General features: G+C 49.4%; 8 protein-coding genes, 1 long non-coding RNA gene and 1 pseudogene across 23 annotated transcripts; 4 read left to right on the forward strand and 6 right to left on the reverse strand.

The window, feature by feature from the left end:
• Nucleotides 1–35,071: 35,071 nt before the first annotated feature.
• On the reverse strand, nucleotides 35,072–98,460 carry LOC143393531 (sugar phosphate exchanger 3-like; annotated as a pseudogene).
• A 5,053-nt stretch (nucleotides 98,461–103,513) lies between these two features.
• Begain (brain enriched guanylate kinase associated) lies at nucleotides 103,514–135,308 on the forward strand. Its single transcript, XM_076847902.2, has 10 exons — nucleotides 103,514–104,155; nucleotides 108,838–108,893; nucleotides 110,137–110,345; nucleotides 111,315–111,343; nucleotides 123,865–123,998; nucleotides 127,279–127,440; nucleotides 128,570–128,636; nucleotides 129,586–129,693; nucleotides 132,831–132,914; nucleotides 133,965–135,308. The coding sequence occupies exons 1-10, from the start codon at nucleotides 103,514–103,516 to the stop codon at nucleotides 135,306–135,308; spliced, it is 2,835 nt and encodes a 944-aa protein (XP_076704017.2).
• A 6,306-nt stretch (nucleotides 135,309–141,614) lies between these two features.
• Wdr25 (WD repeat domain 25) lies at nucleotides 141,615–275,374 on the reverse strand. 4 transcript variants are annotated; one of them, XM_077109112.1, is made up of 8 exons: nucleotides 273,494–275,164; nucleotides 272,090–272,109; nucleotides 269,404–270,241; nucleotides 256,182–256,336; nucleotides 193,501–193,648; nucleotides 145,313–145,483; nucleotides 142,532–142,672; nucleotides 141,615–142,065 (listed from the first exon to the last, which is right to left on the reverse strand). In XM_077109112.1, the coding sequence occupies exons 3-8, from the start codon at nucleotides 270,202–270,204 to the stop codon at nucleotides 141,844–141,846; spliced, it is 1,638 nt and encodes a 545-aa protein (XP_076965227.1). In that variant the 5' UTR covers nucleotides 270,205–270,241; nucleotides 272,090–272,109; nucleotides 273,494–275,164; the 3' UTR covers nucleotides 141,615–141,843. The 4 variants fall into 4 exon arrangements, with proteins under 4 accessions (XP_076965227.1, XP_076965226.1, XP_076705764.1 ...); XM_077109111.1 differs by lacking the exons at nucleotides 272,090–272,109; nucleotides 273,494–275,164 and adding an exon at nucleotides 275,181–275,374; XM_076849649.2 differs by lacking the exons at nucleotides 256,182–256,336; nucleotides 272,090–272,109 and adding an exon at nucleotides 182,433–182,563.
• Nucleotides 275,344–304,378, forward strand: Wars1 (tryptophanyl-tRNA synthetase 1). Of its 5 annotated transcripts, none has more exons than XM_076849653.1 (12): nucleotides 275,344–275,417; nucleotides 276,245–276,312; nucleotides 280,114–280,288; nucleotides 283,418–283,631; nucleotides 285,199–285,307; nucleotides 292,323–292,442; nucleotides 292,909–293,091; nucleotides 297,125–297,225; nucleotides 298,424–298,536; nucleotides 298,694–298,867; nucleotides 302,320–302,460; nucleotides 303,177–304,378. In XM_076849653.1, exons 3-12 carry the CDS (start codon nucleotides 280,178–280,180, stop codon nucleotides 303,336–303,338), a joined length of 1,428 nt encoding a protein of 475 aa, XP_076705768.1. In that variant the 5' UTR covers nucleotides 275,344–275,417; nucleotides 276,245–276,312; nucleotides 280,114–280,177; the 3' UTR covers nucleotides 303,339–304,378. The 5 variants fall into 5 exon arrangements, with proteins under 5 accessions (XP_076705768.1, XP_076705769.1, XP_076965228.1 ...); XM_076849654.1 differs by having other exon boundaries at nucleotides 275,346–275,417; nucleotides 276,242–276,312; XM_077109113.1 differs by lacking the exon at nucleotides 275,344–275,417 and adding an exon at nucleotides 275,472–275,490.
• A 4,161-nt stretch (nucleotides 304,379–308,539) lies between these two features.
• Nucleotides 308,540–312,947, reverse strand: Slc25a47 (solute carrier family 25 member 47). Its single transcript, XM_076847960.2, has 6 exons — nucleotides 312,920–312,947; nucleotides 310,787–310,830; nucleotides 310,480–310,551; nucleotides 309,651–309,833; nucleotides 309,139–309,451; nucleotides 308,540–308,820 (listed from the first exon to the last, which is right to left on the reverse strand). The coding sequence occupies exons 1-6, from the start codon at nucleotides 312,945–312,947 to the stop codon at nucleotides 308,540–308,542; spliced, it is 921 nt and encodes a 306-aa protein (XP_076704075.1).
• A 7,402-nt stretch (nucleotides 312,948–320,349) lies between these two features.
• On the reverse strand, nucleotides 320,350–322,944 carry LOC143395004 (uncharacterized). Its single transcript, XR_013090727.2, has 3 exons — nucleotides 322,500–322,944; nucleotides 321,823–321,962; nucleotides 320,350–321,073 (listed from the first exon to the last, which is right to left on the reverse strand). It is a non-coding gene; the product is annotated as an uncharacterized LOC143395004 (long non-coding RNA).
• A 170-nt stretch (nucleotides 322,945–323,114) lies between these two features.
• Nucleotides 323,115–338,055, forward strand: Slc25a29 (solute carrier family 25 member 29). Of its 3 annotated transcripts, XM_077109114.1 has the most exons (5): nucleotides 323,391–323,430; nucleotides 330,410–330,453; nucleotides 333,410–333,539; nucleotides 335,338–335,421; nucleotides 336,037–338,055. In XM_077109114.1, exon 5 carries the CDS (start codon nucleotides 336,073–336,075, stop codon nucleotides 336,784–336,786), a length of 714 nt encoding a protein of 237 aa, XP_076965229.1. In that variant the 5' UTR covers nucleotides 323,391–323,430; nucleotides 330,410–330,453; nucleotides 333,410–333,539; nucleotides 335,338–335,421; nucleotides 336,037–336,072; the 3' UTR covers nucleotides 336,787–338,055. The 3 variants fall into 3 exon arrangements, with proteins under 3 accessions (XP_076705774.1, XP_076965229.1, XP_076705776.1); XM_076849659.2 differs by lacking the exon at nucleotides 333,410–333,539 and having other exon boundaries at nucleotides 323,115–323,430; XM_076849661.2 differs by lacking the exons at nucleotides 323,391–323,430; nucleotides 330,410–330,453; nucleotides 333,410–333,539 and adding an exon at nucleotides 333,655–334,107.
• Nucleotides 338,056–342,936: 4,881 nt separating this feature from the next.
• Nucleotides 342,937–377,432, reverse strand: Yy1 (YY1 transcription factor). Of its 2 annotated transcripts, XM_076849657.2 has the most exons (5): nucleotides 376,345–377,425; nucleotides 358,799–358,961; nucleotides 350,196–350,256; nucleotides 348,371–348,529; nucleotides 342,937–347,609 (listed from the first exon to the last, which is right to left on the reverse strand). In XM_076849657.2, exons 1-5 carry the CDS (start codon nucleotides 377,015–377,017, stop codon nucleotides 347,427–347,429), a joined length of 1,239 nt encoding a protein of 412 aa, XP_076705772.1. In that variant the 5' UTR covers nucleotides 377,018–377,425; the 3' UTR covers nucleotides 342,937–347,426. The 2 variants fall into 2 exon arrangements, with proteins under 2 accessions (XP_076705772.1, XP_076705773.1); XM_076849658.1 differs by lacking the exons at nucleotides 342,937–347,609; nucleotides 348,371–348,529 and adding an exon at nucleotides 348,989–349,278 and having other exon boundaries at nucleotides 376,345–377,432.
• A 58,884-nt stretch (nucleotides 377,433–436,316) lies between these two features.
• Degs2 (delta 4-desaturase, sphingolipid 2) lies at nucleotides 436,317–468,577 on the forward strand. 3 transcript variants are annotated; one of them, XM_076847966.2, is made up of 3 exons: nucleotides 436,317–436,429; nucleotides 448,687–449,429; nucleotides 468,498–468,577. In XM_076847966.2, the coding sequence occupies exons 1-3, from the start codon at nucleotides 436,348–436,350 to the stop codon at nucleotides 468,537–468,539; spliced, it is 867 nt and encodes a 288-aa protein (XP_076704081.1). In that variant the 5' UTR covers nucleotides 436,317–436,347; the 3' UTR covers nucleotides 468,540–468,577. The 3 variants fall into 3 exon arrangements, with proteins under 3 accessions (XP_076704081.1, XP_076704080.1, XP_076704082.1); XM_076847965.2 differs by lacking the exon at nucleotides 468,498–468,577 and adding an exon at nucleotides 450,549–451,006; XM_076847967.2 differs by lacking the exons at nucleotides 436,317–436,429; nucleotides 468,498–468,577 and adding exons at nucleotides 438,427–438,514; nucleotides 450,549–451,006.
• Evl (Enah/Vasp-like) lies at nucleotides 453,046–554,600 on the reverse strand. Of its 3 annotated transcripts, none has more exons than XM_076847961.2 (14): nucleotides 554,522–554,600; nucleotides 499,023–499,191; nucleotides 491,073–491,250; nucleotides 468,247–468,310; nucleotides 465,881–465,942; nucleotides 464,197–464,426; nucleotides 463,979–464,100; nucleotides 463,377–463,437; nucleotides 459,439–459,502; nucleotides 457,715–457,781; nucleotides 457,559–457,621; nucleotides 455,188–455,254; nucleotides 454,805–454,862; nucleotides 453,046–453,452 (listed from the first exon to the last, which is right to left on the reverse strand). In XM_076847961.2, exons 1-14 carry the CDS (start codon nucleotides 554,542–554,544, stop codon nucleotides 453,415–453,417), a joined length of 1,266 nt encoding a protein of 421 aa, XP_076704076.1. In that variant the 5' UTR covers nucleotides 554,545–554,600; the 3' UTR covers nucleotides 453,046–453,414. The 3 variants fall into 3 exon arrangements, with proteins under 3 accessions (XP_076704076.1, XP_076704077.1, XP_076704078.1); XM_076847962.2 differs by lacking the exon at nucleotides 554,522–554,600 and adding an exon at nucleotides 514,674–514,755; XM_076847963.2 differs by lacking the exon at nucleotides 457,559–457,621.
• Between the last annotated feature and the right edge of the window lie 17,078 nt (nucleotides 554,601–571,678).

Raw genomic sequence — 571,678 nt, forward strand, 5'->3', positions numbered from 1 at the left:
TTGTTGTTTGTATTTTTAATAGCTGCCATTCTGACTGGAGTGAGATGAAATCTTAGAGTAGTTTTGATTTGCATTCCTAGTGATGATGAACACTTTTTCATGTATTTGTTGATTGATTGTACATTATCTTCTGAGAAGTGTCTCTTCAAATCTTTGGCCCATTTATTGATTGGGTTATTTGGGGGGGTTTTTCTGTTTGTTTGTTTGTTTGTTTGTTTATATGTTTGTTTTTTGTTTTTATTTTGGTGTTTAACTTTTTTTTAAAGAAGAGAGAGAGAGAGAGAGAATTTTTCAATATTTATTTTTTAGTTCTCGGTGGACACAACATCTTTGTTTGTATGTGGTGCTGAGTATTGAACCCGGGCCGCACGCATGCCAGGTGAGCACGCTACTGCTTGAGCCACATCCCCAGTCCCTGGTGTTTAGCTTTTTTGAGTTCTTTATATACCCTAGTGATTAGTGCTCTATCTGATGTGTAGGGATAAAGATTTTCTCCCAAGATGTGGCTCTCTATTCACCTCAAAGATTCTTTCTTTTGCTTAGAGGAAGCTTTTTAGTTTGAGTTCATCCCATTTATTGATTCTTGGTTTTAATTCTTGTGCTATAGGGGTCTTATTAAAGAAGTTGGGGCCTAATACCACATGATAAAGATTAGGGCCTACTTTTTCTTCTATTAGATACAGAGTCTCTGGTTTAATTTCTAAGTCCTTGATCCACTTTGAGTTGAGTTTTGTGCATGGTGAGAGATAAGGGTTTAATTTAATTTTGTTGCATATGGATTTCCAGTTTTCCCAGCACCTCTGTTGAAGAGGTTATCATTTCTCTAATGCATGTTTTTGGCACCTTTGTCTAATATAAGATAATTGTAATTTTATGGTTAGTCTCTGTGTCCTCAATTCTGTACCATTGGTCTACCAGTATGTTTTAATGCCAATCCTATGCTGTTTTTGTTACTATTTCTCTGTAGTATAGTTTAAGGTCTGGTATAGTGATGCCACCTGCTTCACTCTTCCTGCTAAGGATTGCTTTGGATATTCTGGATTATTTTTCCAGATGAATTTCATGGTTGCTTTTGCTATTTCTATGAGGAAGGTCATTGGAATTTTGATCAGAATTGCATTAAATCTGTATAGTGCTTTTGGAAATATGGTAATTTTGACAATATTAATTCTGCATGTCCAAGATCAGGTAGATATTTCCATCTTCTAAGGTCTTCTTTGATTTCTTTCTTTAGAGTTCTGCAATTTTTATTATATAGATCTTTCACCTCTTTTGTTGATTCCCAAGTTTTTTGTTTTTTGTTTTGCTTGTTTGTTGTTTGTTTTTTGGTATTTTTAGGCTATTGAGAATGGGGTAGTTTCCTCATTTCCCTCTCAGAGGATTTGTCACTGATATACAGAAATGCCTTTGATTTATGACTGTTGATTTTATATCCTACTCCTTTGCTGAATTCATTTACTAGTACTAGGAGTTTTCTGGTGGAACTTTTAGGGTTTTCCAGGTATAAAATCATATAATCAGCAAATAATGCCAATTTGAGTTCTTCTTTTCCTATATATGTTCCTTTTGTTTCTTTCATCTAATTGCTCTGATTAGTGTTTCAAGAACTGTGTTAAATAGAAGTGGTGAAAGAGTGTATCCCTGTTTTGTCCCAGTTTTTAGAGGGAATGCCTTCAGTTTTTATCCATTTAGAATGATATTGGCCTGGAACTTAGCATAGATGGCCTTTATGATGTTGAGATATGTTCCTATTATCCCAAGTTTTTCTAGTGTTTTAAACATAAAGGGATGCTGTATTTTGTCAAATGCTTTTTTGTGTCTATTTAGATAATCATATGACTCTTATATTTAAGTGTATTGATGTGATGAATTACATTTATTGATTTCCATATGTTTAATCAAACTTGCATCCCTGGGATGAATCCAAATTGATCATGGTGCACAATCTTTTTGAAATGTTTTTGTATTCAATTTGCCAGAATTTTATTGAGAATTTTTGCATCTATGTTCATTCGAGATATTGGTCTGAAGTTTTCTTTCTTTGATGTGTCTTTGCCTGGTTTTAGAATCAGAGTGATATTGGCCTCATAGAATGAGTTTGGAAGTGTTGCCTCTTTTTCTATTTCCTGAAATAAATTGGAAAGTATTGGTATTAGTTCTTCTTTAAAGGTCTTGTAGAACTCAGCTGCGTTTCCATCCAGTTCTGGGCTTTTCTTGGCTTTTGATGGCATCTGCTATTTCGTCATTTGAAATGGATTTGTTTAAACTGTGTGTATCATCCTGATTCAATTTGGGCAAATTATATGACTCTAGAAATTTGTAGATGCCTTTGATATTTTCTATTTTATTGGAGTACAGGATTTCAAAATAATTTGTAATTATCTTCTGTATTTCTGTAGTGTCTGTTGTGATATTTCCTTTTTCATCACGTATGTTCGTGATTTGAGTTTTCTCTCTCCTTATCTTCATTAGCATAGCTAAGGGTCTGTCAATTTTATTTATTTTTTTAAAGAACCAAATTTTTGTTCTGTCAATTTTTTCAATTGTTTCTTTTGTTTCTGTTTCATTGCTTTCAGCTCTGATATTAATTATTTCCTGACTTCTGCTGCTTTTGGTGTTGATTTATTTTTTTTCTAGGGCTTTGAGATGTAGTATTAAGTCATTTATTTTTTTAAAGAGAGAGAGAGGGAGAGAGAGAGGGGGGTGGAATTTTTTAATATTTATTTTTCAGTTCTCGGCGGACACAACATCTTTGTTTGTATGTGTTGCTGAGGATCGAACCCGGACCGCACGCATGCCAGGCGAGCGCGCTACCACTTGAGCCATATCCCCAGCCCAGTCATTTATTTTTTTACTTTTTCTTCTTTTAAGGAATCAACTCCATGCAATGAACTTTCCTCTTAGAACTGCTTTCATAATGTCCCAGAGATTCCAATATGTTGTATCTGTATTCTTGTTCACCTCTAAAAACTTTTTAATCTCCTCCTTGATATCTTCTGTAATCCATTGTTCATTCATTAGCATATTAGTTTCCAGGTGTTGGAGTGTATTTATTTCTTATTTTATCATTGATTTATAATTTTATTCCATTATGATCTGATAGAATGCAGGATAATATCTCTACTTTTTTATATTTGCTAAGAGTTGCTTTGTTGCACAGTATATAGTCCTTTCTAGAGAAAAATCCATGTGCTGCTGAGAAGAAAGTATATTCTCTCATTGGAGGTTGGAATATTCTATATATGTCAGTTAAATGTAAGTTATTAATTGTATTATTGAGTTGTGTAATTTCTTTGTTCAGCTTTTGTTTGGAAGTTCTATCTAGTGATGAAAGAGGTGTGTTAAAGTCACCCAAAATTATTGTGTTGTGGTTTATTTGACTCTTGAACTTTAGAAGAGTTTGTTTGATGAACAAAGCTGCTCCATTGTTTGGGGCATATATATTTATATTTGTTAAGTCTTAATGGCATATGGTTCCCTTGAGCAGTATATAGTGTCCTTCTTTATCATTTTTGATTGACTTTAGTTTGAAGTCTACTTCATGTGATATGAGGATAGAAACCTCTTCTTGCTTCAACAGTCCATGTGAGTGGTATGATTTTTCCCAACCCTTCACCTTCAGTCTGTGAATGTCTTTTTCTATGAGATGTGTTTCTTGGAAGCAGCATATTTTGGGGTATCTTTTTATCTAATCTGCTAGTCTATGTCTTTTGATGGGTGAGTTTAGGCCATTAACATTTAGGATTATTATTGAGACATGATTTGCACTCCCAGCCATTTTTGTTTATTTTTGGTACTTAACATGACTTGGTTTCTCCTCTGATTAAATTTTTCTTTAGTGTATTTCATCCATCTACTGATTTTCACCATTGTTTTTCAGTTCCTCTTCTTGGAATATTTTACTGAGGATGTTCTGAAGTGCAGGCTTTCTAGTTGTAAATTCTTTTAACTTTTGTTTATTATAGAAAGTTTATATTTCATCATCAAATCTAAAGCTTAGTTTTGCTGGATATAAGATTCTTGGTTGCCATCCATTTTCTTTCAGAGCTTGGTATATGTTGTTCCACAATCTCCTGGCTTTGAGGGTCTGGGTTGAAAAATCTGCTGAGATATGAATTGGTCTCCCCTATATGTGATTTGATTCCTCTCTCTTGTGGCTTTTAAGATTCTATTCTTATTCTGTATGCTAGGTATTTTCATTATAATGTGCCTTGGTGTAGATCTGTTGTAAATTTGTACATTTGGTGTCCTGTAAACCTCTTGTATTTGGTTTTTCAATTTGCTCCTTATGTTTGGGAAATTTTCTGATATTATCTCAGTGAAGAGATTGTGCATTCCTTTGATTGAAACTCTGTGCCTTCTTCTATCCCAATAACTCTTAGATTTGATCTTTTGATGCTGTCCCAGAATTCTTGAATATTCTGTTCATGGTTTCTAACTTTCTTCACTGTGTGACCAACTTTATTTTCCAGATTATATACTTTGTCTTTATTATCTGACATTCTTTCTTCCAAGTGATCTAGTCTGTTGGTTATGCTTTCTATTAAGTTTTTTATTTGATTTATTGTATCCTTCATTTCAAGGATTTCTGACTGATTTTTTTCAGGGTCTCTATCTCTCTCTTGAAGTAATCTTTTGCTACCTGTATTTGCTCTCTTGTCTCATTGTTGGAGTGATCAATTTTTGCTTGTATTTGCTCATTTATATAATTCTTTAATTCACAGATCATTTTAATTATAAACCTTCTGAACTTCTTCCCTGACATTCCATCAACTTTTCTGTCCATAGTTTCTATTATTAGAGTGTACTGGTTTGTTTGGGGCACTTTCCGTCCTTTTTTTCATGTTGTTTTTGTGGAAGACACCAACAAATTTCTAGAGACATATTATCTACCCAAACCAAATCTGGAAGACATACATAATTTAAACAGATCAATCTCAAACAATGAAATAGAAGATGCCATCAAAAGCCTATCAACGAAATAAAGTCCAGAACCAGCTGGATTCAAAGCTGAGTTCTCCAAGACTTTCAAAAAAGAATTAACATCAATATTCCTCAAATTATTTCATAAAATATAAAAGGAAGAAACCCTTCCAAATTCATTCTGTGAGGCTAATATCATCCTGATAGCAAAACCAGACAAAGACACATTAGAGAAAGAAAACTTCAGACCAATAGCTCTAATGAATGTATATGCAAAAATTGTCAATAAAAATCCTGGCAAATTGCATACAAAAACATATTAAAAGGTAGTGCACCAAGATCAAGCATGGTTCATCCCATGAATGCAAGGTTGTTTCAATATACAAAATTCAATAAATATAACACATCACATCAATAGACTTAAAGACAAAAATTATGCGATAATCTCAACAGATGCAGAAAAAGCATTTGACAAAAATGCAGCACCCTTCATGTTCAAAACACCAGAAAAACTTGGGATAGTAAGAACATACCTCAACAATATAAAAGCTATATATGCTAAACACAAGGCAAATATCATTTTAAATGGAGAAAAATTGAAAGCATGGCCTCTAAGAACTGAAACAAGACAAGGATGCCCTCTTTCACCACTTCTATCCAATGTTGTCCTTGAAACTCTATCCGGAGCAATTAGATAGGAAAAAGTAATTTAAGGGAAATGAATAAGAAAAGAAGACCTCCAACTATCACTATTTGTTATTAACATAAATCTATATTTAGAAGATCAAAAAAAATCCACACAAAACTTCTAGAACTAATGAATGAATTCAGCAAAGTTGCAGGATATAAAATCAACACCCATAAATCAAGTGCATTCTTATACATCTATGATGAATTTATCAAAAGAGAAATTAGGAAAAATAACTCATTCAGAATAGCCTCAAAAAATAAAATACTTGGGAATTAATCTTAAAAAAGAAGTGAAAGTTTTCTATAATGAAAAATATAGAACACTAAAGAAAGAAATTGAATAGGACCTTAGAAGATGGAAAGTACTCCCATGCTCCTGCACAGACAGAATTAATATTGTCAAAATGGTCAACTAAAGCATTATACAGATTTAATGCAATCACTATAAAAATCCAAATGACATTCTTCACAGAATTAGAAAAAGCAATCATGAAATTCATTTGGAAAAATAAGAGACTCAGAATAGCCAAATCAATACTTAGCAGGAAGTATGGAGCAGGAGGCATCACAATACCAGACCTTAAATTATACTACAGAGCTATAGTAAGAAAAACAGCGTGGTATTGGAGCCCAAGCAGACATGTAGAAAAATGGTACAGAATAGAAGGCAGAGAGACAAACCCACATAAATACAGTTATCTCATACTAGACAAAGGCACCATAAACACAGATAGCCTCTTCAATAAATGGTGCTGGGGAAACTGAAATTTTATACGCAGATTCTTCAACATCTCTAGCAATTAGAGAAATGCAGATCAAAGTTACACTGATTCCATCTCACTCCAGTCAGAATGGAAATTGTCAAGAACACAAGTAACTGTAAATGTTATCTGCCCACCATTGAATGCTAAGGAAAAGTTGTCTGCTACAGAACTAGATTCACACTCAATACCTCTTTTTTGGTTTTTTGTTTATTTGTTCACTTTTTTTGGTACTCATGGATGGGGATGCAGATAAATTAGGATCCACCTGCCAACTCTCAACCATAGAGACTGTGAATTGATCTGGACTCTTCATCACAAGTTCTGAGCTTCAATCATTAACTTTGGGGTATGGAATCCTCCAAATTCCTCTGAGCATGGCAGAAGTGCCTGAGTCCACAGAATCTGGGCTTGGATGGGGAGATACTGTGCCACACTTTCTTCCAGTTCCTTCTTGGAGTTATCAGATGCAGCCTTCTCTCCAATCCACACATGGCTGGTCTCCCTCCCTGTGAAAGATCTCAAACCACCAGTTTTATTTTTTTACATTTTAAATTTTATTTTTTTTTTATAATTAGGCATATATGACAGCTGAATGCATTTTGATTCATTGTACACAGTTGCAGCACAACTTTTTATTTCTCTGGTTGTATATGATGTAGCATTGCACCATATGTGCAGACATACCTCACATCCTACCAGCCAGGGTTCTCTGAGATACATGTTACAGTCACTCTTCTGTGTCCAGACTGACTCTCATGGTGAGAAAATTGTCCACTCGATCTTTGAGATAAAAAGGAGTTTCTGATCTTCTATGCTGCAAGTCTGGACAATGGAGGCCATCTGTATACCTAGGGTAATGATGTCCATCTCACTCCACCATCATTCCTGTCCTCATATCCCCTCCAATCATCACCCTCCCCTTGCCCAATCACAGTTCCTCCATTTTTCCCATGCCCCCTCCCATTATGGGTCAGCATCCATTTATCAGAGAGAATATTTGGCCTTTGTTTTTTTGGAATTGGCTGAATTTGCTTAGCATGATATTCTCCAGCTCCATCCATTTATTTGCAGATGCTATAATCTTATTCTTTTAATGCTGAGTAATATTCCATTGTGTATATATACCAGTTTCTTTTTTAAGAGAGAGGTGAGAGAGAGACAGAAAGAGAGAGAGAGAGAGAAATTTTTTAATATTTATTTTTTAGTTTTTGGCAGACATACATCTTTTGTTTGTATGTAGTGCTGAGGATCAAACCTGGGCGTCATGCATGCCAGGTGAGCACACTACCGCTTGAGCCACATCCCCAGCCCCTACCACGGTTTCTTTATCCATTCATCTATTGAAGGGCATATATGTTGCTTTCACAGTTTGGCTGCATTAGTATAGTATGCTGATTTTAAGTCCTTTGGGTATAGACTGAGGAGAGGGATAGCTAAGTCAAATGGTGGTTCCATTCCAAGTTTTCTAAGAAATCTCCATACTGCTTTCCAGAGTGGTGCACCAATTTGCAGTCCCACCAACAATGTTTGAGTGTGTCTTTTCCCCCATATCCTTGTCAACACGTATTATTATTTGTATTCTTGATAACTGCCATTCTGACTGGTGTGAGATGAAACCTTAGAGTAGTTTTGATTTGCATTTCTCTAATTACTAAAGATGTTGAACATTTGTTTATATATTTTTGATTGATTGTATATCTTCTTCTGAGAAGTATCTGTTCAGCTCCTTGGCCCATTTATTGATTGGGTTGTTTGTGGTTTTTTGGTGTTAAGTTTTTTGAGTTCTTTATATATCCTGAAGGTTGTGCTCTGTCTGATGTGCATGTTCAAAGACCAATTTTAAATGGAAGCATCCTCCACTTCCTTTTGCTCAGCAGCACTACAGACTGACATAACTCATATCCTACCAGCCAGAGTTATCTGCAGATACATGTCACAGTCACTCTTCTGTGTCCAGACTGACTCTCAGGGTAAGAAAATTGTCCACTGGGTCGTTGAGATAAAAAGGGGTTTCTGATCTTCTATGCTGTAAGTCTAGACATTGAAGGCCTTTTTAAAATGATTCTGTTACAGCATTATCTTAATCCACAGGGAACTGCTGGGAACTTCTTCTCTTGAGTCAGTTCACTATGCAGAACTCAGATCTAATTTCTTCTCAAACTGTATATTTGCTCAATAGGGGAGTCTGCATTCCTTAAGATCACTGGGATTATCTTTTTCACAGAGGGAAAATTCTCCTCTCCAACTGAGATATTTGCCCAATACTGGTGCAGTCTATTTCTTCTATTATTTCTCTTATTATTACAAAAACAATATTTTAAGTTCTATCTTATCTCTGACTTTCTCAAGATGCACACCTGTGCCTTCCCATAGCCCCCCACCTCATTATGCAGCTCCATACCTATTACTTTAATTTTGGAGAGGAGTCAGTAAGAATTGAATGCTTCTATTTCATCATTTTAACTTTACAAATTTGTTCTTTTTCCTTAGAATTTCTTTGATCATCCAGGGTCTTCCAGTGTTCAAAAAAATATTAATAAAAATATTATTATCATTTTGGTGGAAAATGTCTTTGTTATTTCAACAACAATAGCAATCCTTCTAATCCATGTACATGGGCTGTGTTTCCATATTTTTATACATTCTTCGATTGCTTTCATGAGTGTTTTATAATTTTCATAATAGAAACTTTAGCCACTTTCTTGGCTAAATTGATTCCTTGAGTTTTGTTTGTTAGTTGGGGTTTTTTATAGCCATCACAAAAAAAATGTTTTCTTAGCAATTTTGTTAGTGTTTTTTTTTTTTTTTTTTTTTTTGTATTGACTTTTTTTGTCCTGCAACCTTCTTGAACTTTTTTTACAACCTCTACAGTTTTTTGGTAGAGATTTTAGGTTTTTCTCTTTATAAAATCATGTTGTGTGCAAACAGAAATAATTTGAGTTTTCCCTCCCTATTTAAATGTCTTTTGTTTTTTTCTCCTTTTTAAAAAAAATAATGGTATAATACAAGAAAATTGGGGTTTTTTAAATAATATATATTTGACATATAGAATTTATAACTTAATAGTTTACATATTTGCTTCAAATTTTTTCCCACATTTTTTATTACTGCATACATGCTGATGGAACTTGTTATTATATACACATATATGCACACAATACATAATAATTTGGCCAATATCACTCCCCAGCACTCCACCCACCACACCTTTCACCACTTGGTCCTTTTTCTCTACTGATCTCCCCTTGTTTTTCATGAGAACTACCCCCACCTTACTTTTCCTTTTTTCTCTCTAGCTTTCACAAATGAGAGAGAACATTTAATTCTTAACCTTCTGATTTTGACTTACTTATTTCTCTCCAGTTTCCTGCAAATGACAAAATTTTATCTTTCTCTATGACTGAATATAACTTTCTTTAGCCATTAATCTGTTGATGGACACTTAGAGGGCTGGATCCATAGTTAGACTATTTTGAATTGTGCTGCTATAAACATGGAAATGCATGTATCACTGTAGTATGATGACTATAATTCTTAAGGATAAATATCAAATAGTGGTATATCTGGGTACATGGTGGTTCCATAACTTGTCTTTTGAGGAACCTCCATACCAAAGTGTGGCATAGCTGGGTCATATGGTGGTTCCATGCCTTGTCTTTTGAGAAACCTCTATACTGATTTCTGTAATGATTGAACTAATTTGCAATCCCACCAATAGTGCGAAATTGTTTCTTTTTTTCTCCACATCCTCTCGGCATTTATTATTGTTTGTATGCTTCCTGACTGCCAATGACCCTTCATTTTCTTCTAGAAGTTGCATGGTTTCTGGTCTAATTCTGAAGTCTTTTATCCCCATTTGATTTTTGTGCAGGATGAGAGATAAGGGTCTAGTTTTATTCTTCTATGGAGAACAAGTTGTCCCAGCACCATTTGTTTAAAAGGCTATATTTTCTCCAATGTATTTTTTGACACATTTGTCAAGGATCAGATGAATGTATATGTGTGGATTTTTTCTCTATCTCTTCTATTCTGTACCATTGGTCTATGTGTCTGTTTTTATGCCAGCACCATACAGTTTTTGTTACTATATTTGAAGATAGGTTTTGTGATGCCTTCACCACTGCTTTTTTGGCTTAAAATTGCTTTGACTATTTTGGGTCTTCATTTTCCAAATTGTTTTAGTTAGATTTTTCACAGCTGTCACTAAAAGATCTGATCAGAACAATTGTAGAAGAGGCAGAGTTTATTGAGGGGCTCACAGTTTCAGAGGTCTCAGTTCACATACAGCCAGATTCCATTGCTCAGGTCTTGAGGTAAGGCAGAACATCATGGTGGAAGAGTGTGGCTGAAGGAAGCAGCTCACATGCAGATCAGGAAGCACGAAAAGACTCTACTTGGGGCTTGGACTGGGGCTCAGCAGTAACACATTTTCCTGGGTTCAATTCTCAGCACCATGTATAAATAAAATAAATATCTATCAACAACTAAAAAAATTTTTAAAAAGACTCTACTCACCAGATACCAAATATAGGCCCCAATATTATACCTCTGGGGATACACCTCCTCCAACCACACCCTACCCTCTTTTAATTACCATTCAATTAATTCCATAAGGGGATTAATTCATTGATTAGGTTCACCCAATCACAGATTAACCCAATCATAACCCAATCATTTCTATTCTAAACCTTCTTGCATTGTCTCACACATTAGCTTTTGTAGGGAAACTCCCATCCAACCATGACACAAATGAATTTTATGTTTCTAGATCTTCAAAGAATGTTATTTGTAGTTTGATGGAAATTGCCCTGAATCCGTATATTGCCTTTTGTAGTGTGGCCATTTTAATATAAATTCTGCCTATCCATGTACATGGGAGGTATCTCTATCTTCTGAGGTCTTCTTTAATTTCTTTTTTCAATGCCCTTTTTTTGGGGGGGGGGGGTGTACTGAGGATCAAACCCAGGGACTAATGCATGCAAAGAAGGCACTCTACCACTGAGCTATATCCCCAGCCCTCTTTTTTCAACATTTTATATTTTCATTGTAGTAGTCTTTCACTTCCTTGGTTACATTTATTTTATGAATTTTTTTAGAATGTTGGGAAAGAAATTTTTTTCTGTTTTCTTTTTCAGACTTGTTGTTAGTATGCAGGAAAGCTATTGATTTTTATAGGTTGATTTTGTAACTTGCTACTTTGGTAAATTTGTTTATTAGCTCTAGCATTCTTTTTCTGAAGTTTTGGGATCGTCTAGACATAGGATCATATAATATGCAAACAGATAATTTATTTCTTTCCAATTTTTATCCATTTTAATTTCTCCTCTTGCCTGATTGCTCTGGCTAGAATTTCTAGCACTACATTAAATAGACATTCTTGTCACAGATTTTAAAAGAAATGCTTTTAGTTTTTTCCCCATTTACTATGAAATTGGCTTTGGGTTTTTTATATATAGCCTTTACAATGTTTTATATGTAGCCTTCTATCCCTAGTTTCTTTAGTGTCATTATCAGTGTTATCATGAATGAGTGCTGAATTGAAGTCAAAGGACTTCTCTGCATCTTTAAAGATGACTAAGTGATTTTTGTACCTAATTATATTTATGTGATGAATTATATTAATTTATTCATGTATATTAAACCATCCTTGAATCAATGGAATAAAACCAACCTGATTGTGGAATACAATCTTCTTAGTATGATATGAACATTATTTGCTAATATTTAGTAAGATTTTTGCATCTAAGTTCATCAGAGATATTGGTCTATGTTTATTTTTCCCCCGTGATGTGTCATTATCTGATTTTGTAGTAACTTTTATAATGGCTTCATAAAATGAATTGGCAAGTGTTCTTCCTATTTCTGGAATAATTTGAGGAGTATTGGCATTATTTCTTTTTTATAGTTTTGATTGAATTCAGCTGAGAATCAATTTGGTATTGGGCTTTTCTTTATTGGGTGGCTTTTTATCACTGCTTTTATCTTATTGATAATCATTGATCTATATAGGTTTTCATTCATTCATTCTTTCTTTCTTTTTAGCACCTCTACCCAATTTCTTGTTGTTCTAAATAGTTATACATGACAGTAGAATGCATTTTAACACATCATACATAAGTGAAGTACAACTTCTCATGCTTCTGGTTGTACAGGATGTAAAATCACACCAGTTGTGCAGGATAATAATGTCTGATTCATTCCACTATCCTTTCCACCCCATTACCTCTCCCTTCACTTCCCTAGCCCACAACCCTTTTTGTGAAATAGCATCTGCATATCAAAGAAAATATTTGGTCTTTGGTTTGGGGTATTGGCTTATTTTGCTTAACATTATATTCTCCAGTTCCAAACATTTACTGACAAATGCCATGATTTCATTCTTCTTTAAGGTTGAGTAATATTCCATTGTGTATACATACCACATTTTCTTTATCCATTCATCTGTTGAAAGACACCTAGGTTGGTTCCAGAGTTTAGCTATTGTGAGTTGAGCTACTGTTAACACTGATGTGTCTATGTCACTGTACTATGCTGATTTTAAGTCCTTGGGTATAAACTGAGAAGTGAGATAGCTGGGTCAAATGGTGGTTCCTTTCCAAATTTTCTGAGGTATCTCCATACCATTTTCCATAATAGCTGCACCAATTTTCAGTCCCATCAGCAAAGCATGAGTGTATGTTTCTCCCCACATCCTTGCCAACATTTATCATTGCTTGTATTCTTCATTATTGCCATTCTGACTGGAATGAGATGGAATTTCAGTGTAGTTTTGATTTGCATTTCTATAATAGCTAAAATGCTAAATATTTTTTCATGTTTGTTGATCAATTGTATTTCTTCTTCTACAAAGAAGTTCAGTTCCTTTTCCATTTATTGATTGGATTCTTTGGGTTTTTTGGTCTGAAGTTTTTTTAGTTCTTTATATATCCTGGAGATTAATGCCTTATCTGAGGGTATGTGGTAAAGAGTATCTCCCATTCTATAGGATCTCTCTTTACATTATTGATTATCTCCTTTGCTATAAAGAAGCTTTATAGTTTGAATCCATCCAATTTATTGATTCTTGATTTTACTACTTGTGATCTAGGGGTCTTGTTAAGGAAGACAGATCCTAAGCCAACATAGTGAAGATTTGGGCCTACTTTTTCTTCTGTTAGGCTCAGGGTCTCTGTTCTTGTGTATATGTCCTTGATACACTTTGAGTTTAGTTTTAAGCATGGTGAGAGATAGGGATTTAATTTCATTTTATTATAAATTTCCAGTTTTGCGAGCACCATTTGTTGAAGAGGCTATCTTTCCTCCAATTATGTTTTTGGTGCCTTTATCTAGTATAAAATAACTGTATTTATATGGGTTTGTCTCTGTGTCTTCTATTCTGTACTATTTTTTTTACATGGCTGTTTAGGTGCCAATACCATGCTGTTTTTGTTACTATAGTTCTGTAGTAAAGTTTAAGGTCTGATGCCTCCTGCTTCACTCTTCTTGTAAGAATTGATTTGGCTATTCTAAGTCTCTTATTTTTCCAAATAAATTTCATGATGGCTTTTTCTAATTCTTTGAAGAATGTCATTGGGATTTTTTATAGGAGTTGCATTAAATGTGTATAATGCTTTTGGTAATTGGCTATTTTGATAATATTAATTCTGCCTATCAAGAGCATGGGAAGGAGGTCTTTCCAACTTCTAAGGTCTTCTTCAATTTCTTTCTTTAGTGTTCTGTAGTTTTCATTGAGATTTATTACAACTCTTTTGTTTAGGTTGACTCCCAAGTATTTTATTTTTTTGAGATTATTGTGAATGTGGTAGTTTTTCTAATTTCTCTTTCAATGAATTCATCACTGATGTATAAGAATGAATTTGATTTATGGGTGTTGATTTTATATCCTGATACTTTGCTGAATTCATTTATTTGTTCTAAAAGTTTTATGGTGGAATTTTTTGGATCTTCTAAATATAGATTCATGTCGTTGACAAGTAGTTGGAGGTCTTCTTTTTTTTCATTCCCCTTTAGTTTCTTCTTCTGTCTAATTGCTCTGGCTAGATTTTCAAGGATGAAGTTGGATAGATGTAATGAAAAATGGCATCCTTGTCTCTTTTCGGGTTTTAGAGAGAATGCTTTCAATTTTTCTCCATTTAGAATGATGTTCACCTTGGGTTTAGCCTATACAGCTTTTATACTGTTGAGGTATGTCCTACAATCCTTAGTTTTTCCAGTGTTTTTAGTATGAAGAGATGTGTATTTTGTCAAATGTTTTCTCTGCATCTTTTAAGATGATCATAATTCTTGTCTTTTCTCTGCATCTTTTAAGATGATCATAATTCTTGTCTATTGATGTGATGAATTACATTTATTAATTTTTGTATGCTGAACCAACCTGGCATTCCTGGAGTTAACCCCACTTGATAGTGCTGCATTATCTTTTTAATATGTTTTTGTATGCAATTTGCTATGATTTTATTGAGAATTTTTGCATATATGTTCATCATGAATATGGTCTGAAGTTTTCTTTCCTTGACGTTTCTTTGTCTGGTTTTGATATCAGGGTGATACTACCCTCATAGAATGGGTTTGAAAGAATTCTCTCCTTTTTATTTCATGAAGCAATTTTGAAGAGATTGGTGTTAATTTTTCTTTGAAAGTCTTGTGGAACTTGACTGAGAATTCCTCTAGTCCTGGGCTTTTCTTGATTGGTAGGTTTTTGATAGTGTTTTCTATTTCATTACTTGAAATTGATCTGTTTAAACCATGTATGTCCCTCTGATTCAGTTTAGGTAGGTCATATGTCTCTAGAAGTTTGTTGATACCTATGAGATTTTCTATAGCATAATTTTTAAAAATATTTTCTGATTTTTTTAAAAATATTTTCTGATTATCTTCTGTATGTCAGTTTTGTCCATTGTGATATTTACTTTTTCATCACATATTTTAGTAATTTGAGTTTTGTTGGAGGCCGCGATCAAGTCAAGATGACACCTGGCAGTTTTCCAGGAGGAGTGGTTTGTGAGGCAATGCCACCGAGCCATCAAGATGGTGGGGACCCCTTATTGGCTGATTGCTGTATCTGTAGGAGAGCAATGCTATGATTGGATGATGATATTGAGTCAAGCTGTATGTAATCAGTTAGATATATATACCTCTGCTGTTCCTCAATAAAGCAGTTCCCGCTTCAACCTTCAAGTTGCTTGTCACCTCTCAGTTATTTTGCCCAGCTCGACTGCGGCAAGTGGTGGCCCATACAGGGAACTCCGGGACACTCAGGGGTAAGTGACAAGGTAAGCTGCCTGTCCCTAGAAATAGATAGGATGGGAGGAAAGCTGCTCGCCCCTGAGGAACAGATAGGGTGAGAGGACAGATGGAAATTTCAAGAAAATAGAAAATTGATGCAATGTGTTTTTGTTTCATTTTGTTTCATTTTTGTTTTGTGTTATCTTAGTGTGTTGTGTTGTCTTTGTTACAGAAATATGGGATCAGCAGTTAGTAAAAATCAAACCAAAAGGGTATTAAGTAAATTGCTAAAGGAAGGAGGCACCCCAGTAAAACCAAGAACAGTTAGGGCATATGTTGATACGATACAAAAATGTAGCCCACGGTTCTTAAATATACCACAATGGGACCATAATGGTGAAAATTTTAAAAAGATACAAAAGAAAAGCCCAGGAACTCTGCCAGTTGGCACATTACCATTATGGACATTGATACGATCTTGTTTGCTTAGTCCAAAGCCTTCAGTTCAGACTATGGTAGAGGAAGGAGAAGATATCTTAGATCAAGTAAAAGAGGAAGTCTCTAGAGCTGGTCAGAAAGGGGAAGAAAGTTTAGAGGAGGAAGGGCTATCAGGGGAGGAGTTACAACAGGAGGCTGCTACTAACCCCTTTCTATCACCAAAGGGCATAAGTATTCAACCAACAGCTCCACCTATGTATATGGGGACAACATATGCTGGGTGGCCCCCACCCCCCATAGTTGATAGATGGGATCCTGAGACAGGACCTCGAAGATTAGCATGCCCTGTACTTAAGGATGTGGGAGGGCAGCGATATCACCAGGCTTTGGGTTTTAAAACTGTAAAGCAATTAAAAGAAGCTGTAGCAGCCTATGGTCCTCAAGCCCCTTTTACCATAAGCATGGTTGAATCTATTGCAAGTTTAAACTTGACACCAGCAGATTGGGCTAGCATGTGCAAAGAAGTGCTAAATGGAGGACAATATCTGTTATGGAAAGTTACTAATCAGGAATTGTGTGTGGAGACTGCCAAGCAAAATGCAGCAGCCAGGTATCCACAGAGAAATCTAGATATGTTGCTAGGAGAGGGACCTTATGAGGGTCAGCAGCAACAAGCTGGATATGATCCTGCCATATACTTACAAATCACTTCAGCTGCAGTTAAGGCATGGAAGACTTTATTTACAAGGACATGGAGATTTACAAGGTCAATTATCTAAGGTAATACAAGGAGCTAATGAACCTTACGCTGAGTTTGTTAATAGGTTTATGCAAACAGCAAGCAGAGTCTTTGGGGATGTAGAAAAACAAGTGATGCCATTAATAAAACAACTAGCTTATGAACAAGCCAATAAATGGTGTAGGGAGGCTATTCAACCTTGGAAATATAAAGACTTAAATGTATACATTAAATTGTGTCGAGATATTAATGAACCAGTGGTACATGGACAAGTCTTGGCAGCTGCAGTAACCCAAAGAGTACAACAGGATTTAGGTGCCAGGCCAAAAACATGTTATAATTGTGGTCAAGCAGGACATTTTAAAAGGAGTTGCCCCATAGGAGGAGGGTTTAAAACAAGTAACAAAACTGGGGGTGATCAAAAAAGAAAAATACCAGGTGTTTGCCCATGATGTCATAGAGGAAAACATTGGGCTAGTAAATGCCTTTCTCAGACTACTGTAGAGGGTACTCCGTTGCCAAAAATGGACATGGGGGCCCACAACTACAAATGTACAGGGCATTGAAGGAACCCAGCAACACCATCAGGGTAGCGCCCAGGACACATTATCTGTTAACTCCCTTATCAGACAAACCAGAGGGAGCGCAGGATTGGACATCTTCACCTCCACTGGAGCAGTACTAACTCCAGAGATGGGAGTTCAAAGCATTCCCACAGGGGTAAAAGGACCTCTTCCCCAAGGAACAGTAGGCTTATTATTAGGACACAGTTCTTCTACTCTAAAAGGACTTATGATAAGTCCTGGGGTAATTGATCCCAATAATGAAGGTGAGATAAAAATTATAGCCAGTTCTACAAGGGGTATCTCAGTAATTTCACCAGGAGATAGGATTGCACAGTTATTAATACTACCCAGTTTACATGACAAATTTTCTAGTCATACTGTAGAAAGAGGTTCCAAAGGATTTGGCTCCACAGGTATAGACTGGGCTATGCTTTCTTTAAATTTAGATTCTCGCCCTATGTTAAAGTTAACCATTCAAGGACATGATTTCAATGGACAGCTAGACACAGGAGCAGATCTTAGCATCATCTCTCATCAAGAATGGCCAAAAGGGGCTGAGGATGTGGCTCAAGTGGTAGCACGCTCGCCTGGCATGCGTGCGGCCCAGGTTCGATCCTCAGCACCACATACAAAACAAAGATGTTGTGTCTGCCGAAAAATAAAAAATAAATATTAAAAAAATAAAAAAATAAATTAAAAAAAAAAGAATGGCCAAAAGATTGGCCTTTACAACAAACCACTCAAATGCTTTGAGGCTTAGGAGTGGTGACTAATCCCTATAGAAGTGTGATGGTATTAAAATGGAAGGATCCTGAAGGATGTGAAGGAACTATATAGCCATATGTATTGGATCATCTCCCAATAAATTTATGGGGACGAGATGTTCTAGGTCAATTGGGATTAACATTAACAAATAACATTCCACGCATCAATCCAAATGCACCCACTGTTATGGCTGGACAAAGTTTTAGGAAAGGAAACGGATTCGGAGAACAAGGACAAGGTATAGCGGCACCAATACAAATAGATCAAAAAACAGATAGACATGGATTGGGTTTTCAGGAGGGGTCACTGAGACAATAAAAATTACTTGGAAATCAGAAAGGTCAGTATGGGTTCCTCAGTGGCCCCTGACTAAAGAAAAGATACAAGCAGCTAATGACCTGGTCAACCAACAATTAGTGGAGGGACTTATACAACCTTCTGTATCTCCCCATAATATTCCCATTTTGTTATTAAAAAGAAATCTGGCAAATGGAGACTATTACAAGATTTAAGAGTTATTAATAATGAAATGGTTATCATTGGTCCTGCTCAATTGGGGATTCCTCAATTGTCTGCTTTACCAAAAACCTGGTATGTTTTAGCTATAGATATTTTTTTTAATTAATTAATTTATTTATTTATTTATTTATTTTAGAGAGAATTTTTTTTAATATTTATTTTTTAGTTATCGACGGATACAACATCTTTGTATGTGGTGCTGAGGATCGAACCCGGGCCGCACGCATGCCAGGCGAGCGTGCTACCACTTGAGCCACATTCCCCAGCCCCATTAGCTATAGATATTAAAGACAGTTTTTTCTCCATTCCAATTCATCCTGAGAATAGTCCATGTTTTGCATTTACTGACCCTGAGCTGAATCATGAAGGTTCTGATCAGAGATATGAATGGAAAGTACTTCCTCAAGGGATGGCTAATAGTCCTATTATGTGTCAAGTTTATGTTGACAAAGCAATCCAGCCACTTAGAAATCAAAATCCTGATCTACAAGTATTTCATTATATGGAGGATGTATTATTAGCACACAAAGATAAAAATATATTGCTAGAATACTATGCTACACTTACAAACTTATTAAAAAACTATAATCTAGAGATAACAATAGATAAAGTAAAATTAAATTTTCCAATTAATTATTTAGGAGTTCTATTATTAGGAGTTCTATTATCCTCAACCATGGTCTACCCACCAAAAATTCAAATACTAGTGGATCAACTTAAAACACTTAATGACTTTAAAAAACTGTTACGAGACATAAATTGGATAAGGCCTTATCTAGGCATACCAACAGGAGAGTTGGGACCTTTATTTGATATCTTAAAAGGTCCATCAGATCCAAATTTACCCCACATGTTAACGCCTGAAGTGAGAAAAATATTAAAACTCATTGAAACATATATGGAAAATGTGCATCTGGATAGAATTGATATAAGTTTGCCTTTATTATTTATTGTATTACCAACAAAAAATATTCCTACAGGAGTATTTTGGAAAGAAGGTCCATTATTATGGATACATTTATCTTATTCTCCTAACACTATTCCTATATCCTGAGGCTGTAGGACAATTCATACTCAAAGGAATAAAAGCAGCAAAGGGAGTGTTTGGAATTTCTCCCAATAAAATTATTATTCCATATACTATGGATCAAATTGATGAGTTAGCTAATGAGTTAAATACTTGGGCAATAATCATGTGCAAATCTATTTGTTCATTTGATAACCACTTATCATCTAATCCTTTGTTGTCTTTTTGGTCCTCGCATCCTGTAGTTTTTCCAAAAATGACAAGAAAAACACCTATCATGAATGCTCCAATAATATTTACTGATGGGTCAAATAATGGTATACCAGCAGTAGTTATCCCTGCTCAAGCTTTTACATTTTTAGTACCCAAACAATCAGCTCAAACGGTAGAGCTTAATGCAGTATTACAAGCTTTTGTGATGTTTAAAGATTCTGTATTTAATTTATTTTCTGACAATCAATATATAGTTAATGCTATAATATCCCTTGAAGATGATGGTAGGATTTCCCCTTCCTCTTCAGTTTTCTCTTTGTTTTCCACTATACAAAGTCTAATTTGGGACAGAAAAGATCCATTTTTCATAGGACATATCAGGGCACATACAGGATTGCCTGGAGCCCTTAGTTCAGGCAATGATCTAGCAGATAAAACTACACATGACATACATGTTTTTTCAATACTACAAGAAGCTACAAATTTTCACAAAGCCTTCCATGTCAATGCTAAACTTTACAAAATCATTTTAAAATAACTAAGGAACAAGCTAGACATATAGTAAAACAATGTCAAAATTGTGTGACATTTTTACCACAAGTTAATCTTGGAATCAATCCTAGAGGACAGATACCTAATCATATATGGCAAATGGATGTCACACATTTGCAAGAATTTGGAAAATTAAAATATTTGCATGTTACAGTTGATACTTCTTCCAGATATTTGATGGGCTCCCTTCATGCCGGAGAAAAAACTAAAGATATTATATCTCATTATTTACAAAACTTTGCCACTGTGGGCATTCCAAAACAGTTAAAAACAGATAATGGCCCTGGCTATACTTCTACTTCTTTTAAGCAATTTGCTCATCCTTTGGCATTACTCATATAACAGGAATTCCGTATAATCCACAGGGACAAGGTATAGTTGAAAGAGCTCATCAAACTATTCAAATGTACTTACTAAAACAAAAAGGGGGAACTGGGAAGGGGTATATATCCCCCAAAGATAAACTTAACATAACCCTTTTTACTTTAAATTTTTTAAATTTGGATTTATCAGGGCTCAGTGCTGCGGAAAGGCACATGTGTCCAAACCATGTACATAAGCCCAAGGTACTTTGGAAGGACATTCTGACTGGACAATGGAAAGGTCCTGACCCAGTGATTGTCTGGACCCGGGTGTCTGTTTGTGTGTTTCCACAGGGAGAACAGCAGCCGATTTGGATTCCAGAGAGACTAACTAAAGCAATTTCTACAGACCAAAAAGAACAGCTGATATCCAGAACTCCAGTTTAGCTATCCTTACATCTGTGACAATGGTTCTCCCACACCTGGAGGCTAATGAATAATGAGCACCAGGGAGGCTATTTCAAATGTAAAAAACCTTGAGGCTTACTTGTGGGAATACCTTCAAACCTATATGAAAGTTACAGGAAGAAGGATGGGATATCAAAAGAAGAGTCAAACCCAGGTGGTAGCCAGGATGCTTTTTTCAATATCTATTTTATTATGCCCTCTCCCACGTCATAGAGTTCTTTTTTTTTTTTTTTGACCCTTACCCTGGTTTTTTTTTTAATTTATTTTTTAGCTTTCGGTGGACACAACATCTTTGTATGTGATGCTGCTGAGGATTGAACCCGGGCCGCACACATGCCAGGTGAGCTCATAAAAAATAAATATTTTTTTAAAAAAAAGAAATGGAATTCTGATGCTCAACCAAAGAGTCAATTTACTTCAAGAAGAAATAGACATATTAATGGATTCCTCTGCTTTAAGCTGCTAACACAACTTACCTGGACTGTGTATCACTTCTATGCATTATGATAATATTTCACAAGCAGCAGATCTTTCCAGACAACTAGGAGCCGTGCTTAATGGCACATGGAATGTAAAGTTTCAAAATTTAACTAATCTATTGAGACAACAAATTGTAACTCTTAATAGTACCAGGGTCTCTTTGCCAATGGTGTCATCAGTGGTACAATTTTTCCAATGGTTTCTCACTTGGAGCCATCAATGACTTGAAATTGTGGCATTTTGTACTCTCCTCCTTCTGCTTGTGGCAGGTTGTTTATGGTGCTTGTGTAGATTACACAGATCCACAAATATGGCTAAATATATTGGGCCAGTAGTCAAAGACGGGTAAGATCCAATTACAATGGTACCAGCCTAAGCCAGGAGGCTGACAATTTGAGGTCAGACCATCCAGTGACGGGTAAGGACCATATGTAGAATTAAACTACCTAAGACAGGCACGGTCCCTAAACCACATACTTGTTGTTTAATAAAACAAAAAGGGGGAGATGTTGGAGGCCTCGATCAAGTCAAGATGATGCCTGGCAGTTTTCCAGGAGGAGTGGTTTGTGAGGCAATGCCACCGAGCCATCAAGATGGTGGGGACTCCTTATTGGCTGATTGCTGTATCTGTAGGAGAGCAATGCTATGATTGGATGATGATGATTGAGTAAAGCTGTATGTAATCAGTTAGATATATATACCTCTGCTGTTCCGCAATAAAGCAGTTCCCACTTCAACCTTCAAGTTGCTTGTCACCTCTCGGTTATTTTGCCCAGCTGGACTGCGGCAGAGTTTTCTCCCTTTTTCTCTTCAATAACATGACTTGGGGCTTATCAATTTATTTTTTCAATGAACCAACTTTTTGCTTTTTCATTTTTTTGAATTGTTACTTTTGTATTGATTTCAGCTCTGATTTTAATTATTTCCTATCTTCTACAGCTTTTAGTGTTGAATTCTCTTTCTTAGAAATTTGAGATGTAAAATTATGTCATTTATTCATTGATTTTTTATTATTTTAATGAATGGTCTCAATGCATTGAACTTTACTGTTAGTACTGTCTTCATAGGGTCCTAGAGATTTTGTTATATTGTATCACTAATCTCATTTGTCTCTAAGTATTTTTATTTCATCCTTGATTTCTTCTGCTATCTATTCATCATTCAATAGAGTATTATTTTTCCCCATGTGTTAGAATACTTATATTTTTTTCATTGATTTTTAATTCCATTCCATTATGATCTGATCGAATGCAGGGTATTATCTAATTTTTTTTGTATTTGCAAAGAGTTGCTTTGTGGAATAAGATATTTTAGATATTTAGAAATGAATCTGTGCTTCATTGATGGGTGAAATAATCTATATATGTCAGTTAATTATTTAGTTCTAGAGCTTCTTTATTTAGTTTTTGTTTGGATGATCTGTTCATCAGGAGAGAGGTGTTGACATCACCCATTATTATTGTGTTGTGGCCTGTTTGATTCTTGGAATTGAGAAGGATTTGTTTGATGTATGTGGATGCTCCATTGTTTGGGGCATATATATTTACAATTGTTATGTTTTGTTGTTGCATAATTCCCTTAAGCAGTATGAAATGTCTTTCTTTGTTGCTTCTGATTAACTTTGGCTTGAAGTCCCTTTTGTCTGATATGATAATTTAAACCCCTACTTTTTCATGCAATTCATGTGAATGATGTTTTTCCCATCATCTTATTTTCAGTCTGTGGATGTCTGCCTATGAGGTGATTTTCTTGGAGACAGCATATTGTTGGTTCTTGTTCTTTAATTTCATCTGACAGTCTATGTCTTTTGATTGATGAATCCAGGCCATTAATATTCAAGGTTATTATTGAGATATGATTTATATTTCCAGTCATCTTTGTTTATTTCTGGTTTTTAATTTGAATTACTTTGTCCTTGCTGGTTTTCATTGTTTTTTTAAATTTCATCCTCATGAAATATTTTGTTGAGAATGTTCTATAGTATAGGCTTCTAGTTAAGAATTTTTTTAACTTTGTTTATCATGGAATATTTATATTTCATCATCAAATCTGAAGCTTAATTTTTCTTGGTATAATATTCTTTGTTGGCATCCATTTTTTTCAGAGCTTGAAAGTTATTATTCCAGGACCTCCTAGCTTTGAGAGTCTAGGTTGTATAATCAGGTGATATCTGTATTGGTTGCCCCTATATGTAATTCGATATTTTTCTCTTGCAGCCTTTAAGATTCTATCCTTATTCAGTATGTTAGTCATTCTCATTATAATGTGCCTTGGCGTGGGTCGCTGTAATTTTGTACATTTCATGTTCTGTAAGCCTCTTGTAGTTGATTTTCCATTTCCTTCTTTGCTTTTGAGAAATTTTCTGATATTATGTCACTGAAAATATTGTGTTTTCCTTCAGTTTGTATCTGCTCCTTCACCTATCCCAATAACTCTGAAATTGATCTTCCCATATTATCCCATAATTCTTGGAAATTTTGTTCATGGTTTATTACCATCTTCTCTGCGTGGTTAACTTTATTTTCAAGATTATATATATTTGTCTTCATTGCCTAGGTTCTGTCTTTAAGTGGTCTAGACTGTTGGCAATGCTTTCCATTGTATTTTTAACTTTGACTATTGATTCCTTCATTTTGAGAATTTCTGCTTGGTTTTTTTCAGAATATCTGCCTCTTTATTGATGTGATCTTTCACTTTTTGTATTTTCTCTGTCATTTCACTCCTTATACCATCCTTTACTCTGCAGATCAGTTTAACTATGTACATTCTAGCCTCCTTTTCTGACATTTCATCTACTGTTTGGTCAATTGATTCTATTATTGGAGGATCTTGATTTGTTTGGGGCACTTTGTTCCCTAGTTTTTTTATGTTGTTTGTATGTTTTTCCATCTAGCAGTATGGATCTGAGGCATTAACATTTCTACCCTGTTGTCTTATGGTGTCCCTGAAGGTTTCTAGTTCCTCAACTTTAAGGAGAGACCAATATTAACAGCACCCAATATAAACAATATACAGTCTTAAGCCTAATAACTCTTATTAAGATGCCTACAGTTTTGTTGCAATAAACTAAATGATGTGTTCAACTATTGACTACAATATAAACAGTAAGTTTACTAAAAGGGTTTACAATTTCGAATGGTAGATAAAGAGAGAACAAAAGCGGTGTAGGGTGTGATGTTTATGAAGGAAGAGGAGAGAAGATAGAAGTAAAAATGTATAGAAAGATTGAAATAGGAATTGATAGAAGTTGGCTGTTATTATGATCTGATAAGATGCAAGGAATTGTATCTTTCTTTTTTTTCCAAGGATTGCATTCTAACCTAAAATATGGCCTATTTTGGATTCTCCAAAATAGGTTCCATGAGTCACTGAGAAGAAATTGTATTCAGCTCTTGTTGGTTGAAATAGTGAAATAGACTTTATATGTCCATTAAATCCATTTGATTAATGATAATCAGGGAAACATATGAGAGGAAAAATATATACATAGTATAAAACATTAAAAAGAAAAAGTAAACGTATAAGAATACACAACAAAACTGTCAAATTTTATTCATATATCCCAGTCCTCAATAAACTGCTGCATGACTGTTTCAAATATGGTAGAGATGTGAGAGGGGGAAAAAATCTTGAAGGAATATTGAACAATTGTTTCCCTTGGCATTCAAAAGTTTCTCAGGTTTCTTTCTCTGCTGATAGGTGGAGTTGTCTGGAGTTTGATGGTAGTTCTACTCTGGTGGGTGCTGGACTGGTTGGCTGGTCAGACTGATAGCAATATGCCCTCACACCCACTTCCAACCTTCTAACATGGTGTAGCCAGCCCTGTCCATCCCCTCATACTTCAGGACTGGTTGAGCTCAGAAAAGCCTGACTTTTTCCTGTCTCTCCAACCTGTGCTCACCCCAGGGAAATTGCCCCCAGTCTCCAACTTTCACCGGCTCATACATACAGTCACTATCTGATGGATCTCGGCTTCAGACACCCTATGCTCACCCATGTTTCAGTCCCAAGATCCCAACTTGCTGAGACCACTAAGGATGTACTTACACTAAGAAGCTACTCTACAAAGATGCTTCAGGATGGTGGTCACTAGTACTCCCAGCAGGAAGACCTCAGGTGTAGTCAAACCTTCAGGCAGCCTGACACTGAACCTCCAGGCCCTGACCAGTATTCCCAGATGGAGGTGGCCATGTGCAACCAAACCTGCAGGCACTGTGGCAATAGACCTCCAGGTGGTAGTGATGGCAGCAGCAATCTGAGACTGAGCCTCCAGCTGCAGTTGAGACAGAGGCTCTGTACTCAATTTCTGTGTTCTTTCCTGTTCTAATGAAAGAAATTACCCTGTTCTTCAAAATATTTCTATTCCTCATGCTTCCATTGTCTCTCCTCTTCTAGAAAGTGTTTTCTACTTAGGTTTTCTATATCCTCTTTATTGATTTGTCTAGACATGTATTTATTTCTTCAAGGTTTTCCAACTTATTGGATAAAATTTTCAAAATAGTACCCAATGATCTGCTGTATTTCTGTGATGTCTGTGGTGATTTCTCCTTTTATCATCTCTAATTGTATTTATCTTGGTTTTCTCTCTTTTTTGTTTGTTTAGTTTGGCTAAGGGCTTATCAATATTTTTTATTATTTCAAATAACAACTCTTGGTTTCATTGATCCTTTGTACAGTTTCTTGTTATTCTCAATTTCATTGACTTTTGCTCTGATATTAATTATTTCCTTTCTTCTACCAGTTTTTGAATTGATTTGTTTTTCTTTTTCAAGGATCTTGAGTTACAGCATTAGATTGTATATTTGGGATTTTTCTAGTTTTCTTATGCAGCACTCAAAATTATAAACTTGCTCTTAGAACTGCCTTCATAGTGTCTCAGAGGTTCTGTTATGTTGTGTCATCATTCTCATTTTCTTTCTTTTTTTTTTTTGGCGGGGGGGGGGGTACCAGGGATTGAACTCAGGGCACTTAGCCACTGAATCATATCCCCAGTCCTATATTGTAATTTATTTAAAGACAGGGTCTCACTGAGTTGCTTAGCACCTTGCTTTGGCTGAGATTGGATTTAAACTTGTGATCCTCCTGCCTCAGCATTCCAAGACACTGGCCTCTCATTTGAGTCCAAGAATTCTTTTAATTTGTTTCATGATTTCTTCTATCACCCATTCATTTTTCAAAAATGCATTTTTTTATTTCTATGTGTTTATGCAGTTTCTGTGGGGATTTTTTATGCTGATTTCTAATTTCATTTTATTATGATCAGATAAGATGCAAGGAATTGTATCTTTCTTTTTTTTCCAAGGATTGCATTCTGACCTAAAACATGGCCTATTTTGGATTCTCCAAAATAGGTTCCATAAGCCACTGAGAAGAAATTGTATTCAGCTCTTGTTGGTTTAAATAGTGAAATAGTCTTTAGATGTCTATTAAATTCATTTGATTAATGATATCTTTCAGGTGCAATATATCTTTTCTGAGTTTGTCTGGATGACCTATCTAATGGTGAGCAATGGTGAAATCACCCAGTATTATTATCCCAGGACCTGTCAGAGACTTCAATTTGAATTTATATATAGTTGCACCCACATTTGGAGCATAAGTATTTATTGATGTTCTATTTTCTTATTGGATTATTCCAGTATGAAGTGGCTTTCTTTGTCTCTTCTGATTAGTTTTAAGTTGAAATCTGCTTTTTCAGATACGAGATTGGCTCTTCTTATTTGTTTTAAGGTTCCATAAACATTGTATATAAATTCCAATACTTTCACTTTCAGCCTGTACCTGTCATTGCCTACAAGGTGCATCTCACAAAAAAACATATAGTTGGGTCTTGTCTAATCCATTCTGCCAAGCCTATATTTTTAAATTTGAGAGTCAAGACCATTTACTTTCGGTGTTATTACAGAGAGATGTTTATTAATTACTGCCATTTTGGTTATTTATAATGTTTAATTTGGTCCTACTTTTCATTTGCTTAGCTACTTTTCAAATGATATTTGTTCATTTTGAGTGCAGGGGTTTTTTTTCTTCTGTTTATTAAGTAAGTTCTATAGTGACAGTTTAGTTGCCATAAATTCTTTTAGTTTCTGCTTATCTTGGAAGGTTTTAATTTCCTGTTCAGTTTTGAAGAATAGCTTTATTGGTTATAGTAATCTTTGTTCACAGTTATTTTCTTTCAAGATTTGGAACACATCACCCCAAGTCCTTCTGGCTTTTAGAGTTTGTGCTAAGAAATCAGAAGTGATTCTGATTGGCTTGTCTCTAATGTGACCTGAAGTTTTTTTCATGAGGCTTTTAAAATTCTATTCTTATTCTGTATGTTAAATATTTTAATTATAATGTGCCATGGAGAGGGTTTTTTTTTTTTGTCTAATCAATGCTCTGAATGCATCCTGCATCTGAATTTCCTTCTAATTCTCCATGTTTGGGGATTTCTCTATTATTATTTTCCTGAAGAGGTTATCAATTCACTTATTCTGTAACTCATAGCCCTCCACAATTCCAATGATTCTTAAATTTGTTCTCTTAATGTTGTCCCAGAATTTGTGTATATTGTGTTTATGGTTATGTATTTTATTTTCTTTAATGCTGTTTGAAATTTTAAGGCTGGCCACTTTGTTTTCCTATTTTGAGATTCTGAGTTCAGTATCATCTATAAATTGACTTTCAACTGAATATTTATTTGAATTATTGTGTTTCATTTCCAAGGCCTCTGTTTTGTTCCTTTTCAACATTTCTATCTCCTTATTGAATTTCTTATTCATATTCTGTACTGACTTCCTTAATTCATTAAGTTTTTTTCTGTGTTCTCTAGAAACTCATTAATCATTTTTATAATCATTCTTTTGAATTCTTTACCTGATATTTCATCTACCTCAATATCTTTGGAGTCAGTTTCTGGTGAATTATGATCTTTGGGAGAAGTTGTGTTACTTTATTTTTTATATTTCTTGTATTTCTGTGTTGTGTTTTATGCATCTGTTTTTTAAAATATTTATTTTTAGTTATAGGTGGACACAATATCTTTATTTTATTTGTATATGGTGCTGGGGATCAAATCCAGTGCCTCATGCATAGTAGGCTAGCACTCTACCTCTGAGCCACAGCACCAACCCCTTATGCATCTGTTGATAGGTATTTCTCTTTTGCACTTCCAAGGGCCTTATTAGGGCACATTCTTCAATAGCCAATGTGTCCTAGAATAATCTAGATTGAGATCCCCCTTGTAAATGTGCTATCCATAGCCTTTGTGTTAATTCTCTGTTTTGTTTTGTTTTGTTTGCTGTAATTATGTTCATTGGTGGGATGTGGAGGACTTCCCCTATTCATTTCTACTTGTGGTCTAGTTTTTAGTTTAGATTTTTGTCTCTTCTATTCTTTGTATTAAAGTATAGCTGATGACTTAGTGTTATTAACTTGTGTGTGGAGCAAGGTGCACTCTTTTGGTTAAGGTTAGTTCAATAGAAGAATCTCTACTTTGTAAACTTGTAGTGCTCCTTAGGTTCCCAGCACTTCACACAGTAGGTCAAAACAAACAACAGCAACAAACACTACAAACAATAGATCGCATTAAAATAAATACCCAGTTCCTACTATGACATCTAAAACATTAATTACCATGCACACACTCACACACACACACAAAAAAATAATGTTGGGGTCAGCAATTGTCAACAGTAAAAATAAAAGAAAAAAAACATGAACTAGATTTGTCTTTAATGCAAACAGCAGGTGTCAAATATGTCATCCACTAATAATCGCATCAGTATTTATGGTAGTGGCCATAGTTATATAATCCAATTTGTTCTAAAAGATGATAAAAATACAGTTAATTAAGAGAAAAAGAAAAATGTGTTAGGAAGATGGAAAATAGTTTACAATTTCAAAAAATGAACAGAGAATGCAGAAAAGATATAAGGTGTGATGGCTACAGGAAAAAGAAGAAAATATATAAGAAATAAAATAATGAGAAGAAAGAAGAGAGAATAATAGAATTTGGCTGTTAGTAGAAAAATAAAAACCAGAAAGACAAACAATTGAAACAATACAAAAAAAACACAAAGTCTATAAACCAAAAACCCTAACCCTCAAAAGACAAGGCAAGGAAAAATAACTGCATTGAAAATGTTTAAAATGAGAAAAAGAAACAAATATGTATATAAGAAATCTCTCTCTTTCTCTCTCTCTCTCTCTCTCTCTCTCTCTCTCTCTCTCTCTCACACACACACACACACACACACACACACACACCACATGCACATATACACACACAAAGAATTAGAAAAAGAGAAAAGAACAGATTCTTAATAAAATGATAGAATTGTCTCCCCTGAGATAAGTCAAAATCAACAACAATAGATGGTCACTGTCTATGCCCAACTGACTTATTTTCTTCTTGAGCTATACAATGAGAAAAAAGAAAGAGCTGGGGGTTTTCAACCCCTTCCTCTTTTTGTGTTGCTCGCTAAGCTACCGGTTGGAGTACCCTAAGACTCAGCTTCCTTTATCACTAGCATGAGGTAGATTAGAGTGGGAAGTGCTGTCAGTTGGAGTTCTGTCCACACAGACCAGATTGGTGCACTTCCAGAATAGGGCAACTGCAGAGTTCTATGGGGAAAAAATCCTGGCTGGGGCTTAGGGTTAATCAGGCATTAGGAGCTTTTCTGATGTCTGCTCTGGAGAGATTAATCAACACATCCCTTGGGCCTGGAAGTTGCCAATATATGTTGGAGTTATGAATATCAGGAGTATCCCCAAAATTCTACTCATGGGGCAGGGTAGCCAATCCTCCACACACCCTTTCCAGGCTTTGCCCCTGAGAGTGTTAATACCTGCCTGTTCAGTTCCCACCGCACTTCAGCTGGTCATGTGAACCACCATCCTTAAAGGAGAAGTGAGTTGGATTCCCCTTCACTTTTCCAAACTGAATCCCCCTGAGCACAGTCTTCTTTGTACCAGTTTCTCTCATGTTCTTCTAGGTGCACCCTAGGCCACGTGGAAAGTGCTTGCCAGGACAGTGCAAAAGTGTTTGCTGTGGCTTTCTAGCTCCACAGCAGCTGAGCATAGCTGCCTCAAGATGGCTCTACCTCAGCCTTCCCTGACCAGTTGGGCAATACAGAGCACTTTTCAAGTACCAGTTCAGAGTGCAGCCTCTAGATCAACTAAGTTCAGGTCTCTTTTCTGATCTTTTTTCATACCAAATCTGTGGGTTTTTTTCTTTTTTTAATTTGTTCTAATTAGTTATACATGACAGCAGAATGCATTTTGACTAATTATACACAAATAGAGCACAATTTTTCATTTCTGTGGTTGTACACAACATAGAGTCACACCATTTGTGCAATAATACCCATATATAAGGTTATAATGTCCATCTTATTCCACCATCTTTCCCACCCTTACACCCCCTCCCCTCCCATCCAAATCTAATTCCCATCTCCAATCCAAAGTTTTTCCATTCTTCCCTTGCTCTCCCCCACTCCCATCATGAATCAGCATCCACTTATCAGAGAAAACACCAAATCAGTGTTTCTATCTGGGTTCTCCTTCCTCTGTGGTGAACCATCACCACTACCACTGCCACTGTTACAACTGGCTGATCTCCAATGTACTCTTTCTTCTTTGTTAAACATACCCAAATTTCTAAGTCTCTAAGACAATCTGACTGCCCAACATTGAATTTAATGAAATTCCTCTTTCACCCACCTGTCTGATAAGCAGTAGTTTTGCTGTTTGAATCCTGAGCCATGGAGCAATTAGGAATGCAACCTTCCTCTACTCTGCCATCTTGAATCTCTACTTTTTATTCCCTTGCTCACTGCTCTGGCTAATACTTCCAATAATATACTGAATAAGTGCTGGGAGCCATCAGCCAAGTAGGTATGACAAATTCCTTGCCAGCTTACTCCCATGCTGTCTAGTGGAAGGACTTCTGAAAGGTGACCTTGCTCAAGGAATAGGGCGGTTTAGCATAATAGGAGATTAGGGTGTTCCCCCTTTAGAATAGGGCGTATCCTGCTGCTGAGTTCCTCTTGAGTTCTTAGGGTCAGACAGTATATTTTGGGAGACAGAAGCCCATGCGGAGTGAATTTGGGCAGAGAACGTGGATTCCCCCAGAGCGTGTTTGTAGACGGCCGGTGTGAGTTCGGGAATAAAGAATTGCTGTTTGAATCTACAAGCTGTGTGGAGACTCGTGATTTGTGCCCAGCCAGAGACTGCAGCAAATAAGTATGGTTAATGTAGACACCCTTGTCTGCTCCCAATCTTAGAAAACAATTTATTCTCTTCTTCATTCAATATGATGTAGGCAATGGGTTTGCATATGTAGCCTTTATTGTGTTTAGACATATTCTTTAGATACCTATTTTTTTAAAGTTTTTTAATAATGAAACAATATTTTATTTCACTGAATGTTTTTCTGCATCTATTGAGATGATTATATGGTTTTATCCATCATTCTAATGATGTGATGTATTGTGTTTATTTATTTGCATATTTTCATCATTCTTGTATCCATGGGATAATTTATACTTGATTGTAGTGTGTAATTTTTTCTGTGTGCTGTTGAATTCAATTAGATGTTTTGGTTTGGTTTGATTTTTGAGAATTTTTGCATTATGTTCATCAGGATTTTGTGGGTGGAGGGGTGTCCTTGTTTGGTTTTGATGCAAGGTGTTAATTCTTCTTTAAAGGTCTGATCAATTTCAAGCCAGGCAAGATGACACACACCTGCAACCCCAGCAGCTCTGGAGGCTGAGGCAGGAGAATCATGAGTTCAAAGCCAGCCTCAGCAATGGTGAGGCGCTAAGCAACTCAGTGAGACCCTGTCTCTAAATAAAATACAAAATAGGGCTGGGGATGTGGCTCAGTGGTCAAGTGCCCCTGAGTCGTATTCTGGTACCCCCCAAAAAAGTCTGGTAAACTTCAGCACGGAAGCCATCTGATCCTGAGTTTTTCTTTGTTGAGAGACTTAATTATTGACTCAACCTCATTACATTATTGGTCTGCTTAGGTTTTCTATGTATCATGGTTAGATTTTTATATATTGCATGTGCCTAGAGATATATTTATTTCACCTGGAATATTCAATTTGATAACATAACAGTTGTTCATAATGGATTTGCTGATCCTTTCTAATTCTTTGGCATTGGTTGTAATCTCTTTTTCACTTCTGATTTTGTTTGAATATTACCTCTTTTTCTCTTGTCTAGCTAGTTTGCTAATTTTGTTTTTTCAAAAAGCCAACTCTTCATTTTATAAATCTCTTGTTTCTTGTTTTGTTTCTTTTTCATTATTTGTTTTTAGTTTCTATTTTGTTTATTTCTCAGATCTTTGTAATTTCTTTCCTTCTACTAATTTGAGGTTTGGTTTGTTCTTGCTTTTCTAGTTGCTTGAGTTGCATTGTTATGTAATTTATTTGAAATTGTACATTTTTTAATGTAGCTGTTATTGCTACAAATTTTTTCTTAGTATTGTTTTTGCTGTATCCCCTAGATTTTGGTATGTTGTGTTTTTATTGTTGTTTGTTTTAAGAAACTTTTTAATTTCTCAATTGTCTTATTGGTCATTCAAGGAAAAATTGTTTAATTTCCATGTATTTGTGCAATTTCCAAACTTCTTGTTGTTTTCTAGTTTTATTTCATTGTGGTCCAAGAAAATACATGCTAGGATTTCAGTTTTCTCAACTTGTCAAAACTTGTATTGCAGGCTGGGGTTGTGGCTCAGAGACAGAGCACTTGCCTAGCATGTGTGAGGCACTGGGTTCGATTCTCAGCACCACATACAAGTAAATGAATAAAATAAAAGTCCATCAATAACTAAAAAAATTTTTTTAAAAACTTGTTTTGTTACTTAACATGATTATCCTGGACAATGTTGCATGTGCTGATGAGAAGAATGTGAGTTCTGTAGCAGCTTTATGAAATGTTCTGTAAATGTCTGTTAATTCACGTGGTCTATACCATAATTAACTCTATTTTTTTCCTACATGATGTGTCCATGATGAAAGTTCTAAACTATTATTTGTACCAGGACCTATCTCTCCTTTTAGGTACATATGTTTCTATGCATATGTACATATACATATGAATATAGATAGATATTTGTAATTGTTATTTCCTCTTATTTAATTGATCTTTTTGTCATTATATAGTTACCTTCTTTTTTTTACTACAAAAGTTGGTTTATTTCTCCTTCCTGTATTTTGTATTTTCCTTTTAAGTCCGTAAACAAGCAATAAAGTGATCAAAAATCCCCGTGATTAAATATCATTAACAAGTTCATCACCCACATTTTGAAGTATAAGCAAGAAATTGAAAAATATTTGCTAATCCAAGGCAAATTAGGTATCCCTCAAAATTGCATATTTTCCTCCTAGTTTGTTTACATAATTTAAAATATATATAGTGACCTTAAAATACCGATTAATATAGAATTCACAGCCTTGAATATATACACTACCTTCTTCTAAAGACAACACCCCTCAGACCTAGAAGCCCATCAACGTGAGTCAACATCACGCTCTTCACACTTCTGGAACACTTCCAGGATTTCCCCTAATTCTGTCTTCTGCTGAGGGAACTCCAGGAACCTGGTAGTGACAGAGATCAATCCTCCAAAACGAGGGCTGAGCAGATTCGCTTCCCAGAGGACCCTGAAGTTCCCAGCAGCAAATCTGGGGTTGAGAGCTACACAATGGAATGTTCAAGATAACTAATGTGTCTGATAGTCCTCAAAAATCACAAAAGGCCTCCAGTTGTCAAAGCTGATTGTGAGTGAAGAGGCAGAACAAGTTGACAACAATTAGAAGATAGTCTGCTTCTTTAGCAAACGACTCTGAGACAGTGCCGGAGCCAACAAGCAGGTGGTGCCGTCTTTCCCAGCTCAGCTGGTAGAGGTGTTCTTAGTCCACCATGGGTTTGCAGCTCAACCCTGCAGGAGCTCTTTTTTCAAACTTTGACGCTTCAGAGGTGAGCCACTCTCTGCAAACTCCTTACCAAAGCAAAATGCAATGATCCTTTTTATTCACTATCCATGCAAACCATGCGCAGCTCTCTCCTGTTCATCAGTTCTTGAGGCTGCAGTACAAGGGTCCAAGGCCAATATGATACCAGGGTTAAAGGCATAAACCTCAAAGGGCCAACAGGGATGCAGGTAGGTTCATCCGCCATCCAGTACATTCATGAAACAACAATAAAAATCATCAGTAATAATTCCTATAGTGTAGAAAAATAATGCAGTCTTCACTCCTGGCCAGTCCAGGGTGGCTGGCAGTGTTGAAAGAGGTCTGGTAAGCTGAGGTTATGCTGGCGCTCTTAGACAACCCCAAATGTAGTGAATTAAAAGATCTTATAGTCTCATGTGTCTCCCAGTGTTCTTTTTTTCCTGTGGGTACCATTCACTCAATATGTGACTTGTCTCCTTTGCACAAGAGAGATTATTTCCCTCACTGTTAATGGTGAGACAAAAAGAATTGTACAACTAGTCTGTGAAGAGAAGAAAGTATTAAATATGCAGTGACAACTTACTTCAATTAGACCATCATGTTTTGGACATAAACAATGGGTTTGGAAAATTACATTCATTTTGACTATTTAGAAAGATAATTTTAATCTTCAGTGAATTAGAAAATGACTTTTGAAAATTACAGTTAATATCACAACATACTTAATGAAATATTAGCTGTCAAAAAAGAAATGTGAAGGATTTCCATTAGGTAGAGCAAAACACCCTTGCTGCAGCCCCAGCAAAAAGCAGGGTTTCATAGATGGAAATGGTTTTTCTACAACAGCATGACCACACCAGCAGGTTCTCCAGAAGCTACTTCCCTTTACTTAGCAGGGAGGCCAAGGATGGAACCAGTCATATGGCACCGTCTCCAGAAGCCAGGAGGCAATTAAAAGAGAGCTCCGGAGGCTTCCTGGGGTTGCTGATCCCGGGTCCCAGGGTGGCTAAGGATGCCTCCAATCAGGATGGCCCAGATCTAAGGACAGGACATTACATGCATCCTTGGAGGACAAGGCCACCACCAGACTCTCAAATAGACCTGTCTTGTCAACTGTTCCACCAATAGTGTGGCAGAGTGTGTAACACGCCTATGCATCACTCTGAAAGCACAAGGCCTTATTTCATATTGGCTATTTCCCAGAGAGTACAAAATCCCCGCCAAGAGTGTCTAAGGTGTAACTATTTCCTCCAGAGATATTTATCATTCAGAACCTGCACACAGGACAGTGTTAATCAGATCAATGCTTCTTTTTTAACTCTATGTTGCTTGGCACACACTGTAATTTCCTTCAGAAATCTCAAATTATATTTTAGCAGATACAGAGCAACCCAGAAGAGTACACTGATGAATGGTTGGCAGATCTTAAGTAACTCCCTTGTTGTTCTGGAATTATAAATGTCAACACTCATTAGACTCAGATCAAGGATAAACTGAGGACCCTTTTCCTCCTTGAGAAAAGAATGTGTATTTTTTACTAATAAAACATTGCTTTTCACAAAAGCGTCTTTAAAAGCAATCAGCAATTTTACTGCTTTTCAAAAAGTGACTTAAATAAATACTCTAAACAAAATCACTAAGAAAAATGACAAGTTTATGAAAAAAAAAGGCATACACTTACCTTAAGAATGAAAAAGTAGAAAACCCACATCCATCCTAAGTTGTCCTGGATCCAAGATACCAAATACTGGCCCACCCAATGCTCCCAGTTCCATCAACAATTCCTGTGACCGTTGCCAAAGCCTCACTGCTCTCTTGGATCAGCTCTTGGAGACCCAGGTCCGCTGAAATAGCTGAGCTAATCATATTAGAAGGTCCACCAATAAAAAACCCTGTAACTGTCATCAGAAGCGCATTGGTGGACTTATTATTTGGAGAACGACTGTACCCAACAAGGGAGCCAACTGCAGGATCAGGCTAAGGGCCAACACTGGTGCTCTCTTCTGCAGGATGTCAGAGATGACGCCTTGCAAAGTTCCACCTGTGATTCCTCCAGCATCCTACAGATGGACAACTGGTCAGCTTCAGCCTTCTTCCATCCGAAGGTAAAAGGGCCACCAGAAGAAGGAGGAGTAATTCGGCAGTTTCAGGCAGGCGCAGGCCAGTGAATACCGTATGACACCAGGAAGAGAGCAAGCCTGGTGGAAGCTTATTGCCTTCCCTTGGGCAACAGTTCTGGACTCTTGGATAGAGTAACTAGGCTCATATTCATCTTCGTTTCAGTACCATTAATTAACGGTCTGTGGGAATCTTCTTCAAAGTTTTCTTCTGCTTCAATACCTGGGAGACCAATTTCTTCTGGTGACACCAGGAGTCCAAAGAAGATGACGATCCCACCAGCAAACTGCACAGACGCTGTCACCAGAAAGGCACTCTCATAACCCTACTGCAGAACAGATGAAGCTAGACATGCTCCCAAAATGTTGCCCACAGAAGCACAGGCGCTCCAGAGACCAAAGGCAACTCCTCGCCACAGCGGAGGAGAACAGAAAAATAGTAGCCACGTTCCAGGGGAGAGAGCAGCCTCCTGTGTACTGGGGAACACATGGTGCTGCTCCAGGTCTCCACAGGCAGCTCAGCTGTTGTGTTAAAAGCATTTGGGGTCCACTGCTTGCAGATACTAACTTTGACATTGCTAAATGTTTTTCTGGAAGCACGGAGCCAAGAGTAACTGAAGAAGGTGAGCAGGAATACAATCACGGGTGAGGGCTGAACCGCGAGAGCACAGTCTCTCTTGGCCACGGTGCTCCGGGTGCCTGCTCATCTCTGACCTGAAGTTGCTGGTGAAGTGACTGACATCATTGCTCTTCTCGAGACCCGCAGGATTCCCCCAGTGTGGCCGGCCGCTCTGTGTGCTGGCTCCGCAGGGCTCTGCTGCCCGCCGTCCCCACCGCCACCTCACCTCCTATAGTCTTCTTCTTTGTCTCATTTTATGACTTCAAATTTAAAATCTATTTTATCTGATAGCTACTGCTGATCATTTTTTTTTCTATTTTCATGATCTGTCTTTTTCATCTCTTCACGCTCATTCTGTATGTGTAAGAGGTGAAACAAGTTTTTCATAAACAGCAGATTGTTGAGTCCAGTTTTTTTTATACTGTTCGTTCAGTCAATATCTTTTAAATAAGAGGATTTAGTCCACTTACATTTTAGCTTTTTATTGGTAAATAGACATACTCTTGTCATTCTGTTAATTTCTTTCTGGTTGTTGAATATCTATGTTTCTTTCTTCCTTATTGTTCATCTTTGAGGTTTGGTACATAGACAAGTTCATTTCTCTTTTCTTTCTGCTTTACTGAGAGTTTTATACTTTCATGCCTTTTTATCACAGTGGAGATTATCCTTACGCTTCTAGGGTAAACTCCCTTAAACATTTCTTGCAGTCAGGTGGTGACAAATTCTCTTAGGTTTTGCTAGTTTGGAGAAGTCTTTATTTCACCATAATCTCTGAAAGATAGCTTTTCTGGTATAGTATACTCATTTTGCAAGGGTTTTTTTTTCTTTCATAGCATTGAATATATCCCATTATTCTAACAGCCTATAAGGTTTTTACAGAAAAATCTGCTGTTAGTGTAATATAAATTGTCTTCTGTGTATGTGCTAGTCAGTTTTTGTCACTATGACCAAAATAGCCAATAGAACAACTTAGAGAAGGAAAAGCTAATTTGGGGGTCACAATTTCAGAGGTTCAGTGCATGTTGGGGTAAGTCCATTACTTTGAGCCTGAGGTGAGGCAGACAACGATGGCAGAAAGGTGTGGTGGAGAAAAGCTTCTCTGCTCACGGCAGCCAGGAGGCAGAAAGAGTAGAAAAATCAGGGACAAGATATAGTGCCCAAAGGCATTCTCCCAGTGACCTATTTCCTTTAGCCACTCTCACCTGCCTACAGTTACCACCCAGTAGTGCATTTAAATTATTAATCCATCAAATGATTAATCCACTGATGAGGTTATGGCTCTCATAATCCAGTCATTTTACCTCTGAAAATTGCTATATTGTAAACTTTGGTGCATACTTAGAGCCAAAACACAACAATGTGACTTGATCCTTTTTCCATTTTTAGAATTATCTCTTTGTTTTGTACTTTTGACAGTTAAACTATAATATGCCTCAGAGATGGCATTTCTGGGGGTGTTTGTTTGTTTTTATTTCTTGAGCCTCACCTGAGTTTCCATATATTTTCAACTTTGGAAACTTTTTATGAATTTATCATTAAGTAGCTTTTATATGCCCTTTCCCTTTTCCTTCTGGAATATCCTGAGAATATTTGCTCACTTAATGATGTCACATCATTTTAAAAGGCTTCATTCATTTTTTTCATATTTTAATTGTTACATTATAATTATCCAAATGGTGTTACATATGTGCACACAATATAACAATATAAGTAGACAGTATCTTTTCCCAGCATTTTCCCCTCCTTCTTGTCTTCACTCCCCCTTGTCCCTGCTTCAGTCAGCTTGGCATCACTGTGACCAAAATACCTGACAAGAAAAACTTAGATGAGGGACAGTTTATATGGGGCTCAGCCCACAGGCCTCCACCTCCACTGATCTGGCTCCAAGTTAAGCAGCACATCATGGGGAAAGAGCCAGAACAGGAAATCTGCTCATCTCATGACAGGGTCAGGAAATGGGGCTCATAAGGAAGATGTACCCTCCAGGACATGGTGCCAGTGGCCCACCTCCTCCAGTCATGCCCCACCTGCCTGTAATCACCCAGTCCATTCTCAGTGGTGAGGCGATTAAGTCGTAGTTCTCACAATTTAATCATTTACCTCTGAATATTCCTGCAGAAACACAGAAGTTATTTGGTGTGTGGGGGGGTATGCTTAGATATGAGGTGCCCCCAAAAGCAGCTCCTATATGAGAAAATGCAGGAATTCTCAGGGATAAAATGGCTGGATTGTGAGAATTGCAATCTAATCAGTGGATTAATCCACTGATATGGATTAACTGGTTGGTAATTGGGTCGGTTGGGTGTGGCTGGAAGAGGTTCATCACTGGGAGCATGACCTTGGGGTTTACATTTTGTCTCTGGTGAGTGGGGGATATCTCTCTCTCTCTCTCTCTCTCTCTCTCTCTCTCTCTCTCTCTCTCTCTCCTGTCATGTTCTGAGCTTCTTTCCTTCTCAATACCCTTCTGCCAAGATGGTCTGCTTTATGTTGGGTCAGAGCTATGGAGTCAGTTGACTGTGGATTAAACCTCTGAAACCATGAGCCAAAATCAACTTTTCCTGTACATTTTTCTTCTCAGATCTTTTGGTCACAGAGGTGGAAAAGCTAACTAAATGAAAAAATGGTACCTAGAAGTGGGGTTGTTGCTATGACTCACCTGACCATGTGGTTCATAAGCCTTTGGAGCTGGTTTGTTGGGGGAAGAATTTTGAAAAGTTTAGAGATGCAAGCTGGAAAAGCCTTAGAATGTTGTAAACAGAGCTTAAAATTGGCAATTCTAGTGGAAGGTCAAAATAACAAAATGATGATAGGGTTTTGGGAAGTAAAGATGGGGCTCATGAGGTTTCAGAGGAGAAATGGGACTCTATTGGAAATTGGAGTTCAGGCCATTCATTTCATATTCTGGAAAACAAGTTGTCTGTGTCCTGAGACATTTTGCCCATGCTCTAAGACTTTCTATGAGGCTAAATTTAAAGGTAATGTACTAATTTATATGGCAGGAGAAATTTACAAGGCAACATAGCATTCAGGTGGTGGCATGAATATTGCTGTAAATTTTATCTAAGTTTACTGTGATAATTAGGAACAGAAAGCAGAGCATAAAGATTTGAAAATCTTGCTATTTGACCAGATATGTAAATAAAACTGGGGCTAAAGAAGATGTGGCTGTAAAAGACAATTATAGCCACTGAAGAAATGCTAAATACAATAGGAAACAATAGAAAAGATGGGTTGAGGGTATCTCAGAAATTGGCATGATCACACCTATGTCAGACTAAAGAGTGTAAAAGTAAATTTTCCTTTAAGAAGAGACTAAGGAGCACCTGCTTCACAGTGGGGGGTAGCACGAAGTTGTTTCACTGTTCTTAGTCACCGAGACACAAACCTACTGCTGCAGACACTGTGGTCACAGGAAGCTAGGTTGCAGCTCAAGGTGGTTGCAGACCTTGGAGTAAACTATGTGGTGCTGTTCTTCAGGATTGCAAGATGTTGAAGTTAAGGGGTCATGGAGACTTCCACTGATATTTCAAAGGAATGCCTTGGAGGCCAGAGAAAGTGCAGCAGATTCTGAGTTCCTTTGGGCTGCCCCTAAGAGGTGATGCATGAAGATGTAAGAAGGAAAATAAAGCTGCAGCAGAGACCCTCAAGATTAAGAGATGTCAGTTCTGTGGGACATCTGTCAAGAAAAGATGTGTAAGAATGGAGCAAAAACAAGCCAAGACAGTGGCCATGTGGGATGGGGTCTTTTGGTCAGTTTTTTCACTGCTATTACTAAAAGATTTGACCAGAACAATTTTAGGGGAGGAAATGTTTATTTGAGGACTCATGGTTTCAGAGGTCTCTGTCCATGGAAATCCAGCACCATTCCTTGGGGCTTGAGGTGAGGCTGAACATCCCAGGGGAAGTGGCTCACCTGATGATCAGAAAGCAGAGAGAGACATCTCCACTCACCAGGTACAAAACACGTCCCCCAAAGCCATGCCCCCAGTGCCCCACCTCCTCCAGCCATACCCCACCTGCCTTCAGTTACCACTCAATTAATCCCAGAAGGGAATTAATTCACTGAGTGGGTTAAGGCTCTCATAACCCAATCATTTCTTCCCTGAACCTTCTTGCATTGTCTTACATGTGAGCTTTTGGGGGACACCTCACATTCAAACCATAACAGGCTTCAAGGTCATAGGGGCAGAGCTACACAAGCCCCTTGTAGAGAACATCACACTGTAATGTGCCTCAGATGCTGAATGTAGAGCTACAGGACTCTACTCCCAGGTGGACTTCAGTCTTGCTTTGGTCCCATCCCTGTCTTCTATGCCCCTATTTCTCCTTTTTTTGTGAATGGAAATGTTTACTCTCAGCCACTGTATATTGGGTATATGTAACTTGCTTTTGATTTTTACAGGTGTTCATGCTGAGAGTTTGCCTTGAATCTCAGGAGAGACTGGACGCTGACTTCTGGGCAATTAGTACTGTGGGGACTCTTGGAAATGGACTAAATATATTGTGCATGGTGATATGGGTATGAAATTTTAGGGACCAGGGTTGGGGTATTATGTCTCAGATATAATGTGTCCCCCAAAACTCAAGTGAGAGAGAATTCAGGAATGCTCAGGGTTGAAATGGTGGGAATGTAAGAGTTGTAACCTAAGTTGTAACCTCTCATGGATTAATTGGTGGTAACTGATGGGGTGGGAGGGGGTGGGTCACTAAGGGCATGACTTTGGAGTTTTCATTCTCTCTCTCTCTCTCTCTCTCTCTCTCTCTCTCTCTCTCTCTCTCTCTCTCTCTCTCCTTCTTGGTTCTGAGTTGCTTTCCTCCCCACACATCCTTCTGTCATGATGTTCTGCCTCACTTTGACCCAGAGCTGTGGAGTTAGTCAACTGTAAACTGAAACTCTGAAAGTCTGAGCCAAAATAAGCTTTTCCTCTACATTATTCTTGTCAGATCTTTTGGTCACAGGAATGAAAAAGCTAACTAAAAGAGAGGAAGCCTCATAACATTCTGCCCTTGACCCAAAAAAACTCAAGTGCTGTTCACAATGCAAAATACATTTAGTTGATTTTCAATATTCCCATAGTCTTAACAGTTCCTGCATTGTTAAGTCTAGTCCAAGTCTAGTCCAAGTCCAAAGTCTCTTCTGAGACTCAGAGCAAACTCTTGGTTGTGAGTCCCTATAAAGATTGAAAGCAAGTCACATATACCAAATATACAGTGGCACAGAGTAAGTATTCCTATCCCCCCCTACAAAAAAAAAAAAGGGAGAGAGAGAAATGGAGCATAGGAAGGAGGGATGGGGCAAAAGCAAGATCAAAGCCCAGGCAAACCAACAGGTCCTGTAAGTCCACATACAGCATCAAGGACACATGCCCTGTGATGGGCTCTCCAAAGGCCTTGAGCAGACCTGCCCTGGGCCTTGCCAGCTGTAGTACACGTGGGCTCTCTTTAGCCTGCTTCTCTCCATAGCCTTCCTCTTTTCTTGGCAGACAGTCCAAGTACTGGGATTTCTTCATTCCTGGGTCTTCATTCCAGCTTCAGCTTCACCTTTACATCTTCATCACTGCATCCTTGGGGGACGTTCTCAGGGACACCAACCCTGCTATGTACTTTTCCTGGCCTCCCAAGATCCCCGTGGAAGTACTAGGGTTTGACTCAGTAGTAGAGCTCTTGCCTAGCACATGTGAGGCACTGGGTTTGATACTCAGCACCACATAAAAATAAATAAAAGTATTGTGTCTGTTTACAACCAAAAAAAATCTCAGTGGAAGCCTCCATGACCATTTATCCCAAGCATCCTGCATTCCTAAAGAATCAGCACACAGGGATGACACCAGTTCTGCTGCCAGTGTGTGCAATACCTGGGCCTTGGGATCATGGCTGCAGTGGTCTCTGAGTGCCTGCCCAGCTCAGCATGGTGAATCAACTTCCTGGAGCCTGCAGACAAGCAGGGTGCCCCCATGATCTCTTCTCAAAGGAAATTTTCTTTTCTATGTCATTGTAGAGCCCATAATGGGAGTGGTTTTGCATAATCCTGAGATCCCCTCAAGGCATCTTTCCTATTGTCTTTATGCAAAGTACTTAGCATCTTTTTAGGGACTGTAATCCCTTCAACAAGTCTTCCTTGGCCCAAAATTTACATGCACTTTCCTAGCCAAACTGAAAGTTTTTAAAATCCTTTAACTCTGCTTTATGCTACAAATTCTTACAGTAAACCTGGCTAAAATGTGCCAGCAATATCCATGCCACTCACTGACTGTTGTGCTTCCCTGAAATTTTCTCCACTAGTTCAGTCTTATGGTAAATCTCATGACCTAGGGGAAAGGCAGCTAAGTTCTTTAGCAACATATAACATGAGTGGCCTCTAGTCCAATTCCAAAAAGAGTCCTCATTTTCCTCTGCAAACTTGTGAGCATGGTTCATATTCCTATTGGCATTTTGATCTACTGAGCTTCCATTAGAACTGCCTATTAAGCTCTGCTCTCAACATTCTAATGCTTTTCAAGTCTGCATCTATAAATCTTCAAAATTTCTCCTGCAAACAATCTCCAAAGGCTACTGAACCACAAGCATGCTTCTTGACACCAATTTCTGTTTTAGTCAGCTTTGCATCACTGTGACTAAAACGCCTGACAAGAACAACTTAGAGAAGGGAAACTTTATTTGGGGCTCATGGTTTCAGAGGTCCCAGTCCATAAATGGCCCACACCATTGCTCTGGGCTCAGAGCCAAGCAAGGGAAAGCTTCTCACTCATGGTAGGGTCAGAAAGCAGAGGTAGGTAGCCAGAGGGAAGATTCACCCTTCCAGGAAATGCCCCAGTGACCCACATTCTCCAGCCACACCCCACCTGACTAGTTACCTCTCAGTCTATTCAAACTAAGATGGACTTATTAGGTTACAGTTCTCACAATACAATCATTTCACCTCTGAATATTCCTGCAGAAATACTGTAGTTTTGAGGGGACCCTTCATTTAAAAAAAAGAACTCCCTTTCCTCTGTTCTACTGAACTACTAATCTCCCTTTGATTTTCATGAGAACCCCCACACTTTACTTTTCCTTTTTCCTCTCTAGTGTCCACATGATAGAAAATCTGACCCTTGATTTTCTAAAATTGGCAATAAACCAATAATAGCTTAACATAATTTTTTGAGTTCCATCCATTTCCTGAAAATAATATCATTTATTATTCTTTACCAATGAATAAAATTTCATTGTGTATATATGCCACATTTTCTTTATCCATTCATCCATTGATGGACACCTAGATTGGTTGATTAATTTGGCTATTGTAAATTGTGCTGCTATAAACATAGATATGCATGTATCCTTATAATATGTTGGCTTTAATTTTTCAGGATAAATACCAACAAATGGAATAACTGGGTCATATGTGGACCTATTCATTGTCTTTTGAGGAATCTCCATGTCAATTTCTAGAGTTGTTTTACTAATTTACAATCCTACTAATAATGTAAAAGAATTCTTTTTTGTCCACATCATTTCAAGCATTTATTATTGTTTGAATTCTTGGTGGTGTCATTCTAATTTAAATGAGATGAAATCTCATGTAGTTTTTGTTTGCATTTCCCTAATTGCTAACCATGTTAAACTTTTTATTTTGGTACAGTTATTGAACCCAGGGGCACTTAGCCACTGAGCCACAACCCCAGCTCTATTTATTTATTTATTTATTTGTTATTTTGAGACAGGGTCTCAATCAGTCACTTAAGGCCTCACTAAGTTTCTAAGGCTGGCTTGAACTTGTGATTACCTGCCTCAGGGCATTCACCACTGTGCCTTGCTTTATCTGAGTCATTAAGTTGTATACTGCCTGTTTTATGTATTGAGGTGCACCAATATTTGAGGTATAAATATTTACTATAATTATATCTTCTTGGATTGTTCCTTTTACTGATCTGAAGGAACCTTCTTTGTCTCTTCTGATTTGGCTTAAAGTTTGCTTTGTTGGATATGGGTGTAGCTACTCCTGTTTGACTTGGAGCTGCCTTTGAGTCCTATATCAATTTCTATTCTTTCACTTTTAGCCTATAGCTATCTTTTCCTGTAAGTCAGGTCTCTTGAAAACCACATATAATTGGTTCTAGTTTATTAATTTTTAAAAAATAATCCATCCTGAGTCTGTTTTTTTTTAAAGAGAGAGTGAGAGAGAGAATTTTTAATATTTTATTATTTTTTTTTTAATTATCGGCGGACACACCATCTTTGTTTGTATGTGGTGCTGAGGATCGAACCCGGGCTGCACGCATGCCAGGCAAGCGCGCTACCGCTTGAGCCACATCCCCAGCCCTGGTTCTAGTTTAAAATCCATTCTTTTAATTGGAGAGTTTAGAGTATTTATATTCAATGTTATTATGGAGATGTTGTTATAGTTTAGACATTAGGTATCCCCCAAAAGCTCACGTGTGAGATAATCCAAAAAGTTTAGAGGTAAAATGAATTGGTTATGCGAGTTTTAACTTCATCAGTGTATTAATCCCCTAGTAGGGATTAACCAGGTGGTAATCATAGACAGGTTGTGGCTTGTGCAGGTGGATCATTGGGGGGAGTGCCTGGGGGTGTATATTTTGTTCTTGTTGAGTGGAACTATTTCTCTGCTTTCTAGTGCCATGTTATCAGCTGCTTTTCTCCACACTTCGGCCCTGATGTTCTGCCTCACCTCAGGCCCAAAGAAATGGAGTTGGCCATACATAGACTGAGATCTCTAAAACCATGAACCCCAAATAAACTTTTCCTCCACTAATTGTTCTTGTCAGGCATTTTGGTCACAATGATTTTTTTTAAATGACTAGAATAGATGTTTATTAATTTGTGCCATTCTGATTTATTTCTAATGTTTAATTTTGTTCTGAGACTTATCTATTTGTGATATCTGGATTTTGTTTTTGTTTTCTTCTATGGGTATTATTTCTTTAAGTATTTTCTGTAGAGCCAGCTAAATAGTCATGAATTCTTTTAGTTTCATTATTTTGGAAGGTTTTTTTCTTCTTCTTCTTCAAATTTAAAGGATAGATTTGCTGGATATAGCAATCTTGGATGAAAGTTATTTTCTTTCGTGGATTGAAACACACCACTGTAAACCCTCTTGGAGTTTAGAGTTCATGCTGAGGAATCAGAAGTAATTCTGATTGGCTTGCCTCTAAATGTGACCTAATGGTTTCTCTTGAGGCTTTTAAAATTCTATCCTTGTTCTGTATGGTAAGGCATTGTACTTATGATCAGTAATGGAGATGTTCTTTTTTAATCTTGTCTGTTTGGGGTCCTCAATGCTTCCTGTATCTGCATGTCTATTTCATTCTCAAGGTTTGGAAACTTCTCTGTTATTACTTCCCTGAAGAGGTCATTCATGTCATTAGCCTGCATCTTGCAACACTTTTTGATTCCAGTGATTCTTAAATTTGGTCCCTTAATGCTTTCCCAGAATTCTTGAAAATTGTGGCCATCGTTGCTTATTTTATTTTCTTTAATGTTGCCTGAAAGTTCAAAGCTGGCCACTTTGTCTTCCAGCTCTGAGATTCTGTGTTCAGTAAGGGCTACCCTATTAAAGAGACTTTCAACTGAATTTTTATTTTATTTATTGTATCTTTCATTTCCAAGATTTCTGTTTGGTTGGCTTTTAATATCTTATCTTCTTATTTCATTTCTCATTCATATTGCTTTCCTTAATCCATACAGTTGTTCTGCTGTGTTGACTTTAAATTCATTGATTATTTTATAGTCATCCTTTTGAATTTGTTATCTGGCACTTCATTCACTTTAACGTCTTTGGAGTCAGTTGCTGATGTATTATACACTTTAGTAGGTGTCACATTACCTTATTTTTTAATATTACTCATGTTCTTACGTTGGATTCTACACACCTATTGGAATGGATTTCTATTCCACTCTTATGTACGGGTATATTGAGGGCACAGACTTCGCATTCCAAAGTATTCTGGGTTATCAGGTTGGTGTGAATTTTTCAGTATTATTTCCAAATGGGTTTTGTCATAGTTTTTCTGCTAGTTCTTTGGTGATGATTAGTGTATTCTGATACATTATTATAGTTTATTTTTGTCAGAGTTTGAGAATCTTACTTTCCCTGTAGGTCTCAAAGAGTGGGGTCCCTCTGTGGATCTGGCAATTGGGTCATAGAGAGAAGGTTATTTGGGGTGCATCCTCTGTGATGTTCTTTTTCACTTAATTCTAGAGGAGTGCAGACAAAAGTGAGCTACATAGATCACAGATGTGTTCTTCACAGACTTTGTGTTGATTCTGTTTTTGCTGTGGAAATGGATGTCCATGAGTGGGACCTGAGAGCCCCCTAGCTAGTCTGGTCATTTGTGTGGGGATTTTTGTCTCCTTTGTATCAATGAGTTTGAGCATGGTTAGCGTTTGAAGTAAGGTGCGCTGTTCTCTTTAGTTGGCTAGTTAGTTTTAGATAGACATAATACTTTATTTATTTATTTTTATGTGGTGCTGAGGATTAAACCCAGTGCCTCACACATGCTAGGCAAGTGCTCTACCACTGAGCCACAAAGCCAGCCCCTGCACTGTTTTCTTGACTGGTTTTTGGTGTAGTTCAGCAGCAAAGTCTGAATCTGAGAACTTCTAATGTCCCAGTAGATTACTAGCATCTCACAGAAAAGGAGGGCATAGACATAGCAACAACTGAAGCAAACAATATACACCAGTAAAACAAACATCCAGTGCCTACTGTGACATCTACACCAATAATTACCACAAAAACGTAGTGGGATCAGCAATTGCCAAGAGTAAACACAATAAATAGCCATGAACTAGATCTACATTAAATAAATAACTGTGCTGGGGATGTGGCTCAAGCAGTAGCACGCACACCTGGCATGCCTGGGGCACTGGGTTTGATCCTCAATACCACATAAAAATAAAATAAACATATTAAAAAAATAAATAAACAACTGATGTCAACAAGGACATCCACAGTACTAATAACTGCAATGACATGAATTGTGAGAGCAGAAGTTACATAAATCAAAGAGCTCTAAAAGTTGGTAAAAAAAAAAAAAATACAATTTATTAAGAGCAAAGAAAGTATAACAGGAAAATAAAAGAGAATTTAGAATATTCAAAATGTGGACAGGGACCCATCTCAAAGCCCAAGTCCAGGCCTAGGACCATCCCTGCCAACCCATGCAGGAGCCTAGGCCCAGGTTAGGTCCAGGACCACCCCTGCCCCTGCCAACCTGCTGACCCACACCAGAGCCCAAGCCCAGGGCAAGGACTGCTCCCAACAACCCACTGGGAGCCCAGGCCTAGCCCACCTCATCTTGAAAGATTGCAGCCATCACCATAACCTCCCCATGCAGTAGCCTCCACCTTGGAACAACAGACAGGGCCTAGAAAGAAAGCTGCATCTCTGAACAGGCATCCAAAGCCATTGTAAAGGCCACCCTTCCAACCCCACCCTTTCTGAAAGTGGTTGCATCCATCTTGGGACACCCCCACTGCTATCTTGAGTTACCTCTGTTATTGCTGCCACCACCATTAGTTGCAGTAGCATCCATCGAGGGACACCAGCTGGAGACAGGAAGCCCAACACCAAGGTGAGGTATAGGTAATCTATAGGGACACTACTAGCTTATAGGGTAGAAACTGTAATACCTCAGATCTGCACTGCTAGAAAGGAAGACACACAGACAACATGAGGGGAAAAAAAAACAAAGGAAGAAAGTTCCCCAAACAAACCATGATACTACAATAATAGAATCCATGGACAGCACAGTTGATGAAATGTCAGAGAAGGAGTTCAGAATGTTCATAATTAAAATATTCTGTGAATTAAAGAATTACATAAGTGAGGAAGTGCAGGCAAAAATTGATCAACCCAACAAAGATATAAGAGAGCAAACACAGGCAACCATTGATCACACTACAAAGAAATAAGGGAGCAAATACAGGTAGCAAAAGATTAATTCAAAAAGAGCTGAAGGGGCTAGGGCTGTAGCTCAGTGGTAGAGCACACACCTCACATGTTTGAGGCACTGGCTTTGATCCTAAGCATCACATAAATATAAATAAAGGGGGCTGGGGATGTGGCTCAAGCGGTAACGCGCTCACCTGGCATGGCGCTGGATTTGATCCTCAGCACCACATAAAAATAAAATAAAGATGTTGTGTCCACCAAAAACTAAAAAATAAATATTAAAACACATTCTGTCTCTCTCTCTCTCTCTCTCTCTCAAATAAATAAATAAAGATACTGTGTCAAACTACAGCTAAAAAATATTTTTAAAACAATAAAGAAAAAAGGGATGGAGATTCCTAAAAAAGAAAAAAAAAGAAATCCTCGAAATGAAGGAAAAAATAAACCAAATTTAAAACGCAATAGAAAGTATCATCAACAGACTAGATAACTTGGAATACAGAACATCAGATAATGAGGACAAAATACATAATCTTGAAAATAAAGTCAACCACATAGTGAAGATGGTAAGAAACCGTGAACAGAACATCCAAGAATTATAGGATAGCATCAAAAGACCAAATCTAAGAGTTATTGAGATAGAGGAAGGCACAGAGATTCAAACCAAAGCAATGCACAATCTCTTCAATGAGATAATATTAGAAAATTTCCCAAACATAAAGAATGAATTGGAAAATCAAATACAAGAGGCTTACAGGACACCAAGTGTACAAAAATACAACAGATCTACACCAAGGCACATTATAATGAAAATGCCCAGTATACAGAATAAGGATAGAATCTTAAAGGCTGCAAGAGAGAGGAATCAGATAACATATAGGGAGAGACCAATTTGGATCTCAGCAGATTTTTCAATCCAGATCCTCAAAGCTGGAGATCCTGGAACAATAAATACCAAGCGCTGAAAGAAAATGGATGCCAACTAAGAATCTTATATCCAGCAAAATTAAGCTTCAGATTTGATGATGAAATAAAAACCTTTCATGATAAAAGTTAAAAGAATTTACAGTGAGAAAGCCTGCACTACAGAGTATTCTTAGCACAATATTCCATGAGGAGGAAATGAAAATCAGCAAAGAGAGGAACTACACGAAAGGAAAGTCCAATCAAAGGAGAAAACAAGTCAAGTAAAGAACCAAAAGTAAATGAAAATGTCTGGGAATACAAATCATATTTCAATAATAACCCTGAATGTGAATGGCCTAAACTCATCAATTAAAAGACAGAGACTGACACATTGGATTTTTAAAAAGGACCCAAAATATGCTGCCTTCAAGAGATTTATCTCACAGGAAAAGACATCCACAGACTGAAGGTGAAAGCGTAGGAAAAAAACATACCACTCGCATGGACCATGTAAACAAGCAGGGGTTTCCATCTTCATATCAGACAAAGCGGACTTCAAACCAAAGTTAGTCATAAGGGATAAAGAAGGACATTTAATATTGCTTAAGGGATTCATACATCAACAACACATAACAATCATAAATATCAATGCCACAAACCATGAGGTGTTTATGTATATCAAACAAATCCCTCTCAACTACAAGAATGAAATAGATCACAACACAGTAATACTGAGTGACTTTAATATACCTCTCCAACCACCAGATAGATCTTTCAAACAAAAACTAAACAAAGAAACTATAGAACTCAATAATACAGTAATAATTTAGACTTAACAGACAAATAAAGAATATTCCTGGGGCTGGGGATGTGGCTCAAGCGGTAGTGCGCTCACCTGGCATGCGTGCGGCGCGGGTTCGATCCTCAGCACCACATACAAACAAAGATGTTGTGTCCACCAAAAACTAAAAAATAAGTATTTAAATTCTCTCTATATATATCTTTAAAAAATATATAGAATATTCCATCCATCAACAAGTGAATATACTTTCTTCTCAGCAGTACATGGATCCTCTCCAAAATAGACCATATGTTATGCCACAAATCAAGTCTTAGCAAATACAAAAAAAAAAATAGAGACATTACCCTGCATTCTATCTGACCATAATGGAATGTAACTAGAAATCAATGATTAAATAAAAAATAGAAGCACCTGGAGACAAAAATATGCTATTGAATGATGCATAAATAACAGAAGACATCAGAGAGGGGATAAAAAATTTGTTATAGGTAAATGAGAACTCTGATACAACTTATCAAAATCTATGGGACACTATGAAGGTAGTGCTAAAAGGAGAATTTATGCATTGAGCTCATTCATTAAAAGAAGAAAAAGTCAATAAATAAATGACCTCACATTACATCTCAAAGCCCTAGAGAAAAAAACAAACAAAGACAGGAAACAGGGCATAAATCAATGAGATTGAAACAAAAGAAACAATTCAAAAAATCAACAAAACAAAAAACTGGTTCTTTTAAAAAATAAAATAAAATTGACAAACCCTTAGCCACCCTAATGAAAAGAAGGAGAGAGAACTCAAATTACTAAAATTCATGATGAAAAAGGAAATAACGTGACAGACACTACTGGAATACAGAAGACAATTAGAAACTATTTTGGAAATTTATGCTCCAGTAAAATAGAACACCTTGAAGATGCTAACAAATTTCTAGAGGTATATGATATATCCAAACTGAGTCATAAGGACATATACAATTTAAACATATCAATTTCAAGCAAGGAAATAGAAGACACCATCAAAAGCCTACCAACCAAAAAAAGCCTGGGACCAGATGAACTCACAGCTGAGTTCTATAAGACCTTCAAAGAAGAATTAATATCAATACTCCTCAAATTTATTCCATGAAATAGAGAAGGAGGGAACCCTTCCAACTCATTCTATGAAACACATCAAGAAAAGAAAATTTAGACCAATATCCATTATGAACATTCATGCAAAAAATTCTCAATAAATTCTGTAAAATCGCAAACAAAAACATAATTAAGAGATAGTTCACCATGATCAAGTGGGGTTCATTTCATGGATGTAAGTTTGGTTCAACATACAGAAATCAATAAATGTAATTCATCACAACAATACACTTAAAGATAAGAATCATATGATTATATCAATTGATGCAGAGAAAGCATTTGACCAAACACAGCACCCATTCATGCTAAAACACTAGAAAAACTAGGGATAGTAGAAACATGCCTTCACATTATAAAAGCTATCTATGCTAAACCCAAGGCCAACATCATTCTAAATGGAGAAGAATTTGAAGCAGGCTCTCTAAAAACTAGAACAAGACAGGGATGCCCTCTTTCACCACTTCTATTCAACATACGCCTTGAAATTCTAGCCAGAGCAATCAGACCATCAAAAGAAATTAAAGGGATATGAACAGGAAAAGAAGAACTCAAACTATCACTATTTGTAGGTTACATGATTCTATATTTAGAAGATCCAAAAAAATTCCACCAGAAAACTTTGAGAACTAATAAGTGAATTCAGCAAAGTAGCAGGTATAAAGTTAATGACTATATATCAAATGCATTTCTATACATTAGTGATGAATCCTCTGAAAGAGAAATTAAGAAAACTACCTCATTTATAATAGCCTCAAAATAATAAAATACTTAGGAATCAACAAGAGAAGTGAAAGACCTCTACAATAAAAACTACAGAACACTTAAGAAAGAAATTGAAGAAGACATTAGAAGATGGAAAGATCACTCATACTCTTGGATAGACAAAATTAATATTGTCAAAATGGCCATACTACCTGAAGCACTATACAGATTCAATGTGATTCCAATTAAAATCACAACATCATTCCTCATAGAAATAGAAAAAGCAATAATGAAATTCATTTGGAAAAAGAAGAGTGAATCAGGAGGCAATATAATACCAAACCTTAAACTACACTACAAAGCTATAGTTAAGAAATGGCATTGTATTGGCACCAAAATAGACTTGTTAACCAATGGTACAGAATAGAAGAAAGAGACAAACCCACATAAATACAGTTATCTCAAACTATACAAAGGCATCAAAAACATACATAGTAAAAACAATAGCTTCTTCAACAAATGGTGCTGAGAGAACTGGAAATCCATATGCAGCAAAATGAAACTAAACCCTTATATCTCACCATGCACAAAACTCAAAATGGATCAAGGACTTAGGAATTAGACCAGAAACCCTGTGCCTAACAGAGGAGAAAGTAGTCCCAAATCTTCATCACATTGGATTAGGCCCAACTTCCTTAACAAGACTCCTGAAGCACAAGAAACAAAATCAAGAATTAATAAATGGGATGGGTTCAAACTAAAAAGGTTCTTCTCATCAAAAGAAACAATCAATGAGGTGAAGAGAGAGCCAAAATTTGGGGAGCAAATTTTTGACACATGCACATCAGACAAAGCACTAATATCTAGAACATAAAGAAGTCAAAAAACTTAACACCAAAAAACAAACAACCCAATCAATAAATGGGCTAAAGAGCTAAACAGACACTTCACAGAAGAAGATATACATTAACAAATATATAAAAAAATGTTCAACATCTCTAGTAATTAGAGATATGCACATCAAAACTACTCTAATATTTCATCTCATGCCATTCAGAAAGGCAGTTATACAGAAAACAATAAATGTTGGTGAGGACGTGGGGAGAAAGGCACATTCTTACACTGCTGGTGAGATTGCAAATTGGTGCAACCTATCTGGAAAGCAGTATGGAGATTCTTTAGAAAATTTAGAATGGAACCACCATTTGACCCAGCTATCCCACTCCTCAGTCTATACCCAAAGGACCTAAAATCAGCATACTACAGGGACACAGCCACATGTTTATAGCAGCTCAATTCACAATAAACTGAAAACTAAACTGTGGAAGCAACCTAGATACCTTCAATAATGAATGGATAAAGAAAATATGGTACAGATACTCAATGGAATGTTACTCAGCTTTAAAGAAGAGTGAAATTATGGCATTTGCCAGTAAATGGTGGGAGTTGGAGAATATCATGCTAAGCGAAATAAGCCAATCCCAAAAACCAAAGGCCAAATGTTTTCTCTAATATGCATATTAATTTCACATATTAGATAAAACCTTCACAATAAGGCGGGGAGCACTAAGGAAGAATAGTGTTACCTTAGATTAGGTAGAGGGAAGTGATGGGCGGGGCGAGCAGGAAATGTGGGGATAGAAAGATAGTAGAATGAAACAGACATTATTACTGTATGTATATATGTGACTGCATGACCAATGTGATTCTGCTACATGTGCACTCAGAGAAATTATATTCCATCTATGTATGATATATCAAAGTGCATAAATGCATTCTACTGTCATATATAACTCATTAAAACAAATAAAAGATTAAAAAGAATAAGATTATGGCATTTGTAGGTAAATGGATTGAGTTGAAGAATGTCATGCTAAGCAAAGTAAGCCAATCCCCAAAAATCTAAAAGCTGAATGTTCTCTCTGATAAGTGGATGCTGACCCATAATGGGGGGTGGGGGCATGGGAAAAATGGAGAAACTGTGGGGCTGGGGATGTGGCTCAAGCGGTAACACACTCGCCTGGCATGGGCGGGGTGCTGGGTTCGATCCTCAGCACCACATAAAAATAAAATGAAGATGTTGTGTACACCGAAAACTGAAAAATAAATATTAAAAAAAATTCTCTCTCTCTCGATCTCTCTCTCTCTCTCTCTCTCTCTCTCTCAAAAAATGGAGAAACTGTGATTGGGAAAAAGGAAGGGGGGAGGGGAGGGGGCAGCGGGCAGGAAAGATGGTGGAATGAGATGGACATCATTACCCTAGGTACATGTATGACTGCACATATGGAGTGACACTATATCATGTACAACCAGAGAAAAGTTGTGCTGCAATTGTGTACAATGACTCAAAATGCATTCTGCTGTCATGTATACCTAATTAGAATAAATTTATTAGTTAAAAATGTGAACAGAATACAAAAGAGATGTAACTTTTGGCTATATAGAAGGAGAAAAATAAATAAATAAATAAAATAAGAAAATAAATAAGAAACTAAGTGGAAAGAAAAAGGGAACAAGACACTTTAGATATTAGCGAACGAAGAAAGAAAAGCAAGAGAAATAAACTAACAAAAACAAAACAATGCTGGGTATCGTGGCACATGCCTGTAATTCCAGCAGCTCAGGAGTCTAAGGCAGGAGGATCACAAGTTCAAAGCCAGCCTTGGCAACTTACCAAGACTCTAAGCAACTTAGTGAGACCCTGTCTCAAAGCAACATATAAAAAGGGTTGGAGATGTGAGGAGTGGTTAAGCTAGATTCAATCCCTGGTATCAAAACAAAACAAACAAAAAACCCTAGCCCTCAAGAGGCAAGACAAAGACAAATACCAATTTTTAAATGAGAAAAATGAAACAAAAATGTACATATATCCATGAAACAATGAGCACAAGAAGTGAGCTAGAGAACGAGGAAAAAACATCTTAATGAAAATAGAAAGAACTCTCTCCAGTGAGGGGTCAAAATTGTCAATGGATTATCACTTCCTAGGCTCAAGTGTCCTCCTTTGTGTTTACTCTTGGGGTATGTACCCCTTAGAGAGAGCAAGAACTGGAGGTTGTTATACTCTCCCTCATTTTCTGTTGCCCACTCGCCTACCGGCTGGAGTGGCCTAAACTGAAGCTGTTTGGAATAACACTCTACTTCCCTTCTCGCCAATGTCAGGTGGGATGGAATGGGAAGCAGTCAACTGGAGTGTCGCCCAGACAGATCAGACTGACACACTCCCAGGATGGGACTACGGCACAGTTCTAAGTGGGGAGTTCTGGTGAGTGGGGCTTAGTTCTGATCAGGCCTTTAGAATGTTCTTGGATGGTACCTGCTCTGGAGAAATTAGATGAACACACCCCTAAGGTTGGGTAGATGCCAATCTCTGGGAGTCTGAATGTCAGGAGTCTCCTGAGAGACCCTCCATAGGTCTCTCACACTCTGCCACCTATAAATACAGCATTCCCAGGTTCAGTTCCTGAGTGTAATCACGTTCCCCCTGCTCAGTTTCCTGACCCTCTTTAGCTGGTCACTTGAGCTGTCAGATTAAGGGAAAGCAAGTTGCACTCTCCTCCATATCGCTGACTTGAATCCTCCCAGGTACGATCCTCTCTGGGCCTGTTTCACTCACATTCTGCTCCACACACCCGAGGCCACGTGGTAAGTGGTTGCCAGGACAGTACAGCAATGTCTGCTATGACATACCAGGCTCTCTCAGCAGCACGCTGCAGCCTGGCTTCCTCAAGATGACTCCCCACCTCAGTTCTCCACTTGCCAGTTTAGAAGCACAGAGCACTTAGGAAACAACAGTTCCCGGTCAACCTCTGGATCAGCTAAGACTGCTTTTCTGTGCCTCGGGCTTTTCCATGCCAAAGCTGTGTTTGCGTCATTCCTGCTCCTCTGCAGTGAACCAGCACCTCTACCACTGCTACCACCAGCCTTACTCCAATTTACTCTTTCTGCTTTCTTGCTCAATGCACCCAAGTTTCTTAATCCCTAAGAGATTCTGACTGCCTGATATTACACTTCAGTGAATTCCTTCTTTCACCCACATTTTGGAGAGGCAGTACTGCCACTGCTTCAATCCCAAGCCACAGAGCAACTCAAAACAAAGCCTTTCTCTAATCTACCATCTTGAAAGTCCTCATTTCATTCATCTTTTTTTTAAATATTTTTAAAATCTGACTGTTATTTCTTTTGGGGGGAGTTATTTGTTCTGATTAGTTATATATGACAGTAGAATGTGTTTTGATACATTGCACACAAATGGAACACAACTTCTCATTGCTCTGGCTGATCATGGTACAGAGTCACACCAGTAGTGTAATCATACATGTACATAGGGTAATAATGTCTATCTCATTCTACCATCCTTTCCATCCCCACAGCCCCACCCCTCCCTGCCCTCTCCTCTGCACAATACAAAGTTCCTTCATTCTTTCCTACTTCTCCCACTATGGATCAGTATCCACTGATCAGAGCAAACATTCAGCCTTTGGTTTGGGGGGATTAGCTTATTTCACTCAGCATGATATTCTCTAATTCAATTCATTTACTGGCAAATGCCATAATTTCATTCTTCTTTAAGGCTGAGTAATATTCCACTGTGTATATGTAACACATTTTTATTATCCATTCATCTGTTGAAGGGCATCTAGGTTGATTCTATAGTTTAGCTATTATGAATGGAGCTGCTATAAACATTGAAGTGTCTACATCAGTGTACTATGCTGATTTTAAGTTCTTTGGGTATAAATTGAGGAGTGGGACAGCTGAGTCAAATGGTGGTTCCATTCCAAGTTTTATGAGGAATCTCCATACTACTTTCCAGAATGGTTACATTTTGCAGTCCCACAGCAATGTATATATAAGTGTACCATTTTCCCCACACCCTCACCAACAGTTATTGTTGCCTGTGTTCTTGTTGACTGCCATTCTGACTGGATGAGATGAAATCTTAGAGTAGTTTTGATTTGCATTTCTCTAATTGCTAGAGAAGATGAACATTTTCTTCTGTGAACTGTCTGTTCAGTTCCTTAGCACATTCATTGATTGGGTTATTTGTTTTTTTCTGGTATTAAGTTTTTCAGTTCTTTATATATCCTGAACATTAATGCTCTGAGGTGCATGTGGTAAAGATTTCTTCCCATTCTGAAGGCTCTCTCTTGTTTCCTTTGCTAAAAAGAAGCGTTTTAGTTTGATTTCATTCCATTTATTATTTCTTCATTTTAGTTCTTGCACATTAGGAGCCTTGTTAAGGAAGTCAGGTCCTAAGCTAACATGATGAAGATTTGGGCCTGCTTTTTCTTCAATTAGGTGCAGGGTCTCTGTTCTAGTACCTAAGTCTTTGATCCACTTTGAGTTGATTTTTGTGCAGGGTGAGAGTTAGGGGTTTAATTTCATTTTGCTACATATGGATTTCCAGTTTTCTCAGCACCATTTGTCGAAGACGCTATCTTCTCTAATGAATGTCTTTGGTGCCTTTGCCTAGTATAAGATAACTGTATTTATGAGTGTTTGTCTCTGTGTCTTCTATTCTGTACCATTTGTCTACATGTCTATTTTAGTGCCCATACCATGTCATTTTTGCTACTATTACTCTGTAGTATAGTTTAAGATCTGGGATTTGATGCCTCCTGCTTCACTCTTCTTGCTAAGCATTGCTTTGGCTATTCTGGGTACCTTTCTTTTTCCAAATGAATTTTATTATTACTTTTTTCTAGTTCTGTGAAGAATGTCATTGGGATTTTAATAGGAATTGCATTAAATCTGTATGGAACTTTTGGTAGTATGACCATTTTGACAATTTTAATTCTGCCAACCCAAGAGCATGGGAGATCTTCTAAGGTCTAAGATCATCTTCTAAGGTCTTCTTCAATTTCTTTAGTATTCTGTAGTTTTCATTATAGAGGTCTTTCACCTCTTTGGTTAGATTGATTTCCAAGTATTTTTTAGGCTTATTGTAAATGGGGTAGTTTTCCTTTTCTCTTGAAATAGCTTCATCACTTACGTATAGAAATATGTTTGATTTATGGGTATTTATTTTATATCCCACTACTTTGCTAAATTCATTTATTAGTTCTCAAAGTTTTCTAGTGGAATTTTTTGAATCTTCTCTATATAGAATCCTGTCATCAGCAAATAGTGATAGTTTAAGTTCTTCTTTTCCTATTCATAACCCTTTAATTTCTTTCATATGTCTGATTGCTCTGGCTAAAGTTTCAAGAACAATGTTGAATAGAAGTGGTGAAAGTGGCAATTTTTAGAGGGAATGCTTTCAATTTTTCTCCATTTAGAATTATATTGGCCCTAAGCTTAGCTTATATAGCTTTTACAATGTTAAGGTATGTTTCTACTACCCCTAGTTTTTCTAGTTTTTTGAACATGAAGAGGTGCTGTATTTTATCAATTCTGCATCAACTGAGAACATGGTATGATTCTTGTCTTTATATCTATTGATATGATGTATTACATTTATTGATTTCCATGTGTTGAACTAAACTGTATGCCTGGGATAAACTCCACTTGATCATGGTGCACTATCTTTTTAATATGTTTTAGTAAGCAATTTTCCAGGATTATACTGAGAATCTCTGCATCTGTGTTCCTCAGGGATATTTGTCTAATGTTTTCTCTCCTTGATGTGTCTTTCTCTGGTTTTGGTATCAGGGTGATACTAGCTTCATTGAATGAGTTTGGAAGTGTTCCCTCCTTTTCTATTTCATGGAACAATTTGAGGAGTAGTGGCACTAATTCTTCTTTGAAGGTCTTTTAGAAATCAGCTGAGACTCCAACTGGTCCTGGGCTTTTCTTTGTTGGTAGGTTTTTGATGTCATCTTCTATTTCACTGCTTGAGATTGATCTGTTTAAATTGTGTATGACCTCCAGAGTCAGTTTGGGTAGATCATATGTCTTTAGAAATTTGTCATTGTCTTTTGAGATTTTCTATCTTATTAGAGTACAAATTTTCAAAATAATTTCTAATTATCTTCTGTTTTTCAGTAGTGTCAATTGTGATATTTCCTTTTTCATCATGAATTTTAGTAATTTGAGTTTTCTATCTCTTTATTAGTATAGCTAAGGGCTTATCAATTTTATTCATTTTTCAAAGAATCAACTTTTTATTCTGTCAGTTTTTTGAATTGTTTCATTTGTTTCAATTTCATTGACTTCAATTATTTTCTGTCTTCTACTGCTTTGAGTGTTGATTTAATATTTTTCCCCAAGAGCTTTGAGATGTAATGTTAGGTCATTTATTTGTGGACTTTTTGCTTTTTAATTTATGATCTAAATGCAAAGAAATTTCCTCTTAGCATTGCCTTCAGAGTTTGCCAGAGATTTTGATATATTGTATTGGTGCTCTCACTCACCTCTAAGTATTTTTTTTATTTCCTCCCTGATTTCTTCTGCTATCCATTCATCATTCAATAGCATGCTATTTAGTCTTCAGATTTGGGAATAGCTTCTATTTTTTATTTTATTGTTGATTTCTAGTTTCATTCCATTTTGATCTGATATAATTCAGGGTAGTATTTCTATTTTTTTTGTATTTGTTGAGAGTTTTTTGTGGCATAACATATGGTCTATTTTAGAGAAGGATCAATGTCTTGCTGAGAAGATGGTATATTCACTCAATGATGGATGAAATGCTCTATATATGTCCGTTAAGTCTAAATCATTGATTGTATTATTGAGTTCTATACTTTCTTTGTTTAATTTTTATTTGGATGATCTATCCAGTAGTGAGAGAGGCTTGTTAAAGTCACCCAGTATTGTTGTGTTGTGGTCTATTTGATTCTTGAAATTGAGAAGGGTTTGTTTGATGTACATAGATGCTTCATTGTTTAAGGCATATATATTTATGATTGTTGTGTCTTGTTGATTCCCTTAAGCAGTATGAAATGTCCTTCTTTATCCCTTCTGACTCGCTGGTTTGAAGTCCAATTTGTCTGATATGAGAATGGAAACCCTTGCTCATATATGCAGTCCTTATGAGTGGTGTTTTTTTCCCAACCTTTCACCTTCAGTCTGTGAATGTCTTTTCCTAGGAGGTGAGTCTCTTGAAGACAGCATATTTTCTTTGGTCTTTATTTTTTAATCAAATCTGCCAGTCTATGTCTTTTGATTGATGAGTTTATGCCAATAACATTCAGGGTTATTATTGAGATATGATTTTGTATTCTCAGACACTTTAGTCTATTTTTGATTTTTAACTTGACTTAGTTTCTCCTTTGATTGACCTTTCTTTCAATGTTGTTCCTCCCTTTGTTGGTTTTCATTGTTTTGTTTTGTTTTGATTTTCTCCTCATGGAATATTTTGTTTAGAATGTTCTGTAGTGCAAATTTCTATTTGTGAATTCTTTTAATTTTTTGTTTATCATGGAAGGTTTGTATTTCATCTTTGAACCTGAAGCTTAATTTTATTAGATATAAAATTCTCAGTTGGCATCCATTTTCTTTTACAGCTTGATATATTTTTCCCAGGACCTCCTAGCATTGAGAGTCTGGGTTGAAAAATCATCTGAGACCAAATGGTTTCCCTTTATATATAATTTGATTTTTTCCTCTTGCAGCCTTTAAAATTCTATCTTTATTCTGTATATTAGTCATTCTCATTATATTGTGCTTTAGTGTAGGTCTCCTGTAATTTTATAATTTGGGGTCCTATAAACCTCTTGTAGTTAATTTTCCAATTTATTCTTTATATTGGGAAATTTTCTGATGTTATATTATTGAAAAAAATTGTGCATTTCTTTGGTTTGTATCTCTATGACTTTGCCTGTTCTTTTTTTTTTTTTAATTTAATGCCACTTTCTTTTTTTGTATGTGGTGCTGAGGATTGAACCAGGGCCTTGCATATGCAAGAACTCTACCACTGAGCCACAATTCCAGCCCTGACTTCATCTATTCTGGTAAATCTAAAATTTAGTCTTTTCATGTTATCTCACATTTCTTGGAAGTTCTGTTCATGGTTTCTTATTATTTTCTCTGTGTAGTTAACTTTATTTTCAAGAGTATATATTTTTCTTCCTTGTCTGAGGTTCTGACTTCTAAGTGGTCTAGTCTGCTGATGATACTTTCCAATGTATTGTTAATTTGGTTTATTGTTTCTTTCATATTGAGAATTTCTGCTTGATTCCTTTTTATAATCTCTCTTTATTGAAGTGATCTTTCACTTCCTATGTTTTCTCTCCAATACCATCCTCTATTTCAAAAATCAGCCTAAGTATGTACCTTCTAAACTCCTACTCTGACATTTCTTCTACTGTGTTGTCTATGGATTCTATTGTTCAAACATCTTGGTTTGTTTGAGGTGCTTTGGCCCTTCTTTTTTCATGTTGTCTGTCTGTCTTCTCATCTAGCTGTATAAATCTGAGGCAGTACAGTTTCTACCCTGTAGTCTTATAGTGTCCCTGAAGGCTTCCAGTATCTCATCTTTAAGGAGGAAACCACTATTAACAGGACCCAATGCAAACAATGTACATCTTTAAACCAAATAGCTCCCATTAAGAAATCTATAGTATTGTTTTAATAAACAGAAAGATGTGTTCGATTATTGTCGACAATATAAATAGTAAGTTTGCTACAAGGGTTTACCATTCCTGATGATGGACAATGAGGGAACAGAAGAAACTTAAGATGTGATTTTATGAGGGAGAAGAAGAGAAGATAGAAGTAAAAATTTATAGTAAGAGTTAAGTAGAAATTAATAGAGGTTGGCTATTAGTATGAGAGAAGTGAGAAAGAGAATCCAATGAGGCAGATAGGTGAGAGAAAAAATATACAGAGATTTTTATAAGAAAAGGCGAAAATATAAGAATATACAACAAAACTTAATATAATATTCAGACATCCCAGTCCTCAATAAATTGAAGAATAAAAAATATTTGAATTTGAAGATGGTAGAGATGCGGGGAGCGGGGGAATAAAGACACTCTCAATGGAAATTGAACAAGTGCTTCCATTGGCTTCCAAAATTTTATCAGCTTCCCTTCTCCACCTGTGTGGGGTGGTCTGAGTTTGATGTTAGTTCCAGTACCCACCCCTTGTAGCCAGCCCCTTCCATCCCCATGCACTTCAGGACTCACTGAGCTGCAGAGAACCTGATTTTCTCCAGTTTATCCAACAGGTGCCCCCACCCCACCCCCAGAACTGCCCCTAGTCTCTGGATTTCCACAGCTTGCCAGACCCAGACTAGCCTTGCAGACCCAGCTAAATCTGAGGGATCTGGTCTTCAGCTTCCCCAGGCTCTGCCCTGCTACAGTCCCAAGATCTCAATGCCCTTTCAACTTGCAGAGAGACCACCAGGGATGCTTCACACAAAGGAGTGACCCTGCAAAGAGGCAACCAGATGGCAGCTACTCGCACACCCAGCAGAAATACCTCGGGTGCAATCAGACCTGTAGGTACCCCAGCAATATATCTCTAGGCTCTGGCCAATGTCCCTCGTTGGTAGTGGCATGTAACCAAATGTGCAGGTACTGTGACAATGGACTTCTAGGCAGCAGCAGGCAGCAGGTGATCCCCTGGCAGTCTTTGGGCAATCTGAGGCTAAGGGCAGGCAATCAGAGGTGGACATTTGGGCTGTGGGCGATAGGTAGGTGAAACGTAGGCAATGGGCAGGCAAGAGGCAGGCAAATGGGCAAATGGTGGGCAACAGGTGGCGGTCAGATGGTCAGCCATCTGTGCTCAAAAGGTGGGCAATATGCTGGCAGAGGGCAGGTGATCCCAACAGACAAACTGGAGGGTAAAGAGCAGGGGACGGGTGCACAGCAATGGCTGCCTCACAGAGAAACGGTATTTCTCTGCTTGAATCATGAGTCCTGGAGTGACAGGGAAGCACTCCCTCTAGTTCACTGTTGTGGATCGGTCTGACTGTGTTATTTCAAAAGTTCTGCCTTCAAAATGAGAAATTTGTTTGCTTGACCTATTCTGTTGTGTAAGAATCTCAACTGTATTTCTTATTTTATTTATTGAGTTCTTTAGCTTCAGTATTTCTGATTTGTTTTTTTTAGTATATTTGTCTCTTTCCTGAATGGATATTTATTATTCATACTCTGAATTGTCTTCCTTATTTCATTGTCTGTATTTTCTTGTATCTCATTAAATGTCCATAAAATTATTACTCTTATTTTTTTTGTCGGGTGATTCATGGATTCCTTTTTCTTTGGGGTATATTATTAGAGAATTAGTATTTTCCTTTGGAAACATGGAAACATCACATCGTCTTGTTTGGTCATGCTTCTTGTGACCCTCTGTTGATACCTGTACATCTGGTAGGCCAGTTGCCCCTATCAATTTTATATAATGGCTTTCATAGTAACATTTTCTGCTTGCAGTGTGCCCTGGGGTATTGCTGGATAGGGTGTGTTGGTTTTAGTTCCAGTTGAGTGCCCTAGTGTTTGTGTGGCTTCTTTAGCTGGAACCACGGCCGGCAATGTCTGTGGTGGTCTCTGTAGACCACACCACATAGGCTGCCGTGGTTGTGGGACTGCACACCAGCCGTGATGCAGCTCCATTAGGCAGGGTGATTCTGTGCCATGCATCCAGCTCTGGGTGCAAGGTACCACACAGGGAACAGGCCACACCAGGGGTCTAGATAGGCACAGTTTGGTGTATAAATGACGCACAGGTGATGTCACAGTGCCCCTGAGGACCTACCTGCTCAGGGAGGCCTACTCAGTAGCTTCCCGGAGAAAAGGGTTTGTTGTCAGGGCTGATATTTGCTTCTCAAGACTTGAGTTGCCTGAGACTCTGAAAATAGAATATTCAACTCATTTTAGTGCCACAGGATAGTGGGGAAAGCACTCAGTTGTTTTCTAGGTGCCTCAGCAGGCCAAGTCAGGAAAGGCTAGTCAGCTGCTTCCAGGGTTCCGGATGGGTAGACAGCTGGTCAGGTTCCCGGGGGCTCTGGAGCCACTCAGGGATGGGTGCCTGGCTACATTCCAGCTTGAGGGTGGGTTGGTGGGGCCACCTGGCTTCTTCCTGGGGCAGTGGGGAGAATGAACCAGGCCACTTGACTGCTTCTTGGGAGATCTGTCTGGCCAAACCAATCATGGATGCTTGCCCAGATGGTTCCTATGGCTACTGAGGGGAGGCAGGGCCTCCCGGGTGACTCAGACCTAGGTCATCCAGCAACTTGACAGAGCTTCCTGGCTACTCCACAGACCCTCAGCAGGCAGGTTCTCAAAATGGTACCCTGTAGAAAGAACCTGGTTGAGAGGAAACACAGGGTGTGCTAGGCCCTTTCTCCAGGGCAACATAGTGATACGGTGTCCCAGCAGTTCCCCAAATTGAGATCAGGGCTTTGAGGACTGCAGGGTGCTCCAGCAGTCAAGCATCTTGTGTCTGCGGCATGAGTGCAAACTTCTGGGTTGCCTCCTGCACTCCGTCAAGCCAAGTCCCTGGGTCAATCTCAATAGAAAGAACTGCTGATACTAGGTACTTAGAAGATCTGAGAAGAGACTGGCCTTCTTTATAAGGCCATGGTGGGTCTCTGTGCCCTGCATTGTCTCTGTCACATCCCCACTGCATTTCAGCACTCTGCCTCAGACCCTCCAGGGGATCAGCTGTGGTCATTTTCTTGTTTTGGTCCTTTACTGTGGAGAGAGGCAGGCCGGGCACTTCTATCAACCACCCTGCTCCGCCATCTTGCTCTGCCTTCTGTTTCCCAACTTCTTAATTTCTATTCTTAGCATCACTTTCCTTTGGCTTATGTTTTTTCTGTGTCTCTTCTATCTCTTTTGTATGAAGCTCATTTGTTTCCTTTATGTCCACTCACAGTGAAGATCCTTGGTGGTGTGAATTTGCCAGCAATTTTGCTGCTTTGTCTGTACCTATACATAGTGTTCTCAAGATCATGGTTTTTTTAAGCATTATGCAATTGAAGTACTCTTCTTTGATTCAAGATGTATTTAATGGAGGATTGGATTATTTTCCTTTGTCTTTGGTTTTGTCATGTCTGTTTTTGCTACATTGCAAGGAGAATGTGGCTTTTGTGATGATGTCTGCATGCTGGTATTTACTGAGATCCACTCTGACTTCAGACATGTACCCCTCATCCAGCTTCCTCCCTGCCCTCCTTCCACTCCCCACCAGTCTCTTCTCAGATCCTCACCCATGAGTTCACTGCTCTGAGTCCCCTTCGGAATTTGTTCTGATATATAATCAGACATAACATTCCAGACGGAGACCCACAGAGGAAGCCTTCACCAGCAGTCAATAATGATGACCACAGAGTTATAAAAAATTCTGCTGTGAATGGATAATTATGAATGTAATGCATTCCACTATTATCATGTATGTAAGAAATTTTTTTAAAGAATTAAAAAAAGGAAAAGGAAGGATGAGAGAGAAGGAATGTTACAAAATAAGACATGATTCACTTGGACTAAAGTGAGAAGACTAATAAAATAAGGAACATCATTTTTTACTGGGAAATTTCTAATAAAGTTGAAAAAAAACAAAATAAAATAAATGACTATAACCACTGGAGGAGCCCAGAATGTAGTAAAGGGGCCAGACAAGCGTGAAACCAAGGACTTGGGCCTCTGAGGACTGGATTTCAAACTTCAGGTCAGTGGGGCCTTCACACATGGTCAATGGGGCCAATGAGAATGGGGCCAATGAGAATGGGGCAGTAGGCAGCAACCAGGGACTTTTCCTGGATTATAGGGAGCGTGCAAGGCCAGGCCCCTTCTGGCTGACTGTAACAAGATTCCCTGTTTCATGATAACTTTTACCTTCCTCTTCTCCAGGAAGGGAGTAGGCGCTTTCCATCCTGACCTTAATACAGCCTCAATTCTGAGGGATTTATGGAAAATGTTAGGACATCTTCTGTGGTCAATGGAGACTGACAGGTAACCAAGCCACCTCTTCTCTATGACTCTTGTCCCAACAGGAGTGCGATGAGCAGGCCACAGTGGGGAACTCTAACTGCATCCTAGGAGACAAGAGACAGCAGGCCTTGGACTTCATGTCTTGTCTCGCTGTCCACCCACTGTGTGATGGAGCAAGTGGCCAAGACTCTGAGCTCGGCTCCTCACCCGTGCAATGAAGTGCAATACTTACTGCGCTTTCATTCTTAACTCACCACGTCCTTCATAGGGAAGACCCAGAGTCCAATCCAAACCAAAGTTCAAAGGGCACAGCATTAGCTGTATGGATACTGTGTAGGAATGTTTATCTCCTTCCCACCCAAGTCCAGATACTGAAGTCTGTCATGGTTTGGAGCTAGAATGTGTCCAGAAGCCTATGAGTTGAGTACATGGCTCCAAACGCAGCAATGTCCAGAGGCAGGGAGGCTTTGGGAAAGGAACTGGATCATGAGGACTCTGAGCTCATCAGTGGATTAATCCATTTGATCAGTGATAGCTGAAAGGATTACTGGGAGGTGAGTTCTAGTTAGACAAAGTAAGTCACTAGAGGCATGTGCCCTGGAGGGGTTTATCTGGTCCCTGGCCTGGCTCCTTCTGTGTCCTCTCCTCACCCCAGCTGCCATGAACTGTGATGGTTTCCTCAGCCACACCCTCTGCCGTGATGTTCTGTCTTGCAGCCAGCTGATCATAAACTGAGTCATCTGAAATCAAGAACCAAATTAAACCTTTACTCCTCTATGTTGTCCTGGTCAGGAAGTCTGGTCACAGGGATGAAAAGCTGACTAGCACAAAGCCCTAATCCTTCACACGATGATATTTGGAAGCCAGCTCCTTGGGAAGTAATCAGATTCAGATGAAGTCATGAAGGAGCGGGAGAGAATTAATGCTACCGTCCTCTTCTTCTCCCCACCCTCTCCCTCTCTCCCCTACCCTCTCTCCCCTACCCTCCCTCTCTCCCTCCCACCCTCCCTCTTCACTCCCTCCCACCCTCCCTCCTCACTCCCTCTCTTTTGTCCCTCTCTCCCTCCTTCCCTCTCTCTCCCCTTTGCAAAAATCCAGGAAAAAAAAAAAAAAAAAAAGATCTACACAAGAAGCCTTACCAGCAGGAACCAGCTCAGCTTTACCTTGATCTTGACTTCTCAGCCTCCAAAACTGTGAGAAACACATTTCTGTGATTTAAGCCACCCAGTCTGTGATATTTTGTTATAACAGCTTAAGCTAAAAAAGAAATTGATACTAAGCAGTGGGATGCTACTGTAACAGATACCTAAAAATATGGAAGTGATTTTGGGTCCACACTAGAAAAAGCTGGTATTTCCATGAAAGGATGGTTAGTGGTGATTTTAGTGAAGGCTGAAAAAGAAATGAGACAGTTGGTCATGGTGCCAACAGGTCCATAATCTCAGCTACTCAGGAGGCTGAGGCTGAAGGATAACAAGTTGGAGGCCAGCCTGGGCAACTTAGTGATTCTCAATAAAAATAATATAGAAAGTGCTCAGATGCAGCTCAGTGGTAGAGGGTCTGCCTAGCATGTGTGAGGCTCTGGGTCTGTTCCCCCGTACTACAAAAAAAAAAAAAAAAAAATGCCAAGAAGGAATGATGAGGAGATATATTGGGAAACTTGCATCTTAGAACAAACACACATAGATAATCACGTACAGAATGTTTGTAGAAATATGGGTGTCAAGGGAGATTGTGCTGATAGACAGAAATGAGAAATAGTTTAGTGGATGGGATAATCCTTGTTTTAAAATGGCAAATAATTTGTCTGACTGAGTTCATGTTCTAAGGTTTTGTGGAAGGTAGGATCTGTGGGTGATGGAATCCCTATGAGCCGTGAACTGGATATTTCCTACAACAAGTGTGGAAGGAGGGGCTTGGTTCCTCCTGACTGCCTACAGCAAAATGTAAGAAGAGAAAAATGAATTGAAGAGGGAATTGAGAAGCCAAAATAATCAGAGCTTAAATAATTGGAAAATCCTCAGCCTATCGATACTGAAAAAGTTTTTGAGAAAGCGTATTTGTAAGAGATTATCAAGGGGGGGCCAACCCGCAGTTGGATAAGGGATCAGCAGGTGTGTCCACAGACCCCACCAGAAACACTGCCAGCTCTAACTCAGAGACAGAGGCTAGACGGAGGAAGGCAGGCTCCAGGCTCCTTGGCTCTCACCAGCATGGGATGACAACTCTACCTGGCTGCAAACTGGTGCTATTCTTCAAGAAAAGGGAAGCCATGAAGGTGGCTTAGAGATCACCAAGACCAGCACCCCCTTCAACAAGCCATATGTCCAAAGCCAGCTGTGCACGTGACTCCAGGAGCTGTGGAGGTGACCCAGCCAACCCAGGGAACCCAAAGGGCAGAACATCCGACCAAAGCCTCAAAGTCTAATGGCCTTCGTCATGCTAGGCCTTGTATCTACAGTGTCCCCGCTTATCTTAGGGGATATATATCATCCAAGACCTGCCTCACAGATCCACAAACCATGGAGAATACTGAATCCCATGTTGTTTTTTTTTCAATATATACACAATCCCATGTTAAAGTTTAATTCATAAATTGGGCACAGCCAGACACTAACAACAATAATTGATAATAAAACATAGAATAATATGCTAGAATAATATGCAATATTAGAATAATATGCTATAATAGACATTATTTAAAACTTCTCCATTCTGTTTCTAAAATTTTCCATTTAATATTTTCAGACTGCAGGTACGTGAAGCTGTGGAAAGTAGGATTGTGAAGAAGGAGGAGGTGGGGCCCATTACCCGTTCCTGCCTCTTGGAATGGGACTGTCTCCCTGGGGCTGGAACCACCGTTTTGTTCAAAGCCAGATGACGCGTCTCATTTCGCAGTCACAGCTGGAAAGGAATCTGGCCTCAGGATAGATTGTACCTGGAGTCTCATCCGTGTCTGATTTAGGCGATATTTATAGGAGACTCTGGACCATAGACTTTAGACCTGATGCTGGAATGAATTAAGACTTTGAGGCTGTTGGGATGGAAGGAATGTATTTGTATGCGAGGAGGACATGAACTGGGGGGCCAGGGGTGGAATGCTGTGGACTGAATGTATCGCCCCAGAACTCACATCCAATGAGATGGAACCGGAAGGCAGGGCCTGTCTTAGTTCATGCCTCCTGCTGAGACTGGGCAATTGAATAAAGACCCTAAACTTATCTTTTCATGGTTCTCAAGACTGGTCATCCAAAATTAAGGTTCCAGCAGGCCTTGTGTCTGATGAGGGCTCTGCTTCCTCGGTGGCCCGTGGCTGCTGCACCTCCAGAGAGAAGGGTCCCTGTGTCCTCCTCTCATGTGGTGGAAGGGACAGAGGGCCAGTGGGAGTTTGCTTCAACCTCAAGCATTCATGGGGCAAAGCCTCCCATGGGCCACATGTCATCATACTGGGGAAGTTCCAGCTTGAATCTGGAGGGAACATCACCATTAAAACCATGGTGGGCACTCCGGGAGGTAATCAGGTAGTCAGGGGGGAGCCCTCGGGGGTGGGGTCAGGCCCTCCTAGGAACAGTCAGGACAGAGATGATTTTCCTCTCAGCAACGAGAAGATGGCTGTCAGAACAGCCCCGACCAAGTTGGAGGTAATTAGGCCTAGATGTCACGAGGGTGGGACTGGTACCCTTACAAGAGACCAGAGAGACTCCTATTGGTTCGTTCTCTCTCTCTTTTCTGTGAGAGGACAGGTGCAAGAAGGTAGCCATCATTTGCAAGACAGCCTGTGTTTTAATCAGCTTTTTTTGCTGCTGTGACCAAAAGACCTGACAAGAACAATTACAAGAGAAAAGATTATGTGGGGACTCACGACTTCAGAGGTCTCCATTCTTTGAGAGGAGAGGCAGAACACACGGTGGAGGAAAGTGGCTCAGGACATCGCACCAGGACGCAGAGGGAGAAAGTTCCACCCAACAGGGACAAAGGACACACCCCAGACCCACCTCCTTCAGCCACATCCTACTTGCCAACAGTTACCACTCAGCTAATCCCTATTAGGGGATTAATGCACGGATTAGGTTAAAACTCTGGTAACTCAATCAGTTCACCTCTAACCTCTCTTGCATTGTCTCCCACAGAGGCTTGGGAGGATGCCTCACATCTAAACCTCAGCAGAGCCCTTACCATGAACCAAATCAGCAGGGGCTTGATCTCAGACTTCCAGCTTCCAGAGGGTGGGGAAACTAACGTCTGTTGTTTAAGTCCGCAGTCGGCCAGAGCAGGCCAGGCAGGTGAGACAGGCCAACCACCTAGGGCTTACCAAGGAGGAATTCAAGCTCAAGCACACGATGTCAAAAGTGTGGGTGCAAAATTCAGTCCTCCTGGGCCTGAACTGCTTCTTCATCATCCTCTTACTGCTGTGTGATGGTGGGCCAGGTATCAAGCCCCTCTGTATCTCAGTCACCTGATTAGAGAGACAGACACCCTGTGATAGCATGTCCCTGGGCCACATGTCAGCGCCTGGCACTCAGCAACACTCACAAGTGGCCATCAACCTGCTCATCACCACGCCTTCCCAGACGTGGAGCTTCTATGCTTTATCCTGATGATGTCATTGGAGTCCTAGGCATGAACTCAGGGGTGGCCACAAGCACTGTGCTCTGGGATCTCAGAGAAGAAGTTAACATTCAACAAGAGGCAAAGCTAAGAGCTTCAGCTGGCCAAGAACAAAGAGCTCTTTCTTGGATTCAGACAAACGGGGGGTGTCTCCCACACCAGGGTGAAGCCCTCAGGCCAGGAGGCTGAGGCTGCTGGGCAGCAACACAACATCTGAGGGCCCCATCTCATTTCTAGGACCAAAAAACGAATAAGAACAGTGTAAGGAGGAAAAGTTTATTTTGGTTCATGGTTTCAGAGGTTCAGACCATGGTTGGCCAACTAAATGGCTCTGGGCCTGAGTGAAGCAGAACACCATGTTGGAAGGGCATGGCCGAGAAAAGCAACTCGGGACATGGCAGCCAGGAAGCAGAGAGCGCTCTGCTCACCAGGGACAAAATATAAACCCCAAAGGCACACCCCAGTGACTTACTTCCTCCAGTCACACCTATCTGCCTACAGTTACCCAGTTATCCATCAGTGGATTAAACCACTGATCAGGTTAAAGCTCTCATAATCTAAACGTTCGCCTCTGAAAATTCTTGCATTGCCTCACACATGAGCTTTTGGGGGACACCTCATATCTAACCCCTCACAGGCTCCATTCCTGTTGATGCCACAGTAAAACAAACATGAGGAGCATCTGCTCTGCACACTCATTATGCCGCCCCTAAAACACTGAGCGCCTTCCCCTCCCTGAGCCGCTTCCCTGCGCGATGGGCTCTGCATTCCCAGGAAGGCCTCTGGTCAAAAGCAATACACCAGCCCACGATCGAATGTTCCCCCACGTGGGCTCGCATCGTGGCATCGCAGCCTCTGCCCCAGGCTACCCCAGCTAACCCACCGTCAATAAGCACAGCCCAGCACCGCACAGGACCCCAGGCAGCAGATAATCAATCTCCCACCCTTCTCATCAGCTCTGGAAAGCAGGCGATCATTTATTCAGTTGCCCAAACATTAACCTACCTTGTTTGATTTTTCTGGGTCAGTTTGAAGGCAGAATTTTAAGTCTAGGTGGATCCTCTGAACAAAAACCTACGCCACTTAGAGGTGGGCACGAGGTCAGCAGGGGAAAAGCATTCAGTTAGAGCTGGGTTCCGCTGCCCCTGACCAGTCCAGAGAGAGAGGTCACCGGGGAGGGGAAGGTGTGGCTGTCTCCCACACCCGGGTGAGGCCCGCAGGCCAGGAGGCCGAGGCTGCTGGGCAGTAGCATAACATCCCAGGGCCCCAGGGCCAGAAGGCCTAGCTCTCACCTCCTCCTTCCAGCAGGAGGAGGCCCCCACCCCCCCCCCCCACCCCCCACCCCCCACCCTCCCCCCCCCCCCCCCCCCCCCCCCCCCCCCCCCCCCCCCCCACCCCCCCCCCCCCTCCACAAAGGACAAGGAGGGAGCAGGTGGCCGGCCCACCCTCCTCTCCTCCCTCCCTTCTTGGGGTTCTGGCTTCAGCTTCATGCCACATCGACTTCCAGGACCCCACCATGCTCCCTCCCTGCGTCTCACTGCCCCAGGCCCGAGAGAAGGAATCTGATTGGTCCATTCGGTTTTGCACACCTCGTCCTGATGCGTGGATTGGCTGCCCTCCAGGAGAGAGTGCACCCTGGGCCAATCAGCAGGGGCGGTGGGAGGGCGGGGCCACGCCGTATTCCCCGGATGGCCCTTAGTGGAGGCTGGGGGCGTGGCCGCTGAACCTGGTGCGACTCAACTCCGGATTGAGTGAATGGGTTGAGGTGCTGCGTACGCAGCGTGAGCGTCCTGCTGCCAAGTGGCACAAAAATGGGCAAATGACGACCTTTCTGCGCCTCCGTTTTCTGCTCTGGGCACTGGGGCAATACTTTTGAGGTCCTATAAAGCTAAAGTCAAGACTGAAGGAGAAAGTTCGTGTCCCGTGCCTGAGCGCAGTAAACTCGGGAACAGCTAGCTTGTTTTTGTTATTAACACTAATATCACTGTCACTGGAAAGATCGGCCCGACGTCTGTCCCCTCTTCACTGGTCTCCCAGGACCCTCTGGGTCTTTGGGCCCTGAGCCATTCTGCAGTCCCTTCAGGACTGTGTGGAAGAAGGGACTTGGGGGACGAAGCTGGGGTCTTGGTGGGGGAGGACGGTGGAAAGCTGTGATGGATGCTCTCCCTGCGCTCGCTTGCGCGCACCCAGCCCACCTGGCAATTGCCCACGGTGAGTGGCAAGGGGCGGAGGCACAGCAGTGGGGAGAGGCAGATCCTTCCCTGTGACAGAGGGTATTTTGGGGAGATGGCTGGGTCCATCTTTTATTTGGCCAAACCCTTCTGATTCTCAAACTTTTAGAATGAAGATCAACTGCCCCAGAAGGCTTCTGAGGCCCTGCCCAGGCTGCCCCTTGCCACATCAACACGCACTCCTGTGTTCTCCAGCCGGCTGGCTTTCAGCCAAGCTCTGTGCTAGCTCAGGGAGTTTGCAAGGACTGTTTGCTGCTGTGCCTTCTGCCCCTTGCCTGGAAACTAATCTTACTTCAATTCTGCTTGAACGTCTTTACCTGAGTCATGTTGAATAAGCCTTCACCCCTGTCTAATGATGTCCTCAACGTGGCATTTCCTACTGCACTGCCCAGGATCCTTTGATGCCTGCTTTGAGGTCCCCAAATCCCCCATTAGGTCCACACTCAGGGTAGCTGCAGTCTGGTGATTGGCTTTGGAAGCCCTCAATTCTCTCAGGGAGCTGGGCATGATCTGGAGGGTCAGAGTGGGCGGGACCTGCCACCACCGGTCCTTTCCAACATCTACGCTCCACAGCTCTGATTTCTAGCTGCCAAGCTCGCGCCAGCCATAGGGCAAAGTTTTACTAACGAGAGTCCTTTTATGCAGTCAAGCTGGAGCTCATGTCTGAGCTAATTAATTTCTAGGTTCCACATGAATGCAGAACTGAGAATTAGCACTTTCAGAAGCCAGTCCCAGCCATTCCTCTACATTGCAGGGGGGCCTGGAAGCCCAGCTGACAGCTCCTGGCTCTCTACTCCCCCAGGCTAACTTCCTTTGGGGCTTGGGGCAGCAGGAGGGACAGGCGGCATGAGGCCACTGGCACCCTGGCATCCAGTGCAGGTTCCATAGGCCCACAGACCCTCCATATGTCCTTGGAGATGTGCTGTCTTCAATGTGTCTGCCCTCTGCCTGCTATAGTTCTTCCTCTGAACTAGACTTGCTCCTTGGGGACAGGGATAGGTCAGTCCTATTTCTGATCCCCAGTGGCATTGGAAATAGTCTTGTTTATTGAGTCTCTCCTGTATCCTGAGATGTAGTGGAGATGACTATGAACCTTGGACAAAATGGGAGGCCCCACTTCCCCTCCCAGCTGGGCCACCTGTGAGTGTTACCACTGAGGTCCTGGGTATTACTGTAAAACAGGGATGGCATTACCCACCCCCAGGCCTTGTGGCTACGACTGGTGACAGTGTTCACTTGTTCATTGTTGGTGGTCTTGAATTAATTGAATGCAACTCTGGGAAATCTGAAAGGTACACGGTTCTACAGAGAGCTGCAGAAAACCTGTGCTTTAAGCAAATTGAGCATGGACATTAGAACTGGACCAGAATCTGCATGGGACCCTTGCAAAGTACCCCGTTTTTGGTTTCATGAAGCTGACAGAAAACCCCAACTCCCTTTTCTGCTCCCATGCTTCAGGTGTCCTCTCTGTAAAATAAAGTGAATGTAGTCCCAAACCCCAGGTGTCTTTTAGAATTTCCAAACATTTCACTTTCCCAGGGTCATGTGGCATGCACCACAGTTACATAACACCCAGCAGGGCTGGGGTAGCACTCCACATAAGCCGTCGATAACCCGCTCGGGTGCACTTCCACTGCCCGGAATCGATACAAACCACAAATAGCCCGAGTGGAGTCACCCGGCTGTGCTGTCTGCTTAGGAAAACGTTCCCATTCTCAGAGCCTAGTGGGGTTGGAGGTGGAATTGGGGCCACTCTGGGGCTTCCAGGCAATGACAAGCCAAGCCACGGGCCTGGCTGCCAGGGGCCACGTCTATCTTGCAGCTCATTTTCTGGGTGTCTTATCGGACAAGGTAGCATTTAGGGGAAGCATTAGCTACGGTCACCTTCCCCAGGGTGGGGTGGGAGGACGTAACTGGCAGAGTCTTGGAGGCTTTATTTCTACCCAGAGTCTGGCCCTCTGGGAAGTGCGATGCGGTTCCTTCCATTGTGGACTCAGAGCTCCATCTGGAAAGGCTAGAGGAGACCAGACTTCCCCATTCTTCTCTCCAACCCCAGGGCAGAAAATTCTCCATCCGAGCCACAGCTTAGAGCCTCGGATGGCGGGTCAGCCTGTGTTCCGGAGGGCAGAGATGCCGACTGAAAACCTGAGCGCGCAGTCTACTCCCGCGCGTCATGAGCAGGGTGCGCACAACTATCTGTGCCCCATTCGTGGTCCCAGAGTCTGTTTCTGCACCTGCACACCCTTCAGAGCAGCAAGGGGGGCGGCCCCTGCTTCTGAATGAGGCCCCATTCATGCCACCCCAGCCGGGAACCCTTGGGAGATTGGCCCCCGATCCCACGCACGTGCCGAGCTGGCAGGGCACAAGCAGGCACATGTATTAAAACTCCTCTCAGTTTGCACAACAGAGCTCTTGTCTTGCTTTCCAACAAACAGTGTTATTTTAGGAAGGCGCCCAAACAAATGAGCCTCCCTAAAAGCCCGCCCTGGGTGGGGGGGGCTCTTTGTTTTTAGATCAAACTCTGCTAATTCTGGACCAAAGTCTTCAGGGCTTCCTCTTACTAATAAAAGGGATATGTTGGTACACTGGGTGCTCACTGAGGAAGCTGAACAGCCTGAGGGGACCCACCTGCCTCCAGCAGCAGCAGGACCTGCCCACCCAGCTGCTCCTCCCAGGCTCCCAGGGGAATCAGCACCTTACTCCAGGCTTCCCAGGAGTTAGGAACCTTCGCAGCCACTCCACAACGGTGGGAGGCAGGACCCTGAGGATAGCTTCTCCCTCCACTACCCAGACACCGGCTCCACACGCTGCTTTCAGCAACTGCTCTGAAGACCTCCCAGGAGACAGCCACGGCTGTGCTTTCTCCCAGACCCCGTGGGGGCACCTGGCACTGCCCCTGCCCTCACTGTGGCTTGTGGGGATGGCATCCCGACACAGGTTCCTGGGAGAGCTGTCAGGTCTGTTCTCTAGAGGTCCTGGGCTGTGACAGGAAGCGTCTCAGTGCTCCTCAATAGACAGGAGAGCTAGGCAGGTCAATGGTAGGCAGGTAGATGTGCAGGTAGACAACAGGTAGATAGTACATAGATAGGTGGATAGGTAGATATAGATGGGCAAGTAGGTAGATGATAGATGGACAATACATCTGTAGATGGAAGGATAGACAGATGATAGATGATGGACATGTATATAGACAGATATGTAGGTAGATATAGGTCAATAGCTACAATGATAGACCGTAGGTAGATGATTAATAGATATGTAGGTAGATATAAATAGATAGATATAGATGATAGATATGCTCCCCCCTCTCTATATATATACATACACAAATATATATATCAAATATATGTATAAATATATAGATAGATATACATACCTACACACATATGTAAATATACATAGTTTTGGGGGGTGGGAGGTACCAGGATTGAATCCAGGAGTGCTTAAACACTTAACCACATCTCCAGCCCCTTTTATTTATTTATTTATTTATTAAATTTTGAGACAGGGTCTTAAATGTTGCTTAGCACCTTGCTAGGTTGCTGAGGCTGGCTTCGAATTTGCAATCCTCCTGCCTTAGTCTCTCAAGCTGCTCAGATTACAGGTGTGCACCACGGTGCCCTATATATACATGTTTATATCTGTTCTGTGACCCCTTTCTCTGTGTCCCTGTAACCACATAAGGAAAGCTTTAAGAGGAGGTAAACGCACCATTAATTGCTCCTTATCAAAATCCTGCCACAGAGTGAAATCCGACCTACGCAGCACCCTGTTCTGCACAGGCACCTGCCAAGCAGGAAGGCCAATGTGATATGAGGGACAGACTGCGGGGCCACCCTCACCTCCCCCACCAACTGCAAGCTTGGAAGTGCCCAGCCACCACAGGACCTTCATTTCTAAAGGACTGGCGGAGCTTAGTTAGGGTTTATCCCAGGACAGGGCAGGAGAAGAAACCCAGCCAGGGAAGAAGCACAGGGGGCTGAGTCCAGGAAGGTCCAGGTGTCCTCTCCCATGGGTGAGTTCAAGGTCACTTTCCTGGCAGCAAATCGAGGTGCCGAGTACTGTCTACTGAGGAAGCTCACACCCGAGCCTGGCATCTGGTTCTGGGTCTCTGCTGGGGGCCTCTGTGGACATCCAGCTGATACTGTGTGACTCCGAGCCTCCGCTCTGAATGCTGGCGTGGCCAAAGCCCCCAGGTAAACAAAGTCACCCTTCCTGGCAGACATCCACCGGCCTCGAGATCACCTCCTGGGAGCTAAGGACCAGGCCAGAACTCCTTTGGAGTGAGGATAAATTCTCTCCTATGCTCCTTCAATCAGACCAATGTCACAGGCATGCAGTGCGTGCCAGCCTGTGGGCCTGCAGAAGCTTCTAGAGGTTATCAGGAACAGCAGCCACACTCAGGGTACTGTGCCAGTGCCCCCTCCCCGTATGGTCAGCCCCATCTTTCTTCTGCAGTCCAGTCTATGGGGTCTTGGATTCAATCCTGCTGTGTCCACCAGGCCTGGCCCAGCCTCCCGGCAGCCACAGAGTCAGCGGGGTGACTGAACCAGACCAGCTGGCCAAACCATGGGGGATTTCTTGAGATGTGGTGCCCATCTTTCTGCAGCAGACAGGCAGTATCCCGGGCCAATCTTGACTCAGAGAGAAGCTTTCACATAAATCTTAGACAAAAATATTACTATTTATAGCCCCCGTGGAGCACTGCCAACTCCAGGAAAGCTATCACAGTGGTCTGCTGCTCAGGCAAAGCTGAGTTTGCCGCCCTCTGCCACAGGCCCTTTGCCCGCCCTGATACGGGCAACTCAGGAACTGATAGGTACGGGGTTTGGGGGTCTGGGCTTGACCAATCTAAAACAGGCCTTTCGATATGGAGATTGGCATGTTTTTGGTTTTTTTGTCTTGTTTTATTTTCCCTCTGATTTTTTTTAAATCATCATTTTAAAAGCGCATAACATAAGGTATACTTTTTATCCACTCCTAAGCGTCGGGTCAGTGGAACGAAGTCCACTTGACATGTGCACCCATCACCTCACCCATCTCCAGAGCTTTTTCACTTTCTCAAACTGAAACTCTGTCCCCATTCAAGAGCCCCTCTCCTCGCTCCCGGGCCGTGTGTCTGTGAACCTCTCTTTTCAGGACTTCCCATGACAGGGGGTGCACAGCCTTCATCTCTCCTGACGGGCTTCTCTCCCTCGGTGTCACTTCCTCAGGGCCCTTCCCTGTGGCAGCAGGTGTTGGGACGTCCTCCTTTTCCGGTTGAATTACATTCCACTGCATGGGTGACCACGTCTTGCTTATCCATCCACCCTCAGGGACATCTGGGAGGTGTCCTCTGTTGGTTTTGGGGTGTACAGACATCTCTTTGACACTCTGCTTCCAGTTCTTTGATGTGAATGCCTACAACTGGGATCGCTGAACCAAACAGTGATTCCATGTTAAATCTGGGGGGACCTTGGCAAAGGTTTGGGGATGATAGCTTGGTTGGGTGGACACAGCAAGGGAAGGGTCCTGGGGTGCGTCTCCCTGAATCAACAGTTGGTTGGTGGAAAGCAGCTGTCCTTTGGGAGACCCACTGGCCCTAGAGCTGGTCCCCTGAGCTCCTGCTGTCCCGTGAAGGGGGTGGCTTGAGCAGCCTGCTGCCTGGACAACTTGAATTCCACACGTCACCGATGGCAGGCAGGGTCTAAGATCCCACCTCCTGGTGTCCGTGCCCCCCTCTGTGGGGTGACTTCTCCCAGCACATAAAGGACACACTCCCGTGTCAGGGGTGTCTGGCACACACAGGAAGGGGCCTCTGCTCTGCAGTCCTGCCTCGGGGCCGGGATGCACCAGAACAAGCAGCCGCACCGTGTTGCGACCGTGGCTTCCGTTCCTAGTGAGTTCTGCCTCCCTCCTTCCAAGCCCAGCTGCTGAGGATCCCTCCTTGCCCGAGTCCTGTCCTGTCCACTGCTTCTATGGGCCAAGGAAGCCTCCTGCCACCTCGGCATTCCTCTGCACACCCGCACCTTGTGCCCGGAAGCCCTCTCCACCTCCACCCTGCGAGCTGCCCGGTCCTGCTCACATCACCTTCCTCCCTCCTGGCCCCCAGCGTCAGCACTGCAGGGTGGCTTTGCCCCAGCCCCAGGGCTCAGCCTCCAGGGCAGGGGCTAGCGGTGAGTAGCTGCTCAATAAATATTAAATGAAGGAATGAATGAACGAGGCCCTCTTGCAAAGCTAGCAGTGCACTGCCCTCCTGGCATGACCCACTTTCTCCGCCGTCACCAGCTGCTCGGGAGAAGCAGCCCTGATTCCTCCGACCTGCAGAGCCTCTGATGGTGCTGCTCTGGGTGCTCAGGGGCCGCCCGGCAGGACTGGCTGGCTCAGACCACTGGGCTCTGGAGGACAAGGGAGAGGGTGGACCTGCCTTTCAGAGGGCCCAAGGGCCAGGCCGAGGGAGGTTCCAGGGCTTCAGGGTCACTCTGCCCACCCTGGATGCCAAGCCCCTCACACCTGAATCTGTTGAGCCTCAGCTTCCTTACCTGTAGGGGGGTCCCATTGCTGGAGAGGGTGAGCTAGCGTGGGGAACACGCTTGTGCTACAAAAGGCCACACCGTCTCTGACACAGTCAACTCTGCCACCGAGGGGCCAATGCACCATGGGGGAGGCACCAATGAGTGGGTGTGTGCCCACCGACAGTGTGGACGCTGCCTCAGGGTTTCACACGATTTCTCATTTCATGAGATATTATTCATATCTTCACTGTTTGAGAACATGAAAACCATTCCTAGTTTACAGGATTGACAGAACACGGGGTGGGCGCAGTTTGCACCCCTGGGACAGACTGTAGAAGACTCCCCCAAAGTGAGACTGTGCTCACGGCCTTGGCCAAGGAGCTAATCATTTCCAGCAGGCAGGCCGGCTGCTGGTGTGTTAGTGAGCTCCCCAACACCAGAGCGTGCAAACACGAGCAGAGTTCAGTGAGGACGCAGGAAGGATGCAGGGTCTAGGCACCAGGTAGGGCATGGAAGAAGGGGTCCCCTGAGCGCCAGCTTGGGGGCTGGTGCAGGCCCGTGGCCTCCCGTGGACCTGGGACTGGTTCCTTCTTCCCTCTCCCCAGTCCAACCTCCATCTCAAACTGATGGGACACTCGCCCGGAGGGTAAATAAGAAGTCGGTGCTGGGTGTTCCTGGCTCCACGTGGGCAGGGACTCGGATGGCCAGGTTGTGGCTGTCTTAGGTTGGGTCCCAAAAGCCACCTGAGACTGGGAGCTGGGCGTTTGATTTGGGAGGTCATCCCAAGCATGAAGGCCCGTGAGGTGACACACAGTGGTGCTGAGAGCCATAGCCAAGTAGGAATGACGCATGGCATTTTGGGTTTTTTGCTCAGGGATTAGGGTGGCTCCGGATTTAGGGTGGATCCTGCTGGGAATAGGGCGGCTCCAGGATTAGGACGGATCCTGCTGGGTTTAGGGAGTATCCTGTTGCCTCAGGCGCCCGCTCCTTTGGAGTTCGTTGAGTTCTCGCGGGGGTTCTGGGAGAATTGGTATGCAGAGCCCGGTAGAGGGAGTGTATTCCCAGGGAGTGTGTGTAGAGTGTCGGTGAGAGTTCGGGAATAAAGAGTTGCTGTTTGAATCTACAAGGCTTTGTGGCGGCTCAGTTATTTTGTGCCCAGCCAGACTGTGGCACGGTGGGAGGCAAGTTTGTAAAGGCCGAGTTAGTGATCAGGTCACTCCTGGGGCCACGCAGGGCTCAAGATTGTCCCAGGCAGGGACTCACCACTCCTGCTGCCTCTCGTGGGCTGTTGGTTTGCCATTGCCTGCCACTGCCCCCTGCCACCAGCTAAAGCACATGCCTGTGGCCACAGAACCCCTCAGCAGAGCCCCGCGGGTACCAGAGGTAGAAAGGGCTGAATGCAGCCCAAACAGACGCACATGCCGGAACCAGCAAGGGCACACCAGGGAAATGTGGAGGGTCCAGCAGGTGCCAGACTCCCACAGTCTCCGCCGCAAGGGAACCAGGCACTGGCCGCAGCCAAGTCCTCTGCCTTAGGTGTGGCAGGGGCTGCATCACTCAGCCAGCCTAAGCTGTGGTTTCCTCACTGGTCGGAGGACTGTGACAGTCTCTGGAGGCTGGAGCTCAGGGGTGATGAGGGGTCACCATGCTCCCTGGGTTGCCTGGCCCAGAAAACTTAGGCGGATGTTCATGGGTCACAGCCCCTTTCTCGGGTCAGCTGAGAGTCCACTCCATAATTGACCCCAACTCCAGTCCAAGAATGACCCTGATTGACTATGCCAATATGTGCGCCCCACCCTCTGCACTGTGATTGGTCAGAGGTGAGCATGTGACAGCTCTGGTCAATACAAAGCAAGTTTGTGATCTGTTCAGTGTTATTGACGTGGGAAGAGCTAAGAGCATGAGTTTGCAGTCGGGTTAGACTTCCAAGAGGGAAGCTGCTGGGGGCAACCTCTGGAGCTTTGGATTGATCGTCTTTTGAGCTACTGGATCAAGTCTTACCTGAAGCTTCTAAATGTTTTAGTTACATGAGACAATGAATTTCCTTTATGTTGAAGACACAGGGGTTGTGGTTTTGCTGCTGTTGTTGTTTGGGTTTTCATTTGTTTGTTTTGCTTTGTGTTTGTCCTTTGCCATCTATTAAACTCTAACAAATAGAGCATCTTTCCAGGTTACTGAGGCCCAAGGGCAGAGCCATAAAATAGAGGATTCACCAAGTCGGCACAAAAAGCAAGGCCTTCCCAGGCTGGACCAACAGGCTGGGGAAGAGAAAGCCAAGACGCTCAGGGCTGGCTTCCTGGTCATCGCTATGGCAAGATCACTCAGCTCGGCTACTGGGAAGCCTTGAGGACATCGAAGAGGCCCTGGTCACAGGCAGGTCCCCAGGGGTGGGTGAACGTAGCAGGGGGGGTGCCGCCTACAGCCGTAGACCTGCCTGGCTGTCAGGCCCCTGGGCAAACAACCCACAAGGCGCCCACGAGGCCGTTTCCCTCCTCTGGGTGACTGAAGGCATGGAGAAAGCCCCTGGGGACACAGTCCAGGAAGATCACCGCTCAAAGCCCCCGACTTTGCTCAACTGGGTTCACCCCTTTGTGCCTCCAGATGTGTCAGCAAGGAGCACGGGCGTGAGGACTCTGGGCTTTTCCTTTTTGTGACTATAGCCACAAACAGTGTCACTCAGCCAGCATTTAACCACACAGCAGCCGGGACAGGCAGTCCAGGAGGAGGTCGGTGCACCCGGGGGACAAGGTCAGCCTGGCGGCCTCCGCTGCTCCGCAGGTAGCTGCTGAGGGGCCACAAGGCAAGATGGCACCCGGGTGACACAGCCACCTACGGAGGAAGTCTAGGGCAGGAGCCAGACGAGAAAGTGGGAAAGTCCATTTCACTTCTTTAAAAAAATGACTCCTACGTTGTCTGAGGCCAGGAGGCCAGTGGCTTGTCCAGCTCACTCTGAGTCCCCAGAGGGACCAGGCCAGCTCCACGCTTCTCCCTCCTATATTCACTCGACCTCCTCAGACCTCCACCCTCCCTGAAGCCCCAGCCCTGCACCCTCACCTGCCAACCCCCCAGCTCCTCCTTCTTGACCTAAGTCATCCTCTACTGAGTCCCAACTTGGACCCCGCCCCCAGGAGGGAGGGGTACTGCAGGGGGCACAATGGCAGAGACACTCAGGACTAATGCCAGGAAAAGCCACTGGACAGAGGGACACCCAGGCTTCCTGACACCATGCGGGTGTCGTTCTGAGGGCGGCCCCTTGAGGCCCTGCTGGGGTCACCTTTGAAGCCCAGCAGCAGGGCAGTCCTGGTTTCCCTGGGCTTCAGTCGTGCCCTCTGTCCCCGCCACACACAGAGCTGTGGCCTGCAGAGCCGTTCACAGGAGAGACCCAGCAAACCCCTGCCCTTCGCTGCCGCCAGGGCCCGGAGCTCCCAGCTCTCGCCGAGCCTTCCTCAGCCCGCCTGGGCACGGCACGGCAGTGGGAAGTGCTGGAGCGCGGCTGGGCGCCCACAGGGCCACCATCTGCTCCTCTGCTGGAGCCTGGTAGCCGCCGGGAGGAGCAGGAGCTGGCAGAGGCACAAGGACGAGGACAGCAGGGTTGCTGAGCGGCAGTGTCCCCACCCTGGGCAGCCCAGGGACACGCACTGAAGCCAGAGCAGGGGACACTCTGCTCCACCAGTGGGCCTGGAGGGAGGGCAGCTCCGGGTCCGTTTCATCCCATTTCAGAAAAATGCGAGAACAAAGAGCGCAGCTGTGCGCCCGCCACGCAGAAAGGACAATCACTAGCATTTCGTCCCAATTGTTTCAACTCTTTCCCTTTTTTAATGCAAAATATAGAAACATTACAAATAATATTGAAGTCCTCTGTGTGCCCTGGGGAGGGGTGGGCACTGTCCAGCATGCACATGCTTCTTGCTGTTGCCACCCACTTCAAGGGAGGACAGAAAAGCCTCTGGGGCTCACGGCACCGCCAGAGGCTCCTTGCCACCACCCTGTGATGCTGCCCTCCTGACGGCACAGACAGGTGGTGACTCCTGTGGCTGCCTCACAGCCAGGGACGCTGACCTGCTGCCGCAGAGGGCACAGCGACCCTAGCCACGAGGAAGCGTGTTGTCTAAGGAAGGGACGTGGAGTGGGAGGGGACGTCTCTCAGCAACGCGGCTCCACCAAGGACTCAGGTCCCTCCAGCGTCTGCTTTCCCAGCTCGGGCAGCTCAGCACATATGAGCGAGTCTTTGGGGAGAAGAGACTGTCCCGTGAGCCCCAGAGTCTGGTCTTCTGACCACCTGGCACCTGACACAGCCTTCTGACGCTGCGGTGGGCACCTGATACTGCAGGGTTTGCCTGGTGGTCACATTGCCAAGTAGAGGAAGCCAGGCGGCCGGAGCAGCCAGGGAACTTTCAATGAGAGGGAGGGTGAGCAAAGGGGCGCCAGGAGGGTGGAAGGTGGGCAAACCTGACGCTGTTGGCCATCCGTGAAGTGGGGCCAAAGTCAGGGCATCCATGGGAAGTCGCACCCTGCACACCCCACCCCACCCCCTGCACTGCACACACATGCCACCAAAGTGCCAGCCCAGGCAGCACCCCACACCACCCCACACCACACCACCACTGTGCCTTGTAAAGTCGGTGGGCACAATGGTGCTGGCCCAAGGCTGGGAGTGGCATCTGAGGAGCAGACAGGCCACCCCTAGCCAGCATCAAGGAGTGAGGCAGAGCCAGGACAAATTCAGTCAAGTACAGGATACAAAACCAACACCCATAGATCAATTATGTTCCTATACACCAATGATGAATCAGCTGAAAGAGAAATTAGGAAAACTATCACATTCACAGTAGCCTCAAAAAAAATATTTGGAAATCAATCTAATAAAAGCAGTGAAAGATCTCTACAATGAAAACTACAGAACACTAAAGAAAAAAATTGAAGAAGACCTTAGAAATTAAAAAGACCTCCCATGTTCCTGTATAGGCAGAATTAATATTGTCAAAGTGGTCATACAACCAAAAGCAATAAACAGATTGAATGCATTTCCTATTAAAATTCCAGTGATGTTCTTCATAGAAATAGAAAAGGCAATCAGGAAATTAATTCAGAAAAATAAAAGGCCCAGAATACCCAAAGCAATTCTCAGCGAGAAAAATGAAGCAGAGGGCATCTGAATATCAGACCTTAAATTATACCACAGAGCTACAGAAACAAAAACAGCCTGGTATTGGCACCAAAACAGACATGGAGCCCAAATGGAACAGAATTGAAGACACAGAGACAAATCCACATAAATACAGTTATCTCATACCAGACAAAGGCACCACAACCATACATTGGAGAAAAGATAGCCTCTTCAACAAATGGTGCTGAGAAACTGGAAATCCATATGTAGCGAAATGAAACTAAACCCCATCTCTCACCATTCAAAAGACTCAACTCAGTGGATCAAGGATCTTAGGCATTAGACCAGAGACCCTTCGCCTACTAGAAAAAAAATGTAGGAAGTAGGCTCAACACTATACCACAACCCTTTGGGAACCAACTTCTGGTTTGCTCTTGACACCAAGATCTGCTCTTAAAAGTTGGGTTCCTCTGTGCTGGCTGGCAAAAGATGGTAAAGTGCTCCCTACTACCACCCCAGGAAAGTCAGGTGTAGGTCAAGTTCAATTGCACAGGCAAAGGGATTGTGGGAAAGCCGGGGGCTGGAGTCAGTCCCTCCAGAGCCTGGTCACTGGTAGAGACTCTTGGAAAGCCGCTTCTGTTAGGAGGGAAACCTTGGTGGGAGGATCAGGCCCCTCCCTGCTGTTTCATACACAAGTGAAACCCTGGTTTTCAGACACTGGCCAAAAGGCACCGAGAGAATGAAGTATGCAAGCCAGGCAGCCCTGGCCCTGCACAGAGTTTCCAGGCCTTCTTCCAAGACGGGAAACCCAAGCTGAGCCCTGCAGGTGAGTGGTGTGCAGAGTTGGCAGCTCAGAGGGAGAGGCCACCTGTGATCCAAGTGTGGGTCAAACAGGAGAGAGAGTAGCCAGCGACAAAGGGCTGCAGAGGTCTCCGGAGGGTTCTGCTGCCGTCTCCAGCTAAGTACTGATTGGTGAACATGTATGAAGAATTGGCCAAGGCCATGAGAGAGCAATCAGAGGGGAGAGTTCAGAGGGGATTGAAAATAGTTCATCGCCCACTAGCCACACAGGATGGTGTAGAGTCAGAGGGCCATCACCTCTATGTGGGTCAAATTAGCCCAGGCTGACCAGCTGACCTGGACCACCCTCCACACTTGGAAGTCAGCCTTGAAAGGATCAGTTTGTCTGCAAATAACTTAAATGCACCACAGAACAAAGCCAACAAGAGATTTTTTAAAGGAATAGGAAAGATTCCCACACCTAGTGAAATAAATTACAATGCCTGGCTTCCGATCAACAGGAATGCAAAAAAAAAAAAAAAGGCAAAATAAGAAAAAAACAAATCAATAGAAACAGATCCAGAAATAACCAGGTAATAGAATGAGTTAAATGGATGGTAAAATAAGTGCCTGGGTCTAAGAAGATAAAGGAAGTCATGACTGTGAAGAAGAAACAAATAGAATATATCTTCAACAATTCAGATTGAACTTCTAGAGTTAAAAAATAGAATGTGTGAGGTGGGAAATATACTAGATGAAAACAATAGCAAATTAAACATTGCAAAATGAAAGAAAAAAATTAGTGAACATGATGGTATGGGAGTCGCCACTATTCAAAAATGAAATGCAAAGAGGAAAATTGCCACATGAAAACAGAATGGTTGCTTTGTGAGACAACAGCAAGTGGTTTAATCCATGTATAATGGACTCTCTGGGGTGGGGGAAGGAAGGAGGCTAACAGAAAAAAACAATTGAAGGAATAATGACCAAAATTTCCCCACATTTGATGAAAGTTATAAATCTACAGATCCAAGGATCTTAATAAAACCTAAACAGAAAAAGAAAGAAAGAAAGAAAACGAGAAGGAACCCGCACCAAATTACATCATAGTCACATTGCTGAAAACCCATAAAAGCAGAGTATAGAGATACATTGTACAGAGAGAAACAAAGAATGTCAGCTTTTGACTGAAACTGAGTTGGTTTGGATTTGGTGTCCTCCAAGGCTCCATGGATTGGAATTTAATCCTCACTGTGAGGTGTTCAGAAGGTGGGAAGCCCATCCAGTTAGGGTGTTTAGAGGCAGAGCCTTTGGGAGGTGGCCAGGATCACAGTCTGCAGGGTAGAGATGCCCACAATTAAACCCTGGTGGCTCTGTAAGAAGAGGGAGAGAGACCAGGAGGGACAGGAGCCTGCTCCATCTCTGGCCATGTGCTGCCCTGCGCCACCTCCAGACTCCATCTGCAGCAAGGCCACCTCCAGGTGTAGCCTCCAGACCTTGCCCCTCCAGAACTACGAGCCAAAATCAACCTCTTTCCTTCATAACTCACCTAGCCTGGGGCACTGTGTTATTAGCAACAGAAAACAGACCAAGAAACAGTCTACGCCAAAAGTAAAGGGAGAAACATCTTCATTGAGAGGAAGAAGAACATCCTGCCCACACCCAACACCCAGGGGAACACCTTTTGCACATGGAGATAAACCTCTTCAGATTTCAGAATCCGAGGCATTTGTCAGAAGCAGAGCAGTTTAAAACGTTGAAGGGAGGTCTTTAAGCAGATGGAAAATGAAAGCAGAAGGAACCCGGATGCACACTCAGGAATGAAGAGCGCGGGGGAAGGGCGGCCATGTGGGTAAACAGAAGAGGCCTTTTGCCCCTTGCTTTAAAAACTCTCTTTGTAACAGTGTGAACTCTTGAAGGCCAAAATAACAATGTATCATCCACTTACAACATACATAGAAAGAAAATTTTTACTGGAGTCCAGGAGGGGGGAAATGGAAGTATGTTGTGGTGAGGTTCTATGTCATTTATGAAGCAATATGTATTATCTGAAGGTAATTTATCTGTGATAAAGGTCTATACTGTAAGCCCTAAAAGCAGCCACTAAACAACAGTAAAAGTGAAGACACAAGTGTGTGTGTGTGTGTGTGTGTGTGTACACAAACGCAGACGCACAAAGTCCAGCTGATGAGCCAAATGGAACCATAAATATTACTCAATTAAATTTGAAAAATAAGGAAGGAAAAGAAAACTAAAACCCAATGGGCCAAATAGATAATAAGCATTAAGATAATAACTTCAAACCCAATCATATTCATAATTGTCATAAACATAAATTGTCAAACCTTCCTAGTTATGGGACACAGAGGAACAGAACAGATTAAAAGGAAGGACCTGGGGCGGGGCTGGGGCTCAGTGGTAGAGCACTCGTCTCACAAGTAAAGGCCCTGGTTTCGATCCTCAGCACCACATAAAATAAATAAATAAAGTAAAGGTATTAAAAAAAAAAGGCAGGAACTAATTATCTAGTACACACCAGAATCCCACTTTATATTCATAAAGTCCACTGTAAGTGTAAAGCACAGATGGGTGATCAGTAAAGAATGTGAGAAAAAATGTATTGCATAACACCAACCATGAGAAATCTGGAACCATGAGAAATCTGGAGTGACTGTACTAATGACAGACAGGGCAGATTTAAGAGAAACAACTAGCTGGGTGCAGTGGTGCACACCTGCAATCCCAGCAGCTCAGGAGGCGGAGGCAGGAGGATCATGAGTTCAAAGCCAGCCTCAGCAATGGAGAGATGCTAAGCAACTCAGTGAGACCCTGTCTCTAAATAAAATACAAAATAGGGCTGGGGATGTGGCTCAGTGGTTGACAGCTCCTGAGTTCAATCCCTGATAACCACCTCCCCAGAAAAAAAAGAAAGCAGAGAGAGAGAAAAAAAAAGAATATTACCAGTAAGAAAGAGAAGGGTTTGTAATGATAAAGAATCAATTCTTCAAGACTTGACAAGTCTTGAATGTTAATACACCTAATAACAGAATTTCAAAATACATGACTCCAAACCCAGTAGAATAGCAGAGAAGTGAACAAATCTGCCATTTTAGTTGGAAATTTCAACTCTACCATCTCAATAAGTGATAAAAGCACACTGGAAATCAGTAAGACATAGAAGAGCGAAATGTTGTCAATGTGTTTGACATTTATACAACACTACACCCAATAACAGAAGAATTCACTTTCATCTTAAGTGAAACACAAAACACTTACCAAGATAAAATATGCCTGGGTAATCAACAAGTCTCAACAAATTTAAATAATTAAAATCCCACAAAATTTGTTCTCTGATATCAATAGAATTAAATTAGAAATCAATGAACAAAGATGCCTAGAAAAGTCACAAAATTCTGGACACTAAACAACACACCCCTAAATAATCCACAGGTTCAAGAATAAATCACAATGGAAATTAGAATGAGTTTTCTTTGAAGACAGTGAAAGTATAGCATATAAAAATTCAACCAAAGCAATGATTTGAGAAAAAGTCATAGCACTAAAAATGTTTTTATTATAAAGAAGAGAGTCTAAAATAACCCTACCACAAATCTAGGGGGAAAAAAAAACCAAAATAAGCAGAAAAGTGGGTAAATAATCAATGAAATGGACAACTTCAACCAATAGAAAAATCAGTGAACCCAAAATGTGATTCTGTAAGAAGTCAATGAAATTGATCAACTTCTAGCCATGCTAGTCAAAAGAAAAGGAGAGAAAATGCATATTACCAATATCGGAGAGGACAGGTGGTACAGCATGGGTCCTACAGATATTTAAAGAGTAACAAGTGAGTATTTTGAACAACTTTATGCCAACAAATTTTAGTGAATTTGGGGGAAAAAAATGTATGAAGGATATAAACCACTGGAGTTCTCTCAGGAATAAATAAATCTCCAAATGGCCAACTCAGACACATTTAAAAAATTATATTCGTAGTTTTGAAACAAAGAAAATTCCAGACCCAGATAACATTTTTGGTGAATTCAATCAAAAACTTCATGAAAAAAAAAAATAGAAACCATTCTATAGACACTCTTCCAAAAAATAAAAGAAAAAACAGTTTGCAACTCAAGACTTTAAGACCAAAAGCAGACATCGGCATTTCAGGAGAAGGCCACTCTTTCTCATGAGCACAATCACACAAAAAAAACTTAATGAAATATGTCTGTGTTAAGTCCAACAGAACAAGGAATGATATCACGTCAAAGTGGGGCCTATCCCAGCCAGCCTGGCTTCACGCTTGGGCATTCATCTGTGTGGTGCAACACGTTTACAGACAGAAGAAACAGGGAGGTGATCTTCTTCATACGTGGAAGCAATTTTTTTGTCACACTTCAATTTCCATTCCCCATAAAGACCCTATAACATGGGAAGGCAAAGGAATTTTCCGTTGTGGTTGTGTTGGAAGTGAGTCCTTTAAGAGGTGATTGTCTTAATGCCTTTCCTCAGGGTCTGGGTTAACTCGCAGGAGAGAGGTGAGCCTCGCTCTTGCAAGATTCGGGTGGTCACTGGAAGAACAGCTTCTTGTGAAGGAAGCCCGCTCTCAAATTTTGTCTGTCCCAACTGCACCTGCTCACCTTGCCATTTATGCCCTGAGGTGAAGCTGCACAGGGCCCTCACCAGCCTGCAGGCTCTTGAACACCCTTGCCTCCAGAACCATGAGCCAAAATAAACTTCTTTCCATACAAATTACCCAGACTCCAGTATTTTCTTATAGCAACAGAAAACAGTCTAAGACATCATCTATGGAAGCATTTCTGAGAAATTGATTTTTTTAAAAAAATTTTGTTGTCAATGGACCTTTATTTTATTTATTTATATGAGGTGCTGAGAATCGAACCCAGTGCCTCACACATGCTAGGCAAGTGCTGTACCACTGAGCTACAACCTCAGCCCTAAATCCACTAGAACTGATAGTGAGAAGAGCAATATTGTAAGATACAAAGTGAAATGATTTCTGTACTAGCAACAAACAACTGGTTAAGAAAGATGTAGGGAAGATGTCTTAGCACAAAGAACAAAAACTGTAAGAGGAAAATTGATAAAATGGACTTTATCAAAATAAAACCTTTTCCCCTTGAAAGACACTTCTAACAAAACTAAAAAACAAAAGATTGGGAGAGAATATTTGTAAAATATACATCTGATAAAGAATTTGTTTCCAGAATATATAAAGAGCATTACAACTGAATAACAGTAATGCAAAGAATCCAATTTAAAATTGGCCAAAAGATTCAAACAGAAACTTCACTAAAGTAGATTCTTCCCATCATTGGTCATTAGGAAAATGAGAATTAAAACCACACAGCTAGGGGATGGGGCTGGGGCTGGGGCTCAGTGGTAGAACGCTCGCCTAGCATGTGTGAAGCACTAGGCTCCATCCTCAGCACCACATAAAAATAAATAAATAAAATCAGGTATTGTGCCCATCTACAACTAAAAAAAAAACCCCACAATTTAAAAAGAAACAAATATACGGTTAAAGTCACAAAGACTAACTATGACAAGTGCTGATGAGCATGTGGAGCACCTGGATCCCCCAGACAATTCGGGTGGCTCGGGCACTTTAAAAACAGTCTGGCTGCCTCATAAAATCTTCCATATGATCTACTCATTCCACTTGGAGGAATTTTCCCAAGAGAAATTAAGGAAATGTGTGTGCATGCAAAGTCTTGTATGCAATGTTATACAATAGCTCTTTTTATAATAGCTGGAAACTGGGGAAATCCAACAGTCATTTGGTAGGTGAACGGACAATTGATAGTAGTGGAATATTACTCAACAATGAAAATGACAAGCTAATGATACAAACAACATGGATGAATCTCAAAATCACCATGCCCAGTAGAAGAAGCCAGAGCTTTCCCCCAAAAGAGCATGCATGGTATGATCTCACCTGTATAAAACTCTAGAACATGCAAATCAATCTACAACGGTGGAAGCAGATTTGTGATTGCCTCTAGAGGCGGGTGGAGGGGGGCGCGTTTACAAGAGCATCAGGAATCGTCTGCCCTGGAAGGAAACATTCGTTATCTTGATTGTGATGATGGCTTCACAGTGAATACATATGTCAAAACCTATCAAGTGATGCATCATAAATATGAGTGGTTTACTGTAGATCAATCACGCCTCAATAAAGCTGTAAAAAAACACACCCGGTAAAAAGGCTGCTTCTTAACGGCCTCTGCCCGGCAATTCCCCAGGACTCAGTCACCTGGCCACACCTGACTGCAGGCACCACGGGAAACATCGCCTGTCCCTGGCTGGCATGGGACCTCTGCCCAGAGAACACAGGTTCCCTTAGCGAGGACAAGTCAGCATGGATGGGAGACACCGAACTCAGGCCGCACGGGCAGCCTCAGGACAAACTCTCCCTGGGTGCTGAGCTCCCAGGACACAGGGAGCCGACCAGTCTGCAGAGCACCTGTCCAGCCTCTGCCCTCCCACTTAGGGAAGGGAATTCAGACGTTCCCAATGTGTCTCCCAGCTCCCTGCTCCCCACGGAGCCGACATCCCGGCCTCACAGCCTCCCGGGACGCCAGGGCAGGCGGGCCATCTTCACGAGAGCTTGTTGTGCTGCTCTCTACGAAAATAACAATCAGAGACATTCCCAGCAGAGACCTCAGTGGGACCCTGGGTGCCACCGTAAGCCCTGGGTGCATGGAGCCCAGGGGAAGCTCTCAGAGGCAGAAAGAGGAGGATGGGGCCTGGCGGGCCAGCCTGAGGCTGAGCAGGCAGCTGAGGGCAGACTGCTGACACAAGCTCCGTGTGACGCTGTGGTGCCTCGGCGTGTGGCTCCAGCCTGTCTTGTGAAGGAACCTCTCCTTCATAAGCTCCAGCTTTCTTGATGACCCCATTTGGATTCTGACGACTCTTACAACGCCATCTCACGGACGAGAAAACCCAGGCTGTGCACCATGGTCCCTCCCAGGGAAGGATGTGGCCAGCTGGGCTCAGATAAAGACCTGGTAAAGACCCGCGGCCTCCAGAGCTGGGCACTCTCTGCCTCCCAGGGCACCTGCTTGGTCACAGAGAGGCAGGACAAAGGGCCAAGGTGGGCCAGGTGTCCAGATGGTCCTGAAGCTCTCCCCAGACGGAGTTCTGAGATGGAGCAGAATCCAGGACCGGGGACCCGGAAAGGCAGCCCCACTCCAATAGAGCCAGCCAGCCCTTTGGGAATGTCCTTGGGTCCCGGCAGAACCTTGTGACAGGCCATCTTCGGAAACTCCATCCCGACCTCCCTCCCAGCTGCAGGGCCAAACCCTGACCCCGCTCGGCTTCGGCTGGTGCTGGTACCTTCCTACCTCCAGCTGAACCTTTGGCCGTGAACCTCCCATAGTCCATCTCTATTCTGATCCCAAGGTGACCAGCTCATCCTGGTTTGCCCAGGACTCTCCCATTTTAAAACAGAAAGTCCCATGTCCAGGAACCTGGGCAAACTGGGGAAGTGGTCACCTGGCCTGAGTCCCTGCCTGCCCAGATCTTTACCCCATGGGCCCTGGGGCAGCTGGGCTCCCGGGACTCAGGTTCCTATACTCCCTGGTATCCTACAGGGGGGTATCTGGTTTGTCCCCCGAAGACTGCCTCATGTGGAGGTCAACACACCCTAGTCCCTTCCACAGGGACCCCCTCCACTACTGCACCCCCAGACCCTCCCATGCTAGTCCTGCTTGTGCACCCAGGAAGCCACTGGTGCTGGAGAAAGAGCTCAGACATGTGGCAGATGGATCTTGGCTCCCACCTGAGCCTCTTTATTCCTGAGAGCCCACCTGGGGCTGGCGGGGCTGGCGGGGCTGGCGGGGCTGCTGTAAGGCACACAGGAGAATGGCGGCATCTTCTGGGCCCCTGCTTTTGATGCGTGAAGCCCAGAGTGCCTCTGTCACCCTGGTTTGAGGGTCACTAATGCAGAGCCCACAGAAAGATGGGTAGGGGCTGGAACCCCCACCCCCACAGCAGGCTCCAGAGAACCTGGCTGGGGAGCACTGGTCAGCCACCCCGGGCAGGACGTCCTGCCTCTTGCCCTCCCACCCCCCTGGAACAGGACGTCCCTACCCCCGATGACTTTGAAGCTGGCTGCGGCCACTGTTCCGTAAGCTGACCAGCTAGATTTCTTTCAGGCACATGAACTAGCTGGAACATAGAGGAATCGGTAGAAATAATTTTCCTGCCCAGTGGAGTGAGGAAAACTGGTGGCCGCCTCTGCGCCCTGTTTTCAACAAGGGCAGGCTGCTCGTGTCTGGGCAGCCACAGCCCTGCACCACCTTGCACCCCAACCCTATGAGGAGCTCTGTCCCTGGCACAGAGGGGTCCCAGCATGGGGGGTCTCCCAGCTATTTGACCCCACACCCAAGACGGCCACCTCTTCCTGTTCACGGCCCCATCCCCCCTTGCAGAGACTATTTCCTGAATGTGCAAGAAGGCGCACAGGGCAGGGGCTCCTGTGCCACAGAGCTGAACAAGGACAGTGTCTTGCATGGGGCCACTGTGGGCAGACAGGACCATGCTGAAATCTCCTGGGACCCAGGTCAGAGGCTGGGCAGTGGCCACATAGACACCTGAGGGGCTTCAGGTCAGCCATGCCTGGGTGAGAACTAGAAGGGAGACATAGGACACCCACAAGGGGCCATCTGCCGGGAGAGGAGCACTTAGGGACACTAGAAAATGGAATGGCGAAATCAGGTGTCTCCGTAGGGCCAGGACACTGGGGAGCAGACAGTGAGGCCATTCAGGTCTTGCCCCTGACCCACGCCCACCGCTCCCGGGTCCCCGAACCTCGAGCCTCTTTTTCTCAGGAGAGACACAGGATGACAATGGGACGCGAGGAAGGTTTCAGGTAGGGCCAGTCAGGAGCCTTAGGGTCCCTGGAGATGGGAAATGTAGGGGGGCCACCCAGCTCGCAGTACCTCCCTTCCACTCTTTGGGCCCAGCGCGTACTCAGTGTGGCCTCCATCATCAACCCTGACCTCTCAGGGCAGCGCAGGGGGCACTGACACTTGGCCTCCAGGCAGCCCAGCTGTGGCCACCCCCGAGCCCAGGGACTGCTGCTTGCTGCACTCACAGAAGCTGGACCTCGGAGAGGACGGGGCTCCACCTCCTGCCCCAGGGCTCAGGCCCCTGCAGGTTCCCGTCCACAGCCAGCCTGGCAAGGCTTCCCGGGCCTGGAGTCGTGCCCAGAGGTGCTGACTGCGCTGCTGCTGTCTGGGTGCCGAGCACACCTGTGTGCGTGCATGGGGCGGGAGGTGGCAGAGCAGGTGGGAGAAGAAGCAGAGTGCACCACGTCAGCCCCAGAGGATTGGGCTGTGCTCCAGGTGCACTGGCTGCAGAGCCTTCCAGGACCTGCCCACCTTGCAAGGCTCTTCAGGTGGCACTCAGAGCCTTTTCTACTTGGGGTGGGGGACATTCTGTGGGAGGCAAAACCAGGACGGGGTGCCCACTCAACCAGATTGACCAGGATGTCCAAATCTGGGCTGTCCGCTTCTTGCTAAGTGAATTTTGGAAGGGACTTTGTCACTCTGAGCCTCATCTTCACCATCTACAAAAGGCAGCCAGTGCCCCCTCCCCCACAGGCTCTTACAGGAAATAAGAGACCTGCTGCCAGGCCCCCCTGTTCCCCTCCTTCCCATCATCAGTGGGATGGGGGAGCAGGCTTGGCAGAAGGCTTTAAGGGTGGGGAAGGGAGGCAGGCCAACATGAGGGGAAGGCTCCTCGGACCTTCCTGGCAGGCCCCTGCTCAAGTCTGCAAGCTGCCTGAGCAGAGGCAGGAGCTGCCCCCACCACCAGCCCCTCCCCCGCCTCCCCAGCCATCTGCAGAGTTGGCAGTGAGGAGCCAGGGCGGGCTCAGAACACTCAGCACCATCTGAGCAGGACCAGCTTCTGAGAAGGGCTACAGCCCAGGAGGAGGAAATGTGGGCAGAGCCCCTCCCCTATGGACACTGCCCCATCTCCCTCATCCATGTTTGTCCCTTGAGGACATTGGAGCCGGCAGGGAGGGCCCCTACTACTGTCTCCGGTGGGCTGCCTCCACCTCTGCACATAACCTGCCTGGTAACAGGAGTTGAGAGGTCAGGGTGGTGACCATGGAGCCTGCTCCCGTTCATGGTGAGAAACTAAGCTTCCCAGAGCAAAGAAACCAGTCCACGGTGTGTCAGGGACTGGGTCTGGACAAAGCAAAGCTTTGCATCCCAGGAAGTAGTGGGAGAGCTCCACCCTAGCCACCACATCCTGGTGGTCAGTGGACCCACACAGCTGGAAGCAGAAGGGCACCCTGGGCTGCTCACCTTGCCCCTGGAACGTGAAAACCTCCCTTCTGCATCTGTACCAATAACATCCCTGGGATCTACAGGGGACAGGAGAGGAGACTGACACTAAGGGGCTCCAGTTGGCTGGGGTTCTCTTCTCTCTTCCTTGCGCTCAGCGCCTCTTCTCGGCACTGCCACTCTGCCTGAACACGCAGCCTACTCTCTAATTAACTGAGAGAGTAGAGGCTGCAAAGTACACAACATACAAAGTAGGAGATGGGTGACAGTGATGGTCACACAGCAGCACAAATGTACTCAAAGCCACCCCACTGTGCACTTCAAAATGGTAAAATGGTAAATATTACGTACGTTATGCATATTTTACCACAATAAAAAAAATTTAAAGGTAAATTTATTGAAAAAACCTTCTAATCTGTCACGTGCTTAGAAAGGACACAAACGTGTACCTATGACCCCATGGGTCCAGAGAGGGAGGACGTCAATAAAGAGCATTTGCTTGGTGACCTCTCTTTCTACTAACCAGGACCCTTTCTGGCTCCCCTGTGCTTTGACCTGGGTTCATCTTCTGGCCACTGCTGGAATGGCCAGAACGGAAGACTTGTCCAGCTGCCCCCAGGGGACTTCCATGCCCCCAGGACTCACACTGGTCCCTAGGAAGGATCCAGTCTGGCTTGGGCCATCAGAATTTCCTGGCCCCAGTGCTTTCGGGAGGAAAGGGCTTGGCTCATGCACCTTCCCCAGGGCCACGCCTGAGCTCCTCTTGTGTGGTGCTGGGGGCAGGCAGGGGTACTCCAGCTGCTCATGGTGGCAGCAGTGATCCCCCTGAGGTCACCTTCCCTTTTTGGGGTGCTCCCTGAGAATAGGAAAGCCCCTCCCCCATTCACTTGGCTCCCCTGGCTCAGGCTGGGCAGGAGGGTAGGGCAGGTGCCCACAGTGATGGAGAGAGGGAAACTGCGGGCAGGGGGGACTTCAACTTAGTGCAAATGACAGATGCCCAGAGAGGAACAGCTGGGCAGCGACACCCTAGGAGCTCAGTTTTCTCTGTGAACTGTGCGCTGCCTGAGGGCAGGACTTGGTTGTTCCCGGAGCGCTGCTGGCTGGCACATAGTAGGTGTCGGATAAACGTCGAGGAACTGGAGAGATGGGTGGGGGCGGTCAGTACTGAGGTTCCCAGCCTGAGGGGCCACTGGGTCTTGGCTCGCGCTCCCGCGTGCATTCCTCCTCCTGCGCGCCGCACTCCTTCATTCACGCCCTGCCATTCATGCAGGGGGTTCATTCATTCCCTGCCGGCCGCCATTCCTGCCCCCGCTCCAGCGCCGCGCGGCTCCGCGCTGCCCCGTCCGCCCCGCGCCCACCACGTGCGCCCGGCCGGTCGCCGCGCGGGGAACCGCCGAAGCAGCCGCGGCTGCGCGGGGCCGGGGCTGGCGGGGAGCCGGGCCGGGGGCGGGGGGCGGGCGCTCCCTGCGGGAAGCCGGGCGGGGTGGGGAGCCCCGGCCGCGCCGCTCCCGGCGCTCGGCCTCCGAGGGGAGGGGGCGGCGGCGGCACCGGGCGCGGCGGCGGCGGCGGCGAGCAGCGCGGCTGCCCCGAGGCCATGTGGACCGGCAGCCGCCGGCCGGGCCGGCTGCGCCGGGCGGTGAGTACCAGCGAGCGGGAGGGCAGCGCGCGGAGGCGGGGCGGGCGCACCCACGCCCCGGGCGGTCCCCGCGCCGCGCCCGCTGCCCTCGGCCGGCCGCTCGGGCCAGGGCGCCTCCCCTCCCCCTCCCGCGGCGCCGCGCGCGGGGGCTGCTCCCGGGTCCGAGAGCCGCCACTCTCCGCGGGGCAGGGTCGCTCGGCCCCCGCGCGCCGCCCTGCCCCCCGCGCGGCCGGCAGGAGCGCCTGGGTCCCGGGCGCGCTCCTCGGCCCGGCGCGCGCGTCCCTGCGGCGGGAGGAAGGGTGGGACGGAACCGGGCGAGGCCTGAGGGCGTGGGAGCCGCGGCTGCCCGGGGCAGGTGGCGAGGGCGCGGGCAGGCCTCCCCCGGCCCTGAGTCAGGGGGCAGAGCCAGACCCTGCTGGGGAGGCGGCCGGAGAAAGGCCGAGGAGCGGAAGGAGGCTGGACCGGGCAGGCTCCGCGAGCGTTTGCAGTGCGTGGGCACGCACAGCTCCCGCACCCTCCATCGCCCTCGGCGCCTGCAGGCCGGTGCTCTCGGTCTGCCCATTTACAGGCGGGGAGACTGAGGCTGAGGAGGCGAGGGCTTGCCCGGGGCCTCTCCCCTGTGCTGTCAGGCTCCGGGAGCCCCAGCACGTTGGCTGGGAATTTCTGCCCCAGCATTTCCGCTTCCTGCCCGATTTAGAGGTGTTTCCTTCCTTGTCTGTGCCCCACCCCATACCCAGTGAGGTTCCTTGGGGGCAGGAGCCGCGTGGGCGACACCCCAGAATCTCCTGAGCATCAGGATGGGAGCAGCAGGCACCAGCAGCAGGGGCCTGGCTGGACAGGAGTGTTGCCGGTGGGCAGCCGAGGTTGGCCCACCGGTCGGACCACGGGCATGTGTCTCCATGGGACTGGCTCCTCTTGAGCCCCCAACGCCCTGGACCTCTGGAGACCATGGGAAAGTCCCTTCCCTTCTCCTTTGGGGGCCAGTTCCTCCATCCACCCAGGCAGCACAGGCCCCTGCCTCTCCCAGGGCCAGGCTCCAAGGAGGACTGTGGGAGAGAGCTTCTTTATACACTGGTGTGAAGGCCAGGGCCGGCAGGGGCAAGTGGCCGTTGGGGGCGGCTCCGCTTGGCATCTGTGATGCTCGGGGCGGGAGGTAGCAGCGAGGGCCCTGGCAGCCTCCCGCAAACCCTCAATTTTCCCAGTTCTCACTATAATCAGGGCGTCACTGAGAAGCAAGCACAGTGGCAGATGCGGCATGCGGGCGCCGGGCGAGGGGCGGCTGCGCTGTCGCCGAGGACCCTCCCAGGTTATTGTTTCATATTTATAGATTCCTGTGGCCCTGGTTCCGCTCAGGCGTCAAAACCTGGAGCTGTTGGCACCTGGGTAGAGGAGTGTGAGGCGGGGCTACCTGGAGCCTCCGTGTGTGGAAGTATCTTTCCGTGCTCTGGCACTGGACTGGGACACTTTCCAGACCCAGAAGGGGAAGCCAGTGTGAGACAGTTGGGATGATGAGCGTCTATTTAATAAAGACCTTTGGAGGCAGGGTCTGGCCCATGGTGGCTGCCATTAATTGAACACCTACTACGTGCCGGGCAACATTTTGAAGCAGTGTCCCTGTCCCTGTAGGCAGCTAATCACTTTGCAGAATGAATGGATTGATGAATGATTTACATGAATGAAAGACAGGCATCCATGGCTTCCCCCAGATCCCAAAGAGGTGAGACTCATGGGCTAAGTAGGAGCTGAGCAGGGGGCTGGCATAGAGGTGAGAAGGTGTGGATCTGAGGACCAGCAGAGGCTCAGTCTTTTGGAGTGCGCAAGTTCAGGGCATGGCCATGGGGGTAGGGAGAGGTAGCTCCACCCTTCCAAGGAGGGAAGGAGTTCTGGGACAAATCCTAGGTGACCCCAAGTCCCCCTGTGCTCTCAGAGCTAGTCCTGACCCCGGTGGAGACCTCAGCTGGAGGTCTGGGGTCCTGGGTACCAATTCCTCCTCTGCTGCTGATTTGCAGGGCGACCTTGGGCAAGGCCCAGTATTGGAGTCTTAGCACCTTTTGCTTTCAGGAGAGTGACACCCAGGTCCCCGAGGTCAGCTGGAAGAGAGAGAACTGGCCGGAGGAGTCCCTGTTGTATCAACCCTTGTAGGAATGAGGGAGGGAGGGAGGGAGAACAGGTGGAGGGATTCTGTGTGCACCCCACACATCCTCCCTGGGCGCCCGCTGTGTCGCTCACTGGGTCACTTAGGTAGATCTGCCATAGACCCACCTTTAAGAGCTCATAGTCTGAGGGAGACATGGACTCTGACGAGTGTGGCAGGAGTTAAGAAAGGGCTTGTCTGCCCCCTGATCAGTAAAGGGACTCCAGTGGCCTGGCCCCGGCAGGCCTCAGTTAAGTGGCCTCTGGGGGCTTCCCATCCGACCTGACTGCCTGGGGAAGACCTATTTAAACGCCCAGCCATGGCCCTGTGGTGCTGCTGGGATCTCAGGTGGAGAAGAGTGCAAGGCACATGGAAGGGCCTGGGCGGTGTGTGTGCGAGGAGTGGGCGGGAGGCACGTTGCAGGACAGACCAGCCGTGGGATAGAAAGCTGGAGAGGTGGGCGTGGGGGGAGGAGAGCTTGGTGGACCAAAGTGGTGAGACGGGTGGCTGGGTGGGTAGAGGTGATATGGCTGCAGGACGGGACGTGTGGAAGGCAGTAGCAGTGGAGGCACAGGAGTGGGAAGGGGATGGGTTCTTGAGCCGGCCGGATGGAGGGTGAGTGGATGGAAGGATTGAGAATGGGTAGATGGCCGCACAGAGTCAGTGGATGGATGGATGGATGAGGGATGGGTGCAGGAGTGTAGGCATGGGAAACGAGGGGATGACCAATGGGTGCAGTCAATGAACATGCTCGGGTAGGTGGATGGATCCTTGATATAGGTCCATAAAATCATAGCAGTAGGGATGGACAGAGGGCAGATGGACACAGGAAGAGGGCTGGGTAGGTGAGCGAGTGTACAGGGATAAGTCAGTGCAGGCATGGACTGGCCAGTGCTCCAATGGACACGCTGGACGGGTGTGCAAAGGAAGGGGCAGCTAGCTGGAGGCAGGTGGGTGGATGAACGAGAGCATGTGAGCAGGTGGCAGGTGCAGATGTGGAGGGACACGGGGACAAGTGACATAGGTGAATGGGTACAGGAGTGAATGGGCGGAGCTTTGGCCTGCCCCTCCATTTCCCAGACACCAGTGTCTTCTCAGTACCTGAGCCTTCTGGTTCTGAGAGACTGCTAGGGAGGCTGCAGGGCTTGCGGGGGAGGGGGCTTGGACACTAGGTGAGAGGAGAACCACCGCAAACCAAGGGTCGTTAGGCCTCCAGCCATGTGTCAGTGTCAAGGGGTGACTGTCAGGGCAGTGCAGATGGTGGAGGACACTATGGCCTTCCCAAGAGCCTGAGATCCCTCCCCATGTCCTCACCCTGTGTCCAGTCTAGAGTAAACACACACCAGGCCCAGGATGTTTGTGAACTGATGGCCTGAACCTGTTTGGCAATCATTCCATCCAGGCATCCATCCACTCAAGAAATGTTTATTGAGCACCTACTGCACCCCAGGCTCTGTGCAGAGAGCTGGCATACAGAGGAGATTGCATTCTGGTGGGGACAGGAAGCTTAACAAATGACCAGCAGTTGGCCATGGCGTGAGATAAGGAGGGGTTATAAGGCCTGTTGCAGAGCTGTCTGACTAATCTGGGACACACAGGAGCAGGCTGTTGGACTGGGGTCCTGCAGGTCAGCTGGGAGCTAGATGAGGAGGGGGAGGGGAAGAACGAGAGTGCTGCTGGTAGAGGGACAGCGGGAATGGAGGTCCCGAGGCCATCTGAGCTCGTGCATTCAGCAGCTGGACGGGAGTTCCTTTGGGGGTAGCAGGGGCACAGGGTGGCAGAGAAGTCGTGGGGGTCTTGCCAGGCGTGTGACCGTGAGCCATTGTCGTGCTGCCATTGTGGGGGAGGGCTGACTGGATGGGAGGTCAGGAACTCTGGTCTGGTGATCACAGGGTCCAGGTGAAACGTGGTGGCATCTGGGACCAGCAAGGTGACATGGGCAGGATGTTCAGGTCTAAGAACAGCTGAAGCACCAGGGTTTGGTGTCAAGGTGGGGGCAGGAAGAGCAGGGAAAGGTCTGGGCAGCTCTTGTTCCTGTCTGGCCAGGTGAGCCTGTGGTGCTGCTGCCTGGAGGGCGCTGTGGTGTCCAGCTGAGCCAGCGAGCAGGGTCTCCAGGCACTGGACCTGGGCCAGGAGGGGAGGGCTACAGGTGCACCGCCAGGAACAAACATGCTCCAAGTGACACAGGGGCCAGTGCCAGGGACGGCGGTGGCAGCTGCCAGCTGGCCAGGGCTCTGGTTACCGCCCCCTAGCAAAACTTCCTAGGACTTTAGTGTCCATGGAGCTGCCTCTGGGAAGGGGCTCTCCTGGCCTCGGCCTCCTGTGGGATGCAAAGGCAGACACAGCCTCCTTCATGCAAAAGGCCCTTCTCCCCGCCCCGCGACCCTCAGTAGCCCTGTGCCAAAGGCTCTCGCCTCATAGGCAGCAGCAGCTGCTCATCACCTCCCCCATGTATCACTGAGGAATCGCTCAGAGCTGCTACCAACAGTCACCAACTGTGGCTAAGCAGGTGGGCTCCGTTCCCTCTCCAGTTCAGGACCTACACAGGCAGGTGGCACAGCGCTAATGGGATGATTCAGTGACCATCAGGGATCCAGTCTCCCTTGGTCTTTCTGCTCCTTGGCCTTTCATATATAGCTCTTGCTACAAGGTCCAATATGGCTGCCACAGCTCCAGCCACACTTCCATGTTCCAGAAAAGAAATAAGAGGATGGCAAGTGGAGGCAGAAAGAGCACAGGTTTTTGATTGTCCAGTACTAGGGCTTGTTCACACTAGGCAAGTGCTCTACATCAAGCCATACCCAGAGTCCTTTTTCTTTTGAGACAGGCTCTCACTAGATTGCCCGGGCTGGCCTCAAATTTGTGATCCTCCTCCTCAGCCCCCTGAGTATCTGGGATTACAGTCATGTGCACTATGCCTAGCTTATCTAATCCCTTTCTCAGAGCTCCCTGACTTCACACACCCAACAACTTCTGTTTCTATCTCATGGACGGCTCCCCAGCTGCAGAGGAGCCTGGGAAATGTAGTTTGTTGAGCATCTTACCTCTCAGACCAAAATGAGGATTCTTTGATGAGGAACCTGGGAGAACAGTATCTGCCAGAGGTCTCCACCGCCCTCCCCTTGGACCAGGGGCCTGCAGCCCTTGTCCGCCCTCCTGTGCCCTGTGCCACGCTGGAGTGGGCCTGTTACGGAATCTGTGTGCTGCCTTCTCCTCTGGGCCCCAGGCCTGCTCTGTGGCTGGCAGAGGAGGCAGTGGAGAGAGGTGGGCAGGGTGCAGCAGCCTTGGCCCTCCCGGGCAGAGCCCAGGACGTGACCTTCTCCCACGATAGCACTAAGCCCTGAGGCTCAGCCGCCCCCCCCCCCCCCCCCCCCCCCCCCCCCCCCCCCCCCGCCATTCAGTGAGAATCGATTGGGGGGCGGGAGGCCTCTAGGGCCTGCCACATGCTCTCTGAATCGATGGGCAGGCGGGCACTTGGCTGGTCATCCTGGCCAGTGAGGGACAGGGGGCCTGACCCCTGGAAGGGCATAGGGATCCCAGACCCATGGAGGGAGAGGAGTGGGGGTCGGCACGACCTTGGACTGACTGAGGAGGATGCTCTCAGGGCCAGGCTCCCTGGCACGGGGCCCCCATCCCACCAGCCCCAGGCAAGATGGCCATGGCTCCCCTGGGGGGCCCCGGGCAGAAGCCCCCATCAAGGAAGCACACGGAGAGGCCCTCGGAAGCCTGCAACAGAGCCCCACCCCAGGACATAGTCCAGAGAGCGCGGCGTCCCACCCTGGCTGCCCCGCGCAGCCCAGCCAGCAGAAGGCACGGGGGTCGCCTGGCCCGCTGCCCACCCCCAAGACCCAGAGCACAGGCAGCGGGGTGGCCGCAGGCCCCCTTGCTCGCTTGGGTCGCCGGCGGGAGGCCAGATTGCCCTTCTCCAGGTTCCTGGACGAGGTCGCCGTGCGGGTGCTGGATCCCGGGACCTTGGAAGCTCTCAGGGGACCCAGAGGCCGTGAGGCAGCACCCTCTCCAGAGGCACAAGGCTCAGGCCTGGCCCAGGAGCCTCTGGCTGGAACTGCAGCCCCAGAGGAGGAGGAGGCAGCTCCGAGTCCCCAGCTGTCCTCAGAGGCCGCAGCTGGGGCTGTGAGAGGAGTGGGGCCAGGCCAGGCCGAGGAGACCAGAGGGCCCTGTGTGGGCATCGACGAGCATGGAGGTCCATCTGCCTCCCCATGGCGGCCTCCTGGCCCGGTGAGTGCCCCCACTGCCACCCAGTGCCTCGGTAGGCAGCCGACAGAGGTCTGCTGAGGCCTGCCCTCCCCCTGAGTCCTGGCTGCCCCTTCTCAGTCCCTCGTCACCTCCTTCCATAATACCTTGTAGCAGAAAAAGACCTTAAATACCAAAAGAATGACTCTCTGCGGTGGAGTTGGTGGCTCTGGGCAGGTGGACTGTTCTGGACTGAGGGCCTGCCATGGGCTCTTGTGTGATTAGCCCTTTAAATGTCTGAGCCTCACCTGCTTTAGGCATGGTAGAATGTCACGTGGTCCCATCAGGAGGCAGGTGGACCAGCGTCCCTCACAGCTGTCCCAGTTAATGGAGTAGGGAAGCTGAGGTTCCGAGGGGCTGCTCCCCCACCCCAGGAGGAGCTGGAGGCACAGAGAAGGCTGGAAGGGGGCTGGGATTGGACCCCGGCAATCTCTGCCTCCACCTGGGCACTTGCTGCCCTGTCACTCTCCCTCCCATGACCTGTCCTGCCCCTGCCTGCAGGGACAGCAGCAGGTGGTGTTGTTGAGCTCTGCCCTGAGTCTTCCGTGGGGGGCCAGCCTGGGATGTCTGGGGAGAGCCTCAGCTCAAGGCCCTGCTGCCCACTGTGTGGCTCTGGACGAGTCCCCTGCCTCTCTGGCCCTCCGTTTTCCTTCCATCTGCTCAGGCCAAATGCTTGGTGCCCCCCTCCGGGGTTCTGTTTCCTAGCAGTGACCACGCAGGATCGCTTCCCCAGGCTCCTCCACGAGGGCTCGCAGTCTGGGGTCCCCACCAGCCCTGGCAGTTCGCGCACCAGGCAGCCTTCCCTCTGGGGACCGGGGACCATCAGGCCCCAGGGGAGTCCAGTGCAGTCAGGGCCCCTGGAGGATTCTACCCCAAGGCTCTTCACACTTGCCTCTAGGGACTGCCGAGCAGCACAGGCCCTTGGGGACTTGTCAGGGCCACCAGTGAGTATCGGGTGGGGGCAGCTTCCAGGACCAGGCCATCAGTGTCCCAGGGGAGGAGCTGGCATTTGCTCCTTGAAGCGGGCAGTGGGCATCGGCCACGGCAGACAGGGCTGGGTCTTGCCTGTTCCTGGAGGCGCCTGGCCTGGCTCCCTCGGCACCCAGCCCTGCCCCACCCCCAGTCCCACTCACAGTGGGCTCCAGCTCAGCCCCACCCTCGGATCAGAGGCAGCAGACCAAGAGCAAGGTAGGGGCCCACTTTATGGAGATGGAGCTGAGGCTCAGAAGCCCTTTCTGAGACAGTGCCTGGCGTGCCATCATTAGCCAGGAGGAAGCCACTGACCAGTGGAGGGCCCTGGCTTTCAGTCTGGGCGAGTGGCCAGGGGAAGTTCCTTTCATTGTCCAGCAAGCAAGAAGTCACTGTCCAAGGTCTCTGGGAGCCCACGGTCTCGGACTTGGGACTGAGGCTCAGGAATGACTTATTCCAGCCTCCCCTGAGAACAACAGGGTCAAGGAGAGAACAGGAGGCCTAGGTCCAGGGTCATGGCCAGGGTGGGGCTGTGACAGGCTGCCTGGGGTCCTGTCCTAGAGGTCCTGCTGAGTGACCTTGAACAGGTCACTGCACCCTCCTGGCCTTGATCTTCCAATAAAGAGGGCAGGCTTAGGCCTGGGTGGACCCCTCCTGGACAGGGGGCCCCGGGTGCCTCTGGAAGGGGCAGCGCTTCCCAGCTCCCCTGTCTGTTGCCATGTGGGAATGTGGGATGGAGTTGCCAGATCTTCCAAATTTTTCAGTAGAAGCCAAAAATATGGATTTTAAAAATGTAAACTCTCCCAATTTTTAAAGTTGGCTCAAATGTTTAAAAAAAAAAGAAAAAAGAGGAAAGAAAGAAAGAAACCTTGCGCAGGCCAGATACAACATGCTGGTGGGACAGATTTAGCTCAGGGAGGTCAGTTTGCAGCCGCTGGCCCCGTCCGTCCATCCATCTGTCCGTCTGTGGGGAGCACAGCTGGGAAGGGGGGGGCCCTGTCAAAAGTCCCACAGGAGCTGCCTCTGCAGCCAGGTCCCCTGGAATCCCCAGGAGAACACTGTTGGCTCCTTCTGAGAGAAAGGAGCGAGGCCAGGGCCTGAATTTAGGTCCCCAGCTTGCTAGGTGACCTTGACCGGTGTTCACCCCTCCCCCATGGGTCACTTTAGGATCCCAGGCTATGCCCGCCCCAGTTGGGATTCCCTGGAGCCTATCCCTCTGCCTTCCTGGAAACACCCCCCATACACTGCCCCCTACCTCCCCCTGCTCCCCCAAGGCTACTTGGCTGGCTTCACCCCCCTCTCCCTGCACCCTGCTGTGGCAGAGCCCAGGACCCTCCAGGACCTTCCCTCTCCCCTCCAGCCAACTCTGCTGTGGCTTTTTTGGCTGTAACTCCCGCTGGTCTGACCACTCCAGACCCTCTCCACACCACATACCCATCCTCTGACAGATGTCTCCCCCTGGACACCCCAGACCTGAATCCCACTTTCTGTCCTACCCTCCTTTCACCTGCTCAAGCCAAAAGCCTCCGGGGTTCTGTTTCTGCATCACCTCTAAGCAGTGGGGACCCCAGTGCCTCCCCCACCACTACCCACCCTGCCCTGGGGCTGCCCTGCCCAGGCTCACTGGCCTTTCACTCTGGTCTCCTTGTTGTAATTGTGACCTGGCCACCCCATCACCCATCTTTCTCATGAGACTTTCCCCATGGGACACAAGGGTGGGGAGCAGTTTGCAGACTTCCTGGGTGGAGTTTGGGTCCCTGCATTAGAACTTCAGCCTGGTGAAGACAGGAGATTTCATGGAGTCTTTTCACTGTCTCTGACAGCAAGGCTCAGCACACAGCATTGTTAGTTGAATGAATGCAAGAAAGCAGGAAGTAGAGAAGAGCACCTTAGAAAGGAGTCCTCTCTGAATGAGGACCTCCTCAAGGCCGCCGCCTTCCCTGGCCCATCCTGAGCACAGCCCCATGCACACAGTCACCTGTTGTTCACAGCATCCCTTGAGTCTCTGCCATCCTTCCTTCCTTCCTAGATGAAGGATTGCGGTTCACAGAGGCTGAGAGCCTGGCCTGAGGTCCTCAGCTGCATAAGATGCCTGTGTTGCAGTCAGTGAGAAGCAGGGTCCCCAGCCCCAGGCTCATCTCCGTCCTCCACTGAAGGTGGCTTCAGAGAGCAGAGGGAGTGGAGCCGGTGTGGGTGTAAGGAGGTTCGAGGGGCTAAGCACTGGGGTGAGGGTCTGAGAGTCCAGGCCCTGAGGGGGGATGAGGACTGGCCCAGGTCACACAGCAGGTGGGAGGCAAAGCCCCTCCCAGACGTGGACTTGAGCTCCTTTGCTCCATAGTTACAGGCGCAGGCAGGACGGGCAGCGGTGCTGTGGGCCAGTTGGTCCAGTAGAGGATCTGTGTGTGTGCTGGCGGGCATGGGACTGACCCGCATTCGCAGTTGCCCAGATGCTGCGCTGGGCACCCAGGGTCTTGGGCCCTCTGGCACCAGGTGGGGCTTGACAAGAGTCTTGAGAGCAGGCTGGGATCAGAAGTGTCTCTGTTCATTCCGGCTGCCTGACCTGCACCCCAGAGACCCTTGGAGCCAACCCTGGCCCATGGAGATTCAGGCCACGACAGGGGCCCTGCTGTCAGTGTGTGGTCAGAGAAGGAAGCCACCAGCCTAGCAAAGCTGGCTGAGCATTCCAGAAGGAAGGAAGAAGTGCAGAGCCCTGAGGCCGGGAGGAGCTGGGTTACCCGGCAACAGCGAGGTAGCCAGGGTGGCTGCTGAGTGCTGAGGGAGGGGCCGGTGGTGGGGGCTGGCGTCGTGTAAAGAAGGACAGGACAGTGTTCACAGCCCCCCTGGGGACTGGCTGCAGGCGTGGAGGCTCCTCCTCTGTCACCTAGTGTGTGCAATCCCCGGGCCCAGGGAGGGTGGTGGCCGTGGGAAGCTGACGAGAGCCCTGGCCCCAGATCTCTGTGCTCCTGCAGATCAGCTGTCAGCGTCACCTCTCGAGCCTCTGTGTTTGCATCTGTAAAATGGGGGATAAGGAGAGAGGAGAGGGAGCAGGAGGCAGGGGTGGGGCCAAGGTCATAGGAGCCTGAGAAAGGGGCATGGGACTCAGTCTGGTTTGGCCAACAAGGTGGGCTTATGTGAAATAAAGGTGGCTGCTGGCCTGGCCCACCCAGAGGGGATGAGGGAAGTCTAGGGTGGACAGACAAGGAAGAGGCGGGGCATGTGCAGTGGGCTGGCGTGACAGTGCCCAGAGGCAGGGCTGACAGAGCCTGAGAGCACCCAGGGTGCCCACCTGTGTCAGGAGGACATGCCAGTCACCTGCCCCGAAGGGAGTCCCATGCCATCATTTCACCATGTGAACCCTGGAAGTCCCCGGGCACTGGATCTCACAGTCCCACCCACCTCACCCTCCTGCGTAGGGAGTACCCAGTTTCCCTGCACAGGAAATCGGGCAGGTCTCAGCCAACTTGGGTGCCGCTGGGCAGGCTACTGCACAGTTTGCTCATGCAGCCAAAAGGCATCATGGGAACACTGCAGAGTCCTGTGCCTAGTGAAGCTGAGGGCCCAAGACCTCCCGGCAGGGCCAGTCTTGCTGCTTTCTTCCCCCCACTCAGTGTGAGGCTGGTCCCAGACAGAGCAGGAAAGATGAAGGCCCTGTCCCACCTGGTGTGGGGCTTTACTAATCACTGGGTCCCCCCCCCCAGGGCTGCACGGAGCAGGTGGCCTTCAAGAGCAAGGGCCCTCAACGGCCAGCCCTGAGGTGGGAGAATTTGAGAAGTCAGTGGAGGATCAAAGTCGGAGTCTGTGATAGAGTGAAAGGCAAGGTCCCCTGCCCTGCCCAGCCTGCACCTCTGCCACCAGGGACGTCCGCAGCCTCCCCTTGCCTCTTCCCCAGTTCAATCGAATTTCTTTGTGGTGGGGAGGGGGAGGGGGTTTCCCCTTCTAGAAGTACGGAAATATTTGATGTCAATAATTAATGCTGGATTTTTAAAAATTAAATTTTAATACATTCGCATTAATTTTAGACAAGCTCCCTGGCAGGTCGCTGGCGGTGAGTGACTGAGGCATCCCAGACATCCAGGGATGTCCCAGCCTTTGGGAGGAAACCTCTTCCAGGAATGGGGCCAGGCCCAGTAGGGCCCCTTCAGCCGCGGGGCCTCCCGCGGCTCCCTTTGCCTCTGAGCTTCGCTTTCCTTATCTGTGAAACTGGGAAGGCCGCTTCTGCGTGCAGTTGCTGAGGAGGGGTCAGCGGAGGTGCTAGGGCCCTGTGGTGTTACCGCTGCGGTTCTCTGAGGGTGGACTCCCAGAACTGAGAGTGGGGGTGCACCTCCGCCATTAGCCCTGGAGAGTCGGGCTCACCTCATTTGCTGTCTCCTCCCTGGTGGGAGACCTTAGCCGGAGCTGCTGAACCAGCGGCCAGCTGTTGGTTGGTGGACGCATGAACACTTGGACTTGGGGGTTTGGTTGATCCTGATTCAGGTCTGACCCTCCGAAGGGACGGCTCCTCCCACCCTGCGCTGGCGGAGGCCAAGCCTGCCGGGTGCCGGAGTGTCCTGGTGAGAGCGCGGGGCTCCTGCCCAGGAACTCACAGCCAGCAAAGGGGAAAGACTGGAGAAGGCACGGCTTCTATACTGTAGGACCCAGGCATGCACTGTCCGTGTTTATTGAGCGCCTGCTGTATGCTGGGACCCACTGCGATGATGGCTGTGATGGGGACCAGGAAAGGTGGGCCTGGGGAAGAGGGGCGTGGGGGCGTATTGGCCGTTGGCAAACTCTTCCTGGAGAACTCTTCGTTCTTGGAGGAGGAGGGTTTGTAGAAGGGGTCCGGCTCGTGGTCTTGGACAACTTTTAGAGTGTCCAGGGAGGGAAGCCTGCATCCCGGCGCCTTGGGGACCCTTTCCCCTGAAATTCCCTCCCCCACCCCAGCCCCTCCGCAGCCCGCCTGTGCTGAAGGGCAGCAGAGCGCCTCTGGTCCGGCTTCCTCCCGCCTCCCCTCCCCCCAGCTTTCAGGTGAGGAAACTGAGGCCGGGGGAGGCCTGCTTGAGCGTCCGGGAAGTTGGTGGCCGAGGCCCCGGGGCCGGGCTGCGCCCTCGCCCGGCGGGGCCGTGGGGGAGGCGGCGTGGGGCCCGGACCGAGCGGAGCGCGCTCCCGGCGGACGCGGCGGCGGCGCCCGGCGCGAGGGGCCGGGATGGGCAGTCATCAGTCTTCCCAGGTCTGTGGCGTGGTCCCTGGGCTCAGATCCCGGTCCCCCACTGCGCGGAAAGACAGGGAAAGCCCCCGGGAGAGGCCGCTCCCGGGCGGGGGAGAGCCCGCCCCGCGCCCCCAGCTCCGCGCAGGAAGTGCGATCCCGCCCGGGCCGCTTGCGGTCCCCGTCGCTTGCCGGAGCCCAGAGGGTTAACGGCGGCGGGTGGGTCTCCCCGCCCGGTGTGCGGAGGGGCTGCCCGGCTGCACGGGGCCGGGCGAGGAGGGTCTCCAAGCCGCGCGCGGGCGGGTCTGCGCAAGCCCGGCAGGGAGCCCCACCGGCGAGCGGGGCGCGCAAGGGTTAATCCCTCGGGCCCGGGAGGGGCGAGCCAGGCCCGGAACCCCAGAATCTGAGGGCACTGGGGTCCCTGACAGAGAAGTCCAGGGCTCCGCTTGCCATCACCCTCGGACCGAGTGAGTGTCGGGCGCTGCAATCCCGTGCGGCCCCAATTCCCCGATTCAAACATTCTGGGACTCAGATTCTGCGACGCCGGGCTCGGCTTTCTCGGGAGGGAGCGCGGGGCTGGAAGGGTTAACGGGCGGGACGGGGGAGCGGAGGGGCCCGCAGCCGCCCGGAGTTAGCGCGGACCGGCCGGGTCCCCTCCTCCGGGCGAGGCCGGGAGCGCCCGAGGCCGTAGCATCCCGCGTCCCCAGGCCGGTCCCCTCCTCGCCCCGGGGGGCGTAACTCGGTGCCGGGGAGCGCGGCGGCCCGGGCGGGCTCACCTGTTACTCGGCCGCGGCCCCGAGCGCCCACTGAGTCACGGGGCCAGAGTCCGAGGGTGCGGGCCGGGAGTGCGCGCGGCCGGGCTTCCCACGGACCGAGCCACGCGGGGGTGCCCCGCCGCCGCGCCCCGCTGAGCCCGCTGTGCCCGGCTCCGCCCGGCGCGGCCGCGGAGCGCACGCCTCCTGCCTGCTGACCCTCTCGTTTGGTTTCTCACAGGCCTCTGCCGCAGACATGGAGAAACTCAGGTGAGTGGAGCGGCTTCCGCGCCGCGGCTCGCGGGGCCCGGGCCGGGTGGGGAGCGGGCGGGGGAGGGGCTCCCAGCGCAGCCGCGGGCCCGGGTCGGTGGGGCGGCCGGCCGGTGTGCGTGTGTGGGTGCGTGTGTGCGCGGAGAGACAATGGGGAGCCCCGCGCGGGGCTGCTCGGCCGGGTCGGCCGCTGCGGCCGGGGTGGGGTGCGCCACTGAGCGCCGGCCGCCCCCAGCCCGGCCGCGCCGGCCTCCGGGGCCCAAGCGCCCCGCCCGGGACTCTCGCCCGTCCCCCCGGGACCCCTGGGTTTCTGTTCCCGCTGTTACGCACGGTCCCTCGCCCCCCAGCTGACAGTTGCCTGGTTCTGAGCTTTTAAGTTTCCGCCTCGTGGGGGCGGGGTGGGGGGATGGAGTCCTCGCGGCTGGCCAGGCAGTCGCGTCTTGGAGCCATTTTGGGGGAATCCCGCGACAGCGTCTGGGGAGCGCCCCTCGAGTCCTGCTGCCTGGTGCTAAACTTTGAGCCCCGGTGGACTCCACCGGCTCCTTTTCGCAGCAGTCCAGGGATCAGCCTATTTGAATATTCGCGTCTAACACTGCGACTTCCCCTGGCCACCCTGACCCCTACTTTGGGAACACTCCTCCTGCGATTTCCTTCCGGAGCCCGGCCGAGACCGTGTGTGGGCGGCAGGCCTGGCTCTGAGTGCTGAGTTTCAGCACCTTCTCCCCTGGCCGCGAGGGTCTCTTAGCCTCCCTCAGCCGCTCCCGAGACCAGAATGAGCATCCATTGGGAGGACTGTAGCCAGCAGGTGCATCCAGTCCCTAAGGGGCAGGGTTCCAGCAGAGCCCAGGCTTGGCCCCCTGGGTCTAGGGGACAGGGCTGGGGCCCTCCCTAATGACCTTCAGTGCTATGGATGAGTGGCTTGAAAATACCCAGGTGGGAGCTGGGAGACAGGTGGGCTCACAGAGGCCCCAGGTTGGTCATCTCTTGGGCCATTGAGCTGGAGGGCCATAGGACCAGGATCAGCATGTCCTCAGCTGGGAGGAGGGGCAGCCTCTTAGGTGATAGTACCTCAGACCCAAAACCTGATGTCAGTCAGCCAAGCCCACCTATCTTGTCATAGCCAAGGTCCAGTGGGGGCAATGAAGCCCTGGCTGTGGTCTCATGGATGACCTTAGGTCTGAACCCTGACTCCACATTACCTGTCATTCACCAGTACCCCCACCTGAGTAGGGCTTTGGGGGGGGGGGCTACTCAGCCAGCACTTGAAGGAAGACACAGCGTTCATGAGCACCCTGAAGCCAGCCTAGGGAGCCCCCTATGGTTTTCTTTCTCCTTCTCTCCTTCCCCATATTCAGCCAGGACTCTTGGGCACCTGCCTCTTTGTGCCAGGCACTAGGGACAGGGATCTGACTGGGCCTGGTTGGCGACACACCTGGGCAGGTGAGCCAGGGGTCAGATCCCCTGCCTGAGCTGTCAAGGGCTCCCCTGGGCTGAGCTGGTGGCCAGGACCTGGGACCTTGGGCTGCATTGGGCCACATGACCTTCTGGAGCTAGCAGGGGTCTTGGGGCCAGGACTCACATAGCCTCCCAAAATTGGGAAGGGGTCCTGCCCTCCTCTTGCTCTTACCTGAGTCATCCCCAAGTAACCTGGAGGTCTCCCAGACTGTCCCCTCCTGGCCAGCTAGGTTGCTCTAATGAGTTTCTGTCCTATTCTGAGGTCCAGGAGTACAAGACCAGAAGGCCTGGAGGGCTTAAGGGAAGTTGGCTACAAGTCTCCCACAGATTTGGGGTCCCACTGCCCAGCCCCTCTCTGATAAAGTCCTGATCCTTTCTGGGTCTCAGTTTCTTCAGCTGTGAACTGGGGATCCCCCTTGGCCCCAGGGTGCATGGATGCTGGGAGATGACATGAATGTGCTTCATCCAGGCAGGGGTCCTGGTGGAGCATCCTTGGGGGCCACTAGACTGCTGGTGTCCCAAGCAAGAGAAGAGGGATTTGCAATCCAGGTGAAGGGTCTGCAGTAGCCAGTGGGATGACCCAGCACCAGTCCTTCCTCCGGCCTGCAAGTGCCCATCACAGGCTGGGTCTTGGACTAGAATCATGCTCTGAGAGGACAGGCCCTTGGCCCCATCCGCTCCTTGACCCCCTGGAGCTGGAGCCGGGCCTGGCTCACTTGAGGATCTAGTAAATATTTGTTGAATGAGCATAAGGACTCTGCCACCTGGTGGTGTCATGGACCTCACTGGCTGCCTTGTGAGCACGTATACACCTAGATCCCCTGGCCTGGCCCTTCTTCTTGACTCCCACATGTGACAATCCCACTGCAGAGCTTCTCTGCCTTTGCCATGGTGTCCCCTCTCCCTGGGACACCCTTCCTCAGAGATCTTTTTGTCCATGTGACAAACAGAGGCTTTTGTGATTCGCTTGCCCCTCCCCCCAGTGAACTGGCCTGGACAGCTGGCTTCAGGTTGGGCATCCAGACCCAGGCCAGCCTACTTCCATGAGCAGGGGACACAGGCCCGTGACAGAGCCTCCCAGGGGAGATTGGCCTGGGGTGTTGGGGAAGATTCCCAGAAGCCGAGACACCTGAGCCAAGGCTCAGGATGGATGGGGTTTTCGAGGAGGACAGATGGGGCACCTCCTGAGACGTACAAGGGCCTGGGGTCTTGAGGAAGCAGGGTGTGTTCAGGGAGACGGATGGGTGGGGAGTGGAGATCCTGGGGCTCTCTGTGCCACCTGGGGGTCCTCCATCCTCCCCATCGCCCACAAGGACACCTCTGAGTGCAGAGCCTGGATCAGACCCCTCAACTTCTGCTGGGCACAGGCTGATACACACACAGGGGGACTACCCAGCCTCATGTGATGCATGGCAGGTGCACAGCCACCTCACTGATGGCCTGGCCACCTTGGCTCTGGCCTGACCCCCGCTCATCTCTGCTGGCTATCCTCCTCCACCAAGTGAGCATTGGGCTGTCCCCTGCTCCTGCAGGCATGCCTCTCAGTAATCCCTGGGATTAAGCCCCTTCTGCCTGGACTCCTGCTGGCACCTTGGGACAGCCCCTCAGCTCTGAGCTTCAGTTCCACCTCTGCCCTGTGGAGAAGCGGGTCAGTCACCTCTGACAGGTGGCCAGGTATACAGAAGGTGCTCAGGAGGCCCAGGGATGTCCCCGACGGGCTCTATAGCTCCCCTCACAGTAGAACTTCTCCAAGTTCTGAACACGACAGACTTCAGAGAAATTAGTATGGCTACAGTTTAGCAATAGACTACGGTGACCACCTGGTGACCACCACCCAGGTCAAGAAGTCCAGCACTGCCAGCTCCCTGGGGTTCCTCCCAGGACCCCTCCCCAAATCAAAAGCCCCTGCTCCCAGAGAGCACCAGGACCCCCACCTGGTGATGGTTCATTCCTTGATGGATTTGTCACCTGAGAAGACACCCAAACTGAATTTTTTTGCCGGTCCTCATGCCTCCTCTGCGTGGGACCACTCAGCCTGCACCTCTGGGGTAGGCTGACCCGTTTATTCCTCGGTGCAAGGCTAGAGATTCCCAGCGTAGACCAGTGTGAGCAAAGCTGACATGTCCATTCTCTCACAAGTGTTTTTGGGGTGTGTGCTGCATTCCTGAGGTGCACCCAGAGTGGAACTGCTGAGGCACATGGCACATATGTTACCAGCTTTGGAAGATGAGCCAAGGGTTCCACATCCACATTTCTTCTGCCTGGCTGTGTCCCACCAGATCTACACATGCACTGTCACCGTCAGCAGGGGCACTCCGGAGCACTGATTCCACGCTCCAGGTCCTGCTGTTTGGTGCCTGTTCGGGTTTCTTCCCCGGTGGCTGGGGTGTGGCTCAGTCGTGGAGCGCTTGGTTGGCACGGGCCAGGCCCTGAGCTGCATCCCAACTCCCCAGGGGGAAAAAAGCAGAGGTTTCTTCCTCGGTGGCAGCTGCAGGCACTTGCCAACCAGAGTGCTGGCTGTTCCTGGCGGGTTTGCGGGAGCTCTCTGCTTGGCTGGACAGGAGGCCAGTACCTCCCGCAGCTGCTGGGTTTTGTTGCTTCCAGCTCGGCCAGGCCCCGGGGCGAACAGAAGTTCCTGACTGTACTCTTGTTGAAGATCTCAGGCTTTTGCTTTTTGGCTAAAGCTTTCTGCGTGTTGTTTAAAGAATTCCCCCGCGATCATGAGGCCGCTGGCCATAGCCCACTGGACCTCAGGTGTGGAGTGTGGTTTGAGGTGGGGCCCTTGGGTTTCACTTGTTGGCCCATGACTGCTCTTGTCCCCATCCCGCCCTGTACTGCTCTCTATGCTGGGGTGTTGGGAGCGCCAGCCTGGCTCTGGAGACAGGCACGTGATTATCAGGTAGCCTCACAGATGTCCCAGCAGGACCTTCCTCAGGGCCATGCTTGTGTCCTTCCTGAAGCCCAGCGCTGAGGATGCACCTCCAAACCCCCCTGCCCCTCTGTGCCCAGAGCCCCTTGTGCAGAAGTCAAGGCACCCAGGCCCCGCACCTCCTGCCCCACCTCCGCACACCTGCCCCTGCGGGATCCTTCTCCCCAGAGTCTCGGCTTCACGTAGTTCACATGTTTACTAAGTGCCACCATTTACCTGAAGGTAGTGCTGGTGCACGTGCAGCAGTAACCAGAAGGAGTGAGCCTTCTGCCCAGAGCACACAGGAACTTTTTAAAACAAATAAATACCCAGGTGACATATGCTATGGAGACAAAAACTGAGAGCAGTGAGCCTGTGTTGGGGGAGGGGTGTGATGCTGTCGGCTGAGCTCCTGGGGGTGGGAACAGGGGAGGGAGCAGCTGCCCCCAGAGTTCCAGGCAGGGAACAGCACATGCAAAGTAACTTGTAAGGCGCTCAGGACGTGGTGGTGGGGGAGTGTGCTAGGTGATAGAGGGTTCAGGTGTGAGAGGAAGGGGGTGTCACACTCTGGAAGGAAGGCTGGAGCTCCGTCCCCTATGCAGAGGCTGCTGTGGGAAGAAAGAACTTGTACACAGGCACGGGATCCCTCTTATCTAGTGAACCCCGGCTCGCACCTGCTCTGGTAGAGAGTAGGTGCTCACTGAGGGCAGGGGTCTGACTGGTACCGTGGTCCAAGACCTGCCAACTCCAGAGGAGGTGCTGAGGGTGGGGCTGGCCCCTGCTGCCATCCCCTCCAGGATGACTTTTGGGTTCTCAGGCCTCCCCTCCTCTCCTGTCCCAGGTCCCTGCTGTCCTTCTCTGTGTCTTCCTCGCCCACTACCTCAGCAGGCCAGAGCCCTGGGGATGGAGGTCCTTCAAGCCTGTCTGCCCCGCCTCCAACCCTGACCCCACCAGAAACCCAGGGACTCACTAAGCTGTGAATGACTACCTCACTTTGATTTCTCCCTTTGGGGGTCAGGGCTTATAAAGGGACCTACCACATGATCCGTTCTCCCTCCCTCCTGTATCTGCCCTTCAAAGGCTCTTGTCCCACAGCCCAGCTGAGTCCCAGTCTTCAGCAGAGCCTCCTAGAGGGCGTCTGTGGCTAAGACAGCAGCCGTTGGACTGGAGATATAGTTGGTAGAGTGCTTCCCTCCCACACACAAGGCCCTGGGTTCAATCCCCAGCACCACAAAAGGAAAAAAAAGAAGGTTTGAATCCCAGTTCTGCCACTTACTGGCTCTGTGACCTTGGGTAGATTTCTGAACCTCTCTGATTTGCAGTCTCCACGTAGTGAACTGGGGAGTTAACAGCAGCAGCTGAGCTCCCATCCTGAGGAGTACGGGCGCTGACCTGGCGCAGGGCTGAAGCCAAGTGGGCCAGCCGCTGTGTTTGTTGCCTGCCTCTCTCAGAGGTCCGCCTTTGCCCCGTGTCCTCTTCCACTGGGCAGGTGACAGCAGCCAGCCACGTGCTGTGGGTCTGGCAACCCCAGGTGGACAGGGAAGTCATGTGGTGAGTTTCTCTGGGCAGGGGCCTCGGCAGCAGGAAGAGGAGGCAGACCTGGGAGGCAAGTGGGAGGTCAGGATGCGAGATGCTCAGAGTTGGGGACCAGAGTCTGAGGGTCACCCCTAACCTGGAGCAGCACTGAGGAGTCATCTTGGGGTGGGGCCTAGGGATGCCCCTCACATCTCAAGGGCATCTGTCTCCATTTGTGCATGGGGAAACTGAGGCACCAGGGGCTGAGGTGCCCCACCCAGGACCCCAGCAGCCATGGCAGAGCAGAGGGTGCTGAGGCTTGGGCCTGCCTGGCTGGGCCCTGCTGAGCCACCCGTCCTCTCCCTGGCCACTTTCCTGGGCACACCTTGCACCTTCCCTGCTGAGCAGAGCAAGTAGCCAGCCCGCAGGTGACGCTCATCACCCCTCATGAGGTGGCACTGGCTGGGGAGGCTTGGAGAGCCTTCTGGAAGGTCATGGTGGTCACAGGTGCCCCTTGGGGAAACGGCCTGGAAAGGCAGCTCCTCCCTGGACCCTCCTCCCCCAGCCCCAGGCTGGGGCTCAAATCTGCCTTCCTAGCTGCAGTGTTGTTCTCTGAGACTGGGTTTTACCCCAGGACTGCTTGAGCGTGTGTGCGCGCACGCGTGTGCAGGCGTGTGAGAGAGAGCAGGAGCGCAGGAGTGCATGTGTTCACAGAGGTGCAGGAGTAAGGGGGTGCGAGGGTGGAGTGAGACCAGCCAGGGACCTAGGGCATTCCAGAGAGGCCCTGGGTGTGGCCAGGTCTCAGGGCAGGGGCGGGCAGCCCCATGGCCAGCAGTCCAGGGTCACTGATGAGCATCCCGCAGCTCTGGTTAGCTTTATGATCCCCAGAATTCGAGAAAACAGGCCTCCCACTGGTACAATTAATAAGTTTTCCCACGTCTCTTTGCAGGGGTGAACAGACTGTGGGGTGGTCAAATCAGTGAAGCCAGCGTGGGCTCCTCGGTGGCCAGTAATGAACCTGATAATCAAAGCGTCACATGGCAGTCCCTTCTCCCCTAGGCTCCTAGGAGGGGTGGCAGGCACTGGGAGGTTAATTTGGGAGCCCTGTGGGAGCCATCATTGCCCGTGAGGCCTTGGTCTGTGGTCATCTGTCTCTCTGTCCCCCTTCCTCCTAACACTGACTCTGGGCGGGAGGGATATTAAGCCACAGCAGGCATGGCCTGCCCTCCCAGTGGCCTCGTTCCCTGTGGGGAAGACTGACAGGAAAGCAGATCAGCAGGGCCTGGCTAGGTGCTGTGAAAGAGGGGGGCCCAGGGAGCCCCAACAAAGCTGGGGGTTGGGGCGCTCCTGGGGTTGACCATGTGGCTCACTGTCTGTCTCCTGACATAGCCAGCCTTGGCTCCCTGTTCCTATTTTGCCCACCAGAAGGACAGGGCCCCAAACGCACCACAAGGCTTCCTTGTCCCGGAGAGAGAATCAGAAACCTCAGCCTCGCCCGGGGCCTGCTGGCTGACCCCAGCAGCTGGGCCAGGGCAGGGGGGCCTGGCACAGAGGCTGCCTGCAGGTTGGTGTAGTAACAGGCGTGTGGCACCGGGTGTCGGGGCAGATGCTGGTAGGTGGGCACGAGGCGATGACGCCTGTGGAAGCTCCCTTTGGAGAGCTTGGTTTTCTTGGTCCAGAAGGAAATGAGGTCATGTGCTGTGGCTGGAGCCTTTGATTATCAGGTTCATTACTGGCCACCGAGGAGCCCATGCTGGGTCAGCCTGTCACAGAGGGGAAAGTGAGCCTGTCACCTCCACAGTGCATTTGCCTTCCATCTAGAGGGGTACAGGCACACAGTTGAGGGAGAGGTGGCCCTAAAGGGCGGGGTTTGCCTGGTAGCACAGTGAAGATAGATTAGGGATTTGAGGAGGCTGTGCGGTCCTTGGTGGTCAGTGAGGACAGGGCCAGTGAGGGGCTTTGCCGGCTGCTAGCACTGAAGTGTCAAGGGTGTCGAGGCGCATCGGAGGGTGGAGCTGGAGAGAGTGGTGTCGGAAGTGGGATTCCTCCATGGGTCTGACTGGCAGAAGCACCGTGGGCCTCACGGTGGGTCTGGTAGCCCACACACACCCTGCAGGCCCTCCCTGTGTGCTCCCATCCCAAGGCCGGAGTTGGGAGGCCTTCTGTGGCAAGCTTTGAGTCCTGGGCTACTCAGGACCTGGGAGCTTTGTCTAAAAACCAGGTCTGATGAAGACAGGTGAGGACAGTGGCAAGCCCTGACCTGCAGGAGTGAGCCTGCTGTGGGCACAGAGACGATGACCCCCTGTCCTGGCAGCCAGTCCTGACCCTCCTTCCTTGGGCCCCTGCTGACTATTCTCTGGGGACTGGGGTCCTGGGTCTTCACCTGGTGGCCTTCCCTGTGGGTACAGGGATCTGCCTGGATGTTTGGCCACTGGAGTGAGGAGAGCGGTGGCCCAGAGTCCTGCTCCTTGACCTCTGTGCACCTCAGTTCTCTTATCTGGGGACAGAGTGACGAGAGGCCCAGGCAACTGCTAGGTGCCGGTCGACAGTTTCTGTCCTACCTGCAAAGGTCCTGGCAGGGTAGATGGCACCAGCAGGGCCACCACCGAGGCCCAGGGAAGCAGACTCCTGAGACAGGCAGAAACCCATGGCCTCCGAGCATAGGGAGCGCCAGTTGGAGGTGCACAAGGGTCTCACCCGCAGTGAGAGGGTCCGCCACCTGGCTCCTCCCCTGGAAGGCACAGAGGCACAGGGCCTCCTGCATGGTGGCCTCTGCAGAGCATCTGGTGTGGGCCCCCAGGAGCTACCCCCACTGGGAGAGAAGGAGCTGGGTGGGGGTCACTTGGTCTCCTCTCAGGGTCAGTGTCGGCCAGTGGAGGTGGCCCTTGGCAGGAGCTGGAGTGAGCAGACGATATCCCTGACTGCCCCTGGCTGTCAGCCCTGGTGTTGGGAATGTGATGAGAACACAGGCTCCAGCGGCAAGTGACCAGGCCAGGGCAGCTGGCACCTCCTCACGGGCCCTGCAGGGGGGAGGCAGTCTTGGGGGATCTTTGCAAGCCCCCCGACTTCATCAGCCTCAACATGCCCCCCCACCCCCATGCAAGAGTGCAGCAGACCTTGCAGCCGGGTCAGCTGTCGCTCTGCTGTGCCCTGCAGTGTCCGGCCAGCTCGTGCAGGCATGCCCTGGCTCTGTGCCAGGCCCTGTGCACAGTGGTGGGTCCCTGCGGAGCTGGGCTCATGGTGTGGGTACAGTGAAGAGCCAGGGATTTTTGACCAGGGGCAGGACCTGATCAGGCTGGGTTTTACAATGGGCTGCTTGGAGGAGTCTGAGTTGGGGGGCCGGGGAGGGGCAGGAGGCCCTGGGACCCTGGCACTCGGTGATTAAACAGTCAGCAGCTCCACTGAGGACCCTGCCGAGGAGCCACGTAGGGAGAGTGGGGCCAGCTGGGGCTTCAGGACCCCCAGGTGCTGGGTGGGGAGGAGTTCACCTGGGCAGGAAGGAAGCAAAACAGATCCTGGCAGAGGGGACATGGGGACAAAGTCACCAGGATGAGAAACTGGCTGCAGCATGTGAAGAATGACAAGCAATTTGGTGTTGCTGGAGCATGACTGTCGGGCCCAGGCTGAGAGCTGAGGCCACAGCTGCGCCTGCGGGTGCCGAACGGGCCACACAGCATCAGGGGCACAGGACGGGAGTGGCTTTCAGTCCCTTGGCTGACTGTGGGATGGTGCCCTGCCCGTCACCATGCGGACCGGTGGGGAGCTGTCGAGCAGAGTCTGGTATGATTCCCCGGGGGCCGTGCTCGGGGCAGGTCATCCACAGCAGGAGAGGGCCCCAGGGAGCACCCAGATGGAGCTTGGGCAGGGGGACCCAGATGGGCTTCCTAGGGCAGGTGGCCGAGCAGAGCCTCCTGAGGAGCAGCGCCGTGGAAGGCGGGGCGGGGCGGGGGGCCTCCCAGGAGAGGGAGCAGCAGGTGGAGTCCTGGAGGGGACGTGAGGGCCACGCTGGGGAGCTCAGAAAGGTCTGGGCAGTTGTCCCCCAGCAGGGAGGAGAGGAGGCAGCCTGGCTGGACAAGGGCAGAGCACTGACCGGCTGTGCCCGGGGAGTGTGCGGGTGTCTGGTGCACTGGGCGTGGCTGGACCCCTCTTTGTGGCCTCTTGCCAGGCTAGAGCAGGGTGGGGCCCCAGCAGGGTTCCACAGGTAGCTGGCTCCTGCCTCCTGGTGGGGTGGTGAGAGTGCTTCCCCGGGACTGCTGTGAGGCATGGAACTAGTCCTGGCACAGCCTGAGCGTCCTGCCCTCTGCCCCTCCCCAGGGACCTGCGGCTGGTCCTGGAGCCCCTCCAAGCTGGTTAGGCTGGTCCCGGGGCCAGTTGCTCCCTTGGGGAGGAAGATAGGTGCTAACAGGGGACCCTGGCTGCTCCAGGTCCCTAGAGGTCGGCTCCTGTGGGCTCTAGGCCCCCTCCTGTGAGGAGAGGTACACTCCTGCTCCCCTGTGAAGATCCTGTGTCCATGTGGTTGTCCTGTTCACCATGGCCAAGACTTGGGCAATCCTTTGGTGGCCCAGGTCAGCCCTCTGTCTGTTTCTCTGCCCAGCAGTCTCCAAGCCCTCCCACTAGCAGAAGGAGGAGCACCCGTGCCCCAGGCAGGGGTGAGCCGGGCTGGTTGTCCCCAGGGCTGCATGGTTCCACCACACCAGCTCCTGCTGGGGCCCTGCTGGCGCTGCTGACAGCGGCTGGGAGCCGAGCGGGAGGTGGCTGATTCCCTCTCCCGCGGCTGCCAGGCCTGTCTGGGCTGCTCTCTGAGCGCCAGCAGGCCCCTGGCAGCACGGCCCTCCGCAGCAGGCTCAGTGCAGCTTCCGGCCGGCTCTTCTCTAGAAGAGGAGTCTACGGAGGGCCAGCAGGCCGGCTGTCCCCGAGATGGCTGTGCAGCCCCGGGCCTGTGGCTAACCCTCTCTACACCCCACTTTTCCCATCTCCAGGGTAGTGTTCCCCACATGCAGGCAGGAATGAGAATTTCCATGTCTTCCCTGGCTCAGAGCAAGAGTGGGTTGTCTCAGTGTTTAATGAATACCTGTGAGCGTCCAGAGTCAGACCTTGGGTCACCTCACAAGCCCTACTCCTTCCCTGGGCCTCAGTTTCCCCCTGGGTCCCAGCCTTTGTCCAACTTCAAGCTGCCCCACTCCTTTGAGACCTCACCAGGAGCATCTCTGCGGACGGCTCTGTCAGTGGGACCTCAAGAATGCAGACTAGGAGGACCCCTGTGGCCACGGCTGGCCTCTCTCAAGTCACCAAGGGCTGACTAGTTGGTTCTGACTGCTCCAAAGGGAACCTGCCCATTTGGCTTAGCAGCATTAGGGTCGTTTGCCAAGGGTGGACCCTGGGACAGGATTCCCAAGCCTAGTCCAACCAGAGACCAAGCACCTGCTGCTCACCACCACCTTCCTGACTCCTGCTCAGGAAGCCCGGGGCAAGGGGCCCATTTCACAGGTGAAGAAACCAAAGCCCAGAGAAGCAGTGGCCATGGTGAGGCTTGTGGCTTACTGCCAAGAGTTTCCCCTGGCTTCTGCTGCCCCCCTCAGCCCAGCAAATCATTGCTTATGGTGATTTTTTTTTTTTTTTTGGTGTCCAAATTTGATCCTCAGTAAATTTTTTTCTAATTTTTCATCCATGAAAAATATGAGAAATCCAAAAAAGTATAAAAATTTTTTTTCAATTACCCAGCATTCCACCACCCAGGCGTAACAAATTGGCATATCCTGCCTTCCACGATGCTCTGCAGCAGTCGTTCACTTAGACAGGATTACGCCACGCTCGCCGGCACGCGCCTCTGCCTACATTCCCTCAAGGCCTGGTTTCTGGACAGCATCAGAGTCTTTGGTGGTGGAACTGGCCCCTCTTAGCAGGGCTGACCTCCCACTTTGGCTTCAGAGCCAGCAAGTCAGCCCTGAGTGTCCCGGCACCCACGTCCCTATAAGCCCCTCAGCTGGGATGGCCACACAGCAGTCCTCTGGGGCTGGTGTGTGTCCTGCTGTCCTCCAGTAGGGCAGCCCCAACAGGCCAGGCCAGACCTGTGCTCTTTCCCACGCCACACTGTCCAGTCTAGACTGGCCTTATTCTTATGGCCATAGACTATGGCCTTATATCCGGGGAGCTTAGCCAGATCCCAGGGGAGGTGAGGTGGGTCCTGATCCTCTAACCACCCCCAGGTCCCACAGCCCACAGGACAGTCCTACAGGGAAAAGGGACCACCTGTCTCTCCAGCATCCTGTCTCTGACCAGTGGGTCTTGCACACTGGAAGTAGCCAGACAGGCACCCAGTCCCATAACAGGACAAGCACTGACAGCCCCAGAGCAGGGGAGGGGACACACTGTTCCACTGTATGACTCCCTCTGAGGCCTGCAGGCAGGGGCCTGCCACACTGGGACTCAATGCCACAGACCCTTTAGAGTGACCAGAGAGTTCTGACAGGTGCACCGGCTGGGACCCCTCTTTGAGGTTCCTGAATCCCTGGGCCTCCACCACCTTGAAGACAGGAGTCTTCCCACGGGGTGCACAACACATGGATTTCCCATCTCTTAGGGTCTCAGCAAGCGCCATGGTTGGTGCCTGATGGTGGCCCCGCTGGCCTCCCCATGCCCCCAGCCTGTCCCACCTGTTCTGAGCAGCTCTGTCCTCTTCGCCCACAGGCTGCGCAGCCCCTGGGTGCCCTCGTGCCTCGGGCAGCCCCGAGTCCTGCAGGGCCGCCTGACCAGGTCCTCACCCTCGCTCTGGGACAGGTAACACACCTGTTGTCTCCCCCCATCCCATTCATTGGTGTCTGCGTCTGTCCCCGGACATCCATCCCATGTCTGTGTCTGACTCCCCAAGACAGATGAGGAGGCTGAGAGAGAAGAAAGGTCTCCCAGGCCAGCAGAACATTGTCACCACACGCGGGCTCTGACCTTGGGCTCGGGCTCCTGTGAGTGGCCAGGAGTGGCCCTCGTGAGGGGAGACGTCTCCAGGACTCTTCCTGTCCAGGGACTGCTATGGCAGGGGGGAACCCCAGAGCCCACTCTTGCTGCCAGGTTAGGGACAGCTCCATGGGCCCAGATCAAAGCGAGGTGGTCTCGCAGGTGGCAGGCTCAACAGGGCTGGCACGGGAGGGTGGCCCCAACCTGGAGGACCACGACTGGCTGCTGCTAGCACGGCATCCTCCCTTCCCCATGCGTTGGCTAAGGCCTGTTTCTGGAGCCTGGGGACCCGCCAGGCCATACCCTGACCCAAGGCAGGACCCCGGGCCCCGGCACCTCCCCCAGGCTCTCAGTGGCTTGGAGGCCCTGCTTCCACAGCGCCAGCCCAGCCTTGTCCCTGTATGCCAATGGCTTAGGGCCCACCAAACGGGGGCCGGTGACAGACCTGCGCCCATGTGTGGGCAACTAACCCCGTTTACAGTTGTGGAAACTGAGGCTACAGCCAAGTGGGGCTCGGGTTAGTGCCCTGAGAGGGAGGACAGGAGGCAGGGTTGTGGCAAGACCCAGGTGACCACCCAGTATCCTCCTGTCCAGAACTTCTAAAGAAACTGAGCCTGTAGGATTGGAGTCAGCTGTGAAGGGCAGCAGAAGGGTCCCATGGCCCTCCCCACGTGGGGGTGCAGGTGACAGTCAACAGGTGGTCTCTGGGTCTGCACTGGATAGTTGAGTGACAGGCACAGGGGTCCGTTGGCTGCTGGGCACGGGATGGGTGGTGCCCAAGAGACGAGGCTGGAGATTAGACCAGGAGGGGTCCGGGTGGGGCTCCAATGGCCCTGGGCTTTGCAGAACAGCCTGGGCGAGGGCGGTGTCTGTGGGTGTGGTGGAGCCAGAGGGAGGGAGGGAAGACGTGGGGGGACACCAGTGTGGGTGAGCCTGGGACCTCACAGTGCAGGGGCTGGGAACCATGTCAGGAGCCTGAGTTGGAGGCTCCTGCAGCAAGGGGCGTGGAGGTGGCCACGGTGTGGGCTCTGCAGCCAAGGACTGGCCTGGGTGCAGCTTGAGGTGGCGGGCATGAGGGGCTGGGGTGCCATCAGAGAGGAAGTCACCCAGTGTGCAGAAGGTCCCCGGGAGGCCCAGGTGAACTGAGGCTCCGGAGATGCGCCCTGGGGTGGCCTGCCGTCGGCCCGCGCTCCTGCTCACCGCCCTCTCCACTGTGGGCCATGTGGGCCAGAACACTGCTCCCTGCTGTAAAGTCCCAGGGTCCGGTGGGGAAGGGGGCAAGCATGCCGGGTGGCTGGGGGACAGGGGCTGGCCAGCCCCAATGACAGTAGTGCCCAAGAGCAAGGTAACCAAGATGGGGGAGGGAGGGCAACCAGCTCTGAGGAGTCCCATGGAAACCAGGCCCCCGAAATGGGTCAGGGCTGGGTGAGGGCACAGTGAACTGCTGGCCTCAGAAGAACGAGGCCCCAGAACTGTCAGAGAGTACTCAGGGGAGGCTAGAGGAGGGGTCAGGAGTGAGGCCTGACATGGCCACTGGAGCAATGGACAAGGCCCTCCCTCTTCTCGAGGAGGCGGAGCCTGTAACGAGAGCTGCTTCAGGGAACATCCAACCTCAGGGGCTGCTGCCTGCCCCAAACCAGACACTGTCTGCAGTGGGGAGCCCTGGTGATGTGGGCACCCAGGAAGTCTGCTGCCCTGATGGGGAAGAAAATAGGGGCAGTGGGGCCAGCTGGAGTCTGGTCGCAGGATGCTAGAGGCTGGGCAGTCCAGGAAGGCTGCCTGGAGGAGGTGGGCAAGACCGTGGAGCAGCAGCCAGCCTGCGTGGGGGTGGGCTCCCCCAGCTGGGGGGCCTTGCCTGAGAGCTTCCCCTGTTATTCTGTCCCCTCTTTGGGGGAATTGACTCTTGGGAAGACCCGCCCCGCCCTTCTGTGAAATTCTCAAGCATGTAAGCAACTCTTTATTTTTATTTATTTTTAAAAATGCAGACCTGGGCAGGAATCCAAGAATGCTTAAAGGAGGCACACGGGTGCAAAGCGTGTGGTTCACTTGCAGGCCAGAGACTGAGGAAGCTCCTGATGGGGCCGGGGGAGCGGTCCTGTTCCTGGGAGTTGGAGGAACCCTCCCCTGTCCCTGAACATCCCTTGCTGGGTTTGGGTCGGGGAGGTCCTGAGGACACAGGCTCTTGCCCACATCTGAGCAGTCGAGGCTCTGGGCCCTGCGGGGTCTCCAGCATGACACCTGACCTCCTCCAGACCCCACGGTCAGGATGTTGCTGTGCACCTCACATCAAACCTGCCAGAAGTTGCCCCCCTCCAGAGCACTGGTGCTCAGGCCCCTACCCTGACCCCAGGGACAGTAGGGTGGCCTCCGCCCTTCTGGGAGCTCACGACCAGCTCCTGGGGCAGGTCACCCACTAGCCCCCGCCTGGTGCCCAACTTTACTTCAAGTAATCCTTGTCTGGCGGGTCAGAAGGGTAGCTAGTGTCTTGGGTGGTGCCGTGAGCAAGCAGGTGGCATCCTGGGGAGCCCCCAGTCTATGGGAAGGTGGAGCCCCAAGAGCGTCCCTGGCTTCAGGAAGGCTTCCCGAGGGGACCTGAGCAGGCAGGGCACTGCTGAGCTTCCAGTGCTGTGTGCCAACCCTGCTGGGTCCTGCCTGGGCACGGGGTGTCACCCCAAACCTCTCTTTGGCCCAGAGAGGTAGACACAGTATTCTGGGGCCACCAGTCAATTAGGGGAAGGGAAGTCAGGTCTCAAGCATGACACTGCCAACTCGGCCTTGGCATCCCTGGCCAGCTCCCAAGGGAGGCCTGGGGGCCAATGGCGCTCCCTGTACCAGGGCCCTTTAAGCCACCCACACACACTGGCAAGGTCACTCCAAGGTGACCGCATGGGGACTTACTTGCAGCAGAGGCACTTGGCTCAGAGCCCCTAACCCCTGGGGCTGGAAGTCCTCAGTGCCGCTGCTGGGGGCAACTGTGTGTGTGCACGAGTGAGAGAGTGCGACCTGAGTGTGGCATGCACCCACGGCACACGTCAGCTGGTCAGCTGCCCGCGTGGCCCGGCTGCCCGCTCAGTGCGCGGCCGGCCACCGCGGCATGTCGTTGCAGTGCGCTGCAGGAGCAGAAGGGTGAGTTGCGCAAGCGGCTGTCCTACACCACGCACAAGCTGGAGAAGCTGGAGACGGAGTTCGACTCCACGCGCCACTACCTGGAGATCGAGCTGCGGCGCGCGCAGGAGGAGCTAGAGAAGGTCACCGAGAAGCTGCGCAGGTGAGGCCGCTGGGGGAGCTGCCGCAGGAGGCTCCTGCCTGCCCAGGTAGAAGTCAGACCTTGTGCTCAGAGCAGCAGGCCAGGACCTGAACACAGGGTCAGCTGGTAGCAGGGACAGGCTCCTCCCCATGCCCTCTCCATGCCCGGCTCCACTCGGAGCCCCTCACTCCTGTTCATTTTGGGTGTGGTGGCAGCACGACCAAGATGCAGTCTCCAGAGGCGACTGGCCCAGCAGGGTCCCCAGTGGCACCCTGGGTCCTGATGGGGACGCAGTGTCTGGGCCTGGAGAGGAGACAGATGCAGAGTTGGGGCCCCTCCTGGAGTGGCTGGGGATGGACGCTGGCCAGCGACACCACTGCTCCTGTAAGATGGCGTCTCTCACCCCTCATGCACTTTCTCATCTGACACAGAGAATGGAAGTGAAGGCCAGCTTTGCTGTTGGTTTAGTTTGTTTTAAATATTTATAGAGAACCAGCTGGTGCTGCCCTGAGGGGGGCTGTCAGGAGGGCTGTTTGTCCCTCCCTGAATGGCCCCGTCCTGCTGAGCCTTCCGATGTCACCATCTTGTGTGGAAACCAAGCCTGGCCAGACCCCCATCACGGCCGCTGCCACTGCCTGCCTCATACCCGTCCTTCTGTGTCAGTTCCCCTGGCAAGCTGGGGCCGAGGACGCAACCCAAAGGTTGTGTAGAAGATGGAAGCTTCCCCCCAGCCCCTGCCACTGGAGGGGATCCACAGAGCCTCCACCTGAGGCCTGCCTCCACTCCTCCTTCCATCTAGACACGCGCCCTGGGTCCATCCCATGCCTTCAGTCTCTTCCTTACTAACGTGCAGCTGCGCTGTCAGCTGTGTCGCAAGGACTGTAAGAGCTGTGTGAATTTTGGGAGCAAGCTGGCCGGGACAGAGGACCTGACGGATCCTGCTGGGGTGGGGGCAACAAGTCCTTGGCCTGGCCTAGGAAAGCCTGGAGCCTTAATGAGGTGGTTTCTGCTCTGGGAGGAAGCGCACATTCAACCAAGGCGGGGCAAACAGGACAGGAAGTTCAGCTCCAGCCTGCTCAAAAGGCGCACGGCCACAGGGGTGCGGGAAGGCTGGACCTTGCATAGCAATGACCCTTTCCCTCCTGCGCAGGATTCAGAGCAACTACCTGGCACTGCAGAGAATCAACCAGGAGCTGGAGGGCAAGCTGTACCGCATGGTGAGGGTCACCCCGCCGTCACTCCCCATCCAGCACTGCCTCCTGGGGCCTGTGACTCTGAGCACATGAGGGAAGTGGCCCCTGGCATCCCCTGGCTCATTCAGGAACTGAGTCCCAGATCTCGCTTCCTGATGGCTCTGGGTTGGTTCTAGCCCTGTCACTGAGTGGGAGGCACTGCCAGGACAAGGACAGGGCTGGGCCGGGTTGCCCGGGCTGCACCCGGTCAAGCAGCCCGTCTAGCTGTGCAAGCAGAGGCGCAGGACAGAGGGCCTGCGCTGGGATGGAGTCAGCTCAGCTGCCCAGGGACTGAGGGGAGCCCTCCTTCAGGTGGTGCGAGAGTCTGAGGTGGGCTTGAGCATCAACCCACCCTTCCTGGGGACATTCCCCAGGCCCGGCCCTGGTGGGGGTTGAGACCCTTGAAACCCACATAGCACCTGGTGTTGCCTTTTCTCTGTGTGTTAGCAGGAGCAATAGCAATGGTGGCCATGGGCATCTGGTCTTGACTCTAAGGAGAAGGCATCTGCGACTCCAGCTTGGGGGTCAGGACAGGTTCCTCTCTTTATAGTTAGGCTGGTCTGGCTCTGCTGAGACCCTGCACAGGCCCCTTTTCTTCTGAGCCTCTGTTTCCTGATCTGTCGAGTGAGGCAGGCAGGCTTTGTGAGGCACAGAACACAAGCCATCCCCAAACTCCTGGGAAAGGATGCTGTGGGCCTGTGTTGCAGATAAGAACCGAGGCTCGGCAGGCAGTGACTTGCTAGGGGGCATCAGGCTTGTCAGTGGTGCAGCTGGCCTCAAACCTGGGTCAGTCCATGTTCCTAACCCCTGCAACCTGGGCCCCCAGCACCATGTCATTCAGGCTTTGGGACACAGGAGGCCTAATCCAACAGGCCTTGAGCTAGCCTGCTAGAGCTGACCACTGACCACCTCCTTCCATTTCCCTGTCCCGCAGGGCCAGCACTATGAGGAAGAGAAGCGTGCACTGAGCCATGAGATTGTCGCCCTCAACAGTCACCTCCTGGAGGCCAAGGTGACCATTGACAAGCTGTCAGAGGACAACGTGAGTGCCGTGTGCATTTGGCCCACGGAGGGCAGTGGGGCATCTGAGGGGGCTTCCTGGGAGCACTGGCAGTTGGGGCCTTTTTGACTTGGAGGAGCTCCAAGCCAAGGGGCTTGGCCCCAACCTGGCACAGGGGACAGGTGGCTGGGCAAAGTGATCAGGACTTGGAGGAGTGCTGGTGCAGTTGGGGAAGGACAGGTGGGCCACATGCTGCTGAGGCATCCCCAAGAGACCCTCTTCTGGGAGGGCTTGAGTTAGGGAGGGAATGGGAGGCCAGGTTATCCCACCCAGGGTGAAGCTTCCTGGCCCCAGGTGGGGTGGTGGCACTCAGGACTCGCGCCCCAGTGTTGCCCAAAGGCCTGTCCTCAGAGGCCCCATGAAATGGGTGGGCACTTTCCAGCGACCATGCTCTCAGCATTGATCGACCCCTTGCCAGATCTAGCTATCCTGAGACTTTGATATGAACAGCACGGGCAAAAAAAATTACACCCCGCCCCCCGCCCACATGGAGTTGACATCAGAGAGGGGATGGCAGACAGTAGCAGTAACTGCACAGCCCTGGAGATGGTAGAAGGGCTCTGCTGCAGAGAGGAGAGGAGCCAGGAGCAGGACGAGGAGCTGCCAGTGGCAAGGTCTGCAGACTTGGCTGGGTGTTTCTGGAACAGGCTGCTTGAGCCAGGACCTGAAGGCAGGGGTGGGAGGAGAGACCCTGCAGACACCTGGAGAGGACTTCTTCCAGGCTGAAGGGCCATGCTGCCCAGACCAACCTAGAGAAAAGCAAAGGGGCTGTTGCAGCTGGGAGTGGGGGGCACAGCCTCACTGCACAAGGTCCATCAGGAATCTGGACTGTAGTCTGAGGCAGGGGCCCCCGAAGTCTCCTGAACAAAGGAGCAGTGTGCCTGCACTTACAGTTCCACTGGGCTGGTAGCTAGTGAGGACTCAGTGCAGGGGCTGCTGAGGGGAGCGGTAGGAAGGTCAGAGGAGACCAGGCCACAATCCACAGGACAGAGAGCAGTGGCAGCCAAGATGGTGGCAGGCAGGTGGGGAAAAGGGCTCATTCCTGGCAACATTTTGAAGATAGAGACGACAGGACGAGCCCTTGGTGTGGCATGCAGGCAGGTGATGAGTCTAGCGAGCCCCAGGGATCGCAGCCTGAGCAAGGCATAACCACCTGTGGAGGGGTTGGTGTGGGTGCAGCGAGGCTTGGATTTGAGAAGTGCACAGCACATCCAAAGAGAACGGTTTTGAGGGTGGTTGGGTACCAGGGTGTGGAGCTGGATGCAAGCCTGTTGTGTGTGGGTTGAGGTCACAAGGTAGTGAGTGCAGGGGAGGAGAGGGGAGGCTACAGGCCACGGGGACTCTCCAAAGTTGGTTAATAAGTTGGAACTAGCAAGGACAACTGAGAGTGAGTGCTAGCAAGAGGGAGACACCAGGCATGCGTGGTGGCCCAAGCCACATGATGAGGAGGTGGTCCTCAGCAAGCTGGCCAGCTGTGTGACAGCTGCTGAGAGCTCAGGTAGGAGGAAGCCAAGAGCAGCCTGGGATCTGGGGACTCTGGGATTGGAGGCTGAGTGGAGTGGGGCCTTTGATAGTGAAGAGGCAATTCCAGAGGTGGGGACAGGAGGCCCCAAGCCCAGACCACTCCTGCACGCAGTGTGGCTCTCGCAGCAGGCATAGAGAACATGGTACGGGGAGACCTTTCCTCAAGTGCAAGGCCAGGCCCTCTGTGTAAGTTGCCACCCCTCTGGCACATTTCTGTGTGGGTAGTGCATGTGTGGAAACTGAGGCACAGCCAGCTTCAGTGACCAGATCACCAGCGGTGGCTCACAGGCAGAGCAGAGCTCGGGCTCAAGGCCACTGGGTCCTTTCAACTGCACCAGGCTCTTAGTAGGTGCAGCACCCCCTCCTGCTCCCTCTGCTTGAGAAGGCCATAGCTTCTCCCCTGAGAGCCAGCAACTGTTGCCCCTTGGGAAGAACCTGAACCTGACACCCTCTGACATGGACAGTGCCCAGCCAGGGGCCCTGCCAGTGTTATGTTCTCACTCTGGGGACCATGTGCATGGCAGAAACTGTCCCAGGCCTCCAAATGGCATGCCCTACTGGCTGGGCTGGTGGGGGTGCAATGGCAGAGCCAGGCTGGCTGGGCAGTACCAGAGCTGGCTGCTCTATGAGGCAGCCTCACAAGGGCCTCACAGGGGCCAGTTCTCAGTTGTCACTCAATTTTACTATTCCTAGGAGGCCCAGGGAGTGTTGAGAGGGGTTTGCGGACCTAGGTTCCCTCCACTATGCAGGCCAGTTGGGGCACCAGCCTCAGTGAGGGTGGGGGTGCAGAAGGCTCCAGGACATGGGGGAGGCAGGAAGGAGTGCCCATGCTGTGTACCACCTTGCCTGAACTTGTCCTGGCCAAGCTGGACTTTGGCAGCAGCCCTGGCCAGGAGCACCATGGGGCAAGGCAGGTAGATGGTCAGAGCCCTGCTATGGGTCTGGAGTGGGTGAAGGCCTCTGCAGCCACAGGCACATGCAACAGAGATTTTCAAAGTCAGCCAAATCCCCTTAAGTCCTACTGTTTGCATCTGTTTTTAGCTCTGGAGGCTGACCAGTCCCTGTCTGTACCCAGAGTCACACACCTTTCCCACTCTAGCCCAGCACCCCCAGCCAGCCCCATGGCCAGGCAATACTCCGAGTGGGGCATGAGCAGCAAGTCTGAGACTAAGGGTGGCAGGGGCTGGGGAGCCACCCTCATTCCTGCCTGTCACTGCCCACCAGGTCATCTTGGAAGGACCCCCGGGGGCTGAGGGGCAGGGAGACCAGACCTGGTGGACAAGCCTGGGGCCTACACTTCCACTGCCCCACCTGTGGGAGGTTCTGTCTCAGCAGGGCCCTGGGCCACATCTGGGCAGCAGCAGGACTGTCTGGCAGGACCCTGCACACACCAGCAGCTCCAGGTCCAAACAGGCCCTCACCTGCGGGCAGGAATGCAAAGCCCAGAGGGATGAGGCCAGGAGTCCGTCCTTGTCCTGCCAGCCACAGAGCCGGGTCTGCCCACCCTCCCATTGCCCACTGGCCATTCGGCGCTGGTCAGGGCAGCAGGGACCTGCCAGGGCGAGCTGCGCCAAACGCCTTCTCTTGTCTTCCAGGAGCTCTATAGGAAGGACTGCAATCTAGCGGCCCAGCTGCTGCAGTGCAGCCAGACCTACGGCAGGGTCCATAAGGTGTCCGAGGTAACGTGACCCCGCCCCAGCCAGGCCCACCCTGTCCCAGGACCACTCTGGGCTCCTTTTGGGCCGGCCCCACCCTGAGGCCACCCCCACCCTTGAGGAGGAAGATGCCGGGTGAGCCTGAGCCCCTCGACCTCCTCACACCTGCGGGTCCTGGCCTCACTGCCCCCACGCATCCTGCCTGCCCTGGCTTGGACAGCCTGTGGCCCTCTCCAGGACTCCCTGTACCCACCCCTCTTCCTCTGCTTCCTCTGGGGCTGCTCCTGTTTCTGCTGCAAGCCCCCATCCAGAGCGTGTGACTTCAGAGCAGCCCTGGGGACTGGGCACAATGACAGTCCCACTTTAGAGACAAGAAACACGCCTCAGGGGACAGGACTGACCAAGGGCCATGGTGAGCAGAGAGCAGACCTGGACTCAGAACCAGGCCTGTCACGTGCCGAAGCAGACGGGACAGAGCCCACCCACACTCGAGCCCTCCCACCCAGGACCTTGTCCGAGTCCCCTTTCCCCTGGGCCCAGGCCACACCTGACACGCTCACAAAATAGATCAAACAGTAGCGGGACATCGCCCACTGGCACGGGAGCCACAGGGTGCGTGGCCCTGGCCTCAATCTTTGTTGCATCTGTTTCTGAGTCTGTCTCCTTCTGCAGCACAGGGTGGGGCTGGGGTGGGTGCCCAGAACCCATGGGCCTGAGAGCAGGTCAGCCCCTGGGCAGGAGCAGGGAGTGAGGCCCAAGCCAGGCCCGTCCCAGCTTCTCTGGGCTGACTCTGGGCTCTGTCTGCCCTGTCGGGAATGGGTGGGGCAGGTAGAGATGACCAGGGAGCCCCAGGTGCTGACAACAGCCATGTGCTTGGGCACTTGTTCAACCCGGCATCCTGGGCCCTGGCTCCTGCGGCGTGCTGTGAGAACCCCGGGATGTCCCTTTTCACGTGTCTGTCAGCCTGCCTGTCGGTCACGCTTGACCGTGGTCCTCAGCCTCAGGGCCAGGGCTGGGCCTCCGTGCTGACTGTGATCTCGTCCCCACCCTCCCCTCCCCTCGCACCTGTTCCAGCTGCCCTCGGACTTCCAGGAGCGCGTGAGCCTGCACATGGAGAAGCTCGGCTGCAGCCTGCCCTCCCAGCTCTGCCACCCGGCCTACGCCGACAGCGTCCCCACCTGCGTCATCGCCAAGGTGCTGGAGAAGCCTGACCCCGCCAGCCTGTCCTCCCACCTGTCAGATGCCTCGGCCCGTGACCTGGCCTTCCGTGATGGGGTGGAGAAGCAGGCCCCGCGGCCCCCATACAAAGGAGACATCTACTGCAGCGACACAGCCCTCTACTGCCCGGAAGAACGGCGGCGTGACCGGCGACCCAGCGTGGACGCACCCGTGACAGATGTAGGCTTCCTGCGGGCCCAGAACTCCACGGACAGTGCTGCAGAGGAGGAGGAGGAGGCCGAGGCAGCGGCCTTCCCCGCTGGCTTCCGGCGCGAGGCCTTCCCGGGCTACGCGGGCTCGCTGCCCACGTCCAGCTCCTACTCCAGCTTCAGTGCCACGTCAGAGGAGAAGGAGCACGCGCAGGCCAGCACGCTCACCGCCTCGCAGCAGGCCATCTACCTGAATAGCCGCGACGAGCTCTTCAACCGCAAGCCGCCGGCTGCCACCTACGAGGGCAGCCCTCGCTTCGCCAAGGCTGCGGCCGCGGTGGCAGCCCCACTCGAGGCTGAGGTGGCCCCAGGATTCAGACGGACAGTGTCTCCTTACCCAGCCGAGTCCTTCCGCTTCCCAGCCACCCCGGGCCCCCAGCAGGCCCTGATGCCCCCAAACCTATGGAGCCTGCGGGCCAAGCCAGGGTCTGCCCGGCTCCCTGGAGAAGACATTCGGGGTCAGTGGCGGCCCCTGAGCGTAGAGGACATTGGTGCCTACTCCTATCCAACCAGCACCGCGGGCCGGGCCTCGCCCTGCAGCTTCTCCGAACGCTACTACGGTGGCAGCGGGGGCAGCCCAGGCCAGAAGGCTGAGGGCCACGCCAGCCCCCTCTATGCCACCTACAAGGCCGACAGCTTCTCGGAGGGCGACGACCTCTCCCAGGGTCACCTGGCAGAGCCCTGCTTCCTGCGGGCAGGTGGCGACCTGAGCCTCAGCCCCAGCCGATCTGCCGACCCGCTCCCTGGCTATGCGCCTAGCGAGGGAGACAGGGACAGGCTGGGGGTGCAGCTGTGTGGAGCTGGCAGCAGCCCTGAGCCTGAGCACGGCTCCAGGGACTCCTTGGAGCCCAGCTCCATGGAGGCTTCGCCGGAAATGCACCCTGCCGCCCGCCTCAGCCCCCAGCAGGCCTTCCCAAGGACTGGTGGCTCGGGGCTGAGTCGCAAGGACAGCCTCACGAAAGCCCAGCTCTACGGAACCTTGCTCAACTGACCGCTGCCTGCAGGCCGCGGCCGGGGCCTATGCCCCCTACTGCCCCACCCTTGTGGAAGCTGAGAGGGGCAGTCCCTCCCCAGACACCCACACTCCCCAGCCCCCACCAAGGAGGACCCTGTGCTCCCGACACCCCCTCTTCCACAACCCAGTAGAGTCTGAGAGGGGGACCCTCGCTCCCCATCCTGTCCGTCCACCCCAGCCTCGTCACTATGGAACTCCCACTTGGAATTCCCACTTAGAACGTTGTCACGCACTGTCACCCCCACCCGAGGTGAGCATTCCCCTTTTATAAAGTGAAACTATTTTTATAGAGAAAAAGGGTCTTTCTAACGCGCTTGGCCCCAGCAGCCTGGCCGGCAGCCTCGGCGTTCTCCACACAAAGCTCTTACTTCTCGGGCGAGGGTGCATGGGGCCTGCCCCTGAAAAGGGAAAGACCAAGCCCCACTTGTGAGGAGACACCCAGCAAGCCGATGACAAGGGGACCCCACCGCTCTGTCCATGGGGAGGGGCAGTGAACCCATTCGGGATGTGAAATGTTTTGACTCTTTCTCCCAGTGTGGCCAGCACAACACCCCGAGCTCTTCCGTGGCCCCTAGTCCCAAGTGGGGCCGGGACGACGTCCCAGTATGGCCGGTGCTCCCTCCTCCCCACCCTGCTCCCAGCGCCACCTTACTCTACCTCAGATGTATGAGGCCCCTGACCCCTGCTCTCTGTGCCGTGATGCATGCCTGTCCGTCAGTGTTGTGTTTTGCATTCATCAATAAAAGACACAAGTGGGAAGTACTTGCGTGTGACTTATTTTTTTCCCCCCTTGACCTCCGTGCAGCCAAGATGGGGCCTTGCCTGCTCTCAGCAGTCCTCCTCAGCAGTTCAAGTTCTTCCCTCCTGCACAGCTTTGGCCCTGCCATCCCACGACGTAACACGGCTCCTCTCGCGCCTTACTGCTCCCACCTAAGCAGATTCTCAAACTCTCCTGAGCGCGGCTCTGCTGGTGGCAATCTATTATCATTATCTGAGGATGCCCACTTTACCCCTGTCCTCAGTGCTATTTTTGCCCGGGACAGACGCTAGCAGATCTTTCCTGCAGTACCCTAGCTCCCATGGGGATGGGGAGTTCGCCATTAGCCTGGAAGCTAGCTGTGTTCTTCACAGTCACTTAGCTTCTCTTTGGCTTTTAGCTTTCTGCAGTTCCCCAAAGGTACACCTGGGTGTCTTTCTTAGGACTCACAGGGAGTCTTGAACCAGTAGATTGGTGTATTTTATCAATTCTGGAAAAACCACCCTATTGTTTTTTTAAAAATATATTTCTCAGTCCATTTTCTTTCTCTCTGGGCTGCCAGCAGGCCTGTAGCAGCCCCCCAACTGTACCCCCTGCTCTCCCTTAACCATTTCCCTAATTTTGTCACCTTGCTGTAATCCACAGGATGTCTTTCACTGATTCTATGTTCATTCAGCTGCCAAATAACCACTGAGTTTTTAATTTCAATTGCCTGTGTTTTCCTTTTCCAGACATTCTGTTTGGTTCTCCTGCAAATCACTTTGCTACCATCTATGACTCCCTATTCCCTGGAGCTGTTTTCAAGCTTGGGTCTGCTCCTTCCATCTTGTGGAATCACGTGGGTCTATTTCTTTACTCATGTTGCCATGTTTCTTTATGTTCCTGGTTATCTTTGAGGCATGGTCATTCTTGTCCTTGAAAGTGTACTAGGGGGGTTCTGCCAGGCCTAGGATAAAAGTTTCCTCCTCCAGAGGAGTATCATATCTGCTTCTCCAGGTGCTGGGAGGCCCTTCTCATTGGAGACCTCGACAAGGTTCATGGCCTGAAGTCCTGTCCCGGCCTCCAAAGGCAGCCACAGCTGGAGCTACCACTGCCTTGTTCCAGAGCACTTCAGATGGTTGGGCGCCTGCTCAGGGCTGGGTGGGGATTGTGGCTAGGAACCTACACTTGCCTTTCCAAAACCTCCTGGCTCTAAGTTGGCTCAGCAGGACACTGGGACTCCTAGGTGCTTATAGCTCTGGCCCACATCTTCTCTCCCCAAATTCCCTGGGCTGGGACTTGGTGTTTCCCTGTTCTCCCCAGTGCTGAACCCAGCTGTCCAGCTATGCTGACCACAGGGACTTGGTTCTCCTGGGAGGCATCCAATATAACAGGGCTTCAAGTACAGAGGGCCCAGGACTTCAGGTACAGAGGACCCATTGTTATCCAAATAGGGGAGGGTTCTCACTATTCCAAGAGAAAGAGTGAAAGGTGTCAGCAGGAGAGACTCCTGCTGGGTGCTGAGGGATGAGTAGGAGTTTGCAGACGTGACAGCTAGGAGTTCCAGGAGCTGCTGATACTCCCAGGGCCTCCCCAAGGGCTCAGGCCTTCTGACCTGTTGCCACAGCTGGATGGTTGCTGCTGGAAGATCCCATCTATCCAGGCAGCCAGGGTGAGACTCCCTCCTCCTCTGCCTGCTCCTCTGCCTCATCTTCAGTGAGGTTCCTCCTATGCACACACCACCCACCCACCCATCCATGTCTCAACCTCCACTCGACAGCGCACGGCTGGGCTCTGCAGCCAGCGGGCCATGCTGCCCCAGAAAGTACCAGGTCCCCTCTGGCCCAGTTTCCCCTTCTGCAGCCTGAGGATGCTGATCACCTCCAGGGTCCCTCTAGACAGTGGGCGGCCCCACTTTATGGAAGGCCTAGCTAGACTGGAAGTCAGGCACATCCTTAGGGTCAGGCAGCCCTGGCCCCTCAGAGATAGCTTCCTCAGTGATTGGTGGGGATCACGGTCACACTGCAGGAGCTGTGAACCCAAGTCCCACTCAGAATAAAAGCCGCAGCCACACCCGGTGCACAGGCCAGCAGGCAGCCAACAGCCTGCGCAGGTATCTCGGGATGAAGCTGCTGCTCCCAGCACAGATTTGGAGCTGGCATTTGGGGTTTTAAAGGTAGATAAAGGTGAGCGCTCAGCCCAGGAAGGTGGGTGGAGAGGAGCCCACGCTCTTCACTCCTGCTCTGTTTCCTAAATTTAGCTTTCTTATTTTAAAATTGCAAATGGTGAACTCCCCAACTCCTTGCCAAGGATCAAAGTCAGTCTTTGCTCTTTGGAAGAACACACTTGGAAAAGGAAACAGACAGGAGCACCAAGCACACCCGCCCGTTCTTCCCAACTCCACAGCCCCACAGTCAGAGGCGCAGGCCGGCAGCCGCTCCCCACACCTGCGTTCCCGTCCCAGAGGGATGGCCCTAAGAAGCCATCACAGTGGGCTTCCAGTTGTCCCCCTGCCCCAGGAGGGTCACAACTTTGGTTTTGTTTGTCACAACTTTGGGTCTGTTCAAGCTTGGAAAAGAAAGGGACTTCAGAGGTAGAGGTGTGGATGGCATTTCAGGGAGATGATCTACAAAGCCCTCACCTCTGCCTCATGTGCCCTGCTCCTGCCGACTGGCCCACTTTACAGATGAGGAAACAGGCTCAGAAGCAGAGCACCTGCATGGTCCCATGCAAGCAGGGACTGTCTTGGATCTGAGCAGGTCTCCCAGCTCCAGGTCCCCGGGGTCACAATGCTGGGTGTGTGCTCAGCACATGAGAGGTGCTGGGCGGTCTTGGTGAAGGGGAAGTGGTGCCAAGGCACACTCATGCTGAGGCCTGACTCAGCCTCGGAGCAATTCAGTGATGATGCTAATAGAAAGGACACCATCAGCAGAGAGTGGTGGACATCCCCGTCACAAGACACTCCAGGAAAGATGGAAACCCAGGGTAGTGCTGTGTGTAAGGCAGGCACCTAAGACCCAGGACCTGGGGCTGGCAGTGAAGTGGGGGCAGGAAGGGAGGTGCGAGCAGCCCCAAGAAGGCAAGGCCTCCCTTCAACTATGTCCAGTCTGCTTATATACCACTCCTCATCCAGCAAATGCGCCTGGACCTGGGGAGACACTCATGAAAATATCCATGGGGTCCTGGGTTTGGTGGGGAATCACACGGAAAAGAAAGGGACTTCAGAAGTAGCGCCATCCTGGGAACTATGATTCACAGTTCCCACCGAGCCTGGCCCATGAGCCTGACAGAAGCCGGCCACTCAAGTCCTTCCCTGAGCCTCATCAAATGGGGAGGAGGAAAGAAGGCAGCCCCCATCCCCTCAGCCTCAGCCCTGAGACCCAACATGGACAAGGCCAATGCTCGGAGAGCAGCGCGGCTACAAGGGTACAACAGGGCCCCCCAACCTCTGGCCTCATGACAAGTTCTGAGAATGGAGTCAAACCACACCCTCTGGCCTAAATTGGTACAATGCCTACATCTGTCAAGTGGCCAGCCTGACATCAACACTGCCAACCGCCTCTGCCTGAGTATCTACCGCATAGGGGACCTACAAGGAGCTGCATAGACCAATCTTACTAATCCTCACAAGATGAGTATCATCAGCTCCTCATTTTGCAGAAAGGGAAACCAAGGCCCAGAGTAGTCATGCAGCTTGCCTCAGGATGCAGAGCAACAAAGTCAAGGTCAATCTGACACCGCAACATGCATCCTGCCCACAGGTCAGGTCTGTAGCCATTCCTGGAGCATCAATTGTGTGTACCAGAGGCCAGGGACAGAGGTCGCAGGAGCTCCAACTCAAGAGCACTTGACTATGTTGGGGGTAGGGCAGCATCAAGTGCAGCCAGGTGCTCTGTGGGCTGAGCATGAAACAAGCTCATTCCCTGAGGTCTGTGCAAGGCCCTAATGAGGGCGGTAGAGTAGGTATTTACAGGGGAGCAACAATGGCCCAGCACCTGTGACTGTGGGTGCAAAGGCCCTAAAGCATCAGTGCAGAGGAGGCAACCGTCAGTCTGCGGGGTGGGAAATGACCTGGGCTGGCTTCAGAGCTCCCTGGGGCTCCCAGTGCCACGGATTGGAGAATACAGGGCAAAGGCCAAGACAGGTGTGAGAAGGAGGGCAGCCCTGTGAGAAGCACCCCTCTCCCTGCACCAGGCTCTGAATGATGCAGGCTGTCTCAGCTCCCCCAGACTGGCGGACAGCCTTGCCCAGTGGGTGCCATCATTTGTTCCAGGGGCCAGGCACACTAGATATGGGGCACGACTACTGTTACCAAATCAGCCATTCTTGAGCCTGAAAATAGAAAAATAAGATGCTCTCAACCTAAGTCCCTACCGTGTCCAACACAGAAGCACAAAGACTCCAGGGCCCTGTGCCCATGTGCCTGGGGCACCAGTTCATTTACCCTGAAAGTCATGGTAGGGCACAGTGGGGCTCATGTCCCCCTCTCCCTGTACCCCATACTCAGCTTCGGCTTCCTCACTCCAGGCTAAGCACACGGTTGGCACTGCCTCTGCATGACATCTATTTTGCAGACTGCTTTGCTCTGACAGTGGGCTGGGGACAAGGCCACAAGGATGAAGGTGGAAGGGTTAGGCCCTCAGCACAGGACAACTCAAAGCCTTTGCTCTGCTCATTCCTCTGTCTGGGATACCCTTCCTGTGGACCCCAAGGAGACCCCCCCGCCCCGCCCCGCACACTGAACTGCCTCACACGGCAGCCCTGGGCCAGCTCAGCCTCCTCCCACAGCTGGCACCATTGTGCCCGACACCCCAAGAGAGTTGCCCTGTCCTCAGCCCCCCGCCCCCAGCAAGCCTGCGGGCCAGCTCCTCTGACTTCCCACTTTGTAGTTGGAAAACAAGCTGGGAAGGGAGGTGCCTTGCCACGTCTCAGCAGCAGTGAGTGGACAAGCTGCACGGCTCTCAGCCTGCCCCAGCCTCCTCCTCACATCCTCAGCATTTCCTTGCTGCCTGCCCTCCAGGATGCCCTCCTTGCCAGCTAGAGGCCTGCCTCCTCCAGGAGGACTTCCGAGCCACCTGGGGTCCCCATCCTCATCTGCTGGTGGGGGGCCCTTGGGTTCTGCATGTGTCCTCCTAGCAGGCATGGCCCCTCAATGACAGTTCTGGTGGGATTCAGTGTGCACTGACATGCCCAGGCCCCTGAGGAGTCAAGGTTCACCCAGCCCAGCTCCGCGAGGCTTTGCAAGGACTGCTTCTCCACAGATAGTCAGTCATCCCAGGGGATGCAAGTCTTGGGCAGAGCAGGGACCAGATGGACATACTGTGCGGGAGGAAGAGGCTGGCAGGGCCACAGAGCTCTAGCACAGGGTTCCCAAGGGCAGAGCCAGGTGCAGAGCCTGCTGGCCCTGGAGACACTCCTCTCAGGATCAGCAGAGCAGAATGGCCCACCTCGAGCTCCCCTGCCCTCTCTTGTCTTCAGCATCCCAGTGGGCCTGGGAGTTGGGTGGCAGGAGAGAGCTGCTAATGCACATCTGTTGCTCACATACCTAAGAAGTAGAAAAGCAACGTTTATTGGGCATCACTGGCCACCTGACAGATGCTTTCACTCATGTAGTCTTCAAAACCCTGAGACAGATTCTTGTCCCCACTTTACAAATGAGGAAACAGAGGTTCAGCAGGTGGTGGAGGCAGCATCTGCCTAGGTCCAACCCAAAGCCAATTTCAATGCCCAAACTCCCTTCCCTGAGGAAGAAGGGGGCCCCAGGCCCAGCTGGGATCAGTGCCAGATCTTGATGTCACCTCCCCAGGAGCAGGTGCCGAGGACGGAGGGCAGCACGGGGTGGTAGGTGGTGCCAACACAGGCCTGCGTGTGCCCCTGCAGCGTACATGCCCTGCTGGCTGTGCGGAAGCTGAACATCAGGACCCGGCCATCAGCACTGCCTGTCACCAACAGGTCACCACACGGAGAACACTCACAGCCCACTGCATAGCCTTCGACCTGTAGAGACACGGGGGTGGTGAGTGGGCCACACCCAGTCCTCAAGGATACCTGTGCATCAGGATTATGACTCCACTTTACAGAGGAACACCTGAGGCCCAGCAGCCCTGAGGCCAAGCCAGGTCTTCTGAGAGGCTCTGGAATGGGCCACATTCCAAGGAGGGTCCAGAGGAAGCCGGCTGGAGCAGCCTCAGTGATAAGTCACTGAGTTTCTGGCCCCTTCTGCCCAGCAAAGCAGGCCTTGGGTGGGAAGAGGCTGATGCAGAGATGGCCCCAGGCCCATTCTGGCTTGCTCCTGCCCTCAACTCCACCACTGTCCTTATGAGCTCACTAGTGCTTTCAGATTGGCCCAGGATCTGGGTAGACAAAAGCCTAGGAAAGAGAAGGCAGAATCTACCCAGACAGAGGGTCGCGCCCTGGGCCCCAAGTCCATTTCTGGTGCTGCCTACCAGGAGGCTCTGTGTACCTTGTGTCCTTCATAGCGCCGCCGTCTACTCATCCGGTAAGGCCACACAGCAGAGAAGAGGGCCAGGTAGTTTCCATTGGTCTGTGCCAGGAATACAGGCTCTCTTGGGTGCAAGGCAAGGCTGGGGCAGGTATATCTCTCCTGAGAAACAGCAAGACCACAGGAAGGTCAGAGAAGGCTGCTCCGGGGGTCTTCACCTCCAGCCTTCACTCTGCTCTTGAGGCCTGGTAACCTCCCGCCAGGCCTTGGCTTGAAGGTCTGAATGAGTTTTCTACTACCGCTGTAATCTAGTGGCTTAAAACAACACAAAGTTATTATGCAGCTTTAGAGGTCAGAAATCTGATGGGATTCTCACTGGGCTAAAATCAGGATGTCCTCAGGGCTGTGTCCCTTCACCAGGCTGTGTGGGATCTCATTTCCTTGCCCTTCTCCAGCTCCTAGAAGCTACCTGAAACCCTGTGGCAGGATAAAAAATGGCCCCCAAATATATCCACATCCTAATTCTTGAGCCCTGGGACATTACCTCATGTGGTCCTGCCCACCTCCCTACCTCCATGGTGAACCCCAGTCCCATGGCCCAGCCTTGCCCAACCTAGGGTCTCACATAGCCAAAAGGCCCAGGAAAATGAGGAGGTAAATGGCCAAATGAATAGGTAAAGTGGGAATAAACTGTTCAAATCACAAGGGGGTGGGGTCCCCACAGAAAGAACTCTAAGAACTCCCCCCTCAGCTAGACCTGGCCTTTAACGTGTGAGACTTAAGTCAGAGTCTTGAAATGACCCCACTCAAGAGGACAAAGTGAAGAGCCCTCAGGACAATATGTATCAGAGGCACAGAGGCCATGGTGGCTGGATGATGCGCTCCCTGGCGTGAGCTGCGGGCACAGCACCTGCTTGCCCCACAGAGCATGGAGGCAGCTGTGCCCAGCCAGCAGCTCAGGCAGGACATGCTTCATCAGCCTGGCTCCAGGTCTCTACGGCCTCCTCCAGACAGGTGCCCTCCATGGTCAGAGGTGCCCTCCGTGGTCAGGCGTGCCCCTGAGCCCTTCCCAGGGCCTTTCCTTCCCAGTGGGCAGCATTAGAAACCCCTGCAGGGAGGAGGCAGGCGATTTGCTCAGGCCACTTGGAACTGTCAAAACCAGGAGAAGGGGCCTGCACACATGACAGCACTTTAAACTCAGATTTACAATCTCCAAAGGCGACAGTGGCAACAATGGGGTTGGTGCTGCTGGTGGTGGCTATAGTAGTGATGACTGAGGTGCTGGTGCTGGTGCTGGTGACTGTAGTAGTGATGCAGTGGTGCTGGTGGTGGTGACGGGTGCTGGTGGGGACAGTTGTGATAACTGGCAGTGGTGGTCATGATTGTGATGATGGTGGCTGTAGTGGTGGTGGCTGTGGTGCTGGTGGTGGTGATGGTGGCTGTGGTGCTGGAGGTGGTACTGTGGTGTGATGACGGTGGTGGCTGTTGTAGTGATGATGGGAGCCAGGATGGTGTCGGTGCTGACAACTGGTGATGACAGTAATAGTGATGGTGAAGATGATGATGGGGGGAGGACAAGGAGTGGTGGTTATGACACTGGTGCTGGTGGGGGGACAGCGAATGTGGCGCTGATACTGGTTAAGACAGTGAAAACATAATGCAGCACTCCCTGCGCCTAGCACCGTGCTATGTGCTCTTTATGAGCATTCTCCCTTAACTCTCAAAACCACTTTCTGTAGTAAAGAATATCATCCTCAATTTTCTGTTTGTTGTTGTTGTTGTTGTTTGTTTTTGTTTTTGTTTTGTGACAGGGCCTTGTATGTTGCCCAGGCTGGTTTCCAACTCCTGGGCTCAAATCCTTTTGCTACAGCCTCCTGAATAGCTGACACTACGGGCAAAGGCCATAGCATCTAACTCTCATTCTTAATTTTCTAACAGGAAAAGTAAAAATTAAAGAGGCTTAACTGGGCACGGTGGCACACACCTATAATCCCAGTGGCTCAGGAGGCAGAGGCAGGAGTATTGCGAATTCAAAGCCAACTTCAGCAAGAGTGAGGAACAAAGCAGCTCAGTGAGACCCCATCTCTAAATAAAATACAAAAAAATTGGGCAGGAGATGTGGCTTAGTGGTCGAGTGCCCCTGAGTTCAATGCCCAGTTACACCCCTCCAAAAAAGAGGCTTAATAAGCTGATGTAGAGGCCCTCTCAGCTTACTTGGGAAGCTAAGGCAGGAGGATGGCAAGTTCAAGACCAGTCTCAGCAACTTAACAAGACCCTGCCTCAAAATGAAAAATAAAAAGGGCTAGGAGTGTAGCTCAGTGGTACAGCGCCCCTGGGAACAATCACCAGTATGGGGGCGGGGGCTAAATAATGGTCCCATGGCCCACCTTGCAGGTGATGAACACAAGACTTTAGCAAAGGTGTTCTACTTCAAGCCCCTGCTCCGAACTCTTCCATCGCACCACCTACCAAAGATGCTGAGCAAGAGAAGTCAAGACACCCCTTCTGCTTGGCTGGTTGGGCTGGCAGTGGGAGGCTTAGGGCCTCTCAGGTCAAGGGCCATCTTCCCTTCATCTAGTGGGGCTGCCCCAACTGTGGTGGATCCTGTGTAGGGATAGGAAAGCAGGAGCGCTGTTCTGGGGGCCTGTAGACAGTGCTGGCAGCTCGCTCTTGGGCCCCATCCTGAAGATTTCAGGCAGCTGAACCCTGTCCCACAGGAGGTGCCTTGGAACCCAGATAGACCAGGGATACAGGAACATGTCAGGGTTGAAACTGAGAACATTGCCAAAAAGAGCTTCTCACGTGGAAAATCTGGTTGGAGATTTTGGCGGAGGTCCGGAAATCCCAGGCAATGATAGTACGGTCAGCAGAGTCCCGGGTAGAAGCGTCGGTGCTGCTCAGGAACTCAGAGCCTTCCTGGAGAAAGAGGATGTCCAAGGTCTGCTGGATGGTTGCCTTGTAGCCTCTCACCACCTGTAGGAGTAGAAACTGGTCACACAGGGCAGCCCGGGAGCACAGGGCAGGTGCCCACCCAGGCACCCAGGAGGCGGTGGGTTTATTGAAGTGGTTCTGGGCCACATTCGCTCTAGCAGAGCAGCCCCATGTGCTTGTGCAGAGGGGGAACCCCCGGCTTCCCAGCAGGCCAGTGCCTGCAGCTCCTGGGGCTATTCTGTGATGCCTCCCCCATGACAGCCTAGTCCCATGACCGCGTCCCCCTGCTGCCACGTGGGTGGGTCCAACAAAGCACCAGCCTCTCCAACACACAGGCCCCTTGAGAACAGCAGATGCCCCATGAAAACACGCTGAAGAAGGGCCCAGGCCTTGCTGGAAGCCCCCAAGGGCGTGGTGATACTCATCAATATCGATGTCACATAATTCCCAGCTCACAAAGTCCCGAACCATTGTCCGTGGAGGAGTGACAGACATACAGGGAGCAAGCATTCCTGGAGACAGACCCTAAGGCCAGAGTGGCAGACACACTCCAGCTCTGGAGGCACACCTCATCTTCTGACCGTGCCCCCTCTGCTTCTTCAAGGCTGCTTTCCACACCCTCTGCTGCTCCAACTCCACCTGGGCTGGGCAGGGGAGAGGCCACCCGAGAACCAAGAGAAGCTCCATTCACAAACAAGGATGCCGTGACATCACTGCACCCTGACAGAAAAGGCCAGTGTGCCCAAGCCCCCCGAGGTTCCAGCTCCCAGGGTGCCAACACATGGCTGCGGCACCAACACAGCTCAGTCCTGCCAGCTGTGGAATGAACTGTCTTCACAAATCAAGAAACTGAGTCTGCAAAAATTTTTGACTGGTGTTTTCTGTTTTCCCTTTCAAGTGCACACCCTGAATTCCCATTAAATGCAGCCCTCCACAGACTTCATTTAGATAGGTGAGGGATACTAAGTTCAGAGAGGTAGAGACTGGCTCAAGGTCACACAGCCAGAGTGGTGCAGATCCTTTCCCCATGCCTGGGGCCCCAATTCAATTTCTTACTGGCCAGTTCCTGGGGTTAAATTCATGGGCAAGGGTAGTAACAAATTATTGCTCTTCTCTGAGTCTCTTCAGAAGTAGCCTTCAGCTAAGGTGACTTCAAGGTGGGCCCGTGAAGCACAAAAAGTGGTCAAGGAGCAGAAAAGGTCACCCTGCAGACCCCTGGATGCAGGACAGGGAGACAGTGGAGTCCAATCTCACCTCAGCACCACCAGCTCTATGGGCCACCCCAGGCCCCGACAGCCCTGCAATAGCTATCCCTTCCCCTCTCTCTTCTCCCAAAGATGCCTGCAACAGCAGCCTAGGCAGCAGGGGCTGCTTGGCACTTGCTTCCTGTGTGTTCTCCACACACCAGGCTTCTACCACACATCTGAGCCTCACAGGGTGGGCTGGGGTGCAGTGCCAAGCCCTGCCAGGGCCCCCAGGGCTGTGCTACTGCTGCCATGGTCTACCTGCCAGTCTGGAGGACCTGAGAAAGGACCGTGCACATCATCACAGTGCATGACATCTGCTCTGATGAGCTGCACATCCCAGCTCCCAAGAACAGCAGCACCCCAAGGCAGTGTTACTGTCGACTCTGGTAAGAAGGGAGGCTCTGAAAAGACCTCTTCACTGGCTCCAGGTCTAACAGTCCAATCTCACCTCAGCACCACCAGCTCTATGGGCCACCCCAGGCCCCGACAGCCCTGCACACCTCCCTTCCCCTCTCTCTTCTCCCAAAGCCTTCTCAATCGCTAAGCTTCACAGAAGGAAAAGGAAGTCTGGAGACAGTTGCGCACCAGACGCCAGGAGAGAAGCAAATCTGGCCAGCACATGTCCCTGGGTGTGGCCTGTGCACTGAGACATTTCTCCTCCATGGTGGCCACAAAACAGCCCCCAGAGTATCACCAGCTCATATAAAACTGCTGTGGCCAGGCACCACGGATGTTGGGCAACTCCCATCTCTGTGCCAGAACCACGAGCTTCCATGTGGCCCATCACCACAGCTCCCCACCAGCCTTGGTCCCTCAGGCTCTACAGTGGGTGAACAGGAAGGAATGCAGGAGGCATTGTGAAGGCCCCGAGGAGGCAAGGTGCCCAGGAGGTGTGGCTCCTGGCTCTATCTGCAGCAGAACTGCCTGCGTGCCCTACCCACACACCAGCCACTCCCAAGGCAAACGTCTATACATTCCCCCAGAATAGACAGAAATGGCCCAGCCCACTGGGTGTCATAAAACTGAATGGCCGGGAAACAAGCCGTGTTATGGGCGATCCCTGCCAATAACACGGCTGTCAGTAGAAGGCTGGCCTTTGGAGCCATCGTCTAAGCGATCGTCTGGGAACATGATTGACTGCCTTCATGCTACTCAGTCCCTGGGAAACAGCAGAGGGGCCATTTGTGTGTCTGGTTAGTGGATTTTATGGCAACCTTGATGAGATGGACAGCTGGTTCCTCCCATCCCAGGGGGAAGTCATTGCCCAGACCAGACTAGCTGCAACCAAAAGGGACTCCTCTGGCAACCGCAGGTCCTGGCAGACAAGCAGGTACAAAGCCTTGGGGACAGTGGAAGACAGACTGTGACACCTGCAGGGGTGATGAAAAACCCCTGAAGGCCCAGCACAAAGCTCAGCTGGGCCGCCAGCTAACATGGGCAGTGCTGGGCTGCTGCTGACTCTCAGGAAGACTCACTGTGCCTCCGTGGCTTCTGGCCTCCAGTGCACAGGCCCAGGGCACAGGCGAGGCTCCTGCCTGGAGCCCACAGCGACCACCATGTGCACAGGGAGATCTCTTCCCTCTCCAGGCCCAGAGTTGAGTCCTCAGAAAGAGGAGGGCTAGGGTGCGGGCCATTTCTCTCAGGACCTTGCCAGTGCTCTGCACCCAGGCCTGGGCATAGTGAGGCTGCAGGGGGCCCTGCTGGGCACCTCAGGAACCCGAGCTCCCTTCCCGCCAGCCTCGGCTCCCATTCTCGCCACGACAAAAGCTTTGCTGCCCAGTCTCTGAGGTAGTCTTGGCAGGCCTCAGTCGTGTGCTAGATTAACTGCTGGGTAAATGCATGAGTGAAAAACAGTGACTTAAAAGACAGCAACCGGAGGGCCCAAGGCCTCCAGCTCTATCCTGCAGCCAGGCCAAGGCAACTCACACGGGGCCTCTGCTGCTGGCTCCACCGGACCCCTGAAGGAGACCTCGGAGGTCATTCACAGGCCCCTCGGAATCAGAGCAGGCCAGGTCTTGCCCTGGCCCAGGGACATGGAGACCAAGAAAAGCTGCTCCAAGACCTGGGCAGAGGTGGGAGAAGGGCAGAGAGAGTGCACACACACAGTGCCACATCAACACGAGAGGCGGGGGGGGGGGCCCTCTCCAGATGAACAGGGACAGGGTGCCAACTGGGAGGGCCAAAGTGCTTAGGCAAGTGCCCCGGGAAGTCCGAGGCCTATTACTAGTTGTGTGACTAGTAAGTTGCTTCTCTGTTCTTCAGTCTCCACACCTGTAAAGTAGGACAACAAGAGACTTCCATCTTAACAAAGGAGTCACGCCCAGCTGAACGCCCAGCTGAGCACCCAGTGCGCAGCAGATGCTCATGAGCCCCCTCTTCTGAGCCAGCCAAGAGCTGGCACCCCAGGATAGAGCTGAGTGTTCTTGGGCAAGTCCCTTCTCTCCACACTTCCATTCCTCTGCCCAGAAGATAAGCACTCTGGTCTCCTCCAATGCCAGGATGCAGGCAGTCCTCATTAAAACTGAGCTGGAGGGCAGCATGGGCCCCCTTCCAGGGCTTCCATTCACACAAGGAGCCAACACATAGTACACTGACTGTCAGGAGTGCCCTGCTGATATGTTTGAATAGAAATAAAAATTTACATGTTTAAAAAAAAAAAACATTAAAAATGGGAGAAAACATGAATGAATTTCTCCAGAACCTCAAACTTGGAAGAACTTTTCCAGCTGTGACTCCCAAAACCATAAGCAGTAAGAGAAAACTACAGGAAAATAGAAAAAGAGAAAAAAACACTCTCGCCTGGCAGAAAAGAAGTGAATAAACAAAAGAAGTGAAGTAAGACAAATGGAGGGAATATTTACGACTTACAGTAGAGTCAAAGGTCACCATCAATAATTCAGATACTGTTTCTAAAAACAGATGAAAAGGACCAAGAGCTCTGTAGAAAATGGGCAACAGAACAGCTCACAGAAGCTCTGACTCTCCTGCCTTGCTCGTGACAGAGACACCAGACGCCAAGCACTATCTACCTAACGGACAAGACCACAAAGTCTGCTAACACACTCCACAGGTGACTGGGGGCCGGGCACAGACGTGCTGCACCCACACATGGCCCCTGCACACAGGGTCTGCACCACTTCTACCAAAATGAAGTGGTGCATAGCTACCCAGCAATGCTACAAACCAGCAGTAACCCCACTTCTGAGAACTGACCCCAGAGTCACACGATGTCATGGAAAGAAGCACGGCCTATGAAAATAAAGAAATGGACACAGCCCAGCATCCATCAAGCAAGAAAGGCTGAGTACCCTGCAGGACGTTCAGGACATCCAGAATGCAGGCCTGTGGAGGAGAAGGAGGTGCTCTGGCCTGCCCGGGCCCAATGGAGAGACACCAGGCAGAGGAGCAGTGCAGCAGCGGAGGACAATGTGCTCCCTGGGCGTGCAGCTGCAGTAAGGGTCACTTGTTTTTCGTCTATTGATCTACTCACTTATTGCAGGGCTGGGGCTGGAACCCAGGACCTCATGCAGGCCAGGCAAGCGCTTTACCACTGAGCCACACCCCAGCTGCTTACACTAGAGAAAGTGGAAAGATAAACCAAAACTGAAAATAAGTAAATAAAAATTTTTTCTCTAGAGAAGGGAAGACAGAATGGTAGAGACAGGGTTTTGGGTAAGACTTTTTATAATTCTCTCATAGGACATTGATATACTGCTGTCATTGGTATACTGCCCCTTGTTTTGAAGATATGACTTGAGAACAAAGGTCACAGATTTTTTTTTTTTCTGTAAAGGGCCAGACCACACTACTTCAGGGGGCCACATACAGTCACTGCTGAATAGTGTGTGTCAGTGTTGGGGCTGGTTAACATGTGAGAAACATTCTGCACTCAAGGGCCATGTAAAAACAGCTCACAGGCCAAACTGGACCCACGAGCTGCAGCTTGCCAACTCTTTCTCTAGACTCATGTACATATTTTATTAAATTATACAACAAAATTAACTTAAAAAGCAATCTATAAAATGTGAAAGCAAAATTAAGCAAATGAAATTAACCAAATATTGATTTCGTAGGTTAACCACACAAAGAGGATTTCTTTTAAGAGACTTTAGAGTACACTAATTTAATGAAAGAGCCTTAGTTGAATATACATTAATGGAAAACCAGTAATTTGATAATAGATCCTAATTAGATACCCATTGTGGACAAAAAGAACTATTAAAAAGTTTAAACTGCTGACATTCATTTATCATTAGTGCCAGTATATAACCCCAAAATTGTGTTAAGGCAGACAGAAATAAAATCTTTTAGGCAAAAAGAAATGAAAAATTTAAAAACAAAGCAAAAGAAAATTCTGGGATCCTAAATTTGAATTGAAAGAATCAGCATAAACAATAGTGTATTTTGTTTTAAAAACAAAAATATGTCCTAGCTCTGTCCACAGAAGGCCACAGAAACAATAAGCAACTTCAGCACTCAGATGGGCACGGTACGTAGAGATACAGAAGAAATAGAAAAAAAAGCCTCAAATTGAAACTTCCAGAGATGAAATGGGCAATGTTTGAGATGGAAATATGTTAGACAAAATTAACAGCAGATGAGACACTTCGAAAGAAACTAGTGAACTGGAAGATACTGCGATTAAAACCCTTCAGCAAGTTCCAGAAGGAAAGAAAAAAATACGGAATCTAAAAGTGAACAGAACCTACTGTTGACCTCACGTGGAGTAAGCCCACAATGGCCTCTTTCCTTCTCCCTCTCCCTTTCCTTTCCCTCCAAGTACTTCCCTCTTCCTCCAAGTATTAATTAACATTTATCCAAATTTGGTGAACATCATAAACTGTGAGAGTCAAAAGACTATGCAACACAAAGAAGATAGTTCAAAGAAAACCAAGTCCTGGCCCATCACAATCAAATTGCTGAAAAGCCCTTTTAAAAATACTGAACACACTCAGGAAAAAAAAAAAAAAAAGAATTACATGTAAGGCCAGAAGACAGTGGAACACTGAAAACAGTCAAAGAGAGGGTGTGGACCAGTGCTGCACGGACAGTAAGAACGGTGTTAGGAAGAACCCTTCAGGAGTGGAGAAGACCTGAGTACACCATGCAGCAGACCCGTTCCACCTAAAACCCACACTCAGGGAAGCTCTCCAGGTCGGAGGGAATACTGCCAGAGAACACCTGGGACTTCAGGGGTGAAGGAGAGTGACAACAAAGGCAAAGGACTGGGAAAACATTTTTAGAACTTTTCCTCTTTACTTAAGTTATCTGAAATATGTATGACTGTTGAAAATAAGTTATTACGTCATATGGGCAGAAGACCTTTAATTTATGTAAATATAATCCATATCTAACTCTACAAAAAGGATAGAGGGTAAGAAGATCCATCTGATTAAAAAATTTTATGCTTTATTTGAAGAGGTAAAAATATTAGAATATGCAGAATTGTGAAAAATTAGGCAGGCATATTAAAATCCTTACAGCAATTGCCTAAACATATACTGCAAAAAGCCAAAATGCTAATAGATAAAACTAATAAATTACTCAGTTTCGTGTTATTGCAATGAAACACCTAACACTTTACTATCTGTAAAGAGAGGTTTGTTTTGTCTCATGGTTCTGAAGGTTCAGGTCCAAGACTGGGCAGTTCCACTGGACTGAGCCTCCTCCAACAGGGGTGGCACGTGAGGGCAGGAGTGTGTCAGAGCGAGGGAACGCTCTCATTACAAGTCAGGGAGAAGGTTAGGGAGACCTGGGTCCCCTAGCCCCTCCCAAGGGTCCACCCAGGACCTGGGCTTTCCATAGGCCCCACCTCTGAATGTCCACAGTATCTCCCAACAGTGGCACTCTGGGCACTAAGCATTTACATGTGCATGTTTGGGAACATTCATCTACATCATGGTGTATGATAACAATAAAAAAGAATATTAAAATCATCCAAAGAAGACAGAAAAAAAAAAGGAAGAGGAATAAAAACAGGAGACAGAATAAAAATAATAATAAAAAATGGTAAGCCCAGATTCAACCCTATCAGTTATTATGTTAAGTATAAATTTTCTAAAACCACCAACACAAAGACTCAAGTTGGATTTCAACTCTTAAAAAAAGACACAATAAACCCAGGTGCAGTAGTGTGTGCCTACAGCCCTAAATTCTGAAAGGCTGAGGAAGGAGGATGACTTGAGCCCAGAAATCTGAAGCCACCTGGGCTTAAATACAATGAAATAAATTAAACACAATGAAATAAATTAGAGGTAAAATGACAGAAAAAAAACACAAGCAAGTGAAATCTAGAGAGGCTGACATTAACATCAGTCAAAGTAGACTTCAGAGTAGGTCACACTGTCAGGAATACAAGTTATTATGAAAAGATAAAAATGTTAACTTATCTAGAAGACGAAACAATCCCATATATGTATACACCTAACAACAGACTTTCAAAATACATGATCAAAAACTGACAGAACTGAAAATAGATATTAACACTCCTTTCCCTGTAACATATAATATCAGTAGTGGTCAGTGAGTTATTCATGTGAGGAAACTACATAAACTCAGGGGGAAAACCCAGAAAGGAATACACAAAACAACTTCAAGGTGTCACACAGGGTTAGGAATTGTTCATGTTTCCCCAGTCAAGGGGGGAAGACCTGTGATACACAGGACATTAGTATACTGCTGTCAGCCATGAGGTCAAATTCCCTCTAGTATAGTGGCTGTTTGGATTCCACCAAATAAAACTTAAAATCCTCAAAAAGAGCAAACTGTTTCCAAGCAATACAACTGGAACCAAGAATAATATCTCAAGAACATGTAAAGGAAGAACCAAATCTTGAGCACCCAGCAAGCAAAATTCACAATGTCTGACATCCAATCAAGAATGAGCAGACCTAGAGAAATGCAGGAAAGGGCCACCGGTGGTGAAGGAACTCCATCAGCAGAGACCCAGGAGTAACCCAGGTGACAGAGTGAAGAGAAAACAGCAATAGAACAGTTTCCGCTACGTGCTACCTATGACGTGGCCAAGAAGGTGAGGAAAGTGTGAGAATAAAGATAATCCACATGGAGATATTTCTAAAAGACCCAAATGAAATACACAGCAATGAAATGAAGCAATGCTGCTCAAGGCAGCAGATAAGCCACTGTACAAGAAATGGCCAGTACCCTTGAAGACCGGGGAAGAACCACCACTGTGAGCTATGGAACAAATCCGAAAATCCTAACGTGAATGTGACTGGGGAAGGGATGGGTGGAGGCTGAGGGAAACAAAAAGAAATACCACTCAAAAAATGCCAAATTTGATTAGAACCATAAATGCACAGATAAAAAGAACCCCCAAACCCTAAAACATACAGAAAAAAATACACCAAGGAATGTCACTTAGACTGCTTGAAATTAATGACAAAAAAAGAAAATCTTAAAAGCAAACAAAGAAAAAGATACATTCAGAGAAACAAACACAAGAATGACAGCTGACTTCCCATGAGAAACCAGGCAAGGGAAGGACAGTAGAGCAACATGTGTCAAAAACTGGGGGGAAATTCTTGACTCTTGACTATATCCTTTACGCATTGCAAATATGAAAGAAAGAGAGAAAGAAAGAAGGAAAGAAAGAAATAGATATTTTTCAGACAAATAAAGCTGCGATAATTTTTAACTAACAGATAAAAACACATGGAATGTTAAAAGAATCCTTAAGGCACAAAGAAAAACATAGCAGATCAGAATTTACACACACATTGAAAAACAATAAGAATAGTAAGAAAATACATAACCGTTTATCAAAAAAAATTTTAAACTATGAGCTAATTCTGGCAAAAGTAATAATGTGCCATGGGGACTGTAGCACATGTACAATGTAAAAAGCCCAACAACCACAGCATACAGGCCCCAAGGGAAGAAATGGAAATCTGTGCACTGTCTTAAGAGTCTTCTGGAAGAGGAGACAGAATACGACTTGAAAGTAAACAACCACTAAAAACATTCACAAGTCACAGACAGTTAAAAAAAAAAAAGATAAGATGAAATCAGTAAACTACTAAGAAGGAAAGATAAAAGGAGAATAGACTGAACAGATTAATAAACACAACAATTTAAGATTTAAACACAACCACATCAATAACCACATTAAATTAAAGTAGGATAAACACTTTAGTTCCAAGGAGACTGCTAGATATGAGAGCAAATTAGATCATAAGACCTAGCTCTATGCTGCCTAAAATAAACCTTCCTTAAATATAAAGACCCAAGTAGATTAAAAGGTGACCCAGGCTAATAATAATCAAAGAATGCTTATGTTAATAATACACAAAATAGATTTCAGAGTAAAGAATATTACAAGGGATAAAGAAGGTCTTTTCACAATGATCAAAGAGTCAATTCAATTGTTCTGGAGACCATTACAATTCTAAATGTTTATGCAGCTAATTACAGGAAAACCAATCAACAAAAAAAGGAAATAGATCCACTCTTATAGTCAGAAATTTCAACCAGCTCTTCTTAGTTTCTGCTTCCATAACAAACCACTTTAGATGGGATAGTGATCAATAAAACAAATTTATTTTGCACAGTTTAGAGATTGAGAAATTCAAGATCAAAGCACCAGCGCACTTGGTGTCCAGAGAGAGCCCGAGTCTTCCTGCTGCATCTTCACCATGTGAGGTTAACTGTGTCCTCCCATGGAAAAGACGAAAGGGCAAAGGGGGCTAACTCTCTCCAGCCTTTTCTACAAGAAAAGGACATGAGGATGGGACATGCGTCCCACTTATAAGTCAGATCCTTCATGATTTAATCAGTTCCCAAAGCCCTCTCCTAATACATCTCCTTGGGGTTAAGCTCCAACATATGGACTCCAGGACACACCCTTTCAAACCACATCACAGCTGCTCTTACAGAGCAGACAGACATATAATGGTGACACCCATAATCTACACACTGTATGTTTGGAAAATCCCAGTGACTCAGGAAGCTCAGGCAGGAGGACTGATAGTAGTTCAAAGCCAACTTCAGCAACTTAGCGAGGCTCTAAGCAACTTCACAAGACCTCATCTCAAAATAAAAAATAAAAAGGGCTGGGGACATGGTGCAGTAGTAAAACATCCTTAGGTTCAATCCCCAATACCCAAAAAAAAAAAAAAAACAGAGGCTGGAGTTGCCGCTCAGTGATAGAGCACTTGCCTGGCACGTATGAGGCACTGGGTTCCATTCTCAGCACCAAATACAAATAAATAAAATAAAGGTTCATCAAAAACTAATAAAAATATTTCTAAAAAAACCCCACAGATTAGATATGTGAGAAAACTACACAAGCTTGGAAAGAACCCAGAAAAAGATCACATAAAACAATTTCAAGATGTTACACAGGGCTAGGAATTGTTCATTTCCCCCAGTAAGAGCGGGGGAAACCTTGTAATAGACAGGAAATTGGGTACAGTACTGACAGTGTACCCAAATCAGAATCAGAAAGGGTATAGAAAGACTTGAATATCACTATCAACCAACTTGATATGATTATTCACAGGTCACTGTACTCAACTGCATCAGAAAACACAATGCACACAAAACATTTATCAAGAACATTGACAAAGTACCAATAATTTAAAAGGATCCAAACATACAGTGTATGTTCTGTGACCACAATGGAATTAAATTAGAAATAAATAACAAAGATATTTGAAAAATTCTCAAGTGTTTGGAATTAAACTAGCACACTTTAAAACAATCTATGGATCAAGGATAAATCAAAAGGAAATATTTTGAAATATTTCTATTTCAAAATAGAAATTATTTTTAAATGAATGAAAATGAAAACATTATATTAACAGTTCTGCAAAACCCAGAGGGACGTTAATAGCACCGATTAGTAAAAGAATACAGTTAAGCTCAAAACAATGAGCTCAACTTTCACTTAAGTGAGAAAAAGAAAATAAAACTAAACTCTACATTTAAGAAGAAGGAAGGAAATAAGACAGAAAAATCAATGCCCTTTTTCAAAATAGAAAAGAAACCAAGAAAAACTAATGAAACCAAAATCTGGTACTTTGAAAGTGTTGATAAATTTGTAATCTTTTAGATGGACTGATAGGTAAAACAGAAAAGACACAAGTCACCAACATCAGAAATGAGTGAAATGAAGTAACATCACTACAGATTATACAGACATAAAAGTTAATATCATAAAAAATGTTATGCTAAAAAATTAGGTAACTGTAAAACAGATAAATTTCTTAAAAAGACAAAAATTACCAAAAGTCAACCAAAAATAAGAAAATGGAACCGTCCTATATTTGCTACACAAATTTTATTTAAATTTTCAAACCTTCCCACAAAGAAAATTTCAGGCCAAGATGACTTCACTAGTCAATGTTAGCAAATATTAAGGAAGCAATAATGTCAATTTTACACAAACCGTTCCAGAAAATTGATGAGAAAGGAATATTTTCCAATTCATTCTACGAAGCCAGAATTACCCTGATACCAAACTCATAAGAAGATACTACAAGAAAAGTTCAGATCAACAATCCTCATGCACATGGAGACAAACATTCATATACAATGGTAGATGATGGAATCCCAAATTATGAAAAAGGGTTACCACAACTCAGGAGGTAGAGGCAGGAGGGTTCAAGTTTGAGGTCAGCCTGGGCAACATAGTTAGACCTGACTCCAAAAAAAGGGGAGGAGGATCTCATGATCAATACAGTTCATCCCAGGATGTGAGGTTGTTCTAATATTTGAAAATCAGTTGAAAAAATTCACAGTATCAAAAGAAAGAAAAACCATAGGATACATAAGAAAAACCTGTATTATCTAAACAATAACATATTAGTGACAGAGATGAAAGGTTTAAATAAATAGAGAAGTATACTATGCTTAATATTGTCATGAGTTCAACTCTCCCAAATTACTCTACAAATGAGATGTGATATCATTCAAAGTTCAACAAGTTTTTTTGTTCTAGAAATTTTCAAAGTGATTGTGAACGTGAAATGTAAAAACAAACAAAAACCTGGTGTACTCAAAACAACTTTGAAAAAGAACAAAATTGGAAGATTTACACAGCTGACTTGAAAACTCATTATAAGATTACAATAATGAAAATGATAGCATAAAAGATAGCCAAAGAAATCAAGGAACAGGAGAGAACAAAAATAGGCCTACACATATTCAGCCAATGGATTTCCATGGATATTGTTTTCAATAAATGTTGCAAGAATACTGAACACCCATAGTCAACAACATATAGCTTCTCTATCCATACCTTATACCATATACAAAAATTAATACTAAATACTTTATATTTCAAGTATGTGCCATTTTAAAATACAAAAATAAAGAGCAAAATATGGCAAAAATAAGACAAAATAAACATTTTCTTGATTAAAAAAAATGAAAGAATTCACTCCCATCAAATTTGGACCACAAGAAAAGTAGATTGGAGAGTCATGACAATGGGGTGGTATTCAGACAGGAAAGAACAATGATGGTACAGTCACTAAAAAGATTTTTTTAAAAAAGTGAATGTTTAGAACAATTTTAGGGCAATAAGTTTTTTAGGACAATTTAGATAAAATGGAAAAATTCCTTGAAAGAAAAAAAAAAAGATACAAAAACAAATGAAGAAAAAATAGAATAGCTGAATAGCCTTATACATAGTGTGTGTGTGTGTGTGTGTGTGTGTGTGTGTGTGTGTGAGAGAGAGAGAGAGAGAGAGAGAGAGAGAGAGAGAGAGAGAGATATGAAACTCCTTCCTACAAAGAAAACCTTGGGTCCCGATGTCTTCACTGGTACATTCTATGTAGCATTTAAGGGAGAAAAAACACCAATCCCATACAAATATTCAAAAAATACAAGTAGAGAACGCTGTCAATTCACTTTTTTGAAGTCAATATTTATCTCACATCAAAACCAAAGAAGACAAGGAGTAAGAAAAAAAAAGCTATGATCCTCATAGATACAAAACTCTTCTACCAGATTATTAGCAACTTGAATTAAGCCATATATAAAAAGGAAATGCATATCTTAACATTTTTAAAATAATTGTAATTCAACATGTTAACAGAACACAGGAAAAATGCAATAAAATCATTTGACAAAATTCATCACCAATATATCATTAAAATGTTCAGAAAACTAAGAATATAACCTGACTTAGGATCTAAACATAATTAATGGTAAAAGCCCCATTAGATGAGAAACACAGCAAGGGTGTCTACTCTCACAACTCCCACTTAGTACCATATTGGAGGGTATAGCCATTGTAATACAGCAAGAAAATGAAAGATTTGCATATACATTAGAAAGAAAACTGTTAAACTATATTAGTCATATAGTCATAAACTATATATAGTCATATAAACCATATTAGACACATGATAATAAACAAGGAAATTCCTAAGTAGTATATGAAAATTTATGATGACTGAGAATTTAATTTAGTAAGGTCACATGGTACACAGACAATGTAAGAAACTTAGTATTATTTCCATATGCTAACAAAAAATGAAAAATTAAATTAAAAACAAAATTTTACTCACAGTGAATATAGAAAAAAACACGAAATAATGGGGAATAAATTGAATATAATGCATATAACACCTGAACACTGGAAACTACAAAACACCACTGAGATAAACTAAGAATTAAAAACAGAGATGTACTGTGCTCATGAACCACAAGACCCCACATTGTTAAGATGCCCACTGACCCCAGAATGACCTGCAGATTGGATACAGTCCTAATCCAAACACCAGCAATCTTTTTTTTATTAAATAATATCCTTATTTTATTTTTATGTGGTGCTAAGGATCGAACCCAGGGCCTGGCATGTGCTAGGCAAGCACTCTACGGCTGAGCCATAGCCCCAGCGCCACCAGCAATCTTTTTATAGAAGATATGCTGATTGTAAAGTCTAAGTGGGAAAGTAGAAAACATGGAATTACTGGAACAATCTTCAAAAAGAAAAAACTAAACCAGAGGGCTTACATTTCCCAAATTTAAGAATTATAAGCTATAGAAGACAGTATTGATAAAAGAATTAACACCGGTCACAAAGGAGAACTAAGAGACCAGAAGGAGATTCACAAATTTTATTTTCCAACAAAGCTCCAAAACCAATCTATTGGGGAATGGAATATCTTTCAACAATGGTGCTGAAAACACCTGGGTGGTCTATGTGGCAACATAAATAAATAACCACCAGCCTCACTGAGACCATACACAAAAATCAAATGAAAATGAACCACAAAGCTGAATGTATAAGCAGAAACCATGAAAACTAGAGTAAAATACAGGAGAAAAATCTTCATAGCCTTAGGATAGGCAAAGATTTCTTAGAATACAAAATACTAGAGAATGTAAAAAAATAATTCCAGAATATGTAAAGACCCTCAGAACTCAACAATATAAAATTGACTAGGTAAAAGATACCCAAGTCAGCTGTGAAGAGGCAAACAGGTGGGCATTGTGCAGTGTGGACATACTGGATAGAGGCATGGGTCATGGCCCACTGGACAGTGAGATGCACAAGACTTTGCCACGTCACTCAGACTACAGCAACTCAGAACTTGTGCATTGTCTATTGCTGGGACACTGGGAAGTCCCAGCAGGTCTGCTCACATACAACCGTAGGGATGAGCACCAAGAGCTGACCTGCAGGGCACAAGCTCCCCAGGTGACCATCGGGCACCCGCAGCCTCAGAAGCTACTGGATGAAGCAGTTCCCAAGGCATACAGGGACAGAGGAATGTGTTAAATGACACCACAGGGGTGCTATCAGGAAAATGAAGCATAAGCAACTGGTTTATTACCCAATAAATAAGTTACAAGGAAAACAAAGTAGAATAGAAGCCTATAGATTAAACAAGACTTAGGAGACTTATCAACCAACTGTTTGGATCCTGATTTGAACAAGGCAACTGTATAAAGAAAATTATGAGGCAACCAGGGAAATCTCAACACAGAATTGGATATTTGATAGTATTAAGGAATTACTGCTCAATTGTTAGAAGGGATAATGGTATTATAATCATTTCTAAGCCTTATTTCAAAGAAACAAAAGCATTTACCAATGAAATGCTAGATTTCTGGGATTTGCTTCAAAATAATCCAGTGGGGGGTGCGGCTGCTGGGGAAGGCTGGGGTTACAGGAAACAAGGCTGGCGCAGCCCCTGGCAATTGAACCAGAATGCGGTGGCATGGAAGTTCATTAACAGTCTCTCTACTCTGGTACATATTTAAATATTTCAATAATAAAAAGTTTCTTTCAAGTGTGCTGTGGGGAGGAATTAGCTCCACAAATGTTAATTCTTCCTCTTATCAGCTGGGCCTGAAATAACAGGCGGAGTGGGGACCAGCTGGAACGCGGCAGCAGGCAGAGCAGAGCGATTACAACGGCCAGGCCCACAGCTGCACCGGGCAAGGCGGCCCGCATGTCCCCGGTCCCGCCCTGCCGGCCGGAGTCCAGCATCTGCAGAGGCTGGGCGCTGACAGCCAGACAGCCACGTCGCGTTGCGTTGCGTAAGTGAGACCCGGGAGTTCGGCGATTCTCTTACCAAGGTGCCAGTGGTTTCTATAGAAACCACCAGAGAAATGATATTTCAGAGAGCACAAAACGTCTCCACCGGCGCCACCGGCTTTGTTCACACTTGCCCATCAGCATCCGAGACCAGCGATCAAAGCGGCCCTTGCGGCTCACTTTTAAAATAGGTACAGCTCGTTAGAAAGCACCTGCTCTCAAATGTTTCCAAGGAAACAGAGGCCCCAAGACACCCCTCTCTAAATTCATTAGCATTTAACACTCCTTAATGAGGCTTAAAGATGGCGTGCTTTAATAACCATATGCTGGGGGGGACACCCTTCCCTTTCAGTCAGGTGTAACTGACAAGCAGCTCAGGCCGGGAAGACCAACTTTAAAGCAACACTGAGAACCTGGGAAGGCTTCTGTGGCCAAAGCCTCCTTGAGGTATCCAGCTCTGGGTCACAACCTATAAATGGCCTGGGAAGAGGACCTACACTGGCCATCTGGGACCACCAAGCTGACCTTGTTTCCTGATACTCCCCTGAGTGTGTGCATCCATGCACATGAGTGTGCACGTGCACGTGCACACACCCATACCCACATCCACACCCACACCCACACACCCCTACACCTGCATGGCCTCCATCCACACAGACCCCTTGCTGTGCATTTCCTCTCAGGCCATGCCTAAATGCCTTGACCTGATGCCTAGAAAACTCTGTGCATCCTGCAAAGCCCTCTTCCAGCCACTCCTCCAGTGCACCAAGAAGGACCACCAGCTGCTCCTCGGGAGCCTTTCCCCACCTCCAGGGCAGCTGTCATCACCAGCACCCTATCAGCAATGTGAGTCAGGGCAGACACGAGCCTCACCTTCCCCAACCTCAAGGCCACCTAACCACCCAACGGGCCCTCAGTCCTCAGCCTCAGAGGAGCCTTCCAGCTTAAAACAGGCCTCTGCTGGGGCCGAGTCACAGAGACCAGCCCCTCCCTGACAGGTGTGTAACAAAGACCAGAGCACAGGGACACCAAATGCAGGGGACTCACAAGAGCCACCCTGGGCCTTTTCTACAGGGGACAGACTGTGAAAACTGCCCCTCAGACAACGCAGAGGAGGAGGATACCACCAGCCAAGAGCAGTGCAGGAGGGCAGGGCCGGTGCAGTGAGGGGCAGCTCCCTGTATCACCTGGAAACTGTGTGGGGTCCTGGCTAAAGGACCACACTGGGTCCAAGCAAAATAAGAATGTGTCCCCCAAGGACAGACTTCCCAGGTGTGAGCCCCCACAACACAGTCAGGAGCTGTCCTGGGGGCCAGTCACAGGCCCTGGGAGGGACCTGGGAAGGTATGCCAAGAGAAGCAGCCAATGTCATCTCACTGTCCAGGAAGTACCCACTCCATCCCACCAACACCCCTGGTGGGTCCTGCCTTTCAGGATGTTTACTGGCTTGTTTTCCACGAGCAGATCACAGAGCCTGGACAGTTCCTGAGGCGGTCTGGGCTGGGGTTCCCACCAAGACATCTGAGTTCCCACTTCAGGATCTTCCCCTGGATCTTGAGCACCCACACTTACTCTGTAATAATTAACAAAGACACAGGAGAATGTACGTCCAAGCTTCTGATCAGCCTGTGTTATGATAACCTGTGTCATCACACAGGGTTAGAACAGCTTCAGCTGACGGCACAGACACATCATTAACATTTTGGTCAGGTAGATGCCAGGCTGGGGAAAGTACATATCCATGCAGCTTTTAGGAAAAGTGAATACGGCTCATGATAGCCACTCACTGTGATCCTGGTGTGATCATCATTAAAAAAAAAAATTGAGACATCAAGTAGCATTTAGTGAACACCCACTATGTGCTGTGCACCTTGCTAGGTGCATTCCATGTGACCACATGTATCATCACGACCACTTTGGGAAGTGGAGATTACCATGTCTACTGAGGACACTGAGATTCAGAGAGATGAGATGCCCTGCCCAGGATCAAACAGCCAGCTGGAGGCATTGCCACTGTTGCATCAACACCACAATCTGACATTTGCACCTGACCCCTCCATGCTGTTCTCCTTACCAGGCTGCCTGGCAGGAAGCAGAGTAGCTGCTCAATTAGTGCTTGCTGAATCTGAATTGAATGTGAACATACCACAGAGAAATCGACACATCAGAGACTGTGAAATGTTAAATTCTGGATACAGAACACAAGGGAAAGGAAGAAAAGCAGAAATAGACAATTACACATGTATCTATGTTGCTGATCCTCTCAAGTGAAAAATTGGTTTTCCTCACTTTACAATGGAGTCATGAATTAAAACTGGGCTCCAACAAAGCAGCCCCCTCAGCAGCCCCGCTCTAGAGAGCCTGGGCCCTGTGTACACGTGCATGCCAGCCCCTCTTCTTCTCAGCACTCCGACCCTCAAAAAGTAACATGGGAAATGAGCAGAAGCTCCGTGCTACTCTGGGCAGGAGAAAGGAAGGATGTGGGTCTGCATGCCTGAGTCAGCCTCAACTGTGGAGGCCCCCAAACCTCAGCCCTATCTAGCCCAGCCACTCTTGAGGACCATGAGGGGCGGGCTCTGTCTCTCTAATGAGGCACAGAGTCAATAGGGACCAGAGTCCACTTCATGGTGCACCTGGGCTGGGCCACAAGGATGCCAAGCCCAGCTCCAACTGACCATTATCCTGGCCCTACTTTTCTGCCCTCCAAGCCAGGGCACCTGGAAGGAGATCCCCTGTCAAGCCCCTGGGAGGAGGAGGAGGAAAGACAGGCTTTTCTGCCCCCCAGCCACTGAACTGGGAGCAGAGCCTCTTCATGGGTCCACACAGGCCTGATCCTCACAGAACTACCCCAGGGCAAAGGGCAGAGCAAGTGAGCCAGCACTACCCACTCAGGGCACAGTAAACTAGCAGAGACCTGGCAGTAGGAGAAGCATGTAGCTGTGACCCACCAATACAGCAGGGCCAGGGTCCAGGGACCTTCTGGAGGATTGTGGGACTAAGCTGGCTGCAGGACCCACTTCCCAATGCTTGTGCCCTTCTGAAAACTCCCCCCCCACACACACACAATCTTCTTGGGGATACCTCTGTCTCCCCAATAACTGTCAATTTCCAATCCCTAAGCTCCAACTGACTCCAAGTTCTGACTTCTATATTCATCAGGTCTGCAATAAACACTGGCTGCCTGTTTGAAAGGTTGAGCACTTGGCTGGGCTGGTCAGTGAGTACTGAGAGAGGGTGTACCATTAGATGATGGACTTCACACCCAGGACCTACTCCACGTCCCAGGACAGCAGCTCTAGAAGGAAGACGCCCTCTCCTGCCCTGTCTGCCTCCCTGCCTCCCTGGGGCTCTGACCCCAGGCTCTCTCAGCCACCCATCCAACTATCTGTCTGCCCCAGCTCCTTCCCCAGGATGGAGGAGGGCATGCAGAAGCCTGACCGACGCTAAAAACAAGCAAAGCAACTCCATCCTTCTTCAGAAGGAAGTGGGCAATGGTGTCCAGAACCTAAAAATCATGCATACCCTTTGATCAATTCCTCATCAAGGAAATTGGATGTTTGCCTTAATGTTTAATAAAGAAAAACACTAAAAATATTATAAATACCCAACAATAAAGGACTAGTTAAATACATTGTGGCATATTGGGTAATTATTAAAAATTATAGCATCCAAAAACGTTTTAACAATATGGGAAATGCTAATGATATAATATTAAGCTGGAAGAAAATCACATAAAAATGTAAATGTATATGCATAAAACACTGGAATGAAGGATACCAACTGTCAAGGGCAGTGATGGCTGGGCTGCAGATTAGTGGACTGTCTCCCTCTTCATAGCACTCCATTCCAAGTGGCCAGCAAGGAGCATACACCCTCTCGTGGCCAGAGTGAGCATCTGGAAAGCTCTCCCCTACTTCTGTCCTGGGGCTTGGGTGGCAGCCAAGTCCTTAGCACCCTCCTGCACCGCTCCTTCTGAATGCTGCTAGTACCCCGAGTCACAGTGGAACCCCACCACATGCCTTCCATCAGCTCACAGCCCTGTCACACTAAGTAACAGAAGGAAAGTGAAGAGACGGGGCTGCAGCTGGCCACGTGACACCAGGTCCATGTCAGGAAAAGCCCTTCGGGAGGACAGCATCCATGCCAGGGTGTGACTCAGCAAGTGGGGCCAGAAGAGATTACAGTCCCCACTCACCCCTCAGCCAGGGGTCAGTGTGCAGGGGACCCACACTGCCTTACAAGTGGACAGAGCAGGGGCTGGCAGTGGGGTGTGGATCCTAAAGCTGCCATAGAGGTTCCTGGCTTGGGTCAGCAGTTGGACTGGGAGTTGTGCCATAGCCCACAAGAGGCATTTCCTGGGGCCTGAGTCCTGATGGAGGGAGATGTCCTTCACATGGAAAACGCCCAACAAATAAATAGTGAGGTGAAGCACAGGATCAGCCCTTTAAAAAAAAAAAAAAAATCTTTTTTAAGTCAAAGCTATAATTAAAAAGTGAGACATCTGCTTGATGTGGTGGCATGCGGAGGGTAAGGAGAGATGTCTATAACTCATTTCCTCTCACGTGGACCCTTGCCTGGTCACAGACATGACACACCCCATGCTCCTTCTCAGCCTTCATGCCAAACCTGCTAAGAAAGCCACGCAGGCTTCCTCAGTAGTGGGGAAAGGAAGACAGTGGGTGTGCAGAACACCATGTACCCTGACCGAGTCACTAACACCACCCAACAACCAGAAATCCACTCATGGGGCACAAATCTGAATTGCTGAAACTCTCCTAAAGTCATAATATCATTGGAAATTTACAGTAGGGGATCAAGGAGGTTGTATATGATCATTACTCAAGACCAGTGACTGAGCCACCCACCACATGCCTGCACAAGAGGTCTGAAGACACCAGGCTCTGACCTAGTCTTCATATACCAGTGGGGACAGCAAATCTCCAGGCTGCTACAGTCCCAGGGGAATCAGGCTATAGAAGAGCATCCGCCCTGTTGGGCTTGGGAACATTGCTGAATGGAGACGTCAGGAGAGACCTGCACTTCGGGTAGCACCTGGCCAAAACGAGGGGAATTCACAGAAGAGAAAACAGTGTTCAGAATCAACCTAAGATCAATCTGGAGTAAGTGCACCACAGCCTTCCTCTCCACAGACTCCACCTAAGACAGGATAAATCGTGTAAAGCAGCCCCCCGAGGACTCTAAAGAGAGCAGCTCAGGTGGCTCAAGAGACGGCTGAAAAAGAGAAGTGGCCAGTACAGAGGTGACAGCCTACTTTGTTTTCCTTTTTTCTTTCAACCTTTTTTTCTTTTCTTTTTTCGTATTTCTCTAAATCTTTTGTATTTCTCAGCTGTGGTCTGAGAATAAGACCTCAGTGGAACCATCGTAGCACTTTCTGAGTAGCTGAAGCAAAGAAATGAGAGAACTTAAGGGGAAAAAACATACAAATCCGCAGCTGTAGTTGGAGACAACACTACTCTCTCAACCACTGAAAGAACAAGTTTGAAAAATCAACAAGGATACAGAAGAACTGAGCACAACCATCAACCAGCAGGACCCAGCTGCCCTGTGGCCACTCCACCAATCTCTGCAGGACACAGCTTCCTTCCAGGAGCACATGGGACAGGTAACAAAACTGTTGTTACCAGAAAACCATATTCTGGACAATGAAACTAACTTTGACAAATTGAGAAGAATAGAAACCACATGAAGTAAACTTTCTGACCATAACAGAAAATATTTGGAAATTAAGGAAAATACTTCTAAATCCATACATCAAAGAGAAAATCAAAATAAAATTAGAAAAAAATTTAACTGAATTAAAATTAAAATGCAGGGGGCTGGGGATGTGGCTCAAGCGGTAGCGCGCTTGCCTGGCATGCGTGTGGCCCGGGTTCGATTCTCAGCACCACATACAAACAAAGATGTTGTGTCCGCCGATAGCTAAAAAATAAATATTAAAAATTCTCTCTTAAAAAAAATTAAAATGCAGTACATCAACATTTGTGGGATACAGATAAAGCAATGCTTAAAGGAAAATGTGTAGCATTAAAATGCTTGTATTTAAAAAGAAAAACTCAGCCAGAAATGGTGGTATGCATCTATAATCCTAGGTACTCAGGAGGCTGAGGCAGAAGGATCATGAGTTCAAGCCCAGCCTGGGTGATACATGAGGAACCAAGGAAGAAAGAAAGGGAGGGAGGGATAGAACTCAAATAATGACCTAACTTGTCTGTTTAAGAAATTAGAAAAAGATGGGGTTGGGGATACAGCTCAAGAGGTAGAGTGCTTGCCTCGCATGTACAAAGCTCTGGGTTCAATCCCCAGTACCACACACACACACACACACAAAAATAATAATAATAAAGAAAAGAAATTAGAAATAAGAGCAGAAGGAAGAAAATAAAAGGGCAGAAATGAATGAGACTGAAAATAGAAAAACAATGGAGAATCAATAAATAACCATGGTTGATAAATTTCTAGCCACTGTGACTAAGGAGGAAAAAAAGACACAAATACTATTATCAATTATAAGCATGGAAGAGGAGCTAGGACTTCAAACTAAAGCTATCAAGGGAACATGATGAACAAGTTCCTGCACACAAATTTCCCAACATAGAGCCAATTCTTTGAGGCACTGAACTATCAAAGCTCACTCAAGATGAAATAACCTATCTGAACAGCCCTATGTCCAACTACCACTGGACCAAAGGAGACAGCACTATACACCCACTAGTTCAGGTATAGTCAAGAAGACAAGAAGCTGTAAGTTTTGGTGAGGATGTGAAAACCCACTGCTGATGGGAACGTAAGATGGCAGCCACTGTGACAAACAGGAACAATTTCTCAGAGGGTTACACTGCAGGCCACCACACAACTCGGCAGTTTCAATCCTTGGTCAAACCCAAGACAAATGAAAACACGTCCACACAAAACCCACAAATGAATGTTCACCACGGGATGGTTCACAGCATGTTCCCTAAAATGGACACAATGCAAATATCTATCCACTGGTGAATGGTTAAAAAAAAAAAAAAAAACCCACAGCATATCCAATCAATAGAATGTTATTTGATCATCAAAAGAAAGGAAGCACACCCTGGCTAACAGTCTTGCATGTAAGCAGTTCATAATCAGCATTTCTTTCCTAACAGCAAGTGAAAAGCCGAACAAACTAAAAAATTCTACTTAGACCCATAAAACAAGTTAGGTAAGAGGCAAACCTCTGCCCCCAGAAATGGGACCCAGATGGGCCAACGCAGAAAGCAACATCCACAGGAGCAGACCCCTGCAGGGCCAGCACCAGGGACACAGACCAGGGAGCACACGACGCACACCTATGGGAACAGAGACTCATGTTGACCCTCTCCAAGGGCACTTTGCCACGGACAAAACTGTTGGAGGCTCAGTGTGGCAAGTCTAGAACATAAGAGCTCTCAGAATCAGTCACCATAAGCCCCCAAATATTCCATGAGTTTTATGCCAAGAACTCTCCCAGGTTCTTAAAATGAAGCCTAGAGAACAATCCCCTGGGGCTCCTGGCAGGAGGAGGAAAGGAGCTACAGCACTGAACACCTCTAGTCCAAAAATCTATAATGCTCCAAGATCCAGAACTTTCTAAATGTTGTCAAGATGCCACAAGTGGAATCTGACCTCACATGCTGGGTCACAGTCTAAACACAGGTACACTAAACACAACAGGAAAATCATTATCACATATGTGCATAAGGTACAGTGAAATAAAATGAACTCTGTCCCCTTCCCAAGCTATACCTCATTATGTATGTGTAAATACTCCAAAATCTGAAAATTTCAGAAACCCAAGACACTCCTGGTCTCCAGCAGTCTGAGTAGAGGGTACTAGGTCCTGACCTGTACTTTGAAACACCATAGAGCATATGCTCTTTATTTTTAGGTTTTTTTTTTTTTTGTGTGTGTGTGTGTGTGTGTTGTTGTTTTGTTTTAATTTATTGGTTCTTTTCAGTTCTGCTCTTCTTCAAGAGCAGTGTCCTCAGGAGGAACTCATTAACGCTGGTAAACTAGCCTGCTGGGGTTTTAATTTACCACAACCCACTGACCTGGGGCAGGGGATGCCCAACACCAACTGGCTCTGGAGAACACACCCAGTTCCGGCTCCTCTGGCCTCCTGGGGGAAGAAGATACCAGTGCAGCCACTCTGGCCATACTGTCCTATCTAAAAGGAAGGGCTCATCACAGGACTGGCCCCACAGGCCTCCTGCCCCAACACCTCCCCCGATAGCAGGGTCCGTTTGCGACGTCCCCACTTACCTGGCATCTCATCTTGCTATTGAGAAAAAAGCACAAGGCGTGCTAAAAGCAAAATACATGTTTGCTTTTGCTCACAGGATAGGGGTGTTGGAATAGACTGTAAATCCACCGTGGTCAATAAGCTAAGGGTGCTGGTGGGGCAGACGGTGTGTCACCATAGCTGGCGCGGCCAGCAGAGGCAGGGACTCGACATGACACTCTGAAGACCCAAAGCCCTGAAGCAGAAATGAAGCGTGCCTTCAGTGGGGCTGAGCAGACTGCACACTGACCAAGATCATCTGAGCTTCAGAATGTCTCAGTAGAAACCTCCAAAAATGTGAAAAGTGAAGAGAAAAGCCTGGGGGCAGAGGTGGAAACAGAACAGAGCATCCAAGGACTGGCGGGCACTACAAAAGGTGTAACATACACCACACGGGGTACCAGAAAAAGAAGAGAGAGCAAAAGGAACGGGGAAAAGACATGCAACTTAAACACCAAGGTTTTCCCCAGATTAGTATCAGATATCAAATGACAGGTCCATAAAGCTCAGAGAGCATGGAGCAGGGTAAATGCCAGATACACACACGCACACACAACATCGAGACACATTGTGTTCGAACTACAGAAAATACAAAGAAGATCCTGATAGCCACCACAGGAAGAAAAAGCGTCTTATAAGCCCACAAAGGAGCCAAGAATTACATGCAGCTTCTCTGCAGAAGCCACACAAACAAGAAGAAAGTGAGACTAAATATTTATAATGTTGGATGGAAAAGATTCTACAAAACTAGAATTCTATACCCTGAAAAAATAACCTTCAATAGTTCAGAAGAAACACTTTCTCAAATAAAAATTGAGGGAATTTGTTCCAAGTAGCCTGCCTTGTGAGAAAGGTTAAAAGAGGTTCTTCCGAAAGAGGGAGAATGATAGGGGTCAGCCACTCGATCTACATATGAAAGGAAGACAGACCATCAAGGAAGGATAGTACCAAGATGAAGTAAAAACTTTTTTTTTTTTTTTTAGTTAATACAACAGATAATCATTTTGTTCAAAATAATAAAGCAACAATATATTCAATTATGCACCCTCATGTATGAGTGAGATGAATGCCAGCAATGACACAGGGACAGGCACTCACAGCACCCTTGAGGACAGTGTCAAGGAAGGTGGACATGGACTCATTGAAAACATCCTTTATAAACTCTACTAAAAAAGTAGTTGTTTATAAACAACTACTAGAAAAGGAGAAGAGGTGTAACTGATAAGCTAAGAAAGAAAATGGAACCACACAATGCTCAATTAGAGTAACAAAGGGACCTGGGCCAGCTACACTCCAACACATGCCTTGGGTTTGATCCCAGCACCACATACACAGCAGAGAAATAGTTAAAGACAAAAACAGAAAAAGCAGGGTCACAAATGGAAAACAGTGACAAATGTGGGAGCTCTTAATCCAACTATACCAAATCACTTTGAATATCAATGGCTTAACTGTGCCAATTAAAAAAAAAACTGTCAGGGTAAATTTAAAAACAACAACAACAACACCCAACTATGTATTGTCTACAAAAGAGACACTATAAACATAAAGATATACATAAATTTAAAGTAAATGGTTGGAGAAAGATATACCATCTAACACTAATAAAAAAAAAAGCAGAAATAGATAATCTTAATTTCAGACAAAGCAGATTTCAGGACAAAGTTATCAGGAATAAAGAAGGGCATTCATTACATGTGTACAGTGGCACATACCTGAAATAGCAGCTACTTGGGAGGCTGAGGCAGGAGGATCAAGAGTTGGAGGCCAGGCTGGAGAACTTAGCAAGGCCTGTCTCAAATAAAATGAAAAGAGTTGTGGTGCAGCTTGGGGCAGAGTACTTTCCCACTATGTGTGAGGACCTGGGTTCAACCCCCAGTACTATAAAATAAAACAAAACAAAATGAGCCAAGTGTGGTGGCCACGTCTATAATCCCCAGCTATTCAGGAGGCTGAGACGGGGACTGAGAGTTTGAGGCCAACCTAGGCAATTTAGCAAGACCCCAACTCAAAAAGGAAAAAATAAAAAAAGAGAGAGCATTTCATAATGATAAAGGGGTTAATCCTCTAAGAATACATAACATGCCTGTCATCCCAGCAGCTCAAGAGGCTGAGGCAAGAGGATCAAGAGTTCAAAGCCAGCCTCAGCCAAAGCAAGGTGCTAAGCAACTCAGTGAGACCCTCTCTCTAAATAAAATACAAAATAGGATTGGGTCTAGTGCCCCTGAGTTCAATCCCAGGTACCACAGCCCCCCCCCAAAAAAAAAAAAAAACAATACATAACAAGCCTTAAAGTGTGAGCACCTTGCAACAACAAAGCATCAAAATACATGAGGTCAAAACTGATAAGAATCGCAAGAAAAGATGGATGAATCCGCCAAGACAGCCAGAGACATTGCTCTATCAGAGGTGGACAGATGCGGGCAGCAGAAACAAAGGAGGCAGTTGAGCTCGACAATACCATCCAGCAACTAGATGTGACCAGCATCCAGGGACACAGAAGCCCACCACAACAGAACACATTCTTCTCAAATTCCCACGGAACATTCACCAAGACAGACCACATTCTGGACCACAAAACAACCCAACAACAACACAACACAGAAGTCACGCAATGTCTGCTCTCACACCATGGCAAAACAGAATGAGGGCCGAGAAATCCCCAAACACATGGAGATTAAGCAACACACTCCTAAGTAACACCTGGGCCCAAAAACACCTCCAGAAAAAATCTAAAGTATTTTGAATTAAATGAAAATGGAAAGACAACTTACCAAAATTTGTGTGATTCAATAAAAGTAGTGCTTAGAGGAAATTTACAGCATTGAGTACTTCTGCAAGAAAAGAAGAAAGACCCAAAATAGACCATCTAAGCTTCTACTTTAGGAAACTTGAAAAAGAAGAGCTGGTGAAATCTAGAGAAAGCAAGAGAAAAGAAATAATAAAAATCAGAAGAGAAATCAATAAAATAGGAAATTAATAGAGAAAAAGTATGAAAATGAAGGATGGTTCTTTGACAAAGCTTAAAAAATCAACGGGCCTAAGCTAAGGAAAAAATAAAGGACACAAACCACTAATATTAGAAATGAAAGGGGTGATGTCACTAGGGACACCATGGACACCAAAAGAGTAATGTGACCTGATCATCTGGATCAAGTGGAGCAGCACCTCAAAACACACAAGATCGAGGTGCTTGCAGGATCCTCGGGCCTGGTGAGGTGCTCGTCCGGGTTTGAAAAGAGCTATCTCTACCGTATTCTTGCACAGTGGACACACGATCATTTCTCTCAGTGCCTCTTATAAGGACAGCCCTGTCTCCACACTGGGCATAAGGACTCAACCCAGGCATTTGGGGAGACACAGACAGTCAGTCCACAGCACATCATTACACATCTGTCCAAATCCACAGACACCAATGTGACACCAATGCAGCCAGGGGTGGCGGCGTGACCCTGTAATCTCAAGGGCTCGGTAGGCTGAGGCAGGAAGATCTCGAGTTCAAAGGCAGCTTCAGCAACTTAGCAAGGCCCTAAGAAACTCAGTGAGGCCCTGTCTCAAAATAAAATATGAAGAGGGGCTGGAGGTGTGACTCAGTGGTTAAGCGCCCCTCAGTTCAATCCCTGGTACCAAAAAAAAAAGAAAAACCAGAGTGACGCCAATGCAAACTAGACGGTGGGTGCTAGTGAGAGTGACGTGGCAGTGCAGGTCCATCAAACACGACCACACACCACTTGGGAGCGGGGGAAATGGGAAGAAACACACATGTGGAGACAGGGACAGGTGGCAATCCTGGACCTTCCACTTGGTTTTCCTGTAAACATTAAACTCCTCTAAAAAACAAAGTCCAATGAAAAAGAAAAGAAAGTACTGACGCAGGCTATAGTACAGATAAACCTTGAGAAGTTTATGTTAAGTGAAAGAAATTGGCACAAAAGACCAACACTGCACGATTCCATTTATGTAAAATATCCACAAGTGCTGGGGATATAGTTCAGTTGGTAGAGTGCTTGCCTTGGCTCACTGGTAAAGCACCCCTGGGTTCAATCCCCAGCACCACAAAAAAAAAAAAAAAAAAAAAAAAAAAAAATCCACGAAGGACAGAAAGTAGGTCAGTGGTTGCTAGGGGCCAGGGGATTACTAAAGATGTCGAGCTTCTTCTTAATTATTTACTTTTTGGTGCTGGGGACTGAACCCAGGGGTGCTTTACCAGTGAGCCACATCCATCCTTTTTATTGCTTACTTTGAGACAGGGTCTTGCTGAGTTACTTAGGGCCTCACTAAGTTGCTGAGGTTGGCCCAGAACATGTGATCCTCCTGCCTCAGCCTCCCTAGACACTGGAATTTCAGGCATATCTGACAGGGTTTCTTTTTATTTTTTATCCTTTTTTTAGAGTTTCTTTTTAAACTGATGAAAAAGTACTAACCTCACTGTGGTGATGGTTGCATTATGCTGGAAACATACTACTCGAACCATTGAATTACTTTACATACATGAATTGTATGGTATTAAAATAAAGCTGTGGGTTGGGGCTGTAGCTCAGTGGCAGAGCGCTTGCCTAGCACATGTGAGGCACTGGGTTCGATCCTCAGCACCACATAAAGATAAACAAATAAAGGCATTCTGTCCATTTACAACTACAATAAATAAATACATAGAGCTGTTACAGGGGCTGGGGTTGTGGCTCAGTGGTAGAGCACTTATGTAGCACATGCGAGGCTCTTGGTTCCATCCTCAGCTCCACATAAAAATAAATAAATACAATAAAGGTATTGCGTCCAACTACAACTAAAAAAATATTTAAAAAAAAAAAGAAAAATAAAGCTGTTACCAAAAAATTAAGTATTTAAAGTATATTAAAATAAAATAACTTAGGCCTCATATTCATGATTTTTTAAACACTATTAGTTAGACAAAGTTAAAATAAATTTTTAAGTAAAAGAACTGTGACTATTAAAAAAATAAATTTTTTAAACTACAAGAACAGAAGTGTTGAGTGTAGTATAGTGCTTATTTCAGTGGCAAAAACATATTATAAAGCATTCATCAGTTAGAATTATGTAAACATTGTATTTATGTGAGCATTGCAGGTCCAAGAAACCAACTCCATGCTTTCTGATATCCCCTAATGCATGTTTAAGGCAAAGGTTATCCAGCTGGATAGGTGTCAATCAAAGTCCTGAGACATCTCCCTCGAGGGCCGAGGGCTTCAACAATCACACACCAAGCTCACTTGCAGCAGGAGTCTTCCAACCCAACCCCAAGAACAGGGAGGGGTGCAGAGTGAAGCTTAAGAGGAAGGTCTCTGAGGTTCAGGATTCAGGAAAACAACTGCTCACCTGGGTCTCAAATTTAGGACAACCTGGGAGACATACAGAGACTTCCCAGCCATTTGTAAAGTCAGCCATTGATAAATCCATCAAAAGAAACATCAAAAGAAACAGATGCTCTCAGTGGTAGCCTCTGCACGTCTTCTGCAGACTGTAAGCTCCTAGGCATGGATTGTTGAGCTGGATTTTGTCACTACATGCCCAGGAACAATGCCTGGTCACTGGTGGAGACTCCGGAAAACATTTGTGACACCAAGAAATGAAATGTGCCCTCTCTCTGCAATAGGAAAAGGGAGGATTTAGAAGATCAGGGTTCAGATCCATGTTCCTCCACAGCTGCCTGCCCGTGCTGAGAGCAGAACCTTTCAGAACCTGTGTCCTCATCCAGACTGCGGGGACAGAAAGGCTACCCTCACGGAGGTATTGGGTTGTGTCTTCAGGCCCGAGGCTGCAGGGCTGTCCCACCCAGCCAGTGCTGACAGCTGACATAGCTGTGTAGCAGGATAGGGTGGACCTGGGCTGGCCCACACAGGCTTCTCTGAGAATGAAAGGCTCAGGTCTCACCAACTCATCTTCATTTACATCTGAGACCAACACGTCATTCATTCTATGAATGAGAGGCCCTGCAAGGGTTCAGGCATCAAACCACCTGTGTTCAAGATCTGACCCCCCCTACCAACCAGGTGTGCTTGAGGTGTGCCCTGCCAGAGACCTGGGATGACCACAGCACCTTGCCTACCCCAGCACTGCCACAGGAGATGAACTCCAGCACACAAGGCGCTCCAGAGTGCCCACGCTGGCAATCACCTTCATCAGCACTGCCCCACATGATGGGCTGGGGAATGGGCACCACATCCCACCTCTCCAGCTCTGCTGGTCTCCTAGCCTCATCTGCATGGAAGTTTGGCTTGCAGCAATGCTTAGAACTGTGGAAAGTACAGAGAGTCCAAACAGAAAGGCATTTTAATATAAAATGGATGAAAGAGACAAATGGAAAGTAATCAAAAACTCATTAGGGCAAATAAGCAACCTGCCTACAATGCCACAGAAGCTGATGGCGTTAAACCATGCAGGCAAAGCGGAGTCTTCCCCTCAGCCGTCGTCAGAAGAATGCAGATAGCAAGGATGAGCAATTCACAAAGGCAGACACCCACGCTGGCTTCTCCCCTGGGCACCCAAACCATGGGCCCCAGGACTGAGGTTCCCAACTATGGCTAGACACTAGAATCACCTGCAGGGTTTTCAAAGATCTCAGTGCCCAGGAGGCTCCAGAAGGAGCCAGGGCAGGCACCTGTTTTCTTCCTAAGGCCCCCAAGTGGCTCTGACCATTGCACTAGGTCAAACAATCCAAGCCGGGGGCGCCTTTGCCAGCTCCTGTTACTCCACCCAGGGAACAACATCCACTGGGAAAGGTGCCTAGATGAGCCAAGTCCTGAACCATGCTCAGCTTCCCCTTCGCTGGGCAGGAGAATTTCCTGGTATTTCTTAGGCTCGTCTTGTTCAGGGCTCCTAGTCATTCTGGCAAGTCTTCTTCCCACAGGCCTCCCATGTTCTTGGCACTATGCCAGGTGCTGCGAATCAAGCAGCAAATGAGGCGAAGTCCCTGCCCCTATGGAGGTCACACTCCATTGGACTACAGCTGACCAGGGAGGGCTGTGGTCCACACAGGCCAAGGGCAAGCGACCTGCTCTGCTGTCACCTCAGGCAAGGACACGCCTGCAGAGGGTCTGGGGCAACAAAGCTCCAGAAGGTCAAGAAACCAATTCAAGACCTGAAAGTCAAGACCTCCTTTTAAACACTTTAAAAACAGAAGAGAAAGAATGAAAAGATGTAGAACAAGCATGAAATATTGATGATCGTGTCAAAGCAGCACCAAGGAGTAAAAGTGAGTGGGCCTGTCAAAGCTGATCTACCAGGAGAATCTCAGAGTGGGAGGGAGCCTGGGTTCCGGAAGACCAACGGGGGCCGGAGGAGCCAAGGCAACAGTCTGGAGGCACAGGCTGTCCTCCTCAAGGGTACAGTTGGAGCAGACATCAAAGAAGGCTCAGCCCTGCCTGCCGAGCGTCAGCTGAGCACCGGAAGGGAGAGGAGCTGGGGCACAGGCCCGGCTCCAGCTCCAGGAGCCCTGCGTCCTAGATTCTCCACAGCTGCTCCAGTTTCCAGTGCGCGATCTTGCCTTCACCAAGAAATAATTTGCTGAGATTGGGGTTCCATGGTTCATTCTTACAAAAAGAGTGATTCACTCAATATGCAATATAACTTTTAGGCCTCCATAGGAGCCTTCTTAACAAATTTGACTCATAATACAAGCTTGTGGGGATACTGCTTTTTTTTCTTCTTCTTTTTGGCACCAGGAATTGAACTCAGGGGCACTTGACCTCTGAGCCACATCCCCAGCCCTATTTTGTATTTTATTTAGAGACAGGGTCTCACTGAGTTGCTTAGCGCCTCGCTTTTGGTGAGGCTGGCTTTGAACTCTCAATCCTCCTGCCTCAGCCTCCTGAGGAGATTGCTTTTATTACCTATCCTAACTTTTGGCTCAAAATACAAAATTGTCTCAGGGCTGGGGACACAGCTCAGTGTCAACCCACTAATTGCCTAACACACACAAGGGTCTGGATTCAAGTCCCTGTATCAAAACAAAACAAAATAAAAAACACAGTCATCTCAAGGTGAGTTGAAGGTGACTACCATGGGACATTTCCCACAGGGCTGCTGGGCCCTGGAGAGCTGGGTCCATGTCTCAGACCTCTTCATCAGCTCTATAGTTCCCGGGCTGGGATGTATAGTTCCCAAGATGTGCTGGGCACAGAGTCCCAGCTTCTCAGAGTGTGATCCACGTGCACCTCCCTCTACATCTCCTGGAGCCGGCTGGCAATGCAAGATGTCTCCTCTCTGCCCCAGAACTGCATCCCAGTGTGAGCCCAGGGGCTCCCTATACTTGTGCAGGTTTGAGAACACTGCTGAGGAGGTCACCTCATCATGCCCTGGCCACACCAGTGAGGAAACTGTGCACTTAAGCAAAGTAACCCATGTTTCACCTCAGGTCACCCAGCTGAGCAAGTGGGAGGAAGACAAGAACCCTGTCTCCTGCAACTCAGGCAACTGGCCCTGGGGACCCAGAGGAGCTTCAGGAGAGAGGGACTCCCACAGTACCATGACAGTCAGACCATAGACGTCGTGGGTTCTAGCTGGCACCCGTGTCCAAACAGACTGCTGGGAGGAAGAAGAGTCACCATGTGGTACCAAAGGCATTAAGCCAGCACCAAGGAAGCATGCTTACCTAACTGGCTATGAAGAACTGAAGTCAGGCACTTCCAGTGATGAGATGTGCTCCAATTACCAAACTCAAGGCAGAGAAATCAGCCAGGAAAAGGAGGAAGGGGAGCCAAAAAGCTCATTTGCTGTAATGAATTGACTAGAAAAGTTCAAAATCCCACCATTTATCATTTGACTAAGTTGAAGGAACCATAAAATCTCATGACTGGAATGTAGCTGAAAAGTTATTTGCTGCAACAATTCATCAGACTCTGCACCCTAAGATCCCAGTGAGAAGCTGCCTGGCCTCCAGGGCCACCCTCCAGCAGTGGGCCTGCTAGCCTCAGTCCTGTTGGCAGAAACCCCTCAAAACATCGACTCACTTGAACTCAGCAATTTGAGTTCAAGAAGTAAATCCCAGACATGGGAAAAGCTGGGTGCACAAAGGTGTCTCTTATGGATGATAAAGCTAACCTTGGTAGTGTTCTTGGCGATCATACAGAAATGACAGACACACCCCTGATTGAAGAACAGTTTTCCACCATCTAAAAAGACATTCTCAAGAGTATTTGGTTTCTGCCAGGATACACCAAACAGATTACGTCTAGGACTTCCACCTTGTCAAGCATTCCTAGTAACCAACAGGATGACAAGTGTCAGAACCAAGTCTCTCCTTACCAAGTGTCAGCCAGAGGGTAAATACTTTTGGCTCTGAAGGCCCTGTGGTCTCAGCTCTGCTCCTGGACTGTGAGAGCAGGACAGAATGGTACAAAAGTGAACGGCTATGTGCTCCAATAAAACATCATTTATAAAAACAGGTAGCAAGCTGGATTTAGCTTTGGGCTGCATTTTTCTGACCCCTGATCTCTATGCTCACATTTATTAGTTTTAAATGCAAAGAGTTTTGAAATATTCTACATATCCAACATAAATGACTTAATAAGTTAATGTATTCATGCATCTGCTGCATTCTCTCGACAGATCTACCAAGTGCCTACCAGACACTGTTGAGTTTTGGGGCTAAGGCAGGGGCAAGACAGGAAGGCATATGGAGTCAAAGGAATATCACCAAAGCTTTTAGGAGAGTTCAGTAATATCAAGAAAAACCCTTATAACCTATGTGAAAAGCAAAATCTGGAGTTGTATATAAAAATAAGACCAGTGTTTTTTAAACTAAAAAATAAAACCACAGGGGGAAAGAATAATGAAAAAAACTACATCAAAATACCGCTAGCTGCTCCCCTTGGGCTGGTGCACTGCCTCTCCTTTCCCAGGTTTCCCTTTCATTACATGGCTGTCTCCACTTTATACCAAACACCACTCCCTGTTGTATCTGGAAGGGGTTGTTGCTTTTCTTAAGTTAAGGCTGTGTCCCTGCTGCCGGGCCACTGCTGACCCTGATGGGAGCTCATGCCTGGTGATGGTTCAGCACCAGGGACAGAGCCACAGGCTGCAGGAGCCACCTCCGCCCCAAGGGCCAGAGGCTGGACCTCCCACAGAGTCCCTCCAGCAGATATCCAGCAGGAGAGTGCCCCTGAGCCCCGCTTGGGCAAACAGAACCACCACTGCCTCCCCTCGGGACCCGGTGGGGGAGGAGTGTGGGTAAAAAGACCAGTAAAAAGACCAGACTAAAAAATAAAACCACAGGGGAAAAGAAACAAGTGTGCACAGATCCCATCACCCCCAGTCCGAGCTTCGGAGGGCTCCAGACAAACCGATGCCAGCCGCGCCAACACCTGCCTCTAACTGCCTCTCCCGGGGGTCTCAGAGTCGGCAGCTGGCATCGGCCCTGGGAGGAAATCCAACATTTTTAACAAACTCTCAAATCAGATGGTGTCTGTGGTGAGTAATTTCTTACGTGTTTGGTCTTTAAGGCTAAAAACAGTGAGGGCACCTTTCAGGGTGGCTGTCAGGGAGGGTTGGGAATCAGGTGGTCCCACCGCCAAGTGTCTTGAGAAGAGCTTCCAAGGTACGTGGCGTGTTCAAACGTCTTCTTTGCTGATCGTGACTTTGTCCTCTGACTATAAGGCATTCTAGCATTTTTTCTTAATTATACCATATCCATTTCTTTAAGGGTAATTTTCCTCTCTTTTCTAAACATTTTTGTAAATGTTTCTTTGTAACAGATAAACTTTTTGTTTGTTTGTTTGTTGGTTTTTGTTTTAAAGAGTACATGGGTCTGTGGGCACTGGTGAAGCACACTGAGTAAGAGCTGACCTGTGGACTAGACAGACTCCCTGTTCTCTTTCAAGAAAGGGACCTCTTCCCTTGGGTTCTCCTCAAACCCCAGGCAGCCCCTTGGGCAGCCTGCTGAAGGAGGGCCTTCCTGGAGCAGCCAATTACCTGCCCCACCCAGACTCCCCAGAAGGGCTTCTGCTCAATACAGTGGCCAGGAGACTAACCTGCCAGAGTAGGGCCAGAAGCTCAAGGAGGGTACCTTCAGGGAGGACCTTCTGGAGCTGCAGGGACAGCCGGCTAGAGCTCCTCAGAGTGAGGCCCGAGAGGCCCTGAATCCCAAATGAGGGAGAACACACAGGCGTTCTGCCTCTTCCTCCGCAGTCAGCTTCCACACAGGCTCAAGAGGGCATCAGGGGCCACTTCAGCCTGTCCCTTTCTACCCAGAGCAGCACTTCTCAGACCTGAAGTCATCGGGCCCCACAGGCAGTGGGCCCACCCATGGTCATAGAACCTCCTCAGCCCTGCTCTGGACCCCCTTGCTCACAAACTCTCCGCCACTAATCCCAACCAAGACTCACGGCATCAGAAGTATCTGTGCCCAGGCCCGTCCCATTGCCTGGAGCATACACCCAGCCAAGTCTTGCTGATCGCCAGTCCCCACACACACCTGGTGTCCTATGCATAATGTGCTCCCCCTTCCTTCACCATTCCTACAACACTGTTCTAAAAGCCAGGGGCCCACAACAAACAAGAATCCCTGGGAGCTAAGGGCTTCCACTTCAGAGGTGGAAGACCAGAAAATAAATGATCCTGAAAAATCATAGCTCGCCAGGTGATGACAAAACCTAAGGAGAGAACTAAGATAGTGGAGGGGACTACTGAATGCCAGTGGGTGGCGGCAGGGAGGCCTCACTGGAGAGGGGCAATTGAACAACGTCCAAAGGAAGGAGGATCTAGCCTCTGCACAGAAAACTGGAAGAAAAAGCACTCCTGGCAGAAGAAGCAGTGCAAAGGCCCTGAAGCAGGAATATGCAGGTGTGTTCTAGGAAAGGCACAGAGGCCAAGCAGGTTGGAGATGATCAGAGAGGTATGAGGACATCGATGAGGCCTTTCAGTCCATTGTGAGGATATAGGCTTTTACTGTGATCAAGACAGGAACCTGGACTGCTCTGGATGCTTATTAGAAAGACTCTTAAGGGCCAGGGGAAGACAGGCCAGACCAAAAGCCTCTACAATTGTCCCAGAGAGACTATGGCAGCTGAGGCCAGAGCTGGGCAGTGAACATGAGGATGGGCAGTCAGAATCTGAAGGTGGTCGACAGGCCTTGCTTGCAGGTTAGGGCGTGGGGTATGGTGGAAAGAGCAGTTCTGCTGTTCAGTCCTGAAGGACTAGGAGGAGCTGCCATCCAGGAAGTGGTGAAGGCAGCAGGTGGCAGTTGAGGGCGGGAGTGGAAACCTCACCAGCCTTTAAGCCCTATAGGAAGGAGCACCTCCTCTAGGTGCTGTCCCCACACTTGACCCCAAGGGCCAGGTTCATACACCAGCCATGGCACCTGCCCAACACCGGACCTCAGACTTTGGAAGGTCTCTCACAGCCCAGCAGGGAGACCTCCTCTGCCTGTAGCCCCACCTGAACTCTCCACTTGGGGATGTGAGAAGCCCTACAGGAAGTAGCACCTCCTCTAGGTGCTCCCAGGCCTCTGGAGGCAGCTGAAGCCCTCAGGTCCTCCCAATGCTGGCCTCTCCCAACCTCTCGTGCACATCATCATGCACGAAAAGCGTTTCTCTGTACCACCACAGTGATCTGCATCTGTAGTCATTCCTTGAGCAACCAAAGCATCTGGAGGCGCCTGCACAGAATAGGTGTTCAACAAGGTCTTCTAGGAACACACGGCCTAGGATAGCGACTGCGCAAAGAAGGTGTCCAACAAGGACTTCTAGAAATACACGGCCTAGGACTGTCTGTATAATGCTTCGATAGTCAAACAAATCAACAATAGTCTCTCAGAGAAGATCTTAAAATTCTGCTAGTGCTGATTAACTTTTCAGTGGTAATTATTCCATCTTAAGGTCCCTACATAGAGGCTGACCTGTCCCCAGATATTCAAATCGTCAAGGTAAGATCTCCCGTGGAAAGGCCAGCTAAGAAGAAGGGAGTTACCTTGCCGGTCCTTATGTCCCACGCTTTGATTTCAGAGCTGAAGCCTCCACATAAAAAAATACTGTGGTCTTTTGGGTGAAATTTCAAGGTGGTGATTCTAAAGTCACTTCGACCACTAAATAGCTGAGTTCCTACAACACAAACAGAAGAGAGGGTTAAAAAATATTTAGATCACAAAAATAAATATCTTAAAGCTAAAATACCGACTGGTAAGGAAGCTGCGCAAGAGGGCCACTCACCTGGACAAGCCCCCCATGACCAGGGGAGACCTGGAAACACAACGACGGCGGCGCATCTGCCTTCATCCTCTGAGCTCTCCCCACACACAGGACCTGACAGGCTGGCAGTAAGTAAGAGTGGCCTTGAGGCAGCCAAGCCACAGAATGGACATGAGGTGTGAACCACTGGGGTCTCCCTGGTCCTATAGGAATCAAGATTGTCTGTTGAGTGCTGTGTGCAGGGCGGTAGTGTTTGTGTGCATGCAGACACACATGTGGGGTGGAAAACAGCACTAGCACTATGATCATTTAGAGGTGTGCTATGTAGACTTCAGACATGCCAAGAATTCAGGGTAGGTCAAAGCCAGGGCTCCCTCCACGACAGAGGGAGGCCTCCACATCCCAGAGCACTGTAATTCTCACCCGTCACATTTAATGCTCCTGAAACTGCATCGAGAACCAAGTCCAACATGGAAGGCATTCTCCCACAGCAGAGTCCGAGTGCTGTCCCCACACTTGACCCCAAGAATCAGGTTCACACACCAGGCATGGCACCTGCCCAACACCAGCCCTCAGACTTTGCAAGGTCTCTCACAGCACAGCAGGGAGACCTCCTCTGCCTGTGGCCTGCCCTGAACTCTCCACTTGGGGATGTGAGAAGCTGGTGGCCAAGGAGGATGATGCCAAGATCTCACATCATGCCCACTGTAGGCCCAGGAAGTAGTGTTTGTTCATTCGATTCAGAAAGCACTTCCTGAAGGTTACCCCACTTGGTGTGCTGGAACCCCACATACTTCCCTCCATCTTTAGCACAAAGGAGCTTGTGAACATTTCACTTGTAAAGCTCCATTTTTCCCTTAAAAAAATTTAAAAAAAAAATGGCTCCTACAATCAATCAGAAAGTATCAGAGCTACATTCTCCCATTTTTAACAAAAATTCACTGAAAAATTCAGCTCAAGATTCACTGAAATCTTCATTTAAAGAATTTTAAAACATAGCACAAACCTGTAATCACAGAGACTTGGGAGGCTAAAGCAGGAAGATCATGAGCTCAAGGCCAGTCTCAGCAATTTAGCGAGACCCTGTCTCCATTTAAATTTTAAAAAAGGGCTGGGGACTTGGCTCGGTGGTTAAACACCCTGGGTTCAGTCTCCAGTACCAAAAAACAAAAACATATTTTAAAACAGATTAAAGAAACACTGAGCTCAGGTTAAGGCCATAGATATTAAGGTTTTTAACAGGTTATACTCTTAGACTATTTTTGGCAAAAATAATAATAATAATAATTTTATAGAGAGAGAGAGAGAGAAAGAGATGGGGGGCAGAAACAATGGAAAAAATTGAAAACATCTGACTTCTGGGGCTGGCGTACATTCAGTGGTATAGCATGTGCTATACATGCTATACCACTGATAATATATTATCAGCCTAGGGGTGTGGCACCCTTACCTTGATGGATGACTAAATACACTGATTTATAAAATATGCTCTAGGGGCCTACAATCAGCAGCTACTTGTCATCACAGAAAAGTTCAGAAATATTTGGAAAATCTTTCCATCTTTAAGCTCCACAAGCCCTAAACCATTTTACTACCAAGATGTAGTAGCACACAAGGTATCCATGGCCACCCAGTGCCAGTGCCGACAGCAGACTGACTCCAGGTCACAGAGGCCATAGCAGTGAAGAGCTGCTGCACACGCCTGGCTGTCCAGCCGCAGGGAGCAGCTATGGCAGCACCAGCCTCTGCCTGAGAGCGCGCTGCCCTGATGGGGAGAACCGCAGCATCGATCTGCAGCAAGATGGCTAATGGTTGACACGGGTTCTTACATCTCAGTGTGTCCAATGCAAGCCATGTGGCAAAGACAAGGAAAAGAGCAACCAAAATGAAATCCATTGCTCTGGGGTAGGAAGAGAATTGTGTAAATTATGCTAGTACTTTTTTCATAATAATGTATTTCTAACAGAATTCTTTAGAAAGTCACCTGGGAGCTGACTTCCAGGTGCCTTGGGGTTGTGTTTCTCCCTCATTAGGCCAGCAGCACCATGACCCTTAGGTCAATGTTTTAAAAATCACTTTTGGGGTGCTGGGGTCATGGCTCAGTGATAGAGTGCTTGCCTAGCATGCAAGAGGCACTGGACTCGATCCTCAGCATCATATAAAAATAAAATAAAGATACTGTGTCAACCTATAACTAAAAAATATGTTTTTTTAAAAAATCACTTTTTGATGAATCAGTCTAATTGGCATTTCTCAAATTTACTCTTCTTTTCCTTTCCTGAAACTTATCTGGAAGCCAAGCTCTTCCTTATCTGTTCAATTGCAGACAGTGATCAGAAAACAACCATGCTGCGCCCTGCTGGCAAATTCTCCCACCCATAAAAAAGGGGCAGAGGAGGGTCACTCCCTCAGCCTCCACTCCCGCTCAGGCTCTAGCTGAGTCCTGAGAAGCTTGCTCCAGCCAAGTGGATGGAGACTGTGGGAAGGCCTCGGGAGTGACCAAGGGCCAAGGACCCCCACATCCTCTCCATGGAAAAGGAGGGCAAGAGCCGATGTGGCCCACACACCAGCCCAGGGCGGGGCGGGCCAGAAGCATCTCTCAGAGACAGCTGTGCCCACTGCCAGCCTGCTCAGCTGCAGCTCTCTGCCAGTCCTCAAATCTAAAAGGAAGGAAGCTCTACTTGCCTGAAGGTGAGGATGCTTCCCCGTTTCCTGGACTGCCACAGAAAGCCATATGCTGGGTTTTGGAAATGGCAGTGAATTATCCATATGTTCTTTCAAAAAGTGCAACAACCCAGCCTCGTCAACAATGAGGAAGAAAGAAGAAAACTGAGTTGCTAAAAGATGATGGTTGGTGTTGGGGCTCAGCAACAGAGCACTCACCTGGTATGTGTGAGGCCCTGGATTCGATCCTCAGCACCACATAAAAAATAAATAAAATAAAGGTACTGTGTCCATCTACAACTAAAAAATTAGGTAAATATTAAAAGATGATGGTTGAAGTTTTCCTGCCCCCTAAAAAAAAAAAAAAAACCTTGCATTCATGAAGGCTATTTTTCCTCAAAGCACAAGGAGATTGAGAATCTGCCTTTTAAGTACAAAAATGGTTCCTTCAGAAGACAAGCTATGGTGTGTATTTTTCCTACTCTTAATAACTAGGTCTTTAAAAGATTTTTCAACTTTTGAATAAGCTTCCAGACATCTCATGGAAAACAGTAGGGGGAAAGTCTATTAAATAAAAGAGGCCTCAAAACACTTGGGTTCAGAAACAGGGGCCAAGGTGACCCTGACCTGGCCCCGTACTTGTTTTTCCACACCAGGGATGGAGCCCAGTATGTTTGCCACTGAGCTACATACATCTCATGCCTTTCTAAAGATTTTTTATTCTGAGACAGTATCTCACTTAGTTGCTGAGGCTGGCCTCAACTCGCATTCCTGCCTTGGCCTCCCAAGTTACTGGGATTACAGGCTGTGCTACCACATCCAGGTGGACACAATGTTTGAAGCGGGAGGAGGCATAAGCAAGGAGCTGGCACAAACCAGTTCCATCACTTCCAGCGGAGGGACCTTGGGCTGGTTCCTCTGTCTCTGTGCTCAACTGTGTGGGGATTAAAAGCTAAGTGGTCCATAAGGCACTCTATGGAGCAAGCAACAAAAGGGAGCTATGATAGCTTGAAAAAAATCAAACCCCAACCTGCTGGATTCATCCTTGGTTAAATTAAAAGCTAAAACCAAAAACTACTGGCTTTTAACAGCAGGAACCTTGAGAGATTAATGATTGTTGAGCTTTGTCGTGAGGCTCTGAGAACGCTGCCCTGGGCTGGCTCTGCATGTGCTGAAGGGACAGGGTGGCTGGAGGACGCGCCAGCTGAACCCCTTGACTATTAACAGCAGATATGCCTGAGGCCAAGGGTGTTCTAAGGTTTGCTGCCTCCCTTCCACAGGACAGCACTGTTACCAGCTCCTCTGGGACAGGCTTCCTGAAACCCCTGGTTGGTTGTTAGTAAACCTTTAACCTGGAGACTAACTTGCTTGTGTGTGTGTGTCTATTATTTTAAAAATTCTATTTCTTCACTGTATGCTTATTATAGGAAACTAAGCTCTAATATATTTAATCCATTGGCACTGGCTTTATTGGTCTGATTAGACTGAGCTCAACTAGTATAAAAATTGCTCAGATTTTATTAAGCTAAGAAAAATTACTTCTTTTCCTCCCTTAATCAATAATGACACAAATAACGAATAAATTATCAGGCTAGGGGTGTGGCTCAGTAGTAGAGCACTTGCCTAGTGTGGGCGAGGCCCAAGTTCAATCCCCAGCACCTAAATAAATAAATAATCATTGAAGCAAAAACACATTTAAAACAGCACAGAAACTCAACATGTTCTCCTGCACCACAGCCCCTGCTGGTGCTTCCAGGCTCCAGTGTCACTGTCATGAGGCCCCGCGGTACTGGACCCTGGGCTCCTCGCACTGCCTCTCTCCCTTTCTCAGGGGCAGGCACTGAGCTCCCCCAGGTGACCACCCTATGGCTGGGGCAACACCACCTGTCTGCTCCTCATGCCGGCCCTGGGGGACCCTATGGTCACAATGTTTGACCCTCCTAGCTTAGGTCCTGGCACTTAACTGGTATTTAGGGTCAAATGAAATCCCAAGGAAGAGAGGGGACACCCATACCCTCCCTCCAATGTCCCCAAGGAAGAGAGGGGACATCCATGTCCTCCCTCCAGGGAGCTCACTTTGACCAAGGAGGAGATGATCGATGTTAATGACAAGCCCATTACCTCCAGGCCTGTCTGGGGTGTGCACTTATCACACCTCAACCCCAGCTGGCTCAGCAAGGTGAGACATTATGAAACCCTGTGACATGGACATGCTGAGATCGTCTGGATCCACCTAATCCCAGAGCCCAGCTCTCTGCACCCAGCCTGGAGCACCTGCCAGCTATCCGTGACCTTTCCTTCTCCTTAGCTCTTTGTTCGCATCCACGACTCACCAACAAGTAGGGAAGCTGTTGACAAGGGAGAGCTCGCTGTTGGATCGTGGTAATTGAGCCTGTGCTCTGAGGCAGGAGGCACATGACTCATTTCGCTAAAATCAATATCGTTACACTCATCCTCCGGGAAGTATTCAGCCAGCTGTAAATTTAAACATCCTGACTCAAAGTTAACGAGAAAAGAAGCTCACTAACTTCCAAGTCAAACTCCATGTACCAGAAATGGGCCATCCTGGCAGGCTGGGTGGAGGGCAGAGCGGGCCTGCGCCAGGAATCCTCCAGCAGGGCTCTAGCCAAGCAGCACCCCCTTGGATCCCTGCATCTGCACTGGGAAACTGGGACCATAAACCCCTTCAGGAGCAGTGTGAGAACAAGCCCGACACATACCAGTGCCCAACCAACAGCCACACCACTATGGTCACAGGAGGAACAGCAGGGACGTAATGATCTCGCTGCTATTGATGACCTGCATGAAACCAACTTTACCAAAATTTCTTCAAACGTGAGTTACCAACGAGCAATCCAGGTGTGCCTGATGGCTTACATGTATACCAGTTTCTGGAAACCAGAACCTCCTTCTATCAGCAGGCATGTGGTGGCTGCACTGCGGTCCCGGGGCAGTCAATGAGGCACATGAGGAAAACAAAGTGTGGAGACACTTTCCAGAGTGGAAGACAAGGAAGCACATGGGGCTGGAAGCAGGCACGAGGGCTGAAGGCCCTGCCCCAAGAGGCAAGCCAGAGGAATATTCAGTGAGAACGCCTGCTGCCCCTCCACCAGAGCCCTGAGACCCTGGTGCTCCTGGGACTCTTCTCCTGCCAGGTGTCCTGAAGTCTCTGGGGCTGACACTTCCCCCTGGAGCACAGCTGCTGACAGCTAGAGAAGCACCCTGGCCTGTCACTTAATCAGAGGCTTGGTCAAGATGAGCTAAGGCACTCCCTCCCAAGCCGATAGCTCCTAATAGTCGGCTGAGCACACTATTTGTCTGGGCAAACAGTTGTGGACAGCCTGCCACTCCTGTGCCTCTGCAGAAAACCTCTGCCAATCCCATGGGCCCGAGTTGGATCTAGCTGTTGCCACTGGCCATGTGGCCTTAAAGTCACTAAACTCTCTAAGCCTCCAAGAATGAAATGGACATAAAAACACTGCCCTCGCAGCTAGAGAGTGACCAAGCGTGACACATAAGCACAGGTGCTGCTCCCACACACACCTCTCAGTTTGATGGAGGCCAGGCAGAGTGTGAACAGACCCACACCACCAAGCCCAAGAAGGTATTGGACCACGGGCTACTCTCTATCCTTACAGTGTCCCTAGCTGGAAGGAAGTCCCAAAATGATGCAAAAGCAAGGCTAGAACCAGAAGATGCTTCGTAAAAAAACAAGGGAGTGGTCACGAGCTGACCACTCATTTTCACACACACCATGGCTCCCAACAAAAAAACAAGGGACATCCAGAACAAGAGGAGCTGGACAGGGGCTGGGGACAGGGGGACTGCAGGCAGTGGGTATCTCAGTGAGAAGGGCAGACCTTCCCTACACTAACACCTGGAGCTCTGGAGAGGGCAGGCTGCAGGCTCCTGCATGCCCACCCCAGATCCCAGAGAAAGGGTGTATGCCACCATCACCAGGGAGAGCTGCTCCCCCACCATCACTGTGGAGAGGGAAACCTGGAGGAGGATCCGAGAGACGGGCCAAGGCCTCCTCACAGTCTGCCCTGAAACCCACCCTGATTGCCAGCTGGGGGATACTGAAATTGACACTCTAAAGTGGCCCCATTTGGGGAACTACCCCAACAACTGGGACACCCTGGACAACTCCACAGAACCGAGGTCTTTTTTTTTAATGAGATTTTTGTAAAATATTTATTTTTTAGTTATAGTTGGATACAATATCTTTAATTAGTTAAATTTATTTTTATGTGGTGATGAGGATCGAACCCAGGGTCTTGCACGTGCTGGGCAAGCGCTCTCCCGCTGAGCCACAACCCCAGCCCAGAACCGAGGTCTTCACGGAGCAGTGACAGAGGGAAGGGGCCCTCTGTACACGCTGCACCCTTCCCCAACAGTCTGCCAGCCAGGTTCCTGCAGAAAAAGGCAAAGGCACACTCCCCACCTTCCCGGCTCAGGGTGGGGGGTGCGGGGCTGAAGGTGCATCCCACCCACATTCCTTCTATGGCATCTGGGAACTGGGTGCACCTCAGGAGAGCGCCCAACACAGACAAAGAGAGTTCCTGAGTGGCCAACAAGCGTGCAGCATGGAGACCTGCGCCCCTCAACAACAGTGGCTTCACCATCAGGCTGGGAGACTGATGGGGGCTAGAACTTTCGAGAAACACCACCAGGACCGCTAAGCACTGGAGGAGCCATGGCGGGTGTGGAAGAGACAGGCTGATTTTACATGCAGGACAGGTGACTCACAAGGCTGAGGACACTCAGGTGGCGTCAGCTAGTGTCCCCTGAGGCCACCTCAGGCTAATGCACTGGAGACATTTGTTAGGAAGATTACAGACGGAAGCAGGAACACCAAAAATAATTAATCTGTGAGCAGATTTTATTAAGTGTTGATTCATGGTTGTTCTGTAAGCCAACGGCCCGTCAGAACTATAAATTAATGAGATAAAATGTGGCTGGCCCTCCATATTTCAGGCTGGGTATTGACATTTTAGAATCCACAGATTTTTAGCTGTATTGATTGAGGACACCAGGATAAATGGCCTTGGCACCAAATTCCTATTAACGACAATGGGCACCGAGTGACTAATTCCCAAAGCGCTGCACCGAGACGCCCAGCGCTGCCTTCTCTTGGCAGGAGCGCTAATGAGACTGAAATGAAAAAGGCAAATCACCAAGGGTGGAAAGGGGATAAAGCAAAACAGGAGAGCAGACTTGGTAGAGAGAAAGGACAAGAAGCCAAAGCAGGACAGAGGCCACAAGGGCCGCAAGTCCAGCCCAATCCAGCCCTGGCTGAAGAGAGCACTCAGGGACACCAAGGCAGAGGGTGGGTGTCCTGAGAGGAGGCAGAAGACATGGGGAGTCTACTCCACCCAGACAGCCTGTGATGGGCTTCACTGCCTAGCCAGGAGGGCCCAGCATGGACCCACTTACTTCCAGCTCATCCCCACACACAGGGCAAGTCGATGAAGCCAGAGAGAACACCAGGATGGGTCCGTCTCAATGAGCTCCCACGGGAGCCAGGAGGTGCACAGAAACCACAGCCTGTTGGGAGCTGGAGGGCCTCTATAGGCTGGGGTGCAAGCTCTGCCACCATGCCCTCGCTGGAGACGAAGGGTGTCCGGCAAGCCCTGTGCTTCAGCCCAGCACGTTCCTGCACACAGCAGATACATGGGGAGTAGATGCTGAGTGAACCAGCAAGACCTTCAGAAGACAAGCCTGGCAGTGAACACATTCCCAGAAGAGGTGTGGGTGGGGGGCCCACACTGCCTCACTGGCTGGGTGGCAAGGCCCCCAGAACAGGGCCCCACCTTCCTCTCTATCCATTCAGCACCAGAGAGCTGAAGGAATGTGCTGGGCCTGGGCCAGACAAACTACCCCTCTCCTCCAGCAGGCCTGTAGAACACACAAGACAAGCTACAGCGACCAGGGATACCCACCCAAAGCACAAATCAAACCCAGCTCTCTCCTGCCCAAAACTCAGCAGTGGCCCTACAGCAGTCCCTAACTTGTCAGGCAAGAGGGCCTCTGGATGTCTAAAACATTCAAGACATCCCCCAATACACAAACAGATAGACATACACACACACACACACACACACACACACACACACACACACAGGCATATGTGTCCGCTTAACATCTGTTGATTGAGAAAACAGGTAATAACCCAGGGCCACAACGAATCTGCTAATGTCATCAAGTGAATCTGAGTTGAGTATTTCAACAGCATCACCCACATCTGAGAAACGATGGCCCAGAGTTAGGTGAGCTAACCTGTCCCTCTATAGGCAGTGCAGCACCCACCCATATGTGCTCATGGGATCCATAGGCTAGGGGTACCCTCCTGCACTCCCCAGATCCTCTCTCCCATTCCCTCACACACAATGTAGCATCCTGTGTCCTTGTGGCCCTACCTGCTGAGAGCCCACTTCCCTCCCCTGGAACACACTTCCTCCACCGTGATGTCTCACTTAACTCCTGGCTCAGTGTGGGCTGTGCTTCCTCCAGGAAGGACCCTGGGTTTTCTAAACTCCGTGCTCCTGCAATCCCTGTATCTCACTCCATCACTGCAGATGGTGCTCCCAGCACTTCTGTCCCCAACATATGTGGCCTTCTCCAGGTGAGCCCTGGGCTGTGTTCAGCTCTGTCGCACACACAGCATAGCGATGGGGCACATGGGCACCAGGGAAGCAGGCAGACAGCTGGCTTGGTGGCCTGGCAGACCTGGCACACACAGACCGGGTTGTGCCACTGCCTAGCTCATGGTCCCAGACCAGCATGTGAAGAGGCCGCCTTTTCACAACTCTGATGGTCCCTGCCTCTAAGGGTGACAGGGCCCACAGGACACTGATGTGGATGGCTGTGGAGAGACACCTGGCGCACAGTGGGTACCTGGTCAGAACAGACTGCTGCATCATCATCAGCCCAATTATCACTATCAAGTGGCAGCAAACTCCCCAAGCCTTGGCACCCGTGGGCTTGAGAAGAAGAGAGACACAAGCTGTCAGAGAGCTTCCCCATGAGGGAGAGGCTCTGTCCACTGGGCACTAAGGGAAGGGTACCAGTCTACAGTACAGACTCAGCTCCAACCCTGCCAGTCCCTCACCACTGAGAGGCCTTGCACAGGCCACCTCGCGCTCTGGGCCTCGGTCTCCTCACCTATGAAATGGAAATAACCACTGCCAGCTGCTGCAGGGAGAATTCCGCAGGCCTCCTACAGAGCTGGAGATACACCCCTTGACCAAGCAGGGCCCCTGACTGGCAGTCTCATCATCCCACCCCTGAGCGTGCATGGGGCCAAAAGGAGCCGTAAGACCACCTGGGTGGCCCAAAAGAGGAGGACATGTGAGGTGGGTTCCAAGTCCACAGTGACCTCGGCCTCCTGTGTGTTTCCTCTCTGTATCCTCTTAGACCTGCTGAGCTGGACCCCAGGGTAAGGCCACCAGCACTGGGGCAGTCACACCAGGCAGGCAGGATGCTGGTCTTGGGGCTCCAGGGACTCTAGTCCCTCCTCTTGCCCCTGGCTGTGGTGCCTAGCAGAAAAGTGACCGAGGAAGGAGGAGCCTAAGAGTAGATGGCCACATGGTGTGGAAAGAAGCTAGGCCCGGGACAAGGGCAGCATTGGCCTGCCCACCAGCTGTGTCAGCCCTGGTCTGTTCCTACCACCACCCAGCAGGAAGCCTCGGGAACTGGGGCCATAGCAGGTATCACAGTGCCTGGACACAAAGCCAGGGACAGGAAAGCTCCTTCCACTGACTCCTCCTACAAGCCTACTCAGATTCACACTCATACCCAGCACAAATCCATGTTGCCAATGCTCTTCTAGTGTGGGCACTAAAGCAGAACCTACCAGAAACCCTTCCTTGGGAGATGAAGTCATTCTTACAGCCTTCAATGGTAATGGATTGACAGGAGTCCTATACACTGGCCCCAACCAAAGAACACCACGATCAAGTTAAACCTGCTTCACTATAAACCGCATGTCAGAGTTGATAAAAAGCTGCCTCGATATCCGCCCCACAGCTTGAGGCTGAGATAGCCTTGAACCTTCTGCAGAGAGTTGGGAGCCCCTCCTACTCCCCTAACACCCCACACAGCCCGTGGCCAGGGACCCTCCAGAGAACCCTCCCCAGTGAGAGAGCTGCCAGTTCACCTTGGAGTAATGATACCGAGGAACCCACCTGTTTCCAGGTCTGTGAGGTGCAGGGCAAAGTCGAAGCCGCCACTGAGGATGCGCCGGCCGCAGGGAGACCACCGGGCAGCCCGCACAGCCTCGCGGTGCAGGGAGTAGGTCTGCAAGCAGCTCCCCGAGTCCACAGCGTTCCACACCTACAAAGAAACAAACAGCACCCGACGTTGGAGGATGGCTAGTCTCCTGGACTGGGCTCAGACTGTCTGCATGGGGCAGGGGCTCGCTCCAGAACTGACTCCCGCTGTTTCACCATCAAAATGATATCGAGATGCTAAAACATGTCCTTGCAGAAATGTGAAGACTTTTTCTGGGATGAAGAACACAGGAAGGCCCCCTGGGTTTTCTAAAGTACACAGGCAGAATGAGACACCTCCTCCACACACGGCCCCTTGCCCATCCTATGTCTCCACTCACCTACCTAAGCCCTTCTAGCCTGCTCCTGCCTGCAGGCACCATAGAGTGCTGCTGTCGGCACTCGGCCCTGCCGCAGTCTCACCTGTATCCCTGGAATCCTTACTCTTCATGGCCAGGCTAGACACATGGGCACTGCTTTAAGACTGCGACCCAAAAAAGGAGCCTGCCACGCCCAGAACAAACAGCAAACACCCACCCTGGCTTCCCCAGGGGAATGAGGCCTCACATACACTGAACGCCTTCGGAAAGTGACGCAGGGACTGAGTACAGAAGAGCACATTCTGAGAGCTGCTGCCCTCAGATCCCATCACCCTCCACAGAGCCCAAGGAAAAGGCAGTGGCAACCCTGTGGCTGCAGGATGAAGGGGACGCTCTCCTGGTACACAGTATTCCTGGCCCATCCTGTGAGTTGGCCCAGTGGCACTACCTCTTTGGACTTGTCTCCACTCCAGGAAGGGAGAAGAGACAAGCATGGCCCAAGGCAGGGGCAAGGGTTAAGGCGCGACCCTGCATGGTGTGTGGCAGGGTGCTGCGCACAGCAGGACCCTGCAGTTGCTGGATGCACTGCTTGGAGCTTGCAGGATTCTCCATGCTCCTGTCAACCACATCAGGAAAAAGAAGCCTCACTTTCCTTAATGAGACAGAAACCCACTCGAAGTGCAACCGCCATGAACACGACCCTAGGGGTAGCCTCCCGTCAACCTGCCAAGTCCTGAAGATCTTCACAGAGCAAAGGGTCAAGTTCTGGAATATGTAAATATCTAAGGTCAGAAGCAACCTTCAAAGAATGTTGAGAGCTCTGTTCTGCTTTCCTGCCAGGTCAGTGGCTAGGGCTACAAGCTGGGAAAACTGAGAGACAGCAGCATTCGCATTTAGAGATGTGGACAGAAGCAACAAAAGCCGCTGTCAGGACTTCAGAGTGTAGGGAGAACCCAAGCAAGGGAAGCGGGAAGCAGGATGCAGGGAGTGCCGCTCCTCCAAAACTGCATACAAGTGCAGTATGCATAGAAAAAATAAAATAACATGAATGAAGCAAATCTACAGGGTCAACAAAGTTGAAGGTAAAAATTAATGCTGAGTACCTAAAACAAGATATATATATATATATATATATATATATATATATATATATATGTATATATATATAACAGAGTAGGATGCTGGTATTTCGTATGTTACTAAAAATATGTTTAGTAACACAAAATTTCACCTCATACCCATTAAGATGGCTGCTAACAAAAGAACAGAAAATGGTGAGTGTAGGCAAGGATGCAGAATCAAATCCACGCACATGCGGGCAGAAATGTGAATAGTGTTGGCTATTATGAAAAACAGTTCCAGTTCCTCAAAAATCAACACAGGGGCTGGGGGTTGGGGCTCAGTGGTAGAGCACTCACCAAGCATGCATGAGGCACTAGGTTCAATCCTCGGCACCACATAAATATAAAATAAAGATATTGTGTCCACCTAAAATTAAATAAAGGTATTGTGTCCACCTAAAATTTTAAAAAAATTTTTTTTAAAAAAAGCTCAACACAGCAAGGCATGGTGGCACACCCTATGATCCCAATTACTCGGGAGGCTGAGGCTGGAGGATTGTTCAAGGGCAGCCTGGGCAAACTGGGGAGAGACACTCTCTCAAAAAAAAAAAGTATAAAAAGGACTGGGGATATAGCTCAGTGGTAGAGCACCCTAGGTTCAATTTTTGGTACTACAAAACCAAAACTAATTAAACATAGAATCTAGCAATTCCACTTGTAGTCTATACCCAAAAAAACTGAAACCAGGGTCTCAGGGAGATATTGCACCCCAATGTCACAGTGGCATTACTTACAACAATCAAAAGGTACAAGCAATCCCCATTGTCCATGGACTGCTGAACAGATAAACAAATGTGGCCCATCCACACAGCGGAATAGCACTCATCCTTAAAAAATAAGGACCTCCTGATGCCTCCTGACATTATAACATGGATGAACCTGGCTGAGGGGAAGAAGCCAGATGAAAAAGAGACTCCACTTACAGAAGGCACCCTGAGTGGTCAAAACCAGAGCTAGGAAGTAGAAAGGTTGCTGCAGCTGGCGGTCAGGAAACAGTTTCAGTTTTACAAGATGGTGGTGGTGGTCACACACCAATATGGATGCACTTCATGCCTCTGAACTGCATGATGGTGAATTTTTTGTTGCATTTCACCACAACTTTTAAGAATAGATACAACAAAACAAAACCCTATCTCACTTATTCATGCATTTGTAGGAAGACTATAAAATGTGTATGGGAATGTTGTTGCTCCTGGGGCTGGAGGGAGAGGGCAGGTTGGAGGAAGGGAGTTGTGAATACTGCTCAGTGTAGGAGAGCAAGAGGAGGGAGAGAGGGAGAGTGATCCAAAGCCAAGATGCCCAAATGCTTCCTTCTTCAAAGCTCTTTGGCCTGTTCACTGGTTCAAATGCTTCCTGAGCACCTGCTATTTGCCAGGCACCGGAGAAATGAGAAACCAACAGGACTGAAATCCCTGTCCCCAAAGAGTTCATATTCCAGGGAGGGGGAGAGACACAAAACAGATAAGCGGAATCTAGAGATTTCTACTGGGGGCAGTGACAAAGACTGAAATTTTCAAAAATAAGCAGGAAAGGAGATGTTAAGGTCGGGAAAGAGGCTGAAATGGCCACCATGATGGTCAGGTGCACCCCTCTGGGAGGACCTGAGGGGTGAGAAAGAGTGCTGTGCAGAAATTGCTGGGCAGGGACAATTAGTGTGTCTAAAATGACTAAGCAACAGCAAGGTCAGTGTATCTAGAGAGTGAACAGGATGGGGACAGCAAGAGATGAAGGCAGAAAATCACAAGGAGCCAGAGCATTCAGGGTGCACAGGTAGAAGATGGGGAGTGGGCTGGCATCACTCTAACAGGACCCTCTGGCTGCCATGCAGGGAGGGGAGAGGCAGGGGACCACAGGAGGCTCCTGCAAGAATCCAGGGCAGATAGGAGAAGGACGTGGACATGAAGAGTGGAGAAGCAGCCCACCTTGGAAGGTGGAAAACAGGAAACTCTTGGACTGGAGGTGGAATGTGAAGTCTAGAGAAGAATCTAGGACAACTCCTAAGTTGGGGCCTGAGCATCAAGAGGAAAGGAGTCACAGAATGGGTGAGCCTACAGGAAGAGCAAGCTTGGGTAAAGATGGCCAGCAGCTCCACTCTCAACCCAGAGGCAGGCAGTCAAACACATGATAAGATAATCAGAAGAGAGGTCCAGGATGGACACAGAGCTATGCAAGTCACCGTCATGAGCTGGCTGTGCTCTCCAGGGAATACATGCACACAGAGCAGAAGGGAGGCCCTGACCTCAACCTAGGGCCCCAGTGTTCACAGGATGGGAGTTGAGGAGGAGACGGACATCGAGAAAAGGAGTCTGGGTAGAAGAGGCCAGTGAGGTGGGAGAAAAAGAGAGAGGGGCTTCCCCGGAAGCCATAAGAAGGGGGCGTCTTGATAAGAGATTCACCAAAGTGTCAAACAGCTGGTGGTCCATCAAAGCTAGGGACAGACCTCTGGATTTCATGTTCTCAGCTGCATTCACAAGTGTCTGTTTGGTTACTTTCTATGCTTCTGAGTATAATATATTATTATAAGCATGTCCTAATTTAAAATACAGATGTTAAGATAGTGAGGAGGGAGGGTAGGAGAAGAAAAAGAAGCAATAGAGGAAAGAGGAGGACACAGAGAAGAAACGGGAAGGGGTATGGGAAGGAAGGAGGAGAAGAAGATGATGCAGAGGAGAAGCCAGAGGAGAAGAGAGGAAGGAAGAGCGGGAACAGGAGGAGCAGAGGACAGGGTAAGGATGGGGGCTGTCACGAAAGACATATGGAGCAGAAAACACAGGCTCTGTGACACCAAGGCCAAAGCGCAGCCCGGCACCCTGGAACTCATGCCGGGGCTTCCTCAAGCACCCGTACTGGGCTCAAGCTGTACACTGGGTGATAACGCCCACAGGTGAACAGCACCTGCTAGTTCTTCCAGCTGGTACCGACAAGAACACCGGAATCAGCGCGGATCAGTCAGCTACCTCTCCAAATTACTCAGGAAAGGGAGAGAATAATCTCTGCCAGTCGCTCTCCCTAATTGAATTTAATGCTCACAGTCAGGCTTTAAAGATTAATTCCCAAGCACTGCGGCAGCCTGAAGTGTCTGCATTTTCTCAATGAAACACCTGGAGATCCCAGACTGCCTGTGCAGAAGGATGGAGATAGGTCATCGGTCTACATGTCCAACCAGGAGACACATCTGAGAAGATGTGACCAGCAAAACAGGGTGCACTCACTTGCACAGCCCCAACGTGCCCCTGTTCCTTTGTCCTGGTTACCAGAAACAGTGCACCAGGAGTCTCTCGTGGTCTCCCAGGGTTGGAACAAGGCCAACAGCTTTCGCCTCAGGTAGCATTCTTCCTGCTGCCAGATTTTTTGTTTTTGAGTATATGAGAAATGCAACCTCTTTGTAAAATATTCAGACTACACAGAAGTGCAGGAAGCAAAATCCTGTAGGAATTCACATCAGAACTGTTTCTCTGGTTATACTAGAAATAAGTGTGCTCTGCAAAAAAATATCTGCCAAAAACAGAAAAACACAAAGAAGAAAATAAGAGCTGTCCCCAGCTCCACCACCTGGAGATAATGATTGTCAAGCTTCTTGCTCCCCAGGGAGCCACACCCTGCATCTCCTGACTCAGGAACCCTCCTTGTTCATCCCAGGCTCTTGATGCTCCAGAAAATGATCTAGAGACCACTCCAAACTTGTACAGCTGAGCACAAGCCCATGCATCCAGTGCCCAAGATTCACCCAAGAGCCAGGATCATCAGCCCAATTGCCAGCAATGCGTGGGGATCCACCATGTGCGTTCAAGGGCTGAAACTGCCTTGATCTACAGAGCACCTGGGGAGACCTCAACTATGCTGAAATCCCAATCCAGGAAGAGGACCGAGATCTCTGCTTACTCAGGTCTTCTTTGATTTCTCTTAGAGTGTACAGTTTGAAAGTGAAAAAAAGTTACCCGTCTTTTGTCAAATGTATCCTGAGTAATATCATTTTTTAAATTTTTTTTAGTTATAGATTAACACAATATTTTTATTTATTTATATTTATGTGGTGCTGAGGATTGTATGCTAGGCAAGCGCTCTACCACTGAGATACAACCCCAGCCCTGATCTCATATTTTGATGACACTGATAATGGGTTTTTTCATTGTAATTTCAGATTTTTTTCCAGTGTGTAGAAATTCAATAAATTTTTGTATATTGACCTTGAACTCTGCAGCCTTACTGAACACTCCCATCTTAGTTCTGGAAGCTGTTTTATAGATCCAAGGGAACTTTCAACACAGCCTATAGTGTCATCTGCAAACAGCCTCACCTCCTCTCTGGGGAACTGTATGCCTTCTGCTCTCCTGATTCGCTGGCTCCCTCTCCAGCCGCGCCAATGACGTGTGCTCACCAGTGCCGCTCACCTCAATGCCTCTTACCAGCTCAAGGAAGTCCTGGCTCTAGTTTGCGAAAACAACTTTTATCAGGAATGAACACTGGCTACTGTCAAAATGCACCTACTGAAATGATCATATCATTTTTCTTTTCTAGTTGATCATTAATATTACAGTTCAGTCATTAATGTTGAGTCACACTGATTGATCATCAAATGTTGAGCCAAGCTTACATTCCTGGGACAAATCCTACTCAGTCTCAATATTTTAAGGACCTAGAGTTGAAATGATTCACTCATATTTTACTTAAAAATTCAGCATCTGAGTTCATGAGAGATACTGGTCTGTGGCTTTCCCTTATCTGTTTTTCTTGGTTTGGTATCAGGGTAATGATGTCCTCATAAAGTGAACTGGACGTGTTTCCTCTCCTTCATAGTCTGGAAGGTTTGTGTAGAAGTCTGTACCTGCTAGTGCTGCTGTAACAAAGCACCAACTGGGTGGCCTGAGTAACAGAAAGTGATCCTTTGCCAGTTCTGAAAGCTAGAACTCTGCCATGCAAGTATTGGCAGGGTTGGTCTCTTCTGGGGGCTGTGAGGGAGGACCGGGTCCAGGCCTTCTCTTTGACATGTCTGTGTGCCATTTGCCTTCTGAATGTCTCTCTCCAGATCTCCCCCAGTCAAGTAGGATTAGGGCCCACTGTGACCTCCTTGTGATTGGATTGCCTCTGTAACAGCCCTATCTCCAAATAAGGCTACATTCTAAACTACTGGGGGTGAAGACTTCAAAATACAAATCTGGGGGTAGGGCACAATTCAACCAACAACAAGTTGGTATTATTTCTTCTTAAACGTTTGGGAGAATTCATGAGTCAAGGCATTTGGCCCCATAGTTTGCACCCCAGGAAGATTTCTAACTACAAATTCAATTTTTTTTTTTTTAAATAAATGAGGCTTTCTGGAATGCCTGTTTCTTCCTGAGTGGGCTTTTATTATTTGGGTCTTTCAGGGACTTATTCACGTCACCTAATTTGTGGAATTTAGTGGCATAAAGCTGATCATGTACCACCTTAGTATCACTCAACATCTGCAGGATCTGTGAGCAAGTCCTTTCGTCACTCCTGATATGGATAATCTCAACCCTCCTGCTTTTATTCTGAACCCAGCTAAAGTCAGTTTTAATCTCTCATTAATCTGAAAGAACCACTTTTTTGATTCACTGATTTTTCTCTACTAATTTTCTGTTTTCTATTTCAATTATTTCTGCTCTTTGTTTCCTTGATATTGCTTATTTGACTTGAATTTGCTCTGATTATTCTGGTTAGGTGGAAACTTGGATCACTGAATTGAAAATGTCTCCTCTACTAATATAAAGCATTTGATGATATAAATTATGATCTGAGAACTATTTTAAATATATCCTACAATTTTTTATATATATTGCTTTTGTTTTCATTGATTTCAAAACATTTTCTAATATCCCCATTGGTTTTTCTACCTTGACCTATGGAATGTGTGTTGTTTAGCTGGGTGCAGTGGCACACACCTGTAATCCCAGACACTCAGGAGGCTTAGGCAGGAAGATGGCAGGTTCAAAGCCAGCCTGGGCAACTTAGCAAGACTCTGTCTCAAAATAATAAATAAAAAGGGCTAGAGACATAGCTCAATTATAGACCATTCCTGTTTCAATTCCCAATACTGCAAAACAAACAAACAAAAAAGAGTGTTATTCTAATTTACATTTATCTAATTACTACAGATGTTAAACTCTTTTTTTTTTTTCATATATTTGTTGACCATTTGTATTTCTTCTTTTGAAAAGTATCTATTCAGATCCTTACCCATTTATTGACTGGGTTATTTGTGGGGGAGGGTGTTGTTTTGTTTTGTTTTGGTGTTAAGCTTTTTGAGTTCTTTGTGTATCCTGCAGATTAATGCTTTATCTGAGGTGCAGGTGGCAAAGATTTTCTCCCATTCTGTAGACTCTCTCTTCATCTCCTTGTTTCGGAAGAAGCTTTTTACTTTGATGCCATACCATTTATTGATTCTTGGTTTCTACTTCTTGCACTGTAGGAGTCTTATTAAGGAAGTCAGTTCCTAAGCTGACATGTTAGAGTGTTGGGCCTACATTTTCTTCTAGAATGTGCAGGGTCTCTGGTCTAATGCCTAGGTCCTTGATCCACGTTCAGTTGAGTTTTGTGCAGGGTGAGAGATAGGGTTAAATTTCATTCTACTACATGTGTATTTCCAGTTTTCCCAGCATCATTTCACTCCACCAGAATGGCAAACATCAAGAATACAAGTAATAATAAATGTTTGTGGAGGATGTGGGGAAAAGGGTAATCTCATACATTGTTGGTGGGCTGCAAATTAGTGCAAGGAGTCTGGAAACCAGTTTGGAAATCCCTTTCAAAAAAACAAGAATGGAACCACCATTTGAACCAGCTATGCTATTCCTTGGTATATATCAAAGGAGTTAAAATCAGCATACTACAGTGACACCGCCACATCAATGTTTATAGCAGCTCAATTCACAATAGCTAGATACCCATCAACACATGAATGGATAAAGAAATTGTGGGAGCTATATATGTATAAAATGGAATATTACTCAGCCATAAAGAAGAATGACTTTATGACTTTTGCTGGTAAATGGATGAACCTGGAGGCTTTCAGGCTAAGTGAATAAGCCAATCCCCAAAAAACCAAAAGTCAAATGTTCTCTCTGATATGTGGATGCTGACCTACAACAGGGGGAGGAGGGTAAGAATAGAATTCAGTGTATTAGACAGAGGGGAATGAAGGGAAGGGAAGGGAGGAGAGATAGAAACAGGAAAGACAGTGGAGTAAATCTGACCTAACTTTCCTATGAACATACATGAATACACCACAGTGAATCTCCACATCATGTATATCCACAAGGGTGGGATCCTAATAAGAATAAGATATATTCCTGGGCTGGGGTTGTGGCTCAGTGGCACAGCACTTGCCTCGCACATGTGAGGTACTGGGTTTGAGCCTCAGCACCACAGAAAAAATACACAAACAAAATAAAGATATTACGTCCATGTTTAACTAAAAATATTTTTTAAAAAAGATATATTCCATGTTTGTATAAACACATCAAAATAGATTCTACTGTCATGTAAAACTAAAAACAACCAATAAAAATTTAAAAAGATTTGTGTGTTGTTTAGTTTCCAAACATTTGGGGATTTTCCTGGTATCTTCATTGCTAGTTTTTAATCTAAACCCTTCTTAGTTAAGAATATGCTTTGGTTTATTCCAATCCTTTTGAATTTGCTGACAGACTTTTTTAAGGTCTGTCTTGGTGGATACTCCACATGCACTTGAGAGAATGTGTGTTCTGCTGCCATTGTGCAGGGCCCCTCGAATGCCAGTCAGGCTAAACTGGGTGACAGCGCTGTTCTGAGCTTCTCTGTCTTTACTGATTTTCTATCTACTTGATCTATTGGTTATTGAGAAAGGGATGCTGAGCTCTCCAACAATACGTGTGGATTTTACTATTTCTCCATTGTTTTCTGTCATTTTTTCTTCATATAGTTCACAGCTCTCATTCAGCATGGGTATAAAGATTTAAGCACATATTCTCTGTGTTCCCAGTGCCAGGCACCTGACACCCGTCCTGTGGTAGACGGCCCCCTCTGTTGTCCTAAGAAGACTCTCCTCTTTGTGCCCCTGAAAATAGTCTTTGTTCTGAAAATTTGCTTTGTCTGACATTTAAAAAAAAATTTTTTTTAGTTGTAGATGGACAGAATGCCTTTATTTTATTTATTTTTATGTAGTGCTCAGGATCGAAACCAGTGCCTCACACAGGCTAGGCAAACGCTCTGCCACTGAGCCACAGCCCGTGCCCCAACTCTGTCTGACATTTATCAAGTCATTCCAGCTTCCTTTTTCAAAAGTTTAGGTGATCTTTTTCCATCCTTTTCCATTTAACCTTTTTGTCTTTCCAATTCAAGTGGGTTCATTATAGGATTTGTATAATTGTATACTGCCTCTTCATCTGACCTCATGATCTTTGTCTTTTAAATAAGTGTTTAGATCTTTTCATCCATTATTGATATGGTTGGGCTCAAATCTTAACTATTTGCTTTCAAAATTATCCAATCTGTTTTTTATTCCTTTTTTTTTTTTTTTTGGATCTTTTGTTACTTCACTTCCCATTGCTAGACTTACAACCATAAGTCTTTCTGTCTTTGTCTAATTACCAGTTGCCTTAAGGTTCGCAGCATCCATCTTCCACATATCCCAGTCTACTCCCGAGGAACATCACCACTTTCCTTATACACAAGAGCCATGAAACATATCATCCCCCATCCCAGCCCCTGTGCTTTCATCGTATCTTTTACATCTCCACATGTTATAAACTGCGCAATAAATTATTGTTTTTATTTTAACAGTCAATCATCATTGAAAGTGATTTTTAAAGAAGAACAAAGAGTATTTTGCATTTACCCACATAATTTAGCATTTCATGTCACCACGGCTCTGCGTACATACAGATTTCTACCTGGTATCGTTTTCCTTCTGCCTCAAGGACTCCCTTTATTAATATTTCTTGTAATGCAAGTTGCTTGTAATGCTGATGATGAATCACTTCGGCTTTTATGTGTCTGGGAAAGTATTCCGCCTCTCCTTTTTAAAGAATATTTCACTGGGTATTAAATTCTAGGTTGATGGGAGTTTTTGGTTTTGGTTTTCCTTCCAGTACTTTAAAATTGAGCTCCTCTGTCTTCTGGCATTCTTTCTGATAAAAAGTTTAGGGTCGTTCTTGTCTTTGCTCCTCTATATGTAATACCTTCCACCCTGCTCCTGCCACTTTTAAGATCCCTCCCTTTATCACTGACGATAAGAAATTCCATTCTGATATCCTTTCGTGAGTTTTCTTCATGTTTCTTGGACCAGGGGTTCACTAAAGCTCCTGGGTCTGTGATTTTCATCAAATAGAAAACTTTCAGATATTATTTCTGTAACTACCTATTCTGCTGAGGACTCCCATCTCATGTGTTTTGGGTGAAAATGAACTTGTCCCACAACTCACAGATTCTCTGTTCAAGCTTTTGCTCTCTGAATTTCATTTTGGATAGTTTCTTCATCTTCAAGTTTGCAAATGTTTTGTTTTACAGTTTTATCTGAGTTTTACCTCATGAGTCATATTTTTCATTAAAGACTTTTTTCAGTCTTATGAAGTTCAGGTTGACTATCTCCATGTCTCTTCTTAACATGTCCATTGTTTTATCTACAGTATCTTTAAAATATTGGTTTAATGTGCTTGCTTACTAATTATGCCTCTGTGCCCTTTCTGGGTCTGGACCTGCTGATTTTTCTTTCTCTCTCTCTCTCTCTCCCCTCCCCCCCCATCCCCACCCCTCCTGCTTCATGTTATTCTACTTTGCATTTTCTTTACATCTTTATTTAGAAGCCAGACATGGTGAATTTTACTTTACTGGATGCTTTAAATTTCTATACTCCTATAAATAAATACTCTTTCAGTTTGTTCCGGGACATAGTTAAATTGCCTGGAAACATATGCTTCTTGTCAGGTATCAGAGCAGCATTTAGTTTAGGGCCATTTTATCCCATCTGAGTCCACTCCCTTGTGGACTGTGAGGATCTGCCACTCTGGCTTAGGGGAAAGTGAACTTTGCTTAGAGTTATGAGATCTAGGATTGCTCTACCTGTTCCTTCTGGGCAGTTCTCGTCCTGCCTTGAGGAGCATACACACACACACACACACAAGCTGCTCCAGTCTTTCTAGCTTTTTAGATGTTTGCATTGGAGAATAACTGCAAGCACAGTGATAACCTCTGTGATCCCAGTTATTCAGGGCATTGATCCCAGGGTCAGGTCAGCCCAAGGAACCTACCAAGATGATGTTTCAAAATAAAAATTTAAAATTAAATTAAATTAAATTAAAGGTCAGGGTATATAGCTTATTGGTAAATTGCTCACCTAGGTGTGCAAGGGCCTGGGTTCCATTCCCTAGTACCAAGAAGAAAAAAAAAAAAAACAATTAAAAATAAAAAAGACTGGAAAAAATATCCTGTCCTTATTACTCCATCTTAACTAACCAAAAGGTATATAAGTGATTTAGAAATGTGTGATTTAATTACTATACAGAGTTTTTCTTTTTGTTCAGTATCTTATTTTTACTTGATTCCTTTTAAATATCCTGAGACTTGTTTCACAGTCTCCTTAGCAAAGCAGCATTCAAAGCTGACGAGCTTGTGAGTATGTCTGTTCTACATGTGCAGTCCACGCACTACTCTGGTCTACCCCTCCCAGCTTGTCTAGCTGTTCATTTATCTACTACTTAGAGAAGGGTATTAAAATCTTCAACTATGTGAAGGATTCTTACTTTGTTTAGTTTTATTTTGCTTTGGGTGGCGGGGGGTACCAGGGATTGAACCCAGGGGAACTTACCCACTGAGCCACATCCCCAGCCCTTTGATTGATTGATTGATTTGTTGTAGATGGACACAATGCCTTTATCTTGTTAGCTTATTTTTATGCAGTGCCAAGGGTCAAACCCAGTGCCTCACAAGTGCTAGGCAAGTGCTCCACCACTGAGCCACAACCCCAGCCCCTCAGCCCTTTTTTTGAGACATGGTCTCGCTGAGTTGCTAAAGGCCTCACTAAATTGCTGAGGCTGGTTTTGAACTGTCAATCCTCCTGCCTCAGCCTCCCGAGCCACTAGGATTACAGGTGTGCACCATCATACCCACCTTGTTTTGACTTTAATTCTGTGACAGGTTTCTGCCAAGCGTTTGGACACTGCTACCAGGTATGTATACAGGTGTGCTGACTTCCAAAACAGGGATCCTCTCGATGCCTTCACTGAGGGAACATTTGCCTTGGCCATCCTGAGGTCCACATTACCCAGCAGTTTGACAGTCCTTCCAGACTTCTTGTGCTGGCCATTTGGATGTTCTTTGTCCCACCAATTTGCTTTTACCCTATCAGAACCTTCTCAGCAGCACGTGGCTGCCTGTGCTTCTGAATCTACCTGACATCTCTTTCCATCCACTTTTCAAGTAATTGTTGACTTGATCAGATTTACAGCTATCGTTTTGCTATTTATTTCCTTTTTTTTGGGGGGGGAAGGGTGCTAGAGATTGAACTCAGGGGCACTAGACCACTGAGCCCCATCCCCAGCCTAATTTTATATTTTATTTAGAGACAGGGTCCCACTGAGTTGCTTAGCCCCTCACTGTTGCTGAGGTTGGCTTTGAACTCTCAATCCTCCTGCCTCAGCCTCCAGAGCTTCTAGGATTACAGGCACAAACCACCACACCCAGCTTATTTATTTCCTTACTTAACCTCTTTTTTTATTCCTCTTTTCCTCCTCTCTTTTGGAATAACTGAATATTTTCACCATTCTATCTTATCTATTGGCTTTTTTTTGTTTACATTATTTTTTTAATGGTTGCTCTAGGGATTAAAACATACATTCTTAACATTTTATAATCTGCTCACAGTTGATATTGTACCAATTCACATTAAAAAGCTGGCATCTAACCTAACTCCATTAAGTGGAAAACTGAATAATGACACTTATAGCTATATAAATGTACTTCGGTGTGTATGAATGTAAGTCAACACCAATAATACAAGAATGACTTAAAATAAAGGCAAGTTTTTTTTTCTAAAAAAAAAAAAAAAGGAATTATTAAAAGGAAACTACAAATACACTTTCAAAACCTGAGAGGAAATTAAAAAAAAAAAAAAAAAAAAAAAAACCTCTACATGTCCTTTTACCAGCTTCCATACTTTATAGTCACTGGACATATCAAACCACAAAATGCAACTTTTTTTTTTTTTTTGCTTTAAATAGTAGATGCATTTTTTTAAGGTGAAAAAAAAAAAATCTTTTCTATTTTCCCACACACTTAGCATTTCCAGTGCTCTTCATTCCTGGTTGAAGGTCTGAGCTCTTATCTGGCATCTTGTTCCTTCCCTTGAAGAATGTCCTTCAGCCTTTCTGTGATACACCTCTACTGGCAATGAATTCTCATTCATTTTCATTTATCCACAACGTCTGCATTTCATTTGTGATCTCGGGAGGAGACAGAATCACAGCTTGACATGTTTTTGTGCTCAATCAGCACATCAGGGTACCCTTCCATCGCCTCTAGACCTCATAATTTCTGATGAGACGTCGGTGATTTTCATGTTATTTTCTTCCATATGACATCCCTTTTTCTCTGATTTCAAGATTTTTTTCTTCATCTTCTATTTCCAGAGGTCTGGCTATGATGTGCCTGGGTGTGCTTTTCTTTACATTTATACTGTCTGATGTTTGCATGGTATTTTTTTACATCTGTGTGTGTGTGTGTGTGTGTGTATGTATTTATTACAAATTTTGAGAGCTTTTTTGATGTTATTTATTAAAAATACTTTTTTCTTCCCCATTCTCTCTTAGCTTCTGGAACTCCAATTACTTATATATTAAACAGATCTTCCAACAATGTCCACAAGTCCCTGAATATCTTTTCGTTTTTTCTGTTGTCAGGTTGAATAGTCTGTATTGATTTTTATCTCCAAGTTCACGGACTCTTTTTTTCTGTTATTTCCATTCTGTTATGTAATCCAAGTGGTACATTCTTAGTTTCAGATATGGTATTTTTCAGTTCTAGGATTTTTCTTACACTTTCTATTCCTCTACTGAGGTTTCCTCTATTTTCACTTGTTGTGATGATAGTTTCCTGTATGCCCTGGAGCACATCTACGATGGCTGTTTTAGAACACTTGTCTGCTAATTTCAACATCTGCACCATTGTGGAAACAAAACTGCATTCCCTCTCCCTCCCCACCTCTCCTATGTGTGTGTGTTACTGAGGATTAACCAGGGGCTTCACACATGCTAGGCATGTGCTCCACCACTGAGCTATATCCCCAGTTCTTTTTAAATTTTATTTTGAGACAGGGTCTTCCTAAGTTGCTGAGGCTAACCTCAAACTTGTGACCCTCCTGCCTCAGCCTCCAAACTAGCTGAATTACAGATGTCCATCACCACTCTAGGCAGCCTTTTTCTTAAATATGAATCCCCTTTTTTGTTTTTGCTTTATATAATAATTTTGGATAGAATACTGGACATTATAAAGGTTTGTTGTATTAACTCTGGATTCTTTTATGTTCTTTTGAAACATACTGATTTAAAAAAACAAAGCAGTTAACACCTCTACTCAAATTTCAAACTCCATTCTTCCTCCTCCCCGTAATACACAGCAGTAAAAATTTCTATTCAAATCTCTCAGCCTTAGTTGAGCTGCATAGTCTGTCCCATACATGGGTTCGGGAGCCATCCAGAAATTTGGATAGAGTCTATACAAAGAATCTGTGGTCTACCTCTGACTTTTTCTTTCTCATATTTCTATCCTCACTTTACAAGTGCTGTGGTCACCCAAGCACCCAGGTGCTGTCCTCTGATTCTTCAGGCCAGTAACATTGCTCAGGCAGAAAAATATAAAAGTAGGAAACTCACACAGAGCCCTTTCCTTCTTCTAAAAGAAACTTTGTCTGGTTTCTGCCTGCTTTTTGTTGTTATCCAGTACCTCCAAGTGTTGTCATAGGTGTGACACAGAGTATGTGATTATTACTCATGACTACTAATAACATGGCAGGGTTAGTCCGTAGATCTATTATCTTATTACTGGAAGCCAGAACTGATTTAAAGCAATTGTTGCATAGTAATGGACAGTAACACCTCACCCACCTCCTCCTTCATGTCTGCTCTGTATGTACTCTATTACCTCATTACTTCAGAAAACATCTTTTCCACAACCATTATCATGGCAGGAATATTTAGGAGAGCAAGGGGATCAGAGGTTTTGTTCTGTAGGTAAGCCACTGTGTCACAGACAAGAGGAAGGCCAGTGTGATTAACAAACCAGTCTCATTCACTACAGACATGAACCTGGAACTAGCAATGAACTGAAGAGCTCTGCCATGATATTCCCCTCACCCCAACAGCTTTACAAGACTCAGAGAGCTGAGAAGGCCGTGGGGTTTCTAGCATCCATAGCACAGGAGTTTCAAGTGATTTCATTCATTCTGAAAAGCAAGGTACTCTGGCAGAAGCCTGGTGACAAGGGGCTCACATTTGCAGAAACAGCAAGAGCAAAGGAAGCGTTTGCATTTTGCACCACCCTCCTGAGCACTTCTTAGAATATTTTCTATGTCAAAAGATGCAAGATCTCTCAACGTAAAGGTTGAGGAGAAACTTGATCAGAATCTGTAAGTACATGAACTAATTATGCAGAGAATTCCAAGAAATTATTCTCTCTATTCAATAAGGTCAGAACAAAGGAAAGGAGTTTTAAATGTCAACAGAGGCTGTAAAAGGGCAAAGAAGAATTTTCTCAGAGTAAAAAGGAGGAAGAGCAAGACATCACAGAAGGAGCTAAGGAGTACAAGGAGAGCCAGAGGGTCTGGAGGTCACAAAGCGGGGTCGTTGGCCAGCAATGCAGCTCCGAAAGGTGAAGAGTCTGTCCAATGAGGGGAATGGGGGGGGGGGGTCTAAGAAGTGGTCCATCCTATTTTCAAAAGCATCCAGTCCTGGAGGTTACTCTGAGACAAGATCCATTAGCACGCCTTTACTTCCAGGTGACAGCCACCATGTCCTGAAGACACTCTGGGCCAGGAATGCTTTGACACACTCTGCAAGAATTAACTCAGTCCTCACCAGAAGCCTGTGGAATGGGTCTCATGAGCTACACATGGAAGAGGTTCTCCTTCCCAGGTCATGCTCCAACAGGGACAGCAGGCAGTCTGGTTCAAGAGTCTGCAGGGTCAGCCTCCACCTGCAGTGTCCCCCAAAGGTCCAGCCACAGCTCTAATCCTATGCTCTGAAGTAATACAACTTTTTAAGCCGGACGAACCCTCCTCCCTGAAGGCCTCTCAGCTGATCCATAATGATCTCCCTCACAAAAGAAAAGTCTCATGAGTTGGTTGTCCAGAGCACCGCATCCTCCTACATGCCCTTTCTCCCTCAACCTGTTGGCTCTGTCTTCAAAATGTGCCCCAAATCCCACTGTCTGTCAGCATCTCTGCTGCCACTGTCTCTCCTGTCCCTGTGGGGTTACAAAAAGCTCAAAGCTAAGACTCCGTTTCATTAAAAAAAAAAAGCAGTTATGCAGATGGAGGCTGGTGGTGGCTATCTACCACTATGGATGCATTTAATATCCACGAGCTATGTGCTCAAAAGTGGTGAAGATGGGGAATAGTATTTGGTTCTTCCAGAATAAACTTTTTGAGGAAAAAAAAACACAGCTTCTCCATGTCCACTCTTGCCCCCCCAGTGCACTGCCACATGGCAAGCTGAGTGTGTCTGAACCAGGAGTCAGGGAACTTCTCTCCTCTGCGAGAATGCTCTCCAGGGGTTCCCATCATAATGGAATAAATGCCATGTTACCTTTCGGACTCCTCTCCAGCCGAGATGGCCTCCTGGCTGTTCTGCACATGCATCATCTTCCCCCTGGGGTCCTGTGCACCTGCTCTCCCTCACCTAGATGCTGACGCTGGCTCAGGTCACTACGCCGAGATGCTCCCCAGACCACAGCCTCCACCAGATGCCTCCAGCTTTGTGGTGACCTCCCTCAGCTGGCTCCACTGTCTTTAGTGTGTGTTTCTTCCTAATTTATATGTTTATTTAATTTTTTGTCTGCTTGGTGTCTTTTTCTCCTGCTTAAACCTAAGCTCCAGGAATTGAGAGATATCATCTGTTTTATTCACTTCCATATCCCAGTGCTTGAAATGAGTCTGGCACCTAAGAAGTCAATGAATGTCTGTCTGTCTGATGGATGAAGGCATGGATGGATGGATGGATGGATGGACGGACGGTAAAGGGGTGGTGGCTGTCGGCATGGAATGGGTGGACAGGTACATGATGAAGCACTTTTAAGCACCTCCCTGGGTTGAACATCCCATGTGTCCTTGGGTCACAGGCCTCTCCCCTCTGTGCTGTGCACAGTCTGAGAACAGTGAGTAAAAGGAGTGTGGGACTGCCCCTACTCTTTTACCTTAAGAAGGACTCCTTCCTTCATTAACTAGGGGGAGGAAAGGGTATGGCCTTGTCAGAATGAGCAGCAAAAATATTACACCTTATATTTACATTTGTGCATTGTGTTCCACAGTACTTTTCCAAACTGCAAACATGCACTCTCACAGAAGCTCATGAGGCTGCCCAGACAGTCATCATCTCCATTCTACAAATGTAGAAACAGAGGCTAGAAAAACTGGGTGACTCTCATTCACCCCCTGGGATTATTCAGCAGACATTTGCTCAAGGGCCACCATGTGCCTTGGACTTGCTCACTGCTAAATGCCTACAGAACAAAAGAACTCATAGAACCTAGTAGAAGGGCAACACAAGAGCAGTCTGACAGCTGGGCCAAGCCCTGTGGAAGAGCAGACCTGGGTTCAGGGCTCACAGCAACAAGAGGAATGGATGCACTTGTTTCCACTGGGGCAGGGGTGGGCTCCTGCTGAGGAGGGTGACAGACATGGGAAGCAGGTATCTCCAGACAGTGGAGGGCACAGGCAAGGCCTGTGGAGGGAACAGCAGCACAGGCCAGAGGGACTGGCAGCCAGTTGTCTGGAGCCCCAGGTGAAGAAGCAGAGCACAGGAGCAGGCAAAACAGGAGTCCCACAGAGCCTGGCAAACATTGGCAAGAGTTGGCCATTTTTTTCTTCCACATAAAATGGAAGGCTACTAAAGGGTCTTTAAGCAGCAAGCAAAGTGATAAATCGACTTTCATCTTCAGAGGGCTCTCTGGCTGCCTTAGGAGAAGCCAGAATAACACAGTGAGACCATCAGAGAGTGGATCCAGAGGGTAGAGCACAGGCCAGGGCCCTGTGGGAGCAGGCGAGCCAGAGAGTCATGGCACATGGGATGTTCATCTGGGAGAAGGACCACTGGAACCCAGGGGTAGACTGCAGTGCTAATGGGGCAGGAGAGTGGCTGAGAAGGTAGGTGTCACAACACACAAAGGAACAGCAGGTGCAGGGAGGAGATTCTGGTCACACCCATCACACAAGGCAGGGGCAGCCCAAGCCTGGGCCTTTTCATTCCTACCACCACAGCCTGGGCCCCCTTGACAAGTGATAGCACATGTCCACATAGGACAGCACTGGAAGCTGCTTTAACATCCCCCATCTGTGTCTTCCACATGTGGGGACCAGGGGCTGTTCCTGGCAGGTACTGAGGGGGGCTCCCTGAATAAGGTCTGATTTGGGGTACTGAACCCAGGGCCTCTGCTCTACCACTGAGTATGCCCCTCGCCAAGCACAGTCTACTTTGGCTCTGATGGCCACCGGCCTAATTCCTCTGAAGGCCCAGTGTGAGTGGGGCCCTGGGGTCCGGTATCACACACAGCCACATCCTATGCCACAGGCCTCCTGACCTCAACTTCTGTGGAGAACCAGCTCAGATGGCCTCCCCTGTGCAACGGTCAGCCAGGACAGGGCCCAGAATGGAGGTGACCACTCTCAAAAGTGTGAACACCCAGGTCCCACTGCCATGGTAACTCCACAGGCCAGCTCCCAGATGCTTCTGCTCCCCAAGGAGGTTTTCCAGGGCAGGTCTGTGGGCAGAGTCCAGAAGGCCCCCCGCTGCGAAGCCAGCCTCCCTGATGGAGTTAGAAGGATCTTTCCATGTACATGAAAATGAGTTTCAGACCCTTACCCTAAAGGCCCATCAGAGGCCCAGTGAGGAGGCACTTTCCATGTCTCCACCTGTGAGCCCTCCTCTGGCTGTGGGCTTTGGACAGGCATACCACACTCAGCGGGGCTGTGAACAGAACCAGGCAGTGGGAATGCCTCCAGTGACAAGGAGGTCCCTGCCCTGCCCAGCGGAATCCCTCCTGTCATAGACGTCATTTCACACCACTTTCTAGCTGTGTTCTTCACAACCCGTAGCCTCACACAGGCCCTCCTCTCAACCTGAAGCACCCCCACCCCCACCCCCACCCCCACCCCTGATTAGCCCCAGTTCTCCCTCCAATCACAGGTGAGATGCTCCTTCTCCCAACCTATGGAGGCCTGGTCCAGCCTGATGGACGGTCCCACGGCACCATGCACCATCTGATAAAGATCTGGTGGCTATCTGGCCTCCCCACTCTTTGGGATGAGTAAAGAGTGGCCTCGCGGTACTGAGGTAATCAGTGGGACCATGCCGCCGAGTGAGCAGCTGTGTCTCCATTTCGGCCACTCTCCTTCCCCTGTTGTGCCATTTGCCATGCTTTTCTAACATGAAGAAACATATGCATTTTATTATCACCCCAGGGCCACCGGCTTTAAATATTCCACATGTCTTGGACAGCCAGGAGCTCACACAGGTGACAGACTCCTCTCAGCCCTCCTATCCCTAGGAGGTGATATAACTGGGGCAAGTCACAGATGAGAGACTCAGGCTCCAAGCAGGAGGAAGGTGGTGACTCAGGGCCAGAAGCCCATGCTTCCCTTCCTGGAGTGCTTTTCACCTGGCCAGGCATTACAACCCAGACAGTGGGGAAGGTACTAGACGGCAGTGGCACTGGAGCCGAGTCTCACAGGTGAGCACTGAGGGCCTGCAGGATCTTAGGCGCTCCATGCGGTCCTATAATCCCACTGAACATGCAACTGGGCATTCTGCTTCCTCCACTTAACGGTTTCCAATGTTCTTAAAAACTCCAGTTTTCAAAAGTGCAGCTGTGCATCAGTTCCAGGAGCAGAGAGCATAGTTATGGCAGGTGACTTGAACCTGACCATTTTCCCTGTGCAACAGCTGCGTGCACACAGCAGGAGGACTTAACAGCCTGATTCAGCACGGTGGGAAGGAGTAAATTGCTTGAATCTGAGAAATACATTACCTCAATCTCACAAATGGTTTTTGAAAATCATTAGGCAACAGAAATGTCTTTCTGCAGGCCCAGCATTTGCTGCCTCCCCACCCTGCTAGATGCCACCCCATGTCACTGCATCAGGCTCCACCAAACCCAGAGCACCAGGGCCTGAGGTGGCAGCAGGCTGAGCCCCTCAGCTCAGACTGCCCTCACACACATCTGAAAGACAAGCAGAATGTCCCCCCAGCCATCCCATCTCTGTCAACCCAGAGACACTGGTGAACTGCAGACCACAGCAAGGATCGAGCCCTTTTTCCACCTGGGGTCTGGCACATCCACCCACCAACAGAGTTCCTTCTCTGCTGCCCAGCACAGCTGCCAACTCACAGAAATGATCTTTGTGGGCTCCAGGTAGGTGCCCCCAAATAAAATCAGAGCAGATTTATGGGTCTCAAAGTCCATTTCTTTCAAAAAAACAAACAAACAAAAAAAAAACCCTTGAGTGTAATCTCTCCTAAAAAGGCTAAAGACTAACTGAAGAGTCTTCAATTCACTGACGCCCCAGAACCTAAGCTCTGCCCAGGCCTGGGGGTCTTGTGGGCTGAACAGGCATTGTTCCCTAACAAACTGTACTTTGAGCAGATTGTTGATATAAATAGAGCCCCCAAATTTTAAGAGTGTGAGTGAGTCTGTATAATTACATTACTTCAATACACAAAATACTATTATTTCCTGTGGAAAATAATATTTTGTGTATTGAAGTAATGTTGTTATTATTATATATTATTATATATTATTAATTATATAATATTATTATATTATTAATATTATTATTATATATTATTATTTCCTGTGGAAAATAATATTTTGTGTATTGAAGTAATGTAATTATACAGACTCACTCAACAAGGGATTCCAAAGGTAAGAAGAATCATGTAATGTGATAACACCAAGTTTCCAGTACCTGAGTCAGGGACTTCTGTGGTAGCACAGAAGCAGCTTTTGGCATCACAAGCCTAACAGGCAGGAATCCCATCACCAACACCTGTGCTGGTGGCAACCTGCACTCCTACCTGTAAGGGCCTAATGGGTCCACGAAGAGGCAGGTGTCACCAGTGACTTCGCACTGATTACAAAGGCCACTGCCTACCAGTGGATCTGTCAGTCCCTCCCATGCTCCTGCCCTCAGCTTTCAAAGAAGAAACAGCCCAACTGCTGGTTCACTGTAAAGCTGCTCTCCGAAACACATCGCTCCTTGTCATCTCTTCATTGTTCCTGCTTACGACCACTGTCGTCAACGGTGTCCACGCCAAGGATCTGTGTCATTTGTAGATACAAATGGGTGCCTGAGGATCCCAGGAGCAGGTGCTCACGAAGCCCCACAGCTTCTCCTCCACTCTGATGGCCTCATGACCCCAAGAGGCAGGTAGGACACAGTTGAAATGCCCAGGGGTTCCCAACCTGCGCAATTGACCCAATGGTCAATTGAACCTTCTCTACATTCACCAAGACCTGTGTCCCTCAGACCTGCCCCCATCATCCCAGAGCAGGAATGCTGGGTTGGAACCACAGGGTCTGAACCCAGCTGCTCTGACCACCGGATGCAAAGGAACCCACGCAGGGTCAGGAAGAACAGAGCCCTGGTCCTGATCCCGATGTCCAAACAATTCTGTGCCCTTCTTCCAGAGCAAAGCTACAAGATGAGGCAACAGGGATCTGAAAGGAGGTGCCTGAAGTCTCCTGCTATCAGAAACAGCAGCGAGACTCAGGGACCCCCACCACTCCGCAGCAGGAAGCCCTGGGTTCCTCAGGGACCCCCACCACTCTGCAGCAGGAAGCCCTGGGTTCGCTTCCACCCTCAGGTCAGCCTTTCCTCCCCTCCTCCCTACCACAACCCCTCCACCCCTGCTGTCTTGTATGGCTTCCCAGTTGGCTTCTCATCCCTATAAAAGTTTCAAAACCTTCTTGTTGCACTTGAGTTTTATGATAAAGCAATGTCAACCTCTTTTGAAGTCATCATGGCACACAGTATAGAAAATAAAACCCACGAGGCCAAAGACACCACCTTAAAGGAGTCTTGCCTCCTGCTTCCAGAAGACATGTAGACCTGGTATCCAAAACAGTACAAGGTGCTTTATTCTATGGCTTATCTATATGATTTTCAATGACAAACAATAATGAAGTGTAAACAAATCCTCTAAAGCTAAATACATCAGATTTTGCTACAAAGAAAGGCATTGATAATAAATCCCAATGTTCCATAGTAAACTCCTAGGGAAGAATTCTGAGATTTCTAAGGAACAGTGTGAGCAAGACAACTCCTGGGGGAAGGGGGGGACAGGGTGACAAGGAGGACATCAAGGCCTGATTCCCTAAGATACCTCAGGGTCTGACCCCCTGAATCTAATCAATCTACCACGTGGTCTGGGTACACGACTAGGTCTTGGGGCCCCATTCTCATGGTCAGAAGGTGGTCTTGTCATATCACTCGCGGGATCTTAGGGATGCTGAAAGCACCCCTAAGCAACAGGGCAGAAGGCATGATGAACTACTTGCTCTCGTTGCCAGCCTTTGCCCCTGGCTGCCAAAATTCCAGGATTGGCATACACAGGGCTCTAACCCCTAAAGCCAGGTGGGGAAAGCCACGTGGTTCTCTTGGCCCTTCTAGGAGCTGCGCCAGCAATGGGCATGTACCAAACGTGTCTGCAACTCAAGCCCAGTGCCAGAGCCCCAGCCCCAGGCCTTCTCTGTGACTTCTGAGGCCAAAGGCCAAGTCGGGCAGTGGACAGGACAGGAACCATGGGGCTGGACACCTGACTCCAGACTGGCTCTCCCTCTGGCCAAATGGGAGGACCTCTGCTGGTAAGATCCTAATTGCAAGACATAGAGGCAGCATTCCCTCCTTCTGGGAGGACAAGCTGAGTGTGCGCGGGGCACCTAGCCCAGCGCCCACACTGAACGGCGGCGATTATTATCACTAATGCTCCTCTCATTCAACAAACACCCCTCGTGCCTTCCAAATGCACTCATTTCACATCAGCCCGGAGCACTCCCAATTAATGAGAGAACAAATTAAACTGTCATTACTTTGTTTTAATTCTGTAATTAAAGAACTTCAAGAGGCGGCAGGCTCTAAATAATGCATGCTTTTGTCAAAGAAATGTTGAGTTTTGGGCAAAGAAAAAATATATAAAGAGAGAAAAGCTTTGGGGAAAAGGGTAGAGAAAAAGATGAGGCAGGAGCCATGCTATTTATCCCCAAAGATTGGAGGGAACTACCAAGTGACAGCTGAAGAACTCAATTTGCCTTTGAATTAAGGCTTCAGCTATCCTGGAAAACAGGAGAATACACAGCTCCGCCCCCTCCCCCTCGGCATCTGCCATAAACAGAACCAGTGTCGGTAGTAATTCCATTGGTGGTTTTTCCAGTTGATGAGGAAGCGTGACAGTCATCCTGACATCTGCTTGTGTGTGACTTTCCTTTTTATGTCAGTTCAGGGAAAGAGAAATAAAGAAAGGAAAAACATGTGGCACGTAAATTTTTTTAAATGTGTGTCCCTTATCCAGCAGATCATGCAGCTGCCACATGTCACAAACCTAACAAAGTCGATTCTGTGCAGCAAGGGGCCCAGGTAGGAAGGCAGCCCCCAGAAGCAGATCCGGCCCACCTGGCCAACACAGGCCAGGGCTCAGGGAGATGCTGCAATAGGCAGGCCTGAGCCCTGGGAAGCAGGGCAGGGGTCCAGATCAGGACCAGCATCCAGGTCTGCAACCCCAAATTAAATAATTTATTAAGATGTTTTCTTCCTGTCAGGCACTAATGTCTTCATAAATCCCTTACATGGTGTAACTGCTGTGTCCTAATTCTCTGAATCACATAAAGAAAATGGCTTTCCGACGTGGCCTCCATTTGTGCTTCTATTAGTTGCACAACCTGATGGGTGAAATGTTATTAAATATAAATTTTTTCCCCCTGCAATATCACCAAGTTCCAAGAACAGCTTGGAGATTTCCCTGAAAAGGCTGGCAATGTGCTTAGTACACAGAATAGCAGCTGCTTTACAAACTGCATACTTTTATTAAATTACTGCCCCTGCAACATCCTGCCAGGCACAGGAATAAAAAGGAAAGGAAATTAAACGGATGGGAAAGGTTCTGAGCAACAGGTCCAGGACACGGCAACCATTCCCCGCAAGCCTGGCAGTAGGGAAACAGAGGTGGCTTCATCTGGCTCGGGCAGCCCAGTATGTAAAATCCTCGTAACACAGACCCACTATGTCAGCGCGGCAAGGTTTCCTCTCCACGCTGCTCAGTGAGAAAGGCTTTCCTCTTCTTTTCCTTCCCCACCAAACTGGGAGCCCCAGCAGGGTGAGGATGTATTGCCTTTGGTTCACTGCCATCTGTCTAGTACCCACAGACTGCCTGGCATGCAATGAGTACTTTTTAAATACTGGCTCAGTGCCCAAGTGGGTGCATGTACCCCCAGCAGAGGGGTGGCCACAAAGCAGGTGCTCAGGAAGGGTTCAACTCTCGGTTCATTAGGGGACAGTGTGACAAGAGCACTCTCACCATGACAGGTCACATTCTAACTCCCTCTGTCACCTAGGTCACTCCTCTTAGAGAAGACTCAGGGCCACAATCACAGCCAGACTTCTTCCCTGGCTCCTGCCTGCCATGAGAAGGGCTTTGAGAGCTGCAGCCCTACCTGAGATCCTCCTTCTCCCTCTCTCTAGCTGTGTGTAACCCTGGCAACCACCCCTTGGCAAGAGGAGGCTTCCCAGCTAGGAAAAGGAGTACAGACACTCAACAGAGAGCCAGGGTGAGGACTGCAGCCCCGCACACAGTAGGCTGCCATGTGTGGCCCCCCACGGGACTGCCTTCTGCAGCAACCTCCCTCCTCTTCACCACCCCATCACTCCAACAGAGGGTCGCTGGCCAAGTTCTCTTCATATCATCCTGTTACCCTACAACAGCCCTATGACAGGGGAGACTACAACTGTCCCCACTCACAGACGAGGACACTGAGGACAAAGCCTGGCAACTTAGGTGACATGCTGGGAAGCAGCAAAGCTCTTTTCCACAAGGGCCCCAGTTGCACACAGGGCCCAGCCAAGCTCCCCAGACCCTGCCTCCAGCCTCTGCCCAGAAACTGCCTGGTGAGACCCCCTCCCTTTAACACTCAAATGGCCTCCTTCACTACATACCTGTGCCCCGGAGGGAGGGCAGCCCAGTCCTGCCCCTAGAGTGCTCATGCAATTGCTCCACAGACACCTGTCCACTCCATCCTACCATGATAGCCCATTGAGGAAGGGCCCGTCCCACACCTAGGGACCTAGCACACAGCAGGAGCTCAGCAAACATAAGCAGGTAAATGAGCAGAGTGGCTCCTATGTGTCCATTGTGATGCTGGTGCCAGAATGTTCTGAAAACCCAAGCCAGGAAACAGAGTCTTGTCTCTCTGGCCTGGTTTCAAGACCAAATGAGGCAGGGCCCTGTCTGCCTTGGTTGATTAAAGTGATGAACAGGAAGTAAACACAAGGCTGTTTACTGGCTCCAGACCGAATCCTCGCTCAAAATGCCAGGACTGGGTACTTTGACACAAATTCAGCAGCAGCATCTTTAATCATTTCAGGGTTAATAAAAAATGTCAATTACATTTGTCATCATGACTATCCTGGGGGAACAATCCCAGCACAATCTCTGGCCAAATGACAGCCTGGTCTGTTTGTCACACATCCCTCCAGCTGCCTCACTGATGAATTAATCTAACTGGTTACCTCCCCCTGGCCTGTCCCTTCATAAATAATCAGAGGGAATATGGATCTTCCAAATAATCCAGACTGAGGATTGCTTCTCTGACTCTCCCTAAATAAGAAAAGGGAATGAAGACGGGGAAGGAGACTCAGCCACCAGAAGGTGATGAGTACATGGCGGAGTAGGTGTGGTGCCACAGGGACAGGACAAGAGCTATGTTTTCCTTCCCATGTCCCTCGTTGCTCAACACAGGCCCCAGAGAGCTCACACTGCGCTGGCCAGCCCCTCCCTACCCCAAGACCTGGAGGGGGGTCTCATTCTATAGCCCCACTCTACAAGGCAGCAAGCAGCGCTCAGAACAGACAAGTGGTGTGTCTCCACTGGGACTCAAAGCCAGGTGTCTAGCGCCACCCCGCTGCCCGCGGCCGAAGGGCTCCCTGAGCAAGGCTGTGGTCTGCATTTTCAGAGTAGCTATTTTGCAATCAAGGAATTCCTGCACATTCAAATTGCCAGGTGCAAATGCATCCAAGAGGAAAACACACCCCCACACACACACCACATAAATGACACTTAACACATAGAGGAAGGAAGTCAGGTTGAAAAGGAAAAGAAAACACTGCCTTCCAGCCCAGAACCACCGGAAACACTCTGAATTCACTACATTTGGCTAAATTAAGCATTCTGTCTTCATCAGGAGTGACTTGAAGAGGACTATACTGTCACCAGAACCTTTGCAGGACAGCGTTCACATCTTCTTCCCACAGTGAATCCTCCCCTCGACATGCGTCTGCACGTGGCACATCTCACTGGCCCTTGGAACAAGGGTACCTGCTCTGCACCCCTCACCACAACGTGCTGTATGAACAGGAGGCATCCTGTGGCAAAACACAAACTGTGCATAGCCATTTTCATTTTCAGAGAATACATGGAGGGCGTGGAGAATCTGCAAGGTCTCCAAGACTGGTTTTTCAAGCTGCAGCCATTCAAAGGGTGCAGCCAGGCATAACTCCTCAGGGACCACCATTAACTTTTATTCCTCCCTGCCACACAGAAAGGGCCTGCCCCCATTAGGCCATCAAGAGCTGATGACTGTCCTTCCAAAGAGTTCTGTCTCTGGTGAGAAATCCTGATCGACACTTCTTTGACAGCCTGACAGCCTCAGGTCTGCAGGCTCCTCCAGAGGACAGCTCCCTCCCTCTCGCCAATCCTTTCACCTTCACAAACACCACAGTAATGCCCCTGAACCAGTCACTGACTGTTGGCTCCTGGTGCACAAGTCTCAGGGCTGAAGCAATAGCAGCATCTGAACCAGGGAGGGAGCTGAGGGTGCATTCTGATGGGCCAGCTCACACCCACCTGGAGCCAGACATGCCACTAGGCCTTCACACGTGTTATCCGTAACCTTAACAAACAATCACCTGTACTACTGAGGACGGTGAAGGTCAGGGAGCAAAGACACCCCTCTCCAGGGACAGAGTCAGAGAGCACCTTGGAAACATAAGTACAGTCCCAACCTCCCACTGCTCCCTGCCTTCATTTCAGAACAGCACCCTAGCCACCATCGCCAGGCCATTTTCACAGGCAACAGTCAACTGTGAAAGGGAGGCCCCTACAAGCATTCCAAAAGGTACTCCAGCTTTGGAACCTGACAGACCTGGGTTCAAATCCCAGCTCTGCCTCTGTATACTGCTGTACCTCCTGAGCCTCACTTTTCTCAGATGTAAAATGGGGTCAATGCAATGTACTGTCACAAGCTAGTTGAAAAGATCAAACAAGATTAAACAAAATGCCATACAAAGTCACTCAACCTATTTCTTCTTAATCGACTGCACTGATAATCAGCTTCAGATGAAAGAGCATAAAAATCAGACCCCACCTCCCAGACTTTCCGGCTGGATGAGGGTGGGCATGGGCATACCCATGCAGGACTTCCCCTGACTAGGTTCCCAGGGCCACCATACAGGGCAACGCAAGGGTTAAGGAGCTGGTGTCTGGCATGGAGTAGGCGTTCAATAAAAGCTCATTCAATTCAATTTGATTTAATTAAAAAACCTTACTCATAGCTTTGAGAGCAGCAGGAGCACAGAGGGCTAAAACTCCAAGCTGAAATCCATTTGAAGCCCATAAATTCTGCATCCCGCCAATGATGTACTTTCATATTAGTAACAACATGATAACCCTCTTCCAAGCCCCTGCCACCGTTAGCAGTCATGTCTTCACTGGGCTGAAAGCTGCTGTCAGATCACAAAGAACCTGCGAAGCTTCTCCAAATTACCCTTCATTACAAGGCTTGGGAATTAGGCCCCAATAATAGCCTGAGCCAGGGCACACAAGTCTTCACAAATTCACCAGGTAAGATTCGGTGATGGAGCAGATAGACCTGCTGCTTTGTTTACTCTTATTAACTCAAGTTTAGAAATGGGACAATCACATAGAACAGTGCCCTGGGGATTTGTTTCCCCAACTCAAACCATTTCTTTTCTTCTTAGGAGAAAACAATGGTGTGTCAAAAGAGAAAGGGACAGGAAAGCAAGGCAGAGGAGGCACCCTAGGGCCTCAGCCCTCTGGTTGAGGCCCTAGGGGCACACACGGGCTTAGGCAGCTTCTCTTCCCTTCTCAGACAGTGATACTTGAGGGCTATGGGTAAGTAGGACCAGGTAGGGATAACCGGCAATAGCACAGTAAGACAACAGCAACTTGTGTCCTTGTGGGTGCCACACATATCATCCCAAACCTTACAACCACTTTCTGCCACACACATCATCCCAAACCTTACAACTAGATCCCCATGTCACAGGAAGGAAACCAAGACCTCCAGAAGTTCAGGAACCACTAGTTAGGGTCCCTGCCCACAGTCACACAACTAGTAAGGGTCAAACCCAGGGTCTGAGCCCAATGCTGGGTGGCTTTTTCTGCCTCAGAAGCACCACTTCTTGGGTGCTGACTCCCACAATTGCAGTGAGGATCAGCACTCAGGGGGGCATCATGCTGATACCTCACCTGGGGATCTTGCTGAAGCCCAGCCATGGGGCCTCTGGAGGAGGTGGGCCTGGGTGGTGGGGAAGAACCTGTTCTACGACCAGGAGCAAGGCCAACAGGTGGGCTGGGCCCAAGAAGTTCCTGCTCAGGGCCTTGCCTACCCCTCCTCCTTCTCCTCCTCTTTCGCCTGGTCCTCAGCCCTCACCTCAGCCAGGCACACTTGCATGCACTCAAAGAGCAGGAACAGAGCCATGCTCCAGCTCTAGCCCCTCGCCAAGGATTGGAAGGACCACATGCTATGCAGAGCCTGGGGCTAAAAGGCCTTCAGTGCTGCACCAGGCAAGACTCTAACTGTTTTGCCACATTTTCCAAAACAAAAAGGGAGAGCAGATGGCTCAGCATATGGCATGGCACAGGGACAACTGAAAGCAGGGCCATCCTAGCAAACCAAGGCTCTCTGGGAGCCTGTGCTCTCTCTTCTGGGCGGGCACATTCCCTTCCAGATGAGCTCAAAGGAAGAGACTCGAGTTTTCTCTTCAGCACACAGGATGACAGCCAGGTGTTGCTAGGTACAAAACACCCTCTGAAAGGACAATATGAAACCAAGCCACACAGGAGATTGAATTCCCCTTGTCCCCAGGGCCCAAAGGTCTCCACTCCCAAGGGATGCCAAGTGCCTGAATCAGGTGGCTCAGCTGGCCTAGGGGAAGGCCTGGGCCACAGTTCACAGCCAAAGCCCTCCTGCCACGTGCTGCCATTGTACAAGGTAAGATGACAAAAGTATCTGGCAGCAAATCCATAGAGACACCATTAAGATGCCATTAAAACACCATTAAAACACGCGAGCTCAATGTAAAACTATTTCATTGCAAATTATACTGCTGTAAAATAAACAAAGGAAATGAATTCCAAAAATACATTAAAGTAACATTAAAACCAACTGCACCCCCTTCTCAAGTGTGAGGGAACTCCACGTGAGGAGAGCAGGCTAGTGCAGTGCACCCCCATGGCAAGGCCCGTGTTGCAGCCTCACCTCCGCCTCCATCAACCTGCAACCTACCCAGCACTGCCACTCTCTGAGGTGCCACAAGGCACCTGCCTGTGAGGGTGAGGAGGAAAGGGACCACAGCAAGGAAGTCAAGCGGCAAGGATCAGATTTGGCACATGCCAAAGAACAGTATGGTAGAAGGGCTGAACGCTGTGTGGCCTTGGTCTGGCCTCTGAGCAAGGCCCAGAGTGGAGCCACCACTCTGCCTTACAGGTAAGAGGGCTGGAGCCCAGAGGCATGATCTCCATGTGGCCAACTCCCCAAAGGGGCTGTGGCAAGCTCCCTTCCTCCAAGTCCACATCAAAAGCCACCTCTTCCATGTAGGTGTTAGGTGTCGCTACCTTCAAGTCAAGTTTGACCTGTGAAGCTCACCTGCATGCCCTACCGGTGATTCACAGCGTCCTCCCAAGAAGTCTCAAAAAGTCCCTGTTTAGATAAGACACCTTCCCTGAGGTCGAGGCAGCGTCCCCCCACCCCCCTCACCCCTGCTCAAGCACAAGCTTCACTACCCAGACCCAACCTAACCCACAAAGGATGAATGAATGAATGCCTGCTGCCCCATGAGGCAGGGAAGAGAGATCCAAGCCCAAATCTACAATGTGAGGTCAGGCCAGGGCTCTTCTGCTTCAAGACAGCTGGGGGTGCCTTTTTTGGAAGTCTTCAAACTATTGTGATCACAGATGGCTACTATTTTTAAAATGTGTTGTATACACACAACCATTACTACACAGATACTGTTCTCCTGATAATCCTACCTTTATAAATGCATACACACAAATTTTAAAAAGATAAATGAACAGTAGCTATGAGAACATCTTACACTCTCTATCCCTTCCTCCTCAAGAGCATTTTGCATGACACCCAGGGTGGCATGGGCCCTGCTCCTGGCACCCCAGGCAGGTGATAAACCCCAAAAGAAGAGGACAAGGGCTTCCTTGTTTCTGAGACTGAGCTCTGGCACCATTTGCCCTGACCTCAAGCTCTAGGTTCAGGCAGCGTCCTGTGGCTATGTGACACTTGGCCACACTGCACGCTGAACCTCATCCCCTTCCTCCAAGCACACTGTCACTCTTCTAAAGTCAGATGGAAATGAAATGGGGCCCAGTAAGGTCGTACAGACATCAGCACTTAGAGATGCACACTACTAAATAACAGCCAAAGAAGTGGAGTTCAAGGGACAACCCTGTGGCCAGGAGAAAAGATCCAGGGAGCTCCAGGGACTGATGTGGCCTGATTGGACATATTGTTAAGTGAAAAATGCAGACTGCAGCAGAGGATCTGTAATGTTCTACTTTTTATGAAGAAGGAGAGAAATAAGAGAGTACTCATCTGAGCAAAAAGGAAAAAAGAAAGAAGAAGGCAAAGATCAAGGAGACTGGCACTCTACCTGCAGAGCAGGAGGTGGGTGTACAGGATAAAGGGAAAGGGCAGGGGAGGGGCACCTCTCTGAGAGAACTTTGGCACAGGTCTGACTTTCGGACTGGGAAGAAAATAAGGGAAAGAGGGAGAAAGCAGGACACTACTGGGGGGACCAAAAATAGAATACAAAAAGAAACAAATGAACCAAATTATATTTCAAATGGCTACACTAAAGGGAGAAAGGAAAAAAAGGAACTAATGCAAGTAACATCTGAAATTTGGGACTGTGTGCCCTCAGGCTACAGCGGGAAAAAGAACGCCAAGTTGAGTTCTAATTAGCAGACTTCTCTTTTTGCAAAGGTTAGCAACTCTGAGACTGCTTTTTGACATTCTAGGATTGAACAAGTCTACAAATATATTTTGAGACTGGAGCCAACTTTCACACTGATGGAGAAGGGAATGATAAATATGGAAATGGAAAACGACAGAATGGATCCTGTGGCACCAGACTGGAACTAGAGGCAGCAGCCAGGGCAGCTACGTGTTCACATACATGTGTACATGTGTGTGTGTGTTCATACAAGCAGACTCCCACTGCCTTGTTCAGTCTGCTGAGAAACAATACTGGAAGTGCTAAGCACAGCCAACACCCAAGTCTTGCTTTCTAAATGCCTGTCTCCACTAAAAGGCCCCTGGAGCTCCTTGGAGACGGCCAACTCTGGGATTGGGCAGGGAGAGAACAAGCAGGCCTGAATACCTTGCAGCACCAAAAAAATAAGAACATGTCTAAAGAACCATGGAGATGTCTCAACTGCATGTGGGAGCTAGTGTGAGGAGGAGAGTGTGAGCCAATTAATAGATATGGATAAAACTTATTATTCAACCCAGAGTCCTTGAGTCTACATAGTACAAAACAGACTGATAGGGAGAAGCAATTCTCCTTAGAACCAGGAAGAAATGACAGAATCACCATTTCACAGTCATCATCTAAGGGAAGCACCCTCAATGGATGCCAAAGAAGTAACAGTACTTGCGTGGTCTCAAAGCGCCTCCCCGCCTGACACTTTCTAGTTGCAAAAGGAAAAGCAATAATTGCACAGGAGAAAGCTGGAGCTCTCTCTAAACCAGTGTTGACTGCAGCAGTCTAGCTGGGCACAAATCACCGAGCCACCACAAAGCACTCATATCTACAAACAGGAAACTTCATTGCCTGAACTCCAACAGCATTCCATGCACACTCCCCCGGAACTCTCCCGAACGTCACCCACGCGGCTCCTCCAGGAACACATCACACACCAACCAGAACTTCCACACCCGGAACTTTTCCAACCAATGCAAACTCTTCAGGAATCCCTTCAAGAGCTCAACCGGAACTCAACAGGAACTCCGAGAGAACTCAAAAGTCATCATCTTAATGGCTCACTGGCATCACCTCTCAACCACTACTTCTGGCAAAAATGCTATGCGTCATCCCGACTCAGCTGTGGCCCTCAACAGTTGACACTGCCACAATGGGACCAACCAACAGCAGGGTGCCTCCTGGTGGGTGCCCGAGGGGCATCATCACTTCTGTGGCATTCCTGCCCAGAGGTACATTAGTGGGAAATAATCAATCACAAGGAAACACCAGACAGTACTATTCTTGCAACTTATTCTCAACCAACATGAAGCAGTCTATACTTTATGTGACATCATGAAATATGGGAACCATCCAAATGAAAGAAAACTGAAGAGGTACAACAATTTGGTAGTCATTTGCTCTACATAAAGGATATTCTTGGAGGCAGGTATGGTGGTGCACACCTGTAATCCCAGCTATTTGGGAAATTGAGGCAGAAGGATGGCAAGTTTGAGGCCAGCTTCCTCAATTAGAGAGATCCTGTCTCAAAACTGAAATTAAAAAATGGTGGGGAGGGTTGGGGTTGGGGTTCAGTGGTAGAGTGCTTGCCTAGCACATGTGAGGCACTGGGTTCGATCCTTAGCACCACATAAAAATAAATAAAATAAAGGTATAGTATCCACATACAACTAAAAATATATATTTAAAAAAAAATGGCTGGGGAGGTAGCTCGTGGTAGAACACCCCTGAGTTCAAGCCCCAGTACTGGGAAAGGGGGCATTCTTGGGTCAGTTGACAAAATCTCAATAAGGTATTATAATATTTCAATGTTGATAGTTACACTGTGGTTGTAGAAGAGAATCTCTTGCTTTAGGAAATACACGCTGAAGTACTTAGGAGTAAAGGACCATCAGACTTACTAGAATGATTCAGAAAAAATAAATACACACACATATGAGATAAAATGATGTTAACATTTAGAGACTCTGGGTAGAGGGTGTCTGGGAATTCTTTGTACTATTCTTGCAACTTATTTCTAAGTCTGAAATAGGTCAACGTTTTTAAAAAGAGGAAGAAAGAAGAGGAGATGGATTTCTGTAGGCTGGTATATTTGGTAGGGTTATTTGCAAGGTCTCCTTTGGCAGGCTATGCTTTTGAAAGACTCAGCATTGTGACAGTAAGCTTTCTAAAAACAATAATGAGAGGAGCCGACTCCCCACGTGGGATGAAAACCACTGACTTACTACGATCCACAGTGCATGCTTCCTTCCGTAAGAGGCTTTTCTTTCCCCCTCTTCTCATTTTGTTCCATTTCTTCCTTCCCAAATCGCTAGCTTTGGCAGGCTTTCTAACCTAAGTGAGACAAGAATGAAACACCTGAATTCCCCTCAGAGCTCCCATTTCAACCACTGTCATAATTCACAACTTGCTGATGCTGAAATTGGGGTGCACAAATGTAAAACTTTGTATACAGAAAAAACTCAAAGAAAAGTGCTCATCTCTAAAGAACTGCAAAGGAACTTATGAGCAGAAATGTACTCCTATTTCTCTGGGCAAAATAGCTCTCCAACCATTGCATTCTTCTCACATCACCCTCAAAATTAATTCAGTTCTTATGGATTTTCCCCCAATATATAAAAAGGGAAACTTTAATAAATAATTCTTCAACTCCCTTTATCAAATGTATATTACTTTTAATTTGTATTAAGCAAAATCAAATGAAAAACCAATTTCTTTCAGTTAACTAGGGAATTGAAGTACTTTGCCAGCAGTTAGCTATACGATTCTAGAAAAATCCTTTAGAAAAAATAATTAAGTCTAAATGTTCTAAAACCACTAGTCTTATCAAAAGTTATTTTATTAATTAAAGCTCCAAGGACAGATACCCAAAACCATTGATGTCAATAATTTAATGTCATGCATTAATTAGCATACTAATAAAATCAAAATTCACCTAATAACGAACATCAGGGGCCAAAGAGAGTGACAAGTTAACTAGTTGAGTAACAATGACATTGATTTAAGTCTGCAAGTAAGGTTAATGGTCCTTTTCACTGACTCACTGGGGAAATGCCTGCCAACAGCCAGCCACATGGAAACCCAATTCGAGGTCAGAGGGAAGCCCTTCTATTGTGGCTTGGCCCTTCAAGTGGGCACTTCAAGAGTTGGTAGATGAAATGGCCTCCAAGGAAGGGAATGGGGGGCCTCCCAGGCCCCTCTCCGCCAGCCAGAAAGCCGCCACATGGGGGAATAAGGAGCAGGCTTCATCTGGGCAGGTCAACTCAGCATGGGCCTCCTGAGACTCCCCAGAGTCCCTTTCCCTGAGCCCAGGGGTGCAGGTTCCCTTCCTGGGTTACCTAGAACAAACAACCTGCTCCCTTGATGCTTCAGGGTCCTTATCTGCAAAGGGGCCCTCTGCTAAAAGCGATGACATCACATGCAGACAGCCATTCTGAACTCCACCAGGACTACCTGTTCTTCTAATCAAATCAGCACCCAACAGCTGAGCAGCTGCTTCATGTCGAGCACTGACATGCTGGAGATAAACACAGGCTAACCCCCTTGCTCTCGTGGATCCGATTTATCAAAAATAAGGTATCACTGTGCATAAACAGACTGAGAATTGGGGCTGCACAGTATACAGCCCCAACTGAACCATCCACTAACCTTAACCAAAGGTCACAGTTTTCCATGTCCTAAGGGGCTCAGGAGGTCAGAAAACAGGGGTTCTGGATATGGCTCCAAATGGAAGGGCAGAAGTAAAACCAATCTGAGCCTGTACCAGACACACCAGACATAGTGAGCAAGCCAAGGACAGGATGGGTCTTCCTAAGAAAACATACTATCCCAGGCCCTCCTGGTCATCAGAACCTGAACAAAATCTCTTGGCCAACTCCATCTCGCTTCTCTGGAACCTCTCAGATTCAAATGCAATAACATTCACTGAGCATCCATTAACATGTGCTATGGATCATGTCTTTCCAAATTTCCCCAATGTAGCTTCTAAGAAAGTAATTAAGGTTAAACAAGGTCATCTGGGTAGAGCCCTAATCAAATAGGGTGAGTGTCCTCATAAAAACAGACATCAGAAGGAGAGCACGAGCACAAGTTCTTTCCCCCACAGCACAGATACACCAAGGAAAGGTCACAGAAGCACACAATGAGCCAAAGAGGTCATCTGTGGCCACGGAAGGGCCCTCACCAGACACCAACCCTGCTGGCACCTTGATTTTTGACTGCCAGTCTCCAGAACTATGAGAAAACTAATTTTCTGTTGTGTGTGGCACCAAGTCTGTGGTATTGTTATGGCACCTAAGCACTCCATTTTTACATACACCAAACAAGGTCTGGGGTTGGTTTTCTGAGACTCTCAGTAGCCATACACATAGATTGCCTAGATTTCCCTCAAGTCATTTGGATCCAGTTTCTAAAGGCCTCTGGACAAACACTGGACTGTCATGTAAGAGGGACAGACGTAGGCTGGGGATATGGCTCAGTTGGTAGAGTGCTTGTCTTACATGCACAAGGCCCTGGGTTCAGTCCACAACACCACAAAAAGAAAAAAAGGTGGGGGGAACAGAGGTAAATGCTGAGCCACTTGAACCCTGAGACCCATGAAGGCAGCTCCTCTTCCTCTTCCCTTCACTGTGGTCCACACACCTGCTTACAGGTAAGTCTCCTGTTAGCACAGGAAAGGGGAGCTGTGGCAAGCTGAGGCAGAACTGTAGAAGGCGGATGCAGCACCTTCAGGAAACACAATGTCACTTGGCCCTTTGGAAGCAGAGTCCAGGCAGGTTCTGTTCTCAGCCTCAGACGAATCCCCAGTGCAGAAGATGCCCCAAGTTTCACGAATTAAGACCTGAGACGGCAGAGCTCCCCAGTGGCAACAGCAGTGTTCACGGGCCACTAAGTGCAGAGTCTGACAGCTCACGTGGCCGGAAGCTAACCGCTGGAGAAAACCACATTAGATGAGTCACAGTGGCTGGAGAAAATGACTTGGATGCCCAAGACAGGAGGAAGCGCGGCAATGCTGCCGTGTGCAGGCAGGAAGAGCAGCACAGCAGCACACAATTCCCCGTGAGAGCGCAAGTGAACTCCCGAAACCCAAGTTACAACCAAAGGTCAAGAGTGAAGTGCAGCACTTCTGAAAGGTGTTAGATTTTTAAAAATGTTTGACAAAGGAGGAAGTGCAATGGTTCCTCACAGGGGCAGCTCTCAGCAGGACAATGCAGAGGAAGAAGCACCAGGGGAGCGTGGCCTCTGTCAGCATTGCCTAGGGACTGTCCTGGACAATACAGGGATGAACAGAGGACCAGCAGCACAGACAATGGGCATCACAGGGGCCTAGAGAGTGAGGTCTGGCACCCCGGCACATCCTCCCTCGTGCCTCCTCCAGCTCAACTGTTGAAAACCACCAGCAACTGCTGCCAAGATGCCCCCTGCTCAGCACGGAGAGGCTGGCCCATAGGAAGAGCTCCTTCTTCCACAAACGTTTACAGTGTACCTACTGTGTGCCTCCCACTGTCATCATGCAGGGGTAAAGCACACACAGTGAGCAAAGCACACACACATGCCTCCCTCATAGTTAGTGGACAGTCCAAGAGGCAATACAAGCTGTGATGGAGGTCCTAGGGGCAATGGAGTACATGGGCAGGAGGCATCTAACACCCTGTGGGGTAGTGAAGGCTCCTGTTCAAGGTGTGTCTCGATGGAGTCCAGAAGGACGAGCAAAAATTACCCAGATAAAGCTATAAAGAGAGGAGGAAGGGACCTCCAGATAGAGGGAAAAGCATGGTGAGGGTGCGGCTCAGGCAAGGTAGCAGGCCTCAGAAGATGCCCTGGGCAATCAAGGCTCTACTCCAGAGACAGAACCCTCTACTGCCAATTCAAATAGCTGCCACTAAAGAAACCATCACAGCAGGAAATAGGACAGGGCCCCATGGCAGGGTGTCCCAGGGTGTGTGTCACTGACAGTGAGCAGGGAATGCCCAAGCCAAGCATCATGGCCAAGGCAGGAGCACCTCTTTTGTTCCTGTGTGTATGGCCTCTAGTAAGTTCTTAGTAAGCAAAAGATGGAGGGCCCCCTTCCTTCTCCCTGAATAACAGGATGGGTGGTCCAGGGCACTCACCCCAGAGAGCAGGGACTCCAACAGATGACGCTCAAGAGTGGCCACTGGGCCCAAGGAAGCTGCACAGTAGTTAGCATCAGGGAACGCAGCTCTGACACGCTTTCCAATCCTGAACAGGGCACGAAGAGCACTTGACAAATGTGAGCTGGGTATAAGCAGGTGTCTGAGGACTTCACTGACTTCTGACGGCTCTGCACACCCGCCTAAGATATAGTACACAGGGCCATTGTCTAAGATGCACACTTTCCTCAGAGAACCTGGAGCACAAACATACAACTTGTCAAATCGATGCCACTATTCCTAGGAAGAGCAATTCCATTTGAGAAAAATAGCCAGTACCTCTTTCGAGCTGGAAGTCCACTCTCAGGTTGATTTCCCAAAGCAGAAGAAAAACAAAGAAAAGTGCGATTGTGGAAAACAACAGCCCTGTGGACAGGACCCAACATGCAGCCCCTACCTTCTCTACACTGACTTCTCAAGAATTTTGTAATGGATTCTCCCATAAAGCTTAATTTGAACCTTTAACCACAAGAGTTAGTGGGCCAGAAGAAAAATTAATTCCAAGATTTGGCTCACGGGAAAATAAAGGACATATCTATTAATATTTTAACCTGCCCCACGTGAAGCTCCAGACTGCATGCTCCCTGTGACACATGGGAAGAACAGCCTGGCCCCCACACAGTGTGTGCACATCCAACTTGGGGTGGGAAGTCAGGAATGAGTCCTGCAAGGCTGGGGCCAGCCCCGCCCACCTGAATATCCCTCAACTCCTGCTGAGAATCAGCCACCCCCAAGTGACTTCTCTGGCTGGGTATCTGTGCCTGAAACGAAGCAGAAATTGTTTTATTTCTGTTCCAGCTCGTCACGACACAAGGGCTCTGGTAAACAGTCCACAGATTTCAGCCAGGGAACGCTATTAGATTAACAAAGACCCTTGAAATGAAGCCTGTCATTTTCGAGAACTCCTTCAAAACAAGAACACAACAGCCTTCAAAACCAGCCTGCCCAGCCTACGTCATGGCAAGGCCTCGCCTGCAATCACCGATAGGTGACAGTGCTGCCTGATGGGCTCTGTGCATAGGAGAACAGGTTGCCAGGGACGCTCACTGAGAAATACAGGTACGGGCCTTGGCCTGAGCATCTGCCCTTGTCAAACTGTTTTAATAATAAATGGAAGAGGTACAAAGAACAGAGCCTGTGGAAGTGATCAATATAAGTCCACGTCCACTCTTGGTCTTCCTCATTCCTGGCTGTGTGAATCCATATCTGCAACCAGCCTCCCCGACTATTGGCACTGGGATGGGTCAGAGCCCAGGTCTCAGGAGTGACAGGACGTACACACCAAGGAGGCAGGCTGGAGACCAGTCTCTAAGGGCGAAAGGCCCACCTTGAAGACGGTGGACTTCACCCTGAGCCTCAAGACTGTGAGACCAGTGAGGGAAGCACTTGAGTATACATACATTTTTTAAAAAATTCTGGCTGGGCTGGGGCTGGGGCTCAGTGATAGAGCACTTGCCTCACATGTGTGAGGCACTGGGTTCAATCCTCAACACCACATAAAAATAAATAAAGATATTGTGTCCAACTAAAAAAATATTTTTAAAAAATGAAAAGAAAAAGAAAAAATCTGGCTGCCTAGGGGAGGAGGGGCAGGTAGGGAAGAGCATTTCTGGGGGCTTGTCCACTTGTCCTGACCAGAAGGGGCCACCTGGACTATAGCCCTAGGTGAAGACAGAGCCCCAGGGCTCCTCAGAGGCTACAGGTGTGTCCCGAGACACCAGGCACCACACAGGAGTGCAATCATGTGCCAGCAGCAATAGATAGGAGGAACACATGTGTGGTGCTAGGAAAGGCCCAGCCTTGTGGAGCCTCCATTTCCCTATCAGTGCAATGAAACTGATACTCTTACTAGGCCTGGGAGTGGGCTCCAGAGCAGGCTCTCACTGGTGGTCACAGCTGCTGTTGCTGGAAAGATCCCTGACATCATGCAACCTCCAAATCCCACCAGCCAGGCTGTGCACGCTGTAGCTGGAGGGCAGGCAGGCACGCTGCAGGCCAGAAAGGGCTGGTCCCAGAAGCCAGCTCCAGATCCCCAGGCTTGGGATGCTGCCCCTGAATACCAAGCAGGTGATAGGCCTGGCCCTCAGGACTCTGCCCACTGGCTAAGCACAGGCAGGTCACACCTGATACAAGGCCTGCTCCCCAGGCCCCCATCAGGTGACATTTTGCTCCTTATTGCACAAGGAAGCCCTGGGGTCAGTGGGCAGGTCCCCAACAAGGATGTATCCTAGGAATTCTCAATATGTAAACAAGGCCCACTACTTAGGATAAGAGGCACTGATGTTTCATGTGTTGGACCCAAACCTATAGACTAAGAACAGACTGCCACAAATGTGCAGGCTGATACTCTTTCCTGTGTTGGACCTGCTGGCGCCACAATGTGGTATGAGAGGTGCATGGGCTCATAAAAACCCAGGTCCCTGACAGGGCGTGGGCAAGTACATGCCTGGGCTCAGGAGCACACACCCTGCAACCTGGGAGCTTCACTCCAACCTGGTAGTTCCATGAATGAGGGGTGAACAGACCCCTAATAGCCTTTATTCCCTTAACAGCAGGAAACAACTCTGGTTGGTACAGAGATGGCCTGTGGGACACCCCTTGTTCTGGGCATCACCATGGGTCCTGGGCCTCCCTAGTCCCAGCCCAAGCCTATCCAGGCAGGTGTTCAATCATGACTCTGAAGTAGACTGTGCCCCCATCACAGGTGTAGATGGTGGCACCAGTGATGTTCCCAGGACAAACAGCTCTTGCACAGTTGAGAAAAGCCGTCCCCCAACATATCACTCACAGATGTGGTGGACACGGAGGCTGTTTCCTGAGTGTAGGCACAAGGCCTGCGACCTGGCATGTGGCACCTCTTATTTCCGAAGCCTAGGCTCTGCGTCTAGACACAAATAAGAAACGGACGCCCCTTAGGAGAGAAGTGGTGCAGGTAATATTCTCCAGCAAGCTGCCAGCAGAGTTCAAGTGTTCAGACGGAACCAGAGTAAATTTAAAAATAACCAAAAGTTCGCTTTTCAAGGAAAGCTTAGGCATATCAAAGAACCCCTGGTTAGACATGGTTATTTTCCGGGTGTTTTGAGAGAAGCCAGTAGGTCAGACTGATCATTTTAATAACTAAGCATTCTAAATTACTTGGATCAACAATGCCAGGATTCGTGCCAGGATCTAAAGGCAATGGATGCACCCTGTGGCCTCACAGGATCATCTAAACAAGGTGTGCTGGAGGAACTGCCTGCCAAGCAGCCCAGAGAAGCAGCCCAAATCTAGCCCGTGGGTCTGGGAAGCCCACACTGGGGCCCTCTGACCTTGGCAGCCTCAACCAGAGGGCTCCTGCAGAAGCCTCATGTACATAGCACACAGCACGGAAGACCAGGTGTGGGAAACCAGTACCAGAAGTAATTAAATGGTGGCAGGAACAGTAAGAAGAAGAAGAGAGATGCCTGTTGGCACCATTTCTCATCACCGTCACTGTGATAGCACACACTAAGAACAAGGGCGCCCACGAGCAGAAGAAAGCTTCAGGGCATTCTTAAATTGAGCAAATTACAGGGAGGTGAGAGATTAAGTGAAAATCTATCACATTACAAACATAGCCTGCCGTTGCTGGAATCATACTTTTTTGTCATAAATGAGTCATGCCAATAGTGACTCCAAGGTCTTCATAACGTTTGCAATAAACTCTGTGGGATACTCACCACTTTGCTTGAAAAACTGACATCATAAGCCAAAAAATAGCACTTCGACGCTCCAGCTTTCTTTAGGGCAATCAGCTGATAGGAAGGACAACGCCATCCCCAGGAGGCAGCAGCAGGGCTTGGCCTCACCCGTGGGCAAGCAGATTACAACAAGATCTGATTGCACACCCACCAGAGGGGCAAAACTCACAAACCCCGACAGCAAGCACTGCAGAGGGCATAAAGGAATGACGGCCAAATCAGTACGCTGGTGGGAGTGCACACAACAATCTGCACACACGGGCACACAGTAACCTGGCCATAGCCTGTGGAGAGGCCCCTCTGTCCAGCATGAGGGGTCCATGCCACACTCTCGCAGGGCACAGAAGAAAGTATACCTAGGATGTGGGTTTTAAAATAGGTCTGCCAAACCTGTGACCCTTGTGTGACCAGTGACTTGCCTCCAAAGAACAGAACACAGCAAGTAGAGCACCGCCTGACTCCTGAAGCTGGGTCATAAAGCAATCTGTCTTTAGGGACACTGGCCCTAGAACCCAGCTACCATGTGGTGAGGACGCCCAAGCCACACAGAGAGACCACGTGCAGTGCTAGGGACAACAGCACAGCCAGGGTCCCAGTTGACACTCAGTGTCACTCCTCAGATGCCCAAGTGAACAGGCCTCCAGTGCCAGCTTCTAAGCCGCTCCATGTGATGCTAAGTGACCTCCGATGAGCCAGCTCCGCCAGCCCAGCCCACAGATTCACACACATATGGACATCATTGTTTTAGGCTGAGGATGAAACTCAAGGGTGGGGCACTTGGTAGCATGCAGGAGGCCCTGGGTTCAATGCCTAGTACCACAAAAAATACACAGATGGGGGTGGGTAGTTAGTTTTAAGCTACTGAGTTTAGAGGTAGCCTAGTCTATGGCAATAGCTAAATGGAATACATGCTGCAATACTGTTTGTGAGAGATAAAAAGAAGACTGTTTAGCCAGGTGCGGTGGCTCACGCCTGTAATCCCAGCAGCTGGGGAGGCTGAGACAGGAGGATCACAAGTTCAAGGCCAGTCTCAGCAAAAATGAGGACCTAAGCAAATCAGTGAGATCCTTTCTCTAAACAAAATATAAAATAGGGCTGGGGATGTTGCTCAGTGGTTGAGTGTCCCTGAGTTCAGTCCCCAGTTACCCCGCTCCCCCAAAAAAGTAGACTGCTTAACCCCCATGAGCAGAGGGATGAATAAAATTCTACTTCATCCATATAATGGAAGACTATACAGCTATTAAAAATAAATGAGATGGATGGATGGATGGATAGCAAAAAAAATAATGTTGACTGCTTTGTGAATTCAAAAAGGACATAGAATGTGCAAACATTTTATTTGTCTTTAAAATTCAAAAACAATTTTTATATCATTCATATATACATAGGGAGCATTCAAAGGCACAATCAGCAGGGTCACTGTGGGGAAGGATAGAGGGAGTTAGGATTTTAGCTGTATCAGCCCTATTTTATTCCTTACATAACAAAAGAGGGACCCAACATAAATATAGCAAAATGCCAAGGACTGCAACCCTGGCACTGAGTGTGCAGTGGTGTTATCTCAGCTTGGTTCTTATGGGGAGAACAGCAGGGTGGTACAGGACTTCAGACTGTTTCTACCATCTTCTGTGAGCTCCCTGAAGACCAAGACTGCAGTTCACAATGCCCCATTGCACACAGTAGGTGCCCAATAAACATTATTTTGCGAGACTGACCAGAGGGACAATAATTCCAGGAAGATTCTGTTCCTTTCTCTGGTTCACAGGAACCAAACAGAGAGCAAAGGATATTTTCTAAGCCCAGGGACTTTGCAGACTTGAAACACAAGGATGAAAGACAATCTCATTAAAAAGAAAGATGAGCTCCTTCCCATCCTGAGGCCATGCTTTCCTCTCCTCTGCTAGAACACAGTTAGACTCTCTGCCTTGGCCAAGTGGGATGTCATCAACACAGGCAGCTGCAGACAAGGGACGTGTAGGGGAATGACCATATTGCTCACGATAATGGCCCAAGTCTGGAAACTGTGCTAGAGGACTGAATGCAGGCAGACACAGACTTTATCAGCAAGGGAAGAAAAGGCTCTGGAGAGGCAGGCAGACAGCTGTGGAGGGGCGAGCCTAAGAGGGCAAAGGCTGGGGTGGACAGGCCAGCAGCAGCCAGGACACTGGGATGGAAGGTCTCATGGGCAGGTTCTCCTACAGGGTTTGGCTCAACCCAGCCCAGCCCTCTCGCCCAAGCGTCTCACCTCTGAAGGCAAGCTCCGCCCAGGCCAGCCCAGCAGCTTTTTGTCACTGGTAGCACAGTAGTGAACCCTGCCTGAGGGGACGACTCATCATCTCTATTTTCTTTTTCTACCTTTTCCTATTTTCCAAATACTTCTGTATTAAGAAAATGTTTAATTTTTAAAAAGCCTACTCATAGTCTTACCTAGTTAATTCCAGTCCTGGGAATCAGGCCTAAAAAAAATAACTGCACAGAAGCTAAATATTATGTAAATACAATGATCACTGCAGTTCTGCCTATAAAGTGACAATAAAAAACCTGCTCAAACAAAAACTCCAGCATGAGGGGTACAATTCAGTAACTGTGGCATGGCCACAGAAAAACAAGACGGCTGTTTTGAAAACAGGACCCAGATTGATATATGACAAATCCCTACAGAATAGAAAAACATGTTCACAGTGGAAGTCAGAATACAAAGTGGATGGTCCTTGCTGTGGGCCAAGCTGCCAGAGTCAGGGAAGGGAGCCGGGAGGTGAAAGCAGGGCCTGACTCCTATTTAGACTGCACGGGCAGCAACGTTGGGCCCCCAGGTCCCTCAGAGGTTGACAAGGGTGGCTGGGGGCGAGAGGTTGCTTCAGTCAAGTCACTCCTGGGCTATTCTCACACCTGGGGACAAAAGAGCAACAGATACAAGAACCAAAGAGGATTTCAGCACATGGGTTACATATGCAAAAACTTTTTCAGAAAAGAGAATTTCAGGTGATGGGGTTGTGGCTCACTAGTATAGTGCTTGCTTGGCATGTGTAAGGCACTGGGTTGGATCCCCGGGACCACATAAAAAAATTTTTTTTTTTAAACTAAATAAACAGCATGAAGTTTTTTGTTGTTGTTTGTTTGTTTAAAGAGCATTTCAAAGCATTCCTGGAGGACTAAATGCAGGAGGAGGTTCTGAGCACTCATATTCCTGGCCTTCCATTGGAAGCCTAGGCCGGGGGCACAAACCACCTGGGCCTGCAGCAACTCCCACTGTGGGAGATCAGACATGAGGATCCGCCTCCCTACCTGTGATCTTCCTCCAGCTATGAAAACAACGCTTGATGTCAGTGTCTGAAATTACTTGCTCAAAATTATAATTATTATATTAATGCAGAAGACTGTAAAACTATATCTCGCCTTCTAAATGAAAACACCAGGCTGCCAACCCTCCAGAAGAAATTAAACCGTTAATGTGTTAAAGACTATTACATCTTCAAAGACATTACTGTACAGTTTTCCCCCCATTTCAACAAGCAGAGATACTGGACTATATTGGAAACCTCTGCGAATTACTTAATTATAGTTAATAAGGTCATCATTTCCCATGAAATAGCCTTTCTGTTTTCCAACAGAGCTCTCAACAATTCTGATGACTTTAAGACTCCCTGAGAAGGCCATCACAAGATAGGGCAAGCAGAAGGGAATAAGGAGCAGGTGGCAAGAAGACAAGGACAAAGGACGTCACAGAGAGATGCCCTGTTGAAAAGGGACAGGACTTCCTCAGGACCAGCATTTCTAGGCCAGTATCCAAGTGAAAACAGGAGAGGCAACAGGACTCCCATAAACTGTGGGTATGGGGACCACCCTGCACCCCCCCACACCACTGCGGGCCCAATGCAGGGCTAAGTGTGACACCTCCCATCCAGGCCACATGGCAGTCAGAAAGGCTGACACTCGCATCCATGTGTATAGCATAGAGTAGCACTGCAGTGTAAATGTGAGACACATTCATGGATGTCAAGAGCCAAGTTCACAGATGTGCAGGAACAGGGCAGGCAAACAGGTCATCACAACAAGCCTTCCCTGAAAGAGGTGACAGAAAGTGGCTGGCAGGGCAAGGAGCAGCTCAGGGTCATGCAGCTGGGAAGAAATCAGGCAGAAAGTGCGCTCCAGCTCTGTGCCTGTCTCCATGGTAAAGGCCATTTGTGCAGGCATATTCACAGCTCAGTCCCCAGCCCTCCCTGGCAAGCTACCAGGAAAAGCTTGGTCTCTAGCGCCCCCATCGTGAGAGGAAGAAACACAAGCAGCTCACCTCCCTGGAGGGGGAAGGTGGTGAGATAGAGCCCCTCACAGCAAGAACCAGCCAGGGAAAGGTGGCCGCTGCTCAAGGCTACTAAGGGAGGCCTCCTGGGATGGAGGAAAGAGCTTGGCCCACCTCTGAGTCCATGTGGAGTAGCTCACCTTCACCTGATCTCTACAGACCTGAAATGCCGAGTCATAACGCTCATTTGGGGACCAGAACACTCAAGTGTGCAAAGCATGCAGCCTGTGCTAAGGCTTCCTCCCTGCTGGAATGGGCACAAGGCCTGGCATGTGAGACCTCAGAACTTACAATATCAGTAACAGGAATGACAGTGCAGCAGTCACCATCAAGCACCTGCCAGGAGCCACACCGGGCACATCAACGGTTCCCACTTCCTCTTGGCATTTCTGTGGAAAATGCACTTTCTACAAAGGAGAAATTAATGGCAGGGAACAAGGACTCAGGGACAACTGTGAGTGAGTCACAACCTGGTGACAACAGTACAGCAAAGGCCATGCTGGCTCATGCTGGCTCTGTGAGGGCAGCTTATCTCTACCTAACTCCTGGCCCTGGACCTGCCTGGTCACATGGCAGTTATTTACATCAAGGCAGAAGTGAGAACACGCAGAGCAGGGGGAGAGGTGCACAGCCAGTCCCTCTGGGCGTCCCAGAGGCACCCTCAAGATGTCCTCCATCATGTTGTAATGACACCGGAAACTGTGGGTCTGAGCCACTGCCCTGCTAGCAAGCTAACAGGCTAGATTGCCAGTTTCCCACATGCCAGGTGAGACACAACGAGGGCTTAATTGCTCACAGCAATCCAGAGAAACACTGCCGTGCCTGTCCCCAGCCCCAGCCCCCAGGTGATGCCATGAAGGCCAGGTGTTCCCTGAACACAGGCTGCATGCCTACAGACAGGGGTCTCAAGCCTGGGAGCCCCAACTCCCATGAGTCCGTCCAATCCCAGCTCTGGTTTATTACTCCAGACAGAAATGCTATCTCCACTCTCCAAGCTTCCTGCTGTACAAACATCTTGGAAAAAATAAGCCAGAACAACTCTACTGTTCTTGCTTTTGATCAGAAGACTATGCAAAAATGTGAAACCCAGAGAGGATCACTTCCCAACAGGCACCAGGCACATTCAACCAGCATGCCTACCTCCCTCCCTCTCCAAACAGACACCTTTACACTGCCTGCTGCCCATCCAAGATATTTCCTCCTCTTCTCTTGTTTGTTCAGAAATAAAACTAATACTAATTTGCCAGTCTGACGGCTAAAACAAAAGTGCACCTCAGAGAAGTTAAGTAACATGCCTAAAGCTCCCTGAGTCTTCCCATTTCTGTAAGTAGTACCATTTTAGTTCATTTTGTATTGCCATAACAAAACACAGAAAAGATATTTATTTAGCTCACAGGTTTGTTGATCCAAGACTATGATGCCAGCATCTGCTTGCCCTGGTGAGGGCTTTCTGGCTACATACATCACTACACGATGGATGGCATCCGTGATGGGAGCACATGCGAGAAGGAAAGATCACTCGGTGAGACAGGAAGCAAGAGGTTGGGGAGGCACGAGGCTTGCTCTTATTTAACAACCCATTCTCGTGGGACCTCACTCACTCCTATAAGACCAGTATTAATTCCCTCAGAGGACAGTGTTCCAGTGACCTAATCACCTCCTACAAGGCCCTTCTCTTTTTTATTAAAAAAAATATATAAAAAAAAAAGCTTCATTTTTATTGCTTTTTTTTTCCTTTTGTTTTGTGGTACTAGGGATTGAACCAAGTACTCTACCAACTGAGCTACATTCCCAGCCCTACAAGGCCCTACTCTTAAAGATCATGACCACCTGCCCATCACCAATTGAGGACCAAGCTTCCAGCCACTGAACCTTTGGAGGACAATCACATCCAAACCACAGCGAGTATCATCTTATTCTTGATCAACAATTTAAGTAAACCCTGAAATTGTCTCTGACTCCCACACCATCAATCCATCACCTAGCATCAGCCGTTCCATCCCCAAGCCTCAAAGCCGCCCCTCCCACGAGCAGCCACGGCCTCCCCCACCTGACACCTGCACCTGTCCTTTGCTGTTCTCCCTACACCACTCCAGCCACTCTATGATCTGTCCTCCAGCCAGAAATAAAGGAACCCTCTGAAGATGTAAATGAAGTGGTGTCACTTCTCTGCTCAAAACAGGTACTTTCTCATAAAGTTGAACACACAACTACCATAAAACCCCACAGTTCCACTCTAAACATCTTTCTAAGAGAAAGGAAACACCAATGTTTACAGAAGCACCATTTCTGCTAATCCCTAACTGGAAACCAACCAAATATCCATCAACAGAAGAATGGATAAACAAATCATGATATTTTCATACCGTGGAATACTATTCAGTAGTAAAAAGGAATGTTCTCCTGAATAACAGATAATATGGATGAATGTCAAAAGCAGCAAGTGAAAGAAGACAGACATAAAAGACTATGCTGCATGATTCCACTCCTATGAACTTCTAGAACAGACCAAACTAATCTAAAATGACAGAAAGCAGATCTGTGCTGCCTAGGGCTGGGCTGGGGAGAGAGAGAATGACTGGTAAAGGACACTAGAAACAGGCTGGGGCAGCAGAAATGTTCTGCCTCTTGACAAGGGTAATGGTTACACAAGTGTATAGATCCATCAATATGAAACTAATGGTACTCTGAAAATCGGTGCATTTTACTGTATGTAAACTATACCCCTATAAAGCTGATTTACTTTGTTTTTAAATTTATGAAACCTTCAGTAGCTTTCCATTTCATTTTAAATAAGTCCTAAGGCTCTGGTGCCCCACCAAGCATCACAGAGCTAGGAAACTGGGGTTCAAGGCGTCACAAGACAACATTGCCTTCAGGAAATGACTTTACCACTAAAGAGTTTACCAGAGGCAGTCTGCATGATGGGTAAACAGTTGAAACAAATCAGAATCGAGATTTCAAAAAATCCACCTGACTTTGTGGTATAAAATCAAGACTGCACTGTAATTTGAGAAAATTCTTAAAGACCCAAATTATAAAGGAAAAACCCCTCCATGAGGGATAAACTGCAGACAAACCTTGACGCGCCTTCCCCCCTCCCCACCCCATGCTCCTCTGAGCCTGTGCAGGTTCCAGTCTCCTCCAAGCAACCAAGTCTTTCTCAGGCTTCCCTTCTGGGCTTGCAGGTTATCTTCTCCATGGGTCCTCCGCCCCCCAAGCCAGCCACTTTTTCCTATTTCCCAGTAAATACAACTTTGCTGCTGAAAATCATCTTGTTAATGAGTGAATTTATTGGGTTGTGAGCTGGGTGCTCATGCAGTGCCTGGCCTGTGGCAGTGCCTCAGTGAGGAAGGGAGGCCCTGGTACTCCTGCACCCGGACCAAGCAGAACCCAGGAAGGAGGCTGCTAGAGGCCTCCCTGAGGCCAAGGCCTGTCCTAATGTGTGATTTGAAGGAAGCTCTGACTGTTTCCTAACCTCGGTGGCTACTAGCCCCAATGCCACTTTAGAGTCTCAACTGTTTTATGGACAAGGTATCAAAAGGCCTGCCTAAGTTTGTGGTACAAAGCCAAGAGTGCACTATAATTGAGACAATTCTTAAAGACTCAATGTAAAGGAAACACCCCCTTTATAAGGGAGATCTGAGGACAAACCTTGCCTTGCGTAGACAGAAACATAGTTTCTTCCTCTAGAAACTCAGAAGGGCTCTGGCCTAAAGTATTCTTCCTTTAAAACACTTATTTTCTAAAATGGTAAGCTTCTGCAGTTACTGCAAACAATTAAAATCAAGAAAGATCCATGGAGAGATGGAGGGGGGAGGGTAATTATTATCAACAAAACCAATGAGAGGGAACAAATGTATTGGGCCAAAAATCTAATAAAATCAGTCTGCGGATTCTGGAGCAGCTCCACAGGAAGCAAATTACTCTTCCGCGTCTTCACAGACAGCAAGGGGCGGGAGAGGCAATTTATTAACTCGCGCTGTGTTGGCCTCCACGTTAACCTGTCTCCCTAACGTACTTAACTCTTACCCGGGAAACTGCTTACTTAACTTGCATTAGGACACACAGGGCCAACGTAGGCTTGCTATTCACAGCCTCAAATTCAATTTCAAGGGATCCCTGTTCCAATTTCCTGTAGAAAGTTACTCTGTGTTCTAATACATCAGTGTCAGGAAACGCGGCCTTTACTTAATTTCTTCTCATTATTCATACAACCAGGGATCACCCGGAGCAATTTCTCCTCCTTTGTGCACCTAACAACAATGATGAGGCTTTTACTTTTCATCTTTTCAAGTGTCAGCTACTCTGAGGTCTCCCCTGCCCTCAAAATGAAGCCCTTTGGAGAACCCCGATCAGTTTCCTGGGGGTCTCTGTATGGCAACATGGATTGTGACAATGACATTTAAACTATACTGCCAATACTTCTGATTCATATTCTTTTTTTAATATTTATTTTTAAGTTGTAGTTGGACACAGTGCCTTTATTTTATTTATTTATTTTTATGTGGTGCTGAGGATCGAATCCAGGGCCTCGCACATGCGAGGTAAGCGCTCTACCACTGAGCCCAACCTCAGCTCCTCTGATTCATATTCTAAAAGGCAATGCAGAGTCAGAAAGCATGAAGACTAGTCCCAAGCCACTACATCGCCTTGGGCCAGCCACATCTCCCCAGTGGCCTGGACCTCCTCGCCCGTAAAGTAAGACACAGCTGGATCACTGAGTCTCAAGCTGCAGGGCACTTGGCCCAAGGCAGTCATGAGAGGGCCCAGTCAGGAGGCAGAGAGCAACAGAGCTATGGGGGATGGGGCGGGGAGTGCAGACTTGGGTTCTCAGGCCCCCAAGCTTTCCTTCCCTGGAGGCAGTCCCTAAGGGCCCCAAGAAAGCCCTTGGAGAGTCCAAAGAACAGCTACAAACCACTGACCACAGTCATCTCAACAAGCCCTATAATCAAATGAGTCCAATGCTCCAAGATGCCGTTGCACAACAAGCAAAACATATTTAATGAGACTGTAATAGAAAAGTAATTCATGCATTTTATTTCCTATTTAATGCATTTATGTACTTTCTTCAATGTGCATACATTATTTTAATAATCAGAAGAAAACAAACATTATTAAAGAGAAAATAATTCACACAGATTAAAATTAAAAAAAAAAAAACAAAAAACACCCAGGCACAGAAAAGACAATCCGGAAGGCCTGTGCGCTCCTCAGGCGTCATCTGCTATCGTTAGCTGGTAATTACTTTGGTCCCTTCAGAGGAGCAAAATATCACAAGTGTTTGGAAAAGGTCTGATGAGTCACCAAACACTGTGTGGCTCTCAGCTGCGTCATCAGGCCCTCGGCAGCCTGCGTAAATATTCATAACCCCCCAGTTCACCTCCAGCTTTAGAGGCGGGTGGGGTGGAAAGGGGGGCCTAGAGGGAAAGGAGACAGCACTGAGGGGGTGAGGGCTCCAGCTCAGATCCTGGTGGGCACAGATCCTCTCATACAGAACGTGATCCTCCTGCATCACAGCTTTCTTCCACATTAATACCCACCACCACACAAGGCTGAGCAATATTGAAATTCAATATTCAGTATGCAAAATAAGTGGGTTTTCAATAAACACAGAATTTTCTAAGCCCCTAAACTTTAACTATGCTTATACTCAAATCTTGAGAATCTATAGGAAGAAGGGGAATAGTGGCAGAGCTATCTGGAGCTGGGGCAAACACAACCCTACCACCACCTGCCTGTCTTCAGGCCTAGATCATCCTGGAGCCTGGGGTAAAGAGGCCTCCTGAGGGCTACCCGCTCCAATTACAAGCACACCAGTTCATGGACTTCCCACGGCTCCCAGTTCCTATAAGAAAACTCCAGATTCATCACCCTGTCTTGAAAGCCCCAATCCCCCATTGCAGACCATGCCATCACCAGCTACTATGGCCATCATCACTGCCACCATCCTAATGACCAGTTCCCCATGGCAACTGCCATAACCACCACCCCAATAGCCATTGCCATCACCAGCTATCCAACAACTGCGATCATTGCCCCGCCATGACATTGCCATCACCACTGCCCCAATGGCTATTGCTACCACCAGCCATCCACAATTACCATCACTGCCCACCCCATGACCACTGACATCACCATCACCCCAACGGCCACTGCCATCACCAACAACCCCCATAGCTACTGCCATCATCAGCTCTCTATTCCTCATGGGCAGGCATCTGTGCTCTCGCCTCCCATGACCCTCAGTCTGCCCACAGCCCCTTACTTGCCCCCTAAGAACCGTCCATATGTCCTCTTCCACTCCCATCAGGATCAGATCCAAAGGTCCTCCTATGATTCTTCTCAACTTATTTGCCTGCAAGGCCCTGCATAGTCTACACCACTACAAGTTCTCAAGGGGAGACTGACTCTCCCCATCCCCAACCCAATCTCTGGCACCAAGACTCAATCTAGCAAAACAGGGCATCAGTGTAATACTGTGTTCCCTACTCTTAATAATTGTATGCTTTAGGGAGAGCTGCCTCCAAAGCCTGCAGAAGGAATGTACCAGAGCTCCCAGGGACAGTGGCCTTAATATTTTCTTTGATTTGCATGTAATACTCAACCAACGGCAGCAACTGCCTAGGAATGCAGTAGCTTCCAAAAGGGTACCCTGAAGACAGGAGCAGAAGAGCCTAAAGCCATCTACCCAGCCCTGCCTGTGACCACTAACCCTGGCTAGAACCCAAGACTCACTAGATCCCAATTCCCATCTTCCCTGAGCTGGGGAGATGGGGAGGGCTCTGAGTGAATGGCTTTTCCTCACTGCCTCCTAGACTCTTGGGATGTATGAGCCTGAGTAAACGGGACTTATTAATGTCAATGAAGGGCAATTACCTTGAAAATGTAAGCTCATCAGTAAGAATCTCAAAGCAACTTCTCAGGAATACAGGCAAATTAAATATCTATGCACCAAATATGTATCAATACCTAATCTCTCAGAAACTCTCTGATTACCATGAAGAAGTTAACTGCATTGAGCCCGCACATGGACCTTCCCCTGGAAGGACTTCATCAGACTCTTCCAGAAGCAGCCCTGACACAGGTTCCATCCCACACCTTGCCTCTCCTTGCAGTCAAAAGAGCAAGGAGGAAGGAGAGAGCCATGGACAGAATTGCTGCTATCTTCAACTCACATTTCTGTCTGCCTCTTGGCCTGGGGATCTTGCTCTATCCCCATGGTGTCCTCGCTCGGTCATCTTCTGGCTTATAACCCAAATGTCCACCCAACACCTGCACTGTATAGGCAGGGAACACCCTCTGCTTGCAGCCTGAGCTGTACCTGATGACCATGTCAGGAAACAGACTGTACAATCTCTTCATGCCCCATTAAAGCACCTGAGAAACTCACAAGCCCATGCACAGCCACTTCCCTTAAGCTTCACTATCAGCCCTTTACCAAAAAGTTCTGCAATCAAGTATGACTAAGCCTGGGCTACTGAGTTTGTGGCCCAGGGAGGGTGGCCACAACATCAATACCCACAACAGAAAGCTGGGCCCTGCACACCTACCACCTCCTCCCAGTGACCGTCTCTGCTTACCTCTTGCAAGTAGTCCTGCTAGTGCGGGCCTCCATGCAGAGAGCTCCAGAATAAGTGTCCATTTCCCCCATGAAAACAAAAGCAGGGGGGTATCTACAAATGAGCTAATGCTAAGGATGTGCAGCAGCATTCCTGATCCTCCAGGGAGCTCAGCATACAACACCCCTCCACTTTTGGTCCTGACCAGAACCCCAGAACTTCTATAAGAGGGGGTGCAGAGGGAACTCCCAGGCCCCTTGTTCAGCTTTTCTGCAGCAGCTGATTTTCACAGCTAACATGCACAGGGGCAGTGGCAAGAGGACCGATTCCTCCAGCACAGGAAAGACAAAGTGAGTGTGAGGATGCCAGTCAGGAAGGTCAAGAGGAAGGGTCCAACTGCATCAGGGCCAAGTTCAGACATCGGAACAAGGAAGGAAGGGCCGCTGTCACTCATAGGCAGGATGGTCCCAGCAAGGCTACAGCTGCAGGGAGTGGGAGTGGATACCCCTAAGGAACTAGAGAGAAAGAGTACTGCCTGGAGGAGACGAGCATATGCTTGGCTCTTTGGAGTTACGATCTTGGCCCTAGAGAAATGTCTAGATCAGCTTCTCTCAGGCAGCAGAAGGACGCAGAAGGGACACTTGTACATACCGCGAGTCCCCAGGACCCAGGCCCCCAGTGGACCCTATTTCTGGGAGGGAACACTGGAGAGATAGGAAGGATTCACGTTTCCCCAAAGAGTCCTGCAGACCCTACTGTCCTGAAAGCCTGAGCACTCCTTGCCTGGCCCATTTTCTAGTTAAAATTGTTAGAGGAGGGGCATTGCCCACCACAACAAGGTCAAAGTAGAACCAGCATGAGAAACAGTCGGTGGGACTCAGCTTCAATGGTCTAGCCCTCACTGCCCCTTGATTCTCCAGGAAAACAAGGCTCCAGTTTCCAAACCTCTGACTTACTCCTTCCAGGAGGCAAAGCAGATAAACAGACACAGGCTTTGGAAGCCAGTGACTCCTGGACTCTAGTCCCAGCTTTGCCATCTTCTAGCACTGTACCAGAGGCTCTCTGAGCCCCAGGTCCTCATCTGCAGGACAGGCATGCCATCAGCATGTCAGGGGTTTCAGGAGGATAGGCCACGTGTGATGCCCAATCCCACGCTGGGTGCATGGTGGGAACTGAGCAGATGTGAGTTCCCATGGCTACCAGAAGTGAACCTCAGGGAGCCGGCCACCTGGAGCTCTTGTGAAAGCAGACACAGCCTGACAGTCTGCGCCAACATGGCCCCGTCCTCCTCAGGGCACTCCATCAGGCACGCCAGAAACCGGCAAATGGGAATTAACTTAATGCTCTGTTTGGCAGTGCTTCCCTGGGTCCATCATCCATTCTTATTCCCTGGAAGCTGCCAGCCAAGCAAACTGGAATATTGATCGTTGCAATCATCTCGATGGAAGTCTGAGGGCCAAGCACTTTACATGCGTTTCAATTAGAAGAGCAGGATTGCCATTCCAGCTCTACTGCGCTCCAGCCAGTGTCACTCTGGGCAACAAATGGGCTTCTAAAAAGTTGAGTTAATCAGCAATCTATTAATGGAATCACACCTCCGCATTGATTTTACATTATCATTTCAAAATGATACATATTCATTTTCCATCTTTAATTTTAAGCACAGGACAGGAACCAGAAGTTGTTTGGCCTGTGCCACACTGTGGGCATCGCTCCAGGCTGCCATCTTGCTGATCATGCACAACTGTCCTGCAGGCTAGCCAGCCCCACCACTCACAAGACAGCAGGGGAGCAGCAGGGGTCCTCCCCAGGCCTAGGCTGGAAAGAGCCCAGCTCAAATACAAGACTGCCCAGCTCATTGCTAGGAGTCCCAGTGATCCCACAATTCTGAAGGCTTTCACCTCTGACTCCTACCTGACATGGGACCATACATGTTTGGGCAGGAAAAGCAGTCAGGCACACAAAGTCAATGTGGCCCAGTCAGCTCTGCTTCCTGCAGTGGGGCAGGATGCCCCTAGACACACAGAAGCAGGTATGACTCACCACAATCAGGGCATCGAGCCTGGTAGAAACAGAGGGGCACATTTTTCTCTGTACATCTTTTTTTTCTTTTTTAATGTTCTGCTGAATTTACAAATTTCTATTCCTAAAATTAATTTTTCAAAGAAATGAGGAAGCATGGTATCTTCTCTCTGCAGAGGCTTACAATCAAACAGGGAAGATCAGATAAATCCACACAGGATATTTAAATTTACCTCAACAATTTGTTGGGCACTTCTGATATGAAAGCTATGGGGTAGGCAAGACAGGGTCACAGATACAACAAGACTCAGCTGTTGACTGCTCAGAGAGACAGACCTTTCACCAACCCCGGCTGTCCTCCTCACACATGACTTCATTAAAGAGGAAGCCAGGATTGGCATCTACCACAGTCAAACCATCCAGGAAAACCAGTCTCGCATGATACTTTGGTTTAAAAATCATTCATAACCTCAGCATTGGACCTAGTTAAAGAACCAAATGGAACATAAGATGTAAGAACAAGCCATAAAACACGAGCTTGCAAGGATGGGTTGATGTGGATGCTCCCCTGGCATCTCAGGAAAGCATGAGCAGGTGCCTTGATACTCTGGCCATGTGGAGGACCGCAGCAACTCCTTCCCATTGTCCCTGACCCATAACATGTCCTCAGGGCCTATGGCTCTGCTCCACAGTGGCTGCAAGCTGTTGGGGAACTTTTTCTCTGCTGGCTTAATGACTTTCTCTGAGGTCACATAAAGAGAAAATCAACGCAGAGTTGTGAATGTTCATGCCAACCCCTCTGCAGGAAGGGTTCAGGGCCACCTGTGATCTTCTCATCGCCTTACCATGCTAGGCCAGTTTAGAGAACACACAACCCCTCGGCCTTAAAAAGCCTCAGAGATCACAGCTGAACCTCCCTGTTTCCCAAGTGAGGAAACCAATACCCAAAGCCTGCCCAGGACCTCAGCCGGCAAGCAACAGAACCACAAGTGAACCTCTGGGTCCCGGCTGCCAGGTTCATCACTCCATTCACCCCTGGGGCCCACCTGTCTCATCCTTGCCCATAGCAATAAACTACAAAGAAATGAGTCACTCCTCGCCCAGAACATTCCTATAGTCAGAAAGTCAGGTTTTTTGTTTTTTTTTTTAAAGAAGAAAGTAATAACAAAGGAAAGGGGGCAAGTGTCTTAAATAAAGGTGGTACTTCCAACTCAGCAGATGGGAAGCTTTGGGGCACGAGATGGATGGTGCATGATTTTACGAAGGTAATAACGGCTGTCACATGTCACTACCTTTTGACAGAGGGCACTTGGGAAGAAGTAGTTACAAATAGAAAGCTTTCCTTTTACCTTCTGAGGGAAAGAATAATAATTCACCTGAATTGTCAAGATCTGTTTCAGGCGGCATTAGTGCAATGAAGAGGTTCAAAAAGCCTCCGTGCCATCACAGGCATTCACAGAGGCCACAGTAATGACTGGGTTTTAAAAGCCTTGAACGACTGAGCCAAAGTACTTTCAGCACTTACTCCTCCTCCATCCACACCTGCTTGTGCCAGCCGTACCCCAGGAGGGCACCCCTCCCAGCGTCCACACCAAGAGTGACATCTAGCCCCAGCAAGTCCAGAGTGAAGGGGCCTGAGGAGAGGACAGAGGGTCTCAGGTGGACAGAAGCAGCTGGGGGCCCTGGGGGGAGCCCAGGGGAAGCTCAGTCACCCTGCTTCTCACACTCTCTAGTATCTTCAATTCCTCCAGGCAATTGTTGTCCCTCTAGAACTGAAAACACAGTAAAAATAAGGCCCCCCCCCCCAAAAAAAACAACAAAATTTTAAAAGAGATTGCAGGCTGGGGCTGGGGCTCAGTGGTAGAGCACTTGCCTCGCAAGTATGAGTTACTAGGTTCAATCCTCAGCACCACCTAAAAATAAAGATATGAGAGAGAGAGGGGGGGAGAGAGGGGGAGAGAGGGGGGGAGAGAGAGGGAGAGGGAGAGAGGGAGAGAGGGAGGGAGGGAGGGAAAGAGAGAGAGAGAGAGAGACTACAGAATACCAAGCTACAGTGGAGAACTAGATTCCAGCAGTGGGGTGGGGGATGCCTCCCAAGGGAGAGTTGTTTTTAACATGAATATTCTTTTATTACTCAACTGAAGCAGCCCTGAAGGCAAGGACCTGCCTTGTGGAGACGTGGGCAGGGTGGTCAAGGCCACCCTCGCCAGGGAAGCCTAGGACACTGTGGGGAGGAAGTAGGCCAGCAGCCAAGGTGCTAAAGAGTTCAATGGCAATACAGGTCTGAGCCTCCAGAATCAACCAAAGAAGGAGGTGATTAACAGGAGATGCTAAATTAGGCAGCACAAAGAGCCCTGGTGGCACTGAGGGCACCAGGACGCTGGGCAGATGCAGCCACCAGACCCCACGCTGGCTGGCTCACTTCAGCCTCCGGGGAGGCAGGAGGCCTCGCCACCCCAGGCACAGGCGAGCAGCCGCCGACGCACCCCAGAGGCCCAGAGGAAATATTATTGCGAGACAAAAACTGAATTATGAAATCCACAAGCAATAATTAGTTTAAATTACTACTTCTACTTGAATAATTAAACACGCTTATTTTCACTCACTGATGTTTTATTCATCACCATACATCTTTCCTGAAAGTTGTTTTTAACGTGAATATTCTTTTATTTGCCAAGATCCCACAGAGATTTACTATGCTAATTTCAAACCTTTCTTCTAAAATAAAAACAATAACAAAACACTCCCAGATCACCACCATTAGTGACTGCAGCGTGTGGTCCATTACCGACTGGAGTCACAGCAACTGGCCAGAGACACTGTGGGTAGTCATGAAGTCATTCACACACCAAAGACTCCTCCCTTGAAACTCACTTCTCAAAGGGCTACGTTTAAACATGCTCGAGGCGACTATGAAAATGAAAAGACCTAGTGCAGAAAGAGCATTTAGGCACAGATGGAAAGTGCCATGCTTTTTATCACACCCTGTATTAATGAAAATGTTTTTTGCATTTTCACAAATAATGTTTGAATTTTATAAGTCTTATTTTTACACCCTGGAGCCAGGGTGCCCATAAGTGCAGTAATAAAGGCTTAAGGTTTTTATTAAACAAAGCTACCTCTGGGAATAAGGACTAACTTAAACGTAATCCAGGAGCTAACTCTTCCCGACTGGGCTGTTAGCTAGTGTTGGCTGAGTGGCAAAACTCCAAATCCTAGCTCATGCCAACAAGCCGGGCCCCTGTCAAAACCAGGACAGAGCCGTGGCAGGCTGCCCTTGAGGGGCCTCAAAGCCCAGTTAACGTGCAGGCAGGCAGATCTTCTGCAGGCGACAATAGCTGGACTCCCCAATCACTGACAAATACGCCAGGATATCCCTGCAGGGCACAGGCTTTGCGCCCCCCTGACCCCACTCAGTCTTGGAACTGGAACTGGACACCTATTGAATAAAACCAAGTAGCTGAAGTTTTTTAAGGCCCCAACTAGACTTCTCTTCCCCCCACGTTCTTTAACAGCAATTGTTCCTCCCCCCGACCACAATTCACAAAGGTGCACAGTCCTCCCCAGTGGGCAATGAGCTGCAGTAGGGCCTGCGCCCCCCATTGGTCCCCTCAGCTGATATAAGTACGTGCAGGAGTCTTTCACACTGGTGGTAACTAGTCTTCTAGAGCAACAGGGAAGTAGATTTGTCAAATTTTGAAGTTTCCAAATGAAAAATGACCATCTACTGAACAGAATTATGAGCTGTGGCATCGGTTTGGCCTTTGGAAGATGAAGTGCCCCCAGAGGCCTCAGGCCAGGGCTTAGCTGGTTCTAGAAGTCAACATGATCTGCGTCATCATCATCATCATCGTGAGCAGCGCTGGGAAAGCAGAGCAGAGCTTCTGCTAGACTTCCGTTTCCATGGCAACAGCTTCACTGGCCTGTTGCTGGGAAAGGATGGAAGAAGGGAATTGGAAATGAACAGGGAGGGAGGATAAGTCACAGAGGAGGAAAGAGATAGGTGGAAGTAGAGGGCCAAGGGAGAGCAGAGGAGGGGAAGTGGGAAAAAAAAAAAAACAGAAAGGATGAGAAAGAAGGGGAGAAGGGTAAGGGGAGGAGGAAGGAGAGAGGGGAGTGGGGCAGTTGCTGACAGACACATGTGCATCTATCTGTGTGCAAAGAGCACTCTCATCACACTTATTAAATGCACAAGTGTCAACTCTCAGTTGCTGCCTCCAGACACACTCAATAACCTGACAAGCCCCAGGAAAGATGGGTAAAGACGTCAGCAGGGTGAGCAGTCTAACTCCAGACTCACTAATGTCAGCGCTAGCCCGCAAGGCCAATTGGGTTAAACCCTGAAGGAAAAAAAGAAAAGGAGCGAGAAGACTGCTCTGACTACCCAGCTATCATCAAGGACGAGGCACCAAGGCCTTTAGCAACAAGCTCCCAGCCCCACACCATGCGGCCCAAGGGTTATAGTTCATGATTCAGGGAAGAACAGGTCTTGAGAAGCAGGCACCACCCAGTCTGAACTTGGCCAGGGCATTCTGGCTCTCTCTGGTCCCCAAAACAAGGGACATCAGCCAGGGGCCAGGAGGGGGGCTCAGCCAGCTCCAGTCTGTTGCTCCCCAGAAAGCCCTAAACAAATCATGTTATGTAATGACAAGAGCCTTCAATGTGCAACACAGCACCCTGAATGGAGACAGCCTTGTTGGAGAACTGGGAAAGCAGAGGAGTCCAGAGCTAACAGGGCTTCAGGGATGCTTGCTCCCGGCCTGGCAAGCACTATCAGGGTTATGTAAGACGTCAACGTCGCGGAAGCTGGGTGGAGGGAGGAGGGCATATGGGAACTCTGTATTATTTTTACAACTCTTCTATAAACCTGAAATTATTTTTTAAAGTTTTACAAGAAAAATAACAAGAAGCCGTTTGAAAGTAAGACTCCTGTGTTTCTAACAATGATTTATCTTTTTCATATAAAACCAATGCCCTCAATGGGGCTCACCTACCATAAAGTTTTACTGGAACACTGGCGACAATTACAGTGAAAGCTGCACTCCAGCAGCCGAGTGAATCACGGACTCCCAGCGCGTCGCTCCTTCAAGGCCAGAACACAGGGAGGCATGGAGGGGTGAGGGCTCTGTGGCCTCCTTGCAAGTCCCCCAGCCTCTGTGACTCTGCTCTTCATACCCAAAGCATCTTAATCTCCACCCTACAGAGCAGCCATGATTTGCCCTGCCCCCTTCTGCTGCTTCCTCCCTAGGGAAGCAGTGACACCACACCCATCTCTGAGCCCCTCTGTCAGCCTAGCACCCCTCTCACAACAGATGCTGGAGGAAGAAAATACTATGGTCAAGAATGCAGGCAATTCTTTCAAACAGAAAATACTAGTAACAGCCCTCCCTCTTCTGTAAAAAGGCCGGAAGGTTCTGTTTGTGGGAAGGAAAGGAAATAAGCCCCTCTGAAAGAACAGACTCTGTTGGCAAATCACACTCCAGGCCCACAGATAGCATAAGCGCTGCACAAGGGTCCTCTCCCGACCTGAGAAAAGCTTTTCAAAGGTTTTGGTTTCCTTGACAACAGCATTGCTGGAGACAAGCAGGGAAATAATTAAAAAGTATGTTCCCTTTACTTGAAACTCCATGAGTGTTTTTAAACAGTAATGAACAGGCCACACTCGGCAGTGTCAATGTAGACAGGACTAAGGGCATGCGGGGAGACCCCATCCTGACACCCCTCCCTGCCGCAGCCTGAGTGAAGGGCTTGAGCTGTCTGCCTGGTTACAACAATTACAGCTCACATAGGTCAGACTGACCACAAAAGCTCTCTCCCAGGCCAGGCCCATTTCTCCCGATGGCAATTCTTCATCACTGCCATCAGTAGGAAAGAAACTTGAGGCACAGAACAAAGCAGAGCGGGCAGGATGAGCAGGATGAAACGGGACCTCTCTCCCCAGGCTGACTCCCATATACACTGCTCCTGTCTCCCCTCAGATCCACATCTCATCACATGACCAGGGCCCCATGGGGGCCACTCCTGTTGGCTTCTCTCAGGCAGCCTTGCCTCTGGCCCTGGACCTGCCTCGTGCACGGCAGGCAAAGGGTCAGCTCTGCACTTGATTTATGTGCTCCTTTTCCTTTCAGGGTAGCTTTAATGGCCTGTTTTATTTTAACAGCTTTACTGTGTTTGTATCTTTTATGGTAAGCTTCCTCAAACCGTTTCTGGATTTATGATTTATAAATAAGTAATAATTAAACAACACACAGCTGCAAGCATCAGCCCAAGACTATTACCTGGGAGCATAAATACAAACATTTCAACAGAGGGGCACAATCATGGCTTGGACTCAGCCCCCTGTGCAGTTTTCCTAGGCCCTTGTGCAAACCTGTCATAGTTAGCAAATCAGAGCCATGGGATGCTACCTGTGTGGACTTTAGTGAGGGACTGAAGTCAGGGAGTGTGGCTGAGCCCGCCTGAGAGTCTCCAATTCCCTGAGGCTCACAGGGCAGTCAGTGCAGGGAGATGGAGCAGGCACAATTATTCATTCATTCTCAAGTATCCTCTAGCCACCTACTATGTACCCAGGAACTAGAGATACCACAAAGGAATAAGCACATTCCCTGCTATCCTAGAACATAGGAAGCGCTCGATCATCTACAGGTGAGCCCATTAGGACTCAAAAAGATGAAGAGCCTTACCACAGACACATGACCACCCTCTGGAGCTTCCAAGCAGGGAGGTGTCTAGAACAGTTCCAGAATTCAGAGGCAAGAGGGGCTGAGTTCAAAGGCCAGCTCTCTGCTTGGTTCTCCATGTCCTTCAATGCCCCTCCTCTGGTCCTCAGTCTTCTCATCTGTAAAATGGGCACAAAGATGTTGTAGCAGGGCAGTCAGCTGACAGAGGGAGTAGTCGCCCCAGGCCTGGTACTCCCCTAAGGGTCATCCACAAGTTCTCTTGTTTAATCCTCCAAAGACCCAGGTGGGTGCCATCACTGACCCTAACTTTCTATTGGGGAAACTAAGGCCTAGAGAATTAAATGACTTACACTGAACCACAGAGTTAGAAAGTGCAAGGCTGGAATCAGACCTCAAAATGGGATTCTGACCTCACTGACTGCCCCTGGCCCAGCTGAAAACGCAAAGGAGTCCTGTGACAGCACAGGAAGTAGCAGTCAGCTGTGTACACTGAGCATCCAGGCCTACAGCCAGTAACAGGTCCAGGAGATGCACATGACAGCCCTCCTGGCTCCTTTCCCTCCACATGCAGTGGGTGCCACAGGGTGCTGCCCCCACACCACCCACCCCACTCTCCTCTGGACTAGCTGTCCCAACACAGGTGGCCCCTGGAGGGCCTGTCTTCAGACTTCAGATTTCTTGTTCTGAAGTCTGCCCTCACAGACCTTCTTCACAGAGGAGTGGATCTGGTGCCTCAGAGTCTGGGGCCTGGTACACAGCCAGAATTTATTCAGTGGCAGTCAGAAGACGGTAAACAAATGAAGAAAGAAATGGATAGACCAGGCCTTTTGACACTGCCGTCACAGCCATCTCTCTGGTCACCTCCGAGGCCCTCTCTGTTTGCACCACAGCCAACTTCGAGCGAGGCCTAAGGGATTCCTGGCCACACAGCCTCGCAGGAGGGGACTCAGGCTCATCAGATGAATGGCCCCAAGTCCAGCACCTCGACCACCACTAGCCGACCGCACACCGCTGACCCGGAAAGTAGGAAGCCACACCACAAGGAGCCTCGAGAGGCCTGCTGGACGGGCACGACGGGACAGTTCCATCAGTGAGGCCAGGCGACTGAAGGCAAATTGGATTGCCAGCCTCATGTGCTCAGAAGGCAGCTTAGGAAGCAATTACAGAATAAACCGGGCTTGCAGTTCTTGGTAATACTTTCCATTTGTAAGGGCTTTAGATCTGCAGAGTGGTTTCACACGTCCCCCTCCTCGCTCAGCCTCAAAGGCATTGAGGATGCTCTCCAAGCACTTCACAACTGCCATGTTGGCCCTGTCCATGGGAGAGCTGCCACCTGGCCCAGCCTGACACACACATCCCCAGTTCACCAGTGACACAGGCTCCAGCCACACTCAACTCCGCTCCCCTTCCACCTACTCTCCAGAGTTTTGGCTCTGAGAGTGGGAAAGTTCTCCCTCACGACACTTCCCACCTGGGTCCTGCTTAGCCTGTGGCACCACGGCAAGGTTCTGAGGTGGCAGTGCAATTCAGGACACAACTGAATGAGGGTGATGGAACACAAAGGGAGGCTGGGACGAAAACAAACAACTTTGCCAACCAAAGGGTACGATAAAAATGTGTTTTAATTCGTATTTTTGTACCTTTTAAAATAACACCTGAAGTAGTGCAGACAGAGACCACTCGTGTTTATAAAGGCTCTGGTCTCCTACATTTGTTAGCTGTGTAAACACGCTGCAAGGACTGGGGAGGAACTGTGCTTGTGAAACTTTCAATACTAGCGTGCCTGCGAATTAAATTCTAGACCCAGCAGGTTAAAAATGTTCTGAAAGCAATTTTGGTGTTAGTCTAAATAATTATAGATCGTGCTCACTTAGATAAGGCCCTTTGCCCCCTCGGGGCTCCAAGGGAAAATTCTAGGCATGATAGTTAAGCAAAATAGTTTGCGGTAGCAGTGCAAATTGGCATAATCCTTTTGGAAAGCCATCTGACAGGAGAAGTATCTGGGCCCATGAAAATGAACTACCCTCTGACCCCGCAGTCCCACTTCTGGGAATCAGTCCGAAAGAAATGATCCAACAGAAAAGGGTTTCATGCATGAAGATAACCACTTCAGCATTATCTATAATAGCGAAAATTAGAACCCACCTAAGTGTCCAAAGGCGGCTAAGTAAATTACAGCTAATCAACTCCGTAGAGCGCCATGAAATAGGCGGAAAGCACTGGCCCTCCAAACACACGGAGGACACGGTGCAGCAGTGGGCAGGGCAGGGGAGAATGCTGCTGGGAAAGCAGGCTGCAGAGCTGTGTGTCAGTAGAGAGCCCAAGCCTGACCCCACCAGTGACAGGCTGGTGAGGCAAGGACAATCAACATCTGGGTGTGTGTTGAAGCTGGGAGATTTTCACCCACCATCCTGTAATGCAGTGAGATCATGTTGGCAAAGCAAGGAATGAGGGGGTAGGGGTACAGACGGAGGCTTGGACCCCCAGGATCATGCTTTTGTCACAGTTTGGGCAGAAACCACTCACTTGTCCCAGAGATGGAATGTGATGCTGTCTTTACCAACATGTTATTTACATCCCTCCCCAAATGGGATCACAGACATAAATAACAGTGGTTTTCAGAGCTTTGGGTCCCTTTCTCCCTGTCTAAAATGACTAAGAAGCCGCAAATTACATGTATTACAGCTACTGACATCTAGCACATCCGAAATGATAACCAAGGACATTTAAGAATATTTGCCAACTTATGCAAAAGTAACAATAACAAACCTACCGCACGTTAACACAAGTAACATTTATTAAAAAAACATAAAAACAACTAGATTTTCTGAGACGAAGGGAGTCAGTGAGAAGGCATTATTGGCGTTTCCACAGATTCCATCCCTGTCTGGCTCAACACTGGCAGCTGGGCCCGTCTCTGCCTGCATCTAATCCACTGCCAGGGCACAGGCTCTATGGCCTCTGGAAAACTCCACCTGCACTCAGAAGAGCAGCGGACTGAAAAGGCAAATCACTTCTAGGTGCTGTTATGAAAACAGTCTTGACCCTTGGAAAGGGTCTGAGCCCCTGGGGTTTACAGTCCACACTGGAAACCAATGCGGTAAATCATACAGCATTAAAAAACAAGCTGTGGGGGGCGGGGGCAAAATTAGATACACAGTCAGAGCTCAACCACATTCAATTATTCCTGTTTTTAAAATGGGATGGAAGCTCACCCAAAACCTACAGTCATTGCCTCTAGGTGAAGAGCCAATGGGCAATTTTTCCCCCCTCTTTATACCTTCCTGTCTTTTCCAGAGTGCGTATTTCTTTTATGGTCAAAACAATATTTCTTGTTTGAGGAAAGTTTGGGAAGCCACAGCATAGCCATGCCCTGTGGATTAAGCCAGATAGGAAGGTCATTTTAAATCATTAGTAGCCAATGTCTGTGTGGGGAGCTCAGGAGCGGGGCTGCTGGGGACGGCAGTCCTGCTCCTTAATATGCCGATCGATCCCTGGCACCCGGAGCACATTCATCACAGTGGCACACAGCCTGCCCTGCACCCAGTGACAAGAATTGAAACTGGCTCAAGCTAATCACTGCTAGATGAAGGTCAAATATAGGTGACTATTTATCAGATCTCGCGTGGAGACAGACGTGCCACACTACAGAGCCACAGCACAATTACAAAGGGCAAAGTCCATAGACTTGACTACAAAAGAGGTTAGGTTTTCCCGGCTAGGAAAAAATTAATACCAAAACTCAGTCAAACAAGGCACAGGCCAGGGGAAGGAGGTGAAATATGACAAAGGGTCGATACTGTCAGTATGTAAACTGCCTGGAGAAGCGAAGCACAGGACTGCGAGAGATTAATGGACAGGAACCAGGATGACAGGTGTTTGTCTGGCATCCGCAAAGTGCCAGCCTGGGTCTGAAGAAGCGGTCCATAAATGAACTCATCTGGTCCCCAAACAAGGCACCATTAAATTAGCAGACTTGGGCTGGGGATGTGGCTCAAGCAAGCGCGCTCGCCTGGCATGCATGCGGCCTGGGTTCGATTCTCAGCACCACAATCAAATAAAGATGTTGTATCCACCAAAAACTAAAAAATAAATATTAAAAAATTCTCTCTAAAAAAATAAATAAATAAATAAATAAAAATAAATTAGCAGACTTAAAGAAAAGCAATAACTGTCGCCGCAGAGGGCCAGAAGTCACAGTGAGTTTTACGCATAAATGACAGTGGATGTGAGGAGCAGAGCCCCTTCCTAGCTCAGGGACAAAGGCCTCAGCAGGCATGGAGCAGCACAGAGCTGGGGAAGCACCAGCAGTCCCACTTGGGGCCTGGGAGGAACACCCTGAGCTCACTGTGACAAGCCCCAGGTCAGTTCTGGAGGTTTCTCTTTTCTGAATAGCAGCAGCTGCAAAGCTCCTGTGTGGCACTCAGACCCCAAACCAACAAGGCCCCAGGAACTGGAGAGGGGCAGGAAAATTTCAGAGGACAGAAGAAAACTTCCCAAGAATTCAGACAGCTAAGGAAGGACTCTGTAAACAGGCAATGAAAACTGATGTGCTATGTTTAAAAAAGAACATTCAGAAAATAGGTAATGGTTCCTGGAATATAAAAACGTGACAGAACAATATTTTCTGAATTTAAATTTTAACTTTTAAAACTTAAATATTGGGGCTGGGGATGTGGCTCAAGTGGTAGCGCGCTCGCCTGGCATGCGTGCGACCCAGGTTCGAGCCTCAGCACCACATACAAACAAAGATGTTGTGTCCGCCGATAACTAAAAAATAAAATATTAAAATTCTCTCTCTCTCTCTCTCTCTCTCTCTCTCTCTCTCTCTCTCTCTCTCTCTCCCCCCCCCCATCTTTAAAAATATAAAATAAAATAAAAAATAAAACTTAAATATTGGGGCTGGGGCTGGGGCTCAGTGGCAGAGCGCTTGCCTAACATATATGAGGCACTGGTTCGATCCTCAGCACCACATAAAAAATAAATTAATAAACAAAGATATTGTGTGTCCATCTACAACTAAAAAATATTTTAAAAATTAAGTATTAATGGAAAAAGTAGAAATTCAAATTTTAGAAAAGACTGGAAAAGGATGTTCTCAGAAAAAAATTAAACACAAAGGGCAAAAAGATAGAAAATAAGAGAGAAAAAGTAAAAAACTCACAGCCCAACCCAGGAATATTCCAGAATACCCAAACTGATCAGAGTTCCAGAGAACAGAGGCCTTGGCCACTGCAGGGGGTGTGGGGCTGTCTGTGTGGACTCCTCTGGGGGAGTGTGGGGCCAGGAAGACAGGCCCTGGGCAGGTCCCTGGCGAAGCAGCTCTGGGCTGCCTACGTCCTCCCTGCCTGTGCTCCAGGGTGTTCCAGGTGCAGGACAGAGGCAGAAACCCCTTTATCCTCTAAGGAAACCTCATAGGAAAGGCATCCCAGAGCCAGGCCACCTGAGAAAGAACAGCAGAAAATGCAGACTAGAGCTACAAAAGGCCAGGAGCGAGGGCCAGGGCTGGAGCAGCGCAGCCCCATCCTCGGAGACAACGACACCGGGGCATTTCTAAGGGCAGGTTCTGGAACAAAATGTTGACGGTGTGATTAATACTTGAAGGTGCACACAGGAAAGGGCGGGAGACGCCACTGGCAAAGCGGTGGCGACAGTCCTGCTTGATGCAGGCTCAGCTCAGCCTTTCAGACCTGACTTTCTTCGGCATTTCCCCCCAAATTTCATAATAAAACAAACTAAATCCACAACAATCATTTCTTAAGGAGCAAAAAGAACTTGCCAACACTGGGCCCTCGAAGGGCGCCTTTAAGAGCCTTCTGTGTCCAAGTTCTAAAAGCAGCAAGAAACACTTCATGAGACTGTCTCAGCTCTCGAGCGTGCCAATTTTGCAATCTGCATTTTTTCAATTACATTAAAAGCATTTTTCCAAATTGCTCTTTTCTTCCTTTAATGAATGAAAACAGGATGAGACTGGCTGAGGCTTTCTCCCCAGCACAGAGGCTTTCTCCCTTGGCCTCCGGTGGCTGTTGAGGTACAGGCGCACACCCCGCCCAGGTATACCAGACCACCCAGCTATGTGAAGGGAAGTTCTAGAGAACAGAGCAAGCTGGGTCTGCCCCTGCCCGCTTCTTCCTCCCCTGCAACCCAAGGCTGCCTTGGTAAGGCACAGGCTCGTAAGGCAAGAAGACTGGAAAATGTCTCATTTGTTGGCTGCAGAATCATCTCTGCTTTCACTTGAGAAGAGTGTCAAAAACACTTCGCCTCCCACGACGGGAAGGTTCCAGCTCAGAAGCTCACAGTTCTTCCCAGAGGCTCAACAGCCTGGCTATCACCCAGCCTACAGCCACCTCTGGGACAATTCAGATGACTCTCAACTTTCTCTGAAAGTGGGGAGGGAGAGGAGCAGTATTCAGAGCTATGTGCCCTAGGGCCAGCGTCTTCCCCTCTCTGGGCTTCTGCATGCTGCTGTGCATAAGTGTGCGCACACACCCGTTCTCTCCTGCCTTCACCTAATTACCCTCGATGCACTGTTAATCATTCACTCCCCAAATACCAGACGCCCACCACATAGCCCCCACTCCTTCCAGCTGCGCCTCACATCTCCAACAGATTCGACTCGTGCCTGGAATAAATTGCCAGTCATCTGCATGAAACTCCACAATGCCTTCCTCCACACCCCACCTCACGGCTCAATCTCATTTCCTAAACTCCATCAAGAACGACTCTCTCAGAACTGAATGGAACCCACAGCCTGGCACAGTCCATGAATCCTTGTCTTTGTGAAATCTATCACTTTCCACAGGTACCCCTAAGAGACCTAACATAACCAGCTATTCTAACAGTGATAAATCAGAGGACCCTGAAACACATAAAAACACAAATCCTACCCCAGGACCACAAAAAATGCAAATCCTGACCACCATGGAAATCGCCCTGCTCCTCACACTCCCGAGAGAAGCAGGGAACTTGCAGCTGATGGCGCTGCAGCCACTTAGGCACAGGGATGCCTCTTGCCCTCTGTTCTCAGGGCAAGAGAACAGAGTCGGGAGTCGGGTCCCATTTTGCCTCCATCCTGTATGAGCTGTGTGCCCTTGACCTCGTTGTGCCTCACCCTCCTCATCTGCAAAGTGGAGTAAGAAGAGCCCTGGCCCCTCAAGCCCCCTGAAAAGAGGTGATGGGAACTCAAAACTGTGCCCGGCCTGTGAACACTCAGCAAGGCACACGGGAGCCAAGGTCACATTTCTTGAGCCTCTGGCTTGTGTCAGGCACTGGTTTAGATCATCTCATCTCATATCCACAGCAACAATGCTACGTGGTAGCCATTATCCCCATTTTACCAGCAAGGAACCGGGGAATCAGAGAAGCTAAGTACTTTTCCTGAGTTACACAGCTACCAAGCAGCAACATAAAATGAGACTGAAAGTCTGCTGATCTACTCAGGTTGCACTCACCACATGAAGGCTATTATTAACTAAAGCCTGAGTGTTAACCAAAGCCCTCTGTAACTGCATTAAGGCAGCAAAAAAGACAACATTTATGTTTACCCATGTTCACAGCAATACTGGTTGCTTTAAAATTTGAAAGCAGGAAATTATATAGGAAATAATACGGAAAAGATGAAGCAAAGTTTAGAATGTTTGAAGGAAGCTTTGGGGCTTTGCTTGTTTATATTGCAGAACCCATGCCTTATGCATGCTGGGCAGGCACTCTACCACTGAGCTACAGCCCCAGCTCCAAAGAATTTAACGAGATAGAAAAATTCACCTTAAGCTGGGCACAGTGGCACATGCCTATAATCCCAGCAGCTCAAGAGGTTGAAGCAGGAGGATCGAAAGTTCAAAGCCAGCCTTAGCAACTTAGCAAAGCCCTCAGCAACTTAACAAGACCCTGTCTCAAAATAAAACATAAAAAGGGCTGGGGATGTGGCTCAGTGATTTAGCGCCCCTGGGTTCAATCACCAGTACAAAAAAGAAGAAAGAAAAGCTCACTTTATAAACATTATAAAAGATGGTGGGGGCGGGGCAGATTTCAAAACTGCACAGACCATGCAGTATGAAGACAGGCAGGAACTGGTGGCCCAGGCAGGGGCCTGCAGGTAGGGATTATCAACGTCTTCTGTTTTCTCCTTCATACTTCACTGCGTTGCATCCTCCGAGCCTCTTTACAATAAAGCATCTATTAAATTCATGACCGTAACTGAAAAGGGTTATTGTTTTAGGTTTTTTTTTTAAGTATTTTACGGAAGCTTGTTATTGAAAACACTGCTAGAGCAAATGATTTCATAAAAGAAAATAAATCCCATCTAATCCATACATTTTATTGTAAAACCTTTGTGTATTAACTTCAGGTTCCTATGCACGGATGGGGTCCCCAGAAAGAGGAAAAGTGCTCTGTGCTGTTGGGAATCATCTGCAGAGCCTGGCAGGGGACCCTGCATGCTTACCCTGTGCAGGGTAGACAAGAAACGTTCACTGTTTAGTAAAACACACCACGTCTGGCCTTTGCCTTCAGAAAAGGCATCAAAGTCTGAATTCTACTTTTACGTATGGTGGGTGTTCAAACATGTAAAGCCAAACGAGTTCACTGGGAAATGAAAAGAGTATATAAAGGCTATCCACACCAGGATTACAGCCATGAAAAATCCATACAGGCGCCTCAAGAGGGCGGGAAGGGGCCATCGGGAAAGAAAACAGAGCAGCGGTGCGGAATTATGAGTCATTGTTTTATTTTACTTAATTGCTCTGGCTGTAAATTTTTCAAAACTAATATAAGCATATTTTACAGCTCACAGAACATTTAGAACATATTAAAATAAGTATCTTTCCACTGTAATGTGCCCAATTGAAATTTATGAATTCCAAAGCTACACTTGAAGGAGAAGAACTGGCACTGCACGTTCTTTAGATTAATCAGATGGATTGGGTTGTTTTTCTCCTGATGAGAAAAGAAATCATTTCTCAGTAAATGTTATCTTGAATCAAGGATTCTTCCACATTCTAGAAGCTTGGGTGAGCACAGATGTGAAGTCTTACTGTGCCCCCTAGTGGCAAACTGGATTTATGTACGCAAAACACAACTTTCACAAGCTGTGCAATAAAACCCAGAAAATGTTTTAAAATCTTTATTGATCACTTAACATGTACAAAATTTTGTGCCAGATGCTACAGAGAATATAAAAATGGGTCTGGCAGGGTTCCCAAGCTCAAGAAGCTTAAGAATCGAGCAAGCTACTAAGGCAACCTAAGCCGCCTCTGCTGGGGAAGGGAAACGATTCCTGGAAAGAACAAGACCCCAGCACACACTGAACACAGACACCAGCCCAGCACCACCCCACAGAGTTCACACCCAAGGTATCTACTCTCCACAGAACCCACAGGGACACGCATAAGGTGCCACTTCATGGACACATAAACTGAGGCCCAGAGAAGTGAAATGACTTGCAAGAGACTACAGCCCATGACATGGCACAGAGGATTCAAGCTCAAGTCTTGGCATCCAAGTTGCTCAATCAACTTGTCCAAAACAGATCTGCCATATAACCCAATCCCTGAAAACTGCCAGGTATCCTAAAGCACAGAGGACTCCACCTGAGGTTTGCACCCACAGCGTATGAAAGCCTTGATTTCCAAACACCCCAGGAGATATAAACCTAGCAGCCATAGTCAGCAGTGACCCAACCCCAGGACTGCACATGTGCTCTGCCCCTGGGGCCACTTCCAGAGCCACCCTTGGGGCTATACCCTGAGGGCTACAAAATAGAGTGGGTAGGACTCCCTAGAAACTGCCTGGTAGCCCCAGAGGCCCCATGCCAGCAATGTCATCTTCAGCACACAGCCCTCCTCTGGACAGGCGGGCACAGCAATAGCACAGCCTGCAGTGCTAAACCAACCCCAGCAGTAGGGCTTCTTGCCACTCCAAGTAGGACCAACTGCGCCCTCTTCTGGTCACAGGTGTCACTGTTGACTGGCTGCTCAGGGTTTCTGCCATCAGGTCCTCCAGGGCAGGAGCAGTCCTCTTGCATCCTCAGGGACACCAGGCCTGACATCATTCTACTCTCTAGCACCCAGATACCACTGCTCCCACTCAAAATCCCTCTGACCAAAAACTATCATGGAGATGCTTCTGTTGAGAAAACCTAAATTTCCTGGGAAAAGGCGATCCCCTGGCCAAGTTGCTCCACTCCAGACAGCACTTCCAATATGCTTCCAGGTGGGGGCCGGTCCTCACTGGGCTCTGGTCCTCACTGGGCTCCAGTCCTCACTGGGCTCCATGGCTGCCTCTCCCCATCGGGAAACAGAGTCTGGTCCCCGGCAGGTGAGCCAGGTCACACTCAATCCACCCACATCCCTTCAGGGCCAGAGCCTCATCTGAAGGCACTGTCAGTGGCAGGCCTATGCTCCCAATGGCTGCCAGAATGTCCAGACCTAGAGAAATGACTCTCACTCCCTAGGGGGCCCACCCTTTGTGGGCCAGGGATCACACTAGGTGCTGTGGGCACACAACATCAGACCTCTCTCCCACCCAGAGACCAGAGGCCTGTCCAATGTCAAAATGCCACTGGAGGGCTGGGGTTGAGGCTCAGTGGCAGAGCGCCTGCTTCACGCGTTCGAGGCACTAGGTTCTATCCTCAGCACCATACGCAAATAAAATAAAGGCATTTTAAAAAAAAGTACTTAAAAAAAAATGCTGCTGGAGATGGAGCCAGACCCTGAGCCCTGTCCACTCTAACTACACCCACACCTGCGCCCCGCAGGAGTGCCTCTGTGGTGAGGGTGCAGTGGCCTCTGCAGCAAGAGATGAGGGAGAGCACCAGGAGTCTGCAACTGACACTTGCACAGAACAGGAAGGACTCCAGACAGCAGGGGTCCACCACCAGGCCGGGGTTTGGGGGGGGGGGGCTGGTGTGAAAACAACTCCAATGTCAGGCCCCCCAGCACAGGGCCTTGCCCACCTGGTGCCAAACCTCTCCTGCAGCTGCAGCATGGCCTCACACACAGCCACAGTTCAGCTGGCCACCCAGCAGAAATCCAGGGACCTTAGAGAGAGTGAAGAGCAGGGAAGAGGCCCCAGCAAACAGGTGAGCTCAAAGACAGGAGGCACCCTGGGACTCCAGGGACAGCCAGGCACTTCCAGAGCAGAGCACACCCACCTGGGCCCCCAGAAACCCTCCCAATAGGTTCCCCTGGCCTGTTGGCCTCTAGGAGCAGACTCTCAGGGAGGGATGCTGAGAGACCCCAAGACCCCAAATCAATCCAAGCACGTTAAGACCACCCAGGGCCTCCTGAGCAGCTTTCACAGACCCAGTACGGCAGGAGAAGCACCTCAGACCTCAGTGAAGAGTCCCAGACTCCAGCTGAAGACAGAGCATGAGCTCGGCTCCATTCGCTCTGCCAAAGAAGAGTCCAGATGAGTTCCTTCAGAACTTGGACCAACTGCCTAGTAACAATGCCCACAAATTCAGCTCATCCCTAAGACGCCATTACTCTGCAGCCTCCTCTCTTTACATGAGAAAGTGCCTCCTAGGCTGGGCACACACCTGCCACCCCACTACTCAGGAGGCTGAAGCAGGAGGATCTCAAGGAAACACTCATAGGAAAACAGGTTCAAAACATAAGTTGCAGATAAAAGGACTTAGATAATCTAGTTCCAGAACTCTGAGGAAAGGAAGACAAAAACAGCAACATTTACTAACACCTTGTGGGCACCAGCTCTGCTGCAGGTGCTTTTAAAAGTATTTTTCTCACAGGATCACAACACAGGCACAATTATGCCCTTCACAGGTGACACACCAGACTCAGCAGGACAGCGTAAGCTGGAGACCAGCTCCTCGTCACAAAAATTAATTTGAAGCCAAGAACCTCCAACGGCAAAGCCATGTGATTTCCAGGTTTCAGTTCAGCCAGTTAAAAGCAGTTGGTTAAGAGGTGCTTGACAGATACTGGTATTTGCCTTCCCTTTGTCTATTCTATAAATTTGAGCTCTTCAAGCCTCTGCTTTATTTATTTTGCTAGCCATAAGTTAGCATCACAAACTGCAATTAAACACAGGGATACTGCATTTCTTGAAAACAAATGTTTAATTCCACTGTTGTTTCATTCAATGGAACTTTTCTTTCTTGTGTGTACACATGTGCATGTGGTGCTAGGGATGGAACACAGGGCCTGGCATGTGCTAGGCAAGCGCCCTACCACGGAGGGGTACCCCAGCCCCCTTTTCATTTCATCTTGAGACCAGGTCTTAACAAGTTGCCTAGGCTGGCCTGGAACTTGTGCTCCGCCTTTCTCAGCTTCCCCAGTAGCTGGGATCACCAGCCTGCACCATTACGCCCAGCGTCAACAGAACATTTGTCCTACTTGTTTTTTCTTTTTTTTGCCCCCAAAGCTAGATTATAAAAACCTGAGTGCTGGGGCTGGGGCTAGGGCTCAGTGGTAGAGTACTCACCTAGCATGTGTGAGGAACTGGGTCCGATCCTCAGCACCATATTAAAATAAAATAAAGGTACTATGTCCAACAACTAAAAAATACATTTAAAAAAAAAAAAAAAAAAAAAACCTGAGTGCTCATTATCCTAACTAGTATTCAAGGTAATGCACAAAGAAGCATCATCATATATCATCAAAACATTAACAGTGGGTGCTGGTGAGCATGGGTGAGCGGGTTCGTGCACACAGGCCACGCTTTGGAAAGGCCAGGAGCCCTACACTCCTCCAAGGAGCCATCAGAAGGAAGCACCAGGCCAGGAGGGTGAACAAAACTCATACAGCAGCACGTTACTGCAGCCTAACTCAATACTAGAAACTTCCTCACTGTCTAACGATAGGGAAGCGGTTCAACAAATCATGACATAATCCAATGGTCGGATAATATAGCATCATTATGGAAAAATACAAAAGTGTATCTTCTGGCTCTACCATAATCTGTTGAATGCTCTGGTGGCCTGGGCAAGGGAGCATAAGGAAAAGGGCAGAGGGCAGGAGGCACCAAAGAAAACGACAGAAATCTCCAACAAGGAATATGGAGCCTATGCCCACCACAACCTCTAACAAATAAAACACCCTGGGGGAATTTTTTTTGTTTCTTTTGGGTTTCTTGCCATGCTGGGCATTGTCCCCAAGGCCTTATGCATACCAGGCAAGCACTAAGACCATTAAGCCACACCCCAGCCCACAAGTAACCCAGCAGTCTGTCCCCAAGAGTGTCTGAGAGGAGCTCACTCCAGCCTTACCTTGAAGGTTTTGTCCATAGATGTGGAGAGGAGCATGTGGCTCCTGGAGGGGACAGGACACCACTGAATGCTGTTGACGGGGCCCCTGTGGCCACGCAGGTGGAAAAGCACGGTCCTGGGCACTCTGGTTTCTCTGCACTGACTGTTCAAATATGGCTGAATCAACTCGGACACTCTGGGGGTCACACAGAGAGGGGAAGGAGCACAACCTACAGAGGGGCTCTGCAGCTCCATATCTTTCTTCTGGCCTGTTTCTGTGCTGAATGCCTGCAGCTGTCTCAGTCTCTTTGGGGTGTATGGTACGACACAGTCCTCACATCTTTTCCTCTGAAAAGAAATGGCATTTTTGCCTGTGGCTTCAGATCTGTTTGGAGAACAGAAGGATGGCTCAGGGGACTCCCAGGAGAGTCTGACTTGCTTCAAGCGGGCAGCTGCCAGGGGCATGTGGCCAGCAGGAGCACAACACGTCCACAGAGAAGAGGGGCGAGAAGGCTCACTGGTGGGGAAGGTGACTTCCGGCTCCTTCACAGGCCATCGTAGCCTCTGGCTGGGGCAAGATCCTGGATCCCTTCTCCAGAGCCGAACCAGGGGGAGACGATGCTCCCCAGGATCTTCATAAGGACCATACTCTGTACCCTGTGCCCCTTCGTTTGTCACATCCATTATACCTGATGTAAAGTCTTGCCTGGGAGATGTGGCCACACCAGAAGCATCCTTCATCTGCCCAGGAGCATTCACACTTCCAGCAGGTTCAGCTTCAGCCTCTGAATCAGAGTCATCATATGCCACCAGCGAAGCCATCGAAGATTTGGTTTCTTGTCCTGCCACAGCACAATACCTAAAACCAGACCAAGTAAAGAATCAGAAAAGGGGCTGCGCATGTGGTGCATACCTGTGATCCCAGCAGCTCAGGAGGCTGAGGCAGGACCAGACTCAGCAACTTACTGAGGACCTGTCTCAAAATAAAAAACAAAAAAGGCTGGAGATATGGCTCAAATCCCAGTACCAACAAAAAGGAAGGAAGGAAGGAAGGAAGGAAGGGAGGGAGGGAGGGAGGGAGGGAAGGAAGGAAGGAAGGAAGGAAGGAAGGAAGGAAGGCCCATGTAATTACTAAGGGCTTTTTGAAAAACTAAAAGAAAGGGTTCTGAACCTTTGCAACATAAGGACACGTGTTTCAGGAGACATGTGTTTACCCTGATTAAACCCCACATGATGCACAAAGAATTGGACAACAAACAGAATAAGGCTTTCCTACACACAGGTACAAAGATGGCATTTAGGGGCAGGGGTTGTGGCTGAGTGGTAGAGCACTTGCCTTACACTGTGAGGCTTTGAGTTCGATCCTCAGCACATAAAAATAAATAAAGATATTGTGTCCATCAACAATTTAAAAATATTTTTTTAAAAAAATGGCATTTTAGGGCTGGGGCTGAGCTCAGTGGTAGAGCGCCTGCCTTGCAATGTGAGGCATCGGGTTCTATCCTCAGCACCACATAAAAATAAATAAAGGTATTTTCTAAATGATATTTTTTTTTTAAGAGAGAGAGGGAGAGAGGGAGAATTTTTTAATATTTATTTTTTAGTCTTCAGCGGACATAACTATCTTTATTTGTATGTGGTGCTGAGGACCGAACCCAGCGCCTCGCGCATGCCAGGCAAGTACGCTACCACTTGAGCTACATCCCCAGCACCACATTTTTTTTTTTAATATTTATTCTTAAGTTTTAGGTGGACACAATATCTTTATTTTACATTTATGTGGTGCTGAGGATCGAACCCAGTGCCTCGTGCATGCTAGGTGAGTATTCTACCACTGAGCCACAACCCCAGACCCCCCAAAAAATAGCATTTTAAAATTAAGACTATGGCTGGGCATATTGGCACACATCTGTTGTCCCAGCAACTTGGGAGGTTGAGGCAGGAGCACTGCATGTTCAAAGCTAGCCTCAGCAACTTAGCGAGGCCCTAAGCAACTCAGTGAGACCCTGTCTCTAAATAAAAAGGGGTGGTTTGGGGCTGGGATTGTGGCTCAGTGGTAGAGCACTCGCCTAGCACGGGAGGGACCTGGGTTCGATCCTTAGCACCCACATAAACATAAAGGCATTGTGTTACATCCATCTACATCTAAAAAATAAATATTTTTTTAAAAAAAAAGGTGGGGTAGTGATGGGGCTCAGTGGTTAAGAATCCCTGGGTTCAACCCCTGGTATCAATAAATAAATAAGTAAATAAGAATTAGAATCTCTGGAAATAAACCCACCAAAAGAACTCAAGGCCTACATAAAGAAAATGAAAACTTTTACATAAAAGGCCTGACCAGGGCTCAGGTTGTGGCTCAGAGGCAGAGCACTCACCTAGCCTGCCTGAGGCACTGGGTTGATCCTCAGCATCATATAAAGCAAAGTAAAGACATTGTGTCCACTTATAACTAAAAAATAAATATTTTTTTTAAAAAAAGGCCTGACCAATGGAAACACATGTCTGAGAGACTTGAGTGGTCGACTGTGGGGTCAGAGTGGACGGCATGAATACAACACATGGTTTCCACCTCAATGACCCAGCCCACTTTAGAACTCTAGCCCACACAAACACCAGCCTACATTTTCTAAATGTTCACATCCACAGTGGCATATGTCTGAAAACGTCTCAGCACTGTTCATTAGCAACAAATGAGAAAAATACTCACCAACAGGAATGAGGCAAGGTCTGAAACACTGAAGTGGAAGGAGGCCCAGAATCCCCAGGTGGAAAGCCACATCACCATCCTCGTCCCCCCCCCCCCCCACAGGCAGAAGCTCTTCCCTGTTTTTCCTCCGCCCAGCGAGAAGCCAGTCATAACTCCACAACACTAGGCTAAGGTCCTAAGGAGTCAATCTACCCAATAGTGGTGGGAGAAGTTCTGAAATAACCCAAATCTACCCATTTCAAGCCAAATGCACAGAGTCACACAGCAGAGGATTTCCTCTTTAAAAAAAAAAAAAAATTCTTGGGTTGCAGCTGTAGCTCAGTGGTGAAGCACTTGCCTAGCATGTGAGAGGCACTGGGTTCAATCTTCAGCACCACATAAAAATACATGATGTAAGGTATTGGGTCCATCTACAATTTAAAAATATATATATTTAAAAAACAATTCCAGGCTGGGCTGTGGGTTCAGTGGTGGAGCACTTCCCTACCATGTGTGAGGCACTGGGTTCAATTCTCTGCACCGCATATAAATAAATGAATAAAATAAAGGTTCATCAACATTTTTTTAAAAAAATTTTTAATTCTTCCTGGGGCTGGGGATATAGCTCAGTTGGAAGAGTGCTTGCCTAGCATTCACAAGGCCCTGGGTTCAATCCCAGCACCATCAAAAAAAAAAAAAAATTCCTTCCTGCCAAGTTGGTGGCTCATGCTACAAGGAGGCTGAGGCAGGAGGATCACAAGTTTGAGGCCAACCTGGGAAACAGAGTGGGGCCCTGTCTCAAAATAAAAAAATAAACAGGACTGGAAATATAGCTCAGTAGTAGAGTGCCACTAGGTTCAATCCCCAGTATAGCAAAAAAAAAAAAAAAAAAATCAATCCATCAATCAAATAAATAAGTAATTGTTCCTGAAATTCTGAACCATCATTACCAACTAGTTCCCAGAAAGAAGTGCTTTGGTTTGGAGTCCATTATATTAACTCTGTTAATGGCAAGAAGCAGAAGCAGGAAGAAAACAAGAATAATAGGCACAACTCGGCCAGCAGAGGGCATGATCTAGCAGCTCTGAGAGCCCAGGTAATCGACTGCTTTCAAAATTCAAGACAGATAAGGACTATACTTCAGTACACCCTGTGGAGCATGGCACCAGAGCCCACACCTGTAATTCCTTGCACCAGAGCCCACACCTGTAATCCCTGTGCCTCTCACCATACGCACGAGACTGGGAGGCTGAGGTGGAGGACTAAAAGTTCAAAACCAGCCTCAACAACTTAGCAAGGCCCTAAGTGACTTAGCAAGACTTTTTATCAAAATAAAACATTAAAAAGGACTACGGGTGGTTGAATACCCCGGTTCAATCCCTGGTTTACCCGCCAAAAAAAAAAAAAATTAAAAAACCAACCAACCTGTGACAGGGCTGTAGATGTGGCTTAGTGGTACACCACTTGCCTAGCATATACAAGGTCCTGGGTCAATCCTCAGCACAGTGGGGTAGAAGGGAATCCTGTGGCTCTCCACATGTGGAGTAAGGCCAGCATGAGGCTCCCTCCAAGGCCTTTGCTACCTCATTCCAGACAGCCTGTCACCCACCTCTCCCCCTGGACACCTTTCCCCCAAATGGCCCCATTCACCAGATGGCTCCACTGCCAGGTCAGGTCATATTCACGTCTCAGGCCAGCCTTCCCCACCCACAGCCTCAGGCAAGTAACAACATCCACACCCAGAGCTTCTAAACTGGCCAGCCCTTCTCAAACTGAATTGAACATAATATGAAAGACTATTTCTAAACTCAAGGAACCATGCTCTACAAGTGATGTGATCTGTAAAACATCTGACCAGGTCCCAAGGCCAGCCTCCTCCACTGCATCCAAGAGCCACCCATCACAGGTCCTTAAGGCCAAAGAGAATCCACCTCGCTCCCACCACCAGGGAGCTTGTGCTCAACCTGAAGGATGATTTCCCACCTGCCCCACCCACAGTGGTCAGCTCACAGGACAGGCCTAAGGAGGAAGATCAGGGAGCAGGGAGGCCCATCAGCTTCACTCCCAAAAAAGGCAAGGCAGAAAGGCTGGGATGAATACCCATAGACAACAGGGCTCCTGACACTCTCTGCTCCCTCCACATTCCACTCACCACTCAACAAACACTGAGTGCTTGGAACACCAGCACTAAGCAAAACAGTAAAGGATATTCGGTGCTCACCACACTCACAAGCCAGTGGGGAAAGACACCCCAAGTCGAGTTAGCCACAGGAAGCAGGTACTGAGACATCAAAAGGAGAAAATTACAAAAAAGGAACTGGGGGTACTGCAGTTTCTTAGGGAGGCTGAAGAAGGCCTTAGACAGAAGCCATCTGGGTATCGTCCTCAAGGAGGCAGGAGAGCAGAGGTGATGCGCCAGCTGAAGCAACAGAACCAACCAACTCCAGGGGTGAGAATCGGGGAAAATTCAAGGAGAACAGACCAAAACGGAGGGTAGGAGCGAATGGGAACAACAGTCGACTCAGGAAGTGTCTGCTGCCTTTTGTTTCTAAGATGAAAGAAAAAGGGAAGAAAAATGATGAGTGATTCAATCAAGAGGAAGACAACCAGACGGAACAAAAGGCGCCAGCCCAGGAGAAAAGAGGCCCTTTCTCGTGCGGACAGGACCCTCTGTGGGTTCTATCCACTGTTTCAAGAGATTAGAAATATCTGCGGAAGGCAACCTGATGGGAGAGGGCAAAAGGGAGCAAACGAAATAGGATGTTTTCAATTCAACAGACATTTCCTGACGACCTACTCTGTCAAGCCCTGCTTTGGGTCTGGTGTGGGCATATGTTAAACAGAAAACACGGGTCCCATCCCGCAGCCACAGACCGACCAAACCAACGAACAACACACCACCAAAGATGGGTCTTGAAGGATGAATAGGAGTTAGCCGCGCTGTGACTCCTAAGGGGTAACGGGAGTACCGAGCACAGCCCTTTCGGAAGGAACAGGAAATGAAAGGAAGGCGAACGACTATGAAAGACCCGCGCAGTGGGATGGAGAGCGCTCCGAGCGCCGCCCGGTCCCAGAAACCTCCCTCCCGGGGCCCGCGGCTCACCACACGCACCGGAAGCGCTGGATATTCCCCGAGGCTGTCCGGCCTGCACCGCGCCGCCCAGTCGCGTTCCGCCGCGACGCCGGGGCCGCCAGCCAATCGGAGGCGGGATCCGCCACGCCCCCCCAAGGAGCAGCCAATGACGGTGCACCGGATCCGGAAGTTATTCCGGCCGGACTTCGTTTCCACGGACGCACAGGAAACCACCCGTGGTTGAGCCGGTTGCGCTGACGGGCCCGGCTGGGCCGAGTGAGTAAAGGCGGGGAGATCGGGGTGTTGGAGCCTTAGGACGCGGGCGGCACCCGGGGACCTGCCCTCTGAGGTAGCCTGCGCGCCGGGTCACCTTCCTCGAAGCCCGGCCTGCGCTTCGAAGGGCGCGGAGGCGGCCGCGATCACCCCACCCTATATCCCTGGGCGCAGCCGACCCTCATGGTCTCCCTCCCGCCCTGTCCCAGAAGGTCTCTCGTCCTTTAGTGCCTGTCGTGTCGCCTTGGTCCCCTGCACGGTAGGGTCTGGAGGCTCCTTTGTGCCCATTTCACAGACGTGGACACTGAGGGAGGAGCAGGGAAGTAACGTGACTTGCCCCCAGGTTTCACAGCCAGAAGATGCCCGAGCAGGGAGTGAAACCCGGCACTCTCCCGACCTCCGCACTCAGGACGTCCCACTGCGGCGCCTCCGTGCACAATAGCCGCAGGGAATTTACAGATGCCTAGGGTGGGGAACAGGAAGAGGGTGGGGAAGTGATGTGGCTACCAGCCCCGGCGGGGGGTGGCTGATGCAATGAGTAAAGGTATATAGAACTCTGGGTTCTCTAAGGGTTTCATCTGTCTCAGTTCCCCTCCCCCCCCATCACACACACCAGCGGCCAGCCCGCCCCTCATTGGGCAGGCTCATCAAGGAGGTTGGTCGAGAGGCTAAAGTGTTTCTGAGAAAATGGGTGGTTTATAAGAAACTCCTAAGTGTACATAGCTGAAGGGGTGGGGTGACCAAACAGGAACGAAAAGTACCTTTTCTAAAAAGGAAACTGAAAGAAAAGATTGAAGAGTATTAAAGACCCTCTCTGTGTGTCTCAGCAGGGCATTCTCCGCTGCTGGACTGCCTGGTGTGACCGGTGGCCACCTCTGCAGTTTGTCCCACAGCCTGGGTATGTATGAACATCTTTGCTAGGTTGGGGGTTTGTTTTTCTTAGTGTTTTAACCAGCCTTGTACCAAAGTACAGGAAACCTCAGTTTAGAGGATAAGAGATTGTGTCTCTCAGGATTAGGGCATTGTGCTTTTGATTTCATCCCACTGACCCAAAGTTCAGGAGGTTCCCGCTTCCACAGAGAATAAAGATGGTGGATGAACACTTGCTGCTTGGATTCACAGCCTGCCTTCATCACCTTCTTGTTGGCTGCCATATGTCTTCCTGGCATGGCCTCCTTAAACAGCATCTGAGCATATTAGCATTCTTGTGATGTCCAAAGTACCTAATACCTGATTTCAGATATTTTAATATCTTCTTTCCTTTTAAGACAATGTTCATTTTATTATTTGGAGGAGAAAAAATAATCTTTCCTTTTTGTGTTAATGGAACTTAATCCAGAGTTTGGGGTGTAAAGAACTGCTTACCCTAAGGAAGCCGTTTCTTGTCCTCTGGGAACTTGCCAGTCCAAAACCATTAATACCCACACTCTGAAGCCATCATCCCTCCTCTGTCGTATTCCAGGCATCCAGAAACTTTTCTGGGTTACCTGTTCTTCCCAACTGCTTCAGAATTGGCTGCCTTAATGCTATCCTTCCCCACACCAAAGAATTTGTATATTTTTATCTGTGATGATTTCAGTACAGCCCAGGGCATTATTATTTCTGTTTCTTATCCCAGTATTGTGTCCACATTCTTTATGTTCCTGTTATGCCCATCGAGAACAAAATGAGCATAAGATGAAGTTCTTGAAAGGGGGGAATTAGGTGTTTTCTCTCTGAAGGTCTGCTGTGGAAAGGCTGTTTTGCTTTTTACACTCCCCAGTATTTTTGTTTAAGAGGGGATAACAGTTTACTTCATGGTTGTAACTTCAGCACCTCTTTCTTCCAGATTATAGTGTTAGTTAAATAGATGAAATAAGTAGGCTTTCCTTAACAAAAACTCAACTCTGTATTTGCAGCTTATGTGGTAAACATGTAAGGCAATGATCCTTAACTTTTCAGCATCTCAGACCCCTTTGAAAAAATAGTGAAGCCTGGATACCCTGCCTAAAATCTCATCCCAGTGCATGGGAACTTTGATGTAATTTCAGAGGTTCATAAGTTAGCTAACAAAGAAATATAGAAAGGTGTTGAGTAGGTAAGTGGGGGACGAAGCTGCTTAAACAATAATAGGACAAATGGATGAATGCATGAAATGAGGAAGATGGTAGTTCTGTTCTCCTCATCTTTGATCATTTCTGGAAGGCTCACTCAAGAAGTTGCATCATGCTGGGTGCATGCCTGGAATCCTGGCAGCTCAGGAGGCTGAGGCAGGAGAATTGCGAGTTCAGAGACAGCCTCAGCAATTTAGTCAGGCTCTAAGCAACTTAGTGAAACCCTGTCTCTAAATAAAAATATTTAAAAAGGGGTGGAGATGTGGCTTAGTGGTTACACACCCTGGGTTCAATCCCTAGTACCAAAAAATAAAGAAGTTGCATAATATATAACTTCTTTGGAAGAGGATTTAAGTAGTGTGGGTGACTCCCACATGTTGAGAGCCACAGTTTAGTGGAATGACGCCTGGCATTTTGCTAGAGGGAATGGTTGAAAGGTGACCCTGCTTCGGGATTAGGGCAGATCCTCCAGGAATTGGGCAGGGAATAGGGTGGCTCTGGGATTAGGGCGATCCTGATGCCTAGGGCACCCACTACTTTGGAGTTCTCCCTGGAGGTTCTGGGAGAATTGGCAAGCTAGGAATTGATCTATATTTGATTTGGGTCTTACTTAAAGACTTCAGAACATTACTCCACTGCTTGTTGCTATTCATGCAGGGTACCACATTTTTGGAAGGATGGAGTTAGCCAAAGGAAAATGTAGAGAAGAGTGACGATGGTAGACAGACATTAGATTAAGAGAGAGAGAATTTTTTTATAATATTTATTTTTTAGTTTTCAGTGGACTAGTTTTCATCTTTTATTTTATTTGTATGTGGTGCTGAGTATCGAACCCAGCGCCCCGTGCATGCCAGGCGAGCGCACTACCACTTGAGTCACATCCCTAGCCCTGTCTACTGAAGAAGGCATGAAGAGCTAAACTGCAGTGTACATGTTTGATGAATCTCTGAAGGGAATGCTTAGGGGTCTCAGAGGGTGGAGTGACCCTCTTGGTCACAGAAACACAAGGGTCAGGAAAGCCTGCCAAAAACTGAAGTTTAAATTGGAAAGATACTAAGCAGTGACCAGGGAGACAGCTGGGGTTCTGAGAGCCCATAGTCACCATGGCTTTGGCATCAGATCTGGCTCACCCCCTGGTGTCAGAACCGAGTTTTTCTGACTATTCCAAGGCTGTCTGCTAGTAGAGAGCTTGCACACTCACATCCACCTTTGAGAGTAGAAGAATTCTGGATAATGTGCAGTATCATTTGTGGTTTTGTTATTTTCATTGTTGTTTGATACTGACAAAGACCCCCTGAAAGAGCTCAAGACTGAGTAATTTGGTCAGCTTACTGATAGCCAGTGAGAACCTGAGTTTATCCTGCTCTCTGCAGTAAATAGAAGTTTCTTCCATATTCCATCTCTTGTCACAGGCCTCCTAAACTTTGTTATCTAAGTCAATTGTCTCACCTAACTTTCCTTCCTGGAAATCAAGGTGGTTCCCAGCAAGGGGAAAGGATGCTGCTATCTCTTCCCTCTTTCAATATTACAGTTTCACTGACTTACTGGCTTAGATAAAATCTACACACCTTATAAACAAATATTTAATTCCTTTTATTTATATCATTTGGATACATTTTTAAATAATCACAAAAGCTTGGAATATAATTTGCCTTAATTCAATCCCAGCACTTACCCCCTTCTCCTTCCCCTTGCTCCCCTCCCTCTCCTCTACTGATCTTTCTTTAATTCTTATTTTGTCCTTTTAACAGCTCTTGAGGTGGTGAAAAGGTTCCTGGCAGTGCCATTTTATAGATGAGGAAACTGACACTGAGACAGGGCAAGTGACTAACCCAAGAAAGGGCTTGGGTTTTTCAAGGTTAATAGAAAATAATAATTAAGAGAAGGCACAGGTAGCTGAGTGTGGTGGCTACGCCTATAATTCCAGTTACTGAGGATGCAGAGGCGCAAGATGTTTGAGGCCAACCTGAACAACTTGGCAAGGCCTGGTCTCAAAGTTTAAAAAAGTTAAAAAAGTCTGGGGATGTGGCAAGAACCCTCAGTTGAATCACTAGTGCCACAAAATAAATAAATAAATTTTAGAAACACCTTCTTCAGAGGTTTGCAGTTAAGTAAGGCAGCATGAGGAATAGTCAAGCTATATATAGTACTCAGATCAGATAAGGCCCCTGTGTCTAAGAACTCACTGTGTCTGAGAACACAGCATCTGGCCAGCAGTGGAAGCCATTTGCTCAGAGGCAATTTGTTGGGTGTGGTGGCAAAGGCCTGAGAATTCTTTACCCAAGCAATTAAGATAAAGAACAAAGCAGTTTTTAGCTCTAGTGAACTTGGGTTTTCTAAAGCACATTGGTGAATGTTCCCAGAGGAAATGCAAGCCCCTCCTTGTTCTAAGGCAACTTGGTCTTCAAGTCCTTTGCTTTATTGTTTATTCTTCCTCTTATCCTCATTTTTCTGGCCCCAAATTTGTGTTTACATTTTTTATTTATGTTATCCATTTGCTTTGTTAATAACTCACACTTTTTTTTCTGAAAGAAGATGATACAGGAAAGGAAAATCAATTGCACTCTATGAATCTCTTTCCCCACCTCCAACTCTTTTCTCCACAGTGTTGTCTCCACTGCTGGAGTCCTCTGACCCCCGCTGGCCAGCTCTGAACCTCAATCCTAGAAGATGGCAGACGTGCCCAACGGGGAGCCCTGTGCCTCTCCACTGGACCTGTTCAATAGCATAGCTGCTCAAGGCGAGCTTGTGAGGACCCTCAAAGCTGAAAAGGCATCAAAAGTAAGTGACTTTGTTGAGGGGTCCCAGGACCCCCCAAAAAATACCGAAATCCACACATGCCTAAGTCTATTTTACAAGATCACATAGTGTTTGCATATAACCTACATACATCTTCCCGTTACTTTCAGTCATCTCTAGGTTAATTAATACAATGTAAATTCTATATAGATAGTTGTTACAGTATTTAGGAGATAATAACAAGGAAAAAAAAAGTCTGTCCATGTTTAGTATAAGTACAGATTTTTTTCCTTTTTTTAATTATTTTCAGTGCAAGTTTGGTTAAATCTGATGATACAGAACCCACAGATATGGAGGACTAGCTGTACCCCACCCCTCCCCACACTGCCTGTCTCCATTTCCTGCTGCCAGACAAATATTTTCAATTCTTTTAGCTGTGCCCCCACACCCACCACCAATCTAAACATCACACTTCTTATATTCCTCCCTGCTGATTTTCTTCCAAAGTGTTTTTTTTTTTTCCCTGCAGTCCATGGACACACACTAGCAAGATCAGAGGTACACCATGAAACAAATAAAACCATGAAAAATTCAGAAGTCAGTTTGTATCAGACCTTGAAATGTGTTTATAATAGAAGCACCTGGTGTCTTAAAAATTCACTTCTAGCGAACTTTTCAAGCCACATTGAGAGTGACAGTACTTAAGGACTGTGGTGCTTCAGGTTCTTTGCCATAAAACCTGTATCAGCAACAACTCACTAAGGCAGGAATATCCTAAGAAACAGATGAGTCAGAACCTGGGGGCTTTGAGGGGAGACAGTGGCAGAGGGTTTGTACAGTTTCAAAGGGCTAAAGAAATTACTTTGTCTCATAAGGGGTGATAAGCCATTCCTACAGAAAAGTATGGCCATCTTAAACAGGTAGCTTACTGAATTGTCACAAAATGACCCACCTGTGTCACCAGCACCCAAATGAAGAGCCAGCAGAGTAGCACCTAGAAGCCACCCTCCCTCCCTCACCTCCACCCTAATTCCTGCCACCCCTGATGGCTCTGCCTGTGCCTGACCTAAAAAATAAAGTAGGATGGTATATCGTTTTGCATCTCTTCAGAACAGCAGTGTTTACGTTCTGTTTCAGTGTCCTGGTCCATGTTAGATTAAAAAGAGTCAATTCAGGGCTGGGATTGTGGCTTAGCAGTAGAGCGCTCCCCTTGCATAGGTGGGACCCGGGTTTGATCCTCAGCACCACATAAAAGTAAAGGTATTGTGTTGTGTCCATCTATACCTAAAAAAATAAATATTAAAAAATAAATTAAAAACCAGACAATTCTCCTATCTATTCAGTTCCCTTCCAGGTTACAGACAATCCTTAAGCAAGGACGTGGGTTAAATGTTTCACCTTTGTAGAGCCTTCTGCAAAGCAGAATAAGACCAGATAGAGTATGAACTGTCAACACAACCAGTGACAAAAAGTATTGATTTCAGTGGACTTCAAAGAAGGCAAGTCTTCCCATAGATGATTCAATAGATTAGACTTGCTAAACATTTATTTTATTGCAAACATAGGCATAGCAGAAATGAAATGAGTAGAACATGCTTGCCCACCTAACCTGGACAAATATCTTCTCTCTTATATGATTCGTGTCTATGGGACTATTTTGATGAGTTTCAAAATATGTTATGAATTCCAAATAATGTTATGAAGCACAGATTACCCCAGAGTAATGGTCCTCTGTGGCCAAGGTGCTGTGCCTGAGGGAAGAGCTCTCTGAACGAGGTTGGCACCATGGTGGTCCTCTACTGGTAGCTCAGTTTATAGTACATTCTGTGTGAACTCTCAGTGGAAATGTTGGTATTTCCCTTGGCAGGCAAATTGGACTATGAATATTCTCTGCTTGTGATCTAATCCAACTAGGCCAATTACTGGACTAGAGCTTTAGGCATGGCATGACTAATTGGCTTAATTAGGCCTGTACTTTTAAATACCAGGCCCCCTGGGGTGGCCAGTGTGGACTTCTAGAAGAGAAGAGTCTTTAATAGATTTCCAAGGTACCCAAGGATACATTTTACATTGCTTTTTTAACATTCATTTTTAAACAGTAAATATACAAACACAGGATAATTGCTGAGACTACAAAAGCTAGTGGAGGGCTAGGGTTGTAGCTCAGTGGCAAAGTGCTTGCCTAGTTGGGTGAGGCACTAGGTTCGTGGGTTCGATCCTCAGCACCACAAAAAAATAAAAGGTATTCTGTCCATCTACAACTACAAAAAAAAAAATAGCTAGTGGAGTAACTGTTTCCCAGAGAACCCCCTGGAGTACCTCTGTCACCCTCATCCGTCTTCAGGATGTGTACCTGAGTTGCTCTTCCTCTCTCTAGTGGTGTCATTGGTTACACCTCGTGAATACTCATCGCACCTATGAGGGAAGTGAGCTGTGCCCAAGTGGGACTCTGGGAGTCAGCAGCCGTTTCAGGAGCTATTCTCTGGCATTAGAGTGCTTAAGAAGTCTGAGGCTTTGTAGTGACCACAGAGTGTGCTTGATACTGCTGCTGCCCTGGATGTTCTTGGCAGTGGTCCCCGGCACGAGGACAACAGAGAAGAGTGAAGTGCATTTGAGCCCATAGCTTCCTGCATGTCCAGGGGTGTGCTCCTTCACCTCTGAGACAGGAGGACAGTCACAGTGATGCCCACCTCACAGGGCTGCTGTGGGACCATACAGAGTAATGATGTGAAAGTGCCAGCCACATGACAGATGTTCTGCAGACTCAGCCATTTGTTTATCTTTGTTTATTTGTTCTGGGGGCTGAACCCAGGGATGCTTTATCACTGAGCATCCCCAGCCCTTTTTTATTTTTATTTTGAGATAGGGTCCTTTTTTTTTTTTTTTTCTTTTTTTTTTTTAAGAGAGAGAGAATTTTAATATTTATTTTTCAGTTTTCGGCGGACACAACATCTTTGTTTGTATGTGGTGCTGAGGATTGAACCCCGGACGCACGCATGCCAGGCGAGCACGCTACCGCTTGAGCCACATCCCCAGCCCCTTGAGATAGGGTCTTAATAAGTTCCGGGCTGGCCAGGAACTTGCCATCCTTCTGCCCCAGATTGCAAGTGTGTGCCACAGTGCCTGGCCGTTGTTAATATTTTTACCTTTCATCTTCATTTCTTTTCTTAGGATGAAATTGATTCTGCAGTAAAAATGTTATTAGCATTGAAGATGAGCTACAAAGCTGCCATGGGCGAGGATTACAAAGCTGACTGCCCCCCTAGGAACGCAACACCTGGGAGTAATAGTGGCCCAGATGCCACAGAAGCCAGCGAGGATTTTGTGGACCCGTGGACAGTACGGACAAGCAGTGCAAAAGGCATTGACTATGACAAGCTCATTGGTACGCCTGCTGCTATCTTTCCCCAAGAATAGCCTCAGCTTTTTAGAAGTGAATCCACTTTAGTGTTTGTGAATTTATATGATATTTACAAGCATTTTTAAATTTTTATTTTTAGTTGAAATGTAATAGTTGTACATATTTATGAGATGCAGTGTGATCTTCCATATATATGTGTATATAATGTAATGATCAGATCAGATAATTATCATTCTTCACCTCAGACGTTTATCATTTCTTTGTGGAGATAACATTCAAAATCAAAATCTTCTAGCTATTTTGAAATATATAGTACATTATGGTTAACTGTGTCCCCCTACTGTGCAAAAAACTGAACATCTCCCGCCATCCCAATGTGACTCTGTCCTCATTGACCAGCCCTCTCCATCCTCTGGTAACCACTCTTCTACTTTGTACATCTATCTGTGTTGTTACAAATGACAGGATTCATCCTTTTTATGGCTTAGTAGTACCGTGTGTATATCCACATTTTCTTTATCCTTTCATCTCTTTGTGGATATACAAGTTGATTTCATGTCTTGGCTACTGCAAATAATGCAGCAGTATACAGAAGTGCAGGTATTTCTTTAACATATTTATTTTCTTTGGAAATATATAATATTTTTAAATTTAAAATGAATCTTAAGTACAGTGCAACTTCAACACCAATGAAAAATAGATCCTAGAAAGAATCCTTTGTGCATTATACTCCCAAAAGACTATTTTAAAATAAAATAACAGTATAACACTTGTTTCAAAATAATAACCTATAGTAGATAGCTTATGAGATTTTTTATTTTTTTTCTTTTTTTTTTTTTTTAAGCAGTTTAGTGCTTGGGAAAGGGCTACCAAAGTGGACATCTTTGCCGTCATTTAAACTGTTCTCATGTGCATGGAGTCAGAGGCTCCTGAAGTCTCACCTCCAGTCGTGTTGATTATGGAGCTGAAGTTAGGATGGATGCCTCTCACAGGTGGCATGTGCCCACTACCACACCCTTCCTCTAGGGTCTTTCTGCACATTCCATGAGAGGTCCTTGCTCTGAGATCAATAATTGTCAAAGAAGTAACAACTACCATGTTTTTATCTAAGTCAAAGCCATTCTCCATGTTGTAAGTGTAGACCATCAATGAGAGGAAGTTCCCAGGAGGACAGCCATTAATTCAGTTCAAGGATTAAGGAATATGGAAAGTCGTAGCTGTAGATGAATATTGTACCTTGTCATCAGCTCTGTGGTGGTGGGGGGGGGTATGTGTGTGTGCACGTCTGTGCAGTTGTCATAAATTGCTAGCTAGACTGCATTCCGAATATCAGAATCCAGTCTTGGTCAAGGAGCATTTTGTTCTGAATTTGTTCCCTGTTTAGCTAATTGTGATCTCAGCTGTTGTTTTAATACTGAGGCTCTTTTCCTGTGTGTCGAGCCAAAGGACTGCAGCAGAGTCCTAAAGAGGTTTGGGGTCATTGAGGTCATGCAAGAATCACTAGTATTTCCCTTTCATTTCAGTGATATCTGGTCTGCAAACTTCCTCCCACCTAAGAAAGTCATCTCTCTTCTTTCCAATTTTTTTCCAGTTCAATTTGGAAGCAGTAAAATTGACAAAGAGCTGATAAACCGAATAGAGAGAGCCACCGGCCAAAGACCTCACCGCTTCCTGCGCAGAGGCATCTTCTTCTCACACAGGTCAGTGGCTTTTCGCCACAGGCTCTCTTGCCCTTCCTCTTTTACTTCACTAAATCGTGAGGTGACTCTTCTCTGGAACTTCCCGGTGTTGTAGGCAAAGTGACCCAGCTGTCAGGAGACTGGGGTCCATCCACCTTCTTCTGTCTTATCAGTAAATCACTATGGGGTCACATCCATCTTTTCATTCTCAGACCCTTAGTTTTCATTTCTAGACTATAAACCTCATAAGATGAAGGTCAAGTTCATTGCAGATAAGATCGTGCCAGATTACTTGCTGTAAGCTATGTAAACAAAAAATTCCTATGTCCAAGTACAGCATGTCCCTGCAATAAACAGTAGGCTTCCTGAAATTATGAGCCTTCTTCCTCCTATTGTACCAGCCTGCTTGTAACTACTATCAAAAGAGAAACTAACAGAGGGTTCAAGGAATAGAGTGTCCCTGCCTCGGACCATAAATTCCAGCAGATAACATCAATAAATAGGCAGTTCTGCCTTCCCATCCCACAGATTACTGGGTTAGGGTAGGCCCACTTCCAGACTTTGTTCACAGAATTTGTGATCAGTGGTCAGGTTGTTCTGCCCTGCTCACACTTGGTCACCAACAGAACTCAGCAACTGCCCAGGCACTTGACATTCAGCCTCCAGAGGACAGCAGGCCCTGCTCAGCCCACCTTGTGAGCAAATGTACTCTATTTTCCCTACTTGAGATACAACTAATGTCATAAGACTCACCTTTTCAAAGCATGCAAATCAATAGGTCTCAGCCTGTTCACAAGATGTGTAGCCTTCAAGAATGTCTAACTGCTGAACATTTCATCACCTAGAAAAAACATTCCTCCTGTGAGCAGTCACTCCCCAGTCCTCCCTGTCTCAGCTGCCAGCAGGTGCCAATCTGCTTTCTGCCTCTGCCTTTGCAGATTCTGGGAACTTTGTGTGAACAGTGTCCTAGGACATTCACCCTTTGTTCCTTGTTCTCTTACTTCAGTGCATGTTTTCTGGGATTCTCCAAATTGTGCCTGTCTTTGTGCATATTCCAGCCTCTAATGGGTTGTGTCCTGATAAATGTACTTTATTTAACATAACGTTGGAAGTGTTCTGAGCCTACATAAACAAGCTCAGAACCCTTGTATCAGCTAACACAAAGCCTGCTTTGTAATAAAGTATGGAGTAGCTCCTTTAATTTATTGAATATTGAACTAAAAGTGCAAAACAGAATAGTTGTGTGGGTACATTTTTACATTATACGTCAAGGACGGTCTCTACTTCATTCTCCCCGCCTGCCCCCCCACACACACCGAGTAGTGGGAATTGAACCCAGGGCCTCATGCATGCTAGCACTCTGCCACTGAACTACAGACCCAGCCCTCCCCACCGTTTTGTTTTTTTTTTAAACAGGGACTTGCTAAGTAGTCTGGGCTGACCCAAAACTTGAGATCCTCCCACCTCAGCTTCCCCAGTAGCACAGACTACAGACGTGTGCCACTCTGCCCAGCCTTCATTCCTTTTATGCCAAAAAGTGTTCCATCACATGGATGAACCCCACATTTTGTCTATCTGTTCATTAGTTGATGGACATTTGGGTTATTTTCATTGTTTGGTTATCAGTTATGCTGCCCTGGACATTTTGCATGTAAACAAGCTTTTGGGTAGACATATGCTTTAGTTCTGGATGTGCACCTGGGAATAGAATTGGTGGCTTAGGTGATAACTGTTTATCTTTCTGAGGAACCGACAAACTGTCCCACAGTAGCAGTGATCATCCTCCACTCCAGCCACCCATGTACAGAGGTTCCGATTTCTACAGCCTTACCAGCACTTATTTCCCAAGCTTTTGTTGTGGTCTTACAGCGAGCCTAGTGGGTATAAAGCAGTATCTCACTGTGGTTTCAGGGATGGTTCCCTAATGACATCTTTTCGTGTGCTTATTGGTATTCTATTTTATTTTGTTTTGTTTTGTTTATCTGTTTGTTTTTTGAGACGTGGTTTCATTATGTTGCCCAGGTTGGCCTTGAACTCACAACCCTCCTGCCTCAGCTTCCTTCCAAATAGCTGGGACCATAGGCATGTACTATGACATAAATGGCTCTTTTATATCTTCTTTTTTAGGGGGATTGGGGGGTAACTGTGGATTGAACTCGGACACTCGACCACTGAGCCACATTCCCAGCCCTATTTTGTATTTATTTAGAGACAGGGTCTCACTGAGTTGCTTAGCACCTTGCTTTTGCTGAGGCTGGCTTTGAACTCACGATCCTCCTGCTCAGCCTCCTTAGCTGCTAGGGGATTACAGGCATGCGCCACCATGCCCCACTTTTGTATCTTCTTGAGAGAACAATTTAGATCCTTTGCCTACTTTTTTTAACACTTTACTTTTATACATACATATATATATAATTTATTTATTTTATTTATGTATTTTTATGTGGTGCTGAGGATCGAAACCAGTGCCTTTTTTGAGTGAGGCAAGCACTCTAGCACTGAGCCACAGCCCCAGGCAAGGCCTACTTTTCAATTGGGTTATTTCCTTTTTAATGTTTTTGTTATTCTCCATACTGGGGATCAAACCCAGGAGCACTTTATCACTGGGTCTTGCTAACTTGACCAGGCTGGCTTTGGACTTAGGATCCTGCTGCCCCAGCCTCCCAAGTGGCTGAGATTACAAGGGTGCTCAGCTTTTTATTGTTGAGTTACAATAATTTATTTTTGTTAATTGGCACATTACATTTATGGATAAAAGTGGGATTCGTTGTAATATGTTCACACATGCATAGGGCGTGATTTTGTCAGCTGCGCTCCCAGGACCTCCCCTTCGCTTTCCCCTGAGCCCCCTTCATTTACTCTACTGATATACCTTCTGCTTTCACAAGATCCTTTTTTTTTACTCCTCTTTTCTCTACATATATTCTGGATACTAATTTCTTACCAACAGAAGAATTGTGATATATTCTTCTGTTGTGTAGGCTGCCTTTGCACTTTTCTGATAGTGTCCTCTGAAGTACAGAAGTTTTAATTTTGAGGAAGCCCAGTTTATTTTTTTATTTGGTTGCTTATATTTTTGGTAGCATTTCAGAAACCATTGCCTAATCCACAGTCCTAAAGACTCACATCTGTGTTTTGTAGAGCTTTACAGTTCTGGCTGTTACGTTTAGGTCTCTGGCGCTTTTTGATTAGATTTTTGTGCATGTGTGTAATAGGGCTCCAAATTCATTCCTTTCCATGTGGATAGCTAACTGTCCCAGCACCGTTTTTTGAAAAGACTATTCTTTCCTTGCTGATTTTTTTCTTGACATCCATGTTGAAAACCAACTGAACATATATTTAAATGTTTAATTCTAGGCTCTCCACTGATCATCGTCTTATGCTAGCACCAAAAAGCCTTGATTACTGTAACTGTGAGAGAATTTGAGTGTTCCAACTTTGCTCTTGTTTTTCAAGGTTGTTTTGGTATTCTGGGTCCCTAGCGTTTCCATATATCATTTTTATATAAATGTGTTTTGTGTGTGTGTGTGTGTTTGTGTTTTTTAACTGGGGATTTAACCTAGGCTCACTCTACCATTGAGCTATACTATACTCCAGCCCTCCTTTATTTTCATTTTGAGACAGGGCATTGCTGAGTTGCTAAGGCTGGCCTCAAACTTGACATTCTCCTGCCTCAGCCTCCTGAGTCTTTGGGATTACAGACATGTTCCACTATGCCTGGCCCCAAATAAATTTTTGGATCTGCTTTTTCATTTCTGCAAAAAAAGGCAGCTGGGATTTTGATAGAGATTGCTATTAAGTATCCAATCCTGGACATGGGATGTCTTTCTAGTTACTTACATTTTTAGTGTCTTTCACTGATGCTTTGTAGTTTTCAGTGTATAACTCTTATACTCCTTTGGTTAGATTATTCCTATAGATCTGGTTTTTATGCTATTATAAATAGCATTTACTTATATCATTATTGCTATTGTATAGAAATACACAGCTGATTTTTGTATGTTGATCATCTTTCTTGAAACTTCACTGAATTTGTTTATTCTCTAATATATTTTTCTCTTTTGTGTGCATTCTATAGGATTTTCTATTTATAGGATCATGTCACTAATAAACAAACATAGTTCTTTACTCTTTTCCTTTCCGTTTTGGATATTTTTTTTTTCCTTATTGAATTGTTCTGACTGGAACTTCCATACTGCATTGAATAGCAGTAGGGAAAGTATATCCCCAGTTGCAGGAAAAAGGCCTTCAGTCTCACCATTGTTCTCCATACTGAGGATCAAACTCAGGAACACTTTATCACTGAGCTACATCCTCAGTCCTTTTTATTTTTTATCGAGACTGGGTCTTATAATATTAGCTGTGAATTCTGTAAATTCCCTTCCTCTTGTTAACGAACTTTCCTTTTTTTTTTTTTTTAATTTTTTTTAGTTATACATGGACAATATCTTTATTTTGTTTATTTGTTTTTACCTGGTGCTGAGGATCAAACCCAGTGCTTCACATGTACAAGGCAAGCACTCTGCCACTGATCTACAACCCTAGCCCCAAACTTTTCTTTTATTCTTAGTCTATGGGGTGTTCATTTGAAAGGATGTTGACTGTTAGCAAATGCTTTTTATCTTTTCTGTCAAATGGTCACATGGACTTTGTCCTCTATTCTATTAAAATGGTTCTTCTTGTTGACGAATTTTTGTATGTTGAGTCAAACTTGCATTCCTGGAACAATTCCCACTTGATTGTGGTGTTGCTGGATAGTGAGTTTTTAAGGACTTTTATTCCCAGATATTTTGATCTGGTATGTCTGTGTCTGTGTGTTATCCTGGTCTGGGTTTGGTATGGGTTGAAAACTAGTCTCTCTTCAGTTTTCTTGGGAGAGAGCAAAGGGTTGATGTTCATTCTTTACTGAACATTTCATGGGAATAACCAGTGAAGCCACCTGGTTCTGGGCCCAGCTTTTGGGGAGTCTCCATTACTGGTTGAGTCTTTTACTTGTTGAAGATCCACTGGATTTCATTTCTTCTTGGCCCAGGTCAGCAGTCATCCCTGGGAATTGGTCTCTTCCCTCCAGGCCTCTACTTTGTTGTTGTGCCCTTGTTGGTAGTAGTCCTTCACAATCCTCTTATTTCTGTGAAGTCAGAAATAAGTACCAAGAATTGGAGGCCGGGCATAGTGGCACATACCTGTAATCCCAGCAGCTTGCGAGGCAGAGGCAGGAAGATCTCAAGTTCAAAGCCAGCCTTGGCAATTTAGCGAGGCACAAAGCACTAGGACGCGAGTACTAAAAAAAAAAAAAAGAAAGAAAGAAAGAAAGAACTTCTTGGAATTGAACTCATGGCCACTCAACCACTTAGCCTCATCCTCAGCCCTATTTTATATTTTATTTAGAAACAGGATCTCACTGAGTTGCTTAATGCCTCACTAAGTTGCTGAGACTGGCTTTGAACTTGAGATCCTCCTGTCAGCCTCACGAGCCTCTGAGATTACAGGCATGCACCACCATGCCTGGCTCTCCTGTCCCTTTTTGCATTCCTGCTTTGATCATTATACTCTTCTCTTCCAACCCACCTTGGTTAGCTAAAGACTTACCAATTCATTGACCATGAGACAAAGGTTTTCATCCTAATATTTCACAGTCCTCCCTGCCCTTGTGACTTACTTTTTATTTCTCCTCAGCATATTAATCCTGCAAGCTCTTTGCTCAGGGAGCTTGTGACTTGACCTTGCTCGCTCTCAGATGTGAGAGTGCCTCTACCTAATCTACCATCCGTGAAGTCGGGGTTAAAGAGACGCAGTGGCACTGCAGAGCTGCAGTGCTAGGCGCTGTCTGGGTGTCCTCACCACTGAACCAGCCCCTGCTGAAGCGACCCACAGGAAGCGTAGGTGACAGCTATGCTTCCTCCCTTCTATATGTCCTTAGAAGTTTAATTTGGCAAGTTGTGAGAACCCAAGAATGACTCTTTTCTTATTTCAAAAAACTAACACCTGGAGTACTCATTTTCTCCTCAGGCCAGCTCTGTTGACCCTTGGCCTGGGGAACAGCAGAAGCCCCTTTTAGAAACCTGTTATCCAGGCTATATACCCTGACCTCTGGGAGAGACATGTATTCCTCTTTTATTTTGGGACACTACACACAAACCCAGAACATTCACACATGAGTGTTGGCGGGTTTTAACATCTTTTGAACATGGCTGAACATTGAAACCATTTTTTATATTTTAAAAATACAAAATCTCACATCCCCACTGGTTCAGAATCTCTGAGATGGGCCCAGGCAGCCATGACTGGAATAGCCCTGCCAGGGGTGCTGATTTACAGCCAGCAAGAGGGGTGCTCTGTGTTGTCTGTGTGCCTCCATCTCCAGGGGAGAAGGGACAGCTCCACAATGACTCACGGGTGAAGACACTTGAGTCCCATGCTGGCTCAGGCCTCCCTACTCAGATCTCTAAATGGGAACTTCACTCTGAACCCCAAGGGGACATTCCTCCTGCTCCTCCCCAAGTCAGGCCTGCGTAGAGCCCTGTCATTTTCCTGGGCTGGGTGATTCTAACAAGAATCCCATGGTATTGGTGTGGTATCTCCAAGGGAGGTGTAAAGAGTACAGAGTATAATCAATTTGATAATCATAGGAATTCTAGAAGAGTCCCAGGGCTGCCCATTCGTGTCCCTTTTAGACCTGTTACTCCAAACAGTCGTTCACAGGAGAAACCTGTTGTAAACCAGAGGTTGAGGCAGGAGGATCTTGAGTTCAAAGCCAGCCTCAGCAAGAGCAAAGCGTTAAGCAACACAGTGAGACCCTGTCTCTAAATAAAATACAAAATAGGGCTGGGGATGTGGCTCAGTGGTTGCATGCCCCTGAATTCAATCCCCAGTACCCCCAAAAAGATATGTTCCCTGTTGTTTTTATATCATAGACACCAAAATAACATCCTAGTTATTATCAATGATGTTTTGTCTCTTTATTTTTCATTTCCAAAATGTGACTAGGTGCTTTGATATTTTTCCTTAAAAAATCACATTCTTTTTCTTCCATTAGAGATATGAATCAAGTTCTCGATGCCTATGAAAATAAGAAGCCGTTTTATCTGTACACAGGCAGGGGCCCCTCTTCTGAGGCAATGCACGTAGGTCATCTCATCCCGTTTATTTTCACCAAGTAAGTACTCCTCAGATGACTTCTCTCACTTTCCCATGAACCCAGACGGACCTGCAAGCCGTCTCTAGAACTGCAGATGTGTGACTCTGCTTGTCCAGCAGCCAGGAAGTCAGGCCCTGGCACCCTTATACTGCTGAGCTCCCCTGGGCCTGCTGCACTCCTCTGCCTGCTCCCTGCTCATGCCCCCTTAGGCAGCCACAGCTCAGCCTGGGCATTCCCCATTTGCAAGATGAGAACACCAACTCTTACCTTGTAAATTATCAATAAAGTGTGGAAAAGCAGCTCAGAACCTAGCTTATGAGGCCCTCTGAGTCCACATGGTACATTGTAGTAGATTTCATCATGAGGACTAGTCAAATTAGCAGCATAAGATCATGTGGTTTCGTAAGCAGAAACCACATGTTCATAAGCAAAGTCACATTCTTTCTCAAGGACAACAGGCACCTGCATTCTCCCTTGTTCCCAGGTGGCTGCAGGATGTGTTCAACGTGCCCTTAGTGGTCCAGATGTCTGACGACGAGAAGTACCTATGGAAGGACCTGAGCCTGGACCAGGCCTACTCCTACACCATAGAGAACGCCAAGGACATCATTGCCTGCGGCTTTGACATCAACAAGACCTTTATCTTCTCTGACCTTGAATACATGGGGTAAGGAGAACACTTCTGGCCGCCTCTTGTGCATAGAATTAGACACGAAACCGGAAACATCCAAAATGGCTTAAGGCTGAGAAAATGGTTTTGGGTTTTGATTTTTGGGGTTTTTTTTCTCCTTTTGAAAAATCGTAATCTAAAGGATTAGAAATTGTGAGCATTTTAGGGACATGGCTATTGCCTTCACAATTATATTTACAAAAGGTAAAAGCCCAGTGTGGCTTGGTGGTGCCCTGCCTTGCCACCTCAGCCTGTGACAGGTAGGTACTTCTGCATCATTCTTTCTCCCAGGATGGCCAGCCTTAGAGTCCTGATAGCTTCCTTGTTTTTAGTGTCCCTTTTTCCTCATAGAGGAAAAACCCACTGGTTACACAGTTTCCCTCACAATCTAGTAATTTAAATCAGCCTTTAATGGGTCAACATATGTCATTCTGAAAATCCTTGGATTTGAACTTCTGAGGTCTTGGACTTTGTCCCAAATAATTGCCAAGAGATGCATTAGAAAAATATGACTTTGATCAGCCCTCACAAGAAGAATGCTGTTTATTTCAACAAACATTTCCTGAGGGCTGGGGTGTAACTCCATGGCAGAGAGTGCTTACCTAGCATGTGTAGGGACCCCTGAATTCCATACCCTGCACCATAAAAAAAATCATGAGTTCTGAAAATATGGCACTCCTTGGGGAGCTGATTCTACAAAGTGATGGTCATCTTGCTGGGGTCCCTCCTGTGCTGTCTCACTACAAGTTGCCCAGCCAAGGCAGGCATGAGGGAACACCCCAGGGGCAGCAGAAACCGCCAGCACCCAGGAGCATAGCTGTTCCAATTTCCAGAATGCTCCCTTTATGTAGGTACTTGAAGTCAAGTGCAAGCTTCATAGGCATAGGGATAATTCTTTTTCTGACGTCACCTGTTAGGTATTTTCTTAAATCTCATTCCTTTCTTCTGCCATGTGAGCATAGCTGCACTAGGGGATTCTTGAAAGATCAAAGGTTTTCCATAGAATGTTCTTCACCAACTAAGGTAGGAGGTGAGCTGTCCAGCTTCCAACAGCAGTGGTCTCCATAGCTGAGCTCAGAGGTCATGTGCGTGGCGCCATCCTTTGAGTGGGAGGAGCCACAAACAGTTTCCAATGCCAACCCTAAATCTCCTTGGCTCAAGGCCAAATGACACTCAAATAAGCTCAAATAATTCACAGGTGGCACCCCGCACATGACCAGGGCAGTGAAGAGACCACACATCACCAACCTCTTTAACACATTCTGAATGTGGCACTTGTAGCAGCCGTTTTCTGAGCCATCTTTGGTAACTAGGGTCTCAGCTCCTGGCTGAACTTCCTTTTTCTCTATAAGCATGAATTAAATTTTACATGAGTGAAATGAAAATCAAACAATACATCACCCCATTTAAGAATTTCTTCCAAACACTTGAGTGTTTTACTTTTGTTTTGTGGATTTTACTCAAAAGCGGCGTCTTTGCCTAACAGAGCTGCTTCCTGGCGAAACCACGCACGAAGTCAGACTTGGCCTCCTGTTGGGTGTAAGGAGCATAGTGAAGCCTCTGTGGGGCGGGGAGTCCTGTGGCCCTGCCTGCAGAGGTCGGAGGAGGCAGAGTATGAAAACTTGTATTTCAGACCCAGCTCTGTCCCTACTTGGTCTGGCTCCCTGGGCAAGTCCCTAAATCTCCAGGGTCCAGTTTCCTGTGAAGTTGGAGTACATGAGGATATCAAGAGGCAACACAGCAGAGGTTGCCCATGGTTCAAGTCCCAGCTGACACCACTGTGTGACTCATGCACCTAAGGCATGGTCTCTGCCTTTCTTGGCTCCTCTCCTTTATTCTGCAGATCATTTACTGAGCATCTCCTCTGTGTCAGGCCAGGGTGTGTAGAAAGAGGGATCAGGAGACAAAAACAGCTACCCCTGTCACCTGCAGTGACAGCCAGGTGTTGGGAGGACAAGGAAGGGGTGGAGATGAGGAGAGCTGGGGATAGCAGTGCCCACTACGGGGTGTATGAGGACTGCGCACATTTCTGCACGTGAAGTGGTGAGGAGAGTGCCTGGCACCTGGTGAGCCTCAACAAATGTGTCGCCTTCTAAAACCTCTTCTAGCGCTCAACCCTGTGTGTGCAAGGCTGGGTCACAGCTGCAACTCACAGGGCAGGCAGGTGTGTTCCTCCTTGCCCTTGAGAGGCCTTGGCTGCTGTGCTGTGTCTGTCCCTGCCTGGGCTGCTGTGGACCTCCCCTCGTGGGCACTAGGGTACCTTCTTGTGCAGCATGACTTCATGTGGAAATCCATGATTGTCCTGGTGATTAGGTTCAGTGTCCTCCACCCCAAGGTGCAGGGAGCCTATGGCCCTTCTCCCCGGATGGCAGATAACCCATTTTGGCAGGTGTGAGCTCTGCTGCTGCTCCCCAGGATGCCACTCTTTCAGGTTAGTTCCTGTCTTAGCAGGAAGAAAAAGTGCATGTCTTTCCAGTTGGTGGAGGTTGTCAGCTCTGCTGTTGTACTGTGAGCTGGGATGCTCCTGGTGAGTCCTTCCCAGCTCCTATCCCACCATGCCCGGAGCCCTGGGATTGAAAAACCAGCTGGCTGCTAAGTGGAAGCCATAGAGGAAGCCCGCCTTTGGCTGCTTCACCTCACAGACCCTGGTGGTGGGCCTCTGCCTCTGTAGGCCTCACTGCCTCCACTGACCCAGCCTGGCAGCCAGTGGCCCTTCACTCAGATAGCCACCTTCCCACTGCCCAGAGGATCCAGGAGCTCTCCATCTCATGCCAGGCATCTAAACTTTTTGAAAGCTGTGAGAAGTGAAGAGAAAAGCACAGATTTGGGGGGTCAGTCTCTGAGAAACAGAGGTGATGCTGCTACCTCAAAAGGGCATTGGGCAATGTCAGCAAGTATCCAGGTCTTACCTGACTTTGTCCCTTTTCTGCTACTGTGAGAGAATACCACAGACTGGTTAGTTTATAAGAAAAAGACATTTCTCACAGTCTAGAGACTGGGCACTAGTAATGGAGGGCCTTTGTTCTTTGTCACCCCATAGTTGAAGGCAGAGGGCACACAAGCTCTTGAGACAGAACAAGGAGAGGGATCCATCACACATAATAGTCTTAACCCACTAGTAAGGGACGGCCCCCAGCTTGTCACTTCTTAAAGGTCCCAACTCATACTCCATCACAAGGACAGTTAAACTGCAGCATAAGTTTTGGAGGGGATACTGAGTCTGGCCTATAGCACATCTCCTGCCGTGCATTCAGTGAACTCTAGACTTCACACTGTTCCCTTTCTGTCACTGCAATGCTGGACACATGTAGGGCCCAGAGAAGAGGCAGCTACTGAAGGCAGTCACAAGGCCCCATGTAGGAAGCCGCTCTGCCCCCTGTGTTTGCTTGATTTTAGCCTAATTCCCTTTGGTGGTAGATTGGCTGCCTCAGGTCTAGGCCTCATAGCCACACCCTGTACCGTCCAGAAGAGAGAATTGCGTTAAACAGCTCCTGTGGTCCCACCCTGTTGCTGGGGAGGGAGTCAGCCCTGCCCTTTGGGGTTGGGAAACAGTGAGCAGACGCCCAGAGGCCCATCAGCACTGAGACCAACCCTCCTCCTTACTGGGCCCATCAGTCCTGTCCTTATGCTCTGTCCGCTGCGGGGAGCAGTCAGTCTTGGCAGGAAAGCTCCTAGGCCTCCCACCACTGAGCACCACCACACCTTGAACTGCTGCCTGGCAGGCTTTGGACAGCCCAAGGTAGCCCCTGCCAGCCCCTGTGCCTCTAATCTGCTGTGCTTCTTTGTTTGCATGACTCCATGCTGCTCTCCCTCTTCTGGTCAGCTCCACAGGTAAAGGTGTATCTCTTCTGGCTTCTGCAGGTACCCTTGCAGGTGGCTTTTCCACACCTTCCAGTATTCACATGTTGGCTACATACCATCCCCCATGGGGTCTGGGGCCTGGGCCTGGCCCACACCATACCTCATCAATGTCCACTTCGCCCCTGGTGGAGCTCTCCCAGCTCAGGTCTGATTCTATCTGTCTCTGCAGGATGAGCTCAGGCTTCTACAAGAATGTAGTGAAGATTCAGAAGCACGTCACCTTCAACCAAGTGAAGGGCATTTTCGGCTTCACTGACAGTGACTGCATTGGTAAGGGCCACGCCATCCGTGGACTGCCTTTCCCCCAGTGATATGAGCAAGGCTTAGAGGAGGAGAATGGGTGCTTTTAAAAGAATCCCAAGCAAGCCAGGTTTGGCAGCATCCCCTGTAATCCCAATGACTCCAGAGACTGGGGAGGATTTCAAGTTGTAGGCCAGCCTCAGCAACTTTGGCCCTGTCTCCAGATAAAAATAAGTCATGGGGGAGGGGCGCTGGAGTTGTGGCTCAGTGGTAGAGCACTCACCTAGCATGTGCTAGGCCCTGGGGTCAATCCTCAGCACCACATAAAAATAAATAAGTAAAATAAAGGTATGGTGTCCAACTCCAATTAAAAAGAAAATATTTTAAAAATAATGATAATAAGTCACGGAACAGTGGAACCAAAGCCTGGGCCGAAGTGTCTGCTCTTTAATTATCTGCTCCAGGGACTTAGGCTGTCTCCAAGGTGCCAGCATTTGCAGTTTATCTCTTTAAATAAGACACTCGGGTAAAGGATTTCCCCAAAACATAAAGAGTTGGCATAGCAGTCAGCCACTTCTAGGCTACATGAAGCTGTGCCTTGGGCTGTAAGACTATTCCTCTCCTTAGTCATCCACTTTAAGGGTTAGAAGAAAGAGAGAGAAAAAAAAGAAAGAAAGAAAAAGATAAGACTGCTGGGTGCAGTGGTGCAGCCTGAAATCCCAGCAGCTCAGGAGGCTGAGGCAGGAGGGTCACAAGTTCAAAGCCAGCCTTAGCAACTTAGCAAGGCCCTAGCAACTTAGTGAGACTCTGTCTCAAAATAATAAATAAAAAAGGTCTGGGGATGTGGCTCAGTGGTTAAGTGCCCCTGGGTTCAATCCCTGGAATAAAACAAATACTGGAAACTTTTATATACCAAGATAGTCGTCCTAATTTACAATAATTGAAGACAAAGAGCAACGAGGGCATGTGCAGATGTCACCGAGTAAGAAGGTCAAGGACTGGGTCTGTAAGACCAACACCTATGCACAGAGGGAAACAGGAAGCATGGAGGACACACTGGGAACAGAGTTTTTTTCTCTCTCTATTTTTCTGTATTTTTCAGATGTTAGTATAATTATTATTACTTTTGTACTGGGGACAAAACCTACTCTTGTCTGTCCCTTCAGCTGGGTTAAGTGGCCAGAAGAGCAGTGGGTCTCTGTGTGAAAGTGTTTCCCCTCCCTTTCAGGGAAGATCAGCTTTCCCGCCATCCAGGCCGCTCCCTCCTTCAGCAACTCATTCCCGCAGATCTTCCGGGACAAGACGGACATCCAGTGCCTCATCCCGTGTGCCATTGACCAGGTCAGAAGGCACACCCAGGTTCTGCGTGTCAGGGGCCCTCCATCTTTGAGGAGCTCCATTTGGTGTTGGAGGAGGGGAAAGCCCGCCTCTGGCAATTAGTGAAGCAATGACAGACTCCATGAAGGCGCTCTGGGCTTGGCTCCCTGTCTCCTCACAGGACCCCTACTTCAGGATGACGAGGGATGTGGCCCCGCGGATCGGCTATCCCAAACCAGCCCTGCTGCACTCCACCTTCTTCCCTGCCCTGCAGGGCGCGCAGACCAAGATGAGTGCCAGCGATCCCAACTCCTCCATCTTTCTCACAGACACGGCTAAGCAGATCAAGACCAAGGTGAGCAGTGGGGTGCAGGCCGTCTGGGACCAGCAGCAGGTTGGAAAGGGAATACACACTCGCCCCCCGGCAGCCGCGCCACCGCGATACTGAACCACCTCTCCCTGTCTCCTGCACGCAAGGGACAGCTGCCCCTTCCAAGAAGGGTGGTTGCCTTATGTTTGTTCCCTTCATTTAGATTAAAATCTAAGGGCTGAGGCTGGGGTACGGTGTAGGGTGCTTGCGCAGCATGAGCGAGGCCCTGGTTCCGTGCTCAGCACACATGAAAACAAATAAAACGGAGGTATTTTGTCCATGTCCTTTTTTTTTTTTTTTTTCCCTTTAATCTAAGGGGTTTTTCTTTCTTTTTTCTGTTTTCCCTGCCTTTCTTACCAGTGCTCTGCTTTGGAAGCAAAGTCATAATTAATGAGGATGTTATCAGTTCATAATAAGAACTGTCACACTGCCGAGCCCAGGCCTGGGCCGGGTACCTTACTCGTGGTTTCTGTTGTTCTCCTGGGAGCTCGGGGTGCTCATCCTTCTATAGGTGACAGTCACAAGGCCAAGGGTCTCTCGCAGCCCAGCTCCCACCACCTTGAAGGAGCAGCCCTACCAGGGTCTCAGGCTGCTGTCCTCGAGCCCTCTCGTGGAGACAGACTCAGAAGTGCCCTGCCCGGCATGGCATGGGTACTCAGCAAATATCTGTCAAGTCACTGGGAAAGCTAAAAATAGAAATTAGTTTCCACTTCCTTATTTCCAGGGTCTGAGTCCTTTTTTTTGTTTTGTTTTGTTTTGCTTTCAATACTAGGAATAGAAGCCAATGAGCTATCCCCAGCATCCCCACCTTTTTTTTTTTTTTTTTTTTTTTGCAGTTGTAGATGGACAGAATGCCTTTATTTTATTTGTTAATTTTTATGTGATGCTGAGGATTATACCCAGTGCCTCACACATGGCAGGCAAGCATTCTGCCACTGAGCCACAGCCCTCCCCAGCCCTTTTTAATTTTTTATTTTAGACAGGGCTTCACTAAGTTACAGAGGCTAGCCTCAAACTTGTGCTCCTCCTGCCTCAGCCTCCTGAGTAGCTGGGACTACAGATGTGCACCACTGTGCCCAGCTAAGGCCCCAGTTCTCTGACTTGGTAGTGAACTACAGTGTGGGTGTGACCCCTCACGACTGCACACTAACATTTCCAGGGCTGTGTCCATGGGCTGGTAGACTACATCAGGGCAATGGGAACCGTATCTGAGGCATGTGATGCAGCCATCTGAGTCACTGCCAGGCCCTGGCTCTCTGGGAAGTCCCAGTCAGGTTCTGGTGACGATGAGGGACTTCACATCCAAGTTCTTCAGGAAGTGGCCTCCACCAGCCGTCCTCACTTGGAAGCTGGCGTACACAGGCTTTTTCTTTCCCTTTCACTTTTGGCTCAAACTTCCAGAACACGGAGTGCAGAGAGCAAGGGAGATGCGAGCAGAGAAGCCATCGGTTTGTTTTCAAGAGGTTTTTTATGACTGGGCTGGGCTGGGGCTCAGCAGCAGAGTGCTGGCCTCGCATGTGGGGCCTGGATTCGATCCTCAGCACCACATAAATAAAGCAAAGGTGTTACATCCACTGACAACTAAAATAAAATATATATAAAAAAAAAAGAACCAAAAAAAAATTTTTAAAAATATTTATGATTGGGGAAGTTTTTCATTTGCTTAGAACCAGTAGAAACCCCAGAGACTGGGTCAGTGAGCACAGGGTCAGGCTTGCTGAGGGTCACCAGGGTCACAAGCAGCCTGCAGGGAAGGTCAGGGTCAGGCCCTCCCTCTCTAAATCTCCATGTTCAACTCAGAGAAGAGAGGGCACCGATTCCAGCCTCTTCAGAGCTGTGCTGGTGGTAGCCACCTAGTGTCCCTTTTACAGGTGAGGGAATCAAGGCTCAGAGAGGTTTCTGCAGCTGAGAAGCAGTGGGGCCAGGATTGGAACCCAGGTCCACCCTGTCAAGCCCGGTGATACAGCCTCTCAGGTGACAAGGCACACAGGTGTTCCCTTCCTCTCCAACACTGAGAGCAGGCATGGGGGTAGCACCCTCACCAAGCCTTTCTTCAGCAGATGGAAGCCAGCGTTGTTCCATGCCATGCAGCTCTGCTGCTCCCAACGTGCTGCACATCAGCCCACAGCTGCCCCTGCTCTCAGGGCCAGTTGCAAGTCCAGGCACCCATATTTTTGAATAATCGACTGTGAATCAGGTTACCACAGCCCCCTGCTTGGGTTGGATTAATCTGCTAGATCAGCTCACAGAACTCAGGAAACTGTATCAGATAGTTTATTGCAAAGGACCCAGATATACAGCCAGGTGAAGAGATGGTGGGGCAGAGTATGGAAGTGGACAGAGCTTCCATGTCCCTCCCCATTGGGCACAATGCTCCCAGGAGCTTCCACATGTCGGCAAATCTCATCCAAAAGTTTTAATTGAATGCAGTCTCTAGCCTCCTCCTCCTCTTCAGCCCATGAAAAGTGGGGCTGAACTTTCCAACTCTCAGACTTGCTCAGTCCTTGGGACTTTATGGGGGCTCCACCCCAGTCACCTCAAGAGTATCTTGAGGTGACTGACCCCAGGCAGATGTGCAAGCAGACCCCTACACATGCCACCGTCAGCCAGCCACAGCTGCTCAGCAGCATCCCTCAGAGGCGGAGACAGGTGGCTGATGATCTCTACCCCTAACAAGCACCACCTATTTCTAAGGAAACCCTAAAAGTATCAACTTGGTTTCATTGACTCTGCCTACCCTTTTCCCCATTTAAAAAAAAAAAAAATGGCATTTATAAGTAATTAGCTTCTCAAATGTTCACTGAAGGAAAGTGGAAAGAATTCTGTCTACCCTCTGGGCTTCCCACCACCCCACTCCCCCACGCCCCGGCCCTAATTTCTCCAGGATTATCAGTGATTTTTAAAATACTTTTTGTTAATTTCTGAGTTTTTCTTCAGCACCTAAAACTGCCTGTTTTAAGTGGGGACCTGCCTTCAGGCCCCTTCCTCGTGCTTACCTCTGTGAGCCTTGCTTTCCTTAGGTCGGGTCCTTGCGCACTCTCTTGTTGTGTCCACCTTGGCAATGGTGCTGCTCTCTGTCACCCATGAGGGCTCTACCTGGGCCTGAGAGTGGCCGCCCTTTCTGGTCACCCCTTGCTGTGTAGGTGACTTGGCTCATTCTATCCCTGAAGCCTGGCATCCACAAACTCTCAAGGCCATTTCTCCACATTTCAGCCTGGTCAGTGCTTATGTTCTCTGACCACTACGCTCCTGGGGCTCTGGGAGTGGTTGGATAGTATCCTACCTTCCCCCTCACCCCTTCTCCATCCTGACTCCCACTGCCATTTTTTTGTCCTCCCACCATCCATAAACTTTCGGCCTTCCTATGGTGCCAAATCTGAGGGCATTCGGGCCTGTCTTCCACCGTGTGAGCCAGGTCTAACCAGCCTCTGTCACAGGTCAACAAGCATGCATTTTCTGGAGGGAGAGACACTGTGGAGGAGCACCGGCAGTTTGGGGGCAACTGTGACGTGGATGTGTCCTTCATGTACCTGACCTTCTTCCTGGAGGATGATGACAGGCTGGAGCAGATCAGGAAGGTGAGACAGGAGCCTGGATGGTCAGCAGCCGGGTATTCTGGGTGGGTGGAGCTTTCCCAGTTGCCCTGGCTCAGGAGCAACACTCAACAGGAGAGAGAGAGAACTGAGCAGGACTCAAGTTTAGTTCAAAAAAGAAAAATACAAATTGAATTTAGTAACCAATACAGAAAGGTTTCATCTTACCAGCTGTGAGACAAGTATAAGTTAAAACAGGGCCATGGTGCTGTGACTGTGCTTTAGGGTCTGTGAGCCAGTCCCCACATGGCCTCGGCAGACAGGTGGGCTGTGGAGAGAGTGAGCCCAAAAATGTGCAGTCTGCACCTCAGGTTTTCCAGTTCTCAGTCTTCACCAAGGAAGTGACCTGGAGTAAGAAAAAGCCTTCCACATCTCGACCTCAGAAGGGGTAATAACAAAAGCAAAAAGCTAAAAACAGTCTGTTTTGACACAGGAAACGTTAAATAAGAATTGTTCAGATGTATTGTTGTGCAGGTGTGGACTAATTAAAAAGTTTTAGTGACTTCGGAAAGAAGCTATGGAAACACGGGGTCTGAGAAAACGTGCTGGTACTAGCAGTGGGCATTCTGGGTGGAGGGCTGCAAGTGACCAACGGACCTCCCTTCCTTCCTTCCTTCCTTCATTTTCTTTTTTTTTTTCCCCTCTCCCTCTCCCTCCTTCCCTCCCTCTCTCTTCCTGTGCTGGGCTCTGCCTGCCACCAGGATTACTCCAGCGGGGCCATGCTCACCGGGGAGCTTAAGAAGACTCTCATAGACGTCCTGCAGCCCCTGATCGCAGAGCACCAGGCCCGGCGCAAGGAGGTCACCGATGAGATGGTGAAAGAGTTCATGACTCCTCGGCAGCTGTCCTTCCACTTTCAGTAACACTCGTTTTCTGTGTGCATATAGAGACGTGTAATCAGTAATCCCACTCTGATCCAATCACCGCCACCTGTAGGCTTCTGTCACGTGGTAATTCCTGGGCCTGGTGTCCTAAGCCCTGTGTGTTTTAGGTGCTGTCTCTCCCTGTGGAGCTTGTCCTTTCTGTTTCTTGTGGGCAAAATGCGAGTGATTGGGTGCTGCTAACTGCGTGGTCAGATAGACACCCAGCTGTGAGTCTCTCCCACGTGAACCTCAGTCTGTGGAACTTCTGGCTGGAAGGCCTGACCAGCCAGTCCAGGCCCATGGAGGAAGTCCATCTAAGAGCAGCCTAGGATCCACATATACTCCCCAGATCTCTTGATTTTAAGAAGCTGTGCTTTCTGTATGCATATATGGAACCAAAATGTCATTATTATAAAAATAAAAAGGGTTGGAGGTGGAGCTCAGTGGCAGACCACTTTGCTTAGCACACACGAGGCCCTGGGTTCCATCCCCAGTACCACAGAAAAGAAAGAAATCACTTGCTCTAAAGCTTGGCATTGGCTGTGGACAGCATGCCGAGGTGGTGGGTGCAACCCCAGCTGGCTTACTAAACTCCAGTCCATGCACGTCGTCCACTCCAGGAATCACGCTCATTGCCCTCAACATAGTAATTTTCCACCAAATAACCCGCACTCCATCCTGCAGAATCCAGTGGCGCTTCATCCTGACTGTGAGATGCTAAGGACAGTCTGTTGCCTTTGCAGATCCTTTTGTTTTGACACTTGACTGAAGTGGAAGTCAGCACAGAGCAGTGCCCTGGCCAGGTCTCGGCCTGTGGATGTAGCTAGAAAGAATCGCCACCGTGGCCCTCCAGGCCCTGGGTGTTTGACCTTTAGGTGGGCCACGTTCAGTCTCCTACCATGTGCAGTCTGACCAAGCAGAACCCATGTCTCAGGGAAGCCCCTGGTTGAAGGATCTGTCCTCTCTAAAGGAGCAGGGTCCACTCTTGAGTGCTCTGCCCTTGTGCCACCTATGGGTGAAATAAACCTCCTTTGCTCCTGTTTGTGTCCCTGTGTTCTGTTCTGTCCAGGAAGACTGATGAGGGTACAGCGGCCTGCTGCAGGCCCAGGGTGGGGCCCTGCTGCTGAGACTGGAGCTATCCACTGGCCTGCAGGGCTGGCCTTGGTTCTATGGGTCACATCTGGGAAGAAAAGGCAGGTGCTGAGAGGCAGGCTCCTGAGAGCCAGGTCACATGACTATTGCTCCTGTTGGAAATGGCCCTTCTGTCTGCCCTGAACAGCCTCCTGTTGCTGCTGGCCTACTGCATTTCATATTCCCAGTGACCCGTGGAGAATCCCAGCAGATGTCCTCATGGCATGCACAGAGGGCCACACAGTGACAGCGGAGACATGGCTTCCTGGAGCCCTGGGCTCACTCCACTGGCCTAAACTTATTTTGTAAGTGGAAAAACTGAGGCTTCAGACAAAGGGATGCACAACATCCAGGGCCACACGGTGACTTGGTGACAGAAAATGTCCTGACTCAGTGCTGAGGAAACAGGTTCCCACCCTGGGAGGCTGGGGGCCTTAGGACAGCACAAGCTCTCCACAGCCTCCCCCTTCTGTCCTCCATTCTCCCTGGGTGGAGCTCCCTCCCTGACCTGACCACTGTCCTGGTTGGCTGTGGCCATGAATGTGAGCCACCTACACAGAATGCAGGGTGCACTGACCACATGGCCGGAACAGCTAATGCCATTCCTCGTAGCTGTGCTACACCTGTTGCAGGAGCAAGTGTGCAGGTGAGGGACAATGTTTGGAGTCCACAGGGCAGTGGAGCCGCAGCTGTCCTTGCCTACCTGGAGATAGCATCTATGGACAGGGCCCAGGGAGAGTGGCCCCTAGTTCCTCTGTGACTGGGTGGGTCACTTCACCTTATGATGAAGCCCTAGGAGCAGGGCCCTGTGTCTGTTGACCAGGTGACTCGCAAGAGGACACACCCAGTCACAGCAGAAGAGAGCTACAGGTCTGCCACACCCACATGCTGAAAAACAGTGGTTTCTTGAAGCTCTCCAAGAAAAGCGGGCATGTCTGGTAGCGGATACCCAGGCTGAGTGCTGGGGTCCAGCCTGAGGTCATTGCCAAGCCTAGCAGACAGATGATGGCCACTTGTCACCCAGACGTGGGTGCTGGACTTGCTTACAAGAACCAATGGGGGCTACTGTGGAACAGCTCTCCATCCAGGCAAGCTCTTCAGAGCTGGAAGTAGGCCTGCCTCTGGCCCTTGCCTACAACCTCAGATGAAGCTGACCTGGGGCTACACTGTGGGAGCCCCGGGCGGGGGTGGGGGGGTATCCTTCCTCTAGGCCCACAGTGGTAGGTACTGCAGTGGGCTTGCACTGTGGGAGCCCTGGGGTGCAGCCTTCACCCCCACCCCATGTGAAATTTCAAGTTCAGGTTGGACTTTGTTAGGCAGCCCCAGTTTGGAAAACCAGCTCTTGCCCTATTGCATGGCACCAGCCCTTGCTCCCAGATCCTTCATTTTCTCACAAAAGAGGGAGCCAGCCGGGCGCAGCAGTGCACATCTGCAATCCCAACAGCTCGGGAGGCTGGATTGGGAAGATCATGAGTTCACAGCCAGCCTCAGCAATTTAGCAAGGCCCTAAGCAACTTAGCAAGACCCGGTCTCAAAGTACAAAAAGGGCTGGGGATGCAGCTCCATGTTTGAGCACCCTGGGTTCAATCCCTGGTACCAAAAAAAAAAAAAGGAGGGAGCTGGTCCTCTTCACTGGAATTGTGAGAAAGTGAGTTCTGGCTCCTTCCTGCAAAGCCACTTCTTAGAGACAGCCATGGGGCCTGGGCTGGGCCAGCTGGATCCTCCTCCCTGTCCCCGGCCACTTGTCTAGCATGACCACCAAACAAAGCCCTGGGCCCTGAATTTGGGCACTAGAAAACAGTGAAGAGGAAACCCTAATGGAGCTGGGGGAAAACACCAGTTCCCAAAGGCTGCTGATGGAAGATGAAGGAAGGATGTCTATCCTTAGTAAAAATGTCCACTACACAGAGACCTCTTGAAGCATCCGAGTCTCTGGGCACAGTGTAAGTGCCAGCAGGCCTTCAGAGGATGGAGGTGCCATAGCTGAGACCCTCAAGTCCTGTCTCGTTCGTGGTCTCCTACCCCCTTGTAAGTTCTTAGTGTGGCTGTCGTCCTGATCTGTCTTCATGCTGCAGGAGTCTGGCGGGGCTGCATCCATTCCACACCCCTGAGCACCTGTGCACCAGGCCCTGAATCTAAACAGTTTTCAGGCAGCTCACAGGCTGGCAGGTAGAAGGGAAGAAAAACAAGACCGCCAAACCCCCAAGGGAGCAGAGCAAGAGACACCCAAAACACCAAAGCCTGCTGGTGGTGAGGCAGGGAGAGCTTCCTGGAGGAGGCAGGGCCTGAGGTGTGGAGTGAGGCCGAGGCAAGGACACGGTATGTAAGGGCAGCGCCCCCTGGACAACCAGAACAACTGCCCTCCTGACAGGAGCAGGCCAAAAGGGGGCCACCCTTGTTCTGGGAGTGAGAAAGTCTCCTTTAGCCATAACCCTGTGGACTTTCAGTCCAAAGACCCAATTAAAGCCAGTGTCAGCCAATCTCCAGAGGGCAGCTGTGGCACTGGCCCAAGGGCCTGCAACAGGACTTGGGCTCTTCACATGGGCCTGCTAAAAGCATCGTTAAGCTTCCATTTTGCATCTGTCTCCTTTGCTCTGAGTCAGTCACCATCTATTGCAGGAAGAAGGTCTCATCAGTCCTGGGATGGGCGGAGGCCCCTCCCCCACACCCAGGAAACACCAACTTTTGTCCAGGGTAATGGCCAAGGTGCCACTGACCAATCCTGAGATAAACATGGGCAGACCACAGCCCATCAGGACCAGCTGTGCAGACCCCACCCTTGCCCTAAGTCCCCTTTCTATAAAACCTCAGAGTCATCGTCAGCGCCTAGAAGACAAGGCTGCAGGCCTGGGCGCCTTGTCATCCCCGAGGAGCTGCTCTGACAAAGCTCACCTCGTGCCTCCCACCACTGCTTGTCCTGGGTGTTTCTGGGGTGAGTGAGCCCCCCTGAATCAAGCCTCTGGCTGAGACTCCAGAAACAGCTTCACATTTGACCTGCCAGCCCTCCTGGTCCCAGGGCTCCTTGGAAGCCACAATGGTGCAGGGAGAGGGTGGGCTGGGCCTCAGAAGGTGGCCCACCTGCCCCTGCTTCCCCAGTGAGTGCCTAGATCCCCACACACACCCCTGAGCTATCTGCTGACCAGGGGAGGCTGCTGGGATTACCAGTGCCCTACCCCTCCTACAGCCCCCTCCGAGGTGGCTCACAGCCAGGCAGCCGTGAGGAACTGTTCCCCTTCCACTCAGCAGTTGAGTTTGGGGTGGGGTGGGCAGGGTCCCCACCGCCCAAAAAGTCATGGGAGTGGATCTGGCCTGACCGTGGGACTAGGGCTCCATGTGCCATCTGCACAGTGGGACACAATGGGCGGGCAGCCCTCCCAGAGCACCAGGGTGAAGGCTAAGCAGGAGCAGGGAGCAGGCCACAGACCACAGAGCAACACGACAGGCAACTCAGGAATGCTTTATTGACAGCAGCTCCTGGTGAGTCTTTGGGTCCTCCCGTGGTGGACAGTGTCCATGGCAGAGGTGATGACTATACCCCACGCCCAGCTCCCCAGCTGGGCAAGGATGGCAGCCTTATGCCCCGGCCAGTCAAACCCCAGGGGGGTGCATTGTCCTGGCCATGCCCGCCTGGGCAGCCTGGGGCAGGGAAGGAGCCAGGCTTGAGATCAGACAGCTGGGCCTCACTGCCTGTGGCAGGGGTGCCAGTGAAGCTGCCTCAGAGGGGACAGCCGTGGGGACCAGGGGAGCTGGTGGGAGAGGGCAGAGGGTGGCCATGCGGGGCTGTTCTGAGGAGCTGAGTGGTGGCAGAGGCAACAGGAGAAGGAGAACCACTAACCAAAAGGCAGATGACCCATGTGACCCAGGCCCTCGCCCAAGGGGCTGCTCTTCTCGGGCTCACCAGCCCCTCGACCCAATCTTGTGCTGGGCAGCAGGCAGCCAAGCTCAGGCCTTGGCCCAATTGCTGCAGATTGGACCCCAGCTGTCCTGGGTGACGGCCTCATGGGGTCCCACCCCTCTACTACTCCCTTTGCCTCCTCCAGCTATCACAGCATCTGGCAGCTGCTGGGCGGCTATGTGAGCAGGCCTTTGGTGAGCCTCAGCACGGCCTCATAGGTGACAAAGACCGCCATGTTGACCGGGAAGGCCCGGCAGCAGTTGACTGCCAGGCCCCTGAAGAGCACCCTCAGCCCCTCCTCCCGCACACTGGTCACCACACAGTGCAGGAGACCCCGGTATCGCCGGTGGCCCTGCCCATCTGCCTGCAGGCGTGACTTGATCACGTCCATGGGGGTGGCCACAGCCCAGGCCAGGACTCCTGCACAGCCTCCAGCCACCAGCACACCCAGAACATCTGCAGGAGAAATGACATGTGGCCTGTTTGGGGCCCCACCCCAGTGGAGCCCTCCAACTCCTATAGCCCTGTCCTCATTTCGCAAGGGAGAAACTGATGCTTCAGACAGGGAATTTGACTTGCCCAAGGTCACACAGTGACTTGGTGACAGAGCAGGTCTGTCCTCCCATGCTGGGAAGCCCAGTGCCTGGGTTCAAGTTCCCATTCTGGTACCAGTGCTCAGTCCGCACAGGCCACGGCCTCCTCCCATGGCCTCCTCTCATGGCCTCCGTTTCTGCGGGGCTGAACCCCCTGCACACAGGCCCCTCTACTGCTCACCTGGCTGGCTGTGGCCGGCAGGGGTGAGCCACTCACAGAGGACGGCATAGGAGAGGAAGTAAGTGGCGAAGGAGTGGCCTTCCCGGAGAAGCAGCGCCGAGCTGCCCTTGTAGAGGCCCTGAAGCCCCTCCTCACGGGCCACCGTGGTCAGGCAGTGCAGTGGCCCACGGTATTTGGGTCCAGGCACTGGACACACAGGAGAAGAGGTCGAGGGCCCGGAGGCTGAGGGCCGCCGTTGCTGCTCCTGCACCTGCGTCTGCGTCTGCGTCTGCAGGCGGACCTTGGCCACCTCAGTGGGCGATGTCAGGAACACCTAGGGCAGGAAGGAGGCAGGTGGGAGGCACCCGCAGCCCTCCCACACCCCTGCTGGTGCTTCCTGAGGCAGCACACTGGCTCTCCACCCCATCCTCACTTCATGGGGTCTGCCCTCACCCAGCCTGGCTCTGCCCACCTAGAGAAATGGACCACTCGGATCCTCAGCCTCCCCAAGGGCCTCCCTGCACCCCACTCACACGGACGAGGCCCGAGGCGCATCCCGAGAGCGTGATATCGGCCTTGGTAGGCTTGGCTTCCGTGCTGCCGTAGCGGAACTTGCAGATGTGCTCCAGGCAGTGGTGGTAGGTGCCAAAAGACACAGAAGAGACCAGGGACACCGTGCACACAGGCAGCGAGAGGCCCCGGTAGAAGCCCCGCACCTGGTGGATAGGGCCCGAGTCAGGCCAGGGGAGGGCTGCCCAGAGGCGTGCTGAGGCTGTCCCTGCCCTCCAGCCCTTAGTCACTCCCCCCGCCTCAGGCCTCAGTCTCCTCCACCTTAAAATGAGGGTCACCAAGTGCTCAATTTGAGAGGCTGTGGTGTGGGATTAAAGAGAGGCCAGGGCTGGACCCAGGGTCGCCAGTTGATGGCGAGGACATAAGAAGCCATTCTGTCACTGCTGTTTCTTCATGAGTTAACCCTGGTTGCACCAAGCCCCAAGTTCGTTTGGTAAGTGCCCCCAGGCCTTCCTCTGGACAAGGTCCTGAGCCCTGAAGTAACCAGCCCACACTGTCCAGTACTTCCTCAAGGGCGCTTGCCTTGGAAGAGAAAGACGTGCAACACTCGGATGCCCCCCCTGACCTTCAGAACCCCAGTGCCACCTCGACCCTTCCCTGGAGGTAAGAACCCTGTTCTGAGCCCCTCTGTGTGCCAGGTACCCGGGCCCTAGCCCTCAAAGAAATCAGGAGATCAGCACAATTGTTCCCATTTGAAGTGAGGGTAGCATGGGTCCACAGTGGGAATGAGCATTCCCAGGCCTGAGGCCTGAGACCTATATAGCCCCCGCCCATCCCTGGCCCCAGACCTACCCGCTCTTGGCGATATATGTCCCGGATACAGTGCCAGATGCCTGTGTACTTTGGCTCTGTCTGGATCCTGACCTGGGGGAGATGTGGGCTTCAGGAAGGGGTGGTTCCAGGTCTAGGGCAAGGTCAGCAGGACCTGGGGAAGGGGCAGAGTCACCCCCTTGATTGTCACAGGCATGCTGGGGTGTGGGCAGAGAGGTATGGTAAGCCCTGAGACACAGGGGTGAGAAAGCTGACGTAGACCATTCTAGACATTGAGGGTGGTCCAAATAGGGCCTCGGGGCGAGGCGGGGCCCTGCCATTGCCGAACCTTCACCGTGTCCAGGGGGTAGCCCACAGCAACACCACAGACACCTGCAAGGAAGTCAGAGGACAGTGAGGTTGGGGGATAACCAGGAAGCCACATGGGCCTATCTCACAGGAATGGGGCTGAGCCGACGCCAGCTGGGAACAGACCCCACAGCTGCCTTCCTAACTCGAGGCCTCACTGATCCGAGAGCACCCCTTGTCTTACAGATGAGGAAGCTGAGGCTCAGAGCACCTTCCTCCAGGCTTGCCCGTGATGTCCCTGAGTCTCGGTCTGGTGGTGACTCCTCCTGTTGCCCTGCCCTGGGGGGACTTCAGCTCTGAGCCAGGCAAACTTGCCCTTGGCCATCAGTCTAAGGAGGGCTTTCCTGGGGGCCGAGGAGGGCCCCTGGCCTGAGCCAAGGCTGAGAGGTGCCCAGGCTCACATGAGGCTTGCAAGAGGGCTGGGGCTGCCTGGACTATGAAGGCTCTGGGCAGAGGGGCCTGCTCTGGTTAGGCCTGGCCCCCGTTGGGCCCTGCAGCGAGCACCTGTGGCCCTGGGAGGTGGGGCCGGGTGCTTGCCCCAGTCTCTTCCTGGTCACTTTTGCTTCCTGGACACAGGGCGAGCAGTCTGCTGCACACGTAAAACCCTTCATCGCCACCTCCACCTCCACCAGAAAACCCTGGATCCATCCGATCGTGGACAGAACCTCCAACATAAGCCTTTTCTCCTCATGTGCTCCTTAACTGAAGTGCTTTTTTTTGTTTTGTTTTGTTTTGTTTTATAAATATTTATTTATTAGTTTTCGGCGGACACAACATCTTTGTTTGTATGTGGTGCTGAGGATCGAACCCGGGCCGCACGCATACCAGGCGAGTGCGCTACCACTTGAGCCACGTCCCCAGCCCAACTGAAGTGCTTTGTCACAGTGAGGAAGGGCAACCAACCCAAACCCACACCACGCAGGGAAGCCTCAGGCGCGAGGCCCAGGCATTGGACCAGCCACAGGCCCGGTGCTGTCATCCCCTCCTGAGACCGGGCCTAGACCTAGAGCCCTAGCACTGCCACAGGGAAGCCAGACCCTGGGGAGCTCACTCTGAGGGCGTTGGTGAAAAGGCACACAGTGGCTGTGCTGTACCTACTGTGTGTCCCGCATTCAGGAGTTGGCGGGATCAGGGAGTGAGGTCAAGGGAAGGACCGGCCAACTCAGCGGCTCCGGTAGCATTACCCTCCTGGACCCGCACAGACACTTCGCCAAGCTCTTGCTCATCCATCAAAGCCCTGCCATGGCGCCATCTCCCTTCCGGAGCTTCCCTGACCGCCATCCTCGGGGCTGCCTCTGAGCCTAGGACATGTTGATCTGAGCCCTAATCACTTGCTGCTTGTGCCCCGTGGGCCAGCTCCTCCCCAGAACTAAAGTCCTCCCAGGACAAGGTCAGTCCATATCCCTGTGACCTGGGGCTCAGCAGGGAGCAGGCCCTTCGTCCAGGCTTCCTGGCAGGCTCTGGAGGGAGGATGTCAGCCCAGGAGCCCTCCCTGGCCGTGTGGCCTCTGTGAGGCCCTCCTCCGAACCTCCTCCCAGTACTGACACTCAAGGAGATGACCAGCCTTGGGCTGGCACAGTAGGATCTCAGAAAAGCCCCTGAAGGGACCAGGACCCTGACCCCTCCACACACTGTCCCCAGAAGCAGAGAGCTGCCAAGCTATTTCACAAGACAAGCAAGACCAAGGCCACCTCACTGCAAACAGCCCTGCAGGCCCAGGGCCTGGGGAGTCTTTCGCAAGCACCCCCTCCCCAGGAGGGAAAGGAGCAGGAACCCGCGGAGAGCAGAGCAGAGCAGGCCAGGGCTGCCACCCTGCGGCGCCCTCAGGCTCTGGCCCAGACCTCCATCCATAGCCTCCTGCCTCTTCCCAGGCTCATCATGCCTCATACAAGGACTCCCAGCTCCCTCTGGCCCTGACAATGACTGTCACCGCCCTCTATCCCTCCCATGATCCCCAGCCTGCCCTCAGCATCCTGAGTCCCTTCTCCCAATCAGTGCAGACACCCCGACAAGTTCTCCCCACAGCCCGCCCAGAGCACCCACCGTCTGGGCCCAGCTTCCCCAGCACCCAGAAACAGCAGCCCCCAGAATGCCCAGCGTCCCTGTATGGTACCTCCGATGGCTCCAGCAACAAAATCCATGGACAACCTGGGAGGTGGGGAAGGCCCTGGCCCAACTGCCTGATCTGCGCCACCACCGCGGTGGCCTCAGCAGCTCCCAGCGTGCTTCTGGCAGGCATTAAATACCTGTGGTGGGGGCAGAGGACAGGAAGCAGAAGCTGGCTAGGAAGCCGCGGTCGATGCCCACACCCACGCACCCAGCGGATGGACTCCCTCCTGCCCCACCCCCAAGGACCCTAGTCCCAGTGCCCTTGGGACCTAGGTGTCAGAAAGTGTGTGAGAGGTCACTGGAGGAGTCACGCCCCCAGAGACAGGACCACTGTCCCCACCGCCCCCTGGGTTACATCCAGAGTCTTCCTAGAGGCCTGGAGATGGGGCCATGGTGGCTCTGGCCACTCCAAGCCCAAACTCGGGTCACTGCTGTGTCCTCTGGGCCTCCCTAACTCCCCTGGGTTTGCTTCAGACTCCTGACATGGAACCCGCAAACTCCCTCACCTATTCATTCAACAAACAGTTTCTGACACCACCCTCCGGCTGACCCCTTGGCCAGCTGTCTGTTTGTGGGCAAGTGGTCAGTGCTAGCTGCCATGGCAGAGGGCAGAGGGCATAAGACCAGTTCTGTTGTCCATCCTGTCCCAGAGGGACATACAGCTCAGGAGAGTCGAGGCTGCCACAGGCAAAGACCTTGGCCCTGTCCTCGAGGAGCCCTATTGGCAGGGAGGAAAGGCATAGGGTGACCACCCCAAGAGAGCTCCCTGGGTACAGCACCACCCACTCCCACAGGTTTCAGCCTTCTGCTCCCTCCAGTCTCTCCCCAGACCCAGGGCCAGGCCTGCCCCACCGGGCCTGGTTTCCCACTCATTGCAGCAGCTGTGAAAGCGCTGACCCTCACACTTGCACCTGTGTGGCTTACCTCCCAGCCCTGGGGGGGAGGCAGCGCCACAACACCCATTTTACAGAGGGAGCCACTGAGGCCCAGAAGGGGTTTGCCCAAGCCATGCAAGACAGTGCTGGACTTGACTCCCAGTGCTCTCACAACCACATGCCCTGCTGACCAGGGCCAGCTCAGGGAAGCTTGCCTCATGGCCACCACCTGGGCCCCTGCAGGGGCTCAGCACAGGCCCCATGTGACCAGACAGGGGGGACACTAGACTCAGGGAAGCCGTGCACTGGCCAGGGTCACGTGGGAACCAACCGAGGGGCCTCAGGCCAGAAAACTGGTGGGGGGCACAGGTGTTGACTTCTGGGGCCCAGCGGCTCTGGTTGGTTGACCTGAGGGCGGGGCAGCAGGGGCAGGAAGCCACGTGTCCCCTGCTCTCCTGTCCTCTCACAGGCTGACCTGCAGGCTGGCCTTGAACAGGCTGAGTGCTGATGATGGCTGACCCCCTGGTCGGCTGTTTGTGGGCAAGTGGGCAGTGCTAGCTGCCTCGGCAGAGGGCAGAGGGTAGCAGTGGCCCATCCAAGACCAGTCCTGTTATCCATCCTGTCCACAGGGAGATGAAGCTGCCCACATTCAAATACCAGCTCTGGGGCTTGGCTTTGAGACTTGGGATAAGTCCCTCAGCCTCTGTCTGCCTCCACTTCTGCAGCCACAAAATGCAGACAGCACCTGCCTCATGTCTGTGACCGCTCAGGGCAAGTTCCAGACATGTCCCCATGGACAGTCAGCCAAGTGCTGAGGGCTGCATTAAACGCAGCTTAGGGCCTAGAAGGAAGGAGGTGAAGGTTGTGCTCTAGGTAGGCAGATAGAGCTGGGTCTCAGGTTCCACTGTGCATACTACACTCAAGAAGCCACTGCCGTGGACGAGGGAGTTCGAAGCAGGTCATATACTTAAAGGGTCAAGGACTACCTAGTCCCACATTTCCAGTGCAGTAAGGGCCACCCACCCCTGGCACTGGAGTGGCCCTGGATGCCTTTCTCCTCTGCCTCACAGAGTTACTTCACATTCAGATCCACTTGCCACCCTCAGTCTGCACTGCCCTGGCTGCAGTGGTGTCTCTGGACCCTGGCCCACTTGCCTACGCCCTCTGCTCCTGAAACCAGCATTACCTGCCATGTGCCACGTGTCTGTGACCCCCTCAGGGCCCTGGGACACAGCAGTACCTCGCACAGGCCCTGCCCTGGGAGGTCTGCTGTGTGGGAAGGGAGATAGAGCAGCAGATAAACAAGTAGAATCCAGAGCCTGCCAGGTTCCAGGGAGGGTCAGGCAAGGTTAGGGCAGCCCCAGCAGGTGACACTGGAGACAAGCAAGGCTTCTGGTCTCTGCGGCCAAGTTCCACCTGCCCTTTGCCTCTTGAACAAATTCACAAACTTTACCCCTGCTCCAAAACCATGGCACCTCCTCATTGAACCGCTGTGCGCCGCTCATCACTTCCTACCAGCTATGTGCTGTGGCAGGCTGGGCAGTCCTGGGTCTGGCTCCACAGCACCCAGCACAGGGCAACCTGGGAGGCTGAGGGGGTACACGTGGGGGAAAGTGGGTCGGTGGCTAGACGGACAGGTGGAGGGACGGTCAGACAGGTGAAAGAACAGAGGAGGGGAAGATGGACCGATGGACGGGTAAACAAACAGAGGAGTTAAAAGGAGGGGAGGAGAGAGGGAAGAGAAGCAATGGGGCAAAGTCTTAATGAAGGCCAGCTCTAGGTGGTGGGCAATGGACTGTTGTAGCCCATGATAAAAAGTAGCAAAAGGGCTGGACAGGTGTGTAGTGGCCCGTGACTGTAATCCCAGCTTCTAAGGATGCTGAGGCAGGAGGATCTCAATTTCGAGACCAGCCTTAGCAACTTAGCTAGACTCTGTCTTAAAACAAATAACAAGGGCTGGGGAAGCAGCTCAGTCAGTGGTGGAGCACATGCGTGGCATGCACAAGGCATGCACAATCTCCAGTACTGCAGTCAGAGGAGGCAGCCAGAGGCTACTTCCCCAGAGGAGCTGTGTGTTGGGGGGGGTCCCCTCAGCCTAGATTTGACTGGGGATTTGCCTCTCCCAGCTGTGTGACCTTGGATCAGATGCACAACCTCTGCAAGGTTTGATTTCCCAACAGACAAGGGACCTCAGATTGTACATGGTGGAGGCAGAGCCCAGGGGGTGCCTGAAGGAGCCTCCCCTCTGGGGAGCCAGGCCTGCTGGAGGCCTCCTCTATCAGTCCCAGAGCCCATTGTGTATAGCTGGCCCAGGCTGACTCCTAGGGGGTGACAACACCCCAACCATGCCTGGAGCTGCGGTGACAGCCCTGAAGGGAGGGCACAGCCCTACCAAGCAGGGCAATTTCTGGCTGAGGCCATGGGAAAGCTGGACAATTAAAAAATGCACTTTTACTTTTCATAGCAAAAGGAAAAACTACAAGTAAGAAGGAAAGTCCCCAGCCCGGGCCTGGTGTCCTGTCTTCCAGTGGCACTAGGGAAATGCCCATGTTCTTTTTTCAAATACTGCCTTGCAGTTTGCTTCCTTCCCTATCACCATGTCTCAGTGGCCCCGCCAGCTGAGTACTGGGGGACCCCCTTCTTGTGACCATCCACAGCACTGGAGATATGGGTGGCCAAGCAGATAGGGGTGGCCGGGGATCTGCGCCAGGCAGCCTGGGCTTAGCCCTCACCTGCTGCTCCTAGCTGCCTGATCTGGAAGAATCTCTTTACCATCCTAGGACTATTTCCTCATCTGTAAAATGGGAAAAAAAATTTTGGTACTGGGAATTGAATACTGAGGCACTTTACCACTAAGCATTCTCAGCATTTTTGTTTGTACCAGGGATTTTTTTGGTTCTGGGGATTGAACTCAGGGGCACTCAACCACTGAGCCACATCCCCAGCCCTATTTTGTATTTTATTTATTTATTTTTATTTATTAATAATTACTTTTTAGTTTTTGGTGGACACAACATCTGTATTTATTTTCATGTGGTACTGAGGATTAAACCCAGCACCCCGTGCATACCAGGCGAGCACACTACCACTTGAGCCACATCCCCAGCCTATTTTTTTTTTTTATTTAGAGACAGGGTCTCATTGAGTTGCTTAGGGCCTCACTAAGTTTCTGAGGCTGGCTTTGAACTCTCAATCCTCCTACCCCAGTCTCCCGAGCTGGAGCTGCTGGGATGACAGGTGTGTCACCACTTCTGGCTTTTTTTTTTTTTGGGGGGGGGTGTCTCACGAAGTTGCTTAGGGCCTTGCTAATTTGCTAAGGCTGGCCTCAGACTTGGGATCTCCTGCTTTGGCCTCCCGAGTCACTCCACCTGGCTAACATGGAAATTTTATCGTGTAGCGCCAGACAGTTGGAGAACCAAAGAGTAATGGCCATGCAGCCTCAGAGCTGTGCCAGCAGGCGTGCTATATGGCTGCAGTACTGACGCAGGATCTGCCACCAGGAATGGCCACAGCTTTCTGCAGCAGGGTCAGTTGGATGACTTCAAAGGTTCCTGGCAATGGTCACTTCATTGGGGAGACAGAAATGAGCCACATCCCAAGCCCTATTTTGTATTTATTTAGAGACAGTCTCATGAGTTGCTTAGTGCCTAAGTTGCTGAGGCTGCCTTTAAACTCACAATCCATCCTCCTGCCTCAGCCTCCAAGTAGCTGGGATTACAGGCGTGGCCATCAGACTGAGCCAAATAAGTTTAAATGCTCTTGCTACAAAAGCAAAAAGCTCTATAATTTGCTTTTACTATCTATGTGTATGTTATATACCTTAAATATACTCAATAAAATGCTTTTCTTAAAAACATCATACATTCATTGTCTGACAATGTCTGAGGGTCAGGTCCCTGGGGAAGCTCGGCTGGGTGGCTCTGTGTGGTCTCTGTGAGGCTGCAGTCACTGAAGGCTTGACTAGGGTAACTCACTCAGTGACCTGAAGCCACACCCTAATCCCCTGCACAGGGCTGGAGTAGCCTCGCAGCAGGCACCTGGCTTCCCCTAGAGCAGGCAGGGGGCACCCAGCTGGCCCTCAGGACTTCTCTGTGCGGCCCTCTGTGATCACTAGGGTGTCACCAGGCCCAGGTCCAGTGGGGGGAGGGGAAGACTCCACCTTGTGAAGTGGGAACACAGGAATCAAGCCGCCATAAAGAGCCAGGAAAGGCTGTGGCAGTCCCTGTGAGGGCCCAGAAGCCTGTCAGTCTGCAGCTGCCCCGGAGGCTTCGGGAAGGAGACCACTGAGCCCCTTCTGAGGGGGCAGGCCTTCCTGGCAGGCAGCAGGAGAGCGCCCCAGTGTGGCCTGACTGGCAGAGTGGCCTGGTGAGCCAAAGCCAGCTGGGACTGAGAAGGCTTGGGACACTGGAGTGGAGTGTGTGGACACACCCTGTAGTGCAGGTGGAGGCTGCTGGGCAGTGGCAGGTGAAGGAGGGCCAATGCCAGGGAGGCAGGACGTCCTGAACCAGGTGGGTAGGGAAGCAGCCCTGATAGGAACCCCAGGGCCACCCAACCGGCTGGTGAGCAGGCACTCAGCACTCAGTGACGCAGGGAAAGGGTCAGGGAAAGGGTCGAGGAGGAGCTGCCTGTGCCCTGCATAGGACAAGCCAAATGTGGGTGCCCCCTGCTGTGACACAGAAGCTGGAAGTCAGGCACTTAGGAGACCAAGGACAGGTCAGAGCCCCACGCAGGAAGGGGGTGGCACAGGAGACTGGCTGCAGGAGAGAAGACTTCCTCCCTGTCCACCACCCCAGGAGGACGTCGCTGGGCCTGGCCTTTTATTTTTTGGTACCAGGGGTTGAACTGGGACCCTCAACAACTGAGCCACACCCCAGCCCTATTTGTATTTATTTAGAGTCTCACTGAGTGGCTTAACGCCTGGCAGGGTGCAGCTGGGGAAGGCGGCACAGGCCACAGACTGGAACCTGAAATCCAATCCAGGATTCTGGAACATTCAGAGTTGCTAGGTTGCAGGACGTTGAGGGCACTTCTCCGGAGCCTTTTCTCTGCCAGTCTCAGGGGCTGCCTGTCTCCAGCTGCAGGGCATGCCTGCTGTGACCAAGCCTGGCCCTGATGGGCTCTGTGCCTGGCACACAGTGTCTCCCTGCCAGCTGCCCCTCCCTCTCCCTCCTTCCCAGGATGCCAACTCCACTTGCCCTACCAAGCACCAACCTAGGCCAGGTAGGAGCACAGTGCCCTCCTGTGGCCCCTGCCCTCAGAGGCCTGTTGGCCTGGGACAGCCTGAGCTTCCAACATTTGCCACTGTGTCTGTAGGATCCTCAGAAAGCATGAAGGTGGGACCAGATGGGTAGCAAGTATCCTGTCCACAAATAAGTGGCTGAGCTCCTCCAGTCCAGCCCACACCCTGACCGGTTGGCCTACAGACCCCTGAAGCTCTATTTTTATTTGAGAAGCATTTGGCACATCTATTCATATCAATTCCCATCTTGAGTTTCTGGCCAGGTGGAGTGGCACAAGCCTGGGGGCTGAGGCAGGACTGCAAGTTCGAAGCCAGTCTCAGCAAAGTGGACAGACCCTGTCTCAAAGAATAAAAAGGCCTGGGGATGTAGCTCAGTGCTAAAGCACCTGAGTTCAGTCCCCACACCATCAGTCAAAACATGGAGTTTCTGGTCATCTCCCTCTGGCCTCCTAGAGCCAAGTGGAGTTCTGAAAGGCACTGGAGCATGCCAGGGGCCTGCAGCTCACCTAAGAGGAAACTGACAGAAATGCTATTATCCCACAGGCTGGTGGCAACTTTGGAGCTAAGGGGAGGAAAAAAAAAAAAAAAAAACACCTTGTACTTTAGCTGGTTTATCAAATAAACTCCTATCTTCATTTCCCACAAAGCCAGAACCATCTTGCCATGGAAGCACAGAACCAGGGCAGGGTACTGCTGGGCCCCAGAATCCTCCCAGACCACGTCCCACACAATCTAAAGCAAAGACATGCAGGAAGGGACTGAGCTGAGATCTTTTGGAGACACTGAACCTGAGTGCTAAAGCCCCTATGGAAAATGTTGGCTTAAATGCAGATTCATCCTACCTGCTCCTGGGGGCTGCCTCCTTAGTTTTGGGGTGGGGCCTGGGATTGTGCCTCTTAGCTGTTTCCCTAAAACATGACCCAGCTCTGTAGGGACCAAGGGGTAGCTGATTCCACAGCAGAAGTCAAATGAGGACAGATGCCCATCGTCAAAGCCACAGGACAAGCCTCCCCCAGGTGTCCTGCTCAGTACCCTCCCCACCATGGTGGAACACAGTTCAGCAGGGGGGCACTCTGTTCCTGATGTTTTTAATTCTTAAAATACCATCTTAGAAAAACTGGAACCATCCCTTGTGTTTCTCTCACAAGCCACATGTCCCTGGAGAAGGGTCAGCTGTCAAGCCTGCAGAGGCTCTCTTCCTAATGCCATCACGTTGGAGGGTAGGATTTCAACACATGAACATGAAGATCACAGCAGAGGGTTAGCCAAGCCCCTTCTTCTTTTTTTTTTTTTTAATATTTATTTATTTAGTTAGTTAGTTTTCGGCGGACACAACATCTTTGTTTGTATGTGGTGCTGAGGATCGAACCTGGGCCGCACGCATGCCAGGCGAGCGCGCTACCACTTGAGCCACATCCCCAGCCCCTAGCCAAGCCCCTTTTGAGGGGACAAAGGAAGTTCTGGAGATAGATCTATGCAAGGTTGAGGGATGGGGAATGAGCTTCCCAGGAGGGGGTACGGGAACAGCCAGTACAAAGGCCCTGAGGTGGGAGTGCAAACCTGAGTGGAGCAATTAGGGAATGAAAGACAAGCCGTGAGGCTGTAGCCAGGTCACCCTGGGCTTCAGAGGCTCATGGCACTGAGATGGGAGCCAACTGACAGCCCCACTTCTCATTTAATTCAATAGATTCCAGAGCTGGGAGAGCAGAGGACTTGCTTTTCCTTTCTGCCTGCTGATGGCTGTTTCCCCACTGTCTTGTGTAAGAAATGATAAAATAAATTACCAAATAAAAATCCACCCTTATCAGTGACCTGACTCATCCCCTGAGACAGTTCCGCTTCCAGCCTCCCTCTGGTCCTGGGAGTGAAAGGCAGGCTCTGTACGGCAGCGCATGTCCATCCGGTTACTCGGTGTTGCCTTCTGCTTGCTCTCTGTCTCTCTCCAACCACACGGAGGCCAAGGAGGTCAAGGATTGCTGTCTGTTGTGTCCCCAGCACCAGGCACAGCCACGCCAGGATGAAGAATTCTCGGGCAACAGGGACTCTTTAGGGAGGTGATTCACAAAGTCCATCTCAGTACCTACCCCCAGTCCCCCACCCAGTGCCCACCAAGAAGCCCTGGGGCACCTGAGGTAAGCAGATCAGATCCTGGTCCCACCTTAAGTGCCTCCCATCCCCACCTCTCCCCTGCTGACTGGCCCTAGGCAGAATGCTGTTCCCCACCACCAGCCCACCGCCACACTGTCCTGCTGACCTGGCCGGGCCACAGCTAGAGGCCTGCAGGCCTCACCTGGATCCTTGCAGGGGGCTCCCACGAGGCCTCCCTGCAGGGTTTCTGAGCTCAGCCATGGTTTGTCTACTGTATACCAGGCTGCTGTTTGGCCCCTTCCCAAGACCCCAGGGAGGCAGAGCTCAGTGCTACCACCCCAGGCACAGTACCCACTTAAAGGCACACATGTTCTCTTAAAAAATAAAGCAAAACAGACTGTCCTTGTCTTATCAGTTTTTATGTAATATTTTCTCCTGACTCAGTGTCTTGTTGTGCTCCGACCTTTCACAGTCCCCCCATCGCATCCCATGAGCCACGTGGCTGGGTCGAAGGCTGGTGATATTCAAACCTAGGCCTCCAGACCCCTAGTTCAGGGCCCACCAGCCATCACGAGCACTGGACTAGGAGTCAGCAGCCCTGGGGTTTGGGTCTCTGCTTAATGATGGTTAAATTTAGATCCTAAGGATAAACTGAAACACACAGGAGCAGTGGAATCCCCTGGCTTCTGTATCACCAAGTTTCACCAGTGACAGACGCTGGCATCCTCCCCAGGTAAGGTCCCTCCACGGACACGCATTCACTGCTATCAGAGGCTGTCCTGCAGAACCTGGCAACTCAGGACGAAAAGGGCGGCGAAACGTGGCACAGGGTCTTGCCGGAGGCCCTAAAGGAGGAAGTTGGCCCCACAGTGAAGAAGTCTCAGGCCTGGCTGGATCCAGTAGGACAGTCTAAACCGCCCTGAGGCCCTGGGGAAGGGCAGGGAGAAGTTGCCAACAGGACGCTGCAAGGACCAAGGGGCCCCGCCCACTGCGAACGTCAGGAGACTGGTGGGCCACGCCCGCTCAGCGCTCCCCACCACCCTACCCGACAGCTACCCGCGACGACCACCGGCTCGAACTCCGGGGCATCCGCACACTCCCTGCCCTCAGCCCCGCTCTCTGCTCCGAGGCCCACGGGTCCAGCTCGGGGTCCCCTCCCCCGAGTCGCCCGGGCCCGACGTGCGCACCTCTGCACGGTGGCTGGAGTCCCCGCCACCCGGCCCGCAGGGCCCGGAAGTTCTCAGCGGGTCCCGGCACCTCCCTCGCAGCCTGGCGCTGCTCCGGCGAGCCCTCCCTCGGCCGGCCGGAAGGTGAGGGCCCCGGGGCTTGGCGGAGCCCCTCACCCCTCTGCCCGCCTGTTTTGAAGTTGGGTCTCCTCTCACCCAGCACAGCGCGCGGCGCGCTCAGACCCTCTCATTCCCGCGTGTTCTCCGGAGACCGGAAGCCCCAGAGGCCACCTCCAGGTGGGCGCGCAGGCAGGACAGGCGAGAGCGCTACGAGGGCGCCCTTTCGCCGCCCAAGGAGTTTCTCGACTAGTTGCTCGGGCCTGCAGGCCTCGGAAGGTCCCGGCGTTACATGTCCGTTTTCACCGCAGTGTCCCTTTAAACAGGCGAGGACGCTGAGGTCCCGCGGCAGACTCGGAAACGAACCCAGGCCGAAGTTTCCCGGGCCCTGCCCCCTGCATAGCTGGCCCGCGTGGCACACTAGCTGAGGTCCTTGCATCCCGCTGGCCGCCGGCTCCCAGAAGGTTATCGGCCCCGGCAGTCGCCACAGCGCTCACCGCGCGTCCTCCCTCCGAGCGGCGCGGGCGGGCGCGTGAAGCACACTCTTTGTCTGCGGCACTACGGCGTCCCACCCCCACGCCCGCCACGTTTCCCCCCGCCCCGCCCACCAGCCGCGCCCAGCCAATGGGGATCGGCGGCAGCGCGCGGCGCCCGGGGTGTTGCCCGCACCTCACGTGCCCATTGGCTGCGCTGTGCGCCCCGCGGAGCGGGCGGGCCGAGGTCCGAGGTGAGCGGCAGCCGGTGGCAGACGGGTGCACGGCGGTGAGGGCTAGCCAGCGGGCAGGCGGTGAGGGCTAGCCAGCGGGCCAGCGGCAGCGCAGCGCGGGAGCCGCATTTGGAGCTGCCCCTCCGCCCGGATCCCGGACGCCCGGCGCCGAGCAGGAGACCAGGCCGAGCCCAGTACAGCACGCAGGGACCCTCGACGGCGGCCGGCCGGGTGAGGGGTCCGGGAAGGAGGAGGAAGAAGAGAAAGCACGGCCTCGCCGGTACCCGGCCATGGCGCTCGACTTCCTGGCTGGATGCGCTGGGGGTAAGGAGGCGTCGGGCTCAGGGGCCCGAGCGAGGCGTCGGGGATGCGGGCCAGCCCAGCTGTGAGCCCTCGGACCGGCGCCTGCCTCCGGCTGAGGTCTCCAGCCGGGAACGCGAAATAACAATGCCCTCTGCGGTCTCGTGGGTGTTAGTCGACTTGGGGCCCCGAGGGCGCCTGGCGCGCGGCGCGCGGGGACAGGCGTCTTTTCAGTCCGTGGAAGCATGCTGTGGAGGTCTGGGGCTCTGGAGGATGCGCCGCGGCCCCCTGCACCCTCCCTGTAGGTCCCTGGAGCATCCCCCAGCTCTATCCCGCGCCCCCTCGGTGCAGGGTCCTTTCCCAGGCGGTCCGGTTGGGAGCGGACCCGACCCGGTTTCCCGCAGCTGTCCGGGCGGGGCCCTCCTTAGTGGACTCGCCTGAACGCGGGCGCCGAGCGAGGCCGGAGCGAGGTCTGCAGTGCAAGCCCTGGGTGCACGCTTTGGCTCGCCTACCCCTACCTACGCGGTTCCGTGAGCGAGAGGCGGCGGCCAACGCGGTGGGCTTGACACGCCGCGCGAGCAAGCTGGTGCGGGCACCCTCAGTGACGCGGGGGTGGGCGCTAGGGTTCCTTCCCCAGCCTGCGACCGGACCCTCCGACCGTGGGCGTTGGGCACTGCACTTACCTGTCTGGCCTTTTAGTTTCTCTGCTTTCTCCTTAAAGGTCAGTTTATTCAACAGGTATTAGCAGAGAGCCTGGTTTAGCCCTCAGGAGGTGGCGGGCCCAGCGTGTCAGGCAGAGTATCTGGCTGGTTATCTCACGGCCTGCCCAGTCCATTTGCATCTGAAGGCGGCTGCTTTTCTCCTCAATCACCTGCCCTTGTTCCCCGCTGCTCATCTGCTTGCATTTGACTATAATACAGCCCTCTGCTACCAGCCAGCAGAGAGCCCCCTAGGAAGAGGAGCAGCTGTTGGGCAGTGCCTTGGGCATTTAGCTCAGGGAGCTTCCTCCTGGGCAGAGGAGGCTAGTTGGACAGGTGCATGTCCAGGGCAGTGATGTGTGCCGAAGGGGTTGAAGAACTTCCCAGTCTGTTTCCAATTAGACTTCTGGAAGCTGCTGGAGGAAGAAGCAGCCCAGAGTTTCCTGCAATTTGGTGGGAGATTTCTTCCAAGTCCTGGGTGTGGGTAGAAGGGTAGGGGAAGTGGCCTCTAAGGATCCTGCTTCCAGATACCCAACCCTGTCCCAACAGCTCCCAAGACCCTCCTCTGCACCCTCTACCCACTTTCAACAGATGCTGCGAAGTGGAAGGGGGCAGGGATACACTTCTGCTGGCCAGGACCCACTCCCTTCTCCTGGGGAGGGTGGATTCTTTCCCTACAGGGGTGGGGTTCCTTCTGTAGTTGCAGTCCTTCAATGGAGGTGTCCTGGGAGTCCCTAAGTTTGGGAAAAGAACACTCCTAAGGCCAAGCCTGCTTAGAGACCCTAGCCAACCTGACACATGTGTTGGGTCATCCCTTGGACTCTTGCTCAGGCAGGTACCCTGCCTGGAATGCACTTCTGCCCATTCTCACTGAACCTGCCAGGGGGAGGTTGTGTACTTGTGCTCTGCCTCAGGGCACCAGCAGATCCTGTCCTAGGGTTGGGGGCAAGGTTAGGGTGCAGCACCCTGGCTGTGGTGTAGGCCACCCCTCAGGCCCTGGTCTGCAGTGCAAGCCCTGGGTGCATTGTGCTCACTTACATGGCAACCGTGCAGGCATAGGCCTGAACTTTTCAGTTGACCGAGGATGGAAGTTGGTAGAGAACCTCTCTCTTGGTCTCATCCAGCAGAGGAGAAATCTAGGCCCAGAAAGGTGGAGAGACTAGTGAAAATCACAGTGCTTCTCCAGAGGTGCTAGGCCACTGGGGGATGACCCACTGGAAAGTGACCCGTCCTCAGGCTTGCCTTTTAGGCTTCTGGCACCCTAGGCTGCATAGGAACAGGGATCAGGCAGCACAAACACCTTGGGATCTGGTCCCCAAGGTCCCTGGCTGGTCCTTTCTAGTTTGAGTCCCTCCCATCATGGAGGTCAAGAGTAGGAGATGACAGTGCTTCCCTCTGTTGGTCCTGATGCACATACTCATGAAGGAGGATGGTGTGTCCCCTTCAACAGGCCCACTTGAGATGAATGTGTGAACTGATTGGCCTAGGGATGGGCCAGGGGAGGCGGAGTAGGCACTTTGATTGGCAGGTTCCTAGGGCCCTGCATAGTGCAAGGGTGAGACTGTCTCCCTCCCCCAGAGAGAGGATCTGCCCCAGATGGGCAGTAGGGATGGGGCATGGGCAGGAGGAGGCACTCAATTACACGAGGAGCACTGATCTGTCATTCTGATGCCTCATCCCACCACCAGGTGCCCGAGGAACAGGGGTCTCTCTCCTCCCCTGGAGGAACATGGAGTGGGGGTTGTTCCCGAGAGACAGCTTTTTTTTTTTTTTGCTGTTGGGGGGATACATGGGATTAAACCCAGGGGTGCCTCAACACTGAACTACATTCTCAGCCACCCCACCGTTTTTTGGATTTTTTTATTTTAAACTTTTTTAAAAATATATTTTTTAGTTGTTGATGGACCTTTATTTCATTCATTTACTTATATATGGTGCTGAGAATGGAACCCATTGCCTCTCACATCTGCTGGGCAGGTGCTCTACCAGTGAGCCACAATCCCAGCCCTTCTTTTAAACTTTTGAGACAGGGTTTCTCTAAGTTGCTTGGGGGGCCTCACTGAGTTGCTGAGGCTGGCTTTGAACTTGTAATCCTCCTGCCTCAGCCTCCAAGATGCTGGGATTATAGGTGTGGACCACCCCCACCCCCAGCTAAGCCAGCTTTTCATAAAGGGCAGTGGGCCAAGGCTTTGGAATTGGGAGACTGGGTTCACTTTTTCTGGGGGGCTGTAAGTCTGGGGTCAGAGGCATGACCAGCTACCCACAGGAAAGGAACCCCACTGCTGGGTCCAGCTAGAGGGACAGGAAGGTCAAGTGGCACCTACAGGAGACTAGGTTTCCAGGTACAGCCCATGCGAACAGCTTCTAGTACTAGGATTTATAAATTCCGAAAATTCACAGCAGGGGCTGGGATTGTAGCTCAGTGATAGAGAACTTGCTTAGCATGTGTGCAGACCTGGGATAGATCAGCATCCAAAAAATAAATAAGGAAATACAGTGAAAAAGCAATCCCCCCAAAACAGAGATTCAGAGCATGAAGTGAAAAAGAGAGTGGCTCTAGCTGGGGTGGGGCCCTCACCGTCATCTCAACTATTTGGGAGGCAGAGGCAGAAGGATTGCAAGTTCAAGGCCAGCCTGGGCAACTTAGCAGGATCCTGTCTTAAAATAAAAAGTGAAAGAAAAAAAAAAAAAAGCAGGGGGCTGGGGATGTGGCCCAGCGCTAGAGCCTTTGCCTAACCTGGATGAGGGCCTGGATTCCATCCTCAGTACTGGGGGCGGAGGGGGGGCAGATCTCACAGAAGAAAAAAGGATACCCGAAGGACCAGAAACAGTTGAAAGTCAGGAGGGAAGAGTTTGGTGGAATGTTGGGGGCTCCAGAAGGAGGAAAGGAGCAGGTCTGGAAATGATGGACATGATAGATAAATAATAGTAGAGATTTTCCCTGCGTGGGGAAAATCTGTAGTGAAAGGGTGGGTGGAGTTCCAGACAGGTTGTTAAAGGAGACTCGGCCTTGGCATCCCCTGCTGACATTCCCCTAATATGCAGAGAAGATTGCAGAGGTGGGCTCAGTGGTAGAGTACTTGGCTAGCACGTGAAGCCTTGGGTTTGATTCTCAGCACCACAAATAAATAAATAAAATAAAAGTCCATTGATAACTAAAAAAAACATTTTAAAAAGTGATTGCAGAGGTAAATAGTTTGTGACAAAGAAACATACTGGCAACAGATTTCTCACCTACAGCACTGAAGGCCTGAAGGTGGAGGGAACCCTTACTGCCTGCACCCAGAAGTCTTCACCAGAGCATAGTGCAAAGAAATGTATCTTGCAAATGAGCAAGAATTCAGAGGGGCTGGAGCTGGAGCTCAGTGGTAGAGCACTTGCCTAGCCTGGCAAGGACCCGGTTCCATCCCCAGGGCCACAAAGAAGAGTTCAGAGGGCATTTGCCCTGTGTATTTTATCTGAGAGAAGTAACCAAGAAAGGCTCCAGCAGAATGGCAGGTGATTGGAGCAGAAACCAAAACAGGAGGAGAGAGAATGCAGGGAACTGTGAGGCTCCCTGGTTTACAGGCTCACATCAGTGGAAGGTGGCAGGGTGGAGCTGAAAGGGGCACAGAGAGCCTTGGGGTGATGGGTGCTTGCCTTGTTCTCTGTAATGATTAAAGTGTTAGACATAAAAATAAACCCTCTGTTGGACTTAGAAATTAAAAAAGGAAGAGGATAAACAGGACAGGACTAGAGATGTAGCTCTGTGGTAGTGCAAGTATACTAGTTCAGCCGTTCGAGGCTCTGGGTGCCATCCCTAGTCACGCAGAACATTAAAAATAGCACAGGGGCTAGAGCTGGAGCTCAGTGGTAGAGCGCTTGCCTAGCACATGGGTTTGATCCTCAGCACCACATAAAAGTAAAAAGGTATTGTGTCCATCTACTATAAAAAAAATTAAAGGGCTGGGGATGTGGCTCAAGTGGTAGCACACTTGCCTGGCATGCGCATGGCGCTGGTTTCAATCCTCAGCACCACATAAAATTAAAATAAAGATGTGTCCACTGAAAACTAAAAAATAATAAAAATTTTCTCTCTCTCTCTCTCCTAAAAAAAAAATTTAAAAAACCAGAAGAATAAATAGTAATTTCCCAAACCTGCAAAAATGGTTCAGAAAAGGAAAAGAAGTTAAATAAACCATTTGCATAAAATAAGATGGCATAATGTGGATCTTTCCGTTGTTTTGATGAAATCGGAGATGGCTTCAGATTGGGTTGGGAAGTGGTCCAGTTACAGGTTGTTTATAAGAAACATCTAAAACAGTAGCAAGAAGAGGTTCAGAGTTAAAAGCTGGACAAAACTCTACCAGGCCAAATAGGAAGCAGGCCTGGCAGGGTAGTACCAGAAGCACCCTGAGGACCACAGCATGGAACGGGAGAAGAGGACATCATGTCAAGATAAAGCACAGTTTGAGAAGTAGATATATAGTGGCTCCATTAACCTTCGGGCATCAGCTGGCAAAATGGCCGGCTCTCCTGCTGGGCATGGTGGTGCACACCCATAATTCCAGCAGCTCAGGAGGCTGAGGCAGGAGGATTGCAAGTTCAAAGCCAGTCTCAGCAACTTAGCAAGGCTTTAAACAACTCAGTGAGACCCTGTCTCTAAAATACAAAATAGGGCTGGGTAAGTGGTTAAGAGCCTCTGGCTCCAATGCCCTGTACCAAAAAAAAACAATATATGGCCAGCTCTCTGGAGACAGCAGTGGGGAGGAGGCCCCAGGGCCAGAGGGTCCAGGTGTGAATTCTGGTTCATCACTCACTCTCTCTGTGCCAGGAACATTCTCTATGCCTCAGATTTTTCATCTATAAAATGGCTTAATTGTCCTTTATCAGAAATGGGAGTGGAAAAATTAGAATATGAACATATTAAGAAGCGTAACTAGGAGATCGAATGTTACTGTTTGTTACTTAGCAAATGTTAGCCCCTTTTTTGGCAGTACTGAACCCAGGGGTGCTCTACCACTGAGCTATATCCTCAGCCCTTTTTATTTATTATTTTGAAACAGGGTCTCACTAAGTTGCAGTCTTCCTGCCTTCTGCCTGAGTTGCTGGGATTACAGGCATGTGACATCATGCTGGGCCAGTGTCAACTCTCTTATTTATTTATTTAAAGATGTTTGTTTATTTTTTTAAAAATTTTTTAATTGTTGATATAGATCCTTTTATTATTTATTTATTTATATGGGTGCTGAGGATTGAACCCAGTGCCTCACACATGCTAGGCAAGCGCTCTGCCACTGAGCCACAGCTCCAGCCCCTGTTTATTTTTTTAATTGTAGTTGCACACAATAACTTTATTTATATGTGGTGCCGAGGATCGAACCCAGGGCCTCACAAGTGCTAGGCGAGCGCTCTACCGCTGAGCCACAACCCCAGCCCCACAAATGGAGAATCTTAACAGGTTTACACACAAGGTTCTAGGGAAGTGTGAGAGTTGGCATCAGTTGTTTGACCTTGACGAGCCTCAGTTTCTCCTGTGAAATGGGGTAACCAGGCTGTTGCGTTAGTCATGTTGAGATTCAGGAGTGATGTTGAGATTTGGACTGGAGCAGTGTTTCTGAGCCGTGTTGGAGGGGTGAACTCTATCCTTATAGCGGGGCCGAATTTTTGGCAGGCCCTGAACTAATATGTAACCAAACATGACCACAAAGTCACAAGATGCCTCCCTAGGCTTGAGGTGGCTCCCACTCAGGGAAAGAGTAGAGGTGTCAGTTACACCTACTTCACTGCAGACAGTTCTGGGGCCTGTCCCCCTGTTTGATCATTTAATCTCTGTGATGGCCCTCAGGGAGACAGATGCTCATCACCTGCTCAGGTGAGGAGAATGAGGCCCAGACACTGAGTCCTTGGTGGATGTTCCTGCTAAGTAGCAGAGGGAAAGTTCAAGTCTGGGTCATAGGCTGACCCCAAATTCCAGCATCCCTGGAGTGAGCTGCCCAAGCCAGAGGTGTATAGGGCAGTGGACATCCTAGAAACACCGTGGGTAGCCGCAGGGCAGCTCTGGTCCGCTGCCCAGACCCCTCAACCGCAGTGTGGGGCAAGGAAAGGGACTCTAGCCTCCAGCTGGAAGATGCAGGTTTGGCCTTGGGAACCCCACCCCACACACGCCACCAGACAGGATGGCAGGAGCTCACAGGGTGTGCCTGGAGCCCCACGGGCACACAGTGTCCTCTTCCTCCCAGCAGCTACTGCCCAGTTCTCCTTGCCAGATCCCCATCCCCAAGGTTCTAGGGCATTTGCTCACAAGTACACGTTTCTTCTTCCAGGTGTGGCAGGCGTGCTTGTGGGACACCCATTTGACACCGTCAAGGTGAGTCTCTGTCACTCTTGGTTCTCAGGCCCTCATGGAGGCACAGATGTTGGAAAGAAGCTGCAGCATTACAACCTCAGGAACGAATCTGAGGGCATCCCAGGGGCTTTAGAAGAAGATAGCAGGCAAGTTCTCCAGATACCTGGGAGGGCAGCTGCTTCCCACCCACCTAGCCGACTTCCTTCTGGGCTCTTCTTCCATTTCTCAGCTGGGGCTGAACCACAAGTTGAGTTGAGTTCATGTCCAAGTTCATTCTTGGGCTTGGCCAGCTGAGATTGCTGAAGGGCAGGTTTCTTCTCACTCAGAATAAATTCAGATATTTTCCTGAAAGAAAAGTTGAAGGAGGTGCGGTGGAGCCAGCCTATGATCCTAATGACCTGGGAGGCTGAGGCAGGAGGATCATGAGTTCCAGGACAGCCTTGGCAACTTCGAAAGACCCTATCCCCCCATCCCCCCAAAAAAGAAGTCGGTTTGTAGCTCAGTGACAGAGTGCTTCTAGAACATGCACGTGGCCCTGGGTTCAGTCCCCAGTACTGCAAAAGAAGAGTCGAGGGAGAACATGTAGAAATACTGAGAAGTCAAACCTGTCAGCTTTCCAGTGAACATGATCTTCACAGAGCAGTAATGTTCATACTTGAGAAACTGAATCAGAACTAAGGGACTATTTCCTGCGCTGGTGTTCACCTGTGCAGTGTCTGTGGCCAAAAACCCATGTGCGGCTTGCTCTGGGAATGTGCCTGGGGCAGGCACTCCCTTGAGCTGGGCCCCATGCCTGGATCAACTGGAGTTCCGGTTCTCAGACACCAGGACAGAAACCAAGCAAACCCATGTCCTCCCGGAACTTCACCAGTTTTTGCCCTGCGGGTGGGGATTTGTGTTCTCATGCCCTGCCGTCTTCCCAGGGGCCCAGGCAGGCTGCAGCGGCCTGTTCGCACCTTCTACACTTGCTGCAAACACTGAACTCGATCTTTCCCAATGAGAAGGCAGAGTTGGAGGCAAGACACGTCATCTGAGCTGAGATGGGTGGACTTCCTGGTTCCATTTTTTCAGTGAACCAGGTGTTTGTTGGCAAAGGAAATAACTTGTTAATTTCAGGCTGGCATTTCTTCCAGTGCCGGCAGGAGAGCCTGACTTTATGTACTGGCTTTGACCTTAAAAAGTTCTGTCCCTGGTCCAGGCCTCCCCTGCCAGCCCATTTGCCCCCTGACCTTGGGGTAGTCAATTCCCCGAGACCCAGATGTTCCCCTATGCAAAATGAGGGGTTGGATGAGATCATTAGGGGCCAGACTCATGCTGCCCAGTGCTTGTCAGGATGGTTTGTGTGGGATTAAATGCAAGCTCTGAAAAGCCCAGACCTCCACCTGTTGTAGGCAAATCTGGGGAGAAGGCTAGAGGGCCAGGCTTTCTTGGTAAGCAGGGGCCCCGAGTCTCCTGCATGGGCCTGCTGTGAGTGAGGCCACTGCCATGCCCACGCTCTACTGGCCAGCCCTGGCCAGCCCGTGCCACGGAGCTGCCCATAGGCTAGAGCAGCCCAGGACAGCCTGGCAGTGTCCATGTTACACTGTGTTTGTATCTTACGGTCATGTGTCTCCAGTGCCTCTTGCTGTGTCCAGCCAACCAGTACCTTGGCCTCTCCTCAGCCTGTGTCACAGAGGCCAGGCCTGGAAGCGCTGACTCGGCTGGGCCTGGCCAGAGAATCTGCAGGCTCCCACTCATCCCAGGTGGTCCCTGTCAGGCTTGGGAGCCTCCTAGGTATTCTGAGTTGCTGAGCCCAGGGAGACCCTGTACCTCTCACACGCAGGAGCCTCTGTACTGTCATCACCCCTCCCTGGAACAGAGGATGGCCAATGAGAAAATCATTTGCACCTTTTTTTCTTTTTCTTTTTGCCACTGTGGCCCATGGCATCACATTTGGGCCAAACTACCTTTAAAAGCTGAGCTTTTTATTATGTTGGGGAGCCAGCCTGTCCTCAGGGATCATCCTGTGCCCTCTAGTCCCACCATGACCACTTGCTGCTGTGCTAGGCCTATCCAGGGTCCGCATCTTTGGCTCCCTGTAGCGGGCTTTTGCAGCTTTCCAGTGTGGAAGTTAAGCACTCTCATTAAAAGAAAATTGGGAAACCAGCCAGGCTGGTTTTACGCACACTGTCCTCAGGGCCTGGCCCTGAGGGCATGTGATATTTTTAAAATGTGTTTTAATCATCAGGTGCGTACACTCAGTTTAGCTTTCTATTACAAAAGTAACATACTCTACAAAAACAACTTTAACCCTAACCTTACATCAGCTACAGAGAGCGCTCATCCTGCACTGCCCTCCCCACTGCCCCGTGGCTGCTCTGAAAAGCAGCAGTGGTGCAGCCCCTCGGCAGTCCCCGGCAGTCCCTTCGCAGCGGGCTCCTGCTCACTGCTGCTCCGGGTGCCTTTTTAACTGGCCTGAGTGGCCACCACCCAGCAATAGCACATGGCCAGTCCCTGGAGGCCCCTGGACCTCTGCTTCTATATCCGTCACCTACAGGATCCACTACTCTAACTCCTGATGTCACAGGCCCCTTTCACATAGCTGGAGCCTTGCTTGGGAACACGTGAGGGAGACTACTGAGCTCCCTGTTGGCCCACACTGTTGCATCACTGGGATATTCACACTTTATTCCTCCAGGTTCCTGGGCCCAGGTTCAGTTATTCTCTGCCACACCCAGAACCACAGCCAGTCCTCAGGCATGACCCTTCCCACACAGTTTCGTGCAAAGGTAGTTTTCTGCCCTACTGCATCGGACATGACAGTAAGCAGAGACACTGTCCCCAAAGTAGTGATGGCCACCCCAGGGCAGGGGAGGGGTGGTGGGAGGCTGGCTGAGGGGCTCCACACCTGGATGTGATGTTGACATTTTGTGTTCTTTAATGCCTTTGCTGTCTGAGCTAGGGGCCATCTGAAAGTAGCAAAGTAACTTTGTTGCAGATGAGTGGAAGCTTCACCCGGAGCGCTAGTGAGTACAGACCAGGCGGTCCTCCTCGTCGCCCACCCAGGCCTGTGCCTGCACCCCACCCCCAGAGTTCCCCAGGCCTGGCAGGGGCAGGAAGGGCATGAGGCAAGTTGGGCCCAGCACAGGTCCTGGGCTGGGGGCTCGGGTGGGGCTGGTGGAGAAAAATCAGCCCCCTCTGAATCGGGGGCTCTTGTGGGGGGCGGTCTCCCAGGCCTGGGGGAGCTGGGAGCCTCTTGGACTTGTGTGCAAATGCCCACTTTCCCAGGGTGGGTCTGCCACTTCCTTCAATCCTCAGAGGAGCTCCTGTCACCCCAAGACGTGAAGAGCCTCAGCTCTAGGTGTTCTAGGACTTGGGCCAGATTTCACTCCCAGACAGTGAGGGCTTCTTCCAGACCCAGGTCAACACCAAGAGCTGGGTTGACCTAAGCTTGACATCCCAGCTGCTGGGCCTGGGCACTCAATGGTGCCTGTGTCCTGCAGATACTTAAAGACAGCCCAGATGTCAGTGAGGCTGATCCAAGGAAGGGACAGTGCTGCTTCACATCAGTTCTGCTGAGAGCCCGCAGTGCCAGTGTCGAGGGCTTCAGGAGAAGCAGAGGTGCCCTGGAGACCCACAACACTTAAGGGAAAGACACTCGCCTCGCAGGGCCCCAGCCGAGCTGCAGTGCCTGGTGTTAGTATGGGTTAGAATTCAAGGAGGGGTTTTGCTTTTTGCTCTGAAAATTGCTCCCCTCCCCACCAAGTCCTGGCAGAGAGCTGGGCACCAGGGTGGGAAGGGTGCTGGGGCGAGTCGGCGCCAGGAGCACGCCATTGCCAGCTGCTCCGGCCACTGGGGGCCTGTGTGCAGAGATGGTACAGTTTTTCCTAACAGGACTCTCTGTGGTGCACTGACCAGTGGGGAGACCCACCTGTTGTGGTGGAGAGCTGGAAAGGCTTCCGAGGAAGCCTGGCTTTCCCTGGGAGGGTGCTCCCCTGCTGCACCCCTGACCTGCCCTCACCCTCCCCAGCACTGCTTGCGTCCTTGGAGAGGACAGCCGTGGCCATGCTCAGAACATTGCTGAGCCTCCGTCTTTCCGTCTTGGAATTGGGACCCCTGGCAGTGCCCAGGGATAATGGGTGTGACGCACCTGTTCCCCAAGCCCTTATCCTTATCACCTGATAAGGACTATTTCCGAGTCAGATCTAGGGAACCCACTCCTGAGAGTATGATGTGACCTAGTTTTCCCAGCCCCGTGTTGCAGATTCTAAGTTCAGGAAACGCCCCTCCCCCTCTGCCTGGTAGAGCCTGTGAATGAGCAGAGATAAGCTCTTGACAAAGACTGCTTTGACGGGAGGAGGCAGGCCCCAGAATTGCTGCCATGGGTCCCCAAGGAGGCTCTCAACTGTTTTCCTGTCACTACTATTAACTTGTGACCACAGTTCTCACAAGGGGCTACTGACAGGACCCAAGCAATAGCGCAGCCCGTGCCCATTGCCCTGAGGCCCGCCAGGGAGGAGAGCCAGCTACTGGTCATGAGGTTGGGAACTCCTTTGGCCTTGCCATGGTTTGGGATGACAGGTGTCACCTGGACAATAGGTTGGTCCCAGGAGACAGTTCATGTCCCACTCTAGCATACTGTGCAATAGTGGCAAAAACAAGGGACTTGTCTCAGTTGGAGGTCTTGGGGACCTCCTGTCCCACCTACAGCTAGCTGTCCCTGTAGCGGTATCCTCCCTTGAAGAGACGTGAACACCTGGCTCTGCCCTGCCTTAGAATCCCCAAAGCCACAGAAGGCTACTAGTTCCTGCGCCCTGTGTTGGGGCACCTTGGGAGGCCTCCCTGGGCAATTGTGAGCACTGAGCCAGGGGACTGGGTGCTCTGGTCCCCTGCTTGCCTTCCTCTTACCGGACTCTGTCCTTTCAGGTACGACTCCAGGTGCAGAGTGTGGAGAAGCCCCAGTACCGAGGGACCCTACACTGTTTCCAGACCATCATCAAGCAAGAGAGTGTGAGTGGCCAGGGCAGTTGTAATGTAGGGTTGAGAAGCCACCACCCCAGACCAGAGTGCTAGAAAACAACACCAGGGTGACTAAGGGGCATGAAGACTTTGGAAATATAAAATCATGTTATGTTGAGGACTTTGCTTCAAATAAATTTCTGCTTGTAGCCGGGTGTGGTGATGCACACCTGTAGTCCCAGTCATGTTCAGCTACCCTGGAGGCTGAGGCAGGATCCGTTGAGACCAGCCTGGGCAACATAGTGGTACCCTGTCTCAAGAAAAGGAAAAAAACACTACAGTGGTCATGTGGTCCCAGCAGCTCTGGCGCCTGGGGCAGGGTCATCTCAAGTTCAAAGCAACTTAGCCCTGTCTCAAAATAAAAAGGGTTGGGGATGTGGCTCAGTGGTTGAGTGTCAATCCCCAGTACCCACAAAAAAAAAAAAAAAAGAAAAAAAAGAAAACAGTAACAATAACAATGATTCTGCTGGTCCTCATGAATCTGGGGTGGGCTAGACTGCCACCGGCTGTGTGGAGAGTCTGCGGAGGTAGGCTGGGCAGCCCGTGGTCCTCAGGCAGGCACAACAGCACTGCCTGCCCTGATGGCATGTATATCTGTCTCCACAGGTGCTGGGCCTTTACAAGGGCCTGGGCTCGCCGCTCATGGGGCTTACCTTCATCAACGCGCTCGTGTTCGGGGTGCAAGGCAATACTCTCCGGGCCCTGGGCCAGGACTCGCCGCTGAACCAGTTCCTGGCTGGCGCGGCAGCGGGCGCCATCCAGTGCGTCATCTGCTGCCCCATGGAGCTGGCTAAGACTCGGCTGCAGCTGCAGGACGCCGGTCCAGCCCGTACCTACAAGGGCTCGCTGGACTGCCTGGCGCAGATCTACCAGCGCGAGGGCGTGCGCGGCGTCAACCGGGGCATGGCATCCACGCTGCTGCGGGAGACGCCCAGCTTCGGCGTGTACTTCCTCACCTACGACGTGCTCACGCGCATGCTAGGCTGCGAGCCCGGCGATCGCCTGCTCGTGCCCAAGCTGCTGCTGGCCGGCGGAACGTCGGGCATCATGTCCTGGCTGTCCACCTACCCGGTGGACGTAGTCAAGTCGCGGCTGCAGGCTGATGGGCTGCGGGGCGCCCCGCGCTACAGCGGGATCCTCGACTGCGTGCGCCAGAGCTACCAGGCCGAGGGCTGGCGCGTCTTCACGCGAGGGCTGGCCTCCACGCTGCTGCGCGCCTTCCCTGTCAACGCCGCCACCTTCGCCACTGTCACCGTGGTTCTCAGCTACGCCAGAGGAGAGGAGGCCCGGCCTGAGGGCGAGGCCGCGCCAGCTGCCCCCGCAGGGCCCGCCCTGGCCCAGCCCTCCAGCCTGTGATGCCCCTCTCGCCCTCGGGCCAGGCCATTCCACAGAAACCCCACAGACATCAGGCTGCCCCTTGCAATGTAAGGTTGAAAAGCCATCACCCCAGACCAGAGTGCCAGAAAACAGCGTTGTCAGGGTGACTAAGGGGCATAAAGACTAAGGGCCGGTCTCAAGCCTGGGCCAGCACTCCATCAGACCCGGGTTCAGTTCCCTCATCAGCTTGACCTGAACCGTGAATCACTCCTCCGGCCTTGGTCTTCTCAGCTGAGATGGGACCCTCTTGTCCACATGTGTCAGCCAGGAAGGTCAGAGATGGTGCCCGAGCCGTCTAGCACCAGGACTGCCCGAGTTGGTGTCTGGACCTGGAACTTACTCCAAAACCCCACCAACACTCCAGCCCTGCTCCCAGATCTGCTCTTCTGCTCTTTGCCCTGCAGGTTACCTGCGGGATCTCTGATTGACAGGCTGCCCAGGGAAGATTTGAGCTTCTCTGTATTGGGACAGGTGGTGGCTTGGAGCTCTTGGCATAGCACAACCAGGTGCTCTACCATTGTGCCAGCCTTTCCATATGACAGCTCAGAGTACCCTAGCAGCTGCCCTTCCTACTGTAGGGTGACCTGGGGCCTTGGCAGGAAGTCTGTTGGAGTCTCCTTGTCAGCAGAAGAAGCGGTTGGGGAAAGAGACAGGCAGTGGGAAGTCTCAACAGTTAAATTGGTACAGCAGCTCGGCATGTGGCACACAACTTTAATCCCAGTGCCTCAGGAAGCTGAGGCAGGAGGATCTCAAGTTTGAGCCCACCCTCAGCAATTTAGTAAGGCCCTGTCTCAAAATAAACAAACAAAAAATGATGTAGCTGTAACCAGGAGAAGTCCTTTCACTGAGACCTCAGGCTTTCTGTCTGCAAATGGGGGCAGAGGTCAGTTGATATCTGGGTTTATGGGTCACTACCACCATCCAGGATTCCCTAGAGTATGTAGAGGCTTGGCCAGAGAGTGGCATGGAATCCCTTCCAGAGGCTGGGCAGCTTGGCTCGTGGACTGAAAGTTCCATGTCTCTGCTCCCAGCAAATGGTACCCGCCAGCCAGTCTCCTCAGTGCCTGGTGTCCCTGTGAGGGACAGAAGGGCTTGTTAGTGGGCACAGGCAAGGCCTGTGCGGGTCCATTCACTCTGAGGAATGTTAACTCCCCAAAGGAGGCAGACTGCTCTGTGGGGACCCCAGCTCAGTACAGCCTCGTGTTATTGCATAGAAACCAAGGGAATAAAGTGCTGATGGTTTTGTAAGCGAGGGACTTTTGTGGACTATGGGAGGGGCTTTGTCCTCTGGATCTCCCTGTGGGTGGGGCTCAGTGGTCTGGGTGCCTCCCACTCCTGAGAGCAGCCCTGGCAACATGACCTGGGGCAGGTTAAGGCTTCACATGAGCACCTGTTTCCTCCCCTGCAAAGTGTGAAGCTCGAGTTAAAGCCACTGCTGCAAGGCAGTCTCAGTAGCAAGTGCCCTGGGATATTTTCCTGGTGAAGGGAGGCCTGTGGTGGGGACACTGCCAGCAGGGAAGGGCAGGGGCGTGCCAAGAAGAGGGATGTCTCAGTGGAACCATTGCTCACATTAACCCTGGCAACTAGTGCATGGTGGGACCTAGCCCAGCCCAAGTGCTTGGAGGGCTTCCTGGAAGGTCGGCTAAAGTTAGCCTCTGCTTGCTGTGACCCAGCCAGCCCTGGAGGCCCTTCCTTCCAAGGCTGAACCAACAAGCTGAGCCCCCAACACCATAGGGGAGGGCCCAGCTCTCTGTGCCCTAAAGACACCTCAGTGCCCAGCACCAGCCTGTGGAGCTTGCCCAGTGTTTGGGGCTTCAGTGTCCAGATGAAAATCTCCCCACCTCTCGTGAAGCATGTCCCTGACCAGCCAGTGAGGGGAACTTCCAGTTGGTGCCTTGGGCTTCTGAGAAAGCTGCTTGTGGTCCTTGTGCCTGCAGCCCATCCTGTGACCCGTGACTCCTGACCCTGCTCTCTTCCTACTCAAGTGGGGACAGGGTACCTGGGGGTGTGGAAGGCCAGCCAGGGCCCTATGTTAAATGCACTGTCCTGGGTTTCTCCATCGCACATGTCACAGGCAGTGGTACACAGCTGTGTGGCATCCAACAGCATGGCAGATTTCACCCAGAGAAGTGACAGGACCTGATTTGTGCTTTGAAGACCCCATGGGAAATCGAGAAACAAGTGGGCCATGGGGACAAAGGAGCAGGTGGGTGTGGACAGAGGCCCTTAAGAAAGGGCATTGCTGGGCAGCTGTCTCTGGGACCAGGGGTTGGGGTGGGGCTTAGAGCCTGAAGGGGCAGAGAGCAGGGGACAGGCCATGAGGAACTCAGTCCCCGCCCAGGTTCAGGCAAAGAGGTCACCCCCCACCCCATGGCGGTTTGGGGGGAACTCGGAGTCTGAAGCCTGGACGGTGCCTGTCTCTCCAGGGCTGGGGGCCAGGCCCTGCTCCCGCACCACTCTAGCCTGGCACACGCTGACCTCTCTGCCTTTTTCCTCTGATCCCTTTGGCCTTCAGAATGAAGGAGCAGAATCCCTGCGTGAAGCCCACGCTGGCCTGGCCTTCAGTGAGTCATTTCTCATGATATGAGGGAAACTGTGACCCCTCATCCCACATAAGCCATGCCCTCCCGGCTTTGCCTGTACTGGGGGGTGCTGGTGACGAGACAGCATCTGGGCCGTGACAGCAGGCCTTCGCCTTTCAGCAGCCTCCAGGGCTGGTGCCCACATCCTGCATGGCAGCAGGGTCAACAGCGGAGGAGAGGCCCCATCCCAGCTCACACCACCAGCTGGTACTGGGGCCAGAACTGTGACCCTTCAGGCCACAGCCCTCATGTCCCGTGCTCTCCTTCATGCTGTGGCGGGAGATTCGAGCAGCCAGGCCCTATGACTGCAAGTGACAGACTTGACTGGAGTGCCAGTTCAGGCACCAGAGGAAGGGAACTTGGGAGGCCCTGGTCATAGCCAGGACCCAGGCCACATGCTGCCTGGTCCACTTCCTCGCTCTCACCTCAAGCCTCCAGCACCCAGGTACCCACCAGAGGCTCACCAGGGAGGGCAATGGCTGTGGGTCCACCTCTAGCTCCACTTCCCACATCCATCGGGCTAAGCTCTGTGGCCAGCAGGGTCCCTCAGAGTGGGTGCTGGCCCTGCCCTGCCCTGCCAGGCCACTGACACCACTCAGGCTGTAGCAGTGGAGTTTGGATGGACACACACAGGAGTTCTGATCTGTGCACAGGGGTGACGGGGACATTTCTGTGGTAGAGAGACAGGATGGGAAGTGGACACAGGGAACATGATGATCTCTGGTGCTGAGAGTTCTGTTTGCTTCCTTTTGTTACTGAATGAATAGAAGGATGAGGGGAGAGGCTGCTGAATAAAGGGCCAGGCAGTAGAGTGGGGCATGAGAAGGCAGGAGTGACAACTAAAATCAGGACACGCTCGGGGGGCGTGAAGGGGGCTGGCTAAGATCACAGGCCTTCACTGCACCTGGAGGGGCCAGGGTGGCCCTCAGAGTGGATGTCGGTATGTACCCAGCATTATGGCAGCAAGGAGGGACGGACCCCTCCACCTCCCTGTACTATGAAGGTGTCCCAGTCCATTCTTCATTACTGTCACACACCTGCCAGGCATGGTGGTGTGCATCTGTAATCCCAGTCACTCGGAAGACTGAGGCAGGAGGATTGCAAGTTTGAGACCAGCCTGGGCAACTTAGTGAGACCCTGTCTCAAAATAAAAAATAAAAAGGGCAGCCAGGCATGATGGAACACGCTTGTAATCCCAGCGGTTTGGAAGGCTAAAACAGGAGGATCGCAAGTTCAAAGCCAGCCTCAGCAAAAGGTGAGGAGCTTGCTTTTAACTCAGTGAGACTCCATCTCTAAATAAAATACAAAACAGGGCTGGGGATGTGGCTCAGTGGTCGAGTGCCCCTGGGTTCAATCCCTGGTACCAAAATAAAAAATGCTGAGGATGTAGCTGCATGGTAGATGCCCATGGGTTCAATCCCTACTAGCACAAAAATAAAACAGTAGCTGTGGCTGGTACATGACAGAATAAGGGGGTTTCTTTAGCTCACAGGTTTAGAGTTTGAAAGTCACTCAGGTGGCCCCATCTGTTTGGCCTCTGGTGAGGGCCCCCTTGGTTTGGTGGCAACATGGTTAAGAGAGAAGGGAAGAGGCCTCCTACAGAAGAGGCCAAGTGTGTGGGTAGCCTTGCTTTGTAACAGCCCACTCAGGAAAGCTAACAGGGGCCACCAGCTACACCAATCCCCCCCCACACACAGGGCAGCATTCCCAAACTAGCCCACCCCTTCCAGCTCCCACCATCTCCCACACACTACCCTGGGGACCAATCCCATGTTCCCTTGGGTCATACTCAAGCCACAGCAGAGGGAGCAGGAAAAAGCACATGGACGCACCCAAGGCCCTGGCCCCCTTCTTCCTGAGAACCCTTCCTCCAGGGCCCCTCCCAACATCAGGTCTTCACTTCCCTGGGGACCACAGGGCCCCAAGTCCAGGCCTTTCCAGTGGGGCTCTCCTGCAATGCATCCCTCCCCTAGTTGGGCATCACAGATGGTGATCCACCCACTAGGCCACCTGGGCCCAGAATGCCTGCCCCATCCTGGGGGCTCCCCACATGCCCTCATCATTTGCACCTGCCTCTGGCCTCTCCCTGCATCGCCCCAGCCCTGCACCCAAGTGGCACACAGTGCCCACCCGCGACCGAGGGCAGAGGCTTGGCAGAGAAGCCTCTCCAGGTCCAGGAGAGGAAAGCCAGTGTCACAGCCCCCAGCCCCTTAATCCACAGCATTCACCCCCCTTTCTTTTGCAGCACGGTGTGGGGGGTGGATCCCCGGGTCTCCACAGGCCAGGCACGTGCTATTTATTTTGGGTACCAGGGATTGAAGCCATGGGCGCTCTGCCATTGAGCTACAATCCCAGTCCTTTTGTTTTTTGAGACAGGGTCTTGCTGAGTTAGCCAGGCTGGCCTCCAGCTTGCGATGCTCCTACTTCAGCCTCCCAGAATGGTGGGATTACAGGTGTGTGCTACACTCAACCACACTTAGTCTCTTCTACTAGGTGCAACACATGTGCCAGGACGACTGTCCCATTAGTACCGAAACAGCCAGACATGCAATGTGCCGTGTGTGTGTTTGTGTGTGTGTGTGTGTAATAAACGAGTGAACCTGGAAACTCCAGAAGGGAAGCTTTGGCCATGAAACCCTGAGAGGTGAGGGGTGGCATCCAGCAACTGCTCTGTAGGGGCTGGAAAGCAGGTCGTGCGAAGGCTGAATGGAAATGTGATTTTTTTTACAACACGGGGAGCAGGCTTTGATAGGGTGCCGAGTCCCATGCTATAGATGGCCATAGCTGATGTCAACAGGCTCCAGGAAGGAGTTGAGATGTCTGGCAGTGGGAGAGTCCTGAGGGCTGGCTTCCAAGGCCAGGATGCACAGGCAGGTGCCCAGTCTGGCCCTGGGCAGAAAGCCATCAGAAGCCAGAGCCTTGTGTATGATGTATTTTTTTTTTTTTTTGCGGGGTGAGGGGGGCTCACAGAGAGCAACCCCAAAGCCCTTGGGTCCCTCCCATCTAAGATCTGCAGATGCACACACTGACGTTCCCCAGGATCGCTCCCCACGGAGCCCTCCCCTGGGCCTCACTCAGCAGTTCTGGACTCAGAGGCTGGGTACTTGCCAACCTCAGCAGCTTAGGCAAGGCAGCCCATCTATCACAAGCAAGGGGAAGGTCACAGGGACGATGGGCAGTGGAATGCCGCCATCTGTCTTAGACGCCTGAGTTCCAGAAGGCAAATCCTAAGCAGCTTTCAGCCTATCCTATCGTTTTTACGAGTCCATCCTAGTTTGTAAGCTCTTCTTACTGGCTCTGGACTTCCCGGTGGATACTGGAGATCTTGGGCCCAGCTGCACCAGAGTTCCTTTGGCTACGCTTCTGGAAGTGGAACAGTGAACCAGTGGGAGCATCTGTTGCTGGTGTGACCGAGTCACGGGTGTTTCCATTCTCACCACAAGGATCTCAGGGAATCCTGGCAATTCTCAGGCCAGATGGAACTTATCTCCAAATTCAATGTGTAATGAAACTCAGAAAAGTGAAGAACAAATGAGAACCACAGGCATTGGAAAGCTTAACAGTATGCATTTATTATATTTTATAGAGCCATGTCACACATGCTTGGTGCTTCAAACTGAGTTAATGATTTTCTGGATGCAAAGCCATCTGATGCTTGATGCGGATGCCTTAAATACTATAATATTTCTGTGTCTATGACCTATGAGCTAAGGAAAAACCAAGGACAATTCCAGAAATGGCAAAGAACACAAGAAAAAGATGAACATGAGACACAATGCTAAGTCCTTGAGCCAGGGCCTACAGAAGTTAGCAGAAAGTGAATACAACAGAATTTTTCTTGCCATCTGCAGATAACAAAGCCTAATGCTGCGGACGTGTGGAGAAAGAGGTTGCTCCGTTTGGTTCTGGTGCCCTTTTTGCCTCCATGATATATGCAGACACCAAGCAGCCCCAGACAAGAAAGGCTGCAGGCAACACAGCACACAGCCAACTGTTCCTTTTCAACAATACTAAGGGCCTGAGTGTCTTGAGCCCTCATGCCTTTTAGTAGATTCTGGGAGGGTTGGTTTGCTTGTGGCCTAATGCCAATGTTCAGTTTCAGGTTTCCTTTGTTTTTATAAGGGGTTTGGGTGGCACCCATTCACACATCTGCCATCCACCCCTCCCATCAATCCAGTCTTGCTTTAAGTTTTTCCCAGGACTATGTGGACCACTCAGGCCCAGCGTAGATGCCAAGAAGTCTCTTAGACATGAATCTGCCCTCTAACCTGATGCCACTTGACTGAAGGGTCTGCAGTGAACCATCTTGAAGCAGCCAGGGCATCTGAATATAACCTGAGCAGTGAGAAGGGCCAAGGTCAGTAATTAGGGTGTCTTGAGACCTAGCCAGTCACCCAGTTGGATGCTGCTACGAGGCTATAGTGTGCTGGAGGCACGGAGGCCCTTCTGTCCTATGAAGTCAAAAGAGCAGGCTGTGAAACGCAGGGCCAGCACCATGAGCAAGCACATCTTGGACTTATGGCTTCCTCTCCCTCCTCTTGGGTTAAGAAAGTTTGGGTGGAATGCCCCTTCCAGTCCTGCTGGGATGAACTCTGAAGAGACACTGCAGCAGCACTAATGCCATGGGGGCGGGGGGGAATGGACCCACAACAAAGGGCTGAAAGTCAGACCAGTGACCCTGAAGGCCAGAGGCCCAAGTTAACCCAGAACCAGGGAGGGCTCCGGCCAGAGACTTCAGTTCTAACCACTGTTTTGACCTTTAGGGTCCCCGCCCTTGCTGTTGGTTAGGTGTTGAGAAAAGTGAAAGAGCCAGGCAAGGAAGTGATCAATTGGTGGGTGGAATTAGCAGGTTTCCAATTCACAGTGGGCCAAGCTCTCCTGTGCAGGATCTGAGGACTTGCCACCACCCAGGCACCTCCCTCACTCTGCATTTCTTGAGCTCTTGCTCAGGAACAGGGGCAGGCATGGTATAGGGTCCTTCTCCAATCTAGTGAAATAAAACTGACATTTAGGAGAACTTGCACATGAAAACAAATAGGAAAAAAAACCCTGATCTTCCTCAACTCCTCAGGCCTTCAGTCCAGGCGGAGCACACACGACACCACACGAAGCCAACAGCATGAGCTCGGCGTCACCTTGGAAAATAAATGTCACTCTGGGGTGACAGTTCTTTATACAAATATTATGCCCCCTGCAACCCCACTCCCAGAGAGGGAAATTATAAGAAATTCAAAAATAGAAAACAACATCTTGTTAAGTGTAAACTTATCCTCTGGAGTTTTTATATTACATGTGCTAGAAACATGCATTCATTTCTGCTCAGATGTAAGAAAATATGTCTATCAGTATTACTATAAATCAGAGTAATTCTCGAGACAATGGAATCACTGTTAGAACACCATTTCAAATTTTAGTAAATTACATCTTTAACAAAATTATAAATTCTAACAAGCAAAGCGGGCTTAGGTTAGAGCCAGTGAGAACGATTCCACACCGCTGCTCGCTTATCAGTCACCTACACTACTGCTGTTAATCCAGTGCTACGTCAACAAGGAACCTGCTTGTTATTGTCTTGAACTCCAAATTACACTCCTCATAGAAGTTAACTCTGCAGACTGAGAAAAAGACACGAGAACAGAGAAAGGGGCAGGGAGTGAAGGCGGTTTCACTTGGAGACAAAAAGGGACAAAAGAGACGATCAAGGGCATCCCCCAAGGGATGAAGGCACAGAGGAAGAGGGACCTCCTTGCACACAAGAGCCTGGCTCCCGCAGGCCACAGTGTGGCTCAGGGCTGCTGCTCAGGCTTTCCCAGGGTACAGGGCTATTCTGCTGTGGGGCCTCGGGCAAGCGTCCCAAGGATGGTGCCAGGACCGGGCTCAAGTGCAGCATAATGCTGGGTGAGGGCAATGTGGCTCCAGACTCTTCTGATGGCCACTGACTAGGGCAGCATCTCAGTACAGCCACATCAGGACTGCTGGACCTGATGGTGGGAAGAAAGGTGTGGCGCTTGCAGGAAGGATGGGCACCAGTAGAAGGCTCTGTCCAGCCTTGGAAAGAATTACTTGCTCACAGGGGGTGCTCAGCTGCGAAGGGGACTCTACCATGGGCTCCCGTCTCTCCTGACTGCCAGATACAGTAAAGCCTGGGGTCTTCTGATTAACACAGTTCCACCAAAATATTCAATGGAGAACAGATTCTGGACAAATAAAAACAAGTGTCTGAAGTTAAATTTTTCACTTATGGTTCAGAAGGCACTTCAAAATTCCACAGAGCCTTGGGGGTCACTGTCATTAGGTCACCAATCCCCCTGGTGAAGAAGCTGTAAGAAACTGGACTATACCTCTGACCAGAAGGTGTCCTGGCCGTTTTCTATGTAAGCATACTAGCTTGTCTGTCAGTGACCTTGCAGAATCAAGCACTCAGCAGAAAGACTCAGAATGACTGCAATTTGAATAAATGGGATTTTGCTGTATTGTGGCAGTTGCAAAATTAAAAAATTATAGTCATACATTTAAGAGGTCACAACATGAGGTCAAGTACTCATTGAGTACAATTTTCTAATAATCTAATCACCTTGCCAATCTGCACTCAGTGTCCACTTCGAAGCATGAAATTAAGCTACCGGCACTCTTGCCACAATTGCTGGCATTTTGTAAGGCCTCCACTAAGACGGAGGAGCAAAGGCTCTCAAACCAGATACCCAACAACTGTGTTTCCTATTGTCGAGCCGAGGGCCCACTGGAGCTGCCTCTGAAGCTGAGCAGTGGAAAGAAAAGCCTGATCTTCCCCATGTGCCCTATTGCCAACTGGTGCCTTTCCTCCAGAAGGCGCCAGGCCGCGCACACCTGTTTCACTCCCACCCTCACCACAGGAGTGCCAAAATCCGATCCTAGCCCCATGGGCCTGGTCTAAGGTGCTCTGAGGTAGTTCCTTAACTTGGGGTGCCTGTTGCCTACTCTTTCAGAACTCAGGATGTGTAGGGGAGTATTTAAAATAACCATGCATCGCTTTCATCACAAGTCACTGTAATGGAGTGCAAAATTAAAGGAAACTTGAGTTGCTTTATTTAGCTTCCAATTTCTGGGAGGCTCAAGAATTATAAGTATTCTGGACAACAGAAGAAAATAAGACTGTGCTTACAGATCTTTTTTCTGCCATATTCTTTCTTTAGGATTGCTATTTTATTGTTGCCCTTTCTGTTACACGGGATGTACACATCAGGTGTTAAAAGGTACAATACATTCTACAACTGAGCACCACTTTCTGTAACTGAACAGGCAAAGAAATTACACTGAACATCAGCATCTGGCAGTATTTTTTTTTTTTTTTGGAAAAAAAAGTGACTAAAATGGGTTTAAATTGATTAACACTATTAAATCACATCTAATATTTGATACTACATGATTCAATACAGCTATACGATACAATTATACAAAATGTGTTAACATCAAAGAATACAACCAAAATTAAGATAGCAAACAAACCTATATAACTTTTTTTTTGTACAGGAAAATACTTTTGAAGTATGCATGTAACTGCCCATTCTTTTAAAGAAAATCTACTGCAAGCAAAGTTATCAACCTCCAGAAAAATCACACATAGCATTACTAAGCATATCCCCAAAAAGTGTACAATATGCACACTTGGAAAATACAAAATTAAAAAAATTGTAAGCAACAGGTGAGCTTCATATTTATAAGAATGTGAAAAGAAGTCCCATTTTTAGCACTGTTGTATAAAGAATTGTCTTTTGATGCGAAGTTCATGAATTGTCCTCCTGCTGGGACCACACTTTACAAAAACACCGTGTTTTTGAAACGAGATTACAGAGCAAGATAGAGCATCTTAGCAATGTCATCTTATTAAAGTTTTTTTTTTAATTTTTACTACTTTATCAAAACATGTCCCTTAGGTGTGTAGGATTCATTTTTAAAATTCTTCCTAGAAATAATATACAAAGGAGAGGCATATTTATTCCCATTCACACTCCTGGAAGATGCTTCCTGCAGTCGAGAAGGGTCTTCTTTTTCTTCTTTTCACTGGTTGTTTTTGGCCTTAGCATGTGTTAAGATGTGAGATTTCAGGTTAGTTGACTGAGCAAACTTCTTATTACAACCATCGAAGGGGCACACATAGGGCCTGTCTCCGGTATGGATTCGCACATGTGTGCGCAAATTGAAGTCCAGTGAAAAGCGTTTCCCACAGCCTTCGAATGTGCACTGTCGAGGAAAGACCAGACATCAGCCTACTCGGCACGCATGACCAGACCCCGGGAGCCAGCGCTCACTGCTCGGGTGGACCTCAGCCCTCTGTTTCACCAAACACTCTCTTCCCTGCCTGGGAGATGCAGTCTGGAATCAGCAGTGGGAATTTCTAACTATGTACGTTGCCACCCTCTGGAGACTTGGGCTGCCCTCATGGACTGAGTGCGTACAACCGGACAGAAACACTGTCAAGCGGCAAGCTGTCCAGATCTTAGGCTAGGACCCTAATACATCTATAAATATTCTTAAGAGTAAAATATTAATGAGTAAGAAGTCTTCTGGTGTCAACCCTCAAAAAGAATCATGTCAGATTCACCTTGTTACTAGATGTTAACTTAGCCTCTAAAAACAAGATACAATATCACCTCTACTTAGTATCATACAATAAAATGTAAGACATTCTTGGCCAATTTGTATTTCAATATGCTATTACCTACCAAAAATTAATGATTTCCACCCCATCATGAACACACTAGAATTTAGCTCTTAAAAAAAAAGTGCTCCACAGACAGGAACACGCCTGGTATCCAGCCTCATCTAGATCCTGCAGGGAGGCCAGAAGGTGAGGTGAAGTGAAGTGAGCCTTGCACGCAACTCAGGAGGAATGATAGGAATACCCTCACTCTGTGCTGGCACCTCCTGTGCCAGCCACACCGGCTAGCTTGTGGCGCCCAAGACAGCAAGGCAGTAGAGAGGGGAGAGGGAGCTGGCTCTACCTGGAAGGGCTTCTCTCCAGTATGAACCAGTTGGTGTCGTTTTAGTTTTGAGCTCTCAACGAAAGCTTTGCCACATTCTGCACAGACGTGGACTCTGGGGCCGTGGGTGTGCAGATGTTTTCTCATAGCAGAATTATCCCTGAACATCTTTGTGCAGCCCTTGAAACAGAGAAAGAAGCTTAGTGGTTCACACTGCAAACTCTGAGAAGGATTCAACCACTTAGCAACCTTTACTGATCTATTAGAATGAAGCAACCTCCCCACTCCCCATTTTAACTTTACTTAGCATTACAATAGAACATTAAATTATTTAAGACAAAAAACAGACAACTGAGAAAGGCCTTAACTTTTAATGCAAACCCCTGTTTTACAGATGAGGAAACTGAGGCTTAGAGATGTCTTGAAGTAGACTTGCCCAAGGTCACACTACTAGTAGTAGCCAAGCTGGGAATAGAACCCAGCGCCCCGGCTTCCAGCTATGCCACAGCCGCCTCACCCCGCCACGCCCCCCGATGCAGTAACAGAAGCACTGAGAAATAAACGGAGTTAAAATGACGGTAGTCCACCACTACCTTTGGTGGGCCCCATATTCTGTGCTGCAACAATGGGCTGTCATTCTCCATCGCCTACTGTTCCCTCTTCTCTCTTTGCCTCTTTCCCCTTCTTGACAGAGAAAGAAGCAAGAGGGTCTCCAAGGAATGGCAACTACAGAAGAAATTTATTTTGTGAGACACCGGGAAAAGGAAGAGGCAGGCAAAGCGATACCAGTGCGGGGGAGGCAGATGGATGTGCGGCGCCCGAGAAGCATGTCCTCAACAATTTCTTCTGCAGTTGTTGCCCATGATGGAGTGAATGGGGAAATGGTGAGACAGCATGACAGAAGGACAGCACAGGGCACCACCAGACAGCTTCACAGGCAAAAGGGAGGGAAAGCCAGACTTTTCACCTTGACCTCTAGGTTCAGTTTCCATTTACAAAATGGAATTTTAAAAAATTTAATTAAAAAGAAGTATACAGAAGCTAGAGATGACAGGCACTTCAGTCATAACTGTTTTCAAATGCTTATTTTTTGCCCCAATGGATCTCATTTTATATTTCAAAATCACTACATTAATAAGAGAATTAAAAATGTGAAAATTTGGGAGTGTGCAGTTTTCATAAGGGCGATTCCATGAAACTAAATTTATCCTTCTCCAATTGATTTTTTAAAATTCTTTACTCCATTTATAATTTCTCCCCCTTTGTTTATCTGCACTTATATGGTATCATTTTTCTGTTAAGTTTTACTTCCAATCAAGTTTGAAAAATAGCCCCCAACTAACACCTCAAAGTACCTTCTGGGTTATCCTCTTTATGTGCAAGACTGGCTACATTTGAAAACAATTAAGTACCCTTCTAGAAACATGATTAACAGGGTAAATAAGAAAACTGAAAGAAATTATGAAGTCTTTGGCTTTGTTTTTTAGCAAATATTTCCATATTTCATTCATGAGCCTACTTTTCATAAAGGGCGGTGGGCGAGGTACAGCCCAATGCCTTAAGACTTGTTAATGACCCCAAAGGAATGGAGCCCTGGCACAGTATAGTTAACAGACAGCAATCAACGTAGCTCCCTACAGTGGCCCACTTAATAAAATACAATAAATCACAAATTTAGGTGGCTTTTACTAAACAACAAAACTCTTTGTCTCTTGAATTTAAAAACCAAAGATTATAGTTCCTCCCTTTATCTCAATTATGAAAGTGGAAATAAATGTGCAAATTTCTTACAAACTCTCTAAGACTTCAGTAGCGGTTCCGTGAACCTCCCCCTAGCATTACTTACTTTATGAGGGCAAGCTATTGTTCTTGGAGCATCATCTTCTTTAATTTTTCTTGGCTTCATTCTTATCCAAAAAAAAAAAAAGAGAGAGAGAGAGAAAGAGAGAGAGACAGATTTGTAGGAGTGGGTACACTCAACTGGCATAAATCATATAGTGCCTAAAATGGTCTCCTTATAGCTAACAAAACTAAGCTTATAACATGTTCCCACGAAGGAGGACAAGACTGCTTCAATGAGTGCTGAGGACTTTGATAAGGGGTGACACCCAGAAGGCTACACACTGCCACTGTGGCCTCGGAGCTGAGAAGCTGGCTAAGCATAGCACAGTGATCTGTGTGATTCAAATACCTGCTCTTTTCTCCTGCCCCTCTAGAAAAATACAAAGACCACAGCTCAATCTCCTAGTGGGAGCTGGGCAAGGCACTCAAAGCAGCTGCTGCGATGACAAAGGTACCTTATGAAAAAGGAATAACAGGCATAAAATGTCTCAAAAATGTGTGTCTCTATACAGCTGCTTAAAAACACTTAGACAAATGGGTCCACTTTATACTGATAACCAAGCTTTATGACACATCAATTTTTGAGGGGATGTGCTGGGGAGTGATACTGGCCAAAATATACTGCTAAGTTGTGTGCACGTGAATATATAACAAATCCCATCAATGTGTACAACTATAACCCATGAATTAAAAATTCGGGCTGGGCGTGGTGGTGCACGCCTATAATTGCAGCGGCTGGGGAGGCTGAGGCCCTAAGCAACTCAGCAAGACCCTGTCTCTAAAATATAAAAAAGTGCTGGGGAGGTAGCTCAGCTTTTAAGTGCCCCTGGGTTCAATCCCTGGTACAAAAAAATGGTGGGGAAAAAAATATATCATTTTTGCAAAGTGTATGAAATAGTCCTTTTAAACAAAATTCTTTTGACACACTGAAGTATCAAATAGCTTTCAAGGGAAACACAGAAAACCATCAGCACTGTTATCTGAGGGACTAGTGGGCCAGTCTAGTGAGAACCACAGTCTCTCACATGGTTTCCTTTCTACCATCAATTTTGGTGGTGAGAGTAAAAGGGCAGTTACAGTTTTTAAAAATGATGAGGTAATTTTATTTTAAACTATGGAGACTTGTGGCCCTGCTTTTCTTTGGGGGCTTGGAAGTTTCCATCTGTGACAAGATACCTAGTGAGGTGGGCAGCTTGGCAGAACCCCATGCAAATCCTGACAGCTTGCTCCAATTTTAACGTACCCACCTGCTACTTGCACTGAACTGACCTTTGGTCTGCCACCAGAACTTTCTCTCCAAATACTCCCTACATATCTGTGTATGACTGGGGTAAGAAATTAAGAATTCCTAGAAAAACTAAAAAAAGAGGGGCTGGGGTTGTAGCTCAGAGGTAGAGCACTTGCCTAGTATGTGTGAGGCTCTAGGTTCAATCCTCAGCACCACATAAAAATAAATAGATATTGTGTCCATCTACAACTAAGAAATATTAAAAAAAAAAAAAGATTTCAATCTCTGAAACAGATTTTCTTTTTGTTCTCATTTCTGCCATCACATACCTCTCCATAAGGGCTCATGCTTAATAAACAAACGACTAAGCCAATGGTTCCTTAAAACTAAAAGTTAATTTATCACCACCCTTTTGTTATAAAGGATTATTTCTGTTATCTTTCAGTTAACAAAGGTCCTAACAATATTGTTCTTGTTCACCCTGGATTTGGGAAAAGTGTCCTTATTATGTCATAAAATCTGAACTTACGTCTTTGACTAAAATTCCATATCCTAGAAGTCTAAGAGGAACAATGTGTCTGGTAGCTTTCACTTATGTCTGTGTAGTCTGTTCAAGACTGTACATGTATTTCTACTTTAAACTGAGAACATTTTCTGAGTGGTATTCTTCCCATCCAAAACCTGCAGACACTCTTTTATTTCTTGTAAATGGATTATCACATCAGCTAGTAGGCATTTCTTTGAGCTCTGAACTAGTCTTTGTTGTCTTAAATACCAGTATATCCTGGGTGTTTTGTCTGAATTTACATACCAGGGAGGGCAAGAGCTTTGGTATCAGGGCGCCACCTGGAGGCTAGATCAGTGTGAAAAACAACATTGATTCATGCAAGGTTTCTACTTTCCTTAAGTACTAGTAACTCTTTAGAAAAGTACACTAAGACTCAAGTTCCAATCTAATTAAGAATGCTTATTCTTTGATGACTCCACCAAAGTGCTCTGTGTGTAAACTGTGACTCAACTACAATTGTCCAAATTCCCAGAATGGTACATACCCAAGATGTTAGATTTTTCTGTAAGTAAATTATATCTAAATAAACCTGCCATACGGAAGGTCCTCTTCATATATTTTCTGAGATTCATCGCTATAAACTTAATTTTCAAGACATTATATTATAGAAAATTTCAAATCTGTACAAGAGAGAATAGTTTCATGTGCCCAACTCTTGGTTTTTTTGGTAAGTGTAAAAAGTCATTTAAAAAAATGTGTTCTAGTATTCAGAAGTCTATTTTTAGGATGAGAATTTAAAATTTGGACAAACATCCATGAACTCAAGAGGTCAATGGAAGATTAGCAGCCACTCTGAAGTTCCTTGACACATCGCCCTTCACTCTCTACAGAGTGGTCATTCGCCCCCCACCCAAAGTACACTTGGATTGAAAATGTTTTATAAGACTAAAATCATACACACTACCACTCAGAATTCTATTTGACCCTCCCAAAATATTCACAAGCGACTAGACTTCAGTGTTCATTCACTGACTGTGAGGCTTGAAGAACCCAGAAACAATGAGGACAACAGCACAGGCGTTTCAAACGAGACGGGATGGGATGTGTGACTTGGAGCTGACTCCTACTAGCTGCATGACCTTGAGCAAAAACTACACAACTTCTCCACCTCGGTTTCTTATTCTGTAAACAGGCACAATGCTCCCTACTTTATAGGGCTGCAAGATTAAAAGATGACACATGTTAAACACTTGGAAATGACAGTCATTATTACCAATGGCTAAGTGTTATACAGGACTATTTTAAAAATGAGTTCATCGCTACATCCCCAACCCTTTTTTGAGATAGGGTCTCCTTTAAATTAACAAGTCTTGCCTCCAACTCTGCAATCCTTCTGCCTCAGCCTCCCAAGTAGCTGGATTACAAATGTGCACCACCATGCTCAGATTAATAACAAGCCCATTCTTAAAAATATTATAGCACTTGTGCTAAACAATACAGAAGGTTCTGGTGTTCCAAACCACCTTTTCAACTAAAGGACGAAGGGGACTGAAGAAAGAATAGCACAAGCAGAAAAGCACCCCTCCGGAGAGATTCTTTTGTTCCAATAAAAATGGAGAACACTCTCCCTGTGACCCAACTGCTGGACATATAAACATCTCATTCTGACATCTGTGGAAGGAACATTGTGAAGAATGGGCTCCAAACTCAAGCTTGCAGGAACGTCCTGACACAATGTCAGCAGAGAATTGTGTAAAACAAAACTCTTGACTAACTCAAATCCATGAATATCCCAGAAGTAGAGATTCTCTAATGAAAATTAGCCTGCAAAACAAGCTTAGTTAATTACTAGACCAGAATCATCTATTCAGACCCAGGGTGGGAGGACATGTTCCTGGGTAACACAGCTACGCTCTGCAAGTGTGATTCACCTCCTTTCTTTGTGCAATGATTCATTTCTTCAGCAGACATTATATAGTCATATAACAGCGAGGACTTTTAAAGCCATTTCCATCTCTATTATCACACTTTACCTAGCCCTGTGAAAGTCTCAGGGTAGACAGTGATAAAAACATCATTACTTTGGGATTGCCTTTATGCTCATCTTTCTAAACTGGAGTTGTCCCCTGAGCCGGGTGCTCACCCCCCACACCCGGCTCAGGACTGGGGATTGAACCCAGGACTTTACCTACATTCTACCACACTGAAGCTATACACCCAGTCTTTTTAAAACTCTGATTCAGGGTCTCACTAAGTTGCCCAGGCTGGTCTCAAACTTGTGATCCTCCAGCCTTGTTTCCTGAGCAGCTGGGATTACAAATGTGCTCCACCCTGCCTGACAAGAACAGGGGTTTGTAAAGGCTAACTTTAGTTAATAAAATACAGAGACTGGATTTAATCAAGAAACAGAACTTACCAGGCCCAACTCACTGACTACTTTCCAAGTATGTTATTAAAGGAACATTTCAGGGCACAATAAAGTTCCCCATGGTCCCACCTCACCAAGGCCAGGACTTTCAAATGAAAGTCATCATTCCTTCCATCTGTCCTCTCACAGCATTAACTGATAGGTAATCTGGGTGGAGCATGGTGGGAGCCTGAAACATTCTTTGGTCAGTTTCAAGTCCAGTGCAGTATCCCACCACCCCAAGTCACAGAATAGAGGGGAAAGCATCCAATACTCTGCTATAAACTAACACTATAGCCCTTCAACATGGCTTGGAGTAATGAGCAGAGGGGATGAGGAAAGGCGGCCAGAAGAACCGATTATGTGATCAATGAAGACGTGGTCTGGCCCCCTGTTCATGACAAACTTGGGACCTCTGTATCTTTAACTTTCTGAGTGCCAATCACCAATTATGGGGCCTCCAGAAAACCTTATTAAACTCACACAGATTCTCAAAGTGCAAAAACTTGGCAAAATAGAGCACCCAGGCTCTATTTTCTTTATCACCACTGTCCAATCAGGCAGATGTGTTAAGATGACCTTCAGGAGACGCCACATATAACTGGGATAAACCGGCCACCCTCATGCATCCTGGCACCCAAACCCTACACATCTTTACTTCTTACATGCTCAGGACCAGCAGAGTGTCATCATACTCTAGACACAAACGAATCTTTCACTGACTGATTGTAAAAGAAGATCAACATCATTTACCTTCACTTTATGATTGTGCAAGTGCTGCCTATGGTGTGTCAGATCACACTTTGGGCTCAACAAGTCCAACACAGTAGCTACAAGCACAAAATTTCCTTCAGTCAGGCCCAAGAAGTTCTCTCTAAATAATGTCAAAATTATTCCTAGGTTTAGGCTGGTATTCCTTCACCCCTTTCCAGGGAATTTCTGATTGCTGTTTCCTTTCTTAGAAGATTCTTTCCCACACCAAAAGTGACTTTCAGATCACTGAGAAGATGCTTGGGTATGCATGCTAGACAAGAGCTCTACCACAGAGTTACCCCAACCCCCCAGGAAACTTTCTGGCAGAAAACTTCCTACTCCACTTTAAGGGACCATGTTTCCCAGCCTCTGTACTGCTGTCTTTGAAGATCTCTCACCCCATCTTCCTTCTCATGCACATACTCATTGGCTCCACTGCACCCTCAGTGACCTCCTCAGGACTATATGCAATATAAAGTGATTCCTTAGGTCACTAACACTGTCTTTGTATTTGACTAGTAGCTTCGCTGGATTGAGAATTCTGGTTAGCTGAGCATAGTGGCGCACATCTGTAATTCCAACTATTTTGAGAAGCTGAGGCAGGAAGCAGACCCACACTCCTCCACGGGGACTGGGACCAAGTAGCATACAGCAAGTCTGAGGCCCATCTGGGAACTAGAGTAAGATCCTATCTCAAACAGACAGGGCTGGGATTATGACTTATCGGTAGAGCGCTGGCCTAGCATGTGTGGGGCACTGGGTTCAGTCCTCACCATCACATTAAAAAACCAACCAACCAACCAACCAACAGATAAACAAAAAAAGGAAAAAAAACCCAAAGAGGTCTGTTTATAGGCTGGGAGTGCAGTCAGGGCACAGCACTTCTGCAGTACACATGAGGCCCTCAGTGTGATCACCAGCACCAAACCAAACACCCTTTTCATATTTACAGTCATTATCCCTCTCAAACACGGCTCTCCTGTTTTCTATTCATCCTTCAGTCTACTGGTCTTTTGTAGATGGTCTTTTTTCCCTGGAAGTTTTCAGGTTCTTTAAGTGTTTGAAAGTTCATGAGTGGATGACTACTTGGTACTACTTCCCAGTTCCCTTTCTACAGAGGATGTTTGAAGATAGCCCTGGGGCAGAAAGACCAGGCTGCCTTCGAACAGCAGCATGTGTCCTGGCTTTTCTGTTCGGAGGACTGTGGGAACAGGGCTGGCAAGCCATCCTCTCGGCTGCCCCAATCCTCCTGGGACAGGGTGCTCACCACTCCACATTTTGTTCCCTAGCTGTCGAAAGCCTTCAGCACACCACCAAAATCCTTTCCTGTTTCATGGAAAGGTTTATGTTCCTTCCTCACTGCACTTGACCAACTGGTCCTTCTACTCTCACAGCTTCTTTCACTGAGACTTTGCAACTAGGTCTTTTTTCCCCCAAAGCTATTTAACCACTTTCACATTTCTAGCCACCCCTCATAAAGGACCCCAGTCCTTACTTCCTTCCCAACTCCTCCCAAGGGCTGAGGTGTAGCTTGGTGGCAGAGCACCTGTTTAGAATGCAGGGAGCCCTGGGTTCTTCCCTAGTACTGCACTGCACACAGCCAAACAAGAACAACAGTAATTTTTTAAAAATGCTAAAACAACCCAGGATGTTTTATTAGCATCTAAAACCAAACAATGCCTGCATCTGAACTCCAAATCAGAAACTTTCCCCAATCTCCCCATCATTCAAGAAGTGAACATTTAACATCAATTTTTTTAAAAATATTAACTTTTTAGTTTTCGGTGGACACAACATCTTTATTTTATTTTAATGTGGTGCTGAGGATTGAACCCAGTGCCCCGCGCGAGCGCGCTACCGCTTGAGCCACATCCCCAGCCCCATTAACATCAATTTTGATTTTTTTCTTTTTTGTCCCTCCCATCTATCCCATATACAGACAGTCTGGCCCTAATTCTGTGACTTCTTTCACTGTTGACCACATTCTAGCTCAGGCCTTCATTTGCTCCTGCTCAAGCACCATCCCCCATGTCCTGGGTACACCAGCACCAATTCAGCCTAGACACAGCTACAAAGTGACGCTCTCATTAGCTCCATCACCCAGATCACTACTTTCAAAACCTTTAGCAGCTGCCCAATGTACACTAAAAAAAATCCACAGATCTTGGCCCAGTATTCATGGACCTTAATGACCTGATTTCAATTTTACATTTTGGTGGGTTTTTCCAGTCATTTCCCTCAAGTGTCCTAATTCCCAGGCAAGACTACACCCTTTTCTGTGTACCTTTCTACTGTGTCACATTGTTCTAGCATGCAGGCTCCACCACTAAAACTGTTCAAAGCTCAAATCAAATGCTGCCCCATCCACAAAACTTCACTGATTCCTCTGTTCAAGTATCCTCACAGATTCTGAGCACATAAAAGCTGACTTTTCAGATTCAATTTTTATCTGTAATTTTTCTGAGGGAAGAGCAGTTAATATCTGATTCATAATTATCTGAAATATGAATGGCAATAAAAGTTGGGATTCAATGTCATTAACAAAAGCATAGAGCCTTAACTGGGGTAAGCCATGATAAATGAGAAATAAACTAAATGTGCATATTTCCTATAGCTACAGTTTAACTGGAGAGAAAGGGACAAGAACCCCTTTATGAAAACAAAAAGATTTGACAAGCAGGAAAACAGGTTCAGGTGGTCTGAGTTGAGTTGCCCAACCAGTTCTCAGAAGGGTCAGAAGAGGAAGGGAGGTGGGGAGGGGAAACCGGGTTGCCCTGGTCTCCCCTTGCTGCTCTGCTCTCAAGAGACAAGTTCTCTGGTCACAGAGGGTACAGGACCAGAGATGTGTCTTCCTTCCTGATCCCAACCCTTGTGTATATTTCTGGGGTTGTTCCAGGCTCCATTCAAGCTCAGGGAAAGGGATCAGGCCTTCTGTGCCAGTTTATTAGTTTCATTCTATTTAATCCCCCTGCCCCTATTACTGGAACTGAACCCAGGGGCACTCTACCACTGAGCTACACCCCCAGCCCTTTTTATTTTTTATTTGCCAAGGCTGGCCTGGTACTTGGTATCCTCCTGCCTGAATGACTGGGTTTACAGGTGTGCATAAAATTTTACATTTTTGTGGGTTTTTCCATATCCTTATAAAACCTACCAAACAGTAAAACAAGGCCACATCTAGTGGTTTCAGATCCTGACTGTTCACCTTGAATAGTCACAGGGTTCTGGCCACAAATATCCGACATCTCTTTCAGCCATGCCAGCTCCAATTAGCAAAACAGGGAGAGCTTAACTGATGCCAAGTGCTGCAACAGGAACTGATGAAAGCCCTTCCCAGGGTCCACTGAACAGATCTAGTTAGTATAGACCCGGGTCTTCTGCAATGATTCTTCTGCAACACACCCAAACTTAAAATGCATACAAAGAGGTCAGGAGGCTGAGTCTGAACAGGCCCCTCAAAACAAACTACGTGCAATTATATCTACATCCCAGCAAGGCAGGTTACGGAATTAAAGAGCATTTGCCTCATCTTACTACTACTACTACTTACTACTACTGAATTACTATTAAAAATAAAACTGACTGCTTTTGTTTTCAGAAGTTTCCCTAGAGAAAGAATATAAATCACCACTGTGACTTGGGCATAGAAAACCACAGATGTCAAGAAAGCACTTTCTATAATGAAAAGGAAAGTAAAGTTCTCTAACTTACCTAGCAAATTCTGCCAGCTGTTTTGGATCTGAGAGGTCAATGCCAGGGATTCCTCCAGGAGGGAGTTTCTTTCCTGTCATATACTCTGAATAATCAGGAGGCGAGTTCTCTCCAATGATCTGTTCTTCAACCACTGTCTCATGGTCAATATCTTTTTTTTCATCTGAAACACATCATGAAATTGATTATCTTAGCTGAGTAAAGACATTTAAAAAAGTATTTAAAAGGTATAAAAATTGCTTTCACTAGCACCTTCACCTTCTTAGATTACAGCTACCACCTCAATTTCTTTACAGCTCATTCCTTGTCCTCAATTTTTTGAACTCCTGTTTCTCCTTGAAGATCACCAGCTCTGTTTAGCCTCTCTGAAGGACTTGCTCTCAGCATCTTTGTTGGTGCACTAGCCTGGGTGACCACACTTCTCAAACATCTGTTTTTATCCACTGCTGACTAACAACATGGTGATGCAAATAAAATCTCATTTCCAACCTCTCACCTGTTAGCAAGCCTCTGGTCTATCCTTCCGGCCTCCTCATCCTTCCGCCAAGGATCCAACCTCACAGGCTTTACCCATGCAATTTCTAGATTTTAACTGTAATTACAACCATGTGATTTTCCTCAGTCTCTCCCACTAAACTGTGAGTTGGAGAAGGACAGGGAAATTAATCCATTTTGACCCCAAGGGCCCCAGAACCTTACTTAAAGGCTGGCCCTCAATAAATTGTGTTCACAGAATGAACTTGTATCTACTTGTATCATTTCAAATCCACGAGGCTAAAAAAGCAATGCTGACCCCATAATTGATCTTACTTTTGCCTTTGTGGCAAACCCTTCTATTTGCTGTCTGGGCGCTGCACTGGCTGGATCCATTTTAACACGTTTTCTACTTCTCCCTTGCACATGCCCTCTATTTTCCACGCATTTTCCTCATGGGTTAATTTGCAAGTACCTGGGGGAGAATTCAATAAATCCAAGGCCCCCACACCTCTCTCATTTCCCTTCTCAAAATCCAGTCTCCTTTCAGAGCCTCACCCAAATCTCTAAGCTTACTGATTTCTATCACTCCAGCCTCACATTCCCACTCTTTTTTCCAAATCCGAGATTACTTCCTCATAATACTGGCAGATCATATACCATTCTGCTTTGATTTTTTTTTTTTTTGGATTGGTCCTGCCTCTTAAATTAGGGCAGAAGAGCCCAAAGTTCAAACACAGTTTTCTATTACCTTCTTCTCCCCTCTTCTACTTTCATGCTTAAAGCAGAAATTGCATGGTTTGTAAAGCATGTGAGGTTGGACCTTTCATGCTTAAAGCAGAAAGTAGGAGCTCCATAATCAATGCTGAAATTTTCGGCTTTTCTATTAAAATGTGTTCACAAAGATCAGGAATATAAGATCTTCCAAAAGTGTTAACTCTTACCTCACATTACCATACCACCAGTGTTAAAAAAACAATACCCCTCAAACAAGAAAAACACAACCCTTAAGATTGATGTCACTACCAAAACCGTATCAGCTCACTAGCGTTAGTGTACAGGCAATGAATAAAAGAAAACACAAATACAGAATGAGGTTCGTTTGAGTCAAGTGGTCACTATCAACTTCAATATCCAGCAACAAAAAGTACAGAATACAAAAAAATTTAAACTTTAAATCACAGAATAGCAGGTTACATTTTCTTGAATGTTTACGTATGACTATTTTAATCACTTGCACATCCCCCTGTGAAGTGGGTGAATAAAAGATCGGCAAACTTCATTTTACAGAGAACTGAGGAACGACGAGGGTGAGCAACATGTTCAGGATCAATTGCCTCACAGCAGGTGTGAACTCACGAGGTCTAAATTGAAGATCATGCTACTTCCTGTTAGGAATTAGAAAGAACACTAGGAATAACATCCTTCAAGGTTATCCTTGATGTACAGATAAAGAGTATTGATCAGTGGATGGATGAAGGGGCCTAAGGAAAGTATAGCCGGATGTACTCAAAGGACAGGAAGGGCTTGTCAGCTCTCTGGAATTTTTAATTTTTTTTTAGTTGTCAATGGATCTTTATTTATATGAGAGGCTGAGACTCAAACCCTGTGTCTCACACATGCCAGGCAAGTGCTCTACCACTAAGCCACAACAACCCCAGCCCCTCCAGAGTCTTTATAAGGGCACTAATCCCATTCCCTAGGGCCAAATAACCTCCCCAAGGCCCCACCCCCTAAAGGATTAGGATTTCAAATCATGGAACTGGGGAGGAGGGTCATTCAACCCCTACAAAGTGCATGTAGCTCAGTGGTAAAACGCTTTGGGTTCAATCCCCAGTATCTGGCCAGTATGGGGGGGGGACAGGGACACGGGAGGGGGACGACGACACAGGAAGTGGGGTGTGGATGCACACCTGTAATCCTAGATACTGAGAGGAGGCTGAAGAAGGAAGACTAAGAATCTGAGGCCAACCTGGGCAAATTAGCTGTGTCAAAATAAACAGGGATTAGCATGTAGCTCAGTGGGAAAGGTAGCTTGCCTAGCATGCACAAGGCCCTGGGCTCAATCCCTGGCAGTGATGGTGGTAGGTGTCAGGGAACAGGAAATATGGTTAGTGATCATCAGTTACAAAGCACAAACTCTGTAACCAGATTCAACCATTTCATCTTCTTTCTCAAGCCTGCCTGGCCTTACTTTTATATACCCTTTCACCCTCATGTCTCTAACTTATGCTCATCCAAACTTTCAAGTGATACAGAAACACAGTCATGGGCAGGGAATCTACTTTATTCATATTTTACATTTCTGCTATAAGACCCAACGTGTGATGGCATACACCTGTAACCCCAGTGGCTAAAGAGACTGAGGCAGGAGAATTGCATGTTGGAGGCCAATTACAGCAAGTGAGATCCTGTGTCAAAATTTTAAAAAGGGATAGGGATGTAGCTCAGTGGTAGAGCACTCCTGGGTTCAATCCCTACCTAGTACCACCACTACAAAAAAAAAAAAAAAAAAAAACAACAACTGGACATAGTGGCACACGTCTGTAATCTCAACCACACAGGAGGATCATGAGTTCAAAGCCAGCATCAGAAGCATAAAAAGGGCAGGGATATGGCTCAGTGGTAAAGCACCCTTGGTTTCAATCTTCAATACCAAAAAGAAAAGAGAACAAAACAAAAAACCCACAACAGACTGGGTGGCTTCTATGACATTTGCTTCCCACAGCATGGAGGCTGGATTAAGACCAGGGTACCAACATGGCTTCACTCTTCACACTGCATCCTCACCAAGCAGAGAGAAGGTCTGCAAGCTCTCTGGAGGTTTTTGTTTTTTAATAAGGGCACTAAATCCATTCCCTAGGGTTCTGCTCCCAGACCAAATCACCTCCCCAAGGCCTTACTTCCTAACCCATCACATAAAGGATTAAGATTTCAAATTATGAAATTTGGGGGAGGGGGCACTGCAGAGAGCATGACTCAAGTTTGCTAAAATAGAAACAAAGTGCTTGATTAATACTACCATCAGTTCAACACATTAACTGAAGGCTGCTTCCTTGATGCACAGTATTATCAAAATAGTATTATTCTAGGCCCTGGGAGCAGAGGTCAGAAACAAGACAAAGTCTCTGCCCTTATGCAGTTTATGTTCTGGCAAGCGAAGTCAAACAAAGAAACACTTCTTGAGAGGCTCAGTTCGTACCATAACCGCAGAAGCTGGGGTTGTAGCTCACTGTAGAGGACTTGTCCAGCATGTGTGAGGCATGGAGTTTGATCCTCAGCACCACATTAAATAAACAAACAAACAAACAAATAGTATTAAAAAAAAAAAGTATCAAAACCCTAGAGAACAATCACCAAGATAAATAAGATTTAGGGCAAAAGCCTGGTGTACACTTGTAATTCCAGCAACTCGGAAGACTGAGGCAGGAGGATCACTAACAGTGAGTCCCTGTTTCGAAAAGTAAAAAGGGTTGAGGGTGTAGCTCAGTGGTAAAGTACCCTGGGTTTAATTCCCAGCATGTTCACATGCACGTACACACATACACCAGACACAAATGCTGGCTCAGTGGCAGAGCAGTTTAGTTGCCTGGAATAAGAAAAATCAGGGTTCAATCCCCTGAACTGCAATACAGCAAGATAAAAATTAGAACACAAAAAATTTAATGAAATATGCCTAAAGTACAGAGGCTGACAAGTACAGTAAATGGGCCAACTCCTACCAGCCAGTCGCCTCCCCTCCATTTCCTATAGTTCCCTATTCTCTTAAAAGTGGGCCAGGGGCTGGGGATGTGGCTCAAGCGGTAGCATGCGTGCGGCCCGGGTTCGATCCTCAGCATCACATACAAACAAAGATGTGTGTCTGCTGAAAACTAAAAAAAAAAGAAAGAAAAGAAAAGAAAAAAAAAAGTGGGTCAGGTGCAGTGGTGCACACCTCTAATCCCAGCGATTTAGAGGGGGAGGCTAAGGCAGGAGGTTTGTACATTTGAGGCCAGCCCCAGAGATTTAGCTTTGAGAACTTCAGCAATTTAGCTCAGAAATAAAGCATCCCTGGGTTTGATCCTTGGTACAAGAAAGGGGGGAAGGCAGCAAAAGAAAGGAAGTGTGGTAAGAGGCACATGAATGTAACACTTATCATTCTAACCACTTTTAAGTACACAATTTGGGGGCATTACCCACATTCACAATGCTGCATTCTCATACCTTCTATATACACACATCCTAAAATCTTTTCTTCATCAAACAAAACTGAACCTATTAAGCAGTAACTCCCCTTTCCCTCCAGCCTGCCCCCAACCTCTAGTCTACTTTTTGTCTGTATAGATTTGCTTATTCTAGACACCTTAAATAGGAAGATAACGTATGATTCTACTTACCTAGTTTATTTACTTACTTACTTACTTAGGGGAACCTGAGAATCAAACCCAGGGCACACACTAGGGCACACACCCTGCTCTTTGGATTTGAGACAGGATCTTACTAAATTGCCCAGGCTAGCCTCAATTTTTTTATAATCCTGCCTCAGTGTGTATACTTGCTGGGATTATAGGTGTGTACCATGCCCTAAGTCCATGTTTTCAAGGTCTATCCTGTTGTAGCAAGTATCAAAATTGCATTCTTTTCCATGGCCAAATAATATTACTGCGTGTACTTACCATATTTTGTTTACCCATTCATCTGTTGAGGTACATCTGGGCTGTTTCTACCAGCTAGGCATTGTGAAAAATGCTGTTATATGAGCCTGGATGTGCAAATTCGCCATCCACCTCTCTCTTTTTTTTTCCCCCCTTTTTGGTCACTGCCAGGGATAGAACCTAAGGTCTCATGCATGCAGGCAAGTAAGCACTCTACCACTGGGCTATATCCCCAGCCCTGCCATCTATTTTTATTAGAACAACCCTGCTCATTTGTTTATAGATTGACTTTGGCTGCTTTCTTGACACAGGGCCCACAGATCTGATTAGCTGCAATCAAGAACATATAACCCACAAAATCTAAAATATTACGATCTGGCCCTTCAGGAAAAAGTTTGCTGATACTTAATTTTACTTTAGATTAGGTAAATGGGATTAAGCTATAGTGGTAATTTTTCTGTTTGAAATCAGGCACAATTTCTGACAGTGAAATTACTGAACAATGGGATCTTACACATGTTCAGCATGCCTTAAAACAGGTTAAAGACTTACTTTGGAGGACTAAACATAGCTAGGTAATAAATCAGATGGGCAGAACAATAGTTTCTTGCTTGATTCTCGAGAATGGTTGTATCATTTGCTGAGATGGAGAACAGTGGGGAAGAGTTGAACTTAAGTTCCTCTCTGGTTCCGGGTACCTGTGCAACTTCCCATGAACAGCCCTACAGGAGGCACTGGATCTGCAATTTGGGATGGGGGTAAATCCAGGTTGGAGAGAATAATACGGGAACCACTGGCATATCAGAATGCATTTAAAGCCCCCAAAATACAGAACATCCAATGAAAGAGAATTTAGAGCCAGGGCTCAGAACAACAACCTGGGCAATTCCAATACTGAAAGAATAAGGAAGACTTTGCAAATACTGAAGGATATCCTCAGAGAGGGGGAGACAACTGAAACTATCACTCAGTGATATGCCAATTGGAGGTTTTCCAGGCACACCAAGAAGGACCACATTGTTTGCTTTTTTTTGGTACCGGGGGTTGAATCCAAGGGTACTTAACCCCTGAGCCACATCCCCAGCCCTTTTTATTTTGAGACAGGGTCCCGCCTAGTTGCTTAGGGCCTCACTAAATTGACAAAGCTTTGACCTTGTGATCCTCCTGAATCACTGGGATTACACTATACCTGGTTTCATGGTTTACTTTGCTTTTGATCATCACCACACAATTAAACTTTTTTTTTTTTTTTTTAGGTATAGATGGACACAATACCTTTATTTTATTTTATTTTTATGTGGTTGTGGGGGATTGAACCCAGTGCCTCACACATGCTAGGCAAGTGCTCTACCACTGAGCCACAACCCCATCCCAACACAACTAAACTTCTAAATAACACTGATGAGACAGTATTCTTGTCTACTAAATTTTTTTGTTGATATGTTTGAAATTAATGCTTTAATTACTGTGTTTAGTCATTCCAACATATATTTAAGTTTCATACTACTGTCACATTTGACTTATTCCTTAACAGTGAATTCTACACAGGAGTTAATTTGGAAAACTCCCTGAAGACCGGTACACAGAAGAGGCCATTAACTACTCAGCAACAAAATGTAAGAAAATTAATATTTATACAGGAAAATAATTACATTGCAAAGAAGATGGATAGAAGTGACAAGATGCGCTAAGCACGGTAGTAGGCACCTGTAATCCCAGCAGCTCCAGGGAGGCTAAGACAAGAGTCCAAGTTCAAAGCCAGCCCTAGTAACTTAGTGAGACTCTATCTCAAAAAATAAAAAAGGCCAGGAATGTGGGTCAGTAGTTAGGCACCCCTGGTTCCAACTGCTGGTACAAAACCAAACAGACAAGATGCTACCTTCTACTGTAGGGCGTAGGGGGGTACAATGAACAATTTCCAATAACTGTATGTACATTAAACGAGTACAACAAATAATAATGTCAATGTTTGCTGTCATATGGCCACTCTAAACAATTTTTGCAAGAGAAAATCTTCAAGAAGTTTTCACTAAATATCTATGATGCGCTCATATTAGAGAAACTAATATTTTTATTAATTATAGAACACAAATACATAAGTTTCTCTATCTTCAAAAACTATTAAAATATATCCTAATGCTATATATATAAAACTAAAAGGAATTAATGAAAAAAACTGGTCATTAAAATTGGGCTAGGGTAAAGCAGTTACTTACTTAGCATACTCAAGGGCCTGGGCTGGATCCCCAGCAGCAAAAATAAATAAATAAAATTTACTCATATAACATGGATTAAAAAAAACTCAATAAAGATTCACTCTCAGTCCTTGCTATTATCACATTCTTTTCATTTCATAATTACTACTGAAAGATTTGTACAAAGTGTTGGCTGATTCACTCTAAATGTCAAACTATCAATTCTACCAACTCATAATGGGGTAATAATGAATTCTCAGGAGGCAAAATATTTCAACCTGCTGTAGACAGGGCCAACTTTTATCAGAAGTTTCATTACAATGGGTTTGTAGAACCAATGCAACTTAAGTTTGAGTGTTCTTACCAAAACACAACTGTGCAATACAAATTAAGCACAAATCTCAGAATTCCTATTCAAAAAACACTGAGAATGTAAGTCACCAATTCAAAGGGGTGCAGTAGAAGATGTGAAGAAATTACACTCTTGATGGAGTTAGTATAACCATTATGGAAATCAATATGGAGGTTCCTCAAAGACTAGGCATGGGCCAGGCCCAGTAGCCTACACCTGTAATCCCAGTGGCTTCAGAGGCTAATGCAGGAGCATCATGAGTTCAAAACCAGCCTCAGCAATAGTGAGGTGCTAAGCAAATCAGTAAAACCCTGTCTCTGAATGTGGCTCAGTAGTTGAGTTCAATCCCTGGTCTGTCTGTGTCCCATCCCTGCCCACCTGCCACTGCAAAAAAAAAGACTAGACATGGAACTACAAATGAACCAGCTATGCCACCCCTCCATATTTACCCTAAAGAATTAAAGTCATCAAACTATAGTGAGATATGCATATCCATGTTTATAGCAGCACAACTCATAATAGTCAAACTATGGGATCAACCTCAGTGTCCATCAACAAATAATTTTAAAAAGGTGGTAATGTACACACAATGGAGTTTAATTCAACTATAATATTAACCAAATCACACTGTGTGCATACACAAACATGTAACAACAAATCCCACCCTTATTTACAACAACTATAACGCACCAGTTAAAAAGTGTGGACAACAAACAAACAAACAGCAGCACTCCAAAAGAGGTGCAGTGGTGGTGTCCTCCTGTTGGGAATGCCAAGTCAAAAACACCCGTTAGATGATCCAAGGGCTAACATTCTAAGTAGGACCAAATGATCTAGAACAACCAGAACAAAGCTAAATCAATACCCTAAGACAGGAGGAGTAGAAAAATAAGACCTAGCCAACACCATCTATAGATGGAACAGGACAATTCATTCATATAGAAAACACTGGTTCTGCATGTGAAAAAGGTAAAAAAAAAAAAAAAAAAAAAAAGTATACAAGGGCGGGGGTTGTGGCTCAGTGGCAGAACACTTGGCACTGGATTCAATTATAAGTACAGCATATAAATAAAGTCCACTGACAACTAAGAAAATATTGAAGAAAAAAAAAAAGGTTACAACTATCCCTAGCCCAACTGTCTCCCAGTTGTTCTATCTCCTTTTATGTTACACCAAAGCAATGATCACTACCAATCTAGCTCAAAGCTAAGCATGTCAGTAAGATATAATTAAAGAACTACAGATAGGCCAGGAGCACTTTAGAGGTGCAGAAGTCATTAAAAAAATGGAGTCTCTGGAATGGAGGTGTGATGTAGCTCTGTAGCACAGCACTGACCTAGAATGCACACAGCCCTGGGTTCAATCTTCAATGTCAGACACACAAAAAGGAGTCTTCTCTGCCCTCTGCACACCAACCAGATTTTCTCAGTGCCAGGCACAAGGCACCTAATAAACACAACTTTCTCTTCTTGCTCTCCTCACATCATCCAGGCCCCCTCCAACACCCACCCCAGAGTCTTCTGCCAGACGCCTTTGGTGCCTGCCTTTCCATTTTCAACCTCTACTCTCAACCTTGCTCTGTCTTCTCAACTTTTAAAGAATATCACCCACGTGATTGGCACGTTACATGGCAACCCCTGTCTCTGGGAAGCTGAGTCAAGTGCAAACAAACCTTTGTTCTACTCCCTGCTCCTAGGTGAAGGAGAACAGCAGGTTTACTGCTGTTGAGTAATGACCAGGGGACGAGTAGACTGAAGTGCTCAGGGCATGTTAGCATACAGACTGGTTTTCTGTTGTCTCTACAAAAAATTACCTCGAATTTGTGGCTTAAAACAACACAAATTTATCCTCTTAAGAGCTCTGGAGATTAGAAAGAGCTCCAGTGGCTGTGTGGGCTCTTCCAGGAGCCCCTGAAGGAGAACCAGCCCTGGGCTCACCACCCCTCCTCACCTGCAGTCAGTCTCTCTTGTGAAGTTAAGGGAACACTGTGCAATTAAACTTAGGCTCTCTTAAAAATCCAGGCTGCTCTCCCCATCTCAAGGGCCTCAGTTTAATCACACCTTGCAAATAAGGTGACATCCACAGGTCCCAGGAATTAGAAACCGGATATCTTTGGAGCTATTATCCAGCCTGCTACAATGTTAATCACATAAATCCAAGGCTTTACATGGAAAACTGGGATTTCCACAATTTGAAAAAAATCAAATTATCCTCCATTAATCATAATGATTTTAAAAACAAAAGTACAGCAAGTATGAAAATATAGAAAATTATAAATTCTTCAATTAGCTTTAAAAAAAGAAAAACCTGAAACGTAACCTGTCATCTTTGACAGCATTGTGAAATTTGACACTATGTTAATTGAAAAAGAAAAACACCCCCCCACCCCCTACCCTGCTTTTTTTACACAACTCTGTGCATTCCTACCTCTCAGGACTCCCCTTCATATAAAACAGGTTTTTTGTTGTTTTTATTTTCATTTTTTATATTTTTCGGCAGTGCTAGGGATTGAACATAAGTGGCCTAACCACTGAGATATACCCCAGTCCCAAAGTAGTACAGTTTAATATTCAGTATTATGAAAAGCTCGTTTTTCAGTTACAGTGGCTCATGTCTATAATCCCAGCTACTCAGGAGGCTGGGGCAGGAGGGCTGCAAGTTGGAGACCAGCCTGAACAACTTAGGGAAACCTGTCTCCAAAGGGAGGAAAAAAATTTGGGGTGATGTAGGTCAGTGCCAGAGCACTTGGCTAGCATGTTTGAGGTTCTAGGTTCAATTCCCAGTACTGACCAAAAAAAGTTCAATTTTGTCAAGTTTTTCACATCTTGGTGTCAGTACAGGCAATGTAATTTCCCTTTTTATCCTGGTTGCCAGGAAGCTCATTAGGGGAGAGCTTAGTATTTCCCACATTTTCTGTGATCTTGATTCTCTATTTTCAGTGTGCATATTTACCTATTTATGTGCGTGTTGGCTGAATTGTTTTTCCATACCATCCATCTTAGGCCATTTACTTTGCTCTGGTTTCCTGGGTTGCTTCTAGCAAAAGACATCATCTACTCATCACTGCCATCACCTAGTCCTTCAATAAAATTGGAGTGGGTTCAGTGATTTAGGAATCACTGATAAGCAGGTGGCAAAATCTGACACAGGCTATTTCTCATTTAAAGACCTTGTAAAAAGATACCATCATTTTCTAAGTACCTGTTGTATGCCAGCAACTGTCACATTTCTCAATCCAAGCAAAATCTTTTTCATTATCAAGTCTTATGGTTTAGGCATAAGAATGTCAGTCACAGAAATGTCAAATAACGCCAGGTGTACTGGTACATGCCTATGATCCCAGACACTCTGCAGGCCAAAGGCAGGAGGATAGAAAATTCCAAGCTGGCCTCAATCACTTTTGAGACCCTGTCTCAAAAGTAATAAAAAGAGGGAGACTGGGGTTGGGGCTCAGTGGCAAAGTGCTTGCCTAGCTTGTGTGAGGATCTGGGTTTGATTCTCAGCACCGCATACAAATAAATGAATAAAATAAAGGTTTATTAACATCTAAAAAAATGTATTTTTAAAAAAAGGAATAAAAAGGGCTGGGGATGTGGCTTTGTGGGAACGTGTCCACTGAGAAGAAAAGAAAGGGAAGGGAAGTCAGGTCAAAGAAAGTATCTGAAGCAGCACATTAAGTGGCAGATCTGGGATTTGAATCTAAATCCTTCTAACAGAACCCTTCCTGCCGCAGTCTGGCTGGGCACAAATCACCTAAAAGCACATGTATGTTCAAACAGGAAACTTTATTGCCTGAACTCCAACAGCACTCTACAACACTCCCCAGGAACTCTCCCGAACACCACCCACACGGCCCCTCTCAGGCACACCACACCACACCAACCGGAACTCCCTCCACCACTTCACCAACCAATGCGAACTCCCCAGGAATCCCCGCCAGAGCTCCAAAGTAGTGGGCGCAGGGGTCTATATATATTGAATCAATCCAGCATCATCTTAAAGGCTCACCGCCAGGTGTCATCCCAACTGGCTGTGGCCCTCAATACCTTCCTTCTCACCTATTTGAGTAGTAATGGTGCCTTGCACTTAGGAATACAAAAAGGTATTTTGATCTACATACCATGATTCTGCCTTATAGCACACTTTCATCCACGCAATTGTTTCCAAGAACTCAATTCAAAGTTTGATGTTCTCCTAGAAGAAAGGCTAGACTACAACAGAAAAGGTTCCTGGACAGTAGTGCAGCCCCTTTGTCTACTCCCCAATTCCTCTATTTGAGGGGACTTAAAACTTACACAAGAAATAACCATTATACACAGACACACACACTCTTTTGATGAGTATGTGCAAAAAATCCCCTGGGATTGAAGCTGGGGCACTTAACCACAGGATCACATTCCCATCCTGTTTTATTTTGAGACAGGGTCTTGCTAAGTTGTTCATGCTGACCTTGAACTTGCAATCATCCTGCCTCAGCCTCCAGAGTTGCTAGGATTACAGGTGTGTGCCACTGTGCTTGTCTAACTACTACAGTGTTTTAACCATTACATCATTCTAATGATTAATTATATAAAAATCATTGTGTAGGGCTGGGGATGTGGCTCAAGTGGTAGCGCGCTCGCCTGGCATGCGTGCGGCCCGGGTTCGATTCTCAGCACCACGTACAAACAAAGATGTCGTGTCTGCTGATAACTAAAAAATAAATATTAAAAAAATTCTCTCTCTCACTCTCTCTTTAAAAAAAAAAAAATCATTGTGTAAAGCTTAATTAGATGATTTTTAAGAATTCTACTTGAGGGCTGGGGGTGTGCCCCAGTGGTAAAATGATTTCCTAGCCTATGAGAGATCCTGAGTTCCATCCCCAGCAAAGAAATTGAGTATATTGCTTCCTATAGTCACCCAGCAATTTGTAAAGGAGAATTTATGGATTGGTGTGGTGGTGTGCCCCTATAATCCCAACTATTGGGGAGGCTGAGACAGGAGTACAAGTTCCAGGACAGCCTAAACAACTTAGTGAGATCCTCTCTCAAAATTTAAAACACCAAACACCAAACAACAACAACAACAAAAGACTGAAAATAGTGGCCGAGGGTGTAGCTCAGTGGTAAAGCTGCCTGTTTAGTGTGGGAGAGGCCCAAAGATCAATCTCTCATTTAAAAAAAAAAAAAAAAAAAGATTAAAAATGACTTTAGGAATGTCCTATTTCAACAACTTATTTTACAAACATTCCAAGGACAGAAGACTTGCCAAGGTCATATCCTTGCTTGGTGCCCTCTAGAAAGGAAATACGATGCTGTGAATGGTGTGATTCCTGGGAAACACTGGACTCTTGCTGAAATTAATCACAGGACTGGCTATGAGGCTCAGGGTGGAGCACTTACCTACAATGTGGGGACCTTGGGTTCAACCCCAACACCACACACACACAAAAGAACACTTATTAAGATATGGTGGCCAAGCCTGTAATCCCAGCGGCTCAGGAGGCTAAGAAAGGAGGATGGCGAGTTCAAAGCCAGCCTCAGCAAAAAGCTGAGACCCTGTTTCTAAATAAAATACAAAAATAGGGCTGGGGATGTGGCTCAGTGATCAAGTGCTCCCGGGTTCAATCCCTGGTACCAAACAAAGAACACCTCACTGGTCGGGCATGAAGTGGTGGTGCATGCCTAATCCCCAAGGCTCAGAAGGCTGAGCCTTAAAAAAGAGCTGGAAATGTGGCTCAGTGGTTAAGCATCCTGGGTTCAATCCCTGGTACCTAAATAAATAAAGACTCACTGGTAAACATTCAGTTTTGAAATCATGAAACTCCCTCTTTTGCTTACTCTTCCTACTGGACATAGTAAGAACACAAAAAAAGAGTCACCTGGGCAGATCAGGAGTTAATCAGAAGAATGCAGTTATTAAGAAACATTCATTATAATAGCTGTTTTGCTCATAACCTGTTATTAGCCCAAAGTTTCCCAGCTTTAAAAAAGACTGAACCTGCTAAGCAGACTTCAGAAAACGAACAAGAATCCCTTTTGTAAATAACCACGCAGCATAGGTATTTTGTTTTTTAATTTACTTTTTTGAAAACCTAAGTACTAGTTATAGGTAAGGACAGGATCCCTTAACTTTTCCTGAGATGATTTTTCCCACTAATGAAGACAGCTGTTGGCAGCAGGAGGGGAAAGGGAAGGTTAGTAACCCAATAGTAAGTCTAAGGCACAAGAGGCTTTCTCAATAAGCTTAGGCTCCCAAGCTACCGGATCAGGACTCAGGATCTATGACTGAGCTGCCCTATGTAGGTCATGCAGTTGACATGATTACTTTGGATGGCTTTTTGACATGGCTCCATGGAAATTTACAATTATGACCCTTCTATGTGGTGATAAACAGCACAATAAATGAGATTAAATGAATCTCAAAGGACTGGCAAATGGTCATGACTTATAATTTCTGGCAAAACCTGAGTTTTCTGTATAAAAAATAAAAATTTGATACATTTTGACTTTCTTTCAACTTTCTGATTTTAGAACCAGTAGTTTTCTCATCTTAAGATGTTCTCTACTCACTCCAGCACAAAGCACTCCTATATTCAGTCTAATGGAGATAGAGTATCAACAGCTTCAAGAAGGTCATAAGGCAGGGGCATAGCTCAGCGGCAGAATGCTTGCACAGTGTGCCCAAGGCCTTGCGTTCCAACCCCAGCACACCCCCCCACCAAAGGTCACAATTTCCAGCCACAGGAAAACAAGATTTTAAAGACCCACTGGTTTCTCTCAAACTAATTGTTTTAAATGCTCAGCTTTTATCTCAATTTTCCCTACTCAACTCAATGGTTAAGTGCTTTAGTTTATAATTGGCTCTATAAAACACAAAGTCACTCCTATATAATAGTGATGAATATCTAAGGAAAAAAACCACATAACACTGTGCTCTAAATCTGTCATTAATCATGTAGGCAAGGAAGAAGACCAAAGTAAACACTGGCCCAAAAGTAACTGATTAGGAATATTCAAAACCGAACTGTGATTAAATATTAAAACATAATCAGATTAAGGAGGCCTTAATTTTCTCTTCTGTAAAAAATAAGCAGGTCCTGCCAAATTATCTTCACAACTGTACTGTTCAGTTAAAAAAAAAAAAAAAAAAAAAAAAAAGGTACATGCCACCACATGGATGAACCTTGAGAGCACAGTGCTAACCCAGGCACAAAAAGCCACAAGCTGTCTGCTTCTGTCTGTATCAAATGTCTGAAACAGGCAGGTCTATAGACAGAATTGTAGATTCCTGGTTGCCAGGGGCTGGGAGTAACTAATCACAAGTTACTCTTTGAAGTGATGAAAATGTTTTGGAATAAGACAGTAGTGACTTGCACAGTCTGGTGATACAGAAGAAACTACTGAACTGTGAGAATTTTATCATTTTTTTTAAGGCATTTAAAAAAAGCAGACCTCAAGGAAGTTGGCATACAAGCAGAGACCTACAAAATCCAAATATTTGGTTTCCAAAAACATGCTGACTCCTGCTAAAATGTTTTGTTGTTTTTTTAAACCAAAAAGTGCTAACAAACGAATAACCAGTACCCAGAGAACACCCCACATGTACATTATTTTTGTAAGGGCTTCAGATAACTAAGCTTGGCATAAAACTGTAAAATTGGTTGCACAGCTCACTCCAATCTACATGATTAGTTGAGTAAACTGCACTATAGTTAGAATACAATTCTCATGCTAGGATAGAATTTGCATATAGGAAAACTGTTAACAGGTCAACACACACAATCTTAGCTTAACTATCTACTTTGATCTAATTTCTTCACTTACCATTATATCGTCCTATTTCAGTTCTGAAGGTGAAATTATTTTCAGAATTTGAACTTGGGATATGCAGAGTTGAACACAAACTAGTTAGCTTCTCTTTGGTACTAATTCCAAATCACAAGGACAAGGAAGGAGGACAGTTTACCACAAGCATGTCTGAGAAAACAGGCCATCATCCTACGTTGCTACCATTGGATATGCATAACTAACTTTAGGCAGAGTACTCCGTAATACACCAGACAACTAATGCTTTCAAGAAATACAAATTAAAATAACCCCAAATTGTGAATCCTCCTAAGCAGCCACTTCCACAGGGAAAGTGATGACTTGAAAAGCTGACCTGATGGTAAATTAACCCACATTAGGCCCCTCAGGCTTTCTTTCCCAGCCAGCTGCCTTGATCCACACACTTTATGAAGCAACTTCACACACTGTGAGGCCTTCTGGGTCTGGAAAAGTGGGTTTACAATTTGGTAAGACCATGTGCAGAAAGTTAGCAAACACCAGTTCTCTAATTTGCTGTAAAAGCAACATGACCATACCATGAAATGAAGTAAATTTACGGGGTTAATGTACATTTACCTACATATCTAAATTCAAATGGCATACCAATCCAGCCAATTCACCAGTAACATATACCTCCCTCCGTTATTCTACTTCTATTAGTGAGAAGTCATGCCTTTTAGCTCATGACATGATCAGTGCACAACCATCGCGAGCAACCAAAATATGCAGAAGGTATCTTGCAATCACTATTAGGCCTTTGCATACTCTTAGTTTTACTCAGTCCTCTTTGAATCACAGATCCAACTAGTTTAGTTATCCAGACACAGCCAGGACCTTTCATCTTCTGTTCATTCTTGCCTGTGAATTTTAACGATCTTTTAATACTCAAAGGTCATGGATATTTTGAGGCTCCACCCAGTTCCAAGAATCTAGGTTTAAGTTATGGGGAAAGGGGTTCTACCTCAAACTCAGTAACAAACAATTATCATAGTTGCTGGATTCCCCGGATACGGTAGGATTCCTAGTCGAGGGATATCCCTGCAATCAGCTAGGCAGGATAAGAACCCAGTTATCGGACACCAACATGACAAACCAGCCCAGAGTCTACGCAACCTTTTCATAGTTATAAACTGAAACTCTTAGATTTTGCACGTCAGATCAGATTCTTCCGCCGTACATGCGTTTTCTGGCCCTCGTTACAGTCGTATAATAACAGTAACCTCTCGCTTATTGGAATCCTTTCCACGGAGAAAATAAACAACGTTCTATAAAGTAAAGCCAGAAAGACTTAAAACAACTGTCCGACTTGGTTTGATGGCAACATCCATTGCTGCGCAAACCAACCCAATCTATTTGCAAAGAGCTGAACGCTAAACCCCAGCGAAACCCAGGGGCGCTTGCCCCACGCGCGAAGGCCCTTCCGCCAGCTCCCGCCCGGCTCCAACGAGGAGCGCGCCCGCAGCGCGGTGACAGGCTCCAACCGACGCCCGAGCCGGCACACGCGGGCCCTACGTGAGGCACCAAGTCCCGCCCCGCAGCGCCGCCGGCCAGGGCAGCGTGACCGCGGGGCAGGGTCCGGGACCCCGGGAGGGAGGAAGCCGGCCCGGTGCCGCGCGCCGCCCCCTCCCGGAAGGCCGCGAGAGGGAAGACGGGGCGGGGCGCAGCGCCCCCCCGAGGAGAGCGCCGGAACGGCACCAAGCTGCCCGGCGAGGCCCGCGAGGCCCGCGACGCGACCCGCCAACGCCCGCAGCGGCCCGTACGCCTGCCGCCGAGCGCGGGACGGTGCCCACCACCGGCCGGCGCGCGTCCGTTGGCACGGCGGGCGGCGCGCCGTCCCCTCCCCCGCCGCCTGCCCGCCCGCCGCGCCAGCCCTCGCGCAAACTACGCCATTGCGGCCTAGCCGGGCGGCGCCGCCCCTCCCCCGCGCCGCCATCTTCGCGGCCCACCGCCCCCGCCGCCGCCATCTTTTGGGGCCGCCATACTTGCCCGGGCGGAGAAGATGGCGGCGCCCATCACACACATAAAACATGGCTTCCCTTCAAAACAAAAACATCCCGGGCCGCGACGCGCGGCCGGCGCTCACCTGAGGACCACATGGTGACCGAGAACTCGCCCTCCAGGGTCTTGATCTGCACCTGCTTCTGCTCCCACTTCTTGTTGCCCGGGTCGGCGCCGCCGCCGCCCGCCGCGCCGGCCCCGCCGCCCAGGTAACTCTTCTTGCCGCTCTTCTTGCCGCCGCCCTTCTTGACGCGGCCGCCGCCCGACGACGACGAGCCGCCGCCGCCGCTCTTGCCGGCCGCCGCCACGGTGACCAGCGTCTGCTCGATGTAGTCGTCGTCGCCGCCGGCCGGCGCGGGCACCGGGATGAGGATCTGGTCCTCGAAGCCGTCCTCGGCGCGCAGCCCGTCCGAGTCGTCGCCGCCCACCACCTCCTCGCGCGTCTGCACCAGGATCACCTCCTGGTGGTGGTGCACCTGGGTCGGGTCGTCGGTGACCAGCGGCTGCAGCGCGATCATGGGCGGGTGGTGATGGTGGTGGTGGTGGTGGTGGCCGGCGTGCCCGTGGCCGCCCCCGCCGCCGTGGTCGCCGCCGCCGCCGTCCTCGTCGTCGTCGTCGTCCTCCTCCTCCTCGCCCACCACCGTGGTCTCGATCGTCTCCACCGGGATGGTCTCCACCTCGATCTCGTGCAGCTCCACGATCTCGGCCGGCATCTCCGAGCCGTCCGTGGCGATGTAGAGGGTGTCGCCCGAGGCCATGGCTGAGGGCGCCGCCGCCGCCGCGGCGGCCTCGGCTCCTGGGCTGCGGGCGGGCGGGCGAGGAGGCGGCCGGCCGTGGGGAAGGAAGGCAGAGGGAGGAAGGCGGCGGGCGAGCGGGCGGGGGGAGAGGGGGCGGGCGGCGGGGGAAGGGGCGGGCGCGGCGGCCGCGGCGGCGGGGCTTCCCCGCCTCCCTCGCTCGGTGCGCCCCGCGCTCCCTCGGCCGCTGCTCGTCCCGCTCCCCGCCTCGCCGCGCCGCGCCTCGGCCGCCCGCCCTGGCCGCACCTCCTCCCGCCCTCCGGGCCGGCGCTCCGCTTCCCCCTTCCTCCTGCGCCTCCGCCTCCTTCCACACAAATACCAACTCCTCAACCCGAGCCCAGATCTCGCCGCCGCCGCCGCCGCCACACTCCGCTCGGGCTGGGCCTCGCGAGACTTACGCGCTGGCCCGGCCCGCCCGCCTCGCTCTCACTCGCTCCCTAGCGCTCTCGCTCCTCCTCCTCTGCCAATCGGGCGGCCCCGCTCGCGCAGCGGCCCCGCCCCTCTATCCGGGCTCCTCCCGGATTGGGGCCGCTGGGACAGGGGGCGGGGCGGCCCCCACGCGCGCTGGCTGGCCCGAGGCGCGTGACGTCAACGCGGCGCCGCCGCCGCGCCTCCTGCCGCTCGGCGTCGCGCGGCGCCCGCCCTCCGCGGTGCAACAGCGACAAAACCGCCGCCTGGGGCCCGGGCGGGTCGCACTTAAGAGCAAGGCGACGCCGCTGCAGCCGCCGACTCCGAAGCCGGTGAGCGGTCCGCGCGGCCTCGGCGCACGGGTGCTGGAGACTGGGGAGAAGGGAGGGGCGGCCTGCCAGAGGGGGCTTCGGGCCTGGGACGTCCCGGTTACGGTGCGGGAGCCGCCGCCACACGTTGTGTGGACCGGTCGTCCCAATAAAGTCTGCTTTGACTAGAAACGCCTGTGCTTCGTTTTTCGTGTTCAGCGATTGCCCTAGGCCTCTCGCTTCGGGCGAGCGATGGCGGGTGAGTGGAGCGCGTGAGCGAACGGAGTCGGGCTGGGAGGACAATGTCCCCAGCACGGTCCTCACCTCGCCGCGGGAGTCCTGGTTCCGCGCGCTGCGGGGTCCCGGGCGGCCGCTGGTGGGCGGGGCGGGCTGTCGGAAGCGGCGCGCGGGGCTGGGGTCCACCGTTGGCCGACTGTCCGTTATTCTTTTGTGACCCGCGGAAACCTGAGACAGAGCCGTTGAGTGGCTGTCTCCCCGTGGACCTTAGAACTACAGCGTCCTGACCGCTCTGGTCCTGGGGCTCGGCTGTTCATAGCTTCCTAACATTTTCTTCCGAGCTTTGCTTTCTTAGCTGTCCAGCCAGTCGTCGTTTCCCATACCACTGTCTTCACCTATTTCTCACCTTCTTCAGTGCTTCTTGTGTGCTCACCGGGCTTTGCATTTATCTCATTGAAAATTTAAATTTTATTTTCGGCGTTATGCTCCATTATAACTTCACCAGAGCCTAGTTTTTCGGTTTTTTTTTTTTTTTTTTTTTTTTTTTTTGCGCGGATTCGCAGAAAGTTAAACATTCCTAAATGAGATGTATTGCTGCGAACTGTTTTTGTTCTAATACTGGTCGGCCTTACAGTTGGCTTATTAAAGCAATAAAGATTATCCGATTTTTTTGGTGGTGGTGGGGCACTACTGGTGACAACCCAGGGGTGCTTAACCGCTGAGCAACATCCCAGCCCATTTTTAATTTTGAGATAGAACCTCTTTAAATTGCTAAGGCTGACCTTGAACTTGGGATCCTCAAACCTCAGGATTCCCAGTCGCTGGGATTACTGGCATGCGCCACCATGCCCAGCAAATTATCTGATTTTTAGGAAAACCAAAAAAAATTTTTTCTTGGGAAAGCGTGTCTTTGTGTGCTCTTTTGGTGTATGTAACACCATTGTGCATTGTTGAAGGGGGTCATCGTTTACTCTTGACTGTTGGAATAATGTTCATCCAGCTGAGGCCCATGGTTGTTCTGAACACGTGTACACACGTTAGATCCCACTTGTTAAAACAAGCAGGAATCCTATTATTGGGAATGTACTAGGGACACACTAATGCATTCAATTAAAATGCAATTTTACAGATTTTCGTCTTATTTCTAAATGGTATTGGACTTGTGTTTGGGAAATATTAATGTAAGAAGAATTATATCTTCTTTGAGTTTTACTTTTGTTTTTATTTACATTACTGGGGATTGAACCCAGGATCTCATATATGCTCAACAACCAGTCTACCACTGAGCTGTATCTTCAGCCCCCCTGAATCTTGGGTTTTAAAACCTGAGTAATTAATTCCCTTTGGAGTGCTGCACCCACACAGTTTGGCAACTCAAATCTGTTGCGTTAAGTCATTTCTGGCTTCATAGCTTATAAACTCTGCATAAATATTTCATAAATGAAAACCAGTTGGAGGATTTTTATGTGGCTTAATGCTTTTTAATTTCACTTTCCCTGCTCTGTAGTAGTTGATGGGGAAGTGTCTTTGCAAGTAGTTGATATTTCTCTATAGATATCCCAAAAGAGCAAGAGAAACTGGAAGTGCCCATTAGGCAACCCGGCTTCTGCGTCAGATCTGTGGATGTTCACAGTCAATTGGAGAAAGCCAAAGGAGGTAAAATGGCCAGGCAGGGTGATAGGTAAGAGCAGTATGATGCTCCTGAGCTGCCTTAGCACTTGCTCCAGGAATAGCTTTTGAAGCTTGCTCCAGCACAGCTAACCTGTTCAGCAGGCTTGAAGTTTTCTGTGGTGGGAGATATTCAGCTTCCAATTCACTAGGAAGAATCCATTAGACAAGCAAAAGATACTGCATTGTTGGCTGTAAGTTAAACTGCAACATCGACCATGAGACTCTAAAGATGGGGATAATTTCACCACTTTTATTCTGTTTTTCTCTCTGGGCAGAATGCACTGGGCCAATGAGTACTTCCTCTGGAGTCCTTGGGTCTGGCCATGAGACAATGATTATTGACATTAAAACTAACTGGCATTTCTCTTATACCAGCATTTACCCACTATTTTCCTTCCTCCTATCTGGGCAGAGGCAGAGGTTGGTTTTTCCACAGCTCAAGTCTTTGGAGTTGTTACTTGCTTTTAATTCATTCAGCAAAACAAGATTGAAAGCACCATGGCAGAGGGGAGCTCAAAGTGATTGTGTTTGACCGTTTCTTATTAAGAGTTTCCAAAACTCCAATTTTCTTTTGCTATTGGGAAAGTGAGCATCAGTGATAGTAGAAGAAAGGAGAATGTAGGAAACTTCATAACAGTTATGAGAAACTTACTAGGGTCACCAAGAAATCAGAGCTTGCAAATGACTGAGATGGAAAGACCAAAAAAAAAAAAAAAAAAATGTGTCTTTTGGCTACCTGACCAGGACAGATGCAGGAGGAAGATGAGGACTGTTTCAAAGTTGCCATAAGTAATATATTTGTTGCTGAATTTAAGTTTTTAGGTGTTGCTTAAATGAGATGATGGGACATAATAGGGTCAATATTCAAACTTGGTTAAGAGCCTGTAGTTTAAGAAGGTGTGAGTGGAGAAGGGTAGAGGGTGGGAGTGGGCAGAGGAATAAAGGTGTTCATCAAAAGATGCATAATAGCTCTCACTCCTTGCTTTGTTCAGAGTTAAGTTTTGTTTCTCATTTTTAATTTAATTTAATTTTTAATTTTTGGGATACTAGAGATTGAACTCAGGCCACTGAGCCACATCCCCAGCCCTATTCTGTGTTTTATTAGGAGACAGGGTCTCACTGAGTTGCTTAGCGCCTAACCATTGCTGAGGCTGGCTTTGAACTCATGATCCTCCTGCCTCAGCCTCCCAAGCCACTGGGATTACAGGCATGCACCACCTCGCCCGGCCTCGTTTATTGTTTTTTGAGATGCTGGGAATTAAACCCAGGGCATCCCATATGCTAGGCAAATGCTGTATCCCAAGCCTGTCTCCTTAGTGATTATAGGCAAACAGACAATTAAATCTAATTTGATGGCACTTCTATTTCTGACAGTTTGAGATTAGTTCAAGCAATGAATTCATGCTAAGTGCTAAATAATTTTCCCTTAGAGTAATTTGGCTGTCTCATGAAATTATGATTCTTTTTTGTTGTTTTGTTTTCAGTACTAGGAATTGAACAACCCAGGGATGCTCTACCAGTGAGCTACATTCCCAGCCCTTTTTTATTTTTTATTTTGAGGCGGATCTTGCTAAGTTGCCCATGATGGCCTCAAACTTGTGATCCTCCTGCCTCAGCCTCCCTAATAGCTGGGATTATAGGCATGTGCCACCGTGCCCAGCTATGAAGTTGCTTTCAGATTAGTTCTGATATCCAGTTCTTTTATGGTAACTTCAAATAGAAAGTCGGTGCTTTGCATCAGGTGTAGGACTGAAACTGTTGGAACTAGGCAGGGTGTCATCTTGTCCTATCCATTTTGTAGACAAGGAGACCAACTGAGGGCAGATATGCACACCAGTCACTTGGCAAGGTGGGAAGGCAGCACTGGGGCTGATGAGAGCTCAACTCTTCTACCTTTTCTGGTTTCAAAGACAGTTTGGGTGGTAGAACCCTGTTTCAATTCAGATCTGTGAAAAATCAAGAGGAAAATTCCTGTTTGCTTCTAAATTGGTTCCTCCTAGTTTTGATTCTTAAAAGTTAAATGAGAAACCATAGGTATATTGTATTAATTGTCTAAACCATAGGTGATTTGGGGGGAAGGGTTATAGAGTTTTTGAAACCTGAGCTTCTAAAATCAGTGGAATTTTAGATTATGGTGAATGAACCTAACTGTATATGTGAACAGGTGAGGTCCCATATTGTTTAAAAACTAACGTTGTTTATACAACATCATATGTGTTTTTATAAGACCTTGATCAAATTCTTTTTTTTTTTTTTTAGTTTATTTTTTTGTTGTAGTTGGACACAATACCTTTATTTTACTTATTTATTTTTTCATGTGGTGCTGAGGATCGAACTCTGGGCCTTGAACATGCTAGGTAAGTGCTCTACCACTGAGGATCAAATTCTTAATCTTAGGCTAAGTGGTTTATTGTGATGATTGAATCTGATTATTGCCCATAAATACAAGGAAAGTTGAAATCCATGGTAAAAAGTTAGTCACCATTTTTCTCTACTTGTTAGCCCGTTGCCCCTCCAAAAAATCTAAATTGGCCTGTTTATACCTGCTCATGCTGTGAACATGGAATGTGCAGTTGAACAGAATGAATAGAAAATTCTTTAATTCGTGGTAGCTTTCCTAAACAGTTTTACTACATAGTTACTGCAGTGTAGAATTAGAAGGTGACTTTTTCGCATATTGTGTGTGAGCCCCTGTTAGTAGACGTGTCCTCTCTGAGAGTGAGCAGTAACATCCCCCATAGAGCTTCCTATCTGTTAAATAGGAGTGACTTCTCAGAAGGATTAATTCGCTGAGTGGAGCACCCGCTGTGCAAGTCCCAAAGGATAGGTGTCTTTGAAGGAGAGGGGTCTGCTTGTCTTAACGGGGTCTGCATATGCTTCCCTAAATTTTCATTGTGGAAGTCCTGGGAAGAAGTAGAGAGTTTGGGGACAGGATCAATCCTAACCTAGTCAGATAAAGATCTCACTGAGGCAGCAGCAACAGTTGACAGTTCTCTGTGACTGATTGCACTTTAAATGCCTACCTAGTGCTTGTCCCCACAGCAGCCTTTTAAAATGTTAATTTCTACCTGGGAGGGTGCTGAAGGCCTTTAGGGAAGCTGAGGCCAGCCCCCAGGTCACAAGGTCAAGGCCTCCCTAGGCAATATATCAGTTGGTAAGTTTGCAAGTATTTGAGACAGGCCTGTGGCACTTAGTATAAAAGGGCTATTTGTAGCTTCGAAAATTTATAAAATTAACAAAATCAATCTCTCTCTCTCTCTCTCTCTCTCTCTCTCTCTCTCTTTTTGTGGTACTGGAGCTCAGGGCTTCACTCCCAACCTGAAAATTACCAAATGAGTCTACTGAAGCAACTTCAGAGCAGGTGGATGAGTTTCTCTTAGCACTTGGTTACAACTATTAGGTCCCACTATTTAATTTTTATTCGTTTTTTTTTTTTTTTATGAGCCATTCCTTGTTCAGCATTCTCACTTGAAACTTAAGAGTAGAAATCAGGCTGAGATGGTAGATCAGTGGTGGAACATGCGCCCAGGACCCACTGCTCACTTAATTCTCAGGTGGATGAGAAGTCACTGCTAGCCAGAACGTCTTTTTAAGATATTTCCTGTATCAGTTATAAGTTTTTTATGCCTCTGAGCCTGTTGGGTTGCTGTCTATTAAAAGTGGAATAAACAGGACTGAGATAGAGCTGAGTGGTAGAGAGCTTAGCTAGTGTGCAGGAGGCCCAGGTCCATGCCCAGTACCAGGGTTGGGCAGGTGGGAAAAACCATCTGCTTTAGTCTCTCATTGGACTTTTTTTGATCCAGCTACTGGTGTCTTATTCCCTTGTACCACAAATGAGCCACAGAACACCTCACAAAGGTGTCCTGGTGGGCTCTGGCAGCTTCCACTCAGAAAAACAGTGCAGAGTGGTGAGTCCGCTAGGGGGAGACACACCAGTTTCCCTGTGTTCTGTGAACCGTGTTGCAGTGTGGAGTTACCGTCTGACCCACAGTTCTTTCCTCTCTTGTGTTAGGTACAGTTTTGTTTGTTTGTTTGTTTGTTTAAATATTTGTTTTAATTGTTGATGGACCTTTATTTAATTAATTTATTTATTTACTGATATATGGTGCTGAGGATCGAACCCGGTGTCTCACACATGCTATGCAAGCGCTCTATCATGGAGCCACAGCCCTAGCCCTTGTGTGTGGTTTTAAACTCGGATTAGACTAGGATTAGAGAGGAAGGACTTTATTATAGTCAAAATCATAGTCTCTGTGGCCGGTGCTACAGAGGCTGAGCAGGATCACTTGAGCCCTCAAGTTCAGGGCCAGCCTGGGCAACATAGCCTGACCTTGTCTCAAAAACACTGTCACAGTGTTCTGTTTACTACATGAGAAATAGATTAGCGATGTTCCTCCACTGTTTCGCTTAAATGTCACTGTCATGGTGGCCTGAATATAATTACAGAGTACCCAAATCTCTCCCTAGTGACTTTTCATCAGATCACACCAAACAGCCCTTTTCCATGCCAGCGAGGGCCTGACGCTGGATCTGCTCCCTTTCTCCCTCAGTGGAGCCACACCAGGCCCTCAGTGGGCTCCCGTCACCTCGGTCTCTTCCTCCTTGGGCCTTCACAGCTCCGCTTACCCGTCTTCCCACCTCTTCAGCTGCCACACCCCGGCTTTACCACTTCTGAGAACAGCACCTCACCGGAATCTTCAACTCCAGTATCCTGTCCTGCCTGTTTCTCATACCTTCTCTTCCACTGTCCCTTGATTTTGGCTGAGACCTTCAGTTTTCTAACCAGGTGAGGACTCCCTGGTGGTCACAGCACCCTCAGCTTCTCGTGCTGCTCTGATAAAACTTCACGGTAGATCCATGCAGCTGGTACTACTTAAGTCCTATAGGGAAGAGGCACCTCGTGACTTATATGTGGATCCAGCATCAGCTGAGTGGTGTCACTTGCAAGTTGTTTTTCTCAAGTTGGCAGCGTAGCTTAGAGGTAGAGCGCCTGCGTAGTGTGTTGTTTTAGTCAGCGTTTTCACTGCTGCCACCAAAAGACCTGACAAGAACAATTTTAGAGTAAGAAAAGTCTATTTGGGGGCTCACGGTTTCAGAGGACTCAGTCCATAGACAGTGGGCTGCATTCCTAGGGCTTGGGGTGAGGCAGAACATCATGGTGGAAGAGGGTGGCGAAGGGAAGTGGTTCACATGGTGATCTGGCAGCAGAGAGCTCTCCTCACCAGGACAAAAAACAAACCCCAGAGGCTGTGCTCCTGAACCCACCTTCTCCAGCCACACCCTCCCTGCCTTCAGTCACCACCCAGTTATCCCGGACAGGGGATTAATGCCCTGATTGGTTAAGGCTCTTGTAGCCCAGTCATTTCACCTCTAAACCTTGCGTTGTCATGAGCTTTTGGGGGATACTACATATCTAAACCATAACACATGTATAAGGCCCTGAGTTCAGTCCCCTAAAAAAAGAAGTGAATTGTTTTGACTTGAGTTAACTTCACCCTCCTCTACCATTTTGCTCAGCAGATTCTCCAAATTACTTTCCCAAGAGTCCTAAACAAATCTACTGTGTCCCCATCTCCCCAGCTCCCTTTGGTAACCCAATTCCAGGGCCTCTTTCTTCAGGAAAATTGGAGAGATCAGAGTTCATTTTCCCAAATGCCAGCTGCACCATTCCCCCATGGATTTACCAACAGAAAGCTGCTCATCTCAGCTGCACTGCCCTCTGGCCAAGCCCACCCTCCCTCCGTCTATCCCTGTGGGTGCCCCACCATCACGCGTTCTGTGGGGCCTATAACACCTCCCTCACTACGGGTGCTGTTCCTTCACATTAACGCTCTTCCTGGCCTTTGAAAAAGGGTCTCCCTTGAGCTAATTTTTTTTTCCCTGTTGCTAGAGATCCAACCCAGGGACCGTTTACCACTGAGCTATACTTCCAACCCTTTTTATTTTTTATTTTGATTTGGGGTCCCACTGAGTTGCTGAGGCTATACTGGAACTTGCAGTCCCCCAGCCTCCGATGCTGGGATTTAGAGGTACATTGCCGGGTTTCTGTTCTCACGACTAAAGGGCTCAGGGGTCACTTCAGTTAAACTGGGCCAACTGGGCTGCGCAAAATAACCACACAAGAGACACAATGCCTTTTTCTTTGGGGTCGCTGTGACGGCTCCTCTGACCTTAAAGGTCTGCAGGAAGAGAGCGCGAGAGCATGAGCTGACTCTTTTTATTGAGGAGAAGCTATTTAAATGAGGCAAGGGGTCAGGTTTCAGGGGGCTGAGTCTATCTTCATGATGTTCATTGTCAGCAGGTTGACTGACACCTGGGTAGGCCACGCCCAAGGACACAGTAAGAGAAGGGGACACACACAAGGCATTTCCATGGAAGATTCTATCCTAAACAGGGCAAGGGGTTATATTACAAAGGAACAGGTGAGCATAACTCCACCCATGGGGCTGTAGCAAGACACACCCATGCAGGAGACACTGACCCTCGAACCCAAGAAGGGTGGGGAAAGCTCTGCCACATTTCTGCACCTCAGCACCCAGCACCCAGCCAGGGAGTGTAACCCAGTCGCGTGTAAGGTTGGTCTCCCACAGTACATGCCCCACTACTAGTGAGCCATTGTCTTATTTTGTTCCCAGCTAAGCCTCTCAAGCCCCTGTCTCTAGGGTCTCCCATTGGTGGTCCAGACACTCTGTCAGCCACCTCGTATTGTACCTGGACAGGCAAAGACTTCTAGGACCTTGCTCACCTGCCCTCTCTGAGCTTGACACCTGGTGCGGCTCCGCCCCTGGAGTCCTCTTGGCTATCCTAAGGGCCCTTTTGTCCTCTCCATCCTTCTGGCTCTTCCTCCTTGCCACTGTCCTTGCTCTGTGTGTGTTCTGCTGGTTGGCTGTCCACACTGCCTTCCACTGCCACCTGCATCTGACCATTCTCAAGCCTCTCTCTGGCATGGATTGCCCCAGGGTCCATATCCCTGTCCCACTGATCTAAGTCGCCTTTCTCTGGTCCAACTGGCACCTCCATCTTGCTTCCCTCTCTGCTCCCTGCCTGCTTCCTCCCAGCAGCCCTCTCACCGGTCATACACTACCCAGTTGCCCGTGACTGAACCCTGGACACCCTCTCCCACTCTCTCTCTTCCCCTGATCTCCCACAGGCAGTCACCAAACCCTAAGCTGTTCTTGCCATTTCTCCAATGCCCCTCGTCTGCATGTCCACTGCTCCTGCCTTTGGCAGGCCCCCACACTCTCACCTACACCTTTGCCAAACAGCAGCTCCACTTGCCTCCAGCCCTCCTTCCCCAGGGCACTCCTCAAGGGTTCTGACCCCACTGCTCCCCTGTTGAGACTTTCTGGGACTTCTGAGGCCTCAAGATGGACATCTCTCAGCAAAACATGGCCAAGCCTTTCCGCCTCATTTACTACCCTTGCTGCTACCTGCAAGCAGTGTGCACCTTTGCCTAAAGTCCTTTCTCCTTTCCTCTGAGACAGAGCCGACTCCTCCTGCTGTTTGGGACAGCTTTCCTGGGAAGCTCAAACTGCTGCCATTGCACTTGTACCTACACTAAATCGTGTCTATGAGTGTTTCTGCTTTCACACATCGAGGGCAGGGACAGTGGCCTTTCATTCCCAGAGGGAAAAGAGCCAGCCCAATTCTGGACTCTGGTGGGCCCTGTCAGAACAGAAAGGTCGCCAGATGTATCTGTAGCTCTCCATGGTTCTGAGCACTGAGGGCCAGGAGTACCCGCTGATGCACGAAGCACGGAAAGTGCTCCTCCGCTGGGCAGGCTTCTGCCAGAGTCTAAAAGGAGCCAGACCTCTGGGAACTGAGTCTCTCAAAATGTCAGGAAATTAGATGTAATTCTAGAAATTTCATTTTGAATACTGAGAAATCATTTGTCTCAGAATTCCTTTATAACATCAGGAATATAAAGAATATTCTTTGCCCTAAATTATATACAGCTGGTGTATATTACTTATTTCTTGAACACGTATTCTAAAAGGAGCTTCTGCCGCAGTCTGGCTGGGCACAAGATCACGAGCCACTCAAGCAGGAACAAACTTTATTTTTGAAATAGCCGCCAATACCCCCTGCGCGGCCGGGAAGATTGCCGGTCCACACACAGGGCGCTCTCCCTGTCTCCTCACGGAACCCCCGAGCAAGTTCCTCCCCCGGAATTCCCTCCTACTGCACTTTCCCGACCAATGGGAACTCTCCAGGAGTCCTGCAGCAGGCCGAGGTGAACAGCAGGAGTCCGGTATCCATATGAATGTAATTTTTAACATAATCATATCATCTCAATGGCTAGCTGGCATCACCTTTCAATCAAAAATGTCATGCATCATATTAATTGGCTGTGGCTCTTAGCAAGCTTCAAGTGGACTGTGCTTTGGGAAGATGAGCTTATTTTGTTTTCAGCTGAAGCTGGCAGCCTCATCCAGCCCTCCCAAAGCAAATGGTCTTACAAGTAAAATCTTCCTACAGCAGCCGCTATAACAGCGGAAAGTCCATGCAGGAAGGCCATTTCCTGTTGAAATAAATGCTTATTGATTTTTTGGGTTTGGGTGGTGGTGGGAATTGAACCCAGGACCTTAGGTCTGCTAGGCAAGCACTCTACCTCTGAGCTACATCCCCAATCCAAAAATGCCTTATCGATTGCTATATTAATCAAATAGTTAGCAGTTGGCTGCCATTTGTTACAGAAGAGTGATGTTTTATGGATCCACTCATGCCCTCTTCTAGCCATTATGTAGCAATTTCCCTCAGACTCTGCTCACCCCTTGTTTCCTCAAATCACTGAATTCCACATGCAAAGTTTACCAGGTGAGAGGACAGAGCTATTCCAGACTTAGCTTCCCCTTGCAGCAGGTGGTGTGTCCAGGAGTGAGGTCATGCTATCAGGCATCAGTGTCCCTTTCAGCATTCATAGTTGCAAACTAGGGCTGGGGTCTCCAGGATTGAGCACATGCTTAGCATCGGGGGGAGGCCCTGGAGCCGATCCCCAGCCCCAGAGAACAAATGAAATCAGAACTGCAGGCTCACCACTACCTGTGCACACCCGCTCGGCTGTTCAGCCACATCTCTTCACCTTATATTTGAACTGTTGTTTTGTGGATCTAAATTTTGAAACTTACATATTCTATATTAAATACGATATGTAAATCTTCATCTTGTTAGCTATACATCCTGGGAACCTACCGAGGCATGGGGAGATGACTGTAATCCAGGCTATTCATTGTCCTGCCACCTAATACCAGTAGGAGCAGCTTAATACCAGTAGTGCCCTTACTGTGTGCTGGCCACGGTTGTTCTAAGCACAACAATGTAACATATTAAAGTGGCACAGCTTGAGTTGGAGGTGTCCTGCCAGTTCCCTTGTGTGATTTAGGAATATTTAGATATGTGACCATATATATTTTATGGGGAGCTTTTTGCTTTAAACTGTATGTAAGCTTGGGTTATTGTATTAGTTTTCCATTACAACAAGGAACACTTGAGACAATCAGCTCATAGAGGATGTATCATGGCTCAGAGCCTGGAGGCTGGGCCAGTGGCAAGGCAGCGCATCATGGCAGGCACAGGTGGGAGCACACTGTTCGCCTCAGGGTGCCCGGGACTCAGAGGAAGAAAGTTCATGTGTCCCACTGTCCCATCAAGGAGACCCCCTCTAGTGAAAGGAAGACCTCCTGTTAAGCCCCACTGATAGACCCAATCTGATCTTTTCTTAAAATTGGGAGCCATCTCGCCACAAAGCCTTGAAAAGCTAATTTCAGCTTTACTATAAATTACTGCAAATTCTGAACCTGCTTGGAATGCCTGCCCGTGCCTTGAACTCACCCATGCCTGGCTCTCTAACCAGATAGCAGCCCTCTCTGAAACTTTAGTGACGCCTCACAAATCTTGGCTTTCCCTGGCCAGATACCGACCCTCTCTGAGGCTCTAATGACCTTCATAAATTCTGATGTCGGAGCCAGCAAAAATGTAAACTACCATTAGTGTCATGCTCGTCGGAGTTTTGCTATCTGTAACCCCCCTTTGTGTAACTTTCTGGGCTATAAAGCTGGGCTGCAGGAAAGCTGCGGCTGCTGTCTTGTTCCTGCGGTTTTGGGTGGAAGAGGCAGCCCGGCCTGTCGAAATAATAAGCTTGGTTTTAATTGGAGTCAGTGGTCTTTTCTTGCGTCCTGGTCTAACACCACCTCTCCCAATAGAGCCTAACTGGGGACCAAGTCTGTAACACATGGGTCTTTGGGGACATTTCTGGTCCAAACTGTAGAGTCATACATCGTAAATACCTTCTAAAACAATCCAGGGGAGCGGCTGGATACACTACCATGTGTCACATGTGTGAACATGTACGCACTGGCTTGGCAGAAGGCACAGGTCGCTGTAGTGTCAGGGTGCTAACCCCACAGCTAGGTTCCCTCCTTGTAGGCCCTCATTCTTTCCTTTTCAGGAAGTGGACGGGGATCCTCTCTGGGTGGTGTGGGGCTGGACCTCCCTGCCTTGTGTATGAGGCAGTGCTCTCTGCCGAGCTCCACCTCAGCCAGAGGGTGGGAGCCTGCCTTGGCAGGTGTGTGGACAAGGCTTCTTAGTCCCTGCAGCCCGTGGTGGATCTGAGGAGTGGCGGAGAGCGTGACCCTTTCCAAACAGAACAGTGCCCAAGGAGATGTGTATTGAGGAGAACTCGCTCCCCTAGTGGACAAATTGCTGGAGGAGCAGCTCTGTGCTGAGGCCCTCGGCTTCCATCTCTAGCACCAAAACCAAAAAGGGGCACAGCCTCCCTTCCTGCAGTCACCCTGTGACAGTGAGGAAAAGGCTAAGAGAATTGCAGGTCCCTGGCAGGTGCTTCGAGCCTGAATTCTGCTGCTGGGCTTCCTGTGTGAGCCATTGTACTGGGGCAGTGACTGGCAATGGACTGTCCAGTCGCTCCTCCTGGGAAGCTGGTGTGTTCAGGGTGTCCGAAGTGTTTTCCCAGAGGCATCTTATGGATTATCCATGTGGAATGCAAGGAATATTATAAGACCATAAATTTTTTGAAGAATATTTTTTCTTTGCAGATGAATACAGTATCTTCATTTTGTTTATTTTTATGTGATGCTGAAGATTGAAACCAGTGCCTCACGAGTACAAGGCAAGCACTCCGTCACTGAGCCACAACCCCAGCCCCTAAGACCATAAATTTTATAAGTGTTGTTTTGTTTTTGTGGTGCTGGGGATAGAACCCAGGGTCTTAGAAAGTGCTATATCACTGAGCTGTATCCCTGGCCCCTATACATGGTTTAGTAACATGAGAAAGAATTATGACAAAGTGAGCAAAAATGGAGGACACTTGTATTTATAGTATAATTTCAACCTGTTCTTTGAAAGGACATAGGAAAAAATGTCAAAACAATGTAGTTTGCTTCTGGGAATTAGGATTTGGGTAATAGGTTTTTTTGTTTGTTTTACTTTATGTGCAGTAACATTTAAAATTTTTTATTGTATTAAAATACACAGAACAGGGCTGGGGATGTGGCTTAAGCGGTAGCGTGCTCGTCTGACATGCGTGCGGCCCGGGTTCGATCCTCAGCACCACATACAAGCAAGGATGTTGTGCCCGCCGATAACTAAAAAATAAACATTGAAATTCTCTCTCTCTACCTCTCTCTAAAACAAACAAACAAATAAATAAATAAATAAATAAATAAATAAATAAATAAATAAAATACACAGAACAAAATTTGCCTTCATAACCATTTCCAAGTTTCAGTGGCACTAAGTACATCCAAGTTGTGCAGTCATGATCACTGTCCACCCCAGTGAACTCTTCACCCCATCCCCACCCTGGACTGGGGATGGAACCCAGGGCTTCATGTCTTTTTTTCTTTTTTCTTTTGGTACCAGGGATTGAACACAGGAGGGCTTAACCACTGAGCCACATCTCCAGCCCCTTTTTTATTTTTTGAGACAGGGTCTTGTTAAGTTGCTTAGAACCTGAATAAGTTGCTAAGGCTGGCTTTGAACTTGCGATCCTCCTGCCTCATCCTCCTCAGACATTGGGATTACAGGCATAAACCACCACACCAGGGCTTTATGTCTTAGGCAAGTCCTCTACCACAGAGCTGCATTCCCAGCCCTTCATTTATTTTTATCTTGAGACTGTGTCTCACTAAATTGCTTCAAACTTGTGATCCCCCTGCCTCAGTTTTCTAAGTGGCTCGGACTATACCCAGCTTCCAGAACTGGCCCTGGAAAACTGAAACTATATACCCACTTGCTCTCCTTCCCCAGCCCCTGACCACCGCTATCCTGCTCTATCTCTGATTTGACTCCTGTACCATGTCCATAAATAAATGGGTTTAACATTTGTCTTTTTGTGACTGGCTTTTTTAATCAGCATAATGTTCTCAAATTCACCCCTGCTGTAGCATGTATCAGAATTTCCTTTCTTTATAAAGCTGAATAAGGATGGGCATGGTGGGTGGCTCGTGCGTGTTATCCCAGAGCAGGAGGGTTGTGAGATCCAGGCCCAACCTGGGCTACTTAGTGAGACCCTGCTCAGAATAGAAAATAAAAAGGGCTGGGTGTAGCTCAGTGGTAGAGCACCCTGGGTTCCATCCCCAGCATCAAAGTAAAAGCCACGTGGCTGATCACCGTTCTGCTTCTGTTCGTATCCCGCTTTGCCCAAGTACTCATCTTTGACATCAGTGACACTAGGGTAGCTTCACGTTTTAGCTGTTGTGAGTAATGTCACCATGAATGTGGATGCACAAATTCACATATTTTATAAGGAGAAGAAGACAAAGGGAAGCTGTGGAGCCCAAGCCATCTATTTTGGATTTGTGGGGTTTTCCATCGTTTCTCATCATGTCCGGCCTTTTGGCTACTTGATTCCTCTGTGAAGGAAGTGATTCTTGGAACTGGGCTCCCAGCTAACCCAACTGCATCCTGGAGTTGCCGACTGCTATGTGCTTAGCTGCTTCCCACTTCCTTGCCTCTCTCCTAGCTAAAGAGTAAGTTCTGAACTCCCCACCTGTATTTTCTCCTCTAAAACAGTTGGCCCTCTCTACCTGAGACCCCTTTCCCTGCGGTCTCTGTGCTCCTGTAGCCTGGCCTTGCCGTGTGGAGCTCGCCATGTCATAAGGGAATTTGTGTCTGGCCTGGCATTGTTTAATGAGCATAAAGTTTGTTTTTCCAGAAGAGTTCTGGAAGCCCACCACAGTGGCACGCATCTACTCGGCAGGCTGAGGCAGGAAGATTGCATGTTTGAAAGCAGTTTCCACAATTTATTCTCAAATAAAAAAATAAATAAAGGTCTGGGAATCCAGCTCCTTGGTACTGCGCTTGCCTATACGACATGAAGGGAACTGCCCATCTGTTTCCCCAGTGGACTGTACAGGAGACCAACAAAGCATCCTGTTGGGCTCCCTGAACACCCAGCACTCCCAGGCGGTGGCCACCCTGCTGGGTGCGCAGAGCAGCCCTGTGGAGCAAGTCCCTGGGCATGCCCCACTTCTGCATCCCCTCTTTCTTGAGGTGGAAGGGCGTGTTATCTCAAGAGACTGGAACTGATGGGGTACGGCCACTTGTCCTGCACACTGGCTGGGGCTGTCAGTTGAACTGCTGGGGCTCCTGCTGTTGTCCTGGTCGGGATCTGTTGTGACGAGCTCTGGTCCTCTGGAGTCAGCTCCCTGGCCCTGATCTCCTGCTTCTCAGAAGCCTTCCATCAGCCACAGCTCCTCTGCCCCACATCTCTCTTGCATTCCCACTGTCATCCTCCCAGGCCCAGGTTCCTCCCACCTTGCCTTCTCCCTGGGAGGCCTTCCCTGGCCCAGGCTCTGCTCTGGACACTCATCCAGCCTCTGGGCACCTGTGCCATGAAGTCTTCCCTCCTTGAGCAGCCACTCCCATACCCAGCATGGAGTCTGCCACAGGGCTCTGTGTGTGTATGTGCCTATGTGTGTGTGTGTGTGTGTTTTGAAACCTCTGTTCCCTTCTGCTCCCCTCTACTCTCCTCTACTCCCCTCTCTTCTCCTCTGCTCCCCTGTCCTCCCCTCTGCTCTTCTCTCCTCCCCTATGTTCCTCTCTCCTCCCCTCACCTCCCCTTTGCTCCCTCTGATCCTCTCTCCTCACCTCCCCACCCCTCTGTTCCGACTCCTACCCTCTGCTCCCCTCTGCTCTCCTCTCCTCCCCTCTGCTCCCCTCTCCTCCCCTCTGCTCTCCTCTCCTCCCCTCTGCTCCCCTCTCCTCCCCTCTGCTCCCCTCTCCTCCCCTCTGCTCTCCTCTCCTCCCCTCTGCTCCCCTCTCCTCCCCTCAATTCCTCTCTCCTCCCCTCCCCTTCCCTCTGCTCCCCTCTCCTCCCCTCTCCTCCCCTCTGCTCCTCTCTGCTCCCTTCTCCTCCCCTCTCCTCCCCTTTCCTCCCATCTGCTCTCCTCTCCTCCCCTCTGCTCCCCTCTCCTCCCCTCAGTTCCTCTCTCCTCCCCTCCTCTCCCCTCTGCTCCCCTCTCCTCCCCTCTCCTCCCCTCAGTTCCTCTCTCCTCCACTCCCCTCCCCTCTGCTCCCCTCTCCTCGCCTCTGCTCCCCTCTGCTCCCCTCTAATCCCCTCTCCTCCTCTCTCCTCCCCTCTGCTCCCCTCTACTACCCTCTCCTCCCCTCTCCTCACCTCTGCGTCCCTCTCCTCCCCTCTGCTCCCCTCTAATCCCCTCTCCTCCTCTCTCCTCCCCTCTGCTCCCCTCTACTACCCTCTCCTCCCCTCTGTTCCCCTCTCCTCCCCTCTGCTCCCCTTGCTCCCCTCTCCTCCCCTCTGTTCCCTTCTACTCCTCCCTGCTCTCCTCTCCTCCCCTCTGCTCCCCTCACCTCCCATCAGCTCCCCTCTCCTCCCCTCTGCTCCCCTCTCCTCCCCTCTGCTCCCTCTCCTCCCCTCTGCTCCCCTCTCCTCCCATCTCCTTCCCTCTGCTCCCCCTCCTCCCCTCTCCTCCCCTCTGCCCCCCTCTCCTCCCCTCTCCTCCCCTCTGCTCCCTTCTCCTCCCCTCGGCTCACCTCTCCTCCCCTCTCCTCACCTCTCCTCCCCTCTGCTCCCCTCTCCTCCCCTCTCTTCCTCTCTGCTCCCATTTCCTCCCCTCTCCTCCCCTCTGCTCCCCTCTGCTCCCCTCTCCTCCCCTCTCCTCTCCTATGGTCCCCTCTGCTCTCCTCTCCTCCCCTCTGCTCCCCTCTCCTCCTCTCAGTTCCTCTCTCCTCCCCTCCTTTCCCCTCTGCTCCTCTCTGCTCCCCTCTCCTCCCCTCTGCTCCCCTCACCTCCCATCTGCTCCCCTCTCCTCCCCTCTGCTCCCCTCTCCTCCCCTCTGCTCCCTCTCCTCCCCTCTGCTCCCCTCTCCTCCCATCTCCTTCCCTCTGCTCCCCCTCCTCCCCTCTCCTCCCCTCTGCCCCCCTCTCCTCCCCTCTCCTCCCCTCTGCTCCCTTCTCCTCCCCTCGGCTCACCTCTCCTCCCCTCTCCTCACCTCTCCTCCCCTCTGCTCCCCTCTCCTCCCCTCTCTTCCTCTCTGCTCCCATTTCCTCCCCTCTCCTCCCCTCTGCTCCCCTCTGCTCCCCTCTCCTCCCCTCTCCTCTCCTATGGTCCCCTCTGCTCTCCTCTCCTCCCCTCTGCTCCCCTCTCCTCCTCTCAGTTCCTCTCTCCTCCCCTCCTTTCCCCTCTGCTCCTCTCTGCTCCCCTCTCCTCCCCTCTGCTCCCCTCACCTCCCATCTGCTCCCCTCTCCTCCCCTCTGCTCCCCTCTCCTCCCCTCTGCTCCCTCTCCTCCCCTCTGCTCCCCTCTCCTCCCATCTCCTTCCCTCTGCTCCCCCTCCTCCCCTCTCCTCCCCTCTGCCCCCCTCTCCTCCCCTCTCCTCCCCTCTGCTCCCTTCTCCTCCCCTCGGCTCACCTCTCCTCCCCTCTCCTCACCTCTCCTCCCCTCTGCTCCCCTCTCCTCCCCTCTCTTCCTCTCTGCTCCCATTTCCTCCCCTCTCCTCCCCTCTGCTCTCCTCTCCTCCCCTCTGCTCCCCTCTCCTCCCCTCAGTTCCTCTCTCCTCCACTCCCATCCCCTCTGCTCCTCTCTCCTCCCCTCTCCTCCCCTCTGCTCCCCTCTGCTCCCCTCTCCTCCCCTCTCCTCTCCTATGGTCCCCTCTGCTCTCCTCTCCTCCCCTCTGCTCCCCTCTCCTCCTCTCAGTTCCTCTCTCCTCCCCTCCTTTCCCCTCTGCTCCTCTCTGCTCCCCTCTCCTCCCCTCTGCTCCCCTCACCTCCCATCTGCTCCCCTCTCCTCCCCTCTGCTCCCCTCTCCTCCCCTCTGCTCCCTCTCCTCCCCTCTGCTCCCCTCTCCTCCCATCTCCTTCCCTCTGCTCCCCCTCCTCCCCTCTCCTCCCCTCTGCCCCCCTCTCCTCCCCTCTCCTCCCCTCTGCTCCCTTCTCCTCCCCTCGGCTCACCTCTCCTCCCCTCTCCTCACCTCTCCTCCCCTCTGCTCCCCTCTCCTCCCCTCTCTTCCTCTCTGCTCCCATTTCCTCCCCTCTCCTCCCCTCTGCTCTCCTCTCCTCCCCTCTGCTCCCCTCTCCTCCCCTCAGTTCCTCTCTCCTCCACTCCCATCCCCTCTGCTCCTCTCTCCTCCCCTCTGCTCCCCTCTCCTCCCCTCTGCCCCCCTCTCCTCACCTCTCCTCCCCTCTGCTCCCCTCTCCTCCCCTCTCTTCCTCTCTGCTCCCATTTCCTCCCCTTTCCTCCCCTCTGCTCCCCTCTCCTCCCCTCTCCTCTCCTATGGTCCCCTCTGCTCTCCTCTCCTCCCCTCTGCTCCCCTCTCCTCCTCTCAGTTCCTCTCTCCTCCCCTCCTTTCCCCTCTGCTCCTCTCTGCTCCCCTCTCCTCCCCTCTGCTCCCCTGTCCTCCCCTCTGCTCCCCTGTCCTCCCCTCTGCTCCCCTCTCCTCCCCTCTGCTCCCCTCTCCTCCCCTCTGTTCCTCTCTCCTCCCCTCTGCTCCCCTCTCCTCCCCTCTGCCCCCCTCTCCTCCCCTCTGCCCCCCTCTCCTCCCCTCTCCTCCCCTCTGCTCCCCTCTCCTCCTCTCTGCTCCCCTCTGCTCCCCTCTTCTCCCCTCTCCTCCCCTCTGCTCTCTCTCCTTCTCTCTGCTCCCCTCTCCTCCCCTCTGATCCCCTCTGATCCCCTCTCCTCCCTTCTTCCCTCCTGCTTGATGCTAACAGGGAACATGAAGAAAGGTTCTGGAGGGTGCAGACCATGAGTCCATGGCTACCTTAGGGAAGGCAGAGGAGAGAATGGAGAATGAAAGATGATCAGTGGGCATGGTGGTGTACACCTGTAATCCCAGCGGCTCAGGAGGCTGACCCAGGAGGATTACAAGTTCAGAGTCAGCCTCAACTACTTAGGCCTTTAGCAACTTGGCTAGACCCTGTCTCTAAATAAAACACAAGGGCTGGGGATGTGGCTCAACTGGTAGCGTGCTCGCCTGGCATGCGTGCGGCCGGGGTTTGATCCTCAGCACCACATACAAACAAAGATGTTGTGTCCGCCGAAAACTAAAAAAACAATAAATATTAAAAAAAAATTCTCGAAAAAAAAATAAATAAAACACAAAAAGGGCTGAGGATGTGGTTCAGTGGTTAAGTGTACTTGGGTTTAATTTTAATTCCTGCTACCTAAATAAAAAAATAAATAAAAATAGGGTTAGGGATAGTGCCAGCAGCTAGCACAAGGCCCTGGGTTCAATCCCCAGCACCACAAAATATAAATAAATAAAATAAAAATAAAAAATAAAGAGGAAACAACTACGGAACGTGTAGCACTTAGTGCCTTCAGAGCTTGATACCCAGAGCCCGAAGGAGCCCAGCGGCCCACAACTAGGTCCCAGGAAGCCCTTGCATCTTGGCTCTTCCTGCTGCTCCAGGCCCAGGCCCAGGGCCCAGGGATCAGAGGGCACTTCCGGAAGCATGGGGGCGGCGGGGGCTGAGCAGCACTCTTAGGGAGAAGGCCCATCGCTGCTCCCCACTAGTCTGTCTCTGCTTGATGCAGCTGAGTCGCCACCAGTTCCCTCCCTTCTCGCTCTTCCTCCTTCCTCTGCCCTCTTTCCCTCCTCCTCGGTTCTCCTCCTTTTCCCAGTCTCCTGTGCTTTCCTCTCCAAGCTTGCTGGCTTTCTTGTCCCATATGGGTCTCATCCTCCCTACCCCACCCGACTTCCCTCTGCTCTCCCCAGCACAGAGTTAATGTATAGATCCACACTTGTTCTATTTATTGGCTGTAAGTGTTATTAATAGACCTGGTAGATGAGTTGTGCTTTGGGGCGTTTTTTTCTTTTTTTTTTTTTTTTTCCCTAGAAAAATTCCAGCCCCAGTTATTTTTTGGCTCATGGGCTTTAATTGATTTTCTCCCCATGGATCAATGGTCCTCTGTAGCAAAGCTCCCGTGATCCAGGGCTGGGGGATCCTGCGCATCTGGAGTCTGCATGTGACACCTGAGTCCTGGCCTCTCACCTGTGCTCCAGAGCTGTCTTTCTCCTTCCTTCCTCCCCTCTGCCCACTGTGCTACCTGGAAAGCCAGGAGTGGCCTTTGTCCTTCTGCTGCATGGAAGTCTCCTCGGACCCTGTCCCCTCTGGCCTGGAGGCTGGACTGCTGCTTTCCCGCGTTTCATCCGGGATGGCAACTGGAAACGTAGGAACTGCTTCCCAGTCTCCACTGCTCCTGGGATTCTGGGTGTGGACTTCATTCTTCGTGCAGATGGCAGGTGGCACGGGGCATGCGTGATCTTCCTGGTACTCTGTCATCTGGCCAGCAAGTGCTCCACTGCCACGGTTTTCTGGTGCTCAGGTTGTTTTCTGAGGCCAGGTCACCATGTGGCTGAAAGCTCTTGTGCCCACCTCCTGACTTTCGGCTTCTTCCTGGATCCCCATCCTGTGTCCAGCCCATCCTGTGAGTCTGTGAGCTCCTGGTGCCCCGCATTAGCCCTGGTCAGGCCCGTGTTCTCCTACTTCCGCTCCTAACCCCATGACCTGAGATATCTTGGAGGCAAATCCAGTCCTGCAATTTCTCTGCTTAAAACTTTTCAAAAGGTGTGTTTCACTAAGAAGAAAATGCCAACCTCTGGCCTGGGCCAGGGGCCTACACAGCCTCTCCCCTCCCAGCCCACAGCTCCTCCATCCTCACTGCCTTAACCTTTCCCCGACTCTGTTCTCTGTTCTGCCAGTTCCTTCTCTCACTGCAGCTTAAATATCACTCACTGTGCAAAAGCCCTCCTATCGCGGGCTGTGCCCGGCTGTGCCGCCCCACCCTCCGTCCCTCTCCTGCCAGCCCAGCTGTTTCCTCCCAGGCTCACTCTTTGCAGTTAATGTGTTTGTCCCTCCCTGTTCAATTGTGTGGGTCGCTGCTTGGTTCCAGCCTCCAAAGTGAAAGCCTGAGAAGTGGGCTCAGGCCACGCCCAGTTGTCAGCAGCACTGTGACTGCAGCTGGTGCCAGCAGCTTGTTCCCAGCCTTGCACAGAGGCGCTCGGCATCTCTAGGACAGTTAATTACTCCAGGAGCCTCTGTCCTTCCAACCCAGTGCTCAGTGGCCCTGCCCCGGGACAGGCGTGGCACTGAGCAGCACTGCCACTCCCTGTTCTCTGTTCACCCCTACTTTACACACCGCACGTGCCTGGGTGGGTTGAAGCTGGCGGCCCCTTGTGTTCAACCAAGTCGCCAGTTTGCTTTACAGTTGTTTTTTTTTTTTTTTTTTTTTAATTGTTAGTTGTTCAAAACATTAGAAAGCTCTTGACATGTCATATTTCATACATTTGATTCAAGTGGGTTATGAACTCCCATTTTTACCCTGTATACAGATTGCAGAATCACATCGGTTACACATCCACATTTTTACATATTGCCATACTAGTGTCTGTTGTATTCTGCTGCCTTTCCTATCCTCTACTATCCCCCCTCCCCTCCCCTCCCCTCTTCTCTCTCTACCCCATCTACTGTAATTCATTTCTCTCTCTCGTTCTTTTTTTCCTTTCCCCTCACTTCCTCTTATATGAAATTTTGTATAACAATGAGGGTCTCCTTCCATTTCCATGCAATTTCCCTTCTCTCTCCCTTTCCCTCCCACCTCTCGTCCCTGTTTAATGGTGATCTTCTTCTCATGCTCTTCCTCCCTGTTCTGTTCTTAGTTGCCCTCCTTATATCAAAGAAGACATTTGGCATTTGTTTTTTAGGGATTGGCTGGCTTCACTTAGCATAATCTGCTCTACTGCCATCCATTCCCTGCAAATGCCATGATTTTGTCATTTTTTAGTGCTGAGTAATACTCCATTGTGTATAAATGCCACATTTTTTTTTATCCATTCATCTATTGAAGGGCATCTAGGTTGGTTCCACAGTCTAGCTGTTGTGAATTGTGCTGCTATGAACATCGATGTAGCTGTATCCCTATAACACGCTCTTTTAAGGTCCTTGGGGAATAGTCCGAGAAGGGGAATAGCTAGGTCAAATGGTGGTTCCATTCCCAGCTTTCCAAGAAATCTCCATACTGCTTTCCAAATTGGCTGCACCAATTTGCAGTCCCACCAGCAATGTACAAGTGTACCCTTTTCCCCACATCCTCGCCAGCACTTGTTGTTTGACTTCCTAATGGCTGCCAATCTTACTGGAGTGAGATGGTGAGTGAGATGGTATCTTAGGGTGGTTTTGATTTGCATTTCTCTGACTGCTAGAGATGGTGACCATTTTTTCATGTACTTGTTGATTGATTGTATGTCCTCCTCTGTGAAGTGTCTGTTCAGGTCCTTGGCCCATTTGTTGATTGGGTTATTTGTTTTCTTATTGTCTAATTTTTTTGAGTTCTTTGTATACTCTGGATATTAGGGCTCTATCTGAAGTGTGAGGAGTAAAGATTTGTTCCCAGGATGTAGGCTCCCTATTTACCTCTCTTATTGTTTCTCTTGCTGAGAAAAAACTTTTTAGTTTGAGTAAGTCCCATTTGTTGATTCTTGTTTTTAACTCTTGTGCTATGGGTGTCCTATTAGGGAATTTGGAGCCCGACCCCACAATATGTAGATTAGAGCCAACTTTTTCTTCTATCAGACGCAGAGTCTCTGTTTTGATATCAAGCTCCTTGATCCATTTTGAGTTAACTTTTGTGCATGGTGAGAGAAAGGGATTCAGATTCATTTTGTTGCATATGGATTTCCAGTTTTCCCAGCACCATTTGTTGAAGATGCTATCCTTCCTCCATTGCATGCTTTTAGCCCCTTTATCGAATATAAGATAGTTGTAATTTTATGGATTGGTCTCTGTGTCCTCTATTCTGTACCATTTGTCCATCCGCCTGTTTTGGTACCAGTACCATGCTGTTTTTGTTACTATTGCTCTGTAGTACAGTTTGAAGTCTGGTATCGCTATACCGCCTGTTTCACTCTTCCTGCTTAGAAATGCTTTTGCTATTCTGGGTCTTTTATTTTTCCAGATGAATTTCATGATTACTTTATCTATTTCTACAAGAAATGCTGGGATGCAAGGCTGGTTCAATATACGGAAATCAATAAATGTTATTCACCACATCAATAGGCTTAAAGATAAGAACCATATGATCATCTCGATAGACACAGAAAAAGCATTCGACAAAGTACAGCATCCCTTTATGTTCAAAACACTAGAAAAACTAGGGATAACAGGAACTTACCTCAACATTGTAAAAGCAATCTATGCTAAGCCTCAGGCTAGCATCATTCTGAATGGAGAAAGACTGTTCTAAAATCTGGAACAAGACAGGGATGCCCTCTATCACCACTTCTATTCAATATAGTTCTCGAAATACTGGCCAGAGCAATTAGACAGACGAAAGAAATTAAAGGCATAAAGATAGGAAAAGAAGAACTTAAATTATCATTATTTGCGGATGACATGATCCTATACCTAGAAGACCCAAAAGGTTCTACAAAGAAACTACTAGAGCTAATAAATGAATTCAGCAAAGTGGCAGGATATAAAATCAAGATGCATAAATCAAAGGCATTCCTGTATATCAGTGACAAATCTTCTGAAATGGAAATGAGGACAACCACCCCATTCACAATATCCTCAAAAAATATAAAATACTTGGGAATCAACCTAACAAAAGAGGTGAAAGATTTATACAATGAAAGCTACAGAACCCTAAAGAGAGAAATAGAAGAAGATCTTAGACGATGGAAAAATATGCCCTGTTCATGGATAGGCAGAACTAACACCATCAAAATGGCCATATTACCCAAAGTTCTCTATGGTTTATTGCTTTATAGTTTCTGATCCCACTAACTACCCGGAGGAAAACTCCCTAGTGGGCGGGGCCTGGGCCAGGGACTAGCTCTGTCCTGATGGGCAGATTTGTACGCCTTCCTCAGGGACAAAGAAGCAGCTGGCCTCCAGGGAGGCTGGAATGTCAGCAGCTTAAAGGTTGTAAGGACAGTAAGTGCTGTTTCTGAAGGGGTCCAACTGTCCACTGTCCTGCCTGCCTGTCTGTCAGGGAGCTTGTAGTGAGGATGCAGCTGGCTGGCCAGCAGCTCTGCTCTGCCTGGAGGGCAGATGTCATAGGCTACTTCCTGAGGGCGACCCCATGCAGTGTTCCCAGGATCTGCCTTTAATGTGTGTGATAAAGATGCAAGGAGTTAGCTGGGAGGAAAACCAAATGGAGAAAAAGAAAGGGACACACAAACCAAAGAGAAGGGGCCCCGTGGCCTGATCTTGCACTGGCTCCTGACTCGCATGGCTTTACCATTGCCTGTGACGTAAGTGCAGCAGAAAGTGGGCCATGGTGACTTACACCTGTTACCCAGCGACTCGGGAGGTTGAGGCAGGTTCAAGGCCAGCCTTAGCACTTAGCCGAAACCCTGTCTCAAAATAAAAAATAAACAGCTCAGGTTGGGCTACAGCTCAGTGGTAGAGTGCTTGCCTAGCACATGTGAGGCACTGGGTTCAATCCTCAGCACCACATAAAAATAAATAAATTAAATAAAGGTATTGTGTCCATCTACAACTTTAAAATAAATAAATAATGGGAAGCTCAGTGGTAGGGAACCCCTGGGCTCAATCCTCAACCCCAGAAGCATCCGAGCCTTGGGGCTTCTGGGGCTTTGACCATGCTAAGGCCCTGGCCAGGGATACAGCCTTTCTGACTTCCCCAGAACCTGCCATTCCAGCTCTGAAATTCTTGGCTCCCGTTGTTGCTTCTGAAATGCTGTCCAAGCTAGAACTGGAGAGAAGGAACAAGGAACTGCTCCCGCTTGCCCTGGGTAGCAGTGTCATGGTTCTCCAAGACAGGACTAGCAGGAAATGTGGATAAACACAGGAGAGGGGATTGCTTAGGGAATTGCCCATGTGTTTATGGTGGCCAGAGAGTCTCCGAGATGGTGGTAACATGACTCAGCTCAAGTCCAGAGAGCTGAGAACCAGAATCCTGGAATCCATAAGCCAGTGAGCCGGAAGTCCTGGTGTCTAAGGCAGCAAAAAAGGGGTCATTCCAGCATTGGAAGAAAAGCACCTGCTCACACAACTGCTGAGCCAGGGCCAGAGCCGGCTTCCACCTGCATTCACAGCTGCGCCCACTCACCTCTGTCCTGTGGTCTTCTGGCAGTCCACGGAGGGTGGATCTTCCCTACCTGGGCCACTCAGACCCACGCTAATCTGGGGAAGCATCCTCATATGCACACCTGATTGTTGCACCAGGTTTCTAGGTGTTCCTTATTCCAGCCAAGTCATACAGTTGTGTGACCTTGGGCAAGTGACCTCATTTCTCTGATCCCCAATAGGAAGGCAGGCCTGGCTTTCAAGGGGAATGTGAGAAGGAGGTTGGATGGTGGATGTAAAGCCCCTTAGCGTGGCACATGTTCCTGGTACCTCCTGAGTGTTTCCATGAAGAGCTCCAGGGAGGGAGGGAGGGCAGGCCCTGGCCAACAATCACAAAACCTGAATTCTGCTTATCTCTGATGCTCACTCTGCTGAACTTGGGTAAGTCCCCTCTGGGTTGAAATCGATTTATTTTATGATATCTGTGAGAAGTTCCCAGAAAGCTGGAGCTTGGCACATTGCTGCTAGCTTCATATGGGCTTTCATCTGTGCCTTTCAGGAGTACCCAGGAGCTCACTAGGTGTGCTCAGGACCAGGGTGGGGAGACTGCAGCCCAAGGAGCACAGAGTAGGACCAGGGTGGGTTCACTTACCTGCTTCTGCCTAGGATGGGGATCACCTGGCTGTCATGGCTCAGTGCCCAGCAATCCTTATGAAAGAAACCATCCGTCAGGAGACCAGTCACCAACTTGCCCTTTGTGGTTTAGATATAAGGCATCCCCTAAAAGCTCCTGTGTTAATACAAGAATGCTCGGGGGTGAAATGATTAGATTGTGGGAGCTTTAGCCTCATCAGTGGACTAATCCATCGATGGATTAATCATTCAAATGGCCTAACTGGGTGGTAACTGTAGGTAGGTAGGGTATAGCCGGAGGAAGCAGATCAGCGGGGGGGCTTGCCTTTGGGGTACCTCGTCCCAGGTACCTTGTGCTCTCTGCTTCCTGGCTGCCATGAACAGATCTTCTTTCTCCCACCATGCCCTTCTGCCATGGTGTTCTGACTCACCGAAGGCCAGAGCCAAGGAGTGGACTGGCCATGGACTGAGACCTCTGAAACCATGAGCCAAAATAAATTTTTCCTCCTCTAAGTTGTTTTTGTCAGGTATTTTGGTCACAGCGACAAAAGATGACTAACACATGCCCGGAAACTTCTAAGAGCCAAGGGACAGGGACAGCTCCCCCACCCGGGGGGGAGAGTCAGCCAGAGCTCTGGAGAGGGTAGCCGCTCTGACAGATGTGTGTGCTGATGGTGGGAGGCAGGCTCTCACTAGCCCAGGCTCAGCAGGTTGTGGAAGCAGTGCTGTGTGTTGACAGGTCCCACTGCCTGCTCTGGTGAGCTGTCACAGCTGACAGAGGGCTTTCCTGGGCAATGACAGTCCACCCTGGTAGGGTCCCTCTCAAGATAAGGCTTGGAGGTGGGTGCTTAGCAAGCATAAAGGGCAGGGGTAGGCTGGTGGAACACAGTGGGGTGCAGGAGGCAGGAAGCAGGGGTGAAGCCCTGGGAGGAGCGGGACAGTGGGATTAAGGTGCCTTGCTTCCAAAGCACCAGGGTGGGCAACCACTGGCTGCAGCCACCTCAGGAGAGCTCTCTCCTGGACGTGTGGGCCAGAAGAGGGGGCCTCAGCCTCCTTTCCTTCCAGGAAAGTTCTGGAACTATTGGCTGCATGCCAGCAAAGGGCCTGGATACCACTCCCTTCATGTTGCTCATGAAGAAAGGGGAAGGTAGAAAAGTAGGGGGCTCACCCCATGTCATGCAGCTGGTGAGGAAGAACCGTCGCTGGACAGCAGAGGGGCTTTGGTTCAGTGTGGCATTTCAGTGGTAGGAATAGTGTGGTGGTGAATGGCTCGTCCTCTGCTGGGTCACTTGCCAGGGAGCTGTTCCTGGATGGAAGCATGGAGCATTTGCACAACTACTGATTCCTGATTATCAAGTCTTGCCCCCAGAGAGGTGTATCAGCACACACAGCCATGCACCATGCAAGAGTGGGCCGAAAATGACCAGCCCCACGTCGGCAGAACTATCTGCACAAAGTAGGCTTTCATATGGCCATTTTTTTTTTTTTTTTTCTAGTTCTGGGGTCAAACCCAGGGTCTCCTACCTGCTAGACGAGCACTCTACCACTGAGCTACATCCCCAGCCCCGTGTATTGTTTAATTTTTATTTTTTGTCAGGGCCTCGATAGGTCGCTGAGGCTGGCTTCATACTTGTGATCCTCCTGCCTCAGCCTCCGTGGGATCACAGGCATGCACCACCACCTACCTGTGTCTTTGACTCCTTGACTTTAATATTGAGTCCCACATGCAGTCTCTTTTCTGATTTTCTCTACATTTCATTCCTTTGCTTTTAATTTGGAGAGAAGGCAGATGTGGTAGTTGGGATCTGGACTCTCTCCCCCAGGGTCCATGTGGTCAAGCTGGACCCTGATATGCTTCCACTGGGAGGTAGAGGAACACTTAGAACTGTGGCCCAGTGGGGGTCTTCAGGCTGTTCTGGGTGTGTCCTTGAAGGGATCCTGGGGCCTCAACCCCTTCCTCCTCTTCCCTGTCCTCCCTGAAATGAAGGAAGCAGTTGATTTTGCCATGTGCTGCCATCGTGGGGTGAGCAGGGAGCCCCTTTGCTGGGCACGGTGGTGCTCATCTATAATCCCAGCCACTCAGGAGACTGAGGCAGGAGGACCGCTAGTTCAAAGCCAGCCTCAGCAACAGTGAGGCACTAAGCAGCTCAGTGAGACCCTGTCTCTAAATAAAATACAAAATAGGGCTGGGAGTATGGCTCAGTGATTGAGTGCCCCTGAGTTCAACTCCTGGTACCCCCAAAAAACAAAGAAAGAAAAAAGAAAAGAAAAGGGGTGTGGAAAAGAGCTGGGATGTGGCTCAGTGGTTAAGCGCCCTGGGTTCCATCTCTGGTAGAAAAAGAAAAAAAAACTTTTTTCCCTTTGTATTGTAAGTTGATTTATCTCAGGTATTGGTCACAGTAAGGCAAGGGTGACTCACTGAGAATTGGTTCCCAGAGCAGGGCTGTTGTTGTGACAATACCTGATGATGTGGAGAAAAGGAATTTGGAAAAGCTTCAAGAAGGGCTAGGAAGAGCCTACAGCTCCGTAAGCAGAGCTTAATGCACGATTCTGGTGGTGACCCAGAAGGCCGAATGCCGACAGGACTGTGACCAGTAAAGGCTGTGCTGCTGAGGTTTCAGATGGAAATGAAGGTCTGTTAAAAACTGTGTTGACAAGCCGGGCACTGTGGCACACACCTATAATTCCAGTGGTTCAGGAAGCTGAGGCAGGAGGATCAAGGATCACAAGTTCAAAGCTAGCCTCAGCAACTTAGCGAAGCTCTAAGCAATTTAGCGAGACCCTGTCTCAAAGTAAATAAATAAATAAATAAATAAATAAATAAATAAATAAATAAATAAAGGCTGGGGATGTGACTCAATGGTTAAGCACCCCTGGGATCAATTCCCAGTACCAAGAAAAAAAAAATGTGTTGTCAAATTCAGGTTCCAGGACTCCCTGAATGGCAGCCAATATCTGAGAGGTGAGTGTAGGGAAAAAGAAAGTAAGCTTTTTTGGATTCCAGCAGCCTGAAAGGAGGTAGACTAGTCTTTGGAGAAGTAGGGGATATTTGTTTGAGGACCAGACTAGGGGCTACATGCAGAAATCAGCATTTCCAGGGAGCTTGAATCAGATAGTCTGATGTTTTGACTCTGACCAGAGGTGATAATCTCTTATCTCAGGGGCAAGATGCTCTTGGGTTCAGGGTGAAGGCCATAGCCTGGGAATCCAAAAGGGAACAGGAATAAAACAAGACCTAGCCACTAAGGACAGCAGCTGTTACAGCCAGGACAGAGGAGCACCGAGTTTGAATGTACTGTGTCTGTGCCCTGACACTTGTGGGAGAGTGCACTGAAAGGTGATGCACGAGTTTGCTTGGCAGAGAAAACAGCCAGGCAGCACAGCATTCAGGCTGCAGCACAGATGTTCCTGGCTGCTTTACCACAGCTTACAGTGGGGCCGGGAAGCAAAGATGAGCACAGCAGAAAGATTAGAAAAGCTTATGGTTTGGCCAAAAAAAGAAGTGTGTGTGAAGGTGTGGCCAAAGAGGGTGCCTATAGCACTATTAAAAAGAGGCCAAGTGGGGCATAGTGGCCCACACCTGTGATCCCAGAAACTCAGGAGGCTGAGGCAGGAGGATTGCAAGTTTGAGACCAATAGGGGGCTGGGTTGTGGCTCAGTCGGTAGAGTGCTTTCCTCTCATGCACAAGGTCCTTAGTTCAATCCCCAGTACTGGGAAAGAAAACAAAAAAAAAAAAAAAAATGAGGCCCAACTTAGCAGGGCCCTGGGTCAAAATAAATAAATAACTCTTTTTAAAGGGCTGCAGATGGAGCTCAGTGGTAAACCATCCGTTTCAATCCCCAGTACAAAAAAAAAAAAAAAAAAGAAGAAGAAAAGAAAGAAAGAAAGAATGAATGAATTTTGGTGTGGTGCTTAAAAATAAATAAATGAGAAATAAAAGGGACTGGGGTTTAGCTCATTAATTGAACACCTCTGGGTTCAATCCCCAGTACCCAAAAAACTAACAACAACAACAAAAACAGGTGCTTTGCACCCGGCCCAGAAAAAGGATGCCTTGAAGTCATCTCAGGAGTCTGAAAGATCACCCCACTCATCGCAGGTTCAAGGCTAAAGAAATGCACTTTGTTTCAAAGGTTTTTCTTTGAGAAAAGAGCCCTGCATGCCCCAAAGCACCTAGGGGTTTGTCCCCACACCCAGCCAGCAGGGCACTAGAGGCCACTGCAGCTGTGGTTCAAGTGGTCCAGGAGGGCAGACCTTGGCGTGCCCATGTGCTGCTGGTCTTGAAGGTAAACAGAACACATGAGTTAGGAATTCGTGGAGGCTTCTGTCCAGATTTCGGAGTAAAACCCGGGAGGCCAGGCAGTATGTGACACCGTCAGAGTCCTTGCAAACAGCCCCAGACAGGGCAATGCTGTGACAGTGAATTGGAGACCCCAGAAAGTTAGAAGGGCCAGAGTGAACAACTACCAATGGAAGTTGTAGACAGCATGTAAATCCTGCCCAAGAAAAAGGGTGTGTGTGCTGCAAAGCAGCAGAGCCATGGGGGTGGGGTGACCAAGCCCCTGGAAGCCCACCTTAGCCACCATGCACCCCAGATTCTGGGCATGGATTGTAGGATTTAACATTTACCCCGCTGGGTTTCAGTCTTGCTTTGGTCCTATACCTCCTTGCTGTTTTCCTCTACCTTCCTTTGGAATAGGAATGTTTATCCTGTTTGATTTTTATGTTAGAACTATGTTAACTTCTTTTTTTTTTTCTTTTACTTTTACAAGAGCTCACAGCTGAGCTTGCCTTGCATCTCAGAGACTTTGGACTTGGACTTTTGAGCAGTGCCGGGCTAGTTAATTCTCTGGGGGACTCTTGGAGATGAACTGCATGCATTTTGCACTGTGAGATGGACATGAGCTTTGGGGTGCCAAAAGCAAAATGTTGTAGTTTGGATAAGTGTCCCCCCAAAGGCCCATGGGTTGGAGACTTGATCCCCAGCCCATGGCACTATTTTTTGGGGGGTGGGGTACAGGGATTGAACCCAGGGGCACTTTATCACTGAGCCATATCCTCAGCCCTTTTTATTATTTATTTATTTATTTAGTGGTGCTGTGCATTGGACCCAGGGCCTTGTGCATGCAAAGCAAGCACTCTAGCAACTGCACTATATCCACAGGCCCCTTTTTATTTTTTATTTTGAGACAGGATCTTGCTAAGTTGCCTAGGGCTCATTCAGTTACTTGAACTCGTGATCCTCCTGCCTCAGCCTCCCAAGCTGCTGGGATTACAGGCCTGAGCCACCACTGCCCATGGCACTCTTGAGAGCTGGCAGAACCTTAAGGAAGTGGAGCCTAGTGAGAGGTCTTCAGGTCACTGGAGGCATGGCCTTGAAGGGAACAGTGGGGGCCCAGTCCTCCCTCCCCTTCTTTCACTTACTGGCCAGGAGGTTAACCATTTGCTGCACCTCACACTCCTGCTGGGATGGGGCTGCCGCAGGCCCAAGGCAGCAGGACCCACTGACCCTGGACTGAAACCTCTAAAACTGTAAGCCAAAGTTACATTTTTTCCTTTGTGAGTCCATCCAGGAAGCCGACTAACTGCACCCGTGGGAGTGCACAGCCTTGTAGTGAGCTCCCGGCAGGGGACCACCCAGGCCAGGAGGGAAACCCTGCTGGCACCTGGAGTCCATGCGTTCCCTTGACCACAACCTCCTCTCCCTGTGGTAGAGCCCAGGCCAGAGTTTTGTGACACTCATAGCCTTGTGTTTGTTTGATACAATGCTAAAACCTTGGGGTTTCAATGATATCGCACTGAACTTGTTCATCATATAGGGAGAGTGAAGATCTTTATGATCCATCAACTCTATGGAGTTCTTATTCTTATTTTTTTCCCGGGTACTGGAGATTAAACCCACAGCTTTGCACACAAGCATTCTACCTCTGAGCTACATCGTCAGCCCTTTTTATTTATTTATTTTTGTTTGTTTTAAGGCCAGTCTTGCTAAGTTCCCCAGGCTGACCTTGAACTTGTGAGCCTCCTGCATCAGCTGAGTTGCTAGGTATGGGTGTTTTATTTAAATAAATAAAAAGGGCTGAAGATGTAGCTCAGAGGTAGAATGCTTGTGGGCAAAGCTATGGGTTTAAAGCTGTGCCGGCTTGACAGCTTTTCTTGTTCTTGAATCTTTACACCCAGCACCCACTTTCTTCTTGCCTTCCTGTCCTGCCAGGCCCTCAGTACAATTTGGACTAGACTGGAAGTGGTGTCCATGCGCATCTGCCACGTTCCCACTCTCACACGCAGCTCTCCAGGGGCTGCCACTCCTTATGATGCTGTTCCAGGGTTTCATGAACCGGAGGTGCACCTGCACCTCCTCAGAGCTCTGTCCCTGCGGACTGCAATAAAGGCTGCCCCCCCATCCCTCCTGCTACTCAAGGCCACCTCTTCCATGAAGCCTGCCCCTTCCCTCTAGCTGCCCTTCTCCTGTAGTTCTCTATTTCTGCATATTATCAAAATTACTCTGGGTAGGATTTATTTTATTTTTTTAATGTTTATTTATTTATTTGTTTGTTTTAGTTTTCTGTGGACACAACATCTTTATTTATTTATTTTTGTGTGGTGCTGAGGATCGAACCCAGCGTCTTTTCCCCAGCCCCTCTGGGTAGAATTTAAATTACTTCCTACTCAACTGAGTGTTTCAGAGAATGGGCACAGGTTTGTCATCACCCACTTATTCAGTCAACAGATGTATCCAGCACCAGCCTGCACCATGCTCAGTGCCAGAAGACTCAGGAACAGATGCAGGGAGCTGGGATGGTAGAGGCTTGCCTAGCATACCCTGAGTTCCATTCCCAGCACTGAAAGAGAGGGTAGCAAACCCTTGCAATCCCAGCAACTCAGGAGACTGAGGCAGGAGGATCAAAAGTTCAAGGCTAGTCTCAGCAACTTAGCAAGACCTTGTCTCAGATAAAAAAATAAAAAGGCCTGGGGATGTGGCTCAGTGGTAGAGCACTCCTGGGTTCAATTCTCAGTACTGCCAGAATAACAACAACAACAATTAATTTACTGGTTCCAGTCACCAGAACTTTCCACCGAGCAGGAGATTTAAAAGCTTTGGCTGTACAGATGAACGGTTTTAAAAAGTTTAAACCATCCAGAATCCAACTGTTAATATGTACCTTTTCTTTCCAGCTTAAAGATGCACACAAAGGGCAGGATAGTGAGGGGGAAGAGAGGGAAGCTGGCCATGGCATATGCCTGTAATCCCAGCAAATTGGGATGCTGAGGCAGGAGGATTCCAAGTTCCAAGTCAGCCTGTGCAACATGGCGGAATCCTGTCTCAAAATTTAAAAATTAAAAAAAAAAAAAAAAAGGACTGGGAATATAGCTTATGGTAAAGTGTGTCTGGGTTCAAAGCCCAGTACCACCACCCCCACCAAAATTGCACAGAAAAACATATCTGAATAGGTATACACTATCCTGCTTTACAGACGAGGAAAAGGAGGCACAAAGCACTTTAAACCAAAGCTGACATGGCTAAGGAATCACAGTATCTGAATTTAAATTCGGCAGTCTGACCCAGAGCTCCCTATTTTCTTTAACTTTCCTTGTTTTTACTTTTTGCGGGTTTTTGTTTGTTTGTTTTTAATAAAATGGATCAAGCCGTGCATCTTGGGGGCTGGAGTTTTCACGCATCTGCCTGTCTACTATACACATCTTGCTTTGGGAACTTGGAGCCCAGGTGGCGCGGCTCAGGCTGCGGGGCTCGGGAGGCCTGGCTTCTCCCGGGCCTGTCACCAACGAACTCGCTGTATGGCCTCAGGCTAGCCGCTCGGCCTCTCTGGGTCTCGGTGTCCACGTGAGAAGAGCTGGGGCTCTGTCCGGGGATGGCGCGGCGCCGACCCTGAGGCTCGGGCCACTGTGGGCCGCGCGCTCCTCCCCGCCGGGGTGCAGAGCCAGGACCCTCGGCCGCCACGGAAAGCCGCCCAACGGAACTCGCCACCTCGCAGTGGGCTGCTGTCCCAAGGCGCCTGCGCGCGGCGGCCCCGCCCCACGCCCGGCTGAGTCCGCCGGGCAGAGTCCGCTGGGCGGGGTCCGCCGCTCCTAGCGCGCCCGCCCGGCACCTGCGTCGCGGGGTTTCGCCGGAGCCCGCACCGGGGCAGCCGCAGAACCGAGAAGTCAGTCTGTGCCCCGCGTAAGCACCCGGTCTCAGGTGCGGTTACAGCAGCAAGAGAGGCACGAGGACGACCCCTGGCCACACTGCCTCCCTGCGCACCCGGCCACCGCGCCCCAGGAGGCACAGACAGGGCGCAGGTGGAGAGCAGCTCACCCCTACCCACCCCCTTCCGTGGCTCGGGCCCTCAGACGGAGCCCGTTTCACAGGTGGGACGCTGGTGCGTGGAGAGGGCGTGGCGGGTTCCCGGGCCGGCTGGAAAGTGGTGCCGTCTCTCCAGGGAACAGTTACAGGAAGCCTCTCTGAAGGGGCCTCCCACGAAGCCACGGTGAGAGGAGGGTTGGTGGCCACACGTGACAACAAGCCTGTGCCCTCTGGAGGGCCTCCTTTGACCAAGAACACGGTTTAGGTGGTTAAATCGGTATTAAAGAATAAAGGTTTCATCCCGCCTGTGAACCAGGGTCGCCCCGAGAGGGAGGTGTGCCCCACGGCGCTCTGCGCTAGCGCGCACTGGGAAGGCGCTGCCCTGGCGGCTGCATGCTCCGCAGGAATTACCTATTCTTAGGAAGTGGGGGTGGGAGTACACAGCAAAGGCCATGGGGTGAACCTGCCTGTCCCTTTGGACAGCTGACTCAGCTAGGACGGTTGGGCGCTCAGGAGACTCTAGCACAGCTAAAAACCTTGCAGCCGCAGAGCCAGGAACTGGGTGTAAAGCATCCTTATTCAGGCAGGGGAGCTTGAGGGGAGCTGGCTTCCTATCAGGGGTTGGGGGAAGGTACACCCGCATGGGCTTCCAGCCCAGCTGGATCTGAAAGTAGTGATGGGAGTAGTGATAGCAGTGCCTGCCAGGCAGAGCCCAGAGCAGGGGCAAAGGCCGCAGCCCGTCCTGGGTAGAAGAGAGAGGCTGCCTGGTGCTTGAAGCTGGAAGACACAGAACCTGGGCAGCTGGATTAGGGCAGGAGCAGGAAGGGACTGGGGCTCCAGACTGAGGCACCTGGGGCAGAGATTGGGCACTGGGAACCAGGTGGCCTCGGGAACTGTGGTACTGGTGCCACTCACACCAAAGCTCCTAGAAGGTCCAGGAGCCCAGCCGGGAAGATACTTGGTAATGACCACACACTCACCCAATGGGTGTAGCCATTACTTCTTGGTTCCCCTAAGAAACCCTGTGAAATTGGCAGAACATCTATTCATTCATTAAAAAAAGACAATCCATCATTACATCTGAGCTGGAATGACAGCATTTCACATTCTATATTATGTATTTCTGGACCTTTGGATTTTTAAAATAATTGTGTGAATTAATTCCTGTAATCAGAAAAGGCAAAAAAAAAAAAAAAAAATTAAATCACCATTTGGGATGTAGCCTGGTGGTGGAGCACTTGCTGAGTTCCACCTCCAGCACTGCAGACAAGGAGTACTTGGCATTGTATTTATTTATTTCCCAAACATCACAGTGCATCCCTCTATAGGCCCTTTCAGGAGACCCACAGATAAAGTTTCCCCAAGGCCTCAAGGTCTTAGGAACTGATAAGATTCTTAACTTTTGGATCCAGTCTTGCCCTTTCATCCTGTTTCCCATTTTTTACTGGCCACAAGGAAGCTCCACATCAAAGGTCAAATACCTTTCTTCCCCATTTGGGATTCCTGTAAGACATTCTGGTCTGCTATTTTTTTGGTGGTGGGAGGGTAGCAGGGATTGAACTCAGGGGCACTCAACTACTGAGACACATCCCCAGCCCTATTTTGTATTTTATTTAGAGACAGAGTCTCACTGAGTTGCTTAGCACCTCGCTGTTACTGAGGCTGGCTTTGCACTTGATCCTCCTGTCTCAGCCTCCTAAGCCACTTGGATCACAGGTGTGCACCACTGCGCCAAGCACTGGTGTCCATTTTTTTTAATATTTATTTTTCAGTTGCAGATGGACACAATACCTTTATTTTATTTAATTTTATTTATTTTTGTGTGGATGCTGAGGATCGAACCCAGGACCTTGTGCTAGGTGAGTGCTCTACCGCTGAGCCACAACCCCAGCCCCTGTGCCTTATTTTCTGCTGAGAACCTCACTCCCCATTCAGGCCATGTACAAATGTGGCACCTCTCCTGGTGGCCAGGAATTTCTCAGTGTCTGTTCATTCATTAATTTTTACATTTTTATTTTTAAACCTTTTGTAGTTATAGGTGAACATAATGCCTTTATTTTCTTTATTTTTATGTGGTGCTGAGGATGGAACCCAGGGCCTCATACATGCTAGGGATACACTCTACCACTAAGGTACAGCCCCACCCTAAACTTTTATTTTTCTTGCACAGCTCCAGGGATTGAACCCAGGGGTTCTTGACCACTGAGCCACATCCCCAGTTCTTTTGATCTTCTGTTTTGAGACAGGGCCTTGCTAAGTTGCTGAGGCTGGCTTTGAACTTGCCATCCTCGTGCCTCTGCCTTCCAGATTGCTGGGATCACTGAGTGCGCCCCTATGGTCAGCTCATAATAGTAGAGCACCCCGGGATTCCATCCCCAGCACTACCACAACAACAAAAGTATGAACAAGGTGCGGACACTGCATTCACCGGGTACAGAAGTGTAAAGGTACCGAAGACTCCTCATTGCAAAGCCAATCTGCCCCCTCCTCTGTCCCCAGACACCAGCTTACCTTTCCAGGTTCCTGGGGGTCCCCGCCAGAGACAGTTCACACAAGAAGAAATTAGATACAGAAAGTTCAGTGCGTCACTCTTTTCACGTACCCTGGCAGGAACCTGGGTGGAGACTTTCCATATTGGAGCACTGTGAGGTAGCCTCAGACCTGAGCCTACACAGCTCCATTTTAAAACTCCAGTTTGAAGCCTGCAGTGTCACCAGGCGCCTCGGGAGCCCTCCAGTGTGGCCCTCAGGCACAGTCACTTCTCCCCACCCTGACAAACTCAGAGTGAAGTCTCCAGCAGTTGTCCTTGCCAGTGAGAGAGAGGTGAGAAGATCAGGGTGGGGACCACCAGACCAGCTGCTTTGACCCCAGGGCAGATTACGTCACTGAGGAACTCAACGTGGCTGGTAGGGGTTGAAAGGCGGTCAGAAGCCCCGAGATTCAGCATAAATGAGGGAGCCAGTGGACATTCAGCCAGCCGACACTGATGCCCCCCACTGAGGGCCTGATGAGGACCTGGACTGGCATCCCAACTCTTCTCATCGTTGATGACCCTCTGCATCCTCCTCACCACTCTCAAACTCTACAGCCACATCTCGACCCTGGTGAGAGCCACAGCTTCTCCCTAGGACCTCTCCCCAGCCGGCCGTCAGCTCCACCTTGGTTCCTGACCTGATCACCGCGGTCTGAGTGAGTGGGCATCTGCTGGACTCAGAGACTTCTGATCCGACACTTGGCTTAGCCTGCAGAGGGAATGTCTGTCATGAGTCTGTCCTGATTAAGTGTGTTTGCGGTGCTTAGAATTAATCTGGAAATATTTGCTGTGGGTTGATTATGTCCATTGCAGTGCCTAGCATTGAGGATTGTCATTTCCTTGATTAGGAGCCCACAGAGTGAACTTGGATTGAGTGATTTGAGTGAATAAAGCATTGACAAAGGCAGAAGCCTTGGATGTTCTTTATTTCTTCATTCTCTTCCTTTTGCCATCGTGACCAACACAGACTTCCTTGGTCTTTTCCTGACTGTGTAGTATTCTAATGTGTGTATTATTCTATGAGTGTTGGCTAGGTATCTAGGTGGTTTTGATTTCATTGTTGCAAACAAGGCTGGAATGATCAAATGCCCTCCTCCGTAGGTCATTTTTTATGAATTTATGTGAAGACTCATTCTACAGAGGATTCTGGCAGAACCCCTGTTCCTGGAGCAAGGTGCGAGGTGTAAGTACTGTGGCCCTCTGTACCCTACTGTGGATTCAACCCTGGATAGAAAATATTTGAAAAGAAAATTGTGTCTATGCTTAACATGGACAGACTGTTTTCTTCTCATTATTCCCCCAAAAATGCAGTATGACAACTACTTACATAACACATACACTGTATTCCTTCTTATAAGTCATCTAGAGATGGTTTAAAGTACAGCAAAGGATGCTTGTAGGTTACAAGCAGATACTACATCTGAGATTTTGGCATTCTCAGGGGGTCCTGAAACCACTCCCCCATGACTGTGTTTGTTCTTTGTCCCAGTTAGTTCTCTAAAGTCCTAGGAACTTCTGAGTAATAGGAGAGTCTCTCATTGTTTATAATGATCCCTATCAATCACACAATCAAACCTGGGTTTATGCTAATGAGTAGCTCCAGGAGGTGCCTGTCATCTGAAAGACACCGTAATTAGAGGGTTGGAACTTCCTTCCAGGCCAGGGAGGGGCAGGAGCCCAAGCACAGTAGATTCCACAAGCCTTGGGTGAGTTGGGAAGTCTCCTGGTGGGTGAACCCTGGGGCCCTGAGAGGTTGGCGCTCCCACTAGAGGACAGACGCACCTGTGCTTGGGAACCTTAAAGGCTGCCCTCTGTGCCTCCTCTGGTGCCCATCTGTGTCCTCTGTAACTGCCTTTATGATGAGTGGGCAGGTGTGCAGTTTTTCCTGGAGTCCTGCCGGGATGTGGTAGCCATGGGTGAACTGTGCGTGAACCAAATCCATGTGGAAGCCACTGGGAAGGGAAGACTGGTATGGGGAACTCCCAGCAGCCACCCTTCTGGTTAGAGACTGCCCAATACGTGTGTCTTCTTACCTAGCTCCAACCACAAGTTCAACACAGCATCAGGGAGGTGACCCACTGGAGCCACACAGCCTCTTGGAGATGGGTGTGGCTTGTTAGGATGCTAATCAACCTGTTTACTGCAAGACCCCACCCCCACCCCCAGCAGCAGGACTTCTCCTGCTGAGACCTCATCCCTGCCTTTGGTGTACTCCTCCTTAAATAAAGAACCGGAGTCGTTTTTTAGTTGAGTTCCAGCTCCTACCTGGACTGGAAGACCTATCAGGCGCTCCTTCCTTTTAATTTAATTTCTTGCTCTCTTATTTTTAGGGGGGTGGGGGGGACCAGGGATTGAACTCAGGGGCACTTGACCACTGGGCCACATCCCCAGCCCTATTGTGTATTTTATTTATTTAGAGACAGGGTCTCACTGAGTTGCTTGGCACCTCACTGTTGTTGAGGCTGGCTTTGAACTTGAGATCCTCTTGCCTCAGCCTCTGAGCCGCTGATATTACAGGCATGTGCCACTTCACCTGGCTCTTATTCTTTACTAATTATTTCAGACTTTCTATTTATTAGGCAGCTCACACCTTCTCATCACATATCTACCATGGCGGGGTGCTGGATACCCCACAATAGAGTTCTGGAAGCCTTTCTAGCAAATTCTTGGGAGGAGGTTGTGGGCACCCCAATTAATAGCTAGTCAGTGGGAAATGCTGGGACCTGGGTTTGCAATGGGGCAGTCTTATGGGGCTGGGGCTGGGGCTGGGGCTGGCCTGCAGGTACAGTGTCTATAGCACACCCAGCTGTGCTGGCAGGAGTGAGCAACCTGCCCTTCAGATGTCAGAAGATCTCTGAGAGGGCCAGAAGGTGTTCTTCACCATGCCACCCAGCTATGCTCTTGAAATGTCTCCATCCATGGGTGACCTTCACTCACAAGATTCTTTGGCGCAAAGTTTAGGTATCAGCTTCTGAGTGTCGTGGTGGGTTTATGAGTTCAATTCACTCTACAATCCCGGGTGCTGAAGGCAGCGATTCAGCCTTTCAGTTTCCCATGTGAAAACTCATGGGCATTGTCCCAGCTACTCGGGAGATGGAGGCAGGAGGATGGCTTGAGCCCAGGAGTTCTAGACCAGCCTGGATGACACAATGAGACTCCTGACTCAAAGCAGAAACCAAAAAACCCTCATGAACCAAACAGCCTGGTTCTAAATGGGGGATCCTGGCTGGGAATTGATGGACAGACACCCAGGTTGCACACGATGTGTGGAATAGAGTGAAGTTCATTTGAAGAACCTGGAGTCCAAAGCTGCCCTTTGAACCAGTAGTTCTGCTGCAAGGCCTTGCCCAGGGCCATGAGGGGCCTCGGGTGGTTCCCCCAGGTTGTTTACAGCTGCCCCAAATTGGAAAGCACCTCAGTGCCCCACAGGGAGGCATTGGGGCTGGAGGGGAGCATGGGGTGCCACTGCCCAGGGTCACACGGGTGGTGGATGGTTTGAAAGTGTTCTTACACGAGAGAGTGACAGAGGTGGGGCAGCTGAACATGCTCAGCCTCTGACAGCACACTCATTTTGCTTGGTTTTGTTTTTCCATGCTGGGTGTCAAACCCAGGGCCTGCCTGGCACATGCTAAGTAAGTGTTATACCATGGAGCTGTAGCCCCAGCCCAGACGTGCACACTCTAAAAAGGTGCATATTTGGATTTGAGAATTATATCTCAATAGTCATGTTCTTGAAAAACATGTTGGGGCTGGGTGCAGAGGACTTGCCTACCATGTGCCAGGCCCTGGGTTCCCTCCCCAGCACCCCCCAGAAAAGAAAAGCGTGCAGGAAAATACCTACATCTCTGCCAGTTTCCACACGTTCCTGCAATATGGCCCTGCGCAGCGCTGGATGGTGAGCTTGTGTGTGTGCGCCCTGTGTGTGCTTTCCAGACTTTCTGCAATAAACGTGCTGCATTTGTGGTCAGTGTCTTTATCAAGTTTACTTAAACACTTTATTCTCGTAAACATTACATCCTCATTTGTCTCATAAGATGTAGGGAAACATTTTTACTAGAAAGAGAGGAAGAATGGGTGAAGGTGGTTATAAATGAGGAGTTTATAAATAATGAATCAATGGCTGTGGTGGCCGTGGGTCCCTGAGGGTTCCTAACACTACCTATTCTACTTCAGTGCATGTTCAAAACCATCCACAGAAAGCACCAAGAATACAGTGGATATTATGTCACTGTGGCTGTATTCATTGATTACCTGCTGTGTGCCCCACACTGTACCAAGTGCTCCTAGTATCCAGAAGGTCCTCCAGGATGCCTGAGGAGACAGTGCATGTTATAGATGAGAAGGGCCCAGAGGTTTCTATCACCCTGGGAGGACAAGGCAGGGAAACGAGGGCAGGTATGTGGGAGTGAAGGGTGAGGAGCTAAATTCTCATCTTTCACCTGGATAATATAAACAGGAATAATTGGTAAACGTTAGTATAAGTCTGTTATACATATGGAGATGAGAACTGGAAGAAACTTCCAGAATGCAAAATAACTGCCAAAAAGGGGGAGACCCTGGTTGAGCAGAGTGGAACAGCTGACTTACTTTTTCATTATACATTTTATAGTTCAATTTGTCCATTAAAAATGTGTGCCTAAGGGCTAGGATATAGTTCAGTGGTAAAGCGTTTGCCTTTCATACATAAAGCCCTGGGTTCAATTCCTGGTTTAAAAAAAGAAAAGGGGAGGGGGAATGTGTACCTAAGCTGGGAACAGTGGTACACACCTGTAATCCCAGTGATTCAGGAGGCTGAGGCAGGAAGATAGCAAGTTTGAGGCCAGCCTCAGCAACTCAGTGAGCCCCTAAGTATCTTGGTGAGACCCTGTCTCAAAATAAAAAACGAAAAGAGCTGGAGATGTCACCCAGTGGTTAAGCACCCCTGGATTCAATCCCCAGTACAAAAATCCAGCAGTTCAAGGTAGCCTGGGCAATATAGTGATACCCTGTCTCTAAGAAACAATACAAGGACTGGGGTGTGGCTCAGCAGTGGAATGCTTGCCTAGCACGTTTAAGGCCCTGGGTTCAATCCTCAGCACCACATAAAAATAAATAAATAAAATAAAGGTATTGTGTCCAACTATAAGTAAAAAAAAAAAATCATTTAAAAAATAAAACCCAAGTGTACCTGTGGCTAGGGTGTGGCTCTAGTATTATGCTAAAATGTGAGACTTTGGGTTCAATCCTCAGAACCAAAAACAACTCCCTCCCCCCAAAAAGAAAGAGAAATCGTGCACTGTTGTTAATTTTATTGAAAAGAAAAATTAAAGTGAAAATGAAGAGAGGAGAAAATAGAGGATCAAAAGGGCAAAGTTACTTGCCCAAGGTCACACAGGATTCAGAGCTCAGCCTGTGTGAGCTCAGATTTGAACTGGTGACAACCTTGCAGCCCTGCTTAGCCCTGACCTGATACTGAGAAGCACTGCTCAGGCAGAGGGACCAGCCCTGATCTTGGTCTTGAATACAGACAATCTGCTATGAGATTGCTAAAAGAGGAGTCTGTTGCAGATGTCAACTTCAGCAAGCCTTGTGAAACCAAAAGGCCCTTTGCACAATCTGACCTTGCAAGCTGGGTGGGGGATTCAATGCCCACCCAAGCCCCAGCAGATCAGTAGAGACCATTGTTTTCCAAGCCATAACTGAGTTGTTCTCCAAGGGCAGTCGCAAGTGTCAGGCAGGGGAGATGAGTTTGCAGTGCTCAGTACCTGGTGGTCCTCAAGGCAGTGGTCAGGTTTGAGTGGGACCTGAAATCTGGAGGGGAAAGACTGGTTTTGACAATATTGTTGGCTGGGACTGGGTGGACCCAAGAGGGAATGCCTGTGTTATGCCCCAGGTCTAGAAGGTGAGGTGGGTCAGTGACAGAGAAGAGAGCTTGGGGTGAGAGGATGTGAGAGTTGCAGCCTGGGAGATGGGGGTTGAGGTGCAAGTAGGGCTTTGCAGAGCCTTGAAAGTAGCCATCTGATTCTGTGGCCCTTAGGTCAGGACCACAGGAAAGGCTGTGGCTGTGGAGGTGCATACCTACACTTCCCTCTCTCCTCCCTTTTCCCACCCTGCCTTAGGGCCCTGAATCTCCCTTCCAGGGCCTGCCCTACAATTTTCCCCAGCAGAGCCTCAGGTCCTATCCCTAGTGTGAGGGCACCTCCAGCCCCCCAGCTCACCTAGGGACTCAAGCCAGTCAGTCTCTAGGAACCTCCACTGACTACCCAAGAAAAGAGGGGGACAATGCCTCCCTCTCACATCTACCAGGAACATTATTCAGTACTCCAAAGTACCTGGTACTCAGACATGACCTGGGATGGTTGGTTCCTAAACCATCATCCCTCCCCTGGATTCACATCAACGCACAAGTGTAAAGTGCCTACTGTGTACTAGTCCCTTTGCTTGATGGAGAGATGGAAACTCAGAGAGTGTAGACCAGTAGTTACAGCCCAGGGCAGGGAGTTTGTGTACTAGTCCCTTTGCTTGATGAGGAGATGGAAACTCAGAGGGTGTAGACCAGTAGTTACAGCCCAGGGCAGGGAGTTTGGTGCAGGCAGAAGGAAGATGCACAGGGTCTCAAGAAGCCCCAGAGGGTCTTAACCCAGCCACGGCTGGGTCTGACGCAAGCGAGGGAAGTGAGGAAAGGCCATTACAAGCAAAGGAGCAGCTGGGTAATAGCGACAGGGGACAGTGACACGAATCCTTGCCTGGTAGGCTGGAGCCCAGGTCCCTAAGGAGGCTCCTCAGGGTGGGCGTCATTATCCCAGCCATGGCACTGGTCGAGTGCCCCTAGCACTGGGGTTTTCTAGGTTCGCTGGGATCCTGTGACTAAAGGTGGCCAAGAAACTTCTGGCATGCTTTAACAGATTATATTGAACACGATTGGCTTTGAGATAGACCAACCAGGTCCAGGTTCACAAAGAGGAACTTGACGCACAGATCTGAAGTCATCCCCCTACGTAGGGAGCTGTATCATGCCCAGAATCCTTGCCAGGACCGAGGTACCACTGCCTCACCGCCGGCGTCTCCTCTGGCTCAGCACGCTGTTCTGTCACCGTTACCCCGCCTACCACCGCAACAAGGCCCTGCCTCCACCGATGGTTGGCTAGAGCGTGGGCATGTGACGCCGCAGACAGCCAATCCCTGCGTCGCTGGTTCCGGAGCCCCGCCCTCCAAGTAGTCCTGCCGAGCTGAGATTGACCGGCAGGGGGCGGCACAGGGCAAGGAGCGCCGCGGGGACGCGCTCACGCAGACTCAGCGAGCAGGTGACAGAGATACCCTCGCGTGCGTAGGTGGGCGGGGACCCTTTCCGAAAACTGGCCAGGACGCGGTGTCCAGGACGCCGGCGTCCGCTGGGCGGAGACCACTGTTGGTAGACCCTGTTACTGCCCAACCCGCTTTGCCAAGCTTCGGTTCTGGACTCCGAGATCAGGGGTCCCTCGGGGCCGTTGGAGTAGCAAAACGTCCCCTCTGCCTCCTTACCCCCAGCGGGCGTGGTTTGACCCCTGCACCCCGCGCGCACACTGCCTCCTCCAGGAGGCCGGTCCTGGCCTCGAAATGTGACATTTGGAGACGCTTCTCCGGTCCTGCAAGGCCTCGCGGGAGCCGGGGCCTTCTCCCACGAGGAGGTGCACGCTTCTCCCGCCCTGCAGAGCCCCAGCTGGTTGGGTGCCATCCAGGACTGATAAAGGCCACCTTTGGTCAAGCTGAGGCCACGAGTCATGGTCAGGACCAGGACAAGTCAAAGGAGAGGCTAGATCTCCGCAGGGACCCTGGAGTGTGACCGTTTCATTCTCATTCAGAAAGCTCTTTCTTCATCCGTGTAGCCTTAAAATCAATATGTCAGACACGAGGACACATGACAGATGTCTACACCTGTATGTTATATATGTGACATAAAGTTGGTCTTTTGCCCGGACATTTCCCTTTGCCATTATGTTGTGGCAAGGATGGTGGAGGCAAGGGGAGGGAGGCGGAAAAATGCAAATGCGAATGTCGGGTGACTCAGCTGGAAGTCAACAGCTCTCCAGAGAAGCACAGGTCTAAGTGTGCAATGTAAAATTATAAAGGTGACCACAAGTACACAAATATTTCCAAAATATCAGAAGAAATACACGCACCCAAGGTTAGTAAATATAACTACAAAACAGAAAAGATAAGATGACCTCACTGAGACTAACAGACTGGTCACCTTGATCCATGCAAATTGGTTAAACTTGGTTCATCTTTCAAGGGAAATGCCTGCCAGATGATTCCCGTTCAACTAGAAGCTGGAGGCAAAATCCTTTTCCCCAACAAGAAGACGCAGAAAGAAAGAAAATCAAAGGCTACAGGAGCGGTAAGAGGTAAAGAGAACAACAGAAGGCAGGAGGCAAAGCACCAGGTGAGGCCAACAGGAGCACTTTAGGATGATTATGATTCAAGTCACAATGAAGAGCAAACCATCGGCCACGGACAGACAGCACACATCAATGCCCATGCATCGACCAGCACAGGATCTCGTTCACACAGCAAAAGAAATTCAAGGAGGAAGAACAGAAAGCATAGCAACAGTAGGAAATTTTTATTCTCCTCTCAAAGACTGTGAACATGAAAAATTAAGTAAGGTTAAAGACCTAATAACGTAACTATTGAGATAGATTTAATTTTGTGTACAACAAAATCTCTATCCCAAAAACAAACTAGGCAGGCTGGGATTGTGACTCAGGGGCAAGAGCGCTTGCCTAGCACTTGTGAGGCCCTGGGTTCGACCTCAGCACCACATATAAATAAATAAATTAAATTAAGGTATTTTTTAAAAACTATGCCTTTACAGACAACTGAATATTTACAAAGATAAACCACCTACGAAATCATTTCTTAAAAATTCAAATGTTTAAAAAATAGAAATTCTGCTGGGCGTGGTGATGCATGCCTGGTAATCCCAGTTACTTGGAGGCTGAGACAGGAGGAGAGGCCTTTCGGGCTGTTAGAGTTGCCATTTTGGAGGGAAGGAAGTCACAACCAAGATGAGCTAGTAAGGTTCAATTCTGTCCGAGACTCCGGAGCCCCGGCCGGGGGCGCGCGACACTCTGGGAGGGGCTGCTTTCCAAAGCTGTCTGGGTGCGTTGCCTTTGCTGGGCGCCCGCCTCCCGCGCCCCAGGCGGACCCCTCCCAGTCCGCGCAGGAAGGTGTGTGTGTGTGGGGCGGCTCCAAAAGCTCGTGGAGGCAGGAAGGAGCCAGGCTCAACGGAGGGTCTGGGTGTTGGGCGTTTTGAAATAAATCACCAGCTCAGTCTTCAAGCAGGGCATGGAACTTTATTTGCCTTGGCCAAGGGGCAGTGAACAGGTCGGCTGCAGACTCCTGGAACCCAGTCTGGGTGGAGCCGCAGGGCAGGCCCAGGGAGAAATTCATTTGGCTGCTCACTTATGTGGCACTGACGGTAACTGAGATGCAGCAGTAAGCTGACATAATAATAACATGCCACTGGTGTAACAGGTCCCGTGGGTGAGCCCCTCCCACGCAGGTAACTCACTGCTTCTCCACTGCAGTGTCCCCAGCGCCAAGCCCAGGGCACCTGACCATCCTCACAGTGGTGAACAGTCAATGTCCCCATTTCCCAACCACAGAAACCGCCATTCCAAGGAACCTGGGTCTTAGCTCTCCCCAGAAAGTTCTGGGGCTGTCCTAGCTCTGGCCCCAGAAAACAATAAGGAGGCAGAGACAAGAGTCCAGATGGGGGACACCTGAGCTGCTAGCAGTGGCTCCACGGCCAGTTGCCATGGTCAGGCTGGGATGGAGCCACAGGAGAGGGACCACTGCTCTCCAGAAGGAGGTGACGCTGGGCTGAGTCTCAGAGAATGCACAAGGTCCAGACCAGCCAACGTGGAGCAGGCTGCTGGGGGTGTGCAGCAGAGGCCTGTCTAGGTGGGTGAAGATCCGCCAGGGGTGGTGCCCTGAGTCCCTCCTTCCTGTCCCAACAGGTGTAGGGCTCCGACTCTAGGTGCTGCCCCCCACCCTCTTTGTCACAGGGAGGTGAGTGAGGGTGGGATGGAGTGAGTCAGGGATGAGGGGTGAGGCTGGCTGAATGGCCAGGTCCTGGAGGAGGCAGGGTGATTAAGTCAGTGAAGGAGTTAGTCTCAGCTATAGTAATTGTGTTCTCTGTCCTCACCTCCTGGGGCAGGCCATTCCTGCACTCCACCCTCTAAGGACTCAACCTGTGTTTCTCTGGTAGGGCCTCCACCTCCCCTGGCTCCACCAATGATCCATTTGCTCGATTCCCCCTTTTCTTTTAAGGTACTGGTTGCAGTCGCTGACCTGCCTCGGCTCCTTGCCAAGGTGTCCTGTCTCAGCCCCTGCCCAATTTACCCTGGCCCAGGAGATGTCCAAGGAGTTAACAAGTCCAGCTGCCTGGCTGTGTCTTGCCTTCTGTCAACAATCTCTTTCCTCTCTTTTCTCTGGTGGGAAACTCTCTGGTCCTTGACCTTTGGGACCCCGCAGCCACACTCTGTGGTTGCCTGGTCTTCTCTCTGCATTTCCTCTGCCAGTGCACTACCTGGGCTCCAGGACATGAGCCCAAGTGACCCCTGAGCATTTGTCCACTGGTGGGCACTAAGCATGGCAGCATGGGCCAGCTCGTCCCAGATGGGCCAGTAGAAAAGGGTTAAAATGAGAATTTCTCAGGCTTTCTCCCCCACTGCAGGGGCCTCACTGAGATGCCCGCCCTCTGAGGGATGGCCTAGTGTTTTCCTTGGGCCATCCACCCCCCCCAAGGGCTGGGCCCACTCAAGCCCCCCAGCCACACGGCTTAGCAGCAGGGCAAGGGCCACAGGGTGAGAGGTGGCAGGGATGGCGAGGCTTAGGGGTGCTGCTGGGGAGGAGTCACTAATTCAAAAAATCAACTAGATGTTGATGCTTTTGATGATTCGCTCAATCCAGACAGGAACTTAAACAAAAATCCTTGCCCAGAGCTGCACCCCCAAGTCGTTCCTGCCTCCAGTTTGGGAGCCTCCACTGAGGCCCCCTGTGGAGCAGACCCAAGCACCAGGTACGCTGGACACACACACAGAGCCCCACCCAGCCACAGGGACAGGCTGGTGACGCAGAGGCTGGTCAGAAAGCCCGTGTGGAGGGTGTGCCATGCAGATCGGGCCCAGGTAGGAGCAGCTGTTGCCCTAAATCCCAGCTCCGGATCGGTTCCCATGCCACCTGGGGGCATTTCGCTGTTCCCTCCTTCTTTGTGCCCTGTGTGACCCCACGAAGTTTCTAGGGCACAGTGTGTGTGTCTAGATCTTCGTGCTTGAGGACATGTGCCAGGGCCTTGGGTAGTGGTGACGTGGTGCCCTGAGGTTGTGGGCATGGGGTGTGGCACACCACGGGGACTCAGAAAGATGCCTGGGGGCGTATGGAGGAGGCGGAGGAGAGCAGCCGGGCAGGAACCAACCTCTGACATCGAGGAAGGACTTGTCGGAGGGCTTTGGGCACTCCAGATTTGTGTGGTCACAGACACTGATTATCCCTGAAAACTCAATCAAGTTCCACTGAAAATAGAGCCAGGGAGCACCCCTAAGCCAGGGGCGCTGGCAATGCCCGGGTCCCCTGTCGCATTTCAACCTCTGCCAGCATCCTCTGTCCTGGACCAGCCCCAGCTTGGCCGGGGTGTCCACTGGGTCCCCTCACAGAGATCTGCCTGCCGAACGCAGCTTTGTGTCCTCTGGGCCCAGGAGCGCCTTCTGGGGTTGACTCCTGACTAGGGCCAGTGGGGAGGGTCACCTCACCGGGCTGGGTCTGCACTGTGATCATCCCATGTTCAATTTAGGCCTGCTCAGGGGTGGACTGGGGATCCGGTCGCAGAATCCAAGAGCATCTCAGAGCCCTGGTTTGGGTTTTCCTCAAACAAGAGAGCAGAAAGGAGCCACATGGGAGAAGTACTAGGAATTAGCAAGCTGGCCATGCATGAGTCCCCGGTGTGTGTGGCATTACTCAAGAGAAGAGATCGGCAAAGTTCAGGGTCTCTAACAGCATCTTGGTGGAATTGTAAAGTGTGTTAGAAGTATAATTATGAGAGTGGGGGTCATGGTGCACACCTGTAATCCCTGACTTGGGAGGCTCAGGCATGAGGATGGCAAGTTCAAGGTCAGCCTCAACAACTTAGGGAGACCCTGTCTGAAAATAAAAAATTAAAAGGGCCAGGAGTGTGGCTCAATGCTAGAGCACCCTGGGTTCTCCTGTACTGCGGGGGAAGGGGGATATACATTATGAGCCGGGTGTGGTGGTACACGCCTGTAATCCCAGCTGCTGGGGAGGCTGAGGCAGGAGGATAACAAGTTTGAGCCTGGACAATTTAGTGAGACTCTGTCTAAAAAAAAAAAAAAAAAAAAGAAAAGAGAAAAAAAGAAAAAGGAAAGGAAAGGCTAGAGATGTGGCTCAGAGGTAGAATACCTTGGTTTTTGCAAGAAAGTACACCTTATAAGTAATACCCCCATCATACTACCTTGGTGTGTTCCCTCTCAAAGCTCAGGCGGCAGGTGCAGCAGCTACATTGCTGGGGTACTCATAGTTTGGTCAAGTGTATGCATGTTGGAGGGCCTTTTTAAAAAATTAAAAACAAATTTTTTTTGCATGGTGCTGAGGTTTGAACCCAGTGCCTCACACGTGCTAGGCAAGCACTCTGCCCCTAAGCTAAGCCCCAGCCCTAGAGGGCCTTTTGTGCGACGAGGGGAAAGGGGCTTTCGGGGGGCCGCTGGTAGAGATGAAGATGGGGAGTCATGGTGGGAAGCTGGAGCAGGAGGGGGAAGGGCACTGGGCAGTGGGTGTGCCTGTCCCCTGGTGGACGCAGTCTGACGGGCCTCTGGGGGAGGCACTGATCGCCATGACTTTTTGGACTGGCTTGGAGAGGAGTGCCTCTGCCAGATTTCTCTTTGAGTATGGGAGTTGGGGGTGATGCTTGGCTGAGAGCAGGGGTGTTCCAGCCTCACGGGCTGAGCAGGCGGTGAACTCGGGAAACTAATAGAATCCCCCATATCAAAGAAGAAGCAGAAGAACAGCAAGAGGGTCAAGGTCTACTCTGCCTTAGGACAGCCGGCTGGGGCTGGGGCAGAGTGTCGGGGGGAGTATCTCCCGCCGGAGGGTCCTGGAGGGGCCATGTCTTGTGAGGCAGTGCCATCTCCAGCGGGCTGTCCTTCTGATGTGTGTCCAGTCACCAGGAGCCTTGCTTTTCTGGCTGTGTACCATCCGGGGGCAGCCCTCTTATCTGCTGCTTGCTGTCAGTCCTTTCCCAGGCTTTGACGGCTGTCGGGCAGGCTGGCAAAGTCTTTGGGTGGTAGGCCAAGCTCGAAGGCCTGTGGTCTCAGCACTTGTCACACCTGCTTGAAACACTGACGTCCCCGGAGGATTGGGCCTCTGGACTACAGACCAGTGAAAATACCCGATGAGCAGCAGTGAGACCCACGGTCCCAATGAGCAACCAGGCAACAGAACAGTGTGTGGCTGCGCTTGAGGGTTCCTGGTCTGTGGGTGTGCGCCCATGCGCCCAGGTGAGGCTCAAGTGGCTTCCATATCAAAGGAGCCGTCTGGCTGTGAGCTTCTGGCCTCTAGTCCTTCTGGGATTTATAAATGTATAAGCCCTGGGGATTATTAAGGGCCTCACATATAATGAATGAGCCTTTATACAGTTGAAGGTGAGACATATCTCCCTTTAAACATAGGGAAGGGTTTGCTGGGCGTGATGGCCCAGGCCTGTAATCCTAGCAGCTGAGGAGGCTGAGGCAGGAGTTCCTAGCCAGCCTCAGAAACTTAGCAAAGGCTTAAGGAACTCAGCAAGACCCTGTCTCTAAATAAACTATAAACAAGGGCTGGAGGTGTGGCTCAGTGGTTAAACTCCCCAGGTTTGTAACTAAATAAATAATAAGGAAGGGTCATGGGAAAGTTTTAAAAAATTGATGTGGGATGTATCTTGGCCAAGGGGCCTTGAATTCAGAGCAGTTGAGGCTGGGGTGAGATAGAGGCCCCTTTAGTGTCATCTGCAGGACTGGAATTCAAAACAGAAAGGTTTGAGGAGATAATTCTGTCTCTCCATTAAGCCAGCTCCCGGGCTCCACCCGGAGCTCAGATACAGCTGTATCCTCCTGTGACTCAGCCCAGGCATCGTGTCCCAGCAACAAAGTGCCTGGCCTCTGCAGGGGGTCAGGACAGGGGATGCCACCACTCCTGCTGCTGGAGTATGCCACAGGGCCCAGGTTCCGTCCCACGGGGGCCTTAGGAGCTGTGCAGAATGTCGCTGTTCCACCCGAGCACAGTGGACAGCGGAGTGTGGAGGGCCGCAGCCTCAGGACTGGGCGAGCCTCTATTTCTGGAGGCCTGGTAGGCCGCTTGGTCTCCCTATGCCTTGGGAGGCCAGCAGAGCAGCTTCTTGCATCAGAAGCCCTTGGGCAGCTACTGGCCCCCCAGCTAGTCCCGAGACGGCAGGGGCTATGACAAGGTGGCCAAGTCCCTGAGGTGCTGGAGGTGCAGGGGCTACAAGGGGAGTGCCCGTCGGGTGTGATTTGCAGACATTAGCGCCTTCTGCAGGAGACAGCCCTGTTTGAGGTGGGGCAGCTGATGAACCCCAGCATCGGAAGGATGAAGTGCAATTGTCAGTGAAGGATGGGTTGCCCAGTGCCCCAGGGACTGAGAGAGTTTGGGCTTGATGTGATAAGGGGCCGATGAGGGCTCTGGGAGGAGGAGGAGGACCTGGCCCCTCGACACCCTGGTGCCCCTGGAGGAGGGTGGACACCCGAGGAGCTCCTCCTGACAGGCCCCATGGGCAGGTGTCCATGGGGGTGAAGGAGCCCTGAGGCTGAGGCCAGTGAGAGAGGCCCTGGGAGCCCAGACCAGTTAAACCCACAGAGTGGAGCATCCACAGGTAAATTGGACGGAAAAATGGAGGAGCAAAGGGATAATCACACCTTTATTGGGTCTCAGATAATAAGTTTTATTATTTGAGATCCTTGTGTTTTTTTTGTTTTGTTTTTAATTCTGGGAAGGGAAGCAGGGCTGTTAGAGTCTGTAAACAAGTCTGGATGGCGCCTGACAAAATGCCAGAGGGAGTGGTTTGTGAAGTAACAAAAGCGAGCCGTTAAGTGTGGAGATTCCTTATTGGTTGACTGCTGTATCTATTTTATGCTAATTAGATAAGCTGTGTAAAATGTATAAATATCGCTCAGATCCTACAATAAACGGCTTCCATTCCTGCTGCATCAACGTACACAAGTCATTCGTCACCCCCCGGTTATTCTGCTGCAACTGGCCTGCGGCACAGGGCCCCGTGCACACGAGGCCAGAGCCCTGCTGCGCCCCAGCCTGGTCACCCTGAGCTAACTCACGTTGGACCCTAACTCCTTGAACCAGGGCCCATGGAGTCCCACTTAATCAAGCCAATCGTGTCAAAGCCTTGAATTTAAATTTTTAGTTCAGTGCACGAAGAGTGTCTATGGCCAGTGTGTGATCCTTCAAGCCAGTGAGTACAGGATGGTGGGGGTTTAGGCAAGGCTGCGGTTAAAGCCAAGCATCTCTCTCTTTAAAAAATTAACTAGTGAACTGACTTAGTTCTGCAGTGCTGGGGACTGAGCCCAGGGCACTCTACCCCAGCACTTCTCAGGAGCCCTGAGGCTGCCCTGGCCCAGGCCCTCAGGTGCTGGGTAGGGATGCTGCGGATGCTGTTGAGTCAGGCTTGGCCTCCAGGGGACAGGCAGGTGGGCAGGTGGGCAGGCAGTGGATGGGCTGCACAGTTCTCCCTTTCTCCTCCATGAAATGCCGTTCCTCTCAGGTGCCTCCCACCCCATTGGGTCTGGGGCCATGGGAGGAAAAGAAAATTTTATACATATATATATATATATATATATATATATATATATATATATATATATTTTTTTTTTTTTTTTTTACTGTTGGGGTGGGTGGGGTGTGGGGAGGCCCTGGTTCTGAGGTCCAGGGATGCAGAGCTGTCTCGCATGAGGCAGGCAAGAAACACAGCCTGTCTACACTGGCAGAGATGCCAGGCCTGTGCGGATCCCAGGCCTGAACAGTCAGGAGGACCTGCGTCTGGGCTCAGCAGCCAGATACTGTGCTGTCCCCACCGGGGACTGGTGCAGGGCAGCCAGATGTGGCACCTTCTGGATCTAGGTTGTAAGTCAAGGGTGCTGAGTGGCCTGCCATTCCAGTCTGAGGTCGAACCACCTGCTTGCTGTGCAAATTGTGTTAAAATATTCAGGTGCAGTGAAGCCCCGGATCTAGGAACCATGGCTTTTATAAAGATGGTTTTATTTGTTCCCAGGGACAGGGCCTGCCCTCCCTGAGGGCCACGGGGGGCGGGGGGCAGAGGGAGGCCAAAGCTGATGGGGAAATGCAAGCAGGAGGCTCTCTTGGAGTTTCTAGAACAGTCCATGGAGAGTAAACCAATTTGGGATTTGTTAGTGTGAATAATTTCAATGCTCTGGAACATGGGGGCTGTCCTGAGGCATCCGGGGAACATTGGTGCTAAATATGAGTGCCTGATGGAGCAGGTGCTGCGGTTTGAGCTTGGCTTGGTTAGTTTGCGTATGAAAGGATTTGGGTAGCCCTGGGAAGGCCTCCAAGATGCCAAACACCAAAAACAAGAACATGTGATCAATGCACCATGCCGGGGCCTAGTAGTGATTTCTTTTTCCCCAGAGTCTAGGCCTCACTATGGTGTCTATGGCCAGGTTGGCCCTGAATTCCTGGGCTGGAATCCTGGGCCCCAAATTCCTGACTCAGCCTCCTGAGTAGCTGGGACCACAAGTGCTCTCCATGCCAGTAACTCTGTAGATGCGGAAAGTCTTGCTGCTGCACCCCGTCCTGTGCACAGATCCGCCACCAGCTGTGCGCCCATTCTGCTCTCAGACGTTCTCTCCATCTCTGGCTCTTTCCAGGGGTGCTACGCGGACTCCTACTACTCAGGTCTTCTGCTGGAACGTGTGTGGTCATTTCTCTTGATTATAGACCTGGAGTGAAATTCCTGGGCCCCAGTTAGATTTGTGTGCAGTTTTAGGGGATATTGCTGAAGGGTTTTCCAAAGTGGTGGGGGCAGGTTTCAATGCTGTGACACCCTGAGCCGCTCGATCTGAACGCTCTTGCCTCTTCCGCTCCGAGGAGTCCCTCACCACTCCTTCAGTGTGAATCACTCATTCTTTTAGCAAATTGTTGTTAAGAGCATCTTCTCTACCAGAAATCATTCTAGGCACTGGGGATACCAAGGGTGGTCCCCAGAGAACAAGACTCACTAGCCGAGGGAACATGCCATCCACAGTCACACGCCACATAACATTTTAGCTGAAGATGCATATGTGACTGTGGTCCCGTAAAATGGTGATGGAGCTGAAAAACTCCTGTCACCTAATATCGTAGCAGAAGCATGCCTCATGTGTGTGTGGTGACGCTGAAGTAAGGAAACCTACGGTGCTGCCAGTTGTATAAAAGCATATCAATGGCAGGACATGGTGGCCCACGCCTGTAATCCCCCCGGCTCGGGAGGCTGAGGCAAGAGGATCATGCGTTCAAGGCCAGCCTCAGCAAGTTAGAGAGTCCCTAAAAAACTCAGTAAGACCCTGTCTCTAAATAAAATATAAAAAAGGGCTAGGATGTGGCTCAGTGGTTAAATGCCTCTGAGTTCAATCCCTAGTACAAAGGGAAAAAAGAGTGTAGCGATGCCACTCTGCCCAGGGCATGAGGCTTAACCGTGAGCCCCTGTGACTGGGCATGCAGCGCCGAGGCATGCTTCTTATCTTTATTTTAGAGGGTACCTCTTCTACTTACAGAAGGAAAGGTTGGCTGTTGAACTGTCTGCAGAGCATGATTGCACCATCCTGGCTTGTGGGACACACTGGGCCGTGTTCACACAATGAGGAAATTGTCTAATGGAGGAATTCTCAGAACATGGCCCTGTGGTGAAGCAATGCATCATTGTAAGAAAATACAGCTATGCTAATTCATTTCAGGTAAGATAGCCATAATTACGTGTCATTAATTGTTAATTGTTATCAGAGTTGCAGAGACAGGACATCCAGGAAGAGCCCAGGCAGCTCAGGACATGCACCGTGCCTCTGCTCCCAGAAGCCCTGCTCCTTTTCAGCAGACAGGTTCGTTCCTTAAAACTTATTGATTTGATGCTCAGAATGGAACCCAAGGCCTCCCCCATGCTAAGCACAAACTCTACCACGGAGCTCCAGCCTGTCCCCAGAGGGTTGTTTTTTTCTAAACAGTTTTTAGTTGGTGCTTGTTATTAATATTTTTTTATTATTTTTTATTTTTATTTATTATTCTTTTATTCTCTGTGGTGCTGGGCTCAACCCAGGGCCTCACACATAGCTAGGCAAGCACCCTACAGCCCCAATCTTATTATTATTACTACTACAACTATTATTTTGCAGTACTGGGAAATGAAACCAGGGCTTCTATCTTTGGGTCACACCCCCAGCCCTTCCTATTTTTTATTTTGAGACAAAGCCTTGCTAAATTTCTGAGACTGGCTTTGAATTTGTCTCTCCTGCCTCAGTCTCCCAAGTTCCTGGATCACTGGTGCGGGCCACCACGCCTGGCCCGGTCTCTGTAATGGATGACTTGTCCTTGGTGTCTCTGGGAGGTCCCCCGCCCTCTGTGCAGTACTACCCTCTCGTAGCTGTCTTCCAGGAAAACAGGCAGGTCCTCCCCCTGTCTGGGCTGGCTGCTCTTCTTTCATGGGGTGACATAGCTGGGATGTCAACCAGCTCTGGGTCACGGTTGCTTGACTCTGCAGGCTTGGGAGCGTGGGAGGGGCTGTCTGGAATGCATTCTGGCCTGTTTTCTATGAAAGAGGGGCAAGGACGACCTTCAGCTCTGGCAACACACACTGCGTGTGCTGAGATTCCTGGGTGTGGGTGCTCCTGCTCCTTGTGCAGCTGCCAATACCAAAATGCTCTGACCGATGGCCACATGGTGCCCCTCTGAGAGCCAGCAAAAAATCCTCTGTGCTGCCAGAGGAGACGGGTGGAGGAGTGCGGGGAGCCACGGTGGCTGGCCTCCCAGGCTCCTCTGCTTCCAACCACGACAGTCCCTGTTGGTCAACTCGTCCGGTGCTTATCAGGTGCAGTGACCATGTCCACATAGTCACATGTTCTTAACCACAGGACATGTACTGAGAAACGTATCACGGGGTGATTTCATCATGTGTGAATGTGACAGACTCACCAACACAAGCCCCCAGAGTTTCGCCTCCAGCACGCAGAGCTGCGTGGTGTTCAGTGAAGCCTGTTGCTCCCGAGGCTATGGTGAGCCCAAGAAGATGGCACCATCAAGAGGCTCTGTGTGCTGTTGACGAGCCAGAGCTGGCCAGCAAGGGCTCCCCCCGGCGCTAAAACAACAATAAAAAGTACGGCAGAGTAAACACATAAACTAGCAGCCGGGGTTTATGATCCTCGTCCAGCATGACACACTGTGCCTAATGGTACCTGCTGCACTTAGTAAACCTGTAAACTGCAGGTCTGTTTACGTCTGCATCACCACCGGCACCTGAGCCCGGGGTCCTCTGACGGCAGGAGGCTCCTCCAGGATGCAAGTTGGGCATGACTGCCACTCTATACTCTGGATTCACAGAGTAACTGTGAGGATTGTGTAGAAAATTTACATATACTCCACATCCAATTTCCTTTATTTTAAGATCTTAGAATAGCATGTTGCATTTGTTACAATTAATGAACCAATACTGAGACATTATAATGAAAGAAAGTCCATCCTTTATTCAGATTGTCTAAGTTTTTACCCAGTGTCTTTCTTCCATTCCAAGATCCTATTCAGGACGGCGCCTTACAAATGGATGTCTTTTCTTTCATTCCTAAGACCAGGGACAGGCTGGGGCAAGTCTCGATGGTGATGGTCCCTGCTGACCTGGGGGACTTGAGGATCCCTTGGCGAGGGCACTGAATTGCAGGTTCCTTACCTTGAACTTTTATCCCACCCCCTCGTCTCACTCCTGTGTCCCTCTTGTCCCCTCTTGGGCTTCAGTTTCCTCCTCTGTAAAATGAGAGCATTGGGTCAGCATCCCCAGGACAGGTGTTGTCCCGGGGTAAGAGCAGGGTGGCTGCTGGATTCCCATCCTGGGATCCAGAGCTGGCAGGCTTGGGGGCATCTCAGGGCAGACCTTCAAGTTCAGGGTGGGCTGGAGGCTCTGGCTTGGGAAGTTCTTGAAGTTGAGAGTCGGAAGCAGAGTCCTGCCCAGCTTTGCAGCATAGTCCCCCACTTTAGGCAAGGCCTTTCTCATCTCTGGGCCTCAGTTTCCCCACCTGTAAAGTGGCAGCTGTAGAACAGCTTCTGAGGCCCTCCTGGCTGGGAATAGGGCAGACTTCCCGCAGAACAAGGAGCTTTCTGTCTCTGGAAGTGTGCAAGCTGGACCAGTGCCCCTGTCGTATATGTAGTATGGGGGGCTGACCAGGGGCGTTGAGAGTCCACCCGTTGTTTGGGGCATCCAGCCTCTGTGCCCACCCTCTTCCCTAGCTGACCTGGGCTGTGGTGGATGCCTGTGTCCTCCTTCCTAGCTCAGGCTGGGACTGCCTTTGGCTCTGGGCAGAGGGAGGCCTGTCAAGCTGATGGCACTCCTGGGCTGGACTTCTGAGGAGCAGGGAAGCTGGCCATCACTGCCTTGTGGTAGCTCTGGCTGCTTGTGAGCGCAGAACCTGGCAGAGGCCAGACTTGAGTCTTCAGGTATGCCATGTACACCCTCCAAGCTCCAAAGGAGCAGAAGGAGATGAGGGGAATCCCTCGGAAAGTAAAAATGAGGGTCTCTGTCTCCCCATCCCCAAAACTGACTCTTCACCTGGAGAATGTCTGGCTCTTCTTTGCTTGTGAGCCTGTGCATCTGCTGTTCCCTCTATCAATTTCTGCTTTTCTAACTGTTGAACTCATCCCACAAGGCCCAATGCAAAAGCTCCTTCTGCAGGATCCTAGCTACTCCATGGCCTATCTTGTGACATGGTACACATCACCTGGAATCACTTCCCTATCTGTGTCCCCATTGAGATTTCAAGTTCCCTGAGGCTGGGGTGGTCTGATTCACCTCCAGGAGGTTATTGTGTGATGGGGTGGGTAGGGGAGGACACATGCAGCCCACCTTTCCTGAGCTGCTTAGCTGCTTGTGGACACTGTTGCATGCTTTTGAGCCCTTTCCTCCCAAGTCCCCTCTTCCCTGCCACGCGGGCACTATTACAGGATCCTCTGTGTGGACAGGGATAGCAGGAGTCAGAGACCCAAACGCAAATAGGTGTGAGCCAAGGACAGAACCAGCGCTCAGCCTTGAAGCCTGACTACTTACTAGTTCGGGCAAGCGAGACGGGGAGAATGAGTGTGCGCTCCGAGGCGACGCGACCCGCGGGCGGCAGCCGGCGTCACCCACCAGGAGTGATCCAGGGACGCTGGTGGGTCTTGGCGTGCTCCGCAGTCTCCAGGGTGGAAGCACAGCCCCATTTTCCAGCCAAAGAAACTAAGGCTCCCGGAGCCACCGCGGCCCGCCCAGTGCGGAGCCACCCGGGCACCGCAGGAACCCGGGCTGCTCTCCCGGGTCCGCCGCCGCGAGCCCCGCCCCTCCGGCGGCCCCGCCCGAAGTAGCCGGCGCCGCGGGGGCGCCGCGGCAGGTGGAGCAGATCGGAGCGGTGCGCTGCGCTCCCGGGCGCACGATGGGCAACTGCGCGGGCCGCAGCGACTTCGAGTGGGTCTACACCGACCAGCCGCACACGCAGCGGCGCAAGGAGATGCTGGGTGAGCGCGTTGCGGGCGCCTGCGGGTGGGGACAGCCCCGAGAGCCTGCCTGCGAGCCGGGGGTCAGCCGCACTGCCGCATCCTCGCCCCGGGGAGGTGCATCCCCACCGGGCTCCGCGGGGTCTCGCCCTGCGACTCTGGGAACGCGAGTCTCCCGCGGAGCGCGGCTCAGCCTCGGGCGGGCAGCGTGGGGGCGGCCGGCGGCGCAGTCTGCCGCGGTCTTTCGCCGGCAACCGGTGGGCATCCGCTGTGTGCGGTTGCCCAGGGTCCTGCGGCTGGTGAGAAGGGCCACCGTGGACACCGGAGGGCGGGCAAGGAAGCAGCTGCGTAGCGAGAGATGCGGTCTCTTTGGGGGGTGCGGTGGGGGACCCCAAAGATTTTACCAAAGAATCCCGTCTGTTCCATCAGGTAGCTTAATACCTGGTGGCCGCCCAGGGTTCTGTGAGGTCTTTTTTTTGGGGGGGGGGATTGAACCCAGGGTCACTCGACCACTAAGCCACATCTCCAGTCCTTTTAAATATTTTATTTAGAGAAAGGGTCTCACTGAATTGCTTAAGGCTCCGCTAAATTGCTCAGGCTGGCTTTGAACTCGCAATCCTCCTGCCTCAGCCTCTTAAGCCGCTGGGATTACAGGCGTGCGCCACCGGGGCCCAGCCTGTGGGGTCATTTTACCTGTGTGGACACCTTTGTGTGGCTCATTCATGCCCATAACACCTTTGAACGGCAAGCAAGTGACCCTGCCACCCAGGTGCTCCCCAGCTAGGCTCCTTCTCACTGATGGATCCCCACACCTTTGCCAACACTTGGCTCACCTTTTAATTTTCTGATATTTCACCAGATGGTGGTACAAGATTGTTTCTTCGTGGACAGTTTGTATGTATTTGATGATTGTTTTCAGATTTGAATTGGCCATTTTGACCTGGGGCTTGTCTTTTGCATGTGGGTAGAGCCCTTTCTCCTAGGCCCCTGGAACCCTGGGTCTGAGATGTGGCAGGTGTGTCCTCCTCTTGGTTAGCACAGAGCTTCTGTTTATTGTAAATTCAGTTAGGTCGATGGGCCGTTTTCTTGCCAGTCCTCACTTTGGTGCCTTCCTGACCCACTTCAAGACCGCAGATGTTCATCCTACGACTTCAACCTTCAAACACAGGATGCACACACTGGCAGCCCCGCCGCTGGGTTCTCAGGGCTGGGAACTTCTGTGAGACCATCAGGCGACTCCCCTGAAGCTCCAACTTCCTGGGCGGCTGGGAGGGCTCCCCACCTACCGCCGAGGGCTGGCATCTTGGTTCCATGCCTTCCCCTGCTGCCCTCAACTTCCTCTCACAGGGCTTATTGGGCCCCTGGCCCAGAGGGAGAAGCCGGGGGGCTCTGGACAGCCAGAGTCCTGGCCATGGGTGCTCACGGGTCATAAGGGAGGAGCCAGGGCCTGAAGCGTCCACCCTCTCGGCTGTAACCTCACTCTCCCAGGCTGCCAAGTGGGCACAGTCTTCCTGCCTGGCCGAGTGGGTGTGAGGATGAAATAGGATCCCAGAGAGCAAGGTGCCCAGTGATGTGTCTGAGACTATAGGACGTGCAGAAGGGTCTCTTTCAAAAGAGATAAACCATGGACCCTAGAAGGAGTCCAGGCTTTCTACAGAGGATGGCCAAAGAGTTCTGGGAGGCTTGGGAGGCTTCACAAGCCAGCCCAGGCTGTGCTATCCCTCCAGGAAGATTTGCTCATGTCTCCCTTCAGGAGTCATGGTGCCCGCCCTCTTGCCAGTCCAGTTCTGAGCTAGCGAACTTGGAATGAGCTGTCTCTCTCCCTCCCAGGCTTCTGCCCCAGCCTTTCCCTGCTTGAGTGTCCTGTCCCTGCTCTGCCTGGCTCTCTTGCTGGGCCTTGTTCTGCTTGGTTCAGTTCTGTCTCCCTCAGGAAGCACTTGGCCAGCCTCCTAGGCCCTGGCCCAGGCTGGCAAGGGCTGACCTCAGGTTTCCCTTTCACGGCTGCCGCCCATAAGCTCTGGTTTCTGGGGAGCTGGGGAGAAGTCCAGAGTTGGCCGTGAAGGTGACCTCCTGGCAAGGATCCCAGGACCCATTCACCAGCCACGGGTGAGTCAGTGGACAGAGGAGGAAGCTGAGACTTGGGCAGGGTCAGGGGTACCTTCCTCCTGGAGCTGTGCAGGTGCTGTGAGGTAATCCCAGACGTGCTTTGCTTGGGACTTCTGTGGAATGGAGTTACTGACATCTTGCACACAGGCCTGTGGGTTTCCTTCTGGGCCTGCCTTCCCTGCACCGTGCTGCTCCTGCCCTGGGAGGAACCCTGTGTGTAACTGCAGCATCTCTTTTGAGAAGAGGCTGCAGAGTAGGGATCAGGGAGGGAGGTGACTTGTGCAGGCCACACAGCCTGGAGACCACAGAGGCTGAGTTTTGTCCTGTCCATCTGGCTGATGCAGGCTGTGCCAAGCTCTTAGAGGTCAATAGATATTCAAATAAGATCCTAATCTCAGAGTAGGTCCTAGGAAATCATAAAGAGTTTGCTCCAGGTGCTCTGTGAATGGGGCCAAAGTCCATGCCCAGCTCCTGCCTGGGATGGGGACATCTTCCCTAGGGCACAGCATCCTAAGAAAATAGGCCTCCGTGGAAACCCAAGAATCACATCTCCCAGGCTGCAGAAACCAAGCCAGGCGTGCCTGGTGGAATAAAAAGGAGGCTTTTTTTCTTTTTTTAATTTTATTTTTTCCCTAAACAAATAGCTTTGTAATTAAAAAAAAAAAAAAAAAAGGGTTGTCAAAGCAGACTGCACACAGTTAAAAAATGTTCAAATAATCCAAGACAAACAAGAGGGAAACCAGGAAGAGAACTCTTGGCAGTTGTTGGATTCTTGTGGGAAAGGTCTGGCTGGGTTCTCTCAGCAACAGGTGGGAAGTCAGGAGCAGAGGCACAGAGAGGCTGGCCTCCCGGGCTGGGGTGCGGGCTGCTGCGTCTCACCCCCCTCTGCCTGGTGGCTCCGAGATGGCAGAAGGGAGGGAGGAGTCGCCCTGTGAGGGGCTCTCTGCTGAGGCTCTTGGTCATCAGTTGCAGTGCTGGGATGGAAGCTAGGGCCTCAGCAGCTTCCGGAGAGTTCTGCTCCTGAGCCACTCCCAGCCCCCGCCCTTCTAGAATTCCTATTCGTTATTCTTCCTCTAGGGAATTCCTGTGCAAACTTAGGTCTCAACCTGAATGTTCTTTGCAAAGAAACACACTCTAACAACACACACACACACACACACACACTTGCACAAACACACACACATGCACAAACACACACGCACACACACGCACAAACACATGCACACATGCGCACACACATGCGCACACACACCTGCCGCCCCTCCCTTTAAGCTTCTTCTCCCTGCTCCTCCCCCAGCATGCCTAGCCCTTTCCCTTTGTCCCAGTTCTCCACTAGGCTATGGGGCAGTTGCCTTGGGGACCTTACTTCCTCACTCAATTCTGAGGCTTCCTCCAAGGTGCCTGGCACACAGGGCTCCTCAGGGCTTGAGTGACACCATGAGATAAGAGGCCACTTCACACAGCCTTTGCTATCTCCAGCCCCCTGCCACCCGAATCGCCACCTGGGTTTCCCTCCCACCAGTGGTGGCGGGTTGGTGTCTGCTGAAGGACCCTGTCCTTGTTCTAGGTGAGGGAGGGCTGCAGAAGTTCCTGGATCTCTTTCGTCAGGGCATGGATCCCATGCATGAGGCTCCACCCTGTGACCTCATTGCCTCCCCCAGCCCCACCTCCAAGTCCCCTCACACCGCAGTGAGAGTCCCCACGCGAATTTTGTGCGTCTGTGGCCACGACCATTCCCACCACGGCTTGTCTGCCCTTTGCCTTTTAACGTGGGGTGATTTTCTTCTCCTTTGTCTTGATCTTCTTTGTCTCATGCACACTTGGAATGTTTGTGAATCTCAGGAGCCCAGAAAGGGAAGTCATTTGCCTGAGGTTGTCCCACATTTAGGCACGGGGTCAGGACTCTCACCCGGCACCTTCAGCAGGGCCTGGCTGCTGCGGCCGGGCTGGCCTGAGCCTCTGTGTGACAGGAGGCCACGGCCCTCCTCTGGCTGCTGTGCCTGCCTCCCTGCAGCTGCCAGCCATGTGCCTCTTTGTCTCTTTCCTTCTGGCCTCTGTCCCTGCATGTGCTCTGTTTCCGCCTGGCTTATCTCGGTCCCATGTTCCATCTTTAATTTTTAACAGCTTTATTGAGGGATATGAACATGCCTCACAACCCACTCATTTAAAGGCACGGTCGGTGGTTTTGAGAGAGTTATGTAACCTACTGTGACGTTTCATCACCATCAGGACCTTCTGTGACCTCAGGCCAATCCCACCCCTGCTGCCCGAATTCTCCAGGGGGAGGCTTCAGCTGCAGCACCCAGCACACCGCGTGTCCCTGTGTAGGCGCTCCTGGCTGGGACACACTATGTGCCCCCCACGAGCTGAGCCCTCATCTCCTTGTCACATCCCTCCCATCTCCATCATCAGCCGGATGCTCAGACCTTTGTCACATATTTGTCACTGGGATGAAAAGCAGGTTTAGCAAGTGGCCAGTGAGGAGGCAGGGTAAGGTGCTCCTGAAGGTACTTTGGACCACTTTCCTCCTTTTCTCTGTGGATCTGGGTCCCCAGAGAGCCTCCTGCACTGACCGGACAGGGCTGGGCTTGTCTTTTGGCTCAAAGGCAGGCGGGAGAGGTTGACACTGTGGGAGGACGGTCTCAGAGCATTAGGCCAGACCCAAGGAAGTTGTTTAGGAAGGAGGGATTTAAGAGGCACCTTTGAGAGAAGAGGCTGCTCAGAGGTCAAGTTACTCAGCTGCAGGAGGGAGAGGGCCAGGCATGGCCAGGAGGTTGTCTAAGCATCTCCTGCTGTGGCCACCGAGCAGCTTGGTGGTGCCAGCTGCTGGTAGGGAAGCAGCATGATGACAGGCAGAGACAAGGACACTGTAGCCAGTGACTGTCTGTGATGATATCTGGCTTCCTTGGGAAAGTGGTAGGAGAATCCAGTCCCAGATGGTGCCCGTGCCAGGGCCTGGGGACATGGAGGGGTTGAGGAGTGGAAGTGATGAGAAACCCCCCCTACTCCTGGGAGCCCTGCTGGACACGAGCGAGAAGCCAGCAGGGAGAGGGTGGAATGGCCTGTGGCTGCAGAGGAGTCTAGTGCAGGGCCTGGGGCCCCTCTCTGCCACCAGTGCAGCGCAAAGCAGAGCACTTTCCTTGCCCAGTGGCTGACCCAGCCGTATCCCCCACCGGGATGGCAAAGCAGAATCATTAGGAGAGTTTCTGGACAAGACCAAGGTTCCATCAGAGCTAGAGGGCGATGGGCGGTCCTGTGGGGTGTGCTCTTGGCATCAGGCCATCCTCCCTCCGTGCCAGCAGGCCCACCGGATGCTCTGCTGCTGTCCCATGAGGGGTCTGCTGACATGAACAAGTAGGTGGCTGTGAGGGAGCCCGGCTCCCAGCACCCCAGCATCGGTCCTCCCTCGTCTCACCCCAGGGTCCGTGTGGCCTCATGGACCTGCTCCCCCATGTGTCACAGCCCTGGAGACGGAGAGTGATGAGGCAGGCCCAGAGAGGGCTGGGGCTTGCGGGTCACACAGCTGTCCCTGGGTGCCCCCTTGGGACCTGAGGCAGAGCAGCACACTCCCACCTCTCTGGAAGGGCCCATGGAAGTCGGGCCGGTTGCTGCCCTTTCTGGTGGGGCCTCTGTGCCATCTACGATGGGGAGGGGTGGTCATGTCCTGAGCAGGGTGGTGAAGCCTGAATGGGATGTCAGACACCAGGGATGTGCTGACCGAGTCCCAGCCGGCGCGGGCCTGGCTCGGCACCATACGGGCCGGGAGTGCCGGTCCTGAGCTCAGGTCCTGGCTCCGCAAGCCTTACGGTGCCCTCTTGGGCCCTTCCTTGAGCCTCCCTGGACTTCAGAGCCCTCCCCTCTCTGTCTTGCTTAGACAGGGAGACTTCTAGAAATTGCTGTAGTCATGATCAGCTGGTGTTGGGCCCCTCAGTGGGGAAGCCACTTGTGTGGGTCTCTTTGTCTTTGGTTCCAGGTGGCCATCCACACTGGGCTGTAGGCTGCCCAGTGCCTCGGGGCACTTATTAGCTCCATCTAGGCTGGGAGGAGGCCTGCATGGGCAGGGTCCCCCCTGAGGTCCGGGGAGCACCACCACAGAGGGCATTGCCTGCTGGCCCGCAATTTCTGAGGGGCTGTGGAGAGTGCGTCCCTCCCCTCCTCGGGCATCCCACCTGACTGTGGCTGGGATGAGATGGAGCCTGAGGCCGGGGGTCCTCCCAGGCCCCCCACTTTCCCTGGGTCCCCTCCCTGGAACACCCAGGAGAGGCATCTCCCATAAAGCCAGCATCCTGCACACTTCCACGACACCAGCCGGGTGTGTCCTGGTGCCTGTGGCCAGCCCTCCCTGTCCCCTGCCCACTCCCCCGTGTTCAACCCTCTCGGCCTCAGGCTCCTGCAGAGACCCCAGTGATCCTTCCCAGTCTAGTGGGCGCCTGTCCTGGCTTCTTGTCCTCTCTGACCCCTGAGACTGGACATCTCCATGGATTCATTTACTATCAAATCCTGCCGGCCCCCAACCGACCTCAACATGGCCTCCTCTGCACTCCCAGCCTGCATGTTCCCCAGGATGGGGTGACCCTCAGGCCTCCCCTCCCCCAGGGCCTAGAACCTCTAGAATTGGCAGCGGTGGGTGTTGGCAGGTTTCTGTGAGCAAGGGCAGAATTTCTCAGGGCCTTGACCGTGTCTCCGGGAATTGGGGAAGGCCCAGGGTGTAGCCTTGCTCCTCAGGTGGACCCTTCCTGGGGTCCCCTCTGGAAGCTCGGTGAGGTCTTTCTGCCTGGTGAGACCCCCTGCTTTTGCCACCTCCAGAACCTGGTGGCTTGGCAGCTTCTGGGGACTGTCCTCTGAGGCCTCCTGGTTCTGGAAGCCCTAGGAGACGCACAGTAGGTGCTCCCCGGCCCGCTGCAGGCCTTCCTGAGAGCTCCTTGGAGTTTCTGGGCCGGCCAGTACGTCCCCCGGCACTGGGGTCCAGAAAGTGCTCTCAGGCGTTTGAGGTCCCTGGGGCTCCTGGTGTCTGTGCCCTCCTCAGGGCTCACACCCTCATGATGCCCAGTATTGAGACCCTCAGTCTTTAGTTGCCTCCAGCAGGATGGTTGGTCCTGTGGCACTATGGCACCCTGTGGCACCCTGTGGCACCCTGTGGCACCCTGTGGCCTGGAGGCTTGGGTCTGCTCTTGCTGGAGCAGGCCTGGGGAGCAGGGATGCTCAGGAACGGGGCCCGGGGAGGCTCCCCAGGCCCTGTTGGGGTCTTGCTGAGTGAGGACTCCTGCAGGACGTGCCTGTGCCTGGCCAGGCTGGGAACTGCCCAGTGTCCACTGAGAGGAGGTTTCAGGGGTGTGCTCCTCCCAGTCCTGGCACTGCGGTTCTACAGACCCTGGGGGTGTAAGGGGCAGCCTCAGGGCAGCCGGTCAGGCCCGGGTTCTGCTGTCCTCTTCAGTTGCTCTGGGTCCCTGAGGAGAGAGGGCCTGGGTCCTTTGGAACCGCTGGGAAGAGGAGGATGGGGCACCAGGCTCCCTGAAGCTGGCCTGGGTTGGGGGACCCCAAGTGTGTTCTCACTTGCTTCCAACACATCCCACAGGAGAGCATGTGATCTCTGTTCAACAGACAGGTAAACTGGGGCCCACTGGCCAAGGTCCTGGCTTCTGGGCTCGGTTGTTGCTCTTGCCTCTGAGGAGCAGAGTATTGTTGGTCTGGCCTGGATCCAAGAACCAGGTGACCCAGGCCCTGCGGCTCACCTGGAGCAGGTGTGGCAGGCCCCACCCTCTCACTCTAAGACTTGGCGTCCTTCCAAGGGGAAGTAGGGGCCACCTGCTCTGTGGAAGCCGAGGGCCTTGAGCTGGTGAATCCCCTGCAGGTGGGGGACTCGCTGCTATTCTGAGGACCCTGTAGAGCGAGGCTGGTGCCCGGAGGACCCTGGTGAGAGGCAGGCGGGTGGAGCCCATCCTGACTCCTGGGGTGCACAGGCTCAGGGCTCTGCAGTGCCTTCCAGGTCCTGGGCAGGGCAGGCCCTTCCCGAAGAGAGGTTGGTACATCCTTGTTCCCTGCCTGTCACAAAGACCCCCTCTTGCCTGGCTGTGGCTGGTGGACCCCCAGCCCCTTGGTTGCCCATAGAAGCACCCGTTTTCCCAACCACACTGCAGCACAGTCCGGCCCGGAGTGTCGCTGCTGACCCTGGCCCTTTTGGGTCAGAAGAAGGTGGGATGAGGCTGCCCCTGCCCTGTCCCACCCGCCGCCCTGTGGAGCAGCAAGCCCTGTCCCCACCTCCAAGTGGAAGGCTAGTGTGTGGCCCACCTGTCCCCTAGGCCCGGTCCTTCCAGCTTTCACATCTGAGCTCTGCCCTTGCAGGACGGGCGGGTCAAAGCTGGGAGGTGCCCTGGAGGCCTGTCCCTGGCCGGGCGGTGGGCAGCGAGGCTCTGGCAGGGCTGGCCAAGCCCACCCACTCCATCCCAGGATGGGCTGGGCTGCCATGGGTGCTCATCAGTTTCCTGCAGCTGCGGGAACAAGGTCCCATGATTGGGGCTTAAAACCCATCAGTGGCCATGCAGCAAGTCTCCCGGGTCCTTGCTGGGTGGGAACCGGTGTCAGCAGGGCTGCGTCCCTTTGGGAGGCTGGGGAATCCATTTCCTGTCTCCCAGCTTCTGGAGTCGCCCACGTTCCTCTGCACGCCCCTTCCTTCCTTGGTGTTTCAAAGCAGCTGTGGCAGGACCAGTCTGTCCTGTGTCGCAGCACGGACCTCCGCCCCTGCCTCCCTCCTGTACTCCTCCGGGCCCTCGTGACGGCCATGGCCCCCAGCCTGATCCAGGAGTCCCCATTTCAGGTTCCCTGATGAGAAGCCTGTGTGTCCACCCGCCCTTGCTGTGTCACCGAACGCAGTCACAGATGTCGGGCTTAGGATGTGGCATCTCTGGGGGTCTGTTATTCTCTCCCTCCCTGCTGAGGACAGAGGCTCTTGGCCTTGCCCTGCAGGCTTCCTCGGGGGCTTCTGGGGCAGCACAGAGCCGGGCAGCTCTCCCCACATCCCACACACGCAACAACTGCCAGGGTGACGCCAAGCAGGCAGGGCCAAGCGGGTACACAGTCACCCCTGGGAGTCCATGACCATGTCCCCAACACCTTCCTGTCCCAGAAACACGCTGTGTGAGCCTCTCAGGTGGCGTTCTGTCAGCTGCCCCGAGCTTTATCCCCATGTCCACCCTGTGAACTGGCAAGGCTCCGGGGACAGTGTTTTGGGATCCTCCCAGGGAGCTCAGACAAAGGTCATGTGCGGGAAGCTGAGACTTTTAATTTTTTTTTTTTTTAAGAGAGAGAGAGAGAGAGAGAGAGAGAGAGAGAGAGAGTTTTTTAATGTTTATTTTTTAGTTCTCAGAGGACACAGCATCTTTATTTTATTTTATGTGGTGCTGAGGATCGAGCCCAACGTCCTGCGCATGCCAGGTGAGCGGGTTACCGCTTGAGCCACATCCCTAACCCCAAGGAAACTGGGACTTTTAAAAAGTTATTGTTACCATGGTAAAATATATGACCCACACAAGGTGCCACTTCAACTGTTTTTAAGTGTGAGGCTTGGTGGCCTTAGTGACAACCACAGTGTTGTGCAGCCATCACTATTGTTTCTGAAACTTTGTTGTCACCCCAAACAGAAACCCAGCCTCAGCGGGCACCCCGGGTGACGTCTGCTGCACTGTCCCACCCTCGATGCGTCCCTTGGGTATTTCCTCCTAGTGACGTCAGACAACATTCTTCTGGTGTCTGGTCCCCGAGGTCCACCCGTGCTGGGGCCGGTGACTGCTATGATATTCCTTCACTTAAAAAAAAAAAAATGGCAAACGCCATTCTGTGTACAACCAACACATTTTCTGCACGGTCTTCCCCAGCTGGACACGCAGGTTCCTGTGAGCAGGCGATGGCACCTGGTTGGACCCTCATCTCCAGTTCCGGGCACATGCTTAAGGGGTGGGACCAGGTGGTCATGACCCGTCTGCCATCTCAGGGACCGGCCAGGCCCCTCTCCTCACCGTGCCCACCCGCAGGGCTGCCAGGGGCTGTGGCTCCTCGCGTGTTCACTTGCTTCCCTTCTTTGGCTCTAGCCACCCTTGCTGGCCGGAGATGGTCACTCACTGAGAAGCTGCACTTCCCGTGACTGCTGTACTCACAGGCCCCCTTCCTGTGGTCAGTTGTGTGTCTTCTTTGGAGAAGAAATGTCTGCTCCTATCCCTCATCCACCTTAGATGGGGTTGTTTGTTAGTTTTGTTGTCAAGTCGCAGTCCTGTCTTTTATGTTCTGAATTTCGAACCCTCAGGTGGAGCTGGGGTTCGCGCCTGGGCTAGCCTGTCCCTGAACCGGGAGGGGCGGGAACACACGCACCTCCCAGAAGGTTAAGGCCAGCAGCCTCTGGGCCCAGCAGCTCGGGCAGGGGTTCCCCGCCCGGGTCATCCCTGGCTGGGCCAACGTGACTGCGCTGTGACTCTCTGACTTGCTGGAGAGGCGTGAATGGCTTGCAACTGGAGTCAGAGCGCCCCGTGCATCTTCTTGGGGTCTGGAGGCCAGGGTCAGGCCCTCAGGTACAGGCAGAGTTCTGGCATCGTCCTGAGCCAGATCTCCTCACGTGTCACCGGGCCACATCCCTGTCTCTTAGGCTGAGGGAAGGAGGGCCCTGGCTATGGGGCCCTGAGGGGGTTCTGCTCTGCGTCACATCCTCCCAAAGGGGAGTGGCACTCTGGGATACAGAAGGAGCTGAGGCAGGAGCCTTCCTTGGCCTGGGGGGTTTCACTTCTGGGTCCCCAGCGCTGGGAGACCCTCTCCACAGGCCAGCGCTGAGGAGGGTGAGCCCAGGCTACTGGCTGCTCATTGGGTTGGGGGTCGATGTGGAAGACTCTGGGGACCCTGAAGACCGGTACTAACTGACCCAAGGCCCTCTGCATGACAGGACGGGCTCTATCTCTGAGGGCCTGTCTGCTCCTGCCCAGGGGACAGGGGACAGAGCAGGCCTGGATGCCTGTCCCCCTGAGTACGTGATGAACCTCAGCCCTGCACCCAGCTCCTGCAGTCTGCCTTGAACCTTGGCTCCTCCAGCTGAGTAGCCACAGAGGTCTCCAGAAGGCAGAGCTGTCCTGCCCCGGGGACCGGCACCCACCCTCCGGGTCCTGCAGGGCTGCTGCTCCTGGCCTGGGTGGCCTCCTCCCACTCACATTGTTTCTTTTCTGTAAAACAAAATACAGAAAAGTACAAAAGATCTCTAATAAGCACCTAAGGCCCCAAACACAGGCCTTCAACCCTTTATCATATTTCCTGCAGTTCTCGTTTGTTTTAAAATCTCGGGGCTGTTATCGGGTGGATCTGCCCGCCCAGGGAAGGGGCTAGCTGCTCCCGGCTCCAGAAATATTTGGAGTCAAATTGATAGAAAAATAGGTTTTAATCAAAGCCAGCTTTGAAGAAGATGGAAGAAACTTGATTGTTTCAAAAGCTCCGACTCTGAAACTCCTAAGGAAAGCAGGACTTTCAAAGCCTAGGAGGCAGCTGCAGGCCAGCGAGAGGAAGGCAGGAAGCGGACACGCGCAGATTTGGTGGCCGGCTAGGCCGTCTTCCCTCCCAGCTCGGCCCCTGTCAGGGTTTGGGGGCAGGGGTCACAGCGGAAGTCCCTCTTAATTCAGAGGGTGTCTAAATCCGGTCTGTTTCAAGGCCAAGCAGGAGTCCTGCAGTTCCCCTCCCGTGGCCACCCCCAGGGGCCTGATGAGTTTGGGGATGACCAGTCCATGTCATCGTCCTGCTGTGCTGTGTCTTGGCCCCGCAGCCACAGCACGGAGGTGCGTGTTTAGCAGGGGCTCTCGGGGCAGGTGGCTCCTGGCTCTGCCGTGGCTCTGATTTCTGGCATTTCTGGGATCCGTGGTGACCCCTGCCCTGTATTTAGGCTGGTGGCAAATTCCCCCACTCTGGGAAATCCCCCCAGACCCCCAGGGGAGGGGTGGCAGGTCCCCTGCTTCTGCGTCCCCTCAGGCTGAGTACTCCTGGGAGGGTGGCCCGTCCCTCCTAGGCATCCTTGAGGGCGTGGGCTGCTGGATGGGTGGAAGGAGAGAGGGAGGGGCATGGCCGGATGGAAGGTGCTGGAAGAGCACAGGGAGGGTGGAGCCGGCCTGAGCTGTCTCACCGAGCCACCTGCTCCCCCTGTCTCACTGCAGCCAAGTACCCGGCCATCAAGGACCTGATGCGGCCAGACCCACACATCAAGTGGACGGTGACAGGGCTGGTGCTGTCGCAGCTGCTGGCCTGCTGGCTGGTGCAGGGGCTGGCCTGGCGCTGGCTCTTCTTCTGGGCCTACGCCTTTGGCGGCTGTGTGAACCACTCCCTGACGCTGGCCATCCACGACATCTCCCACAACACCGCCTTCGGCACCGGCCGCCCTGCCCACAACCGCTGGTTCGCCATCTTCGCCAACCTGCCCGTGGGCGTGCCCTACGCGGCCTCCTTCAAGAAGTACCATGTGGACCACCACCGCTACCTGGGCGGCGATGGGCTGGACGTGGACATCCCCACGCGCCTGGAGGGCTGGCTCTTCTGCACGCCGGCCCGCAAGCTGCTGTGGCTGGTGCTGCAGCCCTTCTTCTACTCGCTGCGGCCGCTCTGTGTCAACCCCAAGGCCGTGACCCGCATGGAGGTGTTCAACACCCTGGTGCAGCTGCTGGTCGACGCCGCCATCTTTGCCCTTTGGGGCATCAAGCCTGTGGCCTACCTTCTGGCCAGCTCCCTGCTGGGCCTGGGCCTGCACCCCATCTCGGGCCACTTCGTGGCTGAGCACTACATGTTCCTCAAGGGCCACGAGACCTACTCCTACTACGGGCCCCTCAACTGGATCACCTTCAACGTGGGCTACCACATGGAGCACCACGACTTCCCCAGCATCCCGGGCTGCAACCTGCCCCTGGTACGTGCTGGGCCCAGGCGGGGCTGGGGGGCAAGGGCCAGACAGACATGTGAGGAGGGGGCCCCGAGAGGCCCTGGGCCAAACCCAGGTGCTTTATCCTTTCTATGCTGCTTAGGTGATGGTCACTCTCATTTGTGGTCTCCAGGGCAATGGAAAGGTCACAAGACACATGCAAGTGCCAGGCTGGAGAGCAAGGGGGCAAATCCAGGGAGGGTGGAGCCTCAGGAGTGTTACAGTTAGGGGTTTGGTTCAATGAGAGGAGGCTTGCACCCTATTGTGACATTCATGCGCTGTGTCTCTGGGCAAGTCACTCACCCTCTCTGTGCTTCATATTTCTCTTCTGCACAAGGCAGCTGTGTTAGCGATTCTCCACGGGAGGCTCTATGCTTCCTGTCTCCTGACTCCCTGTCCCTGCTCTTGTCTTGTCATGTCTTTGACAGGGGCCCTCCTGGCCCAGAGCTGGCCAGTCAGGACAGGGTGGGCCTTGTGCTTTGCAACCTAAGGGGTGTGGCTCGGCTGCAGGGAGGGGAAACCTTTGGTGGCCTCTCCCTGGAGCCCTGGGCCCAGCTGGAGAATTTCGAGTGAGAAAGGAGGAAGGGCAGAAGTGGGGGAGGAGCCCCCGTTGTTCCCCAGCTCAGCCGGCTCTGGCTGGTGCTTTGATAGCATCTGTCTGGTCAGAAAGAACTGAGGTGACCCAGTGCGGGCAGCAGGTGGGGCCTGAGCGTGAGGCGGTGTGTGTACCCGGGGCCTCTGTGCGTGAGAAGGCTCATGTGAGTGCAGCTGGGAGGCGGAGGCTGGGCTGTGCATGGACCCGGGCTCACTTACAACCTCCACAGCCCCTGAGCAGGTGCCCTTGTTCACTGTCCCCATTTTACAGAGGGGAAGGCACTGGCTCCCAGAGGGCAGTGCCTGCCTGGGCAGAGCCAGAATCGGGACCCAAGACTCACAGAGCAGCCATGGAGGGGTGCCTGCTGTGGGCCAGGCAGGGCTCCTGTGCCACGCGGGCTGAGCTTGGAGGCCAGCCGGACTCCAGCACCCTGGCAGACGCTGGTGTGTGTGTGCACATGTGTGCTCGCGTGGGTGGCCCGGGGCGGCCCCTGACCCCTGCCCTCTCCACAGGTGCGGAAGATTGCGCCCGAGTACTACGACCACCTGCCGCAGCACCACTCCTGGGTGAAGGTGCTCTGGGATTTTGTGTTCGAGGACTCCCTGGGGCCCTATGCCAGGGTGAAGCGGGTGTGCAAGCTGGCAGAGGACCGCCTATGAGCCCTGCCAGGGAGCCTGTGTCCTGACCCCGCCCACACTGCCCGGCTGGCTGCTGCTTCCCCCGTGCCCATGGGCAGTGCCCCAGACGGGTTTGACTGCATTGATTCTGGCTTCTGTCCCCAGAGCCCTGGGAGTTGCCATCAGCAGCCTTGCCTGTCAACAGTGGGCCCAGGCTGCGTCCTGGTCGGCACAGGGACTCTCAGTGGACCTTTTTGGGCTCAATGGGCAAGGGCTCAATGCCCTGGGCCCATGATCCTTACGGAGCTGACTTCTCTGGATTCTTGTGCCCTAAATTAAACCCAGTGCTTGTTTTCACAGTCTGTGCATTGTGCTTCCGAGGGGGTGGTCCTGGCCCTGGCCTGGCTCCCAGAAGACCCCAGACCCAGGCAGGCGGTGCCTGTGCCTCAGTGGCGCCCCCTCCTGGCCAGCTCCAACTTGCAACCCCTTCACTGAGGCTTAGGTTGGGTGGTGGCCTCAGGCAGTGTTCCTGATGGCCATGCCACTGTGGATAGTGACCTCCAGGTGCATGGACGGCAGAAGGCCCTGCACATGTTGAAATCACAGCAGCAGACTGGGGACCCGTGGCTCCTCCCAGCCTGGCTGAGCTCTCAGCCTGGCCCCCTGGACCTGTCCAACTTCTGCTCCATCTCAGGATGGAGCGCTGTGGAAGCTTCCCAAGCCCACAGAGGTTCAGGCCCATCAGCTGAGACAGCTCTGCAGAGCAGGCCCGGGCAGAAGGACAGATGGGTGGCTGGATAGACGCACACACATAGTGAACCACAGCCCGAGGGCAGCAAGCTGGGCACTGTCCTTGGTGTCTGTAAGAAGTGGGGACATGTACCTCTGTCCTTTCTGTGGAGCACCCAATGGCACAGCTGCGACTAGGGAGGTAGCCCTCTGGTCAGCTCCCTGGCCCTGGGCTGGGCTAGTGTGACATGGTGTCTACAGCAGGCAGGCAGCAGCGGGTGCTGGGTGAGGCCCTCCCTCCACAAAGAGACGGGTGTGGGCTCAGCCATGGAGCACCCCCTAAGCGCTGGGGTGAGGCTGTGGGGCCGGCTGAGCCAGGGACCACCCGACAGGCGGCAGGGCTGCTGTTGACCTGGGATGGAGGCGGAAGCAGGGCTTGCTGTAGTCCTTGCCCTCTGCCTGGGAGTGGCCTCATTGGTGCCTGGCACAGGTGTCCCCGAGTGGTCTGACTGCTGAGATACTGCGGGGACAAGGCCTGGGCCAAAGGCTCTTTCTGAGACAGGAGGACTTTGAGCCTGGGCAGGCAGCCCCTCCCTGTGCACACAAGCCTGCCCGAGGGCCAAGGGGACCCTGGGGGGAGTCCAGCCCCCACCCCACCCACAGCAGTCCTTTGACCTCTGCCCCCTCCACCAGCACATGTCCCCCAGGCAGTGCCTGGCCCGTCCTGAGCCTGGGGTGCCTCTGGAGATGGCCCTGAGTATGCAGTGTCAAGGGGGTGCAGGGAGAGGGTGGGAGCCCCCGCCTCCCAGAGCCGGGCTTCTTACTCCTGACTGGCAGAACAACCACGCGCCTGTCTTTTAGGGTTCGGGAATCCCCAGTGAGGTACAGTACCTCAAGGACCAGGCCTCTTGTCATCAGTCAGGCTGGGCCCCGAGAGTAGCTGGGCCTGAGTGGTATCTGGGGTGGGGCAGGGAGTCACATGGGGTGGCCTGAGGGACGGCGGCCAGGACATCAAGGCCTATCACAGCCTGGCCTCCTGGCCTCTTGGAGGGTGGTCCCCCAGGCCAAGGCTCAGACCCTGCCCTGGCTGCAATGGAGAGCTAGTGCTGGGGATGCACCCCAGGTGGCCTGTGGGTTGTCCCCACTGCCACCCCAGGCCAGGGTCCTCTGTGAGGTGCAGGGGAACCTGTGTGGCAGGTTGGGGTGGCTTTCTCTACCGCCGCCCTCAGCCCTGGCGCCCACTTCCCCACCTGAGCAGGTACATCCCCCGGACCCTGCGGGGCAGAGAGCGCACGTCCCTGTGGTGGTCCAGGCAGTGGCTGGGCTGAGGGCCTGTCTAGCTGGGGGCCTGGGGCGTGTGGCTCCTTTCAGGAGGACCAGAGGCCCCAGAACACCCGGGGGTGGTGCCCAAGACGTCCCGGCCCACCCCGTGGGTCCTGGGGATGTTCTGACTGAGCCTAGCTCCCACGGGAGGCCCGTCTTGCTGCTCTCACTGCTGCGCACCCTGGCCCTGGGCCCTTCCCTGAAAAGGGGCGTCCCCAACCAGGGCAACCTGGAGCCGGAGACAGTGAAAGCCAAAGCCCATGGTGTGGACAGTAAGTGGTTTATTACTGTGTGGACATAACACGCGGTGCGTGGACAGACAACACCGAGGTGCTGGGGCGGAGCTTGGCCGGGCGGCCGTGCTGTGCGGGATGCCGAGCCCAGCCGGCCCCTCGCTGCCAGCTCAGGAGCTCACAGCGTCACCTGGAGGAAACCTGGAAACCATCTAATGAAGCAGTTGATTTGGGGGTGTCCTCTATAAACCAAAGAAATGTACACTTAAATAAGCAAATATAAAATACAAAAAAAGAGAATAGACCTGGTATTCTGTGTCAGATAGAATCTAAAAAAATCCAGGAGTTGAACTTTGTTTCCTCGTTTTGAATTTGATCACAGGCTGAGACTTGGGTGGAGCGCATCCTGGCCCCACGCTCCTTGTGCGCTGGAGGCCGGGCGGGGGTTCCTTGCTGCCCTCCGGGTGGTGGTCACCTTACGTGGTGCTGATCCCACTCAGCTCCTGCCTGATGGCTGAGGGACAGGACAGAGAGGGAGGTTCAGGGGCAGCCGTGGGGAGCCTGCCACACCCCGTGGACCTGCCCGGGTTGCTGGAAGCCCCCATGGGTTGCCAGAGGCCACACAGGGCGCGGCCTACTGGCAGCTTTGGCACAGGTCTCTGGTCTCACAGGCCACTCCTGCCACAGTCCCTGCTGCCACCACCTGCTCTGGCACAGAAGTTGCTGGCTGGGGTCTGGAAGGGCCAGGCCTCTCTGATGCCTCAGCTCCAGAGTGGGGCAGGGCTCTCCGGGGCGGGGTGGGGGGACTGCCCTGTGTGCTGAGGTTCAGGAGTCTTCATAGGGTCTGGATGGGTGGCATCTGGGTCTGCTCAGAGGACCTGGGACCCTCCCTGACAAAGTGGGCGCCATGTGCTGGGCTCCCCAGTGGCAGCAGGAGACCTTGCTGACTGCCGGGTCCTGACCCTGTGCACGCCCCCTCCAGCTGCCCCCAGCTTGTCTTTCCTGCGCCCCCACAAGCCCTCCCCACATCCTCCAGGGCCTCTGGAGTCGTCCGTGTCAACTTGGCCTCTCCCCAGACAGACCTCCTGGGCCCAGGAGCCAACAACCAGGACCAGGCAGCGGGAGGGGCCTGGGTCTGCGGCCCCCCACGGGCCCTCTGCCCTCTGGAGTCTGCCATCAGCCTTTGCCACTTTTGAGTTCACAGGACTCTCTCCTCCAGGTCACTGCTGATGCCCTGGGGCCCACAGCCAGCCACCCAGCCTGAGACTTCACCTTCCTGGAGCGGACAGCGGTGGGGGTGGCGCAGGCTGCACTTTGCCGCTCTGTCCTGGGCCAGCCAGCCCTGCCCAAGCTTCCCCTTTCCTCTGGCTGCAGATCTGAAACAGCTCCTCAAAGGCCCGGGCGGATGTCATGGGACCCGCCCTGCTCTGGGGCTAGAGGCTGCTGGGGCCAGGCAGGCTATGGTGGAGCTCAGCTCCTGGCTCCCAGCTCCCCCTCCCAGGAAGGCAGCAGCCCTCACAACTCCAAAACCAGTGACTGGAGGTGGCAGATCAGAGAGCAATGTCAATGACAGATAATGAAATAAAGAACGAGAAGTCTGGAATATCCGCTGGGCTTCCCCCACGGACCAGGGCCCACCTTCCAGCAGCCCGGGGAGGTGGTGGCCCTCAGCAGGGGCACACCACCAGGGAGGTGGGGTTCTTAGGCAAACCACTCAATTCTCCTGAGCCTGGGGGGACAAAGGGTCCTGGCCCCACTTCCGCTGGCAGGAGCACTGCTTCCCCTGCTCCTTGCACAACCCTGCCCCTTCTCAGGGCACTCCACCATGGGGCCCCAGTGACAGTGCTGCCCGCGCAGCCCACTCACCGTCGATGATCTCCTCCTTCACCTTGTGGAGCTCTCGGACCACCTCCTCCAGGATCTCCTGTGGGCAGAGCCTCCAGGTGAAGGGCTGGGGGTCTCGCCCTCACCCTGCCCCTGGCAGCCCTTGGTGCGTCCCCAGCTGGGGAAGGACAGTATGGGGTGTGGGGGCAGATGCTCCACCACTCTTCAGGTGCACACTGGTGAAACCCAGGACTGCCCCACAGGAGAGGTCCCCTGAGACAGGCTGGGGGGACCAGAAGGTGGAGGATCACTGGTGACAGCAGGGGCTGGGAACAAACTAGGAACATGGGCACCCCCTTTCCTCCTTTGTGGCCCCCTTGGGCATGCTGATGGCTGCTGCAGCCCTGAGGAAAGGAGACACTCACCTGCTTCATCCGGTCCAGATCTAAGGCATCCAGGGCCACGTCGTTAGCGCTCCCAGCAGGCTTCACCCTGGGAGAGGAACGGCAGGTGCAGACCAGTGGGCGGCAGAGCCCGCAGGCGCCCCGCACTGGGGAAGTCTGGGGTGCCAGAGGTCCCCCGCAAGGGCCAGGCTACTCCCTTGGTAGTCCTGGTGCTTTTCACCCATGTCACTATTAGGCTGCTCAAAAAAGTCAGTAATGCCCAGTGTCCACCGCCAAGGGGGCCTGTGGGCGCCTGTGGGCGCCATGACCACACCCCTCCTCCAAGAAGGTCTGATGGAAGTTGTGGAAGAAGCACCAATGTCCTGTGGAAGAAGCACCAATGTCCTGCTCCTCAGCGTGGGGACCGTGTTCCTGGCTAAGCCGAGGCTTGGGGAAACCCAGCAGTGTGGCATTGAGTTCAACGTGAAGTCCCAGGTAGCCATGCCCTGGGGACACGGCCTCCCACACACACCAGCACCTGGTGCTGGTAACTGGTGCTGCCTCTCTCCTTCAAGAGAGTTTGTGGACGTGGCGTTGCTGCTTTGGCTTCCATGGTCTGTACTTATTTGAAAAGGTTTGGACTAAGGGTGACTGATCTGAATTTGAATGCCTCTCCCCGGGCATCCCCCGATCTCCTTATATAGCACCGATCTAACGACAGGGTCTTTTGGAAAGGGATCTTGGTGCCATAGGGCAGATATGTGGTCTGGACCATTTCCCTCCCCCTGTGAACAGAATGGCGGTTGGAGCCTGTTCCAAGGAAATGAATGTGGCCCGAGTCAGGTAGAGGCTCGTGGGCATGACAGCTGACATGCGCACATTCTTTAAGCAGAGCCAGCTCGGCTGCTGAGGGTCAGCCTTAGACTTGAATAAGCTCCTGAACCCAGGACCTTGTGCTCTGCAGGGAAGGAGAATGAGGGAGGAGAGGGAGGTGCCCTGTGCCCTCCTCAATGGACTTAGGCCCAGTGTGGTCCCAGCAGGCAAGTGCACCTGGCCAGAGGCCCCTGGCACGTCAGCCCCTTTCTGTGGGTTGCAGGTCCCACTGCAGCAGGAGGTGCTGGGACCTGGGACAGCTGCTTCATCTCTCCAGGCCTCAGCTCTCCCACCTCAGCCTGACAGCCCCTCCAGGAGAAGCAAGTGTACCCGCAGCAAGCCCGTGTCTGAGGGAAGGGTGAGCCTGCCCTTTTTGGAGCCATCTATGAAAATCGAGGACAGGTTTGTCTCCAAGCTGGAAAGAGACCCCACTCCACGTTCCTGTCCAGTGAGGGACAACTGCCTGCAGAACATGGCTGCCGACCCAAGTCCACCAGAGGCAAGGCCAGCTGTGCTGGGGGGCTGCAGGCTCCAGCCTCCCCTGCTCTGGTCACCTTCCTCGCAGCCAGAGTGACCTCCCAGGCACTAGTTCTAGCCAGCCTCTCAGCTGCCTTCCTCCAGCCCTCCCGTCCCCCTCTGCTCTCCAGCCACGCGGTCCTGTGTTAGGGTCTTTGAACTTGCGGGGGCGGTTGCAGCTGTCCCCACGATGTCTTATCCAGAGGCCTGCCCAGCCCGCTCCTGACAGCCTGTCCCTGGCCATGACACAGCCTGTGCCTCGGAGGACCCACGGCTGTCCTGGGCAGAGGCTGTTCCCGGCACACAGCCTGGCTGGCTGCGAGTCCCCTCTCTGTCCCTCTGCTTTGCTGATGGCCAGGACTGCCGGGCTAGGCCGGGGCTCTGCTCCTTACCTTGCTCATTCTGCAAGACCGATCTCCACTGCTACCTGCCCTGTGACAGGAGGCTCTTCCTTCAGTGAGCAGTGGACAGTGGAGATGTTTCTTGGGGCGGGCTCTAGAGGCCTTCAAATGCAGGCACACTGGGGCTGTCTGTCTCTGACTTTTGGGGCAAGCTCAGTTCCCAAGGTTCTGTCCTGCAGTCATACTGGGTTGGGTTTGGCAAGTGTAGTTAGCAGCGAGAGGCTGGCTCTGTGTGCTGCAGGCAGGGAAGGGGTGCCACACTGGAGGGGCGGGTGTGGGGCGGTCCTGGACTATTGAGCCTAGGGGCCCAGCTTCAGCAGGCGAGCTGCTCTGTCTGGCTCTGTCCACATGGCTGCCTCCCCTTCATTCCTAGCTCACTTCCTGCCTCTTGGCAGCCTCTCTCCTCCTGGCCTGGCCTCTCCTTAGGCAGGAGAGGAAGGGGCTGGCCTATGTGACCCTGAAGTCCCTTCAGCTCCACCTTTTCCCAGGTCTGAGGGGACACACCACCCTTCCCAGAGCAAGCTGTTAAGTGCCACCACGCGAGACAGGGCTGGGGGTGTTAGTTGTGGAAAAGGGGACAGAGGAAGCCCCAGAGCCTGAGACACAGGAGGGTAGTTCGGTACCTAGAGTGAGGCTGTGACTGAAGGGGGCTCTTGGCTTCAGGGCTCTTAGCCACAGACGGGGTTCTACGGCAATGGAATGAGACAGACACGTGAATCGGCGCCAGCACCCGCCTCTGCCCACCGGGTCGCGGCTCAGGCCTTCCCAGGGCAGCTCACCTGGACAGTAATGAAGACACAGGCTTCTCCACTGAGTTGCTCCGCTCCCAGGGCTTCCGGCCAGCCTCTGTCAATGCATTTCATAGATGAAGAGCCACACATCTGAGTGGACCTGGGCTACCCCGACCCTACACACTCTAGCAGGACTCCCTGCAGGAAGGGTGCAGAGCCCTTGGCAGGAAGATCTGCTTCAAGTGGCACTGTACCTGGTGCCCAGGTCACCCCCTGTCACTCCGTCTCCCCCGCTTCAGGACTCGGGCTCCTGTTCTTTGATGTGTGACCTGGTTTCACCTCCGCTCACCATGGCCCCATCTCTTATGGAGCAGGTCCTGTAGGTAGGGAGCTAGGGACTCCCAGACAGGGTGAGCAAGCAGGACTGCCCCACTGGCCGTGGGATGGCTGGGTGCTTGGAATCCCATTCACTCCTGCTGCAGCCTTCCCCTGCGTCCCACCCAGCGCTCTCCTGCCTGGTTGGAGGCTGGTTTGTCTTTTAAGTAAGAACTATAAGCTGAGTGTCCCTGATCCAAATGATCAGGACCAGAAGGGCTTCAGATTCTGGAATATTTGCATACTTTATCAGAAAATTTTGGATTTCAGAGCACTTGAATTTTGGATTCGGGATACTCAACCTGGACGAGTTTATAATTCATTGTACTAAAGACATGTGTTGGCCTAGAGGGAATTCAGTGGCTTTAGAGGATGCGCAGGGCCAGAAGGCAAAATCCCAGGGATAGTGAGGAGGCTGCTCTGCTTGAGCTGAGACCTGCAGACCAACCTTGGGTGTTGGCCAGGACTCCTCAAAGCCACCTCTCAGGCTTGCAGGCACAAGAGCTGGGACCATAAGGGTTATGGCCTTAAGCAAAACACATAGCCATAAGCGGCCTCAACTCCTAGCTGGGGAAACCACTTAACCGCTCAATAGCTTGTGTACCAACCGAGACTCTGTGGCTCTTGGTGAGTCAACACCATAGGGAGAGCCAGAGGGAGGACTGGCGATCCCACCATAGCCAGCTACCTGTGCTAAGGTGTGGGGGGCACCACAACCCTGTGAGACACACCAAGAGCCGGCAAGAGCAGCATCGGCCTGGGCTGGGGCAGCCTGACCCGCATGCTGGCGTGGAGCAGGTGCACAGCAAGGTCTGCCGAATGTCTGAGCAGCCGCCCCTGCATCTTCTTCCCACTGCTGACCCATCCGGCTGTCCTAATTACGTCCCCTCTGCCACAGCTGCCTGGAGGAAGCTGACAGGGTGGGGGCTGCACTTCTGGGGGAGTGAGATGGCTGGGCGGTGTCTGCAGATCGAGTTGGCATTACCAGGAGACCCAGACTCTAATGTTTAAACTTCCTCCGGGACTGGCTGTGTGGCTCAGTGGTGCAGCGTGTGTCTAGCACGGGGGCCCTGGTAGCATCCCCAGCACCACAAAAACAAAACCCAAAACTATAATGACAAAAAAAATTACTCATACGAGTGCTGGCCCCAGAGTGTGCCCCAAGCTCCAGGCGCTGTCTCCATCCTGGGGTGGGTGCTGCTGGCAAGTGCCTTCCCCCAAGTGGGACGCAGGGTCCTCTCAGGGGCCTGCTCGAGTGCCCCTTGTGCTTCTGCTCAGCCCCCCGGGGAAATGTGGGAGCTCAGGAGCTGGCTTCCACAGGCCTGGGCTCTGCTCCCGAGAGTCCCTCCCTCCTGCTCTAAGACTGGGGGCTCCTAGGTCAGGTGGAACCCTCTTACCTGAGGAGTTAGGGGGCTGGCTGGCGGCTCGGGTCCCTGGGGAGGGGGAGGTGCTGGGATCTTCCTAAAACGGGAGAGAAAGTTGCTTCAGTCAGTCTCCTCAGAGAGGCCGCCTGGGCTAGGGCAAGACGCCTTTGTCCAGGGTCACTGATAGAACCTGTTTCCAAATGTCTTGGTGAACGCGTAACCGTTGTATGATCAGCAAAAGAAGACACGACACTGAAGAAGGAGCCCAGATCCCAGCAGGGCACGTGGCAGCTGGGAAAGAAGAGCTGCAGAGGTCAGGCTCTGCAGAGAGAGAGCCCGGAGCTTCCTTCTGGTCCCCAAACCCTGCCCAGCCTGACCTCAGGGGTCTTACATTCTCCTCGCCAGTGCCCTGAGGAGGGGCTCACAGGCTTCTGCCCATCACCCACTTCCCCCTCCTGAGGAACCTGTGGCCAGCAGAACCAGCTCAGGGTCCCAGCCCTTCCTTGTAGGCCAGGCCCCTCCTCTGTTGAGCTCATCACCCTCCTAACTACGTCCTCTCTGCCAGTGAAGGAGCTGGCAGGGCTGGGGCTGCATTTCTGGAGGAGTGAGATGGTTTGGGGGTCTCTGTAACGCCAGTCAAGTTGGCACTACATGGCCCCTGAGTGGACGAGGTGTCCTACCGAGGGCCACGCGGGTGCACTGGCTGCGAGGGTGACACAGACCTGCCACAGCCGCGCTCCTGACTGTGGACCACCCCAGGAGCACCTGTTTCCCTTTCACTGAGACGCACAATGTGCAAGAATCTGCACTGAGCTTTCTGCCCTCCCCGAGCAGCCTGCAGGTACATCCCCATTGCTGCCGGGCTGAGCTGAACTGAGGTCTGACCTGGTTCTGCAGGAGGCTTGCTGGGTCAGGCCCGGCCTGGTGCCTGCCTGGTGTCCATGTGGCCTCTGCCAGCCCTCCCCAGCCCTACACATGCCATCTGTAGCCCCAGGCTTCATTCCCTGTGTTCCTTGCAGATGCACTGTATTCTAGCCCCACCTGGCTGACTCCAGCTCATCCCCCAACAACACCGCACAAACCCGGCTTCTAATGGGGCCTCTGGGCCACCTCTGGGCTCCTCTGGTGCTTATCTCTGCCCCTCCCAGGAGGCTGCAAGTGAGTTCTACAGGAGCAGAGTGTCTTTGGGTCCCTCCCTTGCAACACAGAGCTCACGGCAGGTCTACCAAGTGGGCAAGTGTGTGTCGGCCACGTCTGTGCCAGGAATCTGCAGAGATGCTCAACAGATGTGAGCGATTTGGCAGTAATGAAGCTAACATGACGGGGGCACGTGTTTTGGAAAGATTTTTCACTATCAAGAAAATGACATTTATTAAGTAAACATGACTTCTGATTTTATTAAACCACACACATGCAGTTGCTATGCAGGACGTTGACCAGGGATGTCTGCCACCCTAGACTGCACTAGTGTCCTCCTGACCCAGAGCCCATGTCTGCATCTGTCACTGCCCTTGTCACGCTCGGTCTGCACTCTGCTTCTCCTTATCTGGTCTATGTGAGGCTGGGGAGGGGACTCTGGGCCTCCCACAGGCCCCTCCCAGTCCAGGACTCTGGGTGCAAAGCCAAGTACCCCACCCCCGTCCAAACAGGGACCCGTGAGGGGCCAGGCCTGTGTTCACACACCACTTGTCCCCACACCAGGAACAGGCTGGCATCTGCAGGAACCCCCCAAATACCTGTGGGGTGAGCAAATGAATTCTGGGAGTCTCTGGTCCTGAGGAAGAGAACTAGCACCAGAGCTGAGTGGGGCTGGGCTGGGCTCAGGGTCGAGCGCTCACCTAGCACGAGCGAGGCACTGGGTTCAACCCCAGGACCACATAAGAATAAATAAAATAAAGTTATATATCAAAAAAAGAGCTGAGTAATGGATTATGTCAATCAACACATGTGTCTGGAACCCAGGGCCCAAAGAAGCCAACAAGAATAAATGTAACATGGGTACAATAAGAGTCATTAAGAAATCAGAATGTTTTTCCTTCAATGTCTTTATATTATAATTTAAAAAGTCTTCCCTGCATAAAAGGGACCTGGTGCCTCGATTGGGCTGGGTAAGAGGCTGCCCACACCCTCCTGTCAGCGATGCAGCCAAGAGCAAGCCAAGGGGCAGCTTTGCTCACGGTGGAACTGGTGTACAGAGCAGTAACATAATCACAAGGATGGTAAGTGGCAGAGTGCCAGCCTGTGTCACTTGACTCTGATTTGGGAGCTATTTTCTTCTTTTAAATAATAATCATTTGTTCTCTATTAACTATAAAACTAGTACGTGTTCACTGAAGAGAATTTGGAAAATATTAAAAGGCACGAAAAAGAACATACCAGCTGCTGTGAGAGTCAGCGTGCGCGTGCCTGTGTGCGGGACTTTTGCAACCCTGCACCCTGGAGGCTAGTTCTGGTGTGAGAAGGGCCCAGGGGAGCAAGAAATAGCAGTGGCCAGGCCTATTATAAAAGAGGAGGAAACCTGTGAAGTGGCATTCGCCTGTCACACCAGGGACTCAGGAGCCTGAGGCAGGAGGATCTCGAATCTTAGGCCACCTGGGCAACTCAGTGAGACTCTGTCTCAAAATGACAATAAAAGGGCCGGGGGATGGAGTGACCCAGTGGTAGGGCAACCCTAGCCCAATCCCCAGTAAGGGTGGGGTGGGGGAAGATGGGGCTGAAGATTTCAAGACTGGGGTTCTCTTCTGGACCCAGGGTGTGAGAGCCACTCCTCTTTTTGTGAAGCGCCCGCGGTAAGAAGAGCCTGTGCAGACCTAAGGCCCTCTGCTGGGGCCGGAATGAGACACTTGGTAGTGACCCTGAACCCACCTGTGGCTCCTGGCCATGTAGGCCTCTGCACTTGTAGAAACTTGTGGCGGGGATGTTGGCTGACCCCACCGTGTGTGCAGCAGGGGACAGTGGGCGAGCGAGGAGCCAGCCTGGTCCCCGGCCTGTGACCTGGCTGGAGCAAGTGCGTTAGCATAGCCATCGGAACCGCACAGGGCTGGGGAGAAGTAGGGGCAGGGGGACCAGACGGAGCCTCCCAGCCTGGGGTCCAGGAGGTCACATTCTAGGGAGGAAGGATTATGTAGACAAGGGCAGGCGAGAGGGGCAGGCTGGTGGGCAGAGGGAAGTGCATGTGCCCAGGCCCGAGCAAGGCACCCTCTGCAGCTCAAGGAGCAGGTGGCAGGAGGCTGGAGCCCACCATACACAAGCTGCTTGTTTGGTGACTGGGAGGGGAAGGCGAGGGACATGTGCCCTATTCCCACTGTGGCACCTCTAGTCCCTCTTCATCCTGCCCCTTGTACTTCACCCCTAAGCTTCGGGGTATCAGCAGGAGTCTGTCTTAACCTAGAGAGGGAACTGGCTGTACAAGGGCAAGAGGGGGCTCCGGGCTCTGGGGGGCCAGACCATGCCCAGGATGTGGCCAAGAACGGGTGCCCGGGCTTCTAGGTCCCTCTGCCATGGCTCCCGGCCACTCCTGTTGGACTTGGTGGGCTGAGGTGTAGTCTTTGGGATCAGAAATAATTTGAAAATAGAAACCACCCTGGGCTTCACCAGGCCCTCCCCATATAGGCGCAGTCTGGTCCCACCCCCAGAGGGCTACTGTGCCTGAGCTCTCTGGGCCAGGGAAGGGCGAGGGGCCGCGGGGCCCTCCAGGGCTCTGGGATCCTTGCAGTGCCCTCCCAGGCAGCTTGGCTTTTCTGCCAGCCTCTGTCCCCTGCTGGGTGGCAGCTCCAGGGAGTGTTGCCTGGCTGGGAGTGCCTGGGGTGCAGACCTGCCTGGACGTGCACCAGGGAGGCCCTCCTGCCACTCCCGCGAGTCACCCAGTGAGGCATCCATCATGTGGATGTCCCAGCCGGGACACCCCCGAGCCCAAGGCCTGCCGGGTAGTTCCCTTGCGCGGAGCAGGCCAAGTGAGCGGGCGGGCCTACCGTCTGGCTTTCGTCTTCCTTTCTGTCTGTGGGCTTGTCTGTCTGGGAGGCTGCTTTTCTCCTAGACACAGGGGAGGAAAAGATGCCTGAGGTTTTCACATTGATCCAGAACCTAGGAGCTGCCTCCCTGCTGGACCCGCCCGGCTCCCAGGCAGACTGTGTGGGGATCAGGGTGTGCAGGAGGCGACTTGTCCAGGCACCCGACTGGTCAGGAGTCACGCCGGGGTGTGTTTGGGCCTTGAGTCCCAGAGGAAGGGGCACTTCCCCCCCGACAGCCACCAGAGCACTCGTAGCCTGGGACTGCATCTTTCCCCATTGACATCCCAAGTGCAGGGACTGTCCTCTTTTCCCTCTGGGACATCTCTGAAATTCCCCCAAAGGCCCTCCTGCTCAGGACATGGCTGGACGCAGCAGATGCTTCAACACTTTGTCGCACTGATGAGAGGGAGTTAGACTTCAGAGGACTCCTGGCTCACACCTCGGATGGGCGGAAATGTGAGCCATAGTTGCGTCTGCTTGGCCAGCCCTGGGTGACAAAGGACGTGGGGCCCAGCCAGGACAGCAGCTTCCCGCAGCCCTGGGTTGGGAGGCAGAAGACCCACCTCTTGGCCAGCAGTTTGTTCATCTCCTCCATGAGGCCTCCTCCACCACCCCCGCTGCTCGCCCGGTTGGCATCGGACTTTGCCGTCCCGCTGGGACTGGAGCCTCCAGACGCATCTTCTGGCTGAGGGCAAGGAGGGCACTGTTTCAGACTCCATAGGGGAGGCGACAGTGGGCGGGAGATGTGCCACCCCGACCTGCTCCCCAGGCCAGATCTTACCCGCTGCACTCTTCTCAGCTTGGCCCCAGCCAGGGCGGCGGCCAGTCCTGACACGGAGCTGTCGTCATGGCTGGCCCCCTGGGCGCCTCCAGCCGGCAGGGGGGGTGGCGGTGGGGGGGCGGCCCCCGTGGGTGGGGGTGGGACGGGGGGTGGGGGCGGGGGCGGAGGCCCACTACATGAGAGGGGGGCGCTGGCTGCAGATGAGGGATGTCCCGGTGGGAGGACCGGCCCTGGAATGGAACAGGGGCTCAGTTGGTCCCTGGGCCCCAGCTGGGGCTGGGCCTGGATCTCACCTCAGGTCCCTGGAAGGGAGGACAGAGGGCAGCCTGCTCCTGAGAGGCACAGGAACAGATCAAGGTTTGCCCCTTTCGGGAGGCCTGTTACGATGACGCCCTGTCCGGTCTCCTTGGATGGGGAGCCTGGTGGGACCCACAGGGTCCCACGTGTGCGGAGCGCTCCTGGGCCTCCTCGTGTCTGCTTTGCCCGCGGGAGAGGAGGCTCTGGCAGCGCGAGCTGGGGCTTTGCCTCTGTCCCTTCTCCTCACTTAGCACCTTCCCAGGTGCTTCCCAGGTGCTGTTGGTCTCCCAGATGTAACTGGGACCAACCCTTGGCCTTGGGGACTGTGGCAGGGAGCGGGGTTCCATGGCTGACTGGGATATGGTGAGGGAGCAGTGCTGAGTACCCAGGCTCCACTGGGCATCCAGCCAGCCCCCCGCCCCGAGGCTGCCTGAGCCGCACCGTGCACCAGGCACTGTGATGGGTGCTGCTGAAGAGCCACAGGCTCCTCGCCCAGTGACCAGGCCTTGTGGGAAGCAGTCTTGAAGCAGACAGACCTCCCCAGCTCAGAGCAGGCACCCGGGGCCCAGGAGCCCGTGCAGCGGGAGTTCTTGGAGAACTGTGGGATGGAGCCAGATGGGGCAGGAGAGCAGAGTTGGGTGAGGGGGCGTGAGGGAGAGGAGGGAAGAGGCTGCGGGGAGGAGCAGAAAGAGCAGCCAGGTGCTGGAGGGGCAAGCGCTGGGCTGGCAAGGCCGGAGCCATGGGAGGCCCTCGATGATGGGCCCGGCCCACACCAGGAACACAGCAGGGCAGTGGGGGAGGCACAGCCGGCCTCCAAGAACAGGGTGCCCAGGGGCTTGGCTTCCTTCCCAGAAAACCAGGACAGTGTTCACCTGCTCACTTCAGCGGACACTCGAGCAAATGAAACAAGGCAAAGGACACACGTCCTGTGCCCGTAGCTAACAGGACAGCCTCCTCTTTGGATGAGCCAAGCTGCAGTCAGGGCTGAGGACAGCCTGGTGGCTTCTCCTCAGGATAGTTCCCTTGGATCTAGCCGCCTCTGGGCCTCCTCCTCCAGCCCTGACTTCCCTGAGTGTTTGCTGGATAGGGGCTCTCTGCCCTGTCACTGGTGTCCCCAGCCCTGGCCCAGCACCTGACACACATCAGGGTCTTCCTGAATGTCCACTGAGGAACGAGTGTCAGGAGGGCCAGAAAGCCAGTGGACAGGCTGGACCAAGCTCAGTGGCCCCTAATCCTGCTCTGGTCTCTTGTTCCCCACCCATCTGAAACGACTGCTGTGCTCTAAGGTTGTGTTATCAGCAGCTCCTTGGAGGCCTGCTGTGCCGGGCCCTGTCTGGGCAGAGGGGCTACCACCAGCTCTATGTGGGCGCTAGAGGGTGGCTCTCACCTGTGGATGAGGCTCTTCTCTCCAGAGACTCCTGACGGTGCTGTTGCGGCTCCATCACTTGTCTGCAAGGCAACCAGGCAGGTGCTGAGCCAGATGCCACAATGGGCTCCGGCTCCGAGAGCCTTGAGCTGGCCCCCAGCACTCGAGAACCACTGCACCAGCTGCCTCCACTGAACAGGGGCACGGTCAGGTTTGGGTTCTCAGATGGGGAGGGTGGTGGCCTCCTAAGCCCAGGTGAACCTCCGGCTGGTGTGGGTTTACCCACTGGCCTGATCAAGCTTTCCCCCTGGGGCTGACAGGCGCCCATGGCTTTGGGGGTTCGTGGCCTTGATTGGTCTGCCGCAGGAACACCTGTTCCTAGCGCACTTGGCTGGGCTCCCTGAGGCAATTCCCAGGCACCATTGGTTGTTGGAGAAACAGACACAAAGGCTGCAGGCCCCGTCCTACCCAGGGCCAGCTGCAGACCACGCTACATGGACCTCCGTGGGAACTGATATCTTGTGGCAGAGTGGCCTCAGGGTACTCTCAAAGGCTGGCTGAGTGAGGACAGTGACCCACAAATACATGCACAGAATCCAGGGAATGAGATGGTGGCACAAGAAGAGCCTTCTGGAATCATTTAGGGACAGCAGCAATGCTGCACCTGCGTAGAGAGAACTCCAAACGCAGGCACAAGTCGGGTGCTCTGGGGCCAGCTCCAGACTGGTCTCTGTCACATGAGGAAGGACCAGGGCAGCGTGGGTCCGGGGACCATGGCTAGCATTCTCGGTGTGTGGCAAGCTCGTGGGGCTCTGGCTGTGGAGGTGAGGGAGCGCTGTGTGGAAGATGAAGACAGGCACCTCCTCCGGGCAGGGAGCTTTCTGGCTCCGTCCGGGACTCATACGACTTTGTGATCACGGGCAAGTTGTTTCCCTTTCCTGGACCCCAAGTGCTTGTCTGTTAAGCAAGTATGCGGCCACCTGCCCTGGGCCCTCGTAAGGGGCATGCCTGATGCCAACAAAAGGAAGCAAAAGGCCCCTGGGCTTCGAAGGTGTGTGAGGAGCCGGAGTGGCACCCCCCCCACTGCCGCCTCTCCATCCACTGCCAGAGCATCACCCAAACCCCCGCCACCTCCGCAGACCCACAAGCTCAGACACCAGAGCAAAATAAAGATATCCTAAAAATATTTAAAAATTGGGTCTGAAGTTATGATAGTATTTGCATGAAAATGAGTTTCCTGTGCTTGGAGTCACTGCCTCACTGTGTGGGCCCCAGGAAGTCATCTCTCCCTGGGCCACCGAGGTCTGGAATGAGCCCCCAGTGGGCGGAAGGTCTCTGCCTCTGCTGTTTGGCTTCTGCAGTTCAGACTCAGGCTGGCCCTGGTCTGGGGACGGCCCCCTGCAGCCCACGGCCAAGCCTGCCTTTGGCTTGGGCCTTGGGTCAGAGGGGGCAGTGTTGCTGGTGTTTGAACAGTGCTGGGGATCAGCTGGGGGATCTGGGCAGCAGCCACCTGCCCCTGTGCACTCTCCCTCCCGCCTGTCCTGCTGGGGCACCCTGCCGGCCCTCCTCTGGGGGCTGTGCTGCAGTCAGACCTGCCTGCCTGCTCTGTTCTCTAGAGCCTCTGCTGACCTGAGCCATCCCCTCCGGGATTCACTGCCTATCTGGGAAAGAGCAAGGCAGAAACAAACCCCCTGGGAGGTGTGAGGACTGAGACCTTCCTGGACCACCAAGAGCTGGACTCCTGAGGCTCTGGACTCCTGAGGCTCTGGAAGGCAGGCCTGCAGGTCTGTGGGTGTGGCTTGACAAAAATGAGCCTGTCACACCCACTCTGGGAAGCGTCTGCCCATCTGGTTCCTCACGCGCTGGAGGTGGGCTGAGCAAGGGTAATGCTGCCTGCCCAGGGTCATGATCACCACGTTGGAGACGGAGGCTCAGGATGGTTCACCCTAAGGCTCCCACTCCTAGGCATTGGGACAGGTCAGGGAATAGGAAGGCCTTGGTATGAGAGCAGTTCCTGGCAATATGACCCTGGGAAGCCACCCCACAGAGGGCCACTAAGACCTCTTCTCTGATCTCAGGACAGAGCACTGCCCTTCGTCCCCCTGGTGGGGGCTGATCACTTTCACCCCATGACCCTTGGAAGCTACCTCTCCACAGGCAAGTCCCCCAGGTCAGAACTACCTCTTGGTGCCCTTGGGAAGGTGGAAGTAAGTGACAGATGGGCAGCGGGTGGGGCCTGCCAGGCTATTAGCAGGGTTGTGTAATGAAGGCCAGCGGCCTCCCTGTAAAACACCCGGGCTCCCGCATCCTTCTGCACAGTGTCCTCGCTCACTACAGGACGCCCCTAGCACTACCTGGGAGGCTGGCCGCTGCTGGGTGTGGGTTACCTTCTCTGGATGTCCATCTCCTCAGGAGAGGGGCCATTCTGCACCTGACGCTGGGTGGAGGGGCCTGTGGGGCAGAGAAGCACAGAGCAGAGTGGTCAGTGGAGGCAAGAGACCCACCAACAGCCCGACCGCGCCCCTCTGCTCCTCCTGCCACAGAGGATGGCCCTGGGCTCCGGACAGAGTGTGCTCTTGCACCTGCACTGACACTGCTGTCACCCCCTCTCTCCCTTCTCGGGGCTCCTCCCTCTCAGCCAGACACAGGATCTGACTCAGATGGAAGGTGGGGCCCCTGACACTGAAGGCGACGTCCTCAAGCTGAGTGAAGCCCAGGGCCAAACCGGACCAGGGGCCTGAGGGCGGAGCCCGGCCTGCCCAGCACAGGCTCCACTGCACGTGGGTAGGTCCTACCTATTGTCCTGCCTCGTGCCTCTTCTCTTTTAAAAGGTTGCCTCACCCTCCAAAGATGGATTTTTTTAAAAAAAATATTTATTTATTTATTTCTATTTATTTTTTTTAAGGTGGACACAATATCCCCATTTTTATGTGGTGCTGAGGATCGAACCCAGGGCCTCCCGCATGCCAGGTGAGCGCGCTACCACTTGAGCCACATCCCCAACCCAAAAATGGAATTTTTGAAGCAAAAAGTTTCTCCAAATTTCCATTAAAGCTGGCTTTGAATAAAACCTGTTATTTTCTGCCAATTGGACTCTAGATTAATTTGTGAGCAGTAAGGAGTTTGTTGCCTGCTCCTTCGCCAGCCGCAGTGTGGACAGCAACAGATCCAGACTTCCGCCTGGTTAAAAACGGTCTCTTTTAGCTGCTGACCCCCCTTTTGCCTTCAGATGATACTTGCTGCTTCTGCGTCCTTAACTGCCACGTCCCTCCTGATCCCCTTGGCACTGACTCCAGCCTGAAATCACCAGCAGACTTGGAAGGGCCAGACCCAATAAGCCTGTTTTATTCCACTTAATTGTTTTTTCTTTTGTGGCAGTAGGGATGGAACCCAGGGCTGCTCTACCACTGAGCTTCATCCTCAACCCTTTTTGAATCTTATTTTGAGACAGGTTCTTGCTAAGTTACCCAAACTGACCTCAAACTTGTGATCCTCCAGTCTCAGCCTCCTGAGTTGCTGAGATTATAGGTGTGCGCCATCACACCAGCATTTTTGACACAGAGAGGGTGGGTGTGAGAACCCCAGCTGGAACTGGGGGCAGAGCCTAGGTCCTCTCTGCCCAGGGCCACCCTGCTGCCAGCAGCAGGAGTCTGGAGCAGCTGGGGGGAGCAGGGTCCTGCTTTCACTCTTGTGCTCAGGGCTGACTTGAAGCCTCCAGGGCCACATCCGACCTGGGCCCCAAAGGCAGGAGCCAGGACCAGGCGAGGCCTGTGGGGGAACCTCGTGGTCAGAAGAGGACTGCTGCTGGGAGTGCGCTCAGGACCCTGTGCCACAGTCAAGACAGAGTCCAGGCTCAGCCAGCCTGGGAGTGAGCCGACTGTGCCTTCTCTGCCAGCTGAGACAATGCCTGGGGGAGGGACTCTGGCTTTGTTTCCACCCTTGAATGAGATGGCACAACAAGAGGGCCCCAATATCAACAGTGATGCGGGGGACACCTCAGCCTTCCAGGTCACAGAGGCCAGGTCCGTGTGGTCCTTCCCACCTTGTTCTCAGGAACATGAGCAATGAATAGGTGAACAGCTCTAGAGCAATGTCCACGTTGAATCCTAGTTCTCACAACCATGAAGACTGCTCCCTCACAGACCTGGGTCAGCTGAAGAACCAGGCCCAGCATGGTCAGGTCACTTACTAGCAGTCTTAGGTACAGCAAGTGGCAGAGCAAGGCAAAGGTACCCGCAAATGCCACCCTGTGTCATAGGTTCAGTCTCACTGTGTGTCAGTGGAGACCAGCTCACAGGCCCCAGGAGAGCCAGGAGCTGCTCTTGGCTGGTGTCCACAGTGGACTGGTGTCCCTGCCCCTTCCCTCATCCTGGCCGAGGCAGAAGGTTTTGAGATGCCCCAGCCTCACATGCTGGGACTCTGCTGTTAGCCTAGCCCAGGCCCAGGCTCTGCTGGGACAGTGGATCTCTGTCTTGTTCTGGGACCTGGTCTCGGCAGCTGGGCCCGCCCCTGAGTCGAACTCTGTCCTTCTCCTGGGGCTGAGCTCCTGTCCTGGCAACCTGTGCAGCCCTAGTCAGGCCTGGTTCCCTCCTTGGACCCAGGCCTGGATGCCTGGGCTCCCCTCACTGCTGCAAGGTCCTCTGTGTCTGTTGGCTGGGTCACTATGACCGGTTCCCCTCCTCTGTCAGGAACCTGGATGGCAGACAGTGTGCACAGTGGTCTGTTGTGGTCATGCGCTTTGGATTCCTCATGAGGCCTGTTGGCCCGAGCTGCCCCGCATCGCTTCAGCAAATGCCTCTCTGGAGGGCAGGGGAAGGCAGACAGGAGCCCAGTCCCCCAGGGCACCATGACCCTTGCTTAAGACACACTTCAAACGTGAGATCCCCGATCCCCACTGTCTCCTGGTCCCTCCCACTGGCCCAGTGGCCCCATGGTAGGTCAGGGCAGAGGGACAGGGAGAAGAGTGACTCCTTCAGGGCAGCTGCTGGCACTTGGGAAGCTTCAGGCAACAGCCCACTGCAGAGAAGGAGCTGCGTCCTGGGCAGGAGCAGATGCCCGTGGGACAGTGCCCAGGTATTAGATGCCCAGATGTCCTGGTGCTAAGCTAACCTCCCTGCAGGATGTGGCCAGAGGCCAGGGTGGAGGACCCATGGAGTCACTTCTTGTCTCCTGAGCTGAGCTGGGATCCTGCAGAATCCAGGGGGAGAAGGTGCCCTGATGCTCCTTCCTGGCCTCCCACAGCTCAGAAGTCAGCGTCTCATTGGTGCCGCCTGAGTCACGGCCTCTCCGTCCACCCCCAGCTGTCTCAGCCTCTCCCTCCTGGACGTGCGCCCAATGGATCTACCGGGCTCTGCCTCTACTCCCCACCCTCTCTCTACTTGCTTTCTACAGTGGCGCTGCAGCCTGAGCCACCTCTGGAGCACACAGACCCAACCCTTGCTGGGTCTCTGAATGAGTCGGGGCTCCTCAGGCTCGGCCCCATCTGTGACTGCTTCTGGACAAGGCTGACCTGCGTCCCTCCACTAGCCGACCCCGCAGTGCTCCCCACCCCAGTGTTCTGTGGACTACTCGATCCCTCTGCCGAGGCTCCCAGGCCCGGCCCGACAGTCACCTCTGCCCAAGGCCCCCCAGTCCCAGTCTCCTTGCTTCACCTCACCCGTGTGCTTCTCCCACAGAGCTCACAACTTTCTGGCTCATATCTCACTGACAGGGGTTGTCCTCTTTCCAGCCCCAGACCTCGGGCTCCTCAAGGACACAGGGTACTCAGCTCAGGCCTGGCGTGCCTCCCATGCTGTGTGTTCTACTGTGCGGAGCTGCGAAGGTGAGTGGGAAGGCATGGCCACCAACCCTGGGGGACAAACCAGGTGGGGGGCTGGGCAAGACTGGCCTGAGTGAAAGCAGACAGCCTAACAGGCTCCTCAGAACTACAGGCCAAGAGGGGAGGAGGGGTGGGACCTTCAAGAGGCGAGTGGCCTCTGGCTCCCTCTCATGGAACCCGAGCGTCATCCAGGTGAGTCCAGCCTGTGGGGCTCGCGCTCATGCCCTTCTGCTTCCATCACGGACGGTGCAGCAAGAAGGCCCCTGCCAAGTGCCAGGCCCTGATTCTGGACTTCCTGGCCTCCAGACAGTGGGCCAGTAAATCCCTACTCATTATGGGTTGCCCAGACTTGGGCATTCTGGTACAGTGACACAAATGGACGAAGACACAGGGCCCCACATTCAAGCTTGTTCAGAGGAGGCTGACCCAGGGCAGCTGTGGGTCTAACCGTTCCCTACCAGGACAAGGGTCTCAGTGCTGAGCCAGGCTGCGGGGCTGCCGACCAGCTCTGTTACATGCTGTGCTCCAGTGTCTGCCAGACGCATCTCTGGCCTTGCACACAGCCGTGTGGGCCTGGGGTCACCCCTGTGCTCAGCACTTGTGATGCCACTCCTCTGTACAGCAGGCACGTGGTGGACACTCATCTGAGGGACACCTCCTAATGGCCTTGTTCCCAGAAGGCACCAGGCGGGGCTGGTGGTGGGAGGGAGGGCACCTGGCCTGAGCTCTGCCCCCACCATGCACTACGTGCCCTACAAGATCTCCTGTCCTCACCTACAAGGTGGGGTACACACTGTTGTGATTTGGATATGAAATGTCCCCCAAAAGCTCCTGGGACTTGCCCAAACCCTGGGACTCAAGATACTGGCCTCAGTGTCCCAAGCTTGTCAAATATGGAAGCTGAACTTGCCAAGCAGCAGGGGCCTGGCCAGCCCCTGGTGACAAGACAACGCTTACCCTCCTCTCCCTCCGGCAAGTTTCGCCAAAGTCAAAACAAAGAGCTTGTTTGCATCACTGACAAATGAAGAGAGAGGGTGATTTCAGGTGGAGCAACAAGCACTGGCCAGAGCAGGTGGCTGTGCCTCCCTGGTGTCACCCAGCTCCAGCCTGCAGCAGGCAGAGCTGCACACAAAGAGCTGTGTGGGGACAGAGGCTGAGCCACAGTGACATGCCCAGGCTCTGTTGCCCCACACCCTCGTGGACTACCAGCCTTCCTGGGGAGCCGCTGCTGTCCTGGAGGCCCACTGCCCAGCTTCAGGGGGACTTCCCTCAGACACCCGCGCCTCCTAAACAGTGGCGACTGAGGGGCGCCTTTCATCCTGGAGGGCCACAAGGTGGGGCACGCGGGGAACATAACCAAGAGGGGAGAGCGAGGCAGGGAGAGGCACTAGGCAGCTCCACAAGAGGGACGTCAGCAATGGCTTCCACGTCACCTCCTCAGGCTGCTCTGGGCAGCAGCAGTTCCAGCCTGAAGGCCAGACAGGCTGGACAAGCTCTCCCGCCTCGCCTGCTCATTCAGGGTCACCCAGAGCGACCAACGACTCTGCTCCTGCTGGTTTGCCGAATGTGGGTCGTGCTAACAGGTGCCTGGGCCCTCTCCAGGGACCAGGGGTTGCCACTGTGTTCTAACCGCTGACCTTTCAGTGGGCCTGCGCAGAGCCCTACAGTGACTTTTGAAGTCGGAGGACAGAAGCTTCTCCCCAGGTCACACCAACACCTCATTTCATTTCCCCTCTGCTTTGCTTTTGGCCCTGGGATTGGGCCCAGGGGCTCTCCTCTGAGCGACACCCAGCCCTTTTCCTTTTTATCTTGAGACAGGTCTCAGTTGCATAGGCTAGCCTCGACCTAGCCATCCTGCCTCAGCCTCCTGAGTCTCAGGGCTCACAGGCATGCACCACCACGTCCAACAACACCACGTGTCCCATGAAGGGCAGGCGGGACGCATGTGTGCAGGCCAATGGTCACTCCGCCTCAGCCTTCCTCTCCCCATGCTGTAAGCCCCCTGCTTCTTTTCCCATAAACACCCCAATTCCTACCCTCGGGAGATGGATTTGAGACTTGCTCTCCATCTCTCCACCTTGTGAAGAGAACGCTTTCTCTTTGGCAGAGTTCAGTTTCTGTGACTGGCCTGCTGCCCAGAACCACGTGGGCCTGGTCTGCACCACACTTGGTGCTCACACTGCACCTTCTCAGAGGCTGTCACGGCACTGGCCTCTGACAGGAAGATCTGATCACGGATTCCAACGAGAGGTCATCACCTGCCCGTGTCCCGGGGGGTGGGTGGGGAGACAAGGGGGCAGGAGGCTGGGCCCACTGTCAGCCACTGCTCAGGGAGAGTGAGCGGATGCAGGCGACACTCCTGCCCACCCCTCGCCCTCACAGCCAGGCAGAGGCACCTGGGCCGGATGCAGGTCATCAGGTGCAGAGGCCTGTAACCCTGCAGACAGCAAGGGGTTTGGGCCACCCCCAGTCTGGCCAACTCTCCAGGACACCTCCTGCTCCCTGTGCTCACCAGCTCCTGGGGCACAGTCACTGGTGGAAGGAAAGGTGGGCCTCAGGGAAACCTCAGGCCTCAGGGTCTCTGACCAATGGCTGACAATAGAGCAGGCGACAAGTTCTGAGACAATAACAGGAGTCCCGGGACCCCAGAGGGCTCTCAGAGCCAGAGCAGTAGCGGCTGCGCAGGGGACTGAGCCTTGCAGCCCTGGAGCACACAGAGGGTGAGGGGCTGCAGGTAGCCAGCAGGGGTGGCAGGAGAAAGCAGTGGGATGGCAGGCAAGGGGACTCACGTTCCTCAGGTTTTGGCCAGACGAAGTACCAGGCCCTGTGCAGAGGCTTCCAAAGGACACCTGGGCACCCTCACGTCCCTCCCAGGACTCCTAGGCACCCTTATGTCCCTCTCAGGACACCTGTGACACTCACGCCCCTCCCAGGACATCTGTGCACCCTCACACCCCTCCCAGGACACCTGTGCACCCTGACACTCCTCCCAGGACACCTGTGCACCCTGACACTCCTCCCAGGACACCTGTGTACCTCACACCCCTCCCAGGATACCTGTATAATCTCACGCCCCTCTCAGGACACCTGTGCACCCTTACGCCCTTCCCAGGACACCTGTGCACCCTGACACTCCTCCCAGGACACCTGTGCCCTGACACTTATCCCAGGACACCTGGGCACCCTTACGCCCTTCCCAGGACACCTGTGCACCCTGACACTCCTCCCAGGACACCTGTGCCCTGACACTTATCCCAGGACACCTGGGCACCCTCACACCCCTCCCAGAACACCTTCACACCCTGACACCCTTCCAGGACACCTGTGCACCCTGACACTCCTCCCAGGACACCTGGGCACCCTCATGCCCCTCCCAGGACACCTGTGCACCCTGACACCCCTCCCAGGACACTAGTGCACCCTGACACCCCTCCCAGGACACCTGTGCACCCTGACACTCCTCCCAGGACACCTGGGCACCCTCATGCCCCTCCCAGGACACCTGGGCACCTTTATGCCCCTCCCAGGACACCTGCGCACCCTGACACCCCTCCCTCCCTGAGCTGTGCTGTGAACTCCAGGGTCTCCCTGGAGACCTGGGGGCTGAAGCGAGGCTCCTGGTGGGTCAAGAGTAGAGCCGGGTTTAACCCCAGGAACAGAGGACTGTGAAGCTCATGCCCCGCTGAGCTACCTGACTGCAGGGACACAGCAAATAGGAGGAGGAGATAGAAAGGGGCAAGAAGACGGGGAGAAGGCACAGGAGAGGAGGGAGCTGTAGCCGTGGAAAGCGCAGGAGAGCTCCGCCTGGAGCATCCCGGCCAAGTGCTTTCCTGGACATGCGTGAGGCCTACCGTGGCCTCTCAGCACCCGTGGCCTCCCTGCCTCTGTGCTCTGGCCTCGTGGTGCCTGGGAGAGACGGGCCAGGAGAAGGTGTTGCTGGGCCCAGCTGTTCTCATGGACAGCTCTGCTGACACCTATCTGGCCAGGGCTGCCCGGAGAGGCCTATCAGGACCACAGGGGTGGCTGCGCAGGCTGGCCTGGTGGGACCTGTGCTCTGTTCCCCTGTTCCTCCTTCTTGCCTTGCAGCCCCTGCTCAGCCCTGGACGGCCTCAGGGTGATCTCTGTGGAGCTCTGCCACTCAGTAGGCAGGTGCTGCCCCTCTAGACCCCTTTCTCATAAAGGAGAAGGAGGGAACCAAGGATCAAGAAGCTCCTGTCTCTACAATAAAGAAGGATGGAGAGGAAATTTGCCAAATTGGTTGCAGTGGCTCCGTGGAATCGTGGGACTCTCCCTTGTTTGGACTTGTGTGTGAGCAGCACCCACTGCCTTTGGATGAACAGGTGGCCAGAGTCCCTGTGGAGACCCTCCTCTGGGACCCACCCCCTGAGGGGTGTGCACGCAGGAGGCAGGAGCCACAGGCTCCTTGGGGGCCCTGCGTTTGGTTTGCGCAGCCTGGGCAGGCAGATCAGGGGAGGTGCTGCTGACATCTCCTGAGAAGCCCTCCTGCCGCCCCCACACACATCCAGCTCTGGACGCCAGCCCCCAGCTCCTCTGGGACAGAGGGACAGGTTTAGTTTCCAGTTCATCTCTGTAGGAAAGTCATCCCTTGGCCTCCCGAGAAGAGGGAACCTGAGATCCCAGGAGTGTCAGAGACAAAGGATCCAGCACCTGCTCCTGGCGCTTGATGGAATTTCTGGCTGGGGAACGGCAGCCACCTGGTCTGAGCTGGCCGAGGCCCAGGCTCTCCCTGGTGCCCTCCTCTGGGCTCTCTCCGTCCCTCTGGCTGGCTCCTTTCCCTCCATTCTGGATGGAGCCTGGCTGCGGCCTCCCTCATGGGTGCCATTCCTCGGGCGAGAAGGCTGGTGTCCACGAGGGATGGAGTCGTGACCCAGGTCTGAGCCCCGGCATGGCCACTACCCTTAGAGTTGCCTGGCCAAGGCCACACAGGAAATGGCGGCAGAGCTGGGACGGGTGCCCAGGAGGATCGAACCCAGCAGGGCTCTGCTCCCGACACTGAGCACACTATGTTCCACCTGCCAAACAGGCAGTCCGCCTGTCTAGGAAACCGAGATGGCTACTGTCCCCACCTGGGGTCCCCGAAGGACCCTTCCCAGCTTGCTTAAGGAACTGAGCGTTCCAGTCTCTCTCGCCTCGTCCTCCCCCACGAGCCCAGGATCACAGTGGCCGATAAACCCCACACAGGTCACCAGTGCCAGCTGATATGCCATGCCTGGAACTCCAGCCACAGATCCTCAAACCTGAGCCCCAGCCCTGGGCTAGGCAGTGACAGCCCAGCTCCTTGGCACCTGAGGGGTGACACTAGGCCCCAGGGCTCAGGCTGTAGAACACCTGCGGGGCAGAAGGCATCCCTAGGACCCATCTGTCCTTGCAATTGTGCTCCAAAGTGGCATGGGACAGAGGAAAGGCCTTCTTCTAACTTTAACAAGTGATGGCGTGAAGCCTGGTGCCCCTTGGGTACCAGTAAGAAGCACCCCTTCCCTGGCCCCTGCCCCCGACTCCTTGCAAGGAGGGATCCTGATGCCCGGACAGGGCAGGGGCTTGCCAAGGTCACGCCCACACCAGGGCAACACAGGGCTGGGACCCAGCCTCTGGCAGCCGGGCCAGAGCAGCCCACAGGCGGAGACCCACTTGGGCTGCCCCTCAGGGGACCACTCAGGCGTAGTCCCACTCAGGGGGGGTGCCTCCCTTTCCTAATAAGCATGTTTCAGAACGTGGAACAAGTCTGGAAATGAACCTGAAACAGAATCAACCACATTAACAATCTTTCACCCCTTATGGTCTATACAGCATCTTTAGCACTTCTGGCCAGGAACCTGCCCCAGTCGTCCAGTGTGGGGCTTACTAGCCCTTCTTTCTAGGTAGGGAAACAGAGCTTGGAACAGGTGAGCAGCTCCCCCAAAGTGGCTCATGTCTTCAGCCAGCAGGACCCCAGCCTCCCGATGCCCAGCCACAGTGCTGCTTCTACCCCGCCACTCCTGCAAGGACGTCACTGTAAGCCCTCCAGCTGGCAGTGACAGATACTCATGCCAAAGCCCAGTGCTCCTGCCCCTGTCCCCCACCCTAGGAGCAGGTAGAAGTGAAAGGAGAGGCCCCGGGCAGCAGGGAGGAGAGGGAGGAGCTCTCGTCACCTACAGGTCACTCTGCAAAGCACGGTGCAGTCACAGTGGCAGAAGCAGAAACAGTGGAGGGTCCACTCCCTGCTGACCATTACGAGCAGGGCTCTGCGGCACAATCTGCAAGGCGCCTCTGGCATCCTGGCCACTTACCTGTCCTTCCTCAGCGCCTGGCTGGTGCAGTGGTAACTGATATGTTGTCCAGCTGCCCACGGGCTTCACCATGTCAATCTTTAATGAAGCTCCCAGCTAACCTATCAGCACCCTCCTGTCCACCTGATTCCAGCAAGCTCCAAGGCCCCGAGGGCTTTCTGGGCCTGTAGGTACACCACAGGCCTCCCATCGTGGCTCTCCTCATGCCTGTGGCTGATGGGATGGGACAAGTGACCAGGAAGTGAGCTGCTAGGCACCAGGTGGCTTCGAGCCTGCTCTCCTGCCCTCTGCAGCCTCCTGGCCCTGGGCTTCCTTTGCTCATCATCACATCTGCTCTTTCCTAACCCATTTCTGACACTCCCACTTTCCTTTTCAGCCCAACCAGCTGCCTGCACAAGATCACCCCTCCAGCATACCTGGGGGCCATCCTGCCCTACTTCCCTGGGCCCACCACTGGGCAGCACAACTCAGTGCCTGAGTCTCTCAGGCACTCTTCGCCCTTCCTCGCAGCGCCAGGTGAAAGCCCACGCCCAGGCCTAAGCCCATGCCTCAAACCTCACCTACCCTCCTCCCACATGCGCCCCTGCGAGTGGCACCAGGTCCCTGTGCCATTGTGTGGTTTGCTTCCTCTCTTTGTACCACTCTTTCTCCTCTCCAACTGGCACACCTGGATCTACTCTTTAGGATCCGGATCAGGTGTGCCTGGCGTGGGGCTCTCCAGGGGTCCTCACCTCGGCCTGCCTCTGTGTCTCTGCTCTAGGCTCCCCCAGGCCTTGTCTGGCATATGACACCCTCGAGGGACAAGTCCCTCTTCTCCACCTGGCTGTGCGCTCCATGAACACAGGGTCCATATCTTATTCACCCTTGTGAGCTGGTGTAAAGCCCAGAAGAGCTGCTCAGTAATCATCCACTCCCACCAGGCTAGGCCCCGGGGACCAGGGTGGGTGTGAGCTGCTCTCCTAAGAGAGGAGAGACGGCAGCAGGAGAAGACATAACACACAAGAGGAAAACGCCACAGAGGGAAAGAACTGGAGAGGCATGTGAGGCCTCAGGGGCCGGCTCTCAGGGAGGTGGTATTTAAGCAGAGACCCAGTGGGGGGGGGAGGGCACGTGAGGTATTTGGAGGAAAGGCCCAGCTAGGCAGAAGGGAACTAGGTGTATGGTCCCTGAGTCAGGAGCTTGCTTGGCACGTTTGGGGAAGGTGAGGAGGCCGGGGGACTGCAGTGGGTGGGTGAGGCAGAGTGGGGAGGAAGCCAGCATAGAAGGACAGCCAGGGACCAGACAGGGTGCCACGCCTGTCATCCCAGCTACTTGGAGGCTGAGGCAGAGGGATCGCAAGTTGTTTTTTTGTTTTTGAAAGGATTCCCATTTTTAATTTTTTTGTACCAAGAATTGAACTCCAGGGGTGCTGAACCACTGAGCCACATCCCCAGCCTTTTTCGTATTTTATTTAGAGACAGGGTCTCACTGAGTTGCTCAGTGCCTTGCTGAGTGGCTGAAGCTGGCTTTGAACTCAAGGAGGATTGCAAGTTTGGGACAAGCCTGGGCAACTTAGGGAGACCCTGGCTCAAAAAATGAAGTAAGTTAAACAAAAAAGTAAATAAATACCTGGTTGGTACGTAGCTCGGTGGCGGAGCACTCGCCTAGCATGTGCGGGGTCCTGCCTTCAAACCAAGACTACACATACACACAAAATGGAAGCAAGCTGGCCAACACAGGTGGGGCCCCGCGGGCTTACGGATGTGGATTCATTCCGAGTGAGACTGGAGCTGTGGGAGCTCCGAGCAAGGACTGAGTTGGTCAGGAGCCGTGGCTGTGTGGAGGAGAGGCGGCAGGGGCAGGCTCTGGGCAGCAGGTGGAGCGGGCGGCGGCTGTAAACACCCACTGGTCTGTGGAGGCAGGCAGGCCTCCTGCCCACACCTGTCCACTTTAGAAACTGAAAGCTGCATCCCATCGGCAGCACTTGGTTTCTGGGCCTGGGGACAGTTACTTACTGATGTATTTGAGCTGCTCTCCTGCTACATGAGCTAACGTTGATAGAAGGATACCCATAAAATTTTTTCTTTTTTCTTTTACCCTTCCTCCCTCCCTCCTTCCTTCTCTTCTTTCTTTCTTTCAATTCAGGGCATCAAAAATTACCCAGGCTGGCTTTGAACTTGCAATCCTCCTGCCTCAGTTTCCTGAGTAGCTGGGATCACAGGTGAGCACCACTCAGGAAATTATCATTCTTACGAAAGAGACTATATACTACGTGAGAAAATAGAAAATGACCATTAGCAGATTCTTCACCGACTTTAGAAGACATGGGCATTTGCTTCTAAATATGGGCAACAGTCAAGGAGGGCTTTGGCTTGGATGTGCAGGCTGGCAGCCTGGTCCTGGAATGGGAACCAGGAGACCTGGGCTCTAGGCCACCTGGGGGCTCTTATTAGAGTGACCTCCGGTAAGTCGCTTAGCTGCTGTGAGCCTCCTAAAGTCCCCTGACAATCTCGGGGATGCTGTGAAAACCCAGGGAGCCTGGGCCTCACAAAGGGCACGGAGAGTTGCGACTCAGCCCCGAGGTGTCACTCCAGAGATGCGCTGGGGGTGGGAGCGCAGGACGATGTCTTGGGACCAGGGTCTCCAGGAACAACACGGCCTGCCTTCTCATGTGCTTCCCAGAGTACAGGCCACACCCCAGCCATCTTATCATGGCAGCTTTGAGGAGGTTGAGATGACCACATGAAAGATGAAGAAACCAAGGCTCTTCCAGCCTTTATAGCCGCTCCACGAGACAGCCAGGAATGGCATGGTCACCTGCCTACAGTCTGTGCTCTGTCTTTCAATCACTTGTGCTGGCCACAGGTGGCGGGCCCTAGCTGGCTCTCACCGACCCTCCCGCTGGTGTGGCCATGCTCTGCAATGGCCCTGACTGGGCGTGGGAGTCTAGGCTGTACCTATGGAAGTCGTTTTGCGAAGCCTGGAGGCAATCTTGCCATTGGGGTCAGGGAGATAACCCTGGGGCTGGCAGAAGGAGAAGGATGTCAACTGCAGTCGAGTGGACAGCCTCCTAAAGGGTGATAGTGCCTGTGGTGGAATGCTCAGAATTCAGGCCCCACAAGGGACATGTCACACTGTCAAGTGCAGAGGGAACCTTACACAAGCGGCACAACCAGGGCAGGTGGGAGCACTGCTGCCCCAAGGCGTAGATGCTCCGCAGACCTGGATTTGAGCACAGACTGCCCATATCTGCGCATTCGGCCACGCTTCTGGTCAGACCTCACTGAGGGCCCCAGCGCCCCAGGCCAGGCCGCTGCCCTCAGAGCTCTCCCAGGTGCTCTTTGCAGGGGCTGAGGTAACCTATGCAGGGGTTTTAAAGAGGGACTTCAGATCGTTAAAGTAACTTTCAGTGACAAAGAACTTTTACACACGGTCTCCTACTGTCCGCAGGACACCCCTGTGACCCATTCTAAGATGGAGAAACGCCTGCCCCAGGGCACATCCTCAGCATGCTGGTGCCGGAATCCAGACAGTCCAAGGCCGCGCAGGACGCTCCTGCAGCATGCACCTCAGGACGCGCGTTCCTCCAGGCAGCTGGCGGGAAGGTGGCCCTCGGTCTGGGGCGTTGCTTAGCAGGCCAAGGTGACGGGTGCGATGTCTGTGTGAGACAATTCCATTGGCCATGTCCCTCAATCACAGATAGCACCCCTCACCTTGAGCCCAGTTTCACAGGCGATGCTGCTGCCGGTCAGGAACTTCCTCTTGGTCTGCAGAGCAGGGTGTGGGGCAGGTGGCCTTGGGTCTGCAAGGTGCACAGGACATGGGAGGGACAGGCGAGTCCACTCCCTCACACTCCATCCCTGCTGGACCTGGTTCTCTCCCTAGGACGTGGGACACTGACGTGGGAAGCCAGCGGTGCTCACAGCTGAGAAGGGTCCACCTAGCAATGCTAAGGATGAGCAGAGGCCACTAGGACACAGGCCAGGGACCTGCCAGGGCAGGTGGAGCACTGCTGCCCCAAGGCAAGCAGAAGACTAAGACCAGACTCCGACTCACAGGCCAGCTTCTTCCCACTGACTCGGTGAGCTCGTGCAGGGCTGGACTTTCCCAGGGCAGGCGTCTTCCTTACCCAGAGGTCTTGGCCAAACTGCTGCTACTGCTAGTTGTACCACTGGCCACACCACAGCCCTTCACATCTGTGCTGCGCTGTGTGCCCCAGAACCTTCTGTACACATCATCTCCCTGCCTCTCCCACTTCACAGATGAGGAAACCGAGGCCCAGGAAAGGGTCCAGAGTCCCTACCACGTACCTAAGCAGCACAACCAGGCCTAGCCCCAGGTCTCCTCAGTGGGCACCACGGAGAAGGGCCGCTAGCTTGGTCAAGACTGGAGGAGAATCAGCATTCCATGTCCCAGTAAGGACACTGAGGTGGCTGAGGGAGGTCACACAGCCAAGGAGCGGAGGGGCCAGGACCAGGGCAAGTCTAGGAGAATAGAACCTGGAGTCTCTGCCAGGGGCTGCTGAGTTCCAGAAGGCACGAAGGCCAGGGCAGCTCAGCAGACCTCCTGGTCGGCTGTCTCTCTGTGCTGAGAGGCAGAGGGGATGAGACTGCACAAACCTGCCACCCACAGGACCAGCAGGTGGGGGACACTGACACCAAAGAGGTGCCCGGAGGAAGCATACTAAACGTGGAGCAATGAATGTGCAGAGGCTGCGGGTGCTGGCCATGCTGCCCCACAGAGGGCAGCAACGTGGACTGGGTGTAGCTGGGCTCTCTGCAGCACATGGCCCTCCAAAGCCCTCGGTGAGGCCAGCAGCCCTCGCTTCCCCTCCTGCCACCAGGGAGGCGGCTCCAGAGTCAACACCCTGAGATCCTGTCCACCCTCACATCTGCCTGTCAGCATAGCTCAGCAGGGGCTGGACTGCATGCGGAAGGACCATGTTCCTTTTTCACGTCACCGTAGCGACTCAGTCCAGGAACCCTTTCTCTAGCAGGTGACCAGACTCCTGCTGAATGAAGACCGGCGGTGTTGCTGTTATTATTAGTGTTTTTCAAGTCATAAGCAGCTAATCCTCATCACGATGGGGGCTTTACAAGGGTCACAGACGCCCAGGACAACATGTGGGTGAGGATGGAAGGGGCAGACTTTGAGGGCTTGCTGGGAGCAGGGGACATCTTCCTGGGGAGAGTGTGGAGAGCAGCAGATTCTCCAGGATGTCCACTAATGAACCTGAGGCCAGCTCACCAATCAGGAAGCAGGGCCCCTGAGCTAACTCAAGCTTCAGGACGGTGTTTTCCACATCAATAAACCAATCTGTCAAACACGGGGAAAGGAGCAGCCAGAGGTAGGCATCTGAGTGGCAAAGCAAAGGGATGGTTGAGGGTGTGGCAGGGAGAGGGAGACCTGAACGGCAGCCATCACGCACAGCAACGTCCTCTGGGCTGCCGGACGCTCAGGCAGCCAGGCCCTTCTCCCAGCCCAGCGCCTCCTGGAATGGTCATGGCGGGTCTTGGAAGCTATGCTTATTGAGTAGCCATCATGTCAGGAAGGGGCTGAGCACTGCCTGAGACGCGGTGCTGTTGCTATAGGGCAGGGGATGGGCACACAGACGTCGAGGAACTTCCTCAGCACACACACACACACACAGCCACGTTCAGGAGTATGTGCATGCACACACATGCACCCGCAGTGACTGTATGCAGGGCACCCAGCTCCAGGCTTGGAGGAACACGGGGATGGCGTGCACATGACTCGTGTCCTCAGGAGCATATACTCATGCCCTTGACACTCCGCAACTCAGGCTGGTGCTGTGGGTGTACAGCGCTGTGATGGGTGCTGGGGTCTGACAGGTCAGCCAGGCCCTGACATTACCAGGTGGCAGGAGAGGCAGGGAGGCCCAGGATCAGGGGGAAGGCGCTTCATCCTGCCCTGGGCCGAGGTCAGGGCCACAGAAGTCTTCTGGGCCAGATACCCAGTGAGAGAAAAATAAGCGCCCAAGCAAGAAGGACAAAGAAGTGGACAGCCAGTCAAGGGAAGTGCAGGAGCCCAGGGACGTGTCAGGGCAAGGGCTGCCACGCTGGGGCCCAGGGCTGGGGATGCTGAGGAGCAGAGGAGGTAAGAAAGCATGCCAGGAGGGACCTCAGGAAGCCTGGCCCCGGCCCTTCCTAGACTCAGCTGGCTGTGTGGCCTCACCTCTCGGCCTGCGTGGTGTTCACTGCGAACACGTAAGTAGGCATGCACATGCGCATATACAAGCATGTGTCATCTGAAGGCTCCTGTGCACCTTCTAGGCACTGTTGGCAAGCTTTCTCTCTCTAAAAAAAAAAACCTCTGGGAATCTCAAGCTCCGTAGAATCCTGCCTCTTTGGCCCCTGTCATTTTTCACAGGAGGGCCATGGTGCTGGGATTGGTGGGCGCAGAGATTCTGGCTTGCACTGCCCTCGGAGGAGAGGAGAGGCGTGGCGGGGCTCCCAGACCCCTCTGAGCTTCAGGTGGTTCCAGATCTTTCAGCTCCTGGGCACCAGCCTCCGCGCTGTGCTGCAGGCTGTCCCTCTCAGAAGCCAGAGCCGGGGCAACAAGACACCCCTCTGTGGCCTGCCAATATGCGTCCAGGTGCTGGACACTGAAGGAGCAAGAAGCTCCAGTAGTGGAAGGAGAGCAGGGCGTGACACTAGTGTCTTTCCTCTGTGGCTACGTGGACAAGCACAGGTAGCAATAAAGCCACCTCCAAGTACATCAGACAGTGGACTTCGCCGCAGCGTGGTGACAGAGGCACATTCATCCCCTGCCCTGAGCTGGGACATGCCACAGGATTCTGCTCTGCTCCATTCATTGTCAAAGGAAATACAAGATCTGTTACTCACTGGAGGCCGTGCAGGCTCTGGAGTGGGCCACGGTGCTGAGGAGAGTGCAGGTGCAGGAGGTGGCTCTCCTCGCAGCACCTGGTCAAGGCTGCCACTGAGATTTAGGGAAGCACCACCTCACCAGTAAACACAAGAGCAAACTGAAGAGCTGGGGCTGGGGCTCAGTGGCAGAGCGCTTGCCTAGCACATGTGAGGCACTGGGTTCACTCCTCAGCTCCTCATTAAAAAAATAAATAAATAAATAAAGATATGTGTCCATCTACAACTTAAAAAGAAGAAGAAGAAAGCAAACCAAAGCTTTCCGTGGACTCATGTGTGCCAAGATTGATGGAAGTAGGATGCCTCATGCAAAGGCTGCAGGCAAGCGTCCCCCATGCTGCATAGAACTTAAACTATGTCATTCATTCTGGAAGGCACTTGGTAGAACATTGAAAGAGTATATGTTGTCTGACTCAGAAACATGCCCTAGGACATAGTGGACCTGAAGAGGACAAGTGTGCAGAGACAAACAACTACAGGAATGGCCTCTGCATAGGAATGCCATCGTGATACACAGGGACAGCCAACACGTTTGAAAGCAGAAAGTCCAGTCAGGGGCCGCGGTGCACAGGTGTAGTTCCTGCTCCTTGGGAGGCTAAGGCAGGAGGATTGCTTGGGCTTGGGTTTGAGGGCAGAGCTTGATGCCAGCCCGGGCAAGGTACTCTCAAGAAGGAAAAAAAAAAACAAGAAGAAATCAAGGCTGCTAATGTCAGACGCATCTCTGCGTGGCATTCCATGAAGCCCCTGGCTGCACGGAGGGTGGGGTCCCCATTCCTGGGCACAGAAAGACAGGCCCTGTTCCTCTACAGCACAGCATTCTGCCACCCTACACACGGGCTTCTGTGGACACTGAGAGTGTGTCCTCCATTCAAGTCATTCCTGACACCAACTACCAGGGTCTGTGCAGACCCCAGGGCCACGGGCTTGGTCCCATAGGACTGGCCCCCAGGAGACACTGATTCCAAGTAGTAGGTCCCCAGGCTGCTCTGGCAGATGGGCTCTAACACCTCCTCAGGTTTGACAGTTTGCTATAACAACTCACATAACTCAAGGACCTCTAGTTACCAAAAGGGTGCAGATGAATGGCCAGATGAGGAGGTCCAGAGAGCGAGGTCCAGAAGACCCCGAGAACAGGGCTTCTGACCCTAGAGTGTGGGTGCCTCATCCTCCCGGCCTGCAGAGGTGCTCATCACCTCAGAAGCTTTCTGGCCCCTCTGCTTGGGGTTTCTAAGGAGGTCCCTCAGGTAGGTGTGACTAATGACCTACTGGCACTGGGTGTTTGGCTCAGTCCCCAACCCTTCTTCTTCCTTGAGGCCATGGGGTAGGGTGGGACGTTCTAAGTGTCACTGCTGGCTTCCTGAAGCAATCTAGGCTTCTAGCCACCAGTGCCTCACTAACTAACAAGACAACACCCTTTGGCTCCAGATATTCCAAGGGTCTTAGAAGCTCCTGTGTCAGGAAGGGGGGGCTAAGACCAAACATTGTAACACAGGTGCTTCCATCACTCCTGCCGCCCAGGAACTTAGGTAGCTTTCTGTGCCAGGAGGTGGGCAGGGGCCCGACCTGCATCCCACCAGGTTTCAGCAGGTTGCAGGACAGTGTGGGTAGACCGTGGGGAAACTGTCCTTTCCAATTTCAATCCTGGATCCAAATTCATATAATATTTTTTTAAACATTTTTGATTGTGAATTATTAGCCCATGGACTAAGCTGGATATTTTACTTAGAGATCTGGATCTTCAAATATCCATGTATATTTTACCCATAATTTGTCAAAGTAACAGTCAAAGAGGATCATACAATGAGTAAACATCCCAGTGGACAGAAGGCCTGGGCGACACATCGTGTGGGCTGCGTGCTCAGAACAAAGACCGGCTCCCTCAGGGCCTATGGCTAAAGAGGGACCCTGCTCCTGGGAGGTGCTTGGTCCCTCAGGAAGTGAGGAAGAGCCTCCCGTCAGGCTCCTGGCAGGGTTGTGGCCACCCTGGCAGGGGTGGCGTTGGCAGTGTCTGCAGGGGAACTAGCCTCTGTCCAGCCTAGACCATGTGCACCAACCCACGATCCATCAGGCGGGAAGGACCTGAAGAGGTCTAGCTCCAGTCCAAATCTCCCTTTCAAAGATGTGCCCGTCTAAGGCCCACAGAGAAAGTGTCGCAGGTCGAGCCGTGAGTCGGAGCCGTCATTCAACAGCACGCAGAGGAGCAGTCTCCCGAGGCTCCTGGACCATGAGCTGACGCTGCAGGCGGGAGGGACATGACCTGGGCGCTGGGCCTGGAAGGTGTGCTCCCAGCAGCAGAGGGAGGAGCTTTCTGGAGCTGGATTCTGCACATCAACAACTGACAGCTGGGCAGGCCACTCGCCCTGAGCCCAGTGAGGGGTGGAACACTGCCAGGAGCCAGGCTCACCATCCCACAGGAGCCCTGGTCCTCAGGTGAGGACTGCCAGGGGCCGTGGGAATGGCCCAGGAGCAGCAGCAGGAGGAGGGGCTGGGCGGCCTTCCCCTGACCCCGGGGCCGCACAGGTACAGGGAAGCAGGGGATTTCAAACAAAGCCCTAACCTTCTGTCCCGCTGAAGATTCTGGCAGGCACAGCCGTTTTGGATCCTAGGACCCCATCTGAATAAGTGGTCACAGCAGCTGGCCCGCCCACCCACTGGAAATGCAAGCCAAGCAGTAAGTGCTTCAGAGTCTAAGGAAGTTTGTCCTTATCCCAAGAAGGCCTGCTGCTGGGCTGGCCTCCCCAGGCCTCTTGGTTGGTGGGAGCCTGTCCTCAAGAAGGGTGGGGAAGGGGCGCGTGGAGAAGTGTGCTGGCAGAAACAAAATCCAGGCTGCGGAGCGAAGGCCTCACCGTTACCACTGCCATCATCACCACCTCGCATTCCACGAGGCCAACAGGCCCCGAGTTCCACCCCAGCCAGTGCCCCAACCATGCCTGTCACGCCTTGCCTTGTCACCCAGCACCCAGGAAAGCTGGGTCGCGTGGTCTGTTGTCATGCTCTGTAGAGTGGACCCGCTGTGGGGCCCAGGTGGCTGCCCCCATAGCTACAGACGCGGAGCCAATGCCCACGAGGAGCTCAGGAGAGAGCTCCCTTGTCCCAGACGATCTCCGATGCCCATCTTTGTAGCAAAGGCCCAAGAAGCCAGAGACTGAGCCACTGAGACATTCCTGAGTGCCCAGCTGCCTGGGACCCGTGGAGCCCTGAGGCTTCTCCCGTACTGCTGCCTTCCACGAGGAACTGAACCACCAGGGTCCTCGACAGCCATCTCTCTGGTCTGTTTCATTTTTACCGGATAAATTAGGTTCCCCAGGTTGGGCCTGAAGTTGAAGAACTCATTGCCATAGGAAGATAGATTTTGTGGTCACCAAGTAAAAATGTCAGAAAACCAGATCTTTCCAGGGTCAAATGTCTGAGTGTCTCTTCCATGTAAGAAGTTAAGCAGCAGAAAAATTACTTCATTGTACCATTCCTATTCCAGAATAATGGTAGGCCTCCTGGCCAGCAGTGGGTTCACTGTGGAGAGGCAGAAAGGAAGAAAGGAGAGCCCACAGAAGTGAGGCCAGGGCCCCGGCAGCACACAGGTGGTAAACCACATGGGCCAGAGAGTTGTGGGTTGGAGTTCCAGCTAATGCTGTGGCTGTGGCTACAGGATGTTCCTGCCCTCTCTGCACCTCAGCTTCCTAGTTTGGAGAACAACAGGGTATTATCTGGGTGTCATCTGCAGCAGGCAGAGAGCACCAAATTCAAGACTTTGGTCCAGAGGCATCTGAGGAGTAGCCTTGGAAGGCCCGGGAGCCAGCGCCTGCCTGAGTGAGATTCCATGGTGCCAGCAGAGGCATGGAGTGGGGGCGGGCAGGCACCACCTGGCCCTGCACCCTCTCCACGACTCTGGAAAGTGGGACTCAAGACCCCATGTTATAAACAACTGTATGATCCCACACGTCTGCACACTGTATGACCATATGAAGCCCCAAACACCACAAAGCTCTGCCAAGCGGAGGTGGACTTTGTACTGCCTCAGCCGGGCAAAGGTGCTCAGGACACTTTCCACCAGGTCAGGCAGCGGGTCCTGGGGTACACACTTGAAAAAGCCCATCAAGCTGTGTGCATCCGAACTGTTCTAAGGAGGCCACAGCCAGCCGAAAGAGAATGGACACACGACTCCTCAAGAAGATTTCCAGCCAGGCCACGGTCAACACCTAACTCGGCTCTGACCTGCCCCAGCAGACGTTCATTCAACCCACAGCAGCACAGGAAGCCTGGGTTTTGCATCTGACTCACTATCTGACAAGGCTGGTGGGTCATGACCCTTATCTGGAAACAAGGGTGGGATTGCCTGATTTACTTATGATGCACTCGATTTAATAAAACAACTAGTAGTTTATTTAATTTAAGCACTTGCTTTGAAAGAAGAAGAATGTGACTAATTTAAGCACCCCCCACCCTGCTCCTTTTTTTGATATTCAAATGTAGAGAAAACAGCTTCCACATCCCGGGGCAGGGAGGTAAGTTCAGATCAGGAACATGAAACTCCACCACAAAGCTCAAGGCTCTTGGGTGAAAACAAGACAGTCTCATAAACATTTTTTTTTTTTTTTTTTTTGGTGCCTACAATGCTTCAGGCCTGCGCCTGCCACTCAACACTGCTGTATCTGGGAAGCTCCTTCCGACACACCCCAAGTTCTAGGCAGAAAACCTGCACACCTCTGGGCCTGCCTCAGCAGGGGGCGCACTCTGTAAGCACCTGCTTCGAGAGCTACCCCAGGAGGCATGTCCGACTCAGCCTTCATTAAGCTATAAAACTCGCCAAGGGTTCAACTGAGAGCAGAGCTCCACCACATCAGCCCAGACGATACCAAGCACCAGAAGCACCGCGTCTCCCACTTCCCTCCTCAGTTCCGGTAGCAGCAGCAGCAATAACGAAGGACACTAATGCCAATAGTACTAATTCTGAGTGATAAAATGTGCCAAGCGGCCTGCTAAGAGTTTACGAACTAGCTTGTTTACAGGTAAAAACAACCCTATCTGCCCTGGTTTTACAGATAGGGACACCGAGGCACAGAATACCAAGTAAGCTGCCCTGGGATTCCTCAGAGAGCATGTGGCAGAACCAGACTCAGGTTCCTAACCACCAAGCTCGAGAGGGAGGACCCTAGCTGACTGCAGGCCCTGTCGAGGCTATCCCAACGTCCGGCGAGGCCTCAGCCCTCCCTCTGAAGCTACTGTCATGTGTCCAGGGAAAGCCACACACGGTCTCGCATCCTTGCTTTACCTTCCAGCTCTGCTCTGCCGTCCGTGCCAGGCCCTCACCTGTGCTGTCCTGCGGGGGCGCAGGGCTGTTCTTGGTACAGGTCCCACCCTCCCGGTTTCCCTGCAGCCTCTTCCCTACCTGCCCCAGGCCCAGGCCTTCCTCAGCCCCTGTGCTGCAGCTCCTCTGCCTGGGACGCCCATGCACCCCTGTCTGGAGAAGTCCTGACCCCTCACCACTCCAGCCTAGATGTCACCACTGCTGTTGAAGCCTCCCTCGGTGACCCACATGGGAAAGGTCACCCACTGCTGTTCCTCTGTTCCCCAAGTGTCCTGCACGTAGCCTTATTAGAGTACACACTGCAATTTCAGGTTTATGAACACCTGGAGAGGTGCCTTGAGGGAGGAGTTCTTTTCTCTTCTGCCCCACCAGTTTCTTGCACTCAGTAAGTATTTAGCAAATGTTTGTTAAACATATGGATAATTGAATTCATGAATAAATTGTTGATTGTTCTCCTGTTCCTGCCAAAGATGTGCTCTAGAATATGGAGGTAGGATGGCCAACATCAGACAGATCTGGACATGCAGCTTTGGGAGCATGGAAGTACAAGCATGTATCTCACAGATGGCAAAAAGATACACGCACGCCTGTAATCCCAGGCTCGGGAAGCTGAGGCAGGAGGATGGCAAGTTCGAGGCCAGCCTCAGCAACTTACTGGGGCCTAAGCAACTTAGTGAGACTCTGTCTCAAAATAAAATATAAAAAAGGGCTGGGGAGATGGCTCAGTGGGTTTAACCCCCAGCATCCCCCAAAATACCCTCTGATTCTTCCCTCCTTTACATAGTTAATATCTCTACACCTAGAGTCAGACCGCAAGTTTCTCTGAGGACTCATGTGACGTCACTCCATGCAGCAGCAGCGCCAGGTACAGGAAGGACAAGAGGGGTCTCAGCACCAGGCTGAGGCCGAGCCCACTTACCTCCCTCCTGGGAATTCATGATGTTCAGGGCAAACAGCATGGCGTTGGAGAACGTGGTCGCCTCTTCCTTACTTGCAAAGTTCAAGCCGTAGACCTGGCGGGCGTCGCGCCACTGGTGGAAGGTTGGCGTTGCCTGGTTGTACTTCAGCCCTTTCACGATGGAGTAGTTGATCACAACCTGGGGAGGAGGAGACGTGCTGTCAATGACACGCGGGTGACTGGAGGGAGCTGTAGGGTGCTAGGAGACCATGTCCCCAGACCCAGGCACAGGAGAGGAGCTGCGTGGAGGAGCGCGACAGCACACGTCAGGCCAGGTCTGTAGCACAGGGAGGGCTGAGCAGCTCTGTTCCAAGAAACACTTAAGCTGTGCTGCCAGCCCCAGAGGCAGGCCTGGGTCCTCAGGCCCTGCCCTTCACGGTGCCAAGCAAGGTGTGCACTGCACCTCTCTGGGGCTGTTTCTCCAGTTACAAAGCGGGGATGATGACCTTGGCTCTGCTGTCCCTGTGGGCTGGCCTGAGGATCACCCTGCACTGGGTATATTATCTATGCCTAATTTGTGTCTTCTAGACATGGAGTGCCTTACGGGCATTGTCTTCTATAATTCATATTTCTCCTTCCACAGCCCTCTGCCTACTGTCGGGTACTTAGAAAGCATTAATGAGTAATTAGTTTAAAGGAGAATTTTGAAATGTTTCAAAGATACACAGCATTGCTAATGAATTTATTATTATTATTTTCGGTACTGGGGTTGAACTCAGGGGCACTCAAACACTGAGCCACATCCCCAGCCCTATTTTGTAATTTTCATTTATAGACATAGTCTCCCTGAGTTGCTTAGCACCTTCCTTTTGCTGAGGCTGGCTTTGAACTTGCGATCCTCCTGCCTCAGCCTCCCAAGCCCCTGGGATTATAGGCGTGTGCCATGGCAACCAGCCTAGGTTTCTTATTAGTCAATCGACAAGCATCACTTGACTTCCAGGAGCAATGGCAGGGCCAGTAGGGAGAGACGCAAAGGAGACAGACAGAAGCCAGACCTGCGGGGCTAGTAGCAGGACTCAACGGTGAACTGCCTGGTCCCTGAGCTTCTGCTCCTTAGACATTTGGAAGAGAAGTATCTCAAGTACTTCAGGACTCTGTTTAGTAAGATGCACTCAGTAAGGCCATGGGGGGGGGGGTGGAAAGGCACTGCGGGCTGGAGCTGCCATCTGTCTCCTGACCCTGTAGCTCTGAGTCACGTGGCCTAACACCATGGAACTTGCATCTCAGCTACTCTCCCAATGCAGGAGGATCGCAAGTTCCAGGCCAGCCTGGGCAGCTCAGTGAGACCCATCCCAAAATAAAAAGGGCTAGGGATGTGGTTCTGTGGTACAGCACCCCTGGTTTGATCCCTAGTACCACACACACATGCACACACACACACACAATTACATATGTGAAGTCTTGCACAGGTGAGGGCACACAGTGGGCTGTTATAATCAAGGTCCCTATAAATTAAAAATGCAGGCAGAGTTTAGATGAGTCAGGACAGCCACCATCGGGCACCTGACAGCCGGGTTTTGCTTTAGGAGTGGTGTGAGATGCTTCTCGGATCTGGTGAGGCTTTGAGCTCCAGGTCCTGTGACTGAGGTTGACAACTGCTCTCTGCACCGAGCTCCCGCAGAATGATGAGCTCAGGAAGAGGTCTGAGGGGCCAAAAGGACATAGCTAAGGAGCCTTGGGCACCATGAGAACCCTGGCATGTCGCTCTCCTTACTGCTCCCACCACTGCACTGCTGGGAAGGGGGACGTTGAGGACGGCCAGCACAGGCAACGTCTGGATCGGTGCTCCTCTGTCTTGGCCAGGTGGGAGGTGGGCTTGGTCTTTCTGAGCAAGCAGTGGGCGGGTGGGAGAGCACATACACTAAGCCAGCCCAGGAATGCAGTTGTCACACTCGTTACATACTGACGACAGATGTTTCCAGCCATGTCTGTGCCGGGCTCCTGCCTGGCTCTCTAGTGGTGCTCTTTGCACCAGGAGTACAGATTCACGTGTCTACACAGCTGAGCCAACAGGATGGAGCCGGGTGACAGTGCAGTTCTGGTCAGCAGGAGGCCCCCTGCAGTACATGCATCAAAGAACTGCAAAGTGAAGGTAGCTGCGAGAGCTCTTAAGGTCAGGGACACCTTGACGGAGCAGTGACCAGGGTGTCGGTGGGAGAGTTGGCTCCCCGAGTCTGGGTTGAACTCCATGCTCAGCTTTCTGTTTTTATATCTCTTCAGTGGACATTAGCAAAGGGAGCTGGCCACAGGAATAGGAAGAATGTTGAGCGATAACAAAGGAAGTCTAAAGAAGAGTCTCCCAGGCACTGTGATGGCTGCCTCCAGCTAGTGGAGGGGAGGCTGTGGGAAGTGAGGCTTAGCCTCCTAGGGTGTGACTTCTCTGGCTGGCTACCTTCTTAGTGAGGAGAACCGGGAGGAGGTTGGTGCCCCCCAAGAATACAGAGAAATCACTGAAAGGAGTTTACTAGGATTATGAATTCAATCCTTTCTTCTTGTCCCTGGGAGGTTGAGGCTGGGCAGAATGAGTGACTGTGCCTGGTTGTAGGTAAGCGATCGGGAGGACTGGACTGGAAGGTGGGCCTGCAGCCTGGGACAGGGAGCGGCCTCCAGCACCAGTAGGATGGATTGACACTTCTTCCAATAATCCCCTCTGGTCTTACCCTGACCTCGGGAGATTTGCAGGCTGGATCTGGCTGCAGGACGTTCAGGGGACTAGATTGGGAGGGGCCGTGGTGCCTTCCTCGGGGACACATCCCTGCTCTGTAGTTCTCAGGGTCCTGGGTGACTTATGCTGGCCTCTGACCCCATGCTCTCGGGGCAGCCACTGTTGTTGGATCTATACATGGAGACTATAGGCTCCCTACCAGTGCTTCCAGCTGCCATCTACCCACATCCCAAATCCTCAAGTGCTTTGGAGTCAGTTAATGTACTGGGGACGAGGAAAGCAAAGGGTTTTCAAAGGGCTTGGGTTAAGATCCTGGTTTTACTGCTTTTCAGTTCGGTAACTCTGGACACGGTGTGTCAGTCTCCTCATGTATCAATGAAGTGCTCTCATAAACAACGCTCCCTGGGTACCCTCGAGAACATGCATTTCTACAGTTAGGGTTAGGGGACATTCCTAGGAGCCGAACCACCAGAAGGGAATGGCCATTTTAAAACTTATTTTGACTGTTTGAAAATACAATTCTAAACACCTCTAAAGAAGGAAAGTCCAATGCAGTGTGTTTTGGATACACATGTCGGTGACACATACCCATGTCACTTGACCGTCTGTAAGGAGGAAAGGTCCTGTGTGTCCAAGGGCCAGACAGACCTGACTGCTGGCTCCTCCATCCCAGTGCCCGCCTGGTGCTTCCACTGCTCTGCTGACTCTGCTTGGAATGTCGTGGGACCTTGCTGGACACTGCACTGGGGCAGGTCCACGTTTGGTTATTGCAGTTTCATTGAATGTCCCTCTCCAGACACTGCCCTGCAGAGATAACCACATTTCTGACTTCTGTCACCTTCAGTAACTTCTGCCTGTTCTTGAACTTCATAGAAATGGATTTGTATGGTGCATAGTCTTTTGTTTTTGACTTCTTTCACTCCACACAATGTCTGAGGTCCATCCATGTTATCACCTGTATCACATTTAATTTTTTTTTTTTTTTAGTACCAAGGACTGAACACAGGGATGGAACCACTGAGCTTTGTCCCCAGAGTTTTTATTTTATTCTGATACTAGATCTTGCTAAGTTTCTGAGGCTGACCTTGAACTTGCGACCTCTTGCCTCAGCCTCCTGTGGCATTTAATTCTTTTTGATTACTACATACATTCCATTTTGAACCACAAATAACTTCTCCGTTTTCCTGTAGGTGGGCTCTTGGATAGTTTCCAGCTCTTAATGTCATGAAGAAGACTGCTATGAATATTTCCAACCTGTCTTGTGGAGGACACAGGCACTCATTTCTCTTGCGTTTGTACCAGGGGGAGGGGTGATATGGCAGGTGTGTATTTACTTAATTTAAGTAGGTTCAATCAAATAATTTTCAAAGCAGCTGCTCCCCTCCCAGCAGCTCTGCAGGCCAGGTGCTCGGCCTCTGGCACTGCCTGTCTCCTCGGTCCTAGCTTCTTGGTGTGTGTGGTGCTGTCACTACAGTTTCCTCCCTCTGTCCCTTTGCTGGGATGGAACTCAGGGCCTCGAACATGCTGGGCGCCCCCTCTACCGCTGAGCGATGCTCCCTCAGGAGTTTCCACCTGGATGCCCCTGCTGAGCGGTCAGAGGCGACCTTCACACTCACCTGCATTTCTTCTGTCCTACTGCTCTCAAGAAATCCTCCTTCAGTTTTTTTTTTTTTTTGCTCAATTTTGAAAGAAATATCTGTCTCTCACTAATTCACAGGAGTTACATGTCCTCTCTGTCTCATTTAAACATACACATTGCAAGTGTCTTCTCCCCGCCTGTCGTTTACCTCTGAGTATAGCTTTTTTAAATGAAGAGAGTGTCTCAATTTTAATGAAGTCCAACAACAATTTTTCTTCTACAGTCAATGTTTCTGGTGTCATATTCGAGAAGTTTGCCTTCTGCAACGTCATGCAGTTTCCCTGCATTTTGTTCTAAAATGCAAATCTTTAGTGCAAATCTGTCATTCATGCAAATCGAAAATGCAAATCTTTACTGATTGACTTGTCACCCTTTTGTGATGAGGTCTCGCCATGTTGCCAGGCTAGTCTCCTACTCCTGGGCTCTGGCGGCTCCCGCCTTGCCCTGAGTGACCGGGACCGCAGAGTCAGCCTGTGCCAGCTTGCTGTTAATCCTTTTTAATTGGAGAATTGTGTTCACGGGCCAGCACTCGGTCTGTTTTGGTCAATGTTTTGTGTGCAGTTGAGAAGACCGTATATTGTCAAGCTGTTGGCTGTAGTTTCTACGAATAAAAATTAGGTCAAGTTTTCTATGCTTTTGCTAATTTCTACTGCCCACTACTGTACAGCTCACTACTTGGAGGTATGATTAGATTCTTTCCATATGTTCCTGAATTGGTCTATTTCTCGGAACCTGTAGATCAGCCCATTCTTGTTTTCTATATTTTGAATATATCGTACCAGATGCATAGAAATTTTGAGTTGCTCTAACTCTTCTTTCAATAGATCCTTTTATGATGAAAAAGGTCAGTCTTTCTCTTTAGTAATTCCTGTTGGCTTGGGGTCTATTTTATGCTAGGTTAATCAACTTTTACACCAGCTTATTTTGGTTAAATGTTTATAAAGTTTATTTTTTCTACTCTTTTACCTTTCCTCCTCTAGTCAGCTTTATTTTAAAATTCATTTTCTAAGACTTGGCAGGACTTATCTGGATGGGGCTGGGGGTTTGGCTCAGTGCTAGCGAGCTCAAGGCCCTGGGTTCAACCTGCAAAATAAAAAAAAAAAAAAAAAAAGACTCATCTGGATCCTTGTTGAAGATCAGCTTCTTTTAGAATGTTGCACTTCCTGAATAGGAGCTCATAATCAGAGTGCTTGCTTGGGTTTTATTTTGGGGGTGTGTAGGAGTAAGGGGGACTGCCTCTCCTAGTCTTTTCAAGGAAGCCCTGCAACTCTAAATACTGTCTAATACGTTTCTGAAACCTCTGAGTAAAACTAGTCAAGAGTTCTTTACAAAACAAGCTGTTAGTGGAGAACCATCTTCTTGACCCTATATATTAACTTGCATTCTATCCATGGATAGAATGTTCTTCTCAGAATCTTACTGTAAGGCAGCTGGCCTCAGGGGCTGGCAGTGCAATACTTCACATCTCCCAACAGTGTGTTTGTGTATTAGTCTGTTTTTCATTACTACAGTGAAATGCCTGAGGGAGTCTAACTTTATAAAGAAAAGAGGTTTATTCATATCATAGTCTTGGAGGCTCACAGGGCCATATCTGGTGACAGCCTTCTTGCCAGCAAAGTCCCACGATGGTGTAGGGCATCCCATGGCAAGAGACAGGGAGCCTTTGAGTGTGCCCCTTCCTGTCCCATTCAATTCAGTCATGGGGACTTGCCCTGATGACCTTATCCAATCCTAGTCACCTTGCCAAGGCCCATCTCTAAACACCACTGTTGGATTAATTAATATCCCCTTCCTAAGGATGAGAATTAAATTCCAACCTGTGAACCCCTGGGGGACACCCAAACCTACGAACCATGCAGCTCATAAGCAGGCTCTTCCTCTGAGTCCGACCCTGTCTGTGAGAGTGTCCATGCTGGCTCTGGCTCTGGGCAGGAATGAAGGGCGAGATCCCCTCCACGCGCTCCCTCGAGGTGTGGGGAAGGCGCACAGCCTCCTCGTCAGGCCTCTCCAGTGGAGGCGCTGCTGCTCCTTGGTTGCTGCACACTTCACCCAGCTTCCAGACCTGCCACAGGCAGATGCCCTTCCTTGGGGCCTAAAGTCGGTGGCACTCGGGTCGCCCCAACATTCAGGGTGGGTCTGGGCAGCTCTGAGTAGAGCAGGCCTGTGCCTCTCTGGCCCCCGCCTCAACCAGGCCACTCTGACTTCCTCGGCACTGCCCTGTGACTCAGCCGAGGACTCAGGACATGTTTGTGGCCCCACTCAGTGCTGACTAACGGCCCTAGGTTCCCACTCTCCTGTGAGGAGGCAGAGAGGCGCAGAGGATCCCAGGACAAGTGCATTGGGATTCAGGGAGCCCAGCTCTCCAGGCTGGTCCCTTCCCAGCACACCATGCTGTCTTCACAGTGTGCCTGGGAGCACACCCTAGAGTTCAGGAGCTGTGCCGGGTAATGGACCTTACGTCAATGGGCCTCTCAGCCTCCATTACCTCCTTACGTACTGGGCCTCTCAGCCAGGTGATTCTACCTCATGGTCCAGCTCCCATGCGGTGACGTGGAAATCTGTGCCATGTTATGTTGTCACCATGATCGGGGCCAAGAGTGCTATACACCCTGTAACCTGTGACACAGTGTCTTTATAAGGCAGATCCAGAACCAGTGAGTAGGAAGAACAAGGAAGCAGCTTCTAGAGTGTTTCTGGGAAAACCTTCATGCCATAAAGGTTCACAACAAAGGAGAGGGCTGCCCGGACCACCTCAAGTCGGACCTCGAGGTGGGGATGCCCCTTGTAGCCACACACAGAAACCCAACAGGGCTGTTTTGTCATGGAGACCCATTCAACAGGCAGCACACTAAAAGCAGAACCAAAAAGTTCCTGTTCTCTTTCCTAACTGCTAACGCTGTGCTTCTTTGGGCCACAGTTGGCAGCCCTTTGCTCCACTGGCCAGAGCTTGCCCTGCAGAGGCTGCCCGAGTCCCTGCTTTAGCGGAGTTTCTCATGGCTGCTGAAAGCCCGCATCTGTGAGCTCCCAACTTACAGCTGGGGACGCGCAGTCGGCCTCCGAGGAGACAGGAGAGAGGGCAGGGCACACGTCAAGTCACGTGGGTAAGCCAACAGCCCACATCTGCAGGTCTCGACTTTAGTCTGCATCGTGTCACACAGGGCATGGGACACGGGAATCACCTTGCATTCACACAGTATTTACCAGGCGCACTCACAAAAGACTCATCTGATTGGCCCATGACGTACCATCAGGGAGAAATAGTCCCATTCTCCACGCATCTCGATACTCTTTCCAAAGTAAGGTGCAAGGACTGCTAAACCAACAATTGGAACAGCTGCCTTCCATATGTTTATGAAGCCCAGGGTAACCGCGCTCTGTCACATCTACTATTCTATTCTAATCATACAATGACACGGTGAAGAAGGCAGGGTGAAATCACTATCTGCTCATGAAAGTCAGGGGAGTCTGCCTAAGGCCTCATTGGCTGGAGTGCAAGGCTGCAGAGGCAGAATGTGAACCCAGAGCCTCTGGTTCCAAATATTGACCTGTTGCTTTCTGGTCTCTTCCCCGGGAGTGAGGAGTTGGTGCTCAGGCTGGGGCCACTCACCTGCTGGTCCTGTAGCTTGACTCCGACGACCCTGAAGCTGTTGCTGGCAGTGTTGTGGTAGATGTTGATGCGGCTGAATCCCTGCTGGCCAGGCTTGATGGGCACCCACTTCTTACTGGTGTCGTCGTAGACCATCACGGAGGCCCGGGCTTGGCAGATGCTCTGTTCACTGCAGAACAAGAAAGACCCGACGCGTCAGCCTCAGCTCTAGTGGATGGGGGCTGGCTCTGCCTTTTTCTGGAACTGAGGCTACTTGCCATAGGCCTTCTAACTGCCAAACTGTAGCTGTGTGTGGGAGGGCTGCCCTGGAGGTGATAAGTCCCATTCTTTAAAGGCCACGTGGAGTGAATAGCAGGTTCTGAGCCCAAACTACGAATAGGTGGGAAAAGATGCCCAGCTTTGCTTTCAGGGAAAAGGCACTGGAACCTCTTGAGAGGAATTACTGTTACAACTTGCCAGCCACCCACAGTATTCTAGGTACTGCACTAAACAAGGCAACGCACTGAAGCACCTACACCTGACAACTTCAACAGTAGCTACCTATTACCCCTGTTTTTCAAAGAAAAGAGTGGCTCAGAGGCCGAGGGAGATGTATACAAGTCCACAAAGGTGTTCAGTGATGAATTTGGGATTTCCAACCAGTTCTGTCTGACCCTAGAGCACAGAACACGGAGAATTCTTTGCAACATCCAATGTGATGGGATAGCATTAGAGAAACCCGAAGACAATGAAGGGGTTGGGTAATCTAAAGAGTGAGTGACAAATCAAAATAGGCAGGTGGCTGCGCTTCCCTTTGCTGAAGGCATTATCTACAAGGCCACCTCTTCTGTCCAGAGTGATCTGTAAATCCAGGGAAGAAGCAGAAGCAGCCCCTGCAGGGTACATGCTAACACTAAAATCAGGACACAAAAATGCTCTTCCCTTCAGAACCCACCCCCCCGCCGCAACCCCGCTCCTCACTACCAACAGCCCAAGATCTTGAATGCAGTTCCAGCCTTGCGCACAGCAGGATCCCCAAATTCAAGATGTGTGAAAGGTAGGCTGAGGACAGCAGGAAGTGGCAATTATCAGAAATGCCACATAAAGACAACGAGGCCTGTAAGGAAACCTGGAGCCCAAGGACTTGGGAGCAGTAACGGGAGGAAAGCAGGACAATGATAATGGCGGTGAGACGGTGGTCAAGAAATAAGCCACATCCCGTCCCCTTCCTAATCATATTTAAGAAGGCAGGAAACCAAAACATTTGGGAAAGATCTCTCCCCCTAACCCTGTAGTTACTGGGTAACAAAAGTAAAGTTTTAAAAAATAGATTGGTCTTCAGCGACTTGGAACCTGTTGTGTCCAAGTGGACACTTGGATCCTAAGTGTCCCAGAGGACTGGGTTTCCTGGGACCTGCTCTGTTGTGCTCAGATTGCGGATGATGGGAGTATGGATTTTTATGATCTTAACACCACCTCTGGGCATCCAACTGAACTCTGTGTGCGCTTGGGGCTCTACCCTGCTGGCTCCTCACTGTGGTCTGGGGCGGCTGTCCATCCCCTGGGCAGGCCTGTGCTGGGACTTGGTGTGGCTGGCACCTATGCTGGGACAGAGCAGCCAGGGTTTTGGTCTGTGGTTAGCCACATCCTTTTCCATGACTCATCCTTCATCCCGCCAACACTAAAGGGACAGCACCTACGTTTCTGTGCCTCGAGCTTGGAACACTGTACCCTCTGAGAGAGCTTGGTTAGGAGGAGCTGCCACCTGGTAGTTAAGTCTCTGGGCATGAGGTCTAGTAGAAATCAGAGCAAACCATCATGCACGCTGTCACTCAGACCTGGATGAGTCTCTCAACACAAACTACCTGTGAGCCGAGTTATGGGATCAGCTCTGTCACTTACAGCCATTGATATACCCTGGTGCTCACGGGGATTGGGGGAAGAGGGAATATTTTCCAGATACTTCTCAGGGACTGGAGCCACCCTTAGACGCAGCAAGGTATCAGCCAACAAAACATGCCTGCATCGTCATGGTGATCTGAGCTGGATCCCAGCTGCACTGCTTCTGATGTGAACCAAAGCCCGGTGATGACTGGGGACGGGGGAACCGTGTGATAGGGCGATGCCTCTGAGGGTCCCTGTGGGCTGCTGTGGAAGTGGCTTTGACCTCCTTCAGGAGAACCTGTCATGGGAGCAGAGCCGACCTATGGTCCCTGTTGTGTACATCAAGGCCGTGTGTTCCCCAGGCCCCTCCAGCTACTGACCAACATGGCAGGGGAACCATGTTGGCCCATGCTTGCCCAACATGGTGTGGGGACGGCCCATGAGCCTGGATTTTCTCAGGGCTGTGCTGTGGTCTGAGAGGGCTCTGCTCTCCCTCCTGCCCTCTTCCTTCACAGACCTCACCCCGGATCCCCCTTGATGCTCTGCTGCCTACTCCTGCTCCCTCCACCCTCCACCAGGCTTTCCCAGAAAATCCTCTACACGCCAACTATCTGCACAGCCTTGGCACTGCTTCTTGCATACACTGTGACGGTGCGGGCCCCGTGAGGCCAGGCGCATGTCTGCCTCGTTCTCTGTTGTGCACAGCCGGTGCTTAATAAATGCTCACTGGAGACTCAGTGCTGAGAAGGACCCTAGATGATCTAAGCCTGTTGATGACCAGTGACACCAAGCCTGTGAGCAATGGGGACAGACTGCTCTCCCCAGCAGCCTCTGCTGTCACATGGCCTTGGTTCAGAGCATCTTCCTGGCCTGGGTGACACTCTGCTCACTGCTCTGCAGAGTTGCAGAGGGTGTTCTGCTGCACAACTGAAGGAATGCCTTGGCTCCTCCGTGACCATCCCCACGACGCTGCCGGTCCCTTCGCCATCCCTGTGACTCTTCTCTGTCAAGTGCCTCACGTGGCATGTTCTCCTCTAGGGTCTGGGTCCTAAAGCTGGTGTGGCATTTGGGCCTTGGTCTGACAAGCACAGAGGCTGGTGAGTGAAGAACGAGGGGGGAAGGCCAGCCCTGCCCCCGGGAGCTCCCAGCCGGCAGGGCAGGGAGCCAGGGCATCTTCCTGCAGAAAGCGCTGTGTGGGCTTCACGAGGGAGACAATCCAGGAAGCAGATGTGGGACTCTAGGCGGAGGAGACAGGCAGCCTGGGCAGGGTACACGTGGCATGCAGAGCCGCAGGCCCCTGTGGGGGCGAAGCATACCCGGGGTCCCCCTATACCTTTCAGGGTGTTAGGAGCACAGACGATGGAAATGGAGTGTTGTACTGGGCTGCCACCTACTAGGTGCTCAAATAGCAGTGACTGTTTTAGTTATTGCAATTATAGCCACAGGTTCCTTTTTTTTTCCTGTTGTTTTTAACGCTTTAGGTTCAAATTAAACTTGTGGTTAACCAAAACCCCCGGGTGCCCCCATCTGATGAGTGTTGTCTGTTTCTGCTTATTTCATGGCCACTAACAGATCTGAACACAAGGGAAGGCACATTTATTCCACTCGCGTCTGTCTTGCTAGCTTGGGCTTATTACCCCTCCAGTTTTGGTTTTGGTTTGGCGACTCGTGGTGGCTATCCAGCCCGTGGCTGCCTGGGCTCTGTGGCTCCAAGTACCTCCCCTGATGAAACCCAAACTGCAGTGCACGTGTTCTGCAGCATCGTGGTACCTGCGAAAAGAGTGAGCTGCTTTTTGAAAGCACATATGTACAAAGTCCTCTTTACTAAATAAAAGGCTATTTCCTTGTCCTTCCTAATGGGACCATGTCCCTAGGACTTTGTGGACCTGGCCACGGTGCCCGCCTTCCTCGACTCTGCAAAGGAGAGCAAGGCTGCTGCTCCCAGGCCTAGATCTCCCACAGGACGCTCCTACGTAAGCAAACAACAAGTGGTCAGGTGCTGGGACCTCTCCAGCACCTCTCCAGGGTGTTGTCAGTGAGGCGGAAGGTGGATGGACTCCCTCAGGAGCTCATGGGCTGCTCAGAGTGGCTGGCCTAACTGATTCTCCTCTCAGGAGAAGACTCTAGAACAGCAGCTCGACTCCCTCCCCCAACGGGCTTTGGCACAGGTGTCTGTGGGCCTGCCACTTCCCTGCAGCAGCGGGAGACAGATCCAGCAGTCAGCTGCACTCTGTCCACTCGGAGGAGAAATGCTGTGTGACTGTGGGCCTGGTTTCCTCATCTGTACTGAGGACCTTGCTGACCTTGGAGGTCCCCAGACAAGTGAGCATGCCCTGAGCTCTGCCAAGGAGCCCACACTGGGCCACAGGGGAGTAGGCTTGGTCTCTGTCCTAGAGTTGGGCTAGCTTTCTTTTTTAGGCCACAGAACGCTTTGGAATAAGTTGAAATATTCCACTTACAAGGAACAAAGGCGATACATCCTGTGTGTTCTGCACACAACTCTGGAGCCTAACTGTGGATCAACAGGAGATTTCCTATCTCAACATAAGAAATCACTGAAGCAGTTGGAGGTAAGACTAACGGACAGAAAAGCTCACGGCACACACCCGGGTGACAGCCACCTGCAGTTGGCCTGTCTCTTGCTCTGTCAGAGCCTAGAAAAGTTCAGGTTCCATGCCCTGCCACCTATGGGATGCTGGCCCTACCACTCTGGTGGCCAGGAACAAGGTTTCTGAAGTCCTCGAGGCTCGCCTAGGCACTCCATCTTAGCCCGCTCTATCCGAGCACAGCTGACCTGGGGCCCTCTGCTCTGTGAACCTCTTCAGGCCTTTCAGAGCACCTGCTGCAAGAGCAAGGGCAACAGACACTCCAGAGTGGAGATACTTGCTGGAAAACACGAGGCCAGGGCTGAGCCTGAGAGGCCACGGGACTTGCCCACTGGAGAGAGCTGGCTTTTGCCTGAGCCACACACTTCTCAGTTTGTTCTGTTTCTTGGTGTCTGTCCCACTGGACTGAGAGCTCTTCGAAGGTGGAGGCTCTGCCATATTCCCTTGGTAAACTCAGTCCTTACGGGGTGCAGACACGAGTAGCTGTTGGACAAGTTGACTCCAGGAGTGGAAAAAGCAGTGCATCTGCGATCATGTGCCCAGGAGACGTCCCTCTTGCAACGCTACACAGTCCATTCTCACAGTGAGCAGCTGCCAGCTACCAGTAGGTGTCACAGATACCATCAGCACTTGGTTTCACCACCGCCTGGGACGGAAGTCAGAACCACAACACCGACGGTGGCCCACTGTGCAAAGCAGGGCTGCTGGGGCTGCGGCTCCAGGTGCCTCTCAGATCGGCCAGGCCAGGCCCAGGGACAGAGAGCTATGGGGAGGCTGGCCACAGTGTAACCTCTCTCTGAGGCCTCGGGGAGTGCAGGCTGCCCTCCTCTGCTCCCCGGGAGGGTCCCTTAGGGCCACACTCTTAGGTGCTCTTATGGTCCTGTCAGCCGATGCCCCGACTTGGCTGCTCCTTCACACAGCTCACCCCCTGTGCTGGGGACTCAACTTGCCTCCCCACCAGCACTAGCATCTGCCCATGACCGAGGGGCATTCTGGAGGAAGGGCATTCAGCGCCAAAGACAGTCCCAGCCAGTGCCTCGGGGGTGCATCTGCCCAGCCCTGCGAGCTGACATGAGCTGGTGCCCACCGAGCTCCCAGCAGCCCCTCGGCCCCTTGCTTTGCCCCAAGCTCCTGCTCTACATCCTCCTTCACTCCCAAGCCCCCATTGGACCTGGCTTCTGTCCTGAGGTCGCACTGAAACAGCTCCAAAGGTTTCCCCGACCCTGCTCTGGAATCGATCACCACTGGTGACACCTCATCCTCATTTTGGAAAACCTCTCCTGACCAACTCAGTCGTCCACTCCCTGGCACCTCCATTGACCTCTCAGAGTCCTCCCAGCCTGCTCAGAGCCTTCTCCCCACTCACCTTGACATCGAGGGTCCTGAAGCTGGGCCCAGGAAAGGCCTCGCTAGACTAAGAGTCCTGCGGAGTGGCTCAAGAACGTGGCTGTGCACGCGCTGGCACCAGCCACAGCAGCCCGCTCCAAGGGGCTGCTCCAGAGTCACTCTCAAGGCTTGGCTTTCCCACACGCGCCCTGCTTAACTCCTTCCTCTTCCCGTGGTTCTCAGAACCGCGTGCTGCAAGGCTCAGAGAGCCGCTCCTGGGGCGCTCTCACTCCACTGCAGCAGAGCCTGACACCAGGGCCCGGGTCTCCCTGTTAACACATGCTCTGGCTGATTCCGCAGCAAGCAGTCCAGGGTGAGAACCTCGCCTTCAGACCGTGCTCTTTCACCCCCGGCAGAGTTTACCTGATCGCCAGTGTGTTGGAGTCCCTCTGCTGACCCATCTGATCCCAGCCCTCTTTCTAAACTAGGAACCACATCTCCATCTTCTAGACCTGCCTCGGAGAACTCCAAACCCAACTTATGCAAGCAAGAAGCATTCTTCCTACCATTCCCTGGTTCAGAAAATGGACCCCCCACCCCCGCCCCAAGGTCACATCTGAAACCTGAAAGTCACTCAATCACTGTCTTGTGCCTCGCCCTCTGTGACAAACAGGCCACCCACTGGACTCTTTCTTTCCTACAGTGCTGGGGATGCAACCTGGGCCACCTGTACCCTAGGCAAATACTCCACCATGGAGCCGTGCCCAGCCCCAAAGGACTTCTTAATCTCTCTCCTCTCTGCCCATCTGTGGTCACTGCCTGAGTCCTGGCTGTCTCTCATTGGATGTCACGATGGGTTCCTGCTGACCCTCCTGCCTCCAATTCCAAGTCTCCTGACCTCCTTTTGCAGTGTCACCAGAGGTGCTCATCAAAGGCACACCAGATGGGTCTCTGCCCTCACTGGGAGCTCTGCCCCTCCCAGGCTTTGACTCATATAAGCTGCTCAATGCCTCTGCTGTCTCCCTGTCTGCATCTCACCTTAGCTACCCCATCTCTCCTTCCTCTTTCCTCATCTTCCTGGGAGGTGTGTGGAGGACTCAAAGGCTTGCCAGGTGGAGCTCAGCACGGGCGTGTGGTCAGCTCCCTGCTCCTGCAGCCCTCAGGCTCCTCACCTTCCCCGCAGAGCCTAGTCTTGTGGAAATACTCAGGGCCTTAACAGACACGGTCCCTCATGGCCTCTCTGCCCCAGATCACGCTGTTCCTTCTGCCCAGACACTTCCTCCAGCCTCGCTATGGGTAGCTCTAAACCCCAGAGCCGCAGATATGCTACCTCTTTTAGAAAGCCTTCCTTGAGGCCCCAGGCCGAGTTAGACAGCCTTCCACGAGCCCTCATCTCACATCCCTTGCCGATCACCCCAGCAGCCCTTCCTAATGTGTACTGCAAGAAGGGTCCACTTTGGGGCCACTCTGGGCCACTCTGAGGACGACGCCTGCCTCCAGGCCAGGCTCTTCCCTCAAGACAGGCTCCTGGCTGCTGGACAAAGGGCTTAGGCCACGGCTCCCTTCCACCTGGGCGCCTTCCTGCCTGTTGTCTTGGACCTCCGAAGGTCCTCAGATTTGGCTCCAGAGTTATATGTGGAAAAAGTGGGATGTTTTGCTTTTGTTTTTCTTACGTGAAAGATTTCAACACATGTTCTAAAGTGGTCTATGGAATATGGTCTATTGAAAGCCGCCAGAGTCAAAGGTCCAAGACAACAGGGCTGACTCTTGGTCTAGTCCCCACAAGCTTCCCTCCTTGCTCTCCTGGACCTGCTGCCCGAGTCCTGCCTGGGATGTCTCAGACAGGAAAGTGGACGTGTGCACAGTCACTGTGGTAGACCTGGGTCCAGCAGCCAAAGCATGTCCCTGACATTTGGTCTGATTACAATGACTTTGCTGTCATCACTCAAGTAATTAGAAGGAAGAGATTTCCTAAGACGCGCTCTCCTCCCAATCCCCAGTTTGACCCTGAACTTTGCTCATGGCTCAGGTCAAGCACCACTACCTTTAGTGACAGGTCTGTTCACTGCCATTCACTTAACAGCTACCTCTAGGAGAGGCCATGCTGCTTTGGACCTAGACATGCCTGCCCTGGGGACTGCAACCTTACAGGGAAAAGACAATCGCAAAATGGGAACCGAGTGCTAGAGGAGGGAGCGTGCTGGGCCTAGGGGAGGAGTACCCATCTTTAGGGCTAATGCAACATCAGCGATTCACACACCAGGCAGTGCTCGGAGCAGTCCGTGTGCTCAGGAGTTCTCTGCTCCTGGCCTGCTCCAAGGTCCCGTGCGCTTCTCACCAGTTTCAAGATTTCAGGAAAGCTCTTTAGAGCCCATCTGCCTCCAGAGACCATAAGCTCCTGGCTGCATCTGAGCCATCAGAGCCACCAGAGCCCATGTCCTCCTGAGTGTGGGCTGCTGCCTGACTTGATAGGCCAGGGCCTGGTAGGTGGCAGAGGAACTCGGAAGTGGTGAATGGGGGCCCTGGAGACAAGTGCACCAGAGCAGGCTGTGGGCCCCCGGTGGAGCCCGGATTTGTTCACTGCCTACTCAGGAGAGAGGAGGGAGGGAGCTCTGGGCTGGAGCAAGGCGGGGTTGGCAGCTGGCTGCGGTTGAGCCAGGACAAGGACCTGGATCAGGAGGCAGGAGCCTCTCCTTTGCGAATGCCAGCCTCCCTCTCCAAAGCACCTCTTGTGATAGTTTGGTAGCCCTCTCCTGGGACAGCCTGTGTGATTTCGTGAGAGCTCAAGACAGCCACCCCGAGGCCCCTGCTCCACTTAGCCCACTTCATACTAGGGGACTTGTCTGAAGTCACACTCCTCCACTGTCTTGGACTTGCCCTTTCTCAAACTCTTCCCTGGTCTCTTGTGACACAGTGCCAGCTTGGCTCCTCTCTAGAATGCTCCTTTTCTGACCACTGTCTTTCCCAAGGAGAGCAGCAGAGAGACAGCACTGGAGGAAGTCTGCTCGGCTGGTGGGGCACAGGGAGGCCTGGCATAGCCTACAGAGGCCATCGAGCAGAGAGTGATGGCTGTGCCCGCAGGGGAGGAAGGTGAGGCTCTGCAGGAGGAAGGTGCTGAGCCTCTGGACTAGCTCCTGAATCTGCTGGAGATCCAATAAGACTGAGGAAGTAAGTGGGAGAGCAGTGGACCTGACATGATTGGTGCCCGGCTGACACCATGTTGAACAAGGAAAACGAAACGCTAAAGCTGCACGCGGTGAGCCCTTGGTGGAGTTTGCCTGGAGCCACCCTGTGAGAGCCATGCAGCCATGGCTACCACAGATTCTTTTAGCCCCTCAGGAGAAAAACAAGGTGGTAGGTCCCTCCTGGGCCCGGAGAAGCACTCTCCCTCTGGGGGCCCGTCTTTGGGGAGCGTCCCAGGACCACTAGGAGTATTGCCAAGATCCAAAGGAGGGACAGTGGACCACCCCTAGGGTGGGCAGTCTCCACACCCTTGCACCTGTACCCTCCTGCAGCTCTCCTCACCTGTCACCTCCAGGGAGAGCAGGCCGATGCTCCCTGCTGGCCCCTCCCCTTCACTCTTCCCTCCCCCTCGGACTCAGCAGGAGAGCCCAGAAAGGCTGACTTCTGTTTGCTTTTTGAAGTACTGTTTATCACTGGGGCTCCAGTTACTGGGACCCCAGGATGGCTCAGTAAAAATCTGAATAACACTGGCTTGTACACTTGCTGAACTCTGCTGAGTGCTATTTGTTGGCAATCAAGGATTTCTGGAGTGGGACAGGGGACCATGACTCACTTGGGCTCCGGCCACCTCTGCTTTCTCTTGGTCTGTTTCTACATTCATTGAAAAGCAAACCAAGCAAACACGCACTTACTGAGCATCTACTGTATACCGAATGCATTCCCAGGCTCAGGGCTTAAAAGAAACCCAACTATCTGTTGAATACAAGATGTGGTCTGTCCCCAGGTGGAGGGCACACATGAGTGCACATTCAGAGTCACTCTGCTACGAGTCCTCTGAGGTGCTTGCAAGGCAAGGAGAACCACCAGGGCAAGAAAGGCACATTCATTCCACCCGGGGCTCCAGGGAGGCTGCCAGGAGGACAGAGACTTTTCAAGGAGGGAGTGACCCTTCGAGGAAAAGGGAGGTGTCAGCAAAGGCACAAGGCTGGGGGTGGGTGAGTGCCGCCTCCCAGGTCACCATTGGTGGCAATGTTCTTTCCCACACCTACTCCAGGGGAAGGAGGAAACCCGCTCCATGCCAGGATGTCCCAGTGCAGCAATTGAGAGACAGACACCTGGAGTCCCAGCAGTGCCCAGCTGACAAGCAGCCCGTGGGGATTGTTTCAGATGGTGGAGATAGGCTGGGAGGGCGTCAGCCGCTGAGAGGCCGACACGCAGATACGCCTGTGCTCGGCCACACACCCTCCTGCACAGGGGCTTTCTCACTCCACCAGGCAAAGCAGAAAACCAACTCCCACTTTTCAAAAAATTATTTTGAAGCAGTTTTCCCTTCAGCTTTCTAGTTGAAGAATTTCAAACGTACAGAAATGTACACTCTTGTCCCAACATTTTGCCATATGTGACTTAGATATTTCCTTCCCCCCCCCCCCCCCGGATTATCTGAAAGTAAGCTGCAGATATGATGGTTCAGTCCTGGGTTCTTGACAATGTTGTTTAAAATAACAAGGTTCTGGCTAGGGGTGTGCCTCAGTGGGAGAGTACCTGCCTACCATACACAAGGCCCTGGGCTCTATCCCCAGCACTGAAAAATATCCTTATTTTTTAAATTTTTAGTCATGTGAGGTTGGTGAATACAATATCCTTATCACACCAAAGGGAACCAATAATTTCTTAACAAATCTAATACAGAGGTCACTTACATTCCTGAGAATGTTTCTGATGACTTGGACCAGGCCCCACCCCTGCACAGCCCACAGTTGGGCTATCTGTTAACTCTTTTTAAAGATAGGATTTGGGTTATTTTTTGGGGGAAAGGTACTGGGGATTGAATCCAAAGGTGCTTTACCACTGAGCTATACCCCAGGCCTTTTTAGTTTTGGGGACAGGGACACTTTACTGGCATTCCTGAGGCCACCAGATAGCATCTCTTTATATATGTTAATGCCATCTGCACTAACCATTGTCCCTCAAAGGTCCCCAGGTGGTGGGACCTAAGAGGTGGGCCTAGGGTCACTGGGGGTGTGCCCTTGAAAGATACGCTGGGACCAGGGTCTCTTCCTCTCAGTCTTTTCCTGCTGCCTGGCTCATGGTGGTTTGCTCTACCCACACTGCCACCGTGACCTGCTGCCCTTGCCAGGGCCCAGAGTAAAGGGGCTGCCCACCTGGGATGGGGACCTTCACAACTGTGAGCTAAACAACCATTTTCTCTTTATGAGTTGATCGCATCAAATATTTGAGACAGTCATGAGGTTGGCGAATACAACCACGTTTGAGAGTAAAATGAGAACATATCAGTGTACATTTTGTTAGCTGACAACATCAAAATGCGTCATTGTATCGGGAAAGTTCCACTGGGTGTTTACGGGGTAAGAGTGAAGAAGGCAAAAGAAGTCTCAGTATCACTATATGGTTTTGACTCAGAAGCCAAAAAGGTCAGTTTCCTGACTGAACGGCTACCGACAGCACCGAACACAGTGGATTAGATCTGCATGCATCACCACGGAGACTGCGTGCCTGAGCCTTGTTTTGGTGAATGTGAGACATTAAGAGAGGCTTTGGGTGACTGTGCCTGCGTCCCGCGTCTGGCCCATTCATCCGCTCTTCCAGCCACATGGAGGGAGGAAAGGATCACCCATCATGGGCAATCCAATCCACACGTTTGGCTCTTCTCCCCAGGGCCACGTCCTGGGCACACACAGCTACTCCTCCCGCTATGACACGAGTGGAATCGGACACAAGTCCTTCCTCAGTGAGTGACGTGATGAAGGTCACTTTTGCTTTGTCTCCTGCGGCCATACCCTGCTATCGGCAGGTTCCTGCTTAGGTCAGCCTTGTCCAACCGGCGTGCACTGGGGTCTGTTCTTAGAGCGCTCCAGGCCCCTGCTCCGGCTGGCGGACTCTCCAACGGCAGAGTCGAGCTCCTCATTGTGGTAAAGGAGCTGCCCTCCCACCCCCACCCCCCGCCACCCCGGAGTCGCGGTAGACTTGGGGTTTCCCTCGCCCACTTCAGATCCATCAGGAAGTCCTGCAGCCATCCCTCCCAAGTCCACATCTGGCTTCCCGTCTCCACCTATGTTAGACGTAGGCTCTCCTCTCACCCATATGGGCTCCATCAGGAAGTCCTGCAGGCATCCCCCAAGTTCTGTATCTGGCTCCCTCTCTCCCCCTCACCACCATCACCTCTTTCTGGATGGCTGGGCAGCCTCCCAGGAGGGCTTCCTGCCTCTGTTCTTGTCACACTGGGACCGTCATTCACACAATGGTCAGAAAGATGGTCCTCGGGCTGCTCCTGGAGTCTTTTCCCTGTGCCAAGACCCTTCCATGTCTTCCCCACGTGACTTGATCCAAGGCCTTGCACTGCGGCTGCGCCATCAGGCTGCCGACTCTCTGCCCTTCTCCTCCCACTCTCCCCTTGACCCATGGCACCAGCTTCCTATTCCTCTTCTGACCCTTGAGACCATCAAGTTGTTCTCATCTCAGGCCACTTGCTGCCTGCCCCTCCCCCCGCCCCCCGCCCATGTTTTCATCTCCGGCACTTCTCGAGGCTGCCTGTGTCCTCACTGAGGGGCAGTCAAGGGGCAGGCCAGTCTTCCTGTACCACTGGCTCTGCTTGAGTTCCCATCTTCCTTAATGGGCCCCCACCCCAGCCCACCCCAGCAACTTTGAGGAGGAGACCATCCACTTGGCTCATCACCCAGAGCCCAGCACCTAGAGCAGCCCTGGCTGACCAGACACCTGCTCGGTCCCCTTTTTAAAAACATGTTCCCTGTCCTTTGAAGTTCGCCTGGGAGCCCACTCTCCCGGGAGTCTCTCCTGGCCACCAGCTCCTGCATGCTCTACTCTTCCTGCCATGCTGCTTGGTCCTCCCCCAGGCCCTCCTCTCCTCTGTGAGTGCATCCCCCTCTCCCCAGGGCAGAGGCCAGCACTGGCTCCTGTGTAGAGCAGGGAGCGTGGCATCTGGAGCGGGAGGTGTGAGCCAGGCCTGGGCCCCTCACTCACTGGCTGTTTCTGGTCCAGCTCCTCTCTCCCTCTTTGTCTAGAAACAGAAATGCACTGTGGGCAGTATTTGTGAAGAAGTCAGGCACTGCCTGCCGACCGCCATGAGGCCACACTGGGGAGCAGATGGTGCGTCTGTGGAACAACAGCTGCACACGGCCTTTCCCAGGTACAATCCACTGCCACGACAAGCCCCTGGCTGCCTCCAGGAGGATGGCCCTGGAATCTCAGACCTGGCCCAGGCAGGCTGCTACCTGTTTATCTGCAGGCCCAGGCTTCTTTCTAGAATCTTCCACTCTCCCCAAGTTGCCTATGTGTGCTCTCTCCCCTCCCTATGAAGAGGACACACCACCTCTTTGGCTCTGCTGGGATCTGGTGTTCACTCCTCCTTCACAAGTCCCTGTGCATGACAAGGGATCTTTAGGCCATGTTCTTCTGCTGGTCTGTCGATGTCAGTCTACTTCGGAGGTCCAGCTACAAAGCCTGGGGAGGGAAGGGTGCTCCTCCCCACGCTTGCTCCCTTCAGGACTCTTGTGAGAATCATCACAGCATTCTGTGTGCTGCCATGTGCTCGCGAGATTTCTAGCTCCCAACACTTGCTGGGGTGCTCGGGAGTGTTTCCTGAGGGAGGGGTGCCAGAGCTGGGGCCCACAAGGTGCATCTCTGTGGTAGGAAGCTCTCTGTGGCCCCTAGAGGCCAGGGTAACTCAGAGTCTGGCTCCCATGGGGTCCCCACTCTGCAAGGGCCTGCTCCCAAGGCTGCCGTGCTACAGCTTGGCCAATGCTGCTGTCTGCACAGTCACCTTGGGTGGGTCACAGTCTGCCTGTGGACAAGCACAAACAGCCCTGATGGGGGTGGAGGCACCAGGGAACCTGGGATCTATCTGGTTCTGCACACTCAGCACAGAGAAGTCCCACTGGACACTGGGCCTTGACAGCTGAACCGGGTCAGCAGTCCTCAGACTTCAAAATCAGCATTGCCCACCACCATACCACACTTTTACTCCTCAGTGGAATGTGGGGGAATGCACACATGAAGAGACAGCAGGGTACCACGGGCTGAGGCGGAGGGTAAGCAGGGAGCACTGATGTACACAGCTCTGCACAGCTGGTCCCCAAGGCCTTCCACATGGAGAGTCCTCAGATTTCTTTCTTTCTTTTTTTTTTTTTTTTTGGTACTGGGAATTGAACCCAGGGTGTCTGACCACTGAGCAACATCCTCAGCCTTTTTATTTCCAGATACATCTTGCTAAGTTGCCCAGGCAGGCCTTGAACCTTACGATCCTTCTGCCTCAGCCTCCCCTGTCGCTGGGATTTCAGGCACGCACCACTGAGCCTGGCAGCTTCTCAGATTTCTAAATTTTAACAGACCTTTTAAAAATCTTGCTGTGCACCCTCCCCATTTACTCCAGACTGTTTTCTGCCATCAGTGACTGACAGGGTGGAGTGAGCTGCCTAAACTTTTCACCACTGAATTTACAACTGAAAATGGCTTTGGAAGTGAATGTGCCTTTGAATGGAAAGCATTCCACAGTGCCACCCACAAGTCCTTCAAAGCGAAAGGAGATTTACTAAAGTGATAGAGAACTGGCTGCAAAGGAGCAGGAATAAAGCCACTAAAACCCAAAACAACGAAACCTTTGTTTCCCATGTGATTGGACTGGGCCTGGAGATAATGGGTCCAGCCATGGCAGAGATGGCCAGAAGGTGAGAGCCATGGTCCCCTCGCTGCCCAGCAGGAACGCTGGACAGGACCCACCTTTCTTTGCTCCAGTTGTAGGCAAGCAGCTGTGCACCTTGGGCAAGCCCCACCTCTTGGTAGAGGCTAAGCCTCCCTGCCACAGGCAGGAGCTGTGACACCTTCCTTGTCCACCCAAGGGGGCAAAGGACTCACAGAGGACAACTGCCGACTAGCACTTTGGAAACTGTGATAGGAAGCTCTCTGTGGCCCCTGGAGGCCAGGGTAACTCAGAGTTTTTACAGTGAGGGATCATTATTTTATGCTAAGACACAAAGCTCTAATGAAGAGTCAATCAAAAGAGTCCCAAATCCCAGAGAGTGAAACTGCTCTGTCACCTATCATCTTCTATGAGGTCACAGGGTAGAGGACACTTAGTCCAAACCACAGTGTTGGCTTTGGGAAGAGCATTCACACTGCACAGGTTTGCAGACCACAGATGCTCCTGCACCTTCCACAGCCATAGTCTATGAGACCAGTGGTCTAAGGCCTTGATTCTCTGGCAAGTCAGTGTCCCTGCCATTACAGTTCATCAAGTTTCTATTGAAAAAGAAACCTGGGTTCTCCCCTTCTACCAAACAACCTGCCCCAGGCCATCCAGGAAAGAAGGACCAGGACGCTCCAACCGCACCACTGAGCCAAGAGCAGCCCCTCTCCCTAGTGAGGCAGATGGCCAACTTCTAATAAGGCTGTGGCTTAGAAGCCTTTCAAGGTCACAGGCATGAAGAGACACAGGTCTGGGAATGGAAAGACCAGCAGATGGACAGTGAGGTCACTAGCTTGCTTTGTGACCTTGGGTAAGTCCCTTGCCCTCTGGCCCCGGATTCCCCAGTCACTGACTGAAATAACAGAGACCTGGGAGATTCCTATGGCCCTTCATCATTAGGATTCTGGGTTTCCTCTTGACATCCCCCTGTCCCCTGTGGGTCCCAGTACTCACACCGTGGCCATGGCTGAAAGGCTGCAGCACAGGGGCGTCCTGTGCTCCACCAGGCTGCGTGGGTCAGAGGACCACAGACCCTCTGAAGGCAGTGACTTGATTTTTAGACTCTACTTAAAACCAAACAGGAAAAGGAAGTTGAACCAGAGACAAAGGGGAAACAAACCCAAGTTAAAAACTGAAACCCAGGGAGAAAATAGAGAAACAAGAAGCTGGCAGGGCAGGGCCCACCATGTGGGCGGCTGGTGGTGCGACAGTGAAGCCCGAGACCAAAACCTCAGGCTTCTGGGAACTTCCTGTAAGGGCTGGGGTGGCCGAGGCAGAGCCAGGAGAGACCGAGCTGTGGTGCAGTGCTACCAGCGACCAGCAGCTCTGGTCTCCACTAAGTCAAAGCCATTTGGGGTCGGCCTGGGTTTTGTTTGCATATACAGTGCAGAGTCAGCGCAGATGACTTTCTGCTGGCCTCTATGAGGAGGAGGCAAGAACTCAGGAGAGTTTTAGCTGATCTTCCAGAGAACAGACTACAGGGTGATGTTTTAATAGGTGGCAAGCTTTAATGTTTGACTCTGGAGTAAAATCTGTTTTCTGCTGAGGACATACTTTGCGGTTCAGCCAGCAACTTACAGTTTGAAAGGAAGCTGGCAGAACCCTGGGGACTTAGCATTGCCACCTCGTCAATAAGCGACCCTGTGGCCTGTGTCCCCAGCTGTTTAACAGGGTTAGTAATCCTGACTTTGCCTGTCCCCCCATGTTCTCATGGAAAGGAGACCCATTCTTAAGCTGGCTTTCACAGTTTACTGAACACCTACCAAGAGTCATGCACGGAGCGAGAAGCCAGAAACCTAACTGGGAGGGGCGGCAGCACTTGTCCTGGGAGGGCCTTGGCATTCAAAAAGGGGAGACCATAGGAAATGGCCATGCAATGTTCAGTGCAAGAGAAAGGTCTGTTCTATTCCAACTGGAGAGATGAATGTATTCCTCATGCTGAAACGTGCTTTACAGGTTATAAAGTCATGCATTTCCTGTTAGGTTCTGTGTTAGCTGCAACCCAGAATTCTGACATATTGTGGTTTTCATTTTTACTGCTCAAAGTATTTGCGATTTTCCCTTGGGATTTCTTCTTCTATCCATGGATTATCCATGGATTGTTTGATTTTGAATAGCTGGCGTTTCCTTCTCTGTTGCTGTTTATTTCTAGCTTAATTCTGCTGTGATCCGAGGACAGGATCAGGATGATTTCATTTGTATTTTCTGGTATGGTTGAAATCCTTCTGCATTGTGGAGTCTTATCTTACGGTCCAGCATACAGTCTATTTTGGTGAATTATCATGATCATAAGAAAAAATGTGCACTCTGAAGTTGGATATGTGTTCTATAAATGTCATTCAGGTCAAAGTGGTGAACAGCAGTGCAATGAGCATCTGTATTCTCACTGTTTTGCTGTTTGCCTTAGTCCATTGTTCTATCAGCTGCTGAGAGAAGGTCTTAACATCTCTAGCTGAGATTCTGGGTCTATTTCCCTCTTTAATTCTGATAATTTTTATTTCATACATTTTGAAGCCCTTCTTAAGCATACTTCCCATCCTGGACTTATTTATTTATTTTTGCTGCTACTGTAACAAATCACCACAAAGTTAGCACTTATAACAACACATATTTATTATCTTACAGCTTTGTAAGAAAACAGCAGATCAGAAGTTCAACATAGTTCTCACTGGGCTAAAATTAAGATGTTGGGATTGCTGTAGTACCTTCCAGAGGCTCTGGAGAAGAATCTCTTCCTGGTCATTCCCAGCTTCCACACACCACTGGCCCTGTTCCCGGGTCCATGGCTTCTTCCACATAGACATCTCTTTCTGACCAAAGCCAGGTCGGGTTTCCTGCTTTATAAGGACTCATGAGATTAGAACGGACCCATAGGATAATCCAGGACAACTGTTCCATCTCAAGGTCCCTTTGACCGCGTAAGGTAACACATTCACATGTTCCAGGAACTAGAGGGGGGATTGGCGTTATTCTGCCTACTATACATCCTTTTACTTTGAACCCATCTGTATCCTTGTATTTAAAGAGAGTATCTGGAAGACAGCATTCTCCCGTCTGACAATCTGGCAATCTCTTAACTGGAGCATTAGGCTCATTTGTATTTAATTTACTGATATGGGTCCTCCATTTTGCTCTTTCTCAAAGATCTCATCTGTTTTGGGGTTCCTCTTTTCCTGCATTCTTTTGGGTAAGCGAGACACTTTTTAGAATTTCATTTGAACTTCTCTATTGACTTTTCAGTTATATCTCTTTCTTTTTGGAGATTGTTCTGGGGGTGTTATAATACACAACCTTGATTTTATGCAGTGTACCTGGAGTTAATATTGTGCTGCTTCATGTAAAGTGCAAGAACCTTGCCACTGCGTCATCTCACCCCCCACTCCTGTGCAGCCATCATTGCTACCAGATAGTCAAAGTACACATTTTAGATAGTTTTATAACTGTCTCTCCCCATCTCTACATATATATGTGTATATACAGATATTTATTATTTTAAAATAAATTAAGAAAAAGTCCTTTACATTGACTACATATTTCTCTTTTCTGTTACTCTTCATTTCTTCTTCTGGTATCATTTTCCTTTAGCCTGAGGAACTTCCTTTAGCATTTCTTGTACAGCGGTTATACTGGTGATAAACTCTTTCATAGTTTTCTTTTATCTGAAAAAATATCTTTATCTTTCATGCTTGAAGACGCTTCCGCACCGAGCATTCATTCTACAATTTCTTGTTGTACTTTAGAGATGCCACCCCACCCCTGCTGCCTCCCTGGTTTCTAAGAAGCCAGCCACTATCCTAGATAATGCAGGTTAGGCACCTTTTTTCCTCTGGTTATTTTAATATTTTCTTTTTCCTCTGGTTTTAAGCAGTGTGACTATAATGCCCTTAGGTGTGATCCTCCTTGAGATTCACAGAGACTCTTGGATATATAAATTAAGATTTTCACCACATCTGGCCGGGCATAGTGGTGCATGCCTATAATCTCAGCAGCTCAGGAGGCAGACAGGAGGATTGCAAGTTCAAAGCCAACCTCAGCAACCTAGCGAGGCCCTAAGCAACTTAGTGAGACTCTGTCTCAAAAATAAACAAAAGGAAAAACCTGGGGGGCTGAGGATGTGGCTCAAGCAGTAGCGTGCTCGCCTGGCATGCGTGTGGCCCGGGTTCAATCCTCAGCACCACATACAAACAAAGATGTTGTGTCTGCTGAAAACTAAAACAATAAATAAAAAATTCTCTCTCTCCCTCTCTCTCTCTCTCTTTAGGAAAAAAAAAGAAAAGAAAAGAAAAGAAAAAACCTGGGGATGTGACTCAGTGCTTAAGTGCCCTTGGGTTCAATCCCTGCTACCAAAAAAAAAAAAAAAAAAAAAAAGATTTTCACCAAATCTGGAAAATATTTTGTCATTATGTCTTCAGATATTTCTCTTCTGCCTCGTTCTTTCCCTCCTCTCCCTCTGGTATTCCTTACAAATACGTAGCCCTCCTGAAACTGTCTCACAAGGCATTGAGGTTCTCTCAATTTTCTTTCTGAAAATATTTCTTGTTTCTCAGATTAGAGGATTTCTATTGATCTGTTTCCAAATCTATTACCCTCTTACTATAGTTTCTGTTCCACTTTTAATCGGATCCAACAAATTTTTCATTTCTTTTTTTAAAAATTTATTCATTTATTTTATATATATATATATTTTTAGTTGTAGTTGGGCACAATACCTTTATTTTATTTATTTATTGTTACGTGGTACTGAGGATCAAACTCAGCGCCTTGCATGTGCTAGGCGAGTGCTCTACCGTTGAGCCACAACCTCAAGCCCCTTTCATTTCACTTCTAATGCAAGAATATTCACTTAGTAAATTTTTCATTATTTCCATCGCTCTGTTGAGATTTCCTATCTGTTTGCTCATTCAACCGTATTTATTTTAGCAACCTGAAGCACTTATCTGCTCATACCAAGGTCAGGACATCCGGGTTTTCCCCTAAGCACAGGCCATGCTTTCTGACTTTGTCCAGTGCACCAACTCATGACCGCATGCTAGACACTGTTATGACACACTGCAGAGAGCCTGGATCCTGCTATCTTCCTTTAAAGGTTTGTCCTGGCAGGAAGGCAGATGACTGGTGCTATTAAGCTTGGTTCAAATCTTTTTAAAGTTCTGTTTCCATTTTGAACTTAGCCCTAGGGCAGGGTGCCCTCACCCAGGGGCACCATCCTCTTCATCAGGAGTGGCTGTTCTGGGGTCTCCACCACTGTCCTGAGGTACTCAGTGAGGACTCTTCTCCCAGGTGGAGCTGGACCTCCGGTGTCCCCCGGCACCCGTGACCTCTGCTGTCAGTCACCAGTCAGCTCTGCCAGCCTCGTGAGAGTCTCCCCTGTGCACACACAGCCTGCCTTAGCCAACAAGCCAAGGTGAATCCTCACACAAACTGGCTGTCCTTGCCCCTGCCACAGGGCTCCCTCTTCCCTAGTTCCTTCGGTAGGAGTCAGCTTTTTGTCACTGTGGCCAGAATACCTGACAAGAACCATTGAGAGGAGGGAAAGTTTCCTTTGGCTCAGTTTCAGCCCAAGGCAGGCCGACCATTGCTCTGGGCCCACAGTAAGGCTGAGCAGCAGGACACAAGAGCAAGGTGGAGGAGCCTGCTTCACTGTTCATGGTGGCCAGGAAGTGGAGAGAGCCACGGGAAGAACAGCAAGGGAGATGCCCCCTTCCTGGGCACATCCCCAGGGACGCTCCTCCTCCAGCCACTGCCCAGCTGCCTCAGTTACCACCGCTAGTCTTTCCAAACTGGGATGGACTGATTAGATTACATACAGCCCTTGCAACCCAATCATTTAGCCTCTGAATGTTCCTGCATCTCAGGGGCATTTGGGCAACACTTCACATCCAAACCTTAACACTTGCACCATCCAACTGATACCGCTGTTGACTGGTGACGAGTTCTTGCTTCCCCAATGTTGAAGAATAACACCAGAGAGCACGCCGAGGCAAGGTCAGAGTAGAAATTAGAAGTTTATTAAAGGACAGCAGAAAAGACTTCTCCCGGAGGAAGAAGGGGACCCAAGAGGTGGGAATCCGTGGAAGGGCTGTTCTTTCCCCTTTTTATAGTTCTTTCAGTGATGGAATGTAGGTTGGAGGCCTACAGGTGGGCTTAATTATCACCTTTTGGGATGGGCTATCTCCAAGTCTGTTGGGGCTGTTTTCTGAGCTCCATTAACATTTCTTTGAGGTGGACTTTGGCCTAGGGCCTTTTCAGGACTTCATTAACATTCCATGAGTTGTCCTGCGTTTTCCCTGAGTCATTCCCAGCTTGGCCTCCATTTTCGATTTCACTCGATATTAGACCCGATTTACCTGACTACACTGACTACCTAACTTTAAATCTGGCTTCACAACTATTTCAGTAGCCTGCAATTCTAGCACTGCTCCTGAGCTCTCTAAGCTCACCTTCAGGTAAGACTCCACCCCTCTGCTGAAACTGGGAGGTGGACGCAGGCAGAGGCCTGGGCAATCATGGGGCTCACCATGGTGTTTCTCCTCTCCAGTGGCTGAGTCTTGTGCTGCCTGTTCAGTGCCTAAAAATGCAAGGATTTCATATTTTGTGAGTTTCAGTATCCTTCTGTATTTTGTTTATTTGCACAGTTTTTATGAAGACCGCAAGTCACTGCCATTACTCTGTCATGGTCAGAAGCAAGGTCAATTACGGTTACTGAAGTACCAGAGGGTGTTCTTTCTTGTTTCCTGAAGACACCAGCCCAGTGTGAACATCTTCACCGTGAGAAAGTGTCTTTCAGTTTCAACCTCCGCCTCTTCTGTCCCTCACATGTCACTACTGCCTGTTATTGGTTTCACTAAGTAGACAGTAAGAGTGAAGCTTCTGGGGTCTTTTAAAACTTCTGTCACCTAGGAATGAGCTCAGCACCTGGTGCCTGCTGAATGCATCCACGCAGGGCAAATGGTGACTCCAGGAGTCAACGTGCATGCAGGGAGGAGTGATGCACAAAGGGGGGACACAAAGACCACACAGGGCGTGAGTGAGGAGGACACCAAGGCCACACAGGGCGTGAGCAGCTCTGGACCTGCACCACAGCATGGCATGAGCACCGACTCAGATTGAAGAGGGACTTTCCACTGTGCTCTGACCCCACAGGAAGCAGGGTGGACAAAGAAGCCATGCTGGGAGCTATGCTGACCCTGAAAGGCCTCCTGCTGCCATGGATCCTGATTCCCTTTTCTGAGAACAGACTGACCTTTCTTCTCGCCTCTCTTGGGGTGGGGGTGACCATTAACGAAGTGCCTGACACAGGCTGCTTATGAAGAAAGGCAGCCCACAGAGTCAGCTTGGGGTTCCGCAGGGGCTAGTCTAGGATTGGCAGCCTCGCCTCCAGGCTCTGGTGAGGGCCGCACCTCATGGCAGAAGTGTGCAGGAGCAAACCCCTGACAGACTGGGGTCCCACAGGTCTCCAGTGAACTAAGGGCCCCCCACTAGGCCCCACTCAAAGGTTCCATCATGTCCCATTGGACCACTCTGGGGAGACACTCTATTCAAACCACAGCAGGCACAGAGGTTGCTTTCACAAATGAACTACCCCGGCACAACCCACCATTCCACAGGAATCGGTGTTGAAAAGAAGGTCCCAGAGTCCTGAGAGCAGAGAGATGGGCATCCAGAACTAGCCACCTAGCTGATGCATTAGGAAATGGTATTACTGTGATTGCTCATTATTTGAGTCTTAAATCCTCAAATGTAGCTTCAAAACTCAAAATGCAAATTGCATCTGCTGGAGGTCCTCATGTCTTCTGAGACCTTGCCTGACTGGCCATACCTATAAGGTCAGCACTAGAGCAGCGCAGCCAGCCCTGGGAGGCCACCTACTCCTCTGCTCCCACGCACAGCCCAGTCCCTGCCTTGTGGCTAGGGCCTGCCTATTCCACTTGCTGTGACGTCAATTTTGTCACTCACACCAGAGGCCAGACATGAAAAGCCACAAACTCAGGCAAAGGAACCAAATTCCAATCATTTATTTGTAATCTGGGACTCAACCCTGAGTTGTGGGGCCTGGGAAGAAAGGGTAGTGTCCAAAATGAAGATCCTCTGCTGTCCCTTGAGCAATCTTAGGGGAAACACAACCTGCTCTTCACTGTATCACCATGGACTCAATGTCCCTGAGGATATTAAGCTGTGATCTTTCTTCATATGTACCTTTTGTCATCATGGAAAGGGAGGAGAAGGAAGGGCAAGGAAAAGTTAAGCCGGGTCACTGGACTCTGGTTTCTCACACACTCTGGTGGTCCAGCCTTCTGTGCCTGGATGCCACTGCTGTCCTCACTGGAAATCACCTGTCACCCACCTGCACTCCAACTCAGTTGCCTTCAGGACCCGACTCATACATCACCCACTCAGTGCAGTGGAAACCGAGCAAGACACAGGAAATGGTTCCTGTTATGTGCTACTCTGGTAATTTGTAATATTATCAATTTAGTTGTCAAAGAGCACTGTCCTTTGGTAGGGGCTACCATTTTTTATTCATCTTTTGTAACCAATCACTCCCAACACAATTCTTGGTATATAAAGTGTGTTCAGAATCTTTGGTAAACTATTCTTCTGAAAGGACCTCAAGAAGAACACAGGGGCTGGGCTGGGGCTCAGTGGTGGAGCACTTGCCTAGCATGTGTGAGGCACTGGGTCCCATACTTGGCACCACATAAAAATAAGTAAACAAAATAAAGGCATCGTGTCCATCTACAACTAAAAAAAAAAAAAAGAACATAAATTATTACCACTACAGAGAGGCGGTAGACATGGCCTATTTCCCTCCTACCCACTCACATCTCAGTGTTTGGAAAGAGTACTGGAACCCAGCCTGCAATAAACACCAGACACCCTGCCTCAGATACTTCCCTCCCAACCAAGTTCCAAACTTATCTACAGTATCAGTAGGCAACATTAGCCAAGGCAACTGGATGTTCTAAGGAAGCAGAGTTGAACTCCCAGGGGAAATTGCAACATCTCTGAGGAATGACAGCACCCTAAAGAAGGACTTCACAGACACACAGCAAATGAAGCAACCTCTACCATGGGAAACAGAGTTTCAAAACCCATAATAAATGCCTTTTCAAGAGATAAGGGAAGATACTTAAAGACTAAGTGAAATAAGCAACGAGGAAAGAACCAAGTGAATTTTTTAAAGTATAAAAATATTGTTGAAATCAAGAACTCAACAGATAGGCTCAGCAGAAGAATAGGCAGAGATTAAAAGGACAAAATCAGGTCAAAGAACTGACCCAGACACAATCAGGGAGGGAAAAAGACAAAGGGAGAAAAGAAGCAGATATATCAATTTTTGTGTAAAAGGTATCTCAGAAAGAAGAAAAAACAGAGATCAAATATTTGGGGAAATAATGAGAGAATTTTGTAGAATTCCAGAATGTTGTCAAGAATTCAAACTAAAGGTGCTAAAGAAGATTGATAAGAGAAAAACCTGGGGGCTGGGGTTGTGGCTCAGTGGTAGAGCACTTGCCTAGCATGTGTGAGGCACTGGGTTTGAACCCAGCACCACATATAAATAAATAAATAAAAAAACTCCATTGAAAACTAAGAAAATATTTTTTAAAAAGAGAGAGAAAAACCTAAGTGTGAGCATGCACAGACAAGCCAGTTTATAATAATATTTAAAAACAATGAAGACAGAGAAACTTTCTTTTTTTTTTTTTTAAATATTTATTTTTTAATTTTCGGCAGACACAACATCTTTGTTTGTATGTGGTGCTGAGGATCAAACCCGGGCCGCACGCATGCCAGGCAAGCGCGCTACCGCTTGAGCCACATCCCCAGCCCCCAGAGAAACTTTCAAAAGATTTTCAAATGAAGGCAAATCATCTACAAAATAACAAAAATCACATCAGACATCTATATCTTCTGTAAACAAAGGAATAGATCTTCAGACTGTTGGAGACAAAGAACTAGGAACCTTACATTTCATTTCATACCTTGCTAAATTACCATTTAAATGTGTAGGGGAGATAAATACATTTTCAGACACATGAGATCTCAGAAAGTTTTCCAGTCATAGACCTTCTCTGGATGAATGTCCACTAAATATACTGGCAAGAAGAAACTTTTTTTTTTTTGGTACCAGGGATTGAACCCAGGGTGCTTAAACCATGGAGCCAAATCCCCAGCTCTTTTTATCTTTTATTTATTTTATTTTATTTTTTTTTAAAGAGAGAGTGGGAGAGAAAGAGAGTGGGGGAGGGAGAAAGAGAGAGAGAGAGAATTTTTTAATATTTATTTTTTAGTTCTCGGCGGACACAACATCTTTGTTTGTATGTGGTGCTGAGGATCGAACCTGGGCCGCTTGCACGCCAGGTGAGCGCGCTACACTGTGGCTTGAGCCACATCCCCAGCCCTTATCTTTTATTTTTAATCAGGTTCTTGTTAAGTTGCTCAGGGCCTCAGTAAGTTGCTGAGGCTGCATTTGACCTTGTGATCCTCCTGTCTCAGCCTCCTGAGCTGCTGGGATTATAGGCATGTACCACCACAGCCCGCAAGAAGGAAATTTTACTTAGGTATAAATGAGAAGGTATAAAAAGTGGTAGGAATCAAGCGCGGTGGCACACGCTTGTAATCCCAGCTGCTCAGAAGGCTGAGGTAGGCGTATCACAAGTTCAAAGCCAGCCTCAGCAAAAGCAAGGTGCTAAGCAACTCAGTGAGACCCTGTCTCTAAATAAAAACATACAAAATAGCCTTGGGGATGTGGCTCAGTGGTTGAGTACCCCTGAGTTCAATCCCCAGAAAACCCCGCCCCCACTCCCACAAAAAGCATATACTTGGGTATTAGTCAACCATGAGAAAGGAAGAGGTACTGGCATGTGATACAACACAGGGGAACCACTGGAAACACAATACTGAGTGACAGAACTCAGGCATAAAAGGCCATCTACTCTGTGATCCCATTTGTATGAAATATCTAGAATAGGCACATTTATAGAAAGGAAACAGATTAGTGGTTGTCACAGGCTGGTGGTGAGGGTGATCTGTACTCAGGTCTTAATTTATAAAGGTGACTGTGTAATGAAATGGAGAGGTCCATGACATTGAAAGATTTTTTTTCTCCTTACTGTTGCCCAGGCTGACCTCAAACTCTTGGGCTCAAGTGATCCTCCTGCCTCAGCCTTCTGAGAAGCTAGAACTACAGGCTCACACCTTGATAACTGGCTCACTGAAAGGAACGCTGAATGTTACCACATCAGGTGCTGGGTGACGTGCAGGGTCACAGGGGGAAGCACCGGCATCAGTCAGGAGGCAGGGGAGTGAGGGGAAGGCCCAGGCCCAGGCTTTCTTGAGTTTCCATGGGAAAGGCAGGGCCGGGCAGGGCAGCTGAAGCCTGGCAGGCTTGGAGGCGCGGGGACTGTTGCTAGTTGGCTGGTACCCGGCCCTGGGTTGATTTAGAGAGGAAGTACAGGCTTGGTGAGTGAGAGACTGAGGAAGTGGCTGGGGTTGTACCTGGGACAGTTTGTTTGTTTTGTATATGAAAGAGGTTCTCCAAGAAAAGCAGGTCACTGTTGCTAGGATCAGCTATTTCTGGAATGGGTGAACGCTTCCCAACCAACAAGGACGCAAAGGTGTCAGAAAATTTAGAAAATACAAAAAACCTGGTTAAATAGGGCAGGGAGATATGTCAAGAAAATGCTTACTGAGCATGGAAATGTTTTAAAACTAGACAGCAGTGGCGGTTGTATAGCATTGTGAAAGTGCGGAATACCATGAGCCACACACTGCAGAATATTTAAATGTCTTAAGGAAAAGTGAGGGTCAAAATCTAGTGGAATTTCTTATTGCCTAAGGTCTGATTATGCTGGAATAGGCAATGATCACCAATGACCATTTTTAAAGAAAAGTGTAACCTATGACTTTGGAGCAAAAGTTCCAGATGCAGCGACTTGAGTACATACGGGGCATCATTTAGGAGTATCAGGAGGTAAGACCCAGGGAAGCCGGACGCCTAAGGTCCTTAAAACAATAAGGAAAAGGAAGCCAGCTAGGCCACAGTGAGGCAGGAGAAGCCGCGAGGAGAGGGAAACAGGACCTGTGACTTTAATTCAACTGAAGAAAGTCGAACACACACACTTGAGGCAGCAAAGAAGAAAACCTACAAGGAGAAACAGGATGAAAGAGAAAAAATATGAAACAAGACAGGAGAATAAGGGTTGTCACTCCAGTCGCTGCTTGTGTGCTGCTATGCACCAAACAGTGTCCCCAAAGGTTAGTAGAAAGTTGAGGCCCTAACTCATTTGGCTGCCCAGGAGGTGATTCAGGTGAACACTGTTGTAAGAGCACGGCGGGGTTAGTGTGGCACTGTGAAGACACCGCAGAGCTTGCTCTCTGTGCATGTGTGAGCGCCCCCCTGCACCCCAGGCAAACACACAAGAAGGTGGCCGTCCCTGAGCCAGGACCCCACAGAAACCAAAGCCACTGGTGCCCTCATCTTTCCATGGGGAAGGCAAGGCAGGGCAGGGAAAATGGCTCCGGACGGGCTAATTTGATAATTTGGGCAGGTTTGGAGGTACAGGGACTTCCCCTCTTCCAGACTGTCAAAAAAAAAAAAAAAAAAAGTTCATTGTTTTAATCACCCAGTATTTTGTTATGGTAGCCCACGAAGTCTAATATGTATTAGACTTCTAAACATGTGCCTTCTAAAACATTTAGAAAAACTGTACCTTCTGTTTTCTTCACGATAAGTCTATCTACAAATTTTCATAGTAAGTTTAAATGGTTGCAAAGGATGGAATATTTAGAAAGAGTATACACTGTATGTATTATAATATAATGCATTGCATTAAAAGTTAAATTTAGCCAGGAGTGGTGACACATGCCTGTAGTCTCAGCAACTCTGGGAGTCTGAGGCAAGTTCCAGGTGAGCCTCAGTGACTTAGTGAGACCATGTCTCAAAGTGAAAAATAAAGGGCTGAGGATATAGCTCAGTTGGTAGAGTGCTTGCCTCGCATGCACAAGGCCCTAGGTTCAATCCCCAGCACTACCTCTAAGAAAAAAAAGGGCTGGGATGTCGCTCAGTGGCAAAGTGTCCCTGCTCAGTGGCAAAGTGTCCCTGGGTTCAATCTTCAGAACATAAATGAATAAATATTAAAATTACAAATGTAATTTATTATGTAAGTTTCAGCTTCTTTCAATTTTAAAAAAGGTCTGCCATAAAACTTAATTGGCAATGTCAAACCAGTCAGGCAAGTCAGATTTGCTCTCTGTGAGGGAAAAAAAAAGTTTGACCTAACTTTTCAACCCCAACATACTTATGCCCACCCCAGGAAAGCACGTCACTTCTGAATTCTTAATTCTAGAACCGATGCTGAGCAGATAAGGCCCAACCCTGGATGACCCAGGGCTGCTCTCTTCACATTCCTGAGTCTGCCTGGGGCGCTGGCTCTCCAGTCTGTCCTGCAGGGCTGAGGCCTTCTCACGTGAGTCCTCTGGTCCATGGAGGTGATCGCGTGCTGAGGCAATGAGTCACGGGAGAGCTGGAAAGCAGGGTGGTGGGCCTTCATCTACACACCAAGAGAATCAGAAGTGGAGAAAGGGGAGCTACAGAGACAGCCTCCAGACAGGGCTCGTGGGGGCAGGAACGCAAGTGGGAGGCCAGGGCCTCTGTATCCCAAGGCATAAACGTGTCCCAGTCTGAACCTGTCATCCTGTCAAAGAAATGGTCATACTGCCAATGGGTTGAGACCACTGGTGGAGGGGTAGGAAGGACTGGACAAAATAGAAAGGAAGGGCCAGAGCGGCCTGGCCTACACAGTACCTCAAAGCAAAGGACACTCTGAGAGTGAAAATAAAGACATGCAAAAGTTACAATGTGGTTTTTTTTTTTTTTTTTTGTATTAGGGATTGAACACAGGACCACTCTCAACCACTGGCCACATCCCCAGCCCTATTTTGTATTTTATTTAGACACAGAATCTCACTGAGTTGCTTAGCACCTCGCCGCTGCTGAGGCTGGCTTTGAACGTAATCCTCCTGCCTCAGCCTCCCGAGCCTCTGGGATTATGGTGCCAGGCAGGCACCACCATGCCTGGCTATAAGGAGATTTTAAGTTAAAAAAAAAAAAAAGGTAGTTAGCAATTTTAATCAATAAATAGAAATTAAAGAGAAAAACATGATTAAGGAAGCAGAGGAGCATTAGAAACAAGGGAACATAACCATGAGCATGTGTGCAAATAATATATCCTCAACCATGTAAAGCAATTACCAAAAAATTATGGAAACAGTCAAACAATCCTAGTGAAGATTAAAAATACATAATGTAGCCAGGCAATGTGTATAAGTATATACATGTATCAAATGTAGCTATTTTAAAAATAGACAATTGTTTTTGAAGAGGGAAGGTTCCTCACTCAATGTCTCCTCTGTTGACATTTCTGTTAAGTTATATATGTTTACGTTTGAAAACTCAAATTACAGAAAGATATAGAGGGTGAGTTAAAAATCCTCTCCTCCCTCCCCAAAGATAACCACTACTGTCATCAGGGCAAATGCTTTTCTGGGGTGAGAGCAGGGGACTCAAAATCCTCACCAGTCCAGTACTGCCTGCAACACACTTCTCTGTGTCCCCTTAAGAGGGGACCGACTAAAGCAAAGTCCTGCTTTGAAGGGAGGATAGAAATCCTGTGCCAGTTAATAGCTCAAAGGGCAATGCACACACACTGGAATGCGGACCTTAAAAACACTAGGCTAGGAGAAGAAGCTGGTCCCAGAGAACCACGGACTGCCCAATTCCACTTACATGATGCCCAGAACAGGCAAATCCAGAGACAGGAGCAGACTGGAGGCTGCTATGACATTATGGCTGGTGGGAAGAGGCTGGGGGGACTGAGGCTGAGAGCTAGTGAGTCATTTCCTTTTGGGGTGATGAAATTTCTAAGGACTGTGGTGATGGCCACAAAACTGTGAATACACCAGAACCCACCGAGTTGTGCTTCCAATCACATGACTTCCAGGGTATGTGAACCGTATCTCAACAAAGCTGTTTAAAAATGCCCCATATGCAGGCTGAAAACATACACGATTTCAAGTGGGTATGAAGAAACAGTGGGACTTGGTGACTGTTGCAGAACACTGCCCCTCCAACACCCCACTCTGGCTCACATCAGACCCAATCCTTAATAGGAAGGGTCTTGTCCAGGGTGACAGTTCTCAGGCTCTTTCAGCTCTAGAGAGTGAAGAGAAAATAAATGCAGCCAGGGCACTTCTGATGCAGAAGGCGCCCCAGAGTGCAGCGCGCGCTCTTGGTTCAAGGCAATTCCTGGGCCCTCCAGCCAGGCTTCAAGGCGAGCCTGTGAACTTGACCCGAGAACGATCTATTTCTCAAGCTGCTTGATGGCTTTTAATGTTTCCAAACCATCTGCCTTCCTTTTTATGGTCTCTAGTGAATGTAAAGAGCATTAAAGAAAAACAGAACACTTTAGATGGATTTAGTTAATTACACATCCAACAGATCCAGGGGATGTAATGATGAGAAGCCTTTTTTCATCATATACGTTAAGCAGCTGTTTTTTTCTGAACTTTCAGGTTTGGTTTTGCTTTTGGTTCCTTTCTATGAATGTGACGGGTGGGATGTCTCAAACAGAAGGTAGAGCAGCTTTGGCACCCCATCGCTGCTGGGGCTCTCTCGCGAGGCTCCCACAGAGGCCCCCTCCCCTTACTTCCAGCAGCCGTCTCCGCTCTCCACCCCACAGCACTGTCTTGGAGAGCACCAAGCCATGGACTCACAGCTTTCTTCACTCCACATAAAGCCTTTGAGATTCATCGAGTTGTGTTTATTACTAATTACGGCAGTTTTTTCTTTTTTTCTGAGTGGCATTCTAGTGTATAAATGTAGCACAAATTGCGCAGTTACTTGAGGGCATCTGGGCTATCTAGTCTTCTGGGTGGTAATCAATGGGGTTGCCGGGAATAGTCACATACAGGTTTTACATTTCTACAGGGGGAATGTGGAGGATCGCCAGCAGTTAACTGTATGTTTAACTGAAAAGAAACTGCTGGACTCCTGCAGAATAGCCGCTCTATTCTGGCTTCCTTCTAGCCACAGAGAAAAGCTGCTGTTACCCTGCACGCCAGCCTGCGTTTGGGACTGTTACTATGCGATTTATTTCAGCTATTCTAATAAGTGCACAGTGATCTGTCACTGTAATTTTAATTTGCATTTCTCTGATGACTTATGATTCTGTGTATCTCGACTTTATTAAAGTGTCCATGTCCTTTATAGTTTAAAAATCTGGGTTGTTTCCTTATTGTTAAATGTTGAAAGTTCTTTATACATTTTGAAGTCGAGCCCTTTATGATTTGCAAACATTTTCTTTAAGTCTGTCTCTTGTTTTTCATCCTCATGAAAATGTTTTCACAAAATAAATTTTTAATTTTGATGAAGTTAAAATTGCTTTAGTGATAAAGTCCAGTTTATCTTATATGAATGATACTTTTGCTGTTATGACTAAGAACCCTTTTGTCCAAGTTCCAGGCTACAAAGACCATCTCAAGTTTTCTTCCAGAAGTTTTGTGATTTTATATTTTGCATTTGGATTTATGGTCCACGAGACTTGCATGACATGTGGCAGTTAGGGCAAAGTTCTTTCTTTCTGCATAGATATCCAGTCCATCTGGCACTATTCCTCCACTGACCTGCCTTTGCACCTTTGTGAAACATCACTTGACATCTGTCTGGACCTATCTCTGGACTTTCTGCCCAGGGTCCAAGCTCTCCACAGTTATCTTGTGAAAACAAGGCAAGCTTGTTGCTGTCATATACACGTCACCTCAGGAGCTAATGCAGAACCTAATCAGGAATAGTAACCGAATTTTTGATTCACTTATCTGATATCTACACTGTGAAATACGTAGCCCACTCTGTCCAGGCTAGATCACACATGCAACACTGGGATCAGCTTTCACTATCGCAATTGAAGAGTTGCAGTGGCAACCTGGAAACATTCTTAGAGAGTGACTAAGATGATAAGGCAAATGGAAATGGAAACGGATGGAGCCTGGCTGAGGTCAGGGGCTATCCAGCCTGGAATGATGACAGGAGGTGGTCATGGTGCTAGCTGTGGACCTGTAAAACGGAGTTCATCAGAAAGAAAGTCTGTGACCCCGAGGGAGAGGGCCGGGACCTCTGGCTAGCACTAGGCACCACATCGAGCTCTGGGAGTCCAGAGAAGGGGCGGGTACGCCTCCTGCTGTCAGTGGGGGAAGCCACAGGGGAAGCAATTTTGGTTTGACGGTAGCCATCCAGCTGATGGTAACATAGCGCACTTCCGCTTTAGCTAAGATTGGACTGAATGATTTGCTCTAATTCTGATTTTGCACATTTGCCAAAGATGGTCCAACAACTGACTATTCTGAACAAATATTTGCTTCTGTCTTGCGTTTAACAGCCCCATGAAGACACTGAAGTCATGTGAAAGAAAGTGATCTGCTCAAGGTCTTGAAATAGTGGTTGCAAAGCAGAGTTCAGAATCCAGGCCTCCTGGAGCTCACTCCTGATGCCCAGGATTCCTTTCTACTAGTCAAAATTCTTAGTGCCATGTTTGCTGACAGTGAACTCAGCCTCCTCCTTGGGTATACTGTTTCCTGGTTGGATATGAGGTGCCCCACCCCAACCCCCAGCTCCTGTGTTAATTCAGGAATGTTCAGAGGTAACGTGACTAGATAAGATCCCGAGAGCTGTAACCTAATCAATTTGAAAGGACTACAGTACTAGGTGGCAACTGTAGGTGGGTGGAGCATGGCTGGGAGGTGGGTCGCTGGGGGTGTGCCCTCCGGGATTGTATCTTGTTCCCACTCCTCCTTCTCCCTCTGCTTCTCGGCTGCTGGGAGCTGAGCAGCATTCCTCCTCCACGCCCTTCTGCCAGGGTGTCCTGCCTCACCTTAGGCCCAGAGCAATGGGTGGGTCATCTGTGGACTAAACCTCTGACAGTGTGAGCCCAAATAAACTTTTCCTCTAAGTGTTTTTGTCAAATATTTTGGTCACAGTGATGCAGAGCTGACTAACATGCTTTGTGTTTTCGGTCTTTCAGGATGACTATCTCTGAGGCCTTAACACAGAAAAGAATCCTACTGTATGAAATTTCAAAACTTTTTCAATGACAAAACAGAAAAAAAAATCAAATCAAACAGGTCTCTTCTGAAGATTTTATTTCTGCTCTGAGCTGTTCTGGGTGACCTACTAGTCTAATTAGGCTGGAAGTAAACCTGGCTTTCCTGAGATCTAGGATATGGCTCGAGGAAAAAGTTGTCAAGACCACGTAAGATCATGGATGCCCGAACCAGCCTCAGAGCATTCCAAGAACTCATCGGCTCACTCCAGGATTCATTCCTCCTACAGCCACACGCACAGAGGTCCTGGGAGGACAGACAGCACTGGTTGATTGAGATGAACTAACCTATCCAGGGCAGTAAAGGGATCAGAAATACATTGGCACAGTCCTCCCACGGCAGCGTGGCCCAGTGGCAAGCCAGCAGATGGGCTCCGCAGTCCCGGCTCTCCCGGCCTGGATGCACGCTTGCCCATCAGAGGGAGCGGTAAGCCAGGCCTTTCCACTGACTTCTGGGAAGGATTAAATGAGACAATGGCATGAAAAGAGCATGGCGAACTGAGAGGCAGTGGGGATTTCCTCAGCTAACAGGTGCATGCTTATCAAACGGCATCTTCCAAGGTAAAGTGTGCGCCAAAATCAACGTCACACCTGGTGTGATGTTCAATCAGACACAGCCCATCCCTCAAGAAATGATCAGAGGACAGGCGCGGGATGTGGGAGAGCACGGGGCCTCTGGTGGTCTGTCCAGGTGGTGAGGAACACGCTGTGACGGGCCAAAGGGGCCCAGGCTTGGGGTGATGTGTGGTCACAGACCAGCTGCTGGACGATGCCACACACTCCTTAATTTATTTCATACTTAAAGCCACCCCAGTGAGCACTGTTTCTACTATTACCCTTTGTAGTCTGTGAGGAAGTGGCTCTCGACTGAGGCTGGGGCTGCTCCTAGCATCTGGTGGGCAAGGTCAGGGATGCCAAGGAACAGTCCTCACCAAGAACCTCGGCTTCCCCAAGGCCAACCAGCTGGCAAGGAGACAGGCTCCCGGGGAGGCGCAGCCAGAGCGCACACTGGCCGTGCGTGGCACCTCAGCGAGACTTGCAGGCTGTGGGGCTCCGCCTGGGCGACAGGAAGAGCAGGGAGGATGCGCAGCTGGGCGGGGCTTGACAAGACCGGGGACACCCTCAAACCCTGGTGGTGATGGACAGTGAGGGAGGACAGGCCACGGGGTGAGAGAGCAGGCACTGGCAGCAGACATCTGACGCTGAGGAGACCTGGAACTGTGACAGCGACCTGCATCTAAAGGAGCTGCCCCGGCTCTGACTCCGTGGTCACTGCAGCTGCCGGCAGGGGGGTGGCCAAGAGCAATGCTCTGTCTCTCTGGAGCCTTGAAAAGGGAATGCGACGGCCCAGGTCTGCACTGTGCTGAGGGGACAGGACCCAGGGAGAATCCTCCCTGCCCGCTGCCAGCTGCCCTGCCTGGACTGGCCCTGGCTCACAGCTGCATCCTCTCCGAGCCCTTTCCTGTGGACACAGGAGGGAGGCGCCAGGTAACTAGAAGCCACGGCTGGTGAGCTGAGCTGGCCGGAGGAGCAGAGGTGGGGCTGGGCAGGGTGCTGTGGACCACCTGGGCTCAGCGCCCGTGTTTCCTGGAGCAGATGTGACTTCAGGCTGGTCACCTGCCCTCCTGACGGGGAGAGGAGCCCAGGATCCCTGTCAGAAGAGCTCCCTGCTCTAGAGGAGGAATTGGCGTATTTTACAATGCTCTCCCTGCCGCCAGTGGCCCTGCCTAAGTGTGGCCAAGGGAAGCTGTTCCTAGGGAGGCGGCCCACACGGCTGTTTCTTAGTCTGGGCTGAGAACAAACAGACTCACTGTGCTAATGGGTTAATCCCACCGCCCACCACAAAAACCCAGAAAACAAAAAAACTGGGCCCCTAAAGAATTTTTGTCCAAATTTGTTGTTGAGGCAAATTTGCTAATAGTTTCTTTAATTCACTTTTGTGAACTCTGCACTGATATGGGCAGAGGTGGCCTCCCAGAGGGACGTGGCAGTTTAAAGAGCACAACTTAACCTGTCCTGGGACCTCAGGCAAACTGCTGGCCCTGGGAGCTCTCCTGGCCCAGCCGGCCACCTGTGCACTCCCAGGATGGCCTCGCTCCTCGCCTTTCTTTGTTCCTTACCTGGCTACAGAGACTGAAGACAACAATGAGTGGGAAAGCTCTCAAGAAGCAGAACATTCCACCTGCTGGTCAGGGAGGAGTGGGGTTGGTCAGCGCTTCTCTACTGACAATGCTGATAGCCACTTGTCCGGATGCCAACTCATTCACATATGGGGATTTTTAGTAGCCCAAGAACCCAGTGGTGTGGGAGCGACTGCACAGAACACAGCAGTGCTCAGTTACAAGGAGGTGTTTCTCCCCAGCTCAAGGACAGAGTTAACCTCTCTCTCCATAACTCACATTGCAATGTGATCTTTTTAGTGGAGAGGTGGAATTACATTCCATACAACCCTGGGTGGGTGTCCTACCAGTGCCTGCCACCACCTGATAGTCTTTTCATTTTAGGGACTCCAACTTCCATTGAATTTCACTTCAGTTTACTCAGTCTGGATCTAGGTAAAAGAATGCATGGTTTTAGGTGTCCTTCAATAGACGAATGGATAAAGAAAATGTGGTACATATACACAATGGATTATTACACAGCCCTAAAGAAGAGTGAAATTATGGCATTTGCTGGTTAATGGATGGAATTGGAGACTCTCATGTTAAGTGAATAAGCCAATCTCAAAAAAAACCAAAGGCCAAATGTTCTCTCTGGTATCTGGATGGCTAACCCACAACAAGGGAGGGTGGGGAGGGGAAGAATAGAAGCCATCAGGTTAGATGATGGGAAGGGAGGGGGTGGGAGTGGGAAGGACAGTAGAATTAATTGGACAAAATTTTCCTAGCCTTGTATTTGCATACATGACCAGGGTTACTCCACATCATGTACAACCACAAGAATAAGAGCCTATTGGGAATAGGTTGTATTCCATATATGTATAATATGCCAAATACGTCCTACTATCATGAACAAATAAAAACAACAACAACAAAAACAAATGCGTGGTTTTAACAAAGTTGTTTTTTACTTGTTTTTATTTTATTTTAGTAAGAGAGGAGAGAGAGAGAGAGAGAGAGAATTTTTTTAATATTTATAATTTTAATATTTATATTTAAATATTTTAATATTTATTTTTTATCAGCAGACACAACATTTTTGTTTGTATGTGGTGTTAAGAATCGAACCCGGGCCGCACGCATGCCAGGCGAGCGTGCTACCACTTGAGCCACATCCCCAGCCCTTGTTTTTATTTTAATCCCATCATCCTGGCCTGGAATCTATGAATCTGTACATCTGTTTTGGACACAGAGTACTCAAAACTTTTTATACTTCCAAAGGCACATAAATCCACTGGGCTTTGAGCTCCTCTGGAGGCCACTCATCCAGGAGTAGAGTAAAAATGCCTCAAAGCCTTGAAGTCACCTACTAGACAGTGACTAGCCCCAGCCCCTCCTTTCCAGCTCTTCACACAGCACTTAGCTCTTACTAGAAACTCCGGCTAGCATTTGCCAACTTCCTTCTCACCCAACCTTCGTCTCCCTCTTTTTAAAGAGTGTTTTTTTAGAGCAGTTTTAGAGTCATAGCAAAAATGGAGAGGAATGCAGAGGTTTCCCACACGTCCCCACCCCACATGAGTGCAGCCTAGGTGATGTCATAATGGTGGGCACGTGTCATACATTTGTCCAAACCCATGGCCACTTGGAGTGAGCTACAGAATCCAGGCAATCGGGAAGTGCCCTTGTAGGTTCATCAACTGTAACAAACATCACTGGGCAGGGGGTGTGGTGGGGGTGTTGGTAACAGGGAATTTGTGAGTGAATGGGGCTGGAGAGCATATGGGAAATCTCTACCTCCCTCTGGTTTTGCTATGAACCTAAAATTTCTCTAAATAAATAAATAAATAAACTTCATTATAAAAAAAAAAGCCTCCGCTTCGTATTCATTCCTCACTCTTCCCAGCCTCTGGCAACCATTGACTTTATATAGTATCTATAGGTTTTGCCTTTTCCAGAACGTCACAGGGATGCAATCAGACAGAATGTGGCCTTTCCAGATTGGCCTTTCACGTAGCAATACCCGTGAGGTCCCCTCGCCTTTCCTCGGGGTCTCTTTTTCAACCTTAAGTTCCTGGCCAGTCATGCTCCTGCCCAACTGATTCAGAGGACGCATGCCTGTGAACCCTGGCAGGGGGCTGCGCAGGGACAGACGCGTGCTCCCCCATCTGCTTCATGCAGCTCTCAGGCCCTCTGCAACACGCCCTGGCCATGCCTGCGGGTACGCCTTCCCTCCTCTGGCTCCTGCGACACCTAGGCATTGGTTTCTGGGGACAGGGCCTAATGCCATGTGCTTCAGTTGTTTGTTAGGGAGCGGTTTGGCCAGTGTACTGAGCAGCCCCAAATCCAGACCAAGATGCTCTGCCACAGGAGCAGAGGGTTGTGAGTAGAGGAAGGCTGACTCGGGAGGTGCTGAGGGCTCTGGTGAGCTAGCCTGACGGAGGAGGACCTGGGTGTGGTGCATGCTTCGAGGAACTCAGGCAAGTTTCTCCACCTTGCTCTCCTGGGCCGATTTCACCACCTGCCCTTATTCTGCCATAGGACTGCTATGGACACAGACCCGGATGCGGGGGTATACTATAAAACAAGTGCAAAGATGAAGTGCTATCCAAGAATTTTTTTTTTTTTTTAAATTGGGGATTGGACCTAGAGGCGCTCTACCACTGAGCTACATGCCCAGCACTTTTTAATTTCATTTTGAGACAGGGTCTCACTAACTTACCCAGACTAGCCTGGAACCCGCCACCCTCCTGACTCAGCCTCCCGAGTCACTGGGATTACCAGTGTATGCCCCCAAACCCAGGACAAAGGGCAATTGTTACTTAAAAAGAAGGCTTCCGTGGCCTAGCATTTGGGAAGGTGACTGTCAGGGTATCCACAGGGCCCCAGGCTGGTCTGTGGCCCTGTTCAGATCACTCTAAATCTGGCCTGTCTTTGGGCCATGGGCTGAGCGGGCAGGCTCCACACTCTACTCCTCATCTTCCCGGTACGGGCAGACGGCATGCCATGCATGTTGGTTTTCCTGGAGCTGTTGGCTGAAGCTTTCTGGATAGTTTTAATATGTACTTCTGGAGCAAGGGTTTGTTGGTGGTGGCGGGGTGTGTTTGAGCCAAAATTTCTATTTAGCAAATGTTACATGTCATGAAAAATTAAAATATTTAAAAAAGGAGAGAGCAAAACACCTCCTTTCTACCCTAGCTTCTCAAGGGAGCTACTGTCACTAGCTTCCTGTATATTCTCTCACTATTCAACGCACATTTACAAGTGCCATGAGCCCTCTTCCCCTCACAAATGCGCGTGCACACACTGTCTTCCCCCTTACGTGACAAGGGCTTCCTAACCCTAGGTGCTCAGATGGGCTGTCTCGGTGCATCAGGGCTAGATGTCTAGTCCAATAACCTTGAATGACATGTGACTCTGATCACTTGGCATGTGGACAATTTGGATTGAGAAGCGATACTGGTGTAAAAATATGTACTGGACACCAAATACTTCTTATGAGAAAGTAATGTAATGGCTGGGCATGGGGGTGCATGCCTGTAATCCCAGCGATTCAGGAGGCTGAGGCAGGAGGATCTCAAGCTCAAGTCCAGCTTCAGCAACTTAGTGAGGCCCTAAGCAACTCAGTGAGACCCTGCCTTTAAATATAATACAAAAAATTTTGTACTGGATTTCTACTGGAGGGTGTGCTCTAGAGAACACCACTGGGTCCTATTTTCTGCTCTCCACTAATGCTTAATTGATTAATTTCAACCTCAGAAATGTTTTATTCTACAAAACAAAGGCAAAACTTTCAAACAGGAGATTCTAAGTTTGGCACACAAATAAAAAACAAAAACACATGGGAAAATATAAATATATTTATAGGGTCTAAGTGTATGGAGAATTCATTTGGCAACACTCAGAATATAAGTCTAAAAATGTGACATCTAAGATATAAGTCTAATCATCTCTTTTGCATGATGTAAACTGAGTACCTACTATGTGTTGGGTTCTTTACATTTATTACCATTATCTCCATTTTAAGTCTGAGAAAAACTGTAGCTAAGCAAGTACTTCAAGGCCACTGAGATAGTAAGAGCAAGTAGATTAGAGCTGGTGTCTGCTGTGGGAGATCTGCCCCCATCTTGCATGTTTCTGCGTGTACCACACTGTAGCTGACTAGTCCTTCAAATACATTAGGTCATGAATTCTCCAAGCCATCCTGTGAAATAAACAGGGATGTTCAATATTAAAAGTGGGTGTTCAGGCGTGGGGTCGTGGCTTAGTGGTAGAGCACTTGCCTAGCATGGGTGAGGCACTGGGTTCCATACTCAGCACCACATAAAAATAAATAAATAAAGTTATGTTCATCTACAGCTAGAAAATTCACACACACACACACACACAGAAAGTGGGTGTTCAACCCTGGGTGAAGGATATCTCAAGGCTGAAAATGGATAGCACTTTTTTTTTTTTAAATACTTAAGTATAGCACTATCTTATACCTAGGTGTTCTAAAAAAAAAAAAAATGTTTAAGGATATCCTTTCAAATGTATCCTCTCCAGTGGGCCAAACAGAACTCTCTTCCTTTAAAAGTGATGGCCTTTGCAGGCGGGGAGTTCCAGGAGCCTGGGGAGCAGGGCCTTGCCATTAGCAAGCTCTTTGTACCCTTAGGGGCACAGCTGCTTCCAAGCTCCTATTCTGCACACCAGGAGGAATGTGTGATCACGTAACAACCTGGACATACAGAGTTCCGCCTTGGGCACCGTCACACTCACTGTCTTGTTTGCCTACCTATCATTCTCAACTGAAAGAGGAAGGACCCAAGGCGCAGGGCAGTGGAATGGCCTTCACTGAGCTCAGCGACACTTACAGACCCAACTAGCTGGGAATGCAGGTGGCCGTCAGGAGGGATGCAGAGAGGCGAACAGGCTTTCCTCCCGCTCTCGGGGAGGGAAGGGGGGGGGTGTTGGTGAGAAGCGCCTGTTGGTGCAGACTGGGCGGACATATATGCAAAGAGCAGGAAGAGCCAGGAACTGCTTTGGGAGGAATGTCCAGGTTCTGTTCTGTTCAGTCAAGGTGACAGTTTTCTGGGGAGCAGATTAGCAGCCACACTTTCCTCTCTAATTAAGGGGGAAACAGTGACACAGAACTAATCCACACACAGAGGAAAAGGTGTAGCTTGCCTGTGGAGCAGAGCAGGCTGATCTAAGTCCAGAGGAGAAGGCAGGGCGTAAATTATGAGCAAGAAGCACGGCAGAGTTCAGAAGAGAGCATAATAAAAGTGCATTAAAACAGCGCAAGCCTGGAGTCCCAGCTTCCTGAGAGGCTGAGGGAGGAGAATGGCAAGTTCAAGGCCAGTCTGGACAACTTAGTGAGGAAAAAAAAGTGCATTAAAAGTGGAGAGGGAAAAAGCACATAAAGGAGCTGGTAAACATTCTCGGTTAGGCAGCAGAGCGGGAAACAGTCCCCATGCACTGAGCCACTGGCCAAGGTCGCTCCAGTGCCAAGAAACAAAGCGGCAGAAACCATTGACTAAGCTCACGCTGCTGCCACACCACCTGGGACACAGCAGAGGCAGACTGCAGGCAAGGAGGCCGCCCAGCCCCCGCCAGCCCCCCAGAGCCTAGGGTTCACTCAGCCCCTCAGCAGACCTGCTTCTTGTATCCATAGTGAACCAAGTTATTAATTTGATTTCAGATTTTGCTTTAAGAAACCTAATGAGGGTTGCTTTAATGGTCAAATCATCATCCTACCTGAACTGGAAAAGGTAGGAAACTGAAATTATGAGGTAAGTATATGAGTAACTGTGTTTAAAAATGTTTATCGCCTGCAGGGGCTCTGTCCCCACAACTCACTTTGAGGGGCTTTAGTGTTCTTCCTGACAGCCTTCCTCCCGTCTAGTCGCATGTTTATCTGGTGTCCTCTGGGCCTGACTGGACGAACAGACAGTCCCAACTCTTTTTTTTAGTATTTTTATTTAGTTGTAGATGAACTCTCTATCTATCTATCTATCTATCTATCTATTGCTGAAGATGGAACCCAGGGCCTCACGCATGCAAGGCAAGCGCTCTGCCCCTGAGCCACAATCCCGCCCGACAGTCCCTGCTTCGGAGAGGTTAGTGTGCTCAAGAGAACCCAAAGGAAGTCACAGAGTAGCCAGGAACCCACACTTGTGTCCTTGTGAGTAACCAATGCTGTGACACACACAGTGGAACAAACCAGGGCACACAGGGTCCTAAACAGTACCAGAGACCATCCCAGACAGCTAGCCACCCGAGCGGTGGCCTCTGCTCAGAGTTTAAGGCCTTCAGGGAAGTTCTAGCATTATTCTATTTGGGCTTTTTATTATGAGCATAAATTTTCCAATTAATGAGACTAGTTTATTAAAAAGAAAAAAGCTTGTGGGAGCACAGGGACAAGTGTGATCTGCATGGAGCCTGGGCCTGGTCCCCAGAATGACGGCAGCCTGGTTCAGGGCTGAGGGCCCTAGGGGCCCGGACTCCATAGGAACAGAAGGGGGCTCCATCTCGCCTGCCAGCTTGGCCATGGCTCCTGACCCTGACACGTAGGTCAGGGCATTGGCAGCCCAGCAGGGAGGAAGTCCGTCCAGACAGGGCCGCAGGGCAGCCCACACCTAGCTCTCCCCGCTCCTTCCAGCACCAACACATTTTCACTCCTCCTGTCTTCTCAGTTCCCCAGGGCAGGCCAGGGTGGGCGTCATCAGGTCTGCCGCTAGCCTGCGGGCCAGGACCAAATTCTGATGATTTTTAGGTTTGTCTCCTCAGTCGTGATTAATTTCTAACTTGCTGAGGATGTTAATTAAACAGTACTCTGTACACAGATCTTGGCACTTATGAATAAGCAGAAGCCACTCCTCGCACACCCCTGATGGCGCTCGGGTGAAGGCAGGGTCTGCACGCACTGCCTGCCCAGGTCACAGCAAGCACCGTTCCCACTCCCTTACCCATCGGAAGTGCCTCTGGGTCCTTCAGTCTGTTTTAGGGAAGTGAAGAGTGAATGCTGCCCCAGAGAGTGACGCACAGCCGTCTGAGGCTGAGATACCTAAAAAGGATCTTTGTTGGAGTCCTCATGCTCTGTGTCTTGTTTGTGCATTTACTTTTGAAAATGTAGCTGAGGACTTGGCACGGGTGCTGGGTGCCAGCCAAGCCTGGAGCAAATGAAACGGCTGCTTTTGGCAGTTCATCAACTAGAAACTGGGGCTGATGAAGAAGCAGAGGCCGGGTGGGCGCAGGGTCTTTCTAGAGCACAGGAGAGACCGACTCTAGCTCGGGAGTGGGATGGGAGGAGGAAGGTAGGCCCTGAACTCCACGCTGAAGGCCACTGTTGGTCTCCCTTGAGCTGGAGGGAATCGGCGTCCTACAGTTTTCTGTGTCCTCACTGCACCTTGCAGGCTTGGTAGAGGGCAGCCATGGTGTCCTCTGGAGCCTTCCCTACCGTGCTCACGGCTGCCATCTCTGTGGCCTCATGTAGCCCTTACTATGTGTACAAACCTCTGGTGTCCTTTCCTCTTCTCATGAGGACACAAGCCCATCCTTATGACCTTGTTTGTATTTAATTATCTAAAGACCCATCTCTAGGTATGGTCACCTTGGAGGTTAGGGCTTCAACTAGAACTTTATGGGGAGACAAGTCAGTCCACACTGGTGTCCTAGGGTACCACAGTCCTCTGTCAAAACACCTAAACAAATAGAAAACACCAACAATTTTTTTTTTTGGTACTGGGGATTGAACTCAGGGGCCCTTACCCACTGAGCCACATCCCTAGCCCTTTTTTATATTATATTTAGTGGCAGGGTCTCCCTAAGAGCTTAGGGCCTCACTAAATTGCGGAGGCTGGTTTTGAACTTGTGATCCTCCTGCCTCAGCCTCCCAAGCCGCCAGGATTATAGGCAAGTACCACTATGCTCAGCAACACCAACAATTTTGAAGATGACTGCTATGGTCACCTCCACTGGAAGTAAAAATGATCCAAATTTTAGTTTGCTTTTTATTTCTCTCGCAGTTTTGTATTATTCAGGACTCTATGTGCTGTAAGTGACAGATTCTAACAAGAAAAAAATGGAATTTTTTAGTTCATACATCAAAAAAAAAAAAAAAAAAAAAAAGTAGTCCAAGGAGAAGCCTGGCTTAACCATTTTGTCCTACCATCCCAGACGTGGAGTGCCTATAAAAACTTATGGTATCTAATATATGACTATGTAATTGTTATTTAATAATAGTATTAATTAATATAACATCTGAAAGCTCTAGACTGTGATTTCCAACCTATTTTAATGCACTGGGTCCAGTTCGCTGAAATGTTGGCAGGACTGAAGCCTGGGGCTCCTAAGTGGCCCGACTGCCTGGCTGCCAGGAGACTGTGCCCTCTCCAGCAGTGCCTCTGCTCCCTCCTCCCTCTCTGCTGGCTTCCTGTCACAGTGCTTCCCCTCGAGGTGGAAAGAAGGCTACCAATGACCCGAGGCTGTCATGGTCCCGACAGCTCCTGTGCTCAGAAAACAATGGCATCTTTCCTCACAGCTCTGGTCCAAGTCCTAGACAGTCCCAGATGACAAACCTGCCTCCACACCAGTCATCACAGCCAGGGGATCGAGTCTTGGCCTGGTCAGGCCTGTGTCATGGGCCACCTGGGGGTGTTGGGAGAGGTGAGGGCCACATGGGCCACATGACGAGGGGGGCTTGCTGTGGAATGGAATGCTAGTCCCCTTCTATCCACTCGTCTCTACCCCCACGGCAGGCAAAACTGTCTTCTAGAAATGATACTGCTGGTCTAGCGGACAAACAAGCGTGGGAAACCGACACAGAGGCCTTTCTAACCGTTGTTAGTGAATACCTTGCTGCCAGAGCAATTCCACCCTCTCTGTGCCTGTGGCCCGTGCTGAGGGCAAATGCCTCAAGGAAGGAGATCGGGATGCTGGAGCTCAGCTCAGCCCTCTCCCTGTCAGTCAGTATGCCACACCAGTGCCACCTAGAGTAGCTACATCAGTAGGGTGACACTTTAGAAACTCCCTTAAAAAAAAAAAAAAAAAAAGGAAAGCAAAAGCAGAAACCAGATGGCCACATCCAAGGGAATGAGTGGCAGGAAGAGGGAAAACCAATACGTGCACTGCTGAATGAAACCTGCAGTTCTGGAATTCCTTAAAAAATTCCTTTCTGCCAGGGATGTGTCAGAAAAACAAAATAAACTGCCTTACCAATCCAGAGTGGGGTGCGATACCGTAAATGGAATGAACATGATTTCTGATTTTCTAGATGAGTGACTTCACTAAATTCCAAAAATAAAAAAACAAAAAACCAACAATATACAATCTAGAAAGAACATTCAAGGCACACACAAAAACGTCTCATGAACTTTTCCAGTCTCAGAGCCTGCCTGGCCGGCACAGGGCCCTGCCCTGGGTTCCAACCAGTCCCCAGCACTGCAAACTTTTTTTCCAGTTATAGAACCCAGAGACCCGGAAGGCAACATGCAGTCACTCATCCCACTGTTAACTCCTTCTAATAAACTGGTGTGCTGTGCTACATACTAGGATGGAAATGACCTTGGTGAATAACAATTTTAAAAACAACTTGAGGTTTTCAGTTTAGAAAGCATTTCTGCACAACAATCATACTTTCCCTCACAACAGTCCCATTTTGCAGAAAAGGCAAGGATAGAAGAAACGATCCACCCCACTGCACACACTGGGAGAGGAGACTTGGACCCTGCGCTCGTCTGCTGCCTGCCATTCACAGGTGACCTGAAGACTCCCCAGCTTCTCCAAGCCCAGGCCCAGACTCCCCCTCTGTGTTCTCCAGAGCACAAACTCAGAGGGTCCCTCATCACATGTGGGGAGACAGGAGGAAGATTCCACCTGCGAGGCTTCTGGGAGCCTCGGCTTACCACCACCATCTTTTGGGGGGATCCTCTAACTGACCACAGGACGCCCCCACCCCTGGCGACTGGAAGGGGCTAAGACAGCAAGCAGAAGCACAGGTTCCAGAGGCAGCAGGCCTGGGGTCCAACTGTGGCTCTGTGACGTGGACCATGCTCACACACCTGGCCGTCTCAGGTCCTTCACCTGTGAAACAGGTCTGACAGTAGCGGCCACTCACAGGACTTACCTCACACAGGGCCGGCAGGTTCAATGAGCACAGCCAGATTTCAATAAGCATGAGCTGGTCAACAATGCAACAGAACATTATCCAAAACAGACTGTGGGACCTGACAGGTTTTCTTAGTTTCACAAAATTAGGGTGGGAGATGGCTGTGTTTATTTATTTATTTTTCCCCTTTTCTTTCAGTTAAGATACTTAGATCCAGCTGCAAGCAGTGTGACTTTGAGAAAGTGATTTAGCCTCTCTGAACCTCGGGTGCCTCTTAGGTTAAATGGTGACAATAATGTAACCACAGGTCTGGAATCTGTGCTCTGAGCACTGCTCACGGGCTTCTGTGGGCATCAGATGTGAGAACCAAAGTGCCTGGAACACAGCGGATGCTCCTGCACATGGTTTCCTACTAAGAATCAGAAACCACATTGATAGATTTAAAACGGCACATGCATCTCTACTAACACAACACTTTCTGTAAATATCTATAGCTTTGAAAACCTACACACAGCCTGTTTGGGCCTTCCCATGGATCTACTGTCCACGCATAGGTCTTGCTCACTAGATTTAGTGTCTCTCTCAAAATCCCAAAAGGGGGCTGGGGTTGTGGCTCAGCGGTAGAGCACTTGCCTAGCACATGGGAGGTGCTGGGTTCAATCCTCAGCACCACATATAAATAAATAAATAAGTAAATAAAATAAAGGTATTGTGTCCAACTACAACTAAAAAAGTATAAAAAATAAAAATAAAAAAGTCCCCAAAGGCCTTCATGCTTAAGAAGGTGGCAATGGTCCCCTTTTGCCATTTCTTCTTCTAGGACCTACAATAAGGACTGGTGTGTGGCAGGAGGGTAATGTGTGTAAGAAGGAAGGGGAAGGTACCATGGAATGCAACTGGCTAAATTGATCATTATATTGTGTGCATGTACAAATATATAACAACAATTCCCACTGTTATGAAAATATGCCAGAATTGTTCCTACCTCAAGTGACCCTCAATCTGGTTAAGAAAATAGGACTGAGAAAAAAAAATATTAGATTACATCTTCTACACTTAAGTGTTGCATAAAGTCTAGGAAGAAACATATGGCTCTAGAGGTCAGGAGATGTTCCCTGAAGAAGATGGTGTGCACAGAGGTAGGTTTTGGAGGATTTTAGCTGGAAAAAAACAAAGGTTTAGGATGGGGAGCAAAGTGCTCGTGCAGATTCCTGACACAGCAGATCCAGGGCAGAAAGAGCTGTGCGTCCTGGGAGCTCAGCTGTAAGAGAAAGGGCGAGGGCGGGCAGGCCAGGAGGGCTTCAGGGCGGATACACAGGGCTGCCCCGGCAGTGGACAGAGTTCTACTTCACAGGTTGGGAAAGGACGGTCCCCAAGGACCGCGTGCTTTGGGGCATCAGGGGAGGACCCATGCCTCTCCCTCTCACATTCTTTGAAGCAAACTGCAGGCAAAACGAGCAGTTCTCACTTGGTTCATACCAAGGATGTGACAGCCACAATGTCCCAACAGAGCATTCCAGGTAACCAAGGAGAACTTCATCACCTGTAGCCAAGCTACAGTGTCTGCCTCCACCTTGCTGAGGAGGATCTTCTCCACCAAGTTGTGGGTAACAAAAGCGCAGGCTCCCTGCTGTGGCTCTGGAAGCACTCCAGGTGCCACTGACTCTGAAAGCATGGCTTTCCAAGGAGAGGAACCCCACCACTGGGGACGGGCATGCCTTTAAGTCATCGTTTGCTTGTTGTCCTACTCGCGGAGATACCTCCTATCCCAGCTTCGACCCACCTCCTCCCTCTTCTCAAGAAGGTTCTATTTTGACACAGCTGTCTGACCTACCAAATGTGAAAATGAATGACAGAGGGACTTCTGAAGAATCAGGCTGGGGGTCCTGCAAGAGGCAGCCATTTCCCTGCCCCTGGACCTCCTTCCTGGAGCCCTGTGCTTCTGTGGCTGAGAGCGGTCATCAAGGGTGGCAGAGCTCCAGGTTCTCACGTTTTCTCCAGGGTCTCATAACCAGTGAAAGCAGCATCTTTTCTCTCTTCCAGGGGTTGGGCTGCCGATGATGGAAGCGGGTTAGTCTCAAAGAATGCACGTGAGACCACCGCCTGCTGGGAGCCATCAGCCAAGTAGGTATGACAATTTCCTTGCCAGCGTACCCCCATGTTTCTTTAGTGGAAGGACTCATGGAAATAGGACATTTTGCAGCGACATTGCATGTAAGGTGACCTTGCTCAAGGACCAGGGTGGATCCGTGTTTAGGGTGTTCCCGGTTTAGCATAATCTGAGATTAGGGCGTTCCCCATTTAGAATAGGGCGTATCCTGCTGCCTGAGTTCCCCTTGAGTTCTCACGGGATTCAGAATATATTTGGGAGACAGAAGCCCAGTGGGTGTGGATTTGGGCAGAGAACGTGGATTTCCCCAGAACGTGTTTGTAGATGGCCGGTGTGAGTTCAGGAATAAAGAATTGCTGTTTGAATCTACAAGGCTGTGAGTGTCTCGTGATTTGTGCCCAGCCAGACTGTGGCAACCGCCTGCATCTAGCAGGCTCTGAACAGGCGGACTGAAGTGAGAGCAATCCCTCTTGCTTGTACACGTCTACAAAGTGAACTCCTGAGATCCAAATGGCCAGCCACAGAGGTACCAGATCCAAGACTTAGAACAAGCACGCACTCTGGACCTGACGCTGAGGTCTGCTTCAGCCACATGTGCAACATGCCTGGTTCAGTGCCTCAGGAAGCGCCAGCTGAATTCAAAAGCACACAGGGTAGCACCTTTCTCTTTCCAGTGCGCTAGACTTTCCATAGTTGAACACGGTCCCTCTAACCTTCTGAACCACATCTCTCCAAACTAAATATTTCTATTTTCAGTGGAAAAACAAATTTTAGTCAATTTTCCATGCTGTGCCAAAATACCTGAGAAAAAACAACTTAAAGGGGGAAAGTTCTGTTCGCCCACAGCTTCAGAGGTTTCAGTCCATGGGCACACAGCTCCATTGCTTTCAGGCCTCTGTCCTGGCAGGGGAGCACACAGAGGGGCAGAGCTGCGCGCTGGGGAGAAGAGAAAGGAGCTGGGACAAGACATGCCCTCAAAGGCACACCTCTGGTGACCTCGTTCCTCTGATGAGCCCCCACCTTCCAAAATATCCACCACCTCCTAAAATTCCACTAAATTATGAATCCATCAATGAATTAATCCAAAGAGAGGTCAGAGTCTTCCTGATCCAGTCGCCTTCCAAGGGTCCCATCTCTGGACACTGCTGTCTTGAGGATCAAGACTTCAACACATGCAATTTTAGGGAACATTTCAGATCCAAACCATAGCAACCAAGTCTCAGTGAAGTTAAGTGACTTATCTAAAGCAGCACAGCATCATCAGAACCTAGAGCTGCTTGGTTCCCAGGCTTGGGTTCTTCCTAACTAAGGGGTGCAGAGTCATCAGTAGAGCCTTAAAAATGCACCCTCCAGGGCCTCACCTCCTCAGCGTCTGCACTCAGGAACTCCGAGGGATGCGCGGGCAATGTGCCCTCCCAGGTGAGATTCAATACACAGAATTTTGAAGATAAGGTCACTCCTGACAGCTCTTCAGTGGCTCCTCCTGCTGTCTAAGAGAACCCCATGAAGGCACCATAACAGCTGTTGGAAGGGCTCTCGGCAAACATCTAGCTGCTTTCCCTCACATGTGCACCCATCCAGTGGAGCCCAGACCGGCTCAGTGGACACTCACCTATTAAGCCAGACTCGGGGAAAGATGAGAGATGACATGGAGGACTGCTGTGGACCCAGAGTGTAGGCAGCATAGACCCAGACCCACTGGGACCCCAGGGGACGTGTCAACACTTAGTAGTGGGCTCTGGCAGTATTATCACAGCCAGAGAGGGCTACAGTCCATTTGTCAACTGCAAGGAACTTGCTTCGTGTCTCAGATGAGCAACTCTGTGTGCCAACCCAGCCACCATCCTGACTCTCTGCTGGCTGGCCACACCATGGGTATACTGTGTCGCACGCTTCTTCCCAGAACTGACTCTGGCACTCTTTCTGAACACCAAGAGGCAGGGGGAGAGCAGGCGGGCCCTGTCCTTAAGGCGTTTGACCTTCTTCCTGGCTCCTGTGTACTTCTAGTCCAGGACAGGGCCTACGGGGCGTTCTGCTATTGGTGGTGGACTTACTGGGTTTGTACTAAAGCCAGGACCTGGCCACTTGCTGTGTAGAGTAATCTCACCGAAGCACAGAAACTCCTGAGATGAACAACGGCTCCATTTTGCAGAGCAGGAAAGTAGACCACAAAGAACTTCCGCAGCTTCCCGGGACAGGGCGAGTGGACGCAGAGCCTTCAGCCTCAGCACTGCACGGCAGTGAGCAGGCTCCTAGACAATGGACTCCTGAGGGCCAAACGCTTTCACCAGTAACGGAGTAAACTTCAGGGCACAGCCTGTCACCAGGCTGGAGAAAGGAAGACAAACTAAGCCTGCGCCCTTCACAGGCTGTGACAAGGCCGCCGGGGGTTTGACCAGTTGAGGTGCGGAGAGCACATACGGCACCTGGGCTCTGGCCTCCACTCCTGCCCTCCCATCCATGGCCTCTCCAAGGCCCACCCCACAGCGCCTCCTGAAGTCTCCATAGCTCTCCTCTGGCCCAGTGCGTGGACTCTCTCCCCTGCTCTGCTGCTGGCTTCACTTTGGCTCCCCAGCCCCAGGCTTTTGGCCCCCAGAGGACAGTGAGTCCTGGGGGTGGACTCCTGGAACATTTCGACGGTGGCTTATTTGCAGTAGCTGTTCCGGAAACATCTGCTGAATGAATGGTTATCTTAATGGCAGAAGAGTTCAAAGAGCCGGACTCAGAGTTTTCAGAACTGGCAGGGATGGAGAGATTCTACACCTATCCTAGGTGGCTGGGAGACTCACGGACTCTTGGAGGCTCTGGGACGTTCCTCTGGGCAATGTGCCCAGGGATGTCCCCTCCTCTGGTTTGGTTTGGTTTCTAGCCCAGGAGACTGCTAGCATACTAGCAAGGAGTGGGGATGTCACAGCAAGTGGCTTCTCGACCAGCCAAATATGCAAGAACCCCAGACACGAAGCAGACACTGCAGCGCTGCCACCCCTCCTTCTTCTACAGAGGTGGCCAGGCCAAGAGGAACTGTGACTCACTCCTGGTCACAGCTTTTACATCTCCACTGTAACCACAGAAGCCATTCTTCCAACTCCAGATCGACAACACTGCCTTTCTTTGAGAGAAACTATAAGACATGCTGAGTAGGGGGACAGAGGGGCACCTTCTGCTCCGCTGCCCCAGCAGCCAACTGGTTTCCCACAATGATGCTTTGCTCGTGCTTGTGGGGCTCTACAGAACTCGCGTCACCAGAGCCCGCCGGCCCCCCTGGTCCTGCTCTCTCCTTCTCCATTCTGGCCTACCTCTCCCACAGGTGCTCCTACTGCCATCAAGCACAGATGAGGTTAGAATCTACAGTGTGTAGATGGTGATAGGTGATCTGACAAAAAATAAGGCCGAGTGAGGGGAAGGGGTACCCACTGTGGAGAGGGGCGTGTAAAAGAGGTCAGGGCACATCTGAGCCAAGACCTGGCAGGGAGGCAGGAAGCCCCACGGAGTAGCGGGGTCTCCAGGAGGACAGAGTGGGCCTTCAGGAGAGTAAGAGAATGGAGCAGGGCAGGATGGCAGAGCTAGAGGGCAGGAGTCGTCCCCCATGGCTGGGGAGACTGGGGGGGTCAGGGGTAGGAAATGGTCGCTGAGCCAGAGATGCCACTAGGCCCCATGCAGTAACCTTGAACTCAAGTGAGTAGAGTGACATGTGGGACCAGAGCTGGGACAAGGTCTGGGTGGACTCTGTTCACATTCATGAGGCCTGGAAGGGGTTAAGGCCAAAGGCAGTGTCTGCTCCCCGCCCAGCCCCAGTGCCTCTCCTGTTGGCCTGGGCTACATTTCTCCGCCCAGGATGAAGGTCAACGTACCTAATATCAAAACATATCTAATATCAGCTTACTCAAGGGGTGACAGGAAAAGGGGTCCCTGGAAGACAGGAGGGACTGAGCTGGCCTGGGCTCTTGGCACTGGCCCAGGCAGGGTGCACAGGACTTGAAGACCTGGGTCCTCCCATGCCACTCACTCCAAGTCTTCAATATTCCAGTGAAAGGGCGAGAAAAATTCTAACAGTCTGGAGACCAGATATAACTATGAATTAATAAAGAATGAGAGTTAGTTGGAGTTTGAACTGCAACCATTCCCTAATAACATTTTTGCTTAAAAATAAAATAAAACAAAACATACTCAAAATAGTTACTTCCCATTTTCATGTGACTGACACATTCCAACTGTAGATTTTAGATCTTGGAGCTGGTGCGCTGCATTTTTCTGGAAATATATTAGAATAAATCAAGTACTGGAATTCTGAAAAAGTTCTGTGATTTGAGTTCCATATTCCCATGAGGGATTATGGCAAAAAAAAAAAGTGTTTAAAACTCAATTTTGAGGGGCTTGGGTTGTGGCTCAGTGGTAGAGTGCTTGCCTAGCACATGAGAGGCACCAGGGTTGATTCTCAGCCCTACATAAAAATAAATAAATAAATAAAATAAAGGTATTGTGTCCATCTGCAACTTAAAAAAAATTTTTTTTAAACCTCAGTTTTGTCCTTGTAAGGGAAAGCTGTCACTGGTCTGGGTGTAGGGGTAGAAGGAAAGTGACGTGGTATTTCTTTCACAAAGCCTCAGAGATAGTCTCTGCAGTGTGTGGTAATGGGCAAATGCTAACTTAAAATCACCCATTCAGTGCATGGCTTGTTTAAGACTGATTTTTAAAAAGGCAAAAACACCTTAACACCCAAACACATAAAAGTAAAAAATAAAAAGCCGAAAACAGAAGTGACCGCTATCTATCGTGACGGCCAGCTCAGCAGCTCGCCTGACACTGTAACAACGCTGGTGTGTCAGTGGCAGGCCAGAGTCCCCTAGCCAGCTGGGAGGTGCTGGCCGCTTTCTCTGGCTCTCCAGGAACTGCAGCTCTATGGCTGGGGACCCAGGCAGCAGAAGACCACCTCTAGAACGTGCTCCCTGGCACAGCCTCCTTAGGAGAATGGGGGCCAGGGCTGAGCAGCCCCCGGCAGGCCCTGCCGGACTGGGCAGCCTCGGCACCCACTTGCGTCCACCCTGAGAGGCAGAGGGCTGGCCACTTTTCAGTCCCGGAGGCCTGATTAGAGAGAACTGCTGATTCAGACCCACTATGTGTCAAGGAGTTTAAACACCACGGAAACAAAGTTAAAAACAGGATTCACCAAAGCTCTCGAGGAATTCACAGTGCACCAGGGAGGATGGCATGAAAATGTGGCGCATCTAAAGGAGGCATCCTTTAAAAATGAACCTGACCCTGCTTAGAGCTAGTGTACCTGTGGAGTGTGTCCATACAGGAGGCCTGAAAACACCTGACTGAGTTGCCCCCAGGGTCTTCTCATCCTGTTAGATTCAAGTAGAAAAGACAGCTAGAATTTACATCGGTTACATGACCCCACTGGATTCTAACACATTACAGATTTTCTGGGCAAGAATCACTATCCATTTTTCTTTTTTCTTTTTCTTTTCTTTCTTTCTTTTTTTCTTTTTCTTTTTTTTTTTTTTTTTGAGAGAGAGAGAGAGAAAGAGAATTTTAATATTTATTTTTTAGTTTTCGGCGGACACAACATCTTTGTTTGTTTGTGGTGCTGAGGATCAAACCCGGGCTGCACGCATGCCAGGCGAGCGCGCTACCGCTTGAGCCACATCCCCAGCCCTATCCCATTTTTCAATTGAGAAAACTGACACCAAGAAAGATCAAGAGACTTGCCAAGCCCACAAAGGCAGGGCACCAGGATCATACACGGAGTTCTCTGACTGTGGTCTCAATATTTCTTTCTCTTGCTCTGCAATATGTCCCCAGGAGAATGAGGGGCTGTCCATCTGACTTGGCCATAGTTAAGCTCTTATGAGCATGCCTGGCTCTGATTCACTGCCAGAAGGGATGCCACTCAGATTCAACCAACCTCAGATCAAAAAGATTTTAGAAAAAAAAAAGAAAGAAAGAAAGAATCAGACAAACTACCCCTGTACTGAACATGCATAGACTTTTTCTTCCCTAAACAATGCGGCATTATAACCACTTAGGAAGAATTTGCATTGCATTAGGTGTTACAAGTCATCTAGAGATGACTTAAAGTATGCAGGAGATGTGAGAGGTCAGGTGCACACACCACATCATTCTGTACGGGGACTTGAGCATGTGCAGAGTTTGGCACCTGCAGAGTGCTGGAGCCAACGCCTGTGGATGCCAGGAGACCTCTGTACTCCACCTGCCTCTTCCTGCTCTGATTCCTTCCACACCTCTTCCTCCACCTGGCCTTTGCCTCAAACCTCTCATCTCCATGGCAGTCAATTTGCCTGCCTTTCCTAGGCCAGTGGCGCTCCAAGTCTGGTCCCAGACCTGCATCATCAGAGTCAGCTGGGAACTTGCTGAAATAGATTCTCGACCTCCACCTCAGACCTATAGCATCAGAAATTCTGAGAGAAGAGCCCAGCACTCTGAGTTTTAACAATTCTCCAGGGATTCTGCTGCATACTAGGGCTTGAACAAAGTTAAAAAGCTATGCTCCTCTATAGACCCTGTGTTGTCCCACCACGATTACCTGGCCCCAAGGCATGCAAACCCTGTAACTAATGAACACCCTTTGCCCAGTAACCAAGCAGAAGCTACAAAATGTAATCTCATTCGCAAACTTCTTCAGAGCCAGCTGGGCAGATGCTGAGCAGGGGACAAGAGACCTCCCATCTCTGATCTACTTTCCATAACGAAGCTCCCACTTGCTCAGTGGCTTTAGCCCAGCCTGCTTCCACCTCATCAGACCAAGCTCTTGGTTCTGGGGCCAGGAGCCACCACAGTGGGAGTGGGTTTGTTCACACATGTCCCTCTTCCCTGCCTGTGAGATGTAATGAAAGGGCTCGGGATGTCTCAGGCATCCATCTGAAGTGGATGCCAACCAGAAGAGATGAACTCCACCACCTGACTTCTCACTACCATTTACAGAACCTTTCTGTGACCTGCACAAGGATATGGAGGCTGGTGCTGAAACCAAGGCCAGAAACCAGGGCTCCTGATTCACTCCTAAGGTCTGACCTATCACAACATGCCAGGGATTAAATAAATTCCTGTTAGGTATCTGATGGAGTGCTCCTACACAGTAAGTATGGTCACCCTGCAAGGGTGTGGGCCCCATGCCACCAGGGCATGTTGCCACATGGAAAGAATTTTCTTTTCATAGCCCAGCCTTCTAGAAATAACACAGGACATGCTCTGAAGCAAAGGCTAACTTTCTGGACCCAAAGTATCAAGTTTGCAGAAGAGAGTGGGGATAAGTTCCAGAGTTCAACTATCCTTGGCAGAAACTGTGGACCCTCTCATCTATTCCAGGTTGGCTCCAAGGGGTCTAGTCCTCCCTTACAAATAAGGAAGGTGGTTCTTGTCTTCCTCTTTCAAAGACTATTAGAGTAACATTTGGAGGGGACATAAAGGCCCATCAAAGTGGCACCTAGGTCCCACACACTCTTTGCCTATCAATAAGGTGTTTTTACTCAGTTCTCAGATGCACAGAAAGGTTATTTCAAACATGCAAAGCTGCCAGAGGTCAGAAACAAACACACATATTTTCTTGTCCATATGCTCCAAGAGATAGAAATAGACACAAGAGCCATCTGATTGCCCTCCTGTTCCACCTCCTTAATTTTCATTTCTTAGAAACTATCTCTCCTAGAAGGTCCCTTCCCACACTCATGCCCAGGGATAGATTCCCAGAGAAGAGATGGAGGAAAACAGAAGGAATGAGATTCACAAAAGGCCTAATTGGGAACATTAATGACTAGAGCAGCTGAAAGCTTAGGAAAGCCAGGAAGGACCCCGTTAACAAAACACCATCAGGGCACTTCCCAGAGAGCAGCCCAGCCACAAGCTGGCCATTAACAACAATGACAGACCCATCCGCATCAAATCTCAACTCTGCGGTCGACTTGCAGAATCCTCACCTTCACTGCTACAAGGCTTTTTTTTTTTTTTTTTAAGAGAAGCAGACTGCAGGAGTTTGACAAAGGAAGAAAAACAAAAGATAGCAAGAGACTCTTGTTCTGGATAAACAGTTGCTGTTCTGTATTCCTAACTCTATGCCAGCAAGAGGAGCTCAAACGAGGCACAAGGTGGGGTCCTCCACAAATTTACACATGATCAAACCGATTATCCATGCTGCTTTCTGCATGCAGTAAACACACAGACCTGCATCACCGCTGCACCTCCCACCCCCACACGGGGATAACCCCTCCAAATGCAGACAAGAACCCTTCTTATTGTGAGAACCAGCCGGAGCCTAAGCTGTCATTACACAGCAAAAACCCAGCGAGAACAAAAACCCAGCAGCAGACTGATGTAGAAAACCGAGAACATACCTGAATTCCTCAAATGCAAACATGACCTAGCCAGAGACAGTTTCCTCAGATTGTATGGTGGCCTTTCTGGTGCGGAGGACAACCATTTAGTCAGTCAGATGGTGAGAAGTGCAGAATACAGAGGCGGGGCTTCCACACCCCCCTGATATTCCAAAGTGAAAGGCTTTCTGCAGACAGGGGCCTGCAGCCTCCAGCTCCGCCAGCTGCTGACAAGCGGCAGCTAGAAACCATGTGATCATTCCAGCAAGGCTGATTAATGCAGCGTGTGCTTAGGCTCCAGGCTGGGAGCTGCGTTAGTCTAGAGAAATAAGTCGAACCCAGGGCATGCCTGGATCTGGGTAAGTCACCTGACGCTCCCCACCCTTGCTTGAGTTGTATAAGGGGAGAAGGTGTAAGGGGAGGAGAATGCAGCCTGTTTCACTGTCATCTCCTAACCCCCCCCATCTTCCTGTGGCTGTTGCTGCTACAGTGTCCAGGCATGACCTGTGTCCTATCTGAGCCCAGTATGGGGGTAGCCCAGCTACGGTTCACAGAAAGCCAGCATACTGAATGTCGCCCAGATCCTGTATTTCACCATTCCACTACAGAACACTATTTTAGCACAGACATAAGAGCTGCTTTAGAATCGCCAAAGTCACAGTCCATGCCCACCACTTTACCATAGCTACCCATGACCTTGGAGGTCCACTGTGATTAGCATCTCATTTTCTTGAATATTTATTGACTGCATATGTACCAGGCTCTCATCAATTCCTTGAAGTACAAAAATTGTTGTAATAATTGTAGAACAGAAGTTAAGGAAAAGGAAACAAGATGTCAGCCAAAAAGAGAGATGTGTTCGCCAGCCTGTAAAGACCAGGCTGGCAGGTCCGGCGGGAAGGACAGCCTTGGGCATTTGGATGCAAGTCTTTATTTAATAAGGGAGACCGATCTCGAATAAAACTTTGTGTGTCACTCAACTATTTCACAAGTACAATCAGTCACTGGTTGTGTTCCTCCCTTGGACTGTCCCAGGTTATGCCTTGTTCAGTCCTGGTGGCAAGCTGCCACATGACCACCATGGCTGCCACCTCTCCAGGAGCCTGACCTCTCCCAGCATAGTCGGTGGCTCTCTCCTCTGCCGGGACTGCAGCCTTGCAGCATACCCAGCGAGGGGCTCCCTGAGGTCAGGGTGTTCACCAAGGCTCACTTTTGCTTTCGTATACCTGGTACCATGCGAGACAAAAAGGAATACTTCAGAAAGGGTTTGTGGAACCAACTCCGCTGGCCATCCGGGAGGACAGCAATCGAGCCCACATGCTCATGAGAGCACTCTTCCTGTCATTACTCCTGTCTCCAAAAGGACTGGAGGCCCAGAGCTGCACTGGGAGAAAGGCAGGGAGGCGGGCCAATGGGGGGATGATGAGCGGGACCCATCAACTAACCGACCCAAATACCTTCCGCAAAATTCCTGACAAGCCTCTGCCTGAGACCCTCTGCTAGAGGGCAGCTTCCTGGCCGAACCACGCTCTACCAGAGAACAAGGGGGATCCTGCGTCATTAAATAATCCAGTTTTAAGTCCCAGACCTGCCACCAGTGACGACTAGTGAGCTGCTAAAGTTCCCCGAGCCTCAGGCTCCCCAGAGGTGGAACAGCAGTATCATAGGCACGGCCCGTGCCTCTCTCCCAGGGCGGCTTCCACAACCCAAAGGCAGGAGTGTGAAGTTCTTTTTTTTTTTTTTTTTTAATAAAATATCTATTTTTCAGTTGTAGGTGGACACAATATCTTTATTTCATTTTTATGTGGTGCTGAGGATTGAACCCAATGCCTCACATGCACTAGGAGGACATGCTACCTCAGAGCCATGACCCCAGCCCCAAGAGTGTGAGGCTCTTATCAAGCACAGTTAGGTAAACATTCTTCACCATCTTTATCATAACATGGTCTCTCGCTGGACAGCTCTGATGACTGGAGGGCTCATCTTCATGGTGAGGCCTCCTCTCCTAGGAAGGGTCTGGTCACTGGTAGCTCGTTTTAATGGGGGAGGGGAGGGAGGTATTTCTGACTTGTGGTTGTCGGGTTAAGGAAAAATACCTTTATCATATCTATATATTAATCCCCTGATCCCTTGGTATCTGTGAGAAATTGGTCCCCCCACAGACATCAGAATCCACAGCTACTCAAGTTGCTCATGTAGAGTGTTTGCATTTATCTCCACACATTCTCCCGTATACTTTAAATCATCTCCAGATTACTTATGATTCCTAATGCTGTGCAATCACAATGTAAAGAGCCGCCACATAGTATTGTCTAAGGAATACTGACCAAAGCGCGGGCGCATTTCCCCCCAGTGCTTCAGTATCTTCCCTCCACGGCGGTTGAATCTGTAGGTGTGGAAGGCACACTGTGTGTGTGCTTTTACATATTTGCATGCATGTACATATGCAGTCACTGTTCTAAGTCCTAGGTTAAAAAAGAAGTACAGACCACCAATGTCAAAAGAAGAGCAATTCTCCCAGACCAAATATAATTATATGATGTTCTCATTTATTAAACTACTTGGCAATAGCCAAGGGACAAGGAAAGGAGTGGCTAGAAATCAACTAGGCACATTTCTGGTGGGGAAGGAGGCACCACTGCATCCCCTTAACTGTTTTCCACAGCCTCTGGCCAGGGCTACCAAATGGCAGACACTCCACAGTTACTCTGACTGATGGGCTTGCCGGTTGCTGTAACACGAAAGCCTTCCCCTTGGCATGCTCTACAAGTCCTGCAAGCAGCAGCAGTGGTCTTGACCCCTAGACATCTGGTATGGTGGGCATCAGGTACGTGAGGTCAGGTTAGGGTAGCAGAGGTCCAGTGGGATGGAGGACCTCTAGACCCTGAATGCAAGATTCTCCTCTTGGAGGGCTAGTTATACCTTGCAAAACTATTCATAAGGTCCTGGTAGGGGGCAAAACCGGCACAAAGGCAAAAGGACAAATCCCAGCACCAAGTGTATTTCAGACATAATTTTCTAAGAGAGATCCCCTAAATCATTCATAAGGAAACAGTGTGGCTAAGCAGCTGTCCAACATCAGACAGCTCTAAGAGGCAGAGCAATGACTTAGACCTGGTCAGTCTAACTGTACCAATGGTCTAACTGGCTCAGGCTGCCTCCAGAAAGAAACTTACTCAACAGGCTGTCAGGCAGCCAGCGGTCCCAACGTGGAGCTGGGTCACTGGTCTTTTCGGGCTATTTCATCCAGTTGGCCTGGTTAATTCCCAGATTTCATGGTCAGCTGAGAGACCTCTAAAGGCTGAAAAGCTATCTGAAGCGCCCAGAAGTAGGGTAGAAACTCAGGTTGACGTGCACTGGACTCCATGAGAAGAGGAGCCTGCTTCAAAAGACTGCCAGATCTGTGATCACTTGATCTGGTGACATCAAAGTGTCAGGAGCAGAAACTTTTTTAAGAGAAGGTCCATGACTCCTAACGGTCCATGTCTCCTCCAGAATAGTGCCCCAAAAGGTACTTCTGTGACCACACAATATTGTTTTAAAAGAAGGAGGAGGAGAAGTCATATCAGGTCATCTACCAAAGACTCAAGGCTCAGACATGCACATTCCTATACTGGAACTTAATTTTCCTTTGTATCATGAAGTAATGGCCAGACGTTATCTTTTTTAGCCTTTTATTTTTTAAAATAACACTTCCATGGAACCCTAATATAAAAAAACTGATAAAAGTAGAAAGGTCCTGAGTGAAAAAGGAGGAGGGGTCCTACAGTAAGGATCCCCCTCTCCACCAGGAATGGGCCCAGACCCAGCCTTGAAGACACAGCCAGCGTGATTCTGGAAGTCCCTGTCAGCACCGCATCCCAGGGGCTGTCCGCACTACAGATCATCACATTCACCCTGGTGAATCCAGATCCCCTTCCTCTCTCTACTCTCATTTTTAAGAGTAAATGCCTCCTGGCTGGTCCCTGCTGTCATAGCTGAGCTCTCTTCCACAGTCCTGGACGTATAAACTGCCCAAGCCCAAGGCTTCTTAAAGAAGCAAACACGATACACTGGTACAAACACGAGCTCTGACAGGAAATGTTCCTAGATCCCTGATTTGGGGGAGCTAAATGAGAATACTTTAAACAAGCGGCCTCAGCTTAACACACACTTTAGTTTTGCAGAGCAACGTGTTTTCCCATGTAAAATGGTCAATTTTTCAAGAAAGTGAGCTTAGGATCTGTTGGGACTAAATCTCCTTAAAGTTTCTTTGGAGGTGGACAAGTAGAGAGTTAGAGACCTTTGATGTCCTGTGGGTTGGACTTGGCAACCAATATTTCCTCATCCATTCTTTAAACCTGTAGGCACACACCCATGATGTACGTGCTGCAAAATAAGAACTGATTCTAAGAACAGAGCATGATGTGGCAGTCAAGTAAAATGAGAACACTCTTCTGACATTTATGGATATGCAGACATTTATGGATATGCACATTCACTACTGTGCTGCATAGGGATGAGATAGAAGGAGACACAAATGGAAATCAGTTATGATCATGGCTAAAAATACTGTTCTCTTCTCATGGCCCAATCAAGGATTCTTCCAGCAAGCAGGGTACTTAGTGGTAATAAGCAGCACTTGATAGTGTTCTCAGAGGCCTGCTTCTTTCTAGACCCACCTCTGACACCCTAATTAAGACCCCCCTGACTTCCTGATGCCCCACCCTCCTCCCTTGCTGCACAGTTACCACCTGAGCACTTTCCAGTTTAAAACCCTAGTTTCTTTGATGCTCTTCTACCAAGTCTCAGCTCCCCAGCCTGGCATCTGGCTCCTCCCAACCCAACTGCCCTGTGCTCCTGTCCCTCTCCCACACCCCTGCCAACCCTGACCTTCTGGTATGGCCAGGTGGTCTTCTCATCAACCTCACCCCCTAATTCATGCCACCTCTGCTTCCCATGGCCCCCCAGATGCAAGGCTTCCTGCTTTCCACCCACAGTATTTAGGGACAGGAAGCATTCTGAACCCAGGTCTGCTGCTGTCCCCCTGGGAAGCCCTGGGCAAAGTCTTGAGCCTCCATCACCTCATCCTAAAACGTGGAAGAAAGCACCTATTCTGGGGGGATGCTGTGGAGGTAAAATGCCTGGCCCACAGGAACCACAATCAATAGTAGCTGAAATTGCAGCATATGCTTCAGAACTCCATTCAAGTGTCTCCCTCTTGACCAAAGCTCAGCCTTGTTCTGAGTAACGTGGTCCAGTGCATGGCTTAGGCCCTGGCTTCCTTTCTCCTTTCCCTTCCTTTCTTTGGTGCCGGGGCTGGAACCCAGGGCCTCACACATGCTAGGCAGGCAGGCAGGCGTTCTACTACTGAGCCCCAGCCCTGTCTTAGGCCACTGGGTAGAGGACTGGAGGGGCTAGAGGCCTGAGTTTAGCTTCCACTGGACACTGGTCCTCCTCCCAAGGACAGACACAGGATCTGAGGGACAACAGCATGCTTTCTTTGTAAAGGCAACTTCAACGAGAGAAATCCATTACAATTTTGGGCCACCCTCCCAAACCCTCCTATTTTGCAGTTTGGGAGCCCACTGACAGTGCGCCTGGTGTCCTATCTAAGCTCTCAGAAGACAGAACATTCCAAGGCATACACAGAAGGTCTCTGGTTAAAATGTTTTGACTTCACTGTTTTTGAGTTCCAGTTGAATTAATCTTTCTAAACTTAAAAAACAAAACAAAAATAAAACAAAACAAAAAAACCCAAATAAGCCTTGATAGGAAATGTGGGAGTTATACACTCTTGAGATCAGTCTTTCCCCAAGTTACATAGTTCAACCGAACTTCTACAGTGATGTTTAACTTTAAAAGTGTAAAATAAAGCCATCCCTTACCTCTATTTTGAGAATCCTATTTAAACTAAGCTACCAAAGAGTATTCTAGTAAAACATAAACACAATGACCATGTATCTTGCAGCTTACCGCTGCTCAAAAGTAGTTTATTGGTATTTACTTCTGCGTTTCAGTCTACCTCACTCTCACCCATCCAATAAGCACTCTCAGAACACCCTCCAGGTTTGTCGAAAGCCATCCTTTACTCATCAGCAATGCTTGATGAGCTCCTCTGTGCTGGACACTTGTAGGTGCTGCAGAGACTGGTGAAGGTGCTCAAGAGGGAGCGGTTAGGATCTCAAGAAGTAAGTCATAGCCAGGCGCCAGTGACGCACACCTGTATTCCCAGAGAATTGGGAGGCTGAGGCAGGAGGATTGCGAGTTCAAAGCCAACCTCAGCAATGGTGAGGTGCTAAGCAACTCAATGAGACCCTGTCTCTAAACAAAACACAAAATAGGGCTGGGATATGGCTCAGTGGTCAAGTGCCCCTGAGTTCAATCCCCAGTACAAAAAAAAAAAAAGCAGTCAGATGATGAACAAGAAAAGATCATGAGATAGAACACGGGTGGGGGCTGGCAAATTTAGAAAAGAGGATAAAAAGTCCCCCCTAAGTCATGAGAGTTAAACTGAATATGAATGTCAGAAATTAAATATCAGAAAAAGATCATCAGAGGCAGAGGAAATAGGTCCTACAAAGGCCCAAGGTGGGAGGAACCTGGCTTGGCATCCCTTGCTCTCATGAGATGGGATGTTACAGAGGAGGGAGGAGGCACAGAGGAGGAAGACAGGAAGGCAGGAGGGCTCTGCTAGGCAGGGAAGCCCCTGGGGGTTTAGGCAGGGGAGTAATGTGGTCTGATTTTCATTTTTAAAAGGAAAATAGGAGTAGGGAGATCAGCTAGGAGCTACTGCAGAAGTCCACGGCAGGAAGTGAGGGAGCCTGGACTCAGGTGGAGGCAGAAGTCTAGACAGAGGCTGAGAGGGAGACGGTCTTTCTCACACTCCGCTGTTCATGTGGTTCTCGATTACTGATGAAGCAAAGACTGAAAATATTTCAGTAGAAAAACTAAGAATACCGCCAGCACCATGAGCCAAAGGAGGTATAAGCTCATGAGAGGAAGGGCCTTGCCTTGTCCCTACCACTCTGTGCCAGGACTGGAACACAGAATTACTTATCTGTTGAATTGATCAATCAGAGGTCTGTGGACTTAGAGATTTCATAAGAAGATGAAATTGGATTAAACCAGCAGCGCTCTTTCTGGTACAAGTGTTGAATAAGAGGGCAGATTATCCTTTTGAATGAATAAATACAGCTGTCCTAGTGTCATCCTGATGTAGTGAAGTTTCCCCACAAAGTCTTGCCAAGAATAGAGAAATCAAGAAGATAAAACATGTAAAGCAAACACATAAAATCAATCGAGAAGCGTGGACTGGACCCCTGCTCTGAACCAGTACTGCTCCATCCCTGATGGTGGGGGGACTAGAGAACTGAGGGCGGCTTCAGGCCTTTCTAACAGCTAGGAACAGAACCTACATTATGGTTTGCATCTTAAGGGTCCCCCAAAGGCTCATATGCTAAAGGCGGGGTCACCAGTGTGGTGGTATTGGGAAGGGGTGGCATGTTAACGAGGTGGAGCCTAGTGGAAGGAAGTTGGGTCACTGAGGCTGTGCCAGTGACATTGAGTCCCTGGCTCCTCCCTTTTTCTCCTTTTGCTTCCTGTATAACACAGGTAAGCAGCTTCCCCCACCAGGCACTTCCACCATGATGCACTGTCCTGCCACAGGACCAAATCTACGTAGCCAAGCAAGTGTGGACTGGACCCTTTGAAGCTCCAAGCCAAGATGAATCTTTCCTCCTTAGAAGGTATTTCTGTCAATGATATAAAGTGGCACTGAAAACTGGGAGTGCAAGTGGGGTCACTGCTATGACTATACCTGATGATTTGGGATTGGCCTGAGGAGGAGTTTGGAGAAGCTTTAAGAAGCAGGCGGGACAACGCCTGCCACAAGCAGAGCTCAACAGGTGCTTCTGGCAGTGGCTCCGAGACCAGGGTGCTGTAGGAGCATGGCTGGTGAAGGGCTGGTGAAGTTTCAGATGGAAGTGAAGACTCCTGGGAACTGGTCTAGAGGCCATTCTTAATTCTGGCAAAGAACTTGTCTACATTTTGTTCATGCACAGCAGTTTTATGGGAGGCTGAGTTTAAAGGTGACAAAGTAACTCATCTGGAGGAGACAATTACAAGGCAGCAGCAAATTCAGGTAGCAGCCTGGGCACTGCTGGCTGCTTTTACAGATTTATAATGAGAATTGGAAAAAAAAAAAAAAAAAAAAAACAGAGTGGAAAGATTGGGAAAAGTTGCAGTTTGGCTAGAAAAGGAGCATATTTAGCGCTGCAGCCAAGAAGGGTGAGGCTGCTAAGGATATTAGCACTATTGAAAAGAAACCCGGGGCTGGGGCTGGGGCTCAGTGGTACAGCACTCGACTAGCACATGCGAGGCCCTGGGTTCGATCCTCAGCATGGCATAAAAATAAATAAGTAAAAATAAAGGTACAACTAACTAACTAAATAAATATTTTTAAAAAATAAAGAAAAGAAACCAAGGGCTGGAGTTGTGGCTCAGTGGTAGAGCGCTTGCCTAGCATATGCGAGACCCTAAGTTCAATCCTCAGCACCACAAAAAAATAAATAAATGTATTATAAATAAACAAATGTATCGTGTCCAACTACAAATAAATAAATAAATAGATAGACAGAAAGATAGATAAATAAATAAATTAATATTTTTAAAAAGCCAAGTACTCTGCTTGGGACAACAGTACAGATGCCTGTGGGGCACTAGGAATCACCACAACCCTACCACTGCAGGCTCAAGACTTTGGTTTGAGAAAAGAGTTGGGGCACCCTGCTGCACTATGCTGTAGAGGGAAATGTCTCCCCAGGATTCCATTCCCTGTTCAGCCATCCAGGCCCTCAGAGGCCACTGCAACCATGGGTCAAGTGGGTCCAGCATCACATCCTGGCTCTGTCCAAGTGATCCTGAGGGGTAGGTGTGCAGAATGCGAGAGTTATAGGTTCACAGAAGCTGTCTGGAATGACAGGCAGGGTGTGGCAGGGCCAGAGTCCCCACAAACAGCCCTCGACAGAGTGATTCATGAAGCTGTGAGAGTAAAGCCAAAGAGGCAGTGGAGACCCCAGGGAATGAACGATGCCAGGAACATGGAATGCCTGCTGAGGGAAGGGGTGGAAGGTAAGCAGAGACACCCCAGAAGAGAGAGGCCACATGGGCTGCAGCATGCGAGGACATGGGGTGGGGCTGCCCAAGCCCTTGGGAGCTCACACCCCACTACCATGCCCTCTGGATGGTGGACGTGGAGCTACAGGATTTAATGTTGGCCCTGCTGAATTTCAGTCTTGCTTTGATCCAATCCTTCCTTTCTACACTCCATCTTTCTCTTTTGAAATGGGAACATTTATCCTGTGCTGTTGTATTTTTAAGTATATAACTTGTTCTTTTCATTTTTCAGGGGTTCACAGCTTAAGAGTTTGACTTGAGTCTTGGAGTAGACTTGTACTTTTAAGCAAGGCTGGAAGTACTATGACTCTGGGGACTTCTGGATATGGACTAAATGCATCTGTGTTACAAAATGGACATGAGCTGCTGGGGTCCAGGGGCAGGATGTTATGGTCTGGATCTTAAATTTCCCAAAGGCCATGTGTTGAAGGCGTGGTCACGGTCTGTGGTGCTGTTCGGAGGTAGCAGAACTTGAAACAGTGGGGCCTAGTGGGAGGCAGCTAGGTCACGGGGGTGTGCCCTTGAAAAGCGTATTGGGACCCCAGTCCCTTTCTCTCTTTCTTGCTACCTGGTCACCAGGAGGTGAGCAGCCTCCTCTACCAGGGTCTCTGTACATGATGCTCTGCCTCACCACAGGCCCAGAGGCAACAGGGCCAAGCCACTGAGGACTGAAACCTCTGAGCCAAAAAAATATCTCCTCCTTTTAAGTTAATACTCTCAGATATTTTCTCACAGGATGGTAAGCTAGCTAACATACGCTATATACTCAAATAATTAAAATGGTAGTCAGCAATGGAAAATCAACATGGCAGCTGCTCACAGCTGTGACACAGGATTTTCCAGTGCCCCACTGGTGTTAGGGTTTCTTTGTTTTATTTTTGCTTTTTTATGTTTTTCCTGCTTCAATTCAATGTCCTTGTGACTCCTGGTGCCAGCATGCGGCTGCTGATCGGCAAGAGCATGAAGAACAGGGCTGTGGCCCCTGCTCCACTCCTCACCAGCAAAATGTCTTCTGGCAAGAGCTCACCTGTCAGTCTTGCAGTGTATTCCTGTGCCCTCACACAGAGTTCACAGAAAGTTAACACAATAATGGGTTGGCCAATTCTTACAAATTTTAAGTGCCAGTCAGTGACAAGTCAGTGACAGTATTATTAACAACAACAAAAGAAATGGTCCCCTCCCACTTACACAATACGGGTCTGGGTCAGGCAGGGAGGGACTTTATGTCTTCATCCAGGCTATGTGTCATTAGACGGTCCATCACCATCCTGTCCATCACCATCCTGTAACTACAGAGGCGGGGATGAAAGGACCTTGAAGTCAGTTTGGCCACACCCCAACGCCCGGCAACAGCCTAAGCCATCTAAGATGCTTACAGGGCCGGCATGTACTCGTGGCTGTCAGAGTTGAGTAACTCACAGAGTCTAACAAGTATGTGGCAAAGACACTCAACCCACTAATGACAGAATCAGCAAGCCAGCAAGGTCGGTTCAAGGGAAACAAAGAAATACATATAGAGTCATGGAGAAAAGAATGCTATGATCATCTCTCAGAGTCTGATATAACACTGGTTAAATGCTACAGAAACCTTTACCTTTGGGTCTTTCTTTTCCACTAAACAGGAATAACTGAGCATGGGAGAATGCTAGCACCTCTCCTAGACAAAATTACTTGTAACTTATTACCTGTAACTAAAATTTATTTGTAACTAATCAATTTTCTAGAAATTAACACTCAACTTTACTGAGTCTGGTGGTGTTGAGAGGTAGCACTTACTGTTTCAGTCAGCCTTTTTTGCTGCTGTGACTAAAAGACCCAAGCAGAGCAATTATAGCGGAGGAAAAGTTTATTTAGGTGTGCATGGTTTCAGAGGGCTTAGTCCACAGAAGGCTGGCTCCATTCCTCGGCACTCGAGGTAAGGCAGAACATCATGGTGGAAGAGTGTGGCAAAGGGAAGAGGCTCACATGATGATCAAGCGTAAAGAGAGAAACTCTACTCACCAGATACAAATATATACCCATAGCCACATCCCCAGTCCCAGCTCCTCCAGCCACCCCCACTGGCCTTCAATCACCACTCAATTAATCCCATCAGGTGACGGATCCACTGATTGGTTTAAGGCCCTCATAACCCAATCAATTTCCCTCTGAACCCCCTTGCACTGTCTCACATGTAAGACTTTGGGGACACCTCACATCCATACCATAACAATTACCTTCTCTGAGGAAGTCGTGTGTCTCCTCTGGGCTTGCCAGACACATACTCCTCTATTGCCTTTCTCCAACTTTCAGACAACTTTTCTAAAATATCTTTAAAAGCACTAACTACAGGCTGGGGTTGTAGCTCAGTGGTACAGCACATGTAGCACATGTGAGGCCCTGGATTTGATGCTCAGCACTACATAAAAAATAGGCAAAATTTTAAAAGTTTTTTTAAAAAAAGAGCTAACTACAGTTCATTATCCACCCAGTGAGCTGGTTGCCAAGAGCTCCTTCCTAGCCGGACTGTTTCTGCCTGTGTTCTTTGCATCTTCTTTGCTTATATATATAAAAAGAAAAACTTCAAATGATTAACATCAATTATAAATTGCTTAGTCGTCTTAGATCAGATCACCTTGAAATCGGGGAGGGGGAGTACTTTCAAGAACTTGCAGTCCTGAGTGCTTCTCTGAATGAGCCAGGGCTGTCACTATGGGAATCCTACAGATGGACAACGCGGCATCTGGCTCACAGGCTTCCTCCACTTCCTAGAGGCTCGGCTGATCTGAGGCAGCAGCACCACATTAACCCTAATCTCCTGGTCTTCACAATCCCATCCCCTCACCCCTTCTTTCCAACGTAATGGTACTCAAAAGTCACAAACCAAACCCACTTCAGAGGTACAAGTAAACCCAACTGTCACTAATTGGCAGAACCATATGAAGTGAAAGAGGAAATCTGATTAATCAAAGGAGGTCTTGTGTGTTTCCGTATCCTCCACAGCAGCTAGTGGAGAGGAGGGAATCGGAATGAATGAACAAGCAAGCGAATCAGTAAGCTGAATGGACTAAGAACTGAAAGGATGAATGCGTTCCAAAGGCTCCCCTGTTGAGTATCTCTCAAGACACGAGGAAGGAAGGGGATTTGGCAGGACTATTCCAGAAGGGACCATTAGAAGTGGAGACCCAATAACAGAACCCTGTGAGGATTCCATGCATCTACCAGACCCAACTAAGAACCTGAGGTACAGAGAGGTGAAAAGATTTGCCTACATTACACAGCTGAAAAGTGGCGGAGGTGATCACACTCAGACTTCAGCTCCAGGGTCTGTACTTTTAATATCTGCAGAATAAGTTAAAACCAAAGGGTAAGAAAATGATTATAGGTATGATTTCAAGTAACAAAAAGCTATCCATCAACAAAGGATTGATCAAATATGGTACACACAACAGAGTCCCAAGCAGCTGTTACAAATGCAGGTCTTCATTAACTGTACAGACCTTACCATCATGGAGTAAAAACACTACAGAGGGCAATAAATACATTATGACTTGCAACCAAACACCTCCACAAATCAAACGAAAAGCAAGTTAAAGAAAAGCATATACAGCACCCTCTCACTTATGCAATAATACCCTGCACCCAGCAAGCTTAACAGCTGTAAGCACGGACCTCTGAGAGACCATGCTGCAGCCGACCTTGGGCACATCTACTTCACTGTTCTGAATGTCGGTGTCCTCTGAGCAAAACAGGGGGACATTGTGCATCCCACATGGTTTTCTGGTCAGAATCAAGTAATACAGTGCACGTAAAGTAGCTCATCTCAGAAGTGGCATGTCACAGCTAGGAAAAACAGCTGCCCCCTTAGGAGTATGCTTTTATGTGAATATATATGTTCAATAGAGAAAGAGAGGTTTGGAAGCATGTTATTCAACAAAAAGAAAACAGTGGCTTATCTCCAAGAGATGCCAGGCGAGTTGTTCTTTATGTTTTGTACTCTTAAGTGTTGCTGAATTTGTACTATGAACAAGTATGTTTTTACATAAGCAGTGACTTTTTAATAGAAAAATACAGGTATACGTGTGTACATCTTCTCCCAGCAAACAGATGAGAACATCCTCGACTAAATACACTCCTCTGTTCCACAGCACTGAAGCCAAATGATGGGCACTCTCAAATCAGAGATCCAGGAGAAGCGGGAGAAAGCCAGGGAGGGGAGAGCCTAGACCCGGAACCTTGCCAAGCGCATCACCCATGCTATAATAAGTGAAGGGAAAGTGCACTGAGGACCCACAGCACAGCAGCACTGAGCTCCGGAGCCAAGCACAGCAGGACTCAGGCATCAGCTCCGTCATGTCTCACTGTTAATCTTGACTGTTTACCTTGAACCCTCTGATCCTTAGTTTCCTGATAAAAGATGGATAATAAAAATTCATAAAACTAGAATGTGAGATGAAGGAGAAGGTAAACATAAAAGTAGTTGACATTAGTGAAAGTTCAATAAAAACTAGTTCTCCCCTGACATACACACCAGTCCCAGGTTTGCCAGTGACAAAGTGTGACACTCGACAAGTTGTTTTTCTGAGCCCCAGTTTTCCCATCTATAAAATGAGAATGTTAACCCCTTGAATACTGTGATATCTATGTGAAAGATTTTTGTATGCTGTAAGGTACTATACAATAGGGACATTTTACTATGATTATTGTGGGATTTTTTAAAAGTTTTTTTTAATACCTTTATTTTATTTATTTATTTTTATGTGGTGCTGAGGATCGAACCAGGCCCTTGCAAGTGCTAGGCGAGCACTCTACTGCTGAACCACAACCCCAGTCCTAAGTTTTTGTTTTAGTATTTTTTTTAGTTGTAGACACAATATCTTTATTTTATTTGTTTATTTTTATGTGGTGCCAGGGATGGAACCCAGTGCCTCACGCATGCCAGGCAAGCACTCTACCACTGAGCCACAACCCCACCTCCTATTGTGGGGTTTTTAATCAGATTATTTTACAGCCTCTCTAATGAACTAAACTCGAGTAGCCTTTAAAATCTAATGAAGATGCGATTTTATTAATTAGTAATAACTTGCTGAACTTTATGAGCTTTCCCAGAATAGCCTGATCCTTATATACCTGGAAACGAAGCCTGTCTTGATTTGATTGGCATCATCTGCTTCCCAAGAAACCCTGGTTTAGCTCAGGCCATTGCTCTGACTCCCAGCACAGAAGAAAGCAGCTGGCACATGCTCTGCATGGCAATGACTTCAGTTTTGTTCTCCGAAGGGTAGAGACAGGATCCTCCCTTCTTTCCACTATTTAAAACAAGTGTTAACTTTCCAGCCACCAGATGAAATCCTTAAATTTAACTGGCACACCCATGGAACACCTGTATAGTAACTAACATTTATAGCATCCTTGGAAAATATTCTTCATCCGTGTCTCCTATGACCAAAGAATCAAAATAGACAAGGCAGAGATGGCCATCTCCAAGAGGTTAAATAACTTGACGTAAGTCAACCTTGCATTTCCAACCATGCTTGATAACAGAAAGTCAGCACCTGTGTACAGTCCTTCTCTTTAGGTAAGGTGAGGTAGGGGAAGAAAAATAACATTGTACCTTCCACCCTACTGAATCAAGAGTAGGCTCAGAGCTGACACCAGAGAAGAAAATTCGGACTTGCTCACGTCAGGTCACTTCTCTTGAATGCACACACCAAGGGGAGCAGTGTTTCTGCTTACTGTCTCACTTGATGAGTTCTATCCAGCACCCTGTACAGGTCTGTCCTGAGCTGGAAAGATCCATGGAACAGCAAATGACCACACTAGATAGGCCCCTAGGCATTGAGTTCGATCCTCTCCTTTCACGAATGGATGGAAACCACGAGGTCCAGAGGAGATGACTCTCCAGCACTGGCAGTGAGGACAAATGGAGGCAGGGCTACGCAGGGGTCCCCTGAACTCCGCCCTACACTCTCTTCACCCCCTGCTCAAAACACTGCCTTCAAACCTATCTCCACTTGAGCACTCTGCTTGCAGCCCTCCTCCCTGGCCCTCCTCTTCCAGAGTCAAGGTGATTCATCCCATTCAATAGACACAGAGCGCACACCACATGCTCTCCTGATCCTATCTCCACGGAAGATGAGGATGAGCCTGCAGGGACTGAGGCGCACAGGAAGCCCATCCAAGGAACTGAACAAGGAACTGAACTGCAAGGACAAACATCTACATCACCCTTTCTCTTCGCATCCTCAGAGCTTAAACTTCTCAGTGAGAGGCCAGGTGTCTACATCAGCCACAGCAGACATGCCAAAGGAGTCACATTTGGGCAGTTATGTTTGGAAGTGATTTTAAAAAATGAATGTGAACCAGGCGCAGTGGCGCATGCCTGTAATCCCAGAAGCTCAGGAGGCTGAGGCTGGAGGACAGAGAGTTCAAAGCTAGCCTCAGCAACAGTGAAGTGCTAAACACCTCAGTGAGACCCTCGACTCTAAATAAAATACAAAATAGGGCTGGGGTGTGGCTTAGTGGTCTTGCGTCCCTGAGTTCAATCCCCAGTACCAAACAAACAACAACAAAAAAAGAATGCGATAAGAAGGTGTGAAATGTCCAGAAGGTGTAGCTTGCATATTAAAAACAGAATCTGCAACTCCTGGGCTGTGACATTTTGAGCAGTCCACTCTCAAACTTGGGCTCTGCAGAGTCCACATGTCCAGTCAAATGGGCAAGTGACTTCATCTCTCTGTGCCTCAGGTTCCTCCCCCAAAAAAAGACAAAAGTAATATCTTTTACCTCCTGGGCTTACTGCAATGATTAATCGAGATAATTCAGTGGTTAGAACAGTGCCTGGTATATAAAAAATACTCATTGAATATGAGTTATTATTTGAGAAATAAAACTCAGTTCTTCTTATGAAGCTGCACTTTTGTGCTCAGAGTTTATCACTTTTTCACAAACTACAGAGATTAAATTATCCCCCAGAAAAAGCTTACTTCACCAGGGAGAGCACTGCAGGGTTTATGGTCAATGGAATAGAAAGCCCCAGACTATCCCTCTGCATGGAGACCAGATAACAACAGATAGACCAATCGCTATGAGAGAAATTCAGAAACCAGCGAAGAGGTCCCTGCTCCCTGAAAAGCCACGGAGAGCCTCATCGCAGCCTGGCAGAATAATTCATGACATTTACCCTCCAGGCCTCTGGTCTAGCTCAGTTATTGGGAGATTACTCCCAAATCTCAGCTTTTCCTTGAGGAGGAAAAGAAGAGTAGAACATTAATTCAATGACTTCATTTTGAGACAGGAGGAGAATGCTGCCTGATGGACTGCATATAAAAACTGCCTCACCAGAATCTAAACTCTGACAGGCATTGGCATGGGGTGGAGGGTGCACCCTCTGAGAACAAAGGAGATCACAGCTCTAGTAGCAGAGAATGCAGTACCACAGAGAGACACTAGGGGGAACTCCTATATGAACACTTGCCACAGCACCAGCAGCAGCGGTTCTGCAAACAGGCATGGGGGTAAGGGATGGGGGATCCTGATCAGAAGCAGGCAAGCTGTAACCAAGAGACTATGCGCACAAGCTCAGAGAAGACCTATCCCCAGAGAGGTCTCCTGAATCTCTAGCCAGGATGACTACTAAAGGTTTCTCCCTGTACAAACCCAGATTATATAGCCTGGGAAATGGCCATTTTTCAAAAGCCAAATCCTGAAAAAAAAAAAAAAAAAAAAAAAAAAAAAAATATATATATATATATATATATATATATATATATACACACACACACACACACACACACACACACACACAAAGGAAGAGGGAAACATAGCCTAATCAAAGAAGTAAATTAAATTTCCACAAAAAAACACAACAGAACCACAGATTATAAATTATCGAAGAATTAAAAATAAGGATGCTCAATGAACTAGAGTACAGAAAAAAAATAGTTAAAAGATATCAGAAGGGGCTGGGGATGTAGCTCAAGCGGTAGCACGCTCGCCTGGCATGCGTGCGGCCCGGATTCGATCCTCAGCACCACATACAGA

This window comes from Callospermophilus lateralis, chromosome 3, assembly GCF_048772815.1.
Source record: "Callospermophilus lateralis isolate mCalLat2 chromosome 3, mCalLat2.hap1, whole genome shotgun sequence".
NCBI lineage: Eukaryota > Metazoa > Chordata > Mammalia > Rodentia > Sciuridae > Callospermophilus > Callospermophilus lateralis.

Excerpts from the sequence above, each read along its gene's own strand:
- Begain (XM_076847902.2), top strand. The coding sequence starts at position 103,514 with ATGCTCTCAGGGCCAGGCTCCCTGGCACGGGGCCCCCATCCCACCAGC. Across the intron at positions 108,894-110,136 it reads CCTCAACGGCCAGCCCTGAG|CTTTCAGGTGAGGAAACTGA; the intron begins GTGGGAGAATTT and ends CCCTCCCCCCAG. Across the intron at positions 123,999-127,278 it reads TCACCCTCGCTCTGGGACAG|TGCGCTGCAGGAGCAGAAGG; the intron begins GTAACACACCTG and ends ATGTCGTTGCAG.
- Wdr25 (XM_077109110.1), bottom strand. The coding sequence starts at position 273,543 with ATGCTAGGCAAGTGGTGTACCACTAAGCCACATCTACAGCCCTGTCAC. Across the intron at positions 256,337-269,403 it reads CTATGGACAAAACCTTCAAG|ATGAGAAGACTGAGGACCAG; the intron begins GTAAGGCTGGAG and ends CCCATTTTACAG. Across the intron at positions 145,484-193,500 it reads CCTCACAGACCTGGAAACAG|GTGGTGAGAGGCTACAAGGC; the intron begins GTGGGTTCCTCG and ends CTACTCCTACAG.
- Wars1 (XM_076849653.1), top strand. The coding sequence starts at position 280,178 with ATGGCAGACGTGCCCAACGGGGAGCCCTGTGCCTCTCCACTGGACCTG. Across the intron at positions 293,092-297,124 it reads TCTGACCTTGAATACATGGG|GATGAGCTCAGGCTTCTACA; the intron begins GTAAGGAGAACA and ends CTGTCTCTGCAG. Across the intron at positions 302,461-303,176 it reads GGCTGGAGCAGATCAGGAAG|GATTACTCCAGCGGGGCCAT; the intron begins GTGAGACAGGAG and ends GCCTGCCACCAG.
- Slc25a47 (XM_076847960.2), bottom strand. The coding sequence starts at position 312,947 with ATGGATTTTGTTGCTGGAGCCATCGGAG. Across the intron at positions 310,831-312,919 it reads TGTTGCTGGAGCCATCGGAG|GTGTCTGTGGTGTTGCTGTG; the intron begins GTACCATACAGG and ends ACTTCCTTGCAG. Across the intron at positions 309,452-309,650 it reads GCGCCTCGGGCCTCGTCCGT|GTGTTCCTGACATCGCCCAC; the intron begins GTGAGTGGGGTG and ends TTCCTGCCCTAG.
- Slc25a29 (XM_076849659.2), top strand. The coding sequence starts at position 323,397 with ATGGCGCTCGACTTCCTGGCTGGATGCGCTGGGG. Across the intron at positions 323,431-330,409 it reads CCTGGCTGGATGCGCTGGGG|GTGTGGCAGGCGTGCTTGTG; the intron begins GTAAGGAGGCGT and ends TTCTTCTTCCAG. Across the intron at positions 330,454-335,337 it reads ACCCATTTGACACCGTCAAG|GTACGACTCCAGGTGCAGAG; the intron begins GTGAGTCTCTGT and ends CTGTCCTTTCAG.
- Yy1 (XM_076849657.2), bottom strand. The coding sequence starts at position 377,017 with ATGGCCTCGGGCGACACCCTCTACATCGCCACGGACGGCTCGGAGATG. Across the intron at positions 350,257-358,798 it reads CAGCTGGCAGAATTTGCTAG|AATGAAGCCAAGAAAAATTA; the intron begins GTAAGTTAGAGA and ends TTTTTGGATAAG. Across the intron at positions 347,610-348,370 it reads CTGGAGAGAAGCCCTTCCAG|TGCACATTCGAAGGCTGTGG; the intron begins GTAGAGCCAGCT and ends TTTCCTCGACAG.
- Degs2 (XM_076847965.2), top strand. The coding sequence starts at position 436,348 with ATGGGCAACTGCGCGGGCCGCAGCGACTTCGAGTGGGTCTACACCGAC. Across the intron at positions 436,430-448,686 it reads GCGGCGCAAGGAGATGCTGG|CCAAGTACCCGGCCATCAAG; the intron begins GTGAGCGCGTTG and ends GTCTCACTGCAG. Across the intron at positions 449,430-450,548 it reads CGGGCTGCAACCTGCCCCTG|GTGCGGAAGATTGCGCCCGA; the intron begins GTACGTGCTGGG and ends CCCTCTCCACAG.
- Evl (XM_076847961.2), bottom strand. The coding sequence starts at position 554,544 with ATGTTTGCATTTGAGGAATTCAG. Across the intron at positions 499,192-554,521 it reads TTTGCATTTGAGGAATTCAG|TGAACAGAGCATCTGCCAAG; the intron begins GTATGTTCTCGG and ends CTTGTTCTGCAG. Across the intron at positions 457,622-457,714 it reads GTGTCTTCATTACTGTCCAG|AACCCCGTCTGTGGCTAAGA; the intron begins GTGAGCTGCCCT and ends CCATTGCCGTAG.